Here is a 576,716-nt window from a genome sequence, read left to right on the forward strand (position 1 = left end):
GTTGATAATTCTTTAATTATCTCTTAGCTTATAAATTGTGAATCTGGACCAGAGGGTCTGAACATTGGCTTTGAGGGTCCCTGAGGGAAAAGATCCATAGCCTTCATGAAACCATCAAATGGATTCTATAATCCTCCAAAGTTAATGACAATCAATCTAGATTTTAAAATAGAGACTTGCATTAAAAAAAAAATAGACTGTAGTTTATTGCAGTTTAGGTTGACAACAAAATAAAGCAGAAGGTAAAGAGATTTCCCATATACCCTCCACCCTCATACAGACATAGACTCCTTCACCATCAGTATCCCCCACCAGAGTGGTACATTTACTACAGTTGAACCTGCATTGACACATCATTATCACCCAAAGTCCAGAGTGTACACTAAAGATCACTGTTGGCATTGCACATTCCATGGGTTTGAACAAACATATCATGACATGTATCTAGCATTATGGTATCACAAAGAGTAGTTTCTCTGCCCCAGCAGTCTTATGCACTAGTCATTCTTCCCTTTCCCCTAAACCCTGAAAACCTCTGCTCTTTTTTATCATTCTCTATAGTCTTGCCTTTTAAGACTGGCATTTAAAAATACAGTTGCTTCTCTGCTCAGTGTTATGTGGCAGCCTGGATGGGAGCGGAGTTTGGGGGAGAATGGATATGTATATGTATGGCTGAGTCCCTTCTCTGTTAGTCTGAAACTATCACAACATTGTTAATGGGCTATACCCCAATACAAAGTAAAAAATTCAAAAGAAAAATAAAACAGTTTCTATGTGGGAATCAACTGTTTTATGTCAGTTTCTCTTCCAACTATCCAAAGTTTTTCTGAAATGTAATTGTGTATTTTGAAGGTGAAACTTTCTAAACATATTGAACACTTCTACATTTTCTTAAGGAAAATTTAATACCTAATGATGGCTGAGGAGAAGGATTTAGGTTTTTCAATTATAGCATCACTGATTTAGGAGGGCTGGAAAAATTGAACTTCTTTGTTCTACCATGTGGAAAACCGAGGCTGGAGAGAGAATTGGGTCACACAGCTAGTGAGTGGCAGAGGTGATAGCTGAACGCAGACTTCCAACTTCCTGGTCCAGTTCTCCCTTTAGTATTCCAGGCTGCTTTTGGGGATGGATTTTCATGACTGAGGTCTCCAGAAGTCTGAAAACAAGTGCTGAGAGTTCATACAAAAAGATAAATGAGTCGTTCCTATGTGTACTATTCTCCAAATAGCTGGCTTCTGACCTGCTCCACCAGAGAGAAGACTTTTAGGTCTTCATAAGAAAGCAACATGATGTAACAGAAATACCAAACAGAACTGGATTCAAATTCTGCATCAGCCATTGTCAGTTAAATGACTTTCAGTTCAGCTCAGTTCAGTCGCTCAGTTGTGTCCGACTCTTTGCAACCCCATGAATTGCAGCACGCCAGGCCTCCCTGTCCATCACCAACTCCCGGAGTTCACTCAAACTCACGTCTATCGAGTTGGTGATGCCATCCAGCCATCTCATCCTCTGTCGTCCCTTTCTCCTCCTGCCCCCAATCCCTCCCAGCATCAGTCTTTTCCAATGAGTCAACTCTTTGCATGAGGTGGCCAAAGTACTCGAATCTCAGCTTTAGCATCATCCCTTCCAAAGAACACCCAGGGCTGATCTCCTTCAGAATGGACTGGTTGGATCTCCTTGCAGTCCAAGGGACTCTCAAGAGTCTTCTCCAACACCACAGTTCAAAAGCCTCAGGCTACTCCCATAACTTTCAAGTGTTTTTGAGTTCTCATTGGTAGAATGGAGATTGTAGTAATTACACCATGGAGTAGAGATGATGATAAACTGATCATTGTAGGTATGTAAACTACATGATACATACTTAACAGTAGCCATGACAGAATTGCCAATAATAATAAAAACAACCATTAAAATTCACTGAGTGCCTACAGTGTGCTAGAACCTTTTCTTTGCTTTTTAAAATTGTCCCTTGATCTTCCCTACCACGGTAAATAAAATTAGGAGAGAGTTAGTGTTTTGCGGTGATACCCATTACAGGAGACAAAATCTTCAGAACTCAGTGGCAATTTGCTTTAGAGGAGGAAATTGGAAAATTAATACTACTCTGAAAATCAACTCATCTCAGAATATCAAACATTAAGCCTTTAGACCTTGAGGATATCAAAAATCTATTACTGTGGAGGTCTTTTTTCATGCTGTGTTGATTAGTACAGAGGATTTGAGTGTGCCTTGAGAACTACATTTTTTTTCCAGCTTAAAAAAATTATGAGAGTCTATCATCTTTAAAGTAAAAAAAAAAAATTCTGATATGTAATGAATACCTGAAACTCTCATCGACAGAAAGATTCTGAAGAGAGGGAGGCATAGGCAAAAAAAAAAAAATCCTTTATCAAAACTATCAGAAATGACTGAGGAGAAAACACATGAAAATTAAATCACTATGGGTTGCAAGTCATGAAGAGAAACATGTTTGATTTCTAGTAGTTTTTTGACGAGGAAGTTTGGCACAGTTACAGTTTCATAATTTCTCTATTTTAAACTTCCCTAAAGATGCTCAAGATAGCTTTTAGTTTTACTGAAAGGTTAATTTTTCACCTATAGACAAATAAGCTTCCCATTATACTTTGCCAGGTGTTAAATGTGAAAATGGCACCCTCTTTGCCCGGCAATGTAGGCTGGAGATGGCAAGGTCATCTGTAACCTATTTTACATGCTCCTGTATCAGTTACAACACCCTTCTCTAACAGTGATGCTTTCACACAAACAGTGGGTTGGACTTGTTATATCCTGGACTTGTCATAATGAAGTATTAAGTCCCTTTTCACAAATGTGTTTTCTCTGTTCTTGGTATTCTGAGTCATGTTCATTGCCTGCTTAATGACACATTTTCAGAGACTGATGAATCTTGGTAAACAAAGTTGCAAACAGAGAAAGAACCCATGAGGTTGAAGGGGGTGGGGACCCAGCACATGAAATGATTTCTTCATCCTAATTTTCGTTCTTAGTTATCAGCAACCCAAATGTCCTAGATAATATATGTTGTTAAGCCCAGTCATTGTGTGGCTAGCCTAGTCATTGTATCTGACTCCTTTGCAACCCCATGGACTGTACCGCTTCAAGCTCCTTTGTCCATGGGATTCTCCAGACCAGAATACTGGAGTGGGTTGCCATTTTCTCCACCAGGAGACCACCCAGACCAGGTATCAAACCCATATGTCCAGCACTATGGGGGATTCTTTACCACTGAGCCGCCAGGGGAGACCTCATTGTATCAGTTATCTATTGCTAAAAGTGTGCCGAATAATGAAAACTACAGAAAAGGAGAATAAAGCAACAGTAAACATTTATTTTCTGTGATTGTGGTCTTCAGTCTGTCTACCCTGTGATGGAGAAGGATAAGAGGCTTATGGAAGCTTCCTGATGGGAGAGACTGCCTGAGGAGGAAACTGGGTCTTGTTCTGATGGGTGGGGCCATACTCAGTAAATCTTTAATCCAATTATCTGTTGATGGGTGGAGCTGTGTTCCCTCCCAGCTATTTACCTGGGGCCAAACTATGGTGGAGGTAATGAAGATAATGGTAACTCCCTCAAAACCTCACATGCATGCACTGCTATACTCAGTGCCCCCAACCCTGCAGCAGGCCACCACTGACCCACGCCTCCGCTGGAGACTCCTGGACATTCCCGGCCAAGTCTGGGTCAGTCTCTTGTGGGGTCACTGCTCCTTTCTCCTGGGCCCTGGAACACACAAGGTTCTCTCTGTGCCCTTCAAGAGTCTACTTCCCAGTCCTGTGTAAGTTCTGGCAGCTCTATGGTGGGGTTAATGGTGACCTCCTCCAAGAGGGCTTATGCCATAATCAAGACTGCTGCACCCAGAGCCGACCCACACCTCCACAGGAGATGCTCAAACACAGTTCTGGCTCAGTCTCTGTGGGGTCTCTGGGTCCTGGTGCACAAGGTTTGTTTGAGCCCTCTGAGTGTCTCTGATGGGAATGGGGTTTAATTCTAAATGTGAATTCGTCCCTTCTACTGTCTTGCTGGGGCTTCTCCTTTGCCCTTGGATGTGGTGTATCTCCTCACATCTTCTCCAGTGCTGCACAGCTGCTACTCCAGTGCCTACCGTCCTGCTGGGGCTTCTCTGACTCCTTGGAAGAAAAGTTATGACCAACCTAGACAGCATATTAAAAAGCAGAGACATTACTTTGCCAACAAATAAAGGTCCATCTAGTCAAGGCCATGGTTTTTCCAATGGTCATGTATGGATGTGAGAGTTGGACTATAAAGAAAGCTGAGAGCCGAAGAATTGATGCTTTTGAACTGTCGTGCTGGAGAAGACTCTTGAGAGTCCCTTGGACTGCAAGGAGATCCAACTAGTCCATCTTAAAGGAAATCAATCCTGAATATTCATTGGAAGGGCTAATGCTAAAGCTGAAACTTCAATTCTTTGGCCACCTCATGTGAAGAGCTGACTCATTTGAAAAGACCCTGATGCTGGGAAAGATTGAAGGAGGGAGGAGAAGGGGACGACAGAGGATGAGATGGTTGGATGGCATCACCTCCTCAAAGGACATGAGTTTGAGTAAACCCTGGGAGTTGGTGATGGGAAGGAGGCCTGGCATGCTGCAGTCTATGGGGTCGCAAAGAGTCAGACAGGACTGAGTGACTGAACTGAGCTGAACATTTGTGTAGCCCACGAGTCTGAGAATTGGCTGGGCTGTCCCTGTTGTTGTGGCTGAGCTTGCTCAATATTGTGGGAATTTGTTGGCTTTTTGCTGATCTACCTTGGCTCAGTAGGAGTGACTGGATGATCCAGCTCCTCTCTCCTGGAACAGGCTAATCTGAGCACTTTTCAGGGCAGAAGAAGAGATGCAGGAGTAAGGCAAGCCTGGGTACACAAGTGGTTTTCAAACTTGCTGGTGGCTAGTTTGTTTCTGTTCCATCAGCCAAAACAAGCCGTGTGGAGGGGGTGGGGGGCACTATAAGGTTATACAGTAGAAGAGCATGAACTTGAGAATGGTAAAGAATTTGAACATATTAATGCAATCCATCTATCACACCCATGTTTCTTCTAAAAGACTATTTGGGAAAACTACACACTGGACTTATAACAAGTAATTTTTAAAATGTGTAGATTTGGCAAGTACAGATTTGAATCCTGATTCTATCTTTAGTAGCTCTGTGACCTTGGGCAAGTGAGTACCGCTGGGCTGTGGTTTCCTTATCTGTAACGTTTGGACAGTGATAGTACATACATCATAAGGCTGTTGAGATGTAATGAGATAATGTGTATAAATAATACCTAATTCTTATGTATATATAAGAATATATACATATTTACTTAAATATATAATATTTACTATATATCAGGCTCTGTTCTATGTGTCTTATGTATTTTAACTTATTTAATCCTCAAAATAATTCCATGTGGTAGATACTATTATTATTATTATTGCTAGTTTGCAGATAAAGATTGTGAGGCCCAGAGAGGTTCTATAACTTTCTAATTTCTAATGAGTTATAGCTGGTGAGAGTCAGAGCTGAGATTCAGAACCTAGGCAGTCTGGTTTCAGAGTCTGTACTGGGAACCATTATCTGATGCTAATCTTGGCATAATGCCTGTTAGAAAATAAACACACAATGTTTCAAGCTATTATCTTTATAAAGTTATTGTTAACTCACTCATGCCATATGGCTTAAGTGGACCATCTATAAATCCACTTTCTGACATGTAGAGTTCTGTTTTTCAAACACATTGCATTGTCCAAAAAGATTCAGGTGGACCCTTTGAGAAACCTATGATACTATCTGGTAGACAAAGACACATTAAGCTTTTTAAAATGGTGCAGCTGTATGACAAAAATGAATCTTAATATAAATATTATTGGCAGCTTTCTACAAAGTTGTAAGAGTGACTGCCATTGAGGAAGACCACCCACCAAACTGTGTGACGTACAAGATAAGCAGTGCTGACATCCAGGTTATACAAAGATTCTGGATTTACACACTCTCTGGAATGACTGAACTCACCACACAGCCAGGCTACAAGACTGTGAAGCAAGATAACCTCACTGATACTTCACTGTGGAAGGTGTGGACTGTGACAAATTTCATCCTTGTACAGCAATCGCCCTGGTAAGTAGAAAGTCCCAGGTTTTTCTCTCTTCTTTTTTTTTTTAACAGTTAAAAAAATTTATTTTTGGCTGTGCCATATGCAAGGCATGTGATATCTTAGTTCCCTGACCGGGAATCAAATTTGGGCCCCTGCAGTGGAAGTAAAGAATCTTAGCCACTGGAGCACCAGGGCAGTCTCTAGAAAGTCCCATGTTTTGATATAATATAGATGATGTGTTAGCTTTTAATTTATTACAATTGAAATTGTCAAATAATAACAATAATTCTCATGAGATTAAAGAATTATAATAATAGCCAGAATGTCTCTAACACTTGTGCCAGATCCTGTTGTAGGTAATTTCATATCTTGATGTAGTTAATATTCACCTTTAGTCCTCCAAGTAGACAATACTACCATCATTTCTACTCTATAGATGAGGAAACTTGGGCACAAAGTTTGGGAAACTTATGTAAAATGACACAGGGCTTGTAGAACTGGACTTACACTCAGGCTGCCTCTCATTAAGAGGTGATGTTGACAACCTAGGTAATTAACCACAATGTGTTTTTTCGACATCACAACAGGAGGAAGTGTAGGAGGAAGCTCTAAATTATTGTCACAACATCAAAGGACTCTTGAAAGACCTTCAGAGTGAATAGTGCTGTATTGATGATGTGGAATGTGTTTTTAATGACTGAAGTTTTATCATCAGAGAAGAGACAGAGGTAGGACTGAAGAATTTTTAGGTCCTCATTTGGCCTAATGATTCAGTGTCTGTTTCCTCTTTGTACAGAGCCCCCTGGCTTGCTGCTCAGGTAGTGATTAGGATTCCTGAGTGTGTCACTGTGAGGAAAACACCAGGTCTACGGACATCAACAGTCAGAACGACTTTCACAGGGACTGAATTCCAGTCATGTGGACAGGATTTAGTGGTTTGATTGTCTCAGGTAGGTACCTATGAGAATGATCTTTAGACCTAGGTACCTGTGGTAGTTTTTCCTGTAGAAATTTATGAGCTCCTCAAATCATATAGGATGCCATTCACTTGCAATTATCATCCACTTATTACAAATGATAAGAGGGGAAAGCACATAATTAAAAAACAACTTCAAGTGACTCTGATCTTACAAACACGGTTTCTAATTTAACTAAAGGTAAAGCAGGAACTTCTTCATTTCCTCTTTTAACTAATATCTATTGAATGTTTTCTCTGTGCACAATTTACTGGGTTGCAAAGACATGTGAGACAATATATGGCTTCGGGTAGCTTAAATTTTTAACACAGGTAAAGTCAAATTATATATAGCAGGAATATTGATGTAGATTGAGATTGATGTATATTGAGGTAGATTGACCAACCTAGACAGCATATTAAAAAGCAGAGACATTACTTTGTCAACAAAGGTCTGTCTAGTCAAAGCTATGGTTTTTGCAGTAGTCATGTATGGATGTGAGAGTTGAGCGCAGAAAGCTGAGCACAGAAGAATTGATGCTTTTGAACTGTCATGTTGGAGAAGACTCTTGAGAGTCCCATGGACTGCAAGGAGATACAACCAGTCCATCCTAAAGGAGATCAGTCCTGGGTGTTCATTGGAAGGACTGATGCTAAAGCTGAAACTCCAATACTTTGGCCACCTGACGCAAAGAGCTGACTCATTGAAAAAGACCCAGATGCTGGGAAAGATTGAGGGTAGGAGGAGAAGGGGATGACAGAGGATGAGATGGTTGGATGGCATCACTGACTCAATGGACATGAGTTTGGGTGAACTCTGGGAGTTGGTGATGGACAGGGAGGCCTGGCATGCTGCAGTTCATGGGATCGCAAAGAGTCGGACACGACTCAGCAACTGAACTGAACTGGTATATTGATGATATACATAAATGTGACTTTTGAGTTCAGAAAAGGAAGATGGTTCTTTAGACCCCAAATTACAGGAATCTGTCATCATCGTTGTCATCACCATCATCATCACCCACCATTTACTGAGAACCTACCCAGGAGGTACAGTGGTAAAGAATCTGCTTGCCATTGCAGAAGATACAAAAGTCATGGGTTAGATACCTGGGTCAGGAAGATCCCTTGGAGGAGGAAATGGCAATCTGCTCCAATATACTGGCCTGGAAAATTCCAAAGGCAGAGGAGCCGGGCAGGCTACAGTCCACGGGGTCACAAAGAGTGAGACACAACTGAACATGCGTGCACAATAAAAGGCAAGACTGTGAGATCTTGTTTAGCCTCAATCCCAAGCATGAGGTAGCTACTGATACTACTCTTTATAGGCAGAAGAATTTTATTTCTAAGGTTTAGAGGTTAAGTAACTTATCCAAATTTATTCAGCTAGAAAGAGGGAGAAGGATTAATTCTGGGCACCTAACCACTATTGTGCACCCTAAATTATCTCTCTGATCCATCAGCAAATCCTGCTGTCTCTGCTTTCAAAACATACCCTGAATGCTGTCTGGTTGAGCCACCATTGTTCCTTTCCTGGTCTAGGGCCGTAGCCTCATAACCGGAATCTCTACTTCCAGTGCTCTACAATCTACTCTTCACAAAGCAGCCAGAATGATTCTTTCAAAAGGCAATTTACCCTCTTCCTCAAAGCTCTCCAATGGCTTCCCATCACACTTGGCAAAAGCTCCAAGATTGCTTCCAAAGTCTGCTCTGCCCTTTGTGATCTGGACCCCAGATCTTTATGTTCAGCTCCTCTAGCTCTTTCCGTCTTACTTCAATCCACTCATGTGAATTTCTTGCAGAGTCTTCAACACACCCGAAATGTTTATACCTCACAGACTTTGCCTCAGGCTGGAATGCTTGTCTTCCAACCACATGACTCACATTCTCACCTTAATCCTATTTTTGCTCCAAAGTAGCTTGCTCACAATGCAGGGCTCATGGGTTCAATCTCTGGACCACATGCTTTAGAGTAGCCAAGCCCTCTAGCTGCAAGTACTGAAGCCCTGGTGCCTAGAGCCTGTGCTCTGCCACAAGAGAAGCCACCTCAGTGAGAAGCCCATGCACTGCAATGAAGAGTAGCCTCTGCTCGCCACAACTAGAGAACAGTTGGTATGCAGTAACAAAGACCTGGTACAACTGAAAACAAGTAAATAAGTAAATAAAAAATTAAAAAAAAAAAAAAAGACCAGATCTCCTTCCCCCTAAAAAAAAGAAACAGTAAATTAATTCTACAAGCAGCAAAACAGAGAAAGCAAGAAAATATGGCACTGAATGAGAAAAGTAGGAAACAGGAAAGATCTTTAGCACAATATCATTTGTGCAAATCAAACTCATGTAACCAAACACTAACATGCTGCAAGGATACATTCTTGCTTAAGGACATGTATCCACTATAGGGCAGAAGGAAGAAAATAGAGGGTTCAAAGAAAGCCTTTCTTTCATGACTTTCTTCTATTAAAATAGTTACATCAACTATTCACTATCTTCTTTTTTTAAGAAGTCAATTAAATAAATCAATTTCATGCTTAGGAGTATACTTTTCTCTAGAACTGAAAACATTTTTTTTTTCCCCGCAGATGCTATAATCACTGAATAGACATAAACAAGTGAAGGAAATTGTTATAGATGTAAAATCAACACCATTTTCATTTGCAGTGATATAATCTGGGTTGGTAGTCTGTTGTCTTAGGGAATTATGTACATCAATGCATGTAAGACAATTTTGAAACATTTTGAAAGGATATAAAGAGTATAAATAAAACTATCGTGATGGGTGCTGAAAGGAATTTCTTTGAAAAATCTCAAATAAATAGGACATTAATGAGAATGTGGTAATAAAGCAGTGGACTGGGCTTATTCCTTATCTCCTTAACTGCAGAGCACCAATTCCCATATGACAGTGCCTGCTATACAGTTTTGTTTACTTATTTATTGTTTTACCTCCTCCTTTAGAATATCCTGAAAGATGATGCTGTGAAGGTGCTGCATTCAATATGCCAGCAAATTTGGAAAACTCAGCAGTGGCCACAGGACTGGAAAAGGTCAGTTTTCATTCCAATCCCAAAGAAAGGCAATGCCAAAGAATGCTCAAACTACTGCACAATTGCACTCATCTCACACGCTAGTAAAGTCATGCTCAAAATTCTCCAAGCCAGGCTTCAGCGATATGTGAACTGTGAACTTCCTGATGTTCAAGCTGGTTTTAGAAAAGGCAGAGGAACCAGAGATCAAATTGCCAACATCTGCTGGATCATGGAAAAAGCAAGAGAGTTCCAGAAAAACATCTATTTCTGCTTTATTGACTATGCCAAAGCCTTTGACTCTGTGGATCACAATTAACTGTGGGAAATTCTGAAAGAGATGGGAATACCAGACCACCTGACCTGCCTCTTGAGAAACCTATATGCAGGTCAGGAAGCAACAGTTAGAACTGGACATGGAACAACAGACTGGTTCCAAAGAGGAAAAGGAGTATGTCAAGGCTGTATACTGTCACCCTGCTTATTTAACTTATATGCAGAGTACATCATGAGAAACGCTGGACTGGAAGAAACACAAACTGGAATCAAGATTGCCGGGAGAAATATCAATAACCTCAGATATGCAGATGACACCACCCTTATGGCAGAAAGTGAAGAGGAACTAAAAAGCCTCTTGATGAAAGTGAAAGAGGAGAGTGAAAAAGTTGGCTTAAAGCTCAACATTCAGAAAATGAAGATCATGGCATCTGGTCCCATCACTTCATGGGAAATAGATGGGGAAACAGTGGAAACAGTGTCAGACTTTATTTTTCGGGGCTCCAAAATCACTGCAGATGGTGACTGCAGCCATGAAATTAAAAGACGCTTACTCCTTGAAAGGAAAGTTATATCTAACCTAGATAGTATATTCAAAAGCAGAGACATTATTTTGCCAACAAAGGTCCATCTAGTCAAGGCTATGGTTTTTCCTATGGTCATGTATGGATGTGAGAGTTGGACTGTGAAGAAGGCTGAGCGCCGAAGAACTGATGCTTTTGAACTGTGGTGTTGGAGAAGACTCTTGAGAGTCCCTTGGACTGCAAGGAGATCCAACCAGTCCATTCTGAAGATCAGCCCTGGGTGTTCTTTGGAAGGAATGATGCTGAAGCTGAAACTCCAGTACTTTGGCCACCTCATGCGAAGAGTTGACTCATTGGAAAAGACTCTGATGCTGGGAGGGATTGGGGGCAGGAGGAGAAGGGGACGACAGAGGATGAGATGGCTGGATGGCATCACTGACTCAATGGACGTGAGTCTGAGTGAACTCCCGGAGTTGGTGATGGACAGGGAGGCCTGGCGTGCTGCGATTCATGGGGTTGCAAAGAGTCGGACATGGCTGAGTGACTGAACTGAACTGAACTTAGAATATCAATTGTGATAGAGAGGGACTTTGATTTACCTTTGTATTTTCTGTGTTTAGACCAGTGCTTAGCACATAGTGTTAAATAAATATCCAATGAATGGATGAATTTATCCTTCCAACAATCCTAGATGTGGAGGAATGGAGCTCTCCCTTTTGCAGATGAGCAAAATGACATTCACTCCATTGTATCAAACAAAAGATATGCCAACTGGAAGGCCCAAGGTTTTTATAAAGAGTTCTATTCCAAGTTCTGTGCTGTTTGCATTATAACACAGCAATCTTCCTAAAATCATATTAAATAGAACACACAGCTTTATTCAACCTATAGAAGTAGCATTAAAAATGAATTGTTCCCCAGGAATTTAGCTGTGTTGTTAAAACATTTCATAAAACATTTTAAAAGGTAGTGCTTGCAAATAGGAGCACCCTAGAGAATCTTCTGTGAATGTTGCTGAGAAAGTTATTACTCATCTAAGAGGTGGGCAGATAACCTTTCTAGGCGGACTGGCATTTGATCACTGACATTTTAAAATCCTTGATATTTTGATCTTTTCCCATGTAAATCACAGTTTCCCAGTTCATGGTATTTTAATTAAGAAAAAGGTTGACAACGGCCCCTAATTAAGGTCAGAGCATATTTTGAAGTAATCATATTGTTACTAAAAAATAAATTGTGCCTGAGAGAATGGTGCAGAGGAGGCCCCTAATTTGAGAAGGAGGAAGCTTCTCCTTCTTTTAGGCTATGTTTGCCATTAGGAGACTTCAGTTAAAAGATTCAAGGGATTACAATTTTTAGAGGCATCATTCTCCAGCTTTCCTTTTCTTACCATTTATGTAACTCATGAGCTTTCCACTGGTTCTTCCAACAAGCCCAAAACTCTCCCTAATGGCCACACTGAATGTCACAGTTGACCCAGGAATAATAAGGTGACTGACTAGTTGATTGGCAGCCAGAACCCACATCTGCAGGAACATTTCCTCAAATTCCAAATCCTAGACTCTTTATTTAATAATTCTAAATGATCTGTCTCTAGCCAGATGCTTCTTACTGATTCTGTGTATAAATAGTCACATGACGCGGATGTGATGCTTCTTCCTCCCTCATTGCTGACAGGTCGTGGTTGACATCTTAGACAGGAATGATGAAGCTCCTGTCTGGACACCTTCTAAATACCAGGCAGTCATTTTTGACAATGTTGTTGCTGGGACAAATGTCAACGGTTTCCAACTAAACTGTCATGACAGAGATTCACAGGATTTTTTTTTTTTTTTTTTTTTTAAATTTTATTTTATTTTTAAACTTTACATAACTGTATTAGATTTGCCAAATATCAAAATGAGTCCGCCACAGGTATACATGTGTTCCCCATCCTGAACCCTCCTCCCTCCTCCCTCCCCATTCCATCCCTCTGGGTCGTCCCAGTGCACCAGCCCCAAGCATCCAGTATCGTGCATCGAACCTGGACTGGCAACTCATTTCATACATGATATTTACATGTTTCAATGCCATTCTCCCAAATCTTCCCACCCTCTCCCTCTCCCACAGAGTCCATAAGACTGTTCTATACATCAGTGTCTCTTTTGCTGTCTCGTACACAGGGTTATTGTTACCATCTTTCTAAATTCCATATATATGCGTTAGTATACTGTATTGGTGTTTTTCTTTCTGGCTTACTTCACTCTGTATAATAGGCTCCAGTTTCATCCACCTCATTAGAACTGATTCAAATGTATTCTTTTTAATGGCTGAATAATACTCCATTGTGTATATGTACCACAGCTTTCTTATCCATTCATCTGCTGATGGACATCTAGGTTGCTTCCATGTCCTGGCTATTATAAACAGTGCTGCGATGAACATTGGGGTACTCGTGTCTCTTTCCCTTCTGGTTTTCTCAGTGTGTATGCCCAGCAGTGGGATTGCTGGATCATAAGGCATGTCTATTTCCAGTTTTTTAAGGAATCTCCACACTGTTCTCCATAGTGGCTGCACTAGTTTGCATTCCCACCAACAGTGTAAGAGGGTTCCCTTTTCTCCACACCCTCTCCAGCATTTATTACTTGTAGACTTTTGGATTGCAGCCATTCTGACTGGTGTGAAATGGTACCTCATAGTGGTTTTGATTTGCATTTCTCTGATAATGAGTGATGTTGAGCATCTTTTCATGTGTTTGTTAGCCATCTTTATGTCTTCTTTGGAGAAATGTCTATTTAGTTCTTTGGCCCATTTTTTGATTGGGTCATTTATTTTTCTGGAGTTGAGCTGTAGGAGTTGCTTGTATATTCTCGAGATTAGTTGTTTGTCAGTTGCTTCATTTGCTATTATCTTCTCCCATTCTGAAGGCTGTCTTTTCACCTTGCTAATAGTTTCCTTTGATGTGCAGAAGCTTTTAAGGTTAATTAGGTCCCATTTGTTTATTTTTGCTTTTATTTCCAATATTCTGGGAGGTGGGTCATAGAGGATCCTGCTGTGATGTATGTCAGAGAGTGTTTTGCCTATGTTCTCCTCTAGGAGTTTTATAGTTTCTGGTCTTACGTTTAGATCTTTAATCCATTTTGAGTTTATTTTTGTGTATGGTGTTAGAAAGTGTTCTAGTTTCATTCTTTTACAAGTGGTTGACCAGAGTTCCCAGCACCACTTGTTAAAGAGATTGTCTTTAATCCATTGTATATTCTTGCCTCCTTTGTCGAAGATAAGGTGTCCATATGTGCGTGGATTTATCTCTGGGCTTTCTATTTTGTTCCATTGATCTATATTTCTGTCTTTGTGCCAGTACCATACTGTCTTGATAACTGTGGCTTTGTAGTAGAGCCTGAAGTCAGGTAGGTTGATTCCTCCAGTTCCATTCTTCTTTCTCAAGATCGCTTTGGCTATTCGAGGTTTTTTGTTTTTCCATACAAATTGTGAAATTATTTGTTCTAGCTCTGTGAAGAATGCTGTTGGTAGCTTGATAGGGATTGCATTGAATCTATAGATTGCTTTGGGTAGTATACTCATTTTCACTACATTGATTCTTCCAATCCATGAACATGGTATATTTCTCCATCTGTTAGTGTCCTCTTTGATTTCTTTCACCAGTGTTTTATAGTTTTCTATATATAGGTCTTTAGATTCTTTAGGTAGATATATTCCTAAGTATTTTATTCTTTCCGTTGCAATGGTGAATGGAATTGTTTCCTTAATTTCTCTTTCTGTTTTCTCATTATTAGTGTATAGGAATGCAAGGGATTTCTGTGTGTTGATTTTATATCCTGCAACTTTACTATAGTCATTGATTAGTTCTAGTAATTTTCTGGTGGAGTCTTTAGGGTTTTCTATGTAGAGGATCATGTCATCTGCAAACAGTGAGAGCTTTACTTCTTCTTTTCCAATTTGGATTCCTTTTATTTCTTTTTCTGCTCTGATTGCTGTGGCCAAAACTTCCAAAACTATGTTGAATAGTAATGGTGAAAGTGGGCACCCTTGTCTTGTTCCTGACTTTAGAGGAAATGCTTTCAATTTTTCACCATTGAGGATAATGTTTGCTGTGGGTTTGTCATATATAGCTTTGATTATGTTGAGGTAGGTTCCTTCTATTCCTGCTTTCTGGAGAGTTTTGATCATAAATGGATGTTGAATTTTGTCAAAGGCTTTCTCTGCATCTATTGAGATAATCATATGGTTTTTATTTTTCAATTTGTTAATGTGGTGTATTACATTGATTGATTTGCGGATATTGAAGAATCCTTGCATCCCTGGGATAAAGCCCACTTGGTCATGGTGTATGATCTTTTTAATGTGTTGTTGGATTCTTATTGCTAGAATTTTGTTAAGGATTTTTGCATCTATGTTCATCAGTGATATTGGCCTGTAGTTTTCTTTTTTTGTGGGATCTTTGTCAGGTTTTGGTATTAGGGTGATGGTGGCCTCATAGAATGAGTTTGGAAGTTTACCTTCCTCTGCAATTTTCTGGAAGAGTTTGAGCAGGATAGGTGTTAGCTCTTCTCTAAATTTTTGGTAGAATTCAGCTGTGAAGCCGTCTGGACCTGGGCTTTTGTTTGCTGGAAGATTTTTGATTACAGTTTCAATTTCCGTGCTTGTGATGGGTCTGTTAAGATTTTCTATTTCTTCCTGATCGAGTTTTGGAAAGTTGTACTTTTCTAAGAATTTGTCCATTTCTTCCACGTTGTCCCTTTTATTGGCATATAATTGTTGATAGTAGTCTCTTATGATCCTTTGTATTTCTGTGTTGTCTGTTGTGATCTCTCCATTTTCATTTCTAATTTTATTGATTTGATTTTTCTCCCTTTGTTTCTTGATGAGTCTGGCTAATGGTTTGTCAATTTTATTTATCCTTTCAAAGAACCAGCTTTTGGTTTTGTTGATTTTTGCTATGGTCTCTTTTGTTTCTTTTGCATTTATTTCTGCTCTAATTTTTAAGATTTCTTTCCTTCTACTAACCCTGGGGTTCTTCATTTCTTCCTTTTCTAGTTGCTTTAGGTGTAGAGTTAGGTTATTTATTTGACTTTTTTCTTGTTTCTTGAGGTGTGCCTGTATTGCTATGAACTTTCCCCTTAGGACTGCTTTTACCGTGTCCCACAGGTTTTGGGTTGTTGTGTTTTCATTTTCATTCGTTTCTATGCAAATTTTGATTTCTTTTTTGATTTCTTCTGTGATTTGTTGGTTATTCAGCAGCGTGTTGTTCAGCCTCCATATGTTGGATTTTTTAATAGTTTTTCTCCTGTAATTGAGATCTAATCTTACTGCATTGTGGTCAGAAAATATGCTTGGAATGATTTCTATTTTTTTGAATTTACCAAGGCTAGCTTTATGGCCCAGGATGTGATCTATCCTGGAGAAGGTTCCATGTGCGCTTGAGAAGAAGGTGAAATTCATTGTTTTGGGATGAAATGTCCTATAGATATCAATTAGGTCTAACTGGTCTATTGTATCGTTTAAAGTTTGTGTTTCCTTGTTAATTTTCTGTTTAGTTGATCTATCCATAGGTGTGAGTGGGGTATTAAAGTCTCCCACTATTATTGTGTTATTGTTAATTTCTTCTTTCATACTTGTTAGCATTTGTCTTACATACTGCGGTGCTCCCGTGTTGGGTGCATATATATTTATAATTGTTATATCTTCTTCTTGGATTGATCCTTTGATCATTATGTAGTGACCATCTTTGTCTCTTTTCACAGTCTTTGTTTTAAAGTCTATTTTATCTGATATGAGTATTGCTACTCCTGCTTTCTTTTGGTCCCTATTCACATGGAAAATCTTTTTCCAGCCCTTCACTTTCAGTCTGTATGTGTCCCCTGTTTTGAGGTGGGTCTCTTGTAGACAACATATGCAGGGGTCTTGTTTTTGTATCCATTCAGCCAGTCTTTGTCTTTTGGTTGGGGCATTCAACCCATTTACGTTTAAGGTAATTACTGATAAGTATGACCCCGTTGCCATTTACTTTATTGTTTTGGGTTCGAATTTATACACAATTTTTGTGTTTCCTGTCTAGAGAATATCCTTTAGTATTTGTTGGAGAGCTGGTTTGGTGGTGCAGAATTCTCTCAGCTTTTGCTTGTCTGAAAAGCTTTTGATTTCTCCTTCATACTTGAATGAGATCCTTGCTGGGTACAATAATCTGGGCTGTAGATTATTTTCTTTCATCATTTTAAGTATGTCTTGCCATTCCCTCCTGGCTTGAAGAGTTTCTATTGAAAGATCAGCTGTTATCCTTATGGGAATTCCCTTGTGTGTTATTTGTTGTTTTTCCCTTGCTACTTTTAATATTTGTTCTTTGTGTTTGATCTTTGTTAATTTGATTACTATGTGTCTTGGGGTGTTTCGCCTTGGGTTTATCCTATTTGGGACTCTCTGGGTTTCTTGGACTTGGGTGATTATTTCCTTCCCCATTTTAGGGTAGTTTTCAACTATTATCTCCTCAAGTATTTTCTCATGGTCTTTCTTTTTGTCTTCTTCTTCTGGGACCCCTATGATTCGAATGTTGTAGCGTTTAATATTGTCCTGGAGGTCTCTGAGATTGTCCTCATTTCTTTTAATTCGTTTTTCTTTTATCCTCTCTGATTCATTTATTTCTACCATTCTATCTTCTAATTCACTAATCCTATCTTCTGCCTCTGTTATTCTACTATTTGTTGCCTCCAGAGTGTTTTTAATTTCACTTATTGCATTATTCATTATATATTGACTCTTTTTTATTTCTTCTAAGTCCTTGTTAAACCTTTCTTGCATCTTCTCAATCCTTGCCTCCAGGCTATTTATCTGTGATTCCATTTTAATTTCAAGATTTTGGATCAATTTCACTATCATTATTCGGAATTCTTTATCAGGTAGAATCCCTATCTCTTCCTCTTTGGTTTGGTTTGGTGGGCATTTATCCTGTTCCTTTATCTGCTGGCTATTCCTCTGTCTCTTCATCTTGTTTAAATTGCTGAGTTTGGGGTGTCCTTTCTGTATTCTGGCAGTTTGTGGAGTTCTCTTTATTGTGGCGTTTCCTCGCTGTGTGTGGGTTTGTACAGGTGGCTTGTCAAGGTTTCCTGGTTAGGGAAGCTTGTGTCGATGATCTGGTGGATGGAGCTGTATTTCTTCTCTCTGGAGTGTAATGAAATGTCCAGTAATGAGTTATGAGATGTCTATGGTTTTGGGGTGACTTTGGGCAGCCTGTATCTTGAAGCTCAGGGCTGTGTTCCTTTGTTGCTGGAGGATTTGCTTGTTATGTCTTTCCCTGGAACTTGTTGGCCCTTGTGTGGTGCTTGGTTTCAGTGTCGGTATGGAGGCGTTTGATGAGCTCCTGTCAATTAATGTTCCTTGGAGTCAGGAGTTCCCTGGAGTCAGGGATTGGACTTAAGCCTCCTACTTCCAGTTATCGGTCTTAATTTTACAGTAGTTTCAAAACTTCTCCTTCTATCCAGCACCACTGATAAAACATCTACGTTAAAGATGAAAAGTTTCTCTACTGTGAGGGTCACTCAGAGAGGTTCACAGCGTTACATGGAGAAGAGAAGAGGGAGGAGGGAGTTAGAGGTGACCCAAATGAGATGAGGTGGAATCAATAGTGGAGAGAGTGGGCTAGCCAGTAGTCACTTCCTTATGTGCACTCCACAACTGGACCACTCAGAGATGTTCACGGAGTTATACAGGGAAGAGAAGAAGGAGGCAGGAGACAGAGGTGGCCAGAAGGATAAAAGGGGGAAATGAAAAGGCGGGAGACAGATCCAGCCAGTAATCAGTTCCTTAAGTGTTCTCCACCGTCTGGAACACACAGAAATTCACAGAGTTGGGTAGAGTAGAGAGGGGTTAGGGAGGAGATACAGGTGACCTGGTGGAGAAAATGGAGAGTCCAAAGGGAGAGAGAGCAGTCAAGCCAGTAATCTCGTACACTAGTGAAAAATGGGTCCTGAAGATTGGGTTCTTAAAGGTACAAAATTGGTAACAAATACATAAAAACAAAAATTAGAAATTAGAGTAGAGTTTGGAATTTCAAAAATGCGATGTTAATGAAAAGGAGAAGGAAAAGAAAGAGAGAAAAAACGAACAAAGAAAAACAAACAAGGTCGTGAAAGTAATAAAGAAACTACAGGTACAAAATTGATAACTAATACCAAACAGCAAAAATTAAAAATCCAGAGTAGAGTTTGGAATTTCAAAAATACAACGTTAAAAAAAAAAAAAAAAAAAAAAAAAAAAAAAAGAAGAAGAAGAAAAATAAAGAGAGAAAACAAACAAACCAACAAAAACAATGTCGCAAAAATTATAAAGAAAATACAGGTACAAAATTGATATCAAATACCAAAAAGCATAAATTAAAAATCTTGAGTAGAGTTTGGAATTGCAGATATACGATGTTATATAAAAGAAGAAGAGAAAGAAACAGAGGAGAAAAAAAAAAAAGTCACAGCAATTATGAAAAAAACTATAGGTACAAAATTGATAACATATATCAAAAGGCTAAAATTAAAAATCTAGAGTAGAGTTTGGAATTTCAAAAATGCAATGTTAAAGAAAAGAAGAAAAAGAAAAAAGAAAAAAAAAAAAAAAACCACGGTCAAAAAATTATAAAATATATATATGAAGTTTGCTGAAGAAGAAAAAAAAAAAAAAATAGGGTCTTTTTTTTTTTTTTTGCAAAGTAATAGTTATAAAAGTGAAAATTAAAGGACAATAGAGGACTTAAAAAAAATTTTTTTTTTTTTAATTAAAAAAAAAAAAGAAAGAAAGAAAGATTGATCGTAAAAATAGTAAAAATATATCTAGGTCTTTCTCTGGTTTTGTTGTGAGTATTGTGGGTTCAGTTCATTTTTGGCAGTTCCTTAGTCCGACTTATATTTCTCAAGATCTATAGGCCCCTTCCTATGTAATCCGTAGTAACCACAGGGTTTTAATCTATGGCCTGTAGCTTCCAAGGCGTTTCCCTCTGTTAGAGCTTCTTCTGTTTGCTGGTCTCTTCAGTGTCTGGTTCCCGCCCTGACACAAAGGGGACGGCGGAGGACCCTATTTTTTTTTTTTTTTTTTTAATTTAGGCTCACTTGTTCAGCCACGCTGTGGGGAGGGAGGGAGGGATGCTGCAAACAGATAACACTGGCGTGCGCCCGAAGTGCCTCGGCCACACTGGGTCTGCCCCCGCTCACGGCGCGTGTAACCTCCCTGCCCACACTGCTTGGGCTCTAGGTTGTTCCGCCGGGAACAATCAGAGGCCGGCCCTGGACTGAGCTCCCAGGTCCAAGCCGCTCAGGTTCAGGCACTCGGGTAGTCCTCAGAGGCGCAGACTCGGTTGGGCCTGCGTTTTGTGTTCTTCCCAGGTCGAGCAGCTCAGGCGATGAGGTGCTTGGCGGGCGCCAATGCTGCGACTTATCACCTCCCCGCCACTCGGTTATCTGGGTGTAAAACCGGCGCACCTTCTCAGACAGATGTTGACCGTCCAGACCCCCAAGAAGTTTTAGTTAGCAAAGAAGCCTGCTTACAGTTTTATAGATAGTGTCTCTCTGGGGCTGCGATTGCCCCCTTCCGGCTCTGGCTGCCTGTCACCGGAGGGGGAGGTCTGCAGCCGGCTATCTCTGTTCAGTCCTTTGTTCTGTGCGCGGGCCTGGCGGTGTCTTAGGTTAGGGCTGGCTTTTCGCGTGGTAGATATCCCACAGTCTGGTTTGCTAGCCCAAATTATTTCGCTCAGATAGCGCTCAGGACATTCGGCCCGATTCTTACTCTAAGGGACACAGCCCGTGCCGCACTTCCCTGCCCAGCCCCCGCTTGCTAATGCCGTGTGCAGGCGTCTGCGCTGCTTCTCCGCTGGGGGAGTTCCCGTAGGGCTCACAATCCGCGATTTTTAATTGTTTATTTTTTTTTTTTTTTTTTCCCCTCCCTTTTATGTTGCCCTCTGTGCTTCCAAAGCTCGGCACAGATTCGGCAGTGAGAGGGTTTCCTGGTGTTTGGAAACTTCTCTCTTTTTAAGACTCCCTTCCCGGGACGGAACTCCGTCCCTCCCTCTTTTGTCTCTTTTTTTGTCTTTTATATTTTTTCCTACCTCCTTTCGAAGAGTTGGGCTGCTTTTCTGGGTGCCTGATGTCCTCTGCCGGCATTCGGAAGTTGTTTTGTGGAATTTACTCGATGTTTAAATGCTCTTTTGATGAATTTGTGGGGGAGAAAGTGTTCTCCCCGTCCTACTCCTCCGCCATCTTGGCTCCTCCTTCCGATTCACAGGATTTTGAAATGCGCTTTGAGATGGTTTCTGGTGAATCACTTTATTCTTTGTTTTGATCGTGAGCATGTGTTGAATTGATAAAACCTCTTTGACATAAATAACATAATCTTAGAAGTAACTATGTTTACAAAGATTAAACTATTTCCTATCTATGCTGCTAGGTGTCCTCAAGGAATCTTTTTCACTTCCATATGTGCTATCTAATCCCTCCTATGGTGGAACAATCTATGACTTCAATGATACTTGATAATGAAGGGACTTTGGATCACCAAAATGAAGTTACAAGTAACTAGGTCTACTGTTCATGGTACTGGCTGGAAATAGCAGCCATTTCCCACGTGACGGTAATACAGTTCCACCAGGATAGATGTTTTCTCCTGCATTATTATTGGATTTTCACAGATTCATGTCAACTTAAGTCATGTCTTGGGACTTATGGAAGAAATTTATTGAAGATCAAATATGTGCCAGGAGGAGGGTACACAGTATTGTACAAGACAGATGTGGACCTTGTATTCATGGAATTCATGGTTCATTAAACTAGTAGTAACATCAACAGTTATAGAACTATAAAGCATGGCACATTTTATTACGGAAAACTCCTGGGTATCATGAGAGGGAATAAGAAGAAGTACTTAGAGTACAGACGTCAGACCTGCTGTCACGCAACTGAAAGAATGGGGCCCATGGACATGGGTTCATGTTCCCAAATAACTGTACAGGCTGGTTCAGTGTTGCTCCTCTTGCTAGTGTGCATCTTCTTAACAACAGGGTCTCCAGGACCACTGAAACCTGACTTAAAATTTAGCAGGCACTCAATAGATATTTGTGGTCTGACTGGCCTATTTGATATTGATCCATACTACCCTGAAAGTGGGAATAAAATCCTCTGAGTAGGAGTTGAAGGAAGGGAACACATTTAGGCAGAATAATTTGATAATAGTGTGAAGCTTGCTGACCACAAATGGGGATCACACTCAGGATCTTAATTAACCTTTAGAACAAATTTTTTTCCAGCCAACTGAATTTCCTGCTTACTTGATTTTCATTTTACTGTAACCCTTATATATGTATAAGGAATCAGAAAATAATTTAATTATATTTACTTATATTTACCATCGGAGAAGGCAATGGCAACCCACTCCAGTACTCTTGCCTGGAAAATCCCTTGGACGGAGGAGCCTGGTAGGCTGCAGTCCATGGGGTCGCGAAGAGTTGGACATGACTGAGCAACTTCACTTTCACTTTTCACTTTCACGCGTTGGAGAAGGAAATGGCAACCCACTCCAGTGTTCTTGCCTGGAGAATCCCAGGGACGGGGGAGCCTGGTGTGCTGCCGTCTATGGGGTCGCACAGAGTCAGACACGACTGAAGCGACTTAGTAGTGGTAATAGCATATTTACCGTGTTTAAAAAGCTGTGTAAGGTAGCCTGAGAAAACCTTTCAATGTACCTTAAAATCCTTCTAATTTTCAATTTCTCCCTTTTAAAGGAAATGTGAACAATCATTTTGGATTTGACCCAACTCGGGGTTCAAATACTCTGAAATTAACAGTGAAGAATCCTTTTCACTTTGAATCTGGAGCTAAACTGCAGGGGCAGTACCATCTTGTAGTGTACATAATTGATGACAACCTGAAATAACAGCAAAGCCCAAGACAGGCACCGCTATTATAGATATTTATGTGACAAGGGCCAATATGCCACCTCCTCCAACCACCAGCTCTGAAGTAAGGAGTTATGGAATTTAATTTGGCTCTGTGTGTGGGAAATGTCCTAGTGCAAATTCAGCTTTCATCTAAAAGGCTACTCAGGCAGTGCCTCCATCCTCAGGCCTTTTCACTGGGGCACCACTCCGTCCAGCCACTAGGCACGTTTTAGAACATGCGTCTCTGAGAATCCACTGTGTAGGGGACAGAGAATTTGTTTCATTACTGGGGAAGCATAAGCATGCAACGGATGGCATCTAAATGAGCCGAGAGTCCTGCCCACCAGAAAGACCACTTGTCGATGAATTCTCTCAGTTAAACACCTCTCCAACTGGGCACTTTCAAACATTATTCTCTAGGCCATGTCTTTTACAGTAAAGGGCACCAATCCTGTGCCTGGCACTGTGCTCCAGGGCTTATATTCTTTGTTTCATCTAATCTTCAATCTAACCCCATGAAGTTGAGCAGACCCTTCAGTAGCTTGTTGTTTCAAAAAATAGATACATAAAGCCTCTGCAGAACTCCGGAATGATTTCTCAGTCAGCCAAGGATACTGTCTGTGCAGAAGACTTTATGGTTAGTATATTTTACTGTCTTCTAAGCCTTTGAAATAGAGGCATTTTTATTTTATTTTATTTTATTTTTTTTTTGAAATAGAGGCATTTTTAAAAACAACATGGATGATAAATCTTTCCACCAGGATATTTGATTTTCAAGAAAACATGTTCTCTCACGCTGCACAAAAGGGTTTATTCTGCATCCAGAGGGTAACAGAGGCGTAAAGAACCTCAGGTGTCATTTAGTTCAACTCCTTGACTTTACGGATGAGAGAACTCAGGTCAAAGAGGAGGGATGGTTTTATTCAAGTTTGCAGAGTAGTCGTTGCATTGAGTCCAAGTCTTTAGATGCTTAAATTGGTGCTATCTCCAGGCATGTGTCTTTCATACTATTGCCTGAGGTATTTAAAAATTCCTTGTGTCTGAGTCAATACCCTACTGTCTGTAGGACCATCACTCTATACTGATGCTATTATGTGTAAACAGATGCTCTCTAAAAACTGAGACTAATGCTCCATTTTCTCTGAAATAATTTTTCCCAACAAAGAAAAGGTCTGACCATTGTGTACACAGCTATCAACACATACAAATCCAGTGACTGGTACATTCCTTTCGTCTTCAGTCTGATGGCTATTTTCTTTGCTGGCTTAGTTTCCTGGATATGTTTCCTGCTTTGGAGGTATGGAAAGGCTACATGATGCAGTCAGAAAATGGGCAAGGAAGTCTCTATGACAAAACCCATGTAGATGATTTTTCTTTCCAAGCTTCTGTGGTTGAGAGTTGAATCATCTGGGGTTTGGCAATCTTACTCTAAAAGCTTCTGCCTAATTTTGCCAATTTTGAAGGACACAGAGGAAGTATTTGGGGTACAAAACTCGATGGTCCCTTTCACTATTGCTCAAACCTATACTCAGAAACAGCTGGAGAGCTTTCTGTAAAAAGTGCCAACAATATAGTCTTGGGTTCTATCTCAGAGCATCTGAAATAGATTTCCCATGAGAATAGATTTTAAACAAATGAATTGTGAGCAGACGAACCCAACGACTCCCCAGATTATGCTGATACATGGGCAGTGGTTGACAACCACTGGGAACTAGCCCAGAGGCAGGTGATAAAGCCAGGTACCCTCTCTATACTTGTTTTGAATCTATGTGAAGCTGGGAAGAGAGGCCAAAGAAATGGATAACAAATGCAGCTGCTTTCATCATCATCTGAAAATAGTTCTTCAGGGTGCAGAATGCCATGGCTTCAAAAATAGAGTTGGATATGAATTTTTATTAGATAAGTAGAGACAATTTATGATTCAGAGTGTGTATCAAGGGTAGAGATGGTTAATGAGATCCGTTTATTATTCCCCATAGAGCATTTAAAAAAAAATGGGAGTGGGAGAAGACTGGATAATAGTCATGTGCTGCGCAAAGTTGAAATTGTTTTTTTTTTGCCACATATTAGCATAATGAAGCTGATGTTTTGTCAAATTTTCTTTTTCTACAGAGAAATAAAGCATATGGCAGGTAAGATCCGGCTTGCTAGTTGTCACAAGATTATTTTGAATTGTGTGATTCTAAAAAAAGCCATTTGTCTGATAACTGCCCTTTATTTATTTACTTTTTGAATAGGAGACAGAAATCAAAAGGAAATGGTTGTTACTGGAAACAGAAATAAAAAACTAGAAGTGTTAACAGTAAGTACATTTTTGTGATCCCTGCCTAGAAGAAGAAAGAGCACTACATTGTTTCTGTAATCATGGCTCCATGGAAAGTTCTTCCATATTAACATATGGTCAATCTACTCAGGCATTATAGAAACGAGATACAATCCTTTCAATTCATCTGCTTCTGCTGGATCTCTGCATATTAAAAACCTGGAATTTCAGATCCAGTCTTAGAATTTGGCTTTGGTCAAAATTTGCTATACACATTTTATGTGTATTCAGCAAAAACAATGCTAGACAAATGGAAATCCAGCCTTATCCACCATTTCTTAAAAATAAGATCTAGATTTGAAAAATAGGCTATTTATGTCATAGAGCTGTGTATGTTCGTCAGCCCTGGCGTTCCTTAGCAGATGGGGAAATCGATAGCTGATCGCCTGTATGAGTTCACTCAGGCTGCCATGATAAAGTATCACACACCGGGGGGCTTCCACAGTGGACATTTATCTTCTCTCAGTTCTGGAGGTTAGAGGTCCAAGATGAAGGTGTTGGCAGGTTTAGCATCTTTTAAGGTGTTTCTCCTTGGCTTGCAGATGGTGTTTTCTTCCTGTGTCCTCATTTTATTCTTCCTCATCTGTGTTGTCTGTGTCCTAATCTCCTGTTCTTATAACACCAATCATATTGGATTAAGCTTCATCCATGTCATCTCATTTTTCTTTAATCACCTCTTTAAGGTCCTGCCTCCACATTCTGATGTCCTGGGGGTTAGGGCTTGAACACGTGAAATTCAGGAGAATCCAATTTGGCTCATAACACCTCCTATCCAAGTAAGAGACTTCACATCAATACAAAGACCTGAGTTCAGGGAGAGTGTGGTGGGCAGACTGAGTGGGATTTGGGGCTGGGAGAAGAGAAGAAGAGCAAGGAGTTTGGGCATCCTAGGCTGCTAGCCTTCTATATGCTAGAGAGATGAGGTAATTTAATCATCTGCTCGAAGTTCTCAATATATGTCAAAACTAATTTCATCAAGTTGACTTTATTGCTAACCTTTTGTGCTTTTTAAAAGCAAACGATTGTGTATGAGACTGTATTTGATGGAGAAGCTGTTGATCCAGGTATGGTGCTTGAGTTATCTTTTGAGTGTAGCTCATTTTGTCTATTTGGATGCAAAACTGTGTGAACAGATTAGTTATTCATTAGGCTTTGCATAATGGGACTCTGTCCTAAAGCAAATCATTCAAGGGCCAGGCAGGTAAAATAAACGACTTAAAGGGGCCTCCTAAGACAGTACGTTCAATCATCAATAGCAACTGATACTTGGGGGACATGGTTATTACTTGACTCCATCAAAGTAGTGTATCTATTTTATGCACATTGAAACAGAGGCTCAGAGAGGTTAGGGAATATGTTAAGGTTCACAAAGCTTTCTTTCTTTTGGAGAAAGGAAGGAGAAAAGTTGGTGGAGCTTTTGGAACAGAGACTGAATCTTAACTGTGGTAAAACAGAGGCAGATGGATGGAGACAGGTGAGTACTTGGCTACAAGAACCGTGGAAAGACTGTCACGTGCCCACAGTGGGTGGAGGGTTGTGTACCAGACCTCTAGGTGCAAGAATGGTGGAGTGGTCTGCAGCAGACCTCTGGGCTCTTCTTCTGTTCTTTATTATTATCACTAAAAATAATAAAAAATTACTATATGCCATTTCTTCTTTCCATCTAAAATTTTTTACAATGGTATTAATATTATTTAACAAACACCTATTTTAGCACTTTCAGTGTATCAGGCTAGTTCTTAGGAACTTGGTAATTATTAAGCTACCTATTTTTTATTCCGTTAAATATACATAAAAATTTCTATTTTAAGTGTACATTTCTGTGGTATTAAGTACATTCACACTGTTGTGCAATCAGCACCACTGTCCATACCCAGATTTTTTTTTTCATCTTTCCCAACTGAAATTCATGAAACACTAGCTATTTTTTATATGTCTCTGAGTATAGTTCTATGACATTTAATCACTGATATAGATTTAACTAACTATGACCATAGTCAAGATAAAGAATTGTTCCTTCACAATAAGGTGCTCTCGTGCACAAAAGAGGCAATGTTTAATGCATATGGAATCACATGCTGCTTCACGTTTTCCTTCCAATTCTCCTTTTGGTAGCAAAGCAAAACTTGAGAAGATGAGCAACTCATCACTAGGTTGGCTATAGAGCAAAAGCTCAGTAGACTTTGTGGGATGAATAAATGCTTTGCAAATTCATTATCATTCACTTTATCAGTTTGCAGTCCTTCTCCCCACAGTTTCTGGGAATGTGTATGAGAATAACAGCAGAATAGGTGTTAGAAAGTGGAAGAAGCACCCCCAGGCACCAGGAGGGGGCCCTGGGAAACACATACTGCCTCCCAGAGGCCCATCCTTCTGAGGAGTCTTCATTCTTAAATATTCCTATGCAAGGGCAGCATTCTCCTGTGTCTCTGAATGATTGCTTTTTTGGTGTCTGTGTTTATAACCCTCTGTACTCGTCCAGTTCAGTGCTGACTGAGGGCAGCAGCGGGGGGCAGGTGGGGTGGTGTCAACCTTGAGTCTCTGAGTATGTTTTGCTGAAATTAGAGACTAAACTGATACATGTTCATTGTCTGACTTTGTCCAGTGGAAGATTTACTTGTTATGACTAGAGACTTTGTTTTGCTCACTGCTTAGCTCCAGCATATGCTTGGCACACAGTGGGGCCTCTACAAATACATGGTGAATAGATACATTTGAATATATAAGTTCATATCTCTTGTGTTTAATTCACATTACTTGTTTCTTCTATGACTATGGAAAAGAAATGGGAATTATCCTTTCTTGGTTTCTGAAGTCATAAAAAATGCAGGATTTTTCTCAGCATTTTTAAAAAGCACAATTGATCTTGCTTTTAATTTTCTTTTTATAGCACTCTGGAGAAGGACCATCTGAAAACTTTACTTATTAATAACTTGCCAAAGAACTGTTGGCATCCAGGCATTTGAGAACTATGCACTTAGACAGGTAGTTCTTAAATACTAGGAACTCTCTGATGATCCTCCAAAGTTGTAGAAGACACAGTGACAGAAGAAAAGATTGTTGATAGTAGAGGGTAAATCCACACTTAACCCAAAATAGAGTTCAAGTTGGGATAACTGTTTTAAAACAAATCTTACTGCACACCAAGAGCAAAAGAAAAAGTGTTAGTCACTCAGTCATGTCCAGTTCCTTGAGACCCCATGGACTGTAGCTTGCCAGGCTCCTCTGTCCATGGAATTCTCCAGGCAAGAATACTGGATTGGGTAGCCAGTCCCTTCTCTGGGGATGTTCCTCACCTAGGGATCAAACCTGGATCTCCTGCATTGTAGATGGATTCTTTACCATCTGAGCCACCAGGGAAGCCCCCAGGAGCAAAGAATTAATACATATTTGAGTCAGAGGATAATGGATGCTTGAATGATCAGAAATATCAGCCTTCATATGTATTTATGCCCCTTTGCACATGTGCACACATAAGATTTCTTTTCAGTACAAAAATACCTCACTTCCCAACAAGAGAGAGTCCCTGAAGATAAACAGGCTCATAAATTACTTACGTAGCTCAAATGGGTTGATCCTCAGGAGGTGCTGGTGTGGAAGACTCCAGTGGATATGAAGTCTGGAGCTTGGACAAGTCACATCTCCTCTTATAAATTTGCTTTTCTTCTTTTAGAAAATGTAAACTGTCATTCCTGGCCCATTTCAATCTCATAGTTCTGTTGTGAGAAACAACATAAAACAGTTGAGATTCTACATTTGGCAGCTCTTTTTGAACTGTAAGCACTATTTAAGTATAAAATAGCAGTCATTTCATTAAGTCAAAATTGGCTGCTCTGAGAGGAGTGACTTGGAATACAGAGATGGTCATTGCATGTTTCTAAGCCAGTCTATGTTGGAATTGGTTGATAATTAGCTCCACAACTTCTGTGAAAGGAATATATTGCCTTGTTCCAGATGGCATGATAATTCTTCACCAGGGGAGAGACCAAAGATTGCCTGGGAAAATGCCGTCCCCTCTCCAGCAAGGCTCTCACTGGATCAATTATGCTCAGATGGAAGTAGATATGTGAGTCTCTATCTGCCATCACCTGCATTTCTGAAGAGAAAAAGAAGACGCATTTATAAACTTCCTTTTCAAAGTCTGGAATGGATCAATTAGTACTTAAGCTGTCTCTGCCCAAACCAAGAAATATTGGAACATGGCAAGATGAGTCTTTACTTTCTTCTGTTGAGCTGTTTTGGGTTTCAGTTTCAGACTGGTAGCTGTTGTTTGGTCACTAAGTTGTGTCTGACTCTTCGACAACCCCATGGACTGTAGCCTGCCAGGCTCCTTTGTCCATAGGATTCTCCAGGCAAGAATACTGGAGTGGGTTGCCATTTCCTTCTCCTGGGGATCTTCCCGACCCAGGGATCGAACCCAGGTCTCCTGCACTGTAGGCAAACTGTTTACCGCTCAGACATGGCCAAGAAAGAATGTCCGAGTTGGTGACCATAAGATGAGGGTTGTTTGGGAAGAAGCTAAAGAGGGCTGCTTTCAGGGGTAATGACTCTGGAACCTGATCTCTCTATTGGGTCAAGATCAACTTGCTTCCAAACTTGGAGATGTTCTTTTCTCCTGAGGTTTAATAATGATTGTATTAGTTTGCTGAAGGCTGCCACAGCAAATCGCCAATAAACGGTGGCTTAAAACAACAGAACTTGATTCTCTCACAGTTCTGGAAGCTACAATTTTAAAATTGAAGTGCTGGCAGTGCCCTCTTCCCTCTGGAGGCTCCAGAGGAACATTATTTTCTTGCCTCTTCCAGCTTCTGAGGGCTGCCCTGGCCTTCCTGGCTTTGTGGCTGCAGCTCTCTCCTCTCTGAGCCTGCCTTCATATTGCTTTCTCTTCTAGTTATCTATCAAATTTCCTTCTGCCTCCCTTTTTTTTTTTTCATTTGGAGGATAATCGCTTTACGCTGTTGTGTTGTTTCTGCTGTACAGCAATGTGAACCCAGCTCTACGCATAACATATATCCCCTCCCTTGTGAGCCTCCCTCCCATACCGCCCACATCCAACCCTTCTAAGTCATCACAGAGCACCGAGCTGAACTACTATACAGCAGCTTCCTACTAGCTATCTATTTTATACATGGTAGTAACATATGTTAGTGCTACTCTGTCCAGACTCACTGTTCTGAGCATATTTGTTATTGGATATAGGGCCTGGCCAGATAATCCAGGCTGATCTCCTCGTCTCTAGATCCTTAACTTATTCACATCTGGAACGACTTTTTTCAAATAAGGTCATCTTCAAAGGTTCTGAAAATTAGAACATGGACAAATGTCTTTGAGGGTTATCATTCTACAAAAGACAATAATTTTAAAAGTCTTTAATACAGTGTATATAAATTGATACACTCTTTCTGGTGAACAGTATGACTATTATACTTTAAAAAATATTTGAGGACCTACTGTGTGCCAGGATTGTTTCAAAGCCTTTAATCAATAAAAATGCAGATGCCTTTGACCTGGTAGTTTTTACTGATTGGAATTTTCTTATAGATACACTTAAAAAAGATCTACAAAAAAAATTTTTTTGAGATGGCAGCTGGTGGTAGCATTGTGTGTAAGAGAAATGCAAATAATATCAAAGTGTCCATTCCAAAGGCATTGGTTGGGAAAACCATGTTGTATTCAAATTCATATTACAGAATGTATGTTGTGGCTGTTAAAAAGAAATAGGCCTATACTGATATGGAAGATACATAAAGTGATAAAGTTGGGCAAATTACAGAATTCTTATTAACATACACAAATAAAAAATAAGCATCTGTATAGATACATATGTTGGTGGGCTGCTACTTCCTACTCCAGGGGATCTTCCTGCTCCAGGAATCAAACCTGTGCCTCTTGCATCTCCTGCACTGGCAGGCAGATTCTTTACCACTAGCACCACCTGGGATGCCCCAAAACTTTAGGGGGCAGTGCCAAATCACAGGGAACTCTAGTGTTTGTTTGTTTGTTTTAGAGAAAGTCTGGGGGAAGGAAATGCAGAGGATGAAGGAAATATCTTAGTTTTATAGTTTTATGAACCACTGAATTTTCTAACCTTCTACATGTTATTTTTATTTTTTTAATAATGTAAGTAGGTATTATCTGGTGGTGAGAACTTAGGACGTTCATTTCATTTTTTAATACTTTATTCTGGAGTTTTATAAGAAGTCTGAGGCTTTTCTTTCCAATCAACTTGAAACTAGGCTTCCAATCAACTTGAAACTTTCTTATTGCCTGGGATATTTTCTTCCTTGATTTGTATAATTATTGTTGCTCTTCTGTCTGCCTTTTTCTACTTGTAAAATTGATTATTCTTCTGTGAGGTCTCCAGGATTTAGCAGCTAATCTCTTCTTTTCCGCTCATGATTTCTAACACATTGAATTATTGCTCTGCTGTTTCAGAGATTTTTTTTCACTTGATCTTCTGGGTCACTTGGGTCTCACCAGTGACCACTCCGTTTCAGCTAATCTACTGAATTGTAAAAGTTTCAAAATCATATTTTTAGTTCCAGAAAGGGGTTTGTGTGTGTGTGTGTGTGTGTGTGTAGGCCAGGTGTGCACACATGCACATTATTCATGGAACCCAAGTCACCTTATTATCTGCTTATGCTGCAATTGTCTATTTCTGGAGAGGTATGCCCTGAATATATCTTCTTCCTTAAGGTTCCCAGTTTCCTGGGGCTCTTGGGTCCTTTGGGCTTGTCATTTTTCTCTATTTGCTTTGGGGCTGAGTTCAAGTTGCTATGGAATTTTCTGAGACCATGGTGGAGCCACTGGTCTCTCTCCTGGCCAGGCTGATGGTACAGCTGAAACAGATGTTCACACCTTTCATGACAACAGGGCTTTCTTTGTTCAGAGACAGAGGACCTTCCTTAAGACCATGTCAATGCTTCCATAGGTCTTTGGGGGTCAGGGAGACATGGCATGTCTTTATTGATTAATGTCTCATTCTCTCTTGTGGTGGGGGGTGGGGGGTGTCCAATGAGCTTTAGCTCCAAAAGTGAAATCTTCCCTTTCAGAACCTCTGTGTGTCCTGTGGCTCTCTTCTGGTTTGAAGAGGAGAACATCTTGGCTGACTTTCAATTACTTCCTCCATGCCTTACCCACACACCACCTGTAGCTGCCCCACCCGGCCCAAGCCCAGCCTCAAGCAAGACCCCCAGCACTTCTACAGATGCATGAGCCTATGTTAAAGGAGCAGAACTACCCAGTTAAGGCCAGCCTAGATTGCCTAACCTTTAATCCATCCTCAGACATGAGAACTGCAACAGTGAATGAGAGTTGATCAAAGCCATTGGTTTGTTATACAGCTACAGCTTACTGATTCCAGAAAGAGGTGGGATGCTTTCACATTTTTATTTTTTAAAAAAGTTATCAAATGTGTGTTGTTTAAAAAAAAGAAAACAAAGAAAATATTTAACAGGAAAAGAAAGATCTGATATAAATGTATTAAGGTGAAGTTGTAGAACCTCAGAGTTAAAAATACTGGACTTAAAAAAAATACTGAACTTATGTTGTTTGACTACAGCGGGCTACGACCAAAGTTCTGTTTCATAGCCCCTGACCCAAGAGAAGGTTTCCCTGGGGGCTCAGATGCTAAAGAATCTGCCTGCAATGTAGGAGACCCAGGTTCAATCCCTGGGTTGGGAAGATCCCCTGGAGAAGGGGATGGCTAAAGGGGCCGACAAACCCTTTATTAAATAAATCACCCTTGAAATAGTCCCAGTGAAATCCTTATTTGAGAGACTAATTAAGAAGAATTTCCCCCACTGTATTTCCATTGTTGGTCCTGGGTCTGTTTAGCTATCTTCCTGACAGGGAACTCACTACCTAACAGCTCTTTCTTTTGTGGCACAACAATAATTATTAGACTTACTGTGTTGAAGCAAAGAAGGAATCTAGTTGACAGTGTGAAACCTAAATAATTAAAAAACAGGAGTTTTTCCCTCATTAAGGAGCCCCCTCAGATAAATGGGCATATTTTCACCAGCTGATAAAGGAGCTGCTATGGATCAGAACAGCTGCATAATAGCTTCCATTTAGCATTGTTACCTTAAATTCCATCCAGCTCCAAAATTACACTGCTTCATCTATAATAAATGATTTGCTTTCAGTTGGAAAAAGCAAAATGATCCCTTTTGGATTAAAATTACCTACAAATGTAATTAACAGCATCTCATTTTGTTAGCTCATCATCTTGACTCTCTATAGATGTCTTTAAATAGGAAAAATTGACATTTTTATTGTGTTCTTGATGTATTGCAAACATTGCTTACTAGTACACACAGTTATGGGGCCAGTCCAGACACTCTGTTGGGTTGAAAACAAATTTAATTTGTGTTTACTGTAGTGAGAAATAGCATTAGATTTAAACAGTTCCTATTTCATGTTGCATAGTATTTTAATATTCACCAACCTGCCTGAATGTAAGTAAGGCTCAAAGGCAGAGACTATCAGCTGAGTTCTCTCTCTCACTCACCCTTTTGGAAGAAGTCAATATGAAAGTCTCTATTCAATTTATATCAAATGATCAGTAAAATGATGCTAGTGATAAAGAAGCCACCTGCCAGTACAGAAGATAAAAGAGACATGGGTTTGATCCCTGGGTCGGGAAGATCCCCTGGAGGAGGGCATGGCAACCCACTCCAGTGTTCTTACCTGGAAAATTCCATGGGCAGAGGTGCCTGGTAGGCTACAGTCCATGGGGGTGCAAAGAATTGGACATGACTAAGTGTCTGACCACACACCCACAAACTATCTAATGTACAGTGTTTGAGAAAAGACCTCAATTGTATTGAATGTTTATTATAATAACTATTACTAACCAGTAGTACTGTGATTTTTCTTAGCTTTGTGAACTTTCTAGATCATCACACAATATACTGGATCCTTAAACTCTTCCCTACCAGCAATGCATTCTCTTCTTTCCAGACAGAATTGGGCTGTTTTAATCTGGTCCAAGAAATAACTTCACTATGACAATAAACCTTTTTAGCTGACTTCAGAGGTCAAAAGCTTGTGGAGACTTGGTGAAGAGGGCCAGGAAAAATCCCAAAGGCCCTGTTATAGTAGTGCTGGGCTCTCCTAGCTCAGGCTGTAGAGACTAAAGAAACCCATGGGCTGATGGCACAAACAATTAATTGGATAAAAGCCAAAGTCAGCAGGCAAGAAGTGTAAGCCTGATGACTTAGGGGTTAAAATCATCCATTATTTATGGCTAGCTCTTCTCTGTTGTGTTCTAGCATTAAGCAATATGCTTGGCACAGTGGGTATTTAATAAGTGCATGTGGAATAAACAGAGGGAGGTGAGATTTCTTATCAGAAACCAAAATAATTTTTAAATCTGGGCTAATTGATAGTTAACTACACAGCAGGCAGGTTCCATTTTAGGGTTTTCTTCCACATCCAGTGTATTTTGGGGTATCACCATGATTTGCAATTATAGGCCTTACCCATTGCTCCTATTACTAATATGTCTCACATATTTGGCAAATATGCTGCTGTTCTGCACATGGACCATGGCAGACATTGCTAATGGATTGCAGCACTGCATTTTTGTTGAGCGTGGATGCACTCCATGGCAGACATGGAGATGTGCCATCCAGATTCCCTTTCTGGATGGATCTGCCATCCAGCTGCAGGGAGTCTGGTCAGCAGACACTCCAGCTGTTAGCATCTTTGAGGTTAGCTTCAGCTGCAGAGTATCCCCAGCTTGGAAATCTAGTTCTTTCCAGAACAGCTTTCACCTAGCGACTGAGCCATGTAAGTGGCTGGGGAGGGAAGGCAGTGTGGTCATAAAGGCCCAGCCATCCCAGTGCTCTGTTGGTCAACTCTGATGGAAAATGCCAGCTCCAGAGCACTGTTCATCTCCAACTGGAAGTTGGCTGAGGCTTTCTCAGGCTTACTTTGTGCTTTATTTTCTCCCTCTGCCTAATCCTGCTTCTTTCCCTTCTCCTCATAAATGTCAACCCCTAATAAACATCTCATACTCCAGACTCTCAAGGTTTCAGGGTCTGTTTCCAGAAACCCCAACTTGGCAGGCGCCATCACTAGATTAGAGCTGGTATGTGGAATTAAATCCATTTTCTGTGCCTGTCCTTTCTAAGGCCAGTGTTCACTGGTGATACGATCAAGATACTCAGAACATTCCAATAATTCCTTAAAAACAGACAAGTTCAAATCCTTCTTTGGCCTGCAGGACATGAAGGATACAGCTAGTTATTGCTGATCTGATTCATTTCAGCAAAAACTCATGCCTTCCTTCAAAGCATTCAAATAACATCCTTCATTTTCTGAGACAGGGTTTCTCAATTGTGGCACTATTAACGTTAGGGGCTGGGTAATTCTTTGTTGTAGGGGCCTTTCTCGTGCTTGTAAGATGTTTAACAGCATCCTTAGCTTCACTCACTAAATGCCACCAATAGCCACCTCCCATCAGTTGTGACAGATAAAGTGTCATCAGACATTTCCAAATGCCTCCCAGGGAACACAGTCTACCTGGTTGAGAACCACTGGTTTCAGAGTTCTACCTTAGGAAGCAGCCTCCAAATAAGGGACATGAAACCCTTGTTGTGTTCAGTCACTCAGTCGTGTCCAACTCTTTGTAACTCCATGGACTGCAGCACGCCAGGCTTCCCTGTCCTCCACTATCTTCCGGAGTTTGCTCAAGTTCATGTCCATTGAGCCGGTAATGCTCTTTAATCATCTCATCTTTTGCTGCATGTTTCAAATGACTCCTTCTCTGTGGGCCTTGATGGCCAAGCTGAGTTCTTTTCTCAGGAGAGAGGGGGCAATGGCTCTTTGATTAAGTCATCACCAAGCCAGAAGAAAGATGGGTGACTCCTGTGTTTCCTAGTTAACAGGTTGAATTTCAGACAAATCTGCTGTGCCAGCCTCTGACCCCCTCACTCTGTTCCTTGAATAGCCTCTCACTCCAGGTAGCCTGTAGGTGGGTATCAGTTTGTTTACACACTGAGGGAGGCTGCATTCCTAAGGCCCTTTGATATCGTTGGTTTTCTATCTCTAGGATTAATTTGAGCATGAGAAAGGCAAAATCGTTTACTTAAAAACTAAAAATATGGGTTTCATGGGAACCTCCAAAAATTATTATCACCTAAATATTGCTGAAACATTTGAAATCATAGATGAATGTATGTATATGTGCATAAACTTATTTAAGTTTTCATTTTTTTCACTCTTACCCAAATACTAAACATCCATTGAAGAAAATGAAAAATTATAGATCAACCAAGAGTAAAGAAACATCACTTGTAATTTTACTACTAGTGATAACTGTAATTAAGATTTTGAAAAGTAATATTCCAGATCTCTGTCTTATAAATAGATAAAATATGAATTTCATAATGAAAATAGGATATTGTAATATGTAACTCTCTTTGTTCTGCTTATAAGTAAAGGCTGAGCCAATATTTTCTGCATCTCCACTCTTTCTTTTTTCTTTTTTGGTGATTACTGTCCTTTCATTTACAATGAAAATTTCCGAGGAGGGAGATTTTTCTTAGGAGGATGCTAATTCTGATTTTTGGAGGGATAAATAAGGGTTAGGATTATGAGCTATTCTGACTGCGTTCTCTGTCATCTCACTCCTACCCACGGGTTCCCCACCTCTGCCTCCCCTGCCCTTCCAGTTGAACCTAGGGATGGAGTGTTAACTCTGACTCACTTCGCAGCTTTGCCTGAAGAAATTGAAGGCTGAATCTTGAAGGAAATCTCCACTGATAATATAAGAGCTGTTCAGAGGACTTCAAAATACCATCTCCAGCAGTCAGTGCCTCGCACGTTAATGCCGCTTACATAATACCTATCCATATACAGGATTTACAAGGGAAGAGAAAGAAAACTTCTCTCACAAAACCAAACTTCCTGTCTTTTAAGGTCAAGTTTTAGAGAAAAGTGTGCTGGGCTCACCTTGTGGAGCATATACGTACCCAGTGGGGAAGATTGGCCTGAGTGATGCCTACAGTTTCCAGGAGGTGCTGGGGCTATACAGCTGCAGATGAGGGCTGGCAGTGGTTTCCTATTCATTAGTGCTATGACCTTGGAGTCAATCCCTTCCTCTCTCTGGGCTTCCCTTTCTTCTGTACAATTATTCCTTTATTTTATTTTTTTTTTTTTAATATCAAATACTTGGCTTACTTTGAGTCAAGCATAGTCTGGTGCTGTGGATAGAGCAGGAAGACTGCTGTGGTTCTGAGCCCTCGGAGTTTACTGCTTGCAGCTGAGCTGTCTATGACGACTGCCACGAGACACGCATTGCTACTGAAGTTGAGATGTGGCGGGTTCAAGCTGGGTTGTGCTGTAGCTGTGAAAAAACATGAGATTTTGAAGACTTATCACGAAAAAAATCTAAAGTGTATCTTCAATAATTTTTTTTTATGTTGATAACATGTTGAAATGGTAACATTTTGGATGTAGGGTTAAATAAAATATATTAGTACACTTAATTTTATCTGCTTTTCACTTTTTAAAAATTTGCTGTAAGAACTTCTAAAATGATATCTATGACTCCCATCATCGTGGAGATTTCCTTCAGATTTCAGCATGTTACTGCACCCCCAAATTTTCATGTTCTCTGTTAAGTAACAGGCTTAATCTTCCCGTAAGTATTCACTGAATGCTGTTAGTTACTGGTGGGCCAAGACTCAGAACATAGGTTGGTCTAACTCCAGAGGCCCCTGCTCTTCATATGTGTGTGATCAGTTGCTTTAGTCACGTCCAGCTCTTTGTGACCCTCTGGACTGGACTGTAGCCTACCAAGCTCCTTTGTCCATGGGATTCTCCAGGTAAGAATACTGGCGTGGATTGCTGTTTCCTCCTCTAGGGGATCTTCCCGACCCAGGGGTTGAACTGGCATCTCTTACGTCTCCTGCATTGGCAGGCAGGTTTGTATCACTAATGTCACCTGGGAAGTCCATACACATATTGAGAAACAGCAGGCTAATAACAAGTTTGTTTTGCTTTGTTTTTTCATTTTAAGAGGCATTTTAAAACTGACATTCATCAAATGTTTACCATGTGCCAGTCAGTGGTGTCCACTGAGCATGAGCAAAGAAGCTATAACCAGACTTCCTGGGTTGAAAGCCAAGCTCTGCCATGTGACCTGTGTCTGTCTTCCCATCTGTGAAATAGGAATGACAAGAATAGTTCCTTCCTCAGGGTTGTGGTGAGGATTAAGAGACCCTATTCTTGCAACGGTGGTTGTTAAATAAAAAACGTCTTATTTAATTCTCACCATGACTCTATCCTGTCCATTTTCTCCGTGAGTTAAGCTTGTTGCCTAGGGTGGAGCATGGCAACATGGTAACTAAGTGTCAGGGCCAGAATTCAAATCATGGTCTGAATGACTCCAGTGCCCGAGGTGCTTCTTGGGTTGAATCCATGTTTCCTGTCTTCTCAGAGGCTGACTTCCACTGTCCTTCACCAGAATGTTTACAAATAAGTGCAAAGTACCCCTTCCTATCCCCCCTCCATTTGCCCACGTTCAGCCCTTTCTCCTCCCCACAAAAATGGTGGATGATGCTTTTGCAAATAGTAATATCCCAGCCAAAGTCACCCAAACTTTAAATTCTATGTTCCTTCTTTCCTCATCTTTTTCCTGAATCTGCCACAACTATTATGGGGAAAAGACTCGTGTGAAGCAAACTACAGACAATTTGAGTGATGGAAAGACCTGGAATCTGAGTGGTAGTGGCTCAGCTCAAGTCATTGCTAAGCTATAGCAGAGACCAGAAAAAAAGATAATTAAGACTATTTTTAAAAAATGAAGATCTCATTCTAAAGCTTGTTATAACTTTAATCTTCTCCCCAGAAAATGAGGCAGCTTGTATGGAGAACGGCAAGAATAGACTTTAGTTCATTTGTACAATTTAATTGTCTACTGCAGAGCTTTGCACACGTTTCTTGTAAAGCAGGGATCCCCAACCTCTGGGATTTAATGTCTGATGATCTGAGGTGTAGGTGATTTAATAATAGTAGAAATAAGTGTGCACAATAAATGTTTTGTGCTTAAATAATCCTGAAACCAACCCCCCGCCACCCTGGTGTGTGGACAAACTGTCTTCCACAAAACTGTTCCCTGGTGCCTAAAAGGTTGGGAATCAGTACCCTAGGGGCCAGAGAGGGAGCTATCTAAGCTCTGCGGGCCGTTGCATTCTTTGGCACAACTCTTCAACTCTGCCACTGTAGTTCAAAAGCAGTTACAGAAGATACAGAAACAGGTGGGTATGGCTATACTTTAAAATTCAGAATGCTGAATTTGAATTTCATATCATTTTCACTTCTTTTAATTTTTTTCAGTCACTTAAAATGTGAGAACATACGTAGCTCATGGGCTGGATTTGGCAAACTGGCCACAGTTTGGCAGCCCCTAGCTTACTCTGTACCAGGAGCAGTGTGCACAAGTAGACCTGCTTTTACTCTGTCAGAGTTTACGTGAAACTTCTGAGTTCTCTCCATGTGGGTTCCTTGGAACACACTTTCATAGTTTACCAAAAATATTATTCTATGCTCAAGAATGTTTGGGACAGATTGAATTCAAGCAGAGTTTCTTTATTATAGGACTTCTCAAGAGACTTTAATTTGCTCATGTACACTGTAAATTTCCAAGAGGGGGTATAGGGCAAGGGAAACTTGCCAAGCTGGACTTACTTGACTGCAGAATCTTTTTACAAAATGGAACATTGTTCACAAGTGGTGTTTCATGGAACACACTGTGAGAAGACTCTCTTCTCTCTATATATAAGAAAATGAAGTCATTTGCCAAGGTCTCCCAGGTGCTGGACTGAAAGATTTGTCTGAAGCCGAGGTCTTCCTCCTTCTAGGGTCATCCTCTCTCTCCCAGAGCCCAGGCAGTGTTTTAGAAGTACATTCACTCTTTTGATACAAAGATGGAAATAATCCAGAGAAAGGTCCATTTAGTTATTTCCTAAAGCACATGATGCTACTTGTCATTTGGTTATGTAAACCCTGGGTTGATTGCTTTGTTGTGTCTGTGACTCTCAGTCCTCTTAAACTCAACCCACCATCAGCTGCTGGATTCATTTCCAATTTCACTCTTCTTACTTGTATAATTGCTGCTTTAATAATTAACTGCAAAGCCCATCTGACCCTAAGCTCCTTGGGGCCGGTGCTCCCAGTGCCCCAAATGAGATGGGGGAGAGCTCCTACACTTTACAGCAAGGTGTGAGTTGTTTAAAAGCAAATATGAGCACTAGGATTTAGTGGGACCAGCTTTAATTAGAATCAGAGAGCCTTTCAAGAAACTCATGTAATATGAATGATTCTTGAGCCCGCAGGTGCTAAAAGACTTAAGAGGAGAGTTGTATCTTATGTGGGAGTTAGGGTTTAAAGTTGGCACATAAGGCAGAAACTGTGTAGGTCAAAATCACCCCTTGAAAATCCTTTAAATCATCAATAGAGAGTCAAAAAACCATGACTCTATGTGTACTCAGTAGTATTTTAGTCTAAAAAGCTACAAAGCAATTTTCCCCCTCTCATATTTAGCCACAGATGAAGCAGTTGGCTGGCATTTAAAGGCTTTGCTAGACAGAAACAATCTCGTCCTCTTTGGTGGTTGAATTTCCCTGAGAGATTTGCACCTCTGATGTGGCCTGTTTGCCCTGAAATGTCTTATCATAAATGATTTTAGATAAATCACACTGGGAAAATGTGGTTTTATTTTTCATCTGTCCTCCTTGGAGGGTCCCAGATTTCTTTTAAGTCCATTTATCTCTGTCATAGTGTCCTTGGCATTGTTGTGATTCTGTCCTCTGAAAGCCCCTGGCTGGATGCTTTGCCTACTCCCAAAAAAAAGATCCTGAAAAGGACATGGGTTAAGTGTAATGGGCATGAGTTTGAGCAAACGCTGGGAGATAGTGAAGGACAGGGAAGCCTGCCGTGCTGCAGTTCATGGGATTGCGAAGAGTCGGACACAACTGAGCAACTAAACCACCACAACAAGGAGATATCATCCTGGATTGTCTGGGTTGGCCCAGTGTAATCACATGTTCTTATGAGTGGAGGACAGAGAGAGGCAGAAGAGGGAGAGCCAGAGCGAGGGCAGCGGGAGGCAGCCAGGGTGGGCTCAGACTGACATTTCTGTCTTTGAAGATCGAGAAAGGAGATGCTGGCTGAGGGACAGAATAGCCTGTAGAAGCAGGAAAAGCAATAAAATGCATTCTTCCTGGGAGCTTCAAGAAGAGATACAGCCTAGTGAGATCCATTTCAGATGTGTGACCTCCAGAACTGTAAGGAAATAAATTTGTGTGGTAGAAGCCACTAAGTTGCAGTAATTTGTTACAACAGCAACAGGAACCTAATGCACTGCCTAGGGAGAAGATGCACACGCTGTAAGGTGGAACCGGGGATCCTCCTCAAGTTCTTAATAGCCATAGAATCTTGGGTAAATTACTTCACCCATTAGGGCACTTTCAGTGATTGGAACTTTCTGTAATGATGAAAATATTCTAGATCTGTGCTGTTCAGTGTGGTGGCCACTAGACCCGTGTTGTCTGTTGGGCCGTGCGACTGAGGAAGTGAGTTTTTATTGTAAATTTAGATTTAAATTCAAACAGTCTAGCGAGCAGCATCATTTCAGAGCCTTGATTTTCACTTATAAAGAGGAGGTAATAACAGAACGTAACTGATAGGGCTGCTATTTGTTAACACACGTTAGTTCAGTTCAGTCCGGTCAGTCGCTCAGTCGTGTCCAACTCTCTGCAACCCCGTGAACTGCAGCACGCCAAGCCTCCCTGTCCATTGCCAACTCCCGGAGTTCACCCAAATTCACGTCCATCGAGTTGGTGATGCCATCCAGCCATCTCAATATAAAATAATGTACGGGCTACTTTCAGTAAGAATGAAAGTATTTTGAATCCAGGTATGTGAGGACATCTCATTTTTTGTAGGATTGGAGTTTTGTCTCACCTCTTTGAAAAACAGAGCAATTTGGCATAATCTTCCATGACTTTTTTCTTTGGCAGATTGAATAAATTTGTTACTCTATTGATGTTTTTCATATGCCTGTTTCTAACCTTGGGTTTCCCTGGTGGCTCAGTGGTAAAAGAATCTGCCTGCCAATGCAGGAGACACGGGTTTGATCCCTGGGTTGGGAAGACCCCCTGGAGAAGGGAATGGCTACCCACTCCAGTATTCCTGCCTGGATAATCTCATGGACAGAGGAGCCTGTATGGTTATAGTCCATGGGGTTTCAAGAACCAGACATGACTCAACGACTGAACAACAAATCTAACGATACTTTTTTGTATGCCTATGTTTAACCTTTTAAGTCACATGAACTTCTTTCCTAACCATGTGCAACATTTCCAGATTTCTCTAAAGTGGAATCAAGATCTATCTGAGTTAATAGTCATGTTTGGCTGCCAGTCACAGGAGGCAGGGCATCCATGGCTTGGGTACCAACTCTGGCTCCACAAGGTTCTCCACCCTCCAGGCTCCTGGCCTTGTTCTGCTCCATCATCTCCCACACCTCATCCTCCTTCCCTTCCTGGGTACCTGCTACATTTCAGAGGGTATGAACATCATCAGTTCTAATCTGATTTTTCCTATTTCTTATTCTGTATATATTCTAGAATGAAGATCTTCCTTCTTGATAACACATTGCTTGCTCCTAGGGCCATGGTTTTCACTGAAAATGCAGGTGTTCCATCCTTATTTCTCATCCTATGTGTGAATTTTAAGTTTTAATAGAAGAGACTAGAAAGAGAAGTACAAAGAGAAGTACAAACTCTGGGGCTAGGACTGGACTCGACCTTGTCCTGATAAAAACATAAGTTGAGAGAGAGTAGTGAGTAGTAATTGCTCTGTCTCTGTCTCTCTCCACACAAACATACACACATTCTGATCTAACTCTTCTCCTGTATTGGTAATTCCTTCAACTTGTTCAATATTTATTATGTTTCTTTATTTGATGTTACTTGTAATTGTCTGGATATTTCCTTCCATGTAGACACTTCAGAAATATTAATCTGTACATTTAACAAGATCAATAGCCTCAGTGTTTGGGGATTTGAAATGAAACATGACTCTATTGCTCACGCTGAAAAAAAGACTCAACTTCAAGAAAAGGTAGAAGTTAATTTCATTTGGCTGAGCTTGTGTGTTGGAGGATTGTAGGAAATATTTTGGAAATTACATTTTGCTGATTTTCTGGGGAAAGAATTCACATTCTCTAGGGCCATGTGTCATAGGCAAGAAGTGATGCTTTCTGAAATGAAGACAAGCAGAGCCGTTCATCCTGGGCAAATCACAAACTATCAGGCAGCTCCCTGCATTCAATTAGATTTGTCACAAGTTTAGTCTAGTAGGAGAAGAATTTGTTATCCCCTGAAAGCCCTCCAGGTTCTCTGGGTTTGTAGAGTGCTGAGTGTTCCTGAACTTTTAGGCCGAGAGGCTAGTTAGCAGCTTGGTGTCACATGATAGAATCACACTTCCTCTGTGCTGGGCACTGTTTCTGCTCAGGGGATGTGCGCAGAGCTGGAAGTAGAGGTCACTCATAGTCAGTGCCCAACAGTGCTGCTTTAGGGATGCCCAGCTCCCCTGCTTTTAGCAGGATAGACTCCAAGGTGTATTCTGCCCTCTGGGGCTTCCGGAGGGATCAGGCTGAGGCTGCACCTTTGCGCGATACTGCAGCCTAATTAGCCTTTTCTCTTTCCTCTCTCGCTTTCCCTGTTCCCTCCCCCAGCGCTCCTGGGAGCACTTCCTTAGTACCTCACTTGCAGATGAATCCTTGTCTCAGGGTTTGCTTCTGGGGAATTTGACCTACGACAACCCATGATCTCTGGCATCATCACATTGTTGAATTATGCTGTCATATGTGACAGAAAATTCTTAAGGCAAGGGAATCCCGAGGGCCAGATATCCTACTTGAGGCTGGGAGAGGAGAAAATGCAGGGTGACCCTTTAACACTGCATCTTCCAAGCAAACAGTTAGTGAGAGGCTGCTTATTTCAACCCTGAGTCAGAAGGAGGGTGTGACATTTTGCCTTTGCCGTAGGGCCATTGCATCATCAGAGATGGAGAAGTGACCTCTCAAAGGCAGAGAGGGACTGAGCTAGGAGCTTCACGGGCTTCTGGGGGTCTACAGAGAGCTCAGATTTACCCCACAATCAGGAGTAATCCCATAAAGCCACAGTCCTTCCAATGAATGGAACCAGCCCTTCTCAGAAGAGGCCTATTTCCCTTTGGTGAGGAGTAGCCTCAAAATAATGAGAGGCACTTGCCTGGTGGTCCAGTGATTAAGACTCTGTGCTCCTAATGTAGAGGGCCTGGGTTTGATCTCTGGTCAGGGAATTAGATCCCATGTGCCACAACAAAAAGATCTAGCATGCTGCAACTAAGACCCAGCACAGCCAAATAAATAAATAAGTAAATAGTAATAATAATACCAATAATAATAATAATGATGATCGTACTCTGGGCCTGTATGCTTACTGTGCATACCTGAGTGCTGTCTGAAGGGCTTATATTCTACCCCAAAGAGCTTTTTACTTTTGAGTTGTTGAAGGAGGTCACAGGTAGGAATAGAGAGATAGAGGAAAAACAAACAAACAAACAAACAAACAAGAAACACTAAATCTTACTTTTCAACACAGCAACTTTAACTAGGAGATAAATTGGAATTGAAAGTATCACTGGTAACTGGCTGCCTGGAAGTTATCCGTGCTTTTAGTTCTTTATCCAACTTGCTCCAAGGTTTTGTCTGTTCCATAAATAGTCATGTTTTCCAGGATTTAGTCCCTGGCTGTGAGAGGAAGAACAATGCTCTCCAAAAATATCCATGGCCTAATCCTCAGAGCCTGGAATATATTACCTTAATGGCAAAAGGGTCTTTGCAGATGTGATTATGTTACTGTTCTGGAGATGGGGGGATTTTCCTGGATTATTTGAGCAGGACAGATGAAATCACAAGGGTCCTTATGAGTGAAAGAGGGCGGCAAGGAGGTCAGAGTCAGAGAACAAACTATGATGAGTGAAAAAAAGAGGTAAGTCAGGCAGTGCTGGGGAGCAGCCATGAGCTAAGGGATCAGGCAGTTGTAGAAGCAAGAAAAGGCAAGGCACAGACAGATTTTCACCTAGAGCAGGGGTCTCCAACCCCTGGGATCTAATGCTCGATGATGAGAGGTGGAGCTGATGTAATAATAATAATACAAATAAGTGCACAATAAATGCAGGGTGCTTGTATCATCCTGAAACCATATCCCTACCCAGCAACCCATTCCATGGAACAATTGTCTTCCATGAAACTGGTCTCTGGTGCCAAAAATGTTGGGGACCGCGGCCCTAAAATTCTAGAAACAACGCATCTCTTACCACACTTTGATATTAACCTTGTCAGGCCCGTTTTGGACTTCTGACCTCAAAAACCAACGGTTACAATACATTCATGTTGCTTTAAGCCACCATGACTGTGGTACTTTGTTATAGCACCAATAAAAAACTCATAAACTGGCTCCTGCTCTTCCTTTTCAGAGCATGCTCACCCACTGAAAGCCTCCTGACTTCAGTTTCTACCTGTATACCAAGGACTCTCAAACCTTCACATCCTTTTATGGTTGAGGCATAGCTCTACCCAGACTCCAGGGACCTCCAACGTCCCCGGCGCTCTTCATGACATGACTGGTTGGCCAGATTGATTTGATGAAACCACATTTATAGCAATGTGTGTGGCATGAGACACTTTCAATGGCTTTTGAGGATTTAAGGGGCTTCTTTTGGGGAAGGACAGCTTATTTGAGTTTTTAAATTTCACATGAATTCCAAGCTGTGAATGGCATAGAGCTTCATGAATGCATGTGTGTGTGTGTGTGTGCTTCTTGATGAGTTTGTTTTCAATGAACTGGTGGCTTCCATATACTATGCTGCTCCCACTAGAAATCTGGGTATTTTCCTCAACTCCTTACTTTCAGCCACCCTCCATATTCAGTGTCCAAGTTCTATTAATAACAATTCTACCTTGTGCATATCCCTTGCATCTATCTCTTCTCTCTTCTCCATCACTTCACCCTATCCAGGGGAGGCCCTAATAATTGCTCACTGACCTCTGAGCAGTGGGCTTCTCAATGACCTCCCAGTCAGTCCCCTCTTGGGAACACACTCGGGAAGGAACTTCCCCTTCCATCTCCTTCCCTCCTGCCCCACCAGGTTCTGTATGTGTCTCCATTTCCTGTAGTTGTAAGCTTCTTGCCTCCTTGCCTGTGTTCATGCCCTTGCTTCTGACTTCCTTTCTACTCCTATTTATCCTTCAAGACAATGAGTTTGGGTCCTCCAAGAAGCTGATGCGAATATAGAGTTAAATATTCAATAATTTTTTTTTTTTTTTTTGTAAGGAGAAATGTCCAAATGAAAAGAAATTGGGAGAAGCTGGAAAAAATTGGGAGAGATGTCTGACCACAAAGCAAAGAGACAGGGAGAGAAGGCTGAATGGAAGCAACTGAACAGCCACCTTGTCTAAGAAAGACTCAGTGGTCGTGGGGAGTCAAAGGCCGGGGAGCATGGCCTTGGTCTCTGTGCTGGGATGGGTTTCAGAGCAGCAGCAGCTGCAGCCCTTGGTCAGCTACCCTCCCTCCAGTGGAGGTCTGTCTCTAAGGGACGTTTGCATGACCACCACTGAGATCAAGCTTGTGTAATCTCTTTCTTTCCCAGCCTATTTATTTCTGTTGTTCTCTTAGCCTTAGGCAATTGCCTTTGCTATAACACCATTCCCACTGTATTGTAATCCTACTTACTTGTCTTCTCTACTAGATAGGAAGAACTTTTCAAACAAGGGCTTTATCTCAGTTATCTTTAGATTCCTAGCTGTAGCACAGGAAGTTAGGGCTTGTGAAAAAAGCTTTACAGTCAGAGAGAGATGTTGCTGAGCCAGGTTCATTTTGCCTGATGCTCAGCAAGCCAAAATGGTGAGATGCTGATGTTTGTGGCAGAGATACTTTTTGTAAAGTGACCACGGGTGGAGACCAGAGAACAAATCTCCACCCCCATCCCACTGGAAGGCAAGGAACTGGGAGGAGGACGGCATTTATGGGATGAGGAATGAAGCATCAGGGTGGGATCTGAGGTGCGGCGTGGGGAAAAGCGATTGGGAAACAGTGCAGGAATCCTCGTTCTGCCACAGGCCTCTGCACAGGCAATCAGAAGCACTTAGAACGAGGCACATCAGCCCTCTGATGCCAAAAGGTCAAGCATGGAGTGGGCACTGCCACATGCCCAGTTGGAGGGTCAGTGATCCTATCCAGTCTTAACCAGTTCAACTGAAATTAGACATAGCTGACTCCAAGTTTCTGGAAAATAACTCAGGCAAACACTGTTTAGGCTATGTGCTATTTGGAGGGCATGCAGGTCTAACAATGACCTTGATTAGTGAAGGCAGGTAAAGCGGATTTGAGTAACCATTATTCAGAGTTAGAAGGCATGCAGACATCATACCCATTTCACAGATAAAGAAACTGAGGTTTGGTGGGATGAATGACTATGCCAGGGTTAGTGTGGGGTGCACTGGGGATCTGAACATAGGTTGCCTCACTTTACCTCCAGTGAAGAATGTAAGGGTGACCGGGAGGCATCACCAGCTCTTCTTTACCAAGTCATTCTGCTCTGGGATCTTGAAAAAGCCCTCCCAACAAGGAACTATATTGGTTCAAAAATGAAATAGACTTGGGATTATCTAGATATTCTGAACTTCTAATGAAATAAAAAAAACACAACAAATTTGAAATTTCTATTGTTTGCTTCTTTATGTGTATTAGAATCCAATTCTTCATTCAACATAGGAGCGGATGCTCTCGGTACCTGACCTACTTCCCCTGTCCCCCATCATTTCTCAGCAGTCATCTCTACACACAGAACAATCCTGACTGTTGTGAGCATCTACAGTCTCTGCCTGAGGGTTTTTTCCAGGCTGTGGGAGCTCACTTGGCCCTGAACAAGCCAAAGGCACCATCAAGCTAATGTCTCAGGAGGGGCTCTCAATCAGTGCCGGACAGGGAGCCTGTGGGTGGACACTCCAGCTTCCTCACCCTGCAGCTGGGATGACTGAAGCATCTGTGACACGGTCTCCCATGGCCCCCTAGCAGCACCGAGTTCCACTCTCATAGTGATATCTGCTTGGCAACACACCCCTCATCTGCTATCTTCCATTCCCTGTCTCACTCCCCCACTCCTCTACCCACATCACTGATCACCCCACTTACAGTGAAGGGACTCCTGAGGCTGTATTTAATTTTCAGAAGGAAAAGAAGCACCTAACTCAGTTGGAAACGTCTATATTACATACTTTGTCTCACTTTTTCTGAGCTAGCAGTGTGGCCAATTTAGAGGGTTTCCTGAAATTGGGATTCATACATTAAAAACACTGTCTGGAGAAACCTTGGTGGTACCTCTCAGAGTTCCCCAAAAACATTCCTCTTTGCAGTAGCCAGTTTCAATGTCCTGGACAATGGAAGTTTATTATGTTTTGGAGTGCAATGTTCCTAAATCTAGTTTTTATGTTTGTTGACATAAAGTTGTTCATGTAGTAGTAGTACAGGCATGCTCACTCATGTCCAGCTCTGTGACCCTATGGACTGTAGCCTGCAGGCGCCTCTGTCCACTGGATTTCCCAGGCAAGAGTATTGGAGTGGATTGTCATTTCTTCTCCAGGGGATCTTCCCAACCCAGGGATCAAACCCACGTCTCCTGCATTGGCAGGAGGGTTCCTTACCACTGAGCTATTGGGGAAGCCACAGAATTGTTCATCATACTCTCTAATTCTGGGTTAGGCTGAGAAGGTCCAAGCTGCAAGTCTGCTGATTGGTCAGGTAATACTTCATTGTGTGTCTGTCATCATATTAGGACCAGTAGGCCGGCTGGGGCATTTTCCTCTCCTGGGTTAGGCAGAAGCACAAGAAATCAAACAGAAAGTTGCTATGCCTCTTAAGGTCTGAGGTTGGAATTGGCACACTGCCTCTTCCACCTTCATGCCATTGGCCAAAGCAAGTCAGATGGCCAAAGTATAGGGAAACATCCTCAGCTCACACCAAGGCCACAGAAAAACTGTATATGCAGGGACTCTACCATACTTTATACTTAGTTTATTATGAAGTTCTGTTGTTAGCATATTCATGATTATTGTGTCTTCTTGATAATGAATCAAAGTCCTTTAATCATTATGAAGCATCCCTCTTTATCTTTCATAATATTGTTTATATTGAACTGATTTTAATCTATTGTTAATATGGCTACTCTACTTTTTTATGGGGGCTTCCCTGGTGGTTCAGTGGTAAAGAATCCACCTGCCAAGTAGGAAATGTGGGTTCAATCCCTGGGTCAGGAAGACTCCCTGGAGAAGGAGTTGGAAACCCACTTCAGTATTCCTGCTTGGGAAATCCCATGGGAAGAGGAGCCTGGGGACAACAGTTCATGGGGTCACAAATAGCTGGACATGGCTAAGCAACTAAAGAGCAGCAGCAACCCTTAATATGCTGTTATTGCCACTGCACATATTTTCCCACAGTTGGACATGACTGACTAAACACACACTTTTAATCTATTTGGATCTTTATATTTAAAGTGTGTCTCTTGTAGGCAGCATGTAATTGGATCTTAGGATCAATCAGAGAAAGCCAAACAAGGTAATTAATTAATCACACAGGATGTCCTGCTCCTAGGCAGCCTTATTTCTATCTTCCTTGTGCCAGTGGCCTCCAATCAGGCATGCCCATAGTGTTCCTTTTTTCAGCTACAAATTTTTCATTCCTTCTGCCTGCCTTTCATTTTCTACCACATGCAAATGATGGTGGCCAACTCTTTTGCACAGCAAGCTCTGAATATGTGGTCTTAGCTTGTTCATGGCTGGGTAGCTTTTGGTGATTTACACACCTGTTGCTTCCAGGTCAAGAAGCAACAGTTAGAACTGGATATGGAACAATGGATTGGTTCAAAATGGGGAAAGGAGTACATCAAGGCTGTATATTGTCACCCTGCTTATTTAACTTAATAGAATAGTATATAATGTGAAATGCTGGGCTGGATGAAGTACAAACCAGAATCAAGATTGGCTGGAGAAATATCAATAACCTCAGATATGCAGATGATACCACCCTTATGGCAGAAAGTGAAGAACTAAAGAGCCTCTTGTTGCAGGTGAAAGAGGAGAGTGAAAAAGCTGGCATAAAACTCAACATTCAAAAAATGAAGATCATGGCATCCAGTCCCATCACTTCATGGCAAATAGATGGGGATACAATGAGACAGTGATAGACTTTATTTTCTTGGGCTCCAACATCACGGCAGATGGTGACTGGAGTCATGAAATTAAAAGATGCTTGCTACTTGGAAGAAAAGCTATGACAAACCTAGATAGTATATTAAAAAGTAGAGACATTACTTTGCCAACAAAGGTCCATATAGTCCAAGATATGGTTTTTCCAGTAGTCATGTATGGATGTGAGAGTTGGACCATAAAGAAGGCTGAGCACTGAAGAACTGATGCTTTTGAACTGTGGCATTGGAGAAGACTCTTGAGAGTCCCTTGGACTGTAACAAGATCAAATGAGTCAATCCTAAAGGAAATCAATCCTGAATATTCATTGGAAGGACTGATGCTGAAGCTAAAGCTCCAATGCTTTGGCCACCTGATGCAAAGAGCTGATTCATTAGAAAAGACCTTGATGCTGGGAAAGATTGAAGGCAGGAGGAGAAGGGGAGAACAGAGGAGGAGATGATTGGATAGCATCACCGACTCAATGGACATGAGTTTCAGCAAGCTCTGAGAGATGGTGAAGGACAGGGAAGCCTGGTGTGCTGCATTCCATGGGGTCACAAAGAGTTGGACACGACTGAGTGACTGAACAACAACAATATTATTATCCATACCTTTTCCTATGGCTATTTATTCATCACGTGTATTTTATCATATAGGTAGCCTGTATTGTGCAGTTTTGAGAATGTGTCAAGAAAAATATTCAGAAAGATGAGTTTTAAATAGCTGCATAATAATCCATCTTGTGGACCTATCTTCGGTTAACTACTGCTTGCTGTTTGGCCGTTTAGCCTCTCTTTGCTTATCTGTAAAATGGGAATACTAATAGCAATCCTATAGGATAGTTGTGAGAATGAAATAAAACCTAATCTGTGCAGCTTATAGCAGAATATCAGACACATAGGAGACACACCATAAATGTGAATTTCCCTGTCAGGGAAACAGAATGCTCATGGGAACTCCATCCCTCTTCCACTCCCACCCACCTTTGCTGGGTGCCTCTGTAGGATCCCAATCTTCCCCACTGCAGTCGAAATGATTCCATTGCCTAGGGAAGCAACCTGGGAGTCAGAGATCAGCTTTTTTAGCTTTATCCATAGGTAAGAGCTACTCATACAGAGGCTTCCTTCGTGGTCCAGTGGTTAAGAATATGCCTTGCAATGCAAGGGACACCGGTTTGATCCCTGGTCTGGGAAGATCCCTCACGCTGTGTAGCAACTAAGCCCGTGGGCCACAACTACTGAGCCTGAGCTCTAGAGCTCGAGCTCCACAAGAGAAGCCACCGCAATGAAAAGCCCATGCACTGCAACAAGGAGTAGCCCCCGCTCACCACATCTAGAGAAAGCCCAGGTGCAGCAATGAACACTACAGTCAAATAAATAAATAAATAAATCTTTAAAAAGAGAACTACTCAGAGAACTTGGTGATGAGTAAATATAAACCCCAATAGGGTCTCTTCCTGTTGACATGGCAACCTGACTACCAGCTGTCAGGCAGTGTTGTCAGGCTGCACATTTAGGGAACTTTACCACCCATACCTGATTAACAATTCTCAGCTTGGGGAGGGGAGTGGCAGATTTTTAAAAAAGACCTTGTCCTATGGCCTCTTTCAACCTCCCCACCCTACCAAGCTAAACAAGTCCCCCTTCGAAGCTTCATTTAGGGCGCACTTCTTACTGTCTTCCCCCACCCCCAGCAGCTGCTTAACACAGGACTGCAAATAATATCTGTTTGAAAACCTTTTGTCTTCAAGTTTCCGCCTGGCTTGCTTTCAAAAGCTTTCCCAGCCCAGCTTCAGCCCATCCTTTGCGGGCTCATTCTGTAAGCAGAGTTATAGGAGGACACAAAAGGCAAGAAACAGCCAGCTGTTAAAAACACAAGTGACTGGAAGACAGAAATTACTTCCTTTAAGAAGCAAGTTCCTGCTCTCGAGTCAGAGATGATTTGGATCCCAGTTACCCTGGACACATGGCACAGTGGGGCCTAAGATGTCTGATGTAATTAGATTCACCCTCTCTTTTATCCCTTCAACTCCAGACAAAGGGTCTGATTTTTCCCCCTAAGGGTCAGACAGTTGTCTTAGGGTGGCTTTGTATGGTGGCACAGGTTGTACACTGCACAAAGCTGCCTGGTGGAGGGGCCAATAGGGGCTCCAGTCTGTGCATCACTCGCCACTCTGGCTTGTAGTCCCAGAGTGGGAAACTTGCTATACTAAATAAAGGCTCTGAACAGGCTCACAGGGGCTCTGGTGAGGCTGTATTACTTTGTCAAACTCTATCATGGAGGAAAATGGATTTGGGGGCGGAGGTGAGGGAGAAGAGGAGAATTTTTTTGCCTAGACCTCACATTTCCAAAGGGCCTCAAATTTAGACTGTTTTCATGAAATCCAATTGCGTATCTAAATATAGCACAGAATTGGACAATAAGATAGCTCACAGTCTTTATAATGTGGTTTGGGAAGTTTCCATTTTCTAGTACAATAGATGCCTCTAGGTGCGAAAGAGGTTTGAGCCTCTCTGGAAGGCTCCCCAGGCTTAGATGGCCAGTCCAAGTTCCATCCTGCGAAATGGGTAGGGGTGTGGTTAGGTGTTGGGTGTACTCACATTGCATTAGAGTGAAATTTGCTCTGTTGACTGTTTGTACTCTTTCTTTGACCCTGGAACCAACACTACTGTTAAAGACAACAGGCCCAAAATGGAGTCACTTATCCTAAGCCACCACTCACCAAACCAAGACTTCATTTAATTCAGTTTGTCTCTCTCAGAAATGGAATCTTAAACCAGTCAATTAGAAATTGCCAGATCAGTTTCAGTTAGGTCATCTGCCTATAGACTCCTACCCTCCCCTAAAGGAAAGAAACCCTGCCATAATCCTTCTGCTTTTTGCCTAGTATAGCTTCCCTGTTCCTGCTCCCTTCTGCCTATAAAATCTTTTGACTTTCTGTTAGATTTGGTGTTGCTTGATTCATGAATTACTGAATAAAGTCAATGATATCCTGAAATTTTACTCAGTTGAATTTTGTTTTTAAACACTATCTACTTCACTGTTTTTAGGCAAATCTGTTGAATTGCTAGTTTGGGGTTTTTTTCCCCAAGCATTTTCTCTGGTTGCCCTTTGGAAGGCCTTTTTGTATCCTCTGCCCAGGGGTGGGGTTAAAGGTGGGTTGGTGATAGTGTGGACCCTGAGTCAAGAACAAGATTTATGGGTAAAGGCACCCATCTTCCTGAAGAGCATTCCAGCCTCATAAAAACAAAGACTTCGTTTTCTTCACTTTGGAACCTTCATTGCCTGGTACCTATTAGGTTGGGAGATCAACTGTCTTGGCTTGCCTAGAATTTTCCAAGTTGTAGTACTAAAAATCCCACATCTTGGAAACCTCAATTCCAAGGAATCTGGAATGGCTGGTCACCCTACAAAGCTTGCCAAACAAACAAACGAATGCATAAAGCACTTCTGTTTTCCAAAAGTCCGGCCTCACTGAAAAGATGCGTTAAGTTTCTTTGAGGACAAGCGGTTAGAACAGCAGTTGGCTAGCTAATGGCCATGCACCAAAGCTGGCCTGCTGTCTGTGTATTTGTTTTTGCTCTTTCTTAATGTCCTTAACACTAAGAATGGTTTTTCAAAATTCATTAAAAAAAAATCAAATGAAGAATAAAACCGTGTGACATACGAACATTTTGTGAAAATGAAGTTTGAGAGTCCATAAGTAAAAGGTCATGGGGATGAAGCCCCTTTCATCCATTTATGCCTTGTCCAGGGCTGCTTTCCTGATAGCTCAGCTGGTAAAGAATCCACCTGCAATGCAGGAGACCCCGTTCAATCCATGGGTTGGGAAGATCCCCTGGAGAAGGGAATGGCTACCCACCCCAGTATTCTCGCCTGGAGAATTCCATGGACTCTGTAGTCCATGGGATCACAAAGAACTTTCAGTTTCACTTTCACTTTTCAGGGCTGCTTTAGTGCTAAGATAGAGCTAAGTGTTGTGACCGACGTGGCACAGCCTGCAAAGCTGATAGTACTTCTTGTCTGGCCATCTGCAGAAATTGTTTGCAGAGCCCCAGAACAGAAGGAGCTGCTTGACTCATGAAGAGATCAGAGTCCAGGGTAGGAGGGTGGGAAACAGTGGGATGTTTACGTGGCAGAGTGGCTATATCTCCCAGGGCAACCGGACATTGATTGGGTGGCAAGACCGAAAACATCCCAGTTCTTGGCTTTCAGAGAAGCTGACCACTTCTGAGAGTGAAAGAGACCACTGTCAGCATGGACCCTGAGGACACTGGTGATGGCCATGGGGGATGGGAAGTTTGGGGTCCTTTTTCTATCTTCTGGGTATCATAAAGGTCTCCTGGATTCTAAAGTGACTCCCAGAGAGGTAAATGCTCAATGGTGACTGAGATGGAATTTCTACCCAGCCTGGAGGGGGTCAGGAGTTTGGTTAAAACAAAGAAACATCAATGTCCTACCTTTGAGCAAGGGGTCTAAGACCATCACATTCTATGAAGGATCCCGTTAGAGAAGGTGAAATGTTGGATTCCATACTGCAGGATTTGAGTGTCTGTATAACCTGCAAAGTGCACAGGTAAGCGGAGCAGACAGGAAGAATGAGAAACAGGAGCTAGGAGAGAGAGAGACACTTTAAATGTCCATAGGCTTGTCTGGCCTCTGTCTTCCAGTGATCAGTGCAAACCTAGCATGCAGTTGGTGCTAAATAAATGCTTAATGAGTAAGCAATGTGTTTTCTGTCTTTCTTCTAGCCCTTTAGAACCTGCCAGAATCTGATATGGATTGTTTCTGCTGCTGCTGCTGCTAAGTCGCTTCAGTTGTGTCCAACTCTGTGTGACCCATAGACAGCAGCCCACCAGGCTCCCCCATCCCTGGGATTCTCCAGGCAAGAACACTGGAGTGGGTTGCCATTTCCTTCTCCAATGCATGAGAGTGAAAAGTCAAAGTGAAGTCACTCAGTCGTGTCCAACCCTCAGCGACCCCATGGACTGCAGCCTACCAGGCTCCTCTGTCCATGGGATTTTCCAGGCAAGAGTACTGGAGTGGAGTGCCATGGCCTTCTCCAGGATTGTTTCTAGCTTAGTATAAATTTAAATACATGTTATTCCTCCTATTTATTTATAGGCAAGCCTGACATATATTCGTGGAATAAAAGCCAATTCTCCCCTTCAGTTCAGTTCAGTCGCTCAGTCGTGTCTGACTCTTTGCGACCCCATGAATTGCAGCACGCCAGGCCTCCCTGTCCATCACCATCTACCGGAGTTCACTCAAACTCACGTCCATCGAGTTGGTGATGCCATCCAGCCCTCTCATCCTCTGTTGTCCCCTTCTCCTCCTGCCCCCAATCCCTCCCAGCATCAGAGTCTTTTCCAATGAGTCACCTCTTCACATGAGGTGGCCAAAGTACTGGAGTTTCAGCTTTAGCATCATTCCTTCCAAAGAACACCCAGGGCTGATCTCCTTTAGAATGGACTGGTTGGATCTCCTTGCAGTGCAAGGGATTCTCAAGAGTCTTCTCCAACACCACAGTTCAAAAGCATCAATTCTTCGGTGCTCAGCCTTCTTCACAGTCCAACTCTCACATCCATACATGACCACTGGAAAAACCATAGCCTTGACGAGACGGACCTTGGTTGGCAAAGTAATGTCTCTGCTTTAGGTTGGTCATAACTTTTCTTCCAAGGAGTAAGCGTCTTTTAATTTTATGGCTGCACTCACCATCTGCAGTGATTTGGGAGCCCAGAAAAAGAAAGTCTGACACTGTTTCCACTGTTTCCCCATCTATTTCCCATGAAGTGATGGGACCAGATGCCATGATCTTCTTTTTCTGAATGTTGAGCTTGAAGCCAACTTTTTCACTCTCCTCTTTCACTTTCATCAAGAGGCTTTTTAGTTCCTCTTCACTTTCTGCCATAAGGGTGGTGTTATCTGCATATCTGAGGTTATTGATATTTCTTCCTGCAATCTTGATTCCAGCTTGTGCTTCTTCCAGCCCAGCGTTTCTCATGATGGACTCTGCATAGAAGTTAAATAAGCAGGGTGACAGTATACAGCCTTGACATACTCCTTTTCCTATTTGGAACCAGTCTGTTGTTCCATGTCCAGTTCTAACTGTTGCTTCCTGACCTGCATATAGGTTTCTCAAGAGGCAGGTCAGGTGGTCTGATATTCCCATCTCTTTCAGGATTTTCCACAGTTTATTGTGATCCACACAGTCAAAGGCTTCGGCATAGTCAATAAAGCAGAAATAGATGTTTTTCTGGAACTCTCTTGCTTTTTCCATGATCCAGCAGATGTTGGCAATTTGATCTCTGGTTCCTCTGCCTTTTCTAAAACCAGCTTGAACATCTGGAAGTTCATGGTTCACATATTGCTGAAGTCTGGCTTGGAGAATTTTGAACATTACTTTACTAGCATATGAGATGAGTGCAATTGTGAGGTAGTTTGAGCATTCTTTGGCATTGCCTTTCTTTGGGATTGGAATGAAAACTGACCTGTTCCAGTCCTGTGGCCACTGCTGAGTTTTCCAAATGTGCAGGCATATTGAGTGCAGGACTTTCACAGCATCATCTTTCAGGATTTGAAATAGCTCAACTGGAATTCCATCACCTCCACTAGATTTGTTCATAGTGATGCTTTCTAAGGCCCGCTTGACTTCACATTCTCCCCTTAAAGGGATTCAGATATGAACATATTGGTTGGGGGAGCAGGTGACCCAGCGACCCTTCCAATTCCCTTGAAATCAGAACCCCTGGTGTTACACAGACACTTACTGTGCCCACTAGGTGTCAGGTTCTAGTGTTAGTTGCTCAGTCGTGTCCAACTCTTTGCGACCACATGGACTGTAGCCCACCAGGCTCCTCTGGCCATTGAATTCTCCAGACAAGAATACTGGAGTGGGAAGCCATTGCCTTCTCAAGGGGCTCTTCCCAACCCAGGATTGAACCTGGGTCTCCTATGGAGCAGGCGGATTCTTTACCATCTGAGCCTCCAGGGAAACACTTTAAATGAATTGTCTGGAGTCCTCACAGAACTGCAACGTAAGTATTCTTACTGGACAGATGGTGAAAATGAAGTTCAGAGAGGTCAAGAAATGAGCTCAAAGTCACACAACTACTGTTTAGCATTCTCAGCCTTCTAAGGACTCTGTGGAAAGGCAAAGGCTGCGGCAGGGGGTTAACCACCTGGAAGGAAATGTATAGTCCCCATTTCCCAGAAGAATAACAGGTTTCTAGAACTACTTGCAGCACGACTACTTGCCTAGCCTTTTCTGCTATACATTGAATTTCTGAACAGTAGCACTTACATAGCTGTGACAGGCTCGATGCTGGAGGAAACATATTAAGCTTTTCTCCCAATTGTTTTCCCAGTTATTTGCAGCTGATTTTTCCATCAATCATCTTGAAAGAAACAGAGATCAATCTCTACTTCATTAGCTTCATCTGAAGCCTGGGGAAGTTTAGCCGGAGAACTGCGTGATTTTGAGTAATCAGCTTTCTGCCTTAGCATTTCCCTGTGTGCAAGCAAGTACCTGGATTAGATTCCTGTGTCTGCCCCTGATTTATATACAGGGAGGTCTGGCTCATGTGAAGTCCAGTTCAGTGAAGTCCCCAGCAATGTAATGCAGTGTGAATGGAGGATTAATTCCTACCCCTGTTACTAGACCTATTACAGAACAGACTTCCAGATCCAACTATAAATCATAATGCAATGTAACCTATTCTCAGGTCTCACAGCATCTCAAGGACTTGAAGAGATGATTTGCCTGGGAGTTATTTACATGTATTGCTTCTTTTTTTCTTAATGCCGAATACTGCCTATTTAAGGATTAAAAAAAAAACGAATCCTTGTGCCAAAGCTCCCTGTGTTATCAGCTTATGGAAATAAGGAGATTTTTGTCTGCTAGGGGGACATAGGGTTCGTCCAGTGAGGGTGTATCTCAAAAAAGAATTTGTAAGGGACCGACTTGTTTTGATTTCAGAGTATTTTGGCATTTGTGGAATTCTGAAGACTCAGGATTCCTAAAAAAATTAAACTTTTTTTTTGGATATAGCCTACAAAACATAGACAACTTGAAAAAAATTAAAATGTATATGATGGCAGCACTATTGATATAGGATCTGGCATGTTTATATGTGTAGTCTTTTTTTGGTGCCAAGCACTACCCATGGATACATGGTTGGCACAGTCAATCCTTTTAGTCACCTCAGGCGATGAGAAATATTATTATCTAGTAATGATAATATTATTATTATTATCCACAGCTTATAGGTGAGAGAATGGGGACAGAGAAGTTAAGTAATTTACAGGAGGCTGCTCAGAGGGAGGAAGAGGTAGATGACGGATTTAGATCCACCCAGGTAGTCTGAAGCCATATCTCAAAATCTTCAACACCATTCAGGGTAGTATTTCCACGTCATTGTTCAACAGATATTACATTAATGGCCAAATATATGTTTACGTTGTTACTTAACACTGTAACACCTGGCTTCCCAGATGGAGCTAGTGTTAAAGAACCCTCCTGCCAATGCAAGAGACATAAGAGATGCGGGTTCAGTCCCTGGGCTGGGAAGATCCCCTGGAGGAGGAAATGGCAGCTGACTTCAGTATTCTTGCCCAGAGAATCCCATGGACAGAGGAGCCTGGCAGGCTACAGTCCAAAGGGTTGCAAAGAGTCAGACATGACTGAAGAGTCTTAACCCACACACACACTGTATATACAGCTTAGTGTTCCTCCTTTTCTTCTACTTAACTTTCATCATAAGCATTTCCCCTTGTCATTAAATTGCTAAAAAAAATTTTTTTAAGCTGTGGCGGGCTTAATTGGCTACATTTGCAGAAAATGCATATTTGTACATTTGTAGAAAACAAAATATTGATGTGTCATTTCATGTCATGTTCCAAAATAAATCCCAGATGGATTAAAGACATTTCAAAGTTCTAAAAGGAAAATTAAGAAAAGATAAGTAAATCAGGCTCACCAGAGTTCAAATTGAAGTCCAGTTGGAAGCTCTGTGACTTGGGAAAATTACTTAACCTCTCTGAGCCTTTGCTTCTTAATCTGTAAAAATGGAAATGACATCTAATTTAGAAGAATGCTTTTAAAGGAATAAATGAAGAGTGTAACAGTGTACCTGGCATTTAACATGTTTCCAGTAAATGCTAGATATTGTTATACTTAGAACTAGAAAAAATTTGTCCAAAATTTCAGGGGGAAAACAGCTCTCACCTTTGCCCTAAACACTGACTCTACTAATCTGTCTAAATAACTAGATCCCCTCAGCCTCCACCCAATCATGGTAAGAGAGGTTTGTTCTAATTGGTATGTAGGGAGGAACTGCTTTTAGTCTTATCTGTGGCTCAGAGTGTGTTAAGCCAGCTTCAAATTAAGTTCAGAAATGCGAATGTTGTCTTCCCTTCTCTCAGCTTCTTCTTTTTTTTTCTATCATAGAATCACAAGTGAGAGGTTGGAGTATGAGTCTGCATATTTAGAAGAGACACAAATGCGATTTCCATAACTAGCCTCCAGTCTTCAAGGGAAAAAAGAGCTGGCATAATCGTTAAGCAGAAACGGTGGGTGAATTATATTTCAGAGCTTCAGGTCCCATTTAGCCCAACCCACTCACCCAAATAAAGCCAGAGCTGTTTGCAATTTAATATCAGGTCATTGACACTTAACCATGTTTAATTTGTCTGACATCCTGGATGGTAAATCTGCATGTAAACCTAGTGTTATGCTCTGCGTGTTTAGGTCTGGATGATAAAGCTGGACAGTGGCATTTCATCATAAAGTGTGAGACAACAGGTGGGAGATTAATGAAGCAGCTGGCACTTCCAAAAGATTCTAGAGCGACTGTTTCAGCACCGGGTCCTAGGGTTCATAATTACCTAGAGAAATGCAGTTGGAACAACAGACTCATCACCAATCTGTTGACTGCCTGACAGAGTACTTGAAGAGGTAGGAAAATCACTGTTAAGAACAGAGTCATGTGAGAACAATCTAAAACTTGTTGAATATTATTAGTGTGACAAGATATATAAGGAACAACGACAAGCAAACTGGGACAGGTTTTGCTGAAAGCTGTTTTTAGTTCAAACACTTATTTGGTTTAGAATACATATATATAGCAAGAGAAAGCATGGAATATAAATACATACATCATATACATATACCACACATAGATACATATGTAACATATAAATATACAAATAATTATAAATACATAAAAATATATCCTCCTATCCTCATGTTTTAGTTTTTTGGTTTAAGTTGGCATCCTTGGTTGACTAGCTCATCTGGGGACTTGTGTGGGTCCTTTAGGCATTTTGTGGCCGTATTTCTCCTGGGCTTAGATTTCTGTATGATCTCCTTCACACTCTCACTGAGGTTAAAAATTTCCTACTTGGGAACAATGCAAGTCCTCCCATCACCTTCCCCTCAAGAAGTGTATCTCTTAATTATGTGCTTCGCAGAGTTATAAAATGGCACTTGTTGCTTCAACAGGTACAAACGCCGAGTGCAATGGAAGACTATGAGGAAAACAGTGGGGTGAGCACAAAGACAAACACACCACAAACATAACATCCCTAAAGCAAATATCTAGCGCATGTATCCACAGCAGACTTTGTGAGCTGTCTCCCAGAATCCATCCATTCCTTGTACCTGAGTAACAGAATCCACTGTGATACAGTAAAGCACAGTAAAATGAGATCTGTCTGTAATCATAAGAGCAAAAACCGAAATAAAAAAAAAGTGAGTGGAAAAACAAACAAAATGTCAGATCATGGGAATGATGCAGTAGAATGTTTAGATAATTCCAGTTTTCCAAACGCTATCACTTATGTTTTCTCCTTTGAGCCTTTGGACCACCTGGCTGGGAGAGTCCACTCCAATTTTCTCACCTGTATATTGTGGACAGTCTGTCTGCTCTAGAAGTGGTTCCAGCAGCTCCTACTATCGCTCGGTCTGGGGTGCTACATCACCCCTTGTTGGTTTCTCTTACCCTGTCCACACTTCTGTAAATGGTTCCTTTGGTAATGCCTCCTCGGCTAGCCTGCTTGTGTGTGTTAGCTGTGCCATGTGGGGAGCCTTGATTGGTACAACAGCATGTCCAGTGCTGGGGAGTGTGCAGTAGAGTTGGTTCCCCAAACCAGGTGTTTCTCTGGGCAGAGTCGTGTCTCATCTCCTCCCAGCATGTAGAAAGGGGTTGTCAAATAACAGTTGCATGAATCTTGCAGTGTGTTGGCCAAAAGTCAGCAGGAGAAAGAAATGAATTGCAAGCTATTTATCACCAGTAGGCGATGCAATCAAGCCCCTTCATGATTTGTGATACAAAGTAGGCTTCCACAGGAAACATTTATTTTAGCTTCATCATTCTCTTCCTCCTAACGATGTTTACTCTGCAAAATGCCTCTCATAATTTCCTTTTTTTTTCTTTTTTGGCAACTGCATCCTCTTGTCAGTATCCTCTTTTCTGCCAAGAGCACACACAGCCTCAGAGATTCCAACTTTTTCAGAAGAAATATGACTCTATTAATTACTCTGTGAAATGAGACTTCTGACACTCAGCTGTAGGACAAAATAAGAACCTGAGAAACGTCATAGGAGGATGAATGAAAGATTTTACCCAAACATGCTAGAAAGTCAAAGTTAAGATACTTTCCTAACAGCAACATCCAGAGGCCACCAATCCCACCCATCCATCCTTCCTTTTGTCCATCCATCCACTGTATATGTATCAGTTGCTTGGGTGTTAGACTGCGGGTCTAAAGGAGCAATAGTGAGCAAGACAGACCTGGTTTCTGCCCTCCCAGAGCTTATGCTGCAAACATGTATCTTTATAACATCAGCCTCAAGTACCAGGGCTGGCTTCATGGGTGTGACATACCCAGCGCATAAAAAGTAGAAGGCTTCCTTATTTAGTTTAATGCTCCGCTGTCACCATTTTGAAATTCTTAATAATTACTGAGAATTCTTAATAATTGATGCTCAAAGTAGGCACTTAAAATGTGCTCACTGAATGAAAGAATGAATGCCTGGCATTCATTAGGAGGTCAATAAATTAGGTTAAGTGGGCATATCAGGAGGGACTATTGTCCTACCTCCTTCAACTTCAAAAGTAAAGAAGGGGGCGTGGGGTCTTGCCACCAGGACCACTTCCCTTCTTCCCCCAGTCTTCACACCTCTCTAGGCCCTTGATCAAGTGTGGGTAGGACCTATTTATTTCAAGCTGCTATTTAATTTTTTCTCTTCCTGTGCCATGAAAAATTCTTGGCATCAGACAGCCTCAGGGCAGTACTATTTTTATTTCACCAGCAGAATAATTAAATTCAGGCTCAGTTGATTTTCCCCAGAAGAGAGGCTGTGGGCAAAACGGGATGAAGAGGCTGCTGCTACAGAGGGCTGGTTTGAATGGGTTCCAGAGGGACTAGATACAATGATCTGAGTCACATTTACCGTGGATCCACATAGGGAGGAGGGAGCGAAGGCTTTGCTAAGATCACTCAATCAGACCTTTCGGCTCAGCAGGACAGCCACAATCCTGTCTTAGAATCTTAGAGCTGGAAGGAGCTATAGGAATGATCCAGACTGGGGGTCAGTAAACCATAGTCAAGGACCAAATCTGGCCGGCTGCCTGGTTTTGTAAATGAAGTTTCACTGGACCGTAGCCATGGCCATTCATTTGCATATTGTCTATGGCTGCTTTCAAGGTACAAGTGTGAAGATGCTGTCACAGACCATATGGCCTGCAAGTCCAAACATATTTATTGTCTGGTCCTTTATAGACAAAATGTATCGACCACTGATCTAGACAAGAAACGCTCACAACGTATAATGTGGGTGCTACTAGTCTTCCAGGACTCTCTATTCAAAAGGATGTTGTGGTCAAATACATTGGGAAAACGCATGAACCTTATGTCCCTTCTTAGAACTTCACAAACTCCAAAACCCTACTGCAACAGCCCCTGTCCACACTGTGTCCACAAGCACTGCACACTCTGACTTTTGTACACACCTGTGGCTCTTGTTATGTTATTAGTTGTCTTTGCCTCCTGACTCAGGGAGCAGGACAAATTAGGAGTACTGGAGAATTAATGACCTTGAAAGCAGACTTCAGCCAATGATGGACAATATAAGGGAGAGAATTTCTCAGCTTCCTTGCCTATTGTTGTGAAAACTCTTGAGACATGACCTACACTGAATCCCAGAGCCCATCTGTGGGACCAAGTCCCCACTGCCCACAGGGGTCAGCCTGTTCATAAATGTACACTTTACTGATGGGCCTCTCTTAAAGACCCCAAATGCAGTTCTTTGAAATCACCTCTCAAATAAACTCATTCTATTCTTATCTTTAGGTTGTGCTTCTGAGGGAACTCAAACTAAGATATCTACCAGTTAAAGGCTCTGAGAAGTCCTGTAGTAAATGTATACGTGCCTTCTTAATTTGGCCTTCGAGGCTTTTTTTTTTTTTTTTTTTAAATCTGGCTTCTACCCAACTTCCCAGCCTAATTTTTCTCAAGTTTCCCCTACTTAGCTCAAGTTTTTTTTTTTTCAATTTCTGATCCCGCTATATTCTTAATGATGTTACTATCCCCTAAGGTGACAGAAGAACTCATGTGTACTAGGAAGACACATGCCTAGCATAAGCATCATTTGCTACCGAGTGACACTCAAAGTCTATAACTCATATGACATCTGCCTAGATCAATGGGCATAGATGCTGGTTGTGAACATGGGTTGTGTACATGCCAATAAGTGCAATCAACCCATCTTCCTAGGATACAGACAAAAGTAAGAGCCTCACTTCTCAGGCTGAGGTACTCCAGGTACAGCTAATAGGATTTCTGTGATGACATCCTCTTCCAGAGTTTTGGCATCAGCCTGGGGGCAGCTCAGGCCTGTTGAAATGAAGATCAGAACTGACATCGTGAGCAAGCTGGCTTTATGTGTAGGCTCAAGGTGCTGACAAAAGCCTCCCTTTCTTCTGAGCCCAATCACCTGCCTCTAGCTTAATTCCAGAGGGGTTTCCAGAGTCAAGCTCTCAGTTCATTCTTACGTGCTCTCCCAGAGATTAGAAGTGATTTCCATTCTTCACCTCTCCTCCCTTTCTGACTTCAGGGAGGGCATGGGTGGAGGAAGTCCAGCGTGGACAGTTCATGAGCGATGAGCCACACTGCTCTGGCATTTAATGTTTTCACTGTTCCACACATGCTTTTCAGGGGGCAGTCAGAGCTCCTCCATTGAAGACCAGAGTTTCAGGAAAACCGAAGTTCTGCTTTTCTCACTTTTATTATTGATTTTCATTAAGCCCTTCAGAGGCCCCCAGTACCTCCAGCCTTCTTCCCTTCAAAGAGAGAGATTTAGAGAAAGCAGCCAGTTTCCAGCTTTCAGAGACTGCTAGAGATGCTGCTGTCTCATGACTGTCCTGCTCCTGAGGTCCTCTGCTGTTTACCCAGTGAAGGGGGCAAAGGTTACTTGGGATTAACCTGTTGTTCAGTCTCTCAGTCGTGTCCAACTCTTTGTGACCCGAAGGACTATAGCCCACCAGACTCCTCTGTCCATGGGATTCTCCAGGCAGGAATACTGGAGTGGGTTGCCATTCCCTTTTCCACGGGATCTTCCTGACCCAGGGATCAAATCTGGGTCTCCTGCATTGCAGGCAGACTCTTTACCATCTGAGTCACCAGGGAAGGCTTTAAGCGGTCCCACTGTGGGCTGCAAATCTGATTCAGGTCAAAGCATAGCCTTTCAGTAAAAAAAAGAACAGGAAACTACAATGCAAAGCAGATGAGGCAGGTGAAGTTGCTGAAAATATAATTATAAATTATTGAATTTTGAAAATGCTTTATCTTATTAAAAAAAAAGCTTCGTGGTGGCTCAGCAGTAAGGAATCCACCTGCAATGCAAGAGATACAGGAGACCTGGGTTTGATCCCTGGGTCAGGAAGATCACTTGGAGAAAAGAATGGCAACCCACTCCAGTATTCTTGCTCCAAGAATCCTATGGACAGAGGAGCCTGGTGGGCTACAGTCCATAGGGTTGGAAAAAAGTTTGATATGACTGAAGTAACTGAGCATGCACATAAATGGCTGAGGTCCCCACGTCAGTAAGACATAGAAGGGTCTGGAGTTCACTGTGTGGCTCTGCCCCCAGATAATCACAGCTGGAGGTGGCTCTGAGGTCTGAGCTCCTCTGTCTTGTTGGACTGTCCAATGTGGGGTCCACTGGCCCCAAGATAGTGGGGATGCTTCACTCTGTCTTTGATCTTGAGAGTATTCTTTGCATGGCTGGTTTTCTGGTTCTGAGCTAAATTAAAGCAAAAGCAATCTGAAACTGAGTGTAGATCTTCATTCTTACCAATTTTTATTAGTAAAAGTAGCAGTCTGTAATAAGACCCAGTTTGCTCATCTGCCAGGAAAGCACATCATGCTTTCTTTTCTTCAGCAAGACATTAACCTGCGTCCAAGCAAACATCTTAATGTTCCCCTTTTCTACCTCTTCTGTTTGAGAAGGACTCATTCATTCATTAATTTGTTCATTTCATATTCATCAAGCACCTCTTCAATGCTATTCCAGGTGTTGAGGATACAATATAAGACAGGCAGGGCTCTTGCTTTTAAAGATGTTACTGACAAGTCAGTAAATGGCCACGTGAATTGTGTGACTTACGTAGCACTTTCAAAACTGATATAAATCATAGCTACAGATTTTTAAATCTACAAAGCACTGAGAAACCATCAGTGTTTCTTTTTTCTTCTTTTCTTACTCTCTAGGATACCTCCTGCTTATTGACATTTAGCCCTCTGTGTATTGGGCTTATACCACAGCCTGCCAAGGTTAAAGTTAGAAAAGAGAAGTAGAAGAGATAGGATTTTAAGTGATTAAACTTTGTCCATATACTCACTGGCACGTGTTATGATTTTCTTTAAGTCTTGGTTAATACAAAAGATTATTTCAGAATGGGAAGGGATTTGAGAAACATCTAGTCACAGAGCCCTTTCACTAAGTAAGGAAGAATCTGAGACATGGAAGGAGGCGAGCAGGAGCAGACCTGGGAGGAAAACTCAGGGTTCTACCCTCCACATCAGCATCCCCATTCCTCTACCTACACGTGCATGTTGGGAACAGCCCCTTTCCCTTCCACGGCCTCCCTCCTGTCGTTTATACTTTCTTCAAGCAAAACCACGAGCTAAAGGTCACACAGATTTTAAAATTCCACTGCCTTCCCCCAAAGGAAAAATTCCCTTCTTGAATGACATAGAAAGGCAAGGAAAAGCAAGTTATATTGTTGCTGCTTCCCTCCGAATGCTGCTTGACTCCCTGTGGATTCCGGAACTGTGAGCCGCTGCTCCTTCTCTTGCTCTACCTCCTCTTCCTCCTCATTTTGGAGAATAACATACTGTGACCACGTGTAAGCCTTGAGTCACGGCGATGCTCTCCTTTGGGTAGTTTTCTATCCACTCACCATTACAGAAGGGAGCCAGACTGCTGCACAAGAGGGATGTGGGTTGGAAACCTCAGTTTTATCTGCCACTTACTGCTGTGTGGCCCTGGTAAGTCACTTGACCTCTCTAAAGTTCATCCTCTTTGGTGAAATGGAGATAATAATACCAATCTCTTAAAGTTATTTAGGGAATTAAGTAAAAGGCCATCTAGAAATATTTGAGTGTAGTAGATGCTCTATTAGGGGCAGCCATGGTCAAGAATAATGATAATAACCATCTGTCTAGAATGAGACAAATTAGAATGGATATGAGACATATACACAGGCCCACTTTATATTCCTGATTTATGTGCTTCCTTAACTCTCACAGTGACTTGTCTAAGAAAACAGGCCCCATTCGGATCCCAACTTTAGATCTGAAAAAACATGAGGCTCACTCAGAAAATGTGGAGGGTTTTCTCAGGGCCCCAGGGCTGGTGATGGCAATGCTGGGGCCAGAGTCCAGCCCTCTGCCTTTTTCTCTTCTCCAGGCTAGCGGTTCCTCCGTGGCATAGAGCTCCCACCCATACCATCTGAAGCTCATGTGAAGTGGAAAAAATCAAAACCACGAACAGCCTCTAGTTAGTTACAGCTCATGTTTTGTCACCAAATGAGTATGGAAAACTTTAGGGTTCATGGTTCTTAGATTCAGGATTGTGGATGAAGTATTGAACACATGGGGCAGGAATGGAGTCCTCGTGCACAGGAATGGAAACCACGCTGAGAGCCCACTTTACACTAGGCTTCGCTTATTTCAAAACTGCAACCCCTCTCCCCCACCAAAGGACCAAAGAGATCTGAAGCCATGTGTCCTAGATTGAAATTAGAGGAAACTGGCACAATGTCTTTCAGGCCTGAATTTGCTGGGTTATGGTTGCCCCTTGTCCATGGGCTGGATTGACCTTTGCCAGATTCTGGAAACTGGCCTTCCCGGCCCTTCTCAGAGCTCAGAATTCAGCTAAGAACTCTCTTCAGCTCTACCAGCGCCGAAGTTCAGGATGCCTGTTGGTTTCCTTCCAGCCCTTTCCCCCTTTCTCACAAAGGACTGTTTAAAGCACAATTCCTGATCTCATACTGGGACCCTTTTTTAGATGCTGAAATAAAGAAAATTAGGGGTTCTAGGACTGGGTATGTTTCTGTCATGCTCACCAAATTGCAAGCGTGCTCACAGCTTTTGTACAGGAAGATCTTAACTATATTTAAGCACAGAAAACTTCCCAGGGAGGCTCAGGTTACCTCCTTTTACACAGTGACAATTCAAGAAAGGTTTCACTTGGAATAACAAAGGAGATAATTCCATCAGTTCTCATGTTTGCTGAGCCTGTGCCTGAGAAGCAAATAACACTGCTCTGGTCATCCAAGTTATGGATTTTGTACCAGAGATTCTTATAATTTCCTCTGTCAGTCATTTCATCTCCAGCTCCTCCCTCCCTTCTTTGAGAACCTGTCCATATACTTTGCAGGGAGAGTTCCCACAGGCCCTGCTGAGTGGCCATGTGACTTTCATCCCTGGCCACAAACAACTTGATCTGGAGTGGCCCCTACTTGAATTCAGCCAATCAAGTTCTTGTTCCTGGGGACTGGAATTGGCTTTCTGAGATGCTACTGAGTGTTGGCTGAACATTTAAAGAGAGAAGTCAAGTCAGTGACGGGAACTTTGTGTTTGGCTTTTGGGCCAAGAATCAGGAAAAAAGGCTAGTCAAGAAGTAGAGATACAAACAGAGGTAGAGGTAGAGATGAGGGAGAGACCACATGCAGACAGAAGCAGAGATAAACCAATTCATTTAAGATACACTGAAAGCAAAACCTTGACTTTGCTTTCCATTGCTGTTTCCAGTATTTTGTAGACATTCGTTGCATTCTCTGCCCTTTCTTTATTTGCCACTGGACTTTGTAGATAAATACAACCTGTGCCATTTTCCTTTGTGTGTGTGTACATGTATGTGTGTATGTAATTCCCGTGGGCTTTGTTGTTTGCAACCGAGGGATCTCATGACAGATTTGCATCCATAATCTCACCTATTTTCAAGATGTAATATTTTCAAGTAATATTTTCAAGATGGAACCTTTGTTTGAAGAGTAGAGATCATGGTTCTGGAACTAGAACCAAGAGGTGAGGTTTCTGTGGATCCAGTGTCTTAGCGCAGTTGTTCAGTTGCCAAGTCATGTCAACTCTTTGTGAACCCATAGACTGCAGCATGCCAGGCTTTCCTGTCCCTTACTATGGAGTTTGCTCACAATCATATCCATTGAGTCAGTAATGCCATCCAGCCATCTCATCCTCTGTCATCTCCTTCTCCTCATGCCCTCAATCTTTCCCAGCCTCAAGGTCTTTTCCAAAGAGTTGGCTGTTCCCATTAGGTGGCCAAAGTATTGAAGCCTCAGCTTCAGCTTCAGTCCTTCCAAAGTCTTAGGGTAATGCTCATCAATTTGTCTGTCACTGATGCTTCTCAAGCTTTTGCTCTGCTTTCATTTCTTGCATTGGGCTAAAATAGATTCTATAAATGATTTTCCCCTCAGAGGATAGTAACTTCCCATCTGGAATGGAGTTTCAAAAATCCTTACGGGGAGCCCCGGGGTTGGAATGGCTCCAAGATTCTTCCTCACAGCATCGGCCAGGGTCTCTTTTTTCCTTCTCTGAAAGGTGTGAATTAGTTGACCTTTTGATTGGTCACCAAGGTTGCCATATTCAGCTACTTTCAACAAAGATACAAAGGGCTTGGATGGAGTGCATCCCACAGATTCTATTTGAGGAATGCCAAATGGCTCTCCAGGCCCCAGCTGGTACCACACTCTCTCTCACACAGTGCCTGAAATGTGCACAGTTATTTTTGTTGAATTGTAATATTATTGCTCACGATGAAGTCTAATATTAAAACAAAATTGACAATGCCCTCAAGGAGGGCAGAGAACTCAGCAATCTGCCTGCCGTGTGACTTTGGAAAAGTCAAAACCTCGGTTTCCTCATCTGTGAGATGATAATACTAATACCAACCTCAGAGGGTTATGATGGGAACTGAGTTAATATTTATGAAGTGCCTGGCACATGAGTCGAGTCCTGTTGAATGCACATTCCTTCTATGAAAATGGTGACAGAGGGTAAAGTCTGGGAGTTTCCCTGACGGGGAAAATGTGTAGACTTTTGAACTTAGACTAAGGTTTGGAAAGTAAGGAGGGCTAAGGAATCTGGTCTTGGTGGATTTGGAACACTACAGGATGGGATAACAGGCTTCCTAGGTGGTGCGCTGGTAAGGAATCTGCTTGCCAATGCAGGAGACACAAGAGGCATGGGTTTGATCCCATGGACGAGACACATGGCAACACACTCCAGTATTCTTGCCTGTAGAATTTCATGGACAGAGGAACCCAGTGGACTATGGGGTTGCAAAGAGTCAGGCATGACTGAGCACACACAGGCACATGCACGCCTGCACACACACACACACACACACACACACACACACAGGTGAGGTAACACTTCTCCAGACCAGGGGTGGAGGTTCTCCTTCGGAAAGGATCCCTTAACATGTGCCTCTGAGGCTTACAGTGTTGGGTTGGAAGGAAAAGGGGAGGTGAGGGAGGTAACTTAGGAAGCTACAATAATTCTGGAATGAATTAAAATCTTGGTGAAAGTCTATCTCAAAGACTTAGGCATTGACTGATGTGTGTGTGTAATTTAAACTCAGGAATTCAGGTATAGCCACAGGGAATGTGTTTCCTGAGGACATGACCATTTTTAGATCATATTGTCAAGGAATTGTTGGTTAAATCATGGCCAGAAATTACAAAGATATTGGGATTTATGGGGTTTTAAGTCATATATAGGGCTTCCCCGGTGGCTCAGCTGGTAAAGAATCTGCCTATAATGCGGGAGACCTGGGTTCAATCCTTGGGTTGGGAAGATTCCCTGGAGAAGGATATGGCAACCCACTCCAGTATTCTTGCCTGGAGAATCCCATGGACAGAGGAGCCTGGTGGGTTACGGTCCACAGGGTCACAGAGAGTTGGACACGACTGAGTGACTCACACAAGTAATATGCAGGCAGAATTCACATAAAGTAAAATCCACCCCCGCTTTTGTGTGTGCAGTTCTAAGAGTTTGACAAATGTGTGCAGTCATGTACCCATCACCACAATCAAGCTACGGAACATCTCCATCCCCCTAAAAGTGCCCTCATGCCCATCTGTGGACAACTCCATGTCTTACCCACAGTCCTGGCAGCCACAGATCTGTTTTATTCCTCTTACAGTTTCGCCTTTTGCAGAAAGCCAATAGAGCTTCTCTGACCTTTGATCCCAAGTCACGTGATAACAACTCTTTCAGCAACCTGTAGCCCTTATCACAATTATAATTATACTGTATAAGAAATTGATTGATAAAATGTTCACAGTCTGTCTCCTCTGCTAAGACTCTGGTAGGCATGTCTGAGGGCAGAGATTGGCTGATTCATTACTTTGTCCTTAGCAATACCATCAAGTAGAAGCTCAATACACATTGTTTGATGGATGAATGAGTGAGGGGCTCAGTGACTCTAAGGGAAGTGCTCTAAAACACTACTGACACAACAGAAGCAATGCAATATTTGGTGGTATCAAACCTATTATATTATAAAGCATCAGAGATTATATCATGTTATTCAAACATTCCTGAAAAGTGTGCATAGATTTCTGTAGTGACAAAGGGTCTGAATATTAGCAATCAGACCCACCCTAGGCAACCCCAGGTGCATGATCAGTACCTTCAGTTGATCAAAAATAAAATGAAAAAATTTAAAATCATTTAACATTGTATTTTGCCATTAATTTGCCTAACTATTTATTTAAAGCTGATTATTGTGTAATTTTTACACTCCATATATTTTGGAGCAAATCTGACATTGTAGTGATGCTTAACAGTAAGACCATGAAATCCTCAAAATCCAGCTTATTTTCTGTGTGTTCGTCAAGTTCAGAAAGGAGGTCTTTGTACCTTGCTTTGGTTTCTTGTCCCTGTAAGAATGAAAAGTAAAAAGCCTGATTCATTGTGCTGCCTTGGTTTTATAGATAATAAGTAATAGTAAACATGTTATTAACAACATGTCAAGTTGCTACCAGCCCTACTAGTCAAGCAATGTGTTACATCTTTTCATGGGTTATCTGAGTGCTCACAGTGACCTTATTGAATACGTATTATTTTCCCACCCTACAGTGGAAGGCCAGAGACTCAGTGAGAATAAAGTAATTTGCCCCAAATTTCCCTGGTGGCTCAGATGGTAATAGAATCTGCCTGCAACGCAGGAGACCTAGGTTTGATCCTTGTGTCAGGAAGATCCCCTGGAGAAGTGAATGGCTATCCACTACAGTATTCTTGCCTGGAGAAATTCATGGATGAAGCCTGGCAGGCTACAGTCCATGGGGTCATGAAGAGTCAGACATGACTGAGCAACTACAACCACATCATCACAGACAGCTATGAGCGTGGAACCAGGATTCATTGCATTGGCTACCTGATTCTGGAGCAACTGCTAAGCTATACTACCTCTCTACAAATACAGTTACTGTTATGCATTCTGATTTTCAAATTACAATCCCTTTGTCATTGGAGGTATCTACTATGTGATCTACAGAGTTTGATTATCCAGAAAAATGAAGTAAAATATGCTAAAAGAAAGTATGTGCTTTGAAAGATTGTTCAGCACTTAGCTTGATCATAAATCAAACCAAAGTTCATCAAATCTCAGAAACAGATTGAAGGAAAACCTGTGAAAAGCACATAAATGGAGAAACTTTTCAGTTCCAAGCTCAGCTTGTGAATTATCTTCCCAAGTGGCATAAAAAAACATTAAGGTCATTTGATTCACTGCATTTAGTTTAACCCCAAACCCTCACCCATGTGCTGGCTGTAAAAAAGCTCATTGCAGCATGACTAAGGCACTTCAGCAGTGATGATACATTCCTCTCACAGGCTGAAGACCTTTCATATCTTCTAGGCTGTTCCTCAAGAGGTGACACTTGCCAGAGAAGGTGGAAGGACCTATGTCTGCCTCCCTCAGAGCAAGCAGCCCTTGACAAGTGTGAAGCATACTGTTTGCCCCCAGGTCAGAGATGGCTGGAGGTCTATCTCCTCTCTTTTTGCTGTGCATTTTAAGAGCATGGAGCTGATGGAGGTCCAGTCTTTTTGGGCTTGACCTGCCATCTTGCTTTTGTATCTTCTTAGCAGTGCATTTAGGTGCTCAGTTTTGTTATCTCTGACTGACTATAGGGGGATAAATAAGATCCCCCAAATTACGTTTAGGCTTATGAGGAAGGACATGTTCCTTTCAGACCCTGGACTCAGCCAGAAGGTCCAGCTCAGTTTCCCAGAGAACCCTGCGTGAGGATTTAGGAGGAAGCCCAGTTGGTTACGGAGACTCTTACACTCACTGTACCTGCCTTTGGCACTCTCGCAGGGCAAAGCAGGGAAGATGGTCCAAGACAGCATTCTGCCATGACGCTGCGTGTCTGGCAGTGGGACTGCTCAGTGGGACCACTGAGACTGAGGCGGGTAGGGCTGAGCAATCCCCCCAAGTTCCTGAAATACGTCTCTACTCTCTTCTGGAGGAGAGGGCGGGATTGCCCTGTGATCTGGCTTGGTCTGCTGCTAGAGAGCCTGGAATCGGCTGCCTTTCCTGGGTTTAGTCTACACTGAGGGGCACGAGGCTGAGATGTCTTTCCTGGCAACTTTGGTTTTAATTCTTTTCCTCTGATGTTCTCAGAGAGATAGTGGATCACATCAGGATGAGACTCATCCACTAGGTCCTCGTTCTCACACTTGTCAAAAGCTCACTGTGGACTTGCCAAGTACATGCAGTGCTCTTTTTCTCTCTGAGATCTGTCATTTTTTTTGGCCTCTGATGCAAACTGATGATATAGGATTTGCTCTCCCACCCTCTCTGTAAAGATTCCCCAGAATTTTGGATCGCTTGTCAAATCTTATCTGATGTTTCTGGCTGAAAAAAAAATAGCTTTAAAAAAGTATTGCAAAAACAATACGTGTTTAATATTGGACATACAGAAAAAAAAAAAAAACAGAAGAATGTAAAAATAACCCTTTACTATATTACCTAAAGATAGCTAACTATTATTAACATTTCTTTTCAGTCATTTTTCTGTGTCTCACACGGTAGTCTGTCTCTCTCTTTCACACACACACACATGTGCACAAGCTCTTTTTTTACTTTATTGTGGAACAATGACAAATATAACCATATGTATTTAAAGTGTACAATGTGATGATTTGATACATATGCATTGTGGAATGATTACGAAGATCAAGATAATTAACACATCCATCACCTCGCACAGAATTAACGTGTGTGTATGTGTGTGGTAACAATGCTTAAGACTTACTCTCAGAGGCTCTCAAGTATGCAGTCCTCATTACTAACTAGGGTCATCATGCTGTGGATCAGAGCTTCAGAACTTATTCTTCTCATAGCTGGAAATGTGTGCCCTTTGACCTAAATCACCCCTTTCCCCCAGCTCCTGGCAACCACCATTATATTCACTGTTTCTATGAAACAGGCTTTTTAAAAATTCACTTCTTTGTGGAATAAAAAAACAAAAAAACAAAAAACACTTCACACCTGCTCTTTGGAAATAATCCTAGGAAGCTGTGCCTTTGACCCAGACTCCCCAGTGGATGGCACCTTATGTAACTATAGTACGCTAAAACCATACACATATTTATATTTTAAAGGAACTATAATATTTCTCTTTTATGTATTTCAGAATACACATAGAACCTGAGAGACTGTTTCCTTTTAAGTTTTTTCTCTCTCTGCCTGCCATTAAATACTGGTGGTTTAGGTTCAGCATGAGGCCCTCTTTTCTTCCTACCTATTGTCCCAAGGCTACAATTTTCTGAAGTTTGAACACGTACTGCTGATAGAATGTAATGTGATTTTAGGTGATGTGAAAATAAATATTAGATAAGAATGTACAGTCATCTATGTTTTTTACTATCTTCCATTTCTACTCACTGAATTTACATTTAGAATAGTGATCAAGTTTCTTTATAAAATAATTTTAAGTAGAGTGTTAACTTAAAAAGTTCTAAGTAAATTTTAATACAGGCTATAGGCAGATACAGGAAAAACCTTGAAGACAAGGGACTTTCCTGGTGGTCCAGTGGCTAAGACTCCACACACACAATGCAGAGGGCCTGGACTCAATCTCTGGTCAGGAAACTAGATTCCACATGCTGCTACTAAGACCTGGTACAGCCAAATAAATAAAGAAATACTTTTAAAAAAAAGTACTGAAGATAGCATCAAGTGACTGAGGTTTGAGAAGGATGCCTCTAGATGATTTAGGTCCCTCCCTCTGGTCACTCGCTTAATCCAGATCTCTATTCTGACCATTCTGCTCACATATCCTATTGCTGTCTGAGTTTATCAACTTTAAAGTTTCAAGGACACCTTAAGCTTGACACAAGCTAACAGAACTCATCACCTGCCCCCACCTCCCACCCCACCTCCAATCTGATTCTTCTCCAGTCTTTCTCTTCTCTGAAAATGGATCCACCACCCATTTCTTCCCACAGTCAGAACTGACATATCATTATTTGCTCCCTCCTGTTCTTCAACCATCACAGCAGATCCTGTTCATTCCACCTTCCAAAGGCCCCTTATACTTGCCACCTTAGCCCAAACCAACGTCTTCTTGTGTTTCCCACAGTTCCTCTCTTCTTTGCCTCACTCCCCACCCTCATGGAGCCTCATCTCCTACTGCAGCTGGTGTTAATTTCTTCCTCGGGAATTAAGAAACCATCCCTGGCTTCCTCCTGCCCACAGGCTATGCCTCTGTAAGACACGACTTCTTACCACCTGCCTGGCTTCCTCCCTCACTGCTTTTACTTCCCTCCCACTTTTCACTAATACTTACTGGACCTCAGATGTCTTTGACATGCTTTACATCAGATTCCCTACTTGGAATGCCACCACTCCCCACCAGCCCTCACCCCTAGATCACTCTTAATCTCATTTTTCAGATCATAACTATACCTTAATTTTCCAGGTCTTTTTTGACCACCAAGCCCCAAATAGTCCCTCTGTTTTACTCTTTTCATGCCAGCTGTTATGGTGTGGCTCACATTTCTTGGTGCCTGTTAATTGTCTTACCTCTGCGAAATTCTTAAACTGGGTTTGCAGCAGATTTTTGGCAGTAGCTTTTCCGAGTTTACCATCAGGGTCAGAAGAGTTTCTGAAAACCAGAGCAGCGGTGGCGATGGCTTTTTCCAGATCTGAGCCCTTGCGTAAAGCTGTGAGAGAAGAAATGTACAACCGTGTAGCCTAGGTTAGAATTGATCCTCCCAACCATCAGGCTCCTCCTTCCAGGGGAACCTGGGGAACAGCACTGGAAGGTATGTGTCAATGTGATCCTGACCTTTGGCTTTTTGCCACCTATCAGAGGGTGGAACGCATCCAGCGTTTGATCCTGGACCTTTAAACAATGGAAAACCAAAGTCCCTTCAGTAGCAAATAAAATTAGTAGAATCAGGATGAGATTTAGCCCCTGCTTGCCATATGACCTTGGGAAAACACCTGACTTCTCTAAGCCTTGGTTTTCTGATGTGTGATTTCATTTAGTCAACAAATATTTACAGAGCATCTACTATGTGCTTGGCTCAGTCCCTGGCATTAAGACACTTCATTGAGTAAGACAAAGTCCTTCTCTTGTGGAGTTTATATTCTGTGTCAGAGCATCACACAGGCCAGTGTGGTAAAGGAGAATGACATCCAAGACAAGTCCTCTGATATCACGATAGATAAGGGATCTCTTTGAATCACGGCCTCAGTCACAGTGATCTTTCCAGCTGGTTTCTCTGGTTTAAAGTGTGCTGCTAACTCAGTCCTTTCCAGTGGGGAACACACAGTGACACCTGAGAACTACTCAAGGTTCAGTGAAGAAAACTCTTAGCCTCTCTGTTCCCTCAGCCCTCGGTACATCCTCTATTATAGAACTTCTGCCACTTTATACTTATTGCATGTTTGACCATTTTTCTCTCAAACTGAAATGCAAGCTCCATGAGGCCACAGATCACATTTTTTTAAATCACTATACTCCCAGTGACCAGCAAAAATGCCTGCTATGTAGTTGTTGCTCAGTCGCTAAGTCATGTTCAACTCTTTGTAATCCCATGGACTGCAGCACGCCACGCTTCCCTGTCCTTCACTACCTCTCAGAGTTTGCTCAAACTCCATTGCATTGGTGAAGCCATCAACAATCTCATCCTCTGTTGCCCCCTCCTCCTCCTGCCTTCAATCTTTCCTAGCATCATTGTCTTTTCCAATGGGTCGGCTCTTCGCATCAGGTGGCCAAAGTATTGGAGCTTCAGCTTCAGCATCAGTTCAGTTCAGTTCAGTTGCTCAGTCATGTCTGACTCTTTGCAACCCCATGGACTGTAGCACACCAGGCCTCCCTGTCTATCACCAACTCCTGGAGTTTACTCAAACTCATGTCCATCGAGTCAGTGATACCATCCAATCATCTCATCCTCTGTCATTCCCTTCTCCTTCTGCCCTCAATCTTTCCCAGCATCAAGGTCTTTTCAAATAAGTCAGTTCTTTGAATCAGGTGGCCAAAGTATTGGAGTTTCAGCTTCAGCATCAGTCCTTCCAATTAATATCCTTTATATATTTTTATATTTCTTTAGGATTGACTGGTTTGATCTCGTTACAGTCCAAGGGACTCTCAAAAGTCTTCTCTGCAGGTGCCATTAAACACTGTTGAATGAATGAACAGGAAGAAATGAAGAGAAAAACAAAATCCAATAGCTTTCTGCCCAGGTAATGTGCAACAATCGTGGATTCAAAGAAAGATGATCAGTCTGAACACTGACTTCTGTATGGAGCACTTACTGTGTTCCTGGTAATTCCTGAGCTGCTCAGACACAATCAGAAGTGGCCCCTGCCCTCATTGATCTCATAATCTAGTGGGATAAGAAACAGTAATCAAGAGGATATGGATGCATACATATGGGTTTGCTTTATATATATATATTTTTGATAATTGTTTCTGTATATACACATGTATGATGCACATTTATAACACATGATGTATGAGGCAAAGAAGGTATAAAGACAGAAAAAATAGAAAATGACAGAGTGGATCTGGGAGAAAAAGTACTGATATATATAGGTGGTCTTGGAGGCATCTCTAGGTAGATTATTATTTAAGCTAAGACCAATATGAGAGGAAGGACCTGTCAGTAAAGGGTGGAACGGATCAGCCTGAGATAAGGGTGGTGTTCAGAGTCCAGGTTCAGGAAGCCCCATATGTGAAGGCTCAGGTCAGGAGCATGGCACACTGGAGGAGCTGAAAGAACAGTTGTGACTGGAGTCTAGAAGCTGAAAGTGTTTGATTAGAAAAGTGGGTAGGGGCTAGGCCATGCTGAACTCCTAGGTGATGGAAAGGAATCAGGATTTTCTTCAATGGTTAAAGAGAAGGCATGGAAAATTTTAGTTTTTTTTTTTTTTTAATTAAAGTTAAATGGAAGGACAACAGTTAAGAGGAATGGGTGAAGGGAAAGCGTGTGTGAACCTTCTCAGTTTTTACTGTATCTCTGAACAGAACTCAGACCAAATGGTGAGGCTACAATTTCTGTCCATAAACATCTGCCAAAGCATTCTAAATCAAGGTGTTGGCTTCAACTGCAGAATATCTTGGATATTTACAGTTTTGGGCTATTATAAATAAAGCTTGTAAGAACATTTGTATGCAAGTTTCTATACAGACATGATTTCTACTTCCTTGGAAAAAAATGCCCAAGAATACAATTGCTGGGTTATACAATGGGCCCATTTCTTGTTTTTAAGAAACCATAAACTGTTTTCCATAGTAGCTATACCATTTTACAGGCCCTTGGGCTTCCCTGGTAGCTCAGATGGTAAAGAATCCACCTGCAATGTTGGGAGACCTGGCCTTGATCCCTGGGTTGGGAAGATCCCCTGGAGAATCCCCATGGACAGAGGAGTCTGGTGGTCTATATATAGCCCATGTGGTCACAAAGAGTCAGACAAAACGGAGCGACCAAGCACACACACAGCAATGTATGAGAGCTCCAGCTTTCCTTTATCTTTGCCAGCATTCAGGGTTGTCACTCTTTATTATTTTAGCCATGCTGATATGTGCATAGTGACGTCTCACTGTGGTTTTAAATTGTATTTCCTAATGGCTAATGATGCTGAACGTCTTTTCATGTGCTTATTTGCCATCTGTATATCTTCCTCAGTGAAACATTTATCTGTTCAGATCTGTTCATGGATTTTACTCACTTTCTAAATGAATTAAAAACTTTTTTTTTTTTGAGGTTGGAGAGTTTAAAATTTTTCAGGATACAAGTCTTTTCTAGGATATGTGATATGCAAATATTTTCTCCCTGCCATTATATTGTGTTTTTATTCTCCAATGGAGTCTTTTGTGAAGGAGAAGTTTTTTCATTTTTATCAAGACAAATTTATCAGTTTTTCCTCTTATGAAAGATTTTGCCCTAGGTATAATTAAACATTGTATAATTTTGTGTTCTACATTTAAATCCATGATCCATGTTCAGTTAATTTGTGTGTAAGATATGAGACTTGGGTAGCGGTGTATTTTTTGTAACCTGTGGATGACCAGTTGTTTCAGTACCAACTCTTAAAATCTCTATCCTTACTTTGTTGAATTATTTTCACATTTTGGTCGACAATCAGTTGAGCATATTAGCGTGAGTCAATTTCTAGGTCCCTTATTCTGTTTCACTTAACTGTGTATTTATTCCTCTGTCAGCCTCATACTATTTTGATTCCTGTAGCTATCTTGTAAGCCTTGACACTGAAGATTCCTCCCACTGTCTTCTCTTCCAAAATTATTTTAGCTATTTTAGGGCTTTCTCTTTTCCACATAAAGTTTAGAATAAGCTTATCTGTTTTCTAAAAAACCTGAATATTGTGGTATTTCATTGAACTTAGAGAGCAACTTGGGGAGAACTGATGTCTTCATGAGGTTGACACTTTCAACCCATGAACACAGTATGTCCTTCCATTCATTATACCATTTTATAGATGAAGACAGGATCTGATCTTGCTGAGGACACACGACTAAGTGACAGGGCTTCTGATTTCATGTTGAAAACATAAGCCTCGTGAAGACAGGGATGTTTTGCCTGTGGAATCTTCAGCACTAAGAGCAGTGCCTAGCATACAGGAAGTGCTTCACAAATATTTATTCAATAAATGTCTGTGGAATCTGTATCCTCAGCCTCTTCTGCCTTGATTTCCTCTTTGGCTTCTGATCCTCAGTCTCATTCTGACCTACGGCTTCTGTCTGCTCATCCAGTGGCTGGCCCTTCATCTAGCCTACTATTCCAGTCTCAGAAAGTTCTCTGTGTCTTTGGGCTCTATGTTGAGCTCGTTCTCCTCCCATCCTTATTCACCTCTTCCCTTCACTTCTGCCACATCTTGAAACCCGTATTTAAAACTCAGATTGTCCTCAGTTACCCAAGATTTTCCTGCTCATCAACACACAAAGGAGATGGCATATTTCTTGTAGCTCATGTCTGCCTTTCCTCAGCAGAGGTGTATGTGTTTGAGTGGGTGGGGAGCTGGACGATGGTAACCTTGAATTTAAGTGGCTAAAAAATAAACTCTGTGTATAAATAGTCTTATTTTTAACAAACAAATTGTTTAGAGGAAACATTTGAATTCCTTAAGAGGTAAATATCCCTTCTGTAATTTTTGCCAGTTGAGTTTTTTATTAATAACTCATAATAACTAGAGAGGGCTTTAATACGAGCTGTTCTACTGGGTCTGAGACTTCCCAGGGGACACAATAACCTCTTCCTCTCCTGAATGTGCCCTTCTGGCAGGCAGTGGGTGAATTTCCAAGCTGTGAGTGAGCTTGAAAATAATGACGGGCACTTTTCTTGTTTACTATGTGCCAGATGTCTTTCTAACATAATCTTATTTAATGCTTTGTAAAGCCATAAAGGTAGGTGCTATTTGCGTCTCAATTTTGCTTATTGGACACTGACATATGGAGAGATTAAGAATCTAAGGTCACACTGCTCAGGAGTGGCAGGGGCAAGATTTCAAAGTCTGTCTGCCTTCAAAGGCCACAGAAAGATCTGCCAGTTTGGAATAAGTCCTTCTAAGAGCATCGTCACAGAGGGTGTGGAAACCAGACACTTCCCAATCCTCTGACGAAGTTCAGGTCTGCCTGCATTTGAGAGGGAGACTCCATCTGGAGTAGCCCACTTCTTTCCCTTCTCCTCCATTCTTTTAAACACAGCATGGATTTCCCCCTAACTGCAAAATAACATATGCTCGTGGTAAAAACAGAACAAGAAAAACATTAAAAATAAAAGATAACAAGGCGCTCCAGTTATCCTACCAATACTGGTGATACTTTGCAAGGCGTTCTGGTTTCCTGTTTTTATGGTTGAGTTCTTTCCTTAGTAATACTCAGCATGTTGCCTCCTGATTCCTGTCCTGTCGGCCTCACTGAGTTGTGAGCGAATATGTGAAAGCATATTGTGAAGGGTGAAGTGCTATTAAAAATGCAAAGGCTCGACGTTTGTTTTTTGGCGTCTTTTATCAGCTCTTGCCTTTGGAGTGGAGGTGGTGGAGAGGGTGTTAAACCAGGCACTCATGCCCATCTCTCCTGTTAGTTTCCATCTCACTTTTTACCCTTTAATGATACTAATCTGCCCGTAGTTTCTTATAACCCTATCTTCCCAACAGGTTCTTACTGCCAGGCTCTGTTCTAGTTCTGGGGAGAGAGGAGTAAGCAATATTAAAAGAACAATCCTGGAGTTTGAGTTCTGAAGGACAATAGTAATGAATGATTATGAATTCCATGCTCTATATGCCAGCCACTCCTTTATGGGACCTATATGATTTGACTCATTTAATCTTTACATCTGTCCATCCTCTCAGGTGGCCCCAGTATCATCTCTGCTTTATACATGTGGAAACTGAAGCACAGAGAGGTTAAGCAGCTTGCTCAGGTCACACAGCAGTCTGGCCCCTCACCATGATGCATACAGTCTCTAGACATTGTTTTCCAGGCAGTGTATTCTCAAACCCTGGAATTGGGCTACATGCCCCTCCTTTGCGCTCTACTTCCCTAAACATAAACTTGTCTGAACCCTCACATTGAAACACTCTGTTCATCGGTCTCAATTTCCTTCTACATCAGTGCTGTCCAAAAGACATATAATACAAGCCCCAATTATAATTAAAAATTTTCTAAGTAGCTGCATTAGAAACATTACAATAGAACAGATAAAATTAGTTTTAAAATATATTATTTAACCCAATATGTCAAAATATAACTTCAGCCTGTGATCAACATGAACAAAGTATTCAGATGTTACACTTTTTTCCCTACTAAGTCTCTTACATCTGATATGTAATTTACACTTATAGCACATTTCTATTCAAACTAATTGCATTTCAAGTGTTCCATATCCAGGTGGCTAGTGGGTATCATATTGGACAGTGCAGCTTTAGAGTATATGTTCCCTGAGGGCAGTCATTGCATCTTATTTATCTTGCAGTCATTCCCAGGCCCTAGCATGTTGTAGGCCTTAGCACATGTGTGCCAGACTGAACTGACTTGAACTTGAGAACCATCCCTGCCTCTTTAGCCTCAGCTGCTCTGGAACGTGGAACCCTAAACATGAAATATTTCATTTAGTGAGTTCCTGATATTTTAGTGTAGTAGAAACACAACTCTCATTTCTACAAGGGATCAGAATGCCCTTAGTTTAGAACTCCTACTATTATTTTGCAAATGAAGAAGATCTGCAGGAGAAAAGTGGCTTGTTTAAGTTTGCATCAGTTGTATATGGGAGAACTAAAAACTGATCTCTGTTCTTTTCTTGCCAGATCAATAGTTTTCCCAATACTCAAGCACTTCTCAAATTTTCGACTCTAAATCTACTTTGGATGCCAGAGGCAAATATGTGTTCAACCGTCATTCCATCTACCTCCCCCAAAAGGTCAAGGACATAAGTAGCAGGAAGAGAAAATGTGGATTGGTGCTGACTTCTATTCCATGATCTAGCCCTGTCTTATTTCCCCGAATAAAACTTAAAATTACCAATGAATAAAACAAATTCTGGCAAGATGAACCCTATTTATCCTGTGTTTTCTTAAAGCATGAGAATAAATGTGACCCAATGGTCTAATGTAAGGAGTCTGATACTAGGAATGATGTGTGTGTATATGTGTGTGTGTGTGTGAGTGTGTGTTGGAGGGCAGTGTGGATGATAGAATTATGATCCCCCCTCAATCTCCCAGAGGGGGTTGTTATGTGAGAAATGTCATGTACATTCATCATGTCATGGACATGATATTTTGTCACTGACAATTATCAAAGTGCCTGAAGTTGTGAAACAGAAATCATGGATAACTTGTGCTACAATGGTGTAAAAACAATATTTTTGTCAAGATGAAGATTTATTTAAATAAAAATATCAAGTGTCTCCTTTGGAAAAATAGAACAGCCATCTAAGAGGGAAAATAACTACAATATAGTGGGATCCAGCTGTACTTGTTATTCTGTAAACAAACCACATGTTTTGGAATAAGATAATGATCCAACTATATGAGTGCATCTTTTCTTTCATTGTTATTTCCATGACAATATTGTTCTCTCTAAAGATAGTTTACCTATAAAGTGAAATTCTAAAGGCAAATGTTTACACCTCAGGAGTTTGGCACACTATATTTTGCTCAATCAACAGAGGCAGTTGGGGATTGACTTTGTCCTGAGTACCACTGAACATTCATGCGTCAGAGGCTGATGGTCTTGCTCTGGACACACTGCGGATGCCACCTATGGAGGGCCATCTGGCCACGTGGGATGAACACTAAATTAGGAGTCACGGATCCATATACCTATTATAGCTCAGCCTTTAAATTTGGGTGAGTTAATTCCTGTCACTGGACCTCAGTTCCCAAATGTTTAAAAAGGACATTATAAATGTTTGATGCTTTATCTGTAAGTTTTCTTATATCACTGCCCTATTAATTTTAACCCTTGGCATGCTCTCCTGGTAGAGAAGCAACACATACATCTCCATCACCCCAGGCCTTACCTTTTATTGAAGCCAGCTGTTTGGATATTGAAATGCTGCCAACAAAACAAAAGAAACATAATGATTCAGGGAGTTTGGGTATTGATATCAGCATCAAAAGTAAGGTAATACAATGATTTAAAGATTATTTTCAGTAAATTTGCACTGAGCGTTCTGACGAAGCACCTGCCTGTCTTTCAAAATCCTTTCTCCCCTGTCACATGGTTAAGAAGTACTTGGTGATGGCTGGCCTACATAGCCTAGTCTTTTGTGTAGTCTTGTAAACATGTGAGCAAATGCCCTCTGATGAAAAAAGAGAACTGACCACCTTCTATTCAGGCTCTTCTGTGCCCTTTCCTGTTTCTAGCCAATTAACACAGAAATTATCAGGAGCACCCTGGAAGCCTCATCTTGAAGCCACATCAGCCTGGGGCCCTACATGGTGGCATGGAGTAAAACTGCCACAGACTTGGAATCCCTACTCTGAACTGTCACATGAAAAAGAAAAAAAAATATAACTTCTTTTCTGTAAAACTTAAGGGTTTGAAAGGAATTTGGCAGTAAGTAGTCATGAGACTGTGACCCTTGAGGCCTCAATTTTCTGACTTATAAAGTTAGGAAGCTGGACTCTAATATCTTGGAATTTTTATGGTCTTCTCTATGAGATACTCTTCTTTTTTTATAATTTATTTTACTGCGGAGAATTTTTAAAGTCTTTATTGAATTAGTTATAATATCATTTCTATTTTATGTTTTGGTTTTTTGGGCCACAAGACTTGTGGGATCTTAGCCCCCTGACCACGGGTCGAACTGGCACCCCCTGCATTGAAAGGCAGTCTCAACCACTGGACCACCAGAGAAGACCCTCCAAGATTTTCTACTCTTGATTTTCTAAAAACTCTGCACCATCATTATCCCCTTCATAAGATATGTGACCATCATTCTATGTATACTTTGTACAACATACACTTGCAATATGGCTCGTGTTATTATTATTTTTTTTTTGTCAAGATCTCCTCCATAAGTCTGTGCTGCTGCTGCTGCTGCTAAGTCGCTTCAGTCATGTCCGACTCTATGTGACCCCATAGATGGCAGCCCACCAGGCTCCCCCGTCCCTCGGATTCTCCAGGCAAGAACACTGGAATGGGTTGCCATTTCCTTCTCCAATGCGTGAAAGTGAAAAGTGAAAGTGAAGTCGCTCAGTCATGTCCGACTCTTAGCGACCCCATGGACTGCAGCCCACCAGGCTCCTCCGTTCATGGGATTTTCCAGGCAAGAGTATTGGAATAGGGTGCCATTGCCTTCTGAGGCCCTTGAAAACAAAGAGTTCTGCAGATTCTCCATATCTTCTACCCTTGGCCCTGTGGAATACCTGCCACCCATTAATTGTTCAAAATTTTTTTCAACTAAAGTGGGTTCCCTAAGGGAATTACATAAAGAAGATATTTTTTCATTTATTACCCATAATTCTATAGATTTGAATGATCTGAAATCATTTCCTTCTCTCATGGATACTTGAAACAATATGTCATACAGCAAAATCATTACCAATTTTGATTTACGAATGTTTTCCAAGAGGCAATCAAAGACATTTGTGTTAATTTTATCACCTTTTCAGTTTGCAATCAACACTACAAATTTGTTCCCTTTAATTTTCCAACTCAATTTACAGATGTATTGAAGTGGGTAATAAGCACCACGCTTGCATGATCTTGGCTACCACGTCATGGACATAACTCTTTGGAAATATACCTGCAAGCCTAAGTGAAACTCAATAAAGGAGAATCAACTGACCTTTTGGGCATGTTCTTAGGTGCTAAAGTAGATGTTGGGGCTGCAGGAGGATTGGGCTCCCCTTCCAAGCGGAGTGCTTGGTCCTGAGTACTGTGCACGCAGCCACACATACTCTGGTCTCCTGTTGTGTGTTGGCCCTTCCTAAGCAACAGTTGCTTGGCCACTGTTGCCAGTGTCCTTCACTCCATGACAACTAAACAGTGGCTCCTGTAGAAGAGCTGTATTCTATTGTTTATTTGTTAACAGACATTAAACCATGCATGCAGTCAACAAATATTTGAGTGCCTGCAGTGGGCCAGCCACCCTGCAAGGTCCTGGGGACCCAATAATGAGAAAATTCAGACATGGATCTTGATCTCAGGGAGCTTAGTGGGAAAGACTGATATTAACCAGGTAACACACAAGAAGTCACACATATAACATTACTGTGCATCCGGGATTCTGTGAGATTGGCATCAGTCAGGGAAGTCAGGGAGGCAGCCCTGAGGAACTGATGGTTGATGCCAAGTAGGAGTGAGGAGGAGGACATGGTAACTTACGCCAGTATTTTGACCTGGAGAATCCCATAGACAGAGGAGCCTGGCAGGCTACAGTCCATGGGGTAGCAAAGAGTTAGACATGACTGAGCGACTAAGCATAGGACAAAGGGCAGGGGATCCATGCTATAGACAGACAGGGGAGCCTGTGCTAAACCCATTGGCAGGAACGATGGTGGTGATCAGGAAGGACTGAACAAATGCGACAATGGCTGTACCAAAGAAGCTGACAGGGAGAGAGGCTCCAGGTAAGGATGAAGAGAAGGCATGGCTGCTAGATTACACAGGAAGTGACAGATTACGGTAGGGAATTTTCACCTTATGTCAAGAGACTAGAAAACCCTTTGTGAGCTTTAAGCAAAGAAGCTGATAAATTTAGATTTACATTTTGGACACATCATTCTGGCTTCATTGTGCATAATGGTTTAGAGAAACGAACAGAGACAATTCAGGAAGCTCAGTAGGGAGGCTATTTCACTTGTGTTAGCTTAGAGCTCCTTCTGTAAAAGCTGGGGGATGTCAACTCAGTCAAATGAGTCTGGGTCAGGGAAGACATGACCAGCAATTACTGAGATCACTGGTAAGTTGATGGGTGAGAGGAGTTAGATCTCAAAAGAGGCTAAGAATAGTCATTATTACGGCTTCCTCTTGGCTCCAGGGACACTGCTGCCATTACTGCATCACTAGTCACTGCTCCCCCTTATGGCCATGCCACTCACTCACTGCCTGTTTCTCTTTATGTTTTTTTTTTTCTCTCTTGTTCCTCTGCTGCTGCTGCTGCTGCTAAGTCGCTTCAGTCGTGTCTGACTCTGTGTGACCCCATAGACGACAGCCCACCAGGTTCCCCCGTCCCTGGGATTCTCCAGGCAAGAACACTGGAGTGGGTTGCCATTTCCTTCTCCAATGCATGAAAGTGAAAAGTGAAAGTGAAGTTGCTCAGTCGTGTCCAACTCTTCGCAACCCCATGGACTGCAGCTCCGTCCATGGGATTTTCCAGGCAAGAGTATTGGAGTGGGGTGCCATTGCCTTCTCTGCTTGATCCCTCTACCTCTTGACTAATTTCCTTAGCATTTTTCAATTAAAGAGCGGAGGGAGAGAGAGTCTGATTGGCCTCCCTGATTACTGCTGCCCATGCTGGTCAGAGTTTTAATGCCAGCCTGCTCCACTGGTTGTCAGTTAACCTATGTGATTAGCTCCGTTGGTTTAGGTGATGACCCCATGCCAGCTTCACTGCCCACATTAAAACAGACAGCTGGTTTCCTCAGCAGAGAGCTCTGAGAAGGTTTTTGAGAATCTGGATTTGTAGCAAACACGCTGGAAGATTCTGACGTGGACTGTATTGGAGAACTGTTGGCAGTGGTTTAAAAAGAGACTCTAGAATAGTTTGAATTCCGACTCTGCCACTTACTAGCTGTGTTACCCGGGATAAGATCTTTCAGATGGCTAAGTCTATCTTCTCATTTGTAAAATAATACTTACCTTCTGGATAGAGCAGCGTCTGATACATGAGGAACAATCCATAAATAATAGTCACAGAGAAGATGACATGAAGATGATGTATCATCATGGTCCTGGCAGGACCAGAGACACCCATGAAGGGATGACTTGGTTAGGAAGATAAACATGGGTATCGAGGCACCCAGAGACTAGAAACAACGGGAGGCTTACCACCCTTATCTTACAGGGGCAAAGAGAGGAACACAGGATGATGGAGCCAAGGCACAGCCAGATTCCTGGAGCAGGGGCCATTGGACAGAATGCTTGGTTGAAGGGAGGCAGCCATGGCTGCAAATCAGGCAAAGCAGGGAGAGAACAGGGAAGAAATATTCCCCCCCCCCCCCACCTCCCACTGCACTCTCTCATCTCCAGCCTCTGTCTCCCAGTGACCAAACCAATCAGGAAACCAGTAGGAAGGAAGCCTGGAAGGTGGAGTCTGAGGAATTAGCCTCCTGGGAGCAGAGAGAAGGGCAGAGACTGGAATAGGAGGGGAGGGCAAATGAATGGGCAAGAAGCACGATGACAATGACCATGACAATGGTGCTGATGGAGGCCAAGTACTGGGAATCAGGCTTATTGATAACTTTCTTCTCAGGACTGAATCAAACTTAGGATTCTCAAAACAAACAAAACATAGCAGTATCTACAGACAGTTCAGGTGATAAGATATCTTCTTTCCTTGACTCGAATCTCACAATATCGTGGAGCATTTAGGCTATTTGCACATAGTGTCAAAACATCTGGAGAAAAAAAAAACATTTACAAAACTTCCCATGGCCAGTTGGACCCTTTGGCATACAAGGATGGCATTTGAGTGTGTTGAAGTAGGTACAGCTCGAAGAAAGGAAAAGTGTGGCTGGTAAGCAGGAGTTTGACAAACGACTCCATGAGGACTTAATGAGTAGCGCCCCAGACCACCTGCCTGATGGCTGTGGCCATGGGGCTCAGCGGCTGCGTCAGCAGATTAGCACTTTATAAATGGTGCTGATGTTTGGTAAACTCCCTGAGTGAGAAAAAAATGTAATCACAGGAGAGTGTTTTTTTTTTTTTTAACCAGTTTTGCTCTCACACTTTGTTCCATTCTCCTGTTCCTTATTGAGCCCCAATTAAATAGGAAGTCATGGAAGTCAGGTTCTAAGACATTTGCCTTGGATGGTTCAGCTTATGGTCTTTTCAGGGGGTCACTTCTTCACTGGGGGCTCTGGAAGTTCAGCAACTCCAGGGATTACATTCTGGGAGTTTCAGAACCTCTTGGAGCACACACAGTTTTTATTCAGGTGTGCATTTTCCTGGCTGAACGGGCTGCTAGAGTCCCTGAGTCTCATAATCACTGTAAAAGTCAGGACGATAAGCAAATGCCCCAGGGTGGTCACTGCTGTGGCCGTTTGGAAAAGAACCCAAAGCCTCACTCTAGGAAGAGCAGTGTGTGGGACCTTAATTTCTCACTCAGTTAATGCGACTGTGAAAATTTGTGTAGTGAGTAACTGGTATTGCCTTAAGTGTGTGATAAATACATTTTTTATCCTCAATAACCATTAGGAATAGGAATTGTCATCATTTATAAGTGACAGAATTGAAGCTCAGAGGGGTTAAATGACTTGTCCAAAATCCTCTGGTTAATAAATGGATGGGCTTAGATTCAAACTTAAGGCAGGAGGGTTTCAGTCTTGATGTTCTTTTTATTATATCATGTTGCCTCTCACTGTATTATTTCATCATTAATGTTAGAGCTGCAGATCTTGTTTCCTGAGCTGACACCCAACTCTCTATAAATCCTATAAGACATATTACCAGAATTTTCTAGCACATATTAGCTTCTTTCTCTCTGTATCCCCAAAGCTCAGTTTACCTCTATTCAAATGTCTCTAATGGTCTTTGTAATTAGTTGATGTCTCTCCTCCTCACTAAATTGTGAACAAATGTAATAACAGTACAATAGAACAATAAAAGTAATAAATAACATTGATTTAAAACCTTGTAAGTGCCAGACGTTGTGCTCTGCACTTCCCATGCATCTCTTAGAACGCTCTTTGGCAGATTATGGCTTGCATTGTGCAGTGCCTTACATGGATGAGGAGATCAGGGCTTGCTGAGGGCACACAGCTAATAAGAACTGGAATCATGCTCCCCACCACGCTTCCCTGGACAGGGACTATGTCTTAATTATCATTGTATCTACCTCTCAGGGTCTAGTATCATGTTCAGGAAATGTTTATGAAATTGGACATCTCTTAATGACTGTGTGACCCAGAATCTGGAATGTGATGTCTGCTGGGGAAAGCAGCAGTACCAGGTATCTGGTACTGGGAGGTCCACAGTGTTACTTGCTCTCTCCTTGCTTCATTCTCAGGAACCTGAGAATCAAATGAAATCCCCAGGGAGAGGGTGTCAAGCCCAGTGAAAGAAAAAATGACAAAGACAGAGTGTGTTTTGCACTTAGGCAAATTAGGCCCTTAAAAATGATTCATCAGTGTATATCACAATTTGTCCAACTGATGAGTATCTGGGTTGTTTCCAGTCTTGGACTATTATGAATAAAGCTGCCATAAACATTTTTATAAGAGTATTTTTGTGCACATACACTCTCATTCCTCCAGGTATATGAGTGGAGTATAGGTATATAATTCCTAGTCATAGGATAGATTATGTTTAATTTTCTTAGAAACTACCCAATACTTTTCCAAAGAAATTGTTTCCTTTTACACTTCCACCACCAAGAGTTTTGGTTTTTCTACATCCTCAACAACACCTGGCATAGCCAGTCTTTTTAAAATTTATTTCTTTCGCAACTTTCAATTTGCATTTCCTTGATGACAAATAATACTGAGTGCTTACTGGCTACTGGGTTTTCTTCTTTGGAATACTACTCATTAATAAAAAGAGAACAAACTACAAATATGCACAAGAACCGCATACTGAATAAAGAAGCCAGACACAAGAAGAACATATATGCCGTAGGATTCCATTTGTATGACGCTCAAGAACAAGAAAAACAAATCTATGGTGACAGAAGTTAAAATATATGCGTGGGGGAGTGGGAGGCACAAACTAATGGCAGTAAGACAGGCTCAAGGATGTACTGTACAACAGGGGGAATATAGCCAAGATTTTGTAATAACTATAAATGTAAAGTGGCCTTTAAAAATTATACAAAATTAACTATAATAATTATAATAATTAATACTATATTATTATAACATAATAATTAATATACTAATATAATGATTAATTGTGGTAATTATAATTAAAATTATACAAAAATATAAAAGTTAAAACATAGAGAACTGTTTATTTAAAACATAAAATAGTGGCTATCCTCTGAAAGGGACAGTGATTGTTTAATAGCTTGAGGGGACTTTCAGGGATAATGAAAATATTTAATATCTTGATCTGGGAGGGAGTCACCTGGGTGTATACATAAACAAAATTCTACTCTAATAAAGTTCATTAAAGTGTTTGGTAAATGAGTTATTCGAGAAAGATGGGGTTCAGGAGACTTGGATGGCCTCTGTTTGCAGCCACTTTCGAGAAGGGCATTGATGGTACTCTTTATTCACACACCACTGCGGTCCCCCAGCTAAGGGAACATTGGCATTGAGTGCTGGTGCTCGGCTCTTATCTTCGAGCACTGTCACTTCTCCCACTAGGCAAGAAGACTCTCATTCTTTTTTTTTTTTTTTTTAATAAGACTCTCATTCTTAAGAACTTACTCCTTCAACTAAATGTGTCATCACTTCTGTTAGTAAAGATGCTCCTTTCCTTTTCAATAGGAACTTGATGGGAATAATTTAGTTTACTGAGTTCTTCTTCAATTTTGTTGTCACAAACTCTGTTAAATAAACTACAGAGTTAGGCCTCGGGCACTGGGAAAACAGATATTGATTTTTTTTCAAGGCCTAATCCAATTCTGTTATTCTATAGCTAGCTCTGTTCTTTTTTCTGCAGTAAAAGGAGACCAGCAACTTACTTTCTTTCCTGCTGAGACAGTGTGTTATGTAACCAGGCAATAGCAATCTAACTTTGAGATGGAAAAATCATTGCAGCCTTTGACACCCTCCTTTTTCTTGGTTGAATTTGCCAAGCTGGTACAAGAAAACTGAGAGACCTACTTCTATAGCCAGATCTTCTTTTGTTAGCCATAATTATAGACAAGAAACACAGGTGGTTCTGCTATTAACTTTACATTCCATCTCTGTACTCTACCATTTAATGAGTCTTTACTATGTTGTTGATATGGTGCAAGGTACTTTTTTATTTATTTTAAAATTTAATCTATCTCACTTATTTCTTTAAAAAATGTTACTGCAGTATAGCTGCTCTACAATGTTGTGCTAGTTTTTGATGTACAGCAAAGTGAATTAGCTGTGTATACATATATCCCCTCTTTTTTTGGATTTCCTTCCCATTTAGTCACCACAGAGCACTGAGTAGAGTCTCCTGTGCTCTACAGTAGGTTCTCATTAGTTATCTACGGAGGTATGTTTTTATTTTATAAAATTATGGTAAAATGCACTAACATAAAATTCACCATGTTAATAATTTACAACGTACAGTTTAGTGGCACTAAGTGTATTTACATTCTTATGCAACCGGCACCACCATCCATCTCCAGAACTCTTTTCATCTTACAACATGAAACTCTCCCCCTTGAGCAATACCTGCCCACTTCCCCTTTCCCTCACTGTAAGTATATACCACCTTTCGTTTACCCATGCACCCACCAGTGGATGCTTGAGGGGCTTCTCCCTTTCAGCTGTTGTGAATAATGCTGCTTTGAATATGGTGTACAAATACATGCCTGAGTCCTCGTTTTCAACTGTTTAGGGATTTATAAGCAGGAGGGAAATTGCTGGGGCATATGGTAATTCCATGTTCAATTCTTTGAGAAGCCACCAAACTCTTTCTGAGGAAATACCATACTGTTTTTCATGACAGCTGCACCATTTTATGTTTTTACCAACAGTTCACAAGTGTTTCTATTGTCCACATCATTGCCAATACTTTCTTTTCTCCTCCCGCCCCACTGTTTCTTTTTTTTTGATAGTAGTCATTTTAATGAAGTTTATCTCATTGTGGTTTCAGTTTGCATTTCCTTAAGTACGTGATGTTAAATGCCTTTTCATGTGTCTATTGGGCATTTGCATATTTTCTTAGAAGTATTTATTCTAGTTCTTTGCTTAATTTTAAGTCGGGTGGTTGTTGTCTTTCTCTCTCTCTTTTTGCATTGTAGGAGTTCTTTATATATCCTAGGAAAGCTGTGTATATACTCATATCTTCATAATAATATGGAATAGAAGTGTCATTAACTTACCTTTATAACTAAGCACTGTGCAATACACACAGAAAAATTAACTTGCAATTCATTCCCCAAATATTTACTGAGCCCTAAAGGTTTGTCTAGTCAAGGCTATGGTTTTTCCTGTGGTCATGTATGGATGTGAGAGTTGGACTGTGAAGAAGGCTGAGCACCGAAGAATTGATGCTTTTGAACTGTGGTGTTGGAGAAGACTCTTGAGAGTCCCTTGGACTGCAAGGAGATCCAACCAGCCCATTCTGAAGGAGATCAGCCCTGGGTGTTCTTTGGAAGGAATGATGCTAAAGCTGAAACTCCAGTACTTTGGCCACCTCATGCGAAGAGTTGACTCATTGGAAAAGACTCTGATGCTGGGAGGGATTGGGGGCAGGAGGAGAAGGGGACGACAGAGGATGAGATGGCTGGATGGCATCACTGACTCGATGGGCATGAGTCTGAGTGAACTCCGGGAGTTGGTGATGGACGGGGAGGCCTGGCGTGCTGCGATTCATGGGGTCACAAAGAGTCGGACACGACTGAGTGACTGATCTGATCTGTTAGTCTGACACTATTAAAAGTAATGAAGACACAAGAGTGAAAAAACATAACAAAGAGCCCTGGCCTCCTAACAGCACACATTCTAGTAGGAAAACACACAATAAATAAGATAAAAATGTCAAATACAGAATACATGATGTTTAGAGAGCTTCCTTTAACTCTTTTTCAAAGCAGATCTGCTGGCAACAAATTCTCTTAGTAGGCAAGGGGAGGGCGCCTCAGGACTCCAGGTGAGGCACAAGCCCAGGGTTCCTACACTGTCTCAACCAACCAACACCACGGCAGGTAAGAGGAGTTATTACAGCCTGTGGAGGATCAAGGTCCTGACCTACTCCTCAGCGTCCTCTGACATGCCCTGATGCGGTGGTTGGGGACCCTCATTACAGCTTGGAGAGGGAGGGAGTCTAAGTTCATCACCTGATCTTTGTTGGTGTGGGTGTGAGTGGGGCATAGTTGTAATGGTGCTTGGCTGCAGAATAATAGTTATTTTCTAAATGTTTTCTGTCGGGCTAGGCTGTCTTTTCCCTGTCCCTTTGTGTATAGAGAGGATAAGCTTTAGTTGGGGCTCTTACTATCTGTGCCCTTGGTGTTTTGGGTGGGTGGCACCTAGCGTGGGATATATGAGGGAAAAAGAAACCCTAGGGAATTCGGTGGCTTGTGGTTTGTGTCCTGAAGTCCCTCACAGTCTCTGTTCTGTCCATTTATTAGACTTGTTTGTTTTATGTATAATGTCCAGGGTTTTCAGTTGTGCTAAGCAGGAGGATTAGGGAAGATATGTCTACTCTATCCTTCCAGAAATGGAAGTCCCTGAGTAATTTTAGAAACATTAGCTGATTTTAATACTTGCAGACTAATTATGAACAGGCTCAGAGTGGTTAAGTAACTTACCGAAGGATCCTGTTCTCGGACTTGAAACCTACAGTTTACACACCCTTCCCATGCTTCCCAGCCTATAGTGGCACCCACACTGATGGAATTCCGTGCATTCTGGTCAGTATCCCTGCTGCTTCCACATACTGTGTAGATGGTTCCTCATTTATCTTGCCCGTCTAATAACTTTTATATCTACATTTTGTTAACTTTTTTTTGTGTGTATGTCTGTGCTGTTGCAATCTCATAATGGCCTGCATTGAGATGGTCCTATCTTTCTAATGGGACCTTGCCACTAAACCTTCATGCTGACAGCCAGCACACACTCCCGCAGATGGGGAGAGGTTCAAGCGTCCTGAAAGTACTATTAGTACATAGCAGAATTTGACCCTCATATGCTACATATTTTACATGATATCTTTTTGGTTTGTTTTCAATCAAATGGTTCTTTTGGATTTGTTATCCAGAAGCCAGCAGGCACTGGGGCCCCTAGACTGCTGACAGTACAAGGGGCTCCCTTGTCAGACTCTTTTCTTCTCTTTGGCTGGTCACTGTTGGCAAAACCACATGAAAAAAAAAAAAGTGTGGCTTAGCTATGGGCCTGGCTGGTGAAGCTGCCAGCAGATGGCTTAAAGCATTTAACTGCTTGTCCTGATGTAGTGGAAATTGAATTTCAGAATAAGAATGCTGGACATTTTATTGGTCTGGGCTTTAATTATCTTACAATGTAATGGGAGAAAGAGCGAGAACCTTTCATTTTCCACTGGCGACTGTCATTTTGCAGACCTTTCTGATGTGTGCTTAAGGTTGGGGAGGGGGGATTGGTTCTGGTGGCACTGGAGCAGTCTGTGGCCCCCACATGAATAAAACATGCCAGGTAATTGCTGTGATGTGGCTGACACACACATGTAAAATCAATGCTTATTATCCTGTCAATTAACACAGATTTTAATTAAACAAGATTTTAAGCTCTGTGATTGTTGGAAATCCCTCACTGATGAAGAGGGTTTCTAATCTCTTTGGTTAATCCTCAGGTTCTTAATTTAGGATTTTAATGCCCACAGGGGGAAGAAATCAGGCGAGAAGGCTCAGCTCCAGAAAATATGTTTCAAGAGGTTTGACAGAAAGACTGAAGGATTGTTCACCCTGAAGATGAAATGCTTGCTTGCATTTTCCTGAGATGGTAACTTATGTGAGGAAAAGGCTGGCTTTTGAAGTCATCTCAAAGTGTTTAATGATATACATTCAAACTTTTAACTTATTTTTGAATAAGTATCCCATTTTCAGGCTTTAAACTAAACATATCAAGGCATATAGTGAAATTTTCCTTGCTATTTCTGTGCCACATTTACCCTGTGTTTTTCTCTTCCTTTCCCTTATAGCCACCTCCATCTGAATTAGTTAGAATGTCTGAATTTTTGTTTGTTTGTTTGTTTCAGAAAAATTGCATGTGTGGTTCTCATAGAGAATTGAGACTGTCTCACATCCTTTAGCGGACCAGCTATAGAATAAACGAGGACATAAATCCTGAACTATAAAACCAGGGACCCAGGGAGACATGACAGACTGATGTTTCCCCCTTTCTGTCCCTACTGTGGATCTTTTGGAGGCTGTGTGCTGCCTGATTTCTAACAAGCCACTTTCTGTGTTTCTGAGAGTGGGAGAAGTCATAGAATTGCTCAGCTCAATAAATGGGAGTGTTTTGAGCCTTTGCTAATGTCCTGACGGGGATCTAGACTGTCCTCTCCTGTTTCCTTTATTTTTTTTTCCCCCACTTAAAAAAAATTGAAGTACAGTTGATTTACAATGTTGTGTCAATTTCTGCTGTACAGCAAAGTGATTCAGTTATCCATATATATACACACACGCATTCTTTTTAAGTATTCTTTTTCATCAGTTTATCCCAGGATATTAGTTCTCTGTGCTATATAGTAGGACGCTGGTGTTTATCCACTTTATCTATAATAGCTTACTTATCTATTCCTGTCTTCCCCCAGGGAACTAGAGGGCTTGGCCTTCATTCAGACCTTTATTTTTCTTAGCTTATGTCTCCAGCACGTGACTTTTCAAATTCAGTGAAAGTTTTTTTCTAGCCTGGTGTCAGAGTTTGAGACTAATCTGCACTGAAGAAGTAAAATAGAATATGATATAAATCTCTACTGCTGCTTCTGTGCTGAAGAGAATGTGATTTAACCTGGAGAGACTTGGGTTCCCAGAATCCCAGCAAGATCTATTTTCTTTTAGCACTTTTGTTTTATTCTATTTTAGATTACATTCTCACTGTAGTGTGTATAGGGGTTTAAATATATGGTTCTGATAAAACTTCCCTTTAAAAACTTGAAACAGCTGGCAATATGTCTTCCTAGTGGCATGTTTGAAATTGTACAGATACAAATAAGCATAACCAAGTTGTAAACAGAAATAGACAGTCTTGAGCCCAGTAGAGATATTAATACACTGAAGAATCTATTTGGAGGGTTCTAATTTCCGTAACAAAATCTATCTCCTCCTGGCTCTGACTTTGGGAAGTGGGGTATCAGCAAGTTGCCTTGAACTCCTAACACCTGTCATGATGATAAATTGTTACATGGCACCTCTGCTTGAGAAAATCCCACTACCAATTTTAAGTTGCTAGGCCCTTTGTAGGATTAACAGAGCACAGAGTAGACCTAAAAATAATACCCAATAAAAATGAGCTGAAACCCCAGTTAACTTCCACCTGAGTGTCACCAATACCACTGATCAGCAAGAATTCCTATCTCTTCATATTCTCTGAGATTGCTTCTTTTCAAATATATAATTTAGGACAAGTGTTACTTTTCGAAAGGAACACATTTGGGGACCATTTCTTTATAGTTGCATGAATTAGAAGAGATTCTTGTTTCCAAGTAGCATGTTTGAAATTGGATACATACAAATAAAGATAACCAAGTTGTAAACAGAGATAGCCAATGTTGAGCCCAGAAGATATTAATACACTGAAGAATCTATCTGGAGGGTTCTAATCTCCTTAACAAAATATGCTTCAATGGGCCTTTTGTGGTCACCTATAGTTTTCATATATTGATAAATGTCTCACCCTTCCAGGAATCTTCTATTCCATCCCTCATTTTCATCTCCTCTGTGGCTTATCAATACCTGCAATTTGCTTACTTGTTACTTGCTGTTGCTAAGTTGCTTCAGTCATGTCCGACTCTGTGCGACCCATAGTCGGCAGCCCACCAGGCTCCCCCGTCCCCAGGATTCTCCAGGCAAGAACACTGGAGTGGGTTGCCATTTCCTTCTCCAATGCATGAAAGTGAAAAGTGAAAGTGAAGTCGCTCAGTCGGGCCGACTCTAGCGACCCCATGGACTGCAGCCTACCAGGCTCCTTCGTCCATGGGATTTTCTAGGCAAAAGTACTGGAGTGGGATGCCATTGCCTTCTCCATACTTGTTACTTAATGGGGGGCAAGAGCTGCAGAGGGACAGGATGATGCAATGGATAGTGCTTCACATGTGGGCTTCAGGCCTTTCCCGGCTTGTGATCTGGGGGTGCTACAAACAGGGTAACATGAGTCAATACAGGTCAAGGGTTTCAGGGAGCCCTTTCTGGGGCTCACGGTGAGCTATCTGTGAATATGCTGGGCATATTTCAAAGGAGAGTTAAGATTCTTTTTCATCCCTGGCAAGTCGATATGTTTTATCATCTGTAAGTTTACATATTTTATGAACAATCTTTAACATAAGAGTCTGTATAACGTATCACATATTTGTTCAACCAGTATTTATTGAGTGCCTAGTATATTCCAGCCACTGTTTCAGGTGTTGAAGACACAGGTGGGCACAATCTGGTAAACAAAGTTTCAGCCCTTAATGAAGTTTATATTCAAGCGGGAGAGATTTAAAGTACAAGTAAACAAATGAATACATAAGGTAATTTCAGGTCTCTATGTAATCCTTCCCACTGGGCTGCAAGTACATTGAGGCGCACTGTATTTATTCAGTTGTTTCTCCAGTCATCCACTGGACTGAAAGAACCTTTGGTACCTCAAGAGTCCAACAGTAAATGATGCATTTTAATTTCTTCGGGCACTTTAGCAGGGAATGTGATAAACATTGTCTACCTGACTGGGAGTGCTGTCAAAGTTGGTCTCTCTATACATGAGCACTGACAAGCCATTGTTCACCCCATATTAGTGCTATAGGTTGGGTCATTTTCTCACAGTTAAGGCTATTGATTGGAACAACTATCAGTTTTAATCATTATTATCAGCTTCTGAGCACTCTGACTAGGCAGAGTTGCTATGAAATTTGCTTACATTATATCATTTTACTCTATACTGGTGGCACAGTGTGGTAGGTAGAATGCTACTCTCCTCACTACCCCCAAGATTCCCAAATTCTAATCCCTGGAACCTATGGATATGTTAGCTTTTGTGGCAAAGGGAACTGAGGCTGCTGATGGAAATACATTTGCTAATCAGTTGACCTTAAAGTCAGGAGATTATCCTGGATTACCCAGGTTGGTCCATTGCAATCACAAACTTCCTTAAAAGTGAAAGAGAGGGGTGCCAAGAGGAGGTCAGAGCGATGCAACATGAACTTGACCTGCTGCCACTGGCTGTGAAGATGGAGAAAGAGGACCATCAGCAATGGCTTCTAAGAGATGGAAGAGACAGGAAATGAGTTCTCTCCTGGGGCCTCCAGCAGGGAACAGAATCCTGTCAACCTTTTGATTTTAGCTCAAGGAGACCTCTATTGGGTTTCTCTATCCTTCAAAATAATATGATAATAAATTTGTGTTTTATATGCTACTAAGTTGTGGTAACTTGTTTCAGCCTTCAGAGAAAACACATAGAGATAGATATCCTTATCTCCAGTTGTAGGGATCACAGTCTGAGGCTCAGGGATGTTGGGGCACTTTCCCAGGGTCACACAGCCTGGTTTCAGTGATAGAACCAAGAAAGGAGTTCAGGTCTATCTGACTACAGACCGATGCTTACACTTGCTGCTGGAGTTTACACAATCAAATAACATTGATAAAGCTAATGACATCATCTATCAGTGCCTAAGAAGCAACCTAGGTCTTAGCTCCTAAGACACAGATATGAACCTCAGGTCTCATTTGAGACAGCTGTGCTTGAAAACACTTTCCTAGTGAGTGTGTGCCTCCATGCTGCCAAGTTCTGTGGAAACATATGTCATTACTCACTGTGAAATTTTCATGGAAGGTTTAAGAGCTCAGAGAGTGAAAAATTAACAACCGACTTGTAAAAAATAAAAGAGCAGCGACACTCAGGACAACATGTAAGCTAAGGAATGTATCACGTTCTAGAAGGACCATGACAGTGGAAATCAATCAGAAGAGACCTGAAAGTCTGAAGAGACCAGGGGAGAAAACATCCAGGAGAAATGTCAGTTCACAGGCAAGAAGGGAAAATACTCGAAATAAGGAGAACTACTGAGTTTGTATTTTTGTTTTTGTCTCGTTCACCAAAATAAGCAATGTTACATGAAATTGTTCCTAGTAAGCAAGGAGATGACTTGAGTTCGTATGAGCCAGTGAGTCTAGTTCACAGCATAAGCCAATTAGATTCTTAAGCCCCAAGAGATCAGGTAATGAAAATATGAATAAAATAGCAGAGGCTCAAAGGCAAATCCTTTTTCAGCCACCAGGAAACATATCTGACTCATTACAACCTCCGTCAAGAGTTTTGTTTGATAAACCAGGGGGCCTGGCCCTTTAAGGAAAATACTCCACTTGACTTAAAATATTTTCCACAGCAACACAGGACTTTCAGGAAGTCTTTTATCTTCATCTTGGCCTTTTAATGTCCAAAGTCCATGGCGTCTCTCGTGGCTCAGATGGTAAAGAATCTACCTGCAATGTGGGACACCCAGGTTCAATCCCTGGGTTGGGAAGATTCCCTGGAGAAGCAACTGGCAACCCACGCCAGTTTTTTTGCCTGGAGAATCCCATAGACAGAGGAGCCTGATGGGCTAGAGTCCGTGCGGGTCACAAAGAGTCAGACACGACTGAGCGGTGCAACTAACAGCACAGCAGTCCACGATTCATGGAGGTTCAGGGGGTCAGGAGGAACCAGGGTTATTCTTAGAAGTACCTGCTGCCAATGGGCTCTGAAGAGGATTCAACTAAGCCTGAAAAGCCAGCAAAGCCTTAGACCCCAAGTCAAGCATGTTAAAAAATAATTCTTCATTCAACTAGACTGTTCACAGTTTTTCATGACTTAATTAACTTATTCAATGAATTCAGTTGATTTTATTCATATTGGTAAATGGTTCTGCCAAAAGGTACCCTTATATCTATAAGAGACCCAGCATCTCTATGGAGAGTCAAATGAAGCACATGCCTTCAGGTTGTGGCTTCAGATAAGTCCTCAGGCTTTGGAGAAGGTACAGAAGAAAAGGACAGGTGAGTAGACAGCAGGTGGCGGGATCTCAGAGCCCAGCCTTTTTACTTGGATGCGTTACCTCCTCTCAAGGAAATGAAAGCTCAGGAATGTGCAGTCACATCTTGAAATACAGCAGGTGAGCAGAGACACTGCTATGCCAAATGAGCTCTACTGGAGACCTGAGGTCTCCTACCACACTGATTATTCTCCTTTTAAAAGGCCAGATCTAACTGCTCTTTTCTTAAAGCCAGAAGGAATAAAATCAGCTTAATGAAATCCCCGCTGGATTACAGCAGCATTTTACTGTAAATCTGCAGTGGACTCTGGAAGCATGTCTCTACCTGGACCAGGGCAGGCAGTGCTTTCCATTGATCAGTGCCCCAGTGTATTTTGGGACTGTTGAGGTTGGTAAAACAACATGAACAACAAAGGCTGGTTCTGAGGATTTCTCCACTTTGGAGAATTCATGGAAGTGTAAGAATCAGAGGTCACTCTGTCCCTCTGGACAGAGCTGAAGAAAGCAGTCCAATCGAGCTTCTCTTTCAGGAAATCAGAGGTGGATGTGGGGAGAATTCATGCCATTCTCCTAGCCCACTGCCTAATGGGTGCTGCTGCTGCTAAGTCGCTTCAGTTGTGTCCGACTCTGTGCGACCCCGTGGACTGTAGCCCACCAAGCTCCTCCGTCCATGGGATTTTCCAGGCAAGAGTACTGGAGTGGGGTGCCATTGCCTTCTCTGAATGGGTGCTAGGTCAAGGCTATTTCCTATCTGCAGGATGTCCTCTGCTCTATCCTAGAGTAACCAAGACTGGGATTGACATATATACAGTACTGGGTGAAAAATAGGTTCTAATATACACACATATACACTACTTTGTAAAAAATAGGTTCTAATAAGAACCTACTGTATAGCATAGGGAACTCTACGCAATGCTCTGAACTAACAAAGAGGGGATATGTGTATACATATAACTGATTCACTTTGCTGTACAGCAGGAGCGAACACAATAGCAGGTCAAGAATACCCCTGCAATGCAGGAACACAGGAGATGCAGGTTGGATCCCTGGGTCGGGAAGATCCACTAGAGGAGGAAATGGCTACCCACTTCAGTATTCTTGCCTGAGAAATCCCATGAACAGAGGAGCCTGGCAGACTACAGTCTAAAGGGTTGCAAAGAGTCGGACACAACTGAGCACAGAGACTAAATAAATTGTAAAGCAACTAAATCCGAATTAAAAAAAAAACACAAAACAACAACTCATTGTGTCCTTCCTCTGCTTAAATACTTCAGTGCTTCCCCTTAGCTTCTTTAGGATAAAGACAGAATTCTTGATCATGGCCCCCAGGTGGGATTTCCCGCTGCCTTCTACCCATCAGCAGCTACACCCCTCTCCAAGCCCCCCTCACACGTCTCGCTCTAAAAATCCATCCTGCCTCCTGCCATCTGAGAGTTCCGTAAGGCTACTCTCTGCCCGGGATACTCTTCCTCGCACCTTGTCCTCATGAAACTTTACTGTCTTGAGGCAGTTCAAGCTTGTTCACTTTCCCCTAAGCAGCTCAAGTCCCTCTGATAAGCATTCTTGTGGAATCCTGAGCCTTTCTTTCTCACACACAGTGTAGATGATGTGTGAGGATTTTACTCTATGTGTGATTACACACTCTCTGTGTGATTATTTCACTCTATTTACACCCCAAACAGAGTGTAAGCTTCCTGAATTGGGGCATGCATCTGTATTTCTATCCTATCCCCAATGCTTTGTATAGAAGAGTGTATACAGGAGGTCCTAGAACGACAGAATCAATGAATGAATAGCCCTGAGCTCACAAAATAAGGACAGGGTGAGAGACTGGACAGACTGTGCATTTACCATTTGTTCTCTTATTGTTCCAGAGAAGGCAATGGCACCCCATTCCAGTACTCTTGCCTGGAAAATCCTATGGACAGAGGAGCCTGGTAGGCTGCAGTCCATGGGGTCGCTGAGTGTCGGACATGGTAGAGCAGGTTCTACTGCTGTAATTCTCCATTTTCCAGCCAGCATTGTATGCAATAACTTTATTAAGGTCAAAGAGATATCACATACAGATTTATCCAACAGGATCCAGAAACAGTTTACAGATATCATCTAGGACACACGGCTCTTTTGGACTAAAATGTTTCCAACATCACAGATCACACAATGAGTTTATACATCAATAACGACTTTCATCTGGAGATACAGATGCTCAGCTTGCCTTCACTGTGGGGCCTTGGTGTTTCCAATGAGTTAAAACAAAGAGGCAAAGATTGATAATGCATACATCCTGCAGAATATTTAATGAGATGACAGACTGCTTCGTGGAAGTCATTTTTAATTTATGGGTAACATACAAATCAGACTTTGTAAGTTGAGCTGAGACTTGAGAATTCTTAGTAATTGGATCTAGGGCTTAATTAACTTTACAAATAAGTAGGATTTAAACATTTAGCTCGTGTTCTAGGTTCTCCAGAATATCCTTGATAAACTAATATGTCAGCACAATATCTTGACTGTGGTGTCTGACACCCACATCTCCATCATTCTAAGGAAACAGCACTCCACCAACACTCACAGCTAGTGGGCCCATTGTTCATGGCCCATAGAATAAAAGCCACAAAACACCATAGAAAGTTACAAGAATGTAAATATTTAGCTAACTAAATAGAATAAATATCAGGCAGTCATCATCTACAACATTGAATATCTGCTAATCACAGAGGAAAAAAACTCCAAACCTTACTCACAATGAATTCAGGGTTAGATAAACCCAGAGAGACAAACCTGCAAATATACAATGTAGTGAATATATTTCTTTAAACGTCCATTTAACAAATTCGTGATGCAAACTGGAAAATTTTCATACAGTTGAAATGTTCATTTTGTAAGAAAATGCTTTCATGCACTAAATCATATGAGCATTGATTCATCAAATTAAAAAAAATACAGAATAATTGTCTGAAACCAATACTTAGAGACTTCACAATCCTACAGGGCCTGCAACTAAAAAATAATAATACATGCACATTGTGATGCACCAAATTGTCTTAGAGAAATCATTAAAACATTTTTCACATCAAAAAGCATAAGAAAATTCAATGCTATTTAATTTACTTTATGCATATTACATACTAGAGACTTTAAGCTACAAAATGGTTCCACTATCTCAACACGCATACAAAACAACCATAAAAGTATGTGTATATAACAAGGTACTCTCCAATTAGCCATCTGTAATGAATAATATATCTTCTCATGTCATCTTTAAGTACCATTTATCACGACCCAGGCCTTTCTGCTTTAATGAGGACGACAGATCTCTGATTTACATTCAACACTCTCCACATTAATAATTGATTGAAACTCTTAAAAAATTCTCCTGCCACTGGCATAGAATGGGGAGAAACAATCTTCAGACGAATGCCAAAACTACCCTGTTACATCTGATTGGTAAAAGAAGCAGGGGCAGCAGACTGTTGGCCAAATTCATCTGAGGATGGCCCCAAACTCGCCTGCTGGTTGTACCCACTGCTCGACCCATAGCTGTCTTGGTTGTACCCGCCTCGGTTGTAGCTACTGGAGTGCTTCTCCATGGGGTCTGAAAGATATCTCTGGCTCGAGGAATGCCAGCCGGTCTCCTTGAAAACAAACCAGATGTTTCCAGCCCAGAGGATAAAGTTCAAGAATCCAAAGACCTGAAGGAGGATCAAAGCAAGTGAGTGGATAGACTGGAGAGAAAGCTCAGAAAAATCTCAATTTCAGAAAAATCCCTCAAATGCAAAAGGTCACTTTTCATCTCCATGCAGAGGCTTCTTCCAGTTTCTGGTGTTGAAGTCACTGTTTCATTTAGAATATATGACCTTTCATGAAAGCTTACTATGTGTTAGGCAGACAGAGGATGAGATGGTTGGATGGCATCACTGACTCTGTGGACATGAGTGTGAGCAAACTTTATGAGAGAGTGAAGGACAGTGAAGCCTGGCATGCTGCAGTCCATGGGGTCACAAAGAGTTGGACACAACTTAGTGAGTGAACAACAACAGAAGGGCTTTATGTGTGTCTATTCATTTAGTCATGGAAGGTGCTATTACACTCATATTAAAGACGTGAAAACAGGTGCAGCAAAGATAAGGAGCTTTTTTATGGCCACGTGACTGGTTAGTAGCAGACCTTGGATAAGACCTGTTCTACCTGACTCCACAGTCTGCTGCTGCTGCTGCTGCTGCTAAGTCGCTTCAGTCGTGTCCAACTCTGTGAGACCCCATAGATGACAGCCCACCAGGCTCCCCCGTCCCTGGGATTCTCCAGGCAAGAACACTGGAGTGGGTTGCCATTTCCTTCTCCAATGCATGAAAGTGAGAAGTGAAAGTGAAGTTGCTCAGTTGTGTCTGACTCTTAGAGACCCCATGGACTGCAGCCCACCAGGCTCCTCCATTCATGGGACTTTCCAGAGTCTGAGCCTCTACCTAATCCACCACTATCTCCCCAAATGATGTAAAATGGTGTAAAATATCTTTAGGGGATGTGGGGTTATTTTCATTTTAATGATGGACCATTAACTTATAAGGTAACCTTTACTTCAATGCTAGAGATACTACTTTCGCATTTATTGAAATGTCAGAAATAAAATGAGTCAACTTAAAAAGCATGGAGGAAGCAATGGTATAGGTGGTACACAGACAAGCACATGCATGGCAGTGTACACAGTTGTGCTTCTTTGAATAGTTGTATATTCTGTGCCTCTCACAGTCAGAAGTGAATGCCCAAACAATACTCTGAAGTCCAGGTTTCAGAGAAGTATGAAATGTTTTCTCAATAACTGAATGTGAGACTTGCCTATGGGAACTCCTCTCACTCTCCAGAAGCATGTCCTTGGTGAGCCAGAGGACTGGGTGTCACTTCCCTGGGTCCTAAGTGTTTTAGGGAAACTGAGCTGTTTGCTACTGTAAGAGGCCCAAAGAGAACAGTTGTTTTGCAGCCTCTTCCAAAGTGGATCAGTTGACTGCGAATTAAGCGCAGCCAGTTTTAGCAGCCCCCTCTTAGAGACAGACAATGAGAGTATGTGACACAAAGCTGTGATGACATTAAAGTATATTAAGTAATCATCCCAGCAGGATGCTGACCAATCAGAATGAACTTGGGCAGCAGTCACAGCTCTGGAGTGGGCTTCCAGAAGTTCTTTGCTGTATCAAAGTAATTTATCCCTTAATTGCTGGATGGTGGGACACCACAGAGTGACCTGGGGATGGAAGTAGTGGGTTAGGGAGTGAAGATGAGGGATCTTGGGAGCTTGGAACACCAGCTCCAAGCTTCATTATTTTAGCAGCAGGTGGATCAGGGCATATTATTTGAATCTCAGCCTTGGAGCCATCTGAATCTGAATGGAATCTGAATGGCCTGAAAGGAATCTGAATGGAATCTGAATGGAATGTGAATGGCCTGGGCTCTGCAACTTTTTGCTTTATGAGTTCAGACAAGGCAGTAGCCTCTGAACTTCAGCATTTATAAAATCCTATGAAATGAAGACAATTATTCCTTCCTTGGTGGATAGTTTGAGGATCAAACAGGGCGTATGTAAAGCAGCTAGACTGTGCTGGACACTGATCTGTAAATTATGCTTTGAATCACTTTCTAAAATATTTCCATGAATTGTATTCATTTGACTCTTCCTGAGACATATACTGAAGCAGGCTTTTTGATAATGAGGCCATGTTCTTAAGGTATCAAGATCAAAACTGAGCATCTAGGGGCTTCTCTGGCAGTCCAGTAGTTAGGAACTTCCCATTTCCAGTGCTTCCACTACAGGGGGTTGTGGGTTCGATTCCTGGTCAGGGAACGAAGATCTCAAGTGCCGTGTGGCGTGGCCAAAAATGAAATAAAATAAACTGATGGCACTATTTTAAAAATATGATTGGACAGTCAAATCTTAAAAAACTAAACAAAAGATACCGCTTCCTAAAAGATCTCACTGAAAATTAGTTTATCCAGACTTCCTTACGTTCCTCTCACCCTCCTCCCTTCCCTCCTTCCATCCCTCCCTCCATCCCTCTCCCCATCCCATCCTTTTTTCTTCCTTTAATGTTAGCTGAGATTTATTTAACATTGTGTGCCATGCTCTAGGCTCCTTGCTAAGGGAGATACAAGACATAAATAAGGTATTTATAGTATAATAGATGCATGATCAAAATGAATTAGGTAATCACTGACACAATCTAATTTACACACAGGACCTTTTAACCATGTGTACAATAAGGGTATTTTCCCTCAAGGGGGAGATCTTGATTAAATTACACCTCTGAAAATGTAGTTTGATATGAACAGAAAAAACTATCGTGGAATCTTTTCAGATATGAAGGGATGGTTCTACCCAGGACTATAATTTTATCTGTTTTCTATTCTTTGATCACTCCCTTTCCCTGATTCTACTTCATTTCTAAAACAGGGATGCCTGAAAAGAACCTAGAAATCAGGGGAATGCAGCTTTAAAGTAAGCATGTAAACAAGGCATTGCCATGGGCCTATTTAAGGAGTGGTGATGTCTTATTCTTACTTCATAGAGGTAGACGTCTATCACCATTGTAATAGGTGTCTTACTCTATTATCATCACAGATGTATCACAGACTTCGTGGCTGGCACATTTTAGGGGCACATGGGCCCTTGAGTCTTTCCTTGCCATTTTGTTGCAACTGAAATCAGAGTCGGTATTTTTATTCTAGCCTAGATGTGGGACAACAGAAAGAGGCTGAAAGAGACTACACAGCATGAGAAAGAATGGGAGAGGACATTTAGATGATCTGACAAGATGTATCAAGATTGCATTGGTGGAGAAACAGAAGTAGAAATTATGGATGATTTGTCACTTTCTGTTACTTGCAACCCAATCATTACACCTCATATAGACACTGGTACCGGAATTGGGCTACAAAGAACAGACTTTACCGATCAGGAGATTGTTTTGGTTTAGCCAGTTTAGGTGGAGTTTTCTGCCACGAGGAACTGGAGGACACTGACATGGATAACATATGGATAACTCACAACAGCACCAGACCCACCCCTCCACACACGTGACGCGATCTGCTTTCCATCCATTATTCTTTTGGTTTTTAAGACGTATGTCACGTTGTTTCTCATTCAAAACTTGCAACGCCTTGTTGGAAAAGACATCAGAAGCGGGATTAAATGGACTATGGAGGATGTCATCATTTACTAAAAGAACTAACAAACATACTGAAGGATTTCATCTTTGCTCTCTTAGATTCCGAGATCAGGGTTATAATAATTTTCAGTAAGCACTGCCTGTAAACAAACTATAGAAACAGTAGTAAAATATATTTTAACATATACCTCAAAGTATTCACCTACAAGTGTGGCTAGAAATAGGTAAAAATTACTGTGAGATCCTAATAATAGTTTATTTCAATGTTATTATCTTATTACTAAGGCAAGATTCACAGTCAAATCATCAGCAGCCAATGAGCCAATCTTTTTCCCTTTTCATATGCCTTCTTAAATTCCAGAAAGCTGTAGAAACATAAGTTAACCTTGAGGGAAAGAGAATTATTTTTTAAAGGTTGCTAAAGAATGTCAGTCCTTCATTGAACACTGCTGGCCCTTCTATTCTTTGTAACTACTACTTTTTGCTGTCATTATAGCTTCTGTCTCTCAGATATAGTTTCCTTTTTTGGAATAACACAAGTTCTTACACTCATGAAATAAGAATCCAATTTAGTGGCTCTGCTATCTGTCAGATGTCCTGTCTCCTGGCAAGAATCATATACTTGATGATAATACTGGACTTTGTTCAACTAATACAGCACTGCTTTTCTGAAGTTATCAAGCAACTAAACCAAGAGCATGGAGAAGATTAAAAAATTACCATAACTATTACAGATATTTTTTATTCTCTGATTTCTATCTGTACCCTACTGTGTCTGCATATTTTTCTTTAGACAATCAACTGGGTATATTCTATGTGTGGCTTCTATCAAATATTCCTTTTAACTTCTGGCAGACTTCAGTCTTAAAGTTCAGATTTTATATCTGCTTCTGCCTTAGAATTCTGACTTGACCGTCATCCAAGCAAAAGCTGCCCGAACCTGCCGGGCTCTTGTTAAGAACTCTGTAATTGGACACATTAAAGTCTATGGGTTCTGACAATAGAAAACTTGAAGGCCAAAGGATCATCTAGGCCATAGAGTGAACTATCACCTTTTAGACTGGACTCCATTCAGAGGCAAAACATTTCCCAGATGACTCCTGGGACACTTTTCTGATTCCCATGATTGGCAAAAAAAGATCTGAGAGGGAAACATACCACAGAAGTGTTTAGGCTGGACATCACAGGACTGTGGACAGCTGTGCATTTGTTGGATGGCTGTTTGCAAGCTGACATCAGTAACAATACTTCTTTGGGATCTGTAGCGACCTTGACATCAGACAGTCCTTTTGCCCAAGCTGATGAACCCACCAACCACAAGAACGAAAAGACTACAGTGACGATGAAGTCCTACAGGAACAAACAGAAAGATAAAATAGGAAGAGAAAAGTGAGTTCTAGAAACAAATCAATTGGTTTGCCTTTTGAAAAATTCCAAGATCCCATAGCATTGGAACCATGCTGAAAAATGAATAATAGTTTTGTGATATTAATTTCTAGAAAATAAATAATAATAGTAACATTGATGAATGATTACTGTGTTTCTGATGATGCGGGGGCTACTTGTCATAACCTTCCTTGTGACCCTCCCTCTCTAAAGAGGGTGGGACTGGGAGGCACTCCCAAGACTTTAGCAGATCATGTTCTAACATAAGACAATTGCTCAGATTTACTGTATTTATGTTTGTCTACTAGAAAGATGTTGCATCCTATTTACCTACATAACAAAACACTGACCTGGGAAGGAAAATAGTATATTTAATATAGCAACAGGAATTATTTTAAATGATAAACGCCTCAAGTAGAAAACCTGTTTCTTTCCTATCTGAGGCCATGGTGATATCACTTACTCTGGTTAGCCTTCCCTCTTGCTGTGACTGAATTACTTTCCATCAAGATCCTGAGGAGCACTTACACTCTAAAGATGCTGTTGTGGATATTTGTTAGGTGTGGCTTTTAGAGAGGGCCCACTGCTAAGACCGAATCTTCTGAGCAACTGGTCTCTTTCCATCTAGGGGTCATTGTAAATTATGTAACTCACCAATTGACCATTTCATGTTGCCTTTAGAAAACTTAGGGCCAATTTGTTACCCACTTATAATGTGCTTTTTTTTTTTTTTAAATAAAGCCTGGCTATTTAAACCCCATTCTGAACTGTGTTTTATATACCCATCCTGCCTTTCCTGTCTTCTTTCCATCTCATTTTTAATTAATTTCATCCTGAGTTTCATATGTCCTTCTAAGTCACTTGAAGTTGTTTCTGGAAAGAGATGGGGGTATAAACAAAAAGGCAAACAAATACAGTATCTATAGGTGTTTCAAATCAGAAAGAACATTTGGAATAGAGAAACTCAAGGATTGGGGGTTTGAATTAGAAATTGGAGGAACAGTTATAAATAAATAAGCCAGACTGACTGTATCAAGTACAACTTCTCTTCATGTTCAATCTGGTACCTTTATTCAAGTACTCCTCCATTTATTCAAACAATAATTTTTGAGTCATGTACCAGGTCTTACAAGGGTTTACAAATGTAAAATATGGACTTCGCTCTCTTGACATTACATATTTATTAGTGGTCACAGACACTCTGTAATTCCAAGACAGTAGCTGGCATTATGCTCATCATAAATAGAAATAGAGTTTTATTGGAGTATAATTGCTTTAAAATGTTGTGTTAGTTTCTGCTGTACAATGAAGTGAATCAGCTATATGTATACATATATTCCGTCCCTCTTGAACCTCCTATCTCCATCTCATCCCACCAGTCTAGGTTGCCACAGAGCACCAAGTTGAGCTCCCTGTGCTATGCAAGAAACAGACTTTTAAAAAGGCTGTCAGGATAGGGAAATGCTGAAGAACAGAGTCATGTGAAAACTCTCAGTTGGAAATTGTAGAAAATAATAAAGTTTTTAGACTTATGCATTAAAATAACAGTAATACTACCTAAAATTTACTGAGCAGTTATCATGTGATTCCAAGTTTACATGTATTAATTCCAAGTGTACGTGTATTAATTCATTTAATCCTGACAACAGACCTATGAAATAGATGCTAATTCTGTCCTCATTTTACAGTTGAGGAAACTGAGGCCCAGAAAGTTAAATAAAATTCTCAGAGTCAAGAGTTAGTAAGTGGGGGAGCCAGGATTCTAAGCCTGGCTGTCTGCTTCCAGAACCTGAGAGCTTGACTATCCTATATAGGTTTTCATGTCTGCTTTAAGGAATACCCGACTTTTTTTTTTTTTTTTTAATCTTCTTTCTTTACAAAAAAATTTTATTTGACTGTGCAGGCTCTTAGTTGTGGTATGCCAACTTTTAGTTGCAGTGTGTGGGATCTACTTTCCTGACCTGGATGGAAGCTGGGCCCCTGCATTGGGAGCACAAGTCTTAGCCACTGGACCACCAGAGAAGTCCCAGGAACATTTATTTTTTAATTTAAAACAAGTGCATTAAGAAAGTTAAAAAGTAGTAATGAATCGCTTTTGATATAAACTTTCTGGCTGAAGTCAGGACCTATGTCCTTGGAGTTATTTTGGGGAGCTAATCCAACCCTTTCCCCCCAGTACCATTTCCTAAATAGGGATCAGTATGTTGTATAAAGTATCTCAATATTAATTATAAGCTCAGAGTCTGTCTTCAGATTGACCTGGGACTGAATCCTGATGTTTTGACTTACTTGAAGCCTGAATTTTGCCCTCTGTGAATTGGGCTAACAACAGTATCTGTCTCATTGGATGGTTGTGAGAAGTGAAAACGTGCATGTCTGCCTATTTTCCACAACAAGATGTCAGCTGCATGAGGGCAGGTACTCTGTCTACCTTGCCTATTGTTGGGTCTTGGCAGAAGAGGTGTCAGCAACATTTGCTGAGAGAATGAAAGAAAGAAAGAATAAATGAACATACAAAATGGTCCCAATTTGGTTCTATAAACTTTTATATAGGAGTTTACCAGGTGGTATGTAAGCTTGTATGTTTTTAAACATATTTTATAATTAGATAAAATAAAAAGAGCATGGCAATGTCATCAAGGCACTGATTGATTATATCAATAGCTCTCCCAGACAGAACTTCAGGTGCCCTATTTGTACCAGGATTTATAATTAGACCAAACAAAAAATGTCCTTAGAATGGAGTTTTTCTATTAAAAATAAAAAAAGCAGCCTCAAGTGAGGTTTTCTATAACTAAGCAAAGTGTGACAATTGGGAGACTATTTCAAAATTCTAACTCGAGTATCAGTTAGCCTGAACTTTTTTTGGACTTTAGGTGTAATCTAAGTTTGAAGCTACATTCAGGGAGAGATTTGGGAGCAAACCTGACCCCCACTTTCTTCCCATCTTTTAATCCAGGGATCTCCAAACTCCAGAATCTGACACCTGATGATCTGAGGTGGAGCTGATGTAATCATAATAGAAATAAAGTGCACAATAAATGTAATGCACTTGAATCATCCCAAAACCTTCCCTGCCCCCACCCCACACTACCATCTCTCCTCCCCCTCCCCCTGCTTTTAGTCCTGCTTTTAAGAGGAAACTGAAGAACAGACAGGCCAAATGCTTTCCTTATAACTAGTGCCTCACTTGACTACTATGCCATATCATGAGCTTTCTTTAGTGTATTTTAGGTAGATAGCTATCTTAGTTGATGCTAAGTTTCAGTCATTTGGTATTACCTGAACAATTCTGATTTTATGTGCATACCTCTTGTGTTATTGTTCAACATTTCATTTACAGCAAATTATCCTTTTTACATAAGTAAGGTTATCTTAGAAGGAAATTATATGTGTCCAATAAATGTTCAACCAACCAAATTGTTATAGATAGAAGAAAACAGCAAACATAAAGGCTATACAGTGAAAATACTTCAAATTCTAGCTGGGGATGTTTGCACAAGGATTTGGGTTCTAGGATCTCTGTTAAAAAGGAGATTCATGAGTGTTAAAAGAATATTAAAGAAATACTAGCATGACCTAATTAGAAGGCTTAAACTAAATATGGAGCAACTTTTCACTCATCTTACTTAATGCCATGTTAATGGTCCACCTAAAATAACCTTCTGTGCCAGGGGAGATAAATGCTACACCTCGTTTATCTAACAGAGATAAAGTATGCATGGAAGAAACTCAAGACATAAATTTGTAACATTTACCATTAAGTTACCAGGATGCACATAAAAGCTATCTTACAAGCTATTTCCTCTCATAGAAAGGAGGGGTTGCCATTCAAAAGGTGCTTTAATGTTTCCCCAAAACTCTCAATGCATGTATGTGCCCCCATAAGACCCCAAAAAGTAGCCAGCGCAGACATTACTAGCTCCATACTGTAGATGAAGAAACTGTGACCATGAAGGCTGAATGATGTGCCCATGGTCCATTAAGTGGTTTATAAATTTTGCTCTGAGCCCCTGGTCTCACTGTTCCAAAAGAACACGGACACGCTATGTGGTTGTGTTTCTGCAGCATGTGTTAAGAATCTGCTCAATGATCCAAGAAAACAGCTTCCTCAGCAGAGGGAGCAGCCTGGCTACATGCTGCCTGGGTGGTTTGTTTCCATTTTGTTGGTTGGGTGTGTTTTTGTTGCCCCCAGCTCTCCTAATTTACTGTTAGCAAGCTCATTTGTACTAGAATGTAATTTATTAAAGATGCTTGTCCTGGCTCAGTCTGGGGAATATAAGAGGGAATCATCTTTGGTGACAGAAAACTGGGTATTTTAGAACCAGGTAAACCTGTCTGGCGGCTCAGTGGTAAAGAATCATCCTGCAACACAGGAAATGCAGGTTTGAACCCTGAGTTGGGAAGATCCCCTGAAGGAGGAAATAGCAACTCACTCCAGTATTCCTGCCTGGAGAATCCCAAGGACAGAGGAGCCTGGCGGGTTAAAGTCTATGGGGTTGCAAAGAATTGGACGTGACTTAGGGACTGAACAACAATCAACAACAAAAACCTATCTCCATTTCTCCCCGCTGATGGCACACTGCAGCTCCACTGGACATTGGTAAACATAGTCAGTTTCACACTTCTGTTAGCAAATATTCACAATATGTCAACTCCAATGCCTTAATTATCTATCCTATTTGATAGCGTTGCTCTTTTCACCATGGCTGACACCTACATCGAGAGTCTGCACTAGAAACTGGGCAATCCAGTGAGTCACCCTCATCCTCAGAGTAGTTGGATTCACTTTTCTAAGTCAGCTTTCAGGACTCCCAGAATGAATCTGTGAATTAGGAAACACAAAAATCAAACACCATGAGAGAAGCTCCGTTCAGGGAAGAGCTTTGGACTTGTCTTTGAAGAGACAATTGTCGAGCGGTGGGCTGAATAGGATAAGCTTCTGTTCTCTCACAGGTTTATTTCATTATTTCATTTGAAACACTAATAAAAATGACATCTGACTTCTGGAGAATGTCTAGTTTTTAACATGCTATGGCAGAAGATGCTTGTGGCTCAGTTGGTAAAGAATCCAACTTTACCATCTCCCGCCTGCAATCCAGGAGACCTGGGTTCGATCCCAGGGTTGGGAAGATTCCCTGGAGAAGGGAAAGGCTACCCATTCCAGTATTATAGGGTCACAAAGAGTCGGACAGGACTGAGCGACTTCACTTTCACTTTTCACTTTCATGCATTGGAGAAGGAAATGGAAGCCCACTCCAGTGTTCTTGCCTGGAGAATCCCAGGGACGGGGGAGCCTGGTAGGAGGCTGTCTATGGGGTCGCACAGAGTCGGACACGACTAAAGCGACTTAGCAGCAGCAGCAGCAGCAGCACAAAGAAAAAAATTATTTCTCCTTCACAATTCTCTTTCTATATGGATGGTAAAGAAGAAAGTCTCAGATGGCCGCTAATATGTCTCTAATACCTATTTAATAAACTTAATATCCACCTATCAAAGAAAATTGGCCCCAGGCTCAGAGCCTTCAGGCAAACAATGATACTTGGCTGGAATACAGTACTCTTTATTTTCCATTGATTCATTTCTGGGTTTATCTTCTAATTATGTCAAATAACACTAGACTTCTATATTCAGGAGTGGTACAGAGTTTTCTTCAAAAATAGATTTTATTGAAGTTAAAAAATAATTTAATTTAAAGAACAACAGTAAATAACTTGTGGCCCACATGACAGAAGCGGGGCAGAGAATGCCTGAGGTTTTGAAAGAACTGCACGGCCCCATCCTGGGCTGGAAACACTGGAAACACTGGAGATTCTAGCCCAGTGCTGTCTCATAGAAATAGAACGTGAGCCAGAGTTGGGAGTCACATATGTAATTTTATGTTTACTAGTGACCACATTTTTTTCCAAAAAAAGCAAAAAGAGATTGGTGCAATTATAGTAATACATTATGTGTATTAATATAAAATAGCTCAATATTTAAAAATATTATCATTTCATATATTATAAAATTACAGATAAGACATTTAACTTTTTTTGGTGTTAAGTCTTTGAAATCTGGTGTGTAATGGATACCTACGGTACATCTTACTTTGGTGTCAGCCACATTTCAAGTGTTCAACAGTCAACGTGCAATGGGACCGTTTAACTCCAGTCTACAGTTAACAAGTGGAAGCACATTTACATTCAGGCTCCACTGACAGTGATGCCCTTTGTTTTGTTTTGGGTCACCGATGTCACAACTTTTCTTGGAACTTGAACCTGAGATGGCACTGGAAGCCATTTTTTAGCTTAGCTTTTACAAGGCCAGCATGCCTTTTGCATCCGTCCTGGCCTATAGGATTTCTTACAGGGATTGATATGATGGACTGAAATATTGCCTCAGTGGTCTGATGGAGGTCTGAAGGCAGACCAATGACCAAAGGGAGCCTTAGGTTTTCGATACTGGCAGTCAAGGGAAGAGACGGACCACAGAACAGCCCTGCCAAATGGGAGCTACATTTCAGCTTCAGTGTAGGGGCAAAGTCTGACGTGACCCCTCTATTCTCAAGACATGTGCCAATGTGGTGGCTGGTGAAATGGGATGACACAAGGAGTGTCCCATTTTACTGTAAAAAGTCCCATTTTACAGATGGGATATATTACTTAAATCTGGCTTGAAAGATGCAGAGCCAAGATTCAGACCCAAGGAGTTTGGCTCCAGAATCTGTGTTCCTAATCTATTATAAAAGCACTCTGTTGCTTTTAAAGACCAACAATTTTATTTACTCATAATAAAAATTAAGTTGCAGTATTCATACTTATGGCTGTCATTTAGAGAGCAGTTACTATGTACCAGACACTGTGTATCCCATGTATAGCTCATTTAGTTCTCATAATAACACTTCAAGGTGGCTATTATTGACTCCACTTGACAAATGAGAAAATTGAGGTTCTGAGAGACCAAGTCAGTTGCTGGAGATCTCTCAGTCACTAAGCTGGCTAAGTTTTGCTTGCGACTACGGTTTGTTGAGCTTCACAGTCTGTGTTTCCTCCTGGAAGTTGAACCTCATTATATTCCAGACCAGCTGTGATGGGGGGCTCACCATGTGTCAGGCATGCTGTTGATGTGCTTCACACGTCTCACCTCAGTTCAGTCTTACTACAACCTTATGAAGTAGCATCAGCTTTTCCATTTTACAGATGAAGAAGCTTAGAGAAGGTAAGTGATTAGAGGAATTGGGCCCCAAACTCAGCTCTAACTCCAAATTCAATGGATTCATTCATTTGTCCTTCATTTTACTTGTCCCTTCTTCAAATCATCTGTTCAATACTTATTATTTTCCCACTGTGGGCTGGGTTCTGTTCTAAAAATGGGATGTGTGTGTGTGTGTGTGTGTGTGTGTGACACAGTCATGGATGACTCTTTGTGACCCTTTGGACTATAGCCCGCCAGGCTCCACACCAGCCAAAGACCTATTCTTGGCCCACCAGTGGTTTCATCTTTGCCTTGCACTATCTGGGTCGTTTTACATTACTACTGTGACCATACACTATCGCCACACTGTCAGCTAATCAGAACTGTGCAGAAAGAAAGCTGCAGAGGGTGGGGATGTTCTGTTATGGAAAGTAGGTAACAATCAATCATCTGGTTTCATGTGCGAAGAATCTGGCTTATGCTGTAGGATTTCATTTCTTTTTCTCTTAAGTTATATTTGATTATGATTGACATACTGCACTTTTTCAGTCTGTTCCCAGAGAACTTTATGCGGTTGCTCAGATGTGGAACTGAGGCTTCCTGCCTCTTCTTGTTTCAAATGTTTCTTATGAAAATAAATAAATAAAAAGATCTCTTGCATTCCTCCCTATAGCTCAGTTACAGACGATTGATTTCAAAATCTGGTGGCAAGAAAGAGGTATTCTTGGCTGTTTGGCATTTGTGGAATGGAAAGAAGGTCTTCAGTAACTTGCTGCAATGCTGTTGTAAATCATACGCTAAAAACACTCCTTATAACCTGCTCTGGTTTCTAATCGATTCAGCCTAAGCTTTTCATTACAAACAGCACAAACATTTCCGAACAAGTTAATAGTAATATACGAAAATTAACTACTGTTTTAAATAAATTACTTGAAATAATAGTAACATTACTAGTAATAGATGCTATTGATCTAGTGCCTACTGTAAGTCAGGCCCCATGCTAAGACCTTTACAAACATTATTCCACTTAATCTTTACCAAGGACTTGTGAGGTAGGTCTTATATAGAGACTTTTAGAGAAAAAAGTATCACCTAGTAGTACAGTCTACAGTCTTTGGAATCAGGTAGCCCTGGGTTCAAATCTCAACTCTTTCTAAGTAGCTCTGGGACCTTATTAAGCCTCAGTTTTCCCATCTGTAAAAAGGAACAATAGTGACATATATTTTCATAGGATTTTTGTCAAGAATAAATGAGTTAATTCAATAAAATGCTTTGCTCAGTTCTCGACACACAGTAAGCTCTCAATGAATTTACACATATTCTATATGTAATAATTGAATATGTAGCAGCCTAGAAAAGTCCATTGGTACTATCCAGTGGATTTTTTTTTTTTGCATCTATCACCTCCCACAGTTTATTTTTATTTTTTTTAAATTTATTTATTTTAATTAGAGGCTAATTACTTTCCAATATTGTATTGGTTTTGCCATACATCAACATGAATCCGCCACGGGTATACACGTGTTCCCAATTCTGAACCCCCCTCCCACTTCCCTCCCCATACCATCCCTCTGGGTCGTCCCAGTGCACCAGCCCCAAGCATCCTGTATCCTGAATCAAACCTGGACTGGCGATTCGTTTCTTATATGATATTATACATGTTTCAATGCCATTCTCCCAAATCATCCCCTCCTCCCTCTCCCACAGAGTCCAAAAGACTGTTCTATACATCAGTGTCTCTTTTGCTGTCTAGCATATAGGGTTATTGTTACCATCTTTCTAAATTCCATATATATGCGTTAGTATACTGTATTGGTGTTTTTCTTTCTGGCTTACTTCACTCTGTATAATTGGCTCCAGTTTCAACCACCTCATTAGAACTGATTCAAATGTATTATTTTTAATGGCTGAGTAATACTCCATTGTGTATATATACCACAGCTTTCTTATCCATTCGTCTGCTGATGGACATCTAGGTTTCTTCCATGTCCTGGCTATTATAAACAGTGCTGTGATGAACATTGGGGTACACGTGTCTCTTTCAATTCTGGTTTCCTCAGTGTGTATGCCCAGCAGTGGGACTGCTGGGTCGTATGGCAGTTCTATTTCTAGTTTTTTAAGGAATCTCCACACAGTTCTCCATAGTGGCTGTACTAGTTTGCATTCCCACCAACAGTGTAAGAGGGTTCCCTTTCCCCCACACCCTCTCCAGAATTTATTGCTTGTAGACTTTTGGATCGCAGCCATTCTGACTGGCATGAAATGGTACCTCATTGTGGTTTTGATTTGCATTTCTCTGATAATGAGTGATGTTGAGCATCTTTTCAAGTGTTTGTTAGCCATCTGTATGTCTTCTTTGGAGATTATCCTCAATGGTGAAAAATTGAAAGCATTTCCCCTAAAGTCAGGAACAAGACAAGGGTGCCCACTTTCACCACTACTATTCAACATAGTTTTGGAAGTTTTGGCCACAGCAATCAGAGCAGAAAAAGAAATAAAAGGAATCCAAATTGGAAAAGAAGTAAAACTCTCACTGTTTGCAGATGACATGATCCTCTACATAGAAAACCCTAAAGACTCCACCAGAAAATTTCTTGAGCTAATCAATGAATATAGTAAAGTTGCAGGATATAAAATCAACACACAGAAATCCCTTGCATTCCTATACACTAATAATGAGAAAATAGAAAGAGAAATTAAGGAAACAATTTCATTCACCATTGCAACAAAAAGAATAAAATACTTAGGAATATATCTACCTAAAGAGAAGGGGACGACAGAGGATGAGATGGCTGGATGGCATCACTGACTCGATGGACATGAGTCTGAGTGAACTCCGGGAGTTGGTGATGGACAGGGAGGCCTGGCATGCTGCGATTCATGGGGTCGCAAAGAGTCGGACACGACTGAGCGACTGATCTGATCTGATCTGAAAGAAACTAAAGACCTATATATATATAAAACTATAAAACACTGGTGAAAGAAATCAAAGAGGACACTAATAGATGGAGAAATATACCATGTTCATGGATCAGAAGAATCAATATAGTGAAAATGAGTATACTACCCAAAGCAATCTATAGATTCAATGCAATCCCTATCAAGCTACCAACGGTATTTTTCACAGAGCTAGAACAAATAATTTCACAATTTGTATGGAAATACAAAAAACCTCGAATAGCCAAAGCAATCTTGAGAAAGAAGAATGGAACTGGAGGAATCAACCTGCCTGACTTCAGGCTCTATTACAAAGCCACAGTCATCAAGACAGTATGGTACTGGCACAAAGACAGAAATATAAATCAATGGAACAAAATAGAAAGTGCAGAGATAAACCCACACAACTATGGACACCTTATCTTTGACAAAGGAGGCAAGAATATACAATGGAGAAAAGACAATCTCTTTAACAAGTGGTGCTGGGAAAACTGGTTAACTACTTGTAAAAGAATGAAACTGAAACACTTTCTAACACCATACACAAAAATAAACTCAAAATAGATTAAAGATCTAAACATAAGACCAGAAACTATAAAACTCTTAGAGGAGAACATAGGCAAAACACTCTCTGACACAAATCACAGCAGGATCCTCTATGACCCACCTCCCAGAATATTGAAAATAAAAGCAAAAATAAACAAATGGGATCTAATTAAAATTAAAAGCTTCTGCACAACAAAAGGAACTATAAGCAAGGTGAAAAGACAGCCTTCAGAATGGGAGAAAATAATAGCAAATGAAGCAACTGACAAACAACTAATCTCAAAAATATACAAGCAACTCCTGCATCTCAATTCCAGAAAAATAAACAACCCAATCAAAAAATGGGCCAAAGAACTAAATAGACATTTCTCCAAAGAAGACATACAGATGGCTATCCAGTGGATTTTGACTGTCAAATAAATCAAGTGGTTCATTCATTTATTCAACAAATCTCGAGTAAGAACTGACTAGATGCCAGGTCTTAGGAATACAATAGTTAACAAAAACAGACATCATCCTAGTATCCATTCTTTTGGAGGAGAGAAACCTTACATAACCACAGAAGAATTTGTAATTGAAAATGGTGATAATGGATTTTCAGGAAAGGGACCTGGTGTTCTTAAAACAAACAAAAATGCAGATGGGGCATTGATCAGTTTAGTGGGGGACAAGAAAAGCTACATAGACCTGGTCATATCCAGAATTCTTTCAGGTTTGTCCCTTGGGTGCTTCTCAAAGCAGACTCATGTTGAATAATAAACACACTGTGAAATGACTTATCTGGAAGGCCTATGAATTGGCATGCAAAGAAAGCTTTGGGCTTCTCTCTACTACCTGCTTAATCTAGGCCCAAGAAGGATACATGTTGACACTGATCAGTACCAAGAGGGAAGCTGAAGTGTGAGGGGAAGAAGCTTGTTTATTGGGGACTGTGGGGGCCCACATGTCTGCTGAGGCTATCAGCTCTCTGCACTTGTAACTCTCTCCCTCTAAGAAAGCCAAGCAATACACAGAGTGAGACCCGGGATAAAGAGATCTGAGATGGGTCTGTTTATGTATCCAAATGTTGGCAGAAGAGTAGTCCTGCCTTTCTGGGCCCTTGCACTCTACAGGGTTATAAGCCTAGGGAAACAACCAGGGCTGTTACTGTTTCTAGGTGAGTTGCTAGCTTATGCAGAAAATGACACTCTTTCCAAATAATTGGATACTGGTTTTGACACATCTACCAATAAGTACAGAAACAAGTAAGATGCCTAAGTCTTAGGCTGCAGATGAGGCAACTGTTGAAATCAATTTAGATGTGTTAAAAATAACTGGGAAAAATCACATCTGTAGTTGGTCAAGGATAAGTCTGGAAATGTGGAAATGATGCTTACTGAGCATCTTGCCAATTTTTTTAAAATAAATTTTTCTGTATTGTTTAGCATTTCTAAAATATTTTTTGACCTGCCATTGAACTAGCTAGATGAAATTTGTCTAAGGTTTAGACAATTAACCACCAGCTTTGTTTCAGTTCAGTTCAGTCGCTCAGTCGTGTCCGACTCTGCGACCCCGTGAATCGCCGCACGCCAGGCCTCCCTGTCCATCACCAACTCCTGGAGTTCACCCAGATTCACATCCATCGAGTCAGTGATGCCATCAGTGATGCCATCCAGCCATCTCATCCTCTGTCGTCCCCTTCTCCTCCTGCCCCCAATCCCTCCCAGCATCAGAGTCTTTTCCAATGAGTCAACTCTTCGCATGAGGTGGCCAAAGTACTGGAGTTTCAGCTTTAGCATCATTCCTTCCAAAGAAATCCCAGGGCTGATCTCCTTCAGAATGGACTGGTTGGATCTCCTTGCAGTCCAAGGGACTCTCAAGAGTCTTCTCCAACACCACAGTTCAAAAGCATCAATTCTTCGGCACTCAGCCTTCTTCACAGTCCAACTCTCACAACCATACATGACCACAGAAAAACCATAGCCTTGACTAGATGGACCTTTGTTGGCAAAGTAATGTCTCTGCTTTTGACTATGCTATCTAGGTTGGTCATAACTTTCCTTCCAAGGAGTAAGTGTCTTTTAATTTCATGGCTGCAGTCACCACCTGCAGTGATTTTGGAGCCCAAAAAAATAAAGTTTGACACTGTTTCCACTGTTTCCCCATCTATTTGCAATGAAGTGATGGGACCAGATGCCATGATCTTCGTTTTCTGAATGTTGAGCTGTAAGCCAACTTTTTCACTCTCCACTTTCACTTTCATCAAGAGGCTTTTGAGTTCCTCTTCACTTTCTGCCATAAGGGTGGTGTCATCTGCATATCTGAGGTTATTGATATTTCTCCCGGCAATCTTGATTCCAGCTTGTGCTTCTTCCAGCCCAGCGTTTCTCATGATGTACTCTACATATAAGTTAAATAAGCACGGTGACAATATACAGCCTTGACGTACTCCTTTTCCTATTTGGAACCAGTCTGTTGTTCCATGTCCAATTCTAACTATTGCTTCCTGACCTGCATATAGATTTCTCAAAAGGCAGATCAGGTGGTCTGGTATTCCCATCTCTTTCAGAATTTTCCACAGTTTATTTTGATCTACACAGTCAAAGGCTTTGGTATAGTCAATAAAGCAGAAAAAGATGTTTTTCTGGAACTCTCTTGCTTTTTCCATGATCCAGTGGATGTTGGCAATTTGATCTCTGGTTCCTCTGCCTTTTCTAAAACCAGCTTGAACATCAGGAAGTTCATGGTTCACATATTGCTGAAGCCTGGCTTGGAGAATTTTGAGCATTACTTTACTAGCATGTGAGATGAGTGCAATTGTGCGGTAGTTTGAGCATTCTTGGGCATTGCCTTTCTTTGGGATTGGAATGAAAACTGACCTTTTCCAGTCCAGCTTTGTTTACTTGGCAATAAACATTTGGGTACTGTAAACATTTCAGAAAACAACAGATGTCAGGCAGCATATAGATGAAACATCTGGAGGAAACACAGTATATAGGAGATATGGCGAGATCTAGAAGTCAAGAGCAGCCATATTTGAACTTTACCACTCACATGTACCCTGGGCTACAATGTTCTTACATTGTAGTAACAAAACCACTCCATCACAATTATACATATATATGTATATACATAGATGCTTCCCAGGTGGCACAGTGGTAAAGAATCTGCCTGCCAATGCAAGAGAGGCAAGAGGTGTGGGTTTGATTCCTGAGTTGGGAAGATCCCCTGGATGAAGAAATAGCTACCGACTCCAGTATTCTTGCCTGGAAAATTCTATGGACAGAGAAGCCTGATGGGCTACAATCCATGTGGTTGCAAAGTGTCGGGCAAGACTGAAAGACTGAGCATGCACGCACATAGATAAATAGATCTCTCTTTCTATGTGTATGCATACACATACACACCACACACACTGTTTAAAAAACAGATAACACACAACTACGTTTTTTCCTCCATACAATGACAAACAGTAGAGACATGAATATTTAAAATACCAGGCAATCCAAAGAAATGTCCTAATTGGTCTAAGTAAATTTAAGTTGCCCCCTCACCAACCTATATTTAAAAATGGATGCATTTTCTAGAAAATCATTTCAAGTAAGCTACACTGAGAAATGGTGACTCTGAAAATGACAGCAGACCTTTTAGGGGCCACCTTCTGAACCCTTCAGGTTCCTCTTTGAACTCTGCTCTGTGTTCTCTTGCTATCACTTTTCTTGAAGCTGGAAACACATGCATACCTTCCTTCTCCAGAATTACATAAGTTAGAGTGGGAAGGAACTGCCGACGAGATAAATCCAGGCTGTCAAATACTCCTTTGAAAACATAATCCTATTATTAACTTACTATTCTACACTACTGAAATCTCCAGATAGGACATGATATGCATGGCTGGAAATAATACAGTGAAGAAAACCTAATCACAGATTTAAAAATTTTCTGGGCTTCAGTGTTTATATCTGTAACATGGAAGAGGAGTGCCTGACTTACAAGATTGGTGTGAGGGTTATAAATACAAATGTTAATCATGGGGACTGCAGTATTTTCAGTTAATGCATTTTCAGATGCATTAACAGTTGAGATAGTGACCCTGGATAAGAGGATGTAACCTTCAAGAGATATGGCTTGATTTGTCATGGTCAATGACAGCTGACAATGAGTTCAGCAATAATGACTTACTTTTTTTTTTACTCTATATTCTGGTGTTCTTTTAAAAATAGATTCATCCTGCTGAGGTTAAATTCATATAGTCGAAAAATTTTTTTAATACAGCCTAAACTTTGGGCCAGTGGTTCTTTGTGGGGAGAACATCAAACCTATTTGGTAACATCCAGGAATATGTGTGTGTGTGTGTGTGGGGGGGTACATTTCATCTGGTGACAATGCATGATTGAAAAGAAGTGGGATAATTGTGTTAAGACATGGAGGGCCATCTAAAGAAGTTCTGCCTGGACAGTGAGCCACTGCCATGATTGATGGACATGTTGGTCTTTGCTACATTCTCAGAAGGCACATAATACAAGCTATTTAAAATCTGTTCATATGTTGACCTCATTCACTGGAATGTAAGTTCCTTGGGGACGGAACAGTCTTAACCACCTGTGTCCCAGTGCCTAGCCAAACGTCTGGCATGGTTTCTCTTATATCCACTGAAGACAAGAAGAAAGGGGCTTCACATTTGGCAGAGTGGAAATCATTTGGGTTTCAAAAATCTCACAGTTCATAAATTATTTCAAAGGTATAAGAAACTCAAAACACTGGCTGCCTATAAAAAATTAAATGACTGGAAGAAAGGTTTGGGGGTTTGTTTTTTTACTACTTTTCTTTATATCTATCCTCATGTATACCCTTTTAAATAACTGAATTTGAAAACTTTAGCATCATTTTAGAATAGGCATATTTTATTGGATTTGACCTTCGGCAACTGTGAGAAACTTTCTGTTTAGGGGAACGATTATGATTATATTTCACACTTCCCTCCCACCGACATTTTTCTTTTTTTTTTGCAAGTGAGCAAGCGGTGTTAGCACAGTTAGGTTCATGAAAAGAGCTGCTATTTTTCAAGCATTCCTTCTGCCTTCCTAGAATTGAAGACCTATTATTCTGTCACATATCAACCCATCTGTCAGCCTGCAACAGATGGTTAAAACGAAGAACTTCTAAAATACCAGGGAGGAAATTATCCTGCACTTCACCATCCACAGCTTAAATTCAGCCTGACTTTAGAAAATTCCTTTGCCACTTGCCTGCTCATCATACAAAATGGAAGCGAAGGAAAATATTACATTTGCATTACAAATTAAAGCCATTTCTTCAAAAGATGGTTATTGGATTCATCGATGTTGGCTTCACTGTGTCAGTTGGAAAGAAGACAGACCTGGATTTGAGTCTTGGTCATGCTGGTTCTCAGTTGCATAGCCTTTGGCTGATTATTTGCCCTTGTGGGTCTTTATTTCCTCAGCTGAAATAGTAGACAGTTAATAGCCTGTCTTAGAGAATTATTGTACGAACTGCAAAAAGAATGGCTAATTGGTGAGACAATATCATGCACAACTAGGTACCCAATAAATAACAGGTATTATTTTTACCATCGGTTCTTTCTTCCTTCTGCTCTTCTCCTGTTTCCCATAAGTTTATTCCAGATTGAAGAGTCTGTGTCTCTGGCAAGCAAGATTTGAGCAGGTGCCTCAGGACAGAAGGAAGGCAAACAAGAAAAAGTGGCAAGGTGTAGATGTGTCTGTGTGTCTGTCTGCAATGTGTGCTATGTGCATAGTGTAACTTGTGGAAACACAGTGTTGTTTGGGGTGTGTGTGAGGAGAATGAAGAGGGAGATGCATGGAACTGAAATGTCATTGCCTTCTGCAGGAATCCCCGTTCTTTTTGTAAACCTGAGGGGACCAGGAACTTCTGCCCAAACCCTCCCCCAAAGAGTCATCATATATTTTCTTGGTTTTCATTTCCAGTCTGGAGGAAATAAATATTTGTGATTTGTACCCTGTTGAGGCATAAATATTAATGGATCATAACTTATGTTTCTTGCTTTATTTGGCTGATTCTACTTATTTTTGTCAGTTCTATCATATTCCCAACATGGAATTGTTAGAATGTAACACTCGAAGATTTTAGCAGTGGGGGTTTTGGAGAGGAGAGCTTCCCTTTCCCCTGGTGCTATTCTGTTCTGAGTGCCCATGTGCATGAGAAAAGAGCACACAAGGCTGAGCGCTCTGAGCAGCAAGATGTGCCTGGGAGCAGGGCTTCTGCACCTGAGGTGCCGTGTGTTGCTTGGGCATCTAGCTGACCTGCAGATTCTGGTTCAGATGGTCTGGAGTAGGTCTGAGGGTCTGTTCTTGTAACAAGCGTTCACGTGGCACCAGGGCTGCTGGTCCAGGGACAAACTTTGAGAAGGAAGACCCTAGCCTATGTGGAAATTGCCCTATAAAAGCGTCCTGGTCCACTCCAGCATCCACTGCTCTCCACTCCTGTTCTCAAGGGCTTTCCCACACTATTTTGCACACATTGCCACCCTGTCACATTTTCATAGGTAGGTCTCATTTTCCCAGTTTGATTTTAAGATAACTTTCTTATTTTATCTCTTCTAGCATTTATTAATTTCTATCTGGTAGGCACAGTGCTGAGTGTTAACCTCATTCAATTATCAGTGTTAAGGTAGGTACTATTATTCCCATTGGGCTTCCCAAGTGGCAAGAGTGGTAAAGAACTCACTTGCCAATGCAGGAGACATAAAGAGACTTGGGTTCAACTTGGGTCGAAGAAGATCCCCTGGAGGAGGGCATGGCAATCCCCTCCATTATTCTTGTCTGGAGAATCCCAAGGATAGAGAAGCCTGGCGGGCTAAAGTCCATATGGTTGCAAAGAGTCAGATATGACTGAAGTGACTTAGCACAGCACAGCACACATTATTCCTATCAATTAGTAAGTGAGGCTACAGAGGCACAGTGAAATGAATAAATCACCCAATGTCACCCAGCAACCTTGACTCCAGAGCCTGAACCCTCAAATCATTATAGTTCTGCTTAGATTATGTCTTACTGAAACTGTTGAATATATTTTTATAACTACTGCCTCACCGAGTCCAGTGTTCTTTTTAATAGATGCAAGCAGGGAGAGCAAAATCTATTATACAAATAAAGAAGAAACACATATGCTTTTTTTCCCTTTTTTTCTCCCCAAACTGACTGCTTAATGAAATCTGTGGAGCTGAGTATCAGGGGATTAAGACTAACATTATCAGACAAAAGTCCAGTAATAGGCATTTAGCTAAAACTGCATATTATTAGAATCTGGTCTTGAGCAGTTAGCTATGCGGGCACCATTTGACCTACGGTATATTAAAATCTGTTATAATGAGATCTCATTATATGCCATATTGTATCTTGTTGATGAGAGAAAGAAATGAACTGTTAAAAAAGTGAAGGTTCTATATAAGATATTCTTAGTCACAAAGAGGACCCTTTGCAGACAACTGTGCAGAAATTAGCTGAAGATATAATAATCTCATACCAGTTTGCAGAGCTGTCCCAAGTGCCACTCATAATATCATTTCTTTTTTAAAAGGAAAACCTCATCTTCACTATTAAAAAAATGAAACCAAACAGAGTCCTTTTTTTTGAGCACAAAGAAAGCTGCCCCCTGTTTTGGAGGTAAGTATACGATGGCCTGGTTCCAGATTTCAGGAACCACCCTCATTCGATTTATACACCATGGCAAACAGTATTGAACCTAGTGGAAAACTGTTGGTAAACAAACATTTTGCAAGTACTTGACTGATGATTTGGAGAGTCTGAAAGGAAAATTACAGTACCTGTAAAATTAACTATGTGCAGCTGAAGGTAAAGAGAAATCCATAGAGGCAATACTAACTTTTTAAAATGTGGTGGAAATATGATAGTTGAATCATGCATAACTGGAGATGGGGTCTAAGATTTTTTTCTGTAATAAGAAAATCACCAAGAGTAGAAATAATCTTTGATAAACCTTTCAAGTCTCCCACACTGAGCAGTGTCCTTGCTGCTGTGTATGCATAAGATTGTGGGCTTGTGTTTGGCGGGCATGTATGAAACATGTGAGCCCTGGAATTGCTTCAGTTCAGGGAGAAACTCTCACTGAGGACCAGGAGGGAGTGAGGTGCAGTATATTGCTGTGTTGATGTTTTCTGGTTGAATGGCAGACTAAGTGTCTACAGGTTGGACGTGTTCTATGTTTTTATATATATCTTTCTTATATATAGGTACATATTTTGTTAGTTTCTGCCTTTTTGAAAAATTGATCATGGAATGATTTTATGTCAAGTGAATGAACAGTGCTCTCTACTATGTTATGGGCTTGGAATGGCCATCAGGCCTTTTTTGTTGTTTGATTCTGCTATAGTGACAACCCACTACCCCTACCTTACTCAAAGGTTTCAAAATCTCAACTTAGTGCTCCCTTGAAACAGTTTGTGAAGTGTCAGCTTGGAGCCAAGTGACCTTAGAGGTCATTTTTTACCATTTCCCCATCTCCTTAGTTTTCATTCTTTAAAAGGGCAGGAGAGAGCAGGGGTTAATTGCCATAGTTCTGAAGCCAGTTCTGGATTCTTCATGGCAGATTCACTGTGTGACTTTAGTCAAGATCCCTGAACCTTCTCAATCTCAGTTTTCCCATCTGTAAAACGGGACAATACCTGTCTAGCAAAACTTTAGTGAGGATTAAAAGAGATGTCCCACATGAAACACTCATCACAGGACGCCTGACTTTCTGTAGCTACTGAATAAAGAATAACTGTTAGAATTATCCCTTCCAGGTAAACTAGACACAGGCCAGAATTGCTTGACAAGGAGACCCACTTGTCAAGACTGAATTTTGGAAGTGAGATTGTGGATGCTGGATGCCAACCCACTTAACCAGAATTAGAGCCACCCTTTGGCTTTCAAGACTAGAGACTGAGTGTTAACTAAATCTAAGTAGTTTTGATACCATTTTATTTTTAGCCTGTACCGTAGCATATGGGATCTTAGTTCCCCAACCAGGGATGGAACCTGTGGCCCCTGCAGTAGAAGGGCAGAGTCTTAACCACTAGATTCCCAGGGAAGTCCATGACACCACCTGAATGAAAAGGCTGACACTGACTTCAGTTTCTTGGACGATCAGCAGCATATGCCCAGCTGAATTCCTCCCTCAGAAACGCCTGTACTGTACCATGTGCCTGGCTTTTGTGGGTATTTTTTTCCACCTTATACTGAGAACAACTCTGCCTTTTAATTCCCCACAGGCCATGCCTGAATTAGGATTTGTAATGCTATGGGCAAAGAATAGTTATTATTTTTCTGAGTCACATTATCAGTTGCCCCAGGGCACTTAATTCCATGAATCTGGGGAAGAAATGCAATCTTTCTTACAGATACTGTTGTGTTTGCTAAACTACCTATATTTTCTCAATACACATACTTTCCACAAGGCGAATATTCTCACAACTGTGAATTCTGTCCTAAAGAGGATTTGATGAACTCATAAAAAAGTAATGAGATAGATTTCTTTTTCTAATATTCACCACTTTCTTCATTTCTAAATACAAAATGGATGCGAGGACTAATTTCACCTGTTATTCAAGAACCTACCTCCATTGGGTCATATAATAGTTACTTATGAATTTAATGAATAGGAAGACCTTGCAAATGAAAGTTCCTAATTCATTTTCCATAATTTTAAATGCAACAGTCCTCAACCCCATCCCATGCCAACCAGGTTTGGCATTCAAAACTAAAGAGAAATAGCAGAGTGTTCTTCCTTACAACAACAGATAAATGCTCCGTTTGTTTTTGTAGCTAGATATGAGAAAACAACCGCAAAAATAATTTTGAATAATAAAAATGAAATTACTTATTCATTTCAAATGAGAACTAGGAAAATTAACTAAAGCTAAATAATCCAGGACAATAAAAGAACCAAAAAAAAGAAAATCAGTAAACATCATTGCTTATTCATTTACTTGCCACCATGTGCAAAGTGGGCTTCTAGATCTTGGAAATACAGGAGTGGACAAAAGTAGACAAAAATACCTATCTTCGTAGAGTGTGCTTTCTTATGGAGGAGACGATGAACAAGGTAAGTGAAGTTATGTAGTAATTTGGATAATGGTGTTATTGGAGCAGAAATAATGCAGGGAAGAAGGATGTGATGGGAAAGTAGATGCTGAAATTCTAGCAGGGATGGCCAGGAAAGTCTTACTAGGAAAGGAGGCTACAAGTAAAAGCCTGAAGGGAATAAGGGAACCAGGCATGTGGACATCTGGGTAGATTCTTCTAGGCAAAGAGACGAGCAGGCACAAGGGCTCAAAGAGGGGAGAGAGCCTGGTGGGTTAATCTAGATAAATGAAAGCTCATGCTCATTCGCTTGAAATGACTTGAACGTGGTTTCTTTACCTTTTCAGGGTCAGAGACCTTTTATAAGGATGTGATAACAAATGTACATATATGGCTCCAGGGAAACTGGATCTGGAGGAAGGATGAGGAAGAGCAGTAGGAGATTGTGGTCACAATTTCAAAAAATGTGACAACAGTCTCTGATGGCTCAGTGGGTAAAGAATCCACTTGTGATGCAGGAGATGTGGGTTCAGTCCCTGGGTTGGGAAGATCCCCTGGAGAAGGAAATGACAAACCACTCTAGTATTCTTGCCTGAAAAATCCTATGAACATAGGAGCCTGGCCAGCTAAAGTCAGAAGGGCGCAAAAGAGCCAGACATGACTGAGAGACTAACCTAAGTCTGGATTGGGGAGTGGCAGTTGGAGTCAAGCAAGATATAATCAGGAGATAGATTTAATGGGATTTGATTTGGAGGTAGAGAGAAAGTGTCATAGAAGATAGCCAGGTTTCAGGCTGGAAAGGTGAGAAGTCCATTTATTGGAGATTCAACCCTGAGAATCTCTGATTCCAGGTTATTTCACATATTCTACCAGCTCAGTACATTGGCTTGGTGGACCTACCCTGCTGGACTCAATATGTTCAGGGGGGTAGGCAAGTCAGGCTCTTGGATGGTCATTTAATCAAGACACAGGTTTGGGCTTGGTCTATCCCATAAAAAGTACATGAAAAAGTATCACTGTGTCTTGGAAATGTTCTCTTTGAATAGGGATGGTTCAGAAAAAACCTCTTATTTATTCATTGCAAAATCTTTCAGATGGGAGATCTTCGGATGGTCAGTTCTGTTACCTTAAGTTCTTGAGAGTTCTCTTTGAGAACCCTTTTCTTGTTTATCCCTAAAATAAGGGAGTTTGTAAGGTCATACCGTCTCTTCTCACTCCCCTCATTCTTATCCACTGTCATGACCTTCCCTGAATTTCAGATCCATATCCCGTTTCTTTGCTACTCTCCACAGATGGATGGATGTTCTTACACTCCTCCAATTTAATTGGCTGAAAGATGAATTTCAAGTCTCTTTCCCTAAACCTATTTCTCCATCTGCAGGTATCAGCTTGGCTGAAGGCAGAATCTCCTGTTACATGGGGAAGCCTTCTTAAGCTCCTCCTCCCTAACCAACCCTCCTGGCTTCCTTAGATGGTGTGGGGTTGGGGACTGCCAGCCCAGGCCCTGGATCAGACAGACCTGGTTTCACTCCTGGCTCAGCCATTCACCTGCCACATTACTACCCTTGGGTCTCTCTCGACATGGGAATAAAAACACTTAGCTCAGGATTTCTGTGAGCTTTAAATGAGTCATGCATGTGAAGCCCTTGATTTTAGGTCTGGTACTCAAGAAAAGTTGCTCAGGAAAGAGTTGATGTTATGTTTAGACTCTTATTGCTATTCAATTGTTAACAAACTTTTTTTTTTCTTTACAAATTTTTACCTTTTATTTATTTTTCTTTGGCCTTCCTGCATGGCGTGTGAGATATTAGTTCCCTGACCAGGGATTGAACCTAGGAACTTGCTATTGAAAGCATGGAGTCCCAAACATTGGACCACCAGGAAATTACCTACATAAACTTTTTAAAACACAGGTTTGCTAATCCCTTTCTCCAACTGAAAACTTTCAATTGCACAGATAAGTGTATGAGAATTCATTCTATGTCTGGGGGAATTAGGGAGGGGGAAGTTCTTTTATAGACTGATAAATCTAGGCTCCACAATTAGGCTCGTCCCACTTCTAATAACCTCATGTCCTACTAACCCACACTTTAAAATATACTCACCCTCACACGTACATACTCCTGGCTGCTCTTTTCTGTGTCTGCTCCCTCACTCCACTTGTCTCCTCACGGAAGAAGCTTCCCATTGTATTCACTCATGGAAACCAACCATTGTTCCCTGCTTTGACCCACTTCTCAAAGACAACTTCCCAAGTTTGTCTGGTTGAAGTCATTCCCTTGTTCGTTCTATCTTCTCCATTGCTTTTCCCTCATTTACTTTCTCCTTATCAGAACCCTTGGCAGAGTGAACCAAAGAGCCTTAAAGCCAGGATTCTCTATACTTCAACTTTCTCAGAACCTAGCACAATGTTTTGCACATAACGATTTCCCAATAACTGTTTGTTGAATTCAATTAGGAAGATTTCAGCTTCTAAGAGCTAAATGTAAACATCCAGACAGCATTTAAGCACTGCCGTTTCCCCAGCCACCTGCTGCTCCCTGGTTCACAGTTTACCTTACAACTGAGTGTGAGAATCCTATTTGCATAGCCATCTGTCTTACACGTTGCCAACAGGCCCGGATTCACCCAGTCTTTGCATCACTACACCTTACATTTAGTTCCCCACCAGTGAGCCTGTCTGGTGATATTTGCCACTTGACACTTTAGAGATTAAAAACTGGCTCATCCAGTTTGACTCTCTGAAAAAAGGGTATTGGTTAGGGATAGAGGGAATGCGCAAACTGGTCACAGGTTTCTGAAGCGCACACTGTCTTGGTCAATATGTTTATTAATGATTGCGAAGAAAATTTACATCCCATGTTTTCTATGCATGGAATATTACGATCTGGCCTGACATACTGTTGGGCATAATGATAGCACAGTTTTAAGAAAATCAGACAGCTGCTTTTTGAAACTTGGAAAGTCATTTCAACTGAGAATTCCCTTCCTAATTTTGGGTGAGAGAAATGGCCAAGAACTTTCTAAAATTAGCACCAATTCCCTTATCTTTATACAAATTACCAGTTGGTGTTTGTTTCATGTACTCAGGAAAGCCAACTGGAACAGAGGATATCAACTGCCAGTAACATTTTATTGTGAAAGGTCCACCTGATACAAAGTTGTGAAATCTCTAAATCTGTACAAGGATGATGGCTGCTGTTGATTTTGTGTCAAAGAGAATCTTTTTAATCTAAGGCAGGAAGAGGCAGTGCATTACAGTCTCAGGTAGGGATTTCTCTACCACAGTCATATATCAGATGGAATAAAGGAAGTGATTTCACCTAAAGTTAACAATAGTAACTTTTTCTTTAAGATTTTTTTGTTTGTTTGTTTTTTGGATGTGGACCATTTTTAAAGTTGTTTTTTTTTTTAATTGAATTTGTTATAACATTGTTTCTGTTTTACGCTTTGGTTTTTGGCTGTGAGGCATGTGGGATCTTAGTTCTCCAACCAAGGGTTGAACATGCACCCCCTGTATTGGAAGGTGAAGTCTCAGCCACTTGACTGCCAGGATGTCCCAAAGATAGTAACTTTATTGTCCCTAATATTTGCTCTGGTATTTATTATGACACTTAGGATCACAATAAAGTAGGTGTTCACTTTCATAATTACTGCACCAAAAATTATAAACAATTTGTTTTTATTGAACCAGAGTTTAGTATAAAACCAAAATAAAAATTTAATGGGAAGCCTCAGTGTCTTTCTTTCAAAGCTTAAGCTTTGAGAAATCACAAACTAAACTCATTACTTACTTGACTCTTCAGCAAGTTTCTATGTAAGATCTTCCTGATCTCTCAACAAAGAATGCTTACGGCTCAAGATAACTCTACTCACCCAGAAAGCAGGAGGCCCAGATCTTTTGTCATGTCGGTCTGATGATTAAATTTTCTTTGATTAAACTGACAACAGAGTCTGTTTGAACACTATTGTTGTTGTTTAGCCGCTAAGTCATGTCCCACTCTTTTGCAAACCCATGGACTGTAGCCTGCCAGGCTCCTCTGCCCATGGGATTTCCCAGGTAAGAATAGTGGGTTTCCATTTCCTACTCCAGGGGGTCTTTTGAACTCTGTATTTTCTCTAAAGCTCCCTACCTCAACCAGCTCAATCCTAGCTAGTGTTAACCTTGCCCTTCTGTCCATAACCACAGTATGGCAGAAACCCCAACTGTATCTTGGAGTCATGAGAACCACATCTTATCTGGGAAAAGTTACTTAAAAAAAAAAATCATTTTATATTATAGTTGATTAACAATGCCGTGTTTGTTTTGGGTGTTCAGCCACTTGATTCAGTTATGCATATACATATATCTACTTTTTTCAGATTCTTTCCCCATATAGGCTGTATGTAGTCTGTATGAGTTGTTCAGTCATGTCCAGCTCTTTGTGATCCCATGGACTGTAGCCTACCAGGCTCCTCTGTACATGGAGTTCTCCAGGCAAGAATACTGGAGTGGGTTGCCATTCCCTTCTCTAGGGGATCTTCCTTACCCAGGGATCAAACCCATGTCTCCTGCATTGTAGGCAGATTCTTTACCACCTGAGCCACGAAGGAAGCCCTCCATATAGGCTATTTCAGAGTACTGAGCAGAGTTCCCTGTGCTATACAGTAGGTCCTTGTTGATTATCTATTTTATATAGTACTGTGTGTATGTTAATCCCAACCTCCTAATTTCTCTCCCCCCTCCCACAATAGGAAAGGTTCTTTTATTTATGACCTCCAATGGTTTCCTGTGCAGAGAGGACCCCTCGGTGACTGAGCAAGGCTAATGGGTGTGCAGATGCAAGCTGAGAGACAGCTACATGTTTGTGATAAAAAGGAGACCAGGGGGATCATGGAAGGCTGGGGTGGCCGGTAGGGGAGGTTCAAGAAATGTATGAGACAGGTGCTGGACTCAGAGCACCCAGCGGAGGGTGAGCAAGAAATGGGGGCCTGGAATGAAGACCAAGCCTCTGATAAAGATTTTATTTATGTATTTGTATTAACTTTTTCTTGTGTGGCATGCATTGTAAACCTCTCCAGCAACTCACAACATCTTCCATAGGTTGCATCCCTCACTCAGGTGTGTGGTTACAGATTCTGTGAAGCATCAGTACCTGCTTCCTGGTGGGTTCTCAGTACACGTGGGCTGCAGCTAGTGTTTCCCGTGAAGGTGCCAGATGTTGTAGGGTAGACCTGATGAAGAGTTTCACCTGTCACCCTGCCTGAAATATTTGAAGGTGCTCCCTTCCATTCTCAAAAGTGTACCTGCTTGGAGGATAACTTGTAAGGTCGCACCAGATAGCTCTCTTATCTGACTACTTTGAAGATCAGACACACTGTATCCCTGAATTGTCTGTTTACTGATCTCCACTTCTGAGATCATAGGCTCTTTTTAGGAATAGGATACTGTTTCTGTTAACTCACTCAACACTACATACAGAGTTCTGGTTCACATGTGCCAGGTGCTGGGATACAGTGAAAAATAAGAAGTGGTTTCTGCCCTCAGAGTTCGTACAATATGATGAAGGAGGCTGATATATTTGATATGTAACTGAACTATTACAAACCAGAGATAGGAGGCTCACCACAGGGTTCCTCTACGTTGGCACTGCTGACATTTGGGACCAGATAATTCTTAGTTGTGTCACAGTGTCTTGTGCATTCTAGGATGTTCTCCTGGGCCCTCGACTGCTAGATGCTGGTAGCACCCCTTCCAATAGTGACAAGCAAAAATATCAGACATTGCCAGATTTCATACCCTCTTTAGCCTCCTTGTCCCGTCCCACCCCAGCACCTACCTTTGAGAATCACTCATTCCATTAAGCCTAGTCCTAAATGGCAGGGGTACCTAACTCAGTCTTGGGCAGAGTCTTAATTTTTCATCCTCAACACCCCTTCAATCTATAATAAGGGCTTGATGAGTGAGCAGAATGCATAACACCACACTACCCTTCAGGATTCTTGGAATGAAGTCTAGTAAGCTAGACAGTGTTTAGGTATGAGACCTTAGGCAGAATTTGACTGATGAATTTCACTCAATCAGCAGCACCAACACTATCCCCAGAAGCACCTTTATGTAGCCCCAAAGGGACTGGCTCCCTAAATGTCACAGGGCAGATCTTCAAGCAGTTATTTTCCTGTTAATAAATGTTGATTGTCAAGCACTTGAGCAAATATCAGGTGCATTAAATGCTAAATAGTCATTATAAAGCCATATAAATATTTTAGATTTCATCAGCCACAGCAGGGAAAGAAAAGAACCCAGATTCCAAGAAGGGGAAAAAAAGCCCTGACATTCAACTAATGACTTTATTAACTAACGCACCCACCTGGTAGCTTGAAACCAATTGCATCCTGGAAGTAAAAGTTCTTTGCAAAATACAGTTAAATCTGTCCCAACTTTGGTTGAGGCATTTGTCCCCCTAGTTGGTGATTGTTTTGATGTAAATGAGGACCAAAAAAAAAAAAAATCACAGTACAACCCACATATTCCTTTCACACAGCCTCTGCCCTCACCCAGACAGACATGTAATAATGGGACAGCACAGCTGATCTGCAAGACAAGCTTGATCCATATGTTGACTTGTTTTCATGGACTTGGACATACTGAACAACTGTGGAGCTTTCCAGAACAAGCTATGTGACTCCAGGCAAGTGACAATGTCTCTGAGCCTCTATTGTTAAGACAGAGGGCACAGAACGCAGTGATTTCAAAGCTGCTCACAGCAATCGTTAAGACTATATTTATACTTTTACATCCTTAAAGATTAATGGAATTGAGAGGTTCACAGCATTAATTTTGATTTTTGGGGTGGGGAAGAAATGTCAAAAAGTCAGCCTATCAACTGTCCTGACACCCTTCCTTAAGAACAGTCTTGTGATGTCAAAACTGCAATGAGATATCATCTCACACTGGTCAGAATGGCCACCATCAAAAAATCTACAATGCTGGAGAGGGTGTTGGGAAAACGGAACCCTCCCACACTGTTGGTGGGAATGTAAACTGGTGCAGCCACTATGGAGAGCAGTACGGAGATTTCTTAAAATTTAAAAATAGAGCTACCATATGAACCAGCAATCCCACTCTTTGGCATACCTCTGGAGAAAACCATACTTTGAAAAGATACGTGCACCTCAGTGTTCACTGCAGTACTGTTTACAACAGACAAAACATGCAAGCAATCTAAATATCCATCATCACATGGATGGATAAAGAAGGTGTGGTACATATATACAATGGAATACTGCATTTGTGCTAAGTCGCTTCAGTAGTGTCTCACTCTTTGAGACCCTATGGACTGGGGCCCACCAGGCTCTTCTGTCCATGGGATTCTCCAGGCAAGAATACTGGAGTGGGTTGCCACTTCCTTCTCTTTCCTTCCTTCCTTACTTCTCTAACAACAGAATATTACTCAGCATAAAAAGAATGAAATAATGCCATTTGCAGCAACATGATGGACGTAGGGATTACCATAAATAATTTGGAGAAAGACAAATATCATATGATATCACTTACATGTGAAATAAAAAAAATGATTTGAATGAATTTATTTACGAAACAGAAACAGTCTCACAGACTTCAAAAACAAACCTACAGTTACCAAAGGGAAAAAGGTGATAGGGAGGGAAAACAAGGAGTTTGGGATTAAAATATACACACTGCTGTTGCTGCTGCTGTCACTTCAGTCGTGTCCGACTCTGTGTGACGCCACAGACGGCAGCCCCCCAGGCTCCGCCACCCCTGGGATTCTCCAGGCAAGAACACTGGAGTGGGTTGCCATTTCCCTCTCCAATGCATGAAAGTGAAGAGTGAAAGTGAAGTCACTTAGTCGTGTCTCACTCTGAGCAACCCCATGGACTGCAGCTTACCAGGCTCCTCTGTCCATGGGATTTTCCAGGCAAGAGTACTAGAGTGGGGTGCCATTGCTTTCTCCGAAAATATACATACTACTATACATCAAACAATAAATAAGTTCCTTTTGTATAGCACAGGGAACTCTACTCAACATTCTATAATAACCTGCATGGAAAAAGGATCTGGAAAAGATTGCTACTGCTACTGCTAAATCACTTCAGTCGTGTCTGACTCTGTGTGATCCCATAGACAGCAGCCCACCAGGCTCCCCCATCCCTGGGATTCTCCAGGCAAGAATACGGGAGTGGGTTGCCATTTCCTTCTCCAATGCAGGAAAGTGAAAAGTGAAAGTGAAGTCGCTCAGTTGTGTCCGACTCTTAGAGACCCCATGGACTACAGCCTACCAGGCTCCTCCATCCATGGGATTTTCCAGGCAAGAGTACTGGAGTGGGGTGCCATTGCCTTCTCCGTGGAAAAGATTGGATATATGTATATGTTTGACTGAATCACCTTGCTATACAGCTGAAACTAACACAATATTGTAAATCAACTATAATGGAATATCATATAAAAATAAATTTAAAAACAGTGATGGAACAGAGTTCTGAAGATGGCAGCCACAGAGAATAAATGGGCATTAGGACTTGGTCACTCAGAGCAAGCTCCTAGCTCTCTCCTAGTTGACCATTATGGTGCCCATGCACCAGAACAGGATCCAGCTGGTAGCCATGGACTTTTGGCTAACAAATCTCTAGGAATTTTCTGAAACCTCTTCCTTCTCCCAGCGTAAATATTCCCAGTGACTCTAACAAGACCCACTGATGCTATTTAGAAACTGCAATTAATAACATTCTACTCCCCCACCCAGAGGAATCGGTTGTCCACCTAGTGGGCAAACCATCAGTTCTTTGCTGACTCCCCAAAGGGTCATTTTATTCATAGCATTCTTGAAGCATATACAAAACCCAGCAGAAGAGCTGCTGTTTTTTGTTTTAATGTTGCTGCTAAGCTTAAAAAAAAACCTCCTCCTTCCTTTAATTCCTTTAGGGAGTGCCTCATCCTCAATATTTATTAAAAATGGGGAAGCAGTCCTAGGAGGTTTCTGGAGGTCTAAGTTCATAAACTGAATATGCATAAAGGCAGCAGAATATCAAATTTTTATAATTACACCTTTTCATGCATACAGTTCCTGGAGTCAAATCGGCTTTGATTTAGGCTGTTTAATATAGTCTTTCTAATTCAAATCTATCCCTTCACTTCTACTTAGCTGTTGTTCATTTTTAGATGGGAAAAATGTGTTCTTATTTTCCACTGTCACAAACCAATAGGATTCTGTGAGTCTAAACAAGAGTGATGAGGTAGCATTTAATTTCTGACCTCTTTCCCTAATTCGAGAGCTTTAGGGAAGGAAAGTATTTCTGTTTTGGAGAGATAAACTATTAACTGAGAGGCCAAAGGAGAAGGAGAGACATAGGCTTAGGTGATGGTGCCAGCACAATGCTTTACTCAAAGTCAGCAGGCACTAATCTTTGTTGCAAGAACAATGTGCAAGACAGGAGAGAAGGCTGAATAATCTCAGAGCAATGAGGCAGTTAAGAGCACATACAAAGAAAGCATAGTTAGAAATGGAATTCTGATGAAAGCGAAGGCCTGTTGGAGTGATTTGGTTCAGCAAGTAGAAAAAACACCAACTGGAAAGACTTAAAGACTTGAATTACGATAAAAGAGTCATTTGCTCTGCTAACTCAGGACCTGTGGTAACACAGAGAACTTTCAGATAGATGTATGGTTGCCTTTAAGTGACAGACAAGTGGATATGGGGGTTGGCATCCTAGTTAAAGGACCATGAAAACACACATCAGAGCTGGGAGTTCATTCCTTTAATAAGCATTTACTAAATTCCTGCTCTGTCCCAGTTAATGCTGGTTCTTCAGAGATAACAAACTCAGTCCTACCTTCAAGAAGCATAGGAAACTTACACAGAAGTATACAACTGAAAATGTGGCATTGTCCTGGGATCAGAGATGTGGACAGGGTCTCCCTGTCCAGCCAGGGACAAGTTCTCTTCCAGGGAATTTCATTTGTTTCAGAGAAATAAACTGACTTAATTTCCACTGACCCCAGTAATCCTTTCATATATATTCTATCACCAAATTACTTTAAAATCAGCAAGATTAAAAGTCTTGTTGAATTAGCTTTATTTTGTTAGGCATAAGAGACAAGACACTTCTTTTATTTTATAAGCATTTGGAAATGATTTGAATTCTGAAGATAGAATATCACCAGTTCTCTACTTCTTGTGGAGAGATTTGGCATCTGACTCTTTAAGAGTATCTCTATTATTCAAGAGCAATTCTTTAGTTTTCTGATTACACATTTCCCAAATAATCCCCCACAAGCACAAAGCAGATAGGCATTGGTAACCAGTGGCAGAAAGGATGCTTCAAATGTTGATAAATTTGAATTTGCCTGATGACACACAATGATAAATACTGCTTTTAAATGAATGGTATGAATTAAGGCTAAATCTAACATTTTCAGAAAGGAACAAGATAATAGAGATGCTAGTGTACAATATTTTGATTCCATTACAAAATGCCTAATCAGAGGAAAATAAATGGCAGAGACACCTTAAGATCCTTTGGTTGGGCAGACTTCCTGTACATTGTAGTATTCATGTTGTAGGTGGAATCTGAGAAGAGCTAGGGTCCAATATTTTGAAACAGCTAGCTCAGTTTCTTCTAAGCTGAGGGGCCGTCTTAGTAACAATGATGCTTATTGTGATTTCTAAAATTCTGTTGAAATGTAAAACAGTCCCAGTGGATACCTCCAATATCTAGAGACTCCGATCTCAATAGTGCATATTCTATATTTCTGGCAGTTCTTCCTGCGTTTCTCTTGAAATACATATTTTCTGTATGCAGCCACTACTAACTACAATTCCTGGCACACAGTAGGGATTCTCAATGAATACATGTTGAAGTAATGCACACAATAGATCCTATTCTTGAGGACCAACTTGCAAGATCATTAATCTCACTTTCATACCAACTTTAGAGAACCACAGCTATGTTAGAAATAGCCCATGCCCTTCAGATATTTGATGTTTAGTCGTGGAATTTGACAAAACAACATCTAAGTCAAATACGAAGCAGTAATGCTTTCCATACAGAGAAAGATTTCACATAAAAGTATGGAGGTGTGAGGAAGGAGAACTCAGATACCTGCCGGAGGAAGGATGGGAATGATGAAGAAATACTGCAGGGAACTGAGTGTGTTGGAGCCAGATCTTTGAGGATAAGTCAGATTTTGATACACTGAGATGGAAGAGGAGAGGAGAACCTTCAAGGTGGCAAGTTTTCACTAACTGTTCAGAAATAAGCCTGTAAACAGCATGTTTAGGGAATGGTGAGTTGTCCAGTCTGGCAAAATCATGGGGTATATGGAATGGTAGGAGATGGTTTTGGAGAATAGGTGAAGGGTCATGGTTTAGGAGGGTCTTGAATGCTGGAGTGAGAAGACAGTCTTTCTACGAGCCAGAGATGGCCCATGGCATCAACACAGCTGTGTTTGGAGTGATGGTTGGAAAAACGGAAGTCAGGAGGTAGAGGACCACTTCATGGAGAGTCTCCACAAATACCACCTAATACAAATTGCCCTTCACCTAACCCCCTCCCCCGCCACCTGTTCCCTATAACTCTGCCAGTCCTCTTGGTCTGAGGTTTTCGTAAAGCTCAGAACAGAATTTTCAGCAGCCAGATCTTCTAACCAGGGACATGAATCCCATATAGTTTGGCCCTGTTTTTTTTCAATCCTGAGTCAACAATTTACAGAATGGGTAGGGGGGGAAAAAGGGAAGGAAGGCTGTGGGATACAGCTTAATTGGGGTTTGAAAGAAGGCACCAGATTTATGCAGGAACTCTTGGGAGGGACTGCAGCTGGCAGGGATGGACACACACGCCTGCTGATCCTCCTGCTCCCCAACCATCTGCTGTCTTGCCACACACAGAACTGCAGGCATAAGAGACATGCCAGGATAAAACTATAAAGCATTTCATTATTTTAAAAAATCATTACATGTGACTTCTGTATGTTTGTTTTCTTCTTCCATCTGTGGCCAGAGGAGCAGTTAGTGATCTTAAATTTCACTTACTGAGCCTCAGTGAGAAAGGAGACTGCCAAAGCGAACAGTACGCAGAGCCCAGCTCCGGTGCCAGGCTTATACTGTCATGCAGGTTAATGTCCATCGTGGGGATTCTCCCCAGTAATTAAAGCCTGAGCTTCTGCATACTTAAACTTGGCTTGAATTGAATTTTTGCTGTTCCTTTAGTATCCCAGCTTTCAAAGCAAATATTTCAGTGGCAGCCTCCTTAGGGCAAATTGTTCTTTGATTTATTTTTTTAGAAGAGAATATTCTCTTTGTAGATCTTTTCGGGAGAGCTCTTCTCCAACAGCATGAGACTGCTGGGTCTATGGCAAAATTAAAATCTGGAATTTAAAATTTTCACTCAGATCAGAGGTTCTTAGGGATGTATTTTATATGGACTTAAAATGTAGAAACTTTTGCCATAGAGGTCAGGAAAACAATCCATTTCTGGGTTTTTATCCTAAAGAAATGATTTAAAATACATGTCAAGATTGAAATACAATCAATCACACCTGATTATCACAGCATTGCTTGAGAGGAAAAATTCAAAGCCATGAATAATTCAAAATCCAACAATAAGAGGTTAAATATTTAATATTATCTCCAGATAATGGAATATTATGCAACCATTACAAATGGAAATAATGAGTTAGATAATGATGAATATCAAAGTACTGTCAGAGTTATTCTATATTATTCTTTCTTGGTCCTATGAATAAAAAAACTATTTTTAAGCATTTACTATGTGCTTAGCACCTAACCATCATACTAGACATTTGTTGTTTAATCTTAGTCAATATCTTTGACATACAGGTTCTTAAAACTTTTTTTATTTTAATAGAGGATGTAGAAATTATGTATGAGTCAAGATTATTTCATTGGCAAGTATGAAAAATCCAAAACTAGCAAGCACAAAGGCAAATTCTAGAGTGTGATGGCTTCAGGTATGGCTAAATCCAGGTGTTCTTTTTTTTTTGGTCCAGTCACTCTGTCTCTCTCCACCTTTCTTTCTCTCCATATCTAGGATCTGCTTATCTCTACTCAACTTTATTCTTTTCACACATTTCTTCTACACTGTGGGCAATGTAACCGCTATCAACTAAACTCACATCTTTCTAGCCTAGCAATTCCAGAGGAAGAATTTAACAGATAAATCCCAGAGGAGACTCTGACTGCCTGGGTTGAGTCCCCTGACCATTTTATGTTATCAGCAGAGGCACCATGATTGACAGTTCAGTAGGGCTGTATGAGTTAACAAAGGAAGCTGGAAGGCCAACAAAACTGTCTACTATCATATTATTTATCCTTACATTCTTGCTTAAGCCATTCCCCTAGTCAAAAAATCCTCCCTTCCATCCAGCTAGTCTCTATTCTTTGTCAAGTCTCACAGACGCCATAAGCCTTTTTCGATCACTCAAGCCAATAAACAGCACTTGTTCTTTCCCATTGATTCCTACATGATGTCTCTATCACTGGCGATAGTAAAACACACTTCTCTCGTGCTTTTATCATGGTGCATCTTTGTCCTGTCTTACTGACTTGACCGTCAGTTCCACCACAATGAAGGCTTGAGTATTTCATGTTACTACAGTCCCCGCAGATCTTGAATATAGTGGATGCTGAATAAGCTGATAGGTTTTTTTGGTTTTTAATTTTCTTACTTTCAGGTAAAACCAGGGTGGTAGCAGCATACCATGGTCAAGAGTGTGTCTCTGAAGCCTCACTTTCTGTGCATCATGGTATAAGTTTCTTAACCTCTGTAAATATGATCCAGCATCTGTAAAACGGGCACAGTAATACCTGCCTTAAAAGCGTTTGGTGAATTAAACAAGGTAACTACTATATTATTTAATTTCTGGCCTCTGGAAAGTGCTCAGGAGTAAGTGGTAGCTCATATAATGGCATTTTAGCCTTCATCTCCCTCGCCTAAACTGCAATTTTTCTAAGTTCTTTTTCCATCATAATAATTTTTTTTTTTTGGTCTTGTAATTTCTGGATTGTCATTATTTACATACTTTTCTGCCTATAGGTGTGGCTGGTCAATTGTGTAGTGGACCCACTGGGTCATAAATAAAACTTACTGTAGTACAGGCTGAGCTGTTGTTGAAACAGTATATGGATCAATTAGCTGTTTCTTGGACATTTCAGAATAAATGGAGACAGATTCTAAGTTGCACATATCAGATAAGTAGGTGTTTGAGTGAAGCAGGACTCACAGCGTAGCCAAGCTCTCAGGTATTTTCAATTTATCATGTCCCTCATAAGGGATCCAAGCCAGTTTTACCTTGAATCACATCCTTTGTGTTCCCAGGGCAAATTTGGAGCACTTTTGAAGCACAGAGCCTTCCATGGCTCTGTGGCTTTGATTAGAGTCCTGCTAATAAGCAATGGAAATGAAGATGCCCAGCTGAGAGAAAGGGCTAAAAGGGCTGCAAAAAAAATCCAAGCTCTGGACTTTGTGCCAATTATTTGAAAGTTTAATGAACTGTGGGTATTAGTACAAGACATTCTTGAACTGTTGAAAGCCCCAGTGAATCCAGAGCTGCATGTGTGAGAGTCTGCTCGTTCTAGAATCAAAAAAATAAACTTAGCAAAGAATAGGATATTTATGCCATCATGGGGGCGGGGTGAGGTGGGCGATATTTTACCACTTTCCAAAACTGATAGGAGGAGGGTAAAAGTCTGAACCTAGTTTTTCAGTTGGATGCTCCCAAACAATCAAATTTTCCAAGTTTCTTCCTGTTACACTATTGTGCTCTTCACACTCTGCTATTTTCAGACTTGCCAGCTGATAAGGGATTCAAGCACCTGTTCTCTGGAGCCTGGTTTGTTTAATGGAACTGTGTTCTTTCCCTTCTTTCCCTAAAGTATGAGATCTGAGTGCTGGGGGGCAGGGTGTGGGGGGAGAGCTGAAGGGAGGGGCACTGAGTAATGACGGTGACCCATCTCAGGGCTTACTGCATCTGCCTCTAATGACAGCAGCTCATGCTGAAGCCGGAGGCTCTAAAGAGCAAAAAAGCAATACAGAAGCGCATTTGATGTCAACAGTGCAACAAGAAGCCTTCCAAAGCATTTCTCAAGGTGATAGTGGAGTTTGTACTCATCACTTGTTTTTCAGCTAATCAGTGCACTGAGATGTAATGAACTCTAGCTACACAGAAAACCACAGTAGGGACACCAGGGTAGATGATGAAAATAATGGCTTGATTTATGAGCGCCTGATCTTGTCCTAACTGCTTTGTATGCAATCATGCATTTAATCTGATCAACGACTTTACAGGCTGGGAACCAAGTTATCTGTATTTCACAGGTGAAGAAAGGCAGGTACAGAGAGGTTCTATAACGCATCCAAAATCACACAGGGGACAGACGGTGGTACTGAGATGAGGACACAAGCAGTCTCGGTACAGAGCCTGAGTTCGTAACTGCTGGTCCCCTACTGTCTTTCCATGAGAAGGGTAATAGGATTAATCAGGGAGCTTGAGGCCAGGAGCTAAGTCTTCCTCTGCACTGTGTCCTTAGTGCCTGGGATCCAGCAGGACCTAGGTAGCCATGATCAGTACTCTTGAATCCAAGGAAGAGCTTTGTCTTGTAATCAAAAAAGGAAAAACCACATGAACTTTGGCCTGATTGGAAAAACAAAAAACTAAAACCCAGTAATATCTGAGCATACTAGAAGGAAAACTAGAACAAGAAAAACTTTTTTTTTTTAATGTAGATAGCTCTCAAATGAATAGGGAAATATCTTAGCTCCCTTTCTTCCTGATTTTATACTATTTTGGGAGTCTTGCTGAAATGATTTGTAGCCCTGAGTTTAAACTAGTGCCCTGAGCTGCCTGGAAACATTTAAACTGGCCTTAATGTCACAGTTAGAGATGGATTCAGGAGCAGTATAAAAGCACCTGAGGTCTTCTGGGAAAATACAAGCATTCCTTCAGAGGTAACATCTAAAATTGGTTAAAGAATTGGGCATTGGCACAATTTTCCTTTCCAGTATGTCAGCTAGACAGAAGGCAGAGCTTGGAGAAAAAGGCTACAACACTGTGATGTTCAGATTGTGTGTGTGTCTATGTGAGTGTGTTGGGGGCAGCCGAGAGAGGGGACACAGAAGACCAACCGTGCAGTTTCCTCTGGGTATCCTGGGCCACGGAGCAGACACAGTTCCCACTCCATGTTGTTTTAAACGTACAAAAAGAAGCACGCCGGAAAGACACATTTGGGGCTTTGTCAAGTTTCCACTAGGTCCTGATTTTCCTGAGTGAGTGATGAGCTCCCTGGAATGCAAGGAAATCTGACAAAAAAGGACAGGGTTTGGACAAACACTCTCTGCTAGCCCTCTGAAGTCACTGGCTCCAACACAGGATAGGAAGAGCTCTGGACTCTTGAATAATCACTCTAATTCCATTAGCAGTTCACTGCCTTTTTTAAGGCTACTGGACTACAGCTCATGTCTTCGTTTAATTAGTAAACCGGAGAAGCGTATTTCCGAATACGGTGGGAATTAACCCTCATCTAAATTGTAATTAAGAATCCACTAATCATAAGAAAGGGGGGGAAAGACCTGAGGGTGTAAAATCGGATCGAATGTGTAGACCGTGTGCTGGGAACATTTAAAGTGGTTTAATTTATCTGCCTTCATCTGTGGTGCTAATTCTGGAACAATGTATTTGTGATGCAAAATACACAGTAGATGAGGTTAGCAGTTCACTTAAGGTTAGGTCCATGCCTTTTGGTATTGCCAGCTCTTCTTGGTTCAAAGAATGAGAAGTGGAAACTAGACACACACACACACGCACACATACATCTCACAAGCCAGTGTCAGATTCTGATGGGTATAGTGAAAGTGAAAGTCGCTCAGTCATGTCCAACTCTTTGCGACCCCAAGGACTATACAGTCCATGGAATTCTCCAGGCCAGAATACTGAAGTGGGTAGCCATTCCCTTCTCCAGGGTATCTTCCCAATCCAGGAATCAAACCAGGGTTTCCTGCATTGCAGGTGGATTCTTTACCAACTGAGCTATCAGGGAAGCCCTAACAAGTTACACATTTGGGGGCCTTCAAATGATGTTGTTTTTTTTTATATCAAATACATTATTCTTAGAGTAGAACTTCAAAAACAATATCCATTTATCCTCTCAACAAGCATCAGATGATCTGGAATTGTCTCTAATATTAGCCCAACCCAACTGGGAGGGGGTACCTTGGCTTCTAAATGGAGGTATGCTTCCTCCTCTAGGTCACCAGAGCCCATCTACAAAACTTCTAGGAGGCCATCAGTAGAAGAATCATAATTATTAAGTAATTTTCCTCACCAGACTGAATGCTTTTAGTTCACCTGTATATGCATAGTGCTTGGCCTGTTGAAGATATACTATTAATATTTAAGTGAAATACACTTAGACGTGAAGCATTATTAACATACATATTAATTATTAATATGATGAGAGAAGAGAAAGAGAAGAAAGGAGAGAAGAAAAGAGGAAAAAAGGAAGGGGAAATGGGAGGAGAGAAAAGAGGAGAGGAGACAGGGGTTTCTCCACAATTTCTGAGTATCTCGGAGACTGTAATTATGACTTTCATGTCTGATGATGGCCAAGAAAGCTGAAGTTGATGGTGGGAACCTGTGCTGGATACTCTGAGCATCCAGCTCTGTGCTTGCTTCCTGTTCTCTCAGTGATGCCCTCAGCCTGTATTTGACAAAAAAGTGAAAGTCACTCAGTCATGTCTGACTGTGACCCCTTGGAATTCTCCAGGCCAGAATACTGAAGTGGGTAGCTTTTCCTTCCTCCAGGGGATCTTCCCAACCCAGGGACTGAACCCAGGTCTCCCGCATTGCAGGCGGATTCTTTACCAGCTGAGCCACAAGGGAATCCCACAAAGAAGACCCTTATTTTGTTTGGAGGTTTTAAAAAAATAAAACTTCCAATCATCCAGTAGAGTGGGGTTCCAGAAACAGAAGGGTTAACTGGATGGCTCAACCTAGCAGTTGCATCTTAGACATAGTCCTAATTCAAATGTGATCCTATGAGACTCGGGGGAGAAGAAACTGCCTGGGGTAGGGGGACTGGAGGAAAGAACTGTGAGGGCTGCAAGCCATGAAAGGAAGTTGTTTGTAATCCCCCTTTATGAGGCTAAGGTACCACTTAGTAGTGGGCAGGAGAAAAATTAAAATGAAGGCTAACAACAGTGCTGCAGTTAGATACCAGGGATCCATCACGCACTGGTGTGCCTCTCCCTTTGCAGAGAGCTTTGCAGGCATTAACTCTTTCCTTTCTTACAGCAGCCCTGTGACTTGTGTTATTATTAATGTCATCCTATAGATACAGTTCCAGGCTTTCAACTGATCAATGGTAGGTCATGCAGGGGAATTAAAATCCAGGATGCTGCAGTTTAGTCACTACCCTCAAGATCGCTGGCTTAAGAATTTGAGTCCTTGTTCTGCCATGAACTTGCCTGACCACAGGCAAGGTCCCTAATCTCCCAGAGACTCATTTTCTCATGCCTGGTGCTACATAAAGAGGAGTTAAATGGAATCTGAAGAATGAGGCTGATTGTAATCATGCCACTTCTCTCTCAGGATTCTTTGAGGGCTGGATGGAAAATATGAAAACATTAGAAATGCATCAGGCATAAAACAAAAGTGAGTCACGGTTTGCATGCCAGCAAACATTTCTAGTCCCATAAACCACCTCCGGTCAACCTGGTCTCCTTCATGGGAAAAGGAGACCTTGAACAACACAGCTTCTTCCCTTTTCACAGTCTTCAGGTGAATATTGATTCTCCTTAACATTAAACCGAATCTCTCGTGACAAGGATTCACCAAAATGTGGGGTGGTGTTTATTAGGTGCTCATTCCGAGAGCGCTTTGTCAGCCCTGTAAGGTTACGTTGTTTTTTTAACCGCTTTTATATTAATATTAAAAACAAAAACAAAGAAACCCTAAAGCCTCACATTGTCACTATTTGATGTGAGATCTGAAAATGGTTCAGAACATCCTGTCTCAGAAATATAGGCAGGAGATTGGCTTTAAACCTGTACTGTAGGAAACATGACAAAATGATATAACCAGAGGTGACAATTCAATTCCACAATCATGCACCATTCAGGTGGCCACTTCTGCTTTCTGAGAATGGTATTTATTCATCTGTACAAGAAGGCAAAGGCACTGACAGTAGTGACATACAGTAGCTGGCTGGTTCTTTTGGTCTGATTTTCTTGCTATTGAGTCATTAACAATTATGTTTCTTCTAAAGATATTCATATTCTCATTTTCACTTCAAGGTGGGCAATCTTGTCAAGCATATTCAGTAGAAAAAGATACCTTAAAAAATAGCCATTGATAACTTGGCTCCAGTCTGCCTGAAACTGTTTACAACTGTTTGCAAATGTAAAGGAATCAGTCCTGGTAAGTCTCTGACTTATAACAGCCATTGATCTTGGCATTTTAATGCTTGTTTCCTATTATTGACAGCCTCCATGTACAACAGAGATAAACAGCAGAACACTCTCGTGATCCTTGCATCATGGCAGTCATTCTATAACTCCACATGGATTCTGAAGGCAAATTGTAAAAATCCTCTATGACAGTCAAATGAGCAGAAAATTCTAGGGGGTCTAGGATTTGGTGTCTCTACAGCCAGAGCAAGCAAATAACAGGAGCTGTCCAGGTGTATAGATCAATTTGTCTTACCCACCTATGCCCCTCTAGATTGGTAGCACACTGGCTGTTAGGATTTTGGACCTCTTGCATGGTAGTTGTGAATTTGGACCCTAGATCTGGGGAGACCTGGGTTCAAACTACCCTCTGACTATTAGTGATGTGACCTGGGAGAGTTAATTAGGTAACTTCTCCAAGCCTCCCTCTCCTCATCTATAAAAATGGATAACAATACAAACCAGTTGCTTTGAGTATTAAATCAACTTTAAACAGTATATCAATCAATACCAGTGGATAGTATTGTTACTATAAACTCCATCACCATCCCCATCACTTTCCACCAATCTTATCTATGCATGTTGTGTCCTGTCATGTCCTAGAGGATTATAGAGAATCCCAAACTACAGAATAAAGGGCGAAAAAATGTGTTTCGTAGAAAACAAAGCAACAGCAACAACAACAAAAAATAGCACCAAGATCAGAGAGGAACAAGTATTGATCAGGAACTCTCTTTCTGAATAAATAGGGTTGGCTTTTTAAGAAGTACAATTACTGTTAGCTCAGTATTTGAAGGTTTTCTTAGGTATGAACCACCCTGTTGAGATTCTGCTCACACTGTGGATTGACCTTAATCAGCTGACTCACCGTTAAGGGTGAGGCCCTGTCGTGGAGGGATTAGAAATGGAAAGGCTTGCCATTTGCAGCTGCAAATGTTCATGCTGACTGTCTACATTCATTTCATCTCTGTGACTCTTAGGATTTGGGCTAACTTTTAAATTAACTTTCATCTGCTAAGTAATGAGCATATTGGTTTTTTAATATAACCGAAGTTTCACCTAGGAGCCTTTTCCTTTTTATTACTAGAATTATCTCTCCACTCCTCCCCTTCTTCTACAATCTAATAAAACAAAGCCTACTCAATGTAGTACACAATTCAGGATTTCATTATATCCTGCTTGATGGGAAAGACTATTTACACAGAGATAAAATAGCATGGCTTCACCAAGATCACTTCGTATGAGGAGAATGTAGTTTTATATAGCAAAACAGATCTTTTCCCACTTTATGGGCAAACCAGCTGAGTCAGTTTCTTCTCTCTGGAAGTCAAGAGTATTTCCTTAGACTTTAGAATTCTTTGAGAGTGTCTACATGTATCCAGGAATGGGTGCATGCATGTTAGTTTTACGGTGCAAACATATACACACACACACCTCGACCTCTTTGGTGTATCTACCTGCACATCAGGGAGGAATAAGCCCAAGATGGGTGATACTGTCAGAGATATTTTTAAATCATTAAGACCAGTAGCTCCAATTTGGGTACAGGGAGACATTTGTCCAGGGGCTCAAGTTCTGCTGATTTACCCTTCTTTTTCCACAGTAACATACCGAAGTGCTATAGATCTTTCCCCCAGTCCTTTAAAGTTAATCATGATGTTTTACAAATAGGGGTTTCTCTCAGTGACCCTTCAAAATATATTTATTTTAAGGCTTTGGTCTCTATAATATACAGATTCTTGGTGTTTAGTTGCTAAGTTGTGTCTGACTTTTTTGTGACCCCATGTACTGTAGCCTACTAGGTTCCTCTATCCATGGAATTTTCCAGGCAAGAATATTGGAGTTGGTTGCCTTTTTCTACTCCAGGGGATCTTCCCGACCCAAGGATTGAACCTGTGTCTCCTGCATTGGCAGGTGAATTCTTTAACACTGTACCACCTGGGAAGCGCTAATATATAGATGCTGCTGCTGCCAAGTCGCTTCAGTCGTGTCCGACTCTGTGCGACCCCATGGACTGCAGCCTACCAGGCTTCTCTGTCCATGGGATTCTCCAGGCAAGAACACTGGAGTGGGCTGCCATTTCCTTCTCCAAATATATAGATGAGACATCTGTAAAATTAATTTCACTCACATACTCCTTAAAAGAATTTGTAAAAACTCCTATTTGTATGAAGTTGACATATAATTTTCTTTTTATTAAAAGTCTAAACAGTTGCAAGAATGCAATTTCTGGCATAAATAATGATATTTAAAAAAATATCCTCTATTGTATCCAATATTTAGATAAATTGTTAGTTGATACTCTTTATTACCCATTTAAATTTTAATAAACAAATACCTCTTTAACAGTTGGAAATTTTATATTTCTTTTTGTTCTCTTTGAACTTGTATTTGCATTATACTTCCTACACTGATTCACAGCCTCATATAACATTTATTTATTTTTTTATCTTGGAAAGGATTTTATCAATCATCCTGTTATATTTCTTTGCAACAAAAATACATATCTAAATTTAAATTATTTTTTGATTACCCATAACCCTAATGCTTTAAGTATCAAAATTTCTTTTGAGTTGGGCAATCACTAAAAATATTATTAATGCACATAATAATCCAAAACAACATAAACATATTATAAATGTTAATAATTATTAAATTTTAAAAGTAAAATTTTTACTAGAATTATATGGGGTTATTTTTTCTTCTACTAGTTTATGAATTTTTTTAAGATTATGCATTTTTGAGGGACATATTATTTACCTCTAATATAGGACATGATTCAGCATAAATTTTTTTTTTTTAATTTTTGTTGGTATAGATGTGTTGAGAAGGCTTGCTGGCATAAATGAGTAGATGAGAATGAATGGGGTTTTATTATAATGATGCCATTAGTTTCTCTGAATTTATTCTGAGTAATATGTTCCAGATCACATAGTGATCTGTCATCAAAAACTATTTTTTAATGATCTATCAGCTCATCGGTAGATTAAGACTTTCTATTTTATTGAAGGAAAAAATTGGAAACCTTCTTACATGCAAAAGGATACATAACCTAGGCATTTGAATCAGTCACTTTTGTCAATACCAACACCGATACTTCAAATTGTCCTTTTTTTTTTTCAGTGCCTCCAATGTTTTGCAACCTAACAATGTACCATGTAGAAATATTTGGGATGTAAAAGAAGGGTGTAAAATTTGGGATGTAAAAGGTCCAAGGTCAGGAGTGGTGGCCGTGAGGAGATACCCCACATCCAAGGTTAGGAGCAGCGGCTGTGCTTTGCTGGACCGGCCATGTGGAGAAACCCCACATCCAAGGGCAAAGGAGAAGCCCCAGCAAGACAGTAGGAGGGGCAAATTCACATTTAGAATCAAACCCCATTCCCACCAGAGACGCTCAAAGGGCTCAAACAAACCTTGGACGCACCAGGACCCAGAGACCCCACAGAGACTGAGCCAGAACTGTGTTTGAGGGTCTCCTGTGGAGGTGCAGGGTGGCAGTGACCTGCCGCAGGGGCAGGGGCTCTGGGTGCAGCAGTCTTGGGTATGGCACAACCCCTTTTGGAGGAGGTCGCCATTAACCCCACCATAGAGCTGCCAGAACTTACACAGGACTGGGAAATAGTCTCTTGGAGGGCACAACAGCACCTTGTGCACCAGGACCCAGGAGAAAGAAGCAGTGACCCCACAGGAGACTGACCCAGACTTGGCCAGGAATGTCCAGGAGTCTCCAGTGGAGGTGTGGGTCGGTGGCAGCCTGCTGCAGGGTTGGGGGCACTGAGTGTAGCAGTGCATGCATGGGATCTTTTGAGGGAGTCACCATTATCTTCACTACCTCGCCATAGTTTGGCCCCAGGAAAATAGTAGGGAGGGAACACAGCTTCACCCATCAACAGAAAATTGGATTAAAGATTTACTGAGTATGGCTCCACCCATCAGAACAAGAGCCAGTTTCCCCCTCAGTCAGTCTCTCCCATCAGGAAGCTTCCATAAACCTCTTATCCTTCTCCATCAGAGGGCAGACTGAAAACCACAAGCACAGAAACCTACCAATCTATCACATAGACCACAGCCTTGTCTAAGTCAATGAAACCATGAGCTATCCCATGGAGGGCCACCCAAGACAGACGGGTCATGGTGGAGAGTTCTGACAAAATGTGGTCCACTGGAGAAGGGAATGGCAAACCACTTCAGTATTCTTGCCTTGAGAACCCCACGAACAGTATGAAACAGCAAAAAGGGCACAGAAAGATGAATTCTCCAGGTCGGTAGGTGCCCAATATGCTACTGGAGATCAGTGGAGAAATAACTTCAGAAAGAATGAAGAGACAGAGCCAAAGCAAAAACAACACCCAGTTGTGGACGGGACTGGTGATGGAAGTAAGGTCCGATGCTGTAAAGAGCAATTTTGCATAGGAACTGTTGGGGGCCAGAGTGAGGCCCTCGGCCCGTGGCAAAGGTCATGAGGAAGGAGGCTTGACATATGCAAAGGCGGGATCGAGCCTCAGGAGTCCCCCTGGAAATCCTCGAGCATCTACCCCCATAACCAGAGCCTGCCTACTTTACTACTTTGTGCTCCCACCTACACCTCTGACTTTACAGGGGGCTGTCCCCCACCACCTCTTTCAGAGAAGGAGTTAACCTAGAGCTCCAGTTAATAAAAACTCCTGGGTGTGACAAGAGTGTTTTAACCTACAAACTCCTCTGAAGGTTCTCTAGCCTGCCTGACAGGCTTGTCCGGCCACATGTGATTGCTCACAGCCTCCCAACCGTGAGAGGCACGAGATGCTTTAAACCTTCTAAAAACAGGTTCCTTAGAAAAGTTAGAAAACCATTAGTATAAGTATAGTGGACTGATTAGAAATTGTATTGGTGAAGAGTTTTTCATTTGTTGAGCCAATGTTTGTTGCTAAGTCTCCATATCCCCTGCCCTTACACACATTAATGAATATATAGAAGAAATAAGTATTAACCTTTGATATTAATCACGTTAGACCTTAGGCTAAGTAAATTCTTTCCTTAACTAAAACCCACTACACCCTCACCCTATAGGAATGTAACTTTATTTGGGTAGCATCTGTTTTAAGAATAATCACCCCTGGAGAAATAAGTGTCCTGGTTGACTGACCACTATCACAAGGAGAGGGTCATAAATTGTCAGCAGGCCCCCTGGCCAGAAGATGATGTAACACCCCTAAGACCTCTGTATACATTTGTATGAAGCACCTGACTTTGATAAAAGTCAGGACTGCTGACCCCGCATGACTTTTGCATAACATCTCAGTGTATAAAAGTAGACCATGGAAAATAAAGAATTGGGATCAGTTTCTCGAAATACTGGTCTCCCTATATTGCTCTCTCTCTCACTCTGGCTGAGTCTCCATCTGGAGCGCAGAACCCGCCATGCTTACTAATTATGCCTGGGCTTCTAAGATCCGACCGGGGGAGGGGGGGGGGCCTCAGTGTCTCCTCTCCTTCGGGAGAACGGAAGGACGCCTGCGGCCTACGTAAGTGGTGCAAACTTCTTGTCTTGAAGTTTTATTGGTCTCCCGCGTAAACCAAGCTACTCAGCCTCTTTTCTCCACTGAATTTTCCTACTGAGCTATCCTCATTCTATTACTCTTTACATTTTTAATTAATATCTAATTGAAGCTATTGTATCCTGATCCTCGCCGACGCCGTCCCCGCTTTGAATACCCTGGATCAGCCGGGGCTGGACCCCGGCAAGGAACCTGGAACGTTAGGGCCATGAATCAAGGCAAATTGGAAGTGGTCAAACAGGAGACGGCAGGAGTAAACATAGACATTTTAGGAATCAGAGAACTAAAATGGACTGGAATGGGTGAATTTAACTCATATGACCATTATATCTATTACCGTGGGCAAGAATCCCTTAGAAGAAATGGAGTATCCAACATAGTCAAAAAAAGAGTCTGAAAAGCAGTACTTGGATGCAGTCTCAAAAATGACAGAATGATCTCTGTTCATTTCCAATGCAAAGCATTCAGTATTACGGTAATCCAATTCTATGCCCTGACCAGTAATGCTGAAGAAACTGAAGTTGAACAGTTCTATGAAGACCTACAAGATCTTCTAGTACTAACACCCAAAAAAGATGTCCTCTTCATTATAGGGGACTGGAACACAAAAGTAGAAAGTCAAGAAACACCTCGAGTAACAGGCAAATTTGGCCTTGGAGTACAGAATGAAGCAGGGCAAAGGCTAATAGAGTTCTGCCAAGGGAACACACTGGTCATAGCAAACGCCCTCTTCCAACAACACAAGAGAAGACTCTACACATGGACATTACCAGATGGTCAACACCAAAATCAGATTGATTATATTCTTTGAAGCCAAAGATGGAGAAGCTCTATATGAACTATGAACTATGCCTGATGAACTATGGATGGAGGTTCGTGACATTGTATAGGAGACAGGGAGCAAGACCATCCCCAAGAAAAAGAATTGCAAAAAAGCAAAATGGCTGTCTGAGGAGGCCTTACAAATAGCTGTGAAAGGAAGAGAAGCAAAAAGAAAAGGAGAAAAGCAAAGATATACCCATTTGAATGAAGAGTTCCAAAGAATATCAAGGAGAGATAAGAAAGCCTTCCTCAGCAATCAGTGCAAAGAAATAGAGGAAAATAATAGAATGGGAAAGACTAGAGATCTCTTCAAGAAAATTAGAGATACCAAGGGAACATTTCATGCAAAGATGGGCTCAATAAAGGACAGAAAAGGTATGGACCTAACAGAAGCAGAAGATATTAAGAAGAGGTGGCAAGAATACACAGAAGAACTGTACAAAAAATATTTTCATGACCCAGATAATCATGATGGTGTGATCCCTCACCTAGAGCCAAACATCCTGGAATGTGAAGTCAAGTGGGCCTTTAGGAAGCATCACTACGAACAAAGCTAGTGGCAGTGATGGAATTTCAGCTGAGCTATTTCAAATCCTAGAAGATGATGCTGTGAAAGTGTTGCACTCAATATGCCAGCAAATTTGGAAAACTCAGCAGTGGTCACAGGACTGGAAAAGGTCAGTTTTCATTCCAATCCCAAAGAAAGGCAATGCCAAAGAATGCTCAAACTACCGCACAATTACACTCACCTCACACGCTAGTAAAGTATTGCTCAAAATTCTCCAAGCCAAGCTTCAACAATCCGTGAACCATGAACTTCAGATGTTCAAGTTTTAGAAAAGGCAGAGGAACCAGAAATCAAATTGCTAACATCTGCTGGATCATCGAAAAAGCAAGAGAATTCCAGAAAAACATTTATTTCTGTTTTATTGACTATGCCAAACCTTTGACTGTGTGGATCACAATAAACTGTGGAAAATTCTGAAAGAGATGGGAATATCAGACCACCTGACCTGCCTCTTGAGAAATCTGTATGCAGGTCAGGAAGCAAGTTAGAACTGGACATGGAACAACAGACTGGTTCCAAATAGGAAAAGGAGTACGTTAAGGCTGTATATTATCACCCTGCTTATTTAACTTATATGCAGAGCACATCATGAGAAACGCTGGGCTGGATGAAGCACACGCTGGAATCAAGATTGCTGGAAGAAATATCAGTAACCTCAGATATGCAGATGACACCACCCTTACGGCGGAAAGTGAAGAAGAACTAAAGAGTCTCTTGATGAAAGTGAAAGAGGAAAGTGAAAAAGTTGGCTTAAAGCTCAACATTCAGAAAACGAAGATCATGGCATCTGGTCCCATCATTTCATGGAAAATAGATGGGGAAACAGTGGGAACAGTGTCAGACTTTATTTTTTTGGGCTCCAAAATCACGTGACTGCTGCCATGAAATTAAAAGACGCTTTTCCTTGGAAGGAAAGTTATGACCAATCTAGATAGCATATTAAAAAGCAGTGATATTACTTTGCCAACAAAGGTCCATCTAGTCAAGGTGATGGTTTTTCCAGTAGTCATGTATGGATGTGAGAGTTGGACTATAAAGAAAGCTGAGTGCTGAAGAATTGATGCTTTTGAACTGTGGTGTTGGAGAAGACTCTTGAGAGTCCCTTGGACTGCAAGGAGTTTCAACCAGTCCATCCTAAAGGAAATCAGTTCTGAATATTCATTGGAAGGACTGATGCTGAAGTCGAAACCCCAATACTTTGGCCACCTGATGCGAAGAGCTGACTCATTTGAAAAGACCGTGATGCTGGGAAAGATTGAAGGTGGGAGGAAAAGGGGATGACAGAGGATGAGATGGTTGGATGGCATCACTGACTCAATGGGCCTGAGTTTGAGTAAACTCTGAGAGTTGGTGATGGACAGGGAGGCCTAGAGTGCTGCAGTCCATGGGATCATAAAGAGTTGGACACTACTGAGTGACTGAACTGAACTGAAAAAAAGGATATTTTCTTTTATAAAAGGGGAGTAGGTGATTAAGAAAGATATTTTCAGAACCAGGGCATTCTCAGTAAGATAAATTTTAGGCAAATGTACATGTGAAGCCTGAGAAATACATTTCTTTAAAGTTATCTACACCATGTACCCCTCCAGGAGTTGCTGCATCCCCCTAGGTGTCTATAGTCTCTCACCCGCTAGCTTGGCTTCACCCAGATGAGTCCTTGAACTACTGTGTAAGGAAACAGGAAGTAGCGGTGGTTGGTGGTATATGCATGCTAAGTCGGTTCAGTCATGTTGAACTCTTTGCGAGCCCACGGACTGTAGTCTGCCAGGCTCCTCTGTCTATGGGATTCTTCAGGCAAGAATACTGGACTGCATTACCATGCTCTCCCCCAGGCGATCTTTCTGACCCAGGAATCAAACCAGGGTGTTTCCTGCATGGCAGGCAGATTCTTTACCATCTGAGTCACCAGGGTTGGTGGTGGAAAGAGATAAGATGAGAGAGAGAGAGAGATTGAAATTCAGAGACAGAGAGCTACATCTTCAAACTAAACCACTCTATGACCAGTCTATCATATCCTAGAGGAAGAACACATTTCAAGTTAGTACAAGTCACACTGTCTAAACAACCAGTGAGAAAAAAATGGTCGATTAACTCCATAATACTGGAATTACCAATAAATCTGCAGCAAGCCTCACTACTATTTCCATGACCTCATGAGATTTCCAACCATCTATTTCAGAAGAGTTTCTAGCAAGTCTAATGATACTTCTCCAGTACAGGGGCACAAAAGAATGACAGGCATCATTTTTTCATTTTAGATCTAAGGGATCTGGATGAAAAAGAATATGATTGCTTTTCAAACACCTGCCCTGAGGACTCGGGTAAGCCCTTTAAGCATTGGAAGAAAGAAATTAGAAACGACAGAAAAAATTATTTCATAAAGCAAACCACTTACGATGAGTGGACCCCGGTTGTTCTCTCGATACTTGTTCTGGAAGAAAATGTAAACGACAGTGGCGGCCAAGGAGTAGAGGAAGGCGAAGACGGCGACGGTGACAAAGAACTCTGCCGAGGACGAGGAGTCACCAATCAGGGACACCTTCTGTCGCTCCTTCCCCTCGCAGGTGGGCACCTCAAAGGTCACCTGGTGTAACCTACAGTATCAGAGAAACCAGAGAGGGGAATCATTAACACGCCAAGGAGAGAAAGCGAGAATGCCAGTAAGTGAGATCTGAGGACTCTCCTGGTGGTCCAGTGGTTAAGACTTCACCTTCCAGTGCAGGGGGTTGATCCCTGGTTGGGGAGTTAAGATCCCACATGCTTTGGGGCCAAAAAAACTAAAACATAAAACAGAAGTGATATTTTAACAAATGCAATAAAGGCTTTAAAAATGGTTCATATCAAGAAACCTTAAAGTGAGATTTGATTTGGGACCTTACATGGCATGCCTCTGTGACACGAGAACTTACAGAGGTTGCAGTTGGGACTGTGGCAGTGATACTACAGTTAAACATCATCCCACCGGGCTTCACAGTAGCTTGTTACATGAAAGACAAGAAGGGAAGGGGAAAGCGAACCTGAAATCGACGACGTTTTAGAATACGACATCTTCTCCCTGAAATTCTCCAGTGCTTTCTCACCATCCTTGGACTCATACCCTAACTCCTAAACATGACCCAGCAGGTCCTGCTTTAGGGTCTTTTCACTGGCTCTTCTCTTTTCCTCACTCTTCCCTGACATTGCCCATGGCTGGTTCCTTTGCAGCACTCAAGTGACAACTCAAAATGTCATCTCCTGGGGGAGTCTTTTCCTGACAATCTAAAATAGCTCCTTTCCCTTAGACATTTCTATGACATCAACCTGTTCAATGTCATTCATAGCACTCAATACCAGCTACATTGCCTTGGTGATGTATTTTCTTGTTTGTTTTTGTTTTTTCTGTCTCCCTTGGATTTGGGATCTTGATTTTCTTCTCTGTAAATCACAAATCCCTGACACTAATTAGATACTCAGCAAACGAACATTCTTGATTCTGTAAGATGATTGATAGACCCTAGTTTGACTGAACTTTGAGAATTTCTATTTTAGAGAATAAGATATATCAGGATAGCATTCAGGGTCAGAGTGACTTGTTGTTCAGTCGCTAAGTCATGTCCGACGTTTTGCAACTCCATGGACTGCAGCATGCCAAGCTTCCCCATCTTTCACTATCTCCCAGAGTTTGCTCTAACCCATGTCCACTGAGTTGGTGATGCCATTCAACCATCTCATCTTCTGTTGCTCTCTTCTCCTCCCCTTTCTCTATTACTTAGTAGAGAAAAATAAGATTTTGGAGGGTGGTAGTATAGGAGCCAAAATTAGGTTTCTTCAGAAATGCCTAAATCATTTCTTAAGTATTGGAAAGAACTTGGAAATAGAAATGAACAAGCGTTAGCAATATCAGTAAAGGACCATCTGGAAAAATTACCTATAAAAGTAACATGATAATAAAACCATTGATGAACCTGATAAATTCCCAACTTAAGCTTAAGGAGTATTTCTCTTACTAAGCAAAAGCTAATTCCTTTAAACAGATTTATTGTGTACATTCTCCTGGATAATACAAAATAATAAAAGAATAATACCAATACAACTAACATACCCAAGAATTTATGTGCCAGATACTACGTTTTATATGTATTATTTCATTTGATGCTCACAAAAAGCCTTATGAGGTAGGCACTTAATTGTCCATTCCCCCTTTATACAAGAACATACAGGCTTTAAAAAGATTAAATGATTTGTGCTAAACCATAAGGCTAGTAAATAGGGCCAGAAAATTTTAAACTGTTATGTTAATTTGCTTCTGTTGATTACTGAAAATATTAACTAGGATGAATTTTTTAAAAAGTGGAGCCCATGGACAACTAGCACAACTATAAGTCCTGCTAAAAATGTTTATTCTGGGGTCTGTCCCAGAGCTACTGAACTGAAACTGTTAGAAGTAGCCTAGTTGACAACCAAAACAGGAAACGCCAGTCCCCATTATGTCTCAGAAATCTATTCTTCTTCATTTACTGTTTGACTTTAAAAAATAAAAAACTGTTTACATTGTCCACTTGATTTTGCTTATTTATACTGAGCCTCCTCCTGTTTCTTATAAACCAGAAAAGTGTACAGCTGCAGTAAAACTCAGGGAAATAGAAGCATTCATCATGGTTATACTGTAGAGACTTTTTCTTTCCCTTGCCAGACATACTAAAATATTTCTCAGTAGTTGAGTCTATGGGAATGCTGAAAAATGAAATAAATTTAAAAGGTAACCATGCCAATTATTCTGATAGAGGTGATTTTCAGATAATGAGCCCCCTCCCCTTTTTTTCTCACTGTTATGTAATGGATCATTCATTCAACTCGTTTTTAACAAGAAGCTCTGTAGTTCACACAGTGTCTAGATTATGGGGATAAAGTAGGGAACAAAGCTATATGGGCTGGTCTCTGCACATGTTGAACTTTGAGTTTAGAGGGGGAAAATGGCTTTTCTGAGAGGACCCCAAGACTAGTTTGGGGATGAGGTGGTCAAGGTAAGATTCCTTGTAGAGGTGATTGTTTAAGCTGCAACTTGAAAAGTGAGTAGAAAACTGTCCAGACCAAAAGTTGAGAAAAAAGCACAATGAAATATGACTTCAGACCCAGTAGCATGGTTGTAATCAAAATGATTATAAAATTGGAATGAGTTAGCGAGATTAGACTGGAATAACAGGATAGGATTAGAATAGCAAATTCCTTAGGAAGCAGGAAATTCCATAATTTGGAAAACAGTCTTGCAGTTCTTCAAGTGGTAAACCTAGAGCTATGGCATGGTCCAGCAATTCCACTCCTACCTATTACACATCCAAGAGAAATGGTAACATTTGTCTGTACTAAACTTGTACTAGAATGTTCATATCAGCATTATTCATAATAGCCCCGAAGTGGAAACAATCAAACATCTTCAGCTGATGAATGGATAAATAAAATGTGGTATATACTTATAGGGTGGAATATTATTTATCAATAAGAAGGAATAAGTACTGATACATGTTACAGCATGGATGATTCTTGAAAACATTATGCTGAGTGAAACAAACCCGTCGCAAAAGACCATAGATTGCATGATTCCATGTAAAGGGAATGTTCAGAATAGGCAAATTTATGGCAATAAAAAGCAGGCTAGTGTTCACCAAGGGCTGGTTGGTGAGAATTGGGGATGATGGCTAAGTGGTACAGGATTTCTTTTGAGGGTAACAAAAACACTTTAGAATTGACTATGGTGATAGAGCCTTATGCTGTTAAACATTACAAGTCATTCGACAGTACATTCTACATGAATGAAGGCTATGCTATGTAAATTATATTTCAATTAAAACTGTTAAAAAATAGAGATGAAAGAGCATGTACCAAGATTCCACAAAAGCAAGGAGCATAGCACATGTGAAATGATGAATGATGAATGAATGAAATGATGGCTTGAAACTGGAATATGGCAGGAAAGAATATGAATGTTGTAGGATGAGATGGAAAAGTAGCCAGAGACCCTCAGTGCTGGGTCCTGTGGGTCAGATTATAGACTCGGGTCTTTTATCTTCTTTATTTTTCCTAGTGATGACAACTATCGAGTTTATTTCCTTAACTTTCATATATAACATATAGTATGTTTATCCTATTTTACATTATGTCCCTAGTATTTATTTACTTTATAACTGGAAATTTGCACCTTCTGAATGTCTTCATCCAATTCCTCCCTCACCCCCAGTAACCACAAATCTGACTGATTTTTTTCTATGAATCTGTTTGTTCATTTTTGATGTGTTAGTGACCTTTAGCACTGTATTAGTTCCCATTGTACAACAAAGTGACTTGATATTTCTACACGTTTCAAAATGATCGCCATGATAAGTCTAGTCATGATATTATCATATGAAGATATTGCATAGTTATTGACTATATTCCCCACACTGTACATTTCATACCTGTCACTCATTTTTTTTTGCAGCCTCTTAATCTCCCTCATTTAGTTCTCTCCTCCTCCCACCCTCCTTCCCTCTGGCAATCATCTGATTGTTCTCCTGTTCTCTGTATCTATAACTCGGTTTTTGTTTTGTTATGTGTGAACATGTTTTGTGTTTTAGATTCCACACATAAGTGGAAATCATGTAGTGTTTGTCTTTCTCTGTCTGACTTATTTCACTAAGCATAACACCCTGTAGGTTCATCCATGTTGTCGAGAATGTCAAGACTTCATTTCTTTTTTGGCTAACTTTTCATTACACACACATCTTCTCTATCCTTTCATCTATTAATGTGCACTTAGGTTGCTTCCATATCTTGGCTATTGTAAATAATGATGCAGTGAATATGAGGGTGCATATATCTTTTCTATTTGTATTACTATTTTCTTTGGATACATACTCAGGACTGAATCTTTATCTGAAGACCAATACTGGAAAGATTCCCTTATAATAAACAACATGTAAAACAAAAACAACAGGCAGGACCACATCACCTGTGGTGACTATTTAGAAACATGCACACCTCCTGTCCAGGTGTCAGGATCTGCAACGCTTCTAACGCACCAGATCCCTCAGCTCACATGGACAGATTGGGTCTGCAATTTTTGAGTACACAGAGAGCAGCAGGGAGGGGGAGAACAAAATAATTTTTTTTCTATGCAATCAGCTGAATACCAACATTTTCCTCATTGCTAACTTATTGTATTGATTTACAGTAAATGTTAATGGTGCTTAAGCACAAGACAAAAAAAAAATCACTAACAAATTCCCTGTGCTTATTAATACCAATTATCTATAGCTTGGTACTTAGCTTGAAGCCACACGGGTAAAATCAGGACCAAGGGGAAACAGAAGTGCAGCTGTATTACGGTGCCTGTTCCGTGGAAGGGAATGGGCATCATTTGTAAAGGAAGAGCATGTCAGCTGAAAATGGTCTGAGCATAATAATTCATGTCACTAAACACTTTGAATGCTATGGGATGGCATTTATTACTAAACACATATATTTTACCAGAAAGGTTCTTCTAGGCAATAGTTACATACATATGCATAAATTTGCATGCTTTATTTCGGAGAGAGAGATTTTAGAGTCACCATGTGTTTATCAGCTATAATAACTTTGGAAGCAAATATTATTCATTCAGAACCTATACAAGGGGAAACCTCTTCTGTACAGATAGTGTTAGTCGATGGAATCTGGAAGCTGATGGGCCTACTTTTGTTCTTGTGAGGGACTAGTCAGGAAGCAATCGCTGAGACTGCAAAAGGGCCAAATCCAATTTGTTGATTTCAAATGTATTATGCCCTTCTCAGCTAGCCTGACTCAATCAAGAGGTACTTCAATTTCATTGGGTTTTACTACATTGTGCCTATCCACAAAAAACCTCCATGTGAGAAGAGATTTTTCCTTTTTCTTTTTAAAAATTTACCAACACTTAAACAGAGCCTTTTAAACATTTCACTCCTGCTTCAATTAAACTAAAGGAACTGCTGGGCACCCACAGTTTTTAGTTCTATTTGTAGGGTCTGAAAAAGTATTAAGCAAGCTGGTGTTACTTTATTAATAAAAATATTTTTGTCAACCACCACCACCATTTTTCAACCTCCAGGCATTGTATTAGCTTCTTTACTGCTCGTGTCTCACTTAAAGATCATAACAGCCTTTTCAAGTAGGTAATATCTGCCCCCATTACACAGATGAGGAAATAGGCTTGAGGTAGGTAGTGAGCTTCAGTTCAATTCAGTTCAGTTCAGTTGCTCAGTTGTGTCCGACTCTTTGAGATCCTATGAGTCACAGCACGCCAGGCCTCCCTGTCCATCACCAACTCCTGGAGTTCACTCAGACTCACATCCATTGAGTCAGTGATGCCATCCAGCCATCTCATCCTCTGTCGTCCCCTTCTCCTCCTGCCCCCAATCCCTCCCAGCATCAGAGTCTTTTCCAGTGAGTCAACTCTTCGCATGAGGTGGCCAAAGTACTGGAGTTTCAGCTTTAGCATCATTCCTTCCAAAGAACACCCAGGGCTGATCTCCTTCAGAATGGACTGGTTGGATCTCTTTGCAGTCCAAGGGACTCTCAAGAGTCTTCCCCAACACCACAGTTCAAAAGCATCAATTCTTCGGCACTCGGCCTTCTTCATAGTCCAACTCTCACATCCATACATGACCATAGGAAAAACCATAGCCTTGACTAGATGGACCTTTGTTGGCAAAGTAATGTCTCTGCTTTTGAATATGCTATCTAGGTTGGTCATAATTTTCCTTCCAAGGAGTAAGTGTCTTTTAATTTTTTGGCTGCATGCACCACTGCATGTGATTTTGGAGCTCAAAAATATAAAGTCTGACACTGTTCCCACTGTTTCCCCATCTATTTTCCATGAATTGATGGGACCAGATGCCATGATCTTCGTTTTCTGAATGTTGAGCTTTAAGCCAACTTTTTCACTCTCCTCTTTCACCTTCATCAAGAGGCTTTTTAGTTCCTCTTCACTTTCTGCCATAAGGGTGGTGTCATCTGCATATCTGAGGTTATTGATATTTCTCCCTGCAATCTTGATTCCAGCTTGTGCTTCTTCCAGCCCAGCATTTCTCATGATGGACTCTGCATAGAAGTTAAATAAGCAGGGTGACAACATACAGCCTTGACATACTCCTTTTCCTATTTGGAACCAATATGTTGTTCCATGTCTAGTTCTAACTGTTGCTTCCTGACCTGCATACAGATTTCTCAAGAGGCAGATCAGGTGGTCTGGTATTCCCATCTCTTTCAGAATTTTCCACAGTTTATTGTGATCCACACAGTCAAAGGCTTTGGCATAGTCAAGAAAGCAGAAATAGATGTTTTTCTGGAACTCTCTTGCTTTTTCGATGATCCAGCAGATGTTGGCAATTTGGTCTCTGGTTCCTCTGCCTTTTCTAAAACCAGCTTGAACATCTGGAAGTTCACGTATTGCTGAAGCCTGGCTTGGAGAATTTTGAGCATTACTTTACTAGCATGTGAGATGAGTGCAATTGTGTGGTAGTTTGAGCATTCTTTGGCATTGCCTTTCTTTGGGATTGGAATGAAAACTGACCTTTTCCAGTCCTGTGGCCACTGCCAGTGAGCTTATTGGAGGTCAAATAGGTAGTGAAGGGCAGAGGTGAGTCTTGGATGCAAGCAGATTAGGAGGAGCTATACTAGTAAGTATGACACTTTCTTGCCTCTCTGCTTCAAAAATTACAGCATCCTTAGATTTGCAGCCAAATATTTGTATAAAAATGGCTGAGCCAGCTTTCCCATGCCATCTAATCTAATGGTAGATGGATAGTTTTCACTGATTAAGATTCTAAACCAACATTCATTCTGCTTCCACCTCGAAGCACTTGAATTAGGCATCGTTCAAGGTACCCAGCAATGATGGAGTTGAATCCCTTTAGGCCAACCAATAGGAAGTCATTAAAAGCATCCAAGTTTCCAAATTTTGTCCTGGGTTATCCTAACATTTGCTTTATAAGTAAGCAGAGGGCAATGAACCTGACCGCCTCAGGTACTGAAAGTGTGATCATCATAGCATCTGTGGTTCTTCACAGAAGGAGAGTAAAGGACAGCACAGATTCATCTTCAGATAGCACTGTGCCAGTAAGGGCATCTGGTCATAAGACTTTTGAAATTGTGGACAGTATGTTTCACCGGGTGCGGAACAAAATAGGACTTAAGCTCCTAACATTATACCTGGGAGTGGTTCAGTGCAAGACAGTAATGACACATCCCAAGGGTGGCGACCCCACCTAGGAGTAAATGCAGGAAGCATTAAGGTATTGGGGAGAAAGTTGCTGCCACAGAATTTCTGACAGCCAGGATTAAAGTGGCCAAGCTGAGATCAGAAGGCAACTGGCAAATCGTGATGCTGAACATGCTTCTCCTCACAAGATAATTTTCTGTAGCCCCTGTTTCAATCTTTGCACCAGTTGATAAAGACTCAAATCCTCTTGCTCTACTTCTTTCTCTCTTCCCACCAGGAAATACTGGCATTGGTCTGGTTTTTAGATTGTCTTTTCCTTTGCTAGTCATATGTGTGTATGTGAGTGTATAATGAGTGCATCTGCGTGTGCATTTGCAGACACCTCTACTTGCTCAGCCTGTATGATTTGCAACATAAATGACTACAAGATCCTGTGAGTTTACATATACTTTTAAACACATCTCATTTTCTCTTCCCAGCAACCTTCTTCGTTTACAGATGAGAAAGCTGGAGGTCAGACAACTTGAAAGAATCACCAAAGATCACACAGATGGCAAAGAGAAGAGGCAAAAGTCTGCCATACTCAAGTCCTTTATTCATTCACAAGGGATTTATTGAGCCCCATGCACCAGTCATTAGAGAAAAGCTAAGACGGGATGGCAATGAGTTGTGAGGAATGGGAGTGAAGATTATACAGAAGGTTGAAAGGGACAAGTCCCCTCTGACTGCCATTTCCCCTGGTTTTCTTACTGAACCTGAAACATGCATTTGGTGATGCTACTTAGGACAGTGATGGTGAGCCCACCTCTGCTACTGCTGGGTGCTGATCACCAACTGACAACTTTTTTGAGTACATACTAGGCTAGGCACCAAGCCAAAGACTTTCATGTATTATCTCATACCCTTAAACTAGATAAAGTGGGTACTATTTCCCTTCTTTTTAGTGGAGAGGAAAGTGAGGAGCACAGCGGTAATTCAACTTATTGAAGCAAAGGCCTTCAAACAAAGTCTGTGTGTGTGCTGCATTGCTTCAGTAAAGTTCAACTCTCTGCAACCCCATGGACTTTAGCCCACCAGGCTTCTCTGTCCATGGGGTTCTCCAGCAAGAATATTGGGACCCATACTGCCATCCTCCAGGGAATCTTCCCGACCCAGGGATCAAACCTGCATCTCTTACATCTCCTGTATTGGCAGGTGGCTTCTTTACCACTGGCACCACCTGGTAAGCCCAAAACAGAGTGTATATGACCCCAAAGCTTTTACTCTTAACCTCCCACATGAAAAAAATATAGTATTTAATACTATTCATTGTTTTTATCACTCACCTATTTACTGACTTCCCACTACAAGGCTGCCCTTTCTGAGAAACTTCTTGCAGTCAGTCATGGCTCAGATGGTAGAGAATCTGCCTGCAGTGCAGGAGACCTGGGCTGGATCTCTGGGTCGGGAAGATCCCCTGAAGGAGGAAATGGCTACCCACTCCAGTATTCTTACCTGGAGAATTCCATGGACAGAGGAGCCTGGCTGGTTACAGTCCACAGGGTTGAAAAGAGTTGGATACAAATGAGTGATTTTCACTTTTCACTTTCCCTCTCTCTATTAATCTCCACCTTAGGTTGTTTCTTAGCAGGAGAGTGGTCATGGGTTGAATGTCGGAGTGTCTGGGATCTGTGATATTTTGTTCCACATTTCCTGGGCTCATGGGTGGTTTCAAACTGTTTCTCAAGACTCACACATTGATTATAGCAAGGATTTCCTTTATGCCACCAGCACCTCTTAAAGCGTATTTTTTTGCTGTGGTCAAAATCTGAGTGTCTGACTTCATGGAGCCTTAGGTATAGGATCTATTTAGGGTGGAAAAGGCAGAAAATGGGGACAGTGTGAGGACTGAGAAGAGTCTTGGGAAACATGCCAATTGCAGTTGAGAGGTGAGAGAAGGCTCCAACATCTGCTCTCTGGTTGCTAAAGCTGGACACAAGTTTGAAGTCCTTATCCTGCAAAGGAACCTGGAGAAACTCTGTCTGAGACATAGGACTCACTGATCGGAAGCTGAAAAGGATCCGTTTACCTGAAATGCCTCTGTGGACAAAAGGGGTCATTACTAGGCAAAATGAAAACAATCCAGGTTACAAATATCCTTTGAGGAGCACCTCAGGGATTTTAATGATGCTCTCTGTTACCAGGAAGGTCAGTGGACTCAGAGGTGGTACCTATACTCCTGTCTGCTACACATGAGAGCTGATTTCCAGCTTCCTTATTTTCAGGTAAAAGGCAGTGCTTAGGCAGCCAGAATCACTTTTGCAGATGTTTTTGCCCTAAGTTTGAATCAAAATCAGCTTCATCTCCAAGACTTGCAACCAAAGCACATCAGGCATTCACTAAAAATATTTTCCTAAAAGAAAATGTTTCCTAAAAGAAAACAAAACTAAGGGAAAGAAAAAACTCTGTATATATTCCGGCTCTTAAACACAAGGGCTTATCTCCTTGATGTGATTCTGCATTAAATGAACTAAAGCTTATTGGTTTCCATGGGAGGCACTTTCTATTACTTTTTTCTGTTCTTTATCTTACCATTAGGGAAGATACTTTTTTTCTTAAGGAGAATATTGGGCAGAGAGAACTGAGCTAGACATGGAAAATGCAATTAAGGTTATTGCAAAGAATACTCTTTTCTATGCAATTTGCTGTGCTTGTTCATATGATGATAAGGCTGGAAAATGACTGGCTCTCCTCCCTAGTATGCGCATGTCAGTTCCATGGGCCAGAAAGATATTTATCAAATTTACTGAAAGTGCACTGTGCTAGTAGGATCTTTTCAAATTTCATCCCCCCTCCACAAGTTTGCATTTGTATAGATAAACATTTCAAAGTAAAAAGGTAAAAAGGTAGACTCCAAGGTGATTAAAAAGAAATGGATCTGTGGAAGCCAGGGCATGGCCTGGAGTAGCACTGAAAGAAGAAAAACCCTCTGAAACCATATAATGACTTGCAAAGAGGCACTGCCATTCTCATAAGCTATGACTTATTAATTTTAGTTTCTTCAAATAGAGTTTGAGTCATAGGGAACTCAGACTGCCTCTACATTGTCAAATTAAAATAGATAATGAGGTCGTTATCTGTATATTTCAGGGAAATTTTTTTTTTTCCCTTCTTGTTTGCCTTCCCTGAACTATGGTGCTATACTCAAGTGAATTATGAAACAAACAAGTCTCAGAGTTTTGTTTGTTTTTTTCTTTACACTTGAATGTCCAGGCAACTGCCTCTCGCCGTCCATTTTATCTAGTTAGTACAGAAATGTTTCACAAATAAACAATTTAAAGGCTTCAACTAAAAGATTTTTATATTTGGAACACATACAGGTCACGTGGGAGAGGACTGCAGAAATCTGTCTGAGCTGACCTTTTGTTTAGAGTTTAGGTCAAACTGATTTGATTTATTAACAGTCAAAATATGCTATGTATAAAAGTTCAATCAATACAGAAATGATTAGAGAAGGAAAATATAAGGTTTCTCATAATTTCAATTAGTATTAACAACTTAAAAGACAGAAATCAAACAGGGTCTTTAAACTGCTGTTTATTACCTAATAAGATGACCAGCAAATACCTTATTTTTTTAGGAAGATCTGCCATATTCTTGGAGAAGGCAATGGCACCCCACTCCAGTACTCTTGCCTGGAAAATCCCATGGGCGGAGGAGCCTGGTAGGCTGCAGTCCATGGGGTTGCGAAGAGTCGGATACAACTGAGCGACTTCACTTTCACTTTTCACTTTCATGCATTGGAGAAGGAAATGGCAACCCACTCCAGTGTTCTTGCCTGGAGAATCCGAGGGACGGGGTAGCCTGATGGGCTGCCGTCCATTGGGTCGCACAGAGTCGGACACGACTGAAGCGACTTAGCAGCAGCAGCAGCAGCAGCCATATTCTTAAGTCTAATAATATACCTAAAGATCCCTGGGTTGAATTTTCCCAACCCAGAGACGGAACCCAGGTCTCCCACATTGCAGGCAGATTCTTTACCGTCTGAGCCACCAGGGAAGCCCAATATACCTAGAGGATATATGAATTATCATATTGTTTAGAATGTTCTATATTAGTGCACATCGCATAATAATTTTCTTAATGGTCCTCCAGTGGTGGAAATTTTATTTCTCATCTTTAAACACTGAAACAATGCCTTGAACATGTATCTTTGGATATCTGTATGTTCTTTGGATAAATTTCTAGAAGCAGAACTGCTGGGGAAAGGAGTTTATTAGTTAGGGTTCTCCAGGGAAACAGTACTAATAGGATACATATTATAAGGAATTTAAGGAATCTATTTTAAGGAATTAGCTCATGTGAGTGTGGTGGCTGGCAAGTCTGAAATGCACAGGGCAAGCCAGCAGCCTGGAGATCTAGGTAAGAGGTGATGTCACGAACTTGAGTCCAAAGCCTGGAAAAGCAGAATTTCTATGATGCAGTCTGAAGGCAGAATTTCTCCGCCAACCACCCCTTTTTTTTGTACAAGAAATCTCAGTTTTTGTTCATCACATCTTCAACTGACTGGATGAGACACACTCACATTATGAGATAATATATTACATTTATTGTAATAGAAAGAAAGAAAGTGAAGTCGCTCAGTCGTGTCCGACTCTTTTGCAACCCCAAGGATTGTAGCCTACCCGGTTTCTCCGTCCACGGAATTTTCCAGGCAAGAATACTGGAGTGGGTTGCTATTTCCTTCTTTCCCACCCAGGGACTAAACCTAGGTTCTCCTGCATTGTAGGCAGACGCTTTACTGTCTGAGCCACCAGGGAAGCTTTATTGTAATGCTTGCATGTAACTGGCAATTGCAGTTGCTACTACTAGGTGAATTGCAAACAGTTTCCAATGCTCAAAATTCAAGGCAGAAGTCTAATTACTAAAGTTGATTTTTTAAAAATCCAAATGCTTTCAAAAAGAAGAATTCCAAGACCTAGAAATACAATGCGTTCTATTACTATACTGCTCTGTCAAAAAGTCACCCTTATCAGCAGTTATTTGGTCATTTTCTTCTGCCTGCTGTCACTTCATTCTTCACATAATAACGACCTCGTTGAATGTTCAGGATAGGGAAACTAACAGAATCCTTGCTGGGAAGGAAATTCAATATATCTGCCAGATTATAATAAAATAAGCAGGAATCATTCATACATATAGAACATAATGCAATCTCCTTTAAGCCACTGAAAAGCTATTGCCCTGTCAAGTGGCCGTGAAGTTGTAAATTTCCAGTTCTTCAGGTTGTTAATATTACCACAAATACACAAATTCTTTTTTTGGGAAAAAAAAAAAAAGAAAAACAACAACAAAAAAAACGTTTAAGGCATAAGGAAACGCTGTTCATCTTAGTTAACTAAACACAGTTTGTTCAATAAATTTATCAGCTCAGGATGGAAACTGCTTTTCATTGTCAGCAAATATAATGTCATCCATGTTCTTGATGCTTTGCCAGCAACAGGGGATTAATCATACTTTTTTCAAGTTGCTTTTGAAACATGACATCTAAGAATTCATTTTCCACATAGCAACCAGAAATCTCTTACATAAATCAGAGCATGTCACTCTATGGCATAAAGCTCTCCTTTAAGGCTTCCCCTCCCACTCAGGGCCAGATGCAAACACCTCATCGTGGCTTACAGGTCTGACATCATTTGGATCTTGCCCACTTGTTTGCTATCATCACACCCACTTGATCCTTTCTCTTCCTGGAACACAACTCCCCCGCCCACTGGGGCCTCTTAACTGGCCTTCAAGCTGTCCACCGTCAGCTTTTTCTTCATTCAGATTCTCAAGGCAAGTATCACCACCACTGAGAGACCTCCCTTGACCACCTAATCTAAAGGGCCTGTCCATCCATTATCCCGCTTCACTGCTTAATTTATTTTGTTTATTGCTCTAGTGCCTGTCTGAAGTCACACTGCTTATTTGTGAACCTGTGTTTTGCCTGTCTCTCCTCCTAGGCTCTAAGTAGCATGAAGGCAGGGATCCTGTTTATTTTCGCTACCTATAACGGAGCACCAAGTCAAATCACAGGCAAAACACAGATGCAAGGAAAATGGCTTTCTTGCATATTTAGTTCTAGTGGGAATGAATGGAGAGACGCTCAGGGTGATCCCACACTGTCTATTCCTGGAAAAGAATTATTGGGGACGACTTTGTGCCTCTGAAGTTAACAATGAAAAAGAGACCATTTTTCACGCTGTCCAGGAAAAGGCATGAGGTAGCTTCCTCTCCTCACCCACTCTAGTCCACATTCATGTTTGTGGTCTCAGGGAATCCTTGACTATGTCCTGCTTGATCCTTTCCGGCTTATCCAAGCCATCCTCCAGGACATCTCTTCCCAAATACATCACCTCAATTTGAACCAATCGCCCATGAAAGACCATCGTATACAAAATCTAGCAAAGATTCTACCAGAAAAACTTTGAATATTTTAATGAGGCCAGTGATACTAAACTATTCGTTGAAGGGTCCCAAAAGTCTTCAAAAGGAAAAAAATAGTGGTTAGCTATTGGAAAGATTTCAAACAAAACCAAACTCAAAACCCTTCTATGTGTGTGTGTTTTTTTCCCCTTGATTCACAGAATGTTTAAACGGAAGCGAACAGAAGTGAAATCCTGCTTCTTCCCCTGATAATTAGAAACCAAGGTCTAAACCATGTGAACATATGCTGCAAATAATTCTTGCAAGTAATTTCATATTCAGTATTTCTATTTAGCTCCCTGGAAATACTTAATGTTTATGAAAACTCTAGAGCAGAACTTCTCACACTGTGACTCAAAGACCCCTGAGGATATATGAAACCCTTCCAGGGGGTTCATGAGATCAAAACTATTTTCACAATAATACTAATATGTTATTTGTCACTTTCAATCTCATTCTCTTGCAAGTATACGATAGAGTTTTCCAGAAGGAAAACTGCTATAGGAGGTGGCTGTTGTTCTGATGGCTAATAAAATGCATATTTTTATATTTTATACATTTCTTGGCTTTGATTTCTAATTTGGTAATCTTTTAAATATCCACAGACATATTCCACACAAATGAAAAGCTCTTTGTAGTCCTCATTTATAAGAATGTAGAGGGGTCTGGGACTTAATGTTTGAGAATAGCTGCTCTAAATGATGATTTTTTACTTTCCCCCAAATCTTCATTTTTCTTATGTCCATTTCTGATATTCAAGTTATATGGACATGCATGGCCTGATATTGAGTACCTATCATATGCATGTCATCACACTAAGCAATCGTTTGTATTGTCATCAGCCAATGAGTGTGTAGAGTATCTATCAGCTTCCTGTCCTTGGCAAATACTCAATAAAGGGCTCTTGCATGAGAACTGCAGATGATACTACCTAGATATCCTCTGTCCCACTGACTGTCCATGCCTCACCTAGAGGGCATATGCCTTTATCTCAGATTATGAATCCTCCCTGGTCTTTGACATTTCATTTTCATCCTACCTCAAATGGCCTCTTAGGCTACAGGTAGGAAAAGAGAGGTTAGACTTAGATGTTCCACTCTGATGCTTATCCAATGCACTCACTCCCTGTCCATCCTTTATCTCTTCCCTGAAAGGAAGTCACAGACTGAGGACTCAAGAATGGGGACATTTGCAACATGAGATCAAGAGTTATTTATTTTAGTGTCCCCATGGAGTAGACATCTGATGCTTTGCTTCAGTTCAGTTCAGTCGCTCAGTCATGTCTGACTCTTTGTGACCCCATGAACCACAGCACGCCAGGCCTCCCTGTCCATCACCAACTCTCGGAGTTTACCCAAACTCATGTCCACTGAGTTGGTGATACCATCCAACCATCTAATCCTCTGTCGTCCCCTTCTCCTCCCACCTTCAATCTTATCCAGCATCAGGGTCTTTTCCAATGAGTCAGCTCTTCACATCAGATGGCCAAAGTATTGGAGTTTCAGCTTCAAAACATCGGACCTTCCAATGAACACTCAGGACTGATCTCCTTTAGAATGGACTGGCTGGATCTCCTTGCAGTCCAAGGGACTCTCAAGAGTCTTCTCCAACACCACAGTTCAAAAGCATCAATTCTTCGGCGCTCAGCTTTCTTCACAGTCCAACTCTCACATCCATACATGACCACTGGAAAAACCGTAGCCTTGACTAGACGGACCTTTGTTGGCAAAGTAATGTCTCTGCTTTTTAATATGCTGTCTAGGTTGGTCATAACTTTCCTTCCAAGGAGTAAGTGTCTGTTAATTTCATGGCTGCAATCACCATCTGCAGTGATTTTGGAGCCCAGAAAAATGTCAGATGTAGACATGATCAATTGTCATATTTCCTCCTCTGGACTTAAAGACCTAAGACAGGCATATTGGATCCTACTTGAAAACAATGAGGCCAATACAGAAGAAAATATGTGGAGAAAGAGAAAAGGATTCTAGTCCCCTAGATTTAGGGATTGTGTTCCTAGCATTCCTTGGCACATAGCAGGTGCTCAAAAATATTGATTCAATTGACTTTAATTTAGCTTCTTAACAAATGACTGAAGCATCTCATATAAAAAATTTTTAATAAATAAAATAATTTAATTCTTTATCCTGAATAGGCATCAACTGCAGAAATACCCACTGGCATTTCAAAGTTTGATAAAATCCACTTCTTCTCTCTTCTATTGAACCTCTCTCCTGCACTACCATGCAGTACTTCTCTAGATTTTTATTTTCATTCCAAGCGTCCTCTTGAGAAAGTAGTTGTTTTAAATCAGGATATGTCCCATGAATCAAGAACATTCTTTTCTGAAAGTACTTTTAGTTTTGCATTTCTCTGTTTAGTTTCTCTAATTTCTTAAATCTTGTGAAAGAAATTCCACACATGGCCAACCTATGACAACCCTAATAGTCTGGATATCAAGCCAATGAACATGAACCAAAGTGAGTGAGAAAATAAAGATTTTTAATAAAAGGAGGATTATAATTAGGATTCAGTACTCAATTTGGCTCCTTCAATCAAGGAAAGCTTAACCTAAAGTTTAGATTTTCATCTAAAATCTACACAATTATTTTAGAATTCCACATATATAAATATTCAGTGGGTCTAATCGTCTGTGATGAGTGGGCCAGTGTACTATAATTTGACATCTTCAATTGGTTGAATTTAATAAGAAGACTATGCTATGGTTTTTCCAGCAGTCATGTATGGATGTGAGAGTTGGACTATAAAGAAAGCTGATCACCGAATAATTGATGCTTTTGAACTGCGGTGTTGGAGAAGACTCTTGAGAGTCCCTTGGACTGCAAGGAGATCCAACCAGTCCATCCTAAAGAAAATCAGTACTGAATATTCATTAGAAGGACCGATGCTGAAGCTGAAATTCCAATACTTTGGCCACCTGATGCAAAGAACTGACTCACTGGAAAAGACCCCCATGCTGGGAAAGATTTAAGGCAGGAAGAGAAGGGGATGACAGAGGATGAGATGGTTGGATGGCATCACCAACTCTATGGCTATGAGTTTGGGTAAACTCTGAGATTTGGTGATGGACAGGGAGGCCTGGCATGCTGCAGTCCATGGGGTCACAAAGAAGGAGACACGACTGAGCAACTGAACTGAACTGAATAAGAAGACATGTTAAGAAAAGCTTACCAACCAAACTCCCTTCTTCTATGGGATTAGCAGGGCTTCTTTTGAGAAGTTTGAGATGAGATTTATCTTTTGTTTACTATTATCACTGAGTCCAAGAGCATACACACATACACACAAACTGGCAGGGCACAGACTGATCATTTCTCAAATCTTGCCTCTGCTTGACTTTACTCTTTTTCCTAGTGGTGGGCAAAATGGCAGTTTCATACCCACACCTCATCAACTCATTAACCCTGATCACCAGAAGCAAACATCCCTCCGTGCTCCAGATGAAAAATCTAAATTAAGTCATGTGTCCATCTCTAAAGGGCTTTCCAGGTGGGACAGTGGTAAAGAATCCGCCTGCCAATGCAGGAGACACAACAGAGGTGGGTTTGATGCTGGGTTGGGAAGATTCCCTTAAATATGAAATGGAAACCCGCTCCAGTATTCTTGCTTGGAAAATTCCACAGACAGAGAAGCCTGATGGGCTTGTGGGTTGCAGTCCATGGGGTTGCAAAGAGTCATATATGACTGAGCAACTGAGCACAGCACAACACAGTCTATTTCTAATACAATCACGGAAGCCAAGAGGCTGGGTGCTCTAACTGGCCAGGCTACAGTCATGTGCCGTGTGTGTGTGTGTGTGTGTGTGTGTGTGTGTGTGTGGTAAAAGGAGATGGAATAGAACTTCATGTGACCTTCATGAATGGGTTATTCACTGAAAGATAGAGTCCAGTACTGAAAAACAGAAATAACAAATATCTACTGCATGGGGATCTTCCTTCGTAGAGCATGTCTGGGTTAAAAAAAAAAAAGAATCTCTGTACTTCCAATGGCCAGTATTAAGCAGATGCTCAATACATAAGAATTGCATGTAATATTACATGTGCCTCACTCCATAATAAGGATCAACTCTGTGTACTCTCCAGTGAGGATATTTTGCTGAACTCATGCTCATCACGTTATAGCCCCTTCTACCTTCATCTTTTCCTATTCTTATTATATACAAGCTCATTTCTTTTTCTGCACTTTCCCACTTAAACTACTACTTAAAGTACTCCTCAAGTCTATTTCCACAATGAAGCCTTTTCTGAGGATTACATGCCTCACTATTTTCCCATCTTTGAGTTACCCGTGCTTCTGATTTCTGCACTTAGCCCTTCACGAGTAAAGAGCCCTAGAATCATGCTACCCATGTTTAAACCTCCACCATTTACTTGCTTTGTCATCTTGGCAAATTTCTTAATTGTTTTGTCTATAGAGGGTGTGAATCATAGTATCTACCTTTCAGAGGCTGATGCAAGGATTAAATGATATGATACACAGGTCATTAGCCACTGTGCCTGATATAGAGTAAGTGCTCAGGAAATACTGAATACCATTCTAGCTGATGGAACAAATAGCTGTGTGCCCTGTAGCAGACAAAGGTGGTGTCCTGCACCATGTCTCCTTGGCCTATCTGACTGAGTTCAGGCAGCTGCTGTAGATGCTGATAAACCTACGTTATGCTTTCTTCTCTGACTGAGGGCTTCCCTTAGCCTGAGGAAGCCTTTTCTGCTGCAAGTAGGGGTAGTTGGAAGTAGAAGGTACGAGGTTAATTCTCTTGTATGCAGCTTTTAATAACTGGGGGATAGAAGTCCCAACCTCCCTGGTGCCTAGTCTTAGGATTCTTGGGTGTGTTCCACACAGTTTCTCAGAGGATCCCAGCAGGATTGGGTGTGAGTTGCCCATAGTGGTAACCTGCACACAGATGCAATTAAAAATATATTTTTTTAAACCTTATTTTGTATTGGAGCATTGCTGATTAACAGTGTTGTGATAGTTTCAGGTGGACAGCAAAAGGACTCAGCCTTTTGGATACATATGTATCTCCCTTAAACTCCCCTCCCATCTCGGCTGCCATATAACATTGATCAAGGTTCTCTGTTGCTATACAGTAGGTCCTTGTTGCGTATCCATTTTAAATATAGCAGGCAAATTTTTTTAGCTTGTCCTCCTTACTTTCTTCACTCTTGCTTCACTCGTTCGTTGTGCCTCTTGGGATCACCTCACACAGGAGCTCCCTGTGCCCAAGTCTGTCAAAAGGCCTGACTTGGGGGGAGCCCAAAGTAAGACAGCTCCCAGCAGTTTAAACTGTTAAAGTCATTTCTCAGTGTGTGTGTGCTAAGTTACTTCAGTTGTGTCCGACTCTTTGTGACCCCGTGGACTTTAGCCCACCAGGCTCCTCTGTCCATGGGATTCTCCAGGCAAGTATACTGGCGTGGGTTGCCATTTCCTCCTCCAGGGGATCTTCCCAATCCAGGGATCGAATCCGCCTCTCTTGTGTCTCCTGCATTGGCAGTTGGGTTCTTTACCATTAGTGCTACCTGGGAAGCTCTCATTTCTCAGGGTATATTTACTTAAAGCAGAGATCAAATTCTTTTTCTTTTAATTGAGATGTAATTGACATAAAACCTTGTTTTAGGGTATACAATATACTGATTTGATTTTTGTATATATTGCAAAATTGTTATCATAATAGGTTCAGTCAACATCCATGACCACATACAGTCACTATGTTTTTCTTATGATGAAAGCTTTTTAGCAAATACAGAATACTGTACAGCGCTGTTAACTATAGTCACCAAGCTATACATTATATCCCCAGCACTTGCTTATAACTAGAAGTTTGTAACTTTTGACTACCTTCACTCATTTTGCCTTTCCCAAACCTCTCACATCTCTATGGCTAGACATGTTTTGTGAACCTACACCACAGAATTCCTTGCTGAATAACTGATATATTGTGAGACAATTTTTAGTATTTAGATTCAAGAGAAGGAAGTCCTGTGGTTTTCTCACCAGAGCTGATAGGTTTGATTTTCTTTTTGTATTCCTGATATGGTTCAAGTTTGGGATATATAGGTATGAAAGCTTGACCCCCTTTTGGAAAATTTAGCCTAGGAACTACAACTTGTGAAAATGAGCCATAAACTGGGTTTATTTACAAAAACAACTTCACACTTGTGTGGTGGATTTTACTTTGTTGAGGGATCACTGATCTACTGAGTGACTAGTACAAACATACAAAGATGTCAAAATATACACTACAAACTAGAATTGTGTATTTTTTCTTAAGTAACGGAAATCTGTCAAATTCTGAAACTGAAAAAGCAGATGTCCTGGTGCAGAGGTATAAACAGAAGTGGGGAAAAGAGAAAAGGCCTTTGTTTTCCTTCTACTAAACAAATGGCTAGAAGAAATTAGGGGTCTAGTCAGATGAGGTTTATTCTTTGCAATAAAATAGCTAGGCTCATGTTTGTTCTATTTATGACTTACTGCTATTTTCAGAAATGTTTAGGCAACTGTAGATTATATGAACAATAAATTGTTCTCGTTCAGTCGTTCAGTCATATCCGACTCTTTGTGACCTCATGGACTGCAGCACGCCAGGCTTCTCTGTTCTCTATTTCCCGGAGTTTGCTCAAATTCATGTCCATTGAGATGATTATGCCATCCAACCATCTCATCCTCTGTTGCCCCCTTTTCACAATAAATGATGTTCTTTTTAAAGTGAAAAAATAGAAACAAAGGTATACTAATAATGTGTAAAGTTAGTCTTGAAGACTGCATGAGGTAACCATTGCCACTGTAAAGTCTACATAATAAATCAGGTCCAAATTCAGAGGTTTGTAACAACCATCACCTACTGCTGCCCTTGTGTTTCTGGCTGGAGTATCTCTGCTTCATGATTCATGTTAATTCTGGCACTCAGGATGAAGCGAGGGCGTGTCTACCTGCGGGCCTTTTCTTGCTGATGGCAGAGGCACAGGAAGGCAGACAGGAATATGCCATGTCTGTTAAGGACTCATCTGGACAATGTCACACCATTCTGCTCACATTCCCTTGGCCAAAGCAAGTCACCTAACAAGTTAAACATCAATGGGCAGGAAAATACACTCTGTCTCATGTGACCATGGTGACTGACATTGCAAAAACTAGTTTGGAGAAGGGGACAAATAATTTTGACCAGTAAGTCTGTCTGGGGGAATAATATTAATGATCACACTGCTTTCTCATGTGCATTATGCCCCGGTTATCCTGTTCTCCTTCGACTTATCAAACATCACCTTTATCCTAATTATTCTCTCTGCTTGAAATTATTTCCCCTTACATTTCTTCCACTTCGATAATATAAACTCTATGAAGGCAATGTTTTGAGGGTCTATTTTCTTCACTGATGGTGATCTCTTATCTCTCAGATGCCACCAGCTGCTTATGTAAGATTTGAGTTCAAAAATCTTATTGATCAAAATTCATTGTATGTATACTTTTTTTTAATGTAATACTGTTTATTTAACTTCAAAAACATTTCAACATTCTAAACATACAAAAAAAAAAAAGAACATTGCAGATCATGTTTAGTACAGAAGGTTCTTGAACTTTATTGGTGCAGTGGCTCTTGGCTTTGCTGACAATGAAGAGTTCTATGGTTTATTCAAAGAAAAACAGTTTAAAACTACCACACTTCAACTAAAAAGGATCCAAAACACTTCTCATGCCAGCTGACTGCAGGATGCTATATCGCTATATACAAAAACAAGACAACCTGAAGCTAAATGCATGCCCACTGCAGTGTCCACGGGTCCAGCCCCACAGTGCATGCCCTGAGCTACGGCCCCTCTGGAAGGCCTCACCCCGACAGCCTCCATACCAAGCAAGGAGAATCAAGAGTGTGTCTCGGTTGCTTTGTTCTTTTTACAAACTATAGATACGTACAGTTGAAAACTCGGGATTTCTAGCCAATGACCATAGAATTAACACACCACCTTACAAATTAAAAAAAAAAAAAAAAAAACCTCAGAAACATTTTTAAATGCCTTGTCACACCACAGCAAAGTGCACAAAGTGAGGAGAACACGAGAGCCTTTTCGTTTTAAAAATGTTTGGAAATATGTACAACTTTGATACAGTTTCCAGGTGCTTTGGACACCCATGGCCACTTCATGTAAACCAATGACAATTGCTAGAACACTTTGAGAGACTACGATATGATCGTGAGCCAGCTGGGTATTAAACCTAATGATGGCAACAGACACATCTTGGGTGAGAGGTGTGTCAATCATGGCGCTCCCTACTCGAAGGTATTCACAAGGCGAAAGATTAACAATTTTTTTATTCCTCCTCCTCCTCTTCCTCCTCATTTTCTTCATCTTCCTCTTCCACGTTTTTCCGGGCAACTTTGGCAGGACCCTTGGTGCCATCAAACTTCCCTTTAGCCTTCTCATACTTCTCCTTCAGCTTTGCTGCCTTGTTGCTTCTCACTGTCATTTAAGTTATTCCACATCTTGTCCAGCTTCTTTGCCACATCTCCAATAGAGATGCCAGGGTTTGTAGACTTGATCTTTGGGCGGAATTCAGAGCAGAATAGGAAAAATCTATACGGTGGTCTCTTGGGGGGCATTAGGGTCCTTGCCTCCCTTAGCTGGTCCATAATCCTTCGTTTCCCGATCATACTGCACTTTATCTGCCTTTGCCATTTCATTGAATTTAGACTTCTCTTTCCCAGACATGGTCTTTCACCTCTCCCAGCATTTCTTGGAAAATTCAGCAAAATTGACAGGGGTCTCCAGGTTTTTCTTCTTATGTCCCTCTCTGCATATCTGCACAAAGAAGGCATAAGCAGACATCTTGCCATTTGGTTTCTTGGGATCACCTTTGGCCATCTGGACTGTATTGTTCTCTAGTCTGTATGCAGACTCCTAATACATTTGTTGATGAGATAACTTTGTTCAAATGTTTCAAACCACAGGATGTTTCAGTAGCAGAGCACTGAGACATTGTTCTGGAAGCACAGTAATCTGGATAAAATTTATTCATCAAAGGGTCTATTTCCCACCACAAGAGACCCAGGATTCAAAGCTTCAAATATCTTGGATTACTGACAACCAAGGCTAATTACTCCAATGAAGTATTTTAGAGTCCTGCAACATAGTTTGTTGATTGTACAAGAATTTTCCATGTGGTGTGCTTCCCAGGTTGCTCAGTGGCAAAGAATCTGCCTGCAATACAAGAGATATGGGTTTGATCCCTGGGTCAGGAAGATCTTCTGGAGAAGGAAATGGCAAACCATTCCAGTATTCTTGCCTGGAAAATCCCATGGACAGAGGAGGCTGGCAGGCTACAGTCCACAGGGCTGCAAAAGAGTTAGACATGACTGAGCCACTGAGCATGCACACACAAATTCCATGAGGTAGGGAGACTTGTTTCTCTTAGGGAGCTCAGCTTATCCGGGGACATGTGAGGACTGAGCTAGCATCTCACATTTAGGAGGCAAATAATTATTCATTGTAGCATGAATTTCCATAGGTAATCTCAATTCATCATACCAAGTATTTCAGGTTTAAATCCAAGATACTTTCTGATATCAGAAAATACCTTGATATCACAGAATCCTTCAAGCTGGAAACATTAAATTTTCTATCTTTAAACATTCATGCATTCATTTATTCAGTAAACATTTCTAAGTACCCATTACCTGCCAGACATGCCTCAAAACACAAATACCTAAGGAACTTATACACTAGTGGGGACACAGATGCATAAACAAATAATTACCATGGAATATGATCTTTACTGGAAAGAAAATGTGAACCTTCAGTTAAATGCAGCTCATGGTTGAACTAGGGATTCAGGGAGATTTCCTAGTAGAGATGAAATCTAAGTCAGTTCATTAAAGAGGAATAAGAAATTTACAAGGCAGGAAAGGGGTTGGGTGGGAAAGTGGGAAGAATTTTGTAGACAAAGAGTAAAGTTATAGAAATGCATGAAAATAATAAGTTTGGGGAACTACAAGTTGCTGTACAAACTTACCATCTCAGGGAGATAATGACTGATCGTGGTTTTTATGTTTAAGCATCAGCTTGACTGAAATATAATTAACCATAATATAATACCACAAAATTCATCCTGGCTTTTAATATTTATATAGCCTTTAGTATATTCACAGAGCAACCTATACCACTGTCTGATTTCAGAACATCTTCTTCACCCCCCAAAGAAGTCTCCTACCTATGAGCTGTCACACTCCATCCTCCCATTCTTTTTCCCCTGGAAACTACTAATATACTTTGTTTCTAGAAATGTCCATATTCTAGATATTTCACATAAGTAGCATATTGTACGGAGAAGGCAATGGCACCCCACTCCAGTACTCTTGCCTGGAAAATCCCGTGGGTGGAGGAGCCTGGTAAGCTGCAGTCCATGAGGTCGCTAAGAGTAGGGCACGACTGAGCGACTTCACTTTCACTTTTCACTTTCATGCATTGGAGAAGGAAATGGCAACCCACTCCAGTGTTCTTGCCTGGAGAATCCCAGGGACAGAGGAGCCTGATGGGCTGCCGTCCATGGGGTCGCACAGAGTCGGAAATGACTGAAGCGACTTAGCAGCATCAGCAGCAGCATATTATAAGTATATTTCATCTAAACAATTCAGAAAATAAATTCTGCAGTTAATAATCATGTTTATAATTATATGTATTAATGTATATATAGTGTATTCATTTTCCTCATCAGTATTTTCTGATTTTACTTTATTACTTTATTTTCTGCCACTTAGTTGTGTAATCTTAGGCAAGTTATATAATTTTTCTGATTCTTATTTTCCTAACACTTAGAGTACCTCTTTTCACTGAGTTCTTATAAACATTAAATGAGAAATGCATGTAAAAGGTCTGAGTAGAGTATCTGATATACAGAAGTACTTCAAAGGCTTAGATGTTAGCTTTTTCTATTTACTTTTACCATGAGAATATTAGTAGGTGATACACTGTGAGTATCTGTTGACAACAAAATGTAATTTTCACATGTTAATTAAAGAAATTGGAAATGGAATAATGCAATCCCTAAAGTTCCATTTCACTACACAAAATCAGCTGGCTCATCTTTCCTCTTAGCTGTAACTTGGTCCCATACCCACATGAGAAAACAGAAAAACATTGACAGACTTTGTTACCTTAATGCTCCCATCAATTCAAATTTCTGATTTATTCATTATTTGATGACTTCTTTCAAGGTTGGCCCTTTCATCTTTCTATAAAAAAGAAGGCTTCCTAAGAAATGTAATAGGTAAAAAAAAAAAAAAACAAACTCCTGAAATATGTGGGCAACACAAATGATGAATAATCTATTTGAAAGCACTTGTCCAAACGTCTTGTACTGGAATTTCAAGTCTAATTTACTTAACAAGTAGAAGTTTTCTAGTGTTTCATCTTTCCCATTAGCTCTAAGGGAGTTTCATCCCTTATAGTGGTTTTCTGATTTGCACATTTTCCAAGGTAAACTTTAATGGGCATTAGCTGTGCTTTGGTTGACAAGCACTTATTCTTCTTTGTCTTATTAGTAGCACCTTAGTTTCTTTTGAGGAATTACATCTCTTTGAGAGACCGCATTTCTTCCTCAAAAGGAACATTTCTAAGCCAAGGTGTGTGTGTGTGGTCTAACTTAGACAACTATAATAGATTATTTTTCTGGATTTAGGCTCTTGAGTGGTATTATATAAGAATGGGATGAGGGCTTGAGTTGAATAATTTCCAAAGCAATGCACAGATTTGACTATAAATTAAAGTCATTTCTTAGTTTCAACCGTATATATGTCTTGAGTTGTCCCATTTCCTGTATTTTCTGGAGCCCAATTCCTCAGTATTTCCTTTCATTATGTGAACTTCCCTAAGACCTTCCAATAAATTACTTCACTTGTTGCTCAAAGGCAAATCGTATTCTGGCAACCTCCAAACTCCTAGGCATACATAGTCTGACTCCAGCCCCTGTGTACTCCCAGACCTTCCAAAAGAAGCAGAGCTACTTATAGCCAGTTTCTGTTAACTCATTTAATCTTCAAAAAGACTCATCATAAACTCCCTTGAAATTCTCTTATTCCTTTTTTTCCCACTTAAAAATTTTTTTTTACAATGTTGTGTTGGTTTCTGCTGTACAACAATGTGAATCAGCCATAATTATACATATATCCCCTCCTTCGTGAGCCTTCCTCCCCTGCCCCAACTCCACTCCTCTAGGACATCACAGAGTGCCAGACTGGGCTTCCTGTGTTATACAGAAACTTCTCAGCAGCTATCCATTTTACACATGATAGCGTATATATGTTGATGCTACTTTCTCCATCTGTCCCACTCTGTGCCTTCCCCACTGTGTCCACAAGTCCATTCTCGATCTCCTATTCCTTTAAAGTTTCAGAATCTTTCAAGTGTTCCAGACCTTTCCTCCAAAGGATTTGACTGAAACCACATGTGATAGGAGAAAGTGACATTTGATAATGATGGAGAAAACCATGAAATCCTCTTCCCATCCATCCTTCAGTTTTTCAATAAATATTTAATGAGGACATACCTGCCCTGTTCTAGATATTATAAATACAAGAATTACTAGGATTGAGTCTTGTTCCTTAGAGAGCCTAGAGTCTAGTAGGAGAGATAAGACACACAGAAATAGCGCTAATGCCAACAGAGGCTGTGATAAGAGTTACAATTGAGGTAGAGATCAAGGGCTACAGGAGCACAACGGAGAGAAGATTAATTCAGGCTGGAAGGATTGGGGAGGATTTCAGGGGAGGAGATGAAACTTTCAGCCGACTAATCCTCCTGCAAGTGTCCAGTGGCCAATTATCTCCAGGAAATGGAGTTTGCAAAATTAAGCCTAGCCCACAGAGGATCGTTTATTTTCTCTTAGCATGGCATATTACAGTTTCCAAGGTTTATGCCTTCTTGGGAAATGTACTAAATTGCTTAGGACAGGGACTGAGAATACAAGGATGTCAAACCTTGCTGGTCTGTGCCTAATATGTCCGGGGCCTAGTGTCTGCCTCATTTTAATTGGTGGGACCAAGAGACGACTGACCATGGTCTGGACTGGGGCCAGTGTGTCTCTAAGCAGTCTTTAAATATGGCTTAAAATGAACTACCACCCCCACACAGCCACGTGGGCTTATTTTCTTCAAATGGGGACAGCGGCTACACCAAGCCTACAACTTGTTCTCAGCTGCCTTGAAAACAGATATTCCTTTCATGTCCTTTTACTGCTTTCTTCTGTCCACATAATGCAGCCAACGTTCTTCATTTTAACAGAGAATGGATGCTCTGTAAAAACCTGGGATGGACAATCGACCTGACAGAACAGGCTTGAAAAACTTATTACTGCTCATGGCCATACTGGCAGGGGGTTTACGTGAAATGCCCCTTTCACACTGCTAACCTCAGACATTAGGAAGCAGTGTTATTTGGACTACAAAATGTTGTATACCTTGGTGACAATGAATTCATCTATGAAGTCAGAAAGTATATAATTAAAAGAGATAAAGTCACTTCTTTTCTTTAAAGATCCCATTTTTTCAAGACAACAATTCAATTTGGTAATATAAGTAGCCCTGTACCCACTTTCACCTACCTATAAACTTCACATTGTGGTCAGTGTTCTCACTCGGCTTCCACTGGACAAGAGCAAAGGGGGAAAAAACAAACAAAACAAAGCAAAACAAAAAACACAGTTGGCCATTGCTTCTCACAGAGTCCAGGGAGAAAGACTTTGTAACATCATTATTTTATTGGACCCTGCTGTGTGAACACATTAGGGAGGGTGCTTCTGGGGGATACACTACCAGAAGCTCCTTGGGAATGACATAACATTCCTGCAGAAGTTGGCAGAAAAGAGAAATAAGGCTTCAGTGGGAATTCTAATGCTGCCCTGACTTTTCCCAGCCTCAGGGACCTGAATTTTCAGCTTAGTTCAATGACCCCTAGGATGTCCTGAAAATCTTTTCCTACTTGGGAAGGGGTGAAGACAGAAAAGGCAGAGGTCTTCAGCTCTATGGACATTCCTTTGTTTCCAGTGCTCAGTGGAAAAGAGTCACTTCTGAATTTCATCTGACAGGACACAGGAGATTGCTGGGGCCCAATGAGTACAGATGTATTTGTTATTATGAGTTGAATTGAATCCTCTACAAAAGTTATGCTTAATTCTTAACCCCCAGTACCTTAGACTGTAACCTTATTTGGAAAAAGGGTCACTGCAGATGTAATTAATTAAAATGAGGCCATGCTGCAGTAGGGGGAGCCCTTGATCTAATATGATTGGTGCCCTTATAAGAGGATGGCCACATGAAGACAGAGACACGGGAGAATGCCACATGATGACTCAGGCAGAGACTGAGTTATGCAGCCATAAGCCAGGGAATGCCAAGGATGGCCAGCAAACTGCCAGGAGTCAGGAAGAGGCCAGGAAGGATTCCCCTGCAAGTTTCAGAGGGAGCATGGCCCTGTAGACACTTTACAAAAAATTTTCCTATGGACAGTCTGATCTTAGACTTCTAGACTCCAGTACTGTGAGATGATACATTTCTGTTGTTTTAAGCCATGCAGATTGTGGTACTTTGTTATAGCAGCCCTGAGAAAATCATACATTTGCTCAGAACTCACCTAGATTGTATATTATTGATACTTGTGACTAAGAAACTTATGGTCCACTTTATACCTGCCTCCTCCTCACCACTCCCTGAGCATCTCCTAAGTTCCCCATATGGTCTCTCACCTCTGGGAGTGTGCCACCTTCCTGGCACAGCCAGAACCTGTGACCCCAAAGTTTGCTCAAAGTCTACTCATCATTCAAAGTGAGTTAAAGGGGAAAAGTCACCCATCGTTCTAAAGGGAGTGAGAATAACAGTGTCTTCCAAAGTGAATCATTTGTACCAGAACTCTGCTTGCCATTTAGGTAGCTTTATTTATTATATAGTAATTTATTATAACTCTTTAAAAGTTGAGACTCTGTTTGGTTCCTTTTACATCTCTGAGATGCTTGCTTCTCAAAATACAGTTCTCAAATTAGGAGAATAAATTCAGAGAATCTTAGCACCCATCCCATACCGAAATCAGAATCTGCATTTAACAAGTGCCTGTGAGACTGAATAGATAGTAATACTTGAGAAGCTGACCCTAGAGGACCTTGACATACCAGCATACCATACATTCACTGAATGTATACTTCACATCAGCTGCTTAGCTGAGTGTTTTTATTTACATTATTCCAGATTAGTCATTTTGACAATTCTATTAGCAGTTCTGTGAGGAAGGTATTAACCGATTACATGAATGAGAAGATTGGAGGGAAGCTAGATTGGGAAATGCAGGGTGTATTCCCATATTTCCACCTCTCTGCCCAGTTCAACACAATGCCTACTTGGCCTACCCAGTAGTTTTCCAGGCAACAGTGGTATCTGCCCAGGAAGCTGGAATTTCAGAGGGACATCTGAGCATCTGTTTTCAACATAGGCTTTCTTTTTCTTCTGCTACTTTAACAGTTAGCGGATGAATGTGTGTCTCTCCAGATACTCTATCAAAAAAGAGTTCCATGGAAACGCTCATTTTGAGAAATGATGCAAATTACACAGCCCTCTTGAACATTAGTGGTGGAGAGCACCTATTAAAGGCTTTATCCCATGACCTCAGTAAATATACCTACTCAACTTGGTTTAACTCAGTTTTCCCTAAAGTTTATTTGACTCTGAATTAACATGGTGTAACAGCCATTAACATTCTGTGAAGGGCATTCTGGTTTAAAATGAGATGTTAATGACAAAGAGATCAAGAGAGAGATTCACTTCATGGATTGCTTTTTAATTGAGAGAGAGACAGAGGTAGAGAGACAAAGAGAGAGAGAGAGAGCTTTCTCTCCTGTGGTTATTCTTCAAAGTGGAAGTTTTCTCAAAATGAGATATTAGCATGTGGCAAGAGCTAGGAATCAGCATGAGCTTCTGAACCACTGGGAAGAGTGGCTTATTTCTTTATGCATTATTTAACATCATAACATCCTTCCTAGAATCTTCTGTTCCAAGCTATAACTCGAGACAAAGACCTTTGATAAAATTAAGTAGGATGTTAGCTCTGAAGCACAATGGGAAGATAAAGTGGCAGATTAGATCATATTAACTTTTAAAAAATGATCACTAAGGTCATGAGCTTGACACATGGTGGGTGTGGTATTGCAAAGTAGCAGGATAAAGCCATGCAAAAGAAATTAATTACCCAACAGGGGGTTTCTAGGGAGAGGGAGGTGGAGGCTTAAGATTTGGCTACCAGGGGAAATCTCTTTTCAAGGATTCTTTTCCCCTTTGAGATGAAGGACTTCATTAAGAGCCTTCGTGCTTGATGTGGACTCTTGATAGTTTCATGGGTAGATTTATTTGTATTCCTGGTGCTGATGGAGAGCAGCTCCTGATCCACAGAGCTTCTCAGGGCTCTGGCAAGTGATGCCCCCGTTTTCTGGAGTTTCTAGTCAGACAGGCATCCCTTTAGTGCAAATCCAAAGCCATGATTGATCATTACCTGCATGCTTACAATGGAAACAAAGGATGGGGTTTCCTAGGTATTTTCTTTTCAGGAAAGAGGGGATTTGAGGTTGGTTATTTGGAAGCACACATGGCTTCTTGAAGCTCCTTTCTTCTTTTGAAAAATAATTTTATTATTTATTTTTGGTTGTACTGAGTCTTTGTTGCTGCGTGGGCATTTCTCTAGTTGTGGTGAGCAGGGGCTAATCTGTAGTTGCGGTGTGTGGGCTTCTCATTGCAGTGGCTTCTCTTGTTGTGGAGCATGGTCTCTAGGGTGTGTGGGCTTTAGAAGCTGCTGCCAGAGGATTCAGTAGTTGTGGTTCCTGGGCTCGAGAACACAGGTTCAATAGTTGGGGTGCACCACAGGCTCAGCTGCTCTGAGGCATATGGGATCTCCCCGGATCAGAGTTACCACTGCCACCAGGGGAGCCATGAAGCTCCTTTCTGTGAAGACATGGACACAATCACCTGAAATACTTTTCAGACAATGTATGTGGCATCAGCTTTACAAAAAGAGATAAAAGCAGGTAGATTGGAAGTGCTAACACCAGTTTTCCTCTGAAGTCCACAGAAATATTTTTCATGGTGCCCTGTGAGCTCATGTCCCCATATTATTTGCTGCTCTTCTGCCTGGCTTTATTTCAGCAGTCCCTTTGTCTGGAATGCCTTGGCTCCCATTTCTTTTTTAAAAAATCTTTTGGCCACACTGCGCGGCATGTGGGATTTTAGTTCTCCAACCAAAGATTGAACCAGCACCCCCTGCATTGGAACTGCAGAGTCTTAACCACTGGACCACCATGGAAATGCCCTGGCCCCCATTTCTGCTGATTGAAATCTTACCCATTCTTCAAAGCCCTGTTCAAATTTCTTGTTTTCAGAGAAGGGTTTCCTGATTACCTTCAGAGAAACAAATGCTACTTTTCCATGGCTTCTTTGGACCTTTATTATAGCACTGATCACATTTTGATTTCTACAATCATAGTGTCCATGTCTCTATCTCTGAGGTTCACTTTTGAAGATGGGGTTGGATTTTTCATCACACTTACTCCCCTCCACGCTGAGCTCATAGCTGATATTCAGTAAATGCCAGATGAACAGTACCTCAACACTGCAAGAGAGACTACAGCTGTGGGCAGGCAAAGTTTACCATTCAGTATGCTGATGTGAATTTAACATAATATTCCTCTTACATCTAGGCTTGGTGCTTCTTTCTTTGTTTCCTGATCTGTTTCTAGACCAGTATTTCCCAAACACAAGTCACTGGCATCACTCTCATGAGTCACATCTGTAGACCACTTATGCTTTCATTTACTTAATATCCTTCTTTAAATTGATTCCCCTTTTCCTGATACCAACTCATTTAAAAAGCAGACCATTTATCTTGAATTAAAAGTCTAGTATCATAAGAGACTATTATGAACAACTATATGGCAATAAAATAGATAACCTGGAAGAAATAGACAGATTCTGAGAAAAGTTCAATCTTCCCAACTGAACCAGGAAGAAATAGAAATTATGAACAACCCAATTACAAGCATTGAAATTGAAGCGGTGATCAAAAATCTCCCAAAAAACAAAAGCCCAGGACCAGATGGCTTCACAGGAGAATTCTATCAAACATTTAGAGAAGAGCTAATGCCTATCCTTCTAAAACTCTTTAAAATAATTGCAGAGGAAGGAACACTTTCAAACTCATTCTATGAGACCACCATCACCCTGATACCAAAACCATACAAAGACAACAACAAAAAAAGAAAACTACAGGCCAATATCACTGATGAACATAGATGCAAAAATCCTCAACAAAATTTTAGCAAACAGAATTCAGCAACACATCAAAAAGCTAATACACCATGATCAAGTTGGGTTTATTCTAGGAATGTAAGGATTCTTCAATATACACAAATCAATCAATGTGATACACCATATTAACAAATTGAAAGATAAAAACCTTATAATAATCTCAATAGATGCAGAAAAAGCCTTTGACAAAATTCAGCACCCATTTATGCTTAAACTCTTAAAAAAATGGGCATAGAAGGAACCTACCTCAACATAGTAGAGGCCATATATGATAAGCCTACAGCAAACATTATTTTCATTAGTGAGAAACTGAAGGCATTCTCCCTAAGATCAGGAACAAGACCAAGGGTGTCCACTTTCACCACTGTTATTCAACATAGTTCTAGAATTCCTAGCTACAGCAATCAGAGAAGACAAAGAAATAAAACGAATCCAGATCAGAAAAGAAGAAGTAAAGCTCACACTGTTTGCAGGTGACATAATAATGTACATAGAAAACCCTAAAGATAGTGTTAGAAAATTACTAGAGCTAATCAGTGAATTTAGCAAAGTTGCAGGATACAAAATCAATACACAGAAATCACTTGCATTTCTATATACTAACAATGAAAAATCAGAAAGAGCAATTAAGGAATCAATCCCATTCACCACTGCAACAAAAAGAATTAAATATCTAGGAATAAACCTACCTTAGGAGACAAAAGAATTGGACACAGAAAATTATAAGACACTGATAAAAGAAATCAAAGATGACATAAACAGATGGAGAGATATTCCATGTTCCTGGGTAGGAAGAATCAATATTGTGAAAATGACTATACTACCAAACGCAATCTACAGATTCAATGTGATCCCTGTCAAATTACCAATGGCATTTTTCACAGAACTAGAACAAAAAATTTCACAATTCACATGGAAACACAAAAGACCCTGAAAAGCCAAAGCATCTTGAGAAAGAAGAATGGAACTGGAGGAATCCACCTTCCTGACTTCAGATTAGACTACAAAGCTACAGTCATCAAGACAGTATGGTACTGGCACAAAACCAGAAATATAGACCAGTGGAACAAGATAGAAAACCCAGAAATAAACCCATGCACCTATGGGTACCTTATTTTTGGCTAAGGAGGCAAGAAAATCAATGGGGCAAAGACAGCCTCTTCAATAAATGATGCTGGGTAAACTGGACAGCTGCATGCAAAAGAATGAAATTAGAACACTTCCTAACACCATACACAAAGATAAACTCAAAATGGATTAAAGACATAAATGTAAGACCAGAAACTATAAAACTCTTAGAGGAAAACATAGGCAGAACACTCAGTGACATAAATCAAAGCAAGATCCTCTATGACCCACCTCCTAGAGTAATGGAAGTAAAAACAAAAGTAAACAAATGGGACCTGATTAAACTTAAAAGCTTTTGCACAGCAAAGGAAACTATAATCAAACTATCACCCTTAGAATGGAAGAAAAGAATAGCAAATGAAACAATTGACAAAGGATTCATTTCCAAAATATACAAGCAGCTCATACAATTCAATACCAGAAAAACAAACAACTCAATCAAAAAGTGGGAAAAAGACCTAAATAGACATTTCTCCAAAGCAGACATACAGATGGCTAGCAAACACATGAAAAGATGCTCAACATCGCTCATTATTAGAGAAATGCAAATCAAAACTACAATGAGATATCACCTCACACCAGTCAGAATGGCTCTCATCAAAAAGTCTACAAACAATAAATGCTGGAGAGGGTGTGGAGAAAAGGGAACGCTCTTGCACTGTTGGTGGGAATGTAAATTGATACAGCCACTAAGGAAGACGGTATGGAGATTCCTTAAAAACTAGGAATAAAACCACCATATGACCCAGCAACCCCACTCCTAGGCATATACCCTGAGGAAACCAAAATTGAAAGAGACACATGTATCCCATTGCTCACTGCTGCACTATTTACAATAGCTAGAACAATGAAGCAATCTAGATGTCCATGGACAGATGAATGGATAAAGAAGCTGTGATACATATTCACAATGGAATATTACTCAGCCATAAAAAGGCATGCATTTGAGTCAGTTTTAATGAGGTGGATTATTATAGAACCTATTATAGGTTCTATAACCTATTATAGAACCTATATTATACAGAGTGAAGTGAGTCAGAAAGAGAAAGATAAATACCATATTCTAATGCATATATACAGAATTTAGAAAAATGGTACTGAAGAATTTCCTTACAGGGCAGCAATGGAGAAACAGACATAGAGAATAGACTTATGGACATGGGGAGAGGGGAGAAGAGGGTGAGATGTATGGAAAGAGTAACATGGAAACTTATATTACCATATGTAAAATAGATAGCCAATGGGAATTTGCTGTATGGCTCAGGAAACTCAAACAGGGGCTCCATATCAACCTAAGGGGTGGGATGGGGAGGGAAATGGGAGGGAGCTTCAAAAGGGAGGGGATATATATATATCCATGGCTGATTCATGTTGGGGTTTGACAGAAAACCGCAAAATTCTATAAAGCAATTATCCTTCAATAAAAAATAAATTAATTAAAAAGAGAAGTCTGGTATTACTTGCCCTTAATACAAGGTAAACATACCTATGAATACAGTGAGAATAAAACCTTATTAAATTTATTATTTGACAAATATCTATTGAGCATCCACTCTGTATCAGGCACTGGACTAGCAGCTGGGACACGACAATCAGGAAGAGAGACACAGTCCCACCTCTACGGGCTCACATTCTATTAGGGAAAATGGAAAATGAACTGCTGAACAGTAAATATACCATACTAAAAGCTATAAAGAAAGTTATGACCAACCTAGATATCATACTAAAAAGCAGAGACATTACTTTGCCAACCAAGGTCCATCTAGTCAAAGCTATGGTTTTTTCAGTAGTCATGTATGGATGTGAGAGCTGGACTATAGAGAAAGCTGAGTGCTGAAGAATTGATGCTTTTGAACTGTGGTGTTGGAGAAGACTCTTGAGAGTCCCTTGGACTGCAAGGAGATTCATCCAGTCCATTCTAAAGGAAATCAGTCCTGAATATTCATTGGAAGGACTGATGCTGAAGCTGAAACTCCAATACTTTGGCCACCTGATGTGAAGGACTGACTCATTTGAAAAGACCCTGATGCTGGGAAAGAGTTAAGGCAGGAGAAGAGGGTGACAGAGGATGAGATGGTTGGATGGCATCACTGACTCAATGGACATGAGTTTGAGAAAATCCTGGGAGTTGGCGATGGACAGGGAAGCCTGGCACGCTACAGTCCACAAGGTTGCAAGGAGTCGGACATGACTGAGTAACTCAACTGATCTGAACTGAAAAGCTATGAAGCAAATGAAGCAGGGCAAAGAGATGGAGGGGAATCAGGGTACTATTTAGATAAAGAGGTCAGGGAGGGCCTCTCTGAGGAGGTAATACATAAGCAGAGACTGAAAAGAGCAAATTGGGTAACCATGTGGAGGCAGAGGCTTAGCGAGCCCAGCAGGGAGCAGGCACTATGGTCCAGAGAAGGGAATCACTCTTAATGGGAGAGGACACGGGGGATTCTTTGAGTTACCTGTGATCCGGAACTTTGATTTTGATGAAATATATGCCATATGGTCCATAGAATTTCCCAAGATTCTGAAAGGCCCTGGGCCACTGCTACATCTGTGAAATCCGCCTAGGAAACACTGTTCTCATACTGTTTTCAGCCCTTCCCTCCCCAGTCTGCATCATGAAATCATTCTTTACAGTATACACTTTACTGTCACCCTTGCCACATTGCACTGCACTCATTCATTCCCTGTTGTCTTCTTTCTTACATTATGAATGCTCAAGGGCACAGAATGTATCCAGCACACAGCAATGATTAGAATCTCTGGCTTTGGGGTTGAGTATTCCCAACTAGAGACCTCTTTCTCCTGACCCTGTTCAGATAAATGAAAATGCATCCTATAACTTCTATGTTTTGGGAGCAGTTTTAACCTAGAATAGATGGGTGCCCCTGAAGTTGCAAAATGTGACATGAATGTGCCTGTTTCCAAGGAGAATTCACAGTTTCATCAGATTCTCAAACTGGGGAGGGGGTGGAGGGGAAACGGTTCCAAAAGAAGTAAAGAATTTCTCCTATAATTAAATAAATTACATTTATGAAGTAATTTTGAGCTCTTCATAGCACTTTTTATAAGAAAGAAAAAGGGGATGGTATATCTTGACCTCTACATAAAGAGAGTCCATTTTTACATCCCTTTAATTCTTTTCCAGTAAAAATTCAATTAGTGTATGATTTTTTTTCTGCTTCTTAAAACATCTTTTCCTTTATGATGATCCATGAAGATTGAAACCAGGTACCAAGCACCCTACTAAGTACTTGAAAGCACATTAACTCATTTAACCTTTAGGGTGATTCTCCAAGTAAATCTTATTATCCTCCATAATACAGCAAAGGAAACTGAGACTGAGAAGTAAGATCAGTCCCAAAGCTGCCAATCTGTGCTGATAACCCCATGCTATGTAGTCCTCATCTTTGCTAGAGTCCTCAGCTTATGGAAACAAGCTTGTTTAATTCACTGTTTGGTTTACCAAACATCTGCAGCTAGAGATGTCAGAATTTTCCTTAAGCATTCAGTCAATACATAGATTGAAAGATCACTCTAAAGCTCACAGTTTATGTTCCCTTTGACTCAGGATGTTAATATCCTCCAAGTAGTAGCTCCTGCTTTTATACACAGACTTTGCCAGGCAGGTTAAATGACATCCCATATATAACACTATTCAAAGCCTTCATGAATATATATTACATTTTGGGGCAAAGAGAAAAAGAGTACTCTAACACATCAAGGATTCTAATGAAAACATGACCTACATATAAAACAAGAGAAATGTTGCTTTCTAACACCAGGAAAGCTAAATATGTGCCAAACTGATATTTAAAGAAAAAGAAAAAATTGACAGACGATAAATAGAGCTAAGTGAGAGTCAGACTCTTCATGGCTTTTGGAACTCTGCTCTGAGCAGTTAAACTACAAAAGTGAGTTACAGAGGGGAGGAAAGACCATGTTCTTTGGCATCAGGTAGAGATGGATTTGGAGAAGGCAATGGCACCCCATTCCAGTACTCTTGCCTGGAAAATCCCATGGACAGAGGAGCCTGGTAGGCTGCAGTCCATGGGGTCGCTGGGGATCGGGCACGACTGAGCGACTTCACTTTGAATTTTCACTTTCATGCATGGAGAAGGAAATGGCAACCCACTCCAGTGTTCTTGCCTGGAGAATCCCAGGGATGGCGGAGCCTGGTGGGCTGCCCTCTATGCGGTCACACTAAGTCGGACACGACTGAAGTGACTTAGCAGCAGCAGCAGCAGAGATGGATTTGGAGAAGCCAATGGCAACCCAGTCCAGTACTCTTGCCTGGAAAATCCCATGGATGAAGGACCCTGGTAGGCTGCAGTCCATGGGGTCGCTAGGAGTCAGACACGACTGAGCGACTTCACTTTCACTTTTCATTTTCATGCATTGAAGAAGGAAATGGCAACTCACTCCAGTATTCTTGCCTGGAGAATCCCAGGGACAGGGAAGCCTGGTGGGCTGCCGTCTATGGGGTCACACAGAGTTGGACACAACTGAAGCGACTTAGCAGCAGCAGCAAAGATGGATTTGGAGAAGGCAATGGCAATCCACTCCAGTACTCTTGCCTGGAAAATCCCACGGACAGAGGAGCCTGGTTGGCTGCAGTCCATGGGGTTGCTAGGAGTCGGACATGACTGAGCGACTTCACTTTCACTTTTCACTTTCATGCATTGGAGAAGGAAATGGCAACCCACTCCAGTGTTCTTGCCTTGCCCGGGGACGGGGGAGCCTGGTGGGCTTCCGTCTCTGGAGTTGCACAGAGTCGGACATGACTGAAGCGACTTGGCAGCAGCAGAGATGGATTTGAATCTAGCTCAACTATAAAATGAAAGTGAAACTTCACTACCTTATAGGATAGTCAAGAGCAAACAAAGCACTGTATAGGTGGTCACTAAGCATTAACATTCTTTCTTCCTTCTTCAGAATTTCTCTTCTAACCTGTCAAAAAGCCAGAGTCACCACCTCCAGTGGGCAGTTCTTTAAACATGAATGTGCCTCTGGTACAACTGACTTCCCAGGGATACAGGACCTTACTGATGAGTGATGCAAGGAGCCTTGGATCATTCTTTAGAACCAGTCTAAGAATACAACTGACATTTCCAAGCATGTCCATCCAGAAAGACCAATCCAGTGTTAGCTGTCCAAGCTAAGGAAAGACAGGACAGAAATACTCTGACCGTGTGTGCATGCTCAGTCACTCAGTCGTGTCCGAGTCTTTGCGACCCTATTGGACTGTAGCTTGCCAGACTCCTCTGTCCATGGGATTTTTCAGGCAAGAATACTGGAATGGGTTTGCCATTTCCTGCTCCAGGGAATTTTCCCAACCCAGGGATCGAACCCATGTCTCCTGCACTGGCAGGTGGATTCTTTACCACTAATGCCACCTAGGAAGCCCAGGAAAGAGATGCTTTGAAATGGGATGTCTTTTTCTAACCCATCTAAGATGGGCAGCATGAGTTAGTACCATCTTCTTGGTGTCTTTCTAAATATTCAATGCTAAACCAAACTGTCATATCCTTTGAGCAGCAAATCCAACTTTAGAAATTTCTGTTGAATAAATAATTATTTAAAAAAAAACTATGCTGGCAACGTGTAAAGGATGTTGATTGCAGCACTGTTTACTTTAGTCCAATTAATTATTGGACTAGTTGTATTGGAAACCAACTAATCAGTCACCTGTGGGAACTGGTTAAGCAAGCTATATGGTCCGTGTAATAGGGGGATCCTACAGTCATGATGATGTGAAGAAAATATAATTTAAATGTTCACAGTGCATTAAATTTAAGCATAAGTTAGAAAATATTTATGCTCAGGTTGAGTTTATTTTGTGTGTGGAAATAGATTAATATGGATATATTTTCACACAAAATTTGGAATATGAGAACACATGTCATATGTCTTCTCATCTGTGTGAAACAATTATCCAAATTCTGAATTATCCAAATTATCCAATTCTCTGAATTATCCAAATTCTCTGCAACAATTTTTTTGTGTTGTTGGTTTGGTAATAAAAACAGAAGTCATTTTTAAAATCTCTAACACCATGATCTTTCATGATACACATTATAGTGTCTCAACCTTCCCTGTTTTCTTTCCCAGGTCAAAAGCACATGGATATATCTGAATTATCCAAATCCTCTGCAGCAATTTTTTGTTGGCTTGCTAATAACACCTGAAGTCATTTAAAAAATCTTTAAGACAGTGATCACTCACAGTTCACATTCTAGTATTCACATTCAACTTTCCCTGTTTCTTTTCCCAGGCCAAAAGCATGTGGATATACCTCAATTTCTGCAAACAGGAAACCTGGGAAAAAGAGCTCAGCTATATTTCCATTCTTTCATTTAAAGAAAGATTGCATTCATTATTCATATCCGGATGATTAAGAGAAGGAAATGAATGGGAGAGAAGAAGCTGATTATGGTGATGTAAGGCTTCAAGAGAATAATTACAACCATCCCACTTAGCACTGGGACAGCACCTCACATCTTCAAAGCTGTCTCAGATATTATCTAATTAAGCAAAGTATGGAGGACAATGACAACAGTGGAGGATTTAATCTAAGAAGCATGAGGGGGCCTTTGGATACTGAGGAGAAGAAATTAACAGAGGGGGCAGTAACAAGAGGGGCCAAATGAGAAATTCAGTGCAGAGTCTGAGGTATCAGAAGCTCACAGAGGTTTTGAGGGCTGAAAGCAAAAACCATAAATTGAAAAAATAGAGAAGGGAGGAGGAAAAGAATGATGAGACTAGTAGAAAGCTGCAGGGAAATTCAATACCACTACATTGTTTCTAGAACCTTACATCATTAATCTATTTAATTATGCTTTCTATATATTTGAAGGCAGGATGATCCCTGCAACCCTGGAACTCACATAATTCCAAAAGCATTAGATTTTGGGCCTGCCAGTCAGAATCCCTGGTGACATTTATCTCTGTACCAGGGAAAACATTATAAACACAATCACAGATGCATGTTCTTGGAGGAAGCTTTAGACCACAGCCAGTTCCTGCCCTGTGACCCAATTTAAATGCACTGAGAAAACAAGCACATCAGAGGCTATAAAAAGAGCAAGTCTCAGGCATCCGAAGAGCAGAAAGTTATTCATCAGAAGCTCAAGGAAATGCTAAAATAGAAAAATGCTTATTTGGGATGCTGCAATTCTTGGTTGGTCTGATTCTTACTAACACCGGTTTATATCTTCATTCAATTACTGGTCCCTAGTGGCTTTATCCTACAATAAATATCAGTTATTACAATTTAATAAGATTTATAATCTGTTCCCTTGAAGATATATCCAGGGAGGTGGGGGGAGGTGGCAGGTAGAATTTGCAATGGGCCTTGATGAGGGGAGGAAAAGTCAGAAGAGGCAGTGGCAGGAGCCAAGGCCATGTATGTGCTGAAAAGCCAAGTCAAAGACAGGTGTTATGTCCAGTCTGGCAGGTACCACAGGCAGAGATTTCTTAGAGTTGTTCCTTTTTCCATGACTTACTCTGTCTCCTTCAGCAGGATTAAGGACAGGCAGTGATACATTATACTGCCCCCAGACAGGCATATCAACATCTGCCCTTTCTTTCTTTTCCCCTAAAACATTTAAGACTGCAGTTGAAAATACAGCTGACAATTACCAAGCAGGAGCTTCCTTGCCCAAAGGTAATTCCCACATGTCGGTTCAGTGCAGTAAACACACCTGTGTACTGTGATTACACCTGTATGCCTTATTGACTTTTTTTTTTTTTGGTTTTGGCTTTAGATCTTTACTGATCAAAAAGAATCAGATTCCTAGCTCTTTGCCTGGGATATTGCTCATTACATTTCAATATCTGAGAAATAGTGGGGGTAGTGAGAGTGGCGGCATGGCCAGCTTGTGTCACTGGAGTGGACACCAAGCACATTATGAACATTTTTAGCCATGTTTGTGAATTAAATATAAAGGGCTTAACTTTAGCACAAGTGGGGCATTCAAAGGTCTCAACTAGTCCTCATTATGGGGTCTACTTTATCTATCTTTTTCTCCTCCCTCCTTCTCTCCCTTCCCTTCTTTCTATTTACTAATTCCCTTTATGCAAAACCACTAAAAATCTATGATGCTATAGATCACCTGAGAGGATTCTGCCTAAGCCTTTACTTTTCTTTGCTACTCCTTTCACACTGGGTCTGTCTCTCTTCGATACATTCATTGGAAGCCGACTCTGAAGTGTAAACTAATTCCATAAGTTAAACAAAATGGCATTGGAAGATAAAGATCACAAAGCAAATTCACAAGAAATAGACATCGAAATAATCCCTGTGTGCTTTATGGCTTTTGGGATCTGACCTATCATTCCTGTCTTCCCAGGTGATTGACAGCTGCCCACAAGCCAAACAAAGGAGAGCGGGAGAACCAGTTGCCTTCACAACCTGTGTTTTAGTTTCCTAAGGCTGCCATAACAAATTACCACTAACTGGGTGGGTTAAAACCACGGAAATTCATTCTGTCACAATTTGGAGGGTCAGAAATCAGAAGTCAGGTGTCAGCAGGACTGGTTCCTTCTAGAAGCTCTGTGAGAGAGTACTGCCTCTCCCCCAGCTTCTGGTGGCTGCTGGCAATTCTTAGCATCGCTTGGCTTGTAGAGACATCATTCCAATTTCTGCGTCTGTCTTCACATGTCCTTCTCCTTGGTCTTTGTGTGTTCTCCTTTTCTGTACTTAATAAGGACGCTCATCACAGGATTTAGGGCCCACCCTAAATCTAGAATGATCTCATCTCAAGATGCTTAATTACATCTGCAAAGACTCTACTTCCAAATGGGCTCACATTCACAAATACTGAGGATTCAGGCTTGCACATCTTTTTTTTTGGTGGGGGGGCACTATTCTACCCTCTACACCTATCCTTGTTCTATTCTTCATCACACTGTCACATTACCAATGTTGAGGGAAAAAAACAAAACAAAGTAAGTCCTATAACATGCACAGAGATACATGGAAGGACAGTACATTCAGTCTTTGGAAGAAAAGGTTAGAAACATCTTAAATGTCCATCAATAGGAAACTAGGTTAAATCAGTTTGACTTGTCTATCCAATGGAATAACAGGCAGCTACTAAAGACAACAAAGTAGGATTTAAGTAAATTGAAACAGAAATATCTTCAAACTATGTTGTAAAGAGAATTAAGAAAATTATAGAACAAAATACATCTCACAAATCCACTCTGAAGAACAAGCTATAAACAACAAACCCACACAAGCTTTCTTTCAGGGAATTTCTCTGTTCCCATGCCAGTTTTGCAGTTCTGAGTCGATCTCTTCTCTGGGCTGCCAGTGTCGATCCCTTTTCCCTGCCATAAAGAATAATCCGATCTAGACAATCACAGTATCCTGTTCTGCTGACCATTGTGACAGGGATGGAGGTTGCCTGAAAACCAAGCTAGGCTAGTCAGAAGTCTTCCATGGATTTTTAACAATTTGGATTTTAAGAAGAAACAAAATCTTGACTTTGGGGCCCTATATTAGGTTTATATGGCTACTAGAACTGATCACCAAATACTTGGTGGCTTAAAAGAACACAGATTTATTATCTTATCATTACGTAGATCAGAAATATGACAAAAGTCTCATCGTATCAATATGGCTGTGTTCCCTTCTGGAGATTCTGGGGTGGATGAGGGTGATCCATTTCCTTGCCTTTTCCAGCTTCCAGAGGCATACACTTGTTTGGTTCATGGTCCCATTTTTCCATTTTCAAATCCAGCAATAGATGTTTGGGTGAGGTTTCTCACATTTTTTTCTCTGTCTGATCTCACGGTCTTGGTCACATCTCCTCTGACTCTAACACTTCTTAACCCTTCTTTCATTTTTAAGGACCCTTGTGATTACTTTGGGTCCACCTTAATAATGCAGGATAATATTCCTATTTTAAGTTCAGCTGATAAGTGAGTGAGTGAAGTTGCTCAGTCGTATCTGACTCTGTGACCCCATGGACTGTGGTCTACAAGGCTCCTCTGTCTATGGGATTCTCCAAGCAAGAATACTGGAGTGGGTTGCCATTTCCTTCTCCAGGGGATCTTCCCGACTCAGGGATCAAACCCGGGTCTCCCTCATTGCAGGCAGACTCTTTACCCTCCGAGTGACCAGGGAAGCCAATAGGTCAGCTGATGAACAACTTTAATACCATCTGCAATTTTAATTCTCCTTTGCTATGTCAGACAACATATTGACAGGTTCTGAGGATTAGGATTTATACATTTTTGAAGGGAGATAGGACAGTATTTTGTCTTGAATCTGGAGCAAATCCAGGTCTGCAGATAGCTATCCTTCCCAACACATGGGGAAAGCCAACTGAGGGGACAGACACACAGAAAGAGGACAAGCTGAGCAAGAGATGAGAGAAACAAAGACTACCCTGCTGGAGACCCTGGGTCCAGCCATTCCTGAAGCTAGTACAACTCAGGTAAGTATGAGTATATAAGCCAAGAGATTCCTCCTATTTTTCATTTTCTTTTTTGCATTGGGCTGGTCTCATTTGCAATCTAAAGATCTCGGATATTTGCATATGTCTAACAAAGTCTTGAAAGAACAGCACAGGATAGAACCGGATTCACTGGTGTGTGATAGCTCTCATTTTTTCCTTAGTATATCTATATTATTTGAATATTGTACAATGGGCAGCTATTACTTCTGTAATTTTAAAAATGAAGTAAAAACAAGAGGCTGTAACATAAAAAGTAAGTTTATCCAGGGCTCCAAGGTCTAGTTAAAGAGCACAAGCCTTCTAAGTTTCTCTTTCATTTGGTGCTTTTAAACAGTACCTGAGTCCATTCGAGAGCTCATAATTACTTCTTAGGCCTTGATAACATGCTTTATCCTTTAAGAAGAGCTATTTAGATGGGAACCACTTGCAAACAAAGAACCTGCTGGCTCGTTTTTGGAGGCCTGACAACGTCTCTGCCCAGGTCCACATGGCAGGCCTTGAAAGCACAAGTCTGCACTAGTTCTCTTTCTTGCCTCCTCAGACTATAAATACGTGCAATATAGTACACCAAGTGAAAAGAAAAGAAGCAGAAACAAATGCCTGCATTCCCCTTAGCAAAACAAAGCGATAAAAGCAGCCTTGACGCCAGTTGCATTAAACAGGAAGAAAATCGTTTGTTAAAATATCACAATTAAGAGCTCTGAAGAATTTTCCTGCTGGACCCAGCACAGTAGGGGTTAGTATGCTGGATCCAAATCCCCTGGTCTTCTTGTTACACAGCCTGATGGACTGAGAACCCAACACACAGGAGGCATTTCCGTATCCTTTCCTTAGAACAGACCCTCTGAAAATCCCAGCCAATGAGCAGAGGCACCGGCATTAAAATCTGGGCCTTTCTGACACCAGGACCCATGGTTCTCAAAACCCAGTGGGCATAAGAATTACTCAGGAACCTTATGAACCACCCAGATTCTCAGGCTCCATCTTCCAAAGATCTGGAATCTAGAGATTTGGGGTTAGGCCCAAAATTCTATATTCCAACAAGCTCCTCACATAATAAGACGCAGGACAAACACACACAATACAGTCTTTTTCTTTCTGTTGCAACTCCTGCCTTTTTACTTCTTTAGGTATCTCAGACTTGGAAAAGCAGAGGTTGCAGGATTCCTAACACATATTTCTTGCAGCCACTCTTTTCTCATATCCCAGAACAGAACCAACTGCAATTGGGAGGTATTTCAATGAGTAACTCTTACAGACCAAAAGTTAAAAACAAACAAAACAAAACAGTGAACCTCCTACTATATCACAAGGAGAGTAAACAAAATTCACAATCCTCTAGAGATAAGAAATCAACTTTTTGAATATGTTAACTTCACCAGGCTATAAGTATTCAAATTTCAGGGCAGTAAAGAATCAAACTATTGATCAAACCTTTCTGGACTCATGTCAAGAAATTGCAGTGGGCTGCATAATTTCAAAAAGTGAAAGTCACTCAGTTTTGTCTGACTCTTTGCATCCCCGTGGACTATAGAGTCCATGGAATTCTCCAGGCCAGAATGCTGGAGTGGGTAGCCTTTCCCTTCTCCAGTGGATCTTCCTGACCCAGGAATCAAATCAGGGTCTCCTGCATTGCAGGCAGATTCTTCACCAACTGAGCTATAAGGGAAGCCCATAATTTCAAAACCCTCTATTTCTTGAGATATCCTAGTACTTACAGGGTAGCTCCTGCATATTTCTGCTTTGTTTAGTCAGAGAGCTGGCCGTTTGGGACATTATCAACTTCTTTAAACCAGACATAGAAAATAGCAGTCAGGTGTTGCCCTTTATGACTAAGCTGGATTTGACCTTATTAAGTCCTAAATTAGTCAAAGTAGAACACTTTTTTTTTTTTAACTTTTCCATTAATCCCTCCATTCAAAACTGTCTGTTGAAACTAAACAATGGAAAATACCACAATGAAGCCATAGGTAATCAGGATTTGGTTTAGATCCTTCCTCTTTTAGCTTTTTCTACCCCCAGCATACCAGAGTCCCTTTACCCAGCTCCATGCCCCCCACACTCCTACTCCATAGCACTTACTATTTTCTAATTACTGTATAATTTACTAATATACTATAGCTACTGTTTAAGTCAATCATTTCCTCAAGAATGGAAGCTCCAGAAAATTGGAAATTTTTGTCAATTTTGTGCATAGAATAATGCCTGGAACAAATACATGCTCATAAAGTGAGGGAAGGAAGAGGAGTCTATAGTAGGAAAGAATAAAACCCTCATAGAAAGAAGCAGAAATATAATAAAAGATGCAAACAGACTGTGTCTTGATGGTGGTAAATGTGCTGTCCAATATGGTAACCGCTAGCCACATGAGGCAATTGAGAACTGGCAAAGTGGCTAGTCTCAATTGAGACTGGATCTTGAAGACTTAGAACAGGAAAGAATATAAAAGATCAGTAATTTTCCATACTGATTACATGTTGCAATGATAATATTTTTGACATAGTGGGTTAAATTGCTAAAATTAATCTCACCAATCTTTTCTTACCTTAATTTGCTACTGGAAAATTTAAAATGACATGTCTGACTCACATTCATGTCTCCCACTGTATTTCTACAGGCTAGTGCTGTGTTGGGGTTTCTGAATCTCACCATTTCTTTTTCTTTGTTTTTCTGCTCTACTTATTTCTTTTAAACTAATTTTAGACTGACAGAAATTTTGCAAAAAAAAACAAACAAAAAAAACAGCATAGAGAGTTCACGTATATCTTTTCCTCACTTTCCCTGAATGTTAATATCTCATATTTTCAACTCACCTACAGAGATTATTTAAATTTCAATCATTTTTCTCTTAATATCCTTCTTCTGTTCTGGAGCAGAGGATCCCACACTGCATTTCGTTATTATGCCTCTTTAGTCTCCTTCAACTGATGACAGCTTCTCGTTCTTCCCAGTCTTATGACTGTGGCACTTCTGGTAATTACTAGTCAGTTATTTCACAGGATGTCTCATTTTGAGTTTGCCTCCTTTTATCTCATGATTGGACTGAAGCTATGCATTTGTATCAAGAAGGGCCACAGAAGCAATTTTCTGATCTCACCACGGGGTCCATGCTATCGTATTTCTGGTGATGTTAACCTTGGTTAAGGTGGTGTCTACTGGGTTTCTCCACTGTAAACTTTATTATTTTTCCCTTTGTAATTTATAAATCTCTTAGGAGATATATTTAAAATTATGCACATATTCAGTTTCTCCTCGAACCTCCCTGCCCTGTTTTTAGCATCTGTCAGTGAGGATCCCATTATTTCTGAGGTTCTTCTTAGACCTGAGTGGAAGCAGCTATTTCTCCATTTCTTTTGCACTGTGATGTCTTCACGCCCTGTCCACTTCATCACTGATGGTACTTGCCTGGCACTGCTGGTATTTGAGTTTGCAGCCTCCTTGAAACTGGCTCATTATCTATGCAGCTGAGGTTCTCTTAGCCCAGTGTTCATGAACTGTCTTATATCACAGAGTGTAGCTTACTTAGACTTACAATCATTGATGTGAATAATTTAAGTATTAAGTGGGTTCTACAACAGCAACTCCTGATACAAATCCCACTGTGTTCTTATTCCCAGGAGACATTTATTTGACTGCTCAGAAGAGCTCAAGTTCATCTATATCAGTCACAATTCAGTTTCTGTACTTTCTCTCTTCAGAGGGTAGGGGAAAGGAGGACAAAGGTGGTAAAGTCTAGTGATTTTTCATGGATGAAGTGCTGGGGTATAAGACTGGGACCTCCACTAATTAGTAAATTTTGTCTGACCATACACTCATGAACTATCTATCTATAATCAAGGAAAATACAGCATGATTAAGACACATCTCTAATTTATAAACTTGGCCACCCAAGATAAAATCACACGAGACATCCTTGATGTCTTGATAGTCTTCCCCCTCCACTTGCATTTGATTGACACTTTAGTCACATTAGACACGTCATCTTTAGATCTTCATCAATCACTTTCAGCATCGTCACTAAGTCAGGCCAGCAGAGTTAGTGCTCAATATAACACATTGACTAATAAATGGACAACTTATATTCAAAAGTGTTAACTCACAAAAAAGGACTGGAAAAGGTCAGTTTTCATTCCAATCCCAAAGAAAGGCAATGCCAAAGAATGATCAAACTACCAGACAATTGCACGCATCTCACATGCTAGTAAAGTAATGCTCAAAATTCTGCAAGTCAGGCTTCAACAGTACGTGAACTGTGAACTTCCAGATGTTCAAGCTGGATTTAGAAAAGGCAGAGGAGCCAGAGATCAAATTGCCAACATCCATTGCATCATAGAAAAAGCAAGAGAGTTCCAGAAAAACATCTATTTCTGACTTATTGACTATGCCAAAGCCTTTGACTGTGTGGATCATGATAAACTGTGGAAAATTCTTAAAGAGATAGAAATACCAGACCACTTGACCTGCCTCCTGAAAAGTCTGTATGCAGGTCAAAAAGCAACAGTTAGAACTGGACATGGAACAACAGACTGGTTCCAAATCGGGAAAGGACAATGTCAAGGCTGTATATTGTCACCCTGCTTATTTAACTTATATGCATCATGAGAAATGCTGGGCTAGATGAAGTACAAGCTGGAATCAAGATTGCTGGGAGAAATATCAATCACCTCAGATATGCAGATGACACCACCCTTATGGCAGAAAGTGAAGAAGAACTAAAGAGCCTCTTGATGAAAGTGAAAGGGGAGAGTGAAAAAGTTGGCTTAAAACTCAGCATTCAGAAAACTAAGATCATGGCATCTAGTCCCATCACTTCATGGCAAATAGATGGAGATACAGTGGAAACAGTGACAGACTACTTTTTGGGGCTCCAAAATCACTGTAGATGGTGACTACAGCCATGATATTAAAAGACGCTTGCACCTTGGAAGCAAAGTTATGACCAACCTAGATAGCTTATTAAAAAGCAAAGACATTACTTTGCCAACAAAGGTCTGTCTAGTCAAGGCGATGGTTTTTCCAGTAGTCATGTATGGATATGAGAGTTGGACTATAAAGAAAGCTGAGTGCCAAAGAATTGATGCTTTTGAACTGTGGTGTTGGAGAAGACTCTTGAGAGTCCCTTGGACTGCAAGATCCAACCAGTCCATCCTAAAGGAGATCGGTCCTGAATATTCATTGAAGGACTGATGCTAAAGCTGAAACTCCAATACTTTGGCCACCTGATGCGAAAAAGTGACTCATTTGAAAAGACCCTGATGCTGGGAAAGATTGAAGGCAGGAGGAAAAGGGGACAACAGGGGACGAGATGGTTGGATAGCATCACCAACTCAGTGGACATGAGTTTGAGTAAACTCCGGGAGTTGGCGATGGACAGGAAGGCCTGGCGTGCTGCAGCAGGGAGTTGCAAAGAGTTGGACATGACTGAGCGACTGAACTGAACCCACAAAACATCATTTCCACCATCATCAAAGACAGATTCATAAACTGGGAAGAATATGGTCCTGAGGCAACATGGAAACTTTTAACTTTTATTTTTAAATGATCCTTTTTAAGAGATATAGCTCTTTTGCATTTGGAATAAAACTTCACTAATGTCTAACTCAACATTTCCAAAGTGTGTTTTGTATAAGGCTAGTTATGCAATGTTACTAGATGTTGAATTTAAAGGCAAGTTTCTATGATCAAATGAGTTAGGGAAATGTTGGGTTAGCAGAGTTAACAGAAGCCTGGTTAACAGGCTTCTCTTTTGCAGGACTTTTCAGAGCCTTCACTATTCCAATGTACACTGTGAGGGGGCCAGTAAGTGGTGCTCTTAAAAGCATTTAAATTATTTTCCTCCCAGTCTTCCATTCAGTTCAGTTCAGTTCAGTCGCTCAGTTGTGTCCGATTCTTTGCGACCCCATGAATTGCAGTATGCCTGGCCTCCCTGTCCATTACCAACTCCCGGAGTTCACCCAAACCCTCTTAAGCTCAACATTCAGAAAATTAAGATCACAGCATCTGGTCCCATCACTTTATGGGAAATAGATGGGGAAACAGTGGAAACAGTGTCAGACTTTATTTTTTGGGGCTCCAAAATCACTGCAGATGGTGATTACAGCCATGAAATTAAATGATGCTTACTCCTTGGAAGGAAAGTTATGACCAACCTAGTCTTCCATTATTATTTATTTATTTGTCTAGATTTATTGAGATATAATAATTTATATAAAACATCATGTAAATTTAAGGTGTACAATATGATGATTTGATGCAAGCATAAATTTCAAAATAATTACCAGTACTGTTGACTATAGTTACCATGATCTGCGTTAGATTCCCCAGAACTTACTGATGTTACAACTGGAAGTTTGTACTCTTTGACTGGTATCCCATCGCCAGGCAACCATCCTCCTAACTCTGTTTCTGAATTTGGCTTGTTTAGATTCCATACTTCAGTGAGATCATATAATATCTTTCTTTCACTGTCTGACTTATTTTCCTTAGCATAATGCCCTCAAGGGCCACTTACATTGTTACAAATGGCAACACTTCTTTCTTTTTATCCCTAGAGGAGGGCAGGGCAAACCACTCCAGTATTCCTACCTGAAGAATTCCATGGACAGAAGAGCCTGGTGGGCTACAGTCATAGGGTGGCACAGAGTCAGAAATGATGAATAATATTTGCATGTATAAATACATATAAAGAGCCTGCCTGCCAGTGTAGGAGGTGCAAGAGACATTGGTTTTTGATCCCTGGGTCAGGAAGATCCCCTGGAGAAGGAAATGGCAACCCACTCCAGTATTCTTGCCTGGAGAATCCCATGGACAGAGGAGCTCAGTGGGCCACAGTGCATGGGGCTGCAAAGAGTCGGACATGACTGAGCAACTAAGCATACACACATGTAAATACACATGTACACATACTACATAAAATGTGATATATAAGTATACATATATATGAATATTATCTATATATGATTATATCATATATGTGTGTATATATAATATATATATGAATATATATATATGATTTGTTTCTTTATACGTTCATTCATTGATGTTGCCATGTCTTGGCTATTATGAGTAATGGGGCAATGAACATGAAGGGCAGATATCTCTTGCAGACAGTGTGACTCCTACCTTGAAGAGCATTTCATAGAACCAACATTTCTCAAAAATCCCTTTGGGGATCACCGGCCAAACTTATCCACCTACTGAGACAAATAAGGTTTTCTCAAAATATTTCAGAAAAAAAACATTTGGGACCTTCTGTAGCATTCCACTGGCAAATGCTTGCTTTGGTGGCACACTGTTGAGAAACAGGAACTGCAAACTTGGAAAGAAGCAGGTGCCCCCCATCAGTCACCTCCAGCCTATCCCACTGCCTCCTCAGGGTACCGGACCCATGTCCAGTCATCAATGCCTCCACAGATTTGCTCTACAAGGGTCAATCAGGAAGAAGGAAAAACACAGAGGGAAGGGGGAAGGCAGGAAAGGAGAGAAGGAAGAAAGGGAGGAAGGTCTAGATCCTAAGTCTGAGGAAACACTACGCACACGAATAATCTCTGTGCTGGGTTAACATCCAGAAAGAATGACAAGTTAAGCCCAGAACAACAGATGGAGGTGCATTTATTGACAGGTAGAGATTTCAACTCAGGGATGAAATCTTCGGGGAAGTGAAAATATAAAAATCAATAGAAAGGTCTACAAAGAAAGTCCCTCACAAGATATTGCTATCATTGATTGAACTCCTCTAGTTGCTGGAATGCTATTCACTGAAAGGTACAGCCAATTGGAATGTAGTAATTTGCATAAGATGCAAGCTATTGAGAACTGATAAAACCATGCTTTTGTACGCTGAGGGGGAGATTACAATGTCTGTCCAGTATCTAAAATATGTTATAATATAAGCTATTGTAAAAATGGCCTTCACTCTGTGGATTAACTTTTTTCTACAGATACAAACTATTTAACATTGACAACTTTCAAGCTACAAATAGCAGAGATACAAATAATCTGTGCGTTCAGAAGACTGGTTCTGCTCTATACCTAACCCTCAACCTTGCTGTGAGAAACTCCAGTCATCCCTCCCCCCATGGTGTCAGCACCCTCACGATGAGAAGAGGGTCCTGTCTGAAGTAAGATCCCCCATAACGTGTTTTCTCTTCCCTTCAATGTTGTTGTATGGAAAGTGGGGGAAAGATGAAGTGCTTGGGGGTCAGGTGGAGCTGCATTTGCAGCCTCATTCCAATTTACTAATTCTGTGTCCCTGGGAAAGGTATTAGGTTGAACCATATGAAATTGCCATATGCCAAACAAAATATGGAGAAGGCAATGGCACCCCACTCCAGTACTCTTGCCTGGAGAATCCCAGGGATGGGGAAGCCTGGTGGGCTGCCATCTATGAGGTCGCACAGAGTCAGACACGACTGAAGTGACTTAGCAGCAACAGCAGTAAGCAAAATACTGGTGATTTCACAGAGTTCCATGTAAAATCTAAGACTCGGAGCCTTGGTTTCCTCATTTATAAATGGGACTAACAGTGCCTTTAGTTGTGACAACTGCATGTGTGTCAAGCACATGGCACATCCTGGAAGAGTGCCGGAGCTCAGAAAACGAGCTGTTATCACCGAGCACAAAGCGAAGCCCACATTCTCTCTTCCAAGTTCTCCCCCAGTTCAGTTACTATCTTTCACTCACATTCCATCTCTTTAAATATGCCCCCTTTTCAGCTTTCATCTCTTTCTCAACCATCTCAACCATAGAAATCTCTCTATGCTACCCCACTCTTTTTCTGTCCTTTCCCCCACAACCTTCTCTCTACCTACACCACGAGAGCAGCTCACCATGGCTGAGTGGAAGAGTCAGGAGGGGGATGTACTCCCGTCAGTGAACAGACAACAAGTAGAAATACTATTTGATGATTCCAGAACCTCTGCAGTAAAGTCTATGGTCCCTGAACATTGCCTATGCAGTTTTCAGGATGTCCATGGAAGTCTTTCCTATTCATTTTTCAGTTGCTAATTAAAAACTGCTTCTCTTCATGCATGGATCTTCAAGACACCTTTTAAAGATGTTCTTTAGTTCTATATGAATCTCTTTTAATTAATTATTTTGCATCTGCTGTGGCCAATGTAAATGTGTATCATGTTAGCTATACATGTGGCTTTAGTGAACTAGAATTGGAACTCAACACTCTCTATATTGCAAGAGGATGACTGGAGAGAAACTTTGGGAAAACAAATCATTCGTAAATTTGGAGATGCACACGTTATTAAAATCCTGTAGAACAAAGGAAGAAGGTGCAGTGGACTGGATTACAGAAACTGCGCTATCCCATTTATTTCGTGAAGTGTGAATTCTAAGCTAAACCTCTTTTCAGAACATTATTTTGGATGTTTCAGAAAGTTTCTAGAATGTTGTTAAGAAGATCTCCATAAAGCAAAACAGCTTCTCTCTGCCCTTCACTGACAAGGGCTTTTCATTTTAGAACCCTTCCTACAGCTTGAATACCCAGACCTACAGTTGGTAGATTCATATGAGATTTTAAATGTTATCAACATATTACTTTATAAAATGTTTTCACTTAAAAGTGAACTAAATTAACTCATTAAAAGGTCTCCCTGTCATATGTGTACTGTATACTTGATAGAACTTTGGGATCTGCATGTTATACAAGATTATTTTCAGTAAAAACCCACTGTATTTACAAATTAATATGGCATATTATATAGGACATGGTAATTGGTTTTAATCTACAGTATTGCTGGGCATAACGGGACTTGTTTAGTTGCTAAGTCGCATCCGACTTTTTTGTGACTCTATGGACTGTAGCCCACCAGGCTCCTCTGTTCATGGGATTTCCCAGGAAGAATACTGGAATGGGTTGCCATTTCCTTCTCCAGGGGATCTTCCCAACCCAAGGATCGAATCTGCATCTCCTGCTTCCCCGGGGAGTTCTTTACCACTGAGCCACCTGGGAAGCCCATAATGGAACTACTGAAAGCAATATTTTCCTATTATAAATTAATCAAAATACTACCGATATCTGAACAATCCACCATTTTCAGACTCATCACCTAATTTCAGCCACGGAAACCCCTTCAGGATTATTTATATAATTATAACAATAGTCACTTTTGTGTTTGTTATTTTGTTAGTTTTAAGGTAAAGTGTCACTTTTTCAGATCTTTCATTCAATGGAAACGACTGCTTTGAATTTTATGTCACAAAATGTGTGTGTGCTAAGTTGCTTCATTTGTGTCTGACTCTTTGCAACCCTACTGTAGCCTGCCAGGTTCCTCCAGCCCCGGGATTCTCCAGGCAAGAATAATGAGTGGGTAGCCAGGCTCTCTTCCAGGGGATGTCACAAAATAATATATTTTAAATACTCTAGAATTAAGATCTAAGCAAGTTACAGAACTAGATGATCAACTCTACCCACTTAAAATCAGGGCCTTCTACAAAACAATGTTTAGAAAGTGACTTCAACAGATAAAAACTATTAGTACAAAACTATTAGTAAATAATAGTACTAATAGTAAATAGTAATAGTAAAAACTATTAGTACAAAAATTAATAGTACAAAAATAATTTACATTGAAATTCTGAAAAAACATTGCTACTGTAAGATGAGCCATGATATTTTGTCAACATTTGACCTATGAAGTGGCTTAGATTAGTGCTGTCCAACAGAAATATAATGCAAACAACAATGGGAGCCACAGGCTTAATTTTAAATTTTCTAATAGCCTCCTTATAAAAGTAAAATGAGACAAGTAAAGTTAATTAAAATAATCTGTTCAAACCAATATACCCCAAATATTACCATGTCAATGTCTAATCAATATAAAATATTACTAATGAACTTTTAACCATTTTATCATATTAAGCCTTTGAAATCTAGTATGCATTTCATACTTTACAGCATATCTGCATTCAGACTAGCCACATTTCAAGGGTTTGTGGCCACAAGCAGTTACTGTATAATAGCACAAGTCTAAAATTTTATTAATAAAAAGTTTCAGGTATTCAAATCAATGAAATGATGCTCATCTTTCCTGTTTATCACATAGTATCTTTTGAAAACCTATTATTTTCTAAGGCCATGTTAAACTCCTATAGTATTTTTTGAACAAAGGAATAGAGATGACAACATTGACAAACAATTCTGATTTAACACTGAATTTTCTACAACTAAGAATCCTGTCATCACACTCCATTTTATCCAAAATAAGATGTACTGTAATAAATACTGAGATAACAGAAGCTGATGAGGACAGCAAAGGCTCACATTTATTATAAGCAGCTTATATGTGCCACACATTGTTTATATGTGAGAACTCGATTTATTTCTCACAATAATCCTACAAGGTAGGTACTATGATACTTGGAACCATAGACTCCTAATATAGGTGTCACTAATGTGAATAGCAATTCTCATCTTTCATGCAGTAAAAATAATAGTGACTGATTATTCACTTAGAGCCTGTTATGGCTCAGGCACTATATTAAGCAATTAACTGTCATTATGTCATTAAAATTCACAAAACCTTTACAAAATAGGTATCATTATTTCCATTTTACAAGTTAGGAAATAGACTCTGAGCTTCAAAGACTGTAGGCAAGAAGTGGCACTAAATCTTTGTTTATGCCATGCTATATACTATAATGTATAGTCTGTTTACAATGAACTCATCTGATAAAAGAAGGTGCCCTCTCTGGGGTTCCCTTATACACTTGGGAAGACAAGGCCTGCTTGTTGGAAATAATAGGAAATTATTTTGAGCACAGTCCAAATTGTGTGGTTCTGATAATAAGTGAAAACAGATATAAAGGGTTGGAAGATTCTGGAGCACAGCTTAGAGGAGAAAAGATACTTTTTGGTTTTTAAATGCCACCACTGCCCAAGTGACACCCATAGGTATAATCATTATAGTCCACAACTACATTCTTAATAAGCACTGCAATTTGTTAGGTACTTGTGTTTCACAAAGCATTGCAACATACTCTGGCTTATATGATCCATTTGGTCACTTTGTAAGATGGGCAGGGAAGGTATACACTCATTTTACTGCTCAAGGAAAGAGACTGATTCACCCAGAACTGCATAGCAGCTTAGGATGATGCGACAGTATGTATTTCAGCTACAAAAGTGAGTTTAATTACATGAAAACATTACATAAATAATAGTCCCAGGTGGGATGTACATTTGGGAAAACCCATGATCAAAATATAAGAAACTTCCACTTTATACAATGCCATAAATTTCCTAATATAAATCATTATTTACAGGTTCTATTACTTGATGTGGATTCCAACAGACAACTTGTACTGAATTTTTTGCTTGCTTATAAGAAACATGTAATACTAAATGTCAGATGAATAACATTTTAACACTCTTAGCATTCCATTTGGACTTTATGTAACAATTCTTTATATTACTATCTTCTTTACTGGGCTGTGAACTCATTGAGGAGAATGACTTTATCTGACTTATCTTTGTGGTCCTCAGTGTGTTGAGTTATTTATTTCAACTAGGTTAGTTTATTGGAAAGAAATAGCAATCCACCTGAATTGTATCAAGAAAACAGCATATTTTGGGGAAGGTACATACAGACTGGTTCCAAATCGGGAAGGAGTACGTCAAGGCTGTATATTGTCACTCTGCTTATTTAACTTATATGCAGAGTACATTGTGAGAAATGCTGGGCTGGATGAAGCAGAAGATGGAATCAAGATTGCTGGGAGAAATATTAATAATCTCTGATATTCAGATGACACCACCCTTATGGCAGAAAGGCATAATCTCTGATATTCAGATGACAGTTGAATATCAGAGATTCAAATAATCTCTGATATTCAGATGACACCACCCTTATGGCAGAACTAAAGAGCCTCTTGATGAAAGTGAAAGAGGAGAGTGAAAAAGTTGGCTTATAGCTCAACATTCAGAAAACTAAGATCATGGCATCTTAGTCCCATCACTTCATGGCAAATAGATGGGGAAACAGTAGAAACAGTGGCAAACTATTTTTTTGGGCTCCAAAATCACTGCAGATGATGACTGTAGCCATGAAATTAAAAGACACGTACTCTTTGGGAGGAAAGTTATGACCAACCTAGAGAGCATATTAAAAAGCAAAGACATTACTTTGCCAACCAAGGTCCATCTAGTCAAGGTGATGGTTTTTCCAGTGGTCATGTATGGATGTGAGAGATGGACTATAAAAAAAGAATTGATTTTTTTGAACTGTGGTGTTGGAGAAGACTCTTGAGAGTCCCTTGATCTGCAAGGAGATCCAACCAGTCCATCCTAAAGGAGATCAGTCCTGAATATTCATTGGAAGGACTGATGTTGAAGCTGAAACTCCAATACTTTGGCCACCCGATGCGAAAAAGTGACTCATTTGAAAAGACCCTGATGCTGGGAAAGATTGAAGGCAGGAAGAGAAGGGGACAACAGAGGATGAGATGGCTGGATGGCATCACCGACTCAAGGGACATGAGTTTGAGTAAACTCTGGGAGTTGGTGATGTACAGAGAGGCCTGGCGTGCTGTGGTCCTTGGAGTCGCAAAGAGTCAGACAGGACTGAGCGACTGAACTGAACTGAACTGAACTTATGGCCAGAACTAGAAAGTCAGAAAGACAGAGGCAGGCCTAGGGAGCAACAGCTCAACTCACATCTCCCTCTGGGGTGAGGCACCCTGATGACACCTCAAGATGTATTTAACTCTTTTGATAGGATACTTTCCTTCCTGCAACTGGCTTCCTTTTTTGATTCACTTTCTGCTTTCTTAGAGCTTTGGCTCAGAGAGAGCTCTCCATGGCCTCTCTGGCTTTGACTCATCTGTCACTCCCTTCCTCTCTCCAGTTTCTCATTGCAATTACTGCAAATAAGGAATCTGACTGGTCTACCATAGCTTTCTATAACATGCCATTCATTTGTTTTAAAACAACAACTGTTGCATCTAATAGGTATCTCAACTTTACATGTCCAAAATGGAACAACTGATCCACGTCCCACCATCTCCCAGTACCATCCTCCCCATTTTTGGACCCCATGCCTTGATTCCTTCTTTGCCTTGCCTTCTCCCCACATAGTATTTCTCAAAGCTAGTTCTATGTACCATCTCTTAAAATGTATCCCAAATCTTTCCAGTTTTCTCCCTCTCAATCACTAAAACCCTATTGAAGCCACTATCATCTCTTGCGTATGTTAAATGAAAAATATATTTTGCACACAGCAGCTAAAATAATTCTTAAAATAAACAATTCACATCATGTCACTCCTTTAGTCTTAAGCAAAGGATTCCCACTACATCCAGAATAAAATTCAAGTGTCTTACATGGCCCATAAGGCCCTATTTCTTACTGGCCCCTGCATGCCTCACTGTACCCCACCCTCCACTTTATCCCCTGGGTTCTGCCTGCACTATTCTTCTACCTGTTCCTCTACTGCACCAGGTTTCCTCCTGCCTTTGTACTTGCTGTTCCTTCTTCACCTAGATCTTCCCAGGGTCTACCCTTCTTGTCACTCACATCTCAGCTTAAATGTCCCCTCACAAGAGAGACCTTGCCAACTCCATTCCCAGTTATTACCCACTGTATCACTCTGTTTCATTTTTGTCACTGTGTTTGTCCTACATGATCTTGGTTTTTTGCTTGTTTGCATGTTTCTTTTCTCTAGTCCTTGCCCTCACTACGATGTTAAGCTCCAGGAGAAGAAGGACCCAATGTAACTTGCTCTCCAGCGCCAAGAATAGTTCCTGGCACAGGGGAGGCATTCAAAAATGTGCTACATATCTAGAGAAAACCATAATTTGAAAAGATACAGGCAATCCAATGTTTGCTGTAGCAGTTTTTACAACAGCTAAGACATGGAAACAACCTAAATGTCCATCAGCAGAGGAATGGATAAAGAAGATGGTGCATATGCATTTACAATGGAATATTACTCAGCCATATAAAATAATGAAACAATACCATTTGCAGCACCTGGATGGACCTAGAGATTATATTTCAAGTGAAGTGAGTCAGATAGAGAAAGTTGACAAATATCATATGATACCACTTACCTGTAGAATCTAAAAAAAAAAATGATACAAATGAATTTATTTATAAAACAGAAACAGACTTTGAAGACAAACTTATAGGCTAAGTTAGGAGTTTGGGATTAACATATATACACTACTATATGTAAAAGAGATAATTAACAAAGACCTATTGTAATAGGGAACTCTAATTAATATTCTATAATAGCCTATAGGGAAAAGAATCTGAAAAAGAATGGATATATGTATATGTATTACTTTGCTATAGACCTGAAACTAACACAATATTGCAAATCAACCATACTCCAATATAAAATAAAAGTTAAAATTTTAAGATGTGCTAAATGAATGAATGAGTCTCTTTTTGTTGCAGCAACTCTTTATAGACGGTTGATCAACTAATCACTTGGTGCCTACCCCTCATCCATTTAGCTGGGATGGGTGGGGCCCCTAGGACCCAAGCATGGCTGAGTCTGGGCTGGATCTGCAGCAGAAGACAAGCACTCTATACTCATCATGTTCATTCATGTCCGGCTTACACTGATTGAGCAGATGAGTAAATGGACAAGTTCAAAAGTTCAACAAGTCTCTGAGGACTCCTGGTGACATACAGTGAGATTCTGAAAGATGAGCTGAGTATGCTTTACTGTTTTCCCCATATTGTCTGTATCTCTTCCAAAAAGCACTGTAAAAAGTGATAGACACACACTGTTTATTTGGCTAGTTGTATTTGGTTGAAAATTGAAGTGATTTTTTAAAACTATAGAAACACAGTCATCTGGGTACTAGTGATGAGCCTGAGCTAGAAAGTAATTCACATTGCATTTTCATTTAGTCTTGTGCAACATAAGGCATTTACATTCATTTTCTTCTATGGCACTGTTTGTTCCAATATGGAGTATTTATGCTTTACTTTTTTAAAATCTGCATAAAGGAAATGCTAAAATTTCAACTTCTTTTTTTTTTTTCCCCAGAGAATACTCACTCTTCAGAGAGATCAAATTCCATTTCTAAAGACCATTGTAATCAGAGTAGTAATTTCAGGTTTCAAAATGGTAAAGTTAAAGTCAGTCTAAAATGATGACTTAAGTAACAAAAAATCGTATTTAATGGGGTACAACTGACAGCATTCACTCTCTCTTAATAATCGCTTATGATGACTGGTAAAAAGATCAGAGAAACCAGTCCTTTCTCATTTTGACAAGCAATAAACTAAACACACAGATAAATAAGACTAAATTCTTAAAAATTAACCCTAAAGACAAAATCTTTTATGGTATTTTTGTATCTGTGAGGGACCAGGGCTTGGCAAACGAGTTCTCTTTGCAATCACTTTTAGGCAGACTGTTTTCAATGCCAACATTTAATGAGGGTTGGTTAAAATGAGCACCATGCCATAAATTAATTTGATATACAGATTATTAAAAAAAACTCAATCACACTGTGTAAATATTAACTTGTCAATTTAGGCAATTTGTTTGGGACCCCATTGTCACTAGTAAAGATTAATAGGGCCTTGATTCTAATTATCTGCACTGTGACTCTGTGTGACGGTGATATTGGGGAAGGATTTCAGGGACATTAGTGCAGATTCCTGTAAAATCAGGGACTTGCTAGGGTGCTGACAAGCCATGTAATCTGTGTCTTGATTTCATCCATGTCAAATACCCTTTTAAAAGCCTAAGCTCCACAGAAAAAGAATCTCTTCTCTTTTCATTTTTAAATTTCCATCATTGTCTAGCACCATGCCTGGGCCATAGTGAGTGTTGCATGGATTAGCAAACCTCATCAATGTGCCCTGAGGGACGCTGATTTCATGGGGCAAAAGGGGTCAGGGGGTGGAATCAGGTACACATGTTAGGGAGATATCAGATATAAAGAAGGGTGAGTATACGGCTCTTCAAAAATTTTTGCCAAGAATATAAATGCCTAATAATTATATAACAATGTATTTATCTTCACTAATAATTAAGTACGTACTTTTATAGGATTCCATTGTTGGTGAGAATGCAAAGAACCATATCCTCCTGGTGAACATCTAAACTGCTTTCTGGAGAGGAGTTTGGCAAAATTTCTAAAAATCTAAGACTTTTCTACCTTTATGTCTCAAGAACTTATTTTACTAATGAAGTTATAAAACTCTGTTAATTGCACACTGTATCAGTGTAAAACTAGAGCAATCTAAATATCCAACACTAAGTGCTTGACTTAATAAATTATGGTATGGCTATGAGGCCAAATAATGTGGTAGATCCATAAAAGCTGATGTGGGAGGATATTACAATTGTTTCTTTTTTTTAAATAAAAATTTGCAAATAATATTTACACCAAAATCAGTTTGCATGAAAATGAGTACATGCAAAGAAAAAGTCTCAAATGATACACATGAAAGGAAACTCTTAAAAGTGATTATCTCTGAGAAGTTACATTAACGAGAATTCTGATATTCTACTTCATTAATTTCTGTACTATGGGATTTTTAGAATAGGAAAAATAATGTGTTTCTTTTTCTAATAAAAAAGATATCTAAAAATGTGGTTATAAATAACAGAATGTAAGTGTCAGATGGTTAATTATCAAATGGCGGAAGAAAGGGTGGGAAATGAACCCCCTGTTTTATTTATGTAGAGGTTGTTTGAGCATAATTCTCAGCTTATTTCTAAAGAAACCCAGAGCAAGTCCATCTTGGAGAAAATCTCAACTCTGCCCTTCAGAAGAATGGCTCTCTGCACTTTGTCCTTATTTCTGGTTTCTCAGGACTAGGTTTAAGGAGCATCATAACTAACGTGCCTTCACTGTGATCAAAGATGTTCAACTCCCTCGATCATATCTGGAAAATCTCCACTCCCCAAATCCTGCTTCCAAGCCTTTGCCAGGGAAGCAAGAATCTGCTGTAGCATTAAACTCTTGAGTGTAATGGCATTCTTAGAAAACCTTGTCACTTATATGATTCCTTAACAGTCTCCCAGTGACAGCTGCTACTTTGGCATCCAATTTTTCAAATTAAAAAGTAAAACATTCTACAAATGGTATGAGCAACAGCTCATTTCTTTCAAATTCTACCCAGCTACAAAAGGAAAAAGGGGGATCATAATAGCCCCAGCATGGGATTGTTCTGCCTTCAGAGTTTATTCCTGGGCTTGGGAAATCAACTGGGAAATAAATGCTGGTAATTCTGAGTCCCAAGGAACACGGTATCCCTGACAATCATTCCTTACATCCTTCTTGCCTGCCCAACTTGTGGGCTGGTGGGGAGCAGGCTCAAAATTTAGGAGTGAGGAGAGAGTCTTCACTAACCTGGTGGTCTGTCACCTCAAGGACATCACGGGTGCTCCCCACAGTGTGAATGGTGCAGAGTCTGACCTCTGAGGGAAGCCAAACCCCTCATGTCTGGTTCTGCCACTTCCCAGCTGTGTGGTTTTAGGCAAGTTATTCAACCTCAATGAGCTTTAGTTTTCTTACTTGTCAAGTGGAGTTCAGCTAGCCACCTCATAGGGATGTTCTGAGCACTAGAGCATACAGTACGTGTGATGAGTTCTGTATAGCTTCTCACATATGGTAAAATGACCAAAAAATAGTGGCTTTTGTTTGATGATAATGACGTTGCTGATGATCACTACCTTCATCGTCATCTCTATCATCGTTGTTAAAACAGAGGTTCGAGTAGATGGTAACAGACACCTACAAGTAGGTGTCTCCACTGAGGCACCCGTGGAAGTCACAAGACTTGGACAGGTTTCCAGGTTTGGTTTTACTAGTTGTGTGACCTTGAACAAAGTTTTAAGTCTCTGTGTGCTGACCTGCAAAAAGGGGGAAAAATAATACTCTAGCTCTGCCTCCATTACAGTGCCATTGGGACAGTCAAGGGGATAATGACCCTACCAATAATTGTCCATCATTTTATATATATGGAAATATATATACATGTGCAGGTGTGTGTATATACACATACCCACATCTATAAAATACACTACTACTTTGTAATTGCTACTTGGCCTAGGGAGGAAAAGCAACTAGGACTTCAGCCCTTTTTTGGGAGGACATGCTCAAAAGTACATTATGGGGGGATAGGTAGTGAAATGGCTGGTTTGCCCATTACTATCAAATTTAACTTACTGTTTGTTTTTTTGTCACATTGTTTTTCATTCTAAGAGTAATATATGTCACAACAGAAAATTTGGGAATAACAGAAAACAGAAACATCCATTTGCTTAGTCATGGTACTTTCCTTTTTTCTATTTTATCCTGTTAAGTATAATAAATAAGGGAAGTATTGCTTAAATCAAAGTGTAAATCCAAAATATTTTTTTTTAACTATCACACAATGTGAGGCAATTATAAAATTGAAGTTCCACCTATTTATTTCTCCTTGGATCAGCAGTTCTCCAATTTCTGTGTGTCTAAGACTCATTTGGGGAGTACAGTACAGCAGTCATGCTGATTAAGTAGGCCTCGGGTAGGATCTTGGAATCTCCATTTTAAGATTTCTACATGACATGAATGTAGACTGAAGGGGTGGGGGGAGGTCTCTGAACCTGACTTTTTTTTTTTTTTTAGTATAGCTGCTTTACAAGGTTGTGTTAGTATCTGCTCTATGGCAAATTGATTCAGTTCTATGTATACACATATTTACTCTTTTAAAAATTTCCTCCTCCCTTAGATCACCACAGAGCACTGAGTTCCCCGTGCTATAACGTAGGTTCTCTTTAGTTATCTATTTTATATACAGTAATGTTGTTGCTGTTTTTGCTTAGTCACTAAGTGGTGTCCAAATCTTTGTGACCCCATGGACTGTAGCCCACAAGGTCCTCTGTCTATGGGATTTCCCAGGCAAAGAATACTGGAGTGAGTTGCCATTTCCTTCTCCAGGGTATCTTCCCACCCTAGGGACTAAATCTGCTTCTCCTGCATTGGCAGGTAGAGTCTTTACTGCTGAGCCATCAGGGAAGCTATGTAAGTAGTACATATATTAATATTTCAATATTGAAATAGTGCCATTTGCAGACACATGGATGGACCTAGAGATTGTCATATAGAGTGAAGTTAAGTCAGAAAGAGAAAAACAAATACCATATAATATTGCTTATATGCGGAATCTAGAAAAGTGAACCTGACTTTGAGAGACAGTCTTCAGTCCTGACTCACGTCCAGGCCTCTGAAGTCCCACAGCTGGGTCCTGGAAGAGGAATCAGGAATCCAAATGCTAGCCTCACAGATGTCACCATTTGCAGCCCCAGGCTCCCATGCATTTACTTTTCAGCTCTGTTTGCCCAGCATCTGGCAAGTAAGGCAGTTGAGCATCTGCCTCCTTTTTGTTTGACCCCGTAGTCCCCAGAGAATTCAGTTCCTCTCATGGCTCATTAAGATGCCATTCTTTTAGGGATGGGTAGGGCTAGGGACTGACACCAGCTGAACATCCTAAAGTATACTGTGAGACTTCTGGCCGCCTGCTTGATAGCTCTGGGGGATGCAAAGAATGCTCTTACATTCCTCTGGTTCCAAATAGAAGGAAGCAGAGATGGAGGTTAATGGGACCCTGGAGCAGACACCTAACATTCCTGATAAACATACAGAGAGGTATGAGTGGGATGTTTCCTTCTGACATTCCTAGACTACTGCTGTAGCTAAATTCCTTTATCCTTTTCTAGGCAACTCAACCCCAATCCCCCAACTCCTGCCTCCAATCCTAGGAAAGGAAGCAGCTGAAAGGAAGAACTGGAACTTGTTTTTTGTAACTTCGAAAAAAAGCAATGTGTGAGTTCTTCTAGGGAGCAGGGCTTGTCCCAGGTAATGAGGCTCTGCCCACCACACTCCCCCATGCCTGCTCTGTAAAATGACACACAAGAAGACTGAAAGCTACATAAAAGGCTCACCCAGCATACACTGATTTAATCTCTGCCACTTGTCACCTCCCTATGGGAGCTCAACAGAAACAACAGCCTTCATCACATAACCTACAATTATTTTCAATGCATGCCCAAATCTAGGTTTTAAAAAACCCTGTTCAGATTTTATGGGAATAGGACAAATATCAGAACCCTGTGAGGGTGAAAGAAAAAGACACAAAGAGTAATTTTGTTGAATTTTTACATCTCTGTCTGCTCTCTCTGAAGCAGCAGTGGCTGGGGTGCTACCCAGGTTCTTGGCCGAGGTCAAGTATAACCATTCCTCTGGAATGGAAGTTAGGAGAGTGTATTTCTGCTCTCATAGAGTCAGAGGTCTAACTAACTCTCTTAAGAAAGCTTCAATCCAATTTGCACATTTTGTAGATGAAACTGACGTTCAGAGGGAAACTCTTTGCTGGCCATTGCCTGTTTGTTCTCAGTTCTATGACCTGCTCCTAGCCTGCTCTGCTCTGATTCTCAGGGGCCAGATTTCCTTTCCCACTGGCTTCCAGTTAGTTTGGGCCAATGGGAAGATCTGGTGGGAAGCTAGAGGACAGGAGCAAGGGAGAAGCCAGAATATCTGGCCACCTGCTTGATAGTTCTGGGGGATGCAAAGAATGCTCTTATATTCCTCCGGTTCCAAACAGAAGGAAGCAGAAATGGAGGTTAATGGGACCCTGGAGCAGACACCTAACATTCCTAACACCTAACATCCACCCCCCCCCCCAGCCCCCTTTCTCCTGCTGCTTTGGGTCGCATGTCCAGAGTGGCTGCATCTCCACCTTGGTTCATTCATGCTCCTCTGAACACCTCCTCCATCTGTGGTCCCAGCTTTTGCTCACTCGGGTAACCCATCTTGTGCTCTAATAAGACCAACTTCTCCCATTATAGCTTCTTGCCCAGGGGTGAGTAAACTTTTCAAAGAGACAGATAGTAAATCCTTCAGGCTTTATGGGCCAACAGGGAAAACCAAAGATATTTTGTAGGTACTGTACACATACAATGTTTAAAATGTAATCATTAAAAAATATAAAAACCATTCTTAGCTCATGAACTAAGTAAAAGCAGGCTGTAGGCTGGCTGGATTTGGCTCAAGGGCCTAACTTTGCCACCCACGCTCTAGTCTTAGGGGTTGTGGTGAATTCCTAGTCTATAATCTGTGAATTGCCTCCTGATATGATCATAAAAGCCCTGCCTCTCTAGTTCCCTATATTAACTTAAAAAAACTGAATCACTTGGCACGAGGTCTCTTTTCCTGACTGTATATGGGCAATAACTTGTTTCAAAGTGTATTCCATGAGTGGAATTGTTATCTACTTAATATATTTTTTATTGCTTTCAGAAATGCATGGTGTACGTTTCCATTCAAGTTAACTCTGCTGGCTGCCTACCTATGTTTTGACTATCCTGGATGACATGCAGTGTTGTAAAACAAGTGACCCCTCCCAAGGGGATGCTCAAGCTAATGTTGGGAACAAGAAACTAAAAATGTTAAAGTTGATCCTCCTACTGACCAAATGCTGTCCAACATCACTGACAAAAGTGATGAAAAAAGCTGCGAAAAGCTGACAAACCAGGCTGGCTTGAAGATGCAAATTTTCATAATAGCTAAGGCATGGATGACCATGCAAATCTGATGTGTTACATACCACACAGACCTTCCCCACTGCTTCCACCTGTGTCTAAACCCCCACTGTCCTTTCCCTGATTGCCTGCAGCTGCCTCCCAACCAGCCTCCCTGACTCCCACCCCTGCCACACACTCCCTTAAGACTATTTTCAAAGCTGCAAGCCAGGTCTTTTAAAAATATAAATTGCATGGCTCCACTGCTCAAAACCGCCGATGGCTTCCCATCCTACACACTATAAAATCCCAGTTTGTTATACTCTCTCTCCTGACCCTGTGTGATCCAGCTGCGGCCCACTTCTTCAAGCCTGTCTCCTGCCTCCTTTCCTCTCCTCCTTCCAACCTAGCAGTGCTGGTGTCCTCGCTGCTTCCCAGACTCTCCCCAGGCTCAGGTATCAGGCCCCTGCACTGGCTCTCCCTGTCCCTGGAAGACACCCTCGGGGATCTCCAAGGAGTGAGCAGCTGTCTCTTCCTCTCTCTTTTAATTCTTGCAGGTTTGCACTCCTCTGTCACTTCATCGGACAGAGTTTCCCTAACCAGCTAATCTAACATAGCTCAGCTTCTCCTTCTGTCCACTTCATCGTCTTATGACTTCAGCATGGCCCACGCTGTTCCCTTGACTTAGAACATTCTTCCTCTCCATTCTGTGAGTCTTTTAAATTTTTTTTTTAAATTGTTACAATGTTGGGTTTAATTTCTTCAGGACAGCAAACTGACTCAGTTATACATATATATTCTTTTCCATTATGGTTTATCACAGGAGATTGAATATAGTCCCTTGTGCTATACAGTAGAACTTTGCCGTTTATCCATTCTATATATAATAGTTTGCATCTGCTAAACCCAAATCCTTCCTTTGCCACCCCTCTTCCTCTCCTTTTTTGACTGGTTTAAATGCCTTTTCCTCAGGGAGGTCCTTCTGGATCATTCTATATAGGTAGGTGTCCTTTAGCCCTCTCCATTTCACATTTTTTGTACAATGTTCACTTTTTCTTATGCACCAGCACTACTGTGTGTGTGTGTGTGTGTGTGTGTGTGTGTGTGTGAGAGTGAGGATGTGCTTTCTCTGTCTACCTCTTTACTGTCTTTCTCCCATTCCCAAATGATTGTCAGTTTCATGAGGGAGGGACCTACGTCCACTTTACCAACCAATACATATCAAGTGCCTATACACTGCAGGGCCTTGTACACTGTAAGTGCTCAATAACTATTTATGGAGGGAATGAATAAATGATCCAATGTGCGATCAGTCACAGACCTGGGAGAGATGAGATGGCCCCACTGTATAAGAGACCATTGGTTGCCCACCCACATCTCTCTGGTACTCACCATTTCTGTATATGATGATGGCTTTCTAAAGTAAGCATCATGACCCCTGCCTGAAGGCTTTCATGGGCTGCAAGTGCATGCTTGGTCTGCATGCAGTGCCGGGGAGTTAATGCCTATAGGGGCAGCTTTTGATGGCCAACAGGAGTTGCTAGACAACTATCCCCAGCTTTGCCATTTGCCAGAAGCGAAGCATGTTATTCATGGTTTCTCACAAGTCTCTGCTGTGCCAGATGACCACCAGAGCACCTTGCTCTTTAATCCAGTGTTCACTGATCTCCTTCCCTTCCTTGTCTCACTACCCCATGACTTACTGGTATTTCCAGGGATCATACGCCAAGACAACTACAAATCCTTGTCTCAGCATGCGCTTTTGGGAGAACCCAAACTAACACATCCTTCTATGGAATCCCTCACCACTATCCTTTAGGAGAAGTGTTGCAACAAAAACTTTCCCATCTAGCAGTTGCTCAGGTTGCCAGGGGAATCGTGGGATGGGATTGTGTGTGTGTGTTTGTGAATGAGTTCTCTGATGTTTTAATTTAACCGGGTTCATGGCAGCAGCCACATTTTCTGTGAACTCTGTAGACAGACATTCCCCATAAATGATAGTTCCTCTCTTTACTGTAGATATCTCCAAATAGGACTGTCCTTGTCCCTGGTCTGTAACTGTACTCTGGGCCAGTTCCCTGCACCAAATTCTACTGATAAAATTAACAAGGACAAGACACAATTCAGTGAATACCTGATGTGCACCAGACTCTGTTATACAACTTGTCCGACCTACTTAAATGGTCGCAACCATACTACAAGGAAAGTCCTCTTATTTCTTTCTTAGAGTTTGAAACCCTGGGCCCAGGGAGGCTATCACTTGCTGCAACTGCTGGGTGGCAGAGTCTGGATGTGAAACCAGGGATGTGGCCAGAGATCCACCATTAATTTTTTGGCTATACCATCTTTCAATCTCCCCAACTCTCTGTCTCAGAGACTTACCCCCCCACCACCCAGGTCTCATCACATCCACAATTTACTGTAAGGCACAAAATTAACATGAAATACTATAGTTATAAAGTTTTTGAAGTGTGTGTGTAAGTCGCTCAGTCGTGTCTGACTCTTTGTGACCTCATGGGCTGAAAGAAGACCCCTCCAGGCTCTTCTGTCCATGGAATTCTCCAGAACACTGGAGTGGGTTGCCATTTCCTCCTTCAGGGGCTCTTCCCCACCCAGGGATTGAACCCACATCTCCTGTATCTCCTGCATTTCAGGCAGATTCTTTACCAGCTGAACCATTGGGGAAGATCAAGTTTCTGAAATTTTAGTCAAAAACGAGTGAAACCATCTGGTAATGAGAAACAATAAAAACATGTTTAAATGTAATTGCAAATGCAGCATTTACTAAACACAAGATATAAAAAAATTATGGTTTTTAACATTTTTATTTTTCCCAATTTGGCCCTCATGGTGTAAAAAAAAAAGTTTATCACCTTTGCTCTAGGGTGAAGATCTTAGGAGGAAAATGCTTTTCCCCATGACAGAGCCAGCATTACCAGATAATGGCCTAAATTCCACAGCTTTCCTGGCATCAACCTCCATCTGACCCTATGTTCCACAAAGACGTGTGAGAATCAGAGCAAGTGGCCAGAGTCATAAAGAGTGCTTCTGTTCTCCGTACAGTGCTGGGCAGCCATTGGTCAGCAAACAGTCTGGACGAGCCTTTCCTTCAACACAGAAGACCCACCATCAGATTCTGTTTCAAGGATCACAAAGATCAGATTCACTGTCTCATTCTCCCTTCTGCTCATGCCAAATAACCCTGGGAAAATCATGCTTGTGCCAGTGAGCCTTTTCCATTGTTCTGTACTTTGGGAGGCTTTCATGCTCGCATTAGTTTAATGAGAGAAAAAAAAAAAAAAATAGAGGATGGAGAAGAATACCTTCGAGGGCAACCCAAATAAGCATCAAAGAGTTAAAGCAAGTTAATAAATGTGAAATAGTTCAATATGTACTCACTCTTTTAATGTCTGCATATTTGGGGAGAGAGAGATGGGGAAGCTTTCATTCTGGGTAAAATATAACCAACATATTGTCTGAGGGTAATTTTGCAAATTAACTAGAATAATTATCTTCCTCAGCTCTCTATCTTTAATTACCTTTTCTTGATAATGAAAGTAAAAACAATACACTAAAAGAGAACTTTGTGAGTGCCAGGCCTTGCTTAAACCGTTTCCTATACATGATTCATTTCATGAAACACCACTATGAAACAGGTAACACTGTCTCTGTTTTATAGATAAGGAAAGAGAGAGTAAGTAATACTCTTAAAAAAGACAGTAGGTAAATTCCAAAGTTCCATCTCTATAGTTCAAGCTACATTATGTTGCTTCAGTAGATTCACAGTATAGAAAATCATAAAGCTTGTTGCAGAAAATCTTGAAAATGTGGGCAAGTATACAAAGAATATTTGATGTACTCATAATCTCACCACCTAGAAACAAATGAACATTTTGATACAGTGATCGTGACAGAATCTCTATAAATATGACATAGCTTTAGTTGTTATCCCAAATGAAAAGCTATGTGATTAATCACCAAATGTGGAGAATACATTTGCAGTGGACTGATTATAGAGTTTGTCTTAGGCAGAATTCATTTGGGGGATCTCAATGGATCACCTCCCAACTTTCAGCAATCATTTCATTTTCATAAGCTAAGGCTGAAGTACATGTACTATGGCTGTCATTTGGAAAAGACCTATCATGCGTGATAAGATGCCATGAATGAAGAAAATCAAAGGTGACTTCAACTTTGAAATCTGAACTGAAAACCACTAAAGGAGATGTTATGGACTAAAGGTTTTGATTTCTGACCAATTTGAAGCAGTGCTCAACATGATTGACAGTGGGAGGAAACAGGGATCTCTCTATCATCTATCTTTACCTCTCTATCTATCCATCCACCCACCCATTCACCCATCCACATAATTCACATAATGGTACTGTTTTAGGCGGATTGGTACTGGGAAGCAGACCCTGAGATCAAGATTTGAGTGCAACTGGTATTTGGAGGATTCATCTTTGGAAACACCAATAGGGCAGTGGAGAACTGAGAGAGGAAAGGGAAAACAGGTAAGAAGAGGTGTGTTAAAGAACACAGGGTGGAGCTACCCTGCTGGGTACTTCTGAGAGCTTAGTGTGGTAGCCCATGACAGGTGAGGAATTTGGGATATTTATCTTCCAACTCACACTTGTCATTGGATGAGAGCAGCTCTAGGAGTCATTAACTCCCCAGCATTTCTGGCCTGCCCTGCATAGTAACCAAGCAGGCTCCTGTGACTTGAGAAAGCCCTTTAACAGCCACATGGGTTTACAATAAAAAGTGTAGGTATGGATGTGAATTGTGAGTGACTGATAGGTATGGGCAATGTCAGTATCTGCTATAGTCCTATAGTCAGCCAGTATAAACAACAAAATTGGAGTCATTATATATATACACACACATACACATATATATGTATATACATATATATAGTCTATATATAAGCTACAGTCCTGTAGTCAGCCAGCATAAACTAAAACAAAATTGGAATCATTATATATATATACATACACATATATACATATATATATTCATATATAGTCTATATATATGCTATAGTCCTATGATCAGCCAGTATAAACTAAAACAAAATTGGAATCATTATATACACACATATATACATTATATACATATATACATATATGTGTGTATATCCAAAATCACTGCAGATGGTGACTGCAGCCATAAAATTAAAAGACGCTTACTCCTTGGAAGGAAAGTTATGACCAACTAGATAGCATATTCAAAAGCAGAGACATTACTTTGCCAACAAAGGTCCGTCTAGTCAAGGCTATGGTTTTTCCTGTGGTCATGTATGGATGTGAGAGTTGGACTGTGAAGAAGGCTAAGCGCCGAAGAATTGATGCTTTTGAACTGTGGTGTTGGAGAAGACTCTTGAGAGTCCCTTGGACTGCAAAGAGATCCAAGCAGTCCATTCTGAAGGAGATCAGCCCTGGGATTTCTTTGGAAGGAATGATGCTAAAACTGAAACTCCAGTACTTTGGCCACCTCATGCGAAGAGTTGACTCATTGGAAAAGACTCTGATGCTGGGAGGGATTGGGGGCAGGAGGAGAAGGGGACGACAGAGGACGAGATGGCTGGATGGCATCACTGACTTGTTGGAAGTGAGTCTGGGTAAACTCCGGGAGTTGGTGATGGACAGGGAGGCCTGGTGTGCTGTGATTCATGGGGTTGCAAAGAGTCGGACACGACTGAGCGACTGAACTGAACTGAAACATATATTTTATATATATATATATATATATATAATATATATATATATAGTTTTGTATAATAATATATATATAGTTTTGTATTCTGCTTTTCTCCTAATAAAATGCTGGGAGCATTTCATGTCCTTACATGTTATTTGAAAAAATGACTTTTATTGCTTGCCTATCACATTTTATTTAACTGATTCCTTATTTGGGGACACATAAGTTATTTCTAATTTTGAAGTACTTAGAATAATTCAACAATAAATATTTTCATGCACATATTTTTCTCTATATCTCTGGTGCCTAAGGATAAATTAATCAAGGACAATTTTGTTAATTATCTAAAGCAAGGATTACCAATCCCATATCTATAAGAATGCTTGAAATTGATGGAAAACTTAATTTTTTTTTATTCTGATTGGGTGTCTCCAGACATAAAAGTGACATAACAACTTAATTTATTTTTATGATGAATCTGCTCTTAGTCTCTATATTCAGTTGTTCTCAAATGATGGAAGATTTTTATACCTTTATTATGGAGAACTTTATTGCTGTCTAGCCAAGGTGGCAAGTTTATCACCATGCCATCGAATGAGATGATTACTTTCCAGAAGCAGAGGTGAACGCCTTCTCTACAAAAAGGTCATTAATAACCTTGCTCTCTTTCTTCACAAACATCATCTCATACAGAAGTGAAGTCGCTCAGTTGTGTCCGACTCTTTGCGACCCCATGGACTGTAGACTACAAGGCTCCTCTGTCCATGGAATTTTCCAGGCAAGAGTACTACAGTGGGTTGCCATTTCCTTCTCCAGGAGATCTTCCTGACCCAGGGATCGAACCCAGGTCTCCCTCATTGCAGGCAGACGCTTTAACCATCTAAGCCACCAGGGCTTAAGTAAAAATGGTTTGATCCTTAGCATTTTGCATTTTACTTATTTGAGGAAAAAATACCAAATTCTATTTTCTATTCTCCAACAGTCTGGCATGCTTTCTTTCCTATTGAAATATCTCATGAAATTCCTTAATGACTACCATTTGTTCCATCCACTGGCCTTTTAATTTTCACTTCTTCACTTCTCTGAAGTGCTGAGTGGTATCACTCATGCATGACATATCCCTATTTTCCACGAAGCCTACACGTGCCTAGTGGTCCTATCTCTTTTTCTTTTGGCTCTTCTTGTTCTCCCTCAGTTATTCCTCTCCTTCTTCATTTCTTCTACATGTGAACATCATCCATTGCTTAGCCCTGTGCGCTTACACTTCTATTTCTCGTGATGACCTCTCTTTGTTCAGGACATATTTTTCACTCCATGATTATGACTCTTGGAGCCCCATTTGCAGGCTTCCCTCCCACTCCTTATATGGGATTTAAGCATGAAACTTCTTGATAGAAAATAACTCAAACCTGGCATGATCAAACCCAAATTTATCATCTTCACTTTAAAATGGTTTCCCCTATTATTTTCTCTTTGTCTTTCTTTAACCCCTTCCCCCTATTCAGTCATGATCATGGCAATTCTCTCTTCTCCTAGATCCCCTTTGTTGAGCAGTTTGCACACATTGCATCAGTTATTCGACACAAAAGCCAAGGAGTTCCTCCAGAACCTTCAGACATGTCAGACATTCCTACCCCAACTACCACTGGCATGCTGCTGCTAAGTCGCTTCAGTCGTGTCCGACTCTGTGCGACCCCATAGACAGCGGCCCACCAGGCTCCCCCGTCCCTGGGATTCTCCAGGCAAGAACACTGGAATGGGTTGCCATTTCCTTCTCCAATGCAGGAAAGTGAAAAGTGAACGTGAAGTCGCTCAGTCGTATCCTACTCTTAGTGACCCCATGGACTGCAGCCTACCAGGCTCCTCCATCCGTGGGATTTTCCAGGCAAGAATACTGGAGTAGGGTGCCATTGCCTTCTCCGACCACTGGCATAGGAAACTCTTATTACTAAATTACCAGGCATTCTACGGTTAGTATTTCTCTGCTTTGGACTCTCTTATTAGTTTATTAAGAGAGCATCTACTTGAGCAGAGGTGTTTGTAACTTGTATTACTGTACAGTTCTTAGAAACCGTTTAATACATTGGTATAAATGCCACGTCTGTGTGATTCATTGCCTGTGAACTGAGACACTTTTGTTTTGGACTAGGAGAACTTTACTAGATCGATGGGTTCCATGATATATTAATCTTCTGAGATGTTCAGTGAGAAAGGCTTTCTGTGGTCAAATACATTTGGAGAAACATTGTGTTCTTGGTGATTCAAAATGTGTATTAAAAGGGCAAAGTGCTAAGAAGTATTTCTTAAACTTATTTTATCAAATCATTTAATGATTCTCCAGCTCTTTCTCCTCTCCTCCCTCCTATTCTTCATCCCTTTCCTCTTACTTTCTTTCTCTCTTCCTTTCTTTTTAGAAACATTAAATATCTAGGGTTCCATGGGAAAGATTTTGGAAAACACTGTACTTACCTGTTTAAGAAAAGTTTTTAGGAGCAAATTTCTACCTTTCTCTGCATTTACAGAGCCAGCACTGTATCTGGCACAAAATGACTGTTTGACAAATGTTTGCTAACTTGAAGTGCACACAGGAGAGTATATTAATAAGAAGCCAAAATATTATGTTGAAAGTTGTTCTCAAAAATCACACCAGTTTTTTGGTACCAAGCATTTGGTAGTTTTACAGAAACGAATCATTTAGATTTTTATTTCAGTTAATCCACTTTGGATCATAACCACAAGATGTCTGACTTGGGACAAATCTTGATAGGTATATAGCTGTTATTTTATAGACAGGTCTTATCTTTCATCATGAACTTATAAAGAGGTTGAAAGAATTATCTCAAGCAACTTAAGTATAGGAATAGAGATGTGAGTTCTGGGCATACCCTGGGTAGGCTCAAATACTGACTTTGCCACTTACCGACCAAGGGAAGCTGGGAAAATGTACCTGCGCCTCAGTTTCCTCATTTGAAATGGTGATGACACCTGTACTCCCCTTACAAGGTCACCGTGATGACTTAATGAGATGAAACAGGTGAAAAGCTAAGCACAATGTCTAGCAGATGGAAACACTATTCCCCATTAATACCATGAAACATATTATCAGCCAGGACTGCATAGTTGATATGAAATGAAAGGTGACCACACAATTTTAGAGAGAATTTGAAAGAACTCATGAAAATATGGATGGGGAGGAAGGAATTGTGTAATTGAGGTTTCCATATTGATAAGACTCCAACATTGGGCCATTTGTAGCAGTTTGGGTAGGGGAGAAGAGTTCATTCTGGTTTAAAGCTACAACTCCCAGAGAATAACTTTTCCCAGGGTAGGGTGCTGGATGGGCATTTTACTTATTTGGGCATTTTGCAGGCTCAGGGAGAATCCTTTCTTTTTACCCAGAAATTTCTGTGGTTTAAAAGAAACCACAGAAGGAACAAAGTTCCCTGCCTCTCTGTAAGAGGGCACCATTCCCTACCTGAATGGGTAGGCAAACGCCACGTCAATGCTGAGGTCACTTTCCGTCTTGTTGGCACAGTCCACACTCAGCCGCAGGCCTCCAGAATAACCACCGCATGTTGCAAATGCAAAGATTGCAAAAAGCTGGAGAGAACAAAGAAAGAATAGAGAAGGCAGCTATTAGAATGGTGTTGATCTCATGAAATATGTCAACAGGAGGTTAGTGTCTACATTGAGAGAGGTTAGGATGGCAAGTATGACCATCCAAGTATGGCATCATATATGGTTTAGGCTGGAATGAAGGCCAGGATGATGATGGAGAGTGGAATTGTGGGGTGTGAAAAATTCCCTGGAAAGCTGGAGTAATTTTGCTCAGAAAAATTAAATACAAGGACAAAATATCTGCATTTGAGATCAAATATCTGTGTAAAGATGGTTAGCATCACCAACTCAACGGACATGAACTTGAGCAAACTTTGGGAGATAGTAAAGGACAGGACAGCCTGGTCTGCTGCAGTCCATGGGGTTGCAAAGAGTCAGACACAACTTAGTGAGTGAACAACAGCATCTGTGTAAAGAACTGTCACACAACAGAAGGTAGAGATGTAATCTTACATCAAAGTCTCTGGAAAGCTACACACTGAGGGATTAATGATAGATATCTCCATGTGGGAAGAATTTCAGATGTTTCCTTGCTTCCTTCTTTTTGGTTATCTTTATTTTCTGCAAAACACATGTTTTGTCTTTTGGAATAATACAGATTTTTAAAAATGCACAAAGAATTTTAGGGTTGATGGGTGGAGGAAGTGGCTGCTGCTGCTGCTGCTGTCGCTTCAGTCATGTCCGACTCTGTGCGATCCCATAGACGGCAGCCCAGCAGGCTCCCCCGTCCCTGGGATTCTCCAGGCCTAAAATGTGCTATTCTGGGGCACAACATCTCAATATATGTCAACCTCAAAGCATCCTTGGTGGTTTCATCTCTGTTTTACTTGCTCTTTCAAGAGTCAACTATTAGAAGGTTCAACTGATTACCAACTAATATCAGTCTATCCTAGCATAAAACATGCATCTATGATAATCAGGCAGTGAAAATTAGAAGCAGGAACTCAAAGAAGTCTTCCAGAGAAAGAAGATATATCTGGGAGGGTGAGAATGCCCTAAGATGGGAAGAAAACAAATACCAAACTTTCTCACTTAGCTTGGCTAAATTCAAAAGGATGTCCTGCTCATTTCTGTAGTACCTCCAGTTATTTTATTTTAACTTTGGAATTCACCTTCTTATAGTAGCTTGGGTTCTCATTAGCAACACCAGCTCACTTTGCATGCTGTTGCTAAGTCGCTTCAGTTGTGTCCGACTCTGTGCGACCCCATAGTCGGAAGCCCACCAGGCTCCCCCGTCCTTGGGATTCTCCAGGCAAGAACACTGGAGTGGGTTGCCATTTCCTTCTCCAATGCATGAAAGTGAAAAGTGAAAGTGAAGTCGCTCAGTCGTGTCCGACTCTTAGCAACCCCATGGACTGCAGCCTACCAGGCTCCTCCATCCATGGGATTTTCCAGGCAAGAGTACTGGAGTGGGGTGCCATTGCCTTAAGGAATTACTGTGTAAGGGTTTTGTAGTCTAAAATGTGATCTATTCTGAAGAATATTCTTAAGTGTATATGAGAAAACTGTGTATCCTGTTCTTTTGGGATGGAATAATCTGTATTTATATATTAAATCAATATGCTATAATGTGTCATGTAAGACCAATGTTTTCTTATTGATTTTCTGTCTGGATGATCTCTCCATTGGCATAAATAGGGTGTTAAAGTCCCCTACAATTATTGTATTGCTGTCAATTTCTCGTTTTTTGTCTGTTAATATTTGCTTTACCTTTGATCTTTCTTATGATATAATGCCTTTCTTTGTCCCCTTTTACAGTCTGTTTTAAAGTCTATTTCATCTGATATAAGTATTGATACTCAGCATTCTTTCTGTTTCCACTTGCATAGAATATCTTCTCCCATTCCTTCACTTTCTGTGTGTATCTTTAACTCTGAAGTAGCTTCGAGGCCCAAGTGAGGCTATTGTGGGTTTGCTGGTATGTAGGACTGGACCCCTGGAGCAGGAGCCACCTTGGAGGGGTGCCAGTGTCAGATGGGAATGCCTGTTGGTGGAACGTGACAGCAGCTGCTTTGGAGGAGCCAGCTGGGGCAGATGGGATGGGCAAGGATATATCCTCAGGGATATACCAGGCTGGTACACATAGTATTAGTTCAGTTGATGGAGAGTGACAGAAGTGGTACACACCAGGGTTGGGCCCACTAGGGAGAAGGAGAGTTTTGTTTTTTTTTTAATGGCACCTGCCAGTGTTTCTGTCCCTGGAGGAAGTTCCACCAGATCTCTACCCTCCAGCACATGTCCTAAGTTTAGTCAGTGAATCTCTTTCTCCTGTGACACAGGTGCTCTTTAAGCTGTTGTCCCTGTGCTGAGACTTTGAGCAATGAGCGTGTGTGTGTGTACTCTCCAAGAACAGAGTCTCAGTTTCTAACAGCCCTCCAGCTTTCCTGGCCATAAGCCCCTCTGGCTTCCAAAGTCAGATGTTACAGAGGCTCGTCTTCCTGGAGCAGGACCCCCAAGTTAGGGAGCTCAACGTGGGGCTCAAAGCCCTTGCTCCACAGAGGAAACTGCCATAGCTGTGATATTCCTCCCTCTGTGGGTAGGTTCTGACTAGCTCAGGCTTCTGTTCTTTTGCCCCAACTTGATGAGGCCTTTTCCTTATAGATTCTTAGTTTTAGAAAACCTGTTCTACTATTCTTCAGGTCATCCTCAGTGATAGTTGTTCTGTAGATAGTCCTAGATTTTGTGTGCCTGTGGAAGGAGATGGGCTCAGGATTTTCCTACTCTGCTATCTTGATCCAGAATCCACCAAGTTATTGGTTTTTAAATTCAGTAATTTAAAATAGAAACAACTTGACCGAATGATACTATAGACGTAGTAAAAGCAAAATGTGTTTATCTGTGTTAATGTGTGTAAAGCACTTAGAACAGATCCTGGTACAGAAAAAGCACTTAATAAATGTGAACAAGAGATATCACTCTAAATAAATGTGTATGAGATTTTGGTAAGATCTTGTAGGACATAAAATAGGAAGTTTAGACTTCCTCCCTAGCTAAATCTATATGACCATCAGCCCCAATGAACCAACATACAAGCACTCCAGAAAACCTTATCTTTTTCCTTTGTTAGCTTTCTTTCCTAGTTTATATCACTGATGGGACTTGCAGAGACATTTAGAAGGTACTCCAACCCATCGTGAAATCTGAGAATGATCCACTCAGAGCACCAAGGCTGACAGGACTCAGATCTGTGTCCCTGTGATATGGATTTGCTCATGACCAGATGTTCTCTTTCTGTCAGCTCTTAGTGTTGGTAGGAATGAGGAGGGCATGGTTTTAATTGTTCAATGCTTAAATCTAGGTTTCATCGTACAACACTGGATGGCACAGTCCTGTGTGCCATGTCATGACAGCGTCTTCAGTTCAATTTCTTCCAAAAGGAAAAATGGAGTAGCAAGGTCCAGAGCCCTGTGGTAGGATGTGGAGATTGCCCTTTCCTCGTCTGTACAACAGAAATAACCTCGGTGTCCTCCCAAATCACTGAGAGAAGGAAATGAGATGGAGCATGTATTTATGTGCAGTCTTCTCTGAATCCATGCAGATTTGTGTGGTATTTACACATGTGTACTTCTCTCAGGCAAGAGTCCTAAGTGTGCAATCAACATTTGTACATGAAAAGGTTAGGAGGAATTATCTGTTGTTGGCTTTATTAAGCACCTACAATGGGCTAGCTATCGTGTCCAGCACTTAGCATATGTGATCATATTTCCTTTTGACAGCAACAGTTTGTGTGTGAAGCTTAATAATCCTATATTAAAAGTGTGGCAGGATAGCATAAGGATTTCAAACAGTAGTATTCTTTAAAATCCCCTGTAACATTAAACTGGAGTGATTTAGAGGTAAAAGACCCAAAGATAAATCCTTTAAATTCAGGGTTTAATGGCTGTAAAGAAACTACTTTTGGCTTTTCATCTTATATTAAAGCACCTTACATACAGTAAAATATTATTAATACTACCATGCAATGAACTTAAGATGGAAAGATAATTATGTATTAAAATTACATATTTAGCTCAAAATATTTGATATGTAGAGGAAGGCATCAGAGTACTGAAACCACACACACCACTATTTTTTCTTTTAACGTCTATCGAGCTCTGAAAACGTAAGACATTGAACTTGAGTTAAATATGATACCTATGGGCTTTCGGGTTACCTTGCATTCCCCACAGTCCTCACTGATTAAAGAGAAATCATACTGTGTGACTGATACGAAACTCACGTGGGTTTGGTGAGGATTAAACAGATAATGTCTGTACAACACCGGAAGAGTCAGGTCCTGCTGAGTGAATAATATTATAGGGATAGTTTTGAAAGTGAAATATCTGGGAGAATGAAATTAACTCTTTCACAGTATATCAGCCAGGAACCTGGTCCTATAATTAGGATACATCAGGACAGAATGAGGAGAGGGAAATGGAAGTCCTTTAGGGATCTGAAATTCTCTTAGTGTTGCAGAGAAATGTAGAGTCAGATGGAACTTTGGAAATCTTGGAAGTCCACCCAACAACTCCACGCTAGGTGGTAGACAGGAGCAGTTCCAGAGTTAGGCAGACCTGAGCCTGAGTCCAATTTCTAGCTGCCTGACACCAAGCAAGATATTTAACTTCTCCCAACCTCATTCTTATAGCTACTAAATCAGGACTAATTCACTGGCTCATTCAGCAGCTGTTTAATGGTGTATTTACCAGGTGCCAGATGATGGGAAACAGAAAGGTAAAAAGTTAGAGAAAAGACAAAGAAAAAGTAGGTCCCTGCCGCCTCTGAAGTTTAATGCTGGAAGAGGGTTGGGACAGAATTAAAAGAACATACAAATAACATAATTACAAATTGTGTTCTGGGGGACATCTTCCAGACCAGGGTGTTATATCTGAGGATGTCACATTTATGCTAAGACTTTGAAGATGAAAGTGAGAAAGCCACAGGTGATGGAGGGTGGTGTGGAGAGAAGCCCCAGGGACTGAGGGCACAGCTTTTGTGAAAGCGCTAAGGAAGGAAAGGCTTGACAAGTTCAGGGACCCAGTGGAAGGTCAATGTGGCAGGTGGATGGTGAATTGAGGTTGACAGTAATCTACCTCATGTGGATTTGGGTATGTCAACTGAGAGAATACATGCAAAGCATCAGGCTCAGAGCTCTCAATAAACCATTAGAGTGTGTCCCTCCTCTTCCTTCTCCTTCCCCTACCCTCCGCTATCACCACACTGTTGAAGAAATTGAGAACTACAGAAGAAAATCCATTTGCCTTAAACTCAGCAAGAGCAGAGCTGGAACTAGAATCCTGGTCTGTAAATTCCTTCAGTAAGCAGTCTTCTAATTAGCTCTAGAATAACAGGAAGAACAGTTTTTGACCACATGGATAGAGGATTGTCAAATGGTCCATACTTCTTTGACCAGAGATGCATCATGGTGCTGCAGTGGCCTGAGGTTTTCCATGTTGCTCATTGCTGCTGCTGCTGCTGCTGCTAAGTCGCTTCAGTCGTGTCCGACTCTGTGCGACCCCATAGACAGCAGCCCACCAGGCTCCCCCATCCCTGGGATTCTCCAGGCAAGAACACTGGAGTGGGTTGCCATTTCCTTCTCCATTGTGTGAAAGTGAAAAGTCAAAGTGAAGTCATTCAGTCATGACCGACTTGTAGCGACCCCAAGGACTGTAGCCCACCAAGCTCCTCCATCCATGGGATTTTCTAGGCAAGAGTACTGGAGTGGCTTGCCATTGCCTTCTCCGATGTTGCTCATTAGGGACTCACAAACACATACTGCAAACCTACTGCTAAGGAGGATGGGTAATACACTCTCTCTCCTTTCCTTCTTTCTTTCCTTTCTTCCCTCCCTTCCTTTTCTCTTATCTCCCTCCCTTCTTTCCTCTTTTCACCCTTGGTGGGGGTGGAGGATTTTAGAAGAAGAATTGTGGAAGATGTTGTAAAGGAACATAGACTTTCTCAGCTCGACAAGTGTTGCTTAGAGAGGCCATGGATATTAGCGAGAGGATGGTCCCTATGTCTTGTAGATGTTAGACTCTGAGAGACTAATGCTGATTCCTAAGACAGATGATATCCTCTCTTGGGAGATGGAAAACTTTGTGTTATGCAGCCAGGATGGAGGGAGAATTGAAGATGGGCCCTGGAAGGCTTGGGGGGGCAAAGAGTCTGAGAGAAAAACTCCATCTGAGGCCAGCTCTCTAGGCTATATGCAACCTGATGACAGATTAATGACACTGTGTTTCTGTGTGTGCATGTGTACATGTATGCCTTTCTATAATCTCTGGGCCCTGTGTTCATCCTCAACCAAACCTGTGCCTTCTTTTTGGTAATGCAATGTACTTACTCACCTTCCTAGACATCAAGGGCACAGTCCAGGGGCAAAAGTTCATTTACCCCAATCAAGTGAAATTATAAAAGTTCACTCAGAATGGCCATCATCAGAAAGTCTACAAATAACAAATTCTGGGGAGGTGGAGAAAGGGGAACCATTCTACACTGTTGGTGGGAATGTAAACTGGTGCAGCCACTATAAAGAACAATGAGGAGGTTCCTTAAAAAATTAAAAACAGAGTTAGCATATGATCCAGTGGGTGTACTCCTAGGCAGATATCTAGAGAAAACCATAACTGGAAAAGATACATGTAACCCAATATTCATCAAAGCACTATTTACAATAACCAAAATATGGAAGCAACCTAAATGTCCATCAACAGAAGGATAGATAAAGAAGATATTAATTATAAATGAGTAATATTCCATTGTATATATGTGTATATTGCTGCTGCTGCTAAGTCACCTCAGTTGTGTCCAACTCTGTGCGACCCCATAGACAGCAGCCCACCAGGCTCTGCCATCCCTGGGATTCTCCAGGCAAGAACACTGGAGTGGGTTGACATTTCCTTCTCCATTGTGTGAAAGTGAAAAGTGAAAGTGAAATCGCTCAGTCACGACTGACTCGTAGTAACCCCATGGACTGCAGCCCACCAGGCTCCTCCATCCATGGGACTTTCCAGGCAAGAGTACTGGAGTGGCTTGCCATTGCCTTCTCCAATGTGTATATTACCCAGCCATAAAAAAGAATGAAATAATGCCATTTGCAGCAACATGGATGGACCTAGAGATTTTTATACTAAGTGAAGTGAGTCAGAAAGAGAAAGACTGAGTCAGAAAGAAATACTGCATGGTATTGTTTATATGTGGCATCTTAAAAAATGATACAAATGAACTTATTTACAAAACAGAAATAGACTCACAGACATAGAAAACAAACTTATGGTTACCAAAGAGGAAGAGGGGAATAGATAAATCAGGAATTTGGGATTAAAATGTTCACATTACTATATATAAAATAGATAACCAACAAGGACCTAGTGTATAGCACAGGGAACTTTATTCAATATGCTGTAATAACCTATAATGGACAAGAATCTAAAAACTTATATGTTTTATATATATATTGTCAACACATATGTAACTGAATCATTTTGCTATATACCTGAAACTAACACAATATTATAACACAATATTATAAATATATTATAAATATAAAACAACTATATTTCAATGAAAATTAAAAAATAAAAAAATAGTTCTGTGTTGCCAGCTTTCCAATTCTCCTCAAATAGAGCAGACACCTCAGCCTCCAGCACAACCTCAGATAATCAATATCATAACCACCAGCCCAATCACTCACTTCCCTCTAGTTCAGGAGAGTAAAACAAATCTCCTACGATGAACTCTCATTTCACTACTGTCTTGGATGATCTATGGCTCTGTTCCTAACAACAAAAATTACTCTCTAATGGATGAAATTAGCCAGCAGAGATTTCCCTTGCATGCAGTTAATTAGGAATACATCCAGGTGAAAGAGAACAGAAGCATTGCCTTGCACTTTCTGGCTTAATAAACATCCACAAACCAAAATTCCTCATAGCAGGAATACCTTTACACAGTTAACACCACCACAAGTTTTCCCCTGGAAAGACTGCAAGCGGCTCCCTCCTTTGAATTAACTGCACCACACGAGGAATATCAGTGAAAGCTGCTATTAATCCTTCTGGTTAATTTGCAAGGCATAGTGGAAAGCAATAGGTTGGAGGAGGACAGGAAATCAAGCTGATTAATGACTCTCATGGGGACTGTGGTCTTCAGTGAAGTCAGGGAGGGGACATCTTCCAAGGTCTCATGCACAGTCTCTGGCAAGAAAGATCCCTTGGAAGAAATAAATGAGAGTAAGGAGCCTGGCTAGAAAGAGATTAGGTGATTGGGACCAAGTAGTGGCATTTCTCTTACCACGAAGCTGTGTGTGCTGGCAATCAGAGCTCCACAGATACAGCTTTGACTTATACAGCATTTGCCAATTCCTATGGTGTAAATACTTCCACCATGGCCAATTCTAAGCCACCAAAATAACATCTCTGAAACTTGACTGGGAAGAGAACCGTAGAGTCAGCTACACTTGAGCACACCACAGCAACCAAAGGACTTTTCTTGACTCTCCCCTGGAGCAAGAACTCAGGGCTGATTTCAATGGTTCACTTCTCTTATTTCACATTTCCTCTTATTCCATATCTCATATTTCCTCTTATTTCATATCACTCTCCTTGGGTTTATTTGACTGATTTCACTTCAATTATTCATTCATTCATTCATTCATTTGTTGTATACATTCAATCACTTATTATTTACTTACTGATTTAGTTATTGTAGGAAAAGCTGTTGATGCTCTGCTTAGGATCCCTTCTGCACTCTCTACAGGCCACCTGCAGCGTCAGGGGGACAGTCCTCATATGCATCAAAGGTTCCTCCCTAAACATTCAATTCTCTCTGTTGAGGGCTATCTCAGGTAGCAGGGCCAGAGCCTGTGACTGGGGCATGGTGCAAGGTTCCGGGGATCAATTCCATGTCAGTTTCCAAACAATGTGGGATGGAAATTGGTGGACAAATCCCCCAAGTGTCCTTTTCTGTCTGTGGGGAAATTTTGAGGTGTGTTTAATACAGTTTCTTCCAATGGGATTGAGCCCTATTGCCTACAGCAACGGAAAAGGCAATGGCACCCCACTCCAGTACTCTTGCCTGGAAAATCCCATGGATGGAGGAGCCTGGTAGGCTGCAGTCCACGGGGTCTCAAAGAGTTGGACACAACTGAGCGACTTCCTTTTCACTTTTCACTTTCATGCATTGGAGAAGGAAATGGCAACCCACTCCAGTGTTCTTGCCTGGAGAATCCCAAGGACGGCGGAGCCTGGTGGGCTGCCATCTATGGGGTCGCACAGAGTCGGACACGACTGAAGCGACTTAGTAGCAGCAGCCTACAGCAAATCTGCTCATGAACGACACCTGTGGTTGGAGTCTTCCTTTTCCTCTCTTATTTCCTCACTCATCATTGTGTTCCTGGCATGATCTCTCAGGTCACCTTGTTGAGCCTACATTCCTCCATTTCTCAAAAGCAAGTCTCAGGATCTGCTTTTGGGAAATGCAACTGAGATAGTTACCAAACACTGACCAAGTACCAATTGTTCTCCAAGCACTGCAATGGCCCTGGGACTGTTATTAATGAAAGGACAGGTACCACTCAGCACACCTTAGCTCATGCCCCTCAGCTTATAGCTAGACACACTCTCATCTCTGCAGCCCTTTCCAAATAAGTGGAGATCTTCTGCAAACAGAAAGTCTTCTTGGACTACGCTGTCTAGAGAAGGGCACCTGGCCCCAGCCTACCCCCACTCTCACGGTCATTATTCACTTCTGTTGCTATTTACCTGAGCAGACATTTAAAAATCTGTGTTTGGCATTATGCATTCACCTGTTTAGGTTTTGCCTGGCCGCTTCTCTGAGGAAAGGTAATACCCTTGTCTTTACTGATGAATCTTAGCTCTTGGCATGAAGTGGGTGCTCCCTAAACACTTGTTGACTAAAATATATAAATATATTCCCCTCCGCCACCTCTGGACTTCCCTGGTGGCTCAGTGGTAAAGAATCTGCCTGCAATGCAGGAGACACAGGAGATGCAGGTTTGATTCCCTGGGTCAGGAAGATCCCCTGGAGAAGGAAATGTCAACCCACTCCAGTATTCTTGCCTGGAGAATCCCATGGACAGTGAGCCTGGCAGGCTACAGTCCATAGAGTCGCAAAGAGTTGGACATGACTGAAGCAACTTAGCAGGACACACACTGCCACCTCCAGGGGAAGTGAAAGAGAAAGTGAAATTGAAAGTGAAGTTGTGTCCGACTCTGCGACCCCATGGACTGTAGCCTACCAGGCTCCTCTGTCCATGGGATTTTCCAGGCAATAGTACTGGAGTGGATTGCCATTGCCTTCTCCAAGGAAATGTTTCTGTCCACTTGGAAGGACGCACACTGCCACCTCCAGGGAGCTTGCTATCTATTTGGGAATGTGGACAAGAGGATGAACAGGTATGGTGACAGTGCCTTTGGTGGTGGCAGTCACTGGAGCCCCTAGAGGAAAACATGGAGTGTGTTTGCAGAGGAGTGGAGGGACATGAGGAGTAGAATCTCGAGGAACGGACAGCTAAGCAGATGTCAGGCAAGCATGCCAGGTGTAGCTGGGTAAGAGGGAGAAAATGAGTGTTTCAGGTAGCTGCTGCTGCTGCTAAGTCGCTTCAGTCGTGTCCGACTCTGTGCGCCCCCATAAACGGCAGCCCACCAGGCTCCCCCGGCCCTGGGATTCTCCAGGCAAGAACACTGGAGTGGGTTGCTATTTCCTTCTCCAATGCATGAAAATAAAAAGTGAAAGTGAAGTCGCTCAGTCGTGTCCGACTGTTAGCGACCCCATGGACTGCAGCCTACCAGGCTCCTTCGTCCATGGGATTTTCCAGGCAAGAGTACTGGAGTGGGGTGCCATTGCCTTCTCCAGTTTCAGGTAGAGAGAAAAGCAAATCAACGACACTCAAGTGAACGAGTAAGGCACATCTGAGCCGTGTGGCTGACAGGACGGGAACAGACACTGTAAGGTGAGAAGAAAGCTGAGGCTCCATTCAGGAGGTGGCAGGGTTGTGCCAGGTCTGATGTAGTAAGGATCTCAAAACTATGGCCCCTGGGCCATGTCAAGCCACATATATTCATTCACACATTCGGTCTTTGGTTGCTTTCAGGTTTCAACGAGAGAACTGAGTATAAGAGACCCTATGGTCTGAAAGGCAAACCTATTTACTATCTGGCCCTTACAGAAACCCAGGAGAAACTGGGGTTTTAGGAGGGGCCTGGGTTATTGGCCAGGGAGGAGTATGATCAATAGGAATTTCAGAAAGGCCACACTGGTTGGACTGAGCGTGTGGATGGAGAGAGAGCAAGTCTAGGTGCTAGAAGACGAGTAACTGGCTTACGTTCCCAGATAACCTGCAAACGCTATGTCAGCAGGACTACTGCTCAACTCTCTCTGTACTCTTGTTGTGCCAAAACATGGTAGGTGGCTCATAAATGCTGTCAAGTGAGTGAACACGCAGTGAAGGCGCAAGAGAAGGTGAGAGGATGGAGGGCTTGGAAATGTGTATCCAGAGTAATAAACATTGTGATGGTGATGATGATGGCCATGAAAATGATGATGATAGTAATAAAAAATCAACCACACTTGATGCTCTGGGCCAGTCCCTTCAGTAAATACATTATTTATATGAACTCATTTAATCCTCTCAACAACCCCCTCTGAAGTGGAAAGAAACATAATCCCTCATTTTACACTTGAGGAAACTGGGTCAAACAGCATGCCAAGATTACATGGGTTATTGGTACGTGAAGTAGTCATGGTTTGAACTTGGATTTGCCTTTCTCTAAAATGTACATTCATCTGTCCCAACTCTCCCAGGGCTATGAAGGGTGTCTCACTTGGCTGGAGCAGACTATAGAAAGACTAAAATCAATCATGGGCTAGTTAAGGCCAACAGTGCTTAGAAAGCCAAATGAGGACTAAATGAAGCATTTGTAAGACAAAGCCCTGATCATACAAATGGATGCCAGTGGTAGCTCACAGATCTTGCCTCGGCATTACAAGACTTTGTTCTGCAGCGTCACAGGTCATCATGGGGGAAGGACTGAGAATCTTGGATGGTAAGAATGCTGGAGAAGCCTGCCAGGAGTAGTTCTGCCAATTACATTGAATAAGACTTTCCTCCTAAATGTCAGCTACTCACAGTGGGTGGGAAGTCCCTCACACTCCTGTCCATCAATCAGCAGCTTTTAAGTTAAAGACACCCAGTTCCTGCCTCTCCAACTCCCTCTGATGAACCCTTCCCTCTTGTCCCTTCTCCTTTTATGATCTGTCTTGGGTTGATGAGCCACTGGTCCTTAGCACCCCTTAGGTGCACTTCTGAGAACACAGTTGTTTAAAGGAGCTGATTATTCTCTAGTAGCCCTGGAAAAGCAAGGAATACATACTGGCAGGATATTTTCTGGTGCAGAAAGAGTGTTTGATTAACTGTGACTTCCCTCATACCCCATGGGCTGCCCAGGTGGCCCTTAGCTGACTGATGGAACACCTCTAAAACTTAATGTTCCATTTCTACTCATTTTGACCCGATTCTTCTTTCTTTTAGTGTTTCTTCTTCTGTTGATAATTGGATTTTTCCAAAGAAATTGACCAAGTACCTACTCTGATCATCGGTTTATGGTTATCGCAACACTCTGACCCAGAAGGTTTTTGTGAACAGCCCTGTAAAACCTCAGAAGAGACCTTCCTGTGAAGATAAAAACTGCAGGTCATCCCTGGAAGACAATATAATTCTATCTTATTTGGAAGCACTGAAAACCATTGTCGAAAAGCTCTCTCCTATAGAGCTGTATGCTTTTTCTTGTCATTGTATATAACTATCTGTGTTCTTAACCAGCTCCAATATCTTCCATGCTGCTTTCCATTTCAGGCTACATATCAAAAATTGGATACTATGCCCTTCCAGCTGTTTTGTGATTTATATGAAATCTTCCCAAGCAAAGGCAGCCTCATAAAACTGGTATTTCATACTATCACCTGAGGAATTCTGACCAGGCCCTGCAGATGTGTGTGTGTGTGTGTGTGTGTGTGCCCATGCGCTCAGCTGTGTCCGACTCTTTGTGATCCTATGGATTGTAGCCTGCCAGGCTCCTCTGTTCATGGAATTTCCCAGTCAAGACCCTGCAGGAGAATCCAAAATTATCGATATAGCATAAGAAGTTTCCACTTTCATTTTCATAAACCTGCAACCTGGAGACGGATCAGTTAGTACAGTATTTGCACACAGGTAACAGAAATCTTAATGTACAGTGGCTTAAACAAAAAGGACTTTGTTTTTCATACATATTGAGAAGTCCAGAACTAGGTGGCTATTGGTATGATGATGTCTGAGCCAACATCTCTATTTCCTGTGGTCTCTGCCTCATCACCAAAAATTGGCTGCTGCATTTCTAGAGACATCCTTAGCTACATGGGAGCCTAGGAAGTGAATATTTAGCTTTCCTGGGCTGCAGAGGGGAGGTCGGCAATGGTACAAGCACTGGGAACGGTTGTTCAGTCAGCCTGTCACCACTGTCTGCTCCAGAAATTAATAGGAGAAAAACGCAGAAGTAAAACAAGCATTCATGGCATTTTATAAAGGCAAGATAGCATAGTCAAGCCCATTCAGCATCCAGTTATTTCCTTTTCCCTGGACAGTACCCAGAGAGTTCTTTCTGTGTATCTTATAAGCTAAATTTAACACTTGTCCATGAAATGAAATGTAAATTTCTGTTAGAATTGTACTTTCTCACATAAAGCCTGACTCAAATCTTTAAAGTAAAACACATGACTGAAATAGTGAAAATGAATTGCAAACAATCTTCATGCCTGTTAACAATTTAACCAAATAAATTTTGAGGTACTCAATGAACTATTATGTGATAGTTAAAAAGTATGAAAAGTATACATACAGAAAATTATCTGTAATCTCATGAAAGGCAAAAAAAAAAAAAAGGCAAATTGCTAAGTATGACACATGTGCATTGCATTTTTGTAAAAGGAAGTATTTATACATATGCATATTTTTAATGGATTTGAAAAGGTTTTGAAAGGTTGTACTGTAGTATCATCAGTTGTTAACACTGAGGGGTGAATGATGGAAGCAGAATCTCATTTTTAATTCTTTTTACATTGCTTCAATTTCTTCTAATAAGCATGTGTAACTTTTATAACTAAAAAAATATATTATTAAAGCAAACTTACCATTACCAAAGGGGAGGAGGGGTGGGAAGGACAAATTAGGAGTATGGGATTAACATACACAAACCACTATACATAAAATAGATAAGCAATAAGGATTTACTATATAGCACAGGGAATTATATTCAATATCTTGCAAAAGCTTATAAAGGAAAATAATCTGAAAAAAATGTATGCAACTGAATCACTTTGCTGTATACCTGAAACTAACATAATATTATAAATCAATATACTTCAATCAAAAATAAGATTTTATTAAAACTGTAAATTTAGACAGACTCTGGATAACTTGAGCAAAGTAAATTCAGGCCTGTCATTAGATGGCTATGCTGTTTTTAACATTCATTTTGATGAAAAATTGTAAAATCAAAGAAAATTCACTCTCTTTCAGAATTATCTTCAATAATACCTTCAAATTATTTATATTTTGGGGGGGCAATATAAGGGTAGGTGAGGAAAGAGTGATTATGGGATTGTATGAAATGCTATATATGAAATTTGAAAATTATAAAGTAACATAGAATTTAAAGAATCTTTTATTAAAAAGTTATTTATTTTTACAGAAAATGTCAGTGGAATCACATATTTGACTTGCTCATTGATTAAAATATTTTGAAAAAAATCACTGTCTACAATCAAGGTAAGAATATTTCAAAATATGCCATGGGAACATAAGTTTACATATGTGTCAAACTTTATTGAGTAAAAGTGTTAACTCATCTTTCATCAGATTCAGTGATGGTCACTGTGTTTAAAGGAATCAACTCCAATTCTCTCATAATCCATCATAATAGAATAACAAGAAAAAAATGAAAAGTCCCTAGAGCTTCTCACCTAGAATAAAACAATTTCTCTGACAGCTGATTTGAGAGTCTTATGAATTAATTTCTTGCCTATTGTAGTGTATTTGAACTTGACATTTTCTGGAGAAATCTGATCTTAGATCACTAAAGAAAAGCACTGACAGATATCTTAATTCCACATTTTTGCTTGATAGGAAAATTAGAGCCAGATAAACGCATGGAATACTGTCACTGTTCTGCAATTCAATAGCATGTATAGAACATGCTGGCATGAAAGATTCATTGCCAGAAGCCATGCTTTCATGATAATGTAGAATATTTAGAATTTAAAAAAATACAAACAAACTAAAGTGGCAATACTTTAAGTGCATTTTTCTTTTTAAGAGGAGGTTTTAGTTAACAGATCTCTAAATAGAAACTAAAAGTCAAGTTTGGATTCTGTTCTGAATGAATTCAGTGTATTTGATGTGTCTTCTTTAAAAACTGAACATTTCATGAACTATAGTTATATTTATATCCATCAAGCAAATTAGAATAATGCAGGATTTGGGGGTGGGGGGAGAAAAATCTTGATCCATAACTAATTGGTCACATTCAGTTCTTTTCATTAGACTGCATGGCTCAAAGTTTCTCTCATCCCCTCTCCTTAAATTAGAACAACAACAACAAAAAATTTGTCTTAAATGCATCTTCACTTTAATGAAAGACAAGCACAGGGTCCCATAAAAATGACAGTGAGAGTTGATCTTTTCTGTTTGTTTTGCATGTTTTGTGCTTGTGGCTATTTTAAATAAAATTCAGGGCTTACAAAGTACAAGCCAAGAATATAAACAGGCATCATATTTAAGTTCAGGAACTAAAAGGTAGAAACCCAGAATGGTCATAAAACCTTTTATTGTCAGAATTTTAAAACATGCAAATAACTATGTAGAAAGATTTGAAGGTCTTTCTACATTTTACTTGCTTTGCACATCTCACTTACAAGTTGCAACTCTCTCCTGTTCATATTTCAAGGTATTTGTGAAGTTCTGACGGTTCCTTTTCTTGACCTGGGAATCAATGTCTGACCTCCCAAACATAATGCATAATCATCAAATCACCTCTGGAATAATAGGGAACTTGCTACCATGTATTATTTTGATTATATATGAAGAAGCAAGCCTGAAATAGGCAGTTGAAAGGTAGCATATATTAATTTGAAAAATACCCAAAATATTAGAGGAGAAGTTCTAGAGGAACAGTTGGAAGTATATTCTAAAGTAACATTTTCCCATTATAATCCTAATCATAACAACACAACTGCTGCTGCTATCTAGGGGCTTCTATTTGTGTCCAGCAATACATTTGTCTTTAATGACTACAATATGCTTTGCAGACATTATTTTGTTAAAATCTCATAACTCGGTGAGGTAGGTATCATCATCAGCCCCATTTCAGAGCTGGGTAAACCATGGCTCAGAGTGGTTAAATGACTCATCCAAGGCTACCTAGAGAATAACAGTTTGCATCCATGAGTTCAAAACTATAGTAAAAAGAACAATTAATCATAAAAATCTAATTGGTCACTGTTAGAGGATACTAGCGAACAAATCTACTTAAAGGAAACTAGTCACTGAAGGGGAAGCATCAATCTTCTATCTTGCCTTTTCTTTAAGAATGCTAGCAGGGCATGAATAGAGACACACACATAGAGAACAGATTTGTGGACACAACAGGGGAAGGAGAGGGGGACGAATTGAGAGAGGAGGATTGGTATATATACACTATCATGTGTAAAATAGTAGCTAGTGGGAATCTGCTGTATAGCGCAGGGACCTCAGCTCGGTGCTCTGTAATGACTGAGAAGGGCGGGAAGGAGACTCAAGAGGGCGGGGATATACGCACACTTATAGCTGATTCACGTTGTTGTACAGCAGAAACCAACACAACACTGGAAAGCAATTATCCTCTAATTAAAAATAAATAATTTTTAAAAAGAATGCTACTAGTATGTGACCTTATTAACAGTAGAGAAGAGTATGTTTCCTTTCATAGAACTATTCACCTAATAATGAAGAAGGGGTAATAGAATTAGAATATCACCATTTTGCAACCTATTATGGACTGAATATTTACATACACCCCATTCATATGTCAGAGAAGGCAATGGCACCCCACTCCAGTACTCTTGCCTGGAAAATCCCATGGATGGAGGAGCCTGGTGGGCTACAGTCCATGGGGTCACTAAGAGTCAGACACGACTGAGCGACTTCACTTTCACTTTTCACTTTCATGCATTGGAGAAGGAAATGGCAACCCACTCCAGTGTTCTTGCCTGGAGAATCCCAGGGAAGGGGGAGCCTGGTGGGCTGCCATCTATGGGGTCGCACAGAGTCAGACACAATTGAAGCGACTTAGCCAGCAACAGCAGCAGCAGCAGCAGCAGCAGCATTCATATGTCAGGAGAAGGACATGGCAACCCACTCCAGTACTCTTGCCTAGAGAATCCAGTGGACAGAGGAGCCTGGTGGGCTGCTGTCCATAGGGTCGCACAGGGTCAGACACGACTGAAGCGACTTAGCATGCATGCATTCCTTGGAGAAGGAACTAGCAACCCACTCCAGTATTCTTGCCTGGAGAATCCCAGGGACAGAGGAGCCTGGTGGGTTGTTGTCTCTGGGGTCGCACAGGGTCCTACACGACTGAAGCAACTTAGCAACAACAGCAGCATTCATATGTTGAATATCTAACCCTGGAGTATGGCTGTATTTGGGGTTGTTGCCTCTAAAGAAGTAATCTGAGTTAAATGAGGTTAAGGGTGGGACTCTGATCCCATAGGATTACTGTTCTTAAAAGAAGAAACACCAGCAATGAAGAATCAGATAGAGAGAACAGACCTATGGACATGGGGGAAGGGAGGAGGGAGAAGAGATGTATGGAGAGAGTAACATAGAAATTTACAATACCATATGTAAAATAGATAACCAATGGGAATTTGCTGAATGACTTAGGGAACTCAAACAGGGTCTCTGTGACAGGCTAAAGGGTGGGATGTGGAGGGAGATGGGAGGTAGGTTGGGAGGAAGGGGATATGGGCATACCTATGGCTGATTCTTGTTGATGTATGATAGAAAACCACAAAATTCTGTAAAGCAATTATTCGTCAATTAAAAAATTTAAAGAATTAAATAAAAATCACATTTTGGACTTAGGAAAGATCATATGAGCATACAGCAAGGTGGCAGCCACTTACAGTCAAGAGAAGAAGCCTCAGAATGAAATCTACCTTGCAAGCATGTTGATCTTGGACTTGTCAGCCTTCAGAACTGTGAGAAATGAATTTCTAATTTTTAAGTCACCCAACCTGTGGTACTTTGTTATAGCAGCCCAAGCTAAGACACAACTCTTAACGAATTAATCTAAGCAATGATAACTGAGAACACAAAAGAGAGGCAGCTAGATATGTGTCTCTCACAGGAGAGGATCTCACCAATTTTGAAGTATTCTTTGCAAAAACAACAACAACAAAAACCACCTGGATTTGATCAAGTTTCTATGTCCAACTTCCAATTTATAAAAAATACAGGCAAGGGAAGGACACATGTAAGATGACATCACAAGAATGAAATGAGCAAAATCCAGACCTTGAGAAACTCTCCAGGTGAAAACATCCATTTGTTCAAGAACAATAGCAACAAATTACAAAAATGTACAGAGGCGAAGGGGAGACACAGAGAGAAGAACTTATGGGTTAAAAGGTCTTAATAGATATATCAAAAATCCATATTTCAGGAAACTTAAAAAAATTATGAGATTAAGATATTTGGAAATTTATAGATCTTTGATGACACTGAACTATTGCTCATTTTTTAGATAGGTGAAATGGTATTTAGTGTTTTTATTTTCAATACCTTTGAGAGACACATACCAATTTATTATATGTTAAATGATCTGATGGTTGGGGAGAGGGTAATTATTGGGGGTATAAAAAGAATACTGTTACTTATGAGTTCAAGTGATGAGGAAAAGGAGGATGATTATATTATTTTGTTTTTTTATATGTTTGAAATTTTCCATTACCAAAATTTTTTACAAATTGAGACCATATTATAAACTAAACATATATGTTGATGTATATAGTCAAAATTCAATAGTTTAAATAATCTAACATATACCTGAACAGTTTTCAAGGTTTTTTTAAAGGGTATTTAAGAATAATCTTAAAATTTCTGAGAGGATCATTTTTAAAAGTAAGGAAGTCTCATTCCATTTATTATTATAATACTGCAGGACTGAGAGGAAAATACATTCCCTTTTCTTTCTTAATAATCTTTTATTGATTATTCCAAGAATCCATTTAGGACAGAATCCATTTAGGGCAGAAGCCCCATTATGAGAGAGCAGCTTTATTTCATTATGTTTTAATGAGACAGAAGATCACCACAGCCTAAAAGACTATACATTCCATGTAAAGGACATTATTTCCTAGACAACAAGACAAAAATTCCCAACATCATTCAATAATGTCTTTCTATTGATTCAATTCAAAAAGTAATAAAATACATAAAATATTATATACATAATATTCAATAGATTGGCTTTAGTTTCTGAGTACTAAAGTTGTTAAGTGGAGTTCATACAGACCACACCCATAAGTACAAACAGAAATATTATCCCAACTCCAGGACTGCAAATATGTAGCCATGTAGTGAGTGTGGAACTAAAAGACAGAGTGACCTTTTCTAAACATTTTAGTTTCTGGCTCCCAAGTTAAACTTAAGTTACTTTTTAACACATCTAGCAAGGTTAAAATACCAGCAGACAGTCATCTTATTTGTTCATGGGACACAAAGATGGTTATGCCAGGAAAAAAAAAAAAAAAGTGACACATTCCTAAAAGAAGAGATTTTCATGGGCTAGAGAAAACTGGAAGATGTGGGAATAGAAATGTAAGTAAAAACCGCTTTGCCAGTAGTAGATGCCAATAAAATAACATTTTATGAGTGTGAGGGATAGTTCTTCCTCTAAGAGACAGGAAGTAGTCACTGGATGGGGTGCCAGGGAATTACACTGAGTTGGAAAGGAGGAAAATTGAGCAGACCTATGTAGAAGGGCGTTAATTTTCTTAGCAGATGGATAAATAAGTGAAAGCAAACTTTGAAGGGAAGTGAAGGAGGAAATTAGGAATTTGAGGAACTAGGAAAAGAAGTTTGACTACCTACTGAAGAGGCAGAAAGAAATGAACTAAAAATGAGAATTAAAAAAGGGCACAATGCCATGATGCTACTTGCCTTGCTTGCCAAGAAGAAGCCCTGTGAGGGCAGAGGCCATCTCTTGGTTATCTTCGCATCCCTTATACTGTAGCAGTACCCGCATCATGTCTGTAAATTAAATAATCTCCTCAATCCGTTCAAGTACAGCCAGAGCACACCTCTGGGACATTAGAGATACACACAGAAAGAAGCTAAAAAGGAGGACAGAATAGCAGAGTCAAAGTTCTTTGATAAAGAACATGTCAGAACTGTCATCAGGGTAAACACAATACTTAGGTCATAGTAGGCATTGCAGAGAAATTTACTGAACAATGGAAATACATCCCTCATCTCCCTCCAATCAGGGCAGAGCACACAAGTTTATACTAAAGCACCTGGTTGGGAGCAGGGTGTCCACCAGAAGGGGTGTAAGTAAGAGTCTGAAGAGAAATAAGTAGAACTATAAGTTAGAAGAAAATCCATCCACATCAAATTTGAAGTGATAAGGGAAAGAAAGCAGAAACTATAACAGAAGTAGATTAAGAGTTATAATAATTAAATGACAACATTCTGAGGTGTGGGATCATCTTGGAAGCTGGAATAAGATAATTTCCTATTCTGTTTTGGGAAAAAGGTGATAGCGGTCATCTAAGGTCACCTGATGGGATGACCAGGGGAATACCTGAGGAGCAGTGCTGGACATCTGTTTACTCTTCAGGAACCTACTGAAGGTGATGGACTTACTTTGCAGGGAAATTCTCATCTCCAAATGTATTTAAAAATTATCATATAGAATCTGTGCATTCAGAGACCCTTTGAGGCTCCCTAATAAACCACATCCAGTGATAAAGGATCTCAGGCTCTTAAAGAGAAGCACAACTTAGCAGGAGCCACAGCTGGTGACAGACCATCTATACCTCTTACTAAAACCTGGCCTTCACATTCTTTCAGCAGTTGTCTTTCCAACGCACCCCTCTTCCCCCGTCCCCTGCCAACTGAGGTTTCTGATTCCACTTCTTCCAAATTTCCCCAACACTCATCATAAATCACTTCTTTTAGAATTATGTCTTTATCTAATTCCATATGCACCGGAAATCTGACTACTATGAAATGCTGGATCTAGACTTATTTGAGGCAGGGGAGAGGGGGAACAGGCTGCTTCTTAAAAGGGGGCTTAACCTGAAAGAAAATCAATTCACTGTAAAGTATACGATGCTCCACAGTAACCAGCAGCTTCCTCTTATTCCCTCAACTCTAGAAGAGGCAGAATCCTTTCGGGAAACCTACTGGCACACAGGAGACCTCGGTGACTCTGTGTGGCGTGGAATTGATTTCTAATGGAATAAGCTGATGTCTGAGGACTGTGGTTAGCAGTGGCCATGGCAGCAGAGCTTTTGAGTCTGCAGAGCAGAGGACCCCGGCAGGAACAGCAAACCATGACCTCCACCCACTTCCCTGATGGCGCTGGATGTAGATGCTGCCCGCTGGCACACTTTCCCTCACAGGAAACTGGAAGGCATGCCCAAGAGGCCAACGGGACAGCATCGAGCCTTACAGTGCGTGGCTTCCTCAGCAGAGACTGGTTGGAAATGCATATTTTAATGGGTGCACACTGAAGTATGCAAGAAATATCCTTTCCTAGTCTCATGTTTTCATCTCTTCCTGGTCATAATAAATGTGAGAGGATATCATCATTTGAAAGAGACAAGTCCCAGCTCATTTCTCATCAACACACAGTTCAGGAACGGTAGCTCAGTGACCTCTGTTACCAGTGACTCTAAGGAATCTGGTTCCCTATGATCTGGGAAAAAAGGGTAACTCAGCAACCTAAATTAGATGTTAATGAGTATAAATTCACAGCACTGAACTGGAGGTTTTATTTGAAATATGGCTTTTCTTGGAACCATCTTTTATCAAAGGCAATTTTATCAGAAGTCTGTGAATATTTTCCTTAAAATAAAAAAAAAATTTCTAAATTTAATATTTATTGTCTACCCACTAAGTGCCAGGTGTGTAGGTGCTAGAGATACGTAGATAGAGAGATAGACACATCTTGATGATATTGATGCTGTTCTCCTGGAGGTTAAACTACGATGGGAGCAACACACAATAAATGAATAAACTCATCCTAAATTGTAATAAAGGAAATGAAGACTTGAGCAGGTACAGTGATGGAATAACTGTGGAGCTTTCTTAGGTGATAAGGTGAACAGGGAAGGCCTCTTTAAGGAAGGAACACTCAAGCCCTAAAGACTAAATAGAAGCTCACCTTGGGAGCAGTTACAGATAGATGGAGGGAGCATCCCAGGCAGATTACAAGAAGGACCAGAGCCTGGCATATTGGAAGAATGAAATGAAGCTGTTGTAGCTGTCTTGTGTGAGGAATAGTATGAGATGAGGCTTCAGGCAGGACCAGGCAGGTCTTCATTAGGAGTCTGCATTTACCATATGACATCTGCTTTTTATTTATCCAAGTAATTTATTTCCTGCATGCCAGACTTGGACAGAGTGCTTTAGATGCATTATCTCAAATGATCACCCCAACATGCCTGCAAGGTAGGTACTATCCTGGTTCTGCAATGGGGAAACTGAGGGTCATAACATGGGGATTTTTATATTATACAGAGAGTACCTGGTAAAGCCATGGGTCAAATCCCAGACTGTCTGACTTGAATTCTTAGCCAAATCCATGGACATTCTCCTTTTGAACTTCATCTCTACCTTTCAGCTATCAGAGACAAGCAGAAATTGCCCTTGGATGAGAACCTGGGGGCACCCTGGCTCTTTTGATCTCACTGAACCTTTCCATCATATCTGGCAGATGTTGGGATGCAATCCCAAATCCTAAGAGAACCAATGGTCTGTGGGGTTCTCACCAAAGGATGAGAAGCGACGTTTTGACACAAGCCCAGGAAAAGGTCAGAACAAAGATGTAAAAAGGTGTCAGATTTGCTCAAGTAAAAGGAGTAAGCTGTGGCATATGGCTTTTATCGGCTGATGTGTTTATGTTCCCTGGGAAGAAATGGCTGACAAATGCCAGAGGGAAGTGTTAATAGAAAGAACTGGATAATAGAGAGCTTGCTTCATGGGAAGCAGATATCTAATGATCATGATTATCATAATGTTCTCATTTCTTAATGCTACAAGTTCAGTGAAACACTGGGAGTGAAACAACAAATCCATTTACCTGGTAGGGCATTAAGACTCTGGGTTTAATGAGTATTTAAAGGCTATGTTCCTTTTCAGGTGACTCCTAAAATCCAGGGGAATGGTCTCCTCTGAGATATTTTCCATCTCCGCCCATGGTACCTCCTTCTGTCCCATCATCAAAGTAAAAAACCTGAGAACCCTCCTGTATTCCTCTTTCATCTCATCCATTCAGTCACCTGGCTTTGTCGGTTCTGAATATTGACCAGAGCTTCTCTATTCACTTGCTCCTGCTTTGTTCCAGGCCACCATCACCACTGGCTCAGAGTAACGGTGTGATCACCCATCAACTGTACCTGCTTCCAGTCTCGCCCCAGGACATCTAGGCTCCATTCTGCTGCAAGGCCTATCTTTCCACAATGCAAGTTTGACTTGCCTCCCTTTTCCCATTATCACCACTGAATGGCCCTTTTTTGCATACTGGATAAAGTAGGCAAGGCTTTCTATCTTCAGGCCTGTGCCTCCCTCTCTGGCCTCATCTCTTATTATTTCCTGTGAACAACAAATTACTTACAACCCATGCTATGCTAAGTCACTTCAGTCGTGTCAGACTCTGTGTGACCCCATAGACGGCAGCCCACCAGGCCCCCCGTCCCTGGGATTCTCCAGGCAAGAACACTGGAGTGGGTTGCCATTTCCTTCTCCAATGCATGAAAGTGAAAAGTGAAAGTGAAGTCGCTCAGTCGTGTCCAACTCTTAGCGACCCCGTTGATTGCAGCCTAACAGGCTCCTCCGTCCATGGGATTTTCCAAGCAAGAGTACTGGAGTGGGGTGCCATTGCCTACTTACAACCCATGCTACCAAATTATTAGCCATTCTTTGCCTATAAGCCTTCATATATGTCTGTCTTTTCCTACAGTACCTTCATTATTTTTATGTTAAAGACTCAGTTCAAGTGCCACTGTCTCCATGAAGCTATTCTTGTATCACTCCTTTACTGATTGATTGGCTATGCCATGCAGAATGCGGGATCTTAGTTCCCCGACCAGGGACTGAACTTCTGCCCTCGGCATTGGAAGTATTGAATCTTCACTACTGGACTGACAGGGAAGTCTCTACAGCACTCCTTTATAATTTTGTGGTAGACAGACTGACGACCCCCCACCAAAAAAAAAAAATCCACATACTAATCTCCTACCACATAATTATCATACATGATAAAAAAGAGTTCGCAAATATAATTAAATTAGGACCCTGATATGGGCAGATTATACTGGATTATCTGGGTGGGTTCAATGCAAGCATAAGCTCCCTCTCCTTATAACAGAGAGACAGGTAGGTCAGGTCAGAGAAGATGATGTGATGACTAAAGCAGAGGTCAGAGAGGGAGAGAGAGAGAATGTGAAGACGGCTGAACCAGGCTATTAGGTTTGAAGCTAGAAGAAGGGGCCACAAGAAATGCAGGAGAAGACTCTGTAAGTTGGAAAAAAGCAAAGAAAGATAATTCTTCCCTAGAGACTCCAGAAGGAATGCAGCCCAAAGACACCTTGATTTTAAGGATTTCTCACCTCTAGAACTCTAAGATAAACTTCAGTTATTTTGTCATAAAGTGTGTGGTAATTTGTGGTCCTTGTGGCAGCAGGAAACTAGTACACATTCCCTGTCCTTCCTTCCCTTCACTACAAGGGAAAATTGTCCCTTCTATCTTTAAGTTTCTAATGGACTCTTTACACTTTATAATTTACATATCAATATCTCCTCCTAACAAGGATTTAAATACTTAAAGGCAGAAACCACATCTATTGCATATTTATCCATGAGCACGGGTCTAGAAAATACATGGCCATTCATTCATTCATGCATGCATTTGTTCACTCATTTTCTCATTCAAATATTTTAGTTATTGAGTGTTTAACATGCACCAGGCACTCTTACGTTTAGTAAATGCACTGAAGAGCAAAAGTAGAGGCTTTCTGTCTTCAATGACCTTACAGTTTGATGGAAGAATGAACATCAATTAAATCACCCCCAAAATAGAGTTGACTGAAGAAGGTATAAAAGTGGATGAAGGGTTCTCTAGAAAGAGAACCAGCTTGTTAACTAGACAACAGCCACAGATGCACGATGAGTGAGCTGGTCTAGACCAGTAGACATACTACTCAGCTGAGCTCAGGCCAGCTTGCTGACCCACAGAATCGTGAACTACATAAACAGTGAGGATTCAAGCCATGAAGTTTTGGGGTGGTTTGTTATGCAACAAAACTAACTGATACGTAAACTCTATGGTGGAGGGAGGAGAGAGGAGGAGAGAGAGAAGAAAGACAAAAATAGAGGGGAGTGGTATGAAGTTAATCACAAAAATGCAAGGAGGATTGAAACTTGTTAGTAGATTTTATGCAGCATTATTAATGTAACAAGTCAACTACCTTATCATATATCAAAAACCAAGTTTTAGGGCCCCAAATACCATGATTTTCACAAAAGGTGCATGCACATCTAGGATCAGGAATAGACCAGGTAAGGAAAATATTGAGGGTCTTGAAAGGAGAGAATGATTCATAAGAAATCTGTTGAAATTTCTTCCACTTAGAGTAAACAAAGACAAGACAGGCAAGTGAATACAAAATTTATTGTGCTTAGTAATATCTAAAGCATCTAATTATGTAACCTTCCACTTGCCAGGCATGAACATTATCCAAGCAGTAAAGACTTCACCCTTCCTGGACTAATGCCAGTCAAATAGTCAATGTGCCCATAAACAGGTTTGAGCTCTATGGGCTTGTGTAATTTCTCAGGGAACCTTTTCTCTCTTTCTAAGGTAATGCAAATTTGAATTTGCTCCACTGAGATTTTTGACCCTTTATTAAGTGTAGGAATTTAATGCCTTTCTTATTCTACAAGCTCTTTCTATTCTTCCTGTTTTCTAGCTGATCAAGTCAGTTTGTTAGATGCCGGGGCACTTGAAGCTCTCTTCAATCTTATTTTGACCTAATTTATTTTAGCAGATGTAAGAAACTTCACTGCAGAACTCATTAAAATGAGCCTTCTGTGTTTCTCCTGCTATGATCTGGTGAGTTCTCACATGTCCTTAAGTTCTTAGGGGAAAAACAATGACCTATTAGGACTTTAAGGAAGAAAAATGAAATAATAAAAAAAGAACCATTTTAAGTGGAAATATTAATTCAAGAGAATGAAGTTACTAGAATGAAAAAAACTTCACTGGAATTCTAAATTACCTTTGGCAAGTCACAGTTTAGATAAAGAGAAAACACTGAGGAGTATCTCAGGAGGCTAATTCTTGTGCTCAGAGAGGGAAAACAAGAAAGCCTGGGTGCGTATCAGAGCCTCAGGTAACTCCTGGAGAGTACTCTGAGGCAAGCTAGAGAAGGCATCGTTAGCTGGAAGAATGATAACTGCAGATAAAGAAAATGAGCAAAGGCCCAGGGCAATAAACAGTACTGGCTGAACCCCCAGCTGGGCTGGCTGTGAACACAGCCCAAAGGAGGCCGCTGTTGAGGTGCCCCCCAGCAAAGAGGGAAGCTTACCTGGGTCTACCAATTTTGGCAGAAAATCCAAGCAGCATTGGTTCTCATCTGGGGTGGACAGCCCCAATTTTATAAGAGCTGAGAGGGGTTTCAGGATGGATTTGAGGAAAAGGACCTCAAGGCAGGGGAAAACAAACAAACAAAACCAAAGAGAGACGTGGCTACCAAGGGGAGAGGGAAAGAAGGAGGGGCAAATATGGGGTAAATAACAGATACAAACTACTCTGATAAAACAGTTAAGCAACAGGATATATTGTATACCACAGGGAATTATTGCCACTATCTCATAATAACTTTTAATGGAGAATAACCTGTAAAATACTGAATCACAATGCTGTATACCTAAAACTAATATAATATTGTAAATCAACTATACTTCAATAAAAAATAAACATGGTTAAACAGATAAACAAAAGCAAACCAATCCATACACACACACACACAAAGAACAAAGAGAAATCAGCTGGTTGGAGAGTGGGTTCACCTGAGGAGTTGTAAAAGTACTGATGCGACAGAATGTACCTGCTGAGAAAGCAAATTCTACATGGTTGTCTCTTATTCATTCAACAAACATTTACTGAGGGTCTACTCTTGGCCAAGCAACATGACTCAGACATGAGGGAGTGACAGTAAAAAGAACAGGGCCTTGCTATTTGACGTCTATTTCAGAGTAAACAAATGGGAATAGGATAAAACAATTGGCATTTAATATTGACATTATTTGAAGATACAGACACATGCGCACACACACATAACTATATACAAAACAAAATAAGAAAAAAATGGGGGCATGTTTTTTGAGGTTTAGTACAACTAGCTTACTGTGTGAATAAATATACAAATCAGTTAGTGGGTTCAGCAGAGCATGGCTGTACAAACTTACCACAAGAATTCAACATGTATAGAAATTAACACTTTTTTTTTTAAAGAGGGAAAAAAGAACAGTGATAAATCCAACAAGTGCAATGAGTGAGTTTCTTTTACAAGTGAGTTTCTACTGTGTTTGCAAAATATAAAATATTAGTATTTTCTAACACCGTCAGGTCCCTCTACTCTATTTTTAAATTGTGGATAGAGCACTTAATATGATCTCTACCTTCTTAATAAATTTTAAGTTTACAATATAATGGTTGACCCTGGTACAATGTTGCACAGCAGCTCTATAGAGTTTATTCACCTAACTTGATGGAAACCTTATGCCCAGGTCTCCCTACATTTGATATGTTCTAATTTCTATCACCAACCAATCTGCACATGGCAGACATCAAGGCTCATCATGATGAACTATACAGCTCTTAGCTCTGAGGAGCTGGAAGAAAGAGGCTAAAGAGCTTTCAAAACATCACTGTCTTTAAAATCATTATTATGAGGAAAATCGCCCTTCAATCACACCGCATTATTTATGAACCAATTTCTTTTTAACTGACTATCTTAACTTACACTTAAGTTGACACGTTTCTGGATAAATATTTGCACTGCCAGGACCCCAGGGCCACACACATTAGCAAACCTTGTGTACTATATCGTTCTGCCATCAAGGACGGCTGAATACACCGGGTGTTTCCTATTGTTTCCTGAATCATATTCCATGTGTAGTTGGGGGAAAATGTAGCACTGTGTGTGTGAGTAACAGAAACATAACCAATTATGACTGTAGAAAATTTCATTGTTTCATTAGAGAAATAGCTGCAAGCAGAGTTTGAACAGTGTAATGTGAATTTTAACCTCAGTGTTATAAGATGAGAAAATTAATGAGGCTGTTCTATAGTCCAGAGGTGAACAGGGTTCCAATGGAGCCCAACTGTTTTCTAAGCTGAAGCAGTTAATATAAAAGTTAGATCCATTTCTAATATATTTCTCTTTTAATATATTATGTCTAATATTTTATTACTACAGTTCTTGTAGCATTGTTTGTAAAACAGCAACAGAATAAGAAGGAGGGATGTTATATCTTCAAGGTACATTTGCATGTTCAGCTGGTAGAATTCACTAGGATGTAACTACAATTTCGAGTCAGTAAAAATAAACTGTTTCTGAATTTTAATCAGAAAATGTTAAGGGAGAGGTATTAGGAATAAAATGCTTTAAAAGCCCTTTCTAAAACTTAAGTAAAGTTGCTTTGACGAATGCCTTTTGTTCCAAATTGTTTTGAAGCTGATGTTCCATGCCTCATCAATTCCATTTGCCATTATATTATTTATTTCATTTTCATTCTCAGCACCGTCATATTTAGACAATGGTAAGACCTTAAACTTAAAATAACCTCAATGAGTCCCTACACTGCATTCAATATCCTAGAGCCCTGACCTTTATTTTATAAGGTTTTGCAGAGATTGTCAAATAAGGAGAGGTCTTATTGTAGAGTCCATGTTGAATTTGAGGAGAGAGGATCTGTGTATCTTCATGTACCAGAGGTAAATCTCTAGTCAATTGAAATGGTTTTTCTGAGCCATAGTTTCCCTACCTTGATAGAAAACTCAATATATAGCTAATATATTTATTTCCTGGGGTTACTGTAGTATCACATGAAATGATGCATGACTTTGTCAAGTTTTAGGAAGATGGAAAGGTGGTACCACTGGTCATCAAGTCTTGAACTGATTTAAGATTTTCCAAGAGGCTGACTCTTCATTTTTAAGAAAACCTAAAGAGAAAAATCCTAAAATTCACAAATGTGAAAAATAGTTACATATACTTCTAAAACATTTCTGGAAGTTCCCTTGATACATTTATTGCTTAGTTTGATTTATAAAAATACGGTTTGAAAGAACAGTTCAGCCTCTCTACCTGATCTATATTTCTCCACAGCTCTTTCCATGACCTAACATTTTCTTTTCTTTCCTTTCTGTCCCCCATCTCCATCTTGCTGAGTAACACATTAGACTGCGGCATTTCCAGTGCCTGTGGAAGTTACTTGCACTTAGTAGAATCTTAAATGTTTGTTGAATGAATAAATATATGAATGAATTTTATGAGAAGCTACCGTTGTTGTTCAGTCGCTAAGCCTTTGTGACCCCATAGACTGCAGCACAACAGGCTCCCCTGTCCCTCACTATCTCCCAGAGTTTGCTCAAACTCATATCCATTGAGCTGGTGATGCTATCTAATCACCTAAACATCACTTCTAAAAATATTCAAAGTAGCTTTTCCTTTATAACAACTAGCCTTTAGTTTCATAATTATGTCATGATTATATAGATAATTTTAGGGTAGTGATCTTACAAAATTTCACTCAACAATAATAATTATATTCTATTTAGTGTAGTACTGTATGTCACACACTTATATATTCTATTGAGAACCTCAAAATAACACCTCCCGCCCCCTACCAATGCTGAGAATTCTTTCCTCACTTCTTTCCTCACTAACAGAAGGCACTTAATTAAAAGTTACGCAGCTAGTGGGGATTGGGAGCCAGAATTTGAAACCAGGGTTTAGATGGACCATTCCACAGAGATAGTTTCTCCCCAAAGAAGATTAATTAAATGTAAAAATTAAATGTGATTTAATGTTTATCTGACGATGTTTTTACTGCATCTTTGTTCTGGATAAATACCTTAGGAAAGATACTCAGTGTTAATTAGACAGTTGTTTTCTCTTCGTGTTTGAAGACACTGTTACATCACATATTTTGGCATTTATTGCTGCTTTGAGGAGTCTACCTTTAATCTAAGCATCATTTAAAATAAATTTCCCAGGTGATTCTGATGTAGGTGGTCCATGCCTAGAAAAAACAATTCTGGAGATAAGAGAGCTTAGAGCTTAGACTTAGAGCTTCTAGAGAACCTTCCTTCCTAATAGCTCCAGGCTCCTCTATGGGGTGATCCTCGATTTCATCCATGTGGAGGATTGAAGTCATCCCCACTGAAGACACAGAACAATGAAAATCGGGGAGATCAAACAACTGGTCAGTTCACATCACAACCAGAGCTGGAAGCCCAGTTTTTTAACTTGTTCTAGAGCCAGGACCATGTAAATGTACATGTGAACCCTGTGGACATCATCAAAATGTGGATTGTGATATTCAGTAATATGAAGTGCAATTGGAGATTCTGCATTTCTAACAAGCTCCGAGGCAATGCCAATGCTTGCTGTCCCCATCCCACCCTTTGAATAGGAAGCTGCAGAAGCAGCTGGCTGTCCCTTTTGAAACATGCCCAAGGATTTAAACATATTTAAGGATGCAACACTCCTGGTCCCACAAGCTTTAATTTACTCCAAGAAGGATCACTGTATTTCTTACTCTGTCCCTATTGTTGAGTATTTTCTAGAATATGAACCAAATGAGGAATGTCCTAATCAGGCTTTCACAGGTTATCTGTGTTTAAGAGCCCAGGTTGGGGTCCAAAACACCAACTTATAGTTTCAGAATCACCACTTATAAAATGTGTGATCTTGAATAAGTAGCTACATCTACATCTCCTTTACCCTATCCTGAAAACACTAACAATGATCCCTCAGGATGCTGCTGGGAAGGATTAGACTGTGTGAGATCCAGAGCACAATGCCTGGGAAACAGTAAGCGCTGTCTAATTGTCAGATACGTGAACTCTTAGCATACTGCTGTGTGACCCTCATTCTGATATTCCTAGACTTATGAAAGGAGTCCATGCCCTTCAGAATTTTGTGGGCTCTAATCCTTCCCTCTTTGAACCTCCTTAAAGAGTCATTATAAGGATTAAATGAATTAATATGCATGAAACACTTGGAGACGTGCCTGTCACATAATTAGCACCCAAGATGGCTTAGCTTTTATTTTTAGCACTTACTACAATTATAATTAAGTCACTTTTGAGGGGCTTTTAAATTACCTCTTCCCCCATTAGACAGCGAATCTTAGGAGAGTAGGGATGACATCTGCTTTAGTCACCTCTGTATCCTGCATCTTAACACCACACCTGGCACACAGTTGCTGCTCGATAAATACAACAGAAACATAAATGAAGGAGTGTATGAACAAATGAAAGAGGGAATGATAGAGAAAACATTCTTTCCTTCTTGAAGAGACCCGCAGGGAGGAGAAAGGATGAGAAACACTCTCTTAGAGCAGAGAAGCAGTGGGAGAGAGAAAAGGCAACCACGTTGGGAACCTGGTCTGGGGGAGGTTTGGAGGGGGTGTCTTCCAAATTCCTTGGAGAGTGACGAATTTATAAATATCAGTCAGAGCATGTTCCCGGAAAAAATACGAGTTAACTGAGTTTTCAGATAAAATACGTCCTGAGATGCTTTGAGGTAAATAAAATATGAGACTATGTATAAAATAGATAACAAATGAGAGCCTAGTAAATAGCACTCTAATCAATAGTGTATTGATTAGGGAACTCTAATCAATGCTCTGTGGTGACCTAAATGGGAAGGAAATCCAAAAAAGGGGATATATGTATATGTATAGCTGAATCACTTTGCTATACAGCAGAAACTAACACACATTGTAAGGCAACTATACTCCAATAACATTTTTTTTCATGAAATAAAATATGACAAATGAGAAGCCTTTGAACTTCATACAACAGGGGCCAATGAGAAACTCAGAGAAGGCAGCAAGAGGCTTTCCTGAACTTTTATCTTCACAGAGGAAAAAACTGGGATCTGGCAGTTTGTCCGAGGGACTTTTGGGATCATGTGGAGGGAGGAGAGGGTTAAGGCCACACAATTACTAGGTCAGAGGTTGTGTGAACCCCCCTTTTTCCAACCTCTCACAATGAATGGGTTATGCCTGAACAGATGGCAGGGAAAGGGTTTCGAGGAAGTAGAAAGGGAAATACAAAAGAATTCTTTGAGCTGAGCTGATCATAGGGAATTGCTTTATCCATATTGCATTTGGTTTTATTATGGTTATTCTTCACTGAAGATACTCTGTCTCTGCAATTTATAATAGGAACATAAATCTCCCCTTGAGATGGAATTACCCAGGAAACCATATCTAGGCTACTTTAGACCCATCCCATTACTGCAGTCATTTTCTTGGTAGACTGGGGAAAACATCCCCCCTCACCTCTTGCACTCATCAAGGGCACCGAGTGAAAACTGGCAGCAGAGCAGACTTTGATTAGAGAGGGAAGGAAACAATGATACTATTGTCTAGTCTGTGTGGTCTCAAAAGGGTTTTCTCATAGCATATATGAAAGCGATCCTCTCCAGAACTCCAGAGAAGGGACCTATTATTCCCATTTCACAGATGAAGAGAACTGAGGCTCAGGGAAGGCTAATGAATTGTCTAAGACCAAGCATACTTGTAAGTGGCAGAGCCAAGATTTGGATCTATAATACTTCCTCTCCTTCTAAGTTCAATTCTTTAAGACAATGTAAGCAGAAGACAACTTTCCTGATGGGCATTTTACTAGGGCAATATGCTTGGAATGCCTTTTATCTTGGCAAAAGTGACAAGGGTCTCACTAGTGACAGATATCTTTTAACAGTTAGTCATCAGATGAGCAAGGATGTGGGCCCAGGTTCCCTCATCTGGGAAAGCCCTACATCGATCCAAGCTAATGAGTAAATGTGAAGAGCACCACTGCAACCTACTACCTGTCTTTGATGTGCTCTCCATGTCTAGCTCAATGTTTCCTGTAGCCTCTAAAGAGGCTGAAATACGGCTAAACTAACCCCCCAAATTCTTGGGTATACCCAATTAATAAAAAAACTGGGGTCCAATCTCAGGCGCCCAGACATTTGGTAATAACTCAGAACACATATATTTTTCATATGTACCAGGTCCATAAACTGGCCTTTCTGCATCTGAAATGATTCTTCAGCTCATTGGGCTGGAAGAACAACTGAGCTCTGCTGTTAACACATTTCTGCACTGAATTCACCATCGGGCCTGGAGAAACGCAACTCACCTTACAGGGCTTCAATTTTCTGACTTAAAGAAATTAAGGTTTAGTATTTTACTGTCACTGTCAGATGGTTTGAGGATGTCATCTCTTCCTGCTGGGATGCTGACTCACAAAGTAGGTATGCTGCTGCTACTGCTGCTGCTAAGTCACTTTAGTTGTGTCCGACTCTGTGCGACCCCATAGATGGCAGCCCACCAGGCTCCCCCATCCCTGGGATTCTCCAGGCAAGAATACTGGAGTGGGTTGCCATTTCATTCTCCAATGCATGAAAGTGAAAAGTGAAAGTGAACTCACTCAGTCATGTCCGACCCTCAGCGACCCCATGGACTGCAGCCTACCAGGCTCCTCCGTCCATAGGATTTTCCAGGCAAGAGTACTGGAGTGGGGTGCCATTGCCTTCTCTGCAAAGTAGGTATATCTGACTTCAAAATCTGTCCTCCAACCACTCTGCTAGACTGATCTCTAAGGCTTCCTGTGGCTTTTGCCATGTATCACTCCACACTCCTTGGGCAACTGAGGATGAGGATGAGGAAGGGAGGCTGCTATTTACTATGTGCACTGAGGGCAAAACCACCCAGTTAACAAATAGTGAGTAAGAAGTAAGCCTGTGGACCTCCATCTGCTGCTACACTGCCATTATTTCCCAAACAACCTCAAAGAGAATCTGTGTGCTTTAGACATACCTACCTTTATTTTCTCACTAAATTTTATCAAGATAATTTTGTAGAAAAACTCTAGATTTTTGAGTCAGGACATCTGAGTGTGAATCTAGGTTCTGTCCATTATCAGTTGCAAGCATTTGGGCATAAAATGATTTTAAATGTCCATTTGTTCATCTATTAAAAGGTTATGATATTTTCCATTTCCTCTTTTGTTGATTTCTGAAATTCAATAAGACAATGTAAGGCAAGTCAGCACGGTGGTAAAGTGCTATACAGAAAAAAGGAATATAGTAGTTAAAAGAAAGACTTAGAGATGCCTTACTTATCTTTGTTAGACAAGTTGCACAGAGTATTTGGGGAAAACCACTTAAGAATCTTAGAGTAAACCATGCAGCGGAGTGTCTGAAAGTCAGAAAAGTAGGTATGTTCAGGGAAGGTTCCATCAACACTGGTGGTGAGTACTCAGTTTCTTTTAAGAGGTCACTTGGCATTGCCTGGAGATGTTTGGTTCTCACAAACTTGGTGGTGTGTTGCGGGGCAGCTGGCTACTGACATCTAGTGCGTAGAGGCAAGGGATATAGCTAAACACCCTGTAATACATACAACAGCCACACATACATACAACATCAATGAATTATCTGGGCCAAAAATGTTAATAGTGTCAAAGTTGAGAAATCCTGCATGAGTTTTAGAAGCTAGTGTATCTATGTATTCCTGTGTTCTAGCATCTAGAGCTGTACTTGGCATAAAGTAGACACCCAATATATATATACATGTTTTCTGAATGAATGAACATGCGAATGAACACCCACAGAGAACTCAATAATGCCAGACAGAACTAATTCATACTGCCAGTGAAAATCTTATATCCTCTAGGCACCTTCTCTGTCTACTCCTCTAGCTTCTTTACTTTTCTGTTCTGTCAGAGCTTTTCTTTTCTCTTCCAAAGTCAGGTAAGAGTAAGAATAGCCTATCAAATCTGAGGATACCTGGGAGCTATAAATAATGCTTAGAAGGCACAACTGAAGGCCTTCCTCAACCACCCCCTTCAGAGCACTCCCTTTCAGCCGGACAGTCGTCACATCAGTAAAGAAACGCATTCACCGTCGTTCCTTCACCAAGCCCGAACACATAAGACCAAAAGCACATCTTTCCTGCAAATGTCTTCCCAGAACAGTTCAATTATGCTTTTAGAAAGACACATCCTGGCCATGAAAGAGAAACTAGGTTTAGATGAGAAAATGGAAAATGAAGGCATTTAGTTCTAGGAGCGCAGATATTTTGTCTATCTGTTCATCACTGTATCTCCCATGCCTAGCAGGGTTCCTGGCATGTGGCAGGCATCCTTAAATATTGGCTGAATGTAAGAATAGCCTGGTGAAGTCACACTCCAAGCCTTTCCTCAAATCTGCCCTCAACTAAAAAAAATATTTTTGGTCTCAACCATTCAATTTCATAGGAAGGCAAATTGAAGGTCATAGGTTTTGAAAAATTATATCCCTTTTCCTCCCTTATCCAAAACTAGATAAAGATATATGGGTTCATCATTGAGATGTGGCCGTCAAGATGGCGACTTAAACAGTGCTCACAATAATAATCTATATTGGGCATGAATGTTCTTAAGGCCATGTTTTACCAGAAATAAAACAAGCCTAAAATATTTGTCATGTCTTTGCCAGAAAGCCTACATGGAGACAATGTGTGGTACTTTGGGAGGATTTAAACATTCTGTAAGCAGGGCTGAGGAAGTCACATGGTGACTATCAATAGAAACTTTTTATCCCCAACCTGCCAGTCCCCCCAAAAAACCCTAATGACATGATTACACACTTATATTGGCCAACCCAGAGCTCCCTAGTGAACTGACTGCCCTGTGCTGGGAATAAGCTTTCCAGAAGCCATAGGAGAATGTGTTTGAAGTTGCCCAGGAACCATTTCCCATTAAGACTTTTGGCTAGAATCTGTGTTAAAAAATGATCACTGTAAAATAAATTAATTATGCAGATCCATTAGTCTGCAGAGTAGAGAGACTGAGGTGTTTCCATTTTCAATTCAACCTTAGTCTTTTAAAGATTTAAAGGCACACCAATGACCAAGAGCTTCTTCTGAAAGAGAGAATAGTTCATGTGCTCCTTTCAGGCTCAAAATTCTCCCTGATTCCATTTTCTTAGACAAGTATGGAACAGGACCACCAGCTCTGTTTGTACACTAGCTTAGAATGTTTGATGACAAATTCAAGCCTCATCCAACACATTATGTCTTAACACCAGATGCTTCCTCCATACTTAATAGATCGTTTTTAAGCTCTTAAGGATCAACATGATTAAGTACACACATCCACGGCCAAAGAAAAGGCAGAAGGGAACGTAGGTAAGATGAAATACAATCTCTATGTGATTTATATTGGATTTGGTCACCTCTGGGAAGAAACATCTATCTTGTAGATGAAGACTGACATATGATAACACTTAATAAAACTGTCTCTAAGTTTAGTGTGAAGGGGTAAGCCTATATCTGATGAACACTGTGGATGAAAACAATGTTATGTTTTTAAAAGTGCTCATGTGATGATTGTTCATATATTGAAAACTCTTAAATGCTGTTGGAAAAAGCAGATTGATTTAAATTTCTTTTTCCTCACTGACTATAATACAACACCCCGATTAACCACACAATTATTATTTTTCAAGAGCAAGGGAAAGAGGTAATAGAGAATTGATAGTTACTAACCTTGCCTCTGACAAAAATAACAGTCATTCTGGAAACATTTTATTGGGTACTTTACTCTGAACTCTTAATTCACTAGAAATAACTCAAAAGCTATCACTAGTAGATGTGGCAGTCCATATTGACCAAGAAGTCAATATTGTGTCAACACTTCAAAACTGGACTTTTAATCCTCCCAGTTTGTGATGGGTTGTTTTTGTTTATTTGTTTGCTTGTGTTTTTAGATCCCTCTGGTTTTGGGTGAAACAGAGCAAGAGTGTCCTAAGCTCAGTTCTCTCTCTTCTAGCAACATTTTCATCAATCACAATCTCTCTCATTGTGGGAAAAAATGCAGCATTTCACAGGTTCACCTTATGAAAGGTGTGCCCTGCCTCTAGCCTGAAAACTGCCAGTGGGGGAGAACTCTCAAACATATTGATTCTATGTCAGTTGCATTTTCCTCCCAAAAGATCCATTTGAATTTTATTGCATTAAATGAATTTCAAATAGGGGGTTCAGTGCTCAGGTGCAAAAGAACACATCTGGGACCTTTGAATTTCAACTTTGTCACGCTTCTCATCATGCTTATCGGCAGCTGTTTTCATTTTTTAATTACTCAGGTGGTATAGATGCTTTGCAATACTCTACCTGAAGGGCCACCTCCATGCTTTCCAGCTGACCACAAAGTGCAAGAAAATAATGCTGAGGGTGAATTAAAAAAAGGTGAGAATTCTACAAATCCTCCACAAATACATCAATTCAGCAGCAACTGCTTTTTATATTTTCCCTCAGTGACAAACCAGATGCCTTGAAGTATTGATATGTATATTATCATTGCATCTTTATTTTGACTCTATGTTCGAAAGATTGAAAAGCAAAGAGATGGATTTCTTATGATCAATTTTAAAAGCTACCTTAATTTAGCTACTACTGCATATAGCTCTCCCTAGGCTGGTTCCCTTTCGTCACATCCACATCTTTGTAGTTGAGTGGAAATACAATACACATTCTCCAGCTACAAATACATAATTTGCTTGTAGTCACAAAAGCACAGCCTGAGAAGGAGGCTATGCAGTTTTAAAAGAGAAAAAAGCACTAATAAAATATGGTGTGTTATTGTAAGCCCCTGCAAATCACTGCAGACTGCCTGTAGATTGTACTGAGGAAGTGAAACTCTGACTGAGGGGAACGATGAAGAGCTTGACTGCAGAATGAGTCTGCCTGGCTCTGAGTTTCATCATTATCACTGTGTTTGTACCTCAAACTTGCCCTCTGTCTCTGTTTTCGTATCTGTAAAACGGGGAGGTAATATGATCTCCATCCTGGGATGGCTGTGAAGATTCAAGGAAACAAGCCATGCAAAGTGTTTAGCACAGTGCCAGGTGTACAGTAGGCACTTACCGAATGGAAACGACGGATGCATTCTTTATCTTGCTAAACAGAATAAATGGTCTCATAGTGAAAGAAAAATTCCCTTTGTTATTCCCAATGTGGCACAAATTTCTAGTCCTTGGAAGAGATTACAACATTACTGGAGGGATATGGCATTCTGGACTTCTCCAAAGGGATGCTTTTAAGACCAGGCGTGCTAATCCTCAGTCACACAAAAGGTCTTGATGTCTTCAAGACACAGATGCCCCATTGCTCTTCCTCTGTCAGTGGATGTGAGCCTGCTTGGAGCCCTAACACTTTTGTCAACTGGTAACCTAGAGGACAAGATGCTTTCACCTGCAGGGTGCCACCCCCTCACATCTGCATTCATTTCTATTACTGAACAGCTTCAGAGGACAATCAACTCTTTTTACACCTAACAATTTTGTACATAACCTGTTACGACAGCCACATAAAGAGAAAGATGACAAAAATATTAAGGGATCCATTAGGGGAGTGGGTGTTGGGAAGATGAGGACAGCTGTTCAGTGCTGTTGAGTTTACTTAGTACTGAATGCCAACAGCCCAAGGATTAAAGCTTTCTTTTTTCAACAAATTATCAGCTAAGGAACACTTGGTTCCCGTGAGGATTTATGCCATCTAATACTGTTGACACTGGGAACATGCCTATTTGATCAATAAGAGGCAATGTAAGTTCATATGGGTTTGGAGGATTTTTAAAAAATATATAATAGCTTTTAAAAAAAAATATTGGAGGATTTTTGAGGCTGAACACAATTAACCAAAATTTAAAAATCTGTTTGTCAGAATGAGTAGTTTCATTCCAGCTTGCAAAGAGTGTGTGAGGGGCTGAATGTTCAAAAGAAGGAGATGGGAGGACCACATTTCCAGATTCCTAGACACTATTTCCATGAGCTGATCCTAGACAACCTCAGGATCTGAATCATGGCTCTTATGAAAAAGATTCTATGCCTAAGAGGTCTATGCACACATGACGTTCCCAACTTTACTTTCAAAATCTCTGAAAATAGAACTACCCCTTTTGCTTCTTATTCAATGATGCTTTAACTTTCATTATAAATGTATTCTCTAATCCATTTCACCATGAAAAAAAGACAATGCAGATTTGTTGTCTGTGTAACAAAAAGAGAAGATGAAAGCCTCAGTTTGTTTCCATTAGAGCAATTACTTAATCATCTTATCATCTCTGTCTAGGATAATTATATTAATAGACTTTCTCTCAGACTTCTGAATTAACAACAAAGAATTCAGATCCTTTAACACTTTCTGGAAAAAAGAAAAAAAAAAAAGCAGTTAAGCAGTTAACCAGGTAATGCCTTGTAAAAACCATAACCAGCAGTGGTGAGCAGGTCATGGATTTGCACTGGTATGAATTTAATAACAGCAACTTCTCTCTTGATCAGCATCAGATATAGAAACAGGAGAGCCAGGGCTGGGCATCTGACAGATGGTGGCACAAATACACAGTGCAAAGAAAGACAGAAGAGAAGCAACAGCCACTCAACGATTAGATCTTTTCACAGAATTCTGGAGTAATGATCTGAACACTTTTCATAAATTCAGTTCTTTTCAAGGTGCACGTACCTGATCTTAAGAGAAAACTCATCCAGCCTACTCTGGTTTAAGACCTCATGAAGTCAGCATAGCCCTTTTGGCACAGCACACAATATTTATCAGCTATTTATGGAGTTTAAGAAATTCTTGCTCTGACACTAAGGAAGAAACTTTAATTAAAACGGTATGCAGGCAGGTTATGGCACAGTGAATATACTTAAGACATTAAACACTCCTGGTGGGAGGCAGAATGACATTACATTTTTATGAAGCCAGATATAAGTTTGCTTTAATAGTTTCCTTACTATGTTCAAAGACACCCAACACATTCTTGAACAACCAAGATAAGCATCAGACTACCATACAGCACAGCTCTTTGGTTTAAACAGATGAATACAAGCAAGCAAAGTAAGAGAAAAAAAAGGTGTTATCACTAAAGATGTCAAAAAATGATATTTGGAAAGATAAGTGACTGTACAGTCTAAATCTATGCAAACACACACACAGCCAGCTGTAAATCAAGAGAGATAGAAACTTACCGGAGCAAATATCACCATACACATTTACAAAAGAATTGATAATCCAACTTCCCTCTCCTGAAACAAAATAGAGGCTGTCTCATACTAAAAATCAAGCTTCTCTGTCCACAGCACCAGCCACTGGTCCCTCTTTTTATGAAGCAAAGGAGGAGAACGAGAAAATCAATGAGGAGGGTAAGGGAGATGTTATACCAATCAGGTAGCAGCTTCTGCCTTATTTGCAGAGAGATGGCAAAACGGTCATATTATTAGACAGTGACAACCCACAGCCGAAGTACAGCAACCTGATACTTCCCTCTGGTGAGAGGCTGCCTGCTTGTGGGAGGTGGTTACCATCCCACACTTGGCTTTTTGCTCCCAACTGCAAGTGCGGGACTGGCTGCTTTGAGTAAGCTGCCTGCATCACCCAGGGAGCACGGGCTCCCCCTTGACTCTGCAAGCCCCCTCCTTCCTTCACCTAGTGCTTAAAAACAAACTGGGAAATCAAAAGGAGCTGGGATTTTGTTGTGTCTGGGGTGCATGGGGGAAGTGTGGTTTTAGAAAATCCTTATGAATAGATTTGCATAGATTAGGGAAATGGGTAGGTATTTGTTTTAAAAATTGCCTCTGTTTTTATGGAAAAGTCTGGATGTGATGCCTGATCCCTTTTTGGGAAATTCATACCACAACCCTAAATAATGAGGAAGGTGATGGCACCAGAAGACAGGCTTTTCAGGCTCTGGCTACTGGGGACAAATGGTGACTTGGTGGTTTTTCTGTCCCAGGAGTGTGACTTAAAAGTCTCCCTTGGCAGGTTTCGAAAGGTTTCGGTGTGACCTGGGTCTGCTTTATCTACAAATGGGCCTCTGCGGGAGGGGGTTGGCCCAGAAAGTGTGCACATCATCCCAAGACAGCATATTGGGGGGTATTGGTAGTGAATTCGTGGGGAGGCTCCCAAAGGTTAGATGTTCTCCACACCAGCTTCCTGAGGCCCTTCTCTCGGGGGTCTGCACCACAGCAAAGGAGGGAGAAATCCATAAGCCTCTTTCCCAGCAAGTTCCCTACTTCAGGATTCCTCTGGGGACAAGAATAGTGTTAGGCTGGCCCAGGCATCTCTGCTTCATCTTTTGTGTGAAGCTCCCTTCACCTGGCTAGACTTTTCATTGGTGGTTATTAATTCAGAATCCATCCTGAGTCTTTCCTTGGGTCCCTCTCTCTGCCTCACACACAATGGCACCAGCATGGCAACAAGCATCATGACACTCATCATCTCCTTCCTCCTGTTCTTCCTCTTCCAAACACACAATAACAGCTCGAGGACGTCGGGGGACCAACCAGACAACCAAACCTGATGAGGAGTCAGGGTTCCAGCCTCAGTCTTCCATTGTCTCGTTCTGTAACTTGGGAAGTATCTGAGGTCTCCAAGCCTCAGTTTGCCCTTCTTGAAATGGGCACACTCACACCTCACAGAGCTGTTAGCGGAGGGCGGTGGGGAGCAAATGAAAAATGGCTACAGTATTTCAACTCAGGTACAACTTGGGCTCAGCATCCTCCAGCCGCCTGTCTCCACTTCTTCCAGAGGTAAGTCTGCTCCTCACAGGTCGCCCTCCAGGAGATGCATGAAAGCTTCAGCCTGTAGGTGGCCCCTCTGAAATTCTGATAGGAAACTCATTCCACCCCCACCTGTACTCTCCTCACTGACACACCTTACCTGCCAACTGAAAAACCACTGCATTTCAAGAAGAGAAGTCACACAGGGAGTAAACTAAGCAAATGAACCCAGAAAACGCAAGCCAAAAAAAAAAAAAAAGACTGAGAATCACCTGGCATTTCCATTAGCTTTCAGTAAGCATTTGTGGAATGAATGAATGAAAGGCTGACTGAGGAATAAGGCCCCTTTGCTAAAGGCCACAGTTCCTGCCAGGCAGCTGGTGACCAGCAGTGTTCCAATAAGTTAAAGACACGCAGTTACAGCCACCCACCTGTGGGGTACAAGCACACTTTCCAGTTTCTTCGGGTGGACAGTGAGTCATTTTTATCAGCGTTTTGAATATTAAGAGCCCTACTTCCAGGAAAAGAAAAAAAGTTTTGTCTTCCACATAGCAATGCCAAATATTTCCTAAGTATTTACTTGTGTCAGGAACTAGTCTAAGGTTCTGTTGTTGTTCTGTTTAAGTGGTTATCATGTGTGAGCCTCACAAAACTGTGAAGAGCTACAATTTTCATTCTGGTTTTTAAGAGGAAACCAAGATGCAAAGAATTAAGTCCAAAGGCAACAATCAATAACATAAAGCCACGGTTCGAAGCCAGTTGAATGCCAGGTGCCAATCTGTAACCTCTCTGTTACAGACACCACACTGTGGCATTTACACTTTCATTTACTCAGGGTCCAGGGTGTGCAGAATCCACACATGGATTCCTGGACCTGAAATGACTCCACAACTCTTCCCACCACATGGATTCATACCACAGAGAATGGGAAGCCCAGGAATAGAAAGAAGGTCTACCAAGCTGCCAAAGCCCCAACCTGGGCTCTCCATTCTGTGTGGACTGGACCTTATTTAACCCGTGGCAAATGGACAGCGCAAGGCCCAGTATCGGGACTGCCAGTGGCCTGTCCAGTGACCCTGGGTATGTGCCTTCATTTACCCATCTTTCAGGTTTTCTCAAGTTAAATGGAAGGGTTTCCACTGAAATCTCTAAAGGGCTTTCTGGGTCAACGTTGACTAGATAAAGTTCTAAGACTAAGGGTTTCATTCTATCCTACTGCTGGGGTGAGCTGTCCATGCCTCCTATTTTGTTCCAGATAAAACATCAACACTCCCTCTGGCTCCCCTGCCACCTCTTCCCTCCACTTATCTCTCAGCTGGGCTACTGTGATAGATCCCTAACTGACCTCCCTGTCTTTACTCCTATCCCACGAAATCATTCTCCATGTTGTCCAGATTGAGCTACTAAGAATATAGATTAGATCACTCATTTGAAAAAAAAAAAAAAAATTTCCTTTGTTGTCCAATAGGCTTCAAGTAAAACTCAAAGTCTTTATTGCATCTTCAAATCCTGATGTGACCTGCTACCACCTGCCTTTTTGTTTTTATCTATTTCCAACCCTCTCCTTCCCTACTCTTTGGTCACACTAGCCTTTACTGCCTTCTCACTTGCCGTTTCTCCTGCCTGGAACATTCTTTCCTCAGATCTCTGCCTGCTCTCTTCCTTTGTCACTGGATAGTTGGTTCGACGGTCCACTCTTTAGAGCAGGAGTCCCTAACCTCCGGACTCTAGCGCCTGATGACCTGAGGCGGAGCTGATGTGATAATAATGGAAACAAAGTGCACAATAAGTGTAATGTACTTCCATCATCTCGAAACCATCTCCGCTCCAGCCCACTCCACGGAAAATTTTTCCTTCACAAAATTGGTCCCTAGTACCAAAAAGGTTGGGGACCACTGCTCCGGAGGGTCCTTCTTCCCTAACCACCACATGTAAAAACATCCTTTCTGTCTCCCCAGTCACTCCCTTTCACAGTGCCCTTCATTTTTGTTGTAGCGGTGATGGTGGGGTTGGGGTGTGTGTGTGTGAAATACGGGTTTTTGTACTTCTTATTGCCTGATTTGTTCTTATTTACTTGTTTAATTATTGATTATCTTCTTTTCTTTGAGATAACCTCTGAGAAAACAGGAAGTCTGTTTTGCATAACACCATATTCTCAGTGTTTAAGAGAATGTGTGGCACGTAGGAGATGTTTAATAACGTCTCATGCATGGATCGATTAATCAGCACAAGAACAACTCAGTGTTGACATGGAGGCAAAGAAACCTGCTTCTCAAAAGAGCTTACTTGAAATGTAACACAGGTGAACAGAGGTGACTGATTTACTCATATTAATGGACACACTGTTTGTACTTCCTCATATGGGGAATCTTCTTGAAAGGTTGTGGACTTCTGCATTATGTTGATTTAAGTGGAGGCCATGTCAAAGATAATGGAGAGCTCCTTCTGTAAAGCATTCTGAGCAGATGTTCTATAGAAGCGTGGGTGCCCAGGGTTCAATTCTTCTAGACTCACATGGATCTTTGCATACCTGACCGTCATCAGAAAACAAACAGTCCTGAGAGCCAGCCACTTAGACTGCCCTTCCCTCCATTCTAGCAGACAGCTGAGACAGTCGGCTACCACTCTCTCCAACATGCCACTGGAACTGACAAGAAGAAAGCAATATGCCATTGTTTGATAGTTTTTATTTTGAAAAAGTGATATTAATATTGTCACTACTGCCTTAAAAATAACATTTATCATTATTAGACTGTTCAAAATAGTGCAGTGTTCTCTAAGTTGGGCATTTATAGAGAAAGTAAAATAGATGAAAACAATCCATGATTCTCTGCAAACATCATTAGCAATGCTAATTTCCAATATGGTCAGGTCTTCAACTCTGATCTTTCAACTGAGTGTGGCCTTCAGACAACTTCAAATGATTTTTTTTTTTCCTGAACTGAAATGCTGGTCTCCCTTTTGGTGGACATGCCTCTTGGCAAATGCAACAGTTCTTTTTCCTAACAGCTTCTATTTCCAAACATCTGGCTTCTCAGAAGGGGTCCTTTCAGGCCTGTTTGCTTCAAGTTTAGACAGTGGGAGGTCTAGCCTTCTAAGCATTTAACAAACACTGAGAGGAAAATTCCAGCACCAGGAGAATCTCTCCTTCCGCTGCTGTGGGAGGAGCAAGGTAATCAAAGACAAGAAGGCTGCTCTGGCCGCACTAATAAATGGCCCAGGGTGTTAGCTGAGTTCCTTCCATTTAGCTCCCAAAACAATTTCAAACCTTTTGAACTATAGCAAGGAGAGCACTTATATCCAATCCACTCATGGAACAGCCTTGAAATCTTTAATTGTGCCTTCCTTACTCTGACTGCAAACAGCTCCTAGCAGGAGTAAAATGCAGCTATTTATTTATTCTGATGTGGATGTAGAGAGGATCAGGGGAGAAATTTCTAGACCTCTTTTTAAAATTTTTTCTTGAAGGAAAAAGAGTGATTTCTTCCAACTTTATCTTTTTTCTTTTTCAAATACCTAATGCAATAAAATAATATCAGTAACATTTGAACATTTATTAGGTTACTAGCTTTCCTCAGCCAAGTTTAAGGCTGCCAAACAGAAAGAAGTTGAACACAGATGAGAAGTGTGTGGGAACAAAAAAAGCTAAGAAATATAGTAGAATAAGGTCTGAGGAGTGTTTGGATGCTTGGGTGGAAATGTAGCCCCAAATGATAGTGGGAGGATAAGGGCCACAAATGATAGTGAAAACTGCAAGTGAAACACAGAGAAAACAAACTTCTGGTTACTAAAGGGGAAAGGGAGGGGGAGGGATAAATTAGCAATTTGGAATTAACAGATACACACTAGTATATATAAAATAGATAAACAGCAGAGACCTACTGTATGGCATAGGAAACTATAGTCAATATCTTATAATAACCTATAATGGAAAAGAATCTGTGTAGGTCTCTCTCTCTCTACATATATATATATATACACACACACACACATACATACATATAGAGAGACATGTCCGACTCTTTGCGACCCCATGAACTGTAGCCCACCCGGCTGCTCTGTCCATGGGATTCTCCAGGCAAGAATACTGGAGTGGGTTGCCATTTCCTTCTCCAGGGGATCTTCCCCACCCAGGGATTGAACCCAAGCCTCCCACATTGCAGGTAGACGCTTTAACCTCTGAGCCACCAGGGAAGCGTATATACACAAACACATATATATAACTAAAGTTACTGCACACCTTAAACATTGTAAATCAACTGTACTTCAGTAAAAATAAATTTTAAAAATAATAAAACAAAAAATAGCAAGTGAAAAATGGTTGACACAGTCTCTGAAGACCATGCATCTAAGCAGGATCACACCATATTCATCTGTGTATCCTCCAAAGCAAAATGCCCGGCACAGAGCAGCCAAGCAAAGGCGATTTGTTGAACGCAGGAGGACAGAGGACCTGGGGGCAGACACCGTACTGGACAGCTTCTGTATGTCCCTCCAGCTCCCCTTTCCCACCCATTGTGTCCACCTAACTGGACCACATGGATCAGTGCTCATCTCCGAGGCTTCAAAGGGGCAGCCAATGGGAGGCGCTGCCAGGAAGTCAGAGGGTGAAAGGAAACTGAGGTCTGGGTACTTACTCTCTTGGTCCCTACTGATGTGTATCTAAGTTGCTTCTGCCTCTCTGGCAAATGCTACAGGTGCTGTGAAGTTGCCTTCTCCACACACTTTCTCTCTCTTTCTGTCTCTCCCCTCCTGTCCCCTATACCCATTTGATCCTTCAGGCCTGGGATGCTAACAGCTTCTTTCAGTTGCTATCCTCTAGACACCACTGCTTTTTACTTAAGTTCTGCCTACTCCTTTTTTTTACTATATATATTAAAAAAAAAAAAAAACCTCCTCCTTTAAAAAACAAAACTCCCCTTAATCACCCAGTTTGAGTGTGCCAGCACTTTCCTACCTAGAACCTGACTATACAAACAGGTGGATCCGAGTTCCATTCTGTCCCTTACTCCACGTAGCGTTTTCACTCTCCATCATCTGTAAGATCCAGTGCTTATAAACTATTGCATGCAGAGTGTAAATACAGGGCAAACATATGATATCTAACAATGTGGGGACACTTACATCTTGATACTCTTTGCCAGCTTCTGTTTGCTTTATAGAGATTATCACCTGGCTCTTGCATTTTTCCTCTAGAGGGAAGAGCTTGTCATGTTTCAGAAAGGAAAGGACAGCCCATGCCATGTTCAGAAAGACTTACCAGATTTTCCTCTCTTGAATATGAAGGAGGTATAGGAGTGAAACTGAGGCATAAAGTGTAAAGTAAGTAAGTATTTGTTGAACTGGCTTTGAGTGTCTGCATTTCTGAATATTCATAGGAAATGGGTCAATCTACTCAGTCTATAGAGCAGGATTTTGGAGAGTTGCTTCCTACTGACACTTCATGGAGGGCAGACTAGGAATTCCCCAATATTCAACCATGATCTCCTGGACCTTAGGCAATAACTCCAGTGTTATTATAAGCTAGGTAACTTCTGCTTGTATTCCTACTCTAATCAAATACTTCAAGCCAATAGAGGGATTGAGTACCTTTAGAAACTTCTTCAATATCCCAGAAAAACTAACTGTGGAGGGAAGGGGACTCAGGTTTTACATATCACAGCTAAAGCCTACTCAGGGCTCATGTTTTCAATAGGAAAGAATAATCTCAAATACATGAGAACTTTGATATTTTCCCAAAGGAAGGACAATTATTCATCATTTTAAAAATTTCAGTTCAAAAATTGTTCATGGGGTGAGTGCTAAATGCCAGGTGTGTGCTAAGTTCTGTGGATTGTTGTTATTTAGTTGCTAAGTTGTGTCCAACGCTTGTGTGATCCCATGGACTGTAGCCTACCAGGCTTCTCTGTCCATGGGATTTCCCAGGCAAGAATACTAGAGTGGGGTGCCATTTTCTTCTTCAGGGGATCTTCCCAATCCAGGGACCAAACTCAGGTTTCCTGCACTGGCAGGCAGATTCTTTAACACTGAGCCACCGGTTAGTCCAAGTTCTGTGGATAAAGTGGTGAAAAAGATAAACATGGTCCCTGCCAATAGGTTCTGAGGATCTTTCTGATTTATCTGCATAAGTCAGGAATCTTGGAGAAGGAAATGGCAACCCACTCCGGTATTCTTGCCTGGAAAATCCCATGGACAGAGAAGCCTGGTGGGCTATAGTCCATAGAGTCGTAAAAAGTCAGACATGACTGAGTGACTCAGCAACAACAACTGTATACAGTATAGTATTCAGTTCAGTTCAGTCGCTCAGTCGTGTCCGACTCTTTGCAACCCCATGAATCACAGCAAGCCAGGCCTCCCTGTCCATCACCAACTCCCGGAGTTTACCCAAACTCATGTCCATCGAGTCAGGATTGCCATCCGGCCATCTCATCCTCTGTTCTCTCCTTCTTCTCCTGCCCCCAATCCCTCCCAGCATCAGAGTCTTTTCCAATGAGTCAACTCTTCGCATGAGGTGGCCAAAGTATTGGAGTTTCAGCTTTAGCATCATTCCTTCCAAAGAACACCCAGGACTGATCTCCTTTAGAATGAACTGGCTGGATCTCCTTGCAGTCCAAGGGACTCTCAAGAGTCTTCTCCAACACCACAGTTCAAAAGCATCAATTCTTTGGTGCTCAGCTTTCTTCACAATCCAACTCTCACATCCATACATGACCACTGGAAAACCATAGCCTTGACAAGACAGACCTTGGTTGGCAAAGTAATGTCTCTGCTTTTGAATATGCTATCTAGGTTGGTCATAACTTTCCTTCCAAGGAGTAAGCGTCTTTTAATTTCATGGCTGCAATCATCATCTGCAGTGATTTTGGAGCTCAAAAAAATAGTCAGCCACTGTTTCCACTGTTTCCCCATCTATTGGCCATGAAGTGATGGGACCAGATGTCATGTTCTTAGTTTTCTGAATGTTTAGCTTTAAGCTAACTTTTTCACTCTCCACTTTCACTTTCATCAAGAGGCTTTTTAGTTCCTCTTCATTTTCTGCCATAAGGGTGGTGTCATCTGTATATCTAAGGTTATTAATATTTCTCCTGGCAATCTTGATTCCAGCTTGTGCTTCTTCCAGCCCAGTGTTTCTCATGATGGACTCTGCATATAAGTTAAATAAGCAGGGTGACAATATACAGCCTTGATGTACTCCTTTTCCTATTTGGAACCAGTCTGTGGTTCCATGTCCAGTTCTAACTGTTGCTTCCTGACCTGCATACAAATTTCTCAAGAGGCAGGTCAGGTGGTCTGGTATTTGCATCTCTTTCAGAGTTTTCCACAGTTTATTGTGATCCACACAGTCAAAGGCTTTGGCATAGTCAATAAAGCAGAAATAGATGCTTTTCTGGAACTCTCTGGCTTTTTCCACGATCCAGCAGATGTTGGCAATTTGATTTCTGGTTCCTCTGCCTGTCCTAAAACCAGCTTGAACATCTGGAAATTCATGGTTCATGTATTGCTGAAGCCTGGCTTGGAGAATTTTGAGCATTACTTTACTAGCGTGTGAGATGAGTGCAGTTGTGCTGTAGTTTGAGCATTCTTGGGCATTGCCTTTCTTTGGGATTGGAATGAAAACTGACCTTTTCCAGTCTTGTGGCCACTGCTGAGTTTTTCAAATTTGCTGGCATATTGAGTGCAGCACTTTCACAGCATCATCTTTCTGGATTTGAAATAGCTCAACTGGAATTCTATCACCTTCTCTAGCTTTGTTCGTAGTGATGCTTTCTAAGGCCCACTTGACTTCACATTCCAGGATGTCTGGCTCTAGGTGAGTGATCACACCATCATGATTATCTGGGTCATGAAGATCTTTTTTGTACAGTTCTTCTGTGTATTCTTGCCATATCTTCTTAATATCTTCTGCTTCTGTTACATCCATACCATTTCTGTCCTTTATCGAGCCCATCTTTGCATGAAATGTTCCCTTGGTATCTCTGATTTTCTTGAAGAGATCTCTAGTCTTTCCCAGTCTGTTGTTTTCCTCTATTTCTTTGCATTGATCGCGGAAGAAGGCTTTCTTATCTCTCCTTGCTATTCTTTGGAACTCTGCATTCAGATGCTTATATCTTTCCTTTTCTCTTTTGCTTTTCACTTCTCTTCTTTTCACAGCTATTTGTAAGGCCTCCTCAGAGAGCCATTTTGCTTTTTTGCATTTCTTTTTCTTAGGGATGGTCTTGATCCCTGTCTCCTGTACAATGTCACGAACCTCCATCCATAGTTCATCAGGCACTCTGTCTATCAGATCTAGGCCCTTAAATCTACTTCTCACTTCCACTGTCTAATCATAAGGGATTTGATTTAGATCATACCTGAATGGTCTAGTGGTTTTCCCTACTTTCTTCAATTTAAGTCTGAATTTGGCAATAAGGAGTTCATGATCTGAGCCATAGTCAGCTCCTGGTCTTATTTTTGCTGACTGTATAGAGACTGATCACACGGACCACAGCCTTGTCTAACTCAATGAAACTAAGCCATACCCTGTGGGGCCACCCAAGATGGGCAGGTCATGGTGGAGCGGTCTGACAGAATGTGGTCCACTGGAGAAGGGAATGGCAAACCACTTCAGTATTCTTGCCTTGAGAACTCCATGAACAGTATGAAAAGGCAAAACGATAGGATACTGAAAGAGGAACTCCCCAGGTCAGTAGGTGCCCAATATGCTACTGGAGATCAGTGGAGAAATAACTCCAGAAAGAATGAAGGGATGGAGCCAAAGCAAAAACCATACCCAGTTGTGGATGTGACTGGTGATAGAAGCAAGGTCCGATGCTGTAAAGAGTAATATTGCCAGGAACCTGGAATGTTAGGTCCATGAATCAAGGCAAATTGGAAGTGGTCAAACAGGAGATGGCAAGAGTAAACGTCGACATTCTAGGAATCAGTGAACTAAAATGGACTGGAATGGGTGAATTAAACTCAGATGACCATTATATCTACTACTGCGGGCAGGAATCCCTTAGGAGAAATGGAGTAGCCATCATGGTCAACAAAAGAGTCCAAAATGCAGTATTTGGATGCAATCTCAAAAATGGCAGAATGACCTCTATTTGTTTCCAAGGCAAAGCATTCAATATCACAGTAATCCAAGTCTATGCCCCAACCAGCAACACTGAAGAAGCTGAAGTTGAACAGTTCTATGAAGACCTACAAGACCTTTTAGAACTAATACCCAAAAAAGATGTCCTTTTCATTATAGGGGACTGGAATGCAAAAGTAGGAAGTCAAGAAACACCTGGAGTAACAGGCAAATTTGGCCTTGGAGTATGGAATGAAGCAGGGCAAAGGCTAACAGAGTTTTGCCAAGAGAACACACTGGTCATAGCAAACACCCTCTTCCAACAACACAAGTACAGTATTACAGTATCTTTATTTGAAGCACAGTATGTCTGGAAGCAAACGTGAAAGCAGCAGTATATAGCCAACTGGGTTAGTTAGATACCTAGGCTAACTCTGTTGGACTTACAAACAAAATGAACTTATAAATGTGCTCTCAGAACAGAACTTGTTTGTATATAGAGGACTTACTGTATCTGGAACAAGTGAGACTGAGGGGCGGAGATGTTGTAACAATGCAACTTTATATTTGTTTTCTTCCTATTAAGCTACCAGATTACCAGCCACGATGGCAATAAACACAACAGATACCTGATCTCATATGATTGATTAGCTTTCACCTCTCTGACCTAGAATCTATTGTTATTTTCATTTTATCAATTTGGAAGCTAATGTTTAGTACAGTTCAGAACTTACCCAAATAGGCAAAGCTAAAAACTGATAGAAGTAGAGTTTGAACCTAGGCTGTCTGACTCAGAAGTTCCAGCTGTAAATCTTACTACCAACCTTGCTAATATGTGCAATTTTAGCATAAACATACAAAGTGGGTAGCTGACCATGATTTCTCTGACTGAGCTTATATTTACTGGAAAACAAAAGTGATGATGTAGTTTAATGGCATAATTTCTGATGATAATACCTGCTGTTCTGGTGTGAAAGTGAAAGTTGCTCAGTGGTGACTCTTTGCGACCCCATAGAGTATACTGTCCATGGAATTCTCTAGACCAGAATACTGAAGTGGGTAGCCTTTCCCTTCTCCAGGGGAACTTCCCAACCCAGGGATCGAATCCATGTTTCCCTCATTGCAGGCGGATTCTTTACCAGGTGAGCCACAAGGGAAGCTGTTCTGGTGTAGATGTTTAAAAATAGTCTCACCAGAAACCTCTAGACAGCAGAATCATTTTTCCTGTTAATATTGCATAGTACCCAATACTGCTTTGCATGTGTGTGTGTGCACACTCATGCACACCCATGTCCATCTCTCTGTGACCCCATGGACTTTAGCCTGCCAGATTCCTCTGTCCATGGAATTTTCCAGGGAAGAATACAGGAGTGGGTTGCCATTTCCCACTCCAGGGGATCTTCCCAACCTAGGGATTGAACCTGCATCTCCAGTGTCTCCTGCATTGCAAGTGGATTCTTTACTGCTGCTGCTGCTGCTGCTAAGTCACTTCAGTCATGTCCGACTCTGTGTGACCCCATAGACGGCAGCCCACCAGGATCCCCCGTCCCTGGGATTCTCCAGGCAAGAACACTGGAGTGGGTTGCCATTTCCTTCTCCAATGCATGAAAGTGAAAAGTCAAAGTGAAGTCGCTCAGTCGGGTCTGACCCTTAGTGACCCCATGGACTGCAGCCTACCAGGCTCCTCTGTCCATAGGATTTTCCAGGCAAGAGTACTGGAGTGGGGTGCCATTGCCTTCTCCAGGACTCTTTACTGCTGTAGGTACTAAATACATCTTTGCTAAATCAAGAAGAGAAAATGAATAAACTTCCTTAAGCCCACACTCATAATTCTAACCAGACAGAGCAAAGACTCAGCTCTGTGTTTTCCTACCTTTTTTTTAAATAATAGAGAGAGTTCTGTCAGCTTACAAGTTTGGCTGTTCCTGACATATATTACTTAAAGCCTCGTGTGGATCCACAGGATGGATACCTGTTGCTATGAGGAAGGATTAAGGCTTTATATCAGAAAGAATCCCTGAGGTCCATTTTTTACATGAGTCTTGTCAGTAATGTCATAAGAGGGAGGGAATTAAAAACATGGAGACCATTTTCAATATTCTTGCACAGTCCACTGAGAAATGGATAGTAAACCAGGTCATGAGACACATGACTTCACTGATGGGTTCCCCACAAAGAGAGGCGTCATGGCCAAGTGTGTACACTTGTGGGCCCCTTTTAGTCTTTCTAAACTTCAATTTCTTCACCTGTAAAATGGGAATAATAGTGATGATGCTAGCATGTTCTAAGTAACAGGGAAGGAAGCCCAGATGGTAATTATAACAACACAAGTGTTGTGTACTCTCTCTCGCTGCAAATGCTAAAGGCCAGAGAAATTTAAGAATTAAATGCCTGCAAAACGGCTTTCTGGTTTTCCTTTCCTTCCCAACAAACATGCCTCCAAAATCTACACCAAATTCCAGCTCTTAATAAAATACGGCATCGGTATGAAAGAGAACAATGTCTGCATCTACTCCGCGTATTTTACAAAACGTAGAATTTGTAACATGAGAGCCAAGAAGTTCCAAAAATTCTAGTCATGAGCTATCTGCCTATGATTCTATCTGAAACTATTCTCCCCACTCTGCTCCCACCTTCCCAACCCCGCCTCAATTTGGGGATGTGACTGGTTACATGAGGTACAGCAAGAGAATGGGGTCCATCAAAGAGACCTGAAGCCTTATTTCAATTTAAAGGCTTCTGAAATTTTCGAAAAACTTCTCTCTTTGGCCTGAGCATATCTTCTGCCAGAAGTGTCTCTGGATTACTCTGATATGGAATTTGGCCATATGACTTAAAACAAATGGTCTTTTTGGCCAATTCATTTGGTCAATCTCTTAAAATTTTACAAACCAAAAAGATCCCCCTCTCTGGGGATGCTTCCTGCAATCTTAATTTATATTTTACCCAACTCCTTGGATTCAGGACTACCATGAAAGATGTTGCAGCCTTGGCTATCCCACAGGGCAGCCGTGGTGCCAACACAAGACTTTTTTGATGAAAATACTCTGAGAACTGAAATTTACACTATACAGAGTAACCCTTACTGTCTGTGCTCAGTGTCTGCCTCCAGAAATGCAATACACAACCATACTTCTTGTATTACTTGATTATTTATTATTTCAAGCCTGCTTAGAACAGTTCAACATGCCATGTGCACTCACACAGAGAGAAACCGGTTTTCTTTTTCAGCTGTGCATCTATTTTTAAAATAGACTGCTTTACCAATGTCTCCCTTAAAATGTTAGTTTCTTCGTAAACATCCCTGAGTTGTTAAATGATACAAATTAAGAGAGTGGAGCTGAAGAACAGGACATTCTGATATTTCCAGAATGTCACTTATCACAAGTCTAAGAGCAGCCCTTTTCCTCCCAGCTCTATGGAAGTATGAGCACAGAAACTCCCTGTAAGAGACAAGAAACACAACTTGTTCTGACATTAGCTGTAGAAGTATAGCAGAAATCAGCCTCATATTCTATTTGGAAAAAAAAAAGAGTCTACTCTTTCTTTTAGGATACCACAACACTCTGGGATGTGGATCCTGCGGATCAAAGCCACTGAGAAGTGCGGTTCTTAAACCCAGCTATGCATTTGGACACAAGCAGCTCAGGTAACAAGAGGAATTACCTGTTTCAAACTCAGACCTCCTGAATCACAAATCAGAAGGGTCCCCATCTCCTTCTCCCCAGTGGGAATTTGATAAGGCATGGGTGTTAGCGACCCCTGTACAGTGGATGAAGCCAGTGCTTGGAGTAAATTATCATCAGCCACGGTGCTTGTTCCATGAGGAAAGATCCATATTCAACCACGACTCTGAGAAGGAAGAGGAGTCTCACCTCCAGAATGAAAAACTGCCTCTGGAACCTGTGTCATGGAGGGGGGAACGGGATTCCTCATACCTCTTTTCTGTCTTAAGGATTCCTCTTTCAGTAGGCACTCTCTCACCCAAAAAGACAAGAGGGGAAAACACCACAAATGTAATGACAACAATGACCATGGCAGGTACTTGTGTGCCAGGCCCTTGTCTGAGCATTCCATATGAATTAACTCATTTTGTCCTTCTTAAAATACAACTTCATGGCAAATACATGGGGAAACAGTGGCTGACTTTTTTCTGGGCTCCAAAATCACTGCAGATGGTGACTGTAGCCATGAAATTAAAAGACGCTTACTCCTTGGAAGGAAAGTTATGACCAACCTAGATAGCATATTCAAAAGCAGAGACATTACTTTGTCAACAAAGGTTTGTCTAGTTAAGGCTATGGTTTTTCCAGTGGTCATGTATGGATGTGAGAGTTGGACTGTGAAGAAGGCTGAGCGCCGAAGAACTGATGCTTTTGAACTGTGGTGTTGGAGAAGACTCTTGAGAGTCCCTTGGACTGCAAGGAGATCCAACCAGTCCATCCTAAAGGAGATCAGCCCTGGGTGTTCATTGGAAGGACTGATGTTGAAGCTGAAGCTCCAATACTTTGGCCACCTGACGTGAAGAACTGACTCATTGGAAAAGACCCTGATGCTGGGAAAGATTGAGGGCAGGAGGAGAAGGGGACGACAGAACATGAAATGGTTGGATGGCATCACCGACTCGATGGACATGGGTTTTGTTGGACTCTGGGAGTTGGTGATGGACAGGGAGGCCTGGTGTACTGCAGTTTATGGGGTCGCAGAGAGTCGGATACAAGTGAGCGACTGAACTGAACTGAACTGAAAATACAACTAACTTTAAAAAAAAGAAAAGTCCTCCAATCAACAAAAATGTGCCTTGAGCCATTTCCCAGAATTAGCCTGGATCCTGCCCACTCCCATCAAACAGGCCCAACCCTCTCCAGAACAAGCTGTCTTTGGTTGCCCTCTCCATCAAGCTTTCTATTGAAACAATGCTCTAAGTGCAAGAAGTTTATTCAGAAGGTGATTCCAGGAAAGACAGGGAGGGACTGAGTTGGGGAGGCGAAGGCAGCTAGCAAAAGGTGCATTAATGAGGTGTAGGAGGCTGGCCTGGCTTTTTTCCAATCCCTTTCCGGCTCCCGCAAGCATTAAATCCCCTGCGGATCCCACTGGAGGGGCTGAAGCCCCCAGGCTGGGAAGCTGGGTCCTTGAAGGAGGAGGCCAAGGGCCTGTGTTGGAGCAGTGAATGCTCGAGGATAGGGTGTGGACTTGACACTGACTGCTCCAGAGCCTGCAGGGGATCTTTGAAAGGCCTAAGTCACCAGCAGGAAAGGAAATAAAAGGGAAGAAGGAAACTGTCAGTAATGCCTAAGGCAGGTCCCTATTCTATGAGGGAATCAAAGAAAGACTATGTTGGCTTTGGGTCTGTTTTTCCTGCATGCTTTTTTCCTCTATGTTTGGTTTTTAAGGGGCTTGGTGATTTATGGACCTGACCAAGCTTCTCTTGTCAAGTGTTTTGCTTTAATGCCTCAGCCCTTCGCTTGTGCTGTCGCCTCCAATAAAATGCCATCACTTTTTCTCCTGGATAAACACAATCCTACTTGCTTTTCAGAGACCAATGCAATTGCCTCTGCTACCCATTTTAGTTTTTTTCATTGATAGTCTTTATTTCCTTTGGTTTAATTCACAGTTAGCCATCTTCATATTTGTCTTTCCCTTTTAATCCAACATTTTACAAGTGATGAGTGCTCACTAAATGCCTGTATTTTAAATGGATGGACAGACAACTTCTAAATATAGCGATTTGAAGCTTCTTCCCTATGCTTTACCTTCAGACACTGGGCATATGATAGTGGAAGGGATATATTGTTCCTCTTTGTACAATTTCAAAATTCTGTTAATTCATTCAGTGTTATGGATTTCTAGCATGTTCCTCTCTGTCCTTCATGAAGGCCAAATACTGTCTGATTGCAATGAGGGCTCAAATAATGTTTCAGTAGGGAGGTGGTATAGATGAGGTGACAGATCCACTAGTGAGGGAACTAGCACCACTGGAGACAGAGTGAGAAATAAAAGAAACACTGTTGGCTCTGCCAAGAAGGACAACATCTTCATTTATCACCGGCTACTTCCAGAAGCAAATCTCCCCATATTCTTTGTTGAAAAGCCTCTTTCCCTATTGGGGATTTGCTATTTGGAGAAGGTGATGGCACCCCACTCCAGTACTCTCGCCTGGAAAATTCCATGGATGGAGGAGCCTAGTAGGCTGCAGCCCATGGGATTGTGAAGAGTCGGACACGACTGAGCGACTTTACTTTCACTTTTCACCTTCATGCATTGGAGAAGGAAATGGCAACCCACTCCAGTGTTCTTGCCTGGAGAATCCCAGGGACAGGAGAGCCTGGTGAGCTGCCATCTATGGGGTCGCACAGAGTCAGACACGACTGAAGTGACTTAGCAGTAGCATAAGCAGTTGGTTTGTGAACTTCTACCCATCCTTCAAAACCTAGCTTATTTGTTAACCCTTAGGTGAAGAGGAAAAAGAGAAAGAAGCTGCTATTTGTGGAGCACTCAGTATGATAGGAGCTTCCTAAGTGGCTCAGATGGTTAAGAGTCTGCATATAGTGCAGGAGACCCGGGTTCAATCCCTGGGTTGGGAAGATACCCTGGAGAAGGAAATAGCAACCCACTCCAGTATTCTTGCCTGGAAAATCCCATGGACAGAGGAGCCTGGCAGGTAATCCATGGAGTCCCAAAGAGTCGGACATGACTGAGCAATTTCACTTTCACTTTACTATTTCCAGGCACTGTGTGGAGCACTGAGGTTATTTTATTTTATTCTTCCAACAAAACTGCAAGGCAGGCTTTGGCCTCATTCTCCAGAAAAGAAAAGTGGGGCTAAGCAAAAACCTACTTAATATGTGATGAAATCAAGATCTGAATCCAAGTCTTGCCTTATATATGATTATTTTCATAATAAGCTTTGAGTTTACATGTCCTAACTCAGGGTTATAATGAACCCTCATAATAAACCTGTCGGTTAGATATTATCCACATTTTACAGGGATACATTGATCTAGTGGGATCTTTTCTTGTCTCCATTTTCTCTTCTTCTGTAGTGGCTGAAATGTCTGTTATGATACTTGCCTTAATATTTCACAATGCTTTGAAAAAGTACTAACCTTTGGCAAAACAGGGTTGTGGAATGCTAATATCCTAAGCCCAATGAGCCCATCTAGATGTATTTTATTTATTCATTCAGGTCACTCATATCTTTACCTCCTTGGCACCTGATGATGTGCTTTGGATACAATGTGCCTTGGATTCTCAGAATCTGGCTCTTGTCTTTTCTTGGATAGAGGCAAGACCAAGAAAAGCAGCCAAGGACATGCCACCAAGCTTCTGTACACTAAGGTTCATGTACCTTACTCAGGTTAGAGGTTTCCTGGTCCCTGCTCAGAGCATAATTACTCTTCTTCGATGAACAATCTTAATAAAGCAGGTTTTTCTAAGATGCCAGCATATTGGAAGAAGCCAAGTAAAATGGAACAAACTGTCAAAGGCAGGCACACTTAGAGCCCATGGGAGCAAGAGATAGCACAGAAACAATAAAAAGGATGTAAACAAGAATTTGAAAGCATAACATTCTCAGAATATTTTATATTAAGGGCAAAGAAACCCTACTTTGCTCCACAAAGCTCTGAAGATGTCATTGTACTACGGCAAAGAACAATACTGTCAAAAACTATGTTATGTTCAAAAGGTTTTTATCAACTCCATTTTAAAACACAAGGACATGAACAACTTATACTTTTAAAGATTTCTGGTCAAAATAGTCTTTTTTAAAAAAAGGAACAAAAATTTTGGTTCTTAAACAGGCAAAACTTCAACCATCAGAAATCACAGCAATTAAGAAAGAATACTTCCCTAGGGGTTCCAGAGATTGCTATAGACCTGAGACAGTGCCAGCCCTGGTAATATGCAGAGTGTGCAGAAGTACTAAGAATAACTGGAAATTTCATGGCTAAATTCCACTTGAGATCAAGGCCATTGGATATATCTTAGAGAGTTACTTTGCTTTGGCAATTTCAGGATCTTTCCTTTGTTACCCACTTGTAGACATTACAGAAGGCTTTACTGATTGGCTTGTGATGTGCAAAATATGGACCCAGGTCTCTCATTATAGTGAGTAATGAAATGGTTTATCTTACTTTCACTTTGGCTCTCCTTATTGTGTTTTTGCTTTTCAACAATTTGTAATTACCTACATGAAATAACAAAGATATAAAGGAAAAGGAATAAAAGCCCATATCCCTAACTCATCAACACCTTAGTTCTTTGCATTTTTTAAATAGGTTGTCCAGTTCTTGTTCATATCTGTGGTACACTAATGCCAAAAAAGTGATGCTTATTCCTTTCACCCACACTCATTCAATGAGATTTTGCAGCTTTTCTTATGTAAGAAATAGAGTTCATTTCTGTGCTGTGTGAGTCTGGGTTCACCAGTAACTTGCTGCAGCCAATAGAATGTGGTAGAGTGAAGTGGTGCCTATTCTCAGTCTCCACTCTCTTGGAAGTTTTCCAAGCAAGCATGTGAATAATGCTGGGATCACTTGATGAATGATCTGGAAAAGACCATGGTCTAGTTACTCCCATGGCCCAGCCAACAGCCAGTTGACCACTAAATTTGGCCATGAAGTCGTTCTAGACTTGTGAGTCTCTGGCTGACTTGACAGCTGACAACAGTCACAAGAGCAAGCCCCGCTGATCACCAGCAAGCCTGTTTAGCCACAGATCAATGAGAAATAATAAACGTCTACTGTTTTAAGCACTGAGTTTTATGTACTTTTTTATGTAGCAATAGCTGACAAAATATGCATGCACAGAGTTGATCTAGTAGTAATCATGTTATAACTCATGCTTTTTAATGGTCCTCTGATAGTCTATATAATGGATATACAAAATTTCTTTAAATATTTCCTCTATTACTGGATATTTAAATTGTCTACCGTTACTTAGGAGAGGCAATGATGCAACGCAATGAGAACACGTTATTGGTCTTCTAATTTGCTATAATAGCTCACAGAACTTAGAGAAACACTTGCCATTACTGTTTATTATAAAGGATATTAACAAGGATGTAAGTGAACAGCCAGATGAAGAGGTATATAGGGCAAGATCTGGGAAGATGCTGAGCACAGGTGCTTTTATTCCTGTGGAGTTAGAGTATGCTATTCTTCTAGCATGTAGATGCAGCCACAAACCCAGGAGTGCTTTAAACCTCATCATTTAGGGATTTTTATGGAGGTTTCATCACACAGGCATGATGAATTATTAACTCAATCTTTAGTCCTTTTCCAATTCCTGGAGGTTGGGGAGAGGGGCTAAAAGTTTCAAGCTTCTCATCAAGATTTGATTTTTCTGGTGACCAGCCCCCAACCTGAAGCTATCTCAGAGCTTGCCAAAATGCCTCAAGAGAACAAAATTCATTCCTATCAGTAAGGAAACTGCAAGGCATTTAGGAGCTCTGTGTAAGACAGTCCGATTACCCCATCACTCAGAAATTTTCAAGGTTTTAGGATCTGCATAAGGAACTGAAGATGAAGACCAGAACATGTATTTCTTGTGATATCACAATATCACATATTAAATATAAATAAGCAGATAGACAACAATCGATCTGAGGAAACCAGTGCTTAGAGGGAATTATGGTTTTACTCAGCTTCCATTCATTCCATCTATATAGCTATTTTTGAGATGAGGAAGCACTGCAAGAATCAGTGTTCTACAACAGTCAAACTATCCTGGACCTTGTAAATCAGAAATCAGCAGCCTCGTGGTTTCCAAACACCAGTGCCTGGTGAAAACTAAGTGGGTATACAAGAGTGAGCCATTGAACTTATTTAATATACAGATTCTCAAGAGCCAGAAAGCCAGAGATTCTGATGCAGCAAGTCTGAAGTTGGGCCCAAGAATCTGTAAATTTTAAGATTTTGCTGGTGTGATTCTGCTATGCAGCCAGTTTGGGGAACCACTGCCTTATTGTCCACCCCTCTCCTCATTTTTCAGGTGGAAGATTAAGATCAGAGCAAATGAAATAAGAAGCTCAAATTTCCTGAAGGAGTCAAGCAATGGCTGAGCTTGGATTGGAACTCATGCCTTGGGACTTCTTAGCCACTGTTTCATATGTCTTACAACTGGGAGAGTAACCTTGAGTTCATCAAAGGACAGAAATCTGCTGAGACTCTTGCTCTAAGCACTTACTTTTCTTCCCAAGGCCAGCCTCTACCTCATCCTTGCTGATACATAACGTTATACAGTAGGGAAATGATTAATGTGAATATATCTTTTATTCTTCACTGAGAATATATTCTCTGAACTGCAACCAAAGTAACTGACTTTCAGACAAGTTGAAATATATCAAGAACTGGTTTATCTTATATATCAATACAGTGCTCAGTGTTTTTTTATTTTTATTTTTTAAAGCAGTAAATAAAATCAAGATAGCAGATTCTTTTAAATTTTATTGTCTCTTTGAAACCTTGTAATACTTTCTCTTGTTTTAAGATAAAGAGTTTACTGCTCCATATGACTTATCCTTTCAAACAAGTAACATAAGATTTGTTTGGTCTTCCAAATATGAGGCTTGGGAAGACATTATTTTGTCATGTTGTTTCCTTATGAAATGCAGCTGTTGAGATAGATATCACAACAAGAATACTTATTTTGGTAGACCTAGAAAGCTCGATAGGGTTTTAGAGTTGTTTAAAACATTATTTTAAATTAATTTGGAAGTTGACTTCCAGCTCAAAGCAAGTCAAATTATTTACAGAGACAAAAAGAAAACTTCCAGCCCAAGTTAATTATCTGCAAAATGTTAAGCTCCATGGGCTCAGCAAAGAAAGTAAATCCTAGTATAATGATTAAAAGCTTAACACTTGAGAAGACAAGTGTTTGAAGGCTTCTCTCCTTCGAGGCAAGTGCACTTGGAAAATAACTCAGCTTCTCTGAGCCCTAATGTCTTCATCTATATAATGGGAATAATTGCAGTACACTTATTTATCATATGCCGAGATATTTTATGGACTCTGTTTCCATTATTTCGTCTACTACTTACAATAACTCTATGCTGCAAGGGCTATTATTATTCCCATTTTACAGATGCAGGTACTGAGGCTCAGAGGGGTTAACTCATCTAGGTCATATGAGCAGTGAGGGATAAAGCCTGAATTTGAAACTAGGCAGGATGATTCTGGAACCTAAGCATATAGTAAGTAGGCCAGAGTGAATAGGTCTTTATGAAGTTGCTACAAAGAATAAATAAGATATTCTCTACCAAGTGCTTGGAATTGTTCTTGGACACAATAAGAGTTCAAAAATGGTGGTTCTAATTGTCAGAGGAGTACCTTGAAATGAATTATTTATGTGGGGAGGCCTCTGCTAGAGCTGCAAGCTACCTTCATGTTTGCCTTTAATGATTCCTAGTGCAAATACCTATAATAATAAATTAGCTTACACCTGTCTCTTTTCATTCTCTTTCAAATTTTGTCTATTATGGTCTGAAAAATGCAGAAAAGTATTCACTGAATTCCACCATTAAGATGACTATTCCTTTGATGAAGTTGTTCCTTTCAGCCTTTCTTCCATGCAAATTAATAGTTACTATTTTTGTTTTTAAACCAAAAGGTAGATTACTCTGCAAATAGGATTTAATCATGCCTTCCTCTTCTGATGGTTATATATATCCTAAGTATCCCCCCATTCCATGTACTAGCCTGTGAAAACAGGACTTTCAAATGGCATATCATTTCATTTTATAGATAAACCACAGAGAGAGGCAGGCAGACTCTGCTTTTTCCCTCTCCTCCCTCCTAAGAGGATGGAGCTAATGCGACTGGGATCCTGCACATATACTAGTAAGAAATATCACTGTGTTAAATATTTACACCCAGGGCTCTTGCTTTCTCCTTGGCTCCCTCCCTCAATTCAGCTGAAGGAAGATGATACCAGCATATACATTTTTTTCCCTTTGATCTCTCTCACTGGATAGAGGGTGGTATAATGACATTTGGCTTTGGATTTATGAAGAGTGGGAGAGAAAATTCTCCCACATAAGCATAATGTCTAGTATACCTTAGGATATCCCTTCACTCTCCAGAGTCTCATATTGTCAAAGGGACTGTTACCACTGTGTACGTTTTTTTATGTTTGTTAATAAGGGGATTATAAACCTGTCCTGGGCCACTGGTGTATTAAACTGAGACAATTCAAGCTTACTTTAAGAAAAATAAATATATAAGGATTCTGGATACTTTGGTTTTCTTACCTGATACAAACACATCTGAGGAAATAAGAATATAATAGTTACAATAAAATTGGAGTAATATGTACCTTTTTGCATGTATCAACTTCTGCACCCCACCCCCCACCCCCATCATGTAATAAAATTCTAAGATGGCTCTCGTGTCCCCAACCCTGCTACATATGCTGTGTAATCCTCTTACCTTGAATGTGAATGGGACCTGTGTACAAGATGGAACATCACTCCAGTGATTACCTATGTGGCAAAAGTAAAGAGATTTTGAAAATATAATTAAGGTTCCTCATCAGTTGACTTAAGGTCTCCAGTCAAGTTGATTAACCTGATTAAGCTGGTCATCCCAGTTGGGTCTGAAATAATCATGTGAGTCCTTTGCAAGAGGTTCAAAAGATCAGAGAAAGAAGTCACAGAGATTGGAAAAAGCAGACAAGAAGAACCAAATTGCAGTGTTGTAGAGACCACATCACAGATAATGACAGCTTCCCTACAGAGTTTAGGGCCTCAATCCTACAGCTGCAAGGACTGAATTCTGCCAGCAGCCAGAGAGCTTGAAAGAAGGCCCAGAGCCTCAGAAGAGTTTGCAGCTCTGATTCCAGCCTAAGCAGATAACCCAGCTAATTGCCATCCCATGAGAACTGTGACATAATAACTGTGTTGCAGAAATGGAAAAGGAATGTATCAGGTTGATCTGCTTTATTTCACCATAGATTAGCTTGCATTTTCTAGATTTTTAAAAAAATTAATGGACTCATTCCAAATATATTTGCTTTTTTGGGTCTGGATTTTCACTCAGCATAAAAATATTTCAGATTCACTCATTTTGTTGTATTTCAATACTTAGTTCCCCCCTATTCAGTGGATGGATGTACCACCTTTTGTCTATACATTAGGAGACATTTGGTTAGTTTCCATTTTGGGGGGCAATTACAAAACCACAAGTCCTGTGTGGAAATATGTTTTTATTTCGCTTATTTTAATTTGAATTTTCTTGATTACTGGTTAGAGTGATTATCTTTGCATATTTTATTGCCTACCATCTTCTCTCTTTTTTCTGTTGGGTTATTTCATGTTTTTTCCCTCACCGATTTGTAAGAGTTCTTGATATATTCTGAAGGCAGGTTCTTTGCTTATTGTTATACATGTTGAAAATGTCTTTTCGAAGGTGACTGCTCCCCTTTAACTTTGTCCTTTTACTTTCTCCTTTCTCCTTAGCTGTCTCCTTTAAGATATCCTTTGTCATATAAAATGTAAATTTTAATAAAGCCCAAGTAATTTATCTTAAAGTTTGTTTTTATTACTTGTTTTAAGAAACCCCTACCAGACCTGTTAAAAAGATGTTCTTCTAATCTTTTATGATAGTTTTAGAGTTTTGTTTTTTCCCATTAACATCTTTAATATTTCTGGAGTTTATTTTTGTATGAAGGAAGATAGGAATAGAATTATTTTTTCCTCTAAAGAAAGCCAATTTCCTTAACTCTACTTATCAAATAGTTCATCTTTATTCCACTGATTTTCAATGTCAGATAAGCAATTCCCATATAAACATGGGTCTATTTTTAAGCTTTCTATTCTGATGCACTGGTGTATTTGATTATTAATGAACCATTAAGATACTGTTTTAATTATAGTATCTTTGCAATAAGCTTCATATGACATTTATAACCATAGCTCCTCTTTTACCCTCTCTTTCAGAATTATCTTGGCCTTTCCTGGATTTTACTTCTTCAGATAAAATGGAGAATAAATTTACCTAAAAACAGTTGAGGCATTTTTTGTATTTGAATTACATTGAATTTATAGACCAATTTGGAGAAATTTGCATCTTTACAATATTGAGTCTTCTCATCCATGGGCATTTTTTTAAATCTAACCAATTTCTCCTGTCTTCTTTTAGATGTCTTAATAACATTTTGCACTTTTTCCCATAAAGATCTTATACTTCCTTTGTTAGATTTATTCCTATGTAGATACAGCCTTAAAATTTTATGCAAACCATTATAGCTATTTCTCTAGGAAAGTTTTAATGTGAAGAAACTGGAATTTCACCAAGTGGACTGCTTTCAACAAAGCAAATGAACCTACTCCTAGTACTATTAATAAACTGATGTCTACAAAGATCTTTTCTCTATCTTGTGTTTAGCAAGTAGATTGCTGTGATCCTTATATGAGAATTCCATCTGTCTTTCCTGGAAAAATCAGCCTTTATAGTCAGTATTCAAAGTATGGATATCCTACAAAGTCCCTGACCTGCTGAACGGGAGCAGCTACTTCTACACACCTGATCTCACTGAAATCAGGAAATGTGGGAACTAAGGTTCTTAAATCTTTCCATTTTTCAAGAAAACTTGGCAATCCGAACTTTGAAATGAAATTTTGACTTTTAAACATAGGAAAATAATATTTCAGTTCAGTTCAGTTCAGTTCAGTCGCTCAGTCGTGTCCGACTCTCTGCGACCCCATGAATCGCAGCACGCCAGGCCTCCCTGTCCATCACCAATTCCTGGAGTTCACTCAGACTCACATCCAACAAGTCAGTGATGCCATCCAGCCATCTCATCCTCTGTCGTCCCCTTCTCCTCCTGCCCCCAATCCCTCCCAGCATCAGAGTCTTTTCCAGTGAGTCAACTCTTCGCATGAGGTGGCCAAAGTACTGGAGTTTCAGCTTCAGCATCATTCCCTCCAAAGAAATCCCAGGGCTGATCTCCTTCAGAATGGACTGGTTGGATCTCCTTGCAGTCCAAGGGACTCTCAAGAGTCTTCTCCAACACCACAGTTCAAAAGCATCAATTCTTCGGCGCTCAGCCTTCTTCACAGTCCAACTCTCACATCCATACATGACCACAGGAAAAACCATAGCCTTGACTAGATGGACCTTTGTTGGCAAAGTAATGTCTCTGCTTTTGAATATGCTATCTAGGTTGGACATAACTTTCCTTCCAAGGAGCAAGCGTCTTTTAATTTCATGGCTGCAGTCACCATCTAAATAAACATTATATAGGACAAACTATCAGGCTTGAGACCTGAAATGACATGAGGGCTGCCAGTTTTCAACCTCTGGGGTGGCTCTGTCCCCACAAGACTCTCAGTTTAACTCTCCTCCCTTGCACCACACTCCTTGAGCCCATGAGAGTAGGCAGGGCAGTAAAAAATGTGCCTGGGAATTACTTTCTACCTCTAAATATCAGACATCAGAGTGTGAGCTGTAAGTGAACTCAGAGTTTGTCTAGTCCTACTTCCATTTTGATGGTTATAGCAATTTTGAGGTTAAGGCAGGGAAACGTCTATTCCAGGTTGACTCAGTGACCTAGAGAAAAGACCGAACCTAGAACTTAGATGGGCTGAGTCCACATCCAGTAGGCTTACCACTACTTACACTGTCTAATTACTTACAGAGCCTCTGAGGGGCAGGCTGGGATCCCTCCCATAAGGCCTCCAATAAATAAGAGTTTGACCGGTGACATACTGCTGCTGCTAAGTCACTTCAGTCGTGTCCAACTCTGTGCGACCCCATAGACGGCAGCCCACCAGGCTCCCCCATCCCTGGGATTCTCCAGGCAAGAACACCAGAGTGGGCTGCCATTTCCTTCTCCAATGCATGAAAGTGAAAAGTGAAAGTGAAGTTGCTCAGTTGTGTCTGACTCTTAGCGACCCCATGGACTGCAGCCCACCAGGCTCTTCCGTCCATGGGATTTTCCAGGCAAGAGTACTGGAGTCGGGTGCCATTGCCTTCTCTGGTGACATACTACTGAGGTACAATTCCTTTTCAGGATGCATGTGGAGGAACTCTAGACAAAGTAGAAAAAATGTATAGGTACAAAAACATTGCCCTTCAAGATGAAATGTAAAATATATACAAAGGGACTTCCCTGGCAGTCCAGAGGTTAGACTTTGCCTTCCAATGAAAGTGGTGAGAGTTTGATCTCTGGTGGGGAAGCTAAGATCCCAAATGCTTTGCATACAAATAACTGAAACATAAAACAGAAGTAATACTGTAACAAATTCAACAAAGACTTTAAAAATGATTGACATAAAAAAAAAGTCTTAAAACATGAATATAAACTATTAAGGTGCTATTAAACCAGATAATCATGATGGTGTGATCACTCATTTAGAGCCAGACATCCTGGAATGTGAAGTCAAGTGGGCCTTAGAAAGCATCACTACGAACAAAGCTAGTGGAGGTGATGGAATTCCAGTTGAGCTGTTCCAAATCCTGAAAGATGATGCTGTGAAAGTGCTGCACTCAATATGCCAGCACATTTGGAAAATTCAGCAGTGGCCACAGGACTGGAAAATGTCAGTTTTCATTCCAATCCCAAAGAAAGGCAATGCCCAAGAATGCTCAAACTACCGCACAATTGCACTCATCTCACACGCTAGTAAAGTCATACTCAAAATTCTCCAAGCCAGGCTTCAGCAATATGTGAACCGTGAACTTCCTGATGTTCAAGCTGGCTTTAGGAAAGACAGAGGAACCAGAGATCAAATTGCCAACATCCGCTGGATCATCGAAAAAGCAAGAGAGTTCCAGAAAAACATCTATTTCTGCTTTATTGACTATGCCAAAGCCTTTGACTGTGTGGATCACAATAAACTGTGGGAAATTCTGAAAGAGATGGGAATACCAGACCACCTGACCTGCCTCTTGAGAAACCTATATGCAGGTCAGGAAGCAACAATTGGAACTGGACATGGAACAACAGACTGGTTCCAAATAGGAAAAGGAGTACGTCAAGGCTGTATATTGTCACCCTGCTTATTTAACTTATATGCAGAGTACATCATGAGAAACGCTGGGCTGGAAGAAGCACAAGCTGGAATCAAGATTGCCGGGAGAAATATCAATAACCTCAGATATGCAGATAACACCACCCTTATGGCAGAAAGTGAAGAGGAACTCAAAAGCCTCTTGATGAAAGTGAAAGAGGAGAGTAAAAATGTTGGCTTACAGCTCAACATTCAGAAAACGAAGATCATGGCATCTGGTCCTATCACTTCATGGCCAATAGATGGGGAAACAGTGGAAACAGTGTCAGACTTTCTTTTTTTTGGGCTCCAAAATCACTGCAGGTGGTGACTGCAGCCATGAAATTAAAAGACGCTTACTCCTTGGAAGGAAAGTTATGTCCAACCTAGATAGCATATTCAAAAGCAGAGACATTACTTTGCCAACAAAGGTCCGTCAGTCAAGGCTATGGTTTTTCCTGTGGTCATGTATGGATGTGAGAGTTGGACTGTGAAGAAGGCTGAGCGCCGAAGAATTGATGCTTTTGAACTGTGGTGTTGGAGAAGACTCTTGAGAGTCCCTTGGACTGCAAGGAGATCCAACCAGTCCATTCTGAAGGAGATCAGCCCTGGGATTTCTTTGGAGGGAATGATGCTGAAGCTGAAACTCCAGTACTTTGGCCGCCTCATGCGAAGAGTTGACTCATTGGAAAAGACTCTGATGCTGGGAGGGATTGGGGGCAGGAGGAGAAGGGGACGACAGAGGATGAGATGGCTGGATGGCATCAGTGACTTGATAGACGTGGGTCTGAGTGAACTCTGGGAGTTTGTGATGGACAGGGAGGCCTGGCGTGCTGCGATTCATGGGGTCGCAAAGAGTCGGACACGACTGAAAGACTGAATTGAACTGAACTGAACTGAAACCAACTATTCCAGTAAATCTTAGTGGATCATGGGCCTAAAATCTGGGTAAATGTAATAAGATTTTCCAGATTATTGGGTGGAAAGACTGAGAACAGTGACAACATTCATACTTTAGGCATGTTTGATACATATCCTGAGTATGATTGTGTCTATGCAGTGAGACATACACACACTCATATAAAGTAGAATGAAGTATAATATAATGCCAAGCTTCTTACTACATATAGTCATGTGAACTGAAATGTAATAATACAACACACAAGAATAACTCTAAGAGTACAGATTACAGTAAGAGGTAGTGAAATAATTAGAAAATGGTGACTTTTAAGTGTTTATTCTTTTTCTAATATAACTTATGAAGTTCTTTTTTTTTGACACAATAGATTTTTATTTATTGTTATTATTATTTCTTAAATGGATGGTAACTGCAGCCACAAAATTAAAAGATGCTTGTTCCTTGGAAGAAAAGTTACGACAAACCCAGACAGTGTATTAAAAAGCAGAGATATCACTTTGCCAAAAAATGTCTACATAGGCAAAGCTATGATTTTTCCAGTAGCCATGTATGGATGTGAGAGTTGGGCCATAAAGAAGGCTGAGCACCAAAGAATTGATGTTTTTAAACTGCGGTGCTAGAGAAGACTCTTGAGTGGCCCTTGGACAGCTAGGAGATCAAACCAGTCAATTCTAAAGGAAATCAACCCTGAATATTCATTGGAAGGACTGATGCTGAAGCTGAAGCTCCAATACTTTGGCCTCCTGATGCACAGAGCCAACTCATTGGAAAAGACCTAGATGCTGGGAAAGACAGGGCAAGAGAAGGGGGCAACAGATGATGAGATGGTTGGATGGAATCACTGACTCAATGGACGTGAGTTTGAGCAAATTTCAGGAGATAGTGAAGGACAGGAAAGCCTGGCGTGCTGCAGTTCATGGGGTCCCAAAGAGTTGGACATGACTTAGTGACGGAACAACAAACTTTTTATTTTGTTACCGGGGTATAGCCAACGAACAATGTTGTGACAGTTTCAGGTGAACAGCAAAAGGACTCAGCCATACATACATATATATATCTCGATTTTCCCCCAATCCCCTCCCATCCAATATAACTTACTCAATTCTAAGTCTGTATGATTTAATTAAAAAAAAAAAATGACCATGTTTAAAAATAACAACCAGCTCACAAAGTCCCTGAAAATTTGCCCATTGGCTCTTGGGAACCAGGACAAGACTCCTGCACACATCACTGAGTTTAGGAAATATTCACCGCTTAGACAGAAAATACTTAACGACCTCACTGTAAGTTAGAAAGTGGTAAATTTCAAAATATACACATATACATAAGGAGAAGAGTTAAGCGTGAACATGTTGGCTAAATAACGTCATGTGCAAATGATACGGCTTGAATTACCATATATCTAACCTGAAAAGCTGCTGTTTATACATTCAGCAACCAGACTCTCATATTCTCTACCCCAAAAAACATTTTCTTTTAACTTCAAAAAACAACCCCCTCAATAACAGGTGGATTTGATCTTGACTGTTTCAAAATATTTAGTGAATAAATTTTCCAGTTTTTCATTAGTAGTAGATGGTTTTGAAAGTTTCTGTAATCACCTTTAATATTCACAATATTTCTAAACTGCAATAATGAAGAGGCAGAAATAGGTTTTGTGTTTTTTGTTTCCCTCCCCCGACCCCAGCACTGCTGACATCTTATTATCACTGTTCCCATGATGAAGGCATTTGGCAGATTTGCCAAGCAAAGTCTCCTTTTACACTTCTTCCAAATCAACAGACTCAGAACCCAGGCTGAGGTGAAACATTCATAGCTTAATGAAACTCCAAAGACTAAAGAACTCATCAGATGGGTTTCTATTGTGTGTTTTGTTAAAAAGGTGTTAAATGTTTAATGTTTTTGAGAAAAAGAAACACAAAACTAATTACTGTCAACTATATTTTTTCAGCTGTTTAGCCAGCAGAAAGCTGTTAGTAAACCACTGTAAGCCTCCTTTGCTTTTCTTCCCACATAAGAATCATTATTCACAATATCGGCTTCATAACATAGGTTGTCAATCAAGATACTCAAGTTACAGATGGGTCTTTGTTTTTATTTCTGAGATACATTTTTTTTTTCCTCTTGGAATGTATTCTCATCTTCAATTGTCACTAAAAAAGAATAAATTAAGAAATGTCTTTATTTGATGATACTGCAGCTCCTTGCTTTTAAAAGATCATTTCCTTTGTTAATGTTCAAGTCCCCCGTAACTTCATAGCACAAGAGCCATTAGCATCAGAGCAGAGTGGAAAACACACTTGGTGTTGATCTTCCCCCCCAAGTCCCTTAGATCCTTAGCTCTTTCCCAAGCAGAAATTTCTGTGAGCAGCAATTGCCAGCAATTTAACATGTAACAACATACATAAGAAAAGAGCTCATAGTGATTTGAACAGCGAAAGCCAGAAACATGCATAGTATTGCCCTTGTAAATTCTAGTTTAGCAGAGCTGTTTTCTGTTGAAGTGGTACTTGGGCTCTATTTGTTCCAAGTATCTTGTCTTAATTTTTGTCCTCATCACCTGTATTAGTGAAGGACTAGAAAACGGCTTTAGTGTAACTAACAAAACTTAATTTTCTATCTTACTTTATTGGTGGGCCCAATAAGACATTACATAAGCTTTCAGGGACTCCTTCTTAGAATTTGTTCTCAATTATTTACTCATTATTTAAATTAAGACCAAACAAATCCAAACTTTTACCTCCAAAAGCTACCCTCTGAGCCTTTGGCAAATTGTGGCAGAAGATAAAGGGCCTTTATAGTTGTCACTGCAGTCAAGACATCGTGAATCATGGAATATGACAGAAGGTAATACACATCAATTAAAGAGAGATTAAAGACACGCTGTACCTTCTTCCAAATTTCCTTTGTGATGAGAAAATGGTTGTTTAATGAGGAAGGTTATTTTATGGCGTCTAACAAGTGAGCAAGCCAATGTCATTTTGTGATCATTATCTAATTTAACCACGAAGAGGATGAAGTATAATAGTACACTGATTTGCAGCATTTTCTCATTGCCTTGATTCAAATGAGATAAGATGATGATATAGACACTTGGAACCCTAAAGGCACTAATAAATACAAAATCCTCTACCAAAATGAGGCAGAGAGCAAGTCTGCATATTCCAGATCCATCTCTTGCTAAAGCCGTCCACCAAGACTTTGGCTGAGTAATCTATGTAAGACACAAATCGGATTCCATTCTCCCATACTTGAAATGATTCTGTGACACCTGGCAATCTTTAGGTTACAGTTATACATTTTTATAGCGTGGCTGATATCAGGATTCTGCCTAAATCTCTAGCCTCATTTTCTACTACTGCCCAGTCCCCAAACCCCCTATGCTATGCTAAGTCACTTCAGTCGTGTCCGACTCTTAGCGACCCCATGGATTGCAGCCTAACAGGCTCCTCCATCCATGGGATTTTCTAAGCAAGAGTACTGGAGTGGGGTGCCATTGCCTTCTCCGTACTTCAGCCTTACTTAATAATACTGGTGATTCCTTAAGAACAATGTACTGTCAGATGTCTCTAAGCATTTGCAGCACTGTCCCCAAGTCCCAGAATGCTACTCATACCTATACCTCAACCCTAAAATACACCTCCAAATGTGTTTTTTCAAAGACTTCTATCCATACCTCCATTGCTTACATTTTATTATGCTTGCGTCTTGACCCTTTTAATTCTCAACTACACTATACGCTCCTCTAAGTCAGCGTGTACCCTTTCTTTCTCTGTATGCCCACACTTGGTACTAGGTCTATGCTCGATAAGACAGCATTGAATAGGGACTTCCCTGGTGGTTCAGAGGCTAGGATTCCATGCTCCCAATGCAGGGGGCTGGGTTTGATTCCTGGTCGGGAACTAGATCCTGCATGCCACTACTAGAACCTGGTGCAGCCAAATAAATAAATAAAACCCTGCATCAAATAAATGGGTTTTTCAGTCTGGATGTAGTCAGATAGTAGCTTCAGAAGATTCTGTTTTTCCTCTCCCCAGTTTTGTGTGGTTTTAAAAATTTTATTTATTTACCTTTAATTGAAGTATAATTTATTTATGAAATTATGCTAGTTTCAGGTATACAGTATAGTGATTCAGTATTTTTGCAAATTATATTCCATTACAGATTATTACAAGATAACAGGTATAATTTCCTGTGCTATACAGTATATGCTTATTCCTTATCTATTTTATATATAGGATAAGAAAATGTGTTATAAATATATACGATGGAATATTTAAAAAATTACTCAGCTATAAAAGGAATGAAACGCTGACATCTGCAGCAATTTGGATGAACCTAGAGAGTATTTTGCTAAGTGAAATAAGGCAGACAGAGAAAGACAGACACTATAAGGTATCACATATTTGTAGAATCTAAAAATTAATACATATGAATGTATATGCAAACCAGAAATAGACTCACAGACGCAAAAAAGCAAACTTGTGGTTAGCAAAAGGGAGAGAGAAGGGGAGACAAATTAGGGATATGGGATTAAGAGAAGATTCTGCCTTTAAGATGAGTAGAGAGATATCTCTGATGCAAAACTCTTCACAAAGTTTCAGATTTGCATATTCAACTGTCTATGTACTTCCTGTCCTCCCTTGAATGTTACAAAGACACCCCTATCTCAGCATGTACTGTCTCTGCTCTTTTGTGGCCAAAACTTATGTCATTCCAATGGTTCTTCATAAATTGTCCAAGTCAGAAAAGCTGAGATCCACAAATTACATTATGTTAGTTCACTGTGTAGCTCATTGATTCTCCTCTTCTTTACCTCTCTCATTACTCTACCTTTTCCCTGTCTCCTGCCAATGCCCCAGCCTGATCGAGTAACCTGCTCATGCCTAGATGATTGCAATAGGCTCCTAATTCACTTGCTCATATTCAAACCACTCTGGGACCACATATACTGTCCCCACTATAATCAGCATGGCATTTCAGAATGCAAATCTGACAGTGTCAGCCCACAACCTAAAACTCTTCAACAGCCTCCTACTGATTTCAGGGAAAAGATCAAAATCTTTAATTGAGCTTTCAAACTCTATAGTGCCCTCCCTGACTCTGCTATGTTACTACAGCTTTATCTCACTCCGTTATCACCTTTCCTGTTCCCTTCAATCTCATCAGCTTTAGAGTGCTTCAGATAGACCATGTTCAGCCTGTCTCTGGCACATGCTGTTTACATCTCCTGGAATGTTCTTCTGCTGTGTCCCACCCACTGCTTGTTTCTACTCTTCTGATCTCAGCTTCAAAATCACTTCCTCGGGAAGGTTTCTCTGCTCTCCCACACTTGCTCATATCATCCTATTATTTGCACAGCTGCTGCTGCTGCTGCTAAGTCACTTCAGTCATGTCCGACTCTGTGCGACCCCATAGATGGCAGCCCACCAGGCTCCCCCATCCCTGGGATTCTCCAGGCAAGAACACTGGAGTGGGTTGCCATTTCCTTCTCCAATGCATGAAAGTGAAAAGTAAAAGTGAAGTTGCTCAGTCGTGTCCGACTCCTAGCGACCCCATGGACAGCAGTGCACCAGGCTCCTCTGTCCATGGGATTTTCCAGGCAAGAGTACTGGAGTGGGGTGCCATTGCCTTCTCCCTATTTGCACAGAGTATCACATCATTTTATTATCCTTTTGTAATAATGTATTTGCTCATTAATGCAGTCATTTGATTAGGGCCAGCCTTCCCATTACACAGAACTATTGGGATTATGCTGTTTATCCAGCATTACATCTCCCACCGTCCTGAGCAGGGGTCAGGCACACAGTATGTGCTCCATAAATATTTGTTCAGTGACTGAATGAACAGGTCTAAGAGCCATAGGCCTGGAGAAGGATGCTGTTCAACCCAGTTTGTTCATGGGAAACCTGAGGCTCACCTCCTTTTCAACCTTCCCACCTTTGATCTCAGATTTCCTAGACTTTAACTCTCCACCCACCTACACACCTTTAGGTTAGTCATTTGCTGCTTTCCTTCCTCAGGATCTGGCTTGAAACTTTTCTGACTCAGCTTCCACACAGCATCAGTTGGGGTTCTTCCCGGCAAGAAGCAGAAGCTGACTGTGGCTGATTAAGCAGAAAACAAGTTCATTAAAGGATAGCGGGTAGCTCACAAAATTATTGGGACGTTTAGAGAACTGGGCTTAAAGCCAAATTTCTAGGAATAATGTCCCAAATCATGTTCCAGAACTAGCCTGATGAGAAGAACGCTGCTTCCTCTAGCACCAGTACTAAGGAACGAGCTACTTTCAACACTGCAGCCTCATTACAGATGTGACGCACATGGCAGGCACTCAGCCCTGCCAGCCCTGCTCTCAACACCAGGGAGCTCTCTGTTTCCCCTCATCAGCTAAGCAAATTCCACAGTAAGCCTTTTCCCACTGATTGCTCATTTCTGAATTGCGGTCTAGAGAGGGTGAATGTGCTTGGTGGAGAGTTGTTATACGTTTCTGTATTCTTGTTGCACAGAACCCGCAAGTAGGAAAATCCTGTAAACATAATAGCAAATTTAAAAGATGCTAGACACGCAGAAAACATGATGAATGCCATCTCCCTAAAACAAGGCCAAAATTTCAGCATCTTGTTCAGTCTCTGTTTGATGGTAAGTCTAAGTTTATTTACTTTGTCCATTACAACTCTACTGACAACACATTAAGAATTTAGCCTACTATGCTAAGATAGACAAGACCTAGCCCCCGAAAGATGTTTTTTAAAGTCAGTTGCAAACTACTCTAGAAATTTCTATTTGAGATAGTAGAATGCAGCATTTCAGAGTACAAACTCTGGAATCCAATGGTTTAAGTATGAAACCCAACTTATTTTATTAACTGCATGACTTTGGTGGACAAAGTATCAGAGGTTATAACAGTAAGGACCATGATTTTCTTTTGCAGTATCTAGCCCATATCTGGCAGAGTCTACATTCACTAATTATTTGTTGGATAAATAAGTGCATGAATGAATGACATCTAAATGAATCAGGATGATCAAGGTCAAGTTGGGTTAACAAACAAACTGAAAACCCAGTCGCTTAAAACAAGGAAGTTTTCTTTCTTGCATGTTGCTACCTGTTCACTGAAGGTTAGACAGGGCTGTGCTCTATGTCATCCTTATTCTAGCATTTAACTGAATCAAGTTTCCATCACCAGGAATGATGCTGAAGCACAAAGAAAGAGAGCGTGGTAAATTGTGCATTGGCTCTCAGAGCTTCCACCCATACATAACATGTACCACTTCTCATAATTTATTTACTGAAGTAAATTATGTAAATATACTTAATACCAAGGGAGTAGAACAGCACTTAAAAGGGAAGCTGAAAATATATGATAAACAGTGAAAATGATGGCCTAGAATTTTCTGGATCTCAGTTTCCTCATCTGTAAAATAAGGACCAAAAGATGTTGAAAAAAATGAGCGTGAACTTCAGTGAATTCCCATCACCCTGGTCCTTGTTTTACATCTTCATTAGGGGGGTAACACAGCAGAGCCCAGGGATCAATGCCAACACAGAGTCAAAGAGAGGAGGCAACTTGCTGAAACTGAAAGTGGGACTCAGAATGAGTGGATATAATACAGCAAGATATGATCTTGAAGCATCAGTCACTGTGCTTTTATTCCCTCCCTTGATTATGTCCATCTGAAGAACCACATTGCCTCAAGGAGAACTGGTGTAGTTACAGCATAAATGTAAAGAGAGCAACAACAACAAAAAATTGATGTTCAGTGTTTCTGAATTCCAAAATATGTTCTTCAAGCTAACATCAGAAACAATAGCTCTGAAACCATGACTTTTGATATGTAAGGAATGCTATTGAGAGAAGGGCTTTTGAGAATCAAAATGGAAGCCTCTGAGGAATGAAGGAAGGAGATGGGGTTTATGCTGTGACCTTATGTGAACAAGAAAAAAGGAAGCTGCAGATTGATTCATCTGTAGGGAGACAGACTAAGGGTCATTCAGCCCCAGGGGGTAGATGAGAGAGTAGAGGGGCTCAGAATTCTAAGGGAGGTTGGCAGAGTCACACAGGAGAGACCCCATGAAGAGGAGAAGCGGGTGGGGTAAGCGGGGAGATTGCAGAGGCTCTCTGTGGGCAGCTGAGGGGAAGTCAAGAAAAAGCCTATGAACTTCTGTGAGTGCATCATGTTGCCTTTCTCAGAAGACCAGTGAGCCAGTTTGCTAAAAGTGCCTGTGAATCACTCAATAGAAAGGTACCCTTAGCATGTCCAGTGTCTTTGCAGACCCCAACCCAAGTGGACGCCCTCAAATGGACTTGGGCACTCTGACCTTCTGAAAGACAGGTGCTGTTGACAGGAGAGCCCTAATATCTGTAGTTGGCTGGGACAGTTTAGCATCTGAGTACCCCTTCTACCCAAGTGCCTCAGCTGTAAAGAATCTGCTGCCAATGCAGGAACTGCAGGAGACATGGGTTTGATCCCTGGGTCAGGAAGATTCCCTGGAGGAGGGAATGATAACCCGCTCCTATGTTCTTGCCTAGAGAATCCCATGGTCAGAGGAGTGTGGCAGGCTACAATCCACAGGGTGGCAAAGAGTCGGACGTGACTGAGCAAGGCACCCCTTCTACTCATTTCATTGGTTTTGCTCCCCAACAAGACTAGACTGCAGCACTGGATCCACCTCTCAAAAGAATGATTTATGCATGTGTATTCCTTTTTTTTTTTCTCTTGAGCAAAGGTATTTTTGCAAAATTGTGTAAAATTATCAAGTAAGGCGTTTCGTTCGTAAGTTATTAGAGGTGACAAGTAAGTAATAACTAACACATTGAGCACTAACCGTACATCAGGCCCTATTAAGCACTTTCAGTGGAATATCTAACAATAGTATTATCTCCACTTTACAGGTGAGAAAACTGAAGTCAAGAGAGCTAACTGCCAAACTGGCAGCTGGGATGATCTAAACTCAAACAATCTGACCTCAGCATCCAGAGGCTTGAGCACTAGATGACTACCACCTCTCTACCTATAAGGATAAACTGCTCATCATTTTTGTTACCTTTCATTCACCCAAGCATTTTTTTGAGAGTTTACTGTAAATTATACCTTCTAATAATCACAGATAAAGAAACCACCCAGACATAGCATTGCTACTCATGAACCACCCTAGTCTGTGCTGCAATAGGTGATTGCTGCTGCAGCTGTGAACAGTTCTGGTGAGCTCCACGGAAAGCCAAGATGCAACAGAGACAACTTTGTGTAAGCTTGACCACCAGGGACATGTGTAACTCTTAATAAGTAAATAAATCATTTAAACTGTCAGTGCTCAGTCCTCCAATTTTAAGATCCTGGGACTAGGAACAGATGAACTGAGTCTAGATATAGCCTACTCCAAGGAAACACAGAGGCAAACTAACATTCCTTGGACTCTCAATTATTCAACAAAGACTGATCTTTAACAATTCATAGGCACCAACCATTTCTACCAGCAGTAAAAATGTCTAGACTGGAACTTCTGTGTTGGTCCTGACATTTAATTGTAGAGTTCAAAGCAGAGCACTAAAGCTAACAGAACACACTACCCCTCTATCGAGGAACTTGGCACCAACTTGAAGAAAGAATTCTGTTATTCTAATGAGACCTGCTTGTGAGATTACCCAGTTCCAAATTCTACACTCAATAAAGCTTTCCTTTTCTTCTCTGATTTTTGTATCCTTGTTTCTTTTTGCCTCACCATCTACCTGCCTTGCACATCTGTCTTCCTTTTCTCTTTGAGAGGCAGCAGAATGCTCTGAAAAGAGAACAAGTGCCAGGCTGGGCTCTGGCCTGTCCAAGAGGAAAGACCTAAGCCACATAAAGCTAAATCATGGTCAATCCCAGGTTCTGAATCCATCACACACTGTCTGCCTCCTTGAATTGCTTGAAAGATTAAAGATAACATATCCCCTGCAACTGGCAGGGTGAGGAATAAAAATGAAGCACCTAGAAAAGTACCTGGCACAGGTAAAGTACTAGATACCTAACTCTTGCCATAAAATAATTGATTTTGTCCCTCCTTTTTCTCCTTCTCATCCTAAACATATGTTTTCTCCATAGCAAAAGGAATAAATCTCACTGAAAACACAAGGATATTGGTCCTGACAAGTACAGAGTATCGGTAGTAAAAAAAAAAAAAAAATACACTATTAACCCATATACCTCAAGACTCAGATGTTATATGAATCCCATTATTGGTTTCCATTTATTTCCAGCAAGGACATGAGTTCTGGAGTCAAACTGCCAGCGCCTAAACCCCAGCCCTGCCACCTAACTTTGTTATTATTGCTGAATTTGGCACATCAAAATGTTCCCCAGTAACACAGGATTCAAGCTATAGTGAACCAAGTTTTGCAGTTTCTGTTACTTAAAGCTCTCTTCAAATCCCATTTATTGTTTTCTATCCCTCAGCGCTAGCCACCCCCATCTTCTACCCAGCATCTCACAGGAAGGAACGACCTAACCACTCTCCCTGCTGACAATCTTGGTCTTACCAAACCACTCAGCCTGAAAGAGCCTCCTCAAAGGTTAATCCAATCTCTTCACTCTTGCCGAACACCCTTTATCTGCTTCTGATTGCTCTGGAGAAAAACTCCTGGCTTTCACAGGGTCCTGAACTTATCTGAACTGGACACTGAACAAAACCTCCTCCATCCTTTATGATCTAGCCTAACAGAACTGTTTTCACTTCCTTGGGTGGGTACCACTTTCTTGCCTTCAGCTCGGCATCAGATGTTCACTCGTGCCCCTTGAATTTGGTACCACCTTCCTATTAGTCAATAGTTCATTTCTTCCCAGAATATTTCCTTAATCCTTGTTGCATATCATCCATGTGATAGATAGTTTCAGGTATTTCTTCTGGTAGACTACTGATTGTGCCCACTGTTTTCTGAAGACCTCCCATAGATGGTCATGGACAGGGTCTGAGTGTCTCTTCTTCATCACTGTATGTCAGCCACATTTCTCAACTGGTAGAGGTGAGGGGTCACCCACACTGCAGTAGCTGTGGTAGAGAGCCACTAACACCAATGCTGATATGTCCTTTTCTTAGGGAAGTTACCAAATAACGTGTGGATTACTGCCTACTCCTCTTTCTTGATATGTGACACCTGGTAGGTCTGCAGCAAATATTTGTTGAACAAACAACTAAATAAATGCTAGGATGTTTGTCAATACTGCTCACTAGTAATTTGGGACTCCAAGAAATTAGAGCAATGCCTCTCCCTTCTCCAGATTTTTAAATTCTGGCTTGAGAAGACAGATTAATCTTGCCTTACCCCCAAGGTTTATATGAAATGTGTTAAATACATAAAGCAGATGCTCTATTTAAAAGAATCAAGTGACTTTTTTTTTAAATAAAAAGGAGGCCTCCTTCAATATTAAAAAAAAATAAATAAATATAAATATCTGCTTTACATACTGATACTCCAAATTATGACTATAAAAAACACTAAAAATAAATTAATTAAATAAAAATGTCTTATGAAGCAAATGATCATAGAAGTTATTGCAGAACCAGAGTCCCTGTAGTACATAAAAAGCATGTAATTAAAATACCATTAAAATGATAGGTTTATAAAATCTGTGATATGACCCAGTTCTAAGAAAAATCAGAAAGATACAGTCTAAAACATTCCAATGAAACCCTGAGGCAGAGATTTAAGATAATTGGTTTTCTTTTAAATACGAGATTCTGTCTCAAAAACTATTTTTCATGATTTTCCTCAATATATCCCATATACTTCATGTGTGACTATTATCATTGTTACAGTCCTTTGTTAAGACATCTATTTTACTATAATTCTATTCACTGTAATTTCCTTAGTAACAGGCTGCTCTCTTTTTCTCTTAAAAACTATTAAAATGTCATTCACATTGTATTCTCGATGTGGATCTAGCTATTCCCAATAGCTATTCAAAAAACATAATCACCATAATTACTGTTGACATCTAATTAACATTCAGCTTCCTTTCTACAGCATCTACAGCTGGACAAACCATCTATTCCAGGATAAAAACTAATTCTCGGTTGCTTTTTCTTTAAAAAATAAAACAAACCAGGATGCTAAGCACCTGGGCTCAGTGTTTTTGTTCTCTCTGTAAATGGTGGTTGGAGTGAGGACAGCTATCATGAACACCTTTCTAAATATTACCAACTGATAAACTGGACCTGGTCATAAGAAATTAAACCCATCCAATGGGTTAAGGGATGGCTGATGTTAAGCTGCAATGTGAGAGTTGTGCTTGATTAAGAATGACTCCCAGAGTTTGCTAACGTGTAGTCTCTTGATGAGGCCTCCCTTGATCACCTCCTATCTGGCTTACTTCACCCCTTGCCACCCTCTTTGTTCTCTCTTCATGATCCGCCTGGACTCCTTCCAGGTTCTAACATCCTGTTGTCTCTCTCCTCTGAGACATCAACCATGCTACTCCTCTGTCTTCCTCCATTAGTGTGATGGCTCAAGGTGTAGGTCTAACACTAGAACTTTCAATTTTATATCCGGGCTCTCCATACCATGAGCAGTATCACCTTGAGCAAGTTAGCTTAGCCTCTGGGGTACCCATTTGGCTTTTTCATTTGTTAAATGGCAGTGGTACCCAACAAAGGTACCCACTTCATGGGGTTATTGCGAGGACTGAGTGAGTTAATAGCGACATTCTAGAACATACATATAGCGGTTTACTGTTTTAGTCTTTCCTCCTGGCCAGAGCCTGCTGGTCTCAGATCTGAGGCCATTTTTCCTTCATATTATGATATAGTTTAGGTCTCCAAGCTCTGTGCTCACTCCCACTGCTCCCTGTATTTCCATATGTGCTTTACCATTGTTAACAAAACCCAAGTCCAGGTGCCTGACTCACAGTGAGGCCAAATGATACCAAAACACTGGAGTTTGGAACACAGGTGTATCGAGGGCCACCCGAGGAGATGGGTGACTCATACCTTAAAAGCCTCAAACTCCCCCAAAGCTTTCAGCAAAGCCCTTTTTCTAGGAAAGGTAAGGGAGGGGAGTGGTGAGTTGTTGCAAATTCTGGTGTCAGAGCTTTTGTTCTTGAGGTCATGGTCAGATAACAATATTCCTGTAAATCTCCAACAAACGAATGTTATTCTCTGTTCTGACAAGAGAAGGAAAGATCCTTCAGGTACAGTTTTCACCCTCTGAGCTCCCGGTCCTGGCTGAGAGGAGGTAAGTCTCAACTGGCTCTCCCTCAAGGCCAGGTCCCCAGGCCTCGCCCAGCTGAGGGAGCCAGAAGGTAACCCAACTGCCCTCAGGCTGCCTGAACAGTGGGTCAAGGGGGGACCAGGTCCCACAGCCTCTGACCCAAGCAGATGGCCACTGCCATCAGGTCCCAGAGGTGGGGATGGGGGAGAGGTCCACCATCGCCTCAAGGCCTGGGCCCGGTCAGTGAGTGGCCTTGAGCCGGGCTCTGGAGCCCTGCAGGACACAGCCCCCAACCTGTTCCCTAGGCTCCCCAGCTCACCCGCCAGCCTAAGGCCAGGGGACAGGCTGCAGGGCTTTGGGGACAAGGCCGGAATCTGCCTCTTACCTTGCTCTCCACCTGAGGACCACCACTCTGACAGGTGGCTGAATGCCCTCACTAACAGTTGTGCCTTGACAGCTGGTTGCTTGTGGGCGGGGCCTACTGCTGTGCCGACCAATGGCTGAATGGGACTTGCTGCCTGGTAATAACGGTGCAGGGTAAAAGTGCACGGTGACGGCAGCGTATTTGGTTGCACACCGTTACACCATCACGCTTGTAATGACTACGGCAGGTACCCTACACTTTACTCACACATACAAAACATACTGTTTGAGCTGCCACTGAGTGCCAGTAACAGAGGGATACAGCAATGAATGAAACAGATCCTTGCTCCAATGGGGCTCACACTTTGATGAGTGTTTGGAAGTAGGAAATAAGTACATGCTCAAACTAAGAAACAAATTCAGAGCTTAAATATTACAGGAAAAAATGCAACACTATAATGGTGGCTCAGATGGTAAAGAATCTGCCTGCAGTGCTGGAAACCTGGGTTCAATCCCTGGGTCGGGAAGATATCCTGAAGAAGGGAATGGCTACTTACTCCAGTATTCTTGCCTGGAAATTCCATGGATACAGTTCACAGGGTCTCAGCTACAGTTCACAGGGTCTCAAGGAGTTGGATATGACTGAGTGACTAACATGTTCAGTTTCATAATGAAATAAGGCATGATTGAGCAGGAAGCACTATTTTTAGTTGGGTGGTCTTTTAAAAAGTGACATTTCAACTGAGCCCTGTTTAATCAAAAAGAGTCAGCCATATGCATACCTGTGGGAAAGAGAGCTCCAGGCAAAGGGAACAGCTAGCAAAGGTGGGACTGAAGGTGGGACTGACCTAAGACTTGTGACCCTACTCCTTCCCTTTCCTTCAGTGAATGTACAAGCAGCCACGCCACCTGCTTCTGATGTCTTGAAGTCATCAGATAGGAGGGCGCCTCCCCCGCGACACCTACAAACAGACTGCCCTTTCTCCTGTTAAGGGGAACCTGCCAGAGGAGTTAATGCAAAAAAAAAAAAAAAAATGAGGACTGGCCAGAGTTTATAGAATCCATCAGGTCTCTGATCATCATGGAGAGAAGTATTACAAAATTCTTTTTTTTTTTTTTTTGAGATGGGAACTGGAACTCATATTGGAATTTGATCCTGTGATTTTTATCATTGAGGGCAGTGATTTTCAACTGAAGTGTATTCTGTACCCTTTAAACACCCCAGGAAACTTGACAGCGTGTGAAGACATGCTTGACTGTCACAACTTGATGGGGAGCACTACTGGCGTCAGTAAGTTGCTAACCATCTCATGATGTACAGTTTGCCAACCCCCGCCCCCAACAAAGAATTATCCAGCCCCAAATGGCTGGATGGCATCACTGACTCGATGGACATGAGTCTCAGTGAACTCCGGGAGTTGGTGATGGACAGGGAGGCCTGGCGTGCTGCAATTCATGGGGTCGCAAAGAGTCGGATGCAACTGAGTGACTGATCTGATCTGAAATGCCATTACCTGACCTAGATGGTGGTCTTCTTCAAACCTCTTTCCCTGCTTCCAACTGCACTTTTAACTAGGACAGTACTCGTTTCTTCCTCTGCAATAGTCCTCTTCCTTCACCAGCTGACACACTTCAACATATGAAATTAAGGGTAAACAGCAGAGGCCTCAAGAGAGTAATGTGTGTCTCTGAGGATGAGCAGATTGGAGAATATTGTGTTCTCTGGCATCTCCTTTGCCAAGGATACTACTTTCTTTATCTCCTACTGACCAAGAATTCACCCACTTTGACAGACTGATCTAGGGGTGGCAAATAGGGCTCACCATGCACTACAACTCTGATCAATTTGTAGTGTCTGTTTGGAGCACCATTTTGATTCTCATAAGGATTCCCATGGCCACATTCAGACTTCCAAAAAAAGTGTAATCAACTAGTGATGTCTGCCATGAATGCAGGCACAGTATCAGGGTTGTGCTATCCCTTCATGAAGGAACAGCTAAGTCTTGAAGATTGACTTGATCCCACAATTTGTAGTGCTCTGGACTAGATGCAGGACTCTCTACATAAAGTTTACAGTTCACACACTCAAACTCCACACCGACAACCTGAGTAAGTCAGTGAGCGGATAACGATGCTTTGTTTCCCCCCAGTCTCTTGCTGTTGTCCTTAAGCCAGCTCAGTTGTTACATGGTGGGAGGTAGCAAGGCCTGAGCACCAACACCCATGATTAGAGCCCCAACACCATGATTAGGCCTCACTTTGGTAAAGTTCCACTTGGTGGTAAACCCCAGGAGCATTATCATCCTTTTCTTCTTCTAATTCACCATTGCAATGGCATGCTCTTAATGGAATGGCTCTTATCAAGCATTTTATTTGATTCTTGGCATGCATGTTGAGTGCATGCCTGCAGGCCACTCATCAGCAAATCCAACAGCTTCTTTGTGCTTGCTTTGCTTTTCATTTGTGGCACTCCCTCCCAGACGTCTTCATCATACCTTTATGAGTACATGAATTCCATCTTTCTTTCTTCCTTTATCCATCTGTCTTATATAGGTTTTAAAGCATTGCTGGTTCTATAAACCTGTCTCTCATGCTGGAATCTCTTCTTCATCAGCATCATAATTAAGCCTTCTGTGCGTACTACATCTAGTTCTTGTACCCTGACCTTGCCTCTGCCATCAGTCACCCCACTGCCAATTTTGCTTTCTTCTGAACAAGCTCATCACATCACAAGCTCATCTCATCCATCACAATGTATCATGCCATTCTGTCTTGCTGAAGCTCTTATACACATGGCCCTATTCTTTCTCTTCCGGTCATATAAAGAGCGTTCTTAAGCCTACTTTTCATGACATTTCCTCCTTTTGTGTTTATTTTTTGACTGCTCTGCTTCCACTTCCCTCTCTATAGTATTTTCTTTGGGGGAATTACTCAAATATTTTTGGGGGAATTCCCTTATTCTATTTTAGGGAGCTACCTGTTCTGCATTTTGTTCAACAATGACCTAATCTAGTATCTGCCAGTGGGGCTTTAAAATCTGTCCCTATTTCCCTTGACACACCTATTTTTGAATGATGGAGCTGACTTCTCTTTCCCTTAAGTGGAGGCTAAACTATGTGACTCTTTTCAAAGGAAAGAATGTTACTACAGGGATGGTGCAGATGGTTGCCATGCCCTCCTCCAGCAGATCTTTCCAACCCAGGACTGAACTCACGTCTCCTGCATTGCAGACAGATTCTTTACCTGCTGAGCCACCTGGGAAGCCCCGGCTCCAAGCCTCAGCAAACAGCAATGGCAAGACTACTCCCAGATACCTTGTCACCCAACGAAACACCTTCCCTTCTCTTCCTTTGTTAAAGCTTCTTAGAGCTAACCCACCCCACCACATTTTCATGTTCAAGTCCTTAAGGCTTCAGACTGTTCCCTTATTCTATTATTAGAGAATCATAAGCAGAGAGTACTTACAGAAAATAAAATAAAAAAAAAAAACAGGTATGAAACATTTAAATGTTACCATTTGCCTTTTTGTCAGATTTTGAGTGTTGGTGGTCCCTGAGCTGGAGGGAGAATTCCCACCTATCACGTATCTTTTCAAACTTAAGACCTGACAGCCTGGAGATTTAACCAGGAGTGTTCTCGGAGGGTTAAGAAAAAAGGATGTTGTCAGCCTAGGAACTGAAGATGTTGGTTGAAAAGAGGCGATACCTGAACTAATATTGTTTCTGAAAGAGAAGCTGATTTAGGATGTCTCGGGAAAAGGTGATTGAAAACTTCTCCCATGCCCCCTCCCTCTAGACGGGGGATGTTGACTTGCCCACAGAGTTGGTTTTATCATTTTCTTCCTTGGATTTCTATAAAAACCTGTTTAGTCAGAAAGGAAGCTCTCCAAGTTTCATTTTTAGGCTAATAGCTTTTCTTGAAAGAAAGATCTTGAGGAGTCTTGTGATATGATGAATCACTGAACTGAAGGGCAGAGAGTCCTGTCATGGAGAAGGCAGGCCAGCCCCAGAATTAATTAATTGGGGATCTGACATCATACAAGGGACTGTTCAATGTGGGGGTATAATCACCCCAATGGGGTAAATATACAGCCAGCAACAGCTGGTCTCTGGGCAGTAGTTCAACCATAGATGGCTGGTTATGCTTGAGTGGTTATTATTAGGTTATTCTTAAGTAATAGCTAACTTTATTAGGCTGCTTACTATGGACCGCACTCTGCTCTCAAAGCTTTCCCTGTTTTCATTTATTAAATCCTTACAAAATTCAAGGAAATTGAGGTAAAGCAAGATTAAAAGACAGAGGGTAGAGCTTTAGATAGATGCAAATGCATTTTTAGGGTTTTAATTACTGAAGCTGTAAAATAGGAGGCATGTTCATCTTTACAATTAAGAAACATTTTTTTTTATCCTAAGGGATGATTTTGTATCTACCAAATAAGAAAAAGAGAAAAAAGAAAGAAAAATTGAAGTACAATATCCAATGCAGATGGGCTTTCCAAGTGGCACTAGTGGTAAAGAACCCACCTGCCAATGCAAGAGACATGAGATACAGGTTCGATCCCTGGGTCAGGAAGATCCCCTGGAGGAATGCAAAGCAACCCACTCCAGCATTCCTGCCTGGAGAATCCCATGGACAGAGGACCCTGGAGAGCTACAGTCCATGGGATCGGAAAGAGCTGGACACAAATGAAGCAACTTAGCAGCAGCAGCAACAGCATCCATTGCAGATAAAGCTACAGTGATAAAGCATATGCATTAAAGGGATAATGTACATAAATAATATAATGTCAGTACAGGTAATACTTGGTATAGATTAAACATACAATACTTGTTATTTATTACTGCTGGTTATTACGATTATTATTTAACATGTAATGGAGAGACAACACTTATGAGCTGGGTGACCTTAAGGGAGCTTGAATAGCCTCTCTGATTCTCTGAATCTCATCACCCTATTTCAAAAATAGGCATCATTATTGTACCTAGCATACAGGGTTGTTGTGTAAAGTACTTAGCACAGTGCCCAACACACAATAAACACTCAAAGAACAGAAGCTAGCCATTTTGTTACTGTTATTACCATCATTGCATATATTTTGCCAGCAGCACTGAAAATGTGTTCCATGCTTCTGGAGGAACACGAGGATAAATTCACATGAAAGTGAAAGTTGCTCAGTCGTGTCCAACTCTTTGCCACCCCATGGACTCTACAGTTCATGGAATTCTCCAGGCCAGAATACTGGAATGGGTAGCCTATCCCTTCTCCAGCGGACCTTCCCAACCCTGGAATCGAACCAGGGTCTCCTGAATTGCAGGCGGATTCTTTACCAACTGAGTAAATTCACATACTAAGAGTCATAAAGAGGTTATTTCCACTTCTAGAAATTTATTATAAAGAAATAATTCAACAGAGTTAAGAAGCAACAGGAAAATTGCCTTTGGTAGCATCAACTTCAATAATCTTGTGGTTTAGGCAAAAAAGCATGGACCTCCAACCATTCTGAATAACATGGAAACTGGGGCCAGAAGCCAGCATCCAGTATGATTTTCCCCTCAAGCATCAGAAGGGTTAGATAATCAGTAGTCAAGCCCTGAAGCAAGTCTGGTTTAAACCTATTATTACCCACGTGTGTGGGTTATAATAGCACACTGCTTTTCATAAGGTGGTATAAACTATTAGATCCATATCTTGACAAAGATGCCTATTTAAACTGAAGACTTTTAAAAATAAACTTTGCCCCATAAACATGAGATAACTGCAAACTTTATTTGATGCTAACACTCAGAAGAACTGCTCTAGTGGTTAATATTGTCTTTTCATTAATGCACTGTTTAAAGCATCGTTATTTAAGACATTTTTATTTCTTTGAACATACTTTTATTCTCTCAGAGCTAAAATACTGGAGCAGTGAATCTGAACAGAATGAGACTTGGTGTTCAGATTTCTTTGGTTAGATCTTGGCAGTGTGGCCTATAGCAATTTAACGTACTTACTGCCCAAGGAATTCTGGGGAGCATTTTCTTTTTAGAATAAAACTAAAAGCCTCCTTTGATCCAAAAAGGTTGAACATGATTATGATTTGCTTTAAAGGTAAGAGGTTTTGCTGTGATTAAAAAAAAAAAAGAAAAAAAAGAAAATTGGGGAGTGGGGGAAGGAGGGAAGGAAGGAAGCAAGGAAGGAAGAAAGAAAGAATCCAGCTATTTATCAGTAAGAAGAAGGATAAAATAAATGGTGGGATATTTGATCCTGTTCAATATCACACAGCTTTCCCAACAAATCATTTAGGTCCATATGTAACAAAACAATAAATGTTCAACACATATTTTTCAGTGATTTATAGTTGAGTCCAGATACAGAACAATGCATACAGAATATCATTTATGCTAAAGACTCCCACTCATACCATTTAGTTTCACATAGACATATGCATATAGAAAAGCATAAAAAAATGTCTAGAAAAATCAAAATATACTCACTACAGTGCTTGCCTCTGAGGAAGGAGGCCAGATGGGAAGTGGGATGTGAATCAAGAAAAATACCTATGATATTTTAGTATGGCTTTTTTCCCAAGAATAATTCATTCATACATTATTTGTGTTAAGAAAAGTCAATAAAAAGAAAATGTTGCTTACTGAGTGACAGCATGAAGAAAATGGAGACCTAGCTCATCACCACTTTCCAGGAAGAGTTTCCATTTGGGCTGGATATTATGGCTGAACCATCAGGCACCTGAGCTGTAACTGAATTCCTGGGATGATGATGAATAATACCACTTTCCATTTGTCCAGCACTTTGCAGTTTTCAAAGTACTTACCCAATACATTATCTCCCTGGAGCCTCACAACAGCCTTATAAGGATGCTGCTCCATTCCCTAGACGATGGTCAAGATCACAGAGAAAAAAACAAACTTCTAAGATTCCATAAACAGACACACACATACACACACACACACACACACACTGTGCCATTTCCTCAAGGATCATGAAGAACCTTATTTTAGGGTCCTTCTGTGTATATGGAAATCCTTCTGGTTGGGCAAATGCAGGATGGAAAATGTAATCTGGAGAGTTTGTGTACAGTGGTGTAACCTGAGAATCTATTTGATTTTTGCCTCTGAAACCAGAGAACAGCAATCTTTTCTGAAAAATTGACTCTTACTGCCTGGAATTAGAAGAAAGCAATGGCAACCCACTCCAGTATTCTTGCTTGGAAAATCCCATGGACGGAGGAGCCTGGTAGGCTGCAGTCCATGGGGTTGTGAAGAGTTGGACACTTACTGAGTGACCTCACTTTCACTTTTCACTTTCATGCATTGGAGAAGGAAATGGCAACCCACTCCAGTGTTCTTACCTGGAGAATCCCAGGGACGGGGGAGCCTGGTGGGCTGCCGTCTATGGGGTCGCACAGAGTCGGACACGACTGAAGCAACTTAGCAGCAGCAGCAGCAGCAGCCTGGAATTAGGTAATCTAATATTCCACTTTGAGTATACTAATGTAAGACCTTGAAGAAGGGACCTGTGGTACCATTACTGGGACTGATTCTGTATCTTTTCTTCTCCATGATAAACTTATCATTACACATATATTAATTATTGATGGTGCATTTTAGTTAGGCAGTACAGTCACTAGTCCTAATGGAGTTGGAGATGACTGATAACATGAGCTCACACTTACAAGGCTCTGCTCATCACTCACATCTGATACAAGGCACCACAGACTGAGAAAGGGCCATAGACGTGGTCCTCAAGCACCACAGAAGTTGGGAACATTTGAATTGTTATTAATATTTTGCTTTTGCTATTTTCCAGCCATGAGACTTTGGGTACATAAACTTTCTTTTATAAGTTTCAGTTTCCTCATCTGTAGTTCAAGCAGACTCTACGACTCTGATCCCATTCATCTGAGTTCCCATCTCAGCTCTGCCACTAATCTCCCTGTGATTGCCACTAAATCACTTATTTGTCTAACTTTTCTCATCTTTATGAGAGGTAATAACACCTCATAAAGTTGTTGTGAGAATTAAGCCAGTATGCATATATACACACACACAGATATATATCTGGGTCAGGAAGATCCCCTGGAGGACAGTGTGGCAACTTACCCCAGTATTCTTGCCTGAAGAATCCCATGGACAGATGAGTCTGGTGGACAGCAGCCTATAGCATCACTAAGAGTCAGACACAACTGAAGAGACAGCACGCATGCACACGTCAATATGTATACAGTATCAGTTCAGTTCAGTCGCTCAGTCATGTCCAACTCTTTGCGACCCCATGAATTGCAGCACGCCAGGCCTCCCTGTCCATCACCAACTCCCGGAGTTCACTCAGACTCACGTCCATCGAGTCAGTGATGCCATCCAGCCATTTCAACCTCTGTCGTCCCCTTCTCCTCCTGCCCCCAATCCCTCCCATGTATATAGTACATGTGGCACATAAATTCTCACAGGAGTTTGAAATTATGATTATTGCCCTATGAGTATGCAGCATATAGCAAGTCCTCAATAAATGGTGCTAATGGTGCTATTGCTACTAACGACCTTCAGAAAGAGAATTTTTCATATTCAGATAAACATGAGGCCAGATTGCTACATTCAGGGAGAGGTGAAAAGTGGTACTCAGCAGAGGCCCATTACTTGAATGACTAAACAGATACAAATGTCCTCAGAAAGCCAAAATAAATGCCTATATGAAATGGTGAGTCACAAAAGTACACTGATGCCAGTTTTATGGACTTCACGTGTCACAGTGAGGCAGAGTCTGCAGTGGCCTACGGTGGGCCCCAGGGAGGGACCAGAAGGGACGGGTGAAAGGTTGGAGCTCCACTGGAGCACTTTCAAGCCTGGCTGGAATGTTCAACAGAGATGGAGAGAAGCCTAGGAAGAGCCACCCTTGATGTTTTCTCCCATAAACAGGCCAAAAGCTTATTGTTAGAAGCAGGTGGGTTGTGATGAAATTCAGTCTATTTTACTTTTAATGTTCAAAAAGTACTGAGGACTTAGTATGGCCTAGTACTATCCGTGGCACTAAGCATATACCTGGTAGCTAGCAGATATGATTCCTGGATCCACAGGCTGAGGCTAAGGGGAAACATGAGACAGAGAGCAAAGGACTCTGGAGGAACACAGTAAGCTGTGGAGGCACCAGGAAACCCAGGGAGCACACAACTTTCCAGGAGGAGAAAGGCGTGGTGAGTAACTGGGAGGAGTTACAGGTGAGTGCTCCAGGCAGAGAGAGCACTGTGAGAGAAGGCACTGGGGAGAAGCACTTTTTTAAGAGAATTTACAAAAAAACATCAAGCTGGAGCCAGAGAATCACTAGGAATATATGAAGGGATGAGGACTCTGTGGGCTAGGGTATTAAGACATTTTGCCCCAGTTCACACATGGGATGTTTGCCACGCTTGTTGGACCACAACACTGCTCTATCTCCCCACACGTGGTGCTGCTGGCATTGTATTCCCACAGTGATACGTGTCCTCAGAAAGCAATCGCCATATTCTCTTTCAGGGAGCAGCCCAGATCCCTTTCTTTTAGGTACACAGTCACATTTGTCTCTAACCTTTCAGTTACATCAAAACCCATCACACTTGAATTTCATAGTCATTCATCCCTTTCCGGGTTTCCTGTCTTGGAGGTATTTAACAGCCACTTGGGTACCATTTGAAGAATGTATTCTTGCTACTCTGATTTGTCAAATGCACCATCAAGAGAAAGGCCTGATTGAAATTCTATCCAGTTCTGTTCAATCTTTTCACTAAGATTCAAAACTGGGTTGCAAAACATATTTGTTGATCACAATCTTTAGAGACAGAACTATTTCCCTGTTGCCAATTTGTGTGCAGAGTGGAAAATGCTTAGATGTCACAGCCTTCTCTCTTCATGGTGCTGGGACAGCATTAACTATCCTGTGAAAAGATGGAAGTCATTAGTGCTTAGTCCAGTTTAAAGGGTTTCATAGGTTCCTAATGGAAAGTGAGTAATACTGTGGAAACAGCATACAGCCCACAGTGTGCTTGCCATTAACTGTAATGAGTTCTTAATTAATGAGCACCCACTATGTTCCAAAGAGCTTTTATATACATATCAACAACTATCATAACACCAATCCTGCCAAGTCAGAATTATCAGCCCCATTTTATATATGAGAACAGTGTGGGGGGAGGGGGCGGGGGGTTGGGCGGGAAGAGTGGAAGCAATTTGCCAAATAAAAGTGGCAAAGGTGGGATTTTTTCACTTTGGCCTGAAAGGGTGGTAGATGTCATGTACTTTTATCTGACTGGCATTCATATACTCCTTTTTGTTTTGTGGACATCATGTTGACTTTCCTTTGGGAATCATCCCTCCTGAATTCTCAATCCACATGGTTCCAGAGGGGCTGATGGGATGTCCTGGCTGCAGGGTGGCATACTGCACCTACCTGGCCAACGAGTATTCCCTACCCTCCAAGCTCTGCGGTTGGCTCAGAATTGGACACCTGACTGAAGTGAGCCAGCATGCAGCTAGCTCACCCAACTTGAAGCCCTTCAGGGATGGCTTTAGATGTAGAGGGGAGCCCTGCCCAGAGTCCTTTCCCTCTCCCTAGGATGACCCACATCCAATAGCTGACTACTGACGGGACAGATCTGAAGGGTCATTCTGTTCTCAGGTCTCTTGCAGGCTCTGTTGAAGTCTTTCTCTCGACACTGTGGCTCACCTTCTTCCTCTGCCCCATTCTACTCCTCCCCCCAAGCATGGACCCAAGTCCTCTCTGACGTACTGAGTACTAGTGTCTGACTCTAGGAAACCTAACCTTTCACACACAACAGTGTATCTCCAAGCTGCCTCTCTCCGCTCGACCATTCACACTCCACAGCTGCTTCCATACCTCTTATTTCAAACCCCAAGCTCAGGTAGTCCTGTCCCCGCCCCTTTCTTCCTGTTTTTCCTGCTCCTCCTTCTGGCCCAGCTCTTTGATAAACCTGGCCTCTTTGATTATGACTGTGTTCCTATATTCCTTCCCACTCTGTCTTTCTCTACTTATACTCCAATTCTGAAGCTGGGCTGATAAACAGGACTCTTGAGCTGGATGAGACAGACTTAGGAGAACGCACCAACAGTTGATCTAACCACACAGGATCATGGCAATGCTAAAGTTCTCTTAACATAGTGGTAAACTTAAGTCTGGAAAAAAGGTGGGGGCTGCAGTGAATGATGGCATTTAGAGATCATGAAGTTGAACTTGTCAACAGAAAATTCTAAAGGTTAAGAGATGTGAAGCCCTCCTATGAGAAAATCACATATTTTGTACCCTTCCTTCTAAATGTTTTGTTAACACAACTGTGTGGGGGAAATAAACGTGTATAATGTCATATATGAAAAAAAAAAAACAGTGATTGAAAAAAAGTCATTTACTTGGATACGAGGAAGGACATGTATATAATGAATATTGTAAAGGTGGTATGCTTGCGTGCTCAAGTTGCTTCAGTCATGTCCGACTCTTATAACCCCACGCGCTGTAGCCTACCAGGCTCCTCTGTTCATGGAATTTTCCAGGCAAGGACATTGGAGTGGGTTGCCGCTCCCTTCTCCAGGGAATATTTCTGACTGAGGGGTTGAACCTGGCTTTCCCGCATTGCAGGCAGATTCCTTACTGTCTGAGCCACCAGGGAAGCCCTAAAGGTGGTATGCAAATAACTAAATGGGAGGAACCCTTTTTAGGGGTGGGGAAAGCTGTTGTGAGGATTGGGTCAAATCATTATGTGAGCATAATGCTGTGTTTGAGTGGCAGACATCTGCTGACTTCTATCAAATACTGCATGATCTATTAAAGGACAGTTCCCATTTAGAGAGTTGGCAGTTTTCCTAAAAGGACTCTCAGGCCAGGTACAACCTGACCCCAGAGAAGTGGGGGTCTTGAAGGACAAGATCATTTGTTTTGAAAAATCATAATTATCTGGAAAGAAGAGCAGAGGCCAGTGGCAGGGTCCCCACTGTCTTGTCGAGGTTCTCCTGTGGCCCGAGGCTCACCATCAGCCATGGATGCAGACGGCAAGCTATCCTCCATGGCACAGCTGATGTGCTGAACTTGGGCAGACCCATGCTGTGTTCCACAAGCCCAGCCCCCAGCGCCCAGCAGGTTGATCATGGCTGGCTGGCTGCTGCATCCCTTAAGGCTGAGCCCAGGTCAGTCACCCAGAACGGAGGCTCACTGGAGCACAGTGAGTCACAGTTGGATTTGCATGTTAAGAAAAAAAAGAGAAAAAGGAAGTAAATATAATCCAATTCTGCTCTTACTCTCATAGAAGATAATTACAACCAAACAAGAAAATGAAACGTCAAAGTGCCAGGCTATATTATAATTAAACAAACACAAAGCAGGTTTCAGGGACATTAAGGACGCCATCGAAAAGATTCAAACAAAGCCTGTTAACGAGGAAGGCAGACACCTTGTCATTACTCCAGAACTCAGCACTGCCCCATGCCTTCTAAGACGGCAGGCCACAATGGAACACGTGGACTCCTACTGGAGAGGAGAAGTTGCTTTCTTTATTTTTGGGGTGAGATAATCAGGCTCAGTAGCCAAGGTGGAAGCCAAGGCGTCAATTAAACCAGGGTTCAAATGCCACTCAGTCCCTCAGCAGAGGCACACTCTGTGACTTCACTTCTTATCTATAAAATATGGATTAATAACAGGTTTTGAGAAACGTGGGGAGCCACCCACCATGGAGCTCCATTTGTAATAAGTACTCTCCATGTGCTAGCTGTATGCCACCACAATAATTAGTACAGACCATAGACGTGATGCACTATAGGGACCCCAGAGGTGTTGAACAAGATGAAATAAAGGTGAATGATCTAGCTAGTCCCAAGATGTAACTTGGCATTCATCTTCTATGATGTTGACATGGCTAACTTTTGGCCTTGGGTCTTTCAGCTTTGATAGTCTATGTAAGACTTTCAGCTCTATGAGGTTAAGAACCATATTTGCTTTTTCTCCAGAGTTTTTTTCACTTACATATACCATGTGCTTCAAAGGAGTCATTGACTGACTCCCTACTTAAAAGAGCATTAACCAGCTAATCACCTATATTTCCCCAAAATTGCAATAGAGGGTTTTCTTCTACTTGGCCTCATAGAAAGTCTAACCACATACTCCCAGTTCTCAACCACTATCTCATTTGAAAACATTTTCTAGATAATTTTTGGAAAAATATAAATTAGTGGCAGCAGAGAGGAGAGCTAGAGGTGTTATCAATGTTATTGGCCAGATTATCCGTTTATGTTTCTTCACTGGGAAGAGAGGAGTTCGAAAAGAAACTTCCAGTTTACTGAGTGACTTCATTTCCATACTTCCATTTGATTTTTTAAAAAAAATTCTCAGAATTTTAACGAATCATCTTCAAACTGTGGGGCACATTCTTAGAATGAAAAGTACAGTCTGAAGCACTTTAACAGCATCGTCATTGAGGATTTTAAATAGCTCAGTTGGAATTCCATCACCTCCACTAGCATTGTTCGTAGTAATGCTTCCCAAAACAGCGTGGTACAAACAAACAAAAAATCGATTTGATTTGAGAAAAAAACTTGGTTTGAGAGAATAACAGTGAAACATGCATATTGCCATATGTGAAATATATGACCAGTTCAAGCTTGATGCATGAAACAGGGCACTCAAAGCCGGTGCACTGGGACAACTCAGAGGGATGGGATGAGGAGGGAGGTGGGGACACGTGTACACCCATGGCTGATTCATGTCAATGTATGACAAACCCATCACAATATTGTAAAGCAATTAGCCTCCAATTAAAATAAATACATTTATATTAAGAACTTACATAATGCTTAGTTATAATTATTGTCATAGCTGTATTTCACCATACTACTCTTTACTTTTATATTATTTCATGTTTTTTATTTTAATACATTTATTTTTAAAAGAAACCTTCTCTTACTATCATAATTAAAAGCTTGTATCTTATAACCTAAGTGGAAGCCATTTGTGAAAAACAAACATTTTATTAAACTTTAGTAAAACTGTACCACCAGCTCTCTACTAAACTGTCATAGAGGAGAAAGACGGATCTTCCCTGGTGGCTCAGTGGTAAAGAATCTGCCTGTAGTATAGGAAATGCAGGTTCAATCCCTGGGTCAGGAAGATCCCCTGAAGGAGAAAATGGCAGCCCACTCCAGTATTCTTGCCTGGGAAATACCATGGACAGAGGTGCCTGGTGGGCTACAGTCCATGGGGTCACAAAGAGTTGGATACAACTGAGTGACTGAGAATGAGCATATGCATGAGAGGAGAAAGACAAGAAGCCAAGACGTGCATCCAGCTCTTGCAGGGAGGAGGGCTGTCCCTACAGACAGGAGAGAGTCCTCCTAGAGTCACTCATGGCCTCTTCTGGGCCTTTGCTTCTGCTGCTCCGAGAGAGCTGGCCTGACTTATCTGCTTAGTAAACATGTGAAGGATAAAAAAAAATCTTGGTTCAGGCCCACTCCTTTCTCTTGGGAGCTACTGAGTCTCATTTTATGCTGTTCTCCCCAGCTCAGTCCTTCAATGGTCTTCATGTGCTTGCTACTCTTGGATTTTATGATCAATTTGTTCAGAATGTCGGTGGGTAAAAAGTGGGCTATTTTATTAGAACCAAAGGTGAACTGATCTGAAAGTCTTCAGAGAAAGTTGATAGGAAATTATTTAATGGATGAGTAAGGCCAACAACTCCTTAGCCCTCTGATAAATCTGTACTTCTCTGAAAGTGCTCCAGTGTCTTCCACATCTCCTGATGTGAAGGATTTGTGGGGCTAAAACAAAAGATCTAACACTCACATCATTGGAGTCCAAGAAGGAAAGAAGAAAGGCTACAGAGGTGAAAAAGTATTCAAAAGAATTATGGCTGAAAATTTCTTAAATTTAGCAAGAGACATAATCTTGAATGTACTATTCTCTGTTTTGTGTGTGCCTGCAAAATTCTATACTAGCTTTGAAGAGAGAAAGAATTTGAAAGTGAAAACCTTTTCCACTCTGTGATTTAATGTTATTTAATGCTATGACTTTTTGGGAATGTAAAGTCACATTGTGAAATACTATATTAGATATCAGTTATAATACTAATATAAATATCTGTAATTTATATACAAAATACATATGTAGCTGTTATTAAAAATATTCTACTAGACTATATAATTTTTTATAAAAGGTTTGATTTTATTTTTATAGTAAATGTAATATAGATTCATAAATCAACTCTGAAGAATCATAACTTGAACCTTTTACTCTTTACTTTCTGAACCAATACTAATAAGACTTCTTAGTGAAGCTGATCTGTTAATATATTGTGCCTACTTATTCTAACAGCCTTTATCTTATTTTTCTCTAATTTCCATTATATTTGTTTATTAAAAGATTCAAGATTCCCGTGGCAGTAAGGGAAAAAAATCAGAATACATAGAACATTCTGTATACTAACTCTACAATGCTATATTCTAAGTATAAAATTATGGAATTAGTGTTTTTGTTTAATAACATAGATTCCAATTTTCTGGAGCACTGTGACTTCATGAAGCAAGGTTTTTAAAAGCATCTAAAATGTATTTCATTTGGTTTGCTTCATCCTTGCTGTTTGATTCTTTGAAAAATTTTTTCATCTTTTATTTTTACAGTATACTAAAACATAGACTTTAACTCAAAGTACGTGATTTCATTAAAGATGATAAGTTGACATTACCTTGCTGAAATTTGCTATTGTCCTGAAGCTGTTTTATTGTACCTTTCCAGGCCATCAGTTTCACTTAACCCTGATAATTATACTTATAAAATAAGACTTCTTTTCTTACCTGAAAGTGACTTCTAACATGGGAGCAAGTTGCCCATGAAACCTAGAATCATTACCTTTGTTTAAGCTTCAGACAACTAGAGAACCATTGGCTAAAAAGTTGAAAATAAAATGCCACATTCTGGGCAGCTAACTCAATAAGAAAACATTTTTCTGGTGCTTAAATATTTTCAAGTGCTCTTTGTTAAATAAATGTTGAAGTCATTGAACAGCAGATGCTTTTCATAAATGTTATCTCTATTATATAGCATCAGAATCTAAAAACTATAAACATTATTAGTCCCAGTTTTTCCTCAAAATTTTTATTGACAATTTAAAAATGAGCTATCACCTCAACTCATACAGAGCTAAGTAAGCTGTAGTTGGGAAAGGGGGACATTTAAAAGTGAATGATAAGAAGGGAAAGTAGTCTAAGGCATGACTTCATGAAAAACATTAAAATGAGGATATAATACTGACAACACTCTTCATCAAAGCATTTCTCATGTGCCAGGGGCTATGTTATACACTAGGAATACAATAGAAAATAACACAAGTAGGGTCTTTGCTTTTGTAAAGCTTACACTGTAATGGAGGAGAGAGTCAATAAACAAAGAAAGAAAGAATTCTGGATAGTAACCAGTTGTATGAATCAAATAAAAGGGAAGTGATAAAAGGAGAGGGGGAATGTATGCAGCTACGTTAGATGAGATGACCAAGAAAGGTCACTCCCATAACTTGGTACTTGAGGTAAAGCCTGATGAGGAGAAAGATCTAATCAAGTGAAGAAATGAAAGGGAAGCGGAGTGGCAGGCAGAGCATTGTTTTGGGCTGATATTCAGCAAGTGTAAAGGTACTGGGGTGGGAAGTTTTGCCCATTCACAGAAACAGAAAGAGGCTCAAGGTGAAGGCAGAACAGTGATTAAGTTATAGAGAGGTGTATATTGAGGCAGAGAGAGGGGCAAGAGGTTGTATCATGTAGCACCTTGAGGCCATGAGAAAGAGTTCATATTTTATCTTAAGTATAAGGAGAAACCATAAGAGGTTTGACAATGAAGTGACATGAACTTATTTGCACTGTAACAAGATCGTTCCTGCAGCTGTTTACTAGAATGGATTTTAAAGGGCAAAACTAGAAGGTTCAGGTAGGAAGACTCATGCAGGGGAGGGGCAAGATAGGAGTATGGGATTAAAAACTACAAAATACTCTTTCCAGGCTTCACTGGTGGCTAAGTTGTAAAGAACCCACCTGCCCATGCAAGAGACATGGGTTTGATCTCTGATTCAGGAAGATTCCCTGGAGAAGGAAATGGCAACCCACTCCAGTATTCTTGTCTGGAAAATCCCATGAACAGAGGAGCCTGGCAAGCCACAGTCCATGGGGTTGCAACTTAGGCATTAAGCAATAACAATGTTTTGTGTAAAATAAATAAGCTACAAGGATATATTGTACAGCATGGAGAATAGAGTCAATATTCTATAGTAACAATAAATGGGGTAAAATCTATAAAAATACTGAATCACAAAAAACAAAAAAGAAGACTATCGCAGGATCCCTCTTGAAAGATGGTGATGGCTTGGTCTAGGGTAGGCGTAGTGAAGCAGTTGGATTTGATTTGATTTGCTGATTAATTTGAAAGGAAATGGGGAGAAAAGGAAAGAGACCAAGATTGACTCTTAGGTTTGTGGTGCTATGTCCTAACAGGAGAAGAATTCTAGAAGAGCAGGTGTTAAGGTGGAAACCAAGACTTTCTTTTGGGCCATGTTAATTTCCTGATGCCTTAAGATATCCAAGTGCACATGTCTGGTGGACCATTACATATTTAAGGCTGGAGTTGCAAGAGTAGTTCAAGGCTGGAGATAGGAGTTTTGGACACACTGGCACCTAGATAATATTTTTTAAAGTAGTTCCCAAGGAAATTATTATACTAACATTAAATATCACTTCAGGGATATATGTGTAGAATATAATTTAACTGTAAACCTAAGGCTTCAGCCAAAATTGATGGTAGGACCTTCCATTTATACCAACTATAATCAAAATATCATATAAGTGTAGCAGAAAACTCTGAAGGACTTGAAGACTCAGGGTATAAAACTGCTTTAATCAAATTAATTTAATGCAAACAAAATGAGATTAGTTAAATTTTTATTCAACAATGTGGCCTGCAGGGTATTTTCAGAGCTTCTGAATGCATTCTATACAGGATTCTTCAACTCAACACTAAATTTTTACAAAGTTCTCACTCATGAATTCAGAACTCAACCTGCTAGTATAACACATAAAATTTGAAAAATTTCCCTTGTTTTGAAACCCCAAATGTGCCAAGAGATCCATCCTGCAGTCCCACCTCTGACCTAGAAACTTCCAACTATGCCCACAAATAATACAGAAAAAGTGATGTGGCATCGGTCCACTTTAAACATCCCAGCGTGAAATGGGCAAAGTTAAGTTCCAGGATTAAAAAAAAAAAAAAGTTCCAGGATAATGCTTGGGATAGGTACAAATTTCTGTTTTCAGACCTCTAGAGAAGATTATGAAGTCCTATTAAAATCAAGTGTCCAATAGATTCTTTACTGGTAAACTAGATAGCTTATCAATGTTTTGTTTTTTTTTTTAACTTAACTAAACGATGATCAAAAGATTAGAGAAATCCAAGACATAGGTAGAGTCAGTCCCTTCAGAACATTCTCAAGGGCCAGCTTTTTCTAAATGAAATTTTGCCAAGTATTTTAAAATATCATTGTTCTCATCTTGGTCTAGATTCAGGGAAAGCTTCTCCCACAGAGAACTCAGAGGATAAAGAAGGATTAACACACCCACTTCATGATGACATCCACAGATGTACCACTGGTCTACAGTCCTCCTCCAACTCTAGCCACTTGCTATCTGGCTTATCATGTGGACAAGCCAGAAAGAATGTGACTAAACCCCAAGGATGAAGCCACATAAACCACTTTTGAGTTTTATCCTCTGCCTCACATAGGGAAAATTCAAATACACTAACGTCCCATCTATAACAAATCTCAGGGGATAAGAAAAGGACTTGGACAAGCTCTGAGTTTCTGAATCTTTGGATGCTGTGGATGGGGAAGGAAAAGCAATTTAGTTTTCATTGGCGTGCATCAACCTCGGAACTTCACACAATGATAAAGAAACACAAAGGGCATCTAGGGATTCCCTGATGGTCCAGTGACCAAGACTCTGCACTCCCAGGGCAGGGGCCAAGGTTCAATCCCTGGGCAAGGAACTAGATCCAGCATGCCACAGTGAAGATCCCACGTGCTGCAACTAAGATCTGATGCAGCTAAAGAAATATTTCAAGAGAAAGAAGACAGTCTAAAAGATGCTTTAAAGCAAGAAGTAAACTATAGTACTAGATGACTGAGAAATATCCCAATTATGAGCAAATTTAAAGCAATGACATAGAATGCCTTGAGAGCAACATCTCTCTCGCTAACCTTCACACCAATAGGTAGTAATTTATTAAATAACAACAACTGCAAATAGAGAGTAGAATAGAAAAAGAGATCAAACCTTAGGGAGTTTGAACACCAAATTTCAAAGGAATGGATGGGTATATTCAATGGGAAAAGACAAGAATTGAAATGTTTTAAGAAAAGTAAAAATCAAGAAATATCACATAGGTCAGTTATTTGGCAATCAGCGCGTGATTGTTTTATTTTCCCAACCGACTGTATACTGCTTCTGTATGTACAAAGCTCTTTTCCATCGATTTTCCCCCAAACCAGCTGTCCCTCTTGGTACACTTAACCTCAGCACTACCTTGCAGACTGCATTAGTCAACTCTGGCTGCCAGAATGCCACAGACTGAGGGGTTTAAACAGCAGAAACTGACTTTCTCACAATTCTAGAGGCCGCAAGTCCCAGAGAATGTGGCCATCTCCCCATGGCATGCAGATAAGCATTCCTCTTGCTGCTTTGTCATGTGGTCATGGTCACCCCCTGTGCACACACACCGTTGGCATCTTTCTCTTCTTGTAAGGACACCAGTCATGTTTAGTTTGGATCCCATTGTAATGGCTCGTTTTCATTCAATCAACTGTTTAAAGATCTTATTTCCAAACACAGCTAAATTCTGAGTTACTGGGGGTTGGGGCATCAACATGTGAATTTGGGGGTGATGATATTCAGCCCACAGCACAGACCAGAAGCATGGGTGCATTATTTTTCCTAATCTTGAAAATAACAGCATCTTCACAAAGCCTTGAAGTTTCTTAGACTTGAGAAGGCAGTCTCCCTGCTCAGGTCTGGGCTTTGAGTATCTGTCGATGTATGGCCATCACCTTTCTCTGCAGTCCCTGCAGCAACTCTTTGCAATCTACTGGAAGCAACACCACAGAAATAGAACAGCTCTTTCCAAAGCTACTGATAAAGTCCTTTGGCTGCATTTGAAGACCATTTCTCCATCCTGCTTCCTCTGGTTCACTGTGTAGCCCTGGACACTGTTAGCACTGCCTCCTTCTAGAAGCACATTCTTTCCTTTGGGGATCGTGACTTTGCATGCCAAAGGGCTCCTCATTCTTTCAGTCTGCTCTGTTTTCACTTTCCTTAAGAAAACTCTGCCCTTTTCACTGCAGCCATCACCTTCTACACAGGTGGCCCTGAAATGAGTTCCCCAGACTTGGACTGCCTCCAAGCTGAAGTCTCTTACATTCAGTGCTAGGCTCTGCATCTGCAATTGTTGTAACACACTACTGTAAATAAAAAAGATAACCGACAAGGACCTACCATATAGCGCAGGGAACTCTACTCAATATTCTACATACATATATGTGTACATGGATCATTCTGCTGTACACCTGAAACTAACACAATGCTGTAAATCAACTATACTCCGATAATTTTTTTTAAAAAAGAATCTGCAAAATCACATTTCTTTTTCCCTCGTACCAGCACCCTTTCCAGCACTCTCTTTGCTTCTGTGCAGAACACGCAGGCTTGAAGCCTGGCACTATCTTTGTCTTTCCTGAATGTATCCTACAAGTGCTTGGAGATCCCTGCTGGGAGGTACACACTGTGCCAAGCAATTCAGACATTAAGTGAATTGAAGAGACACAGCCCTCACCTGCTCTTGGTCTAGCCAGCCCTCTTTTTCATGTCCCATAGCCTGCCATTAATTTCCAGAGATCCTTCCTTCCTTTTACACATCACTCAGATTCATCTCCTCTTTTTTTTTTTTTTTAACTGCTCCATGCTGTCAAAATCGACATCCTGACACCTTGTTTCTCATTACATCAATTTCATCCCACTTGATAGATGTGATCACACACCTCTAATCTCTACTTGATCTTTACCACCTAGTCTCTCCAGAATAGCCCTACAACACCAGCCTTAACCACCAGTATCGTCACTGTCACCCCCTGCAGAAATTTTTCAGTGACTATAGCAGCCCTCTGAAAAACAAAATTCAAACTCCAGAGCTGGAAAGGCTGGACAGACAGGACAGATTTGAATTCCTGCTTTGCCATTTCCAGGCTTGGTGTTCCCAAGCAAATCATTTATCCTCACTGGGGCTCTTTCTCATCTAAAATATTAGGATCAAAATTGCAAAGGAGCTCCTGGGGTTGATAGGAAGGACATCAGCAGATGCTATGACTAGCGCCACCGCCACCACGTGCTGTACAAGCTGATGCTTGGGAAGTACACTGTGAGCCAGGCTCTGTGATTCCTGCTTACTCTTCAGTATCTCACTTAATCCTGCCTCTGTACACTCGCTGTGTGATACTGGGCAAGTTTCTTAACCATTCTGTGGCTTGGGTGGGTTTTATTTTAATTTTCAAAATGGAGCATTGTAAGCAGCAACTGTGATAATACATGTGAGTGACAGTGCCTGGCACAGAGTAAGCTCTCACCAATGGTCCTCCGACTCTTACTCAGCATCACTCACTGCATATCCTGGATGGGGTCATAAAACTAGGTATGTCCCAGCTGTGTCCATCTCCTAGTTCCTAGCCTAGACTGATGAGCTGCTAGCAAAAAGGAACTGTGTTTTCTATTTACCGTGTTTTCCCAACAGTAGCAAACAGCACATAGAAAGCACAAGAAACCCTTGCTCAGTGAATGACAATGAATGAGTCACCCGGTGACAATGTTCTCTATAAAGGTACACACTCTTAATTTGAAAACATGATCCAGAAGTTTCTGAGAATGAACTTCTGTGGTTTATATCATATTTGGCCCTCTTCCTTTCATTCCTTTCTTCCAGCTGGATAACTGTAGTGATAAAGATTGTCTAAATTTATCCAAGACAATAAATATTCTTCTTCTCACCCTACTCCCAGATAAAATTAGCATTTTAGAAGGAAAAGAAACCTATAGGGGAAAAAAGAAAACCCTCAATTTTGTCCCAGGGAAGCCTTGAAAAGATTTATTTAAATTCTCCTTGAATTCAATACATAATCAGAGATTATATATGGGTTAATGAGTGCCGGGAGTAAAACTAATTAAGATTCTGCCTCTTTTGCAGAAAATAAAATGGATTCAGCATAATTGTCTTCCAAATCTTTTATTGATATAATTACTAAATGCAAATATTTATGAATTATACAGGCAACATTCAATATCATTTAAAATAGCAAAGAGCTGTTGCTGCAACAAAGGATATCGGGGAATAGAACATCAAAAGCTTCTCACAGATCATTTGCTCACCACGTTTATGTGAGAAACAATCGGAGAATGATCTGTGTCCCTATTACAGACTCATCACACTGAAGTGGCACCAAGGGTCAAAACATTTGCATTTCTTTTCAGCTAAACAGAAAATGCAATAAAAGGAAATTTTGTCCAGAAGACAGATAGGTAGGTACATAGATAATGGCAGGCATTTTTGCCCTGGGTAACAGTTTTTACTCAAATTAATGAAAAGAGCACTGTGTATGTTTCTTTCCTCTTTCAGCATCTTTTGGAGAAAATATACCCTGCTGATATTTTTAACAGCAAATTGTAAGGTTGACATACTTGTCAGGAATTCTTCAGCTTTATTCCCCTATCGTAAACTTTCATCACGCAAATTTAAAAATAAATTTCTCATACAAACCTCAATTTGGACACCTAACATGTAAAACAGAGATCAGCAGAGTTTCTAGGGTGGAAGCTCCCTTTAGGGCAGGAGTGCTGAGCTCTGCCAACCACCTCCCACCACAACCCCCAGGTCAGGAAGCCTCCCTGTGGAACCCTGAGATCCACAGAACTCTGAGTACCTTCAAACTAGATGGCTGTAGATCATTCCAAACTCTAAATTCTATTTTTCTAGGACATTCTGGTTGTCGAACACACAGGGTGTCATTTGGTGAAATTATAAATTGCACAGTTGAACTCGCATCCATTGGCAAATACCCTGTGCTTCAGCTCACAGTTGCTGGGTTGGAAACCACAGCCCTCTGCTGGCATGTGCTTACTTTGCAGTCAGCTAACCTCTAAATAATTTTTGTAATGACTAATCTTAAGCTATTACTCCCCTCTTCATGAACTTATGCCAATGGGTTTCCAGACTCTCGAAAGTAAACGCTTGAATTTACTCCTGTTTTTCAAATGTCATTTCATTAAACTTGGTCCTTGTTTCATTTTATTCAGGTCACTTCAGATTATAATTCAACCACCTAATGTATTCATTTATCCTCTAAGCTAATGTCATTTACAAGATTTATGAAAGCACCTTCTTTAAAGCAGAGCATCCCAGTTCCCATCTCGTGCCCACAGAATCATAATCTCCAACATTAAATCCAAGCAGCAATTTCTCCCCCATGTGTCCTTGGTAATTCAAATGTTTGGGAACCACTTCTTGAAGTCTTAAAAGGCATGGGTGGCAGTGCCTGGTCAGGACCAAGGACAGAGACCATCTGAACTGATTGCATTAAAGCCACAGTTTATGTTTGACAGCTCAACCAAGTAATTCACTGACTCTGTAACCTAAGCTGACAACAAGAATTTCTTGATTTTTCCAAATACCTTACTTATATCCAGATATATCCATTCAAATGTGCTAGTTTAAAATCTAACCTTACATTTTTGAAGAGGCAGTAAAGTCCGTGCTTCTAGTTTACCTGCTTCCTTCTCTATGTGCTCATAAACCATCTATCTACTGGATTCTATACAGTTTGCCAGTGGATTGACATTAAACCCCCGAATCTATAAGTCATACTATCTACTTACCCTCCCATCACTTTAAAAAAAAAGCATCACCAATATCCAAACAGAGAAGCTCACTTACTACCTTGCACAAAAGTGCACCCCATCTAGATTACACACACAGACTCATCTAGATTTCTGCCATTTCACTTCTATGTAGATGTCATATCCTTAGCAGTGATGTTTTTACATTTTTAGACAGATGCTCACTCTTCTTGACAGAGAAAATGGTAAAAAGTAGAGGAGCTAAATACGGGAAAGCTTTTGCAGATATTGTTACTAAATTTGTCATGTTAACATTTTCTCATCCTTCCAAACCGGGAACCTGCTGCTTCTGGGGGTAATAATGCCAGCAGTAGTAATACGGTTAGTGGTGATAAATTTCCTTTAATATTTAAAGTCCTTCTCATTATCTTGCACAATTTTCATAATTGGTGCAGGCAATGATTCTATAGAGTAGGTTATAAAAAGGAGAGCAGAAGGAAATATTACTATGTGAGCCTTAAAGCACTTGACTATTACCTACTAGTCTCAATGCTACGTAAAAGCAAAGCCAGTCTTACTCAGGGCTGTATTATGAGTCTCTAGACATTACATGGCACTGAGTGGGGTTCAAATAATAATACTTAAATGAATAAGTAAATAAATGATGACATGAGTATGAAGCAGTGCACCCTATTTAATCCTTATAATAGTCCCTGGAGTTAGCTATCATTTCCTATGTTCTAGATGAGGAAAATGAGGCTCAGAAAGGTTAAGTGACTTGCCTAAGACCAGAGAGAGAAATCAATGTACGAGCAACAATCTAAGCCCATGTATTTCAGCTGCCAGCTCTTGAACACACCTCATTCGTCTCTAAGCCATGGTTTCAAGAGAACTGAATTTACTTGGCTCTTCAGTCCCCTAACAGCTGTAGTTCCTGGGAAAGTCTCAGAAATTTCCAGAGTCTTAATATCCACACTCAAAAGAAAGGAAAAAAGTTGCCAGCTCTGCTTATCTTTTTTAACACTCAAAAGTAGAAAACGTTAAACATGAAAAATTATTATTATTGTTGTTATTGTTATTATTATTACTATATCTCTGATCTTCTTTAGGAGAAAATAGCTAAATATGTAAACGTCATGGAGTGGATATTGCTTCCTATTACACAGAGGCTGTGCAAAGGAAATTTTTTTTTAAATTGCAGCACTTGGATAGCTATAAAACAAGTAATAATTATGTGAAACAATGCTGGCTTCCTATATTTTAAGTACACAACAGCATTACTTTGGATGGTATGAAAACCAAAAGCTGTATGTGCTACCATGTAGATGAGTGAAACATGAATAGTGTAGAAATTTCTGTGTCATACTCACTACAATCCAGTCTTCATATTCCGGGAACTGTTTGGAATTCAGGTAATTCTATTGGTGCTAACAGTCAACAGTCACTTTCCTTGGGAATCACTCAGACAATGGCTCTGGCTCTCCATGAAATGTTGTCTTTTTCCTTGTCTAGCAAGAGGGTGAAGGTATAAAGCAATTTTTAGAATCAAATGACTGAAAGAGACAGGTTTCAGAAAACAGAATCAGTATATAGTCATCCCTCCATATCCAAGGGAGATTGATTCCAAGACACCTTTCTCCAGGCTCCCACACCAAATCCATGGATGCTTGAGTCCCTTGTATAAAATGGCACAGTCTTTGCATATAACCTATGCTCCTGTATACTTTAAATCATACCAACATTATTTATAATATCTAACACAATGTAAATATGGGCTTCCCAGGTGGCTCAATGGTAGAGTCTGCCTGACAATGGACCCTGGGTTGGGAAGATCCCCTGGAGAAGGAAATGACAACCCACTCCACTATTCTTGCCTGGGAAATCCCATGGACAGAGGAGCCTGGTGGGCTACAGTCCATGGGGTTGCAAAGAGTCGGATACAACTTAACAGCTAAACAACAACACGATGTAAATACTATGTAAATAGTTGTAAATGCCACACAAATACTATTTAAATAGTTACCTGCACATGGCAAATTCAAGTTCTGATTACTGGAATTCTCTGAACTTTTTTTTTTTTTCAAATATACTGAACCAAGATTGGTTGAACCCATAGTCTATTCAATGAATTTAAAGGAGTCTAATGTGCCAGGCAAGGGGGAGAGAGCTACACAGTGAGTCTGGAGATGCAGCCAGGGTCTGGATAAATTTGGGTCCTATAGGACTGAACACAACATGCTGGATTTTATTTGCAATGAAATGGAAAGCCCCTGGGAAGTTCAAGTATGAGTGACATATTTTGATTTTGTTTTTTAAATAATTAATCTAGCTGCTTAGCACAGTACATAATTGGGACAGGGCAAAAGTGAAGCTGAGAGAAGAGATAAGAGGTCATTGCAATGGTCCAGCTAAGACGGGGGGCTTCATGGTCTGTGCTGACATGTGGGAGGTGAGACGCCATCAGAATCATGTATAGGTTGAAGGCATGAAGGAATTTGCTGATGGACAAGATGTGAGGTGTGAGTAGAAGCAAAGATGTCTGTAAGATTTTTGGGTAAGGTAATTGGATAAAAGGCAATGTGGTTACAAAAATAGGGGTAGCAGGGATTTTATTTTATACTATAAATATTTTATTTTATAAATATTAATGTTAAGATGCTTATTATAACTCGAGGCAGAGATTTCAGATGGCAATTGGATATATAAGTCCAGATTTCAGAAGAGAGGTATGAACTGGGATATATATTTGACAATCTGATGAGACTAGCTCTTCATCCTTAATTCATAAATACCCAGGACTGCTTAATTCTTATTCTTCGAGTGTGCTTCTTAGTATTTTCACCAAATCTACAAGTTACTCCACAATCTTGAAATAAGTTCTCCACCTGTTTCCCCTTCCAATTATGAAAATAAGTTTCTGTCACTTACAACAAAAGACCCTGATGCATATAAGTACTATCATTATCCCCATTCTGCAAATATGGACAGTGAGGCTCACAGACATCAGGAAACTTGACCAAAATCACGAAGATAGTCACAAAGAGCTGGGACTTGAAGCCAGGTGTGTTTGTAAGATAGCCACCCCTCTAAAGTCAGACTATTACACAGCTCCTGCCGCATGGTCTCTTTAGCAAGACACCTTCAAAGGCCTGGAGCCAACAGTGATGTTCAAAGTGACTTCCTGGGGGTGAGGAGGGGCTGGAGAGAGGCACAGCTTCAAATAGAAGAGAGCATCTCTCCGGGAGAGCCAGCAGTTGCCAACCTGAAACTTCGGGAGGCATCTCAAAGCCACAGGGAGTCGGCTCTTCCTCCTTTGGTACCACACTGTGATTTGACATTGAGCCTCTGTCGCAAAGTACAAATAACTCAACTTGGGGATTAAGTTTCCTAACAGAATTATTAGGAAGGGGGAAAGCTACTTTTCTGTGGCCAGGTAGAGACATTGAATTCACATTCAAATAGCCAGAAGTGGTTTTATTCTCTTGCCGGGAGAATCTGATAAAAGTCATCTACAGGAAGCATTAATAGAGGATGTGGTCCTATGGATACCTTATTGAAAGCCAGACTTTCATTAGGTTACTATATAGAACAAGGAGAAGGGTGCTTCTCTTGTTCATGCATGTCCTCCTCAGCGCCCAGCACAGCGCTGGGTACTCAGCAGTTTAATGTGTGTATGTTGAAGGAAAACATGGAAAATACTTGGAATTTCCTAATATAAAACAGAAGGCTTTAAAAATCCTTAGCATCATAAAACATGAATGGAAGGACAGTAAACGGTATCACAGGAATTCTGAGACTCTTGAAGAAGGAGGGGTAGAAGGTAAAGTGCTTTCCTTCAGTTGTTCTAATGTCAAACTGCTTGGTTACCATCCGAGCTCAGCCAGAAACTAGCCCAGTCAGACTCCAGGAGTCAAATGGAGATTCTAGAGAGGTTGACAAGCGCAGTCCAAAGCAGGAGGGATGTTTGCGTCTCAGTTGGGAAAGCGCACCAGGAGACAGGAAACAGGGAGTGGGTAAGAGTCTTAGAGCAGGAGGACAGCTGAGGGCTGCTTACCCACCAGGCGCAACCAGGGACAGGGCTGAGACACAGGTCTAATCCCTGCCTAGTCTATGTCTCAAAAGGCCTCGTGCGCTTCTTTAAGGACTCTGTCAGCACCATGGACCGTGCACTCGCTGCTAGTCTGCTGGTCCAGGGAGGAACAAACCGTAACCTGCAGCAGGGAGCAGAGCCAACTGAGCTGTTCTTAGCCCAGCTGGATCCACTGACCTTCAATTTTCGCTTACGTATGTATACAGCTCAATCTCTGGGTTGTAAGGTGGCCTGTTGTGCAGCACTTTTATGGCAATTGCTAACTGATGCACTCTCTATGATGGCTATTATTAGTGCTCATTTCTACAAATGAAGAAACTGAAGCATAGACAAGCTCAGAAATTGCCTAAGTTCTAGCGGTGTCAGAGCTGAGATTTGAACCCAGGCAGCCTAACTTGCAGAATCTGTGTTCTTACCTTTCCTATACATAACCTCATAAGAAAGCCAAACCCTTCAAATAAAGAGTCAGCTGGTCTTTGCAAACAGAATACATAAAACAGATCATCAAAAAAAACCTACTGTATAGCACAAGGAACTCTATCAATATTCTATAATAGCCTAAATAGGAAACGAATCTAAAAACAGAATAGATATAGGTATATGCATACCTGAATCACTTTGCTGTACACCTGAGATTAACACAACATTGTAAATCAACTACACTCCAATATAAAATAATTTTTGTTAAATAAACAACACAAAGCCTGAAGAGCGAATAAGTGAAAACTGAGGACCTCACAGCACTCTATGCATCAAAATCCACACAAAAATCAGATTTCTTCAGGCTACGAGAATGCATTCCTACCATATCACCACCCCCAGTATTAAGAAGCCAGCCTCAGGCACCTGGCTGGATGCATTCACAGCTTAGGGTGATGTTAAACATTTATAAGTGAAGGGGATGGTTTGCTTCAAGTGAAGCTGTGATGAGGAGGACTGGAGTCATCAGTGAGTCAGGCAAGAGTGTGACTGCTGAGGGCCTGAATCATCCAACTGATCTGTCTGCATCGTGATCCAACTTTTGGCTAATCCCCAAATCTCCACCCAGTGCTGCATGAGCAAGGACTCATAATCCATCACAAATGTCAAATAACCTGGAATGTGCTGCTTAATCCACAAGAGGCTCAGGGCCAAAGTCAGAGGTTTCATTTCAGCAGGAAGCCCATGGCATTCTTAATTCTAGGCAGCCTCACGAAGTCTCCCTCGATGTCCAGGAAGATGAATAAAGATGATTCAGCTCATTCCTGGGAAGATATCTCAACTCCTGTGTGTTGATAGCAACCTCATACTTATCTGGATTCGCCTAACAATCTATTTCGGAGAAGGCAATGGCACCCCACTCCAGTACTCTTGCCTGGAAAATCCCATGGACGGAGGAGCCTGGTGGGCTGCAGTCCATGGGGTCGCTAGAGTCACACACGACTGACCGACTTCACTTTCACTTCTCACTTTCATGCATTGGAGAAGGAAATGGCAACCCACTCCAGTGTTCTTGCCTGGAGAATCCCAGGGACAGGAAGCCTGGTGGGCTGCCATCTATGGGGTCGCACAGAGTCAGACACAACTGAAGTGACTTAGCAGCGGCAGCAGCAGCAGCAACAATCAATTTGTGCCTTTCTTCTCTGATTGTATGTTTCCTTATGATGAAGACTTCTTTATCGATTTCTATTTCACCCACAGAACCTTGTATACAGCAGAGATTAATACATGCTTGCTCAGTTAACAAATAAACGTACATGCAGAAAGGCAGTTAAGGTTTTAAAAGGGCACAATGAGGACTTCTCTGGCAGTCCAGTGCTTAAAACTCTGAGCTTCTACTGCAGGGGGCATAGGTTCAGTCAATCCCTGGCTGGGGAACTAAGATCCCACATGCTGTAGAGTGCAGCCAAAAATAATAAATAAATAAATAAATAATTAAACAGGTATAATGAATCAGGCCTCTTGTTTATCACTGTATCACCAGTGTCTACCACAATGCCTGACCCTTGATAGATGCTTAATAACTATGTGGTAATTAAAGTCTGCACTGGGAGGCACAGAACCTGACTTAGAGTTGATCTCTAGACTGCAATGTCTTGAAAAGACGCCCCATTTTTCCTGCAAATCTAGCTGCCTAGAGCATCTGTAGGTCTTATTAATCGACTTCCCCTTGTTCCATTAGCTCCCCAGCTGCTTTCCATAAATTCTCTGTTTACTTCACTTAGCTGGAGTTCAAATCCATTGCTTGCAAAGAACCCTAACCAACAAATCAACGTTTTCTTAAAATGTGGTCCACAGACCCTTTGCATCTCTAGTCCTTGGAGCTTAAAGATACAGATCCATAGGCCTCATCTTAGACCTTTGAATCAGTATTTCTGCAGACTTTGCCTCTCTGACAGGCTCCTCAGGAGATTATTTTGTGAGTTTCCAGAACAGCAGGATGTATGACACTGTACGTGTACAACACTAGAAGTCTGACAAATAGCAGTTCCTTGCCTACACCTGCAGGTCTTGATGCAAGATTCCTCGTCACCTCTTTTAGTTTACTTCATCCTCTCTCCTCCCAGCTCACCTCACTCCAGCTTCACTGGCATTCGGTTCTTTTCCACGCCAGGACCTTCCTACTTGCTGTCCCCTCCATGACTACATGAGTGAGCTTTTTCCTTTCTCTGCAGTGTATGTGTTCAGTGACTAGAACATTACTTATCACATAGCAAGTTCTTAGTTCAAGTTCCAATTATTGCTGAATAAAGGAAACCTCTTGAATACTATGCTACACAGGACATTACTCTAAAACTAGCCTGGCATTAACAAAACCAAATGTCACATTTACCTTTAGAAATCTGTCACCTCAGTTTAATATTTCTCAGTACATCATGTACCGCTCCCAAATTTGATCTTTATTGCCTAAAAGTGCAAAAAAAAAAAAAAAAAAAAATCCAGTGTCTACTTTAAATTTTCTCAGCTAAGACAAACGTGGCCTAAATTTCCTTAAGGCAGCGAATGACCAAGAATTCCTGTTCCCTGAAGCATCAGAGAGAGGAAAGCCAGCTAAAATGATTTCCCTGCTACTGCTCACTCACACTTGATTTGAAAAGCACACCTGCCCTCTAGTGGAAGTATGTATTATTGCAGCTTGAACTCAAACTGTCAAACCCATTAGGCACGGAGTGTCCTGTTACCCCTGAAACCAGATGAAGTAAGCAGATGAAAAGACCAAGACCTGCAACAAATAAATGAGCCTATTTGTTTTTGAGGGTTAAATTCCCCAAGACCAAGTAAGGAGACCACTCAGAATTCTGGCCTGTGAGACACTGAACATATGTCTTCCTGTAAAATCAACAAAGATGAGGGATAACTGGTCACTTCAGGGCAATCTAAGAAACCATTAGGATTAAGTAGTAGAGGGAAAAATATGCAAGAAGGAAGCAAAGTTTCTCAGAAGAGGCACACAGTCAAGAAAGTGAGAAGCTGACCTCAGGGAACCCCAGCTGGGAACAAATTCCTCCTTGCTCAAACAGCAGGGTTTAAAAGATGCCCACGAGCAGCTGTGCCTCAACGAGAAGTCAAGAAATCACTCCCTGATAGGCTCTAGGGCAGCTGCAAGTTACAGATCTGGTTTGGCCCACACGTTGCTGAGTAAGCTATTAACCACGAGAGGCGAGGGCTCTCCAAGTTGCTCCAGCACGTCGTCTCTTCTGTGCACACATGCACACTTCTGTGATGTCACTACTGAGTGCACGGGTCATTTCTATTTAGCACACTGGTGGGTTTCTCACAGCCAGCCTGCTTCCTGCATCACGTGACCTGCCTGAGGCCTTTACATGTTTGCCTGATGACTCTGGGATGTTCTCCATAATGGTGCACCATTTCTCTCTCTTCTTCACCCCAAAGCACATGTACACACGCAGACACACACACACACACACACACACACACACACACACCCCTTCAGCAATATGGACCTTCTTTCTCCCTCTACCATGATATACTCTGCTGTCGCCATTTGCAAAAAAAACACAAAAACCCTCAAAACCTTAAATGAAACTCCCTTTGTCTCCCATCCCCAGGCCTTGTAGTGGATTTGGTTAATGAGAAACTATAGTGAAACAGGTCCTTATTGTAAGGAAAAGTCTCCCTCTCCATTCAGAAGTTAGCATGTGTGATGGGGGATTAATCCATGTATTTTCCCTTCCTCTTAATATTTGGATGTACTAAGTATAATTGTAAATGTGGAAAGTGCCTTCTGATATTTAAGATTCCTTTCCTACAGTGCTGTAGAAGGGCTACTGAAATGGAAAATCATGACATGTTAGCTGTTCTCACCAGTTTCAGCATGAAGGGACTACAAAAGATGTGCCTTTTAGAAATAGAATCCCAGGGTATTAAGAACAGCTTAGTTTAAGCTTTCATTAGCTTAAATATAATTGGACAAACTCAAAGGCTTATTCCAGTTTTTGGATTTCATCTTTACGAGAAAGACAAGAAAAAGAGCCAAAGTGAAACTAAAAGACAAGTATCAGAAAAAAGGCAAAACAGCATCATCTGGTACTTAGATAGGTACAACTGGTTCACCTATGCTTTTCCACCTACCAGACAAAGGAATTGCTTAAAAAGAGGCAGAAGATCCTTCAGTTCTCAGGTCAATGAAGAGGTCCAAGTAGATTCAGCAATAGTGTGCTTACAGAAGGCACTGGGTAGATGTGGAATTCAGGCAGAAGATAAACAGGTCTTCATAAACCAACTCTAATCTTCCTAAAACTAGCCTGCTGCTGCTGCTGCTAAATCGCTTCAGTCGTGTCCGACTCTGTGTGACCCCATAGACGGCAGCCCACCAGGCTCCCCGGTCCCTGGGATTCTCCAGGCCGGAACACTGGAGTGGGTTGCCATTTCCTTCTCCAAAACTAGCCTGCATCCTGCCAAAATTCAAACTGGAAATGTTGGAATTTATCTAGAGCAACCACATAAAAATGTTTTTCAGCCACATGCTTGTATTTCATTATTGCCAAATTTCACCTTTAATCTACTAGCTACTAGTCTGAATAAGAGTAATCATCAGTCAGGATAGTTCTTTAAAAAAAATGGATTATTTAGGGTCATTGAGAAACTTCACAAATAATTAACATAAGCCAAATGAAGGTGGGCACTTACTATGTCCTCAGTTTTGTGTTAATTTTGTTGTTGTTGTTCAGTCACTAAGTCATGTCTGACTCTTTGAGACCCCATGGATTGCAGCATGCCAGGCTTCCCTGTCCTTCACCATCTCTTGGAGCTTGCTGAAACTCATGTCCATCAAGTCAGTGATGTCATCCAACCATCTCATCCTCTGTTGTCCCCTTCTCCTCCTGCCTTCAATCTTTCCCAGCATCAGGGTCTTTTCTAATGAGTCAACTCTTTGAATCAAGGTGGCCAAAGTATTGGAGTTTCAACTTCAACATCAGTCCTTCCAATGAATATTCAGGACTGATTTCCTTTAGGATTCTCTGGTTTGATCTCCTTGCAGTCCAAGAGACTCTCAAGAGTCTTCTCCAACACCACAGTTTAAAAGCATCAATCCTTCGGTGCTCAGCCTTCTTTATGGTCCAACTCTCATATCCACGCATGACTACTGGAAAAGCCATAGCTTTGACTAGATGGACCTTTGTTTTCAAAGTAATGTCTCTGCTTTTTACTATGCTGTCTAAATTGGGCATAGCTTTTCTCCCAAGGAGCAAGTGTCTTCTAATTTCATGGCTGCAGTCACCATCTGCAGTGATTTTGGAGCCCAGGAAAATAAAGTCTGTCACTGTTTTCATTGCTTTTCCATCTATTTGCCATGAAGTGATAGGACCAAATGCCATGATCTTAGTTTTTTGAATGTTGAGTTTTAAGCCAGCTTTTTCACTCTCTTCTTTAACTTTCATCAAGAGGCTCTTCAGTTCCTCTTCACTTTCTGCCATAAGGGTGGTGTCATCTGCATATCTGAGGTTATTGATATTTCTGCCGGCAATCTTGATTCCAGCTTGTGCTTTATCCAGCCTGGCATTTTACATGATCTACTCTTCATATAAGTTAAATAAGCAGGGTGAGAATATACAGCCTGCCCATTGCTTTCCCAATTTGGAACCAACCTGTCCATTGTTCCATGTCCAGTTCTAACTGTTTTTCTTGACCTGCATACAGGTTTCTCAGGAGGCAGGTAAGGTGGTCTGGTATTCCCATCTCTTGAAGAATTTTCTAGTTTGTTGTGATCCACACAGTCAAAGGCTTTAGTGTAGTCAATGGAGCAGAAGTAGATGTTTTCTGAAATTCTCATGCTTTTTCTATGATCCAACAACATTTCTGAAGTGATCTCAATCAATTGTGCTTTTGGACACTTATTAAGGCAAGCTGATAGAACTGGTCAAAAGAGAAGCAAAGAAATTTAATCCATTTTTAAATCATACTTTCTATTAATATGGCTCTCCAGTATGGGATTACCTTCTGGCTCAGCTGGTAAAGAATCTGCCTGCTATACAAGAAACCTGGGTTTGATCCCTGGATTGGGAAGATCCCCTGGAGAAGGGAAAGGCTACCCACTCCATTATTCTGGCCTGGAGAATTCCACAGCCCGTATAGTCCATGGGGCTGCAAAGAGTCAGACATGACTGAGCAACTTTTACTTTCAGTTTCTTTCTTCTGTATAAGGAACAAATACCATTAAAAATAACTTCTTAAAGTCATTTTTAGAAGTAAAACAGTAAGTAGTTACATAGCAAAGTACTGATATTTAAATATAATTTATCTATAAGAAGAATAAAAATAGTAATAGCTGAAAGTCTATTTGTGACTTGGGTAAAAATTCCAGTAATAGGATCATAGAAAGATTTAGAAGTTCTATATTTAAAAAGTGAAGATCTCTTAAAACTCTATTAGGTGATTCAAAGACAGCTCTACTGATGAGAACAAAATTGATGCATCGATGGAGTTCAAATAAAATGGTCTCAGGAAATGATACAGTTGGCAAAGGCAATATTTCAAAATTCATATGTTAGGATAAAAATCTTTTATAAAACATATGAATTTGTCCCTCCAGATCCACTTCCACCTCTCTCTCCCAGGTAGACCACAAGCATGTGTTCCCTTGGGCTCTGGTTTGGGTTGGATTCAGCCAATGGGAGCCCAGCACGAGATCAAAGGATGGGGAAGAAGGGGAGAGTGATTGATTCCTCAGCCTTGTTCCCTGCAAGGGCCCCTGAAGCAGGCTATGCCCCTCACTGGAGGTCACCGCCCTCTCACCAGAACTCCCTTTTTCCAGGTTCCACAGGTGCTTCATCCTGCATCCCTCTCAGGGCTACAAACCCAGGCAACTGCCCTGCCCCATGCAGTCCCTCTACTCCCAGCTACACTCTTAGGAATACCTCTTTCATAGTGAACCATCTTCTTTGACTCTGTACCTGTTTCCCACTGGGATCCAAAGATATCAAAGAAATAATTAAGCTAAATATTAATATGATAATATTTAATATTATGAGGTTCCCTAGTGGCTCATACGGTAAAGAATCCACTTGCAATGCAGAAGACCCAGGTTCCATCCCTGGGTTGGAAAGACCCCCTGGAAGATCCCACTCCAGTATTCTTGCCTGGTAAATCCCATGGACAGAGGAGCCTGGTGGGCTATGGTCCATGGGGTTGCAAAAGAGCCAGACAACACTTTCACTTTTACTTAACATTATAATTACATATTAACAATTTCCTCTCTATTTAAAAAAGTTTATACAATGAAGCTGACCAAAAGAAATTTTAGGGGACTTTAATATTAGAAGAAAAATAAAGCAGAGCTTCTAAAATGAGGATCCAGGGCATTCTGACTTGGGAGGTTAAGTGGCTGTCTCCTTACTAGCCATAAGATAGGTAAGGAGAAAGGAGGGGCTGGAGACAACTGGACAACTGGGTCAAATGGAAAATGGTATATTATCTAAAGGGCTGGTGATACTTTTTTTTTTTAAATGTTGGACTTGTTATTATAAGCACATTCTGTTGAATACAACAAGTTTGGTTATTACCTTTTATCAAAGTGTCAGGAGGGCAGATTTTAAAGAGAGCTAGACAATATGAGAGAACATTCTTCTCGTCCACAGAGTCTTTGAAACTGATTGCAAATGAATTGCTTCTGAACAGCGTAGGAGCGAGGCAGAGAGCTTTCCTAATGATGTACATCTGCGAGGCTTCACTTGGGGTTTGGCTGCATTTACATCACTATAAACTCTGCAATTACAGCTCAAGCCGTTTCCGGCACTGACACGAAGAATACGAATTGCAACAGCAGGTTTCCTGGCTTGGATTTCTGCCAGGAGCCTGAGTCACCGTCCCCAGACATCTGTAGCACATTAAACTGTACTCTTGTTATCTCTCAACACTGAACAATGGCCTACAGCTCTGACAAAACAAATGGCTGAAGTCTTTTCCAGAAACCCTCTAATGTGAGGCTGTGAATCACGAGCCTGTCCAAAAATCTTAGGGTCATTTACACGGTAGAAATACACCCCAAATATCACTGCTTTGTTTTTTGATTGTCTGATCTTTATTTAAACTTGACGGATTTAGAGGGCCTAAACTGCAGGCTGAATGTCTGTGTCCCCTGCAAAACTCACACATTAAATCTTAATTTCCAAGGTGATGGTATTTGGAGGTGAGGGTCTTTGAGAGGTGATGAAGGTATGAATGGAGAAGGAAACAGCAACCCACTTCAGCCTCTTTATGAGCTTCCCCACCCCTCCTGTCATGTGAGGACTCATGAAGAGGATGGACCGCTATAAATCAGAAAGCAGACCCCAAACCTGCCCATACCTAGATCCTGGGTTCCCCAGACTCCAGAACTATGAGAAATACATTTCTATTGTTTATGATCCACCCAGTCTAAGTTTGTTTCGTGTCAGCAGCCTGAATGGACTAAAAAGAAAATTCAAAATATAGCTGAGATGATATTAAACTTTACTTAAACTTCGTGAACGTCAATAGTCTGAAAAATAGCTTTGTGGGAAGAGCAACAAAAAAGCATCCCTTAGAGAAGGTGTTCAGACCAGCTGCACAAAGAGGAAGTGTCTTAAAGCCATGTTCCCACTCCGGCTCCAACTCTCCATCTTCTCAGCTGCCCCTAGGAGCCAAGTCACCATCATTTTGGGGAGAACACTGCCAACTCTTCATCACTTGTCTTCTGATTCATGGCTGTCTTAGCATCTGTTCCCCTATACAGCAGCCACACTGATCTGTTATCAGTATCAATCCAAGCATGGTTTTTCTTACTTAAAACCATGCAAAGATGTCCCACTTCTTCTACAATAACATCTAAGGTCCTTCCCAAGGACCAAGGCCACCACATTCTTTAACCCCTGTCCTTCTCTTCAGGTTCAATGCCAGCCTCTCTCCTTGTTGCTTTTCCTACTCCAGCTGTTTTTCTCTTCCTTAAACATGCCAAGCTTGTCCTGCCCTCTGGGCCTCTGCACTGACATCTCTCTCTGCCAGGAATGCTTTCTCCAATCATCCACAGCTGGCTCCTTCAGATCTTAACTTACCTATCACCTCCTTGGAGAGGCCTTTCCTTATTCGTAACACTTATCATTATTTAAAAACAAGTGAAAGAGAATAATAAGGGAATACGACAAAGAATTTTATGCTTATAAATTCTACAGCTTAGAAGAAATGAATGAACTCTCCAAAACAACAAGCTACCAAAACTCAATCAATATGAAATAAACAATCTGGATAGCGCTATAACCATTAAAGAAATTGAATTTATAATTAAAGAGCTTTCAATAAAGAAATCATCATCCCAGATGGTTTTGCTAGAAATTCTACCAAACATTTAAAAAATAATTAACACCAGTTTTACACCATCTCTTTCAGAAAACAGAAGAGAAGGAAACGCTTTTCAATTCATTTAATGGGGCCAGCATTACCTTGACAAAGACATCACAAAACTAAATATTGCAGACCCATAACTGTCATGAATTTATGTATAAAATCTTCAACAAAACATTAGAAACTTGTCCAACAATGTAGATAAAGAATTATACACCATGACCAAGTATACCTGGTTATTACTCGGTCACTGATCATGACTAAGTGTGTACCTGGAATTTATTCTAGGTACATATATTTGGTTCATCACTCAAAATTCAATGTGACTCATCACATAAACAAACTAAACAAATAAAATCATATGACTATATCAATCAGTGCAAAGAAAGCAGCTGACAAAATCCAACAGCCATTTATGATTAGAAACTCTAGGCAAACTAGGACTAAAGAAGAACTTGTTCAGGTCGGTACAGAACATCAGCCATAATCAGTGCGCTGTGGTACGGGAATAAGAATAGATGACTAGAGCAATGGAATTGTTTAGAAAGCCCAGAAATAGACCTGTGTCAATAGAGTCAACTGATTTTGACAAAGAACAAAGGCAATTCAATGAAGAAAGAACAGCATTTTCCAACAACTGGTGCTAGAACAAATACATACCTGTATGCAAAAAAAAAAAAAAATCTGAACATGGATGTTACAGCTTCCACAAAATGAACTTGAGTGAATCATGCAGCTAAATATACAATGCAAAACTATGTACTTCTAGAAGACAACAGAGAAAATCTAATTGACCTTGGACTTGGTAAAAACTTCTTATATACAACACCAGAAGCCAGTCCATGAAAGAAAATAACTGATAAGTTGGACTACATTAAAATTCAAAAATGTTTGCTCTGCAAAAGACATTGTTAATAAAATGAAAAGGTGTGCCACAGAATAGGAGAATATATTGCAAAACACTATCTGATGAAGAATTTGTATCCAAGATATATGAAGAACTCTGAAAACTCAACCATAAAAATGTACAAAATAATCCAATTAAAAATGGGGAAAAGGTCTGAACAGACATCTCACAGACAGCAAAAAAGCATATGAAGAGATGTTCAACAGCAAATGTCATTATGAATTACAAAGTAAAGCAGTGAGACAACACTACACACCCACATGTGGTCAAAACTCAAACAGTCGCAGCACCAAATGCTGATGAAGATGAGGAGCAACAGGAGCTCTCATTCGCTGATGGTGGGAATACAGAATGGTACAGATGGTGGGAATACAGAATGGTACGGATGGTGGGAATATGGAATGGTACAGCCAAGCTGGAACACAGCTGGGCAGTTTCTCACAAAGCTGAACCCAATCTACCATTCAATCTAACAACTATGTCTCCAGGTACTCAGCCCAACAAGTTGAACGTGTGTTCACACAAAACCCGCCGATAACTGTTTATAGCAGCCTTATTCATAACTGCCAGAAACTTAAAGCAACCAGGATATCATTCAAAGTTGAAAGGATAAGCAAAATGTGGCACTGCCAAATGATGGACTATTATTCAACAATAAAATGAAAGGAGTTCTTAAACCACAAAAGACATTGTTATTGCTGTTGTTTAGTTGCTAAGTTGTGTCTGACTGTTTTGGGGACCCTGTGGACTGTAGCCCACCAGGCTCCTCTGTCCATGGGATTTCCCAGGCAAGAATGCTGGAGTGGGTTGCCATTTCCTTCTCCAAGGGATCTTTCCAACCCAGGGATTGAACCTGTGTCTCCTGCATTGGCAGGTGGATTCTTTTACCACTGAGCCATAAAAGACATGGAGGGAACTTTAAGTGTATATTGGGCAGTGAAAGAAGCCAGTCTGAAAAGGGCACATACTTTATAATTTCAGAGGCAGTAAAAAGATCAGTGGTTGTCAGGGATCCCAGAGGGGAGGAAGTGCGGGATGAACAGGTGGAGCACGGGGAATTTTTAAGAGGTGAAACTATTTTGTGTGTGTGTGTGTTAGAGGTTAAGTCATGTCTGAGTCTTTGTAACCCAATGGACTCTCTGTAGCCCACCAGCCTCCTCTGTCCATTGGATTCTCCAGGCAAGAATATTGGAGTGGATAGCCATTCCCTCCTCCAAGGGATCTTCCCAACCCAGGGATCGAATTCAGGTCTCCTGCACTGCAGGCTGATTCCTTGCCATCTGAGCCACCAGAGAAGTCCTCAAAGTATTTTGTATGATACTGTAAAGGCATGACACTATGCATTTGCCCAAACTCATAAGATTACAATACAGAGTGAACCCTAATGTAAACTATGGACTTTAGTTAATAAGATTAATATTAGTTGATTAACTGTAACATATGCATCACAAAAATGCAATATATTAATAACAGGGAAATTGTATCTGTACAAGGAGAAGGGCCATATGGGAACTCTTCACACTACCTGATCAACTGTTCTGTAAACCTAATATGTCTTTACAAGAAAATTTAAAAATTAATGGTAGAATCTAAGTGGTGAGTATATGGATGTAGAACACCAAAATTGTTTCAACATTGCTATATGTTTGAAACATTTTATAATAAAATATTGAGGAGGAAAAATTATGGTCACACAAAACCTATATACACAAATATGGACAGCAGTTTCATTCCTAATACCCATGAACTGAAAACAGGCTTGTTATTCTTCAGGGAGTGAATTCTTGGCCAAACTGTGCTCCAGCTATACTATGGAGTACCACTCAGCGATTAAAAGGACTGAATACTGATACACAGAACAACCTGGATGAATCTGAAGGGAATTAACCTGAGTGAAGAAAGCCACATCCCAAAGGTTATATACTCTTAAGATTCCATTTATATAAAATTATTTTTAAAAAATAGAAAAAAAGGAACAAATGAGTGGTTGTCAGAGGTTCAGAATGAGATGGAAGAAGGAAGTGAATATGGTTATAAAAGGCAATACAAGAGATCCTTGATCCTTTTCTATCTTGACTGTAGTGGTGGATACACGAGCCTGCGTGTGATAAAATCACACAGAAGTGTAGACACACGCACACACAAACAGGTACAAGGAAAACTGGGGAAGTCTCAAAAAGTGAGGAGGGCTGTGTTTGACGGTATCAGTGTCACTCTCCTGGTTGTGATGCTGTACTATAATCTTGATACTGGAAGACAGTTTAATCCTAGAACAGGGACTGAGTCCCCAGGATGAGCCCTGCACTGTCCAATATCTGGGATATATATTTCTTACACCTGTATGTGAATCTACCATACAATTATCTCAACAAAAACTCAATTAAAAAATTAAACGCTCCACAAAATTTGTTAATTTGCTTACTGTGCGTCTCTTCCCGGCAGAAAGCAAGCACCACATGAGCAGGGGCACTGCGTGTTGTGTTTGCTGATGTAGCCCCACTGTGGATCCCTAGAACTCAGCAGGTGCTTCACAAAAATGTGTTTAATCAACTACAAGACAACATGTTAGCATGAACTGACTGTTAGGATAGAGGTATTATTCCATTCATTCATTCATTCATTCAACAGGAGTTTATTACCCAAGCACCCGACAGCGTACCAGATAACAGAGACGAAGCCAAGAAAAGTCATCCTCTTCAGGGAATTAAAAACATAAGCATGAGGCAAGGATTCTAGAAGAGGGACTGTCTGCCTGCCCTTAAATCATCCATAGTGTCTCTACTGGGGGAGAAAGGAGGGTGCCCCGACATTCACTGGTGTGGTCACCCCACTTTGGACAGCAATGGAGCTGCAATGTTGAGGGAGGCAAGTGAAGCCAGAAAATGAGTTGGAACGTGGTGGGATTCTGAGATGCTCCCGCCTCTGGGAAGCCTGTCTGAACAGAGCAGAGATGATCATCACTGGTCCCTTCAGTGTCTCCGTGTGTGTTCACCAGTTCTGTGCCCTGGGGCTAACTACTCAGACTCCTTGCACTACAGCTCTTCTCAGGTATCAGTGGAATAAATAACACTACCCTTGTGTGTATAAAACTCTCAGATTAGGATCTGGTCTATGGCTCTCTAATGGCCTCACATATCAGACGTTGACAGAGATAAGCTCACATTTGGAGCCTCTGAAAAATATTCAGAATGCATCTGAGTCCAGAGGCAGGCAGATTCAATACTTGGAGATTTACTCTAATGCCATCAACTTGATTTGTTATTTGAAGAGTTCAAAATAGAAGAGAAGATGATCAAGAAAGCCAGACACTGTCACTTTCAGGTCCTAGACTTTCCAACACTTATGACTTGCACTCTCATGAAAATTCTCACACAGTAGTGAGCGGATAAGATGCTAGATTGGTTTGCCATAGGGCTAAACATCAGAAGAGAGCTTTCAAAGCATTTATTTGTGGTCAGATTTTTTTTTTTATAATAGACTTTTATTTCTTGGAGTAGTTTTAGGTTTACATAAAAAGTGACCCTCTCTCTACCACTCTCCTCCATGCTAAAAGACATTTCCCCCCCATTATGAACATCTTGCAACTGATGTGGTACAGTTGTTACAACTGGTAAACCAATATTCAGTTCAGTTCAGTTCAGCTGCTCAGTCGTGTCCGACCCTTTCTGACTCCATGAATTGCAGCACTCCAGGCCTCCCTGCCCATCACCAACTCCCGGAGTTCACTCAAACTCACGTCCATCGAGTCGGTGATGCCATCCAGCCATCTCATCCTCTGTCATCCCCTTCTCCTCCTGCCCCCAATCCCTCCCAGCATCAGAGTCTTTTCAAATGAGTCAACTCTTCGCATGAGGTGGCCAAAGTACTGGAGTTTCAGCTTCAGCATCATTCCTTCCAAAGAACACCCAGGGCTGATCTGCTTTAGAATGGACTGGCTGGATCTCCTTGCAGTCCAAGGGACTCTCAAGAGTCTTCTCCCAACACCACAGTTCAAAAGCATCAATTCTTCGGCACTCAGCTTTCTACACAGTCTGACTCTCACATCCATACATGACCACTGGAAAAACCATAGCCTTGACTAGATGGACCTTTGTTGGCAAAGTAATGTCTCTGCTTTTTAAGATGCTATCTAGGTTGGTCATAACTTTCCTTCCAAGGAGTAAGCGCCTTTTAATTTCATGGCTGCAATCACCATTTGCAGTGATTTTGGAGCCCAAAAAAATAAAGTCTGACACTGTTTCCACTGTTTCCCCATCTATTTGCCATGAATTGATGGGACCAGATGCCATGATCTTCCTTTTCTGAATGTTGAGCTTTAAGCCAACTTTTTCACTCTCCTCTTTCACTTTCATCAAGAGGCTTTTGAGTTCCTCTTCACTTTCTGCCATAAGGGTGGTGTCATCTGCATATCTGAGGTTATTGATATTTCTCCTGGCAATCTTGATTCCAGCTTGTGCTTCTTCCAGCCCAGCGTGTCTCATGATGTATTCTTGACTATTAAAGTCCATAGTTAACCCTAGCATTCATTCTTTGTGTTACTACATAGTATGGATTTTGTCAAATGCATGATGTCATGTATACCCCACTACAATACACTGTGCAGCATAGTTTCACTGCCCTAAATATGCCTTAACCTCCACATCTTCATGCCTCCCTCCCTTAATCCTTCTGGAGACGCTGGCAACCACTGTTCATTTAACTATCTCTATAGTTTTCCCCTGCCTAAAACGTCATATAATTGGAACCACACAGTATATAGCCTCTTCAGACTGGCTTCTTTCAATTAGCAGTATATACTTAAGGCTCCTCCATCTCTTTTGTGGCTTGGTAGCTCATTTCTTTTTTTGCTGAATAATATTCCAGTGTTTGGAGGTTTCACAGTTTGTTTATCCATCCAATAATCGAAGGATATCTTGGTTGCTTCTGGTATTTGGCATTCATGAATAAAGCTGCTATAAACATTTGTGGACTGTGTTTTGCATATACAAAAGTTTTTAACTCATGTGGTAAATATCTAGGGCACACTTGCTTCATCATAGAGTAGTCTAGGTTTAGCGTCGTAAGAGACTAACACACTGCTTTCTGGAGTAGAGACTATAAATAGAGACTGCCTCCCACAGTGGCTGTAGACTTTTCCATTCCCACCACCAATGAAACTCCAGAAGATAGTGAAGGACAGGGAAGCCTGGTGTGCTGCAGTCCAGGGGGAGGTCACAAAGAGTTGGACATGGCCTAGCGGCTGAACAACAACAACCATCCGTGAATGAGAGTTCCTGTTGCTCCACATCCTCACCAGCATTTGGTGGTGTTGCTGTTTTGCATTTTAGCCATTCTAACAGGTATGTAGTGATATCTCACTGCTGTTTTAATTTTCAGTTCTCTAGGGACATCTACTGTTGAGCATCTTTTCATACACTCATTTTCCATTTACAATCTTCCTAAGCTAGGTGTCCACACAGTCTTTCATTGAGTTTTAAGGTCTTTTTAAAAAAAATACATCTTGGTTACTAGGCCTTTATCAGATACTTGTTCTATGAATATTTTCTCCCAATCTGTGACTTGTTTTTTTATTTTCTTAACAGTACATATCACAAATCACAAGCTTTTAATAAAGTCCAATTTTCAATTTTTTCTTCCATAGATCATACTTTTTGGTGTTGTATCTAAAAAGCTGTCACTAAACCCAGAGTCACCCAGACTTTCTCCTATGCCCTCTTCTAGAAGTTATATAATTCTGATCTTATATTTAGGTCTCTGATCCATTTGGACTAGAATTCTGTGAAAGGTATCAGTATCTAGTTTCTTTTTTTTTTTTTTGCATAAATGTCCAGCTGTTCCAGCACCATTTATAAAAAGACTACCCCTTCTCCACTGGATTGCCTGGAGGCTACATTTAAAAATAAAATTTTTAGGTTATAAAATATTAAATGTTTATGAATACCTAGAGGTGATCACTGTTAACATTTTGATGAATATTTCATCAGTCTTTTACTCCACTTCATGTGTATATACGTGCATTTTGTGTATTTGGAACCCTATTATGAATGATCGCTACCCCTCCAGCCCCTTATCCTCACTCAGTGCTTTCTTGGGACAATTTCTGGTTTCATTCTAAAGCAGGAATTTGTAGCAGTAGCCACCGGGATATATTACACACACTCTTTTATAATCTAAATTTGCTTAACCAAATATTGTGGATATATTCTAAAGCAACTCTCTATATCATCATATTAGGTCATTGTCTATTATTCCATGAGATACTTAACCAAATTCTAATGGTCAGACATTTAGGTTGTTTGCAATATTTCTATTTGTTGATAAGTGAGACATAAGAAATGAAGCTATTGTGAACCTGAGTGCAGTCAGCAAAGTGACCTTTAAAGATGACTAGGAAACAGGCAAACAGAAGGCTCTTCAGAGAGCAGTGGCCTAGAAGAAGGTACAAGGTCAGAAGGGTGAGGGAGTTTTATGAACCAAGAGAACACTTGAGTGAAGAATACAGCCTACTGAGCTCAGAAGAAACACTCAGAGGAATCGTTTTCCAAAGGCATGACCACTCTGAGGGCACAGGTCAACCAAACAAAAAAGAAGGCAGAAAGTTCTTGGACTTCTTGGTGTGGTGGGTTCTCTTGGCCCAGCCCTCCTTCATGCCCACATGCACTTGCTGCTCTGCCTCCATGGCACCAAACTCAACCCAAACATGACCACTCTCTCCCCTGGACTTGGTATCCCTGAGCATTTTTTTTTTTTCAGTTGGCTTTTTATCCCAGAGGTTAGTGCAGGCTATTTTCCAGTTGGCTTTTTATCCCAGAGGTTAGTGAAGGCTATTTTCCAGTTGGCTTTATATCCCAGAGGTTAGTGCAGGGCCCATACTGGGGGCTCAGTCTCTGTTCCAGAATTAAACTACTTCAGTAGCAGGATTTCTGAGCACCTTCTAGTGAAACTAATTTCAGCAGCTACAAGAATTCAAAGGAAACACTCATCAATAAGAAGCTGGGTCAGGAGCAACTGCAGGGAAATAGCAATTGTGAATCAGCCCAGGATTCAAAGTCTGAACAACAGGTTTATAGAAGCAATAGAAGCGTTTCCCTCTGAGACAGCCAACTTTCATTCTGAGTGCCTGTGACGAGTGAAGGGACCTCTAAACACCATCTTCTGCCTACACACACACACACACACACACACACACACACACACACACACACACAAGAAAACTGCCTGGAAATTACAGGCCAAACTTTAACACAAGAGCTAATGAGAAGTATTGAGTTGGCTAAAATATTCGTTTGGGTTTTTCCATAAGACGTGGAAAAACCCAAAAGAACTTTTGGGCCAATCCAATAGCTGTGACCATGGGTGTTATGTGTACCTACCTGGCCTCTCTTGACTACCTCCTTTGCCACACTGGGCAAATGGCATTCATTTCCCATTCCACCCAGACTCTCCCTTGCAGCAACCATGCCTAACCCATCTCCTTTACAGGTGGGCCGTGTACAGTCACCCAGGGTTAACTTTCTGATTTTAAGAGTCAAAGCCAATTCTGGGTGAGGTCTTACAAGCATATGGATTGCCTCTGACCCCTGTTCCTGCCCGCATGAGGCTCTTAAATGTTGGAAAAAAAGATGTATTAATATAAGCTATTCCGAATTCCACTGCTAAACCATTTGTAATTATATACTCCTGCCCTCCTCATTAAAACAGCTGTGAGCCAAAAATACTTTATAGTACTTGACTGAAATAGCACAGATTATTCTTTAAAAAAAAAAAAGTAATAATAACCCTGTTAAAACTCCAAAAAGTTTCATGTGATCCACCACCAGGTGTCACCAATTTCTCTGTTACTATAGATAATCACATCATTCTTAATAGAGTTTGTTTAGTAAAACATTGGAGCTTTTTTAAAAAAATTCACCTTTGCACTCAATGTGAGTAACCAAGCAAAATAAGTTAGCTGAAAAAGACAAAATTTAGTTCCAGATTTAATCTTATAACTGTCTTTGGACTAGTAACTGCTTGGAATGAAACAGAGAAAATCTGATAGTAAATCAGATATTCCCTCTTTTGGTCTGAACCATCACTTTGTGCTTGGCCGCCCTTGAAATTGAGGCCATTCACGTTGCTGTTCTGATTCAAAGATGACACCAGGCTGAGGTGGGGGCAGTAGGAACTTACTACCTGTCAAGTTTCTGAAAAGTCCAGAGAGAGAGTGGAACCAGCGAAGAGTTCACCAGATTTAAAAGTTTTCTTGGCTAAAATTCAGCAAAGGAAGGTTAAGACAAGCATAAGTGTTAGTCGCTCAGCCGTGTCCAACTCTTTGTGATCGCACAGACTGTAGCCTACAAGGCCCCTCTATCTGTGAAATTCTCCAGGCAAGAATAAACAAAAGGATGAGGAAAAAACCTGTTTTTGAGAAAGCATGCATTTCAATACATTGTTTTTAGGACGTGGCTTATTACCGTAACGCAGTGATTCTCAGTCAAAGATGATTTTGTCTCCCTGGGGGCCCCGGTCATGTCTGCAAACATTTTTGGAAGTGGTGGTAAGGGAAGGTGCAACTGGCAGCTGTGAGTTGAAGCCAGGGATGCTGCTAAACAACCTGCAGAAAACAAGGGAGCCTTGACAGTAAAGGATGATGGAGCCCAAAGCGTAACAGGGCAGTGAGAAACTCTACTCGTGAATGATACAGACACCAGGAAGGACCCTGGAGTCAGACTGAGTTTCAAATCCTCTGTGCATCACCTGATAACAGAGTGATTCTAGGGGAGTTATAAAACCTTTCTAGGTTTTGACCTCTAATTTATAAAATAGGGATGATGAAACCTATATGCCAAGGAAATGAGAGAAGCAGCCTGGGGCAATCATAATGGCTCAATAAATGTCAGTCTCATTTTCATATTAAGGTTAAAACCTTAAGGTATATATATTCCTTTTTTCTCTCAATTAGAAGAGTCCTCACAACTTCATGAGGGATGTTTTACTCTTCTACAGAAGTCTGTTCCTGAAATCATGTGTTTCAGAAGAATGCACCCAAAGGACCTGGAGGAGACTGACCAGTCCCACCAGCGAGGACTGACAGGGCCCCAGACTGCTTTTCCACAGGGCACATGAGTTGCACAAAAGGCTCCTGAGGGCTATCCCTGGTGGTCCAGTGGTTAAGAGTCCACCTTGCAACGTAGAGGATGCAAGCTTGATCCCTGGTCAGGGAACTAAGATCCCACATGACACAGAGCAACTAAGCCCATGTCACAACTAAAGAATCCACACGCTGCATCGAAAGATCCTGTACGACGCAATGAAGACCCGACACAGCCAAATAAATAGATATATTTTTAAAAGGCTCCTGAGGGCTGAGAAGTACTTTACAGCACAGAAAGGGTCACTGAGCTTTCTGACAACACCAGACACAGCTGAGCTGACATGTGTCAGACCACAGGATGCCCAGCCAGCCCAAAATGATGCCAAAGTGAAAGGCACTTAGTCATGTCCGACTGTTTGCAACCCCATGGACTGTAGCCCGCCAGGGTTCTCTGTCCTTGAAATTCTCCAGGCCAGAATACTGGAGTGGGTAGCCAATCCCTTCTCCAGGAGATCTTCCTGACCCAGGGATCGAACCCAGGCCCCCCATATTGCAGGCAGATTCTTCACCGTCTGAGCCACCAGGGAAGCCCAAGAATACTGGAGTGGGTAGCCTATTTCTTCTTCAGTGGATCTTCCCAACCCAAGAATCAAACTGAGGTCTCCTTTGTTGCAGGTGGATTCTTTACCAGCTGAGCCACAAAGTGATGCTGAAAATCTCTGCCCAGATGCCCACAGCCCTGGAAACAAGTTGTTACATGGTCCCCCCGACAGGCATCTGATTTCAGAAGGCTGTGCTGTTACTTCCCTGCTCTAATAAGGGGAAGGTAAGACAGGGGACTGCTTGGCCAACCAAGGGTCGCCTTTGTGAGTAAAATCCAGTGGTGCTTGGACAGCTTGTCTCTAAGTCAAGCAGTATCCTGGTCTGGATCCTAAAAGTCCTCAGATGAAGAAAAAGTGGTCTTATCCCTGACTGAGTCTCTATTATAGACATTTGAGTTTTAATTGAGACATTTGGGTATTTTTGGCAAAGACATATATGATTCTAGGGTAACCATACAGTTTTTTGTTCCGAGACACTGTTAGGAATGAAAAAGGAACGCTGTGAATTGCTCCAGCCCTCAGGAGTAAACCAGGACAGTCCCAAGACTTGTGATCAACCTTATGAGTCATTGGGAAGTATGGCCCTCTCCTTGAGATATGTATTGCATTACAAGTGAAGACCTGATCTAAGAAATAATTTGGATTTAGAACAAATTAATTTCATTTTCCAAATTATTACACCATGATGACCAGGGTAAAGGTTAGCAGAGCAGGTTGGTTAAAGGATTAGACTATTTTAGATATATTTATAGATTTTAGATCCTGTGTTCACATTCTGGCTTGACCACTAAATGGCTGTGCCATTTTGGGCAAGTTACCTTTCTGTGTCTCAGTTTTCTCACCTGTAAAACAGGCCTAAGAAGAGTAGCTACTGTTGGGTTACTGTGATAATAAAATTGTAATGTAGGATAAGTGGCTAGTGGCTAAAACATAGTAAGTTTTTAATTATTATTAGCTATTATTTTTAACATTTAAATAACCCTTGACTGTGAATTGAGAGCTCTTGAGTCAATTTGCTGCACAGGTCAAGTCTTTCACTTATTTGCTTGAACAGGCAGTGTATTTTTCTGTTTTTCAACAGTCTCACTAATAATAATCATTACTTTTGCACTAAGGACCTGAGGACTGGCCCTACTTTCCAGAACTGGGATAGCTATGATCATCTGCAGGTTGGATTTGACTTGTATTCAAATTATACAAATAAGAAATATAATGTGCAGTTATTATAGTACATCTTATTTGATAAATGTCCAACATATGGCAGTAAGTTTGGAAATACAAGTCCTGACCTCTCATGGACATTCTAGTAAGTAAAAGGTAGGAAAAAATGTAAAGCCATCTGGTTCTCGTGTGTTGCAAGCCACTAACTAACATCACAGGTTTATTTAGTCATGGTGGATTCAGACTCCAGCTCTCGGGAATTCAGTTCTTCAGAGGTCACCTCAGTCCTGCGGTCATATGCTGGCTCGCATGATCACAGTGCACAAGGCCCCACAGCTTTCCTGCTCAGCCCTGGAGCATGGTATTCTTCCCAGGATCGCTGGCTACTATTCTTAGTCACCAGCAATTTTGCTTTTATGCTCATTCTCTTGTCCATTTAAAAAACACATGATTGTGAGTCAAAGCTAGAGATAACAGACATGTTAGGGGAACCGGGGCTGGGAGCTCTCAACCCAGTGATTAAGTTTTTAGATCATGCTGATACATTATGAATTCCGCCTTTTAAATATAGACCAGTTTCATTTGATATGAATTGGGCTGACTCAGGCTAGGAATGCTAAACAGGTCACCTAATTGTGGTGAAATGTGCAGCCTGAATAAGAGATTCTGGATGGACCCAGAGACGGAGAGGGTTGCTCTGAGCTTCTAGACACTGGGCATAATGGGGAAAGTGAAAAGGAACTCCCCTTCCACTTCTATCTCAGTTTTTCTGAGGTTATGTATTTTTTTTTTTTTTTATGGCTTAGAACTGAGAACATCTTGAATGATATGGTCTTATGACAGATATGAGACTTGTAGACTTTCATAAAAGTAATGCTAACACCTAGTGTTGGGCCCAATAAAACCGATTTTAGATTCAGCACACATGACACTCTACATTTGCATAACATTTCACAATTTATATCTTTTAAATTTGTTAACAATATTTAGTTTGTTCTATTTTTTCCATCTGGGTCTCGCCTGGTCCTTTTCTCAGACCACCCTTTTCAAAGCAAATCTCTTGACCTATTACATACATACAAAAAAGTGCGAAAGAGCCCAATGAATTTTTACAGAGTGAACACATCTACAGACTCAATTCCTAGATCAACAAAAAGAATGTTATCAGAACCCCAGAAGTCACACCCCATCCTTTTCCCAGCGAAGTCGGCTATTTTCATGACTTCAGAGACCACTGATTATTTTTAAAATTGAATTATCTACTATATACTCCTTTGTATCTGGTTTCCTTTGTTCAGTATTTTCTGGGTGAAATTCATCCATGTTGTGTGAACTTATAGTCTGATCATTATTCTTGCTGTAATCAGTCCAGTGGATAAATCCATCACAAAGGATTTGCCTGTCATGCTACTTATGAACATTTGTGGTTTTATAAATGGTCTGTTATGAATATACTTCTTTGTATCTTTTGGGGAACATATACTTTAGAATCACAGTTACATTATATATAATAATATAAATAATAATATATAATATACACATACATACAATTCCATATTGCATATATGATACTCCTACATACATTCCACATGAACCTACATATGTATTTACTTTATTAGATACTACTAAATAGTTCTCCAAACTTACTTCCATTGACACCCCCAACCATCAGGGTAAGAAAGCACTCGTTTTTCCATATCCATGTTATCTCTTTGCATTGTTTAGTTCATTTTAGTCATTTCAGTGGGGCACATTTCCTTTTATAGTGTGTATTTATCTCCATTCGTCATAGTCAGTGGCTATTTTCTTCCTCCCAATTTGCACAGATGATCACAACCTTAACATAGCTAGTAATTAATATATATCCAGTCACTGAAAAAGAAAACAAAATGCTAAAAATAAAATGTCAATGGTTCATTTTATTTCTAGAAGGAATTTAATTTTCTAATGGGCTGAGAAAATATTACTATTAATTTATGTCTGATTTAGAAGAAGGGAAGTGGATCTGAGAGCCATTTAAACTCAAGATATTTCCATATTGCAACTCCTAGAACTAACCCAGTGTAAACTTAATTAGATAGAGTACAAGCACAGCCCTTCAATTACTTCCATGAGTTACTGAGTCCAATTCTGCTTTCTTCTGAAGATCTCAAAGTTAGTAACCACCACAACTCCCTTTCTTGGTGCTATTTAACAGAGTGAGACACCGATGGGGGATGAAGAACACATGGGTTTCAGGGCCTCACTGTGAGAAGGGAAAGACCAAGGACCAGAATCTAGGCTTCCAGCCTTTAGTTTCACCATGACAGGATATCACAGGACCAGCCACTCAATGATCTGGAGTAAACAAAGCAAAACCCCTACCTCTCCCACCTGTGGAATGATGGGTGAGAGCTCACTGTTTGCAACAGACAGCTCTGCCCGAACTCCTGCACCACTGTTGGCTTCAGTGGGACCTCTAACACATCCCTTACCTTTTCTAAACCTCATCTTTCTCATTAAAGTCATTGTTTCTACTACCCAGAGGGGCTGTGGAGATCAGAGATCATGCATGTGTGGCAGAATCATAATTTAAGGTCCTTTCCAGTGTCTTCCTTTACTCTAGCCTGCCTCATCCCCATTCAGTTGGGGAGACATGGGTCACTATTTGTCCTGAGGTTGGAGTCCTCAGAATTGGATCAGTGAATAAAAATGACAATTTCTCAACTTCTGGTTCCATCTCAGACACACAGGGGTAAGAAGACAAAAATGAATCTCCTCTTATAGCCCCAAGACCTTCAGAGCCCTAAAGTGTTGTGGGGATGGGAACTGCAAAATTTCCCCTGGGTATTGAGGGGGAAGTGAAAGTTGGCTGAGAAGGAGAGGTAAATGGACCTATAAAAGGTCCCAACATGGGCACAAGGAGATAAGTGCCAGATGCTAGCTGTGTGCCATGGGGAATAATAGGAGGAATGACCATCACCTCACCAGGTTATCAGAGCCAGGGGGTCTATTGAGAACCAGTGAGTACCGGCAGATTGGTCTCAATTTGCAGGTGAATGAAGATCTGACTAAATGAATTTACCCTGAGCATGGGAGGCTAGCAGACAGTCTGCATATCTGAAATGGTGGGCACCCACTCCCTACTGTCACCAGGTTGGCACCTGAGTAAGGTCTCCTGGGTTTAGCACCCTCCCTGGGTCAACAGAGGAATAAATTGGAGATAGGGTGATTCTCAACATGACTGGATTCCAATCCTGGACTGACTAACATAATTTCTGAATCATATCTTTCTTCGAAGTTTGTGGATAATGTTCTGACCACTTTATACCCCCAAGTGAGCGATGCTGAGAATTTATACCTATTACATGTGAAAAAAGAGAAATGCCTGGTACTAGTCAATGGTCATTACTATTATCTGTGAGATCTAGTTAACATCCTGTCTCATGTCACCCAAGAATTGAGTCGTAACTGCAGTGGCTAGTCTGTCATGCTATACATAGTTTCTACTAATACTGTACAGGCAGAGAATTATTCAGCTTCTAATCTGCTGTGGCTACTGGTATATAAATGCAGACAACCCACCAGGTGGCCTCGTTAAAAAAAAAAAAATTCTGATTTGTATAAAACAGTCTTCACTGCTATAAACCTGAGTTCATATCACAGAGATAACATGGGGAAAAATACCTTGAGAGACCCAGAAATGCACAACGCAAGTCTTCTGAGTCCATGGGAAGCCATGTGCCTCTCACTTGTGGTATCTGTTGTGTTCTCTCGAGGTCCATGGAGAACAGCCAGTTACCCATCACCATCTGGCCAGGCTAATTCTGGGTGGCTGCAGCTGCAACCCAGAGTCTTAGTAATCACAGCTCCAGGTTCTCTCCATACTAAATAGCTCCCAGCATATTCTCTAGAGGCAGCCTCCCTCTTGAGCAAGAGATCCAGATTTCAAGGCACTGAACAGCACCCTAATCATTCATAAACCCAATACGATATGCTTCCTGTCTCTCCTTTCAGGAGTCTCCTCTGAGCTTTCAGGACCAATTGCCTTGTCCACACATCTCACCTGGATAGGACCTCTTAAATGGAGTTGTGCAGTAGGTCCTATAACTGCTCCCTCTGTTCTGATTTTCCAGTCTATAATATATCAAAGCCAGTTCCACATTAATCATTCAAAAGCCCAGATCAAGCCACATCCACTCCTAGTTCAAAAACCTTAGTATTTCCATGCTAGCTAGAGGAGAAATGCAAACTTCCTGGCTTAGCATCAAGGATTTTATCATCTGGTCCCAGTCTTAGGAGGCAACACAATGTAATGGTTGAGGTCACAGATACTGTTTCTAAGTTCAGATCTATTACTTCCTTAACATCCTTTTCTGGTTAGGTGCTCTATCAGTTTACTCATCTTAAAATAAAATTAGTGATACTTATACAACTGTTGTAGAGATCAAGTCAAATCAAAGTAATCTGCCTATACGTTTATGCTGAAAATGCTCCTTGGAGGCAGGTGATAGTTGTGATGATTACAATTAATTTTTCAGTAGTATTACTTCTTGCTATTGGCCGATATTCCAGCCACAAAGGAATACCTATTGAGGCAGAATACTGTAAGTGGTTAAGCATAAGGATTTTGCAGTTAGATTGGGCTTCAATGATGAGTGTGCTATCTGCTGTGTGACTTGAGAATGTTACTTAATCTTTCTGGATCTCACTGTCCTCCTCAGTAAAATGAAAATACTAATACCAGTCTCACAGGGAGGTTTTGAGTATTAAATGAGTGAATGCATGTGAAAAACTTAACATTATTTTTGAAACAAAGTAAGTGCTGAAGAAAAGCCAAGTATTATTTCCTGTCCTGTTTTGAACTTAACTTTAATAAACTCTCTTTGAACATACATACATTCTTTCATTTGCATCTTTTGCCTTTCCCCTCCCCCCATTCTAGAACCATCCTTCTATTTATAGCTGATCGGGTCCTACAGTCTTTAAATCCAGATTAAATACTCAAATGTTTCCTCCTCCAAGAAGCTTTCCCTAATGGCTTAGCAGGCAATCACCCCAGGAATAAATTACTCTGTGAGTATAAATAAGTCCTTTCCAACAGAACTGAGGCATTCTTTTGTGGACAAAGAATGCTGCCTGCCATTTCCCCCATCAAGCCCTCAGCCACTGGAGCTGCCCTGACCATGGACCCTGAGGGGATGCAAGAAGGAGGAAAAAAAAGGAAACCAGTCCTAGATAGTTCAAGTGAGTGAAAGTCGCTCAGTCCTGTCAGACTCTTTGCGACCCCATGGACTATACAGTCCATGAAATTCTCCAGGCCAAAATAGGTAGCCTTTCCCTTCTCCAGGGGATCTTCCCAACCCAGGGATCGAATCCAGGTCTCCCACACTGAAGGCGGATTCTTTACCAGCTGAGCCATAAGGGAAGCCCTCTAGATAGTTAAGATGCACATCAAAGAAATAATTTCAATGAGGCCAGACTCCTGCATCTTCCCATTCATAAAAAAGCACTAAAATCATTAACTTGAGATGTCTGTTTCTTTGTGATTAGCAGTAATCTTCTGACTACAAGGTTTCTGGTTCGCTTTTGTTTTCCAGCAAAAATGCCTATATATCCTAGCTCCTCCCTTACCTCTTGTGAATAGTTCCTCAGAGCACTCTGAGAGGCTGTCTCCTGGGTCATAGTCCTCAATAAGGTCCAGGAACAAAATATACTTGCCAACTTTTAGGTTGTGCTTTTTTTTTTTTAGTTGACACTGAACTATGTATCATATTTGAGAACAGAAACTTAATTTCATTTTTCCTATCACCTCCACAGTAGGAGTTCAGTAAATGCTCATGGAACTGACTGTGCTCATCCAGTTCCCAGCTGTTTTGCCAAAGGACTCAGAAGTTTAGACACTGAAACCACATGAAGAGAAAAGTGTTGGGCTGTCATTGCAAGGTGAGCATTGCTAATCCTTAAGTCAATCTATAGTACACATTTAGCCCTTTCTTATTTCCTCTGGAGACAGCTTTTGAGCATTTTGCCCTCAAAAGAAAGCTTGCTGAGGATGCAAAAGCTCTGCTGTTGCTTCAGAAGGAACCAATGTCAAAAGCTCTGCCCTGACAAATGGCACAGTGGCTGTGCAGCTAGTCATGCCACTTCAAATTCTACCGATGTCCTCCTATTCAAGCCTTTCTTGGATCTTCAAAAACAGGCCTCTTTGAGGTTAAAAGTCCTATTTTCCGCTCCTGGCTTTGCAGTGTCTACCTGAGCAAGCTCTTACTGGATCATCCTCAATGAGTGGCCTCTCCCCATTCTTTAAGGGGATGACTGTGCAGGAGAAATGCCCTGTGGACAGATGGCCCTTACTGTGTCTTTGCAGTCACTTCCAGAAAAGATCACTCTTAAGGAGCATGTAAATCTTAGATGAGGACTGGTAAATCTCTTTACATCTGTGTCTATTCATCTTGGTGACAAGCTGCTCAAGAGCAGGGAAGACACTGGAATTGAGTGAAAAAGGGGCTTGGCTTTTGACCTCACACAGACCTACGCTCTAACACCCAAGATGTGGAATGTCATGGACAAGTGACTTAGCTCTTAGCACTTTAGTGTTTCCTTTGTAAAATGGGGACAGGGTCACCTAACTTACAGAATCAGTGTGAGGACTGAAGACCTAAAGACCTATATAAAAAAGCCTTTATATGAACAGTAATGTAATATTTCTAAATACACTTACTACTTGTAGGGGCAGTACAGACCAGTGGTCAAGCACACAGATTTTAGGGGGACCAGGCGGATGTAGATCCAAGCTCTCTTTTATCCACTTCAAACTGTGTGACCTCAGGAGAGTGCATCTCCTCTCTGACTTTGTTTTCTCATCTGAAAAGTGGAAATACCACCACTTACCAGAAAATCTACAGGAAAACAGTGAGTTAAAGAAAGTAAAGTGCCTACCACAGTAACCGGTCCATATGCAGCACTCAAAATTGTATGTCCATCCCCTCTGTTTCTATGTGTTCATATCTTCAGCATCTACACAGATGTCTGTGGTGAAACCATGGGAACCCTATATCCCTCTAGGCACTGAAGACAGAGAATTTCCAAGAGCACCTCCAACCAGTGTCAGGTCTGCTAACTATTCCTCCATTAGGAAGTCTTTCCTAGTATTCTGGCCAAGCAGGGACATTGCAAGGCAGCCTTGCCACCCCCCCACCCCCACCCCACTGACTGGTGTCACAGACCTTACTGGGTTAGTAACAACGGTGGACTCCCTGGGTGACGGGAAAAGCCACAACTTCAACCTCCTCAAGCTGAGAACTGCAAATTCCCTGGCAGTCAGCCTGGCAGGATGGCTTTCCAGCAGACCCCTTCCAGGGAAACCTCAGAGGGTTCACTGGGAGCTCTCTAACGTAAGGCACCAGGAAACCTGCAGCTGATTTTGTTCAAGGGGAGTTTTCTTTGTGTTCAGACTGGCTACCCATATGGAGACATGTTTGTAAATACACAGAGAACTTTCATGTAGACACACAAGGCTAGAAATTTAAACTTTTCTCCCTAAAAGGGAAACAGGAAATTTCTTCCTGTTCCAGGTGATCAAGCATAAGCACCTGCTGCTGCTGTTTAGTTGCTAAGTCATGTCCGGCTCTTTGTGACCCCATGTAACTGTAGCCCACCAGGCTCCTCTTTCCATGGGATTTCCCAGGCAAGAAAACTGGAGTGGGTTACCATTCCCTTCTCCAGAGGATCTTCCCGACCAGGGATTGAACCCATGTCTCCTGCATTGGCAGGCAGATGCTTTACCACTGAGCCACTTGGGAAGCCCAAGCACCTCTATGTGCTAGGTAATGAACTGGGTACTCAGGCGACAGGCAGAGCAGAATATGCATTTTTAAGAAACCAGCAAAATCACAGGAGGTTTGGACACACAAAGTACTCAATCCTTCAGAGGCTCAATATTAATTGCTCCTTTTTCTGTGCCTACAACTTGACTTTCATAATCTTTTTAACAGTAATCACATTGATGTACTCCAGAAATAGAAATGGATCCTTAATGGAAATATGTGACTCCCACAATTGTCAATACAGCAGGATTAGGGAGAGAGCAAACCACACTTTCCTCTTTGAACTTTTCTCCAGGACCCTCATTTTCTGCAATAAAATGTGTTTTATTTATATACTAGGATGATAAATAAAAGTGTTATAATATTTATAGGTCAGAAATGAAGTCATATTCTAAGCAAATGAAAAGACTATATAAAATATTGATATTAAAAGATAAATCCAAAGTATGTAAAATCTTGTCTATAACTAAAATAAATTTCTGATGGGTATAAACTTCTTTCCTCCTCCCTCCTCCCTCCCCATTTGATGGGTATAAACTTCTAAATGTAATCTAAGTAATTAGGTTATTCTGAGTTAAGAATACAATCTATATTCAGTGTACTTATCCATGAAATGCCCTTTATTCTCCTGACTTTTCCATAATACCTGTTTTCTAGCACTGTTACTGCTCCTGGCTTTTGGATTACAATTGCTTTGAAATGGCAAGAATGTCTGGAAAACCAATTATGGCATCCTCGTTTTACAGAGGGGAAAAATGAGAACAACAAGGTCACAGAGTAAAGCACAAAACTACTATTAAGATTTCTGTCTCTCAAAAAAATTTTTTTCTGTCTTTCAAAGTGATGCTATTTTCATGCAGAAAGTCAGTAAAAAATTAGTAATTACAATGTCTGAAGTGTATAGATGAGCTATTAGAGTCTATAAGTTCTGTTACACCAATCCAGTAATAATGGTTCCTTCATGGGGAAGATCTCCTGGAGAAGGCGATGGCACCCCACTCCAGTACTCTTGCCTGGAAAATCCCATGGACAGAGGATGCCTGGTAGGCTATAGTCCATGGGGTTGCAAAGAGTCGGACATGACTGAGCGACTTCACTTTCACTTTCACTGTCATTCACTAGCCATCTCCTGACTTACTGCTATGTGCCAGGAAATTTTCTAACTTCTGTGAATACAAACCAGGACCTATACCTGGATCTTGCCTTCCTGATCTAGAGATGCAGAAATACAGAGTAAGTTCTTGGACCTCAAATTTCTCTGTATTATTTTCTTTTTTATTTGGGTGTGACTTTATTACGGTGTTCTGTAATAGAAAGTTTGAATATAATATTCTTTAGTTTTATCTACAAATATCTCTCTGAATGAACAGGAATATTTTCAAAGAATATGGTAGCCATACATGAGATCCTTTTTCCTTCTGTATGACCTTGACATCCTTTAAAAATAACTAGGCCTAGCTGTTTTGACTTCCCATTGACTTGTTAACTCCACTTTAAGCACTTTTAATCAGGAAATAATAAAATGTGCACAAAGATGTATATCTGAAGACGTTCACTATAATATTGTCTGCTGCTGCTGCATCACTTCAGTTGTGTCCGACTCTTTGCGACCCCATGGACTGCAGCCTACCAGGCTTCTCCATCCATGGGATTCTCCAGGCAAGAACACTGGAGTGGGTTGCCATTTCCTTCTCCAGTGCATGAAAGTGGAAAGTGAAAGTGAAGTCGCTCAGTCGTGTCTGACTCTTGGCGACCCCATGGACTACCAGGCTCCTCCATCCATGGGATTTTCCAGGCAACAGTACTGCAGTGGGGTGCCATTGCCTTCTATAAGATAGCAAAAGTAAAAGCAACCCAGTTTCAGCTCAGTTCAGTCACTCAGTCATGTCCAAGTCTTTGAGACACCATGGACTGCAGCACGCCAGGCTTCCCTGTCCATCACCAACTCCTGGAGCTTGCTCAAACTCATGTCCATCGAGTCAGTGATGCCATCCAACCATCTTGTCCTCTCTTGTCCCCTTCTCCTTCTGCCTTCAATCTTTCTCAGCATCAGGGTCTTTCCCAGTGAGTCAGTTCTTCCCATCAGGTGGCCAAAGCATTGGAGCTTCAGCTTCAACATCTGCCCTTCCCGAAGGACTGATTTCCTTTAGGATGGACTGGTTTGGATCTCCTTGCAGTCCAAGGGACTCTCTCAAGAGTCTTCTCCAACACCACAGTTCAAAAGCATCAATTCTTCGGCACTCAGCTTTCTTTACAGTCCAGCTCTCACATGCATACATGACCGCTGGAAACACCATAGCTTTGACTAGATGGACCTTTGTTGGTAAAGTAATATCTCTGGTTTTTAATATGTTGTCTAGGTTGGTAATAGCTTTTCTTTCAAGGAACAAGTGTCTTTTAATTTCATGGCTGTAGTCACTATCTACAGTGATTTTGGAGCCCCCCAAAAATAAAGTCTTTCACTGTTTCCATCGTTTCCCCATCTATTTGCCATGAAGTGATGGGACCAGATGCCATGATCTTAGTTTTCTGAATGTTGAGCTTTAAGCCAACTTTTTCACTCTCCTCTTTCACTTTCATCAAGAGGCTCTTTGGTTCTTTGCTTTCTGACATAAGGGTGGTGCCATATGCATATCTGAGGTTATTAAGATTTCTCCTGGCACCCAATTTTCCTATAATTGAAGGCTGATTAAACCAACTATGACATAGCAATATTAACATAGTATTATGCCATTAATAAAGTAATGTTTTAAAAATATTCCTAATGTCATAAAATTTTTTCACAATACATGGAAAAATAAGGTTCTAAAACAATATTTGTAGCATTATTCTAATTTTGTAGAATATATATATACTGTATGTTCTAAAAATAGACCTTATCTTTGGGTGTTGTAATTATGACTTATGTTTACTTTCCACTTTTTTTTCTATATTTTCCAAATTTTAACAAGTGTGTCACTTGAGTTTGAGAAAAAAGCTGTCATTTAAATTAAAAATGCTATTTATTATGTATAAAATAAGTTATACAACATGGGTCATGGGCTATTACAAAGCAGTCAATATTTTATAAAAATAATAAATGGAATATAACCTTTAAAAGTAGGCTTCCCTGGTGGCTCAGATGGTAAAGAATCTGCCTCCGATGCGGGAGACCCAGGTTTGATCCCTGGGTTGGGAAGATCCCCTGGAGATGGGAATGGCAACCCACTCCAGTGTTCTTGCCTAGAGAATTCCATGGACAGAGGAACCTGGCAGCTACAGTCCATGCCGTCACAAAGAGTCAGACACAATTGAGCAACGAGCACTGTAGACGGCACTCTTTAAACATTGCAAATCACTATATTGTATACTTTAACTTATATAATATTGTACATCAACTATATTTCAATAATTTTTAAATGATACCAATATGCCTTCTACTAATATAATAAAAGTTATCTCAATAAAAACTAAATTTCCTTCACAGAGATGTATATGACAGAATCATTTAATTTTTTTGTAATTCTTCAACTAAATCAGTAATTGCCAGGAATGAGTAATGCATTTCTGTGTGCTAGCTAGGCCACTGTTAAAAACTTTAAGTTACAAGGAAGTGTGTTCCTTACTGACTGACTGACAGAACAGCAAGCATAGTCACTCTAGAAAGTCATTCAGTCATGTCCAACTCTTTGCGACCCCATGGACTACAGCTTGCCAGTTTGCTCTGTCCATGGAATTCTCCAGGCTAGAATACTGGAGTGGGTAGCTGTTCCCTTCTCCAGGGGAGCTACCCAACCCAGGTATCGAACCCACGTCTTCCTCATTGCAGGATCTTTACCATCTGAGCCACCAGGGAAACCCACAGTCAATCTTGACGTATGTAAAATCTATATGTGCGTGCATCTTTGTACACAGGCAAAGAAAATCCAGACGGAATTTCATCATCTTGTCAAAAACTATACACTTACAGGGTGAGTGATTTTGATACACACTTTATTCTTTGCTGTTTGAATGATTTTTTATGACTGTTAGACTTATTTCCTATTTGCACAGCATTGGGATTTATGACATTACCAATAGAAGGATTTAGAGAACCATGGAAATCTATATCTGAAAGGGACTAGGTTGTTCTATCTTCTCCTTTTAAAAATGAGGAAAGTGAGGCCCAGAAGGAGGAAGGCTACTTTTTTTTAAGCTTTTTAAAGATTGAACTGCATCCCAGGACTCCTAACTCCCACACAAGGGTCATTCATATGCTAAGTTTAGGCAAGTATTAAATTGAAAGTAATGCATAGAAAATTGGCTTTAACATGGGTATTGAAGGTAATTTTTAGATAAAAATATGCTGCTTGATGACAATATTTCACAGTATACATATATGTATATGAATATGTGCATATATTTGTACATATATATGTACACACATACATATATGCAACTTTAAATTTGGACTGCATTACGTACATCATCTACTTTTACCTTTGAAATTACCCATTTTTACAGCTACTGCACTGGAGACTTCCAAGGAAAAGTTGATCAGATTTCTTCACCATCATTTTCCCCACTGTCAGTCAGTGGTTGTCAGGGTAACAGATGAAATTTCTCAAACAACTGATATTCTTTTATGAATATAATTTATCTCATTTCTTCTTATAGTAAGATGTTAAGAGGAAAGCCAGAAGTTAGTTAAAAACACAAAGAAAGCAAAAAGATTTCTTAATAAAACTAAGTCACAAAACAACAAAAATACTACCACCTTCCTTTGGCTTGTCTTCACATGTGCACACTCCACTGTACACATCTGATTTCTGGCAGCATGTGGGAAGGACACCTGATTAAATGTGTGTATGTGTATGATGGATGACCTGGAGCTAGCCAGGCCAGAGAGTGCCAGGATCAGCCCAGCAGCTGCCCCTCTAACACTCTGGTCTGAAAGTGTTTACCTGAAACAGGAATGAATGACATTCATGCCATGTGGTTCACATAGGGCTCCTCTGTTGGTTCTCCCACAGCAGCCTTAGGATTGGCGCAGTGTTGGGCATGTGAATCCATCAGACCCCACGGGGCAGGAGGAACCATTTGTTAAGATGTTAGAACAGGAGTAGACCTTTTTCCACTGGACTTGGACCCAAGAGGACATATGCTGGGGCTGCCTAGCTATCTTGACTATGTGAGCAAGAATCTGTCTGACACAGAAAACAAACTTATGGTTACCAAAGAAGAAAGGGGGTGATGGGGATAAATGAGGAGTTTGGGATTAGCAGATACAAACCACTATATATGAAACAAATACAAACATGGTGCTACTGTACAGCACAGGGGACTATATTCAATATCCTGTGATAAACCTTAATGGAAAATAATAAACAAAAGAATGGATACATATGTATAACTGAAAGACATATGCTGAGAATTATGAAAAATTAAAGGAAACAGAACGCTCTTGGATTGGATGAATTAATATTGTTAAAATGGCCATACTACTCAAAACAAGCTACAGATTTAATGTGACCCCTATCAAAGGACTGATGACTTTTTTTCCACAGAACTAAAACAAATAATCCTAAAATTTATATGGAACCATAAAAGACCCATAAAAGAATTGACAAAGCAATCCTAAGGAGAAAGAACAAAGCAGGAGGCATAATCCTCCCAGATTTCAGGCAATAATATAAAGCTACAGTAATCAAAACGGCGTGGTACTGGCACAAAAACAGATACATGCATCGAGGGAACAGAACCTAGAGCCCAAAATTAACCCCCACACTCACAGTCAATTCATTTTTGACAAAGGAGGCAGGAATATACAACGGAAAAAAAGATAGTGTCTTCAACAAGTGGTACTGGGAAAGTTGAACAGCCACATGTAGATCAATGAAGTTAGAACACACCCTCACATTCTACACAGAAATACACTTTAAATGGCTTAAAGACGTAAGTATAAGACATGACACCATAAAACTCCTATAAAAGAACACAGGCAAAACATTCTCTGACATAAATCATACCAATGTTTTCTTAGTTCTACTATTCCTTATATTTAATTAGTTCTGCTACTGCTGCTAAATCACTTCAGACGTGTCCGACTCTGTGCATCCCCATAGACGGCAGCCCACCAGGCTCCCCCGTCCCTGGGATTCTCCAGGCAAGAACACTGGAGTGGGTTGCTATTTCCTTCTCCAATGCATGAAAGTGAAAAGTGAAAGTGAAGTCGCTCAGTCGTGCCCGACTCTTAGCGACCCCATGGAATGCAGCCTCCTAGGCTCCTCCATCCATGGGATTTTCCAGGCAAGAGTACTGGAGTGGGGTGCCATTGCCTTCTCCGTTAATTAGTTCTACTATTCCTTATATTTAATAGGCAGGCCCTCATTCTTCATATTCTTTAATATTTTTTAATATATTGTTGAAGATAATCTTCCCTTTCCCTTTGTCCTTCAAAGTCCTTTACTTTGAAGTAAAGTAAAATCCTTATTATTTTTCCCTAATGTGAGCCATGAACCATGCCCTTCTCAAATGTGCTATCAGATCTCTATTAGTCCCTTAATACCAACTGCAATTAGACCAGAGCCTAGTTTTTTTTTTTCCCCCCTTGAAAGTGAACTTTCTAAATAGACTTTCACCAGCAATCTTATCAACACAGGATGTCTCACTTCATCTCAATGTGCGACCTCTTTTAAGACAGTTTAATATATTAAAAGCAAAATTTACAGAACTTGTAAATTGAAGGCTGATTATCTGCATGAGAAAGGATTTTCATGAAGAATTCCTTCAACTTAGAAAAAAATTATTGGCAGAAAGGCTCAAGTGAGGAGATGACAGGTAAAGGAAAGACTGCAAAACTGTCAGCTAGAGGGCTGAGGAAGCTGCTAATTAAAGGGCAATGAGAGAAGAGGATGAAACATTTCTGAAATAACACATCAAGTCAAGAAGAAAATATAAATAATTAGTATTCTACTTCTCAGGAAACAAACATATCAAGAAATGAAGGAATTAGAGTGAATTAAAGTGAACTTTAAATTAAAGTGACACTTAACTAATGTATTAGTAACCATTTTTAAAATGATTTGTCAAGAAGAAAACTGATTTCAACAGAAACTCCTTATTTAAGAAGGTATGGTGGTAGTGGCATAATGCAGTGACTATGAATGGGTTTGAAAGTCTCACTGCCTGGGTTTGAATCCTGGCACATTTGTGGAATTTGTGTGTGACACAGGGTGAATCACTTCATCTCAGAGCCTCTTATCTCCTCACCTGTAAAATGGAGACAGTAACAATTATCTCCTCCTTTGTCTTAGTGGGAAAACTCAGTTGCATAAAACAGACAACAATGGATAAAGCACAAGACAACTTTAAATTCACGAAGGGATCATAATGAGAAACCTCACCCAAAATAGACATTCTCACTTAGTACAGGTCCTAGCCAGGCTAAGTATTCAATATTATGACAATTATTATTATTGCCTAGGAATGTCCTTTGGTTATTCTGCCTTCACCATGGAGAGTGTACATTTTATGCTTCAGGAGAACAAGCACAATAAAAATGAAGACAGTTGAAAAGAAAAGCCTCCTTCTTTTCCCCAGATCAACTGAATGAATCTGCCTTTCTCAAGTCGAAAGAGTTGACGTCAAGCCTGTGACTAAAATTACCTGTCCCCTAAGTGCAGTCTTCCTTTTGTATGGAATCTATCTGAAGTTGGGCAGAGAGAACCTAATCCTTTTCAAGGATGAGGGAGAGAGCGTTGATGGATTTCTTTGCATTTTGAAGTCATAATTAAGCGTATTGAGTTCCCTGCTACTTTGATCTTTATCATTTTAATTAACTTCTTGGCAAATTTTAAAGGGACAACTGCAAATTAATTTTATATTGTTTTTCATCTTTGGTAAATCTGATAGACAGGGGCCAGGTGTAAGTCCCCAGGAAAATGTCAGTCCGCTCTGCCAGCAAGGAATCATCAGGTGTGAGGAAAGAAGTCACCTGCCTTTGGTGCAGCATCCTATTCATAACAGCAGCCTATTTACTGTTTGCAGAGTAAGGAAGACAGGATTGCTTTACATTCAAACATACTGACAGGGAGCATAGTGAGAAACCTCGCTAACAAAAAATGCTTTCTTCTCTACCCCAAAGGTTTGCTCTTCAGGGCTGCAGTAAGCTGGCACCTGTTCTTGAATCCACACTTCAAATCAAGAAGCCTGACATTCAATTATGAGATCAGTAAGACAGCAGTTCTTGCCTCCAGGAATTTACAAAGGATAAAGAAGGTACAAATGTTACTTTCATAAGATGCTGTAAAAGGAAACACGCTTTGAGAATCTAAAGGCACTTAGGATAAAAGAGGGGAATTTGAGAAGTTATCTGGGATGGAGACATGGCATCTGAACTGGGCCTTGAATGTTGGTCGAGGCATGGCAGGTGGAGATGCAGAAATTGGGATGAAATGGCAGTGATGTTTATAAAGTCATACAGAACATTTTACTCTCAGATTTTTTTTTTTCTGAGTTCAGAATTACAGGGTGAAATATTTCCAAAGCTCGTATTTCTTTTATATATTTTTTCCATAGATCAATATGAATCAGCCACAGATTCTATTTATTTTTGAAATCACCTTAATCTGAATTGTTACTTAGTTGCTCAGCCATGTCTGACTCTTTGCGACATCATGGACTGTAGTCCACCAGACTCCTCTGTCCATGGAATTTTCCAGGCAAGAACACTGGAGTGGGTTGCCATTTCCTGCTCCATAAAGCCCATATTACTATATGAAGATTTTTCAGCTTTTTATACTTGATGATCTTCACTTCTGAAAATATACATTTTTGAAAGTGAATTCTTTATTGTACTCACTGTTAATTTCTAAGTTTAGGATGATGACTATCTGTTACATTCACATTTAGATAAAAATATGTTTAAAGGAATAGGTTAAATTATGCACATTTATTCACAGTGGCTGCTGAATATTATTGATGCTTTATTTCAATAATGAAAACCAATACATTAAAATTTTTGATAAAAAGTCATCTTTTACTGAAAAATGTACTATATGTACTAGCTCAAGGCTACTGAAATAAATTACTGCATAATAAACTTGGGGTCAGACCCATAAGACTTAACTCTATCCCAATAACTTACAGTCCTGTGGCTTCGGACATCATGTTCACTGTATTTGAATAATAATAGAAAGAGATTTCTGCTATGAATACAAAGCCTAGTTTATGATGGGAAGCACCAACCTAACTCATTAGGGCAGACAGGGAAGCCACAAGCCTCCCAAAACAGAGGAAGACATTTCTTTCATGAAACTTCAAACAAATAAAAGAAACAACCTGAGACTCTGAGATGGTTCTATACAGATGGGTAAAATTTCAAGAGGGGAGAAAATGATGAAACAAGGGATGCTGAGAGGAAAAGTGTTCCAGGTGAGAAAATGACTAGCTCACTTATTCATACATCCATTCATTCAGGAAATATCTGAGTGTCCACCACGAAGCAGGTCCAGCGCTAGTTAACAGAATTGTAGAGCTGAAGTTCACAGACAGGCTTATCCTCATGGAGCACATATTTCAGGGAACCTTATGGTAACATTCCATATTAGAGTGAAATTAATTCATTAGACAGAACCTAGGTGAGCTGCTGCTGTGAAGACAAGACGGGAACGCGACAAAATCCAGAGGCATCAAAAAGTTACACAAATTCATGACAAAAGCATCCATCTGCTGGTTACTGCTAAGCTTCTATGGAGAATTTTCTAAAATAGTTCAACTCTCCTCCACAAATCATATGTATTTAAGCATAAGCCTACGGCAGTAAACTTGGAAGGGTTGTATAAATTACAATATGTCATTTCCAGAAGATTCATACCACAGCCTCAGGACAGAAAGTCACTTTGCTGAAGAAATACTGTTGGAAATTTTAATTGTTGATATATACAGAATAGAAATAAATTTATCAAATTAGTCAGTATTGGTATATTCATCAAACTCAATATGAGATGGTTAAACCATGCCCTCTACCCACTTCTTTCTACCAGTACAATTTAAAAAAAATTAGCTAAATCATTGTAATGAAATCTTTTCTAGATTTTGTTCTATGGCTTGAGCTCTCTTTTCAGTTAACCAATAGTTACAAATGTATGCCTTTTTAAGAATAAATATTTAAAAATAATTGCTCAAAATTCACACCACTTGGAGGGCCCCATTGTACATTAGGTACTGTGCTAATAAAACAAACACATTTCATATCTAAAGGTCATTCAAAACATTATCTAAATGTCCAGATTTATTTCTCCAACTTGTCACAGTAACACTACTGAAAAACAAGCCTATGTCTGCAAAACACCAGACTCATCAGAGATAATGAAGGAAAAATCAGTATACACTCCTGGCTTTCCAATGAGGGAGTGGAGCCTCAGAAATTGACTTGTTTAAGGTCACATGAGGGAACAGAGATTCAAGGCTGGATTTTCCAATCTGGTTCTCTTCTCACTAAGTCATATTTCACTTCATTTAATAGAACTATTTCCAATTGTCCACAGCTTCCTTTGCCAATATGCTTTTCAAAAAAAAAAAAAAAAAAACAGTGTTCAACCACAGTTAACATCCCCATCTTTGAACAGGTTCCGTGAAGGCAGAGTCTGAGACAGAGACAGGAGTGCTCTTGATTTACTGGAGAAGTACTCTCCAGGAAACAGCAGAAAGTAGAAGAGGAGACAGCAGAGAGCAGATGAAGGGGCTACTCAAAGACGTGGTGTCAGCTAGAGGGCAGCTTCGGTCTGACCCTGCCAGGCACTCTCAAGTGTAAACTGTGCCAGACACGGTCCCACCCTGAGGCAAGGGGCCCAGTCTTTTGTGTATCTCAGTATTAGACTATTACCAGCTGTAGGTTTCCCCTGGTGCAGAGAATAAGTTCCTAGTTTTGGTGGCTTTCATTCAGCCAAAGGCAATTTTCTGGATAAGGGACAGCTATGACTTAGCAATCAACCGTCACAACAGCTGTGGGAGGAAGAAGGCCATGTGCAGCATGGTAAAGGGATTTGGGCAGGAGACTGGTGCGGTTATTTTATCCTTAAAGCATACTTGAAGGCTGGTACCAAGCTCACGAATACCAACACCATGCCACATTTTTTTTTTTTTAACCAAGATATCTGAGTCAGTAGATTCACCCTGACCTTACCTTAGAATGAAGATGGATGGAGGGATGAAGAGAGAGAGAGAAAGAGGGAGGGAGAGATACAATGTACCTTCTGGATTTCATACTTAGAACACAAGTAACATTTTAAAGCAGCATTCTAGGCAACAAATTTTATAAAATGTTGCCTGCCAAAGTAGGATTTGCAAGGCATCACTTGAAGGTGAGTCATATCCCTTCCTTCTCCCACACTCCATTTCTGTATCCTAACCAGCTCTTTTGTGAACAGTTCTTCTGAAACTGGCAGGGAAACTTGGAACACTTATCAAAAATATATCCCAATCACTCTTGAGCACCACAAGTGAAAAACATATCCCAAGTCTGCAATCAAGGACACTCATCATTTGCTGCTAATTTTAATACCAAGCACCTCTAATGATTAATGAATTCAACAGTGCTACATTCAACACGTGGAAGGGGCTCTTCCTGCTACACAGGAGATGGTCTGAAGAGGAGTGTCCCCCAACATCTGAGTGGCAGTCACCACCCACAGAGACACCTCATTTGTGCTTATTTCTCAATTATTGGGAAACTACTACCACCATTCTCCGGGGAGCCTGTGATTCAGCACTGATTACCCACTGCCTTGGGATGCTGCTTTCTTAAAAATGTTGCATTTTCTCATACTTGAAAAAAGCCACTCTCAGTGAAGTAGAGATGGCAACCCTTTTCTCCCTACTCATTGCCCCTTCTAGTAGAATCTCCCTCCCTCCAACACTTGCCAACCTCTGCATGCTACATGGTCCTACTCCTCTCCCCAGATCTGGTGATGGGACCCCAGCTGGACCATGCCACAATCGAGGCTGAGTCAGCCGTTCTCCATCTTTGGAGAGTCTGTGCAAGAACAGTAGTGTTGGATGCTTGCACTGTGTGGCTGGAATCAGGCTGGGGGCGGACACTGTCTTCCTTGAATACAAAAAGCAGAGCAAGATACTGATGGTAAAAGTCAGAGAAGTGCAGCCAGCACACACAAGGCACATAAAGCAGATGAAACAAGGATGTAGCAAGACAGTGGAGAAAAACTCTTCTTGGATTTTCTACCTCCCAGCTCTCCCTTTTCTCTTCTCTTTCATGAAGACTGATGAATCTTGCCTTTTGATAACCCTGATTCCTTCCAATACATCCCATGTTTTTTTCCTAAGTCACTTTGAATGGGTTCCTATTCTTTGCAATCAAATGATTTCTGCTTAATGATCGCTGATAAGGATCAGAATACATTATATGTGCGTGCACGCGCTTAGTTGCTCAGTCGTGTCCAACTCTTTGCGGCCCCAGGAACTGTAGCCCACCAGGCTCCTCTGTCTATGGAATTTTCCAGGTAAGAATACTGGAGTGGGTTGCCATTTCCAACTCCTGGGGATCTTCCTGATTCAGGAATTGAACTCCCCTTTCTCTTGAGTCTCCTGCATTGGCAGGCAGATTCTTTACCACTGTGCCACCTAGGAAGTTCATATATATATAAACTTAGCCAAAGTAAAGTAGAGGATTCAGAAACTGTTGGGAAAACATCTGTTGAGTATCTATGTCAGAAATTGGTAACTCTTCAAGACCCACTCTCTTCTTTAGTAACAGTTCTATTGGAGGTATCCACATGCCCATCTCCAAACAATGTGTTCCAGTGTCTTCAGAAGTAAGTTACAGCCAGTTAGTGTTTTATACTGGTTTCCAGCATCCCCACTCCAGTACTCTTGCCTAGAAAATCTCATGGATGGAGGAGCCTGGCAGGCTGCAGTCCATGGGGTCGCGAAGACTTGGACACAACTGAGCGACTTCACATTCACTTTTCACTTTCATGCATTGGAGAAGGAAATGGCAACCCACTTCAGTGTTCTTGCCTGGAGAATCTCAGGGACGGGGGAGCCTGGTGGGCTGCCGTCTATGGGGTCGCACAGAGTCGCACACGTCTGAAGTGACTGAGCAGCAGCAGCCAGCATCTGACATGGGGATTGACCTGCAGTCGCCAATGGTGGTAACACTGTATTCTCTATTGTATTCCACTCCCTGTCCCATTGTTCAATTCTCCTACTGGTGTTTGCAGGAATTAACTCCCAAATAAACTATGTCACCCTTACTTCAGAGTTTGCTTTGGGGAACTCAAATTAAGACAGGAGTTAACTTCCATGAGGCAACTCTTGAGCAGTGGGGGCTGGGAGCCAAAAGATTAGCATTTCCCCTGTTCGTCCCCAAGGTAGTTCTGAGATGCACGCTTGATGCTGGCTCAGGAAGCCCTGTGAATTTCTGGTTATGACTCATCTCCCATCTCCATTTCACTTCCCTGGCCCCTCATTCCTGCTCCCTGGCATCCCTTCCCAGCCGCCTTTAACTTAGGTGTTGCTGTCAAGGGGACCCAAACAAAACACTGTAAAACTAGGGCACTTGGGCAGGCTAGAACATTTCATACTATCTGTGGGTGACTGGTACAGTGGAGTGAAGGGTGTGAGACATGCGGACTTGCTCGCTTCCAGGTCTTGTGCACATGGCTGACACCACAGTCGTGATGTGCCTGTGCCACTGTTGCTCCCTTCGTCTCATTACCAGGCTCTTACTCCTCTTAAAGGTACCCTCTAATGCTAATTATACGGCTCAACAGGCCGTTGTCAAAACATTACCAGACTATCTTGCTAATCTTGGGATAAATAAATGTCTCAACACCATTTCTTAATAATGAAACCTTGAAGAAATACATTTATCTGCATCACATAACGCTGAGCAATCTATGTCACTTTTAGCCTGCTTCCAAATAAAATGTATATCTTCAGTAAAAAAACAGTAACTATTATTATGAGATATTCTCATGCTAATAAATTAGTAAAAACTTTAACAACTGTCATCTTGCTTCGTTATCATGAGGCAAACAGAAAAGATGATTAGCTCATCTTTTTATTTCAATTTATAACGTTGATGTATAAAGTTCACAAACATATGGAAATGCATAAAAAGCACAAACTAAAAAACTGATAAAGTTCTAAAATTTCAGGGCCCAATAAGTTTTTAGACGGTGGCTTATAAACTCACTGCCGTCGACTGTATAATATGAAAAAATATTGAAAAAATAAATGTAAAAATGAATCTTTTAGGACTTCCCTGGCAGCCCAATGGTTAAGGCTCTCTGCTTCCCATGTGGTGTGACCAAAAAAAGAGAATGTTTTAAAAGACAGAGCCACAGTGAATATATTCCACAACATAGTAGCCAGTTCCTATTAAGTATTCTACTGAAGTTTAGCACATTGCCCTTGCAAAGCAGATAGATGGATCAATTCTCTGCAAGTGGGCTGTCCAATATGGTAACCACTAGCTCTTTAAATTTAAATTAATTATAGATAAATTAAAAATTCAGTTGCTCAGTTTCATGTGATCCATAGCCTCTTGTGGCTAGTGACTGATGCACTGGACAGTGAAGAATAGAACATATCCATTGTTGCAGAATGCTCTGTTGGGCAGTCCTACTCTACGTAAGTCTTCAGAATCCTTCCCCATTAGGATTCTTTATTCAATAATTCCTCAAACTACAAACAATCAAATGGTACTTGTTATGAACAGAATTGAGATTACACGGCTTGACTGAGAAATCCAGTTCTCAATGCTTGTTTGGGACCCAGAGCTGTATTATTAACTTACCGTATGCTGCTACTATGCACCATGGCCTCCCACTATGATTTTGGTCCAAGACATAGTCCCTATATTTCCATGCTTCCTAGATATCTAGTGAAAATAAATTTTCATTCTATCTGAAAGATGGCAAAAGGAATCCTTACACTCACTAATTCCATCATTTCAAAAATCAAGCAAGAGTTAATTTCTGAACACCAAAGTTCCCATTCATCCATCAATCAAACGGCTCCTGAGAACTTTCTGCACAAGACGAACTAGGCCAGGTCCATGGAGGCACAGAGACAGAGCCTCCAGGGTGCCAGGATTCTGTGGTTCAGTGAGAACAAGCTGGAGACTGCAGGCTACATCCAGAAGTCAGCCATGCTTTGTGTATTCTCCAAAGGCTGGGCCTCCTGGTGTTTGAAAAAGAGAAGACAGTTGCAGCATTCAAACCTCCCAAGCATGGCACCAGAATCCTTATTGCTGTCTTCTTAAGAACACAGGAAGTATCCAGACACTTTTGGCCTGTGCTCCTGCTCAGCAACAACTGGCTTCCATAGGCAGAAACATCAGCATCTCTGGTCACCAGCGTTGCCTCTTACAACAGCCTGCTTCCTGCTTCCTCACACACTGCAGACCTGGTTTGCATTCTGGCCCCAATGTTTACCAGCCTGATGGCCTTGGGAATGTTCCCCAGGTCCTCGGAAGGCAGACTAACCAAGATGGGAGAGGAAACTGAGTGTAGCCCAGAAACAAAGCAATAAAACACAAGTTTACAAGCTCAAAGAGCTGCATTTTTACAGCCACATGGTGGTCAGTTAAAAGGTGGTGGAGATGTTCCTGACAAACTGAAAAGGCAGAGAGCAACCAGTCCCTGGTTCTTTCTGAGTATTCCTCATTGTTTACCTAGGCCACTGTGGTTCTGATATCTACAAATAAAATAAGATAAATCAAAGCAAATCAAAACCACCCTTTCATTTATCATTTTGTCAAGGGAATGTATAAGAAATACCTTAAGAAAAATACTTGCCTTTAAACTGCAAAGAGAGCTCAAGAATTTTGCTCTGCTGCCCCCAAACAGAATTCCCCACCAAACTGAGGCAAATGAGTATTAATAGTTCAGTCAAACCACCACCTTGGCAGATTTTGCCCTGGTAGGTACCATCAGCCTGGCTGAATGGTTGGGCCTGTCCTGCAGTCGGTTCACTTAGGGCTACAGACAGCAGCTCTATTGGCTGGAATGGTTCTTCCCACAGGGATCTAGTCTCTGGGGGAGAATGGGAAATCTTCTCCCTCTACAATTGCTAGGAGAAGCACAGTGGGTCTTTTTGAAGCACTGAAGATCTGGGTTCAAAATCCCGGCTCTTCTGTTATTAGTATATGCACTGAAACCATATACACTTAAACTTGTTTTTCTAATCTTCAGTTTTCTTGCCTAAAGAAGGGGAAACAATGATGCATGCCTTGTAATAGAGTTGCTAGAATTAAATGACATGCTTATTGAAAGCATTTCACACAGGGCCTGGAACTCAGCAAGTACACAATGATGGTTAACAACTGTTATTTTAATTCCAAGGGGCCAAGGTGGCCCAATATAGCCATATGTGAGGCAGAGGCAGAGTGCATCCATAATGTTATCCTTGTTAATAGCAAGTGTGGTCAGGAATGTAATCCCAGAAATACAGGAAATGCCCTTGGCATCTGGGGACTGCTGAATTCATTTTATTTTATCAATAGGGCTTTCTATAACCACAGGCCAGATACATCCCAGGATTCTTCAGGTGATGCAATAACACCCAACCACTCTGCTTTTCCCATAAAAGAATTATTAAAGTTTCAAGTGCCTCAAACTCAAAGGAGGTAGGGTATAAATCTGTATGCATGAGTCACTACATACACATACATGAGCTTCACATTTCAAAAAGGTACCGGGTATGGACCAATGCTTACGAGCATCATTCAAGGTAAAATAATAATAAGTTACTTATGATAAATAAAGTTAATATTACAAATCAATGCAACTTGGATGGCAATTTTATACTATAAAATTATATTATTAAGGATTCATAACATCAAAGTTAGCTTTGGTATGCTAAAACTTGTAGAAATCTATTCTTACATAATGATTCAGAGAAAGGAAGGCTCAGTATTTCCCTCTCTACCCAAGTCAGAGTACAGCCATCTAATAATTTCCAAATAGTGGAGTAGTACAATGACCTAGAAAGATGAAGGCAGCAGCTTATATAAAAGTCCACGTGAGCAGCCTCATGAATTTGGCAGTCTCAGCTACTGCTTTACAAATCCATTCTGTCCATTAAAATGTTTCCAAATGAAAATGAGAACATAAACCATCTTATGAAAAAAGATGCAATCTCAGTGCAAAACTAAAGTACAAATTTAATCAAGATTACATTTTCTTCTATGAAATTGGAAAACTTTTAAACTGCCAATGCCCACAATGGAACCACCTCATCAGAGGGCAATCAGGCAATTGTTTCAAATACCTAAAATGCCTAACCTTTTGAACCAGAAATTCTACATCTAGAAATAAAGTAAACAATAATAGAGGTATAGTAAACATTTATCTTTAAGAAGGGAATCTTTGCAGGTTTTAAAAATAATAGGCATTTAAAAACTATTAAGATTAGAACTAGACAATTTCTAGTAAAGACTGCTGCTGCTGCTGCTAAGTCGCTTCAGTCGTGTGTGACTCTGTGTGATCCCATAGATGGCAGCCCACCAGGCCCCACCATCCTCGGGATTCTCCAGGCAAGAACACTGGAATGGGTTGCCATTTCCTTCTCCAATGCATGAAGGTGAAAAGCGAAAGTGAAGTCGCTCAGTCGTGTATGACTCTTCACGACCCCATGGACTGCAGCCCACCAGGCTCCTCCATCCATAGGATTTTCCAGGCAAGAGTACTGGAGTGGGGTGCCATCGCCTTCTCTGCTAGTAAAGGCACAGCATATAATAGTACACAGCCATCAAAATTGTGGAGGAAGGTATTTTATGTAGTGGCAAACCAGAAAACAAAGCCTTGCCTATTCTAAGAACCCATTTGTTACGGGTTGAAGTGTATGCCTCTGAGATTCACATGTTGAAATCCTTATTTTTGGTACCTAAGAATGTGTCCTTATTTAGGAATAATGTCACTGCAGATGTAGTTAAGATGAAGTCACACTGGTGTTGGGCAGGCCCTAATACAATATGACTTGTGTTGCATAAAGAGAGAAGTCTGGACACAGACACACACACAGGGAGAACCGCCTGTGAAGATAGAGGCAGAATTTCAGGTGATACACCATCTACAAGTTCAGGAACACTAAAGACTGACAGCCAAACCACCAGGATCTAGCAGAAAGGTATAGAACGGATTCTCCCTCGTGGCCTTCGGGGGGAAGCAACTCTGCTCACACCTTGATCTCAGACCTCTGGTTTCCGGAACTCTGAGACAATAAATTTCTGTTGTTAAAGCTACCCAGTTCATGGTATTAAGTAATGGCAGTCCTAGCAATCTAACACGTCATTTCTCCCCCCCCCCCCCCCCCACCGCCCAGGGGAAAAAAAGGTACATTAACATTAAAATGTCTGAAAGAATATTTTTCGATATATTAACCTTAGTTGTCTCTCAGTAAAAGGATATTGAGTAATTTTGATTTATTAACTTTTGCTTATATTTTTATGATTTGAAATTACTAAACAAATAGTTTATGCATAAAAATGGTTGTAAATAGAACATCAAAAGAAATCCACTGCCCAATACAAAGATACTTAATATCATTGGGTCACAGAAGGCATGAAAAAGACAGGAGGTCAGACTGATGTGGCTTGAAATCCTGTCTTGGTCACCTACCAGCTCTGTATTTTGGGGCAAGTTAACCTCATGAGGTCATTGTAAGGTCTGAATGAAATTGTGTATATAAGTTACATAGTACTGATTTAGGACAGACTGGCACCTAACAACATACAACCATTTAAGGAACTCCCACTATTTATGGGGGCTTTGTCTTTCTTTAAAATAAAGAAGTATGTTATTCTTTTCAGAAAAGCTTCACAAATTCATGGTCACCTGGCCAATGCCTGTAGACAGCCTGGGGCTCCAGTGTGCTTGGGACAATGATCTAGGACTTGGTGGTCCAGTCTAATCACTCTCTCCTTTCCAACCACATGTGCCAAAGCATACTCTCCCATTAGAATACATTTGTCTCATGCCTGTGCTCTTCATGTCTTTAGTACAAAGAATGTGTGTGTGTGTGTGCATGTGTGTGACAGAGAATAACACAAGAACACCTAGGAACACCTAGAGAAACCAAAAGGCTGCCTCGTGAAGTTTTCCAGAATTTCACAAATTCTTGAGAAATTTACGTTGGCAGTAAAACATAATCTGGGGGAAAGAAGGAAAGAAAATACAAATGTATTGAGTGCTTGCTATGCGCCATCACTCTTTGCAAGTGTTATTTCATTTAACTGACACAATAATTCTTTCTGCTAATTAATATTATTTCTACTCATATAAATATGAAAGACCCAGAGAGGTTAAAGTAACATGTACAACATTACATAGCCTGTCAATGTCATAGCTGATGCTCAAATCTAGGTATTCTTTCTGTTACTAAATGAGGGAGATGTAATAAATAAGCCCAGGCATTAAAAATAAAACAAAAAGCAGCCAGCAATTTAAAGTAATAATAAAAGTATGAATATTTGTATTTCAAATTTATCATTCTTGCTAATAAACAGTCTTTCCCCCAGAATACCTAGTGTTTAATGCTACAGTTTCACACTTATTCTTAGATTTTGTTTTTTTTTTCTGAACAAGGAAGCATACATCTTCTAAAATAGATTTCAAACACATATAATCATGTTTTGCTTTCAGTTGCTTCATAAATAGAATCTGTGATATGATTCTGATGACAAAAGTTCTTATACACAGTCTGGTCAATTATTATGAAAAATGAAAATATGCCTTCCCCCTTTGCTCAAATGGCAGGTGTAGATGAAAATTAAAGGTAACACATCAGGCACTGCTCCTACAGTAAAGAGGCCTCAGATACCTGAGCTTCAGTTTTCTAGATTTGGGACCATTTAATATTTATTGAGCCCTCTTATGGGAACTTTTATACATGTTGGCTCAGCTTATTTCACAAGTTATGTATTCTAGATGTTATCCTCATTTTACAATTCAAGAAGTTGAGAGTCAGGGACAGAAAGTGGATGTCCCAGGTGTTTCAGTAATGAATTTATTTTTATATGTAAACATATGTTTTAGGTATGTTAAGATCCCTGAGGAACTTGAGACTCAGTAAGGTTGATTTGCGCTTGAACACACTCAAGGTTTATGGTTGAACCCAAGCAAGTGTGGCTTCAAAGTCAACACATTCCCAATCACAGTCACAATCTCCACTCATCAAACCACTCTCTTTTCTAACTTAAACATCTCGCAAGATCTCCAGTCTTCACTCAGAAGATGGGTCTGTGCCTAATAATTTTCTGGTATCACTCTTTGCTCTAATCTAACCATTCTGCCTTCTCAGTTCTTCTGGATCTCAGCTTCAGGAAAGATCTCATGGGTAATGCAAACTGTCTGTCAGGTGCGGGCAAAGCCATCAGGTGAATTAAGGGCATGAAAGCAGAGCCAGGAAGTCTCATGGCAGACCAGATGGATATGTGATCATTTCTTGTTAAAGCCATTGGGGGTATGTCTTCTTATCTGGCACACAAATCCTTCAGAGTAACAATTTCAAAGGATGGGAGCTTTCTCTCTCTCTCTCTCTCTCTCTCTCTCTCTCTCTCTCTCACACACACACACACACACACACACACACAAATGGGCAGACAAAATTGATTTCCTCTTCCTGCATCCAGGATGGAATCTGACTCAAGTAATTTATCAGGCAACCAAAAGAATTTAAGGGTTCATCTTGCTGCTAAATATCCAGATCCTTTCTGAATTCTACAGAATTCCTTATAAGTATGTTTCAACAATACATTGCTAAACCTGTATTTCATTATGCAACGGATCAACAAACAAAGATTTTGTTAGAAAATATACATAAATCAGTAAAAATTTTCTCAGGGATTCGGAGTACTTTTGAGAAGGAGAAAGGTCCTTAAGAAGGTCTGGGCATCCTAAGTCATTATGGTGGTGAGCATTTAAATTTTGCTTTGTGTTCTGACAACATGAGATAGAAAGAAACCTGAACTAGAAATAAGAGGACATGACTTTAAGAAGAAATTATATACACCCCTACTGTTTTCAATGGGGAAACCAATTAAGTTCAAGATCAATGAGCAATCACTATTAATAGGAGGTAACATGCAAAACTGAGCCACTTCACTTTCACTTTTCATTTTCATGCATTGGAGAAGGAAATGGCAACCCACTCCAGTGTTCTTGCCTGAAGAATCCCAGGGGACAGGGGAGCCTGGTGGGCTGCCGTCTATGGGGTCGCATAGAGTCAGACACTACTGAAGTGACTTAGCAGCAGCAGCAGCAGGAGCAACATGGAAAAACGATTAAGATCAGGAGATCATGAAAGGTAACTGACACCCCATCAACATGTTCTCAGGGGTTCATTTCTTCATTCTCTATTCTCCTTCCTCCCTACTTTCCCTCCTTCCTTCAAATAAGCCTTCATTGTGCTTTGCGCTTAGTCACTCAGGCATGTCTGACTCTTTGCAACCCCATGGACTATATAGCCCACCAGGGATCCTCTGTCCTTGAGATTATTTTTTTTTCAAGCAAGAATACTGGAGTGGGTTGCCATTTCTTTCTCCAGGGGATCTTTCCGACCCAGGGATTGAACCTGTGTCTCCTGCATTTTCTGCATTGGCAGGAAGATTCTTCACCCCAAACCAATGCCTTACTAGGCATCTACTGTCTGGGTGTTTGGTGGGATTTACAAATGTTTTTGGAGGCATTCCTATCATGTGTCAAGCACTGTATAAAGATGCTTAGAACGTACTATGAATAAGACAAACAAGATCCTTGTTTTCACAGAACCTTTAGTCTGGTTGAAGAGCAAAACAAAAAATATGTCATTGAAGAGTGTGCTCTGGTAGCCATAGAAGGCTGACTTCATCCAGAGGGACTTCCCTACTCAGAGAGTCCCTCTCAAAAGAAGTGATGTCTAAGCTGTCACCTGAAAAGAGGAATTTGCCAGCGAAAAAGGGTTCAGTGAAAACTGTATGTGTTCCAATCAAAGGAAGTGGCATGTGCAAAAGTGGCAGGTGCAAGAGACCATCGCCAGCCCTACAAATATCTGATAAATGTGAAATGTGTGCAGAGCAAGAAACAGGCTTTTAGTATGAGAGCTAAAATGGGTGAGGGTGGCATCTCTCCAAGTTTTGATGATGCATCAGTTTCAACAGGCAGCATCGTTCTTTCTTGTGGGTTCCAGAGAGACCACAGAGACTGGGGCAGAGGCTCAAGGATGCAGAGTGGCAGGGAAGAGCTCAGGCCCTCAGGGAGCAGAGATCACTTCACACCTCAACCTTCACCCATGTATCTCACGATATCCAGAGTCACCCGATTGGAAAAGATCACTCCTTTATCATCACCATCATCATGATCACAATTATTGTTTACTTCTGGATGACCTTTAGTTTACAAGGTGTTTTACATGCTTGCTCTTCTTTAAAATTTCCAAAATTGTGAAAAGGTAGGCAAAGGGTGTTTTCCCCCAAATTCAGTGAGGACGTGAGTTTCTCAAAGGATGGCTAAGCTAACTGAATGAATGAGAATAATCACACACACAGCCAAAGTCAAAGACATGCCTGCAGAAAAAGAAGACTCAAAGGAAAGTCATGGTTCTGTAGATATATTCCTTAGAGATTTTTCACTATTTTTTTCTATTACCATAAGACTATTTTTTCTTACCTGTATCAGGAAGACATGCGAATCTTCTGGGGAACAGAGAACTGGAAGTCACGTTTCCAGTTGAGCATGAGTGCAGGGTTCTTCTATTTTTATGTGGGTGATGCCTAATGACCAGGTGTACCTGGGAATTATGGTTTGGTTAGTAATTGCCCGTGGTTGATATTATAAGGACCTGTGTCTACATCTTGGAGAGTTCAGTTGGATACAGGTAACTCTTTCAAGAATAAACAATGTCTATGGATTATGATTTTGGAAAGATCAGGAAAACTGTCCCCCCACACCTCACCAAAACATTCCTGAGAACTAAGTTCCTACAATTCTTCTGTGAGACCTGTTTCTTTAGGTTCACACTTGGCCTCTCTGGAAAGTTTTTTGAGTGCAAATATTCCAAAGAACAATGCCCTACAGAGTCACTTATGCTTTGGTAAAAAAGAAAAAATCTTGGACATCATGATATAAGGGGAGAGGGGCTCAAAAGAGGCACATTCAAGCGTATGATAGATTTTCTACGTCAGAATTTTGCCAAGACTCTAACTTGTAAGAGGTTGCCATAATGCTCTAAATTACTTTCTGGTGGATTTCTATTTCCTCCTTTCCATCAATCCCATAATCATTCAAACAGTTACCATTATCATCATCACACTATCATCGTCATCTTAATATCACTTATTGAGCACTTCTGATAGCCCAAGCACTGTGCTAGGTGGTTTCTGTGAATTGAGTCATTTATGGCAACATTTTAAAGTAGGAACTATTATCAGTTTCATTTTATAGATGAGAAAAACGATGCCTAATAAAGTTAAATAACTTGCCCCAGGTTATCAAGCTAGGAAAAGGGTAAAATAGGGATTCAAATCCATAAGTAGTAATTTTATCTTTTTTCCTGTATTTGTGGGGCCAAATATCAATTGTTTTCATAGAACTCAGAAAAACATTAAGTGATAAATTCATTAGTCCACTGGGGAGTTGCTCTTTTATGAAAAGTGTATCTATTGATTCATATTCCAACTGCACACATGACTTTTGTCACTAATTGAGAGGCTAGAAGTTATAATTAAATCCAAGTTAATGTAGCTTTGCAATTGCATCACATCCTCATGGCAGATTACTGCTCATAATTTTAATTAGTTGCATGTTAGAATTCCTATCCTGTTTATGCTTAGGGAAAAAAAAAAAGAGCTGTCTGACTCATGTACAGGTATTTTTTAAGATAAAAGAAAAAAAGACCATAAGATTAAATTCTTAGCTTTATAATCAAACTCTTTTCCAATGTATTTTAAATGAAAAGATACTAATGCTTAATTAGAACCTACTTTACTTTGGTTAATTAAAAACAATAGAGAATAAAACAATATCAAAGACAATTGATGTCTGTTGAGCTAATCTCTAAATATAAACACTCTGTGGCATTTTCAGAAAAGGCTTTAAATACATATCAGAGTGGGTGAGATAAACACTGCAAAACAGGATAGCATCTGCCTTTTACGTTTCTTTGAGGATTAGGGATAAGCTATGGCAGGTGTCTGCCACATGGAAGGAAGCAGAACAGTGTAGCATTTAAGAGAATACAGTTTGGAATGAGAATGCTCAAATTTTGGCTTTGCCATTTCCTACTATTTTTCCCCCTACTATTTTATCCTTGATGAGTTATTTATTAACTTCATGGCGAAATGAGAACATAAGCCATGCAGATTCAATACTATGCTGCATGGAAAGCAGTGGAATACAGTGCCTCATATGAAGCCTGCATGACAGAGGTAGCTACTGTTCCTTCTCAAGAGTTTAAAATGATAACCGTATTACATTATGTTATGTTATAAACATGCTTAATGTGCTATTATCAATAACATGATCAGAAATGCTATTCATATCAAGCAAGCAGTATGATGTTAGGAAAACAGATCAGAATTTAGATTCAGGAATGATGATTCAGACATATTGCATCTCTGGATTAGCTGGCCGGCTTTGGGAAGGCAGAATGGATATATGGAGTCCAGGGGTTGTAGCAGAAATGATATAGCAAAATGGGGGATGGACGTAAAAGATTAAGAATTAGAGGAATCAAACAAGCTGACCCAGCAGTTAACTCTAAAGGGGCGGAGTCTGGACCTGCCAGCCATCAGGTATTATTTGGGGGAGTTGAAATACCTTGGATGCTCTTACATCTGCACCAATTCTAGTCCTGGAACTGCTGGGGTCCCTCACCTGCCATTACATAGAAATCTACAGGTGCAAATACAGAACCTTGCAAATGGTAAAAAGAAGAAAGAATGCATCAACAAAAATGTTTTAAAAGGAAAAAAAGCAGGCCAAAGTTCTCCTGGCAAAGAATTGAAGTAGCAAAATAAGAGTGATTCGTGGAAGGCTGGATTTCACACCAACTTAGTAAGTCTGAGAAATAAGGTAAATTCAATTAAAATTGTTTTTACTATCTTCAAATTATGATTTAAGAGATTCTTCTGGATCTTAAAATAAAATTTTTTTTTATCATCAGAGAATACATGAAACAGACCATCAGAGTCAGTGCTGTGTCCTCAGTTTTGGTTTTGACTCAAAAGATACTGAAAATGCCCTTGACCTCACTGAAGTAGAGATTAAGGATTTGGAAGTTTTGCCTCAAGGTCTTTGAAACTGGCTAAGGTTCTTCCTTGAAGGTTTGACTTTTATGTTTTTAAACTTCAAATCTACTATATCTATGAGCCCTTCCTAAGCAAAGGACACATCAATAAAGTGTATGCTTCTCTCCAAGGCAATAAATCTCAAAGTGGAAGATGTCTTTAGAAGTAATATTGCTTCACACGGTCAATCCATAGGAAGTCATTTCAAATATGAATTATTTTTTAAATTACTCATGTACACAACTGTGGACAAGGGATATATGTCCATGATTCTTTCTGCAGAACACAGCTTTCCTTCACACTCTCGTCTCCTCATTGAACCTCAAATTACACCCTTTGGGGAAAAAATATCAATGTTATGCTTATACAAATTACACACACACACACACATGCTCACAAAGTTATGTTTTGTTTTTTTATATTTACAAAAAAAGTACATGCTATCCATTAGTCTGAAATCTGAGTGAATATATTTTCCACGTGTTGATTAAAAGAAGGAAAATTGAAAGCTACTTTTTTCCATATAGCAATTTCATCAAATAATAAGAATGAAACTCATTTTTCTGCACTTAATAATTTTATCAAACACAACTGCACATGCTGACCTCCAGGTCAACACATATTAATTGAACTCACCTTTACAATGGCAGTATAATATTCCACAGCATGCATGAATCATATATTAATGATTTTCCTATTAACACATTTACTAATTGTTTTGTTCTTTCCCCTACAAAGGACGTTGCATTAAATAGGCTTGAACACAGATCTTTACATACACTTTTACTTTTACAGCACAAATATTGAAAACTGAAAGGACTGTTGTTCAAATACATCCAAGACTACCAGCTTCTCCCACAGAGAAGCTGCTCCCGCACAGAACAGGAGGAACAGGGATGTTTTTAGTGCTTTGTCATCCTCAATTAACAATTTTTGCTTATCACATACAAAGGCACCTGTGGGGAACACCGAGACAAACAGAACAAATTTTCTTCCAAAGCTAGAACTCTCTCTCACTGTCACCATTTTCCACAGGAAACAAAGACCTGCGAGTGATTCTTCAGCCAAGGCATGCACGGAAGAGATATTTCCCTTTCTCCACCTTGATACACTTTTCCACACCTTCTATCTCCCTGCTCTCATTTGTGAACCTTAGCTCATTCAAAAGGTGGCAATCAACTAACGTATATGAACTTTCAAGGTTTTACTGTTCCCTTACTCAGGTTCTCTAGCACAAATGAGAGCTAATCATTGATTTATAAGCAAAATTCCTTCTTCCATAAAGAGTTAGAGGCCAAGAAGAGAGAAAATCAACTATACTTCAATTTTTAAAAAATTAAGTTAATATATCTCTCACACACACATCAAGAAAAGATAACTATAAGACAGGATTATAAATTCTTATGAATAAATGAATGTAATAAAAAAATAAAAATAAAAAATAAAAGATGTAGTGGAAGCTCAAAGAATGGGGTGAATCATTCAGTTTGGGGTAGAGGAGAGGGAAAGAAGCAATTATGAGAGAAATCTTCACTGAGAAGGTAATATTTAAGCTGAGGTTGAAAGACAAACATTTGTGTTTGGCTTGGGCTGTGACAGGACTCCATACAGTATGAAGAAAAATAACAAGAACATTAAGGTGCTTTGGAGTTTGGGGGGACCTTGTATAGCTTAGGGTGGTGGTCCTCTAACTTTAATGAGCCTAAGAACCTAGGAAGTTGCTAAAAAATGCAGATTTCTGGGCACCCTCCTTTCCAATATTTTTATTTGATTTCCAGAAATGTGCATTGAAAACAAAACCATTCACACTTTGAAATACACTCACTGAGGGTGTGTAGGGGGAGTGACATGAAATAACATTGTAACAGGACTGAAGGGAATACAAACTAATGTTTCAGGTGGGTGACAGCGACAGTGTGAGACCATGAGAGATTGTGTCAGAAATGATAGCAGGTCTTTCAATTTTGTTTTGAGAGACAATGGCTTGACAATGCAGCCTTTCCACTGAGCAAAAAAACCCCACTCTTCCACAGAGAATGTTTGTTGAATGGCTAAATGAATGAGCGTGGACAGAAGTCTGAGAAAGTCAAATGAAAGCTGCCTGGAATCAGTCCTGCATGCTTTAACCTGGCTGTGAGGAAAACAGTTTAAGAAAAGCCATCCTTGAACCACTAGTTCAAGCCTTCCAAACGCTGTCCTGATGCCATGTCCAGTTGATAGAGTCATGCATTTTAAAACAGGTTTACAAACAAGGCAGCTGTGATTACCCTGATCATCCATGTAAGCATGTAACACTGTTGTGTTGCCAAACCCGGATACTGGCCCTTGGAGCTAAGATCTGGGAGGACGGAACACGCTCTTACATAACTTCCTAGCTCCTCATTGATAGGGCCTGTGATTAATGCTACATGACGGGCTTTGAACTTTCTGTTCAGATAGACTCGCTTGCCTTTCAGAGCTCCTAGCAAGAGAGAATGTGTGACCCGCAGATTTCACTCTGAATAACGATCATCCAAGCCGGCAATACTAACAAAGCTCTGTGGCCCCGTTGGTAGCTTTTCTGCGCCTTACTCCTCTGATAAGCTGTCCTAGGACTATCAAGTTCTTTTTTAAGGGGACAGAACATGAGAGTAATACAACTTCCTAAAACCCAGGCGCTGAATAAAGCTCCAAAGAAGGCTGGGAGGTTCTAGGAGAAATCCGAAAAGCCCTCAAGAGCGGATAGAGTAGAGAAACTCTGAGACAGGAGGAAGAAGTCCTGCCTTCAACGCTACTATCTCTCACAGCTTCTCAGCTTCCCTCTCGCTGGAGCGTGGATCAAAGCGCTTCCTGTATCCCAGGCGGGGCGGAGAGCTGCTGCCGCGCTCACCAACTTTCCCAGCTTGGCCAAGCCCTGTCTCCTACTTCGCTCAGCCCCAGGTCCCTCCTCTCACGCCCTCAGCCCCGCAAAATGCAGGTGAGCAGCCAGAGCCCAGCGACAGCGCCTCCATCTGCTCTCCTCCTGGTCTCCCCAGGAGGCTTCTCTCCTCAGCCCCTGCGCGCCTGTGAGATGACACCTCGTCTAAGCGCCTGTAAAAATTCGTCCACGCTCCCGCCTCCAAGCCGGATCCCTCCATCCTGTCCCCGCCATCCTGGAATGGCACCTGAGGAGAGAGGAGGATTGAAGGAAGCGGCTGGCCTCCCAGGCTTGGAGCAGAACCGAGCCGAGAGCACCCCTCCCGACCTTTCCTCACCTGCTGGTTCCTCCCCGCACATAGCCCGCTACTCACCAATTCTAGGGCTCGCAAGAAGGCAAGGGGCTCCTTCAGCGCCCGGAAGGTACCTGCTGACGCCAGCTGTGGACCAAGAAGGCGAGACAGAGAAAGAGCGAGAGAGAGCATGAGGAAGGGGCTGGGGGACGCGGCATCCAACCCCGGGGGTCGCGCGGCATCACCCGCGCTGCCCAGTCAGTCCTACCTGGCTCACGGGATCCATTGCTCGCCTCGCTCGGGCTTCTCACCCAGCGGCGCCTTTGAAAATGAAGTTCGAGGGCCACCGCCGTCCTCGGCCCCAGGGCCCAGGGCCAGAAGCCCCTTTTCGGAAAGGGCGCGGGGAGCGAGGCGGTGGAGAGCTGAGTGCCCCGAGCGGGCTCGCAGAGGCTGGGTTCTGGAAGCCTGCGTGTGCGGGCGCGGCGTGCACTGTCTGCGAGGGTGGGAGGGGCCGGCGGGGAGGGGGGGCGCGGGGCAGTGGCGGAGGTGGGGAGGCGAGCCCGCCCCGCGGCCCGGGGGAGGCTGCGATTGGCCAGCTGCGGGGGCCCGAGGGCGCGAAGGTGGGCGAGGCCAAACAGCGACCTTGGAGTCGCGTCGCCGTGGGCGCGCCCTGTACCCTTAGGCTCCAGGGCAACTTTGGGGCTGTAGGTTGGTAAAACCCGGCTGGCACCCTCAGCAGAATGGTCCCCCGCCTGAAGACCTGGGTTCCAGGTAAGAAACAAGCAGCCCACACCGTAAGTGAAGAGGTGTGTGCGTTCTGGAAACTTCTGGACACCAGGGACAGACCGCCGACCTGGTCGTGCCCCGGAGCCTTCATGGAATGTTCGCGTGGCCCAGCAGTGCCAGGTGGCGGGAGAGATGTAAGAATAGGGTGAATACTGCCCATTCCCTCAGGGATAAGCGGGGGGCCAGGTCAAGGCGAAGGGGGCTGGTGGGGAGACTGGAAATGCATGAATTATAAAAATATGGGGCAGTACGCTGGGCAGGTAGTCCCGTAGCCACTGTGTCAGGTCTGGAGCAAATTACTACGCCTGTAATTTTGAAGTAGAAAAAAAGAAAAAAAAAAGTAGAAAATAGATTTCGTCAGGCTGAACTATACACAGGAACATAGCTCATGAGATGCTAAACAGGGATTGGAATTCAAGTTTCTGTAAAACTCATGCTGTTTCAACTGAGATCCTCTGCCTAAAATACAGTCCTCAAATTAAGCTCCCCAAATCCATCATAAACAGGACTGCGTGCTCCCCATCTCACCTCATACACTCTTCCTCCCTTAGTGTGCTGAGCCTGCCAACAATAGTAACAACAAAACAATTGAATTCTTTCAGAAGTTGTGTTATGAGCTTGATAAACATTATTTCATTAAATATTCACAAAACCCCCATGGATTAGTAGTAATAGTTACTATTAGTAGTAGTTAGCAGTAGTAACTACTATTGTTCTCATTTTAGAGATGAGGAAATTGAGACCCATGAGGGGAATGTGGAGAATGAAGCCAGAGTTTAATTCAAAATAGAAAAGGAGACTTGCCTGATAGCCCAGTGGTTAAGACTCTGCCCTTCCACCACCATAGGCCATGGGTTAGACCCCTAGTGAGATCCCAAGGGGGCCAGATTTTTTTTTTCAGTTAAAAAAAAAATAGGAGGAGGAGTCTTGAGCACTCTGAGGCATTCCACCCTGTAGGTGATACGTCACCTTCCTTCTCACTGCATTTGGACTGGGTTCCATGTATCAAGTGGTCTCCCAGCAACACAGATAGCCCATCTGTTTACTACAAAGATTTGCCAAAAAGGTTTGGAGTTGGGGTGGGGGAAAGAAGGAGGGAGAGTAATTAATTTTCAGGAGTTGAGGAGAAAGATGGAAATGAATAGCTTGGAGTCTGAGAAGGGGAGGCAGCAGGCCAAAACTGGGTAAAAAAGAGTGGCCAGGGTAGATGACCCCTGCCCATGGATTTTGTTGGAGAAAAACTAGAAAGTTAGTGAGTCAGAGCTCCAAAGGGCTAGTTGCACCATCTGCAGCCAGCCAGTTTTGTTCCTACTGCTCTTCCTACGTAGAGATAGAGTCTAAAACAATTAGAAACAAGTTATTTCAAAAATAAGTGATTATGCAACCGCAAATATTCAGCTTGGGTCCTACAGTTTTTGTATATGATTTTGTGTGTGAGGTTACTTAACCTCCTCAAGACCTCTGGTTTTAAAAAATCTGTCAAATGGAACCAACGATGTCAATGTAACTGGTTGTTTTGAGGACTCTATGAGATTTTGTAGGTATATCTTGAGCAGAGTCTGGCACATCATAGCATCTCCAAGTGTATTAGTTTCATTTCCAACTGCTAACACTGTTGCAGAAGCAAAGATGAGGCCTCCGAGGCCCACTTAAGAGGGTGGTCGATGGTGGCACCATCTTGGTACTCTCTGCAGTATTCCTCCACTATATACCCTTGCCCTTTTGAACTGGGAAGTTGCCATGTTGTTTGTTTTGGCCAATGATTGTGGGCAGAAGTTATGATTACCTTTCTAAGCAGAAATCATAAGAACCCCTTCATGATTTGCCATGTTTTTAATTTCCTTCTACCATGATGAATCTGATGTATTCATTGCACAGAGGCTATTCTCACAATCTGGGTCTTGGCATAAGATTGATGTAGAGCTGAGCTGCAGCTGGACCTTGATGGTCGTGGATTTGAGCAAGAAAGGCATTAAGAGTTGCAAGCAACTTAGATATTGAAGTCTGTTGTTACTGCTAATACAATACAGCGTAATTATGCTGATTGAGTGCACACTAGAGTGTGCACAGCTAGGAAGCAGCTGAACCAAGATTCCATCCTGTATGACTTCATTGTCCTTGCATCATTGCTCTTTCCGTCATAGTCAAGTAGCTTATGAGGTATAATGCCTCCTGCATATGTTTAATAATGATGATAATTATAATAGCTTGTACCAACTCAGTTCTCACTACATGCCAGCCACTGTGCTAAGTGCTTTAAATACCTCATCTAGCATCACCTCCATCCCCTCTTTTATGGATAGCATATCCAGGTTAGAAAATCATATAAACATGTGTATCTCTCCAGACAGAGAGATTGATTTATTTAAAATACCACCCACTTGCATTTCATTTGAGCTGAGAACTTGGCGAAGATGAAGTGTGATCACTGAGCCTATTCCCGCAGGCCTCTCTCTTCACACCCAACATTCCTCCTTGCTAATATGGTGGCAAATTTTCCAAGTCCTCCAAACACCATGTGAAGGAAACCAGAATCATGGCAAATGGCAATGTAGTCGCTTAGACAACAATTGCACATTGTCAGAGGATGCTTCTCACGTTCCAGAAATGTATGAGCTGCCAACAGCTGCATCACCAAAATAACCCTGAGTTCCATATTCTATTTACAATGTTAAATACTTTGTAAATTTTGGGGCTAGAACCTCTATATTCAAATATGGAAATAACATTAGGTTCCTTAAAGAACTAAAGATTGGGAGCAATAGGAGAGATGATAAAAAGACTGCCACAGTATTACTGTCAGTAACTGAGAGTGACCCCTTCTCCTCTGCCCCATGATGATGAAAAATAATTTCCCTTTTACTATAACAAATCTCTTGAAATGATCCAACAATCCTGTTAACTTGGTGGAGAATAAATGATCCATTTTAGTGGCTTATATTGATTATATTAGGGCTTTCCAGGTGGCACTAGATTAAAGAACTCATCTGCCAGTGCAGGAGACATAAGAGACCCAGGTGTGATCCCTGGGTCAGGAAGATCCCTTGGAGGAGGGCATGGCAACGCACTCCAGTATTCTTGTCTGGAGAATCCCATGGACAGAGGAACCTGAAGGGCTGCAGTCCATAGGGTTGCAGAGTTGGACACGACTGAAGCGACTTAGCAGTCAGCAGTGATTATACAAATCAAATAGCTTCCAAATGCTTCTTTTGCTTTCATCTAGGAACCTATAGTTATGAAGATTTCCTTTGACATGTCAAAACAATTCATTACTGCAGTAGTTTCGATAAAGGGCATTGTGGGCCCTGGCCTCCCCCAGGAGACATTTAGCAATAATTGGAGACATTTGAAGTTGTCACAGCTAGGGAGGGGAGTTGCTACTGGCACCTTCTGGCATCTAGAGGGTAGAGGCCAAAGATGATGTTCAACATCCTTCAATGCAGAAGACAGCTGCCTGCAACAAAGAATCAAACAAAATGTCAATAGTTGCCAAGGTTGAGAAACCTTGACTTATTCATTGGACAAGTAAGGACTGCCTGCCAACTTGTGTTATTATTTCTGTGTCAGCTGTAAACAGCTTGACAAAATCCCTGCCTTCACAGGGCTTACCTTGTAGTGAGAGAAACCATAAACCCAGTTTGTGCAAGCTCAGTATTTGATAAGACAGGCAAATAACATTAAAAAAAATTTTTTTTGAATCTCAAAGAGGGTAAATTTTGAATCAAAAACTACAAAAAACAAAAACAAAACCCTACAAAGTACCAAACTTCTGTAGATGGACTTGAGTTATTCAGGCAAATTAAATCTCATCCTCAGGGAATAACATACCTGGGTTTCATCATTCTATGTCTCTGGCAAAAAAGAAAAATTAATTTAAAATTTTATCCATAGCAACTTAGTGCAGGAGGAAATACCATGTTTTATGATATTTAAAATACTGGAAATAAGTAATGAATGGAAGTCATTAAATTTGTTATATATTTCACCCTCTGCTCATGCTGCTAACCTGATCTTTCCAAATCTTTTCTTAACTAGTGAGAGTGAAAGCAAAAGCCAATAGCATATCTGTGTAACATTTGTTGGTGTGTTAGGTTTGCATAGAGTCACTGGTACACAGGACCGGAGACAGTGTGGAAACATTTTCAAGATCTCTAATTTTACAATAAATATAGGATTATATTTCCACACAATGATCAGGTAAAACCATCTTTACTTATGTCTCAGTCTTAAATGGCTGCAATAACATCTAATGATGTGTGTGCTTCTATTTGGCTTAAAACTTCATGACAATATAAGATTCCATAGGGTTCCTATGGAATTTTTAGCTTTCAAATGGAGTCATTCTTAATTAACAATAAGGACTGATATAAAATTTCAAGGGTAGATGGCCAAGGTGGATTCACATCACAAAATGCTTTTGCTGTTTCTACTTCCACCTTTGTTTTAAAAAAACAGGTATCTGTGTCAGTATGACCAGGCTTTACCACATGCACATTCAGTTCAGTTCAGTCACTCAGTCGTGTCCGACTTTTTGCGACCCCATGAATCACAGCACACCAGGCCTCCCTGTCCATCACCAACTCCCGGAGTTCACTGAGACTCACATCCATCGAGTCAGTGATGCCATCCAGCCATCTCATCCTCTGTCATCCCCTTCTCCTCCTGCCCCCAATCCCTCCCAGCATCAGAGTCTTTTCCAATGAGTCAACTCTTCACATGAGGTGGCCAAAGTACTGCAGTTTCAGCTTTAGCATCATTCCTTCCAAAGAAATCCCGGGCTGATCTCCTTCAGAATGGACTGGTTGGATCTCCTTGCAGTCCAAGGGACTCTCAAGAGTCTTCTCCAACACCACAGTTCAAAAGCATCAATTCTTTGGCACTCAGCTTGGACTGAAACTCATGTCAAAGGATTCCTCACTGACCACAGGAATTAATAGTAATGGTAATCATAATAATGATTGTGTGTTAAATAGTAAGCAGTTTCTGGACAGAATGCTAAGCACCCCTATAAGCATAACTCATTTAATAACCTCATCAACCATGTAAGTATGTACTACTGTTTCTTATGCAGATAAGAAAATGCAGCCTCCAAGAAATTAAAAATCTCAGCTAAGCTTTTATGGGTGGTAAACAGCAGAGTCATGATTTTTTCTCGCAACCTCATAACTTTTCAAGAAAAAGATGATATGCAGTTTTCTGTTGCAAATTTGAAAAAGTCACAGGCTTTAGGCAAAAATATTTTTCTTGCTGAAACATAAACAAAATTTCTCTGCAGAAAGAAAGTAAAGATGGGCACCATTGTCTACTGCTACTATGACTACTGCTATTGGTATTCCACAAACACAAGTAGAAACATTCCTTGCCTCTAAAAGCCTCAGTCATTCTAATTATTTTCATCTTTCATCATTAGCTGTGTTGTCCAAAGTGCTCATCATTTTTGATGTTCTCCTCGGATCACTCCCCTGTTTTCACAAACTCATACATTCACTGCGGTTTTTCAATGAGGGAAATGGAGCTCAAGGAGTAGACACATTTTGCCTATGGTCTTCTTCCCCAGGCAAGAATCCAGTGTAAGAGGTAATGACACAAGTTCTGAAAACAGATCGACTGAATTCATTATATTCTGGCTCAATCACTTCCCAGTTGTATGACCTTGACCTCGTAAGTTCCTTCAACTCTTGTCACTCAGTTTGCTTATCTGTGAAATGATGTTAATATCTATACCACCCACATCACATTGTAAGAAAGAATAAATGAGTTAACACAGGTAATCATGCAGAAGAATCTAATACAAAAGCTGCTGAATGGCCAAGAAATATGACCTACCCCCGTGGTAAGGAGATGGTCTATGATATTTGTACCTCAAGTAATTATACAACCACTACTTACAGTAAGCATTTTAGAAAAGTCATTCATTTTCTTCTCTTTTCTTTCTTCTTTTCAGAATTCTTATTTCTTTTTCACTCAGATTCTTCTCTTTTTGGTTAGAAATATCAGGTCATTCAAAACATTTTTAGGGGAAGTCTTCCTGGTATACCTCCTGCTGCTGCTGCTGCTGCTAAGTAGCTTCAGTTGTGTCCGACTCTGTGCGACCCCATAGACGGCAGCCCACCAGGCTCCCCTATCCCTGGGATTCTCCAGGCAAGAACACTGGAGTGGGTTGCCATTTCCTTCTCCAATGCATGAAAGTGAAAAGTGAAAGTGAAGTCACTCAGTTGTGTCCGACTCTCCGCGACCCCATGGACTGCAGCCCACCAGGCTCCTCTGTCCATGAGATTTTCCAGGCAAGAGTACTGGAGTGGGTTGCCATTGCCTTCTCTGGATATACTTCCTAAAAAATAGCAATTCAATATGAAAGTGTTTTTTTTTAATTTTTTTTATATTTGTGAGTGGAGTTTTGGAAGGAATTTATGATTTTCTTAAAAATAGTTTTATTTGGCAGTGTTTGCAGTCTCTAATAATTTTATTCTTGTTTTAAGAAAGAAATATTTACATGTAAAAAACTTACAGATGATGAAGATAGTAAAGATCAGAAGGATTCTCTCATATCTTTATTAAAAGCATGTAATCCAAATTGTACTACATCCTTTCCATTTTCATAAATTCTCCAGATGGTCTCTAGACCTTGTGTTGCAATATGACAAAATGGCTTTTGCATCTGCCCCGAACTAGGCAAAAGAAAACCTTACCCTGTTTAGTAATTATAAGAATACATTTACTTATTCCATCCTAATCTAAACCTTTAAGTAAAAAACAAATTAAGTCAACTATGAGACATTAGAAAATTGACTTCTTTGGTCCTTCATGGTCATATGCTCTGTTGGCCTACGTTCTTTCACATGGCTTGACAGCTGTGCGAGGATTCTGCTGGAGACACTCGCACAGAGAGAAGCACAAATCTAATACCTAAAATTGGGTTTTACTAAATTATATTGCACTGCACTTTTACACCTGCTTGGCAAATAATACCCAGAAGAAAGGTACAATTACATAGGCTGTCTGCCAGAAATAGAAGACAGGTTTAAAATAAAGAAGAAGAAGAAGAAGGAAGGAAGGAAGAAAAAAAAAGAGAGAAAGAGGGAGAGAAGACAGAAAATGAATGCATTTCCCCCCCAAACCATGATCAACAGATACCATCACAGCCTCATTGTAAGTTTTTTCTTTTGAGCATTTCCTAGGTTCCAGGCACTATGATAAGCTTTTTATAACACTATGAGTTAGTTATTGTGCATATTTCACAAATAATGAAACTAAAGCATGGACAAATGAATTGCTTGCCCAAATTCATACAACTAAATGGAAATGAAGCCAAATTTGAAGCCAGTAATTCTAAGGAGTTTGAACTTATTTTATACCTTCTGATTGCCCAAAGTATATATGCCCAAAGCATATTCATCCTTCAGACCATAACTGGAACCTAGAGATATTAATGAGCCTTTTATTTCATTATCAACCCCAATTCCCTGATTAGATATTAGGAAACTGATTACCTGCATTCTCATCTTTTTTTTTTTTTAAATTGTGATTAGAACACACGGATAACTAGTCTCCCCAACACCTTTTGTTGAAGAGACTGCCCTTTCCCGATTATGTAATCTTGACAGTCTTGTTGAAGATCAGGTAAATGTGTATACCTTTGTTTACTTCTGGACTCTCTTGTTCCATTGGTCTGCATCTGTCTTTATGTGGGTACCAACTATTTAATTGCTGAAACTTAGTAATGTATTTTTGAAATCAGAAAGTGTGATACCTTCAGCTTAGTTCTTCCTTCTAAGGATCATTTTGGTTATTTAAAGTCTTTATGGTTCCATATGAATTAAAAAAAATCTTTTTTTTCTGTTTCTGTGAACAGTGCTCATGGGCTTAGAATACGGACTACATTGATTGTATGATTGCTTTTGGTGCTGTGGACATTTTTAACCTTAGTAAGGATTCTAATCCTTGAACACATAAGTCTTTCCATTCGTGTATGTCTTCTTTGATTTCTTTCAGCAGCACTTCATAATTTTACCTCCTTGGTTAAGTTTATTCCTATGCATTCTACATTCTCAATCTTTCTATGTCTTTTTCATTTCAGTTTTACTAGTAATATTTTTTGGAGCATCGTTTGTTTTCAAAAAAAGCACCGTTCTCGTTTATTTTCAATATATCCAAAAGATATCTTAGTGTTATAGGACATTAAATGCTATAATAACGTGATAGGAACATGCTTGATATTTTATGAATTGAGCTCTTGTTTCATAAAAAGACATCGAGGAACCTTAAATGTATATTTCAACATTGGGAGTCAATAAAAACGCTATATACTGTATAATTCCAGCCATATGACATTCTGGAAAATGTGAAACTATGGAAACAGGAAAAACAACAGTGGTTTCCAGAAGTTAGGGTGAAGGGAGGGATGAAAAGGTGGCATATACAGGATTTTTAAGGCAGTGAAAACACTCTGAATGATACCATGATGATGGATACATGTCATTTTACATTTTTCTAAATCCATGTAATATACAGCACCAAAAGTGACCGTAATGTAAACTGTGGATTTTGGGTGATTATGACGTGTCAGTATAGCTTCATTGATTGCAAAAATTATATCACTAAGATAGTAGAAATTGATAATGGGGAAGACTCTGCTTGTTGGGGGGTGATTAGGGGGTATATGAGAAGTCTCTGTTCCTTCTGCTCAGTTCTGCTGTGAACCTGAAACTGCTCTAAAATAAGTCTTCATTTAAAAATATGATAGATCTAGCAATGCTTGGTTGACATCTTGTAGTTTAAAAAAATGTTAATAATTACTTGGTACTATTACTTCTCTAGCCAAGGACCTATTATGCTCACTGGTAGAATAAGAAATGGAGCATGTTTATGAAAGTTTTCATTTATTGAAATGAATGTTGGATTACTTTTTCCTTAGCATGATCATTAATTAACCAAGAGAAAAATGTAATTTTATCTGATGGTTTTTACCTCTATATAAAAATCAATTAAAGGTAATCATTTTTTGGTTTAATGTGTATGCTTGTGTTGATGAAAAGTTTATGGAGAGAAATATAAGCATATTAACACTTCTGGTAGCCTGTCTTTTCTTTAGTTTACAGATATTTTTATGAGTAATACATATAAAATTTCACATAGTTTCAGCTCAGTTCAGTCACTCAGTCATGTCCGACTCTTTGCGACCCCATGAATTGCAGCACGCCAGGCCTCCCTGTCCATCACCAACTCCCGGAGTTCACTGAGACTCACATCCATCGAGTCAGTGATACCATCCAGCCATCTCATCCTCTGTCATTCCCTTCTCCTCCTGCCCCCAATCCCTCCCAGCATCAGAGTCTTTTCCAATGAGTCAACTCTTCGCATGAGGTGGCCAAAGTACTGCAGTTTCAGCTTCAGCATCATTCCTTCCAAAGAACACCCAGGGCTGATCTGCTTTAGAATGGACTGGCTGGATCTCCTTGCAGTCCAAGGGACTCTCAAGAGTCTTCTCCAACACCACAGTTCAAAAGCATCAATTCTTCGGCACTCAGCCTTCTTCACAGTCCAACTTTCACATCCATACATGACCACAGGAAAAATCATAGCCTTGACTAGATGGACCTTTGTTGGCAAAGTAATGTCTCTGCTTTTGAATATGCTATCTAGGTTGGACATAACTTTCCTTCCAAGGAGTAAGCGTCTTTTAATTTCATGGCTGCAGTCACCATCTGCAGTGATTTTGGAGCCCCGAAAAATAAAGTCTGACACTGTTTCCACTGTTTTCCCATCCATTTCCCATGAAGTGATGGGACTGGATGCCATGATCTTCGTTTTCTGAATGTTGAGCTTTAAGCCAACTTTCTCACTCTCCTCTTTCACTTTCATCAAGAGGCTTTTTAGTTCCTCTTCACTTTCTGCCATAAGGGTGGTGTCCTCTGCATATCTGAGTTTATTGATATTTCTCCTGGCAATCTTGATTCCAGCTTGTGTTTCTTCCTGTCCAGCGTTTCTCAAGATATAACTACTTAAAGTAGAAATCCCTCTTTTCTGCCTGCTACTTCCATTGCCCAGAGGAATATACACTCTTCTTGTATAGAGATACATGTTGTTGTTTAGCTGCTAAGTCCTGTCTGACTCTTCCGCAGTTTCATGGAGTAGAGTCCACCAGGATCCCCTGTCCTTGGATTTTCCAAGCAAAAATACTAAAGTGGATTGCTGTTTCCTTCTCCAGGGGATCTTCCTCACACAGAGATTGAACCCACATGTCCTACATTAGTGGCTTTCCGGGTGACACTAGTGGTAAAGAACCTGCCTGCCAATGTGGGAGACAAGAGATGCCGGTTTTAACAGATTCTCCAGTATTCTTGCCTGGAGAATCCCATGGACAGAGGAGCTGGTGGGCTAGTCTATAGGGTCACAAAGAGTTGGACACAACTGAAGCATCTTTGCCTGCACTCACACACTCTTTGTGGATTATTTACCACTGAGCCAACATATATGCATGTTATATATGTATATATACCCAAAACATAATATACACATTATATATATTTCAAATAGTATACATGCTATATTTTATAGAAATGAGATAATACCATATGCATTGTTACACAACCAAAATTTTATCATGGTCACTTTTCCTTGTCATTTTGTACCAGTCTGCTTCCTTTCTCTCTTCCTGCTGGCTAAGATTCATATGTGATGACAGGAGCAGGAGCAGCCAGCCACCATGGAGCCAGAGATGAAAGTAAAGTTTGGAAAATAATAGAGTTGTCTGACCTTAGATGTGTTACAAGGTAGTATAACAGAGTGTAGCTGAGCACAGCCCTTAGCACATGGCCATCACTATGTGCCATTACTCTGCACAGTTTCCAGGCAACAAGTCCCACTCGGCCATTGACCAGTGCCACAGTGGTCCCTGTCCACAAGCAACTGACTGTCAAGGAGTGAATCTTAGTGATCCTGTTCAGCCATTGGTCAGTGCCCTGGCCCTGCCCACAGCAACCAACTGTCAAGGAGTGAACCTTACTGGTCCTGCTCAGCCATTGGTCAGTGCTCCAGTGGGCCCCACCCACAAGCTACCAACTGTCAAGGAGCAACTTTAGTGAGAGGATTCAGTCAGCAGTCAGGGAAGTGGTAGTCATCAGGCAGATAGTGAGCTAAGAGTTAGATCCCACACTTCTCACCTAGGCCTCCCCCCGAAAATGGCTGGGGGCTGTGTCCTGCAAGGCTCCAGAGCCCTTGCCACCACTGCCCACTGTCCAGGCCAGGTCTTGAGGCGGCAGTGAACATCACTGTCAGCCCTGTCTTAGGGACCTAGTAGCAGCTGTCTGCATGGAATGCAGTCTGTGGGACCTGCGCCTGCCTATTTGGGTGGCTTGAGGACACCAGCTCACAGGCTAGCACGCATCTCAAATGCTATCAAAGTAATGCTCAAAATTCTCCAAGCCAGGCTTCAACAGTACATGAACCATGAACTTCCAGATGTTCAAGTTGGATTTAGAAAAGGCAGACAAACCAGAGATCAAATTGCCAACATCCCTTGGATCATCGAAAAGCAACAGAATTCCAGAAATCTACTTCTGCTTTATTGACTATGCCAAAGCCTTTGATTTGTTGTGGATCACAACAAACTGGAAAATTCTTCAAGAGATGGCAATAACAGACCACTAGACCTGCCTTCTGAGAAATCTGTATGCAGGTCAAGAAGCAACAGATAGAACTGGACATGGAACAAGAAACTGGTTCCAAATTGGGAAAGGAGTACATCAAGGCTGTATATTGTCACCCTGCTTATTTAACTTATATGTAGAGTGCACCATGTGAAATACTTGGCTGGATGAAGCACAAGCTGGAATCAAGATTGCCGGCAGAAATATCAATAACCTCAGATATGCAGATGACACCACCCTTATGGCAGAAAGCAAAGATGAACTAAAGGAGTGTCTTGATGAAAGTGAAAAAGGACAGTGAAAAGGTTGGCTTAAAACTCAACATTTGGAACTCTAAGATCATGGCAGCTGGTCCCATCACTTTGTAGCAAATAGATGGGTTAACAGTGGAAACAGTGAGAGACTTTATTTTTGGGGGGCTCCAAAATCACCACAGATGATGACTGCAGCCATGAAATTAAAAGACACTTGCTACTTGGAAGAAAAGCTATGACTAATCTAGACAGCCTATTAAAAAGCAAAGACATTACTTTGGCAACAAAGGTCCATCTAGTCAAAGCTATGGTGTTTCCAGTAGTCATGTATGAATGTGAGAGTTGAACTATAAAGAAAGCTGAATTCCAAAGAATTGATGCTTTTGAACTGTCGTGTTGGAGAAGACTCTTGAGAGTCCCTTGGACTGCAAGGAGATCCAACCAGTCCATCCTAAAGGAAATCAGTTCTGAATGTTCACTGGAAGGATTGATGCTGAAGCTAAAGCTCCAATACTTTGGCCACCTGATGCAAAGAACTGACTCATTGGAAAAGACTCTGATGCTGGGAATAATTGAAGGCAGGAGGAGAAGGGAACGACAGAGGAAATGATTGGATGGCATCACCAACTCAATGGACATGAGTTTGAGTAAGCTCTGGGAATTGGTGATGGATGCATACTGCAGTCCATGGGGTCGCAAAAAGTTGGGCACAACTGAGCGACTGAACGACTGAACTGAGGAGTCCAAGGGCAATTAGGTTCCTTTAGTGATTATAGCTGGACAACATCTGGGGACCTGACCTTAAGGGAGCTGCCTGCTGAGACCTGCCTCCTCTCAGTCAGGACCGGGACCTCAGAGAGTGAAAGTTGTACCTGAGGGACCTGGCCCTTTTTTGTCAGAACAGAGCATAACATTTGTTTGGTGGAGGCTTACGGGGACATTGTCACCTGACAGTAACCTGACTTCAAGAACAAAGGCTCTGACACCAAGAAGTTGGCAACAACTAGCCACCCTCCTTCCTCACCTTTCCTATGAAAGGGGTTTGCTGAAAGTTTTCAAGGAGTTTGGGGTTTTTAAGACATGAGCCACCTATCTCCTTGCATGACCCTCTGTACACCTTTCTCTCTTCCAGTTTCTAATGTTTTGGTATTGATTGGCCTCACTGTTCATAGGGCACACAGACGTGCGTTTTTAGTAACAGTAGTACTTTGTTCACATCGCTATGTTTTGCAGTTTGCTTCAGGAGTTGTCAGTTTATCTTAAACCATGCCCTAATAAAATGCCTTTCTTTGCTCAATTCAAATGATGTTGACTCTAGGAATGCTTTCAGATTTCTACCATCTTTAGTCATGTGCCAATTACAAGTGGTCACTCTTGTTCCTTGTTCTTTAAAATGTTTCTTTTACCACTTATAATCCTCTGGATTTATTATAGATATTAATTTAGTGCCTGCTGTCAACATAAGAGCCTTACCTCATGTTCCAGACACCTTAGGTGCCCCTATCATATGCTCTTATAACATCTTGTACTTCTGTGCAACAGTTATGCTTAAATTTCTTTTCCAGTATTTGCTTTCACACTAGACTGTGCAACCTCCACATGGGCAAAACTTTGGCTGACATTCTTCTAACTCTTGTCTCCAACTCCCACAGGAGATCCAGCTCAGAATAGTTCAGTTCAGTTGCTCAGTCATGTCTGACTCTTTGCGACCTCATGGACTGCAGCACACCAGGCTTCCCTGTCCATCACCAACTCCTGGAGTTTACTCAAACTCATGTCCGTTATGTCAGTGATGCCATCCAACCATCTCGTCCTCTTTCATCCCCATCTCCTCCCACCTTCAATCTTTCCTAGCATCAGGGTCTTTTCCAATGAGTCAGTTCTTTGTATCAGGTGGCCAAAGTATTGGAGCTTCAGATTCAGCATCAGTCTTTGCAATGAACACTCGGGACTGATTTCTTTAGGATGGACTGGTTGGATCTCCTTGCAGTCCAAGGGACTCTCAAGAGTCTTCTCCAACATGACAGTTCAAAAGTATCAACTCTTCAGCACTCAGCTTTCTTTATAGTTCAACTTTCATATTCATACACGACTACTGGAAACACCATAGCTTTGACTAGATGAACCTTTGTTGCCAAAGTAATGGCTTTGCTTTTTAATAGGCTCTCTAGGTTGGTCATAGTTTTTCTTCCAAGGGGCAAGCGTCTTTTAATTTCATGGCTGCAGTCACCATCTGTGGTGATTTTGGAGCCCCCCAAAAATAACGTCTCTCACTGTTTCCCTTGTTTCCTCATCTATTTCCCATGAAGTGATGGGACCAGCTGCCATGATCTTAGTTTTCCGAATGTTGAGTTTTAAGCCAAGCTTTTCACTGTCCTTTTTCACTTTCATCAAGACACTCTTTAGTTCATCTTTGCTTTCTGCTGTTAAGGGTGGTGTCATCTGCATATCTGAGGTTATTGATATTTCTGCCGGCAATCTTGATTCCAGCTTGTGCTTCTTCCAGCCCAGCGTTTCTCATGATGTAATCTTCATATAAGTTAAATAAGCAGGTTACAATATACAGCCTTGATGTACTCCTTTCCCAATTTGGAACCAGTTTCTTGTTCCATGCCCAGTTCAATCTGTTGCTTCTTGACCTGCATACAGATTTCTCAGGAGGCAGGTCTAGTGGTCTGTTAGTTCCATCTCTTGAAGAATTTTCCACAGTTTGTTGTGATCCACACAGTAAGTGGCTTTGGTGTAGTCAATAAAGCAGAAGTAGATTTTTTTCTGGATCTCTCTTGCTTTTTTGATAATGTTGAACATCTGGAAGTTCATGGTTCATGTACTGTTGAAGCCTGGCTTGGAGCATTTTGAGCTAATGCTAGCGTGTGAGATGAGTGCAATTGTGTGGTAGTTTGAGGATTCTTTGGCATTGCCTTTCTTTGGGATTGGAATGAAAACTAACCTTTTCCAGTCCTGTGGCCACTGCTGAGTTTTCCAAATTTGCTGGCATATTGAGTGCAGCACTTTCACAGCATCAACTTTCAGGATTTGAAATAGCTTAACTGGAATTCCATCACCTCCATTTGCTTTGTTCATAGGGATGCTTCCTAAGGCCCATTTGACTTCACATTCAATGATGTTTGGCTCTAGGTGAATGATCACACCATTGTGGTTATCTGGGTCATGAAGGTCTTTTTTTGTACAGTTCTGTGTATTCTTGCCACATCTTTTTAATATCTTCTGCTTTTACCATTACACATACCATTACACATACCATTTCTGTCCTTTATTGTGCCCATCTTTGCATGAAATGTTTTGTTTGTTGCATGAATAAAGGATTTCCTTAAAGGTAGAAAATATGGATTCCTCATATTTGTGGCCCATTCATTGCTAAACTCAGTGTCTAGCACCTATGCCTTGAGAATCCCATGAACAGTATGAAAGGCAAAAAGATAGGACACTGGAAGAGGAACTCCCCAGGTCGGTAGGTGCCCAGTGTGCTACTGGAGATCAGTGGAGAAATAACTCCAGAAAGAAGGGATAGAGCCAAAGCAAAACAACACCCAGTTGTGGATGGGACTGGTGATAGAAGCAGAGTTTGATGCTGTAAAGAGCAATATTGCATAGGAACCTGGAATATTAAGTCCATGAATCAAGGCAAAATGGAAGTGGTTCAAACAGGAGATGGCAAGAGTGAACATTGACATTCTAGGAATCAGCGAACTAAGATGGACTGGAATGGGTGAATTTAACTCAGATGACCATTATATCTACTACTGTGGGCAAGACTCCCTTAGAAGAAATGGAGTAGCCCTATAGTCAACAAAAGAGTCCAAAATGCAGTACTTGGATGCAATCTCAAAAATGACAGAATGATCTCTGTTCGTTTCCAAGGCAAAGCATTCAATATCACGGTAATCGTCTACACCCCGACCAGTAATGCTGAAGAAGCTGAAGTTGAACTGTTCTATGAAGACCTACAAGACCTTCTAGAACTAACATCCCAAAAAATGTCCTTTTCATTATAGGGGACTGGAATGCAAAAGTAGGAAGTCAAGAAGCACCTGGAGTAACAGGCAAATTTGGCCTTGGAGTATGGAATGAAGCAGGGCAAAGGCTAATAGAGTTCTGCCAAGAGAACGCAATGGTCATAGCAAGCACCCTCTTCCAACAACAGAAGAGAAGACTCTACACACGGACATCACCAGATGGTCGACACCGAAATCATATTGATTATATTCTTTGCAACCAAAGATGGAGAAGCTCTATACAGTCAGCAAAACAAGACTGGGAGCTGACTGTGGCTCAGATCATGAACTCCTTATTGCCATATTCAGACTGAAATTGAAGAAAGTGGAGAAAACCACTAGACCATTCAGGTATGAACTAAATCAAATCCCTTATGACTATACAGTGGAAGTGAGAAATAGATTTAATGGACTAGATCTGATAGACAGAGTGCCTGATGAACTATGGATGGAGGTTCGTGACATTGGACAGGAGACAGGGATCAAGACCATCCCCATGGAAAAGAAATGCAAAAAAGCAAAATGGCTGTCTGAGGAGGCCTTACAAATAGCTGTGAAAAGAAGGGAAGCAAAAAGCAAAGGAGAAAAGGAAAGATATATCCATTTGAATATAGAGTTCCAAAGAATACCAAGGAGAGATAAGAAAGCCTTCCTCAGCAATCAATGCAAAGAAATAGAGGAAAACAACAGAATGGGAAAGACTAGAGATCTCTTTAAGAAAATTAGATATACCAAGGGAACATTTCATGCAAAGATGAGCTCAATAAAGGACAGAAATGGTATGGACCTAACAGAAGCAGAAGATATTAAGAAGAGGTGGCAAGAATACACAGAATAACTGTACAAAAAAGGTCTTCATGACCCAGATAATCACGATGGTGTGATCACTGACCTAGAGCCAGACATCCTGGAATGTGAAGTCAAGTGGGCCTTAAGCATCACTATGAATAAAGCTAGTGGAGGTGATGGAATTCCAGTTGAGCTATTTCAAATCCTGAAAGGTGATGCTGTGACAGGGCTGCACTCAGTATGCCAGTAAATTTGGAAAACTTAGCAGTGGCCACAGGACTGGAAAAGGTTAGTTTTCATTCCAATCCCAAAGAAAGGCAATGCCAAAGAATGCTCAAGTACCGCACAATTGCACTCATTTCACACACTTGTAAAGTAATGCTTAAAATTCTCTAAGCCAGGCTTCAGCAAGCTTGGAGTTCAGCAAGTTCATGGTTCATGTGAACTTCCAGATGTTCAAGCTGGCTTCAGAGGAACCAGAGATCAAATTGCCAACATCCTCTGGATCATTGAAAAAGCAAGTGAGTTCCAGAAAAACATCTATTTCTGCTTTATTGACTATGCCAAAGTCTTTGATTGTGTGGATCACAATAAACTGCGGAAAATTCTGAAAGAGATGGGAATACCGGACCACCTGACTTGCCTCTTGAGAAATCTGTATGCAGGTCTGGAAGCAACAGTCAGAACTGGACATGGAACAACAGACTGGTTCCAAATAGGAAAAGGAGTACTTCAAGGCTGTATATTGTCATGCTGCTTATTTAACTTATATGCAGAGTACATCATGAGAAACGGTGAGGTGGAGGAAGCACAAGCTGGAATCAAGATTGCCGGGAGAAATATCAATAACCTCAGATATGCAAATGACACCACCCTTTTGGCAGAAAGTGAATAAGAACTAAAGAGCCTCTTGATGAAGGTGAAAGAGGAGAGTGAAAAAGTTTGCTTACAGTTCAACATTCAGAAAACTAAGATCCTGGCATCTGGTCCCATCACTTCATGGCAAATAAATGGGGAAACAGTGGAACAAGTGGCTGACTTTATTTTTCTGGGCTCCAAAATCACTGCAGATGGTGACTGCAGCATGAAATTAAAAGACACTTACTCCTTGGAAGGAAAGTTATGACCAACCTAGACAGCATATTAAAAAGCAGAGACATTACTTTATCAACAAAGGTCTGTCTAGTCAAGGCTATGGTTTTTCCAGTGGTCATGTAGGGATGTGAGAGTTGGATTATAAAGAAAGCTGAGTGCCGAAGAATCGATGCCTTTGAACTGTGGTGTTGGAGAAGACTCTTGAGAGTCCCTTGGACTGCAAAGAGATCCAACCAGTCCTTCCTAAAGGAGATCAGTCCTGGGTGTTCATTGGAAGGACTGATGTTGAAGCTGAAACTCCAATACTTTGGCACCTGACCTTGAAGAGCTGACTCATTTGAAAATACCCTGATGCTGGGAAAGATTAGGGGCAGGAGGAGAAGGGGACAACAGAGGATGAGATGGTTGGATGGCATCACCAACTCAATGGACATGGGTTTTGGGGGACTCTGGGAGTTGGTGATGGACAGGGAGGCCTGGCGTGCTGCGATTCATGGGGTCGCAAAGAGTCGGACACGACTGAGTGACTGAACTGAACTGAAGCACCTGTTAGGTGACAAATATATGTAGAACGATGTAAACTAAGTTTGAATGGAATACTTTCAAATAAGATGGAATAGACTTAGAGTATCAGTTCTGTGAAGGGCTGCTGCTGCTGCTGCTAAGTTGCTTCAATCGTGTCCGACTCTGTGCAACCCCATAGACGGCAGCCCACCAGGCTCCCCCGTCCCTGGGATTCTCCAGGCAAGAACACTGGAGTGGGTTGCCATTTCATTCTCCAGTGCATGAAAGTGAAAAGTGAAAGTGAAGTCGCTCAGTTGTGTCCGACTCTTAGCGACCCCATGGACTGCAGCCTACAGTAGTTGGTTATTTTTACTCAAGAAGATCCTTATAAAAGGCTTATCCAGCAGTGTTTCCATCTGCAAATATTTTAAAATTCCTTTGTATCTGAGAAATGATCATTATAGACAGTAATTAAAGAAATGAACCATAAAGGAATGCCTGCCTTATAACTTCTAAGTTGTGACTTTCCATATTGTAAAAGCAGTTGTTTGAATATTCATCTCAACTTGTACACTCACACCCACCTCTCCGTGGTCAAGCATTGGTGAGGAAAATCCATCATTAGTTAATTTCCTTAATCATGAGCAAATCATGTCTTTATATTATTAGGAAAATAGAATTTATTCTTATAATTGGAGAATAGATTTAAATATATAAATGGATTTTAGTCATTTGGTATTATTATGTGTGTGTGTGTGGGTGGATGTAGGTGTTAGTTGATCAGTCATGTCTGACTCTTTCTGACCCCATGGAGTGTAGCCCAGAAAGCTCCTGTGAAATTCTCTAAGCAAGAATACTTGCATAAGGAGCCATTCTCTTCTCCAGTGGATCTTCCTGACGCAGTGACTGAACCTGGGTCTCCCAGCCTTTTAAAAAATCTTTTCACAAATATTTCACACAAATAAAATCATCTAGAAATTGAAGATTGACACAGTGAAGATATTTCAAAAAATAGTATATTTGGGACATTCATTTTGAGTGCTAAACAGTTCTGCTCAACTCCCCAATATTAAAACAGGTTCAGTATTGTTGTTTTGTCACTAAGCCATGTCCAGCTCTTTTCGACCTCATAACTATAGTATGCCAGGCTTCCTGTCCTTCACTGTCTCCTGAAGCTTGCTCAAACTCATGAATCCATTGAGTTGGTAATGCCATCTAACATCTCATCCTCTGTCGCCCCCTGCTCCTCTTGCCAATATTAAGTTCTCTAAATTTTAAAAATATTCCGTATTTTCCATGACTGTTTTTGTATAAACGATCACAATAAAACGCATGTCTTGTATGTATCAAGAATGGACTGATTAATGTGATTAGCAATTTACAACATGAAATGGAAATTTATTCAGTTCCACCCAGGCCACTCCTTTTGCTGCCTGGATTTCATGTTATCATTGACTGGCACCTTCCTCTTTATAAAAACTCTTCGAGGACTCTTTCCCCCTACTTAATGACTCACATGTAAAATCATGAGTTACATTCTGTGCTCATTTTATCTGTTTGTTTTCATGAAGAATGATTATTCTGTGGTGTGAAATAATGAATATTCAAGTGGCAGGAAATCTGAATTTGTGAAACCATTTCTAAAGTTATTAACCACATCAGAATATTTTTGCTGAAATGAATGATACTGCACAAATTGCTGAGGTTTGCTTTGCTTTGTTTCCCTTCCCATAACCCCTTTAAAGTTTATTTGATGGTGCCTGGGTGGGGAGTTCCCTCAGGCCCCTGAAACAAACCTCAAGCATGACTGGATGCTCTTTTAATAAAATGTTAGATGGTCATTCGTAATTGTCTTCATTCCAAGATGTAGACTTGTCGGTCCCATATAATCATCAAAATGGCAAAACTGAGTAAAAGTTTCCATGGTTTCAACCACTGGCTTTAACTTCTCCACCGTTAGGTAACCCAGGATATTTCTCAGATGGGAGCCAGATGTCAGCTCACTTCTTCCAACTGCTGGGACACCCTTTGAGCCCCAGGTTCCTGCCTATAGATTTTCAGTGAAGTTGGTGCACTTCTATAGCATCCCCAGTTCTTAAAGCAAGCCAGGAGAGCCCAGGACCACATCAGGATTTTCATGGACCCCAGGAAGTTTTGCCTTCATGAGCCTTTTCTCTACAAAAACATTAATGATTGTATTTTGTGACTCTCTTGGTATAAAGATGAATATAATTCAATCTGGATTGTGTTTCTTTTCTTCTACTGATTTTAAAGTAAATGAAACTATCTTCATGGTTCCCTAGGTGTTGTACTTCCTGAGCAGATTTGGGAAGCCATACTCCACAGATGTAACCAGTACAGTAAGTCTTCTATGTACGAACCTTCAAGTTGCAAATTTTGAAAGATGTGAATGTGTGTTCACGTGTCTAATCACATAAGTTAGTTCACATGTCTGGTGTACATTGTCACATACATATATCCTTTACAGGTGGTTGTGCTTTTGTGTACTTTACAGTACTTTATAGAGTGGGGCTTCCCTGGTGGCTCAGCAGTAAAGAATCTGCCTGCATGAAGGAGATGTGGGTTCCATCCTTGAGTCAGGACTCCCCTGGAGAAGGAAATGGCAACTCACCCCAGTGTTCTTGCCTGGAGATTCCCATGGACAGAGGAGCCTGGTGGGCTTCAGTCCATAGGGTTGCAAAAAAGACAGACATGACAGAGCGACTCAGCAACGACAACTGTATAGAGTACAGTATTACAGTATCTTTATTTGAAGCACAGTATGTCTGGAGGCAAACGTGAAAGCAGCAGTATATAGCCAATTGGGTTAGTTGGATACCTACGCTAACTCTGTTGGACTTACAAACAAAATGAACTTATAAATGTGCTCTCAGAACAGAACTTGTTTGTATATAGAGGACTTACTGTATCTGGAACAAGTGAGACTGAGGGGCAGAGATGTTGTAACAATGCAACTTTATATTTGTTTTTTTTCCTATTATGCTACCAGATACCAGCCACGATGGTAATAAACACAACAGATACCTGATCTCTTCCATACTTGAATGTTGTACTAAAAAAGGGGGGGATGTAAAGATAATGAGAATAATGTTAAGGCCAATGGTGCTAAAAAAAAAGAAAAAGAGAAAAGAAATCACAAACACTTGAATTCGTATATGTGATAAATTCTCCTCTTTTCCAGGCCACATCCCACCTGGGAGAACATTGGCTCATGTTTGGCTTGCTAAGTGGTAGTCATGTTTCCCTTTCATGTTGATAATGAAAACAGAAAAGTCCTTGTTCGCTTGGATGGGGCTCTACCTAGTTTGTGTCTGCAGCATTTACACACTTTGGCCAAATTTGATAGATTCTGTGATCCTAGGCTCAATTTCTTCATTTGTAACAAAGGTTTAGGAGAGATGGTCTCTAATGTTCCTGCTGCTCTATAACAACTAAGGGAGGCAAGGTAAAATGTATTTTTAAATATTAATGAATTTGATTTAAATCAATTAAGTGGACATAGACTATGAGTAAATATTGTTTCTTAAATGGAATATCTTATTCAGTTAACAATTATATCTTAAATGTCTGCTTAAAATAAATGCAATATTAAATATTGAGGTTGCAAGAAGGAATGCAACAAGCATTGTCCCAGCAGTGCAGATGGAGTGTGAAAATCTGGTGATCAAATACATTGTCCTCTTCTCTACATGTTAGTGTATTGAACATCACAGAGGCCAAGATTTTTATTACTGACTGAAAAATGAAAACAGTGTTTACATTGTATCTTAAGGTTAAAAAGTTTAAAAACAAAACAAAACCAGAAAGCACACCTTTTGAAGTTAAAGAATGTCATTGAAAACCAGACTGCCACTATACCCTGAACACTTGAAAACACATTTAAATTATTTCTATGAATTTGAATGACTCCTGTGTTTTCCTTCTAGGAAGGAATTTGTTCTGTCAACGGGACAGTAATGTGTCTTGCATTCTGCTGCATTTTAAATATTTTTGTATTTTTGTTAGAGAGCAAGGGTTATTCTCAAAGGTTGGAATTGAGTTTCATGTTGAATATCTAAGTACCACTTATATCTCACATCACAGAAAAAAACATACTAGACCCTGTTTAGTATTCAGTTCTGGAAACAAGAATAAAACACACTTACTCCTGCTATATGCTGATAGGTTGTTTTGGCTTATAATAAAATTACTTTTCACTTAGAGCACTTTTCCTCTTAAAGGCTCAAAGAATTTCAATGCATGCTTAAGGGACATGTGTATCTCTATTTGGAATAATTTTTTCAAAAAGGTTATAAAGTTAAGAGTGACTTTTTCATGTATTATTATGCTTCAATTCAAGCATCGTATTGATGCTGTGCCTGCTTATCTTCCCATATTTCTTCCAGAGATCACTGAGTTCCTTCACCTTTCACCTACTCACTATTAGATCAAATCCCTACCCATGTTTTTCTCAATTCATGGAACTCCTGGGCCTTTTACCCTCAAGCAACAAGTTCTGGCTATAAATTATGAAGGATGTAGTGTTTTTTATGCACTAATCACAGGAAGAGACAAAACAGTGGAGTACCTGGATCCTGGCTTTAGAGACTGAAAGACCTGGGCTCAGGTCTTAGGTGACCTGTAAAAACTGTGACTTTGGAGAAAATTACTGAATCACTCTTTGTGTCTGTTGCATTATCTATAATACTGGGATGTATTACTAGAAAATATACCTTATGTGGTTTTTTGAAGATGTGGCAGTTTGAAACATGATCCCCGCCCCCCCAATTTTTACACATTTCTCTCATGAAGGATTAAAGTCAATATTTCTTCCTATTTAAGTAAGTGAAAGTTGCTCAGTTGTGTCTGACTCTTTGCGACCCCATGAACTATATCAGTTTGTGAATTCTCCAGGCCAGAATACTGGAGTGGATAGCCTTTACCTTTTCCAGGGGATCTTCCCAACCCAGGGATTGAACCCAGGTCTGCATTGCAGGTGGATTCTTTACCAGCTGAGCCACAAGAGAAGCCCAAGAATACTGGAGTGGGTAGCCTATCCCTCCTCCAGCAGATCTTTCCAACCAAGGAATTGAACCGGGGTCTCCTGCATTGCTGGTGGATTCTTTACCAACTGAGCTATCAGGGAAGCCCCTCCTCCTGTTTAATCTAGGCTTTACAGTCACTTCACCAATGTCAGGTTCTGGAGCCTTAAGAAACTAGCAGCTCCACTTACTATCTCTTGGGATGCTTGTTCTAGGAGCCCATCCACCATGGCGAGAAGAAGTCCTGGATACTCATTAAATGAATGGTGTCTTGTTGCCCTTGGCCATGACTGAGCTCCCAACTGGCTGCCAGCACCAGCTTGCCAGCCGTGAAGTGACACATCCTGAAGGTGGAGTCCCCAATCCCGGGGAAGCTACTCCAACTGACACACCAAGGAACAGACATGGACGTTCTCTGCTGATTGCTGATTGAGCTCAAAACGGGTCAGTTGAGTAAGTGATTGTTGTGGTTTTAAGCCACTGTGTTTTAGAATGGTTTGTTATGTAGCAATTTTAATTGGAACAAATATTAAGTGAAATACTGACATAACTCGCAGAGGTGAGCACACAGTAATCACTAAAAATTATCTAAAAAAATTTAGAGAAGGTGATTAAACTTGCACTTCAATATTCCAGAGAATGTTAAGGTTGAAGGAACCTTAGAGATTATCTAGGTGAGAGAGGACTAGCTGGCGGTCCAGATGGCTGACAGGTGTATTGTGTTTGGTGAATACGTTTTTGCTGAATAATGACTGCTTGTCTAAAAATACATAACAGAAACAGTTTGATAAAATCATATCTACACCAACTGCATTTGAGACACTCTGGTGGTGGTCTTCTATTTCTTTTATTTGGCTTAATTGTGGCATGCAGGATCTTTAGTTGTGGCATGTGGGATCTAGGTCCCTGACCAAGAATCGAAACTGAGCCTCCTGCATTGGGAGCCTAGAGTCTTAACCCCTGGACCACCAAGGAAGTTCCTCTTCTGTATTTTTAACGTTGGTTCCAACCACTAAATTAGTTTCATGACCCATTTTAAATGCTGATCTAATGTATTTAGAAATAGAGCTTTAAAAATCTTGTAGTTCCATGTTGTAAAATAACTGTAGAGAATGCTACTATAAGTCATTAAGTTGGTTTTTAACAGGCTAAAATGTGTTCATCAGAATTAATTTACAGTAGTCTGTAGGAAGGCAATGCAGTTGTTTAAAGGATGCCCTAGTTTTTAAAACATTCAAGTTTCTTTGGGGACTAGGCATTTTTTCCTTCAGAGATTATAGAGCAATCATGTTGTTTTGCAGTTGTACCACACTTCTTTTTTTTACTGTAAGTTTATTAACTAAATCTAGTGACTGCCTTACTCACCATATTTGAGTCCAAATGACCTTTGACTGCTATTAAAATTTATACTTAAATTTATCCTTAAAGAGTGATGATTTGAATGTCTAGGACATTCATAACATGTGCCATAAACTCTGAATGCAGTGCCCCCAAAAAATGACTTACTGAATGTTTTCTATGGCTTAAAATAACTGTAGTCATTTGTTCCTTCAAATGACTTTGAAAGAACTATTCTTTAACTACATATGTAAATTTTGATGCTGTTCTCAGGGTCTGTGACCTGCATGCTTGACTGCATGCTAGAGTACATGAAAATGTGTGACTTTGTCCAGCCCTTTGAATCATGCATCCTTATTCTGGTTATTGACACATTTTTAGGAATGTTTTCTGTAGCTTTGTGGTGAGAAAAGTTTGCATATCAACTTTTACAGAAATGATGGAGAGAGGGTAATTTTCCTTAAGATACATGGCAACATTCCTTCTCACTGGAAAAAAAATTTCTCTTTCACAGCTTTATGCTACACTCAAAAGATATTGAAGACATACTTTCATCCTATATTTGCAAATTGTTGAAATAAAGGCTACATAAATGGAGTTCTAATTAAATGTAATGGATCACAAAACATGGCATAAAGATAAAAAGGAAATTTTATTACAAATGATAAATATGTATTATAAAATAATATAAGCTCTTGGTTTAAAATAAATCTTTATATAATTGTATCAGATGAAGATTTTTAGTCTCTAGAGCAAATCACAGTTAATCATTTCTACTAATATCCTGGGAGCATTTAGAACATATAATATTTTTATGCTAATGGAATGCACACTGCTCAAATCCTCTTTCTTTTGCCTTTTTTAATTTAAAATTTATCTTGCAGATCTTTCACATCAGAGTGCATATACTTGCCTCATTATTTTCAATAGATACATATTACTTCATGGTGTATTAAGTGAGAGACTCTCTCATCCCAGTAACTCAAACAAGGAAGACATTCGGTTATCTTTATTTTTCTTTAGTTCAGCTTCATTTTATTTTAGGATTCTATTCCCCTGCATAGTCCAAACTTAATCCTTGCCAATTCTGTCTGACATTTAGTGGAGTTCTATGAAGCTTATGTAGAACAGAGGTTGTGGCTACAGAGTCTTGTCTTTGGTTGTTGACTTTCCATGCTGACAGATGCTGAGGTGTATTTGTCCCATCTGGTCCTCCATCTCTGATCCATATAGATCTCTGATGATCTTCCCTGAGTCCCACCGCAGTCCCATTAGATGCTTCGAATCTCCTGCGCACATCTGTGCCACTCTCACACATAAGGGATTATTGTACCATGCCGTGGTTTGGGGGAGATGTTGCAGACTCTCTCAGGCCCATCTTTTAGTTGCACCAGGCAGCCATTCCATCCTTACTCTTTGAACACTATGTCAGGATACTCTTAAAAGGGAGATGGGGATGGGAGAGGGTTTGGTCTTTTCTAAGCATTTACCTAAGAAGCAGATTTTCTTTTCTCTAAGACTCAGCAAAGTAATCTGGCTTTTGCTACTTCCTACCACTAGACTCATCCTTCTGTGGAAGCTCCTTTCCACCTTTTTTATTATACAAATAGTAAGTTATTTATATAATATGTAGCAACTTATGTTCAAGCTCCCCTTCTGACTTCCTCACTTTCCCAAACCAGGAAGTTTTTTTATCTATGGAGAGACAGATAAGTTTTTCTCATTTACTGTAGAAGCTTCTAAATATCAGGGTCAAGGCTTTTGAAACTTTTTGAAACTCAAAAGCCAAATGTGTTCTACTTGTTTGACATTTCATTCTACTCTGCCCTTTGATTTCTGAAGCAAGGCATGCAGTACACCAGAGAGGAAAGAAATTCAAGCAAATAGCCCTCCCCAAAGAGATAATATTGCCAAATGTTATCTCATATATGTGTATTTATAACTCTTTATAGGTAGTAATATTTTGTCTCAGCTACAAGCTACAATAAATATCCTTGCCTGTATAGCTTGAAAATGTATGTACAAATATAATATTGACAATAAAAATCCTAACACTGGAATCCCTGGAAAAAAGAGCAAGGGCGAGTGTGTTGTAAACGTTAATGGACATCACTACATCTCGCCTCCAGAAAGGCTACAAGACCATAATCTTGAGTACAAGTGCCTGTTTTATCCACTAGTTTTTTATCACCTATTTAAAATTTTCCCAACCTGTTAGCTGAAAGTATTATCTCTTTATTTTATGATTTTCCATGTCTCTAATTAAAAGAGAGATTGAATGTATTCTCATACATGTTCTAGCCTTTTGTACCTTGTGTTCTTTCAATTGCTTATTTTTTCTATTTGTTCACTTTTTGGAAAAAAAAAACACCAAAGTATAGTTGATTTACAATGGTGTATTTAATTTTTGCTTTACAGCAAAGTGACTCAGTTTTACATATTTATATTCTTTTCATATTATTTTCAGTTGTGATTTATCATGGGATATTGAATATAGTCCCCTGTGCTTTACAGCAGGACCTTATTGTTTAACCATCATATATATAATAGTCTGCATCCCTTCAAGTGCTTATAGTTTATGGACATGAAAAGATGGTGTTAAATAAGCCTAAAGTGTTTAAGTAGAATTTTTTTTCAAGAGTTATACATTGATTGCTTGATGTTTGTTTTGGGAGACAGATTGTATAAAATTTAATGCAGCTACTGCTTCCCAGTCTTTTCTGCATTTGACCTCAACTGAGTCACTATTACACAGGGAGGGTTAGGAGCAAAATAAGTCTGGAGGTGAAAAACTGAGTCACTAACCCAGAGGCAATAATTATGCTCCAAAAATGTTATGATGTCTCCACTCTGCAAACACAGAGCTAGTTCTCATCAAAATGGCATTTAGTCCAATGGTTACCTGATAGAGTCATGTGAGACAGCTTACAAAGCCGATGAGTGGCCCTTGAGCATGTCATTATGCAATATTCCAATAACTAATTAGCACAATGGATTTTGGTCTCAATTCAAGTGCTGCAGAACATCCATTTCATATGTCCCGTGTTGTCACTGCCTCAGAGAATTTCCATTAGAGTAGGTTTGCTCGCAGTAAGAATTCCACAGAGAAGGTAAGACATGTAAGAATTTTAGGAGCATTGAATGAGGACCGATTGCCAACTGCGTGATTATTTTTTCAACACCTTAATCATGTAACATCTAAAATATCTGACTTCTTTGTCTTCAGATCTTTTCCACCTCTATTTCTTAGGTTTTCTATTTGCTCTTGTTGTTGTTGTTTAGTTGCCAAGTCGTGTCCAGCTCTTTTGCAACCCCGTGGACTGTAGCCCACCAGGTTTCTCTGTACATGGGATTTCCCAGGCAAGAATGCTGTAGTGGGTTGCCATTTCCTTCTCCAGGGAATCTTCTTGACTCAGAGATCAAAACCTGAGTCTCCTGCATTGGCAGGTGTGTTCTTTACCACTGAGCCACCAGGGAAGCCCTTTCAGCTTCATACTTACTATTTTTTAACAAAATCAGCATCCTGTCTCCTAGCTAGAAAGTACCTTACAATCTAAGTAACTCTGTACAACCACCACCTTTCCCTTTTATCTTGATAATAGTTGTTACCATGTCCTGAAGCCATGCTATGTGCCAGGCAGTGCTGCTAGCTCATTATCATTACCCCCTTTTTATAAATAGAGCCTAACACTCAGAGAGGTTGGAAAACTTGCCCAAAGTCAACTTTGAGTAAGTTGCAGAATCAGCATTAGCAGATTCGGAGGTCTGATATATTCTGCAAAGGAAAAAGAAGGACGTTTGTGTTATGAGATATGGCATTTCTCAGAATAAATTTTATTGGATCTGCTACTTAATCACTAGCAATGCCAAGGCCTCTCTGTACATTACTCTGCCTCTGTCCCTTCAATGCTCTGACTACTTCTGTTTAATCCCGTTTAAAGATTATAAGGATGATGTAAAGTTTAAAAATAAAATAAAATTAAAAAAAAAATAATAACACAGGGAAAAAAAAAAAAAAAGATTATAAGGATGAATAAGGAAGCCTGAGCTGTATGACCCTTAGCTTTTCAAACATGGAGAAAAATGCCTTGCAAGTAATAGAGTGGATTCTTGACTCCTCAACTCATTTTTTGAGCACATTTTCCTTGTGGAAATGGCTATAGATGGGCCCCTTCCTCTGCTACCTTCTCCTTCTGCCCCCAGAGTCCTGTAACCCATCAACTAATCATATTTAGGATAATTTATGAAAAGAACTTGGAAACTTGGAAAGAGAATTAACCTGGAGGAAGGGGTCTCAGATCAGATCAGATCAGTCGCTCAGTCGTGTCTGACTCTTTGCGACCCCATGAATCGCAGCACGCCAGGCCTCCCTGTCCATTACCAACTCCCGGAGTTCACTGAGACTCACGTCCATTGAGCCTAGAAATAGTCCAAATGTTGTATTTAGACCGGATGATGGAGCCCTTTGAAAATATCTTTAAAGGACAAGAGTTTCAGGAAAGCATTACTCCGTAAGTGTGAATTTGACAGCCTTCTGGGATAGTACCTTGGCTTGACTGTCACACTCTACAGGCAGTGGCATTAGCGACCGAATTCCATGCTTCATAATTCAGCCTCAAGCAAGCCTGATGGTCATCAAGTCCCTTGTTGTCCTTATCAGAAGTAAATACAAAATTTCATTTTCAGGGATTTTCAAACAGGGATATTAGCTTTCATACTATCTGAAGACTTTAGACTGCAGTGAGCCGTTTAATATAATTTCCTCATTTTGCAAAATGTAAGGTTCATAAAGGAAAACAGTTTGTCCAGGAACATACAGAAACAATTTTTTTCTACTCATGTTATAATTCTGAACTAATATATACAAGAGAATTTCAGTTCAACATTTGTGATCCATATTAATACATAAGTATTAAGAAAACTCAATTGTCCCTGAGAAGCATTTTTCCCCTGTCATAGCTAACATTTATTGAACTCACTACAATGCCAATTACATTATTAATCTTTGTCTGCACTGTCATTTAGCTTTACAGTAACACCGGGAAGAAGGAAATTGTATAAATCCCCATTTTATAGGTGAGATAAGAAAGTCTCAGAATTTCAAGTCATTTGTCAGTGGCTAATGTACAGAACTTATCCCAGTTTTCAAATTCCAAAGTCATACAGGCTCTTAACTATTGTGATGTGCTGAGACCCTAGACTGCATTTGAAATATTTAAGGGGAATTAAGGGAGGAAGCACAAGCTGGAATCAAGATTGCAGGGAGAAATATCAATAACCTCAGATATACAGATGACACCACCCTTATGGCAGAAAGTGAAGAGGAACTAAAGAACCTCTTGATGAAAGTGAAAGAGGAGAGTGAAAAAGTTGGCTTAAAGCTCAACATTGAGAAAACTAAGATCATGGCATCTGGTCCCATCACTTCATGGGAAATAGATGGGGAAACAGTGGAACCAGTGGCTGACTTTATTTTTCTGGGCTTCAAAATCACTGCAGATGGTGACTGCAGCCATGAAATTAAAAGACGCTTACTCCTTGGAAGGAAAGTTATGACCAACCTAGATAGCATATTCAAAAGCAGAGACATTATTTTGCCAACAAAGGTCTGTCTAGTCAAGGCTATGGTTTTTCCAGTGGTCATGTATGGATGTGAGAGTTGGACTGTGAAGAAAGCTGAGTGCCGAAGAATTGATGCTTTTGAACTGTGGTGTTGGAGAAGACTCTTGAGAGTCCCTTGGACTGCAAGGAGATCCAACCAGTCCATTCTAAAGGTGATCAGTCCTGGGTGTTCTTTGGAAGGACTGATGCTAAATTGAAGCTCCAATACTTTGGCCACCTCATGCGAAGAGTTGACTCCCTGGAAAAGACCCTGATGCTGGGAGGGATTAGGGGCAGGAGGAGAAGGGGATGACAGAGGTTGAGATGGCTGGATGGCATCACCGACTCGATGGACATGAGTTTGAGTGAACTCCAGGAGATGGTGATGGACAGGGAGGCCTGGCGTGCTGCGATTCATGGGGTCGCAAAGAGCCGGACACGACTGAGTGAGCTGAACTGAACTGAACTGAAGGGTCCAACCTCAGAGGGCTTGCCTGTACTCGTCCATCCTCTTGGGATACTCTTTCTCTAAATATCCATGAGGTTTAAACTTTCACTGACCTCAAGTGTCTGCTCAAATGTCACATTATCAGTGAGTATTTTTCCAGCCACTTTGTAAAATACCCAGCCACTGTACTTCCACACTTCTGATCCCCTTCAGCCTGCCTCATTTTTTTTCATAGAATGTATCATCAGACATATGCCTGTCTGCATTATGCACGTACTTCTGCATTGTAGCCATCTTTCCTCACTAGAAATGTCATTTCTGTGAGGTCGGGAACTTGAATCTGTTCCCTGCATCTTCAGTGCCTGGAAGAGTGCCTTCTAGGAGGAGATGCTCACAGGATATTTGTAGCATGAATGAGTGAGTAAATGAATGAATGAGTCAAACAAGTTCAGATACATCTCTATCATCAGCCTCATACAATATTTTTCAGGAGCAGTTGGGGGATTCCAGGAAGTCTAATTTAAAAGGTGTCTGATTGTCTTCAAAAACATCCAGTAGAATAAAAGAAAATTTAATTGTGTCAGGGGCTGGTATTAAAGCACAGGAGGGCATCCATTTTTCTTCAAGCCCTGACAGCTGGGAGAAGAATGTACCAGTCTGCGCTCCTTGCCTGTCCTTGGTTCCCTTCTTCCTTGCATAGCTCTGTATATTTAAATCATTGCAAATACTCATTCTGAGAAATGTAGAAGCAGCATTTTTTTTCCCTTTTCATAAGCCAACACTTATTCCTAGTGAGTAATGTTTAGCGATGAAATGTCTTTTGATGCTAGTACTTATCAGTGTTTCTGAAATATACAGTATAATTAAATTACTTAGAGGTTGTGCTTTAATCAGGAGCAAATTTAATGAATATTTAAGCTGTTCATTGTGAAGAAATGAAAAAAGATTGTAGGAATATTTTTATAGCCTCAAAAGTCATCCAGAAGAGGGTGCTAATGTTCTTTATGAAGTATGGACACAGGCACACACACAGACACAAACTAAACAAAGCTTTCTTACACAAGTGATCAAGTGATAATAACTCTATACACTGAACATTGAATAGAGAATTTATAAACACAGGCAGTTCAAAAGTAAAAACAATTGCCTAATGATAGCACTAAAGTTTTTAAAAATTGGGACACTATAAAATCTACCTCAGTTTTGGACAGGTTAGTTAACAATTAACTGTATCACCACCAAAAGTAGCATATTTTCTATCACTCAAAACGCCCACCAGAAATAATAGTGATATTTCATTAAATGATTCACCTCTATCAAAAGATGAACAGGAAAAAAAATTTTGCTTAAATTATAGCCAATATCTTTAAAAAAAAATCACACTGTTTGATTCCTTGCATATTCTTCACTCAAAGGCTTTTCTTTTGAGGGTAGATGAAGATGACTACTAGTTATTGCTTAATTCTGATTCCAGAAAAATCATGTTATAGTTTCTATTCATCAGCTCCAAATGAATACAGCTTTTTAACATTGACATCTTTTCTGGTTCACTTACTCAAAAATGAAATTTCAGAAAGGATGAAATTTCCATGAAGTAAGGAATTCTCAAAATTCTTTCTACTTGGGCTTTGGAGGTATTAGTTGAAGACAGCCATGGCAAAAACCCTTTTCATTTCTGTTTCAAATGTGCCCTAATTTCTCTTCCTTCTGCTAGGTTTTCCGAGCTCCTGCCTTGATAGTTCAGGCAATTTGTATTTTGATGATTTCTTATTTCTTTGAAGCAGAACAGTCATGTGAACTGCAAATTTTCTTGAGCAAAATAAATGGAAGTAAGAGGAGGTTTTGATGTCTGCCTCAATGAGTTACTTAGAATACAAATGAGAAAAGCCGTTTCAACCCGGAAAGCTACTTTCACATTCCGCTATTAGCTTCTAGGCATAGCAGGTTTCAGAGGATATATGCATTACACAAAGCTCAATATATGGATGGTCTTAAATGAAGTTCCCTTTCGCTTGTAGAACAGGACTCTGATTGGAAGGAAACAATGCCTCTGCCTGAAAGAGGAGTCTGTTTAGTCATTCACATACAAAATGCACATGCCATTTTCAAGCCAGTATTGACGAGCCAGCTAAAGTGGAGGAACTCAGGCAGATGGGAGAGTGTGAGAGCACTGCAGACACCAAAGAGGCCTCTGACACTTATCTGCCCTTATGCTGAAAGTCGTTGCAGCAACTTAACCTGAATTCATCAGCTTGGGTGAGCTGAATCCATCCCTTGGCTTTTGTTCTCAGATCTGTTCATTCTCTGCCCTTCTCTCTTTGGTTGTGCGTTGGAGGATACTACGTTTCCCAGGCTGTCTTGCTTTCAGCTTGTGGATGGATTTAGCTAATGGAAGGCTCTATGTGGAAGCATGGAGAACCAGAAGGGAAAAAGTCAAAATACCTACCCCTCTGCTCTGTTTCAGGTGGCAGCCCCAATGATGGCTGCAATACCTGTGTGGCTCCAGTTCCTGGAAGATGTTCATTCCTTCCATGGTCTCAGTTCTCATCAGAAAGGCCCACTAGGGACCCTGAGCTCTGATACAGCCACCTCCTACTTTTCTCACTCCAGCCCTAGGCTGATAATAGCTCTCTTGCTTTTGCTAAATGCAGAGTTACTTCATAGTACTGATCGGTTCCCTAGCTATTCTATCATCTGAGTAAGCAGTCCTTTGTACTCGATTCCTTTGGTTTCAAATACTTAAAGGGCTCTCTTTTTACTGATATAGAAAACTATCTTTTGTGCTATAGGATATTTGGAGAGGACATACTGTTCTAATTTAATCCAAATATTTTAATGCATAACTTCTTTAAACCAATCTGGTCGGGCAGTGAAAAAGCAAAGATTTGTTTAAAAATATATCTTCACCACCAGTTGCTGCCTCGCCACTGCACACACACACCACCCATATATATAACGCTGATGAACTTATCCCAGTATGACACTTCTGGGATGGTTATAGTTAACACATTTTTTGTATTATTATTCAACTTTCAAATGTTTATGGATTATTAAATGTATGTCAGGAAAGAAACAACCTTCACGCTCCTCTCTTGAAGAAGGTGTAGTAAGAGACAGAATTACTGATTGAATTGTTTATACCTCACCACTTTGAATATATTATTCCACTGTCTTTAATGCATTGTTCTGTATTCATCTGTGCAGTGGGAATAGTAAGGGTATTTTTTCCCCATCAGATTGTTATGAACATTAAATGAAAGATACTTAAAATACTGCCCAGCCCACAGCAACCACTCAAAAATATTAGCTCTTACTGTTGACTGAAAGTCTTTAGTCAGTCAAATAGTCATTCCTTTGTAGGAATATGTCTTTTAGTCTCTGGTAGCTTATAAGACTGGAGAAGGCAATGGCACCCCACTCTGGTACTCTTGCCTGGAAAGTCCCATGGATGGAGGAGCCTGGGGGGCTGCAGTCCATGGGGTCGGGAAGAGTCAGACACAACTGAGTGACTTCACTTTCACTTTTCACTTTCATGCATTGGAGAAGGAAATGGCAGCCCACTCCAGTGTTCTTGCCTGGAGAATCCCAGGGACGGGGAAGCCTGGTGGGCTGCTGTCTATGGGGTCTCACAGAGTCGGACACAACTGAAGCGACTTAGCAGCAGCAGCAGCAGCAGCTTATAAGAATTTTGCTTGTCTTTGATTTTCTGAAGTTTTATTGCAGTGATTCTTTTAGACATGAATTTGTTTTTGTTTGTCCTAAATGGATCTTGGGATGCTCCTTAAGGCTTAGGATGCCTTAGGTGATTTTTTTTTTCAATCCTGGAAAATCTCAGCCATTTTCTCTTACAACTTTGGGTCTCCCACATTCATGTTATTTTATCCTAGAACTTCTATCAAGCATATATTAGAGCCCATCTTCCTGTTTTACATGCCTCAACTTCTCTTGTTTTTCTCTTCCACACTCTAGGTCAGTTCCTTAGGTTTGTGTTTCAATATATACATTATTTTTCTGTATGTATTTGTACTGTTGTTCAACCAGTTAATTGATTTTTTAAAATTGTGATGATTTTATGGTGATCATTTAAAGATTTCCATTGTATCCTTTCTCATTTTGCACATCTGTTTTCTATACGGTTTGTGCTTGCTTTATCTCTGTTTTCACTTTTCCTATGTAAACATTTAAAAAATAATTATTTAAAACCTCTTTTAGACAGGCCCATCATTTCTTGTTCTTAATGTACAATTTTTTCTTTATGTTGCATAATCTTATTCTCCATCCCAGTAATTCACTTCCTTCCTTGGAATCTTCATCTGGGTGCTCATCTTTAGTAGAGACTCAATTCCCCAGCATCCTGGCGCTCCTGAACTGTGGAATTCTCCTAGTTGGGTTAGGCTGGCTTTGCTTCTTCTGAGAATTCATGGATTTCAGTTATTCTACATCCATTTTTTGGGTTAATTTCTCATTTAGGAACTTCTGCTCCACACTGATGATATGAATTTGGACCTGCTCATTCATGTGATAATGGGTTTGAATTTCCTGGGTTATTTTCTTCTAAACTCAAGCTTCCTTGCTCCTTCCCCCATCTGGCAGGGATGGCGTTTGCCTGTCCCTGTGAGTGCTGACTTGTTGCAGATATCGAAACTCTGGTTTCGTGTGTGACTAGCATCTGTGCCCTACACTACCTTCTATGCACAGGCATCCAAACCCCCACATGCAGCTACTAGAGCCTGTACCTGCTTCTCATAAGACCCTAACACATTTTCACTTAAGCCCCTTATCACTTCTTTGATTTTGTGTTTGCTTTGCATTTCTGAAAGTGAGTATTTCTCTCTTCTGGTTTTTAATTTGCATGTATGCACCTTTTACTTTCTTATATAATATTTTATGAACTCAGAATCTAATTGGGAGTGGAGAATCCTTTCCTCAGTTTTATTCCCTATATTGACTGCAGTGAAATAAAAAGTGCTTGGTGATTACAGAAAGATTATTTCATAGAGTGTTGCCTATGCAGTCTCAGAACCACCTGGAAGGGGGTGGAGAAATAGTCCACTACCAGAAAGAAGACGATGCTACCCTTAGCTGATCATAAATCCATAAGGAGCTCATGAAATGATGCAAAGGATTTATTTTCTCATCAATAATGAATTCATTTGGTATGCTTTTGGCTGGAGGTAACAGAAAATTCAACTAAAATCGGCTTAAACACTAAGAAAGACTTATTTTCTTATCAATATCAGAACTAAAAATGGGGCCATTTCAGAGTGGGTGAACTCAGTGGCTTGACTTCATTATTGCTCCAGCTTAAATTCTTCTTATATCTCTTGCTTTCTCCGCATGATCATGAGTTGACAGCAGCAGTCTCCAGCATGTCCACCTAAATATATATCAAGATGGAGGAAACGGAAGAAGGGAACTTATTTCTTCCAAAGATCTCTCTTTTTAAAAGAAAGGAAGAATTTCTAGAAGTCCTTGTGGTGTAACCCTCATCTCTAATTAACTAGGAATGTGTTGTAGGCTCCTTCTCAAACCAATCACTGGCAAGGGAAATAGTTACCCCAAATGGCAGACATCATGTTAGACTGACTTTGAGGTTGGTGTGAGTCCAGGCATCCCTGAAGTACAGGTCTTCCTCAGAACTGAACAATATCAGAAATCTCTTACCTTGGAGATCAGGAAATAGCTCTCAGGCAAGGTCAGGTGCTCCGAGTAGACATTAAGTCCAGATCTCTTTTCCTCCTGTGTTTGCCAATCCTGTTTCCTGTCCCGGCCCCAGCCCTGCGAAGGCACAAGCAACCTTCGACGCTGCCACTGTTTCTATCTCTGCCCTGTAAGAGTGATGATGAAACCTCGTATCAGTGCCACCTTACAGTCTATGGAAAGCCTAGATGTTTTAACATCTTCACACTGAACCGTACATGGGCTAAGTAGGGTCCATACTCATCCCTGTCCTGCTTTAGAAATTCATCTTTCAGAAGTCCTTGGAATTATCTAGAGGTGGACGCATGGGTATCATTGGATTGGGACAGTATAAAGTCTCATGGCATAGGGGAATGCTACCACTGTGGGAAAATTAGCTGGTGATGTACTGGTAGGACACGAACAAGGTTTCCATCTGGTGCAAACTACAGTCCCAACTGGCAAAGGCTGCATGGCCTGCATTACGAGTAATGCCTCCAAGACTCTGTGGGTCATGGACCTTTGAGCATGTTTCCTTTACAACTATCCTCCTCTTGGTTCACTCACTGGACATGTCCTGGGTTATCAGACAGTGCCTTCTAGAACAAGTGCCATATGGTGAGGTCACTTGTATTTATCAGTCACCTCACTTAATTTCTCCACCTCCAGAACCACCTCCACATCTTGTTTATCCTTCCACACAAAAACTATCTCTTCTTTTATTTCCTTCTAGACTTCAGGGGACCATACATCCAGAGCACAAATCATAAGCCATAGGAAAAATTGTTTCTCTTTCAATGAGTGCAGGAAAAACTCCCTTTAACATTGTCATGTGATGAGGGAAATCATTTGTTTTTCTCCTAGAGTGTAGACTAGGGAGGTGAGTGCCCTGTTAAAGTGGGATGAATGCTTCTAATACAAAAAAGTGAAAAATATAAATGAGTTAAGTTTTTAGAATAAGATTGCACGTTTGTATCCTGTTAAATAAATAAATTCTTCTCTTGCCAGTATTGATTGCTTTGCAAGATATGGCCTTAATCCTTTTTATATTTTTTTTAAAATAGTTTAAAAACACTCATGAGCAGTGAAGCAGTAAGATATAATGGAATAAATAAACGCCTGCCTCATCTCACATAGGTCTGTATAGTCAGAGCTATGGTTTTTCCAGTAACCATATACGGATGTGAGAGTTGGACCGTAAAGAAGGCTGAGCACTGAAGAATTGATGGTTTCGAACTTTGGTGCTGGAGAAGACTGAGTGTCCCTTGGACTGCAAGGAGATCAAACCAGTCAATCCTAAAGGAAATCAACCCTGTCAACCCTAAAGGAAATTCGTTGTAAGAACTGATGCTGAAGCTGAAGCTCCAATACTTTGGCCACCTGATGTGAAGAGCTGGCTCATTGGAAAAGACCCTGATGCTGGGAAAGATTGAAGGCAGGAGGAGAAGGGGAAGACAGAGGGTGAGATGGTTGTATGGCATCACTGACTCGATGGACATGAGTTTGAGCAAACTTTGGGAGATAGTGAAGGACAGGGAAGCCTGATGTGCTGCAGTCCATGGGTTACGAAGATTCGGACACGACTTACCAACTGAACAGCAACAACAACATGTATGTATGACTCCGGCCTAATTAAACTGAATCTCTTTAGCCCAATAGGGATAGAAGGAAAGAAATGAGGTTTTTAAGGAGCTAAGTCCCCCTCATAATACTTTTCTATAAATCTTTAAAGCATTAAACCATTGCTTAACAATGGTAAGACACCTGCGTAACACCTATTACGGGGTAGAGAAGGTGGATTTGAAGGAAAGGTGCCAGAGTATTAGATGAAAGTGTCCACAAGGACGGATGTTGAGTCCACATCTATAGAGAGCTGGAAAACACATACCACAGCTTACCCTCAACGGACAGGAGCCCACACTTCACAGCCTAATTTGGTCAGTCCCATAGGAAGATAATCTGTTTCCCTTGATTCTCTAGAACAATGTCTCTCAATCTTGGTTTTGATCACACCTAAACATCTAAACTCTGAAAGGCTTAAACTTTTTGAAAGTTCAAACTAAATTAAATATTATGATTTAAAACATAACAAAGCAGTGATAATTTTAGAATCCAGTCTTTAAACATACCATAACTTCCTCCAAGATACAAATATACTGAATTATCCTCTACCACCTTTGAAAACTCACTGTTGTGAAATAACATACTCACTCTTTTGCTCTCTGAAATTATGCCTTTAGGGGTCTGTTTTGTTTCACTTTGATCCCTATTAAATACAAATAACCTCTAAGAAGGTTGAAACATACAACCTCATCAGCACTAAAATTAAGTGAATGAATGTCAGATCTCTTCTTATTGGAAACCACAGAATTCGTTTAATAGTACTACAAATCTGCTGGTACCTAAAACTCCCTGTTTTATAGCTGCCTTTGTGTTTAACCTAACACAGAGGTTTTGTGTGTGCGTGCGCATGCTTACATTCGATACCACTGGGAGGTAGGTCAGGGGAGACGGAGAGTGGAAAAGAAGGAACTGCTGAGGAGTAAAAGGGTCAAAACCAGCAAGGCTAAATAATGTTGCCTCTTCTCTGTGGCAGATTGAAACTGACTCACAGAAAAAAAAAATGGAATTATTTGTTTAAATGGAGCTTTTTTCCTTCTTAAAATGAAATAGAATGACTTCGAGTTAGGGCAAGATGTGTAGAAGAGTTTCTCCTTGCTCCTTCCCACTCCACAGAAATATAAACCCTGGAAATAGCACATGCTTGTAAGAGGAAGGTGAGATGGTTTTCTCAGGACTTAAGGAACAAAATAATTGCAGGTGTCCCCTGACAGAGGCAGATGACCCAGACCCATTGTATCCTAATCCCTGATCTAACAAGAGAATGCAGCTCAGGTAGGGTTTTTCTTCCCTCAGGTGGAAAACGAGTGCTGTTGACAATATCAACATAAACCAAGCAGACCAAAGTAACACCACAAAGGCTCACAACCCACAGAGTAATCCAAGACCTGTAAATGACACCTGAATGGATGACTGCCTGTTAAAATGGAAGATTTCGATGGGACCCAGAGTTCTAACATAGTAGACAAAATGTCCACGTTACAGCTTGAAATCATGTCATCCCAGTTCAGTTCACTTCAGTTCAGTTGCTCAGTCGTGTCCGATTCTTTGCAACCCCATGGACTGCAGCATGCCAGGCCTCCCTGTCCATCACCAATTCCTGGAGTTTACTCAAACTCATGTCCATTGAGTTGGTGATACCATCCAACCATCTCATCCTCTGTCGTCCCCTTCTCCTCCTGCCTTCACTCTTTCCCAGCATCAGGGTCTTTTCCAATGAGTCAGTTCTTCGCATCAGGTGGCTAAAGTATTGAAGTTTCAGCTTCAGCATCAGTCCTTCCAGTGAATATTCAGGACTGTTTCCCTTAGGATGGACTGGTTGGATCTCCTTGCAGTCCAAGGGACTCTCAAGAGTCTTCTCCAACACCACAGTTCAAAAGCATCAATTCTTTGGCACACAGCTTTCTTTATAGTCCAACTCTCATATCCATACATGACTACTGGAAAAACCATAGCTTTGACTAGACAGACCTTTGTTGGTGAAGTAATGTCTCTACTTTTTAGTATGCTGTCTAGGTTGGTCATAACTTTTCTTCCAAGGAGCATGCATCTTTTAATTTCATGGCTGTAGTCACCATCTGCAGTGATTTTGGAGCCCCCCAAAATAAAGTCTCTCACTGTTCCCATTGTCCCAAGAACCAGGAAAATCACAACTTGAGTGAGAGAAGACAACCAACAGATGGCAACATCCATGGAAATAAATCAGAATTGGAATTATCTGACCAGAATTTTAGAGCAGTCATTATAAAAATGATTTAGCAATCAATTATAAATTCTCTTGTAATAAATGGAAAAAATAGAAAGTTTCAGCAGGGAAATAAAATTATTTTTAAAATGGAGATGATAGAACTCGAGGATACAACAGCACCAATGAATCATTCACTGGATGGGCTCAAGAGAAGAGATGACACAGGATAAAAGTGGTGAACTTGAGGACGCAGTAGGACTCACCCAATCTGCATGAGAGAGAAACTAAACCGGAAAAACAGTAAGGCAAATTGAATAAGGATTGCTCTGTTATTTGTTATAATTACATGTGAACCTACAATTACATCAATAAAAACTTTGTTAAAAAATGAAATAGCTTTTTATTATCCTATTAATAATTGAAATTTTAACTACCATATTTTACTCTCTCCTGTAAAAACAGCATATTTTATGAGAAACAAGCTATCAGCACAGACCAACTGACCCAGAGCAGACCATAATGCACTCTGTTAACAGGAACTCTGACTATAGGCAAGTCACCATTTGCATAGATATTGAAAAATACATTTCAGAGCTTAGAAGATTGACTTTTCTTATTTAACAGTTCCACAGAGGGGCAGCTTCAGACTTTCTATAGAGCAGACCCTTCTTAGAGACAGCTTTTGTTCATTTTATAAATTGGGGCAAGCCAAGCTACTAATCACTGCAGATGGTGACTGCAGCCATGAAATTAAAAGACACTTACTCCTTGGAAGGAAAGTTATGACCAACCTAGATAGCATATTGAAAAGCAGAGACATTACTTTGCCAACAAAGGTCCATCTAGTCAAGGCTATAGTTTTTCCAGTGGTCATGTATGGATGTGAGAGTTGGACTGTGAAGAAAGCTGAGTGCCGAAGAATTGATGCTTTTGAACTGTGGTGTTGGAGAAGACTCTTGAGAGTCCCTTGGACTGCAAGGAGATCCAGCCAGTCCATTCTGAAGGAGATCAGCCCTGGGATTTCTTTGGAAGGAATGACGCCGAAGCTGAAACTCCTATACTTTGGCTACCTCATGCGAAGAGTTGACTCATTGGAAAAGACTCTGATGCTGGGAGGGATTGGGGGCAGGAGGAGAAGGGGATGACAGAGGATGAGATGGCTGGATGGCATCACTGACTCGATGGACATGAGTCTGAGTGAACTCCGGGAGTTGGTGATGGACAGGGAGGCCTGGCGTGCTGCAATTCATGGGGTCGCAAAGAGTCAGACACGACTGAGTGACTGAACTGAACTGAACTGAAGCTACTAAAAGACTGCTACATCAGAATATGAATTCTTTTCTTCCATCTTCTGTTGTTTTGACCCTGAAACATGCAAGGCAGAAGTTCTTGGTTCTGTAGTCCTAAATCTTCCCTCCAGTGGTATCCAGAGATCTCGCTACTGTCTCCAACCAAGCTTTTGTCAGAAATAAAGTTGACATTTTGATCTTTAGTTCCCAAATATTTCTGAACTTAGGTAAAAAAGAAGGGGCTTGAGGTCAGCCTTATGTTTGGGAAGTGGAATAATCACTGCCATTGGCCAACAATATTGTGGACAGACCTACACAGCAAACGCTTGGGAAAAAATGGCATATGGAGAAGGGATAGAATAAATGCAGTTCACAGAACAACTCTTGATGCTCCTGCCATTGATCTCAATTTCGTGTAGCACTGTCCTTTTCAGTTTCATTGATGATAACGAAAAATGGTATGATATTTCCAATCAAATTTAAGTTGGAGGAAGGTATGTTTCATGTAGAATGAATAGCATGTTTAAAAATTCAGAATCAATTTCCTAGACTCTATTTAGGATTTAAAAGACTTCAAGGTGGAATTTAATGGTGGCAGTAGTATTAATATGGGGGCAGAGGCAAAGAGCAACAGAATCACCAGGGCCTTCATTGCTGAGGATGTAGTGTCTGGACCATGTAAGGCCTTGTGTGGGGGGCAAAAGAACATGATTCTTACCTTGGAGTTGACAGGGAACTGATGATACTTATTTTCATCTTATTTGAGAAGAAGAAAAGAGAATTTTAATTTGAATCTCTCCTCAAGGTTTAGAGATTCACTTCCCACCTATATACTACATTCATGATAATGCCCGCATCCATTCCATGCCTCTCAGGAAGCTAGAACATTGGTTTTCAAGTTCCTGTGAGTTTAGGAATCAACTGAGTTCTCTGTTAATCATGCCGATCCCTGGACCCCACCCTCAAAGAGCTTGGTTAAGTTGCTCTTGAGTGGATTCTGGGAAGCTGGGTTAATTCTGAAGACCCAGGTCTTTGGATTATACTTGGAAGTGGGCTGTGTATGATTACAGCGTTAACAAAGCTTCCCTTACTCCTGTCCTATGCACAAAGATATGGATGTACTTTCAAATGGAATGAACAACATTGGCTCTCAGTCTCCACTAGAGGGTAGTAAATCAAAATTTTGAGTTTTGAACAAAACTTGTTTAAATTGTGTGATTTTTTTTTTCTTATTTTTAATTGGAGGATAATTGCTTTACAGTCTTGTGTTGGTTTCTGCCATACAACAATGCAAATCAGCCATAAGTATACACACACACACATACACACACACATATATATATATCTCCCTTCTGTCATCAATCTCCCTCTTGTCCTCACCCCCATCCCACCCCTCTAGGTCATCACAAAGTGGAGCTGAGCTCCTTGTGTTATATAGCAGCTTCCCAGGAGCTGTCTGTCTTACACTTGGTAGTGTATATATGTCAGTCTTTTTTTTTTTTTTTTTTTTTGAGAATCAGAGTTTAAAACATTTTTTAATGTGGATTTTTTTTTTTTTTCTACATGGAAATGTTAAGAGAAAAATCTTTCTTTGGGAAACTGTTTTGCCTTCTTTTTTTTTTCCCCTAGTGTAATCAAATGACTTGCTCAGATTAAAATATTTCCTAAATTGCTACCTTGTTGTCATTCTGAGTGATGCAATTATAGGATGTTAGTGATAATACTTTCTGTTTTACAGATGAGGGACATAAGCCCCCCAAATAAACTAGATCAAGGCCTCTACAGTTGTAGTAGAGTTAGGACTAGAACCCAGGTGACCTGACCATCAATTCAACATCATTTTCTATAAACCATCTTATAAAAAGTTTAATTTTGGGAATGCTGAGGATGGAGAAGGGAATACTGCATTATCAAAGTTTAGTTCCTTTAGCTATAATTCCGGAGCAAGCAATGGCAACCCACTCCAGTACTCTTGCCTGGAAAGTCCCATAGACGGAGGAGCCTGGTGGGCTGCAGTCCATGGGGTTGTGAAGAGTCGGACACGGCTGAGTGATTTCCCTTTCACTTTTCACTTTCATGCATTGGAGAAGGAAATGGCAGCCCACTCCAGTGTTCTTGCCTGGAGAATCCCAGGGACGGGGGAGCTTGGTGGGCTGCCGTCTATGGGGTCGCACAGAGCCAGACATGACTGAAGTGACTTAGCATAGCATAGCATAGAAGTAGATGAGTCTTTACCTAAATCCAGACAGTCAGAGTACAAGTGCCTGCACATCACCAATCTGCTCTCCCATGCTGAATATATATACAGCCCTTAGGATGGCAATACAGAGAGAAATGTATCCAGTGAATGCTTATGTTTAGAACCCCATTTAAGGTTGAAACATGATATGTATGTATCCTCTCGTTAAGGTTAAGGTGTTCCTCCTAGTAGGGGAAATAAAGGGTAGGTTAAGGTGTTCTTTGGAGAAGGAAATGGTAACCCACTCCAGTACTCTTGCCTGGAAAATCCCATGGACGGAGGAGCCTGGTAGGCTGCATGCAGTCCATGGGGTTGCGAAGAGTCAGACACGACTGAGCGACTTCACTTTCACTTCTCACTTTCATGCATTGGAGAAGGAAATGGCAACCCACTCCAGTGTTCTTGCCTGGAGAATCCCAGGGACGGGGGAGTCTGGTGGGCTACCGTCTATGGGGTCGCACAGAGTCGGACACGACTAAAGCGACTTAGCTTCAGCAGCAGCAAGGTGTTCTTAGCAGGGGAAATAAAGGTTAATTATTGGCCACACCTTCTCTGGTGGCTCAGAAGGTAAAGAATGTGCCTGCAATGCAGGAGACCCGGTTCCGTCCCTGAGTTGGGAAGATCCCCTGGAGAAGGAAATGGCAACCCACTCTAGTATTCTTGACTGGAGAATTCCATGGACAGAGGAGCCTGGCGGACTATAGTCCATGATATCGCAAAGAGTTGAACACAATGGAACAACTAACTCGTTCTTTCACAACCAGTAGGAATAGCCTGCAAAAGCTGAGATAGGGTTAATGTCTAGGATAAAATTCAAGCCAGACTGGATTTTCATGCTCTATTTACTGTAGCAGACTGGAATCCTTCCTTCAGAATCTCTCAAAACAGGAAGAATAAATAGCAAATATGTTAGAAGGAGCAGAACCTAGACATGTGGTGCATATTCACATTAGAGACAGGTGTTATTTCAGATATATCTTAGATTACGTTTCTGGGGCATGAAGGCATATGCCTCAATTCACAAGAGTTTAAAGCTCTGTCTTTACAAAATTATCCAGAGTGCTCACTGAAATGTGCAAGAGGGAAAAAAGTACTAAAAGGAAAGAGAAACACAGAAATTTCTACTCCAAGGAGGCAGTGATGTATTTGGGCTAGTTATGTACTGGGTAGTCAGTGTACCACAGGTGGCTTCTGAGATGATGCAAGATGGTACATGAACACATTTTTACAAAGAAATGTTGATATTTACATATTAAATGAGTCTTTGGAGTGGGGGGTGGGGGGCGAAATCTGGCAGTTTTAAAGCCAGTGGATATTTCTTAGGACAAGTCTGGGTTTTAAGGAGTGAGCAATCTTAAATTTGATTAGAATAAAAATATTAAGTGAATAATATTAATAGTGATAGATATGGGAAGAATTTTGAAGGTGTTTGTAAGAGAGATTGAAATTGGGAAACTTTAGTATGGCAGAATCAGTGTATCATAAAGGCTTTAGATATGTGGGCCCAAATTCTGGTTCTGATATGGACCAACCATATAACCAGGGATAAGCCATTTCACACCTCTAATTCGGAGTAGCTTTGACTGTAAAATGTGAGGTTTAGACCAAATCGGAGAGGCCTTTCCAGGGACTGTGGACCCATAAAAGCCCTTGGTATTGTCACGAAGGATCTGAGAACTCATGTACTCAGCACTGACTGACTGAGTCAACACATTCCTAATGGTAAGCATATGACTGGTTTACAAAAACATAAAAATGCTGTCATGATCAATCATGAGTTTAATTAACTTGAACTAATTCAATGAAAGTGCTACTGAATGCATACATACTTGAACTAAATGTACATTCTCCAACAGACAGATACTACAAGTACAGTTGATATTTTTTATATTGTCACACATCCATGCAGATTTTCCCTGTTAATATAGTTTAAACTTCCACACTGTGGAAGAATTACAACTGTGCACAACACGGAAAGATGACCCAAGAGATCACAAATAGAAGCTAATTAGTTCCCCTGTTACATGATAGTACTGAGGGGAAAATACCCTCTCTTGATCTTTTACCTGACCTAAAATATCTGCACACAAAAGAGACATACTTACTCTAATGACCTTATGCACCCAGGCCAATTTCAAAAAAGTAGATCTGTAGATAACTCTTTTTGATGGAAATTACCTTAATGATAACAGTGGTAATAATGATTAAATTGCACCCATGTATTTGGTATGTAATGTATGTGTGTATGTATACATCAGATGTTGTGCTTGATACATTATGCATCTTTAATCTTTCAGTGTATGAATACTCCTAATTTGTTGTTTTTACTTTCAGTGTATGAATACCACTAATTTGTTTTACATTACTTTGCTGACAAAGGTCCATCTAGTCAAAGCGATGGTTTTTCCAGTAGTCATGTATAGATGTGAGAGTTGGACTATAAAGAAAGCTGAACGCAAAAGAATTGATGCTTTTGAACTGTGGTGTTGGAGAAGACTCTTGAGAGTCCCTTGAACTGCAAGGAAGTCAATCCTAAAGGAAATCAGTCCTAAATATTCATTGGAAGGACTGATGCTAAAGCTGAAGTTCCAATACTTTGGCCATTTGATGTAAAGAACTCATTTGAAAAGACCCTGATGCTGGGAAAGATTGAAGGCAGGAGGAGAAGGGGATGACAGAGGATGAGATGGTTGGATGGCATCACTGATTTGTGGACATGAGTTTGAGCAGGCTCCGGGAGTTGGTGATGGACAGGGTAGCCTGGTGTGCTGCAGTTCATGGGGTCACAAAGAGTCGGATATGATTCAGCGACTAAACTGAACTGAACTGAATTTTTTGTTGAAGTCAGATAGGTTGAGGTTTTTGCCCAAAGCTACAAATCCATAAGGTCCCAATACCAGGATTCAGATCCAGAACTCTTTGGTTCTAAATGTCATCTATTTCTACTCTGCTACCCTGTTGTCTGATACAATGAAAGTGGAGAACTCTAAACAGACACATAAGCATAGGAGAAAGATAAGTCAGCAGAATTTTCTTTGAAGAAAGGTTAAGGCTCTGAGGTTAAAAGAAAAGACGATGCAATCATATAAGACTCATTGGAGGAGGGTTCAGGATGGGGAACACATGTGTACCTGTGGCGGATTCATTTTGATATTTGGCAAAACTAATACAATTATGTAAAGTTTAAAAATAAAATAAAAAAAAAAAAAAGACTCATTGGTGGGCCATGTTAGGATTAGGCCAGAATTGAGACTATTAAATTTTCACGGCTAAGGTCCCATTACTGAATCTCCTGCCAGTTATTGAAAAGGCTTTCTCAAAAGTTAAGATACTGAGATAATGACAGGATTCTGACAGCCATCCCCATACTTACAGAACTGTTCAGACTTATTTTTTCTGCAACATCAATTGACATCATCCAACAACCTGGCAGTTTGAGGGGCTGGACTGATACTGAAAGCTTTTGACTGATTGCTTGAATCAAACATTGTAATCATGGTATTTCCACAGTTGTTCTCCTATGTCAAGGAAACACCTGTGAGACAAGCCCAGTGGAAACAGAGTTAATAATATTCTGGGGACATGATCATCTGCAGAATAGCGGAACATGGTTTGCTTCCACTCCAGCTACAATGGATGGAAAAGAAAGGAGACTCATTCATGCATTTATTCAAAATACATTTTGAAGAGTTCCTATCATGTAGAGGTTACTAATTACTAAAGAATGCCAGTGAATGATACAGGAATCAGAGAAGTCCCAATCTTTATCCCTAACCTATTGTCAGGACTGATTTTATGATTCAAAGTGCATGATTCCTTCTGGCCAATGTTGTCTATGTTTAACAATCATTTATGGTACCTTAGTTATTAGAACACAGGATGAAGAGCCAGGAAGGAGTGACCAAATCCTAATGTTCCTGCTTACCAGATATGGGACCTTTGATAAATCAAAGAAGCTCTCTGGGATTCAGCATGTATGGAAATAAGAATATTTCAAGTCAAGGAAAAAATCTAAAGCAATGATCCTTTCCCCCATCTTATAAAGACTATTTTCTCTCCTCCAAATCTACATGAGAGAATCCCAGGGTTCAGGGGAGGCTCATGAAGTATCATCACTCCAAGATGTATGCAATCAAGCTATTGTCTGGTATCCTAGCAGGGTCTTGGGCTTCCCTGGTGGCTCAGACAGTAGTCTGTCTGCAGTGCAGGAGACCAGTGTTTCGTCCCTGGGTCGGGAAGATCCACTGGAGAAGGGAATGGCTACCCACTCCAGTATTCTTTCCTGGACAATTCCATGGGCAGTGGAGCCTGGTGGACTACAGTCCATGAAGTCTCAAAGAGTCAGACAGACCGAACAACTAACACACACAGCAGGGCTCAGGTGGGCAGGAAGCAAAAAATGTTTTACTTTTACCCATGCAATTCCACGAATCGCCACTTGGTGGTGCCAGATGGCCTACGTTTGTTTATTTTCAACTGGAAAAACTTACAGGAACTTTTTTTATTTCTTCTATATTTACAAGGTTACCAGGGAGTTCTCTCCTCTTTGCTGTTTATAAGTATTTTCAGTCAGAGTTTAATCCATAAAAAGGTACTGAATGGGAAATCTGAAAATCTTCAGAGTGTAGTAAACTGAGGAGAAAATAAAGGAGAAAGGAAATAAGGAGAAAAGTAGAGGGAGGGAACAAATGTGATACCTAGCAAAGTGTCACAAACCTCAGATTCAGAAACAAACTCAAGTAATTGGTTTTTTAAAAAATATTCGGCTGCATCGAGTCTTAGTTGTGGCAGAGGAGACCTTCGTTGCGGCTCACAGGCTTCTCTCTAGTGGAATGGGCTCAAGTGCCCTATAGCGTGTGGGATCTTAGTTCCCCGACCAGGGACTGAACTCACATACCGCCCCTACCATTGGAACTGCCTTTAATCATAAGTTAAAGAGGTGGTATGGCCACTCTTGGGCTTCTGTTGGTGGCTTAGTGGTAAAGAATTCCAGCTGCCAATACAGGAGATGTGGGTTGACCTTTGGGACGGGAAGACTCCCCTGGAGAAAGAAATGCCAACTCACTCCAGTATTCTTGCCTGGGAAATCTCATGGACAGAGGAACTTGGTTGGCTATGGTCCAGTTCATTTCCGTCACTCACAGAAGCTATTGTCCATGGGGTCGCAAAAGTGTCAGACACGACTTAAGGAATTAAACAACAAGAACAACAATGGTCGCTCACAGCTTCAACTCTCTCATCTGTAAAATAAAGATAATGATTCCTTATCTGCCCGGAGGAAAGTGGGGCATGATGACTTAGGCTAGCTTCCAGCTTCCAGCTCAGGTTTCTGTTAAAGGGACTGATCAAATTGACACCCTGTTTACCTATTAGGATCCTTTCTCTCCCCACAGGAGGAAGATTCTAAGCAGAATGAGTTTATCTGCCCAAGGTGCCAGTCATGTGTTCAAGTTCAGAGACTCATCATAAACCCCATGTGCACTGCTGAGCCACTCACCTGAGCCATCTAATGTTCCTTGTGACCTCAGACCTTAGGCCTTCTAGATAGCCTCCCCTCTCCCTCTCTTTCTCTCTAACTGCCTGTGTAAACTAAATCGTGCACTGTTCTTCAAATCCATCCGTGGTTACCCTTTGCATTCAGAGTAAAATCTAAACTCCTTTCTGTGGATGCCAAGGTCCTCCGTGATCTGGTGTCTCCCTGCCCGTGACATACAATGCTGGTTGGCTATCCAGTGCTGTTATCAATGGGCTCTTCTTTCTTATGAGCAGAAATCTGATGCTATCAGTGACAGCATGAGCTCTTCACAAACTCTCAACTCCCTGGACTCATGTGAATTAGGAGTAGCCAGACAACCAATTTATGGATAATGAAATATAAGGGGAAGACTTCTGGTGAGGTCTTTCTGGGAAAGCTTTTTCCCCCCATCATTTAAGAAAAGGACAAATTCAGCATGCATGCATCTTTCACCCTTACCCATTTTCTTCCTACATTAATTAGGAATGGAATGCCCACAGGGAGGGTGACTATTTCATGACCATGAGGATATATGCTCCATATAGAGAAGCAAAAGATAAAAGTATCTTGAGGCCCTGGTAGCAGGGAATGTGATGCCAGCTTAGACCACCTACCTCTTCTTAATGTGATAAAAATACACATATATTCAGTTAAGTGACTGTTGTCCGATTTTTGTTCCAAGTTGCAAAAAATATGTAATATTCTGTCTCTCTGATTTTATTTTTTATATTACTACTCATCCCATTCAGTACAGATGTGCTCTGCTGTGCATCCCAGATCTTCCCTTTCAAACAGAAAAATCTCTTTTCCTACCTTTTAGGAAGATTGTTAAGTGACAGCATTCACCTCTTAGACTCGACCCTAACTCTGTGTGGGTTTTTATTGGCAGCATTTATATTTTGTTAGGGGCTTCCCTCGGAGCTCAGTTGGTAAAGAATCCACCTGCAATGCAGGAGACGCCGGTTCAATTCCTGGGTTGGGGAGATCCACTGGAGAAGGGATAGGCTTCCCACTTCAGTATTTTGGGCTTCCCTTGTGGCTCAGCTGGTAAAGAATCCACCTGCAATGCGGGAGACCTGGGTTCGACCCCTGGGTTGGGAAGATCCCCTGGAGAAGGGAAACACTACCCACTCCAGTATTCTAGCCTGGAGAATTCCATGGACTGTTTAGTCCATGGGGTCACAAAGAGTTGGACATGACTGAGTGACTTTCACTTTCACTTTTCATATTTTGTTAATCCTATTGCATTTTAATCACCATCTAAGAATCTTCTTAGGGAGTCTAACTTTCAAAGGATCTGTGTCTTCTCCAGGCTCAAGCAGTAAATCCTCCCTGTGCTTGTCCGGAGCCTCTTACTTTTCTGTGTGGAGCCTAGGTTTCAGAAAGTGGAGACACAAGATTGCTAAGTCATCACATGGGTACAGCAGCCTGAGGAAGTGCTTGATCTACAGCAAATTTTGTGTCATCAAGAGATACATTGTTATGTGTTAACCACTGAGGTTTGGGAGTTATTACCAATGCCTAAAGCTAGCCTGCCCTACCCAGGGTTTTGACCACACAGATGCAACAAAAACTTTCCAGTATTCATTTTGAAATGCCTTTTGCTCATCAAGATAAAAAAAATGTGATTGGTCTCTTATTAGCCACCTGTAGATGCCCCCTGACCCCTTGAGTTAAAAATCACAAGACAGAAGTTGAGGAGGCTTTTGAGAAGAGAATCATTTTGAAATTTGAAATAGACCTTTTTCCTCAAACTCAAGGCATAACATCAGTTCTTCCTTCCTCTGGATCAATCTTTCTAAATTTTCATGATGTTGTTCTATTCTTGGATTCTGCCATTTATCACCTTCCTTTCGGGTTTGGCTGAGCCATGAATCATCTGAAGACTTTGCAGTACACTGTATTAGGAGTCGAGCTCTTTGATCTAGAAAAGCCAAGGCCATGCTTTACAACTGTTCCTTGTTACTTCCTTTATTAGGAATAATATTTTGCTTAAAGGTTTTTCTATAAAATGGTAGAAGCTTGACACACAATGTCTATTAAACAAGAAGTTTTTTACCATAAGGAGTTCATTAAATTAGAGTTAAAGCTCAGACACCAGAGAAGGGAGTACCAGCTGGTGTGGTGGTGACTCCAAGGCGAGGGCGATGAGGCTGGTTCTGTGAGTATTCAAAAGCTGCCACCTGGCTTAGCCTCTGCCATGGGCAGGAAGAGCTTCTGCTGGGGTCAAGAAGGTGGAGGCTGCAATGACTTATGGGAGCAGAAAACCTACAGGAAGGACCCAGGCCCTTCTCTTTCTTCCTGCCCTTCCATCTTTCTGTCACACTTGCTATTGGCAGAGTTGGATGGAAAGCCTGGGAAAGTAGAAAAGTGCTTTGTTCAGTCTCAGCCCCAGAACCACACGGCAGAATGTAGAACGGCGACCTTCAAGCTGAGAGACCATTACCGAATAATCAAACGATCAGTTATTAGCCACATGGTGATTCAATTATCCTTGGTTCTTTCTTCCTGTTTAACTACAGCAGCAGGTCCGCCAGGAAGACATAATATTACTCTCTCTAAACAAGTCCTTAATTTTGTTGACTTTTTTCCTTTTCTCTCAATGTAAACTTGATCTAAGGCTCTATAACCTCTCACCTTGACTTTGGCAGTATCTGTCTAACTGGTTTTCTGAATTTCACTCTGGCTTTCTTCCAAATTACTGACACTTTTTTCATTCAAGAAAGGTTTGTGCAGCACCTTTTATGCACCAGGCACTGACCCAGGCACTTTGATTATCATAGTAAACAAACCAGATGAAACCTGTCCTGATAGAGCTTTATTTTATTCACTCTTGTTGACACCAAGTAGCAAGATGGTTCTATTAAAATAGACTTTACACTGGGTAGCTGCTTAAAACCCTTCAGAAGCTTTTCTGTTTCAAATAGAACAAAAGCCAAACTCTCTCCATGACGTATAAAGCCGAGTATGATGTGATGACCTCCCACCTCTGCAGACTCTGTGCTGTCCCTTTCCTTCTCTGTGCTCTGGACACATTGACCAAACTTCAGTTTCCTGGACAGGCCAGAATTTTAAGTAAGTGTATTCCTTGTTAGACATACGTCTCCCCTACTAGACTATAAGTTTCATAAGAGCAGGATTGGTGTCTGTATGCTAACAAATAATGCACTGCCAGATACTCTATAAATATTTGTAGAATGAATTAATCAATTAAAAACTCCAAGAAGTCAGTTTTTTTTAAATTATAAATTTATTTTAATTGGAAGCTAATTACTTTACAATATTGTATTGGTTTTGCCATACATCAACATGAATCCGCCATGGGTGTACATGCGTTCCCTATCCTGAACCCCCTTCCCACTTCCCTCCCCAAACCATCCCTCTGGGTCAACCCAGTGCATCAGCCCCGAGCATCCTGTATCATGCATTGAACCTGGACTGGTGATTCGTTTCACATATGATATTATACATGTTTCAATGCCATTCTCTCAAATCATCCCACCCTTGCCCTCTCCCACAGAGTCCAAAAGACTGTTCTATACATATCTGTGTCTCTTTTGCTGTCTTGCACACAGGATTATTGTTACCATCTTTCTAAATCCCATATATATTCGTTAGTATACTGTACTGGTGGAGAAGGCAATGGGACCCCATTCCAGTACTCTTGCCTGGAAAATCCCATGGACGGAGGAGCCTGGTAGGCTGCAGTCCATGAGGTTGCTAAGAGTCAGACACGACTAAGCGGCTTCACTTTCACTTTTCACTTTCATGCATTGGAGAAGGAAATGGCAACCCACTCCAGTGTTCTTGCCTGGAGTATCCCAGGGACAGAGGAGACTGGTGGGAGGCTGTCTCTGGGGTTGTACAGAGTCGGACACGACTGAAGTGACTTAGCAGCTGCAGCACCATACTGTACTGGTGTTTTTCTTTCTGGCTTACTTCACTCTGTATAATAGGCTCCAGTTTCATCCACCTCATTAGAACTGATTCAAATGTATTCTTTTTAATGGCTGAGTAATACTCTGTTGTGTATATGTACCACAGCTTTCTTATCCATTCATCTGCTGATGGACATCTAGGTTGCTTCCATGTCCTGGCTATTATAAACAGTGCTGCGATGAACATTGGGGTACACATGTCCCTTTCAATTCTGATTTCCTCGGTGTGTATGCCCAGCAGTGGGATTGCTGGGTCATATGGCAGTTCTATTTCCAGTTTTTTAAGAAATCTCCACACTGTTCTCCATAGTGGCTGTACTAGTTTGCATTCCCACCAACAGTGTAAAAAGGTTCCCTTTTCTCCACACCCTCTCCAGCATTTATTGTTTGTAGACTTTTGGATAGCAGCCATTCTGACTGGCATGAAATGGTACCTCATTGTGATTTTGATTTGTATTTCTCTGATAATGAGTGATGTTGTGCATCTTTTCATGTGTTTGTTAGCCATCTGTATGTCTTCTTTGGAGAAATGTCTGTTTAGTTCTTTGGCCCATTTTTTGATTGGGTCATTTATTTTTCTGGAATTCAGCTGCAGGAGTTGCTTGTATATTTTTGAGATTAGTTGTTTGTCAGTTTCTTCATTTGGTATTATTTTCTCCCATTCTGAAGGCTGTCTTTTCACCTTGCTTATAGTTTCCTTTGTTGTGCAGAAGATTTTAATTTTAATTAGGTCCCATTTGTTTATTTTTGCTTTTATTTCCAATATTCTGGGAGGTGGGTCATAGAGGATCCTGCTGTGATGTATGTCGGAGAGTGTTTTGCCTATGTTCTCCTCTAGGAGTTTTATAGTTCCTGGTCTTACGTTGAGATCTTTAATCCATTTTGAGTTTATTTTTGTGTATGGTGTTCATCTACAAGTAGGATAAAGTTGAAGTTTTTTAAATGAGTTCTGCTGAACTTTATAATTTCCCAAGGGGACATGGAGGAAGGAAAATGGGCATATCAGATGTCCTGTACCCATCTCCTTGCCTAAGCAGCTCCAGTCTGTTTTCTTACTCTTAATTCTGTCTCTGAAAAATGTGTTCCACTGCTTTAAAAAGACAAAATTACAAAACTAGGTGATTTGAGGATTCTCCAGAATCTAAATATGAATTTATAGAACTGGGAGTATTTCCAGTACAAAACAAACTCTGGCTAAAGTTCCCCTCAGGTGGTTCCCTTCTGGTATTATAGTTTTTCTTATATGAGGTAGCATTTTTTCTCCATTGAATTTCTCAACTTTCCTATGATCTATTGCTGACTACAGATTTCCTGTGATTTATAGTTTTTCCATCTTCAAATGCAAAGAATGTAATCAATCTGATTCCAGTCCCAAAGAAGGGCAATGCCAAAGAATGCTCAAACTACCATACACTTGAGCTCATTTCACATGCTAGCAAGATAATGCTCAAAATTCTTCAAGCTAGAGTTTAGCTGTATGTGAACTGAAAACTTCCAGATGTACAAGCTGGGTTTAAAAAAGGCAGAGGAACCAGAGATCGAATTGCCAACATTTGTTGGATCATAGGGAAAGCAAGAGAATTCCAGAAAAAACATTTGCTTCTGCCTCATTGCTTGTGCTAAATCTTTTGACTGTGTTGTTCAGTTGCTCAGTCATGCCTGACTCTTTGCATCCCCATGGACTGTAGCCCACCAGGCTCCTCTGTACATGGTTCTCCAGGCAAGAATACTGGAGTGATTTGACTGTGTAGATCACAATAAACTGTGGAAAATACTTAAAAAGATGGGAATACCAGACTACCTTACCTGTCTCCTGAGAAACCTGTATGCAGGTTCAGAAGCAGCAGTTAAAACCAGACATGGAACAGGGGACGGGTTCAAAATCGGGAAAGGAGTACAACAAGGCTGTATATTGTCGTTCTGCTTATCTAACTTCTATGCATCCTCCCTGAGCCTGTCATCATGCAAAACGCCAGGCTGGATAAATCACAACCTGGAATCAAGATGGCAGGGAGAAATATCAACAGTCTCAGATATGCAAATGATACTACTCTAATGGCAGAAAGTGAAGAGGAACTGAAGAGCATCTTGATGAGAGTAAAAGGAGAGAGTGAAAAAGCTGGCTTAAAACTCAACATTGAAAAAAAACAATATCGTGGCATCTGATCCCTTCTCTTCATGGCAAATAGATGGGGAAAAAGTGACAGATTTTATTTTCTTGGTCTTCAAAATCACTGCTGACAGAGACTGTAGCCATGAAATTAAAAGATGCGTGCTTCTTGGAAGAAAAACTATGAAAAACCTAGACAACTTATTAAAAAGCAGAGACATGACTTTGCTGATAAAGGTCCATTTAATCAAAGCTAGGGCTTCCCTGATATCTCAGTTGGTAAAGAATCTGCCTGCAATACAGGAAACCCTGGTTCAATTCCTGGGTCAGGAAGACCCGCTGGAGAAGGGACAGGCTACCCACTCCAGTATTCTTGGGCTTCCCTTTGGCTCAGCTGGTAAAGAATCTGCCTGCAATGCGGAAGACCTGAGTTTGATCCCTGGGTTGGGATGATCCTCTGGAGAAGGGAAAGACTACCCACTCCAGTATTTTGGCCTGGAGAATTCCATGGACTATATACTCCATGGGATCCTAAAGAGTCGGACATGACTGAGCGACTTTCACTTTCACTTTTCACTTAGTCAAAGCTATGGTTTTTCCAGTGGTCATGTACTGATGTGAGAGTTGGACCATAAAGAAGGCTGAATACAGAAGAATTCATGCTTTTGAACTGTGGTGCTAGAGAAGACTCTTGAGAGTCCCTTGGCTAGCAAGGAGATCAAACCAGTCAATCCTAAAGGAAATCAACACTGAAGATTCATTGAAAGGACTGATGCTGCAGCTGAAGCTCCAGTACTTTGGCCACCTGATGCAAAGAGCCTGCTCATTGGAAAAGACCCTGAAGCTGGGAAAGATTGATGGCAAAAGGAGAAGGGGATGGCAGAGGATGTGATGGTTAGATAGCATCACCAACTCAATTGACATGAATTTGAACAAACTCTGGGAGATACTGAAGGAAAGGGGAGCCTGGCCAGCTGTAGTCCATGAGGTCGCAAAGAGTCAGACATGACTTGGTAAGTGAACAACAACAGATGATCTATTGACTTGATTACAGCTTTCAGTATTAGGTAGAAATTTTTCTATTAAAAAAAAAAGTCTGATGAAGAGAGAGAATCTTACATGGGATTTGTCAGATGAAATGTAAACAAAATTCTAGTTTAATGAATTTGCTAATGATTCATCTTTAACAGTGAATTTTTGCTGGGATCATTTGTTGGGCATATAAACACTTGAAAATCCACAAAACAGTATATTGTTGGGTAGAGGCACCAGCTAAAATACGTTTCAGATATTTACTAAGAAAATTCGAAGGAAGCACATACAGAAAAATGGAAAGAAACAAAGGTTAAAAAGAAATAAAAGGAAGAGGGGGAAAACGGGAAAGGAATAATAAACAACTTACAGAAAATCAAGACAGATGGCTTTTTAACAAAAGCCTAAGTGGTTTCACCTTCCTCTCTCCATCATTATTCAGCCACCTCATGTTGTTCAGTCTTCTGAACAGCTGATTAAAAGGGCAGCAATGGTGATTGTGAAAATGACTAAGAAGGAAGGAAAAGAGGGAGGAAAATAAGTAAGGTTTGTAGGAACCCAGACCAATCAATCTACTTTAGTCGCAGCAAACATGATTTAGAGCAACCTTCAAAACTGATCCTGAGATACAGAGAAAATAAGGAATTCAAAGGAGAGAACTTGTATAAGATGATTTTCATCAGCAATCTGTTTCCCTTAGACAGAATGAAATTTCTCTTGGCCCTGATCAGTCTTAATTTCCATGAAGACTTAGCTTTCAGCTAGATTACTTGCTCCTGAAGGAAAGTGATCACTAAAAATAGTCTTTGCTTTATTCTCAGCACCCAGTGTATAGTTAGGTAGTGTGGGTGACTACAGTATTTAACAACCAATGCTGACCAGAGACGTATAAAGAAAATAATTTTCGCTAGTGAATCAGGTGCAACTGAACTGACTCTATTTTAATTAGTAAAATGGTTTCCCCAGTGATGTTTGACTTTTTTTTTTTTTTCCCCCTCAGGAAAAACAGTGTCCTGTTAGGGGGAAAAAAACATTTGTTAGCTACCATGAGTTCTGTGGAATTTTCTAAGCCCCATTTAATTGCAAAATCTGAATGAATCCAACAAATGTCTAACAAACATCAAGCACAGGTTTTTGGACTGCAAGGAGATCCAACCAGTCCATTCTGAAGGAGATCAGCCCTGGGATTTTTTTGGAAGGAATGATGCTAAAGCTGAAACTCCAGTACTTTGGCCATCTCATGCGAAGAGTTGACTCATTGGAAAAGACTCTGATGCTGGGAGGGATTGGGGGCAAGAGGAGAAGGGGATGACAGAGGATGAGATGGCTGGATGGCATCACTGACTCGATGGACGTGAGTCTGAGTGAACTCTGGGAGTTGGTGATGGACAGGGAGGCTTGGCGTGCTGCGATTCATGGGGTCGCAAAGAGTTGGACTCGACTGAGCAACTGATCTGATCTGAGCAAGATCAATACCATCGATGTCTTGTGGAGCTTCTAGTCTATACAAAAGAGGGATATTAAGCAAATAAATAAGTATTCAGTTAGGGCTTCCCAGGTGGCTCGGTGGTAAAGAACCCACCTGCCATTGCAGGAGATGTGGTAGATGTGGGTTCAATCCCTGGGTTAGAAACATCCCTTGGAGGAGGAAATGGCAACTCACTCCAGTATTCTTGCCAGGATAATCTCATGGACAGAGGATCCTGGCAGGTTATTGTCCATGGGGTTACAAAGAGTTGGACACAGCTTCGCGACTAAACAACAGCAACGGTAAACTTGGGACCATGGGATGGGAACTTTCTTCAGAGCTCCTTGAGCACAAGGAACATTTCTCTACTGTTTTCTGATGTTTAACTCTTGACATGTAGGGCTCAAGTAATAGAATAGATCCCCTAAAAAATGAGGGAGGCAGTTTCAACATGGTATTAGTTCTGCTCTTCCTCTATTGCAGTGTTCCCTTTAAAGAAAATTCTTTGGTCAAACTTTTGGGGGAAATAGTAGGCTAACTATTTCTGAGCTTTATTATTCTGTTGAATCCATATTTCTTGCCAAACTACTGTCTGTCAATCTCAGACTGATCCAAGGGGTATAGAATGACTATGAAAGACATAGTCCCTGACCTCATGCAGCAACCTGGACTGTAATCCTGCAAGAGGAAAATAGCCTTTATAGGACTTCCCAGGATTACTTGAGTACAGAATACTTTTTCAGCAGAGCATCCCCGGACATTGTTTAAGAAATAACTTGCTAGTCTTATCTAGAAGAATCAGTACTAGTCATTCCCCAAATACTTAGATTGAATTTTTTTGAAAAGATACTTTAAAAAATGCCAGGCAACTCCTTGTTTTTAGAAGGACAAACTAGATGACATGTGGTAGGATACCCCTTTTAACTAATGAAGAAGACCATATGTGCCCCAGAGTGAGAAATGGTAACCCCTTCTCTGCTGGATTTGAGAGCAGCATTAGGGAATTCGTGATATAAATGTAGAAACCCACATCTTTCCTCACACCAACTCTGGAGATAAGTCATTTAATGTTTTCCAAGTAATTTAAACCCCATGCCAGTTTTGCAATAATTAGATCCTGGTATGACATCTATTTGGATGCAGTTTTTATTCAAAGAAGAGTATCACTCTAGATGTGAGGCTAATTAAAACAACCATCTCTTGTCTTCTGAAAACTAATGTACTTGTGGAATTAAGATTTATACATGCTCTCACTAGGTGAATCAATTGTATATGGGCCACAGTTTGAAAAAAACAGGAATTTAGAGTTAAAAAAAAATGGAACAGGGGCTATGAATTTAAGAGAAGGGTCTTCAGTGGCAGGGAGGACAGAAGAAAACCACTCAAGCTTGTTTCTGGCAAATCCTTCCCTTGATATAAACTTTCTCAACCATCAGGAGAACCATAAAACCCTTATTCCTGAACCAAACTTTCCAGTGGATTGTCACCACCATATTTAACATGCTTTTGGGGCTTGTGGTCTGATTTGTCCAGTAATTCTTCTGAAAGATGTGCAGCGTCTTATTTCAGATGAGTTTCTGACTGCGGTAGATAGTACATTATGTACTCCTGCCAGGCAGGAAACAGAGCTATTGCTCATACAGTCTGTAAATACAAAGCCCGCTTTTGCAATCAGACAGCGCTCACTTTTCCTCAGAGATCCACTGAATGAATATGATACATCTTCCCTTTTCAAGCATCTGTCAAGGGAAGAACATACAAATGCTCCACAAAGGGGCTACAGACAGTAGTGTGCATTCAAGAGACAGAAGTGTGACAGTTATTTCACTGTTTTGTAAGAATCGAGTGTAACAAGGACTGGAGCTTAACAGCAACTCCAGAATTCCAGAGGCATACCCTCCACCACTGTGAATGAGAAGAAACCACACCGAGGGCGGTTCTGTTTCTTTCATTTTAGACGGTGGTACACGAAAAGAGAGAAGAGGCTTCTCTCTGGAATGTTTGTTCAGAGGAGCTCCGGTTGCATTGATTTCAGTGATTCACTTGTCTATCCAGATACATTACTGTAAGCATATGAAGGCACAGTTTTCACTAAGCTGTGCCGGAAACTGTGTTCATACTAGGGAAACACCTGGATGCAAAATTGACATGGCCCCTGTCCATGAGGAAGGAAGGTGAGAAAGATGATGTGAAGACAGTCATCACAGATAGAGAACGACGGGAATGAAATGGACAGTGTTGTGGGAGGCTAGGAAATGGAGAAATGACCCTGTGAAAAGGTGTCGGGATGTGGGGTGTGGGGGACATGTCTACATAATTCAAGAAGTTGATGAAGACTCCTAACAGAGGAGAGAGAAAGATGTTGTGGGTTGAATTGTATCCCCCCCGCAAAAAAGATACACTGAAGTCCTAACCCCTAATACCTTTAAAATGTGACCTTATTTGAAAATAGGGTGACTGCAGATGTCACTGGCTGAGATCAGGTCAAACTGGACTGTTAAACAGGTCAAGCTGATAAACTGTCAAACAGGTCAACTAACTGTTGTTAGTTAATCCAGTGAAATTGTTGTCATTATCAGATGAGGAAACAGACACACAGAGGAAATGGCCATGTCAAAACAGAGCTAGAGATTAGAGATAAGCTACCATGAGGCAAGGAACACCTGGACACCCAGAAGGTGGAAAAGCAGGGAGGATCCTCCCCTACAGGCCTTAGAGGGAGGGTGGTGGCCCTGCCAGGACTTTGACTTATAGCCTCCAGAAGTGGGAGAGAATAGATTTATGTTGGTTTAAGCCTCTCAGTTTGTGGTGGTTTGTTATGGCCAGCCCCAGAAAACCAGCATGTGAAATAAGACTGGTGTTTAACCAGTTGGAGTTCAGATCAAGCCAGAGCACACTGGGCCTGGAAGATAATATTAAAGGTCTTTCTCTTTGAGTTAAATAAGCGTTTTGAAGCAGTGAGGCGATAATGACTGGGTACTGTGTGAGAACCAGTGTGCTTTTATGGCCACCTGAATTTTTTTTCATTAAATGTATTGGAAATATGTGAGAGTTAGTTAGACAACATTACAAATCACTGACCTTTCAAAACAGCTACCCAGATAAATCAGTGTATTCCTTCAGCTACGCCGGATTATAGGAATCATGCTTTCTGTGCTCGATAATATTGGACACCTAAAACCCCTGTTTCCAAATGGTGTTCCATGGAACACTAGTTCTGAGAACACATTTTAAAAGTGTTCCATGGTCCAAGAAGATTTGGAAATACTAAGCTTCTTTGTGTTTCCTCTTGCAGAGTCATAATGGGTATTAACATGTTGAAGTCTCTGGAAAGTTCTACAGTAAAGAAAGAGTTGAACCCGAATTCCCAAATATGTTTGATCATGCAGTACCCCTAGGTCAAACGAACACCAGGAATATGTGAGACTACCTGTTACGAGCCTAATACATGCACTTTTGGACATGCAGAGAGATTTAAAAAAAAATATTTTCATGCTCTCAACCCACTTTTGAAACCAGGAAATTCTACCCAATTCTAAGTTAAAAGCTTGCTCTGCTGTTACTCTCTTCCCTGAGAACGTAGCCTGCTGGGGAATAGCTGCAGACAACCTGTGAAGCTCAAATCTCCTTTCCTTTGTTTTCTCCCATCTGAGCTTCCCTTGAGAAATCTGCCCTCAAGCAATTTTACAAGCAGAGGGTGGGAAAAAAATGTCTGAACCAAAGGAATTCTGATACTTTTTCAAATGGGTTCAGGTGCAATTTGAAATGGGTAGCTCCAAACTTCAAAATGTTGGCCTTCGTTACAAAGGCAAATAACACTGTACCTGGTAAGGATTCAAGGAGTCATTTGGTACAAAATGCTCATTTTGCTCAGAAATAAACTAAGGCATTGGGCTTCCCAGTTGGCGCAGTGGTAAACAATCTGCCTGCAAAGCAGGAGATCTGGGTTTGATCCCTGGGTTGGGAAGATCCCCTGGAAAAGGGAATGACTACCCACTCCAGTATTCTTACCTGGAGAATTACAACTAACACACACACACACACACACACACACAAGGGCACAGATAGCCAGAGACAGCACCAAAGCCACACAGTTGTAGGGACAACATAGCCAGGAGGTGGTCAGTGGTGTTTACTCTCAGCCCACCTTCCCTTGAAATATGCCATCTGGGGCTTATAGAAAAGCTTACACAAACTCCTGACACAGCATTTGATCCCAACATTAATAAGTAATATAAAGATCCCCAAAAAGACAGTCTAATTCAGGAGTCTCTGTAGCACATACCTTCTCTGAGTAATGCTAATCAGTGCAATAAACTCTAAAAATAACACCCAATAAAGTTTAATGTTCTCATTCGTTACCCATGTGCCATGTAAATGGTTTCCTTCATTACCACAAAATAACCCCTTTGACGTTTTTATTAAGTTTTCTGTTCTTGGTTAAGGAGTTTTTTCCTTTAAACAAGAAAATATTAAGAAAATGACTTTGAAAATACCTGCTTTGGGGTTTTTTACTTCCATCTCCTTCCCTTCTGCAATCTCTGGTTGCAAATAGAAAGTATCTTCTAATCAGTACCACCCACTTAAGAGAGTAAAGTCATGTTCTGCTGTCTACACTCTTTCTACCATCCAGGCTGCTAAAAGTCCTTATCACTGCTTTTATGGAAGTCAATTTCCACTCATTCTGTCATTGCTGCCCCACACAGATACGTGTTCTGCATTTGTGACTCAGCACCTAGACCGCAGCCTTTCAAACAAGGTAATGGGGCACAGCAGGAGGGAAGATGCCTCCCTCTAGGTGGTGCTGCCTGAGCAGGAGTTTCAGCTGGGAGACACCCACAGGCATCTCTCCAGGTGTGCACTTCTTACAGCCATTCAGAGAAGCAGTGTTCATGCAACACAGCCCCTTCACACAGACCTGCTTCTCTGCCTTGTACTGCCCTCAAGGAAGAGCAAGTTGTTCTAATCCTGGAGCATAGCAAGCTAAGGGAACCCACGGTGATTGTTCAGTAACCATTTTTCCTTTCTCAGGAATTTTTAAGGATAATTTAGGGCTCCCTGCAATTTTCTCTTTTACTAGTTAGTTTTAGAACCTAATCCACACACAAAATGTAGACTTCCAGATGAAATTTTGTCATGATAAAATAGGAGAGATGCCGCCTGGACACATCTCAATTTACTCAAGCCCATCTGCCTTCTACTGGCCCATTTTGCTTCTTCTGTTTAGACAGCATGTTTTTCCATCCTATTTGGACCAATCTTAAAAGCACATCTAGATCCTAATGTTTTCTCATCTCAGAAAGCAGATAAATCTTTCAAAATGCTTGGAAAGCTGCCTACAAAATGCTGCCACTCCTCTGGCAATAAACACCTTGAGGAAGTTACAGTCAGCATTCTTTTTCTAATTCAGGCAGAAGCCCAATGTAGGTCAAGAAGGAAAAATTAAAAAGAAGCAAGAGTCTAAGTCATGGACCCACTACATATTTGCTGAGGGACCTTGGGTGAATTTATTCTTTATTCTGAGCTTCAGTTTCCCCACCAGTAAAATAAGAGTGATAATATTGACTGAAAATACTGTTGGGAAAGGAACTGAGGCTTGACAACATTTGTATTTAGTTCCTGGCACATCAAAGCTCTCAGCATGTGTACGTCCCCTTCTCATCTCTGGCTCCTTGGAACCTCAGAATTCAACTCCATGTAACTTCAGACATTAAATGCCAGCTGTCTAAAACTATCTAAAAGAAAGTTCTTTGTGAAAGTTTAACCTAAAGGCATTTGTCATCCTGAGTCTGTAATATCTAGACTTAAAGACAATATCATTAAAAGAATGCATTGGGGAAAAAGTACAGAATAGACAGCAAGTGGACTCCACAGAATGGCATAGTGGGGACTACCTGTGTTCATGAATAAGAATTTAAGAAAATAAAAATACTCAGTCCAGTCTATCAGTTCAGTTCAGTTCAGCCCAATTTTGAACATTCAGTTCAGTTCAGTTCAATCACTCAGTCGTGTCCAACTCTTTGCGACCCCATGAACCGCAGCATGCCAGGCCACCCTGTCCATCACCATCTCCTGGAGTCCACCCAAACCCATGTCCATCAAGTCGATGATGCTGTCCAATCATCTCATCTTCTGTCGTCCCCTTCTCCTCCTGCCCTCAGTCTTTCCCAGCATCAGGGTCTTTTCAAGTGAGTCAGCTCTTCGCATGAGGTGGCCAAAGTATTGGAGTTTCAGCTTCAACATCAGTCCTTCCAATGAACACCCAGGACTGATCTCCTTTAGGATTGACTGGTTGGATCTCCTTGCAGTCCAAGGGACTCTCAAGAGTCTTCTCCAAACCACAGTTCAAAAGCATCAATTCTTCAGCACTCAGCTTTCTTTACAGTCCAACTCTCACATCCATACATGACTACTGGAAAAACCATAGCCTTGACTAGATGGACATTTGTTGACAAAGTAATGTCTCTGCTTTTTAATATGCTATCTAGGTTGGTCATAACTTTCCTTCCAAGGAGTGTCTTTTAATTTCATGGCTGCAGTCACCATGTACAGTGATTTTGGAGCTCAGAAAAATGAAGTCAGCCACTGTTTCCACTGTTTCTCCATCTGTCTGCCATGAAGTGATGGGACTGGATGCCATGATCTTTGTTTTCTGAATGTTGAGCTTTAAGCCAACTTTTCATTCTCCCCTTTCACTTTCATCAAGAGGCTCTTTAGTTCCTCTTCACTTTCTGCCATAAGGGTGGTGCCATCTGCATATCTGAGGTTATTGACATTTCTCCCGGCAATCTTGATTCCAGCTTGTGCCTCCTTCAGCCCAGTATATAGGCCATATCTATTCCACTATTACCTATAGATATAAGATTTGTGGGGATGTTGGACAGACTCAAGGAGCATTGAAATGTAGTGGTTAACAGCATACATTTGGAGTCAAATACAAGTATGTTCCAATCCCAGCTCTGCCACATGCTAAGTATCCATTCTTAAGCAAGCTATTTAACCTCTGAGTTTGAGTTTTCTCATTGGTAGAAAGGGGATAATATAATAGTATTTAATGTATGGAGTTGTTTTGGGGAGTAATTAATACTGTAATGAATACCTAGTGCTCGGCCCACCATCAGCCAAGTAGCCTGTGTTCAATAAATGCTATCAGTTATTATTGCTATTCATGTTATTTTCCTTTTTCTTGAGACACTTAAGGTCAATTCTGATTCACTTGTAATCAGGACTTTAGCCATTCAGTCCCCCAAAATGCATAAGAGGAACCCAGTGCTTGGGAACAGATACGAAAGAACATTCTCTCTGGTGAATGTTCCTCCTCCATTAAGCAGTCAGGAAGTGCTATGGGGACTGTCAGTAGCGAAGGACAAAGCTGAACTGTTTCTGGCTATCAAGAAACAGACAGTAAGTTGAAGTCCGTACTCTACAGCCATCACACATGGGATGTGAATTTTGTGAAACTGCTTATTTTAGCTCGATTGCCAGCTTTTCTTCTAGGACAAAACTAAGAAGCTTAATCATGTTACCAGTGGGGAAGCTTTTGCCTTTGTCCTAGCTAATTGGCTGGCATGACAGCTGAAATAACAGCACTTCCCATTCTCTTTAGATATCTAAAAAAGATAGGAAATCTGGGTCTCTGTGTTAAACAGCAAGTATTCAAAAAGAAATCCAGCAGATGTATGTGTAGTTTCCTGGGTAAAAGTTAAAGAAAGATGCCAGTTTTTCTTTATTTCATGGAAGCATTGACAGCAAGTTCTTCATCATCATGACACCAGAGATGAAACATCTCAGCCCCAGGCTAGAGCAGTGCAGGGGTTTAGCAAGTCAGCCCAGACCAGTGTGATTTGGGATGAAAAGGAAGGGGAGTGCTTGCTACATTACTTGCTTTGTGTGAGTACCAGTTGGGAACAGAATATTTGGGGGAAAAAGTCGATGAATGAGGTCAAAAACTCAAATGGATAGCTCTTGATAATCATGGACTGGGTGTTCCAGGAGTGAATAGCTGAAAACCTTTTAATAATTTAACATATTAAGTAGCAGGCATATATGGATATATTCATGTTATTTAAATAGTAAGTGTATGTTTTTGTTTATGTGTGTGTGTATACAGGGCTTCCGAGGTGGCGCAATGGTAAAGAATCTGCCTGCCAATGCATGAGATGCAAGAGATGCAGGTGCGGTCCCTGGGTTGGGAAGATCCTCAGGAATAGGAAATGGCAACCCACTCCCATATTCTTGCCTGGAAAATCCAGTGGACAGAGGAGCCCAGAGGGCCACAGTCCATAGTGTCAAAAAGAGTCAGACATGACTAAGTGACTGAGCATGCGTGCCTGTGTGTGTATATATATAATTTGACATATTGAGGAGGCTACTATGAAGTCCTAGAGTACTGTGAAATTATAGAATTTATGATTCAAATGAGAATGCCTCTGGGTTGGTTTTGTACACAAATGTTTATGACAGCTTTATTTATAATCATCAAACGCTAGAACAACCAAATACTTTTCAGCCTCTGAAGAGATCAATGAAATGTAGCATAGCCATTCTGTGGACTGCTACACAGTAAGAAAAAAGGAACAAATTAATAAAGCACACTATGTGGATGACTCTGAGAAGCATTATGCTAAGTGAAGGAAGCTTGAGTCAACAGGCTGCATCTGATTTTCTGGAATAGGCAAAAAACTGATCAGTGATTGCCAGGGGCCAGGGGTGGGGTTATGATCTGTCTACAGAGGGGCATGAGAATTCAGGGAGATGTTATATATCATGAATGTGTGGTGGTTATGAAAGTTCATAGAACAGTGTGCTAAAGAGGATAAATTTATCTCTACCAAAATTATATCTCAAATATTTTAAACAAATCTGAGTGGAACGAAATTCCATGATGTAGTACAGCTGCTCAGACATAGCTGTGGATTGCCGAGGCCCCTTCTTGAAGCAACCTAAGTGGCTTAAGTGAGGACTTTCTGAATTGCAGTTAACTGCTGGCTGACCAGGCTGTAAATCACCTGCTCTCAGCCTCAGTTATAGCCGTAAATACCAGTGAAAGTGGCAACAATTGCCCACCTGAGACCCTGATTTTTTTCCTTCTTCCCCTTTGAGTCCCCATGCCCCAGGCCCCAGCTGGATACTTCTGGTCCCCATATCAGGGTTTTTTCCTAGCTTCAGCAGGTTGCTGACTCAACTCAGATGCTGCCCAGATTTCTGGGCACTCTCTTTCCCTGAGACTTCTCCCTGTCTCCGTATAAGAAAAAGTACCAGTAAGAGAAACCAGCCTCTTACAATGGCCTGTGCTTCTAGATGCCTGCCAGGCCTTAGGCACTACAAATGCCCTTGTTTGAAACAGCAGAAAAACTATTGAAAAAGATCAGCTTCTTTGCTGGAATTTCCAGAATAAATCAAAGGAAGAAAACAAGACTAGAATCAGGGCTCAGGTGTGGGAGAGACTAATAATCCACAAGGCCGCCCAATGAAAAATCCATGAATTAGGTAGAACTCAGGGTTAAGTAACAGGAATCAACTTGAATTAGAGTGGTAATATATTTCCATGTATTAGTCTGTGCTCTGTATACATTTCCTTCTGCTTCTAGAATGCCAAGGATATTGTCTTCCCTCTCCTTGTTAATACAGAATAACTGCATCTGACTTTCTAGACTAAGATATAATTATCTGCACTTCTGTCAGGAGCAGAAGGGGGCACCCTAAGAATATCTAAGTAGCAGCAAACCATCGCTCTAACACACTTTACAATACTACAATGAATGCCTTTTCTCAAACACAGGAAAGCAAAGCAGGGTCTGTTTTGCAGCTAAAATTATTCTACAGATCTCCATGATTGGGGATAAAGAGCAGGAATGCCCAAGTCATCTCTAAGAAACAAGGCGAAGCCTAAAATAAAACTTAGTATCTGTCAAACATGGTATATTTCCAAATAATCGAATCGAAGTGTCACACTGGTTTAGTGGAAAAGGGTGCTGAGAGTTATCTTTGTTTAATGAGTATGAATAAGGAAATAATAAAATTTCTATAGAGCACTTTCTATATGCCAAACATATGTCTGTGAACATATTTAGTATTATACAGCAGGAATTCCTGGTGGTCCAGTGGTTAAGACTCCATGTTCCAGCACAGGGGGCATGGGTTTGATCCCTGGTCGGGGAAGTTCCACGTGCCTCTCTATGCAGCAAAAATAATTTTTTTTAATTAAAAAAAAAAAAATTGTATTGCAACTCTGAGGTAGGCATTCAAACTCCCTTCCCTCAACTCCAGTAACTAAGGGATCATTTTAACTAGCCCCTTTTCTGGCTGTTCCAAATAGTCTCCTTCATAAGGATAGATCTGATAAGCAGGCCTATTATTTTTTTTTTAACTACATGGAATTAAACGGATTGAGAACAAAGAGGAAGGAGAGATGTAGATAAAGAGAAGAGGGAAAGGTAGGATCCTGGCGTGGAGAAAAAGAAGGTGGAGGGGGAAGGGGGGAGAAATGGAGAAGAGGGTGTGAGGAGACAGAACAGGGCAGCCAAGAGAAAGAGGGGGACAGGGGGCAGGGGGAAGCTTCTCCTAAGCCTTCAAAAAGATCTTCATAGATCTGAGTCGTGAATGTTCCCTTTATTCTCATACACACAACAGCCCAAATACACATATTGCAGAGAGGCTCCAACATGGGCATCAGGTCCACGCCTAGCAGTGAACATTTAGAAAGGAGCCACATGCGCTGCTGGAAGGGGAACCATCCAGGGAGGGTATTGATTGAGCAAGCTTGGGAAGCGGGCTTCACAGAAACGCTTACCCATGTCCAGCTGTTCATTAGTTAATGAATATGAAATATTGACTCAAGGATGGTCCCACAGGTATTCAGGAAAACAATCTCATTTCAAACCAGTCAGTTGCACAGGACTGGAGGGTAGGTAGATGGGGGAGGGAGAGAATCCTTTCCCCTTCCCCCTCCTCATTTATCTCCCTGGAGCTTCAGGATTAGCTGGGTCTTTGGATCCACATACTTCCCCTGTTCTGTCCTATGTGGGGGAGGTCCTGAAATAAAAACAAAGGGTACCTCCACTCCCCCCTGCTCTTTCTGAACACTTTAGGACAGGGGCAAATTGAGTCCCAAAGTCAGGCAATTGTGGTAGGTAAAACTCCCTACTCCCTTTTTAAAAAATTAACTCCTCTGAATTTATTTTAAAGTGTATTTGAAGAAAAATAAACTTGCATATAAAGCCCTCAGTTTCAGAGCTGTTAGAGTAATGTCAGAGGAGCCACTTACTTATAATAGAGAAACTAGTGTGTAGATATGACCATAAATATTGAGAACACAGTGTTAATGGCTGCAGTTTCAGAAACACAGATTTAAGGCACATGAACTAGGAGTGTTGGAAAAATGAATGGGTGAGTGGGTGGATGAGTGGGTAGGTGTGTAGATGAATCAGGAGTGTTGGAAGTGTAAATAGGTGGATGGATGGATGGTTGGACGGTTGGATGTAGGATACGTGTGTGATATAAGATGTTTCCTTAATTCTTAGCTCTAGCAAAGTGGGTTCTGTTGGACGAAAGGGCAGTAGAAGCAGAAAGGAGTGCACCTACTTCTGGTCCATTGCGCCTCGACAAATATCGGGTGGCGCAGTCCCTTCTCAAGTGAGCTGGCAACCTATGTTAACTAAAATGTTTATTTTCCTTATGATGTCAGGATCTCACCAAAACTGTTGAGAGTTTGGCTCTGGTGTCAGATTTCCCTTGTTAACCTCTAGCTTTTAATGTTGACCTTGAGCAAGTCACTCTACCTTGGTGCATATGCCCCCTCAGCTGTAGAGCAAGGCCAGTCTGAGAACTTGACCTGAAGTGTTGCTGTGAAGTTTATAAATAGAGGCAGCGAATACAATCAACCTATACAATCCAAATTGACATGACTTGATGGATAATTTTATTTTGATGGAATTAAATTGAAGATGTTAAATGTAATATAATGAAAAAAATAATTTTCAGGTTTCAAATTTCCCTTGTGAGTTTGAATCTTTCAATTTCAGGTCAGAATGATTATTGATTTTATGTTTTTTCTTTTTCCATTTTTTAACAATAAAGTTATTTCTTAAACTCTAATCATTAGTTTGATAAGTCATTCAATTTAATTGTGTACTGCTAAACATAGTATTGAATTTTTAAATAGTTGTCTAATGAAAAATATATTTTGACCTATATACTACTTTGAAAATAACTTTTTTGGGTAGACAGCTTCTAAAATAGCCCCCAAATACCCCTCCCTGTTACCACGCCTTTTGTGTAATCCCTTCCTCTTTGGCGTGCATCAGACTAAGGGACTCAGATTTAATGAATAGAATGTGGCAAAAGTGAACAAATAGATCACGTCCGTGATTGGACTCCAGTTTCCATCCTAGCTCTCTCATCCCTCTGAGTCCTGGCTCTGGAAGAAACAAGCTGTGTTGTGCGGAGGTTCACATGGCAGGATCTGGTACCTCTGGCCAATCGCCCATGAGATGTCCCAACCATGTAAGTGGTGGTGGAAGCAAAGTCAAGCCTTGAAGTGACTACAGCCCTGCTGATACTGTGATCACAGCTTTGTGAGAGACCCTAAGTCAGAGGCCTTGCCTCAGAGAGACAGGGAAGATAGTGGTTTTTTAAAAATATATTTATTTTTATTTATTTATTTGGCTGTGCCAGGTCTTAGTTGTTGCATTTGAACTCTTTAATTGCAGCATGTAGGATTTAGTTCCCTGACCAGGGATCAAACCCCAGACCCTGCATTGGGAGAGCAGATCTTAGCCACTGGACCCCCAGGGAAGTCCCTGATAGTGTTTATTTTGAATTGTTAAAACTGGAGGTAATTCGTTATGCTGCAATAGAGAACTAATACATTATCAACATTTAAGAACTGATGCTGAAGCTGAATCTCTGAAACTTTGGCCACCTGATGCAAAGAGCCAACTCATTAGAAAAGACCCTGATGCTGGGAAAGATTGAAGGCGGGAGGAGAAAGGGATGACAGAGGATGAGATGGTTGAATGGCATCACCAACTCAAGGGACATGAGTTTGAGCAAGCTCTGGGAGATGGTGAAGGACAGTGAAGCCTGGCGTGCTGCAGTCCATGGTTTCGCAAAAAGTCAGACATAACTGAGCAACTGAAAATAACAGAGAACCTTTAGAACCTTCAAGAAACACTATACTAAGCTACCAACGTTGTTCTACCTATTGTGCATGTAAGCTTTGGCCATTAACCTTTCTGAAGTCTATTTCCTCATCCATAACATGGGAATAATAAATCCCACAACACTGTTCGTTTATTTAACCTTTGCTGTAAAAACTGGTAAGAGAGTTTCTTACCCTACAAAGAGGTCTGTGAAAGCACAAGCTCCCTGTTTGCTCCATGTCATGAAGGTGGAAAGGATGGACCTTTGTGTGTGTGTTACTCAGTTGTGTCCAACTCTTTGCAACCCCTTGGACTGTAGCCCTCCAGGCCCCTCTGTCCATGAAATTCTCCAGGCAAGAATACTGGAGTGAGGGGCCATTCCCTTCTCCACGGGATCCTCCTAGCCCAGGGATCAAACCTGGGTCTCCCATTTTTGCAGTAAGATTCTTTACCATCTGAGCCACCTGGGAAGCCTGGATCTTCTGACGTGAGGTTACAGAATTTAAATACTGGTTTTTGAAATGAGGATTTCATCTTGGGAAAACAAAAACCCTAGATCAATGTACTCAACCTGACTTTGACTCCAAAACAGAAATTCAAGTCCCAATTAAGTCCACTTAGCTGTCACCTTTTCAAGGAGGTTTACCCAGATGACCTGGCAGGAAGTAGCTCCTGCTTTTATCTTTTCACAGCATTTAGCAGCTATGAAATTTACTGCATTCATTTCTTTTTTCTTCTCCTCCCTCAGGAAAGTTAATATTTTGAGAGCAGCCACCTCTGCCTGGTTCATGGCTAGAGCATTGCCAACATGCACTAGATTCTCAATACCATTATTGCCTGCCTGATATGGGGAGAGGAAATGTGCTTTCTGCCTTCATCATCCTGCTAGGAAAAGGTTGCTAAGCATTTAGGGTAGAGGACCTGATTAAAAACAAAAAAATCATCTTTATGTTCAATTTTAGGATTTTTCTGGTTTTCATAAGATTTAGTATTGATTGTAGTAGGGAGGCTGTAAAACTGTTTCAAAATCTCTTAGCCCAGAAAGGTTTAGAAAGTGAGATGGGCCAAAAGATGTGAGGCCCTTCTACCTGCTAGCAATATCCTTTGAAACACTGATGTTTCAAGAGGGGAAATTACCCTGTTTTCCCTTCACTGTCACTGTTAATATTTGCTAAAGGAAATAGACCCTTTCTTGGTTCATAGGTGGCTAAGTACCCGTGTTTAGAACTTATAATTGAGAGAATAAGAGCTTAATTTCTGAAATTCTTATTTGGAAGGTGTTAACTTCCTTCTACTGAACCACCATTTATCTTGTTCTGAGAATATATCCTGCGTTTTGCCAGTAGGTGTGTGCTTTCGTGGATGTGTGTGTGTGTGTGTGTGTGTGTGTGTGTGTATTTGAGGGCTGAGGAGCTTTGAAAGAAAGAATGAAGGGAGAAATGGATATATTCACAGTTTTAAAACTACCATAGTTGAAAATATTTCCATGTAACATTCTGGAAAAAGGACATCATTTATGTCAGTCCATTCAAGGCCCTAAAAGCATAACATGCAGTTGTATTAAATAAATTGCTTTAGAAAGAGGTTTAGAAAATAACAGCTCTATATGTGGTTCTTCTTCATCTCAGGGACTTACTTGAGTCTTTAGCCTAAAATAGAGATCTAGTCTTTTCATTTAGTTAACCTTCTAAAGCAAATATCACAAGACGAAACATTAATTTTGTGTTTTCATTGTTGTGGTAAAGGATGAGAGGAAGCTGTTTTCCTTCTTACTTAACCCTTCTTCCCTCAGGCCTGATTCTGGAGCTGAATCCAAACAATATGTTCCAAATTGCCAACCACATTCATCTCTGTGTGGGATGCTTAAAACATGCAAATGGCTCTGAAAAATGTCTCTCATCCTACAAAGATAAATGAATGCATGCATCGCCATCGATTGCAGTGGAAGTCAAAGGAGGACAGAAAGCGTTGATAAATGAGGAATCTTTGCCTTTCCCCATAGACAAACATTCTATCAGGAAACATGAGTGTTGATGGATGACACCAGTCTCCTGACTGTAGGCACACCTGTAGCCTCCACAGCAACCCATCTTCTTTAGCACTGCTGGGCAAATCTTCCTGAAGAATGGCTTTGTTTGCTTTCACGTGCAAATGCCTTCTTTGGCTCCCTATTGTCCGTTAAGGAAATAAAGCCCCACTTTATCGTCTCAGTGTTCAAGGCCACAGTCAACCTGGCCATCCTTATTACCCACAACTTCTCAATGTGTTTCTTATATCCCAAAGTCAGCTACAAGGGATCCTTATTACTTGAGAATGTATCAAAGTCTCTGTAGTGATGCTTTTAAAAGGGAATCAAAGCTGTAAGGTATATGATCTCTTCATAGCCAATCTGTGAAAGTCAAGTATAAAGTGAAAGAGGTCAGTCATCTCATGATATCATATAATTGTATCAAAAGTATCACATGCACACCCCAGCCTTGATCCATTATCTGCTTGTGTACATTGACTCAGCTAAGTCACTTCAATCATGTCTGACTCTTTGCAACCCTATGGACTGTAGCCCCCCAGGCTCCTCTGTCCATGGGGATTCTCCAGGCAAGAATACTGGAGTGGGTTGCTATGTGCTCCTCCAGAGGATCTTCCTGACCCAGGGATCAAACCTGTATCTCTTATGTCTCCTGCATTGGCAGGTGGCTTCTTTACCACTAGCGCCACCTGGGAAGCCCCAATCCATTGTCTATTCACTTAGCAAACTGCTGTGATTATAATTGACAGAGCATAAAATATAAATTACTTATTTTTTAAGTTTTTGTTTCATTTTTGAGATAAATCTCCAATCAAATTTTCCTTCATTTACTTAGGAAATTTTGGTTCCCACTTGAAATGGACTCCCTTTAATGACATAGCAATTTCCTTTCGCTCTTGCTCCTACATCAAAATATTCCAAACTTCTCTATTCTTGATGGAATGTGCATCTTCCTTATCCTTTCAGGAACAGCTCAGATATTATTTCTTCTAAAAATATTTCCTAACCTCCTTTAATAAAAAGGAATCTTTCTTCTCTAAACACCCAGCAGATTTTGTTTGTAGCAGATTTTATTTGTAGCAGCTACAGAACATATCAGATGTTGCCCTGAGGTATAGATACTTGACTACATAGGCTTGGCCAAGGATGGGTTCCTTCATTCGTTCATTCAGCTAATATTTGAATTCTTCTTATATATGAATCAGTGCTCTGGGATTGGTAGGAAGATAACATTGTAAACAATATCTATTTTGAATTCTATTTATTGAACGAAGGGCAAATAAGAAAGTGAAGTTTTACATTTCCTTTCTATGGATTTTCCAAAAAACGAAAGAAACAGTTACAAACTTTCATGTCACTTAATGGAAGGTGTATTCCTTTTCACTGTGGACCTCTACTCAAAAGGAAAAAGTGGGGGATGATGGCTCCCCTTGCAGGGGACCTGAACACTGGCCAGCTCCTCTCTTGTCTTAGCCCCACAGTATGGTTGTTGATGATCTGCTGCTCAGTCTCTTGAGGCCAAAAGAGAAGAATTCAGCAGCTGGTGCTCTGATGGCGTGGTATCAGATGGAGCCACAGGCTCTTTCCCTGGTGAATCCTCTAATTAGTTTGGGTTAGTTTCTGCAGAAATGGAAAGCTGTTTCTCAGAATAACATTGGCCAATAATTCACAAGTTGATCCAACTTTGTGTCCATGATCCTTCAAGGAGAGGATACAGAAGGTGGTTCTTGGCTGAAATCTCTGTCACACTGATCAGTGTTCCGTGTCAACCTTTGAAGAGAAATCCAGAATTTAAATTGCTAAAGAACAGAGTTTAGTGGTCATGGATCACTCAGTGTGCTGAGGCCAGGCGTGTGACACGAGTGTATGAAGTGGCCTCGATGTAGTAGTAAGGACTGACAGATGAGCTGGAGATCGCACACCCCTTTTAACAGGTTCAGATTCAAGTTTTTTGTAAACGTGTGCTTAACACAACATAATTTTGGGTTTGATGGGGCCTAGGGATGCCAGTTTGCAGATCCTAATTTAGGAAAACAATGAATCTTTGTTTGAAAATCATTTTTAGTTCCTTCCTTCCCTCTGTCTTTCCTTCTTTCCTTCCCTTGGTATTTGTGGCTGAGGCATCTTCCCAATATCTCTTTCTGCTGACACCAGGGTCATTTGTCTTATTCAGTTCTTCTACTAAAGCAAAGGAGAAGGTGGCTATGTCACCTTTAGCTTGGCTAAATCCCCAGGGTGTGTCTCCAGCTGTCTTTTGGGAGGGGACTGTAGAGAAGATCTGCCTGGGTCAACATCCAATCTCGGGTTCTCAAGGAAAGGAGGTCTCTTCTAAAGGGGGAAGCTACAGGATACCTCCTTCCTGTCTATCCCAGCACAAAGTTCATGCTAGTTTAAGCAGTTTGTCACTGAAAGTTTCAGGGGACTTTATCAAAGCTCTATTGAGGGATTAAGAGGTTGGAAGGAGAAGAGATCTGAGGTGCTGTAACCTAATTATTCCCTTTCCTCACAATGCACAAGGGTAATCCTTCGTGTGAACTCTCTTTAATCAGGTTCTTAACTTGGCTATACATCAGAATCACCTAGCTTAAAACATATGGATACCTGGGTCCTAACTCCTAGAAATTCCAATTTGATAGGCTTAATAGAGCCTGCTGCTGTTTAGTCACTAAGTCATGTCCAACTCTTTTGTGACCCATGGACTGTTTCCCTCCAGGCTCCTCTGTCCATGGAATTTCCCAGGCAAGAATACTGAAGAGGGTTGCCATTTCCTTCTCCAGCGGATCTTCCGAACCCAGGGATCGAACCCTAGTCTCCTGCATTGCAGGCAGATTCTTTACTGCTGAGCCATCAGGGAAGCCTGATGGTGCCTGAGCATCAGGATTTTCATATGATTCCAGTGTGCAGCCAAGGCTGAGAAACACCAGCCTGGACCTTCAGATGCCTGTGTGTGTGATAGAATGAGGGTGCACGGTGGCCTCTGGATCCTCTATTCACCTAATGCCTTTCCTTCCTCCCTTCCCGCTGCATTTTATTTAACCTATTTGCATTTTCTCTCTAGTGTATGCCCCCCTTCCTACATAAATGAACAAAATCCAGCCGCTCTTTTGGACATCTTTTCTATGTCTAGCAAAATTGGCAGCCTTAGGCATCCCTTGAGTGTTAAAGCTTCTGCTTCAGTATTAGATTGTGCAGCATTTTTCTCCTTTGTTACCAAATGTTATAAATATAACTGTAATGGCTGCATAGTGTTAGCATGTTTACACATGATCATTTGTTAAAATATCCCCTCACACTTATACATTTTGGTTACTTCACACTTTGTGATATTACAAATGAAGTTGCCTTATTTAAATATGTTTGCCCTCTTCTCTGATTATTTCCCTAGGGGATCTTTTTAGCAGTAAAAATTATTGATGCGAAGATAATAAACATTTTTAAGGTTCTTGGTACACAAGGCCAAACCACTTTTCAAAGGGGCTGTATTTACTTATAAAACCAACGAAGATTATATTCTCTAATTAATTCTTTCTTTGTTTCCGAGATGGGTGCATGTCAGTTGCATGGGATAATTTAAACAGAATTCGATTAAGGCCTAAGTTGTAGGCTATACCATTCAATAAGAAGTATTAATTAGACATGCTGTAATGTTAATAAGCATTTTTGTGCTTTCCAAAAAGAGCTACATTTTATTTGTTCACTCAAAAGGCTTCATCAGTTTACTATATTCTTCAAAATAGTAAAAATCTTTTTTTTCATCTTGCATAATTTCCTTTATAAAGTGTAATAAAATGGAATATACTCGTGGATTATAAACAAGGTCATACTGTAGGACATACTGTGGAAGAATCATGGAGAGATTTTGAACAATATAAATTCAAGGATTCCTTGCATGGAAAACTTTCACTTATTAGATGTGAGCTAAAGTCCAAGCATCTGTATGTTAGCAGAGGTTGCCTAGGTGTGGCCAGTCTGTGTTCAAGCTTGCATACCACTGTACTGTGTTATGAGAATGTCTCCATGACTCTCATATACATACATATATCATCATCCTTCTTAAACTTGACACTTCTTATTTATAGCCAACAATTCAAGATTTGACCATCGTGCTCCTTTAAAATTATAATGGATTGATGGACTGTCAGATGGTTATGTATTAGAATTCATGACAAGATTAAAATGTTCTTGCAGATGAAGTAACTATGGAAAGAAAACAATGAACATTGGATTATTCTGTTTAATATGTAATAAAATATCACAAATATGTTATAATTATAAGGCATAAGATACATAACAGAGACCAGAGACTGTTAATAGAGTGGTATATCAGTCTAGAGTGAGCTGATAAGTGTGTCTTAAGCATCAGTTTACAGGTTAAGAGCAGTGATGAATTGGATGCAACCTTGCATGTTCCTTTTGATCATGGGAATGGCACACCATTTCCCAAGTCATACCTCTTTTTATTATGATATACTCAGAGAAGGCCATGGCACCCCACTCCAGTACTGTTGCCTGGAAAGTCCCATGGGCGGAGGAGTCCATGGGGTCGTGAAGAGTCAGACACGACTGAGCGACTTCACTTTCACTTTCACTTTCATGCATTGGAGAAGGAAATGGCAACCCACTCCAGTGTTCTTGCCTGGAGAATCCCAGGGACGGGGGAGCCTGGTGGGCTGCTGTCTATGGGGTCGCACAGAGTCGGACATGACTGAAGTGACTCAGCAGTATGTGTATTTGTGTGTGTGCACCCATATTAGAGAAAAAATGAATGTTATTTTTAGAGCACCTATATATTATACTACAAAGAGCACCCATACTGAGCAAGGAAGTTTGGGAAATGCTAAGTGAATTAGGATATGTACTTTTGCAAAGGGAAATACATTCAAACCACCTCATGCAACAAAGAGGTTTAAGAAAAGAAAATAAGAACATCTCACATGAACCAGAAATGACAGCATCACAACTGGCACATAGTAGGCTCTTGCTAAATTTTGGTTGTTGAGATGGTAAACACGTCTTTGAAGACACCTGGAAATCAAAATATCAAGCTGCCTAAAGTTTACAGTCTATCTTGTAGGTGAGAAATGAGCAAATGAACGTCAAGATTCTGAGTGGAATGAGCTTCTGTGTTTTAGGCTAGCAAATGAGAACAGCATTTGGAAGATTATTTAAAAACATAGAAGAGTGAGATAGTTAAAGTAGCAATGATTTCTCTGTGATTTTTGAATGTAGACAAACAAAATGGCTCCCAGATGTACATCTTATTTTTCATTTAGACCCTGTTGTTTGAATCCCAAATAAAAGAATCAGTAGAAGTACCTACTGGTGAATAATTCAGAACTGATCCAGCAGGTGAATAATTCAGAACTCATCCAGAACTTGATTGGAATTAAGATTGTAGGGACAAATATCAACAACCTCAGATATGCATATGATGCCGCTTTAATGGCAGAAAGTGAAGAGGAACTAAAGAGCCTCTTGAAGATGACAGTTGGCTTAAAACTCAACATTCAAAAAACAAAGATCATGGCATCTGGTCCTATTACTTTATGGCAAATAGATGGAGGAAATGTGGAAACAGTGTCAGATTTCGTTTTCTTGGGCTCCAAAATCAATGTGGACGGTGACTGCAGCATAGCCACAAAATTAAAAGACGCTTGTCCCTTGGAAGAATAGCTATGATGAACCTAGACAATGCATTAAAAAGCAGAGACATCAATTTGCCAACAAAGGTCTGTATAGTCAAAGTTATGGTTTTTCCATTAGTCACTTATGGATATGAGATTTAGACCATTGAGAAGGTTGAGCAACGAAGAATTGATGCTTTTTTAAAAATTTTATTTATTTTAATTAGAGGTTAATTACTTTACAATATTGTATTGGTTTTGCCATACATCAACATGAATCTGCCACGGGTGTACACATGTTCCCAATCCTGAACCCCCCCTCCCACCTCCCTTCCCATACCATCCCTCTGGGTCATCCCACTGCACCAGCCCCGAGCATCCTGTATCCTACATCAAACCCGGACTGGCGATTTTTTTCTTATATGATATTATATATGTTTCAATGCTATTCTCCCAAATCATCCCCTCCCCTCCAGAGTCCAAAAGACTGTTCTATACATCTGAGAATTGATGCTTTTAAACTGTGGTGATGGATAAGACTCTTGAGAGTCCCTTGGACAGCAAGGAGATCAAACCAGTCAATCCTAAAGGATATCAACCCTGAATGTTCATTGGAAGGACTGGTGCTGAGGCTGAAGCTCCAATGCTTCGGCCACCTGATTCGAAGAGCCAACTCATTGGAAAAGACCATGGTACTGGGAAAGATTGAGGACAAGAAGACAAGGGAGAGATAGGGGATGAGATGGTTGGATGGCATCACTGACTCAGTGGACATGAGTTTGAGTAAACTTGGAAGATAGTGAAGGACAGGGAAGCCTGCATGCTGCAGTTCATGGGATCACAAAGAGCTGGAGATGATTTAGCAACTGATCAACAACAACAAAAGTTTTTTTTTTTTTTTTTTACAACATTAAGCTTTTCTCTTTAGAAAGACATTACTTAATCTTTCTCTGAATGTATATTATCGTTCTAAAAAAAATCATTCTAAAAATAGTAAAAATCTCTTGCTTCTCAAATATACCACTCTTAGAAATAATCGCTAGTAGTCATTCAACGTATGTATATACATACATTCTGTGTGCATATAGATTTAGTATTGATAGGCTAATACCGTATCATTATTCTATAATCTGCTTTTCACTTGACATTGACATATTGACTCCATTTGTATCGATAAACATATATGACTGCAGAACTTTCTATCCTACAGCTGGACCATAATTTGACACCAGCCTCTTCATGGACATTGCTTTTCCTCTTGAATTCTTGCTGTTGTAAATATCTGCACAGTAAGTTGTAATGCATATACATTTATCTCCCTGTCCTTGTATCCTTAGGCAATTCTTAAAAGTGGAATTTCTGGATTAATATCCAATTAGTTTGTGCCAAAGTCTGTGTGTCAGGCAGAATAATGCCCCCTTCCCAGTCCCCAGAGATGTTGACATCCTAAATCTCAGAACCTGTAAAAATGTTAGGTTACATAGCAAGGCGGAATTAAAGTTGTAGATGAAATTAAGGTTGCTATTCAGATAAATTTTAAAAGGGGGAGATTATCCTGGATTATTTGGATGGGCCCAGCATAATCACAAACTTTCTTAAAAGTAAAACAGAGAGGCAAAAGAGAAGGTCAGATGTGAGTACAGGAGGAAAACAGAGAGAGGTGCAACTTTGTAGGCTTGAAAGATGAAGGAAGGGACCAGGAGCCAAGGAATGTGGGCACCGTGTAGGTGGAAAGGGCAAGGAAATGGATTCTCCCTTAGAACTTCAAGAAAGGAACATAGCCCTGCCAACATCTTGATTTTAGTCCAGTGAGACTTATGTTAGATCTCTAACCTACAGAACTGTAAGGTGATAAATTTGTGTTGTTTTAATTCACTGAATTTTTGGTAATTTGTTTTAGCAACAATAGAAAGCTAGTGCAATCTACTATTGTGATTGAGTTACAGTCAGCATCATTTCTCACCTGGTTTTTTTGTTTCACTTTAGCATGAAAGGATGGCTTCAGGGATCTCATGATATCATGAACTGTGGGCCACCTCAAGAAGGGCCTTAAGTATCATAAAGGGATAAAATTTGGGAGGTTTAGAAGTATGATCTGGGTTCAGCCCACTGCCTTTTCCCTCAGCATGCCTCCCCAGTCCCCTGCTGTGGCAGACAGCAGATGGCTTTATTGAACTGCCAGTGACAACTTTCTTTGTCCTAAAGCCTCAGTGCTCCTCCACATGTGACATGACATTGTCCTGCTCTGGCCAATGAGTGGAAGTTGGCTGGTACACCCTCCTTCCTCATTTTTTCCTACCTTGATTAAAGGCATGAAAGCTAGATCTCCAACATCCAACTTCCAATAATTAGGAACCATGAGAACACTTAAGACCATGAGAATATCAGAGACACTGCCCTGCCATCACTGGGTCCCTAAACCAATGTCAGATGTCTTGTTATATAAGAAAAGTAAACTTAAATTCTTGTTCATTGTTCATCCTATCATCTGTTGCCAAAGTACTCCTAACAGATAGAAACCCCTTCTATTCTTACTCATACCTTACCCCGTTTCTCTCTTCCAGTCTAATCTTACCCATCCTCAGTCAACCCCCCTCCAAAAAGTTTCTTTCTCAATACGGCCCATGAGAATTTCCACCTCCTCCCAACCTCTCCAGCACCATCCAAGCTGGTTGGTATTTTATATTGTATGTTTTTCTGACCACTTCGTGTGTGTCAGCCCTGGCTGCTCTCTAGAGCAGTGCTGTCCAATGGAACTTTCTGCTATAAGGGGAATGTCTGTATCTGTACTGTTGGATATAATGATCACTAGCCGCATGCGGTCACCAAGCACTTGCAGTGTGGTTAGTGTTGACTGAGGGAACTAAAGTTGTATTTAATTTCATTTTAAATAGTTACATGTGACAAGTGTCTACCATACTAGTCAGCCCAGCCCTAGAGCGACAGTTCCTTAAAGGAAACAGGAATGATTCATACATTTCTTTGCTCCAGCAGAGGAGTAGACAATAAGTACATAATTAATCATTCTTAGATAACCTCTAATTACTCCACATTGCCCCAAACTGAAGGGTGAATCAATATGGTCAAATATTTCCATTTTGGAAAATCTAGGAATGGGGATAAATAAAATCTGAAAACATATCTTTTTAATGTTAGTAATTAATTCAAAATTTAAGAGAAAATAGCTCTGGTAGCCCACATGAACAACATATGTTGGCTGGAAGTGACCAGAGGCCTACTAGCTTGAGGCCTGTGACCCGTAAGATAAATTTCAGATTTTCCCCAACATGGGAGACCTGCTGGCATCCCAGGCAGGACTCCTGCTGTTTCTCTGCAATGGCTTTAGCAATCTGGGATCGCTCTGTTTCCCCAAACATATCCTGCGCTTGTATGCCTTGATGTCTTTGCTTCTGCTGTTCTTGTTGCTTCTAGGCACCCTCCCCTGTGCATGCCTCAATACCTTTGTCTTCATAGGAAGCGAAAGTTGCTCAGTTGTGTCCAACTCTTTGCAACCCCATGGACTATACAGTCCATGGAATTCTCCAGGCTAGAATACTGGAGTGAGTAGCCTTTCCCTTTTCCAGGGGATCTTCTCAACCTGGGGATCTAACCCAGGTCTTCCACATTGCAGGCAGATTCTTTACCAGCTGAGCCACAAGGGAAGCCCCAAAACCCCATCTCAGGGTTTCACCTCAGTCATTGTCTTCCTACAAAGTCTTCTCTGAATCTGCACAAAACCAAAACTGTATCATGGCCCTTTGCACAGACAGCTGCTATTTGATTTCTTCTGTGATAATTAGAGTCAGTTACTTACCAGGCAGCTTTAGTAATAATTACGGCCAGTTTCCAACTTGTACAACTAACTGTGCTAACAAGGGTTTTCAATCTCAGTTGCTACTTCATTCTCTGCAAAGAATAGATAATGATAGTAACTATCTCCTAAGCTTCTGAAGAATAAAAGAGACACTACGCATCAAGTGCCCGGTACAGTGTGTGGAGCATAGTACCTTCTCAGTTTGTCCTTTTTGTCATTTCTTACCCTGGATATAGAGTGTGCTCTTGTGATCATGTGATCTGTCTTAAATCTTAAGTCAGAGCATCCAACTAAATTTGGTGGAAAACCCATGCAACTATTTTAACATGAAATAGAAAGTAGGCAAAACAATTTTATGTAGAATTTTCCAGAGTCACCAGGATGTTAAAGTAGGGATTTAAACTCAGGTCTGTTTAAAATCAAAGTCCAACAATGGTAAAGCTCAGGAGATGGGCTGACCACCCATGCCCCAGGCTGGGAAAGAAAACCAAGATTGGCTGCAGGACTTGACAAGGGTTATGCTGCCCGAGCAGGGACGCCGAGTCCAGGTGTCCTGAATGCAGAGCCTTCTTCCTTTTTAGCCAGAAGCTTCTCCTTGCCTAAAAAGCAATTTGCATTCAGGACCACGCTGAGGAGGGATGGTACTTCTGAGAGGCCTTTGTATTTCCTTAAGAAAGTCTTTGGAATAACAGCCTGGAGCAGACGCAAGGGTCATCTTGCAGGGCACTCAGGCTCTGAGGATGCCACAGGGCAAAGGGGAAGGGCCACTGACCTGAATTCAAAGATGACAAGCGGGCCTCTTAGGAGACTCAGCTGAGCTCTTCTTGGTTTCTTCGTGGGCCTTTGAAAAACCTGAAATAGTCAGAAAGATCTGTCAAAGAGCAAGACCTGAGCTTCCCAGAAGAATACCTTCATTTCTTAGAAGAATAGCATTCATAAGGCTGTGAGGCCTTTGGCTTCCAAGAATTAAGAGTGGTAGAAAGTCACATTAAATCCTTTTTTATTTCCTTGGAGGGAAATGGATTTTTTTTTTTTATTGTGGTAAGAGTACTTAATAGGAGATCTACTCTTTTACCAGATTTTACGTGCAAACCACTTAAAAGTATTGTTAACTGTAGGTGTGATGTTGTAATACTGCACATCTCTAGAACTGATTCATTGTGTATGACTGAAATGTTATACCTATTGAGAAGCAATTTCACATTCCCCTCTCCCAATAGACCCTAGAAACCACTGTTCTGCTCTGTTTCTGAGTTTGACTATTTTATAGATCCTTCATATAAGTGGAATTATGCAGTATTTGTCTTTCTGTGACTGGCTAATTTTGCTTAGCATAGTATCCTCCAGGTGTATCCAGATTGTAACATATAGTGGGATTTCTTTCTTTTTTTAAGGCCAATAATAGTCCATAGTGTGTATATACCAATTTATTTTTGCCCTGCCATCTGTCAGTGGGCGATTAGGTTGTTTCTTCCCTGTTGTGAATAATGAACAATGAACATGACAATACTGATAATCTCGTCAAGATTCTGATTTCAGTTCTTCTGGATATATACCCAGGAGTGGGAGTGCTGGACAGTATGGGAGTACTATTTTTTTCATTCGAGGAACCTAGATACTGTTGTCCCTAGGGAGCATAACATTTTACATTCCCACCAACCATGTACAAGAGTTGCAATTTCTCTACACTTACTGTATTCTGTTTTTTTGATAATTGGCATCTGAACAGGTATGAGATGATACCTCATTTGGTTTGCATTTCCCTGATGATTAGTGATATTGAACATCTTTTTATATATCTGTTGGCCATTCATATTCTTTTTTAGAGAGATGTCTATTCAAGTCCTTTGTCAATGTTTTAGAATGAGTTGTTGTTATGCTATTGAATTATAAGAGTTGTTTTTTTGGTTATTAACTCTTAACCAGATTGGTTAGCAAATATTTTCTCCTGTCCATAGGGTCCATTTTTCACTCTGTTGATTGTTTCTCTTGCAGGGCAGAAGGTTTGCAGTTCAGTGTAGTTCCATTTGCCTATTTTTGTTTTTGTTGCTGGTGCTCTTGGTACCATATCCAAAGAAAACATCGCCTAGGCCGTCATCATGAAGCTTTCTCTCAGATTTTCTTTTAATGATTTTATCAAAAATGAAAACACAGTTTATCAAAACTTACAGGCTATAGCAAAAGCAGTACTAAGAGAAAAGCAATAAATGCCTACATTACAAAAACAAGAAAGATGTTAAACAACTGAATTTTATACCTCTAGAAACTAGAACAAGGAGAAAAACTAACCCACAGTTAGCAGAAGGAAAGAAATAGTGAAGATTGGAACAAAAATGAGTGAAATCAAGAATAGGAAAACAATTTAAAAATCAATAAAGCCAAGAGTTGGTTTTTGAAAGATTAAATTGATAAATGCATAGTTCTATTAACTAAGGAAAATGAAGACTCAAAATAAAAATGAGTTGAGACATTACAATGCCACAAAAATAAATAAGCTCATAAGGGTCTGCCATGAACAATTATACATCAACAAATTTGTTAACTTACAAGAAATGGATAAATTCCTAGAAATGTACATGCTAATGAGACTGAATCATAAAGAAATAGAAAATCTGAGCAGACAAATGACAAGATGATTTAATCAGTAATCAAAAAACCTCCCAACAAAGAAAAAGCAGGACCAGATGGCTTAGTGAATTCCACCAAACATTTAGAGAAGACCAGGAGAGAATCCAGATACTCCTGACCACAGCCCCCTGACTGATGTTGCATGTGTTTGCCCGCCTGTCCTCCTTTCCTGGAGGATGAGCCGCATGTCTACATTGCAGCTTCCCCAGCATCCAGCAGAGCACTAGGTGAACATACAGGAACTAGAACACACATGGCACTCAGTGAGTGAGTGAATGGAGAAACCATTCCACGAGAGGGAAGAGAATTAAAGGAGTCTTCTCACTAAAGCAGCACCCTTACTCTTTCATCTTTATTTTTACACCCTCCACCAAATGCCCAGACAAATCTGAGCATAATCACAACCACACTTGAATAATTCTGTCATTTCCAGGTAAAATCATTCACACCCAATCTCAGCTTAATTAGCGTGGACTTTGTCTGCCGTGCAGGGTTCTCATGCTGACAGCTCCTATAGAAGAGAGCTGGGTCCTTTGGTGCAGGACCTCCGTGGTTAAGAGCTGGGGGAGAGACCCAGGAGTCCTGACTCAGAGAACCATGTGTCGTTCAGAGTTCTGCCAAGAGAGATGAAAAAGGTAACCACAGTCCGTGGGAGCTGAACGTTTTTTTGCTAAAAGTCTGAAAAATCTCTGCTTTGAGAAGCAGACATCTGACAGGAGCTGCAAAGTCGGCAAATCTAATTTTAGACTACCTAGGAGGAAAAAACAAAACGCAAAACAGGATCCCAAATTCAGCTGCAGTGGCTTTGAGGAGAATTCAGAGGACCTGGCTAAGCACACGTGTATATGTGAGCTATGATTAGGCAGGCAGCTCCTTCCAACAGCAGCCCAGGCTTTGAGGGGCCTCTATTACCTCCATTGGGAATCACGGCAAACCAGAACTAAAGGGAACTTGGATTGTCACATCTGTGCATCTCATTTCACATGAGCAAGCCAAAGATAGGAAAGAAACCACTTTGCAAAGAGACACTGTTAGGCATGAACACTTGCTTATCAGCTCATGGGTACCTTTGTTCCCACTAAAGCAACTGGTTGCCTAAAGACACTTCTCTGGCATTTGGTAGCCCTAGGAACTTGAAGTCTACCAATGTACTAAATGGCCTGACATTTGAAAAGTTTGATCAACTTTCCCAAGGAAGAATCAGTCTACACAAGGTTTAAAATTTCTTATATTAATAGAATCTCTCATCAATCTTTCTTGTTCAGCCAGCATTAGTGTAAAAAGAATATGAATTTATCTATCAATTTTCATTCAGACTCAGTGCCTGGAAATAGCAGATACCTTTCACCTTATACGTTCAGTGTGTGGCGATACCCTTTCTCTGAGAAATACTCCTCTCCCTACCCTCGGAGGACTTCTGCACACCAACTCCCCAGGCATATTTGTATCATGTGACTGGCTACTCACAGTTGCTTGGACCATGGGTGATACCAAGCTGGACCAATCAGATCCCCATTTGTATGGATTTTGAAACGTGAGAGGTTTAGGAAATTCACCAGTCATCTGAGCTGGTCTCTTAAATGGACAAGTATAGTCTGGAGTGTTGTAAGGAACACTTAGCTATGAACATGGAAAAACAAAGACAGCCAGTGAAAGGGAAAACAATGAGAGATGGAAAGAAAGAGAGAGAGAGGGAAAGGGAAGAAATGAAGGGAAAAAAACAAAGGCACTGAAGGAGACAGCCAGAGGCAAAGGTACAATAGAGCAGGGAGGGCTGGGAGCGAGACAGAGACAGAGATTAAGAGATTAAAGCTGCCTGTTTCACATTTCTTTTTCAAGTCATTTAAGAGGCCCAGCTGCTCTGGAGTTCCATGTTCTCACAACATTAACACAGTGTTCTCGCAATAATTCCCCCTTTTTATAATTTGAGCTTTTGTTGTTTTCTGTTAATTGCAACGAAGAGTTTTAACTCTAAACAGCTTGGCACTCATTCAAACAGCAGTGCTGGTGAAAAAGCAAAAAGAGAAAGAGTGCAAGCCAAAAAGTGACACATGATGGATTATGACATATTTGGAGACTGCATAGGCTGTTTCAGAGCCTTTCAAACACTACCTAATTATCTTAGGTTAATAAAACCTTCACCATGAAAAGCGATTCATTTCAGCTCTGCCACTGGGAATGTCAATTAAAAGTTCTTTTGCTAGAACCATAAGATAGGTCTAGCAAGTTAATGTATCCACGTTTGAAGGAAATAGAATGGAGATAGCTAAAGAGAGCTGCGTGGTTTGTTAACACACTAGAGCCCAGCCAGAGGTGCTGAAGGCTTCAATGAGAAAGTACCTTTGGATTCCAAAAGTGGGAAGTAGGTGAAGTCAGTGGGTCTCAGCCAGGTGGGGCAGATGAATGGGATTAACCCATTGCATCATCGTTGTGTGTTGTATATGGCGACATCTGTCCGTACTGTATACTATTTAGTTACTCTCCTGGACTCAGTCTTTGTATCCTCAGTGCCTAAACACATCATTCAGTTTCATGCACCCATCTATCTGTTTCTACCTTGCGTTTTCTCCACAATGCTCGTAACTTACTCCTCCATAGATCAATCCTGGTGCACCTTCTGAGGCTCTGCCCACTCTGGTGCTTTCCTCAACCCATGCTGGACAAACTGAGTCACCTCATCCTCGGTTGCCACCATTTCACTTAGCACTGATGTCTGTCACCTGCCAGGGACAGTTCTAAATGTTGGGACCAGAGCAAGAAGCAAAATCCTTGTTTCATTGGTGCTATATTCTGTTTTGAGAGACAGCAGGCACATACACGAATAAATACATAATTTTCAGTACTGATGAATATTATGAAAAAAGCTGTGTAAGGTAGTAATTGATAGGGGAGAGAATGGGATCGTAGTCTAGTAATTTTCATGTGTTAGAACTAGTTGTCCCTGTGACTGTTGCACTATTAAGAGCTCTGAGAAGCATCTTTGCCTGGCACACAGCAAGTCAGTAAATTTGTAATAAAAGTGGGATACGTCAAGGCCACAAATCTAGTGTTTCACAATACATGGAATGCTGTTGCAGATTTTACAGACAATAAGAGAGCTAGAGAGTTAACCAATTTCCCAGTGAATGAAGGAAAATTATTTTGTTCCCTGAAAAATGTAAGTATCATATTTGTCTCTGACTTCACCCAGGAATGTAATTAACCGGAAAGCTCTCAGTACTGGTACCAAACATCGATATTCCATTTCTCACTTTCACAAATAGCTGCTTAGACTTGGCCCCACATTCCACTTTCACTGGCTTCAATTATTTAATGCCTCACTTCCCCGGCCAAAACCTGCTGTTTATTATCTATGTGTCTCGCATTAGTTTTTCAGCCACCAACCCAGCTAGATTGTAATTTTCAATCCAGTACCCTGGGGTTTGTTGTCTGACTTCCATTCCAAATACTGGTTAATTTGGCTATGGAGAACCTTGAGGGGCTGAACTACTTGGCTAGAATAGGATGCAATTTGTTGAGCAAGAATATCCGACTCATTTCTGAACACAGGCATAAGGATGGAAGTAGAGAAAATGCTCAGTAAGTTGGAGCATAGCATTAAAGAAGCCAGACTCAGATTTGGACGGCAGCAAAGGCTTTGGAACCAACTAGAGTTCTGTGTGAATATATATTTTTCAACTTACTGTTAAGGTGTTCTCAGATAACCCAGTCCAGGTTCCTTCTCTCAAACTGAGGAAATTAGTATCTCCTTTGCAGGGCCACTGCAACAATCAAATAGAGTGTCTACAGAACACCCAGCAGAATATCCCACACATAGTAGGTATCTATAAAATAAAACTAATAGACATCGATCAAAGTGGACAATATTTTTATAATAAAAGGGAATCTACGTTCAGTAGACTCTCTGTCTAGATCATATCTCAAAACTGACTGTGTCTAGTCATAGGCAGCATCATATACTGCTACTCAAACTCTTGGTATCGGTACTTTGACAGAGGTATTCTAGAACACAAAGCCTGGGTTTGAAACCTGCCTTTACCTCTTCTAACTGGGTGACCCTGGACAAATTACCTTGCAGTGAGTGCCTGTCTCCTCATCGATAACCTGGAAAAAGTCGTAGGATTATTGAGAGGTTGAATAAATACATTCAGGTTACTAAGAATGGGAATCAGGAGCACCAGTTGCTAATTGCAGTGACACCAGGATCGGAAGTAGGACCTTAGACAGAGTTGCCCAGCTCTCCTGCACCTTCACGTTTCCTGTGGGAATCAAAGGAACTGGGATGCGAGGTTTCTAATGTTGCTTGAGATGAAGCTAGGTTTACTGCATCCCGCAGTTAAGCACTGTTAGAGAAACCTTGAGTGACCCATTCGTTCTCTGTCGAAATGACCTGGCCACTTTTCACTGCTCAAAATTTCTTGGATGGGTAATAGCCTCATCTCAGCTAGAGGGACAGTTATTTAAAGGCAAGGACAGTGCTCATTTTATATTCCTTCTAATGCCAGACTGTGAAAAAAAAAGCTTCATTTTTATCTGTTACATCAAAATAGAATGCTTAACAATATTTACTTTTGGGTTAGAACAGAAAGAGACAGAGACAGAAAGAAGTATTGACAGAAGTGCATTCTTGTCACTCTTAATCACTCTGAGATCCTCTTGTAACTCCAGATTCACAATGTACAATGCTTTGTACAGACTTACCATCTTGCAGCATGAAAGGCTCAGGAATAAACAAGTAAACCACAAGTAAACCTCACCTTAATATATTTTTAAAAATATGTTAATTTTTAAAAACATTTTAAATGTCTCTATGATCATTAAAAAAAATCTCTTTGGAATCCTTACTAAAACAATGTTATAAACCCACCTTTTCTTCTTTAATTATAAAAGGCTATTTCAAGTCATATAATTGAACCACTGACAGATTTAATGTTCTGTTTTTTAACTTATCTTAAGCATCTGACAAAGCATCCTCTTTTTTTTTGTATATCCCCTTTTTTTTTTAATTTATGTTAACAGGCCTAACCGTTTTGCTATGGCATTCTTTTCTTTCTTCTCAATTGTTATTCCATAAACTTGATAGGAGGCATAAAGAGAAAGCTCAATTGGTATGTAGATGTTGGGAAGCCAGTTAGGCTCACTCATTAGCCTTGAGACTCAACCTTCCTTGGTAGGGTTCTTTGGTAGCAAGCAACAGAAGTTAACTCTGGCTTCCCAGGTGGTGCAGTGGTAAAGAATCTGCCTGCCAATGCAGGAGATGCGGGTTTAATCCTTGGGTCAAGAAGATCCCCTGGAGTAGGAACTGGGAATCCACTCAGTATTCTTGCCTGGAAAATTCCATGGACAGAGAAGCCTGTGGGCTACAGTCTATGGGGTCTCAAAGAGTCGGACACGACTGAGCACATACACACACACACAGCATGGAATAGAAAAAAACAATTTTTTGAGAAGGAAAAGTGTGGAGATCACAGAGTAAAAAGAAAAAGCTATGAGTCAAGTGGTTGAAACAGAGACATGCATGTGTACGTGCTCAGTCACTTCAGTTGTGTCTGATTCTGCTACCCTAAGCCCACCAGGCTCCTCTGTCCATGGGATTCTCCAGGCAAGAGTACTGGAGTGGGATGCCATGCCCTCCTCAAGGTGATCTTCCTGACCCAGGGGTCAAACCTGCATCTGTTATGTCTCCTGCACTGGCAGGCCTGTTCTTTACCACTAGTACCACCTGGGAAGCCCAAACAGAGACACAATGCCCCATAAATCCTAAAATATTTGCTAGCCAGCTTTTTACAGAGAAAGCTTGGTAATCCCTACTTAAAATAATGGAAGTGGATAGATAGTATTTTCAGGATATTATGATGGAATGGAATTGTTTTCCATCCTTACATCTCTTATTTCAAGTTTCAAATTCCTAGAAGACAGAGTCCAACTGACTGAACTCGAGTCACACACCCAGACCCTTCTCAGGGTTCTTGGCTGACCTTCCCGCTACTGCAGTATCCAGCACAGTGAGGCACAGTGCCTCAGAGTAAACCCAGAGCTGTTACTGAAGAATGGAGGATAGGAGCCAGGCAGGCAAAAACAACAGATGTACAGTACACACACTCCCACACAGCAGCCGTGCGGCGATTCAGGCTCGTGCTTCAGTAAAATGAAAATATATGCACATGCTACAAGCCAGGGAGCTTCAGGTTGTTCACAAATAGTCAAAGCCAGAAATGGTAACTTTGAATTCCAAGGGTCCAATATATTCCATTTCTCCTAAGTCCCAAAGGCATTAGAAATAGCTCCTGAGGGTAAAACCAAGCAACCGCACTCAACAGGCCTGACACTGATAAGTAAAATACGTCACCTCCTGAGACTCAGTTTCCCCAACCTTCCCTGTCTACCTAGCAGAGCTGGAGTGAGGTTCAGTGTCAGGTATGGAATGGGTGCTCCTTAAATATTTGTGAAATGATTGAGGATCTTATATGAATAAATGGCATCAAGTATGGAAAATCATTAGACAAGAATAAGGCATGATTAAAAACACAAAGCAAGTCATTTATGGTAGCGTTTTACTGTCTCCAAATGCAGTTTGCTACAGTCACATATTCTTTGCTTGTCGGTCATTTATTTCTATAGCATATAAGTATCAAGACTTTTCTGTCCCTCACCCTCAACCCCAAACCTATCCTTATCTCTCATGGCTGTAGCCTACTGAGGTAACATGGTAAATTGGACACCAATCCAACTTGTAGATACAAGAAAATAATACTGACTTCAAGATACTTAGGGCCTTCTTGAGAGTAGACAATGCCTCATGATTAGTTCATTGGTAGAAATTTTCACAAAACTTTGCACAAACTAGACTCCTCTGAATAGCACAACATTCCTCAACATGCCCACCAAGGTCAGCAACACTTCTATCACTATAGCAACCCACTTTCACAGTATTCAGTGATGGTTGTTAATCTGATGATTTTGTATTCCTCACCAGAACTTCAAGACCCTGGGATGTGCAGCTCCAAGACTAATTAGTGCTTTAGGTCTGTCTAGTAATAGTAACACGGAGAAAGCAATGGTACCCCACTCCAGTGCTCTTGCCTGGAAAATCCCATGGATGGAGGAGCCTGGTGGGCTACAGTCCATTGGGTCACTAAGAGTCGGACATGACTGAGTGACTTTCCTTTCACTTTTCACTTTCATGTATTGGAGAAGGAAATGGCAACCCTCTCCAGTGTTCTTGCCTGGAGAATCCCAGGGACGGGGGCGCCTGGTGGGCTGCCGTCTATGGGGTTGAACAGAGTTGGATACGACTGAAGCGACTTAGCAGCAGCAGCAGCAGTAATAATAACAATCATAAATCCCTAAAACACTGCCGTAAGCATCATGTTAAGGCTGTATTTCATTTACTTGGTAGAAGGTAGTTGGCATCATTTAACAAGTGGGAAAACTCAGACCAAGAGATATGTAACAAGCTGAAGATCAGAGAGCTTTTAAGTGCTGGCACTTGGAGTCAAGTCTAGAGTGGCTCACAGGAGTCCTATCAGACACAGTGTTTCATCATTGAAAGTCATCAGCAATAATAAAGAAAAGGAGAGTACAAATGTTATTAGATTAGGAGGAAAGAAAGCAATAGTGTATTCCTATTGAGATCAGTTCTGTTTACCTTAATTATAAGATTAGAAAGCACCAACTATAGATAGAGAAATGCAGAAAGTTATAATTATGTACCACTCTAATATGCAGACTTAATAGGCCAAACAAGTGAAGGATGTTGGACATCTGTGTTCCATGCCTCTGCTTTAAGCTAGGTATTTAGTAGAACTGACCCTAGGCCTGGACTACTAGTAACTACTATTTATCACTTATTAGCACAGTGTTCTTGGGTTCTGAAAGAAGGAAGTGTAGGAGAACTTGTACCAGTTGACTCCTTCACAAACAGGGTGACTTCATCTGTCTGATAACTGTCTCTTCTCAAGTCAATTGTATATGGATAGGACTTGTAGATTGAATAGGAATATCCAGGAGGAAATGTGAAAGACCTGATCCTGACCTGAAAAGAAAACCACTTACCCAGCCAGTCACAGGATGGCATGACTAAGCTTGGCAGCAGAGCAATGGCCTGCATTGGTGGCCTTTCACCCACTCTATGACAGAAGATGCTTAGTCATTTACAAGCGTGGATTTGCACTCACAACTTTTGTATTTCTCTAGCCCATATCTCGGAGAAGGCAATGGCAACCCACTCCAGTACTCTTGCCTGGAAAATCCCATGGATGGAGGAGCCTGGTGGGCTGCAGTCCATGGGGTCGCTAGGAGTCAGACACGACTGAGCGACTTTCCTTTCACTTTTCACTTTCATGCACTGGAGAAGGAAATGGCAACCCACTCCAGTGTTCTTGCCTGGAGAATCCCAGGGACGGGGGGAGCCTGGTGGGCTGCTGTCTCTGGGGTCGCACAGAGTCGGACATGACTGAAGCGACTTAGCAACAGCAGCAGCAACCCATATCTTGATTTTTTTAGCCAACTGCCTCCTTGATAGCTCCATTTTAATGTCAATTTCAACATGCCACAATGGTATGTTTTTATTTCCTTTACAAAGTTGGTCCAGCTTCCTCACTTCTATAATCAGCAGAACCACCCTTCTAATGGATCAGGCCAGAAATCTTGGAATCCTTTCTAATTATAATTATTCTATCAGTAAATCCTGTCAGTTTCACCTCCAATATATATCTCGAATTCATCTAATCCCCAAGATTTCTACTGCTAGCCCCTGAACTATGCTACATCTTCACTTTTCTGGCCCTCTGAGGGAACTTCCTCTTTCCATTTTTGACACTTACAACCCAGTGGCAGAAGGGACCTTTGTAAAGCATAATATCTGATCCCATCATTTTCCTGCTTAAAAGCCTTCAGTCACTTTCCATGTCCCTTAGGAGCCAAAACCCTTCATAGTTTATATATTTCTTAACTGTGCCTGCCCTCTCTTCTCTTCCTCAGGATCATCTAGGTATATTTGTTTTCCTTGAGTTGCTTTTTACTTAGGACTTGCCTGTGTACCCCTTTATCTGCCAGTCTGACTCCATCTCACCCTCCAGGCTCAACTTCCCTTAGCAGGAAGTTTTACTGTCCTTATTTCTTTCTCTCACACTGTCCCATTCCTCTTCTTTCTAGCACTTATTACAGAGATACTAACTATTTGCTTTCTTGTTCAATATGTCTCTCCTATCAGGCTGCAAGTTCCTCAAGGATGGGGAGAACCTCAACTGTCTGATTTACCACTGATCTCCAGCCTTGAACACAGTGCCTACCACTCAATAAATATTAAATGAGTAAATAATGAATGACTCAATCTACCTTTCAGTCTTTATGGTCTCTGCCATCTCATTTATGGTTTCACCAATGTGTTTCCTCATATCATCTCCTTAGAGATTTATAATTTGCCAAGCTCTTTCACTGTCTTTGTCTTTTCTGTGAAGAAAGCAGAGCAGATGAGTTCATCTCTTAGATACAACTGGAAAAAAAATAAGGTTCTGTTTGTTTAAGGGACTTACTTAAGGCTTAAGAGCAGTAAGGTTGTGGCAGAACCAAAACTGGAACTCAAGAATTCTGATCTTTGCTTTAGCTCTCTTAAGCCTCATTAAATGCTTTGACTTGTCTCTCTTGAGGGATAAATTGTTATCAACAAAGATTTCAAAATACAATGAAATGTAGAAAAGGATATTCAAATAGAGATAGGAAAAAGCATAGTTCCATTTAGTCTCATTTGCATTGTTTATCTTTTCAGGTAACAAGCAAATAAGGCTTATTTATGCATTCTGCTCCAAGCAAAGCTAGACAGGAAGGCCTATCTCTGGAATTCAGAAATGAAAACTCTTTTCAGGTTTTATGAAGATTTATTACAAGTGAGACATTATAGTGGGTAATAAAATGAGCTTCATTGACTGCAACAATGATAAAAAGTAATTAAAAGCTGTGGCCATACTAGATTTTAATTAGTGTAATGGACATGTCTAAAATGCAGGTATATCCATTTATTATTCTCTGAGAGTTCCATATTCTTGAAAGCACTGATGTGCAAAAATGTATCCCGAGACAGAATGGCTACATATAATGGATCATTTTAAAGATGAACATTATTTTAAGTTTTGGCTGAGGACAGTTAATATTTTCAGAAATATCATCTAGGTCATTTTTACTGAAAAGTTTATTATCATAGGACCACATAAGCTCCCTTCTTCTTCCATTATTTTTCTACAAAAGCAACTTATCCCTTCGTAATTTGTAGAAAAAAACATCAGCACTATGTCTGAGCATGGCTCTTCAAATATCACAACTGAACCATTTATTTTTATCTTTGAAATTAAAATCACATATGCAAAACAAGGTGCCTCCTCACCAGTCACACTTCTTGACTTTTCTAGGGAGACTCTTATCCACAAAAATGAATGTTTTTGCTCAGAAATGTATGAATGAAATTAGTTACCCATAATGATTAAATTATAAAATGTAGGTTGTCTGTAAAGATGGATGACAACAGTTTCTCCCAGGCTTGTCATGTCAATCCTCCCCTGGGAACCTACTCTCCCTCCTTGAATCTGAGCTGGGCCTACAAGTTGCTTTGACTGAGAGAAGGTAACAGAAGCGACAAGGTGAATTATGAACAATGAGGCTTTAAGACTCTTGGCAGCTCCACTTCAGCACTCTTGCCTGGAAAATCCCATGGATGGAGGAGCCTGATAGGCTACAGTCCATGGGGCCGCAAAGAGTCGGACATGACTGAGCGACTTTCCTTTCCTTCCTTAGGGATCTAGGTCCCATGTCAAGGAGCTCAGGTGATGCCACTAAATGATCCTTGGGGAGAGAGAGGTCCAGCTAGTCCCAGCCATTCCTGCCAGCCCTGCCAAGACACCAGACACATGGGTGAATCTTAAATGTTTGAGCTCTTGCTGAATTCCTAGCTCAATGAAGCCACATGTGTGATCTCAGCCAACACCACATAAAAAAGGGACAAGCTGTACCCACTTGCCATGCTCACAGAGGATGAGATGGCTGGATGGCATCACTGACTCAATGGATGTGAGTCTGAGTGAACTCCAGGAGTTGGTGATGGACAGGGAGGCCTGGCGTGCTGCGATTCATGGGGTCACAAAGAGTCAGACACGACTGAGCGACTGAACTGAACTGAACTTTAGAGTCATAAAAAAAGAAATGGTTGTTGTTTTAAGCCACCATTCAGAGATGGTGTTTTTATGCACATGAAACACCAAGATAATCACATTTATCTATGTTCCATGTAGACAGAAGCAGAGCTGGTTGGTACAGTACACATATATTGAACAACTGCTATGAGAGCTGTGGGTACCACAATGACTGATACACAGTTCTAATCTTTAGGTAGCTTCCTGTCTAAAGAAGGATACAGAATCAGAATCACAGAATTACAGCATAATGTTTGAAGGGCTGACACTGAGCTGTGTAGTTGAGTACTATCCAAGCCAACCTACTAAACCAGAGAAGGCCATGGAAGGAAGCAGTTGAGCTGAGTCTTGAAGAAGAAGAATTAACCATATATATAAAGGAAAGAGGTTCTAGAGAAAGCAATTTAGAAGAGAATGCTGGGTGGGTTGGGGGCATGTTGGGGTAGGAAGTACATGGTAGGGAACTAAAAGTAGTTGAGTGTGTGTAAAGTGTGACAAGAAACTGGAGGCGATGCAAGAGAAGCCTGGGAAAGATGCAGAATATGGTTAATTTTGTATCATTATAAGGGCTTGGTCTGTTCAGGACAGGGAATAGACTGTACATTAGACATAAATCAGAACTAATTTTTTAACAAGAGTCATCAGGTTGCATACATTAATGGGATCCGCCTCTATCACTGAGATAGCTTGGACTCTTAGTTGTAACAGAATCTCAGTTCAAAGTGTATTATGCAAAACAGAATATATAATTTTTGGATTATGTGGCAGTGAAGAAAACTGAGGCAGCTCACAGATTGGAAGAAGAGCAGGGACTCAAAGAACAAAACCAGAAACCCCAAATCACCAGGACATACTCAACACAGCCAGGACACATTGACTTACTATCGCTTGATCTCCTCCCCAGGGGCACCTACTGAAAAACCTTTAGCTGTTTCTTCTGCTTATTTCCCTATATTTTTAAAAAAGAAAATATGCCTACACATCTTTTTCTTGAATTCTGAAATTCAAGCATTGTCCACTCACTTCCTCTTTAGATGGATGATGTTAGTTCTATTAGATTTCATTTCCCCTACTTCTACCCCTTTCAATATGATTACATCACAATTTTGATTAACTACACTTCAGTGCTTTTACCATTATGTCTGTGTAAATATTTCTCACTGTTCAGTGAAGTAATGTAACCATAATTACATTTAATCTCTTATCCCACTTTTTTCTCACCTGCATTAAAATTAACTTCTTTTTACTGCTCTGTTTTATGTAAATCGAAGAAATCTCTCCACATTTTGTAATAACTCTTCAAAACACTTTTCAATACATTTTTTTTAAATGACAAACTTAGAATCTCTTAGTTTCAATAGTTTCTTGAAGACATTTCTACTTGTTCCCTAAATTCTATTTTAATCTATGCTGCCATCTCTCTAGCACAACTTGAACCCCAGGATTTTTCTTAGGTAACATTCTTGAAATTTCCTTAATCTGGGTTTTTTTCTGGATTCCTTTCCTCTAGCTTAGTCCATTCTTCCATTTTGCTGGAACACAGAAGAAAGGGTGCACTGAAAGAGGAAAGTCTTAAAACTGTCCCACCCCTGCATCCTTATATTTGATTGATAGTTTCAGCTCAGTCACTCAGTCGTGTCCTATTCTTTGTGTCCGCATGGATTGCAGCATGCCAGGCTTCCCTGTCCATCACCAACTCCTGGAGCTTACCCAAACTCATGTCCATTAAGTCAGTGATGCCATCCAGCCATCTCATCCTCTGTCGTCCCCTTCTCCTCCCACCTTCAATCTTTCCCAGCATCAGGGTCTTTTCCTATGAGTCAGTTCTCAGCATCAGGTGGCCAAAGTATTGGAGTTTAAGCTTTAGCATCAGTCCTTCCAATGAATATTCAGGACTGATTTCCTTTACGATTGACTGGTTGGATCTCCTTGCAGTCCAAGAGACTTGCAAGAGTCTTCTCCAACACGACAGTTCAAAAGCATCTATTCTTCAGCACTCAGCTTTCTTAATAGTCCAACTCTCACATCTGTACATGACTCCCAGTAAAATGATAGTTTTGACAAGATGGACCTTTGTTGACAAAGTAATGTCTCTGCTTTTTAATATTCTGTCTAGGTTGGTCATAGCTATTCTTCCAAGGAGCAAGCATCCTTTAATTTCATGGCTGCAGGCACCATCTGCAGTGATTTTGGAGCCCTGAAAAATAAAGCCTCTCACTGTTTTCATTGTTTCCCCATCTATTTGCCATGAAGTGATGGGACCGGATACCATGGTCTTAGTTTTCTGAATGTTGAGTTTTAAGCCAGCTTTTTCACTCTTCCTCTTTTACTTTCATCAAGAGGTTCTTTAGTTCTTCTTCCCTTTCTGCCATAAGGGTGGTGTCATCTGAATATCTGAGGTTATTGATATTTCTCCCAGCAATCTTGATTCCAGCCTGTGTTTCATCCAACCTGGCATTTCCCATGATGTAATCTGCATATAAGTTAAATAAGCAGGGTGATAATATACAGCCTTGGTGTACTCCTTTCCTGATTTGGAACTAGTCTGTTGTTCCATATCCAGTTCTAACTGTTGCTTTTTGATCTGCATACAGATTTCTCAGGAGGCAGGTCAGGTGGTCTGGTATTCCCATCTTGTGAAGGATTTTCCACCATTTGTTGTGATCCACACGGTCAAAGGCTTTGGCATAGTCAATAAATAAAGCAGAAGTAGATGTTTTTCTGGAACTCTCTTGCTTTTTCAATTATTCAGCAGATGTTGGCAATTTGATCTCTGGTTCCTCTGCCTTTTCTAAATCCAACTTGAACATCTGGAAATTCACGGTTCACATATTGTTGAAGCTTGGCTTGGAGAATTTTGAGCATTACTTTGCTAGTATGGGAGATGAGTGCAATTGTGCAGTAGTTTGAGCATTCTTTGGCATTGCCTTTCTTTGGGTTTGGAATGAAAACTGACCTTTTCCAGTCCTGTGGCCACAGCTGAGTTTTCCAAATTTGCTGGCATACTGAGTGCAGCATTTTCACAGCATCATCCTTTTAGGATTTGAAATAGCTCAAGTGGAATTCCATCACCTCCACTAGCTTTGTTTGAGAAATGAGAAATGCTGAAATAAAGGAAAACAGTCTAAGGAGACTAAATAATAATAATGTAGTCATTAAGCATAGTCACTAACTTTGTTCGATTGATAGTTAAGAAGGTGTAAAATTCTAGGTTGAAAATAACTTTGTCAGAAGTTTTAAGCTATTCTCTTATTGTCTATTAACTCTCCCTGAGGCCTTTCTGATTACATTTTCTTTAATATGAATTGTATCCCACCCACTCTGGATAATTTAATGGTCTTCTTTTCATCCCTGATCTTCTGAAATATGATGACACCTCAGCATGGGTCTGTACGTCACCATTGTGATGTATTCCTAGTAGGGTCTTTGAATCTGGATACTCATGTTTTCTAGTCCTTGCAAATTTCATAACATTCATTTTTTCTACTGCCCAAGCTTTAAACAGTGCATTTTATGCTTTAATTGATCACTGTATTGCTTATTGCTTTGCACTGCCCTTTAACTTCTTCATATGTGTCCCTCAGAGGGGGCACATGGTTTCTCCCTCGGCCTTCAGAGGGAACCAATCCTGCCCACACCTTGGTTTTGGACTTCTGGCCTCCTGAACTATGAGAATAAATTTCTGTCACACTAAACCACCTAGTTTTGTGGTAATTTGTTAAAGTTGTCCTAGGAAATGTACATGGTGTACTTATTGTTAATGTAATGTTAATTGTTAATGTTAATTGTAAATGTACTTATTGTTAATCTCCAATGACTTTATCCATGAGTGATATGTTTGTTTTTTTGTTTTTTTCTGTCTTTGGAAGCACATTTGGCTTACGTGTGAATAAGCCAAATATCCCTGGAAGCTACCTTCAAATGTGGCACAATTATATCTTACACTCCTCTGCAGCCAGGGTCCTCAAGTCTGAATCCTCTTTGGTTCATTTCTATCAGGGCCCATCCATTCTTTCATCTTGTGAAGGGTCTTAAAGGTAGAGGTCTTGGGACCTGCAGATACAATTGCTTCTTATACTAACTTTCAAAATGTGTCCCTGTTTTCAGCCACTGCCCAACTGCCACAGTCTGGAAAACCAGGTGCCTTCAATTCCTGAGCTTTTGAGAGATTCTTCAGTGCAATCTGACATCTGAGTAAAGAACTACTCTGCTTGTTCATTTACCATGCCTACATCTAACTTCTGTTGTCATATGTTATAGTTTGGGAGTTACATGTTTAACTTAAAGGTGTTTTAATCCAAGATCGAGTTTGTATTTCTGTATTCCTTGGAATTTTAGGGGTGATTTTCAAAAGGAGGAAGTTGACTTACAAGTTAATAAGTGGCAAGGCGACTGATTTATAAGGAGATAAGTTTTACAGTCTTTGCGACCCCACTGCCTGTAGCCTGCCAGGCTCCTCCGTCCATGGGATTTTCCAGGCAAGAATACTGGAGTGGGTTGCCATTTTCTTCAGGGGATCTTCCCCACCCCAAGGATCAAATTCAGGTCTTCCACATTGTAGGCAGACTCTATCTTCTGAGCCACCAGGGAATCCCCAAGTTTTACATTAATTAGAAATATATCAAAACTAAAAATGGAAGCAGTTTAAATAAAATCTTGTTCCTGTCTTACTGATTTTTGCATGTAAACTTTTAATCATAAGGTCTTACAGGGCAAGGAACCCACACACTCCTATTTTTCATACTGCTCCTAGCTATTTGGTAAATATTATATAAGGTAAATTAAGAATGGATAAAAACCCCACACATCCCTATACTTTTCCTCCAGGTTTAAACTTTGTCATCATTTACATTGCAACCTTTGCAAACCAAATTTTCCAGTTTATTTCTTACCCATGAATACTTCTGCAGTTTGCAAAATGGAAAGCTGACTTCATCTCCTTGTTTCAGAACTAAACTCTGCAATTCTTCAGGAAAACAGACAGCTACTGTCTCATATGTTAGGTCCAAACTATCAGTGACTCAGTTCTCTATAAAAAGCAATTCACACCTCCCTCCACCCCTCTCAGAGTCCATAAACAAGAAGAGCTTCTGAAAAAGAAAAGAATTTCATGACTTTTCAAGATGATCAGATAAGGAATGGCATGAGGATAACACAGGAGACCTGATTCCCAGGGGGAGCAGACAAGCTAGCAGTCCTAGGGCAGCCAAAGAGATGTCCTGTAGAGAAAGCAATCTGTGTCAAATACATCTGGCAATCCCGGAATAAGTATCCCCATCCTGAGGATTCTCAGAGTCTATTAAAAGCCCTGAGAAGTCCTGGAGTAAATAGAAACAGCACAGTGTGGATTAACTAAAGGATTCCAAAATATATTTGAGAATGTAACTTATTTTTTTCAAAATGATAATCTACCTTTCTAAGACTTGATTTCCTCTTCTATAAAATAAAAATAGTAGTTTCTAGTTCAAAAGGACATTTTCAGTATTTAATATGATAGTTTTTAAAACAGCATTTAACTGGCGCCTTCAGTAAATTTTAAATGTAGTAGTTTGTTGAATTTCAGTTTACCTGTGGTAGTTATGGGTTTTATTGTTACTAATAACATAATATCTTATGCAATATGCCTTGGGAAATGCCATATGAGAAGTGTGTCAATATTTGTACACCACAATCAATGAAACTTGGTAAGTAAGCAGTTCTGAGACTATCGCAAGGCTCCCACAGGATCAAAGTTTCCAAATGTCCCCTAAAGTCCTCTGACTTCATTGTTTAAGCATGCTGTTTGTGCTGCTGGATTCTGTTGATGTCCAGTATGACCTGGGTATCAGAAGAGTCATGAAACCATCACACTGGGACTCCAGGGATACAACATGAATGTGTGGAAAGAACATCAGCTTTGGAGCCCGAACACATCTGGGTCAAGATCCTAGATCTACTCTTTGCTCTTTCATAGATAGTTTGCTTTACCATCTCTGGGCCTTTCTCTGCTAGAAAATCAGAAGAATGATTTCTCTTTGATCATGTGGTTGGGTAGATTGTTATTGTTCAGTTGCTTAGTCATGTCCGAGTCTTTGTGACCCCATGGACTGCAGCACAACAGACTTCCCTGTCCTTCACTATCTCCCAGAGTTCGCTCAAACTCAGGTCCATTGAGTTGATGATGAGCAGATGAACTTGGATTATTGGTGGAAAATAAGTGACTTAGTACCTGGTCCCTATGGGGTTAGTTTCTTGGATATTCTGGCCTTTGTGTTACTTATGTGGATGGCCCCTGCTCTACTGTTGGAATCCAGAAACTTAATCCTATTGGTTTACACAGAAGCGTAGCAATTGTCTGTTGATTGTACCTCTCTCTACCCTCATATGACCTCCCCAGCTTGTGTCTACTGAGCTCAACCCCATAGGGCATTATCCATGAAGATCTAAGTGCTAAAATCTCACCACTTTAGCACAGCTCTGAGGTGGCTATTCCATTTGTGGAGGCTGACCAATAACAGAGAGGACTGGGGCACATCAGAACCTTTTTGCACAACCTGGAAAATTTATATTCTGACTCCAAACATAAGACTTAAAGAAAAAAAGAAAAAGAAAAAAGGCTTTTATATACAAGCCTTATCTCATTTGACATACATAACAGCCCCATAAAGTAGATGTATCACTTTATTATCCTGTTTGTACAGAAAGAGAAACAACTTCAAAATTGGTTTAGGATTTCCCCAAGGTCATATTTTGCAGTGGAGCTAGTGCTGGAATCAAGTCTTTTGAACCCAAATAATCCATACCAATAGCACATGAACCACTACGACAAAGACCATCTTGGACTATTCAAGCCTGTCATTTGCATATCACATTTCATCCTGAAAACATCTTTGAGGGGAAGGTAACATCTCCCTTTCATAGATGAAGAAAACAGGGCGGCTGAGAAGTGGCAGAGCCACTTAGGATTTCAACTAAGGTCTGTTTGACTTCAAAGCCCTTGTCCTGCACGCTAAATGAGGCAACTCCAGAGAGAACCTTTGGATCCTGTTAATGCTGTGAAGGCCTCTGGTAATATGTGCTCCAGTAAACTAGCACCCAGGGTGGCAAATGAGTTTTGATGAATATTTACTATACACACACATCTTGTGGGATGTTCTCTAAGTACAGGTTTCGAGGTGTCTGGGAAGACTGGCAGAGTGAGCACAGTTTCATCAAGAGTGAGTCAGCCAAATCCCAAAGCTCTGTCAACAACTGAGTCAGTGTTTGGCCAGCCCCTTTGGTTTTCTGAGTTCCACTCTCAGCCTTTGTTAGTTGTTCCATGCCCTCCCCTGCATACTGGGCTGCTTTCTTTCCTTCATTTCTTTTGGATCAGGAATGGGCAATGAATGGTAGCAGTTAACATTTCTGGAGAACTTACCATGAGGCAGGCACCATGCACAATTCTTTATCATTCTGTTGAACATGCCTAAGTCTCCAGGGAGTTACTCTTAATTAACCCAGTTTTTTCAATGAGAAAACAGACTTGGAGATGCTTTGTAACTTGCAGAAGGTCACAGAGCATGTAAAGTGGTAGGGGCATGATTTAAATCTTGCCAGTATAATTGCAAATTGCAGCCCTTCTGCCATTTTGCTGGACTGCCTCTTCTTCAGAGAGAATGAAAAAAATATCTCATTAAAAACCAACCCTGGATGCTTGGGGCTGGTGCACTGGGACGACCCAGAGGGATGGTATGGGGAGGGAGGAGGGAGGAGGGTTCAGGATGGGGAACAAATGTATACCTGTGGCAGATTCATTTTGATATATGGCAAAACCAATACAATATTGTAAAGTTAAAATAAAATTTAAAAAATAAATAAATAAAAAAGAAAACTAAAAAAAAACAAAAACCAACCCATAAGAAACACTAGCTGCCTTTTCATTTATCTTCAAATACTGATTCCAGTAAAACTAGAGACAGGGACCAAGAGCGGTTTAGATGACTTTGGAAAGATATACAGAAGTGAAATTGGCAAAAAAAATTTTTTTAAGTTTCACCTCTGAAGAGTCCACCTCTGTGTCTTCCTGTGTGTTACAACAACCCAGGGGAGATGCTGCAGACACATCCATCAAACACCATGTCTTAAGTTCTTAAAAGGCTCACTCTCAGGCTGCCCAGAGAAACATGAGTAAATAACCCACCTCACAAGGGACAATTGCTTCACTTCATGTGAGAACCCTATGTATATTTCTTGCTGGATTATCTTGGTTTTAGAGTCTATTTGTTTTCTGTGGCTGCTATAATAAATTATCACAAAGTTTTTTACTTAACACAAATGTATTATCTTACAGTTCTAGAGGTCAGAAATCTGAAATGGGTCTCACTAAGCTAAAATCAAAGTGTCATCAGGGATGCATTGGCTTCTGATGGCTCTTAAGAGAATTCTTTTTTTTTGTCTTTTTCAAATCCTAGAGGCTGCCCCATATTCCTTCGCTGTGACTCCTCTTCCATCTTCAAAGTGAACAATGACCAATCCTATCTTTCTCATGCTGTACCACCCTGACACTGACTCTGCCACCTCTCTCTTCCACATTCAAGGACACTTGTTAATGTCAGCTGAGTACCAGTTTTGGCATGTAACATAACATAACCCTAAATTCTAGGAATTAGGATATGAGTGTTTTGGGGGGACCGTCCTTCCGCCTATCATGTGGAGCTGTTTGTAAATTCTGTCTTTGGATGGAATCCTTCAGTAGTGTGAGTAGTGAAAATAGAAATGAAAACCTAAGCTACAAAGATTAACTGATTTCAAGGAGATGTGATATATAATGAAACTTAGCATTAACAGCATCCTTTATATTTAGAATTATTTCAACATACAAAGCTTGTTAACTCATTAATCTACACTGCAAAACTCTTAGATAGTCACTACCCACAACATTTTAGGGGTGAAGTAATCCAAGGCCCAGAGGTAGCACAGGAGCTGTGGCTAAGCTGGGTGCAAACCTAAGACACCAGACCCCATGACCTGCTCTCTGCCTACTACACACAACTCTTTCAAAGAAAGGTTCCCACCTTGCAAGATGCGTTTACTGACAAAGGCCATTGACTGCTAGGACTAAAACTGCTGAGGAACTAAAGCATTATCTTTTAGGCTCAGAGTATATGGGAACAGATGCTCAAGACATCTTTGATTGGAACATCCCAGGTCCAGCCTTCTAAGCTTATCATATGGATGGGTAGCTAAGGTAGCAGGTTTCCCCTGGTTTCTTACCTTCCCTGAATCCTGGGTCTGTTCTGTCTAAGAACAGTGGATGGCAAGGAGCTCACAGCCCCAATTCCCTTTTTCTGTTTGCCAGTCGAAAACAAACATCCTGGTCTTCCCATTTGCCACTCCTCTGCAAGATAGTGAAACCAGTGTAACTCACAGTTTTTAAAATGAGAACATCATGGAGAATCCATGATGTGTTGGTCACCCTAATAGAATGAGAGAAAATGTCTTTCAAAAAATCCTAAACTGGACCCTAGTGTTCTTTCCAAAGTACCCATAGACTCTTAATTGTTAAATCTTTACTGATATTAAACTGAGTATGTGTGGCTTCTCCTCAAATATATCTGGGTCAGAATCCATCTCTACTGATTACAAGCTGTGTAACATTGGACAAGATGCTAAACTGTTCTGGACTTTCCTTATCTATGAAATGAACATGGCAGTATTTTCATCCTAAAGTCAATGTGAAGATGCAATGACACAATGCATGCAAGTTTAGCACAGACTGAGCTCTGAGTGATCAGTGGTAATTACTACCCTTACTGAACTAATTGGTTCAGTAAATATTTAAAAATCCCCCAATGTTAAATTGGTCAGGACAGCACAGAGATGGGATTGTGGCTGCCTAGTTACACAAGTCTTTGCTTAAATTCCAACTTCTTTATTCCTTGAAGGATGATTGACACATTTTACCTTCACTGAGCCTCTTCTCAAGGGAAAATGATAGTATCTCCTTCAAAATGTTATCACTTTAGGAGATAAATGAAATGATATTTAGGTCTTAGCATATGTCCTAGCATATTATAAATACTCAACAAGAGATGTTGCTGTCATTGTTCAGTCACCAAGTCGTGCCCAACTCTTTGCAACCCCATGGACTGCAGCACGCCAATCCTCCCTTTCCCTCACCATCTCCCGGAGTTTGCCGAAGTTCATGTCCATTGAATCAGTGATGCCATCCATCTATCTCATCCTCTGTTGCCCTCTTCTACTTCTGCCTTCAGTATTTCCCAGCATCAGGGTCTTTTCCAATGAGTCAGCTCTTCTCAACAGACGGCCAAAGTATGACAGCTTCAGCTTCAGCATCAGTCCTTCCAATGAATATTCAGGACTGATTTCTTTTAGGATTGACTGGCTTGATCTCCTATCCAAGGGATTCTGGAGTCTTCTCCAGCACCACAGTTCAAAAGCATGAATTCTTTGATGCTCTGCTTTCTTTATGGTCCAGCTCTCACATCTGGACATGACTACTGGAAAGACCATAGCCATGACTATACAGATTTTGTCAGCAAAGTGATGCCTTTGCTTTTTAATACACTATCTAGGTTTGCCATAGCTTTCCTTCCAAGAAGCAATCATCTTCTAGTTTGATGGCTGCAGGCACCATCTGCAGTGATTTTAGACCCCAAGAAAAGGAAATCTGTCATTGTTTCCAACTTTTCCCCTTCTGTTTGCCATGAAGTGATGGGACCGGATGCCATGATCTTAGATTTTTTTAATGACTTTTAAGCCGGCTTTTTCATAGTCCTCTTTCACTCTCATCAAGAGGCTCTTTAGGTACTCTTTGCTTTCTGCCATTAGAGTGGTATCATCTGCGTATCTGAGATTGTTGATATTTCTCCTGGCAGTCTTATTTCCAGCTTATAACTTATCCAGCCCAGCATTTGTCATGATGTGCTCTGCATATAAGTTAAATAAACAGGGTGACAAGTAAACAGCCTTGTCATACTCCTTTCTCAATTTTGAACCAGTCAGTTGTCCCATATAAGGTTCTAAGAGATGAATGTTATGATATTCTCTTAGAACTTCTTGGTTGTAACTTAAAAAAAAAAAAAAAAAGTAGGTATTTTATTGGCTTATGGCTTTAAAAATCCAGGCATAGAGCAGGCTTGAGTTAATGCTGGACTTTCTAGATGCCAATAATGATATTATTAAGAAGCTTGCTCTCTCGCTCTCTCTCTCTCTTTCTCTCTTTCTTGGCACCATTTTGCCTTGGTACCAACTTCACTCACAAACAAGCATTGTATATGATGGCAGGAGCCTACCAAACCCTATAGAAAGAAATCTGCTTTCAATATTTCCAACAAAATTTGTACATTGGCTATCACTGAGCCTACATGATTTTTGTGTCTGTCCCAGAAACAGTGTATGACGAGGATAATAAAAATGCTGATTGGCCAGGCCTGGGTCACAATGACTATCTCTGGACCTAAAGGAAGTGAATTCCAATTGCCAGTTCTGCCTGGATCAGGAGAGGTAAATGGGGTTCCCAAGTAAATTTAGAAAAAAGAATTGATCCTGCACAGGCAAAACAGTGGTTATTCTTCATCATTGCATTATTATCAAATTATTTTAATTTTTTTAAAAATCCAACTCTAGCCAAGGAATAAAAGGTCATCAAATTGCCACCTAATGTGAAACCTGAGAAAACTTCTCATGCAGCACAATTTTGACAGTCTGGTTCTTTGTGGTGGCTTAAATTTCCCTGTTAGTGGGTAATGTTTAAACCAACCAAACAGCAAGACTGGCAGTTTAAACATGTGTCCATCAGTTCCTTGACGTTTCTCCTCTCAAGTGTTGGAGCTTAATTCTACTCCCCTTGAACAAAAGGATTCACTGGACTGAATGAATCCTGCAGATGAACAGAATATGGGAGGAATGATCATGTGTGACTTCTGAAGTGAAAGTCACTCACTTGTGTCCAACTCTTTGCCACCCCATGGACTTTACAGTCCATGGAATTCTCCAGGCCAAAATACTGGAGAATACAGGCCTTTCCCTTCTCCAGGGGATCTTCCCAACCCGGGGATTGAACCCAGGTCTCCTGCATTGCAGGTGGGTTCTTTACCAGCTGAGCCATAAGGGAAGCCCAAGAATGTGGAGTGGGTAACCTATCTGTTCTCCAGCAGGTCTTCCTGACTCCAGGAATCATATTATTCCTGGAGAATGGAAGCTTCCTATCAACAACCAGTGAGAAATGAAGGCCTCCAGTCAACAACCACTATGTTGGAAGCAGGTCCTCCAGTTCCAGACCAGCCTTTATGCCTGTGGCATCAACCCACATCCTGACTGTAACCACAGGAGAGACTCTGAGCAAGAACCACCAATCCAGGCCTCTCCCTGACCCTCAGAAACTGTGGGAAATCACAAATGTGTGTTTCTGTAAACCACTAATGGTTAAGGTAACTTGTTACACAGAAATAGATATAAGGACACCAGAGTAAAGAAAATTGGAGTAATAGCATGAGATAAGTATTAGGAGAATTTTCAGGAGATATAAGTTTGTATTTTGGGCAAATTAAGCATCAGTATTTTTGCACTAATGACTTAATTTCTCTGAGCTTTAGTTTCTCCAAACATGAACTGGAAAACAGTACCTTCCTGCATATTTTACAAGAACTAGTGATGATCCAACTATATAATGTAGGCATCACTTAAGATAGTAAAACAAACAGCAATTGTATCATATCACAGTATGGGAGAAAACTTTTAAATTATTAACTGTGTAAAAAATTGGGGATCTTACAATTGTAAGGGAATGTGTAGTTCATTCTTTTGTATTTTGTGCATTTAAGATTTGCCTTTCAGTCACAGGATCCAAGAAAGTTAAATGAATAGCGAAGGTCACAGAGAAGCAGAGGGGGAATGCAGGACGGAGAAAAATCACTCATCAATCATTTTTACCCTTTATAACTCTCATGGGTTGGCTTCTCCTTGAAGTAGGCTCTGAGACAAAGTTGAACATGTGAGATATTTTTAAGGAGGGTGCTTGGGACAAACCCCTGTTGAGGAGAAGGAAGCAGAATTGGGCAGAGGGTGATGTGGAGCTGCCATACAGGTCCAGTGCCAGCCTGGACCAACCCCACAGGAAACTCTGGAAACAAAATGACCCATCAAAGCTGTCCTGCATTGGGCCGACTTGGTCCAGCCTTTACACAGTCACCTTGATCCATCACTGAGGAAAGCTCATGACCTTGGAGAAGTCAGCTCTCTGAAGCTGAGGCAAGTCCTAAAGTAATTGGTGAGAGAAATCTGTCTGCTAAGGGTACTTTCAGCAGCTGCAGCAACAGCTTGCAGAGGGACATGGGTGGCTCATCACGGTGCTCACTGCAATCATGATATATGTGCCTGGCACCTCATAGGCAATTAATAACTAAGAGCCACTAGCTGGCTCTGGCTCCAGGCCACTCTACAGCATGGCTGTGATCTCTCTCCCTGTAACCATGAGGGAGCTTCATCCCCTGCAGCCTCCAGCTTCAGGGAGCCCCAAACTGAAACTAGTAGACACAGGGTGAACCTCAGGAAACCATCAGAGGAGACTGTCTTATCAATGCCCTAATGTGTACTGGGCAGTGAGTCTTGTTCTTAACAGACCATTTCTAGGAGCTCTGGATCATGCAGGGATCTCTCCGGAATGCCTGGGGTCTGGCGCAGAAGAGGAAGACTGCTGTGTGTGCTGCCAGGCACTGTTTCCTTGCCCAGGGTTTCTTTCTTGGCCTTTGGTTAGCACAGAGCTGTCTGCTAGCTGCAGCTGACCTGTCAGTGATGGTCTGCAGCCCGAGCCAATAAAGCAGGCAGCTGTTCATGGTGGAGGTGGGGTTCTCCATCAGGGAAGGCTCAGCCAGCTCCTCCAATTCAGGCAAGGACAAGCCTACTAATCCTCAACCGCCACGCTGTACAGAAGAAATCAGGTCAAATGAATATCACAGGCAGCCTTGAAGGAAAAGAAATGACCAGAGCTGAGCCTCAGGGAAATGTGAAAAGGGAGGACGGCTGATTTTTCTTGCCTGGCAGTGAAGGGTTTATGGACAGACTACACTTAGGAGCTGATTAACTCCCCCTTCCCTCTGCCTTTCTCAGGCATCGCCCGGAATTTATACATAGAATTTGAGTGATTGTCCTATTGTAACAACTAAGGGGCAGCAGTAAGCATACCAGCATTGCAGGGACTTTCATTCATTTATTCATTCAGCAAATATGCTGCGCTAAGCATACAGCTACAGCAGGAAGCAGACAGCAGTCCATTTTCCTAGCCACAGACTATGATATTACAGGGCCCATATCTCACAACTGAAATTTGCCTCCCATGTGAAGAGCATTGACCTCAATTCCCTAATCTTCACCACCACCATTTCATTTTGACCTCTTCACCTCCCACCATGGATCTACCCACTCACTATTTATTTGTTGTTGTTTACAGCATCGAAAACCCCCAAGTTTGTTGCACGTTAAACTGTAGAAAGATAGGCGGCCTTCTACCCTGTCTCCTGCTTCACGTCTTTAACTAATGTTGTCCTTCAGGGTCGCCCAGCTTCTTGCAACCCTTGTTCATCAGTAGCCCAGTTCATTTTCAGACAGATCTGAGTGACAGAGTTTTATTATTTACTCTCAGCTAAAATCAATTTGCTCTCTCGCAGCCTATCTCCAGAGTGTGACTCCCACTTCCTTCCAGTCTCTCCTCCAAGTGTCTGTCTTTCTAATTAGGCTACTAACTTCCTTTTAGGTCCTTGAATGTACCAAATTCTTTCCACCTTTACTGTTCACTTTGCTTGACATGCATATTCCTTCGGTTCATAGGGCTGTGATGAAGGCATCTTTCGGGTCTCAGTTTAAATGTCACTTCCTCAGGACAATCTTTTGTAAATCCTGAAATTATATTAAAATACTGCATCCTGTGACTTTTTCCTCTCAGTTTATTAGACGGGTCAGTGAATGAAATGGTTTCCGTGTGGTTTTTGATACCATCTTTGGGGCTTCACTAAATAGATCTGGTTCCACTTCTTTTTGAGATCCCTTCCATTATTTGAATAATAGGTTTGTACCCTGTCTGACTTTTTTGCAGTCTGAACATCCTCAGCTCCTTCTGTGTTCCACTGAAGATCAAAGCATCAGCATGGCCTCTATTGTCCATAAGGCACCTTTCATAGTTCTATTTGATTCAAGCTGGTTTTGAACAGAACGGAATTTAAAGCATGGGAAGAAAAGAATCCTTGACAGAGGGCCAGCTGTGAATGAAAGGAACAAGGGATGGAAACAATGACAGGAAATCAATATAGTAATATTGCCAGAAGCGGCTAAGTATAGAAAAGCCTCACATTTATGATATTTATACCCTTCTTGCAAATACCAAAAGACATTTTCCAGCCAGCCCTTTCCCCAGCAGGTCTAAAGTTCCTCTTGATACGGGGTAAGTCTGTATGTAAAACTGACATTATTAAATAATAATGGCTTAGAGCCTTTTGAAACTTCTTTACTTTTAATATTTGTAAAAGTGGTGAAGTCAGTCATAGTGCCTGGGTCCTCCTCCTGTCTCTTACCCTTCTTTAGATCTAGAATCTTGCTTTAAAGAACCATTTCAACTCTGAGAGTTAGTTTCCTCATCTGTTAAAAAGAGGATGATAGCCCCTGTGTTGCATGCGTGCTCAGTCACCTCAGTTGCGTCCAACTCTTTGCGATGCTATGGACTGTAGCCGGCCAGGGTCCTCTGTCCATGGGATTCTCCAGGCAAGAATACTGGAATGGGTAGCCATTCCCTTTTCCAGGGGATCTTCCTGACCCAATGGTTGAACCCAGCATTGCAGGTAGATTCTTTACCACTGAGCCACTGGGTAAGCCCAACCCCTGTGTTAGTTGTCCATAAAAGATCAAATGATATAAAGCAAGCTGATGTACCATACAAATATAAGGTATGTTTAGGGAGATGATTTTACTTAGGGAATAATAAGAAACATGTTTTAAGTGAACCATCATGTTTTAATTGAATGTAGCTCTGGGAAGGATTTAATGTAAACTTTAAGCAGCTCACATTTTCACAAGTGGGATGTTGAGGGATATTTCTAGGGCTGTTGATTTGGTTTCAGAAGGCAGCCAGTGTGTGATAAGATTAGCAAGTAAGATTCTCTGATGGTGAATTCCAGTTTATGGAGGCAGACATCTCACCCCCAGAAGTGTGACTTTTCCTAACACACACAGAATCAGATTTTGGACTGAGAAATCCTTTAAAGAGTTACTTTATTTCCATGTTAACATGAAAAGCCCTCCTTTCTATAGTTCAAGGAAAAAATGGATACAACATGATATTTGGGCAGTATATTTAGTGGTTCAAAGCAAGCTTTTGAAATCAGATAGACAATGGTTCCAGTCCTAGCTCTGTGCCATGTAAGTTGTATGGTCTTGGCCATGTTGTCAATTAAGCCTAGTTTTCCTCATCCAAAAAGGTAACTATATATCTCTCTATGTCTGTCTATATCTATCTTCATACAGTGCTTTGGCATATAGTAGGAGCTCAATAAATTAAAGTGGTTTTCTTTGGTTTGAGGCAGAACTAAGGAAATATCTTATGCAATTATAAATACTGCAATGTAAATTGATATTTACTACAAATGTCTAACTCAAGTTCTACTAGGAAAGAGTCAAGAACAAAAAATGAGTTTTAATACAATGATGAAAACATTTTTAATTTGTAATAGGAACTCATAGATCAGATCAGATTAGTTCAGTTCAGTCGCTCAGTCGTGTCTGACTCTTTGCGACCCCATGAATTGCAGCACGCCAGGCCTCCCTGTCCATCACCAACTCCCGGAGTTCAGCCAGACTCACGTCCATTGAGTCAGTGATGCCATCCAGCCATCTCATCCTCTGTTGTCCCCTTCTCCTCTTGCCCCCAATCCCTCCCAGCATCAGAGTCTTTTCCAAGGAGTCAACTCTTCGCATGAGGTGGCCAAAGTACTGGAGTTTCAGCTTTAGCATCATTCCTTCCAAAGAAATCCCAGGGCTGATCTCATTCAGAATGGACTGGTTGGAATTCCTTGCAGTCCAAGGGACTCTCAAGAGTCTTCTCCAACACCACAGTTCAAAAGCATCAATTCTTCGGCGCTCAGCCTTCTTCACAGTCCAACTCTCACATCCATACATGACCACAGGAAAAACCATAGCCTTGACTAGACAGACCTTTGTTGGCAAAGTAATGTCTCTGCTTTTGAATATGCTATCTAGGTTGGTCATAACTTTCCTTCCAAGGAGTAAGCGTCTTTTAATTTCATGGCTGCAGTCACCATCTGCAGTGATTTTGGAACCCAAAAAAATAAAGTCTGACACTGTTTCCACTGTTTCCCCATCTATTTCCCATGAAGTGATGGGACCGGATGCCATGATCTTCGTTTTCTGAATGTTGAGCTTTAAGCCAACTTTTTCACTCTCCTCTTTCACTTTCATCAAGAGGCTTTTTAGTTCCTCTTCACTTTCTGCCATAAAGGTGGTGTCATCTGCATATCTGAGGTTATGGATATTTCTCCCGGCAATCTTGATTCCAGTTTGTGTTTCTTCCAGTCCAGCGTTTCTCATGATGTACTCTGCATAGAAGTTAAATAAACAGGGTGACATATACAGCCTTGATGAACTTCTTTTCCTATTTGGAACCAGTCTATTGTTCCATGTCCAGTTCTGACTGTTGCTTCCTGACCTGCATACAAATTTCTCAAGAGGCAGATCAGGTGGTCTGGTATTCCCATCTCTTTCAGAATTTTCCACAGTTTTGTTTATTGTGATCCACACAGTCAAAGGCTTTGGCATAGTCAATAAAGCAGAAATAGATGTTTTTCTGGAACTCTCTTGCTTTTTCCATGATCCAGCGGATGCTGGCAATTTGATCTCTGGTTCCTCTGCCTTTTCTAAAACCAGCTTGAACATCAGGAAGTTCACGGTTCACATATTGCTGAAGCCTGGCTTGGAGAATTTTGAGCATGACTTTACTAGTGTGTGAGATGAGTGCAATTGTGCGGTAGTTTGAGCATTCTTTGGCATTGCCTTTCTTTGGGATTGGAATGAAAACTGACCTTTTCCAGTCCTATGGCTGAACTCATAGATATCATTTGTTAAAGTTGCCCTCAAATACACTCTGAAATCGATGTCTTAATAGATTTAAACCTTTGATATTGTTCTTTAAGCTACTTGGCAGAAAAATGATACAGGAAGCATTTAATATGCCCCCCACTCCCCCAGGTCATCTACCCAATGCCAAATCTCAAGATGCAGTCGAAATAGTCTCTATGCTCCCCCTTGCCCCCCTTATGCATTCCCACATAACAGCCAAAACCATCCCCTTAAGACAGCAATTAGATCCAGTTACCTCATTCCCAACAGCACTGCCATGTTGCCTAAAATCCTTCTATGACTTCTCCTTACATTTAAAATACAGTCCAGATTCCCTGCCATAGTTTATAAGGTCTGTCTAACTTTCAAACTTCTCCAAACTCATTCTGTGCCAAGGATCACATTGCTCAGTGTGCTCTAGACAACCCAGATTTAGAATAACACTTAGAACAAACCAAGAGTTTATCTCTACCTGGAGCATTCCCCTGCCCTGTGTTCATCCTACCCTAATCCCCAAAATCCAAGTCTCTATTTAAATATCCCCTCCTTCAGAGAGGCCTTCTCAAACAAGCTTATCTAAGACAGCTCCTAGTCCCTCACTTTCTATCAAGGCACTTTGCGTCTGTCTTAAACACTTGTTACAAACTGTCATCATTTTACTTATTTACACAGTCACTGGCTTTTGGTTTAGCTCCCCTTACTGAATATAAGCTTCATGAAAACAGGAACCAGCTCTTGAATCCAGAACACTATATATCACATAGTGTTTAGAATATAGAAAAACACTTGATGAAAACCTTTATGTGACTAACAATGAATAAATCCAAGTATCACCTGTTTTTCTTCATGGTAGGTCCCTGAAGACAGCAGACTGGCAGACTGATCACCGTTTGGTGGTGTTTATTCACTCAATGTTTATTCACTTTAGAGAAAACACTTGCACATTACAGCCAAGCTTTCTCAGAAAATTAAAAGAAAAATTGAGGTTGTGCATGTGGCTTGTGAATTGCTGCTGAAAATTCTCAATGTTAACCCTGGTGCTATTGGATGAATTCACTCCTTTCCCAACTCAGCCAGGAATCCAGAGGAAGGAAGGGGCAGGTCTAGGTCTTGAGGTGTGAAACCTTTATAGATGAGGGGTGTGGTGTCGATGTGTCCATAGAGACTCCATTCACATTTACCTTTGCAAGGTCAGGGATCAGGGTTGCCAACAGTGTCTCCCCTTTATCATTCCTCAGTAAACTTTCTTGCTGTCCATATCTCAGAGAACCCAAGCTGACTCAAGGGGCCTTCTTTGAGAAAAAAATAAATCATGAATACAAATTTAAATACACATCTTTTGTAAACAGTCTTTATGGAGGTGGAGATCCTTGAGACTTAAGCTTCATTAGCACCAGAGCAAAGCCTCCTCTGCCAGAGGTTCCAGATCAAAGCTTCTCGAATGTGGCTGCACATTAGAATCACTGGAGATCTTTAAAAATACTGATGCCTGTTTCCCACCTGGGTCTAGAGTGTGTCTTTGGCATCAAGGTGAATGAAAGCTCAAAGGATGGTTCTGATATTAGCCAGGGTTGAGAGCCACAGTTCTTCTTGGATGCTTGGAGAGGCAGGTGATCATAAGAAGTTCTGATTCCTGAATTTGTTTTGAAGATAGGACAGAATTCTGCTGCAGTGTTTACTCTCCTAACCAGCAATGTGATGCTGAACAAGACCCATACTATCTCTGAGGTTTTCTACATAGACGTGGAGAGTTGGCGTTGTATTACCTACTTCATTGAATCAAAGGAAGTAATGAGTATTATAACACCTTTGAAATTACTTTTTGGGTTACCAATAATGGTGATGCTGTGTGGATCTTGCCAGATACAAGTGCCTATATAAGCATGGCATGGGAATAAGGATGGTGGGTAGAGAAATATACAATTTCCTGGTCACTTAACTCATAGAGAATATTTACTTCTTGGAGGTAGCGATCATCTTGGGTGTTTGGTGGTATTAGTAATAAGTAATGACAGCAATTTTATAGGAAGGCAATTAGTTTTTCCTAAAATTAACTAGATTGGCATTTCTTAATTTCTCTTGAGTATTTCACCTGCATCAGATTCTCTTGGAGGTACTGGTTTAAAATGTGGGTACCTGAATCCACATAAACTGCTTAAAATAAGGATGAGGGAAGGTGAAGAATAGGAGAAGAGTCTGCATTTTTAATAAGTGCTGCAGATAATTCTTAAGCAAAACAAGGTGCCATGTCACTTTTGCAGTGCATAGAGCCTGGTTAAAATGACAATGCCCTCCAATTCCTTGTGAAAAATGCATCTCCTTACAAATCTTAGCATATCTTCTTTGCATTTCTTAGCACCAGATCCAGCCCACTTGAAAGGACCCCTTGATAGCAAATTATTTGATTGAGTAGAATTGATTTTGCAGGTTAAAATGAAAAATATTGTGAAATGGGTTTAAGAATGCCGTGGATACAGAAGTAAACACTCAGCAGACATATTGTGCTATTTAAGGATGTAAATCTAAAATTCTTCATTCTGTAGCATTGATTCAGAATAATCAGGAAAATGAATAACTGTTTTTATTGCTTCCTAGCACATGACACAGTAAATCTAATTCCTGTTTTCACCATTTCTCATGTGAATCTTGACATACCGCCCTAGCTGGTCTCTTCCTTAAGTCTTCCCCACCTAACAGGCCCATCCCGGTACTGCAGAGTGGTCTTTCTGGAATCCCCAAATATTCCCTACTTCATTGCCTTCAGTGTTCATTGCTTCTACTCAAAGTGTAGTCTGTGGCCCAGAAGCATGAGTATTACCACAGAGCTTGTTAGAAATGCAGACTCCCCAGAGGTATTGGATCAGAATGTACCTTCCTTCTAGCAAGATTCCCAGGTGATTTTTATGTTGTTACAATGTGAGAAGCCTTAGTCTACAGCGTAAGGTACAAGCTTTGCTCCTTGTGATTTGGCCCCTGCTCCTCCCTCTAGCTCTGTCCCTTGCCTAACTTTCCTTCTACCTTCAGCAACTGCAAACCATCCACAGCTCTGCAAATGTACTCTGCTTTCCACTTACTCGTACTTCCACACTTGCTGTTCCCACAACCTGGAACTTGTCCGAGTATTCCTCCTCCACGTAGTCCCCCTGATCTCCCTGAGGGAGTTAGTGACTTTCCCTTTAGACATTATTCTGTATCATCACAAAATGATATGATTGTTATCTGTTTGCTTTCCTGCTGCTGCTACTGCTGCTAAGTTGCTTCAGTCGTGTCCGACTCTGTGCGACCCTATAGACGGCAGCCCACCAGGCTCCCCCGTCCCTGGGATTCTCCAGGCAAGAACACTGGAGTGGGCTGCCATTGCCTTCTCCAATGCATGAAAGTGAAAAGTGAAAGGGAAGTTGCTCAGTCGTGCCCGACTCTTAGCTACCCCATGGACTGTAGCCTACCAGGCTCCTCAGTCCATGGGATTTTCCAGGCAAGAGTACTGGAGTGGGGTGCCATTGCCTTCTCCAGTTTGCTTTCCTAAGTTGTGGCAAATTTATTTTGAATCTTTGTATCCTCTGCCCAGTGCAGTCTCTGGCATAGAAATGTGACTCAATCAATACTTGATGAATTGGGTTGAACATAAGAAATAAGTTGGTCAAAAGGACTCAGTAACTTTGAGAATCAGGGTCCACTGCATGTGGTTATATACTGCAATCTTTGGTTGACTCTTACCCCCTTGTGTTGTGCAGCAAACCACCATTATATGGTAGCTCTGGTCAAGATGAAGCTTGGTCTCTTAATAGTCAAGTGTCAGTGACGACAAGTGACAGAAACCACTCTGGTTTCTTGGCTGGTTTTTACCAAGAATGGGAACTTATTCTGAGAATAAAGAAATGACTTGGGAAATATAACCAGGATTTATGAAACTGGCCTGGAACCAAAAATTTTAAACCTTTCATGACTTTCTCTTTATTTCTCATGGCTATTTTCCTTTGTATGCTAGTATTATTTGTATTTTAGATGCAGATGGATTTTATTTGTTCCTTGTTACATACAAATTTACAGCCACCCCATAGTCCCCAAGTTTAGATATTACTGGTTCAGCCACTCACAAGGACAGAGATAGGATATACAAAATTTCCAAGGAAGATAATCTGATTGGCCCACCTTGGGTTAATGTCAATCAATTGACTAACCAGCTGTATCTTCAGATAAGGCTATACAATTCAAAAATGACTGCTAGTGGCTTATTTCTGTGGATATGTGCATCGCAGTGTCCCCTGAAAGATGGAATCATACCCAAAGAAATGGTGTTCATTATAGTATAATTACGGAGAAGGCAATGGCAACCCACTCCGGTACTCTTGCCTGGAAAATCCCATGGATGGAGGAGCCTGGCAAATTACAGTCCACGGGGTTGCAAAGAGTCAGACATGACTGAGTGACTAACAATTTCAGTGTTTTTATTTTTTTTTTTTCCATGAATCTTTTGGTGAGCTGAATTAAAATGGACTGGACCAAGCCATTTTTATTCAAGACACAGGGTCTGATTAGAACAGTATTGAAAGTAGTGTGTAAACAGAATATCATGAATTTTGAGTATGAAACAGTTACCTTATAAATTTTGATTTAGAGGCTTCTTAATGAATTGGACCTTACTTTATTAGGAGTGTAATTGTGATTTTGAATTCAGGCACACTGCAGTTTAGATTGACTTTACCATGTACTAGCTTTGTCTCTAGGCAAATTATTTAACACATCCAAGCCTCATTTTAATCATCTATAAAATGGAGATGATAATAATATCTATCTTGTAGGATACTTGTGAGGATGGAATGGCAAAATGTGTATATTGTGTCCCTGGCCAGTGCTTAGCGTATAATGAACATTCAACAATTAGCTATTAATGTTTTTATACACTAACTTCAAACATTGGCTAGCTAAGAAGCTTTGCCAAGACTCTAGGTACCCAAATGAGGGGGTTAATACTTCTGGGTTACATCATAATCCCAAAGCATCCATGATGGCTTGAATACAATAACTCTTCAAACCTAACTAATTTGCCAATAGGGAGCTTAAGAAAGATAACACTTAATGAGAAAACGTACAACCAATCTGCATGTGTTCATACTAGGGCCTGCCCAGTTCCCAGGGGAGAAAAAGTCCAAGTCAATATTAAAGTGTTTTCGAAGCTAAAAGCCTTGCAGAGTAAAAGCTAATGGCAGAATAACCAATTTTCTCTTTCAGTATGCTCCAAGCATCTACCTCCTTGTCTAATCTCCTCTAAATCACCTTGACTAAAACCTTGCTGTTGTTTAAGGCAGGAAATAAATACCATCCCTTGTAATTAGAAACTCTGGCATTCCAGAAATCTTGACCAAGCTCTCTTGGCTTATTTGTTAACATCTATCAAATAAAAGGTACTCAGTACATTCTTCAGTCTTTTCAATTATGTCTCTAAAATAGATGCTCCAGTTGCCAATAGGGATGTCTAAAACCAGAAAGCTGCAGTCTGAATGATTTTCTTAATAAAGAATAAGGAGGCAGAGAGAGAACTCACCTAACTGAAAGAAAACCCAGTGACAGCTGGCTGTATAATATTCTATAAGCAAGTTCTATTGAAAGATCCAAAGTAATTTGGATTGGGTCAATTTACTGAAGGTAAATAAAATATGAACCAGTGAACTGCAACATAAATTGAAACATTTCTAGTTCATCCACCCCATGCACATTCATTCATTTGTGTTTTGTCTGTTTCCTCCATAAGCCCTCAAGCTCCCTGGGGCAGAACCACAGTGTATCATTTTACTATTGTGAACCCCCTACCTAGTACAATGCCTGGCATATAATAGGCACTCAAGAATGTGTTGGTAAAATATGGATTATTTTGTGTTAATGGGAATATAAGTTTCTGTCATAGGTTGTGTTCTCTAGAAATAGGTGTTGAGTCAGAATTTGGGGTACAAGATTTTTATTGGGTAACAACACTACTGCAAGGAAGAGGTCCAGGTTGGGTAGAGAAAGAAGTCAGCTTGTGTTGCAGGTCTCACAAGACTTGCCAACTTGGCAGGTTTTGCCTTGGCAGGTTTTGGTGCACATTTTGCCTTTCAGAGTGTCTTGATCACCAAGATGGGAGCCCTTTATATCACCAACTTGCTGAATCACTCTCAGCAGGCTTCCCCAGGAAGGACATGACCTCATGTAGGAAAGATCTCTGCAACTGAGGGAAACCTTGAAAAAGCCAAAATCTAGGGGCTGTCTGCTGATCCTGTTCTCTCACAGCTAGACAGCAAATCCTTCCTTGAAAGAGTAGCTGGGCGGTGCATCTTCGTGTATGCCACGGCCTCTGTTGCTTTTCTATCTGGGTAAGAAGTCTCTCTGTTGGCTGAACACATTAATTTATCTCTAGATGAGAAAAGAGAGCAATAATGAATCTCCAGATGTGTAAGAGAGATCCCAAAGTGAATTTGGAGGTTGACTCAGAGAGAGATGAACTTTACTTTGTGATAAAGTAGGAGACTTTTTTTTTTCCTATTTGCTGGAGGTTAATGAGTAAAGGTCGGGAAGATCCCTTGGGTCAGAAAGATACCCTGGAGAAGGAAATGGCAACCCACTCCAGTACTCTTGCCTGGGAAATCCCATGGACGGAGGATCCTGGCAGGCTACAGTCCATGGGGTTGCAAAGTCGGATACGACTGAATGACTTCAGTTTCCATTTCAATAAGTAAAGAATGAATAGAAACAGAAAGTCAAGAAATTAGGCTGAAGACTGATGCTTGTTGTTTGAATTAGCAGAAATGTTTAAAGAATTTCAGTCCTGAAAAGGAAATTCAATTTTAAATTATCTGCTGCATCCCTTTCCACCTTCAGTGACTACTACTCTGTTCTTTTACTAAAAAGTTTGCTTCCTAACTACAAGTATCTGTTTAACCCATTGAAGTACATTCAGATGGCCAAGTTTTACATATTTTAGCTTAAGAAAACTTGCAATATATTAAAGTTAAGAAAGTATGAGATATAGCCAGAAAACATAGAGAAGATATCCAACCAGCAGAGAGTCAGTCTATGAAAATGAATCTAATCAGGATAACAGAACTGGAGCTGCCCCAACTGAACCTGGCAATTACCCAGTTTGACAAGGCTCTGTTTTTACTCCCTCCCAGTGTTTGAGTCCAGGGGACATTGATCAATGTGATAGGCTAACCTGAGCCAACTAATCAAAGGTTCAAACCCAACATAGACTGAATACATGTGAGCACACTTAACTGTGTCTGCTTTTTGCTGGCTGCCCTTGTAGCGTACATAGTCTGAGTATGTCCTCCATGCCCACTGAAGCCCCAAAAGTGATTTCATGGAAATCAGGGAAAGAGAACTGAGTTTCATATGTGGGTCACACAGAACAGAGAGAGAAAGACACACATCCAGGGAAGGTTAAACATCCATTGAGAAGAAATTTTGTCATGGGACCTTCTTCTTCCCCTTATTCTTCCTCTACCCTTTCTTCTTCTTCTTCCTCTTCTTTACCAAAATCTTCAAAAATATCAAACCATAGGTCACAGGCTGTATAAAAACAGGCCTGTTCCGACACTGGACTCTGGGGTTGTATTTTGTTGACCCTAAGCTTCCTTGTTTTAAATCACTATGTGGTTTACAGGAAAAGTTTGCTGATTCCTATGACAAAAGAGTAACTATAAGATATAAAATAACTGAATATGGTAGGAGAGCTGAGGGAAAATACCTGTCCAAAGACAGACTTGGCCCCCTTCCCAAGGCTGAGGTTCAGACCTCACTGGAGAAGGTCTAGTTTGCAGCTCACCAGGTGGTAGGAAGTTTCCCTGGTTTGTTGGGCCAGCGCTGGTCCATAGTTGTTGGGCAAGCAGGAAGCAACTCTGGGGGCAAGGTCGGGTGTAGCTAGTAACGGGTCATGCAAGCTTGCAGAAGGAGTTGGGGAGGTGAGGGCAGAAACTATAGATGTCAGTGTCCCGTGGCAAGGACCAGGGAAGGTGATGCTAACTAGGGCTGCTAGGTCCTTGAGGAACACACATTCTAGGCTCACCACAGAGGCAGAACCTCACCAGGTATCAGCCCATCCATACCGGTGAGTGCCAGTTAGAACCATCAGGAGAGCCTGTTTCCTCCTGAAAGTCTCTCCAGAGCTCTCTACTAAGAAAGCCTAATTTTGTGCTCACTGTAAAGGAGAAATGCTTAAATTTCATCCATTATCACAAAGTGGGTACTAAAGGGTGAATTGCGAGCTGAGAGGCAGTATATGGATAACTGGCACATGTGTAGTTTTTTTATAATCCTCATCATCCCCCAATAAGGAAGGAATAAAAGTTACTCAGATTTTATAGCTGAAGCTGAGATTCAGATAAATATTTTTTCCAGAATCACACATGTATAAAGATTCAAATCCAAGGAGAATGATTCCAGAGCCTGTGTTCTCACAGGTACGCTGTGCAACTGCTCCTATATACATTCACGTGAACTGCTTTGTGTGTGTGTGTGTACAGAATATAAGTATTATTGGTTAGCTCATTGTTGATTGAAGAGTTACCTCTTTTTTTTAAGGGAGGTGGATATACCCATGAAGCCCTTAAAAATTGTCTCCAAAATGCAGCAAAGTATATGCACCTGGCTAGCCAACTTGGCACTGGCCCCTCTTTCCCAGTGGCTTCTCCTCTTTCTTCATGTGTTTGATGTTGTCCATGGCTGGCAACACCCCAGGAAATAGTTAGAGACCAGAATAGAGGCTCAGATCACCATTCCTTTTTTTCTCTTTAACTCTCGAGAAGCTTTTATTGCTCCTTTGGTCAAAAATGTTGAGATGTTGAACCGTTTTGAAAAATTTCACTTTTCTAGAACTTCAAGGAGAAATGAAAGAATGTCTTAAAATTCCAAGCACAGACACATCAATAGTTTTGTTCAATTTTACTACTGTCAGAAATGTTAAAAGTACTAAAGAACATGAGATGAGTTTCCTGGAGTTGAGGATCTCTGAGCTTTGGTCTAAAATCTCATTCATCACTCAATTTATCACTTGGTCCTTGGACACTTGTATCCTGGTTTGCAAAGCTCATGAAATGATCATTTCCACACTTACTGAGTCTCTCTCCCTCATGAATCTTGCTCAAGATATCAATAGAAGCTGAAAGCTGCCCTTGGGAAATAGTTTTTATGGGGCATAAAATGAATGTCAAGGTCCCTCAATTCTCATGGCCACTTTTTGCTTTGACATATCTATTAAAATGGACATTTGTAGGCACAGGGCTTCTTTTCCTATATTTTCTGGGACTGAGTTCTCTTACTTCTACCTTAATAAAATTGATTTGTTTTTATATAAAAGTGTCTGTATAAAAACTTAGTTTTAATCAGCTTTAAAACTTTGGTGACAATGTCTTTATAAATGCAGCACATATATTACCAAAAACCTAAACAGTATAGAAAACTATAAAAAAAAAAAATCCATCCACATTTTCACTACTTAGAGTCAGCCAATCACAGTTAACGTTTTGGGATGTTTCCTTTCAGGCTTTTTCTTTCTAGGTGTGGAAGTTTAGAATGGCTATGATAAAGGTCTCAGTAAAATTTTAGTTTCTGCTTTTCTACAAAGGAATTTTACCTCCTCTGAAACTTTATATGGAATATAACATACATATTTCATACATACATACAAACATACATAGATACATACAAACTCCAATACTTTGGCTACGTGATGTGAAGAACCAACTCATTGGAAAAGACTCTGATGCTGGGAAAATTGAAGGTGGAGGAGAAGGGGATGACAGAGGATGAGATGGTTGTATGGCATCACCGATGCGATGGACATGAGTTTGAGTAGGCCCCAGAAGTTGGTGATGGGCAGGGAAGCCTGTCATGCTGCAATCCATGGGGTTGCAAAGAGTCAGACTTGATTGAGCGACTGAACTGAATTGAACATATGTACAGAAAAATGCTCGGTTCATACATGTACAAGCTGATGCATTTCCACAAACTCAACTTGCCCATGTGACCAGCATCCAGGCCGAGAAACAGAAGGTCATTCCTATGCTCCCATTCCCAGCCCAGTCGCATCCCCTGCAGTTGGTACCCTGCTCCAGGAGCAGGCAGGATCCTGATTTCCATCTCCATTGATGAGTTTGGCCTATTTTACAATTTTATGTAAATGGAACCATGCAGTATGTACTTTATCATGTTTGGCATTTTTTGCTCAGCAATTTACGTGTGAGACTTAGTCAGGATATGTAATAGCTCTTAGTTCATTTGCATTACTGTATATAAAGAATTTTTAAAAGATATATGGGTGGGAAGAGTGAAGTTGTTTATCCTAGTTCAGGAAACTGATCTCTGCCATCTTCCAGTGATGCTCTGTTACTCAGAATTATTTCTTTGAGGTGATCCAGAGTGATATTTATTTGCGTGGAGGGCTAAACAAAGTATAGCTTGTCAGCCTCTCAGTTGTGCCTGACTCTTTGCAACCCCGTGGACTGTAGCCTACAAATCTCCTTTGTCCATGGGATTCTCCAGGTAAGAACACTGGAGTGGGTTGCTATTTCCTTCTCCAGGAGATCTTCCCAACCCAGCAACCGAATCCAGTCTCCTGCATTGCAGGCAGATTCTTTACTGTCTGAGCCACGATGGAAGCCCCTAAACATGGAAGGTAACTTTCATGATCATCTCCAAAGACTATGTATTATGTGTATTCCCAAGACTCTAAGAGTCCCTATGTCAGAGATACTTTTCTTTCTTAGAAAGATGTGTAAATAGCAGAATGCATAGAACATTGGGATTAGGTAGAGAAAATTAATGAATTCTGAAGAACTTCCTTTATTCTAGATGCTTCTAGGGTGTGATCACAGCTCAGATTTGTCTGTTGATGAGACGGTTTGTTTAATGATGGGTTACAGCGGCAGTGCTGCTTAGGCTGTGACTCTTGGCTGACGACATCAGCTTCAACAGGAGCCCAGTCTCTAGAGGCTAGATCATAATTAAAACCACAGTGTTTCGTAAAATGCTCCTAAACCTTTGTGCTATAATGCCCTTCATGTTTCAGCTAATTTTAGGGGGGGAGGGGGTTGCGTGTGTTCTTTGTAACAGAAAATAAACCTTGACTACAAGAAAGTACAATTTCAATTTTGTCCCCAGAACAAGACCCACTGCTGCTACTTCCTGAACGAGCACCTGCCAATGGGGAGGTCTTACCTGGTGCATTGCTCCTGATTCTCTGATCCTCTTGTATCAGCATCTTGAAAATAGAGCATCTCTGTTCAGTTGCAATAATAATCACAGCAGGGGGAATATTTACATGTTCAACAGAACTGCCTGGAAGAAGGAAGATGAAGATAAGACTGTGGTTCACAGAGAAAGGGTCCATAATTCTCTTACAATAGTTACAGACATTTATCCTCTGGAGTCTAATCATATCAAATTGGCAGATAAGCCTGATCATTAGGTTATTTTGAGTGACTTTCTTTTGCTAGTACCAGGGCCAATGGGAATCCTTTTCTTAGAGTTGCAGATGATTTAGAGACATAACAAATACTTACAACAAATCTGTCTCCTATATCTGATTTACCTCTGCCCTAACCTGATTGACAGCTGACACAACAGCACTTCGGCTCCTACTTGGACATGATTATGCAGAGGTGAAGTTGGGTTCTAGCCAACTTCACAGGTAGGTGTTGATGACACCTATAAACTAGTCATTGAATGGAAAATGAAAAGAAGCTCTTCTCCCAACCCTACCATCTGTGGTCTCCTTGAGAGGAAGGATCCAGACTCTATATTTAGAGTCCAGTAGCGTGCCTGGATTATTCAAGGAGACTCTCCATGGAGCTGATGACATATGATGTGGTTATCTTTCTCTTTGCCTTACAGGGAGTATGAATAAAATTAACAAAATACGGCTATTAAACTGTCTGGGGCTCCAGCAAAGAAATTAAATTAGACATAAAAAAAGGAATGAAATGTGTAATATTTGCAGAATACTTCTAAAAAACTCTTTTGTTCAGAAAATATGCTTACTTGTTGTTCAATGTTTCCATTAAGATTGGTTATCTGAGTGGAATTTCACCAAAACCATTAATGCCTAAAATTTCTTGTCTTGATTAAGTAATTTTTAAAATGGGGGTCAGAGGTGGGGCAGTCTGCTATTCATCTGGTGTCCAAATCCACCAGATTGTCCAAATGACTTACAACTTAGGAAGGACTCGTGGAAAGAAGGGGCATCCAAGATGACTTGGGCATTCAAAACAATCGCACCTTCATCACAGGGTAGGCAACAGTGGCTGTAATATCATAGTGATGATTTTCATACAAAAGACAACTTGGAGACAGAAAAAAATGCAATGAAGAAAAGTTTAAAAATACTTGATTAATGTCTAACTTGTTTATTTTTACATGTCTGGTAATTGTGTTTGAAAGAATCAAAGTAAGGCTCATCCTGGAGTTCAGTCTTATTAAGTTCTAATACATTTCTTCAATTTCTCATTCACTTGTTCTACCAGTTCTTTAGAAAGTATCTACTTCAACATCCTCATTACATAGGTTTAAAAAAAAAGCCGAGGCCAAGGAAGGTCAACCAGCAGCATCCAAGCTAGCAAATGTCAGAGATAGAATCCTAACCCTGTCTTCTGTATTCTTAGGCAGTGGTGCCTTTTCCTTGCATCACAGTTCTACTACAGGCTGACCCTTGCTCTGTCCAATATATGATTTAAAAATCCTGCAAATGCAATTTTTCAAGTGATTGAAAAGCTCATTAAGAGGTAGGATATTATACATTGAGTGCCTTTTCCACCACATCTGAGTCATTCTATAGATGTAGGTTAAGTCCTGGAACAGTAAGTTTCCTAACTTCCAATACAGAAACAGGCCATGTCCCAGGAAGAAAAGCTGGAGGTGGCCTAAGAGCCTTGATCAGCATCCATCAAACTGCAGCTACACTAAAGAAACCATTTCATACCAAGAAAGGAACTGTTTTAAACTTTCTAGAAAGTTAAGAATTATATATTTTTGAATTTTTCACCTCAGAAAAAGAGTTTCTTATCTTAAATGTGTAATTTACACTTGTTTCATGCATATTATGGTTTTCATTCTGGTTTATCAGTATCCTTTGGGAATTTTCCACTGCCTTTGACCCTGGTCATTCTAGTGTGAAATCAATCATGGGGTCCAGAGTCCTGACTACAACTTAGGTGGAAGTCCCAATAACTGATGACAAATCAAGTCTGTCCCTCAAATAATTTGAACTGTGGGCAACCACATATAATGAGGTGGCTAAGACTGAAGGACCCAATGGAAGAATCCTGGAGAGACTACTATTGAGTTCCTGCCCCCAAGCCCACTGAAGATACTTGATCCTGTCTCTCCCAAAGCCGGGATCTTCACCTCTTCCTTCAGCTCATTAGTTGTCCAGTAACTCTCTTACTTGTCTGACTATTTATGTGTCTGTTGCTTAAGTCAGTACATTGGATTGCTGTTGCTTGCACTCAAGGGACTTCAGTCTTGCTCAACTACTGAATAGGGATATGATCCTGAGCAATTCCCTTCCCCTCTCTGGGCCTCAATATCCCCATCTATATAATGGGCATTATAAATTGCATTGGATAGTCTGTATACATGAACAGATAAGGGAGTATGCAAGAGATGATGGAAATTTTTTTTTTTAAAGATCCACCCCTATTTTAAGCTTTAAGCTAAATTCAGAGGGCTACAATGATAAATGAGACACACATGAGTATTAAGACTCCACTCTATCATTCTGGGCATCTAACTTTTCATGTCACTACCACAATAGAGCCAGTATTTCCAAATTTCAGTTATTGAAGTAAGGGATTTTATTGTATAGAAATGATAAAGAACCACAAAAGGGCTCACAGAGTGAAATATCTTGATTGTAGATATTTGCCACAAGTAGTCTCTTGGTCTCTTGCCTCTTCCTGGCACCACTGATGGAAGGATAGGCACACTGTTGCTGACTTGATGCTCTGGAGCCAATGACTTTCTTACCCTAGAGCAACTCCTGTCATGCCTCTCACAGCCTTGAACCTTCAATGATCAGTATTTGGCTCAACCAGGGCAGCTGCTAGTGAGTTGGCACTATTTCATCCTAGCATTTACATTCATGATATCTTGCAGGTGTTGAGGCTCTTATACATGGCTTGTACTCAATCTGAACTTAAGAAACAAAAAACAGTAGGAAGTGCCCTCTTGTCACTTGCCTCCAAATTGGTCATTTTTATTTTTGTTTAGCAAGCCCTAAGTGACATCCGCCAGAGAAGGCAATGGCAACCCACTCCAGTACTCTTGCCTGGAAAATCCCATGAACGGAGGGGCCTGGTAGGCTGCAGTCCATGGGGTCGCTAGGAGTTGGACACGACTGAGCAACTTCACTTTCACTTTTCACTTTGATGCATTGGAGAAGGAAATGGCAGCCCACTCCAGTGTTCTTGCCTGGAGAATCCCAGGGACAGAGAGCCTGGTGGGCTGCCATCTATGGGGTCGCACAGAGTCAGATATGACTGAAGCGACTTAGCAGCAGCAGCAGCAGCAAGTGACATCCACCCTGTATATATGGGTGGAAGTAACAAGATAGATAGAGGCTCCTTTAAAAATGTGGTTTATGGCACACAATCACCCCACCTCACTTTTAGACCTTCACACATCTTTAGACTCAAGAGGGAGAATCTATACGCTAAAGCTTTCAATTCTGAGTTAATAGGATAAGTCAAAACATATGAAACACCATATTGTACATATTTTATCTCCTTTAAACTCATAGGAACCCAGTGAAATAAGCATTACCCTGATTTTTCAGTTGGGCAATCTGAGACATAGTGTTTATCAAGAGGCAGAGCCAAGATTTGAATCCAAACTGTCTGACTTCAACCTCTTAGCTTATCTTAATCACTCTATTCTTCTGCCTTTTACCTCTTGTTTTTGGTAACGGGAAGGAGAGGTAAGGAAATAAATAAGCTATATAACCAGAGATAAGATTAATAACTGTACTTGTATGCTCTATTTGGCATGATTATGTAAGATCCATTACTAATAAACACTAGAAACATTCCTACCTGAGTTTAAGCATAAATATTAGACTGAGAAGCTGAGATCTTGGGAAGTCTCTCCTGAGAAATAAAAGTCACTTGACTTTGTCTCCCATTTCTGTAACTTTAGACATTCAGCTGTCAGTTATCCACAGTAACACTTTGAATTCCAGATAGTTTCACAGCAACACTCAGGGAACTTTAGAGATGAATTTCTCTCATCCTCATTTCCCTCTCGGTATAAATTCTATTTAATACTGAATTGTGGGAAAAAAACTAAATAGAATAGCAAACAATGTACTCCTGCTAAATCCTACCATGAATTTCAGAGTTGAACAATAAGATTGTGAGCAACTGAATCACTACTAGTCAATTGTACTGGCAGAAAAAATAATCATTCAGACCGTCAGGTTAGGATAATATGAATATACAAGTACAGCTGGAGAAAGTCCTTCAGAATTATTACCATACTTCCTGTTGGGTTTTCTTGAGGCCTTCTATTATGGATCTTGGGCTCCAAAATCACAGGATGGTGACTGCAGCCATGTAAAAGACACTTACTCCTTAGAAGGAAAGCTATGACAAACCTAGAGAGTGTATCAAAAAGCAAAGGTATCACTTTGCTGGCAAACATCTGTATAGCTGGCAAACACGACTACTGATTTTTCCAGTAGTCGTGTATGGATGTGAGAGTTGGATCTTAAAGACAACTGTCAAAGAAGTGATGCTTTGGAATTATGGTGCTGGAGAAAACTCTTGAGAGTATCTTGGGCTACAAGGAGATCAAGCCAGTCAATTCTAAAGGAAATCAACCCTGAATATTCATTGGAAGGACCGTTGCTGAAACTAAAGCTCCAATAGTTTGGCCACCTGATGAAAGAGTGGACTTAATGGAAAAAGTCCAGGTACTGGGAAAGATTGAAGGCAAAAGGAGAAGAGGGTAGCAGAGGATGAGATGGTTAAATAGCATCACTGACTCAATGGACATGAATTTGAGCAAACTCTGGGAGATAGTGAAGGACAGGAAAGTCTGGTGTGCTGCAGTCCATGGGATCTCAAAGAGTTGGACATGACTTAGTGACTGAACAACAACAACAATAAAGTCAAGGATCTAATTTTCTTCATATATTATAGTTATTGCCACTTCATAAACACCAACTCTATGCCAAGCAGTGTGGAGAATTGTATATGAATACCATGTGTTTAAGAGAATAACAGGAGGTAGGTGGATAATAAGTGCTTCTATTACTCTGGGAAATTGAGGCACAAACATTTTCCCCAATAAATGCTACAGTCAAGATTCAAACTCAGGAAAATCTAATTTCAAAGCCTCTATTCCTAAGCCCTGTGCTAGTGACTTCCACTCTTCCAAGAAAGGAAGTGTTGCTAGGTTTAGGAATCATTCCATTGGGTGGGTTCAGTGTCATGCACTTTACAAATATTCCACCTCCCTCACTCCTACTTATCAGGCAGTAGACGAAATGTATAAAAATAATCCAGTCACATTTGTCAAACATGATCTGTTTTTCATGAGTGCAGTAGAGACTCAGTAGATTTCCATTGATATCAGCTGAAGAAATAATCAATTCCACTGCAAACTCACCTTGTACTTCCTATCATCCATTTGCCCTTGTAGATGATTGGATAGACTTTTTAAGGACCTAAGTGTTCATATGATATAAGGCCAATATTGAGAGATGTAAGAATGTGCTAGAAAGCTGAGACTTTTTGAAAGTAAGTGGAATCTCCTTATGTCTGTGTAAACTGGGGGACTTGACAGGGCATAGTATTAGGAACTTCAGTTAGACCTAGGATACTGAGTGGCACGAGCTCTGGAGTAAGCAAGAGACTGCTTCACTAAGACTGAAATCTCAGTCCAGCCTCTGTCTTTCACTTCATTGGGATACAAAGTGTTTTTTCCCTTTCTTCCCTGTACATCAGTATCACAGCAGATCCAAAACAGCTAGATTCAGAGTGAAGAAGCCCAGCAGGGACACTGTCTCCACTGATGACCTGACTACTTGATATTTGGTGAATTGCATCCTCTCCACAGACTGTAGCTTAGATTTTCCTTCTATGCATTTTCTAAAAAAGCAAAAGTAACCATCTCAGCATCTGTTACTTCAGGAAGACATTGTTTTATTCAAATACAGTAGTATTTATTGCAGAAAACAACAATAGCAACAAAAATAAAGTAGCATAAACACACAATATGCTTCAGCATTGCTGAACCCCAGCTTGGGACTGCCTTCAGTGACTATTGGTATGCCACCTTCCATCACCATTTTTTCTTTTTTTCTTTTTTTTTTTTTTGCCATTGGCTGCTGTGTTGGTAATTGAGTCTTTTATTCAACTATTTAAAAAACTGCACCAAAGGGGAGTTATGAGACAGGTTCTGATGATACAAATAGATAGTGCTCATCTGGTCTTCAACCATTTATTCAGATCTCCTGTGTCTTCAGAATTGAAAAGCTATCATTAAAACGACCCTAAAGGGACTTCTTAGATTAGCTACACAGAGCTGAGGGTGCAAGGAAATTTAATGAACTAAAATTCCAGAAAGTGATAAGACTATCCTAAGAGAGAAGAAAACAAATAGTTATTTTATCTCTGGTAGAACTGTGGGAGAAGGAGAGAGGAATCTGTGAAAACATGGATTAAGATAAACCAGCCAAACATCTAACAAATTTTAATGACTGCCTCTGGCTGCATGCGAGCTACTAGGAGAGATGAGAATCCTAAGAGGCCTCAACCATGGAGAAGTTCTACACCCATCCATCAGTTCTTTCCCATAGGCTTTCACTAAATGCTGGAGGGGGTGATGCTGAGGATTGGGAGTCGTGCAGGAGAGCTGACAGAAAATCATTCAAAGGATCCCAGACTTTGAACAAGTTGGTCCTCCAAAGACTGGGAGTAGGGCAGGAGGGACAAGAGAAATCCCCCAAGTACGCAGTGCTGAGAACAGAGAGAACTTACTTGAGATCAAAATGCTCAGAGAGACTGTAAAACAGAGGTTCAAGATGACTGGCCGTACTCGGATCTCAAGTTCTCCTGAAGGGAAATTCCTTCAGGTGAACTTGTTATTGTTCAGTGTCTGACTCTTTGAGACCCCATGGACTGCAGTACGCCAGGCTTCCCTGTCCTTTATCATCTCTCAGGGTTTGCTCAAACTCATGGCCATTCAGTTGATGATGCCATCTAACCATCTCATCCTCTGTCATCCCCTTCTCTTCCTGCCTTCAGTCTTCAATCTTCAATAGGAGTTGGTTCTTTGCATCAAGTGGCCAAAGTATTGGAGCTTCAGCCTCAGCATCAGTCCTTCCAGTGAATATTCAGGGTTGATTTTCTTTAGGATTAACTGGTTTGATTTCCTTGGCAGTTCAAGGGACTCTCAAGAGTCTTCTCCAACACCACAGTTCAAAAGCATCAATTCTTTGATGCTCTGCCTTCTTTATTATATTATATTCATGTGAACTAAATATAATTAAAGTTCTGATCAGATCAGATCAGATCAAATCAGTCGCTCAGTCGTGTCCAACTCTGCGACCCCATGAATCACAGCATGCCAGGCCTCTCTGTCCATCACCAACTCCCAGAGTTCACTGAGACTCACGTCCATCGAGTCAGTGATGCCATCCAGCCATCTCATCCTCTGTCATCCCCTTCTCCTCCTGCCCCCAATCCCTCCCAGCATCAGAGTCTTTTCCAAGGAGTCAACCCTTCACATGAGGTGGCCAAAGTACTGGAATTTCAGCTTTAGCATCATTCCTTCCAAAGAAATCCCAGGGCTGATCTCCTTCAGAATGGACTGGTTGGATCTCCTTGCAGTCCAAGGGACTCTCAAGAGTCTTCTCCAACACCACAGTTCAAAAGCATCAATTCTTCGGTGCTCAGCCTTCTTCACAGTCCAACTCTCACATCCATACATGACCACAGGAAAAACCATAGCCTTGACTAGATGGACCTTTGTTGGCAAAGTAATGTCTCTGCTTTTGAATATGCTATCTAGGTTGGTCATAACTTTTTTTCCAAGGAGTAAGCGTCTTTTAATTTCATGGCTGCAGTCACCATCTGCAGTGATTTTGGAACCCCAAAACATAAAGTCTGACACTGTTTCCCCATCTATTTCCCATGAAGTGATGGGACCAGATGCCATGATCTTCATTTTCTTAATGTTGGGCTTTAAGCCAACTTTTTCACTCTCCACTTTCACTTTCATCAAGAAGCTTTTTAGTTCCTCTTCACTTTCTGCCATAAAGGTGGTGTCATCTGCATATCTGAGGTTATTGATATTTCTCCCGGCAATCTTGATTCCAGTTTGTGTTTCTTCCAGCCCAGCGTTTCTCATGATGTACTCTGCATATAAGTTAAATAAACAGGGTGACAATATACAGCCTTGACGAACTCCTTTTCCTATTTGGAACCAGTCTGTTGTTCCATGTCCAGTTCTGACTGTTGCTTCCTGACCTGCATACAAATTTCTCAAGAGGCAGATCAGATGGTCTGGTATTCCCATCTCTTTCAGAATTTTCCACAGTTTATTGTGAGCCACACAATCAAAGGCTTTGGCATAGTCAATAAAGCAGAAATAGATGCTTTTCTGGAACTCTCTTGCTTTTTCGATGATCCAGCAGATGTTGGCAATTTGATCTCTGGTTCCTCTGCCTTTTCTAAAACCAGCTTGAATATCAGGAAGTTCACGGTTCACATATTGCTGAAGCCTGGCTTGGAGAATTTTGAGTATTACTTTACTAGTGTGTGAGATGAGTGCAATTATGCGGTAGTTAATTAAAGTTACGCCAAAGCTAAATAGATGAGATTGACTCAGCTTCCAACATGATTCAGTTCAGTTCAGTCGCTCAGTCGAGTCTGACTCTGTGACCCCATGAATCACAGCATGCCAGGCCTTCCTGTCCATCACCATCTCCCGGAGTTCACTCAAACTCACATCCATCGAGTTGGTGATGCCATCCAGCCATCTCATCCTCTGTTGTCCCCTTTTCCTCCTGCCCCCAATCCCTCCCAGCATCAGAGTCTCTTCCAATGAGTCAACTCTTCAACATGATTAGCCCCATAGAATAAAGAACATACATTTTCAGGAGAAAAACATTTACTTATATCTCTGCTGGTCTTTTACATACAGTGTGTAAGACATAGTAGAAAATGTGGGAGTTTTGAAGAAGCAAGAGCATCTGATTGATGGTCAGATGAGACAAAAAGATGACCCAAGTGTTGGTATTATAAGACAGAAAATTTAAAATAATGATGAAAATAGATTAAAGATCTAGAAGATATGGTGGACAATGTAAGTGAACAGATGGGGAATTTTAGTAGAAACTATAAGAAGAGCCAAATTGAAATGTTAGAAAGTTAAAAAAAAAAAGATGTCAGAAGTAGAAAATTCATTTGGGTTTAACAGAAGACCAAATACAACAAAGGCAGGGATTGGCAAGCTTGAAATAGGTCACGAAAAGTTACCCACATCGACCTAAAGAGGAAAAGAATGTAAAACATATTAAAAAATGAGAGCAATCTGTGAATTGCTATCAATGATTATCCACCATATTTGTAACTGGCGTCCCAGGAAAAGCAGAGAGAATAAGACAGAAAAAAATATTTGAAGATTGATGAACATCAACCCACAAATGTAGTCAGCAAGATAAAAGGTACTTGTTACAAGACACAGAGAGGTTAAACTGCTAAAAAAACAAAGGTAAATAAAAATTTTTTTAAAGAAGCAAAGTGAGAAAAAGAAATACTGCCAATTGGGAGAGTTAAAAAAGATAGATTATGCAAACATTTAGCATAAGAAAGCTGTAAGGACTACATTAATATCAGACAAGGTCAACTTCAAGAAAGAGTATTACCAGACATAAAGGCAAATTAGCTAATTAAAAAAGGTCAGCTCATCAAGAAGTCAAACATCCTAAATTTGAATGCATCCAATTCCAAACTTTAAGATATACAAAGCAAAATCTGACAGAACTAAGGAAAGAGATGGACAATTCCTGTCTCATGAATTACCAGAACACAAAGACCAAAAAAAAAAAAAAAAAAAAATCCAACAAGCATAGAGAAAATTTGAACAATTCTATCAACCAACTGTATCTAATAAATATTTATAGGGACTTCCCTGGTGGTCCAGTGGTTTAGAGCTCACATTCCAGTGCAGGTGGTGAGGATTTGATCCCTGGTTGGATAGCTAAGATCCCACATGCCCCACAGCCATAAAACCAGAACATCAACAAGAAAAGCAATATTGTAACAAATTCAATAAAGACTTTAAAAATGGTCCCCATAAAAAAAAAATCTTTTAAAAAATACTATAAAATACTGTATCCAACAACTACAGAATATATGATTTCCAAATGCACATGGCACATTCATTGTAAAATATATTGAGACTTTTTTATGACCCAGTGGTAAGATTGAAATTCTCTTACAACAACAATATTATTAGAAATTATTAACAAGATATCTAGAAAAAACTCAGCTATCTGGAAATTAAATAACACCTTTATAAGTAATCTATGAATCAAAATGGAAATCTCAAGGGAAATTAAAGCATATTTTGATATAAAGTAAAATTAAAACAGCACTGTAAATTAAAATTTGTGCAATGCAGCAACAATGCAGCAATGCTTAGAGTAGGATATGTAGGTTTCCAGTGCCTATATTAGTAAACAAGAAATCTCTACAATTAACTAGTAGTAAGAAGGACAGATTAAATTCAAAGATAAGTAGAACGCTCAACTAATCCAATTCCATTATGTTTCAGATGAAGAAACTGATGCTGAAAGTTAAGTTATTCGCATGAGGTCACACAACTAATCAAGAATGAAACCAGAACTTTAAAAAATCCATTTCCTACAGATGATCTGGCTCTTCTCATACCTCAGCCTTCTGTTCTTCTATCTTTCCTTCCTTGAGATTTACAATTCTGCCCTTAAAGGACCCTGTTTTCTTCCTGTAACAGGCAGCAGAATCCATTCAACCATCTTTGGGAAGTGAGGAAATTTCTTTATTTCTCCTGATTTCAATCATGATGAGGCTACTAGTGACCTAGAATAGAAAGCATGGATTTTTTACTACTTCCCTTTCAGCTTTAAAACCCAGCACAGCATCCTAAGCTGTAATTGGGAAATCTGTGGGCCCAGCACTTGTTCACTCTTCTCCTGAGGGTAGCCCCCTGATTTCCCTCTGAATAATCCCCCAATCCACTTAGAGTCCATCCTATCGATGTGGTATGGTTATAACTCATCTCTAGCAAATTACTCATTTTGACCTATTGGAGAATTTCATCACCTCCATGCTCATACTGACCACTGAGATTGGATCAGGAATGTGTGCATAACCCATAACCCTGAGCCATGAAGATACAATCTGGGTTCCTTTTGCTAGGGCTTTTGCATTGTTGAAGGATGGAGGCATAGTTTGTCTTTTAGCTAAACTTAGAAATGGTAAAATGTAAGCTTTCAGCTTCCATGGGTTATATGCGTGAGAGTGAGTGACACTAACAGGAAAGCTGAGCTGAGAGCAAAAGAGAGAAAAATGCTGGCACTGGATAACACTGCTAGTACTCTGAATCGAGCATAAATATTTGCTTTCATTTTTAAACTGGCTTTTTAAGTTGCATTTTTTAAAAGTGCTATTCAGCTAAGAGTCCCAACTGATGAAAAACCCCCCAAAAGACACTGTCTTAGAGACATGTAAATTTCTAGACAGCACCCAAACTCTCTAGAGGCCTGGCACCAGCTCTGTTCTAAGGATAGTGAGTGGCCTGCCCAAGCCCCAGCCAGAGGGCCTGGGTTACACACTGAATGTAAAGGTAGCCAGTGAACTGGATTAATGGGATTCTTGCTGTCACCAACTTTAATTATAAAACTCAACAAGAGATGGTTGGTGTTCCGGACTGAATGTGTGTGTCCCCTCACAATATGTCAAATTTAGCTCTATCCCTCAGTGTGATGGTATTATAAGATGGGGCCTTTGGGAAGTAAGTAGGATTAGATGATATTATGAGGGCAGGACTTCCTTGAGTGGGAGCAGTGCCCTTATAAGAATCACATGACAGTTTGCTTCACTACTTTCTTTCCACCGTGGGAGGATACCACAAGCATTTAGCTATCACCATACTGGAAGAGAGCTCTCACCAGAACTCAGCTATCCTGGCTTCAGCTTCCTAAACTGTGAGAAATCAATGTTTATAAGCTATTCAATCTGTGGTCCTGTTTTTAAACTTTTGGTAGCAGCCTGAATTGACAAATATTGTTGGCAATAGGAACTATAGCTTATAGTATTAAATAGTTTTTTTCCTCCTAAAGATGAAGGTATAAGGAAGATTTAGTTCTCTAAGGAAGAATTAGGATGTAAGAGTCATGGTAATTACAAGTGATGAAGCTGCAGGATCCGTAAGGAAGCAGAAGTCATGAAATACAGAAAACAAATTCAGAGAGGAGGGAAGGAATAGCAAGTCAAGAGTACAAGACACTTTACTATAAAATAGATAGCGAGTGGGAAGCTGCTGTAAAGCACAGGAAGTTCTGCTCAGGGCTGTGTGATGGCCTAGGGCGATGGGTTGGAACAGGTGCGAGGGAGGTCCAAGAGGGAGGGGATATATGTGTACATATGGCAGACTCATTCACTTTATTGTACAGCAGAAACTATCACAACACTGTAAAGCAATTATACTCCAATAAAGCAACTAAATTTAAAAAAGAGTGCAAGGCAAACAGAAAATTAGCAAAAATAACAAGACCATGTGGTCCATGGGAGAGAGAAAAATGAAGAGAAAGATAAGCTCTGAGGTAATACTAAGTGCCTTTCAAATTCCATTTCTCACCAGATTGAACTTCAGCAGTTCTTGGTTTTGGATTCTACTAGTCATAGGGAGTCTGACTTTCTGTGGTACTATATTCTCAGCTCAGTGCCTGTGTCTTCAACTTTTCAGTCTTGAGCTATCTTTTTAAAATTTACTATGACACCACTTCCTTGCCTTTAAAGCGGGATAAGGATAGTTCTAGCTTCACTGGATTGTAATAAAGATAAACTAATTCATGAAAGGGTATTAGCATAGTAATTGGCACATAGTAATTTTGGGGGGCTCCAAAATCACTGTAGATGGTGACTGCAGCCATGAAATTAAAAGACGCTTACTCCTTGGGAAAAAAGTTATGACCAACCTAGATAGCATATTCAAAAGCAGAGACATTACTTTGCCAACAAAGGTCTGTCTAGTCTAGGCTATGGTTTTTCCTGTGGTCATGTATGGATGGGAGAGTGGGACTGTGAAGAAAGCTGAGCACCGAAGAATTGATGCTTTTGAACTGTGGTGTTGGAGAAGACTCTTGAGAGTCCCTTGGACTGCAAGGAGATCCAACCAGTCCATTCTGAATGAGATCAGCCCTGGGATTTCTTTGGAAGGACTGATGCTAAAGCTGAAACTCCAGTACTTTGGCCACCTCATGCGAAGAGTTGACTCCTTGGAAAAGACTCTGATGCTGGGAGGGATTGGGGGCAGGAGGAGAAGGGGATGACAGAGGATGAGATGGCTGGATGGCATCACCGACTCAATGGACGTGAGTTTGAGTGAACTCTGGGAGTTGGTGATGGACAGGGAGGCCTGGCGTGCTGTGATTCATGGGGTCGCAAAGAGTCAGACATGACTGAGCAACTGAACTGAACTGAAATAATCAATGGGAGCCTTTCTTCACTCAAGTTATTATTTTTTTATTATTCATTCCAATATATGTTGTGTCTCTAATTTTGATAGTCCTCTACATACTAGGGATATAGTGATGAATGAAAACAAGACCCGTGCTCCATGGAAAATAAAACAAAGCAAAGCATCTAAGCCATGGAGGTTACATGTTATCTTTCTTGTTGTATTAATTATCCTCCAAAAATGCCCTTATGGTAGTTTACCACTCGCCTTATCTGAGTTGTTTTCTTTAAGACTCTATTCCTTATATCCAAAAATGTGTAACAAAAACTAGCAGCCTTGTAGAATAGAGATGATGGGAATCTAGGGATGTGCCTCTGTGTTTAAAATGAGTCCTTTTGAAATTTTCTCAAATGCTCCATATCCTAATTAGCTCACATGGAAAATAAGCAAAGTACATGAAAAATAAGTCATAGGGTTTTTTTTTTTTTACCTCACTGGAAGAAAGATACTAGTTAGACTCAAGAAATTATAGTTATTTATCCATGTTGCTGTCAGTATTATTTCTACCATTCATGATTTAAAACTCTAAGCAGATTCCTTACCACTGTGCCAACTGGGAAAGTCCCTAAAGCATACACATTTAAGAAAATTTGTGAAGTATAATAACAGAAGCTCAGAGTCCAAAAATACTTTTCTTAATATTCTTGATTAAGAAGGCAGACCCCCAAGGGTTGAGACATCAGGAAAAAAAAAAAAGCTCAGATGAGGTATTAATAGAGAAGGTATTAATGAGGTATTAATAGAGAAATCTCATCCTTTTTGTACTAGAAAATTGTTATTCTCCTGTCCTTATTTTTGATGAGCTGATCAAAATCAGAAGTTGTATTTCTGCCAGAAAATCAGTCATTGAAAAACTGTGACTCATATCTCAAAAGCCAAAGAGAATTGTGCCTATTGTGACCTTTAGTTTTCTATTCCATTTCATTAACTTATGTCTGAAAAGGATGAATGAGAAATCAGCACCAAGTCTAGACTGAGTTCCAGCATCCGTCATAACTGTGGAAAATAATGTGCCTGACTGCTCTTGTTTTATAACCATGCATCATCAAAGCCCAGTAAATGGGCATGTCAGACACCAAGTTCACTAGACATAGTTACTGATACTTCATGAGACCAAACAATACCCCATACTCAGAAGATCACAAAGTACCATTTCCCAGTGGAGATGAGCGTCAGACCTGGGAGCGGGAGAACTCATGTGCTGCTTGGCTGTCCTTGGCTCTTCTTGCTGATGGACAAGCCATATTACCTGTGAAGGTAATATATATCCTTCTTTTGTAGGATATCCCTCCTTTGTAGGTTGAAGAATAATACCTACTAGTTGTGAGTTTCCACAACAAAATAATAAGGTAATCATGTCTGGAAGATAGTAACTCTGCAGTGAGTATATATTGAATGACCTAATTCACAAATAGATTGGAAAGCCCTGTACACAGGGAAGATATATGAACTAGCTGAGTAGTTTCCATAAAAGACTTCAAAAATAGTGCTAAATAACCTGTATTTTAGCCATGGTATTAATTTCTTGTTGGGCTTTATACAAATTCTCTAACAGCTATGCCTCAGTTTCCTATATGAGCAACAGATGAAAATGACAGACTGCAGTCTCGCGCGCACACACACACACACACAATGTACTCACACAAATGCAAAATTTCTTTTAAAATTCCTGTGTTCAGTCATTCACCCAACCATTCAACGGATACTTTATAAACTTCTACTGCCTGCCCAGCACTGTGCTAGAAGGACAGAGCAAACAACAAGACCCGAAGTTTCTCCTCTTGGAGTTTACATTGAGATATATTTGAACAAATGAGTCGAACACCATGTAATGCCTGGTGACAGGGAAAGTATGTGGGTTGTGTGTGATTGCACTGGGAGCCCTTGCCTTACTTACATATTTCACTCAGAAAATCTCTTGAACCCTAACATTTCAGTGCTCTGGCTTTTCTAGGTAAGAATCAGTAGCATCATCAAAGGCTAGCAGTCTCCTTGAGTGCAGCTGTCTGCTGGGACTGAGAGTCACAAGTGACATCTCTCACCGCAGATGACACTGCCTGTCAGAAACAATTGCATCCTTAAGAAAGGATGAAGAAGAAAGGGGAAGAAAACTCCCCCTCGTGCTCTTACATGAGTGCACCAGGTGTCATTGTTATGTAAGAGGGGACTTTTCTAATCAGCAGCTACTGCAGACCTCCAAACAGCCTGGAAAGCAGCAGACCCATCCATCAGATGGCTGGCAAGCCTCCCTTCTGGAAGAATGTATATTCTGCCCCAGGAAGGGAATGAGTCCTATTTGTACCCAGCAGTGCACAGATCTTTCTAAAGAAAAGGTGTATGTGTAGTATCTTACTGTTTTGTCTGCCCATAATTCATCAATCCCCATCTTTAGTTAAATATTCAGACTGTTTCGAGGAAATCACTCACCCCTATACTGACCTGACATGATTTGTGGGGGAACTGGGCAAAGACCTAGCTCTAGAGTAACCTATTCTTTTAAACAAAGTGATAGCTAGAGAAATGGGGCCTAGAAATAACATAGGCCTAGAAATAACCTAGCCTAGAAATAACCTAGGCCAAATCAATATCTTCAGTAAAATCTCACCCCTGTACTTTGCTTTAAAAAAAAATAAGAAATAAGGCATTCAAGTCCCAAACTTGAAAATGGATATAAGACTGAACTTACTTGTAGCCATCTCCACTTTAAGCCTTGATGTCCTCTTCAGTAAAATAAGTACAATCACAGGGCCTATCACATATGGCTGTTGGGAAAATTAAATGACATAATATAGGTAAAGAGCTTAGGAACAGAAGGAAAAAAAGGTTTAATTAGCTTTAGCCATCATTGAAATATACAAATTATGCTTAAAACCTTGAAGGAGCCCCCATTCATCAGAGTCCTATATTTCACTGCATTTGAACCTTTTAGAAGAGACAGGAGGGCTCTAAGAACTGACTGCCATGGCCCATTGGGTGTGAAACTAAAACCTTTTTCTCCATTCTGAGTTCACTCTGTTTCTCTGCACTGGAGTAGATCACCAGCAGGAACTCCTTTATAGCCAGGAAAGGCTAGACTCCTCCAGTAGTGGAAGGCTCTCAGTGTATGAAATACCAACACATGATTCTAAACAATGGTGGTGTACCTATGAGTATATATGATTCTTCACTTTAACAATTCGGTTTACTTCAGGCAATGTGGTCCAGTCACGCAAGGCTGACAGATAAGCCTCTTTTCATTTTGTAGCTGCTGCTGCTGCTGCTACTGCTGCTAAGTAGCTTCAGTCATGTCTGACTCTGTGTGACCCCATAGAGGGCAGCCCACCAGGCTCTGCTGTCCCTGGGATTCTCCAGGCAAGAACACTGGAGTGGGTTGCTATTTCCTTCTCCAATGAGTGAAAGTGAAAAGTGAAAGTCAAGTCGCTCAGTCCTGTCCGACTTGTAGTGACCCCATGGACTGCAGCCAACGAGGCTCCTCCATCCATGGGACTTTCCAGGCAAGAGTACTGGAGTGGGGTGCCATAGTCTTCTCTGCATTTTGTTGCTATACTGCTCTAACTATGTGGTAACCTTATTGTCATGTAATTTTAAGTGACCCTCAGGCTTCACTTCTATCCCATGCTGGGTCCATATCACCAGAAATGGAATTGATGTATAAAGGAAAAAATATTGCAATATCATGAGTCAACCACTTACTAGCTGAATACATTGGGTTTCCCAGGTGGTTAAATGGTAAAAAATCCACCTGCTAATACAGGAGGTGCAAGAGACATGGGTTCAATTCCTAGGTCAGGAAGGTCCCCTGGAGTAGAAAATGGCAATACTCTAATATTCCTGCTGGGAGAATTCCATGGACAGAGGAACCTGGTGGGCTATAGTCAATGGGATCTCAAAGAGTCAGACATGGCTGAGCAGCTGAGCACACACAGACACAGAATTCCATACCTCAGTTTTTTCCCTTTTCTTTTAAAATATGCTTTGTGACATTTAATATATACCAAAAGATAGAAAACACAGTACAAAGAAAATTATGTACTTATTCCCCAGTGCGTGCATGCTAAGTCACTTCAAATAAAACATTACTAATGTACTTGAAGGCTCTGTTCATATCATTTTTAAAAGTGGGTCTACTTGAATTACAGAGGAACAGAAGGCATATTATGGTGGGAATTTCATCCATTTCCTTATAATAACATAATCCATAAAGAGTACCTCTTAATATGAAGGCATGAAGAATTTTGTCTACCACTTCTGAGGCAGAAGGCTTCCTGGCTCTACAAGCTATACCCCTCTTCTCCAGATCTCCCTCTCTTCAATGGGACTTAAGAAACCCTCTGAGCCTCCTTCTCCCTGGATTATAGAAACTGCAGCCTGAAACCCTGCAGCATGAGTATTGATCTGATGGCAATTTCTCCAGCTACAGCAGATCCTGGTGGGACCTGGCTGAAAATGACAAATCATCCAACAATAGAACTGAACTTAGAATTTAGGTACCATTCAGGTCTGAGCTTCTAGCCATAAACACCCTGTGTTCCCTTTGGACTTTTCAAAAAGCACAGTGTGTCAGCTACTTCTACAGAAACAACTTTGACCTAGGAGATTAATGTGAAAAAGCATATTTTAGGGCTGGATTAGACATGATCCCTACCTCTGGCTTTCAGGAATGAATATCAGTCATTAGGTATTGAGGTTGTCTGACAATCCTTTAGTCACACTCGGGCTTTCATCTCAGCCAAAGCGTAAGAAATAAGTACGAGGACTTAAATGGATAAAACTGTAGTTATAGTCAAGATACCACTGGGCTCTATGGTCTTTAGGTCTGGAGAGTGATGGTTTACTGATAACCCACTAGAAACATTTTACTCAGTGCTATCTGATACATCAATAGAAATGGTAAACTTTGTTAATCTCTTTTTTAAACTACAATTTTCAGTTTATTCAGTTGGCATTTGATAGTGTACAATAACATCTATGAAACCACTTTATAAATTCAACTTCCCCCTACCCAAGCAAGGACTCCTTATTATTATCAAAAACAGTTTTAATTCACTTCTGTGTGGCAAATCATCTTGGATCTTTCAGTGCAAATATCCCATGACCAAAAGAGAGGAGGAAGGCAGTATGATTTTTGAGCCCTGGGGAAGCCAATGAAGCAGAAATCTATCTTCTTGGATATACATTTCCATAAAGGCAACCTCAAATACGATTGTTAAGTGAGCCTATGCCTTACCAAGAGTCCCTAAAGGCAACATACTCTGCTAAAAGGGATGTAAATTACCTTCCATGATGATTTGCCTGCTAATTAGTTTATTTGTGATAAATAATCAATTGTATGTAATGGGGCTTAAGATGATGGTATCTTGTTAGCATCTAACCTCTTCAATTTTACACTCATTTATTTAACACCCAAGACGTAGCTGTCAGAATGCTAGGCACTGCTAGGAATGTAATTATAAAAAAGACACATTCCTCAAAGTTAAATAAGCTATGTTCTAACACAATTTACCCTTGAACAACATGGGGTTGAACTGTGTGGATACACTTATATGTGAATTTTTTTTCAGTAAATATGTACAATAGTACTACATGACCCATGGTTAGTTGAACCTGAGGATGCACAATTGCCACATGGAAGGCTGACTATAAAGTCATATGTGAATTTTTGACTGCAAGAAGGATCAACACCCCAAACCTTGGATTTGTTCAAGGGTTACATCCAAAATCAAGAACACAAATGACTGTATTCAGACAGAGATGTCCTGAAGGCTATTAGGGATTCAAAGGATAAGGAGATAGATTATGCAGTTGAGGACTTAAAAACCAACTTAATTGGGTGTGTTTATATGGCACAGACCCTGGAGGTTGGGAAAGATCTTGACAGGTGATGATGAAAGAGAAAAATATTACAAACAGAACAAACACGAGCAAGATAGAGGTTTGAGGTGTGGGATACTGTTAGGAAAAAAGCAAGTAGTCCATTTAAATTACATCACAGATACCCACTGGGAAAAACAATAAAATGATGACAATGTCAAGAAAACAACAGTAATCACATGATAGTGACCATGAGCCCAGTAGCTAACATCTATTGAGCTGGGCATTGTTCTTTCTATTTAGTAATCTTAGACCAGGTGAGGAAATAAGCCCATTTATACAGATTATATATTACATCCACATAAAACACATTTATGTAGATATAATCATCCCTTGTTTGACTTTCCTGGTGTCTCAGTGGTAAAGAATCCTGATACAAAGCAGGAGACATTGGAGAGGCAAGGTTGATCCCTGAGTCAGGAAGATCCATGGAGAAGGAAATGGCAACCCACTCCAGTATTCTTGCCTGGGAAATCCCATGGACAGAGCAGTCTCTGGCAGGCTACAGTCCATGGGGTCACAAAGAGTTGGAAATGACTGAACACACACACACACAATTGTTCCTTGTTATCCATGGAGGGATTGTTTCCAGGACCCCCAAGGACACCAAAATCCATGGATGCTCAAGTCCCTTATATAAAATAGTGTAGTATTTGTATAAAACCTATGCACATCCTTTCCTATAATGTAAGTCATCTCTGTATTACTTATAATACTCAATACAATGTAAACACTATGTGTATAGCTCCTGGGACATCACAAATTCAAATTTGGCTTTTTGGAAACTTCTATAATTAGAAAAAAATATATATATATATATGTATGTATATGTATTTATCATCTGTGTTTGGTTGCATCCCTGGATGCAGAACTCACAGATAGGAAAGGCCAACTGGACCTTCATTATTGGTGTCAGTTTTTTACTATGAATTCATTAGACCTTGTTGATTCATAAACTGAACCCTCTCATTAAGGGTGATGAGAGACTGAGGAATGAGGCAGGCTACTCCAGGTTGGTAGGTGGCAGGTCTTAGCAGACAAGAAACTTACTTACAAGGCTTGTCTTGGGTACCACAAAGGATCTTAGGGCTTCTGTGGATTTTGGGATCTCTATCAGAGAGTGCAAAAGTAGCTCTGAGATCTTTAACTTAATAGGAGGGAATCTGAATTCATAGAGCAGGTTAACTGCAATCCTTTCACATTCTTAAAATTCTGATTTATCTGTATAGGAGATGCAAACATTAGAGGAGAAAGGAAAATGGTCACAGATAATTAAAATGGAGTCTGAGAACTGGGAAGGACCTTGAAGGATAATGTTTCAGCTGAAAGAGTTTAAGCATGGGGAGAAACCTGGAAAACAGCAGATAAACCATGGAAGGACCTGAGGATGCTCATTGGTTTAAATCTATTATTTTATTTATTTATTTATTTTTATTTACCATAACTGGATTAACTAAAAACCATTATACTGATCTTACAGATAGAGAAACTAAAACTCGTAACTTTCCAAAGGTCCCTCAACAACAGGAAGTTGGAGCTTGCTTACAAGGCAAGCATGTGGAAATGGCAGAGAGGTCAATTTCACTTAAGCAGAGGGAAGGACAAGTAATCATAGGAAGTAGGAAATGGGCGTCTACTGTATGTAGTGAGCTCTACACCTTTGGTGGCAAGCAAGTTCAGCTCAGATTCCTATTAGGCAATGATTCAGAGGAGAAGACTCTGTCACACTGTTGGTGGTCACACCATTAGAACATACAGTTCCTTACAACCCCGAGAATTCTGTCATCTGGCCTTTCTGTGTCCAGAGTAAAGTTAGGTCTTCTCCTAACATTCAGATAAAAGAGTTCTTTCAGAACTTCCCTTAGGGGCCTGAAAGTCTACGAATTGACAAAAGAACGTTTTCCACATATTTCTCCTTTATCCCCACTACCATAATGTTCTTTTTCTTTTCATTCATATTTTCCCTTGTCCAAATTGCCTTCTTCCATATCTGCTTCCTTTCCCCACATAGCCCGCCCTCCCTACACTCTGCTTATGCTCTATAGGAGACCCAGCCTACGATGATTTTATTTTTCTCTTTTCAATACACTTTTTAGATTCTTTCAGTCAATACATAGTGCTGAGGATGCAGGAAACAGCCTACAATGGGAGAAATAATGTCATCGAATACTGTTAGAACAGTGCTTAGAACTCCTTTATTCATAGAACTCAAAGCCAAGTTCTGCTATTTTCTCCCAGCCAGTGTTCCAGAAGCCATTCTTGCAATATTAGAGCAGGAATAGTAATCAAGGCCTGCTGTGATCTTACAGTTTAGAAATGACAAAGGGGTAACTGGACCCAAGAATGAAGCACAGTAACACACAACTTTCCCTTGGACCTTTTCTACAGAAACAAGAGCTCAGGATGGTCCTTATTCCATCCACCCATTCACTCATTTCTTCACCAAGTGTCAACTGACCATCTATCAATTATCTAACAGATTCCACACCAAAAGAATCAAGACTTGGAAGAACAAAGCTGACTCAGAGGGGTTGCAGGAGGGAAATCGCCTCTAACAATAAATTCAAAGATAAATGTCATAGAAAAAATTATGGTAGAAAAGCTGACATTTGCGGCCACTGTCTGTTAGCCATAACAGACATAGTAACATGATAGATGTCATAACTTGGATTCATTCAGTCCTTCCAGTTCTGCAAGGAAGATGTTCTGAATCCCTGTTTATAGGCAAGTTATATGAGATACAGAGAGAATGAAAGATAAAAGAAGACAAAACACCCATAAGGTCACTTGGCCTGGAAATGGAGGGGCCTGTATTGGAATCTGTCTCTAAATTCTATGCTCTTGGCATGAGAGGTGCAGTGAAGTGGAAGAAGATGATTTCTATGCTTCAGGGAAATTTATTTTGTTTTCATCATTTTGGAGAGGTAAATTTCAACAATAATTCCCCCTGTTTGATACCTTGAGGAAGCAGAAATACAAGATGAGAAATAAGTGCAGGATGGAGGGGCAAAGAAAAAGATTAGAGAACAGGAGCCATTCCTGACTCCCTTTTCCCAAGGCCCCTCCATCATATGCAGGGATGCAGGTATTAGCAACGCCATGCTCATGACCTCTCTGCTCGTTACGTCTTGTTTCTCTTGCTTGACTATTTTTCCTAAACGTATAGGGAGGTGAATTCCGATTGAAGCTCTGATTTTCATCAAATCCGTATTTAGACTGATTCTGATTGTTTTAGTTCAGAGTGGCACTTTTCTGAACCACAATTCTAATAGGTCCTACTAAATCCTACCATTGGAATAATCTTGAACTTATATACAAACACAGCTTGTCTAACAACCCAACCTGAAAACCCCTGACATTAGAGACCTTGGTTTCTATGTCTTGATTTCCTATGTTCTAGCACTCCTGGATGCAGAGATTTAAAAAACAAACAAACAAAAACCTTCCCTGAAAGATACAATTGAGAACAGTTTGGAAAAAACTGATAGAACATGAGAGGAAGTCCTGTGGCAGCTCAATATATTTGGCCAAGATGTAACATTCTTTTCTTCTTTTTTTTTTTAATTGAAGTGTAGTTGATTTACAATGCTGTGTTAATTACTGCTATTCAGCAAAGAGATTCAGTTATATGCATATAACTTTTAAAATATTCTTTTCCATTATGGTTTATCATAGGATATTTAGTATAGTTCTCTGTGGGGTAGGACAGTACTCCTACAGTGGGACCTTGTCTATCCATTCTACACGTATAAGCTTCCAAGATGTAGCATTCCTAGGGGATAGTTTCAGGTGTGGTCAATGAAATCCATCTGCAGGAGGCACTGGATAGGACTGGTGGAGTCTCCAATATAGAGGGTTGATGATGGCAGGAACAGGAAACGATCCAAGTCTTGTTGATGTCAGCACTGAGCTCTGTCAGATCCAGCCTATTAAACTATAATGGGGACTGAAGCCCCAGCCAAGGGAGAGACTGCAGAGAGAAATGAGGAGAGGCCAGTTCCTAGCTGATCAGCATTTCTCCCCAGGGGTTTCAGTTTTGTTTCTTGATAATTCAAAGAATTCAGAACTTGGAGGAGTTTGTTTGGGAGTGGGGAACAAAATACCAATGGCCTGGTCAACAGAAAGTGTGGAATTGGAGAATAGTTCTCTTGTATGAAAAGAATATTTTGTTCCATTTTTGGGTGCTAACCCAATGAAACAGCTACTGATTCAAGACATTTTCAGCTGAATTTGCATTATTAATATTCTCTCTATAACATAAGTTTTAGATAATCAGCAAAACAATAAAGAAAGCCCCGATTTATGGCCTCTGCCAGTCTCTGTGGGCTACATACTCTCTCTCACCTTGTCCTCTTTCAAAGCTACCAACATGGCGTCCTGAAGGTGGAGTCAGTAAGACAGAACACCTTACATAACCCATTGGGTCTACTGAGGTCATGCAGTAATTAGGAAACAAAGTTTTTGAGTACTTACTGCTTTTGTTTTTAGTTCAATTTAAAGTTTGTATAATTAAAATTTTAATAAAGGCTGTGTTTAACAACCAGCTTAAAAAGCTCCTTGAAATTTAACAATCAGCTCACAGAAGCAAGTGCAGGCCAATTCCAGAACAGCAACTATTCCCTCTTGCACTAGTAACTTTCTCATTATATGGAGAATTCTCATTATATACTTAGTAAAATCTAATATTCCAGCATTTCTTTTTCACTTTATTGTCTGTTTCCCAAACATCTATAGAACAGATCTCCACAAGGGATACAACCTTGATGTGTTTCACTGGATTGTATCCCCAGCACCTGAAACAGCCAGTTGCTACAGTACGGTGCTCAATAATTATCTACCAGAAGCTAAATAAATAGAGAATATACAGTAGTTGCCAATTAATGTGAAAAATACAAAACAATGACTAGAATCTGGTTTAGGAAACTATCAGTCATTTCAGGTGAATAAATTCATAAGGCCGTAAATATAGGACAAGATAATCAATCTTAGCTAGAATTAAGGAAATGTTTTTATTACGTTACTATATAGCCTGCCCCAGATAAGGCAATGGCACCCCACTCCAGTACTCTTACCTGGAGAATCCCATGGACGGAGGAGCCTGGTAGGCTCCAGTCCATGGGGTCTCTAGAGTCAGACACGACTGAGCGACTTCACTTTCGCTTTTCTCTTTCATGCGTTGGAGAAGGAAATGGCAACCCACTCCAGTGTTCTTGCCTGGAGAATCCCAGGGATGGGGAAGCCTGGTGGGCTGCCGTCTATGGGGTCGCACAGGGTCGGTCACGACTGAAGCGACTTAGCAGCAGCAGCAGCATATAGCCTGCCCGTAGCTGGGGACTATTTCTCACTTCAAGATAGTGCTTATTTTGAAAGAGAGATGCTCAAATGTAAGAGATTCTGACCCAGGAGGCCCGTGACTGTTATTTTTTAACAAGTATCTTAGATGACTCTGATTCTGGTAACTCAGGGATCTCTTCTTCGAGAAGCACAGTTAACTGATGGTGCAGTGTTCTTAACTCTGGCTGCACTTAAGCATCAACTGGGAGAAGAGGGGGCAGAAGTGGGGAGGGTGGAGGGGTGAAAAGAAGGGAGAGGGAGGAGAAGAAAGAAAGGAGGAGAAAAAGGGGAGGGAGGGTATTAAAAATAGAGACACTGGCCACTATTGCTTCTGCTCATACACACTCATTGAAAACTATTTTCCCTGAGCTTATTAAGGATCAATTTTGTGTTTGTGTGTGTGGTTCTTTGCTCCTTGGTGAAATCTTAAGCCTAACATATAGCCAGAGTCTAACCCATAAGAAAATAGCCCTGGTTAGCAATTCTTCCTGTTTTATCTCTGTAAGTATAAATGCTACTTAAAGAATGAGTTTATTGAGCTAAAGAATTATAAGGCCATGCTCCTTAAATGTATTTCAGATTTTTCACCTTTTAGGTTGACTTTTTCCATTTTCTATTCTGAAATACGTCCACACATGAAAAATGCAAATATGTACATCTTCAGCTTTGTAGCAATAGTTGCCTATGGTTCTTGTGAATGTGGACTGCGTGGGATGGAATCCTAACTCTTCCCCAAGCCAGTCCTGTGATCGTGAGTAGATTCTCTAACCCCTCATGCCTCAGTTTCCCTCACAGGGTCGTTGTGAGAATTAAGCAACTCAGCATATCTGAAGTCTTAGAACAGTACCTGGAAAGGAATGAGGGCTCTGTTAGTATTCCTGTTAGATCATCAGTCATCGGGGGAATTGTGGCTACATAGATGCATATTCTCAGAGGAAAGGAAAAATCAATCAACTGATTTTTTAAAAATGGCACCAATCTGCATGTATCAGCATGGGTACTCCCTAGCCCTTGCCCACTTAAAAATAACTGTGATTATTTATATAAACCACATGATGGGTTACATAGGTTCTCAGCAACTCTGCAAAATAAGGTGATTCTCTTAAGATCTTCATGAGATGAATTTCAGGCGATCTTTTATTATTCCAGAACCAGTCAGATGGCAGCCAACACCATCTTTCAAATGATGTCTCAGAAATGGGGGAAGTGACACTGTTTTCACTTCAGATCATTCACCAGGCAATGGAAGCAGATTCTAGAAGGGAACTAGGGTCACAAAAAGAAGTTCTAAAGGCCATTGATATGGCACTGCTGTGATGATCCTAGAGACAATTGAAATTCTCCTGTATTCTCCCAAAGCTTTAGGGTTTTTTGATAGTTCAGTTTACAAAGTAAAATAGTAATTTGGTTTATCCTAAAATATAGTTTGGCTTCAAATAGGTCTTATACTTTATATAAATAGTTTCATACTAAATGCTACATGTTTTTTGCCAAAATTATGTTTTTGAGAATCATCTTGCTGATTCATGTGACTAATTTATTTCAATCATGTTTATTTTCCATTTGTATGAATTGACTGAAACTTATTATTTTCTTTTTGATGAATATTTGGACTGATATCCAGTTTTTGGTTATTACAACCAGTACTGGTATAGTCTCTATTGTATATACCCATAGGTTCAAATTATAAAGGAAAGCAAGAAAATGATTTAAAAAAAAACAAAGTACAGTGTTTCTTCTTAGAAGTGAGAAAGCGAAACTGGCATTAGAAAGAGAGCTGCAGGGCCATCAAAGGAATGATAATGTCCTGCTTTCTTAAGGTAGATGTGTAATCAGATCAGATCAGTCAGATCAGTCGCTCAGTTGTGTCCGACTCTTTGCGACCCCATGAATCACAGCACTCCAGGCCTCCCTGTCCATCACCAACTCCCGGAGTTCACTCAGACTCACGTCCATCAAGTCAGTTATGCCATCCAGCCATCTCATCCTCTGTCGTCCCCTTCTCCTCCTGCCCCCAATCCCTCCCAGCATCAGAGTCTTTTCCAATGAGTCAACTCTTCGCATGAGGTGGCCAAAGTACTGGAGTTTCAGCTTTAGCATCAGTCCTTCCAAAGAAATCCCAGGGCTGATCTTCAGAATGGACTGGTTGGATCTCCTTGCAGTCCAAGGGACTCTCAAGAGTCTTCTCCAACACCACAGTTCAAAAGCATCAATTCTTCACAGTCCAACTCTCACATCCATACATGACCACTGGAAAAACCATAGCCTTGACTAGATGAACCTTGGTTGGCAAAGTAAAGTCTCTGCTTTTGAATATGCTATCTAGGTTGGTCATAACTTTCCTTCCAAGGAGTAAGTGTCTTTTAATTTCATGGCTGCAGTCACCATCTGTAGTGATTTGGAGCCCAGAAAAATAAAGTCTGACACTGTTTCCATTGTTTCCCCATCTATTTCCCATGAACTGGTGGAACCGGATGCCATGATCTTCGTTTTCTGAATGTTGAGCTTTAAGCCAACTTTTTCACTCTCCACTTTCACTTTCATCAAGAGGCTTTTGAGTTCCTCTTCACTTTCTGCCATAAGGGTGGTGTCATCTGCATATCTGAGGTTATTGATATTTCTCCCGGCAATCTTGATTCCAGTTTGTGTTTCTTCCAGTCCAGCATTTCTCATGATATACTCTGCATATAAGTTAAATAACAAGGGTGACAATATACAGCCTTGACGTACTCCTTTTTCGTATTTGGAACCAGTCTGTTGTTCCATGTCCAGTTCTGACTGTTCCTTCCTGACCTGCATACAAACTTCTCAAGAGGCAGATCAGGTGGTCTGGTATTCCCATCTCTTTCAGAATTTTCCACAGTTTATTGTGACCCACACAGTCAAAGGCTTTGGCAAAGTCAATAAAGCAGAAATAGATGCTTTTCTGGAACTCTCTTGCTTTTTTGATGATCCAGCAGATGTTGGCAATTTGATCTCTGGTTCCTCTGCCTTTTCTAAAACCAGCTTGAACATCAGGAAGTTCACGGTTCACATATTGCTGAAGCCTGGCTTGGAGAATTTTGAGCATGACTTTACTAGCGTGTGAGATGAGTGCAATTGTGCAGTAGTTTGAGCATTCTTTGGCATTGCCTTTCTTTGGGATTGGAATGAAAACTGACCTTTTCCAGTCCTGTGGCCACTGCTGAGTTTTCAAATTTGCTGGCATATTGAGTGCAGCACTTTCACGGCATCGTCTTTCAGGATTTGGAATAGTTCAACTGGAATTCCATCACCTCCACTAGGTTTGTTCATAGTGATGCTTTCTAAGGCCCACTTGACTTCACATTCCAGGATGTCTGGCTCTAGGTCAGTGATCACACCATTGTGATTATCTGGGTCGTGAAGATCTTTTTTGTACAGTGCTTCTGTGTATTCTTGCCATCTCTTCTTAATATCTTCTGCTTCTGTTAGGTCCATACCATTTCTGTCCTTTATCGAGCCCATCTTTGCATGAAATGTTCCTTTGGTATCTCTTATGTTCTTAAAGAGATCCCTAGTCTTTCCCATTCTGTTGTTTTCCTCTATTTCTTTGCATTGATCGCTAAAGAAGGCTTTCTTATCTCTTCTTGCTATTCTTTGGAACTCTGCATTCACATGTTTATATCTTTCCTTTTCTCCTTTGCTTTTCACTTCTCTTCTTTTCACAGCTATTTGTGAGGCCTCCCCAGACAGCCATTTTGCTTTTTTGCATTTCTTTTCTATGGGAATGGTCTTGATCCCTGTCTCCTGTACAATGTCACGAACCTCATTCCATAGTTCATCAGGCACTCTATCTATCAGATCTAGGCCCTTAAATCTATTTCTCACTTCCACTGTATAATCATAAGGGATTTGATTTAGGTCATACCTGAATGGTCTAGTGGTTTTCCCTACTTTCTTCAATTTAAGTATGAATTTGGCAATGAGGAGTTCATGGTCTGAGCCACAGTCAGCTCCTGGTCTTGTTTTTGCTGACTGGATAGAGCTTCTCCATCTTTGGCTGCAAAGAATATAATCAATCTGATTTCGGTGTTGACCATCTGGTGATGTCCATGTATAGAGTCTTCTCTTGTGTTATTGGAAGAGGGTGTTTGTTATGACCAGTGCATTTTCTTGGCAAAACTCTATTAGTCTTTGCCCTGCTTCATTCCGTATTCCAAGGCCAAATTTGCCTGTTACTCCAGGTGTTTCTTGACTTCCTACTTTTGCATTTCAGTCCCCTATAATGAAAAGGACATCTTTTTTGGGTGTTAGTTCTAAAAGGTCTTGTAGGTCTTCATAGAACCATTCAACTTCAGCTTCTTCAGCATTACTGGTTGGGGCATAGACTTGGATTACTGTGATATTGAATGGTTTGCCTTGGAAACGAACAGAGATCATCCTGTCATTTTTGAGATTGCATCCAAGTACTGCATTTCAGACTCTTTTGTTGGGTGTATATATATATATATATGTATGTATATATGGAGAGAGAGAGAGAGGGGGAGAGAAATACATCCACACAATATAAATATACTTAGAAAAACCTTTAATTTTGAGGTAATTTTGAGATAATTCATATTGTTGTATAAAATAATACAGAGATCCCATATAGTCTTTCCCCAAGTTTCCCCCAATAGTAACATCTTATGTACATACCACAACCATGAAATTGATATTGGTACAATCTATAGGTTTGATTTGCCAGTTTTACATATACTTATTTGAGTGTGTGTGGGGCTTCCCAGGTGGCACAGTGGTAAAGAATCCACCTGCCAAGCAGGAGACACTGGTTAGATCCCTGGGTCAAAAAGATCCCCTAGAGAAGGAAATGGCAACCCAGTCCAGTATTCATGCCGGGGAAGTCCCATGAACAGAGGAGCCTGGCGGGCTCCAGTCCATGGGGGTCACAAAAGAGTCAGATGTGAATTAGCGACTAAACAACAAATTTGGGTGTGTGTATAGTTACTTTTCAGAGAAGGCAATGGCATCCCACTCCGGCACTCTTGCCTGAAAAATCCCATGGATGGAGGAGCCTGGTGGGCTGCAGGCCATGGGGTCGCTAAGAGTTGGAGACAACTGAGCGACTTCACTTTCACTTTTCACTTTCATGCATTGGAGAAGGAAATGGCAACCCACTCCAGTGTGCTTGCCTGGAGAATCCCAGGGACAGGGGAGCCTGGTGGGCTGCCATCTATGCGGTCGCACAGAATCGGACATGACTGAAGCAACTTAGCAGCAGCAGCAGCAGCAGCATAGTTACTTTTATGCAATCCTTTCATAAGTGTAGATTCATAAGATTAGTACCACAGTCAAGATACAGAATGGTGCCATCATAAAGTTCCCTCATGCTGTTTTTATAACCATAACCACCTCCTTCCCTTCTCCTCTTCCTTATCCCTGGCAATCACTAGTATGTTCTCCATCTCTATAATTTTGTCATTTCAAGAATGTCATTTCAATATTTCTAGAACAAATAGACTGCCCATTATTTCACCAGCAAAAATGTCTTTATTCAAGATAAATAAAAAATTGCAGTCTGAGGTCTGTAATCATGAGCCATATGGAAGTCCACCCTGACCTCTTCCAAACCCACCCAGCAGAGAACTCTTTTTTAAAAATGGGAAAGGAAGTTGGGAGGGCGACAGAAAGCACAGTGTTCATTGGAGGAATGAAGAGTTTGAAGTAGAATGGCTTCTCAGTGGCTAAGTTGCGGCAGTCTATCATTGGGTAAGCTCTTGCCAGGCAAGAAGAGGAAGTCTTCCTTCTTCCTGTGGTGCATGAGAGCGTCCCCTTCTGTCTTTTTGACTCTGTTTTAATTGAGGTTTCTGTTTATTAATTTCTTTGTGTCGCTCAGTTGCTCAGTCATATCCGACTCTTTGCAACACCATGGACTTTGTGACCTCAATGAATGGAGAATCTCAAAAGGCCTTCTGTTCCTCCATTTTGTGGGATGTTTTGGTTTGTTTTTTTCTTTCTCTTGTTGTTCCCTCGCTCAGTCATGTCCTACTCTTTGCGACCCCATGGACGGCAGCATGCCAGGCTTCCCTGTCCTTTACCATCTCCCATAGCTTGCTAAAACTCACATCCACTGAGTCGGTGATGCCACTCAACCATCTTATCCTCTGTCATCCCCTTCCCCTCCTGCCTTCAATCTCTTCTAGCATCAGAGTCTTTTCTAATGAGTGGGCTCTTCTCATCAGGTAGTCAAAATATTGGAGCTTCAGCTTCAGCATCAGTCCTTTTCAAGGTTGATTTCCTTTAGGATTGACTGGTTTGTTCTCCTTGCAGACCAAGGGACTCTCAAGAGTCTTCTCTAGTCTTTTTCAAAAATTCTACAGAAAAATGGCTTTTTTTGATCCCTTAGTTTTTGGATTGCCTCAGTACCATTTTTTTGCTCCAAGTACACCCTGAGAAGGAACAGCGGGCAGGAGACAGAAAGAAGAAACTTTAACCAGGTTGTTTAGAAAAACATCTCAGCCTTTTAGAGAGGGAGGGGTGGCATCTTTGCTGAAAGCTCCCTTCTCAGCTCCTTTTAGGAGTGCTTATCCAGAGTTTTAGGTATTGCTCAGACCTCTGTTGGTCAAGAACAGACTAAGTCTAGCCAGACTGCCGACAGAAGAGATTTGTGTTTTGTTTTTGTTTTTTTTTTCCCCCTTAACCACCTTTGAACTTCCTGGGTAGCACAGCTGTAGCTGTAATGGTGCCCAAACCCAGCCAATGCAGGCAGAGCTGAATGCACCAGGCCACAGGCTCCATGATTCAGTCAGTACCGGATGCAAGCCACAGAACAAGAAGGCTTACCTTCCTTGAACTTCCTTGGTCAGAATTCTGTCTTTCTAAGTCATACACTCTTATAGCAACACCAGTATATTTTTCTGATTTATAAATGAAAAAGTGAAGTCAGAAAAAGGGGAAGAAATTTATCCAGGGTCACTATAGATGAAGTGATAAATCATTTAAAGTACCAATGAATTAATACAGGGAGTTTAATACCTGAGAATGTGAGCCAGGAAATGGAAGAAGCATCTGACCTAGTACCTGTATTTTAAATGAGGTAACTTCAGTCTGGATAGGTAAGAGTATTATCCAAAACTGGAACCCCTAGTCTCTGAAAAGTCAACACTTTTTTCCCTAAACTCAGAAGTCAAGCCCCAAGGTCTAGGCTCATCATCAAAAACTCAGGTGGCCTTAGTTATACACCACTGGCCACCTCGAATTACAGCTAGGTAAATCTTTTGAGGAACCATATCTCAGGTCCCCTAATACATTAAGCATCTTTCTGTCAGAAAATAGAGCGACTTCAATGTTGACTAAATTTCCCTATAATATTAATATTAGGAAAGAGTAATAATACAAGTTATCAGATTCCCAGCATAACAAGCCTGCAGGTCAGAGCCTTTCCGTTGACCAACTATCGGCAGCAGCAGACACAGAGCAAGTGCCTGAATGAAAGTTTGTTGACAGAATAAATGTTTGCTGAGCTCAGGTTGAAAAATGCTCAAAGATCTGGCTTCTCACAGATGTTTTAACTTGCCTGTAAGCAAATAGCAACATCTGCCACCTGGATCCCAGGGCTTTCCCAGATGTTTGGAGGACACTTGTCTGGGGCTGGTTTGTCTCAGTGAGTAACATGTGCTCTGAATTCTTTTGTGCTGAATAATGGTCTCATATGATCTATTTTCACTGAAGAAGCTGAAGTTGAGAGGTTCTATGAAGACCAACAAGACTTTTTAGAACTAACACCCAAAAAAGATGTCCTTTTCATTATATAGGGGACTGGAATGCAAAAGTAGGAAATCGAGAAACACCTGGAGTAACAGGCAAATTTAGCCTTGGAGTATGGAATGAAGCAGGGCAAAGGCTAATACAGTTTTGCCAAGAGAATGCAGTGGTCATAGCAAACACCCTCTTCCAACAACAAGAGAAGACTCTACACATGGACATCACCAGATGGTAAACACCGAAATCAGATTGATTATATTCTTTGCAGCCAAAGATGGAGAAGCTCTATCCAGTCAGCAAAAATAAGACCAGGAGCTGACTGTGGCTCACATCATGAACTCCTTACTGCCAAATACAGACTTAAATTGAAGAAAGTAGGGAAAACCACTAGACCATTCAGGTATGACCTAAATCAAATCCCTTATGATTATACAGTGGAAGTGAGAAATAAATTTAAGGGACTAGATCTGATAGACAGGGTACCTGATAAAATATGGACGGAGGTTCATGACATTGTACAGGAGACAGGGATCAAGACCATCCCCATGGAAAAGAAATGCAAAAAAGCAAAATGGCTGTCTGGGGAGGCCTCACAAATAGCAGTTAAAAGAAGAGAAGTGAAAAGCAAAGGAAAAAAGGGAAGATATTCCCATTTGAATGCAGAGTTCCAAAGAACAGCAAGGAGAGATAAGAAAGCCTTCCTCAGCAATCACTGCAAAGAAATAGAGGAAAACAACAGAATAGGAAAGACTAGGGATCTCTTCAAGAAAATCAGAGATACCAAGGGAACATTTATGCAAAGATGGGCTCAATAAAGGACAGAAATGGTATGGACCTAACAGAAGCAGAAGATATTAAGAAGAGGTGGCAAGAATACACAGAAGCACTGTACAAAAAAGATCTTCACGACCCAGATAATCACAATGGTGTGATCACTGACCTAGAGCCAGACATCCTGGAATGTGAAGTCAAGTGGGCCTTAGAAAGCATCACTACAAACAAAGCTAGTGGAGATGATGGAATTCCAGTTGAGCTATTTCAAATCCTGAAAGATGATGCTGTGAAAGTGCTGCACTCAATATGCCAGCAAATTTGGAAAACAGAAGGCCACAGGACTGGAAAAGGTCAGTTTTCATTCCAATCCCAAAGAAAGGCAATGTCAAAGAATACTCAAACTACCGCACAATTGCACTCATTTCACACGCTAGTAAAGTAATGCTCAAAATACTCCAAGCCAGGGTTCAGTAATACGTGAACCGTGAACTTCCTGATGTTCAAGCTGGTTTCAGGAAAGGCAGAGGAACCAGAGATCAAATTCCAACATCCGCTGGATTATCGAAAAAGCAAGAGAGTTCCAGAAAAACATCTATTTCTGCTTTATTGACTATGTCAAAGCCTTTGACTGTGTGGATTACAATAAACTGTGGAAAATTCTGAAAGAGATGGGAATACCAGACCACCTGACCTGCCTCTTGAGAAACCTGTATGCAGGAAGCAACAGTTAGAAATGGATATGGAACAACAGACTGGTTCCAAATAGGAAAAGGAGTATGTCAAGGCTGTATATTGTCACCCTGCTTATTTAACTTATATGCAGAGTACATCATGAGAAATGCTGGGCTGGAAGAAGCACAAGCTGGAATCAGGATTGCCAGGAGAAATATCAATAACCTCAGATATGCAGAGGACACCACCCTTATGGCAGAAAGTGAAGAGGAACTCAAAAGCCTCTTGATGAAAGTGAAAGTGGAGAGTGAAAAAGTTGGCTTAAAGCTCAACATTCAGAAAACGAAGATCATGGCATCTGGTCCCATCACTTCATGGGAAATAGATGGGGAAACAGTGAAAACAGTGTCAGACTTTAATTTTTTGGGCTCCAAAATCACTGCAGATGGTGACTGCAGCCATGAAATTAAAAGACGCTTACTCCTTGGAAAAAAAGTTACGACCAACCTAGATAGCATATTCAAAAGCAGAGACATTACTTTGCCAACAAAGGTCTGTCCCAGTCAAGGCTATAGTTTTTCCAGTGGTCATGTATGGATGTGAGAGTTGGACTGTGAAGAAAGCTGAGCACCGAAGAATTGGTGCTTTTGAACTGTAGTGCTGGAAAAGACTCTTGAGAGTCCCTTGCACTGCAAGGAGATCCAACCAGTCCATCCTAAGGAGACCAGTCCTGGGTGTTCATTGGAAGGACTGATGCTGAGGCTGAAACTCCAGTACTTTGGCCACCTCATGGGAAGAGTTGACTCATTGGAAAAGACCCTGATGCTGGGAGGGATTGTGGCAGGAGGAGAAGGGGATGACGGAGGATGAGATGGCTGGATGGCATCACAGACTTGATGGATATGAGTGTGGGTGAACTCCGGGAGTTGGTGATGGACAGGGAGGCCTGGCGCGCTACAGTTCATGGGGTCGCAAAGAGTCGGACACGACTGAGTGACTGAACTGAACTGATCGTCTATTTTCACAGATAAAAAGCAGTATCGATCATTCTATTTTAGGATTGGGCACAGAGGTTTTGGAGCAGAAATTGGTACAATGTAACTGCAGAAAGGAATAATTCAAATCCCCATGGAAATATTTTGCTTCTAAATTTGCTCCTGAAGATAACATAAGGAAATCAAATGTGTGGGTCAGGCAGGGTTGTAACCATAAGCTGTAAACTAACCAAATGGCAAACAAGGTCATAAAGCAAAAGGTTAAATCTGGAAAACTTACTTATCAAGGAGCGACTTCAGAGATGCCCCTCCTCTTCCCTCCCCTCCTCCACGACAGAGCTGTGTGGTTGATAATTAATATCATTTCCCCATACCCTGGGGAATAAAATGAAAAGGGTTGAAAAGTGCTTACATTTGCCCATAGCTGAACAGAATAGCTAAATTTGAATCTCCCCAAAGGGACAGTCATGTTCAACTCTTTGCAACCCCATGGGCTATACAGTCCATGGTATTCTCCAGGCCAGAATACTGGAGTGGGTAGCTGTTTTCTTCTCCAAGGATCTTCCCAACCCAGGGATCGAACCCAGGTCTCCTGCATTGAGGCTGATTCTTTACCAGCTGAGCCACCAGGGAAGCCCATTAGAGGAGTAGTCAATGAAAATATCATTTATTTAATATTTCAAAGAGATTAAATATTAGATTAATATTTAACATTTAAGATACATTGTATTTTCAGATAGCAAAAGTGCCAAATTTGCACTTTAAGCATTCTTTTTGAAAACCTCTAAAATGTGTTACGCATTTTCCTACCATCCTAAAAAAAAAAAAAGCCCACAGCATTTTTGTGCTGAGTTGGAGCTTAAATAATGATAATTTGTTATAGGACTGTGCATAACAAAATAATACCAGTATTCCTGACTCATGCTTCCCTTAAACTTATACTAAGTGGCTTCAGCCTGCTGTCCTTTGAGCTCACCTTTCTTTGCTGTTTATGCCATTTACCTTGATGCCCATGATTTTATTTCTGGTGGTCTTCCCTTTTGGTCGGTTCTTCTTGCCTCTCTCTGCTCATCTATTAAAGTCTGGAAATCCAGATCACTTGGTGTGTTAGAAGTGTTCTGAACATAATAGTGAACAAGTTCTAAATGAAATAGTGAAGGGCTCTCCTGTGAGTAAGAAAAGAATTACATTGCCTTCATGATGAAAATTTTCATTCTTGAGACTTTGTCAGTCTCAGGAGAATGTGATCAAATCAACCTTAGATTAGTTTGCTTTTACTGTATTTTGTAAATAAAATTTATCTTGTCATTCATCCTTTAAAAATATCTAGGTCAAATTATTATGCTTCTGAGTTTTACATGGAGCACTAAATTATAAATACAGAACACTCTTGATTTGGTGAGGCAGATATTCTTACTCCATGTTTTCAAGTAATGAAATAATGACTCAAAGGTTAACCAGCTTGCCGAGAGCAGGCAGAGGGCTGGATCTGGAGCATAGGTGTTCAAACTTGGCTGTATATTAAAACACCAAGGATGGGATCTCATCTCAAATTTTTTATATCAGCATCTCTAGACATAGAGGCCTACCCTCAGCATTGTTTAAAAATAGCCCAGGTTCCATGTTCAATAGCATCAAACTGTAACAAATACCAAAGAATAAATCTAACAAAAGATTGCAAGACTATTTATTACTGAAAACTATTAAAAAAAATCTATTAAACACTCTACAAGAAAACTGAAGTACATATACGTTGTACATGAGTAGAAAAATAGACAACATTCTAAAGTTGTTAATTTCCCCAAAATGATCAACATTTTAATGCAGTCCCAATCTGAATTGCAACAGGTTGTGTGTGTGTGTGTGTGTGTGTGTGTGTGTGTGTGTGTAGAAATAGGAAAGTTGATGCTAAAATTATAATGAAATGCAAAGAGCCAAGTGTAACCAAGACTATCTTGAAGAAAAAAATATGTAGGACTTACGCTCAGGCTCATAATAAATCTTGTTTTCTATCAAAATTAAGCTAGTGTGGTATTGGCACATGGACAGACAAATAGGAAGAACAAAATAGAGTCCAGAAAGAGACATACACATGTATGTGTGCTGAGTACGGGCTAAGTTGCTTTAGTCGTGTCAGACTCTTTGCAACCCTCTATAGACTGTCACCTGCCAGGCTCCTCTGTCCGTGGGATTCTCCAGGTGAGAGTACTGGAGTGGGTTGCCATGTCCTCCTCCAGGGTATCTTCCCAGCCCAGAGATCAAACCCAGGGTCTCTTGTGTCTCCAGCATTGGCAAACAGGGGTTTTTTGTTGTTGTTGTTACTGTAAGTGCCATCTGGGGAGCCTTGTGGCTCAGATGGTAAAAAATCTGTCTGCAAAGATCTCCTGGAGAAGGGAATGGCTACCCACTCCAGTGTTATTGTCTGGAGAATTCCATGGACAGAGAGCCTGGTGGGCTATAGTCCATGGGGTTGCAAAAAGTTGAACACGACTGAACGACTAACACATGTATGGTCATTTGATTTATAACAAAGGAAGACTAGTGAGTTGGGAAAGTTAGAGGAAACTGGATCAACCGGATATCCTAATGGAAAAAAAACAACAACATATATTTTGGCCCCTACTTCACACTGTATACAAATGCTGATTCCAAATGGATTTCATGACTAAATGAAGAAAGTACAGTAATAAAAGTTTTAGAAGAAAAAGTGAAGCAAGTATTTATGACCATAGAGTAGATAAAAATTTGTAAATTGACACTATAAAATGGCAGTAATCATAAAGAAAAATATAATAAATCGGACTATTAAAATTAAGAACTCTGTTCATCAAAACAGAGCAACAAGAAAGTTTAAAAGTAAGCCCTAGAGTGGAAGGACATATTTATAATACATAAATCTATCAGTGACTCATACCCAGAATGTATTAAGAGCTCCCACAAATCAGAAGGAGAAAGACAGAAGACCCAATAGAAAATTAGGCAAAGGACTAGAGCAGTAAATTTGAAACAGTGGTTTTATAAAGGATGAGTAAACACAGGTAAAAGGACTCTACTTTGTTATTCATCAGGGAAGTGCACCTTAAAACTACAAAGCAATATGACTACATACTTGTCAAAAAGGTGAAAATGACAGAGATGCCCAAAACTAAGGGTAGAGGAGGATATGGAACAACCAGACACTTCTAGACTGCAGGTGAATGTGGACAACAGCGATATACTTCCTTTGGAAAGCTGCTTGGCAATAGCTACTAAAGCTGAACTTACACATGCCATATGCCCTAGAAATTTCACTCCTAAAAGAAGTATATCTCAGTGGAAATATCCCTTTGTACACCAAAATATATCCTCAAAACTGTTCACAACAGTACTATTCAAAATAGCCAAAAACAAAAAACCAATTGCCCAATAAGATTAGATAAATTTTGCAGTCATACAAAGGAACATAATAAACATGAACATATGAGTATACCAACCAGTATCTCAAACCTAATGTTGAGTGAGAGAAACCAGACAGCAGAGTATATTCTGAAAATGCCAATATGTAAATTTCCCAAACAGCCAAAACTCATTTGAAAGTCCAGAGAATGTTTCCCCTTTGTCATCGGTAATTACTGAATAGGGGCATAGGAGGAGCTTCTGAGATACTGATGATGTTCTGTTTCTTAACGTGTGTACGCTAAGGATGTGGATGGTTCTCTTTATGCTAGTTTTATTCAGCAAAAAATTAAAATGCACCAAAAACACTCCTGGTGACTCTAATAAGTAGCCAGTTGAAAATCCATCTATCTAGAGCTCAGATCCGGTTTCTTCCCTCCCTTAATTCCTTCTCTCCCCAGATTCATCCCCACAAGTCGTCCTCTCCCTAATTTCTCTGGCTGCAAAGTGTCAAGCCCTGTTCTAGGCACAAAGATACAGAGAGAAAGATGCCATTTTACTTGCCTTTAAGAAACTAAATGTCTGTAAAGTCAACCTGCCACTTGACAGTAAGATTCACCTATCTACACGACAGTGGTTAGTAGTGAAGGTACTGAGGTGAAGTTAGTATGATTCCAGCTGCAAGAAAAAGCCCCATGACCATCCTGAGTAATTACAGTGCTAGTTATGACCACATTGGCAGGCTCAGTTGCAACAGATGTTAGTCACCTACGATTGCACTGGGAATCATTTGACCCCAGGTGTAACAGAATTAGCAGAATAATGGGCTGAGTTTGCACAAAGATTTAGAACGCCTTGATGTTTCAATTGTATCTGACATAAGGATCATTCTACTTCCAATGGGACAATTTTATTCCTAGTCAATACCATGTATTTTCCTGAACACAAATTATGATAATCCTCATTCTCTTGGTCTCTCTTTTGCAAGCAGTATATAAAAGTTAGGGTTTCTTCCACTTATTTTTCTTCTTCCTCTCTCAACACTCTTGCTCTGAAATAAAGCTAGCGATGTCTCTGCATGATCTAGACTTTGTGTTTCCAGATCACGTCTCCAAGCTCCTGTCTTTGTCCTCAGGCACTTCCAATAACCAAGGAACCGGATGACACAGAAAGTCAAAGCAAATCATCTTTATCTTCACAGCACACTCTGTCTTTTAAGAACCTAGCTATTGATTACTTGACCATGGTCATTATTCCAAGGTTTGCCTTTAGAAACAAACAAAAGATGATCTAACCTTGGCCTGAATCCTGCCTTGAGTTCTTACTCCCTTGATGGATGTAACCAGAATCTAAATACTTAGGTGGCAAAAGGCTCCGAGAAGTTACCAATGGCTTCTGCTTTGCGCACAAATCCCTTTCCGTCTATGCCTCCTTTGTAACCTAGATAAAGCATCCTGACAAGAACACTTAAATTGTTTTCCAGATGGGAATGCTCGTTATTTCACTGATTCTTGTTCACCCTCCAGATCCCAGACTGTAGTTACCTTCTAGGGCAGCACTCCTGAACCTTCTGGAACAGTTTAGGTCCCCAGATTAAAAACTGTCACAAAATCTGTATAACTTTCCTTCACAGCACTTAATTCAATTGCAACTAATCTATTTTTCTGATTGTTTGTCTCATTCACTGATGTATTTCCAGCACCTTGTACAACACCTGTCTCGTAGTAAATGCTCAGTAAATATTGTTGAGTAAATGATTGAACAAATGAATAAAGGTGAGCCTTATGAAGAATGGATGCTACTTTTTTCATTGTTGGGAGTTGTTATTCTCTAAGATTTTCTCTTGCTTTAGATAAAGTACATCCCAAATTGCCCTGTCTGAAGTAGGGATGAATGGCATATGTCATCATAGACTGAGGGTTGTTAAAACAATCACTGGACCCTACCTTCAGCTTCTGATAGTCCAGGGTAGGCCTGGGATTCTGCATTTTTAACAAGTTTCCAGGTGATTCTGAGGCCCCTGATCTGGGGACCACACTTTTAGGGTCACTGACCTGATAAATGGAATATTAAGTTAGAACACAGTTAGGCTTAAAAAATAGTTGGATGGATAAATGAATGAATGGGTCAATCAGCCAATCAGGACAAATCTATCACTACATCAATAGCATAAAATCCTGATAAAAAGGAGTCTACAGAAATGACTTTTACAGTGGCTTCTTTACAGCAAAGCCATGAAAGGCTCTGCCCCTTCTCTCTCTGTGTGACTCAACACTAATAAAAATGGTAGGACTGGAATTTATTAAGCTGTTTTTCACCTATTTATGTCTTGCTCTATCTGGAGTTGCAATGGGCATTGCCTCCTCTGGAGTATAATTCAGGTTAACACATTTCCCAAGTCACTGATAGAAAGGTAAGCATGGCTCCAGTTCACAGCAGAAGGCATATCAGGAGCTATTGATCAGGAGTTGCACATCAGAGAGATTACCAGCTCTCATTTGTGTTCTTTCTTGGCTGTCTTGCTGAGAACCAGAAAGTCAGTTGAATTAAAGGTTAAAAACTCACATTGACATGTGTCTGTGGATGATGTATGCAGTCAGCAACAGAGAAAATTACATTAATCCACTAGAGAGTGCTTCAGTGCACTTTGTTTATATCCAGACAGAAGTACATAGTCCTGATTCTGTCACCTAAGAATTACAGTCAACACCTCTAATCCTTGATTCTTTATAAAACAGGCATAACTGTAATAATTAACTCATAGGATTGTTGCACATAATGTGCATAATGTGAAGTTTAGCACAAAATCAACCTCATTTTAACATTCAACACATTTTAGCTAGCATTATTATTCATCACCTTCTCAAACTTTCTTCATCAAGCTTAGAATCAACATGTACCTTTCAATTACCTTTAGACTGGATCTGTAGGAGGAATTTCAGGATTTTCAGTGCTGAGCCAGAGAATGGAGTGGTTTGTACACAGATAAATTCTCTTTGCCACTCAGGATAAAGATTCCCACACGGGGTCAACATTCATTCCCTGTTAAAGGTACCAAGAAGAAAGCTGTAGAAGAGAGAGCTATCTTCCTGAAAATCAGCTTTAAAAAGTAAAGATAGAAAACTTCCAGTTGCCCTCTCCTCGTCCTCCAAACTTCTTGAATCTAGCAGTATTCCCTACGATATGAACAACTGAATGAGGAACATTCCATATCAGCTTGGGGGTCAAGCAGCCCTGGTTTCTAGTCCTCACCTCACCACTACAAGCCTCAGCACCACCTCACTTCACCACAGACAGAGCCAAGATCAAAGGGAAAACACCTTGGCTCTCATCTCCAGGGGGCTTGGTTGAGTAAAACTTGGCAGAATCCCAGCTATAGTTTTGAACCTGTGGGTTTCTAGTGAGCTTTTAAGATCATATGATCTTGAGTAAATTACTTATGCTCTCTGTTTCTTTGCTGCATCATACTTACCAATAATTATTGTGAGATTTAAATCAGTGAATGCATTTTCCAGGACCTGAAAATCACTAAGTGCTACCTAAATGTCAGATATATGAACTCTTAGCATCTTATCCTGTTGTGTGACCATCATTTTAACATCTCTGGATTTGTTGAAGTCCATGCTCTTCAGGATTGGAGTGGTTTCAATTATATCCCCTTTCAACCTCTTCTTTTTAATAGAAAAGCCCTAATCCTTTTAGAGAGTCCACATTTCTTTCATTCCTTTGAATGGAATAGTCGCTTGGCAGTTTTTCCTGTGGCTGCCTCGTCTTTCTTTCTGGAAACACTAAATAAGACCTTTCAAAGGTAGGCCTTTCATCTATCCTGCCAAATGCAGGGCCTTGTCCATAATAGGCACTTGATAAATATTTGTTGAATAGATGAATGAATAAAGGCAGCCAAGATATTCAAAAGTAATCATGGCATTAAGCTAAAAATAAGGGCAGCTTTGTTCTTCTGTAGACATGCAATGGTGCTAAATTACCACATCCCTTTCATAGAATTGTTCCAAATCAGTCATTCATGAGGAACTGTACAAAGCCCTATTAATCATAAAGCTGTCACAAAACACAAGGGTGGGAAATGGGACATCTCTGCATTAATCATCTTTTGATTTTTATTTTGGTCAAAAATCCACATCATCTAGACAGAGCCAAGATCAGAGGGAAAGCACCTTGGCTCTCATTTCCAGGTGCCTTGGTTGAGAAAACTTGGCAGAATCCCAGCTATGGTTTTGAACCTGTGGACTTCTAGTGAGCTTTCTAAAAGATAAATTAGATTATTTACCCCCCCACCCCCCATTAAAACTGCCTGATGACATTCTGTAATACTTGAAACATAAACTCTTGGCCGTGGTCTAAAAGGCCCTATGTCACCTGGGTCCTGACTATCTCTTTACTCAACTATCATTTTCTCAGAGAGCCATCTCCTCACCCCACCACCCAGACACTCTGTCATTTAAAACAGACTTTTTTTTGTGAAGGTCTGGACAGTAAATATGTTAGACTTTGGGGACCATATCATCTCTGTAACAACTACTCAACTCTTTCATTGTTGTATGAGAGCATGTATGGAACATGTATAAAATGATGAATATGCTTGTGTTCCAAAAAAATTTATTTACAATAACAGGTAGACAGACATCTGGATTTGGCTCATGTTATATAATTTGTCAACCCCTTCTCTAAAATAAGACTCCTTCTTTAACTCCCTATCCCCAAACCCGTCTTTAGTTTTTGTCACATATTTTCACATTTGTTTGTTACTTGTCTGGCTCAGTCTCTAGAATGTGATCTTCATTTTAGAATGGGGCCTTAGTTTTGTGGACAGCCACATCTCCAGCACCTCGGACAGTTCCTACCACTGCCTGTTGTTCAGTGACTATTTGTGAGTAAGTGACCTCATCTCCTACTGCTTTTGCGGTCACACAGTACTCTGACTTTCCTTCAGTTTGCAAGACACTCTAGGCTCATTCTTCCCTCCTGGCTTTTGCACTTGCGTTTATCTTCTGCCTTAGTATTCTTCCCCCTTATCTTTACACATCTACTTCTTCCATTCATTTGGGTCTCAGATCTTTGGAGTAGCCCTTCCCAGTCATGCTAAATAAAGTTTCACAGGAGGCTTAGCTACTCTTGTCTTATTTTCTTACTAAAACTTTTTAAGAACTGGAGTTTTTTTTTTTTTTTACTTGATTCTTACAAATTCCCTCCCATGAATCCATAAATTTTATTAGCTTCTTTAAAGCCTAAAACAATAAGAGTTTTTAAATTTATTTATTAAAAATAGGTTTTCAATAAATATGTGTTAGAACACTGTTTTTGAAACCTAAATGTGTATATGAATCACCTGAGTGTCTTGCAAAGTGCCAAGTGCAAGTCGTTCAGTCTTTGCGACCTCATGGACTATACAGTCCATGGAATTCTCCCCCTGAGTATCTTATTAAAATGCAGATTCTGAGTTAGTAGGTCTGGGGGGGGGGGGATGTCTTAAAATTCTGCATGTTGAGAGCTTCCAGAAGATGCTGATCCCAATGGTCTATGGACCACTCTTTTAGCAGGGAGAGTCTGGTGAATATTTTTAACTGCTTCACCTGTAGGGCAGGAAATGGAATTTAAGATGAAGATCCTTGAAAAAGTATTAAAGATGTTTGCTAGCATGCCAAAGATCAAAGCAAAAGACCAATCCCATCCTTAAAAGGCACATCCAATGCAAAATGATATGGATAGATTTTCCTGAGTCACTTAAGTGGTTTTGGCATCAGGAATCAAGTCTTCAGTGAATGGGAACTGGCAACATTTCCCATATTAAATTCACCTTGAAAATGCTGAATCACCCATGAGGAACCCAAATGAATCTATCTTCATTCCCTGTTCAGTCATCTCTCCCTTTCTTCAGACCATTCTGTTGCATGCCTTAGGGAGTTACCTGCTCAACACCTCAGTGTTTCTGCAAAGTGCAAAGTACAGAGACCTCAAGTTTCTGTAGAAGCATGGAAATGCTGGTAGTGCAATATGGTGGTGTCTTGACATAAAAGAAAACTCCTCACCTCAAAAGTAAAATGACATGTGTCCAATAGGGGAACGTAATATGACAGAGTGATCAAGAGCTATTGGTCTGCAGTGTGATTACCATTTAATCCCTGTGTGACCTGGAGCAGGGTACCTACACTTTTAATGCCTCAATTTCTTGCTCTTAAATGGAATGTAATGGTCCCTGAGTGATAGCATTGTTGTGATAATTAAGGGAGGCAGTTCTTGTAAAGAAACTTGGTATAGTTCATGGCATGTGTGCATATCAATGAATGTTAGCTAGAGTCCTTATTCTGGTCCTCCATAAAAAGTTGTTAATATATTTACTATAAGTTATGTTTTAGAATCCAACAATTCCAATTCTAGGTAAATATCAAAGGGAAATAAAAACAGGAGTTTGACTAGATATATACATTCTCATGTTTATCACAGCATTATTCACAATATTCTAGAAATGAAAACAACCTAAAATGCCCATCAACAGACTAATGGATAAAAAAGATGAGCTATATACACACAACGGAAGATCATTCAGCTGTGAGAAAGGAGGACATCTTGCCACATGCAATAACATGCATGCACTGTATGATATCATACAGTGGAATATGTATGTGAATAAATATCATATATGTGGAATCTAAAAAGTCAAAAGCAGAGTAAAATGGTGGTTACTAAGGGTTAGAGGATAAGACTGATGGTATTTAAGGGTACAGACTTGCAGCAAACAATAAATAAGGGATAGAGATCTAATGCACAGTATATTGAATATACACAGTAATGTTGCTCTATAAGTATGTAATGTGATAAATATCATTATTACAGCAACCACATTGCAATATATAAATACATCAAAGTAACATGGTGTACACCTAACATTTACAGAATTCTGCATGTTGAATATATTAAAAAAATTTTGCAAGTGGCTTTGAACACAACATTCAACACAGCGGGTATAACATTAATAGTTAAGACTTGGTATGTTTACTATGTACATAGCAATATATTAAGTGCTTCTTTTTCTCATTTAATGCTGAAAATAAGTCTATGAAGTATATATGGTTTCCTGCTTCCTTGATAGCTCAGTTAGTAAAGAATCTGCCTGCAGTACAGGAGACCCCGGTTCAATTCCTGGGTCGGGAAGATCCTCTGGAGAAGGGATAGGCTACCCACTCCAGTATTCTTGGGCTTCCCTGGTGACTCAGCTGGTAAAGAATCCACCTGCAATGCGGGAGACCTGGGTTAAATCCCTGGTTTGGGAAGATCCCCTGGAGAAGGGAAAGGCTACCCACTTCTAGCCTAGAGAATTCCATGGACTGTATAGTCCATGGGGTTGCAGAGTTGGACATGACTGAGCGACTTTCACTTCCACTTTGCACATAGGGGATACTGAAGTATAATGAAAAGGTATAGTGAATGAATTAGTATAATGAAAAGGTTTCTAACAGATCACTCAACTACTAGGGTGGGAATAAATATTTGAACCCTGACTGAGTTCAGGGCTCTGGCGATACTCTACCATCTGCTAGTTAAATCATTCATTTATGTATAGACTTGTATGTCTTGGCTCCTGAACAGGAAATATTTCCATCACAATACCAATTCTTGGGGAGAGTCTCTCATAAATGAAAGAGTTCTGGTGGTTGATCATCAGAAGTACAAACAGTTCTAACAACCTAATGTTCTGAGTTCTATTCTGATGGATTTTGTTAGTTTATTTATCATTCGTTTAATGTTTTCCACTATAGATATATGTCCTGTTTGACAGAGCTTTGGTCCGGTGAGCATCATCATGAACATCATCATATCTTCAAGGTACAGGGTGCTCCTTGATGGCTATGCTGTCCCTTATGTTCTAGTTATCTATTGCTAAGGAATAGCAGTCATCTCATATTTTAGTGGTGTAAACAAACAGCAGATTCCGAGTCTAGAATTTGGAAAGGGGATAACAGGGACAGCTCTTTTGTGCTTACAACATTTGCAGCCATAGTTGAAAGTACTTTGGGGCTAGGAGATGACTGCATTGTCTAGAGACTGAAGGCATCTAGAACTATCTTCACTCATGTGCCTAGCACTTGGACCAGAATGATTCAAAGGCTGGGACCATGAACTGCACCTACATGGTAGGCTTTCCATGTGGCATGGGCTTCTCCCAGTATGGCAGTTCAGTTCTGTAAGATACTATCCCAAGTGGAAGCATCTGGAAAACAAGTGCTCACTTCAGACTTCAGATTCAGCTTCAGTGTCACTTCTTTTGTATTCTGTGGTAAAAGTAGATCCCTAAGAAATGCCCAGATTGAAGGGGAGAGGAATTAGATTATACCTCTTGATGGAGGCAAGCAAGTTAACAAGGCTGAAGAACACGTATAATGAGAGATATTGCTGTGTCAATCTTTGGAAAGTACAGTCTGCTACAATCTTCACATTTACACTTTCCTCATTTCATCATATTGAACATCAGACACCTTGCAGGAGTCCAGTAGATTCCCTTCAAGCCTCAAATGATCTGGCAATGAGGAGAAAAAGAGCTTAGCCAATCTCTTGAATACTTTCAGAAAAAAATTTCCCTCCCTATGGAACATGACTTAATTCATGATTAATACTATTTAACGGAGGCTTTTGGAATTATCAGGAAGTCTTAGGTAA

At 40.7% G+C, this 576,716-nt stretch overlaps 2 protein-coding genes, 4 long non-coding RNA genes and 1 pseudogene across 8 annotated transcripts; 2 read left to right on the plus strand and 5 right to left on the minus strand.

Moving 5' to 3' along the window:
- Positions 1-71,738: 71,738 nt before the first annotated feature.
- Positions 71,739-85,895, minus strand: SNTN (sentan, cilia apical structure protein). The gene is made up of 4 exons (XM_055558667.1): positions 85,786-85,895; positions 84,013-84,047; positions 76,049-76,188; positions 71,739-71,897 (listed from the first exon to the last, which is right to left on the minus strand). The coding sequence occupies exons 1-4, from the start codon at positions 85,893-85,895 to the stop codon at positions 71,739-71,741; spliced, it is 444 nt and encodes a 147-aa protein (XP_055414642.1).
- Positions 85,896-102,999: 17,104 nt separating this feature from the next.
- SYNPR (synaptoporin) lies at positions 103,000-403,858 on the minus strand. Its single transcript, XM_055558656.1, has 6 exons — positions 403,695-403,858; positions 403,508-403,573; positions 234,827-234,951; positions 158,990-159,188; positions 109,262-109,453; positions 103,000-104,641 (listed from the first exon to the last, which is right to left on the minus strand). Exons 1-6 carry the CDS (start codon positions 403,710-403,712, stop codon positions 104,384-104,386), a joined length of 858 nt encoding a protein of 285 aa, XP_055414631.1. The 5' UTR covers positions 403,713-403,858; the 3' UTR covers positions 103,000-104,383.
- LOC129635559 (high mobility group protein B3-like) lies at positions 181,559-182,109 on the minus strand (annotated as a pseudogene).
- Positions 403,859-404,081: 223 nt separating the features above from the next.
- LOC129635265 (uncharacterized) lies at positions 404,082-429,611 on the plus strand. 2 transcript variants are annotated; one of them, XR_008706193.1, is made up of 4 exons: positions 404,082-404,197; positions 424,479-424,878; positions 427,776-428,004; positions 429,413-429,611. It is a non-coding gene; the product is annotated as an uncharacterized LOC129635265 (long non-coding RNA). The 2 variants fall into 2 exon arrangements; XR_008706192.1 differs by having other exon boundaries at positions 404,094-404,197; positions 424,822-424,878.
- A 10,498-nt stretch (positions 429,612-440,109) lies between these two features.
- Positions 440,110-466,661, minus strand: LOC129634906 (uncharacterized). 2 transcript variants are annotated; one of them, XR_008705985.1, is made up of 4 exons: positions 466,522-466,661; positions 451,336-451,497; positions 440,612-440,775; positions 440,110-440,324 (listed from the first exon to the last, which is right to left on the minus strand). It is a non-coding gene; the product is annotated as an uncharacterized LOC129634906 (long non-coding RNA). The 2 variants fall into 2 exon arrangements; XR_008705984.1 differs by lacking the exons at positions 440,110-440,324; positions 440,612-440,775; positions 451,336-451,497 and adding exons at positions 452,478-452,594; positions 453,028-453,202; positions 460,928-461,066.
- On the plus strand, positions 460,288-504,677 carry LOC129634907 (uncharacterized). Its single transcript, XR_008705986.1, has 3 exons — positions 460,288-460,538; positions 484,028-484,106; positions 504,550-504,677. It is a non-coding gene; the product is annotated as an uncharacterized LOC129634907 (long non-coding RNA).
- Positions 486,044-487,485, minus strand: LOC129634908 (uncharacterized). Its single transcript, XR_008705987.1, has 3 exons — positions 487,404-487,485; positions 486,632-486,723; positions 486,044-486,544 (listed from the first exon to the last, which is right to left on the minus strand). It is a non-coding gene; the product is annotated as an uncharacterized LOC129634908 (long non-coding RNA).
- Positions 504,678-576,716: the final 72,039 nt, after the last annotated feature.

Source organism: Bubalus kerabau, chromosome 20 (genome assembly GCF_029407905.1).
Source record: "Bubalus kerabau isolate K-KA32 ecotype Philippines breed swamp buffalo chromosome 20, PCC_UOA_SB_1v2, whole genome shotgun sequence".
Classification (NCBI taxonomy): Eukaryota; Metazoa; Chordata; class Mammalia; order Artiodactyla; family Bovidae; genus Bubalus; species Bubalus kerabau.

Bases quoted from the DNA above. Each gene is read 5' to 3' on its own strand.
- SNTN (XM_055558667.1), bottom strand. From the start codon at position 85,895: ATGTGTGGCTGCGTGCACAGTACTCAGGACCAAGCACTCCGCTTGGAA. The intron at 84,048-85,785 runs GTCAGTTGATTC...TTTTGTTGGCAG, and splicing joins CCTAAGAACATGCCCAAAAG to CATTTCAATATCCAAACAGC. The intron at 76,189-84,012 runs GTAAGGCCTGGG...CTTCTCTCACAG, and splicing joins ACAGCTGGCTTCAATAAAAG to CTTTACGCAAGGGCTCAGAT.
- SYNPR (XM_055558656.1), bottom strand. The intron at 234,952-403,507 runs GTGAGTAGCGGG...TGTTCTCTCCAG, and splicing joins TCTTGCGAGCCCTAGAATTG to CTTTTTGCAATCTTTGCATT. The intron at 109,454-158,989 runs GTAAGTGGTTTG...TTGTTCCTGTAG, and splicing joins ACAACCGGGGTCCACTCATC to GACTTCATCGTCACTGTAGT.